We start from the raw sequence: 576,716 nt of genomic DNA, 5'->3' as shown, positions 1-576,716 counted from the left end.
TACAGCTCAAAGAAATGAGCTAATCTAGATGCTAAAAGGTAATGAGGATCATTTGGAACCGAACGTGACCTTGTTCATAGTGAAGTTTTTAAGGGATGCAAGTTTTTGTTGTTTTCCCCATGGATTGTAGTTCACAGGGAAGGCAGAGAACAACTTTTAAAGCAAAGTAAATAACCCAAATTCCCAATTGCCATAAAAAAATATTGGAGCTTGCTTTCTAAAAACTTATCTCAATTTTAAACTCACTGAAGTTTTGAAAATTCCTGTTGTTGACCTGAGCAGAAGAAACACCTGAAGCCTTGAGGCAGAGTAGCTTTTAGAAGAAAAAAATACATTAATATTTCATGTGGAAGGAATTTTTCAAGGCACATATCAGTTCTCCAAGCCAGTGAGATGGCTCACTTTCACCGCCAATTTATGTCTTTCGAGTTCCATTTGGTATAATTAACTCTAGTCTTATTTTTACTGTGTTTTATCTCATAAAAGTAGTTATCATTATATAGCAATAATAATAATTAAAGTAAAGCATACATAGTATTTTTCCCCTGAACATTATACAATAAGCATATTTTGACTGTGGTTACATGCTCTTCTTCATGGCCATTATAGCGGGCAGAATAATGGTTCCTCTCAAATGTTTGTGTCCTAATTCCTCGTACTTGTGACTGTTACCTTATGTGGCAGAAGCAAACTTGCGGATGTGATAGTTAAGGACTTTGAGATAGGGAGATTATTTGGGGTTCTCTAACCAGCTGGGTCCTTAAAAGTGGAGAACCATTCCCAGCTGTGATCAGACAATGTGACTATAGAAGACTGGTCAGAGAGATACGACATTGCTGGACTTGAAGAAGGAGAAGGGGGGTCATGAGCCAAGGAATATGGGTAGCCTCTAGAAGCTGGCAAAGTCAAAGAAACAGATTCTTCCCTAATAATGTTCAAACTCGGGGACATTTGCGTTGCTGGTGTTGCATTATTTGTGCTATGCTCTGGTGCTGTCCTCACATAATATTCCTAGAGAGCTAGACTGGACAACTGAACAAGGCATAACTCAAGATGGGAAAATAGAATAAATAAATTAAATAAATCATTTTAAAATAGATCAAGTCAGAGGGGCACCTGGGTGGTTCAGGTCATTATCCCAGGGTCCGGGATGGGGTCCCGCATCGGGTACCCTGTCAGTGGCGAGTCTGTTTCTCCCTTTCCCTCTGCCTGCCACTCCTTCTCCTTGTGTTCATGCACTCTCTCCCTCTCTCTGTGAAATAAATAAATGAAATATTTTTTAAAAAGTAAATCAAGATGGAAAAAGAGAATAAATGAAATAAAATAGTTTTATTTTACAGTTACTTTAGCTTATGTGTAATTTTTTTTTTAAAGATTTTATTTATTTATTTGTCAGAGAGAGAGAGAGAGAGGGAGTGAGGGACCACAGGCAGACAGAGTGGCAGGCAGAGTCAGGGAGAAGCAGGCTCCCCGCTGAGCAAGGAGCCCCATGTGGGACTCAATCCCAGGACGCTGGGATCATGACCTGAGCCGAAGGCAGCTGCCCAACCAACTGAGCCACCCAGGCGTCCCTAGCTTATGTATAATTTTGAGAGAAGTTTCTGGAGCCTAACTTGGAAATACCTTTTCTGTTTGTCCTGATGGATGGGAAAAAGTCATGATAAATATTGGGAAGGTGGGACACCTGGGAGGCTCCATCAGTTAAGCGTTTGCCTTTGGCTCAGATCACGATCCCCGGATTCTGGGATCGAGCCTTGCATCACGCTCCCTGCTCAGCAGAGAGCTTGCTTCTCCCTGTCCCTTTCCCTCTCTCTGGGCCACTCTGCCTACTTGTGCTCTCTAGCTCTCTGTCAAATAAATAAATAAAATCTTTAAAAAAAAATATTGAGAAGGTGACCCGAGGAAAGTGAGGGGCAGGACTTCACTGAAGCAGAGTAGTCACTTTCTTCAAGGTAGACAGTTACATACTAGTTGATCAGACACTTGACTATTAGCTCCCAATAAGTCTTAGTTATTAGAAATTAATTGTGACCCAAGGGAATGTTATGTAGCCACGAAAATTATCATGTATATTAATTTTTAAATAGATTCTAATGATATGTTGGTAGAAAAAGTAGGTAATAAAATAGTATAAGAATATCAGTCAACTGTTACTTAGAAAATTTTTGGAAAATATATAACAAAATATTTACAATGGCAATCTCTGGTTGGTAGGCTTTCAAGAGAGGTATTTTTTGTTTAGTTATCAATGTAACTTTTTCTTTCTTTTTTTTTTTTTTTACAATGACTATGAGCTACCAGTACTATATAATAATAAATGTTTCTAAATGTGTAACAACACTAATTTGAACTTTGCAGAGTCAAATTTTCATTAGCAGTTGCACAGACATGCTGGCGATATAACAATTCCCCTTGGACCCTCAGAGCTGGTTACCCCTATGGACCCTCAGAGCTGGTTACCCCCATGACAGACAAAAGTAGAAAACTAACCTGGGTTGACAAATACCAGCCACGTTTTTCACCAGGACATTCTGAGAACCATTCAAAAACTTGTCACTGAAGTTTGATTGCCCATCTGCTTCTTCTCAATAACCCTGCAGGGATGGGAAATGCAGCCACAATCCTAGCCCATGCTAAACAATTATACAAATATTAAAAAAAAAAAATCAGCAACTTGCTCTTAGAGTAATAGATACCATTCAAGGACCAATCCTGGTCTTTACCAACACAGGACAACACTTAAGAAAGGCTTAAAATTAGAGGCTAACTAACGCCGCAACTCAAGAAGCTCAGAATGCTTGAAGTAGGGTAATTGAAAAATTTATGAAGAATCCGTATTTTACCTCCTCTGTAATTATCTGTTGAAGAATATCCTTGCATTACAGTCCTGGTATAAAATGTTCCAAGTTAGGGGTGCCTGGGTGGCTCAGTGGGTTAAAGCCTCTGCCTTCGGCTCAGGTCATGATCCCAGGGTCCTGGGATCAAGCCCCACATCGGGCTCTCTGCTCCGCAGGGAGCCCGCTTCCTCCTCTCTGCCTGCCTCTCTGCCTAGTGTGATTTCTCTCTGTCAAAAAAAAAAAAAAAAAAAAAATGTTCCAAGTTAGTCCTCTGATTCCAGAGCTCACTGTTGTCTATGTAAGACATGTCCTAGGAGAAGAGAAAGTTGCCATAAGTGAAGATGAACTGAAAGCACTTGTAATTCTTTCCAGTGGAGCTATGTGAAGGGCTCTTCATGTCTTAGAGGGCACCAATGTGGCTTTGGGGAGGGGGATAGGGCAGAATGTATACATGTGTATGGAAAGCCACCTCAAGTGTGATTTTGCCAACATTCAGGACTGGATTTTGAATCAAGACCTTACTACACCTCCTAGAAATATTACAGAGTTGAAAAGCCTGAAGAGGTTTGCATTACATAATATCCTCATTTGACTTAGAATGGACTTTACATCATCAGTTCAAATACATGTGTTGACCAAAATGGCAGACATCAAATACAAACTTTTTGTGGGTACCAAAAAGAAACAGATTCGGCTAACTTCTCTAACTGCTGTGTTTAAATCACCAAAAAGATTCTCTTGTTGCAGAGGCTGAGACTTCTAGCTATAATTCAAAGAAATCAGCAGTGGCAGTTCGAGAACAAAATACATACTTAATATGATTGAACTATAATCATCCATAATTATTGGGAAACAGACTTTCAGGCTTCAGTTGGCAGAATTTTTAAAAGTACTGCATTTGTAGCAAAGATATAGATGACAACTGCTTACATTAAAAATTTTTACTAAGTGATTTCCACCTCAGAAAAAACTTCACCAGGCTCTGAAATATATGGGTGTCAATGGCCACTTAATCATTTTTTTTTAAATTTGTTAAGGAAATTTAGAAGCTCAAGTGGTGTCTTTTAGTGCTTGGTATATTATCAGTGAAATGACATCTCAACTGACAAGAACCCCAAAACATGTGACGTAGTGTCTCAGGCAAGAAATGAAAAAACATATATAAGGAAAGCTTTTGTTTTCCAATGACCATCAGCTAATTGAATAATGGTTGTACATTTCAGCACCTGCTAGGCAGAAGCGCTACCGCTGAGAGCTTAACAGCTTGCTTTGTAGACGCCAAGTCAGTGAAACACAGCCGCACTGATCTAGAGTGACAAAGGACAGTTGGGGTTCTTAGCTCTCTTCAGCTCCTGATCCCAGATTTCCTTGGGATCTGGAGATGGACAGCTGGTGCCAGATGTGTGCTGAAAGAATTCTCAGGAACCTCATGGAAATAGTTAAATTCACATAAATCTGATTTAAGTTACTGAATGGCCATAAATTTACTTTTTGCTTATGGATGTTCTGCAGCCATAGGGGACTAACTTTCAACTTGTTCCTAAATTTTCGCTTCCCTTCTGTGACTTACCATCAGCAGCAGCAGCAGTAACACTTTCAGTCTTACTCTTTGCTAGGTACTGTGCTAAAAATGCTATCATGTTTTAATTCTCATATGATGCTGAGATGCGTGTTCTCCTTGTCTTCATTATGAGTACAGAAAATGGTTTAGAGAGTTCCTGTTTCACACAAGGGCTAAGTGGCACAGCCCAGTGTGGAACCTAGGCAGTCTAACTCCCAGCCCACTATCTTAACCACTATTCTACCAACCACTCCCCTCGAGAAGGAAAAAGTGCTAATCACCATTGAACATTTCATAGGTTATAATTATGCCAGTTGTTCTGTTCATCCCTGCCAACTAAGTAACCATATCATCTCTAAGAGCTTCTCTGTGTCTAATAAAATGTCTCATTCTTGCTCTAGGCATAAACACTGGGGAGTAGGCGGTGGATGCAGAGAGAAGGGGGCCTTCTCACCACTGGAGAGCTGATTAATTTACAATTAGCAGAGGCTAAAAGGTCCCTTTCTGAAACTTTTGCTTGGGGGCCTAGAATTAAAACTTGGTCACTGAATCCTGTCTCTTTTTGGGGGAAGAAGATCCATCACTAGGTCTCAAGTTCCCTCTCCACAGCTCACTCGAGACAGTCCCCTGATGTGGACTTTCAGTGTGGAGACTCTGCAGGTGATCCGTAGATAGTATTTTGTGCTTATTCTCAAGACTCCATGTTTTACCTTTTACCACTGTATATCACAAAAAAATTTAGATATACATAGAAGATGAAAGTATTTTAAAAAATAGTACAATGGACTGCCATTGGCCCATCACCTAGGTTCAACACCCATATACCTGCTACCTAGTTGTTAATGTATTTTGGCATATTTTAACATATTTATTTATAAGGACCCTTAGCTATTTAATACTGTAATGTACATATTCTAAGAATAAGAACATCCTCTTACATAATCACGTACCCTTAACTTATCCAAGAAAATTAACATTATTGCTCTAATATCATATAATACCCAGTCCAAATTCAAATCCCCCCATTTGTTCCAAACTTGTTTCTTACAGCTGATTTTTTAAACTTTGTATTCAGACAATGTATATGCATTGCCTTTGCTTGTTGTATCACTTTGGTATTTTTTATTCTAGAAGAATCTTTCCCTCTTTCTCCTTTTTTGTGTGCCACACCAACATTTTAAAGAAACTAAGAAGTTTTTGTATGATGTTCCACATTCTGTATGTGTTTGCTTACTCTTGGAGTCATTACCTTTTCCCACCAGCCCTTATAATCCCTATAAACTGGGAAGCTTAAAGGTTTGACTAGATTTTGGCAGAAGTATTGCATAGGTGATGCCTTTATGCTTGGGGTACACGATGGCAGGTGTGTCATTCTTCCTAATCTATAACATAAGATCTTGCCTTTGTAAAGGTATTTCTTGGGGCACCTGGGTGGCTCCATTAGTTGAGTGTCCAACTCTTGATTTCAGCTCAGGTCATGATCTCAGGGTTGTAAGAACAAGGCCTGCGTTGGACTCTGTGCTGCGTGTGGAGTCTGCTTAGGAGTCTCTTCCTCTGCGCCTCCCCACAGATCATGCTCACATACACTCTCTCTCTCTAAAAGAGAAAAAAAGATACTTGTTTCTCTTCGAAATCAGCAAGAAATCTGTGGGATTGTACTTTGGCATCATGAAAATACACTGTTCTGCTGCATCTTTTCATTTATGGTTTTATATTCCATTGATGATCCATTATAATCCATTAATGATTTACCATTCTGTCTTCATTGACTGGCTTTTATTCTCGTATAAAGAGGTTGAAATAATCATTTTTCCCCATGTGGTTATGACACCAACTTAATAGGTTCATGTGCTTTTAATTTGGGAGTTTGATTTCAATTTTAGAGTTTTTCTCTTTAATTTATTGTATCTGTTTATATAAAAAAATTTACGAAGTTCAAAGTTTAAAGTACGTGAAAAAATATATACTCAAAGGAATTGAAAGCAAGAACTTGAACAGATATTTGTACACCCATGTTCATGGTAGCATTAATCACAGTAGCCAAAAGGTGGAAAGAACCAAGTGCCCATTGATGGATAAATAGAGAAATAAAATGGGGTATATTCCCACAATAGATTATCATTTACCCTTAAAGAGGAAGGAAATTCTGATATATGCTACATGAATGAACCTTGAGGACATGATGATAAGTGAAATAAGCCAGTCACAAACAGATAAATGCTGTATGAGTCCACTTATATGAGGTGTACTTAAAAAATTCATAGAAAGATAAAGTAGAATAATGGTTATGAGGGGTTGAGGAAGGGGAGAATGGGAAGTTATTCAACAGATACAGTTTTAGTTTTTCAAGATGAAAAGAATTTTGAATATTGAATGCGTAACGATGGGAAGGTAGTTAACACTACTGAACTGTACATTTAAAAATGGTTAAGGTGCTAAATTTTATGTTATGTGTATTTTGCCAAAATTAAGATGTTTTAAATTAAAAATAAAAAATTAAATTTAAAAATAAAAGATTGAAATTAAAAACAAAAATTTAATTTAAATTAATTTAAATTAAAAATACAGACTCAGGATGTCTTGCTACTGCCCCTCGGAACAATTTGTTGCTTAAACTATAGCCCCTGGAGGATTTTACTAGTTGCCAAGCACATTTAGATATGGCCTTAAGAAAAACATGTATTGGCAACAGGTCTTTGGGGAGAAGGACAATATACGACCGTGAAGCTGGGCAGCTGGGGACGCCTGGCTCGCTCAGGGCAGAACGCCGCCCCTTCACAGAAGCGGGGCAGCCGGGAACACCGGTCAGCTCAGGGTGGAACGAAATACCGCCTGCTTCCCTTTTCTGTTATCGCTCCTTTCTCTTCCCAGAGGCACCCGTTGTCTTTTAGATGAGTCCTTTGAATGTGCTTGGTTAACTATAAACTTTATCCTCCTCCTTGCTTGTTGTCCACAAGCCATGTGACTAGCGTTTGACCTTCATCGATTCTTCTGTTGGCTGTTGTTTCAATCTAATAAAAGTGAGACTGTGAGACTGTGGAGTTGTTCGTGGCCATAGTCTTTTCAACTGTTGCTCCCTGCTCCCAATCTCTTGAAGCTGACCTGTTTGTGCCTAATTCTTCTCCAGTCGTCACAGACTGAAAGCGGCAAGGTCTTTACTAGGGAATGCTACCAAACATTTAAAGAATTAAGGCCCATGAGGGAGGAGCAAGATGGCAGAGGAGTAAATTTCACCTGGTCAGGGATCAGCTAGATAACTATCAAACCATTCTGAACACCTACAAACTCAAAAGGAGATTGAAGAACGGAGTCGCATGGGAGCACACTGCAGGAAACTGCTGGGTTTGGAGACTCCAAACAGGGCCTGTGCCAGAGATAGAAATGCTTCATCACAGACCAGGTGAGCATGGAGTACGGTCTGAGGCCAAGGGGCGGGAGTGATTGACTGCTTTTCTCTGAGGGCCCACAGAAGAGTGGTGCTCCTAGTTCTCGGCTTCTTTGAGGTCAGAGATTGGGGGTCACCATTCTGATTCTCATCTTCCAAAGCTGTATGGAAAGCATTCAGGGAACAAAAGCTCCAGAGAGCAAAACCCAGCAGATTCCTTAGCCTGGCCCCTGGCAAGGGCAGTGCAATTCCGCCTCAGGCAAGGCATCTGAGAATCACTGTAACATGCCTCTCTCCCAGAAGATCAGCAAGAACATCCAGCCAAGACCAAGTTCACCTATCAACGAGAACTGCAGAGCTCCAGTGCTAGAGGAATGCAGCACATAGAATTCGTGACTTTTTTCCTGTGATTCTTTAGTCTTCAAAGTTAATTTTTTTAATTTTCTTTATTTTTTGTTCTATTTTTAAAATTTTTCTTCTTTCCTATTTGAACCAACATCTTATCTTATCAATTCCTTTTTTAAAATATTTTTAAGTTTCATTTTTACAGCCGTATTCTATCCTTTCATTATATTTAGACTTATTTACATTTAACCTTTTTTTTTTTTAAGATTTTATTTTATTTATTTGACAGAGAGAGATCACAAGTAGGCAGAGAGGCAAGCAGAGAGAGAGGAGGAAGCAGGCTCCCCACAGAGCAGAGAGCCCGATGTGGGGCTTGATCCCAGGACCCTGAGATCATGAACCGAGCCGAAGGCAGCGGCTCAATCCACTGAGCCACCCAGGCGCCCCACATTTAACCTTTTTATATTTAACCATATATATATATATATAAGCTTTTCTTTCTTTAAAATTTTTGGATATAGTTTCTTCTAACAGACCAAAATATAACTTTTTTTTTTTTAAATGGTTTTGTTTTTTTTTTTTTAAAGATTTTATTTATTTATTTGACAGAGAGAGATCACAAGTAGGCAGAGAGGCAGGCAGAGAGAGAGAGAGGGAAGCAGGCTCCCTGCCGAGCAGAGAGCCCGATGCGGGACTCGATCCCAGGACCCTGAGATCATGACCTGAGCCGAAGGCAGCGGCTTAAACCACTGAGCCACCCAGGCGCCCCCAAAATATAACTTAAATATGGTGTTGATTTGTTCTAGTCTCCCACCTTATCACATTTTCTCCTTTTTTAAAAATTTTTTTTCTTTCTTTTTTCAACCAACTTCTTATCAATTCCTTTTTAAAAATCTTTTAAAATTTTCATCTTCACATTCATATTTCATCCCTTCATCATATTTACCCTTATTTTTTTGTATATATGAATTTTCTTTCTTTAAAATTTTGGGAGCCAATTTCTTCTTACAGACTAAAATACACGCAAAATCTCGTGTGTGGCTCTATTCTATTCACCAGCCTGATCATATTTTTTTTTCTTTTTTCTTTTTTTTCTCTTTCTTTCCCCCTGGTTTTGGATCTCTTCTGATTTATTTAGTGTAAATTTTTCTGGGGTCATTGTTACACTTTTAGCATTTTGGTCTACATTCATGTATTCTTCTCATGACAAAATTTAAAAATTGGAAAAACTCACCTCAAAACAAGAACAAAACAAACAAACAAGAGGCAGTACTGACTGCCAGGTAGCTAATCAATATGACATTAGTAAGATGTTAGAACTAGATTTAGAATGATGATTTTAAAGATACTAGCTGGGCTTGAAAAAAACATAGAAGATACTAGAGAATCCCTTTCTGGAGAAATAAAAGAACTAAAATCTAACGAATTCAAAATAAAAAAAGGTTATTAATGAGGTTCAATCAAAGATGGAGGCTCTTACTGCTAGTATAAATGAGGCAGAAGAGAGAATTAGTGACATAGAAGAACAAATGATGAAGAATAAAGAAGCTGAGAAAAAGAGAGATAAATAACTACTGGATCACGAGGGGGAGAATCTGAGAGATAAGTGATACTATAAGATGAAACAATATTAGAATAATTGGTATCCAAGAAGAGGAAAGAGAGAGAGGGGCAGAATGTATATTGGAGCAAATTATAGTGGAGAAGTTCCCTAATTTGGGGAGGGAAACAGGCATCAAAATCCAGGAGGCACAGAGAAGACCCCTCAAAATCAATAAAAATAGGTCAACATCCCATCATCTAAGAGTAAAATTACAAGTCTCAGAGACAAAGAGAAAATCCTAAAAGCAGCTCAGGACAAGAGGTCTATAACCTACAATGATAGAAAAATTAGATTGCCAGAAGACTGATCCACAGAGACCTGGCAGACCGGAAGGGACTGGCATGATATATTCAGAGCACTAAATGAGAAAAATATGCAGCCAAGAATACTATATCCAGCCAGGCTGTCATTGAAAATAGGAGAGATAAAAGGCTTCCAGGACAAACAACAACGAAAAGAATTTGCAAACACCAAACCAACCCTACAGGAAATATTGAAAGTAGTCCTCTAAGCAAAGAGAGAGCCTAAAAGAAACATAGACCAAGAAGGAACAGAGACAATATACAGTAACATTCACCTTACATGCAATACAATGGCATTAAATTCATATCTTTCAGTACTTACCCTGAGTGTAAATGGGTTAATGCCCCAATCAAAAGACACAGGATATCAGAATGGTTAAAAAAAAAAAAAAATCAACATGCTGTCTGTAAGAGACTCATTTTAGACCCCCAAACACCTCCAGATTTAAAGTGAGTTGATGGAAAAACAGTTTACTATGCTAATGGGCATCAAAAGAAAGCTGGGGTGGCAATCCTTATATCAGACAAATTAGATTTTAAACAAAGACTATAATAAGAGATGAGGAAGGACACTATATCATACTTAAAGGGTCTGCCCAACAGGATATAACCAATTTTAAATATCTATACCTCTAACATGGGAGCAGCAAATTATATAAATCAATTAATAAGAAAATCAAAGAAATGCATCAACAATAATACAATAATAGTAGTGGACTTTAATACCCCGTTACTGAAGTGGACAGATCATCTAAGCAAATGATCAACAAGTAAATAAAGGTTTTAATGACACACTGGACAAGATGGACATCACAGATATATTCATTACATTCCATCCAAAAGCAACAGAACACTCATTCTTCTCTAGTGCACATGGAACATTCTTCAGAATAGATCACATCCTGGATCACAAATCAGGTCTCAACCAGTACCAAAAGACTGGGATCATTCCCTGCATATTTTCAGACCACAGTGTTTTGAAACTAGAACTCAATCACAAGAGGAAAGTTAGAAAGAACTCAAATACGTGGAGAGTGAAGACCATCCTTCTAAAGAATGAATAGGTCAACCAGGAAATTAAAGAAGAATTTTTAAAAGTTTCATGGAAAGAAATGAAAATGAAAACACAGTTATTCAAAATCTTTGGGACACAGCAAAGGTGATCCTAAGAGGAAAGAATATAGCAATACAAGCCTTTCTCAGGAAACAAGAAAGTTCTCAAATACATGACCTAACCCTACACCCAAATGAACTGGAGAATGAACAGCAAAGAAAGCCTAAACCCAGCAGGAGAAGAGAAATAATAAAGATCAGAGCAGAAATTAATGAAAGAGAAACCAAAAGAAGAGTAGATCAACGAAAGTAGGAGCTGATTCTCTGAATTACTAAGATTGATTAACGCCTGGCCAGACTTACCAAAAGGAAAAGACAAAGAACCCAAATTAATAAAATCATGAATGAAAGAGGAGAGATCAACACCAAAGAAACACCAAAGAAATAAAAATAATTACATTAACATATTATGAGCAACTATATGCCAGCAAATTTGACAATCCAGAAGGAATGGATGCATTCCTTGAGATGTATAAACTACTAAAACCTAATCAGGAAAAAATAGAAAACCTGAACAGACCCATAACCAGTAAGGAGATTGAAGCAGTCATCAAGAATCTCCCAACAAACAAGAGCCCAGGGCCAGATGGCCTCCTAGGGGAATTCTACCAAACATTTAAAGAAGAATTAATACCTATTCTTCCAAAACTGTTCCAAAAAATAGAAATGGAAGGAAAACTTCCAAATTCATTTTATGAGGCCAGGATTACCTTGATCCCAAAACCAGAAAAAGACTCCATCAAAAAGGAGGATTACAGTTCAATATCCCTGATGAAACTATATGCAAAAATTCTCACCAAAATTCTAGTCAGTAGGATCAAACAGTACATTAAAAGGATTATTCACCACAACCAAGTGGGATTTATTCCTGGGCTGCAAGTTGATTCAACATCCATAAATCAATCAATATGGTACAATACATTAATAAAAGAAAGAACAAGAACCATATGATACCTCAATATGCTGAAAAAGCATCTGACAAAGTACAGCATCCTTTGTAGATCAAAACATTTCATGGTGTAGGGATAGAGAGTACATACCTCAATATCATCAAAGCCATCTATGAAAAACCCACAGCAAATATCATTCTCAATGGGAAAAGAGCTTTTCCCTAAAGTCAGAAACATGGCTGGGCTGTCCACTATCACCATTGCTATTCAGTATTGTTCTAGAGTCTTAGCATCCTCAATCAGATAACAAAAATAAATAAATAAATAAATAAATGGCATCCAAACTGGCAAAGAAGAAGTCAAATTCTTACTCTTTGCAGATGCTATGATACTTTGTGTGGAAAACCAAAAGATGCCACTCCAAAACTGCTAGAACTCATGCAGGAATTCAGTAAAGTGTCAGGATATAAAATCAATACACAGAAATCAGTTGCATTTCTATACACCAGTAGCAAGACAGAAGAAAGAGAAATTGAAGAATCAATCCCATTTACCACTGCACCCAAAACCATAAGAAGCCTAGGAATAAGCCTAACCAAAGAGGCAAAGACTCTGTACTCAGAAAACTATAGAGTATTCATGAAAGAAATTGAGGAAGACACAAAGAAATGGAAAAACATTGCATGTTCAAGGATTGGAAGAACAAATATCGTGAAAATGTCTATGCTACCTAGAGCAATCTACACATTTAATGCAATCCCTATCAAAATACCATCAACTTTTGGGGCGCCTGGGTGGCTCAGTGGGTTAAAGCCTCTGCCTTCAGCTCAGGTCATGATCCCAGGCTCCTGGGTTCGAGCCCCGCATCAGGCTCTCTGCTCTGCAGGGAGCCTGCTTCCTCCTCTCTCTCTGTCTGCCTCTCTGCCTGCTTGTGATCTCTGTCTGTCAAATAAATAAATAAAATCTTTAAAAAAAAAATACCATCAACTTTTTTCAAAGAAATGGAACAAATAATCCTAAAATTTATATGGAACCAGAAAAGACCCTGAATAGCCAGAGGAAAGTTGAAAAGAAAACCAAAGTTGCCAGCATCACAATTCCAGATTTCAAGTTCTATTACAAAGCTGTCATCATCAAGACAGTATGGTACTGCCACAAAATCACACACACACATCAATGGAACAGACTAGGGAGAGCCCAGAAATGGATCCCCAACTCTATGGTCAACTAATCTTTGACCAAGCAGGAAAAAATATCCATTGGAAAAAAGATAGTCTCCTCAACAAATGGTGTTGGGAAAATTGGACAGGCACAGATAGAAGAATGAAACTGGACCATTTCATTACACCACACACAAAAATAGATTCAAAATGGATGAAGGACCTCAGTGTGAGAAAGAAATCCATCAAAATCCTTGAGGAGAACACAGGCAGCAATCTCTTCAACCTCAGCCACAGCAATTTCTTTCAGGAAACATCGCCAAAGACAAGGGAAGCAAGGGCAAAAACGAACTATTGCCACTTCATCAAGATCAAAAGCTTTTGCACAGCAAAGGTAACAGTCAGCACAACCAAAAGACAACTGACAGAATGGGAGAAGATATTTGCAAATGACATATCAGATAAAGGGCTAGTATCCAAAATCTATAAAAAGCTTAGCAAATTCAGCACCCAAAGAACAAATAATCCAATCAAGAAATGGGAAGAGGACATGAACAGACATTTCTGCAAAGAAGACATCCAGATGGCCAACAGACTCATGAAAAAGTGCTCCACATCACTCGGCATCAGGGAAATCTAAATCAAAACCACTGTGAGATACCACCTCACAGCAATCAGAATGGCTAAAACTCACAATTCAGGAAATGATAGATGTTGGTGACGATGTGGAGAAAGGGGAACCCCCCTACACTGTTGGTGGGAATGCAAGCTGGTGTAGCCACTCTGGAAAACAGCATGGGTTCCTCAAAAGGTTGAAAATAGAGCTACCCTATAACCCAGCAATCACACTACTGGGTATTTACCCCAAAGATACAAATGTAGTGATCCAAAGGGGCACATGCACCCCAATGTTATAGCAACAATGTCCACAATAGCCAAAGTATGGAAAGAGCCCAGATGTCCATCAACAGATGAGTGAATAAAGAAGATGTGGTATATATATATACACAATGGAATATTATGCAGCCATCAGAAAAAATTCAATCTTGCCATTTGCAATAACGTGGATGGAACTAGAGGGTATTATGCTAAGTGAAATAAGTCAATCAGAGAAAGACAATCATCATATGATCTCACTGATATAAGAAATTTGAGAAACAAGACAGGATCATAGGGGAAGGGAGGGAAAAATGAAACAATACAAAACTAGAGAGGGAGACAAACCATAAGAAAGTCTGAATCTCAGGAAACAAACCGAGAATTGCTAGAGTGGAAGGGGGTGGGAAGGATGGGATGGCTGGGTGATGGGCATTGGGGAGGATATGTGTTTTGATAAGTGCTGTGAATTATGTAGAACTGATGAATCACAGACATGTACCCCTGAAATGAATAATACATTATATGTTAATTTAAAAAAATTTTTTTAAAGAATTAAGAGCCAACCTTATGAAATTCTTCTCAAAAATTGAAGAGGAGGGAATACTGACAAACCCGTTTTATAAGGCCGTCCTTACTCTTCTATAAAAGCCAGATAAGGACATTACAAGAGAAGATTACTGGCCAATATCCCTGATAAATGAACATAGATGCAAATATCCTCAACAAATACTAGCAAACCAAATTCAACAATATGTTAAAAGGATCATAAATCATGACCAAATGGGAATTTTTTCTGGGCTACAAAGATTATTCAGCATTAAGGAAATCAATAAATGTGTGTCACTACATTAACAGAATGAAGGATAAAAATCATATGATCATTTCAATAGATGAAGAAAAAACATTTGACAAAATTCAACAGTTGTTCATAATATAGACTCTCAAGAAATTATGTATAGAAGGAATGTACCTTGATATATAAAGGCTACCTATGATAAATCCGCAGCTAACCACATACTCAATAGTGAAAAGCTGAAAACCTTCTCTAAGATCAAGAACAAGAAAAGGATGTCCACCCTTGCCAATTCTATTCAATATAGTAATGAAAGTTCCAGCCAGTGAACTCAGTCAAGAAACAGAAATAAATTCATCAACAGCAGAAAGGGAAAAGTAAAATTGTCTCTGTTCACAGATGACACAGTATTATATAGAAAACCTTAAAGATTCCATCAAAAAACTGTTAGAAATTATAAACAAAGAAACAAAAAGAAATGATAAAGACAATAAAGTTAGTTGCAGGGCACAAAAACACATTAAAAAATCAGTTGAGGGACGCCTGGGTGGCTCAGTTGGTTAAGCAGCTGCCTTCGGCTCAGGTCATGATCCCAGCGTCCTGGGATCGAGTCCCACATCGGGCTCCGTGCTCCGCGGGGAGCCTACTTCTCTCTCTGTCTCTGCCTGCCACTCTGTCTGCCTGTGCTCACTCTCGCTCTCTCTCTGATAAATAAATAAAATCTTAAAAAAAAAAATTCAGTTGAATTTCTATATTTTAACAATGCACTATTTGAAAAAGAAAGTAAGAAAACAATCTCATTTGCAATAACATCAAAAAGAGTAAAATGTTCAGGAATAAATTTAACCAAGGAGGTGAAAGATTTATATATCGAAAACTATAAAACACTGATGAAAGGAATCGAAGAAGAAACAAATAAATGGAAAGATAGTCCATGTTCATGGACTAGAAGAATTATTGTTGTTAAAGTGTTTGTGACACCCAAAGCTATCCATAGATTCAGTGCAATCTCTAAAAATTCCAATGGTATTTTTCAAAGAAATGGAAAAAAGAATCCTATTATTGTATGGAAATTATAATGGAACCCTGAATAAAAAATAACACTTAATAGCAAAAATGATCTTGACCAAGAACAAAACTGGAGGTATCACGCTTGCTGATTGCCAATTACATTATAAATCAATAGTAACCAAAGCAGTAAGGTATTGGCATAAAAATGGAGACTAAACTAACAGAACCAAATAGAGAGCCCAGAAATAAATCTACACATATACAGTCAATTAATTTTTGACAAGGGCACCAAGAATACAAAATGGGGAAAGGATATTCTTTTTAATAAATGGTGCTAGGAAAACTGGATAAATACATAGAGAAGAATGAAATGGAGCCCTATTTTCCATTATAAACAAAGTCAGCTCAAAATGGATTAAGCACTTAAATGTAAGAACTGAAACCATAAAACTCCTAGAAGTAGACGTAGAAAGAGGGAGAACACCTTGACATTGGCATTGACAATGTTTTTTTGGATAAGAAACCAAAAGCACAAGCAACAAAAGCAAAAATGAACAACATAAAATATAAACAAAAATAAACTAAAATGCTTCTGCACAACAAAGAAAATAAGAAAATGAAAAGGTAACCTGTGGAATGGGAGAAATATTTGCAAACCATTTATCTGAAAAGAGGTTAATACTCAAAATGTATAAAGTACTCCAACAATTCAGCAACAACAAAAACTTCATAAAAATAAATTTTAAAACGGACAAAGGACTTGAATAGATACTTCTCTAAAGTAAACATATGCATGACCAACGGGGATATGAAAAGGTGCTCAAGACCATTAATCGTCAAGGAAATGTTAATTAAAACCTCAAGATAACCTCTCACACCTGTAAGGCTGGCTATTGTTATAAAAATAAAAGAGAATAAGTGGTGGTAAGGATGTCAAAAAGGATGTCAAACTGATACACTGTTGGAGGGAATGTAAATTGATACAACCATTATGGACAATAGTATGGAGGGTCCTAAAAAAAAAAAATAGAACTATCATATGATCCAGCAATCACACTTCTGGGTATATGTGCAAAAGAATCAAATGAAGGGTCTTGAAGGGAAATCTTCACTCCCATATTCCTTACAACATTATTCACAATAGCCAAGATATGAAAACAACATAAATGTTCATCAGCAGATGAGTGGATAAAGAAAATGTAGTATATACATAAAATAGAATATTATTCTGCATTTAAAAAAAGAAAGAAATCCTGCCATTTACAACAACATGGATGGATCTGATGGTCTCTGAATAAAATAAACCAGATTTGGAGAGACAAATAGTGAATAATCTCATTCATATGTAGAATCTAAAATAGTCCAATTCTTAGAAGCACAGAATAGACTGACTGTCAGGGGTTAGGGAGAATAGAAAATGGGGAGATGGTGGTCAAAGGTACAATGTTTTATTTATGCAAGATAAGTAAGTAGGATCTCTACTAGATAGTCTAATATCCAGAGATATAACACTGTATTGCATATTCAAAAGTTGCTGAGAAGGTCAATCTTATGTTAAGTAGTCTTATCACATGCATGCATCATCATCATCATGAAGGGGGTGGGAAGAAACTGTGGGAGGTTTTGGACATATCTATGGCCTTGATGGTAGTGGCATAGATATACCTATCCCCAAACTCATCAAGTTGTATATATTAAATATGTACAGCTTTTCACATGCTAATTGTGCTTCAATAAAGGAGCAAAATTTGTGTGGGGACACCTGGGTGGTTTAGTTGGTTAAATTTTGGTTTAAGTCATGATCTCAGGGTCGTGAGATTAAGCCCCACCTTAAGTCCTCCTTGGGGCTCCACGAACAGTCTACTTAAGATTCTCTCCCTCTCCCTCTGCCCCTACCCTCAACTTGCACAGGCATGCGCTCGTGTGTGCTCTCTCTCTCTCTAAAAAAAAGCATATGAAAAGATATAATTAAAAGAAAAAATCTCTAGCAACTTTTATTTGCACTGTTACTGAAATGGAGAAGACTATGCCTGGTGCACATGGACAGATGGAAACACACACACTGTATTTAGTTTTGTAAAAAAAACAAACAAACTGATGTTAGATTTTGAAAATAATTATCATCAATTTCTAATTGATCCTGGTCTTTTTATCAAGGTACCTACACTTGGATCTGCTTTTTCCAACAACACTGATAATATAACCTTAAGAAAACAACAGTGTTTGCTATTCAAAACAAATGCATAGAACCCCAAAATGGATAAAGCAAAATGATATAACTAAAAGGAGAAACAAATAATTCTGCAATTATAGTTGGATATTTCAATGTCTCTCCATCCATGATTGATGAAGTAGACAGAAAACATACAGAACCAGCGAGCCAGCAAATGTTTAATGACAATGGCTGTTTCTCTGCTTACATTCCAGGTGCTCTGATTATCAATCCCGCTCCTTTCCAGACATTTGGCATGGAATATACTTTACGTGGTCTTTTAGCTTGAGAACTTGGGAAAATGAGAACATGAAAGTTGCATAATCAGCAATTCAGGGTATGGAGTATATGTTAAACAATCAAACGGTCAATTTCAATGAGACCTGTTCTAAGAACTGAACCGACTGAAGAACACTTCAAGCAACCCCATCACCACCATAAAATATTCAGCAGGGCCACCCTGAACTACCATGCCACAAGGACTTTCAAGGACCTCTTGAAGAATTAGAGTTGCTCCCTCCTTTAGTGGCCTGGAAATGAAGACTTTTGACTTTAACGCTGCAGGAATTTCTATAGTAGCAATAATGCCAGAAAGCAGACTGGAAGAGGGTGCCCTAATGGAAGGTCTAACAGTATGAGAATTAGGAAGTCCAGAAGCTCTTCTCTAAATCACTCTGGTTCAAGTTTCTGCATCTCAGACCTTTTCCAGTGATTCAAGAAATGTAGAGAGCTCATCATGCATCTTCTCTTGTTCTTACTGATTAGCAAAGATCAAGCACCAGACCTAGAAGAACTACTGTGGGAGTATGTATGCTGGTGCATGGGTCATCTGGGAAAGAATGCCTGACCAGGCAGTGGTTTGACAATAGGGTATACAGACACGTATCAGAACCCTGAGTTTCCAACAAAACTGTCTGCAATAGCTGAGCATTTACCTGGGGCCCTGAGATAGTCTACACTCAAGGCACGGTGATTCAATGCGTTATACCAGTCATGGAAGGTCTTGAGGAAAATAGATAGAAATTACATAGGTCTGGCTGTACCTTGGAAGGTCAGTCCAAAACAAAAGGATTTTGAAGATGGAAGAGAGAAATCTGTGAATATTGGCACTGAGCAAAAGACAAGTTTCTTTACTAAGTATTTCTTAGAGGAGTCTACCTTATAGTTTCTAGTATGTGGCTTAAACTCTAAAAACTAATTATAGACCATTTTTGTGACTTGTCTGCATGAGTTTTCAAGCTTTGTATGTGATAACTTTCTCAAATGCCTTTGGAAGTAGAAATCAGGAACCTGACACATTTCTTCAAGAGAATAAATGGTTGACCTTTACCACATTTCACCAAACAACGTATAAGGTAAATATAAAATCATAAAGCCCAGGAAAACATAAAGAGGCAAAACTGAGGCTGATGAAAATCATCAGCTCAGATTCTAAGCTCTTGGGCTCCTTGGTTTTCCCTTTCTTTAAATCTGTCTTTTCTGGAAAACGGTGAGACCCACACCAACTATCACGTAGCAATATCCTTTGGGTCGACTAGGAGGTTTAATTTTGCCATTAAACTTGGAAGAATACAAGGAGATTAAAGGCCTCTTCAAATGTTAGGCAGAGCCATTGTCCAGAACGGGACATACCTGCAATCAGAGGCTGCCTTTTCCCTTTGGAGGTACACCAGTCATGGTGTACGGAGAACAGTAATGAAGATTCTCAGCCTCCACCAAGGAGGCTGGGAATACCGACAGGAATTAGGAGTTTTCATGGTTATCGAACCTAAACTACTAAGTTTGTAAGACAAATTCGTAATACCTGCTACCACCCTCCCCACAAAAAAATTCCTTTATTTTTTTCTATTTTTCGGTTCAAGTGTTTCTGAGCCTACAAAATATGAACAAAGGAGAAAGTGAGGAGAGAAACCCATACAGCAATTTTGACCAAAAGCTGTGTTTATCCTCCATGCTTACTAGGTTTGGTGCTAAGAAAGAGTTTTCTGACAGTCAGTCCGTGTCATAAACTAGGCCGGAGCACTTCATTTTGGCCCTTGGGAGATAAACCAGCCACTTGAATGCTGATTTAGTGCTTAAAGGAGTAAAGACTTTAAAAGTCATGGGGCTATAGCTTGCAGAGTTTTGAAAATAAATCTTTCAGGCTGCAAGGCTGGGCATTACCGCTGAGTATATTTTTAAAGGGCTGAGGCTTCTATTGAAATCCCAAGTAAGAGAAAGTCTTCAAATTACAGTATACTTTCCTCCTGCAAGATTTCACCCCCCAAAGGAACTATTTGTCGGAACATTTTTAAGCCTATTAGTGAATGTGAATACATACGCTTCCCATCCCAGCGACGCAGTGGACACAAAGACCACAGTTTGGTATGGGGAAAGAAATTCGATGGACAAATGACATTAAAGGAAATATCTGTTAAATGATGATGAAGTTAACGATCACTCTCCTTTCACCTAAGAAAAATTTCTCTTCTGGTCTTGGCTGGTAGTGAGGAAACCTAGTTAAAATCTCATTAAAGAACCGTGCGGACATCACAAGGGCTTAAAAGAAAGACTTAACATATTAATTTGCAGAACAAAGCCTGCCCAAGCCTACAAACAATCTATTAGCACATTTGGCAAAGCAAGGCTTTAACACCCAGTTAGAACTACAACCTCGGGAAGCCCAGGCCTTCGGGCAGCCTTCCCCGTCCTCACCCCGCCCCCAACCCTTTTGCACCTGGACCCCGGTTTTTGTGTGTGTGTGTTATGAAGAGGGTTATTTTGCCATGGAGAGAGGAGGACTTTCATGACTTCAAACATGGACATTAGATCAAGTTTTTATCTTCTCCCATAATCCTGTCTTTGATGTCACCAGACTGAAACCTCTCAGAATAGAAAGGGAGAGAACTGAAAAGCAGCCTAGTTAATTTATATGTTTAAGTGCCGCTGCCCTAATTCGCAAGATAGCGTTTGCATTGTCTTCTGCTTTGCATCCTAAAGGCGGGCTTACACCAGGCAATTATGAATGGCCCTTCTGAACAAATAATTGAAATTCACAAGTTGTGGGGTAGGGTTAAACAATGTCTGGGTTGGAGGTGTGAGGTCATCCATGTTCCCTGGGGCATTATTAAAGTTACAGACATTCTCCTCACAGGGTGAGTATTTGTCTTACATTAACTTTAATGGAGACTAATCAGGTAAGCTACGTGTGCTAAGAACTAAATAATCTTGGGGAGACGCTCCTCACAAGGCAGTCGGGGATCTAGGGCTTCTTTGCCCTGTGAAAGCAGCAAATGCGCCCGGAAACATGGGGTTCCAACATGGTGGTCCTGTTTCAAAATGCGAGTGAATATAAAATGGATTCAATGGCTGGAAAAAAAAAGTCCTTTGACGGTAAGAAAAATGGTGACCTATGGATATATTCTAAGAGTTCTACAATTCCAACAGCTTAGCTTTTCTCTTCCACACAGCTGGGCTAGTGTCATCTACAAAGGAGGCTCGGGGTGAACATTAAAGACGAGCATATTTGCACATGTGCATTCATGTTCGCACACCCTTCCATGACTAAGTAGAAATTAATTACTCCAAGCCCAGTTCTGCCCTCTGCTGTGTATATCCAAATTGCCTAATACAGTGACATGTTCTCCAAGGAAAAGATCAACACTGGCTTGTGAAACACAATAGGATCTTGCATTATCGTGACTATTTGTTCTAAAGTCGAATTCAGTGGAAGGCAGCACAAACAGCAGTCCTAGAACGGGTCCTGTTCACTGACTTGTACAAGACTCTCTTAATAAGGAAAAGAGATTCTCATTTCTGAGGTTGTCTTACTACTCAGGGCTCCAGATTAATGGCCCCTACCACATCCTAGTGAAAAAGCCAATGAATCTCAACAGGACTGTTGTAATAAAAGCAAACTAACAAACAAAAATGCTAATGAGGAGTCCTGCCTTTTCTCCTTGTTTCTTAGTACCTATGGGCTACTGTGTATAGTGAAAATTGAAAAGAGCATGATGATAGTATTTACTGATGAAAACAGTGATCATTTGGTGAATGGATGGTGATGTTTTTCTGGAAGGTTCTAAATGCCACCAACTACACCTGTGTGGAAAGACTCTCAAACTTTTTCTACCAAGTGCAAGAAAATTTGTTGCGTTCTCCCAACAAGATTTCCTGAAGTCAAATTTTAAAGCAATGAAACAGACTATCTCCTCTGTCCAAAACCTTAATTAATATTGTGATCTTCTCATACGAAATTGTTTTCTTTTTTCCAGAAAATGTTTAAGTCATCAAGAAAATCTCAGAATAAAATGGGGGGATTGGACTTGCAGGAATTTATAGTCGTGCACACAGTTGTATGCCTACAGGTAAGCAAAAGTGAACAGATGCAGATATAAATGTTCACTGCAATGTTGTTTGTAATCATAAATTATAAATTTTGTGCACGACCCTTAACAGGGACTGGTTAAATAAATATGGTACCTTGTGAAATGGATGAGGCCATTAAAAAGAATGAATTAAGGGTGCCAGGGTGGCTCAGTCAGTAAGTGTCCAACTTCAGCTCAGGTCATGATCCCAAGGTCCTGGGATCGAGCCCCACATCGGGCTCCTTGCTCAGCGGGAAGCTTGCTTCTCCCTCTCCTGCTCTCCCTGCTTATATTCTCTCTCTCTCTCACTGTCTCTGTCTCTGTCAAATAAATAAATAAAATCTTAAAAACAAAACAAAACAAAAAAAGAATGAGTTTAATTCAGAGATAGTTTAAGGACTTCAAAGCCCTTAACATTGAACATACTATAGTGCTCTCCCAACACATAATTCCAATTTAAAATAAATTTAAACTACAAAACTCAAAACTCCTTATATACTAAATCAAAATAGCTTCTTTCTAGATTTTTTTTTTAGATTCTGAGTATCTTGCAACATACTTTGTATAAATTTATCAAAGTTGGTTTCTTCTTTCCTGCTTTCCTTTCCTTTTTTTCCCCTTAAGATTAATTTATTTATTTGAGAGAGAGAGAGAGAGAGAGAGTGTGTGTGTGTGTGTGTGTGTGTGTGTGTGTGTGGCGGGGGGAAAGGAGGGGCAGAGAAAGAGGGAGAGAGAGAGAATCCTCAAGCAGTCTCCCTGCTGAGAGCAGAATGTGATGCAGGACTCGATTTCAGGACCCTGAGATAATGACCTGAGCTGAAATCAAGAGTCGGGCATCCCACCGACTGAGCTATCTAGGTGCTCCTTTTCCTGTCCTTTCTTTATCTGTCCCTGCTTTGCCAGTGCCTGTCAAGCAATGCAGCATTCAATAGATCTATCTATATTTGTAGAAGTTATATATCAGGAGATTTATTGTTTAAAAAAAAGAGGTAGGATATCATCTGTAGTGTGGTAATATTCACAAAAATATTAGTTGTAAATGCCTGGACACATTTACAGAAGTACTATAAGCATTTGGCAATAGTGGTTAACACTGAGAAATGGGATGGGATTGTGGGGAACATGCGAGAAATGGATATTCTTCTCTTTCACTTAATACCCTTTCATCCTGTTTCAAAATGCACTTTATCATGAGAATGTATTTCTTTTATGATTTGAAGTAAAATTAAAAGGTTAAGAAACTGGGAGTTTAAAATTTTAAAAATTCCATTGGCATGGATATAGCCATCTAGATGAAGCCCTTAGACTTAGGGCTTTTTAACAACCACCTGAATATGAATCAGAATCACTGAGTGAATTCTTCCAAGTCCAGGGAACAGAACCGATTTACTCTGAGACAAAAGGCAGTTTCCATTTTCACTATCATCTGGGTTTGGTTCCTTGAGATAAAGACTTTTATGATCCTCAGTTTTTCTGATTCAATAGAAAAAAACTAAAAACTAGTATTGGAAAACTAAAAACCAGCACAGAAGATAATAGTGGCCAAGACCAAGACTAAGTCAAAGAGCCTAGGTCTAAATCTTGTCCTCAATACTTGCTTTCTTTTTAAAGTTTATGTTTATTTATTTGAGAGAGAGAGAATGCAAAAGAGAGCATGAGCTGGGGGAGAGGTAGAGGCAGACTTCTTGCTGAGCAGAGAGAGCCCAGTACAGGGCTCCATCCCAGAACTCGGGGATCACTCTGAGCCAAAGGCAGTTCACTTCACTGACTGAACCACCCAGGCATAAGTAAGTAAATAAGTACCCAAGTACTTACTAACTTTGTGGATTTCGGCAAGTTACTTAATGTCTCTGTTCTTACTAACTTTGTGAACTTGGGCAAGTTACTTAATCTCTCCATTCTTCAGTGCCCTCTATATAATGGAAATAATAGTTCTCATTTCAAGGCATTGTTGGGAGCATTAAATATGATGATTGGCACCAGTGCTGTGCATACAATAAGCACTTAATAATTACTAGCTATGATTCAAGATTTTTTATCTTAATACATACTAGGAGTTTATATTCTCACATAAAGAATCTGATTGAATCCTCTGAGCAGGAGACAAGAGGTTCAGAAACCCGAGTCACAGTCCATTGGGCTGGCAATGGATCATTCTAGCACATGTTTTCTTCTTTGGTTTTCCACAGATCTGAACGTACTTATTAATCAAGCTGACTTAAGATCCAAGACCCTCCCTGATTGAGATCCTATTTTCCTAGAGAAATCTCAGATGGATAAACTCAGCACAGGGAACCGCCTCAGGGGAGGAAGGATGGGTCAGCCATATTGCATGAGACCTTACAGTTAGCATTTTCCTTAGGTGTATTAACCAAGACTCAGACTCGGAAACGTAGTCCGTGTTCTGTCAGGTAGAATTCACTTTATTTGAATTCCAAATCCTGATGTATAAAACCAAACCATGGGAAATATAACTGCTATAAAACCAAACCATGGGAAATATAACTGCGATGTAGACAAGGTAACTCATGTTGCCTGACCAGAGTGGGCTCCATGTGGGTGATCTACACAGGAAACCAAATTAGAGCCCAGAAGCTTGTTTAGTGCTTGTAGACTCAGAGCTGGGGGAGTTAGATATTATGCATTTTTACAGATCTCCAAAGATCCATCCTTGACAAAATGACTGAGGAAGCTCCAAGGGCTGAGATTCCCTCTAGGATTAAAGCTAGATGGGCTCCTTTTCTTTAGGGGGTATAACTGTCACCCCTTTCCAGACTGACACATCCTTTTCTTTAATATGTTAGTACTGTGCCTTTTGTAAAGTCTGGGTAAGCATGAACTCTTTGGGGGAATTTTCCTCTCTGAGTACTCATCAATAAACCATGTTATAACTCAGTTCTCAGATGATAGATTTTGTTTTTCCTTTCTAGGATTAAAGACCGTAGAGCTGCACTTCTCAAAGCATCTGTAGTGAAAAACCAGCTCCCCCCACCCTTATCCACTTTGAACTGATATTTTTGTTAAATACAATAAAAATGTCACGATGATGTTACTCTGCTATAAACATTTCTAGACTGACACTGTCACTTTCCGTACTTCTCTTTTGGGACTCGTAAGAATTCGAAGACCACCGCCAATCCACAAACCAGACTTTGAAGAGCACTGCCCCCCAGACACACACTTGGTTAAATTTTAAACTGTTTTTTTTTTTTTTTTATCATGAAAAAACTGTATTTAGATTTAGCCAGCTGGACTCAGTTTAGATGATCCCAATTTTGTTGGCAACATCCAAAGCATCATAGTCAGGGGCCAGTCGAACATATGCCTTCTTCTCTCCATCAGGCCTGATTAAGGTGTTGACCTTGGCTACATCAATGTCATAGAGCTTCTTCACAGCCTGTTTGATCTGGTGCTTGTTGGCCTTGACATCCACAATGAACACAAGTGTGTTGTTGTCTTCTATTTTCTTCATGGCTGACTCAGTAGTCAGGGGGAACTTGATTATGGCATAGTGATCAAGCTTGTTTCTCCTGGGGGCGCTCTTTCGAGGGTATTTGGGCTGCCTTCGGAGACGCAGAGTCTTGGGTCGTCGGAACGTAGGTGATGTGCGGATCTTCTTTTTTTTGTGACTGTGGACGCCTTTCAGCACCGCTTTCTTGGCCTTCAAAGCCTTTGCTTTGGCTTCGGCTTTGGGAGGGGCAGGGGCTGGGAGAAAGAAGGAAAAGGAGGGCACAGGATTCAGAAACCAGTCACTTCCGTACTCAAAACCCCCTAGCGGGCGCTCCACGCCACACGTGCATCAGTGGTTCCTTTGAAGACATCATAAACTGTTTTTTAAATAAACACTCATTTCCTAAACATACATTTCTCCTTATTTCCTAAGCATACATTAGACTGTTCCCCCTTGTCCTCTCAATAGGAGATTCCTTCATCTTTTTAATCTTCACTTCTGGAAGTCCTGGTGGGTTTCTGAGGGCCAACTCAAGCCATAACTCAGCTGGACGGTCATTTCTCCTCCTCAGACCAAAGTTGCATTTTGTGTCTCCCAGACTCTACAACAGGGTCATAGTTAAGATTTCCCCTGAAACAGACTCTGAGTCAAGGATTCATGCACAAAATATTTATGTGAGAAAAGATTTCAGAGACACTCGTAGAAGGTTGGGCAGAAAATGCAGAAGAAAAGGAAGGGACCACAGCCAATGGAGTGTTTATTTTTTAGAATGAATATTCAAGCAAGTTTCACATGTGTGATTTTCTTACTAGATGTCAAGTAAGTAGGATATCAGTCTTCACTCCTTAGAAGGTATTATTAAATAGAGTAATTCCTCATATTTTCTTTAATTGAAAAGAGACTTTGGCTTTCTCAAAATAAAACCCATATGCATTGACCTGTCTGCATATCCCTGGACAGAGAAGCTCTCTGGAGCACTGCGTCCTTTCAGATGCAGATAGTAAAGCACTGTTCTAGAAGGAGCAGCGCTTCTCAGACATGCATATGGGCACATACCACCCTAGCATCTTGTCAAAATGCTGATTCTGATTCGTATATCCTGGGTAGGGTCCATGATTCTGCTTTTCTGTCCAACATCCGCTGAAGCAGCTGGTCCTCAGACCATACTTTGAGTAACAGAAACACAGGTAATAGAATCAACTGTGTGATGTTTAGGTTACTGGCCCATTGAAGATCTTTGTCGTACATTCCAGAAAGGCTTCAACTCCACGTCCACTGCTAAGCTGGAGGAAATTCATACAGCTCCTAAGAGGCAGCTGAATTTTCAGAGATTTCATATGCCAGTTGTTACCACAGTTGGTGGTTGCAAACTCATCATGGAGGGGATATTTACACCACAGAAACTGGCAAATGCTACAGAACAGGGTTTGTATTTTTGAGAGAGCCAGTATATCAGCACTTGCTTGCTTTCAACTCAGAAAACTACCCTGCCCTGTCAGGCATATAGCTAGACTGATCTGAAGGTCCTTTCGTCCTAAGTTGGGTGGGGGATGGGGAGGACTACAGCATGTAAGAACTCAAGAATCTTTAACCAGGAATCAGCATGGAACTACGAAGTCAAGGTGATGGCTGTTGTTATTATTATCATTTAGTTATTTTGTTCTTTGGAATTTTTACTATGAAAATATTTCAACAAAGCAGAACTGTCTATTACACTATTATCCATAAAAGTGGAAAGGGTGAACAATTACATAGCCATTAAAAATTATTGGGGCGCCTGGGTGGCTCAGTGGTTAAGCCTCTGCTTTCCGCTCAGGTCATGATCTCAGGGTCCTGGGATTGAGTCCCACATCAGGCTCTCTGCTCAGTGGGGAGCCTGCTCCCCCCGCCAACCCCTTCCTGCTGCTCTGTCTACTTGTGATCTCTGTCTGTCAAATAAATAAAATATTAAAAAAAATTTTACTAAGCCTCTAGAAAGATATCAAATATGTAGAAGTTAGGGTAAGCAGAAAAAGGGGAACACAAACATGAAATTTGTTATTTGTGGGTTAATTTAAACTATGTAGAAACATGCATGCATATGGCAAAAAGAAGGAAATATATACAAAAAATTAGTTATGTTATAGTGCTAGCATTAGAAAGTTTTGAAAAATTTTCTGAACATTGTCTTTGCAAATGAAACATAACAAAACATTCCAATAATTCTCACTATGTGTCTTTCCAATTTAAAAAATATATAACTGAAAGTAAAAACAACCAAGCAAAATCAGGAGAAGTATTAATAATATTTAATATTTATTGGTGTTATATATGAAGAACACGGTTCCGTTCTTTATAGGAATTAGCTCATTTAATCCCCACAACCACCTATGGTGTAGCAACTCTTTTTACTGTCATTTTGCTGGTAAGAAAACTGAGGAATGTGAAGGTTTTGTAATTTTCCCCAAGATAGACAGCTGATAAACCACATAGATGGGTTTCAAATCCAACTCTTCTTGACATTGATAAATTCCTGACCTTTGTAAAATAGTTTTTGCCAAATTCTTTAACGGCCAATAATCCTGTCTAAGGCAAGAAAGATTCAGCCATAACTCTTTCTTTGTTTGAAAGAAGTACACTTGGACCTGTAAATGAAAAATACAAATCTAAGGGCAATTAGTTTTAGTTTAGTTTTGTTTTTTTTTTAAAGTAATCTCCATATCCAATATGGGCTCCAACTCACAACTCTGAGATCAAGAGAGATCAAGAGTCCTGTGCTCCACCGACTGAGCCAGCCTGGTGGCCCTAAAGGCAATTTGTAAGAGACTCGACAGCCACTCTCCCGAAGTAATCAGATCTGTGCAGACTGAGATAAGAAGTGGCATCTCGTTTTTCCAGGCAAAGGTGAGCTACAATCCCATTCTAGCTTGTCCCCTAGCTCTCTCTACGTCATTTTCCTCTAGTAGCCAAAAGGTAATACATGGTTTAAATTTAGGATATTGGCAAACATCTGACCTCTCTCTTCTCGTGTTCATCATTGGGCAGTGTGGATGAACACCAAGCAGTTCATCCTATGGCGTTCTTTGTCTGGGAGAGCAATGTATGACAGTTAGTCATTCAACAAACATTTGTCAAGATCCCAATGTATAGGAATTCTTAGAAAATGTGTGGTGTAAATATAGTATATACAAACATAAGGTATAATCCTTCTTATATGCAGCTATATAAGGAATTTTTTTCCATGAAATAGCATTAATTTTACCAGCACAGGGTACCAACTGTCTTGTTAAATACAATGGACAAATGCCTAGCCTTTTTTCTTTAAAAATGTAGCAGAGGGGGCGCCTGGGTGGCTCAGTGGGTTAAGCCTCTGCCTTCAGTTCAGGTCATGATCCCAGGGTCCTGGGATCAAGCCCCACATCGGGCTCTCTGCTCAACGGGGAGCCTGCTTCCCCCTCTCTCTCTACCTGCCTCTCTGCCTACTTGTGATCTTTCTCTCTCTGTCAAAGAAATAAATAAAATATTTTTTAAAATATAGCAGAGTGAAAATTTCTCCAGATGGATAAATAAGTGAGCTTGTACTAACATATTATGAAATGAACTGGTAAAGATTGTGATTGTATTACTTTCATTTTAAGATCAAAGGGGTATTTTCCCTTAGAAAGAGTCAATATTTGATTTTTTTACAAATAACCACAAAATTGGAACAAAAAGTAATATTATTCTAATAAAATTGTCTTCAAGCATTACAAAATAGGTTTTGCAGTTATCTGGTTGCATTTCATTGTCAGTTGAATAAAAAATTCGGACTAGAAATCTTTCATTTCCAAAGACAGTTTAACTGAGTTCCAGTTTGTTTTTGCAAACAAGCATTTTTCATTTTAAAAATTGTTAAACAGAATTGAGCATCTTTGTAACTTTCCAGCTCCAAAATGCAAATAAATTGTCCTCTAGGTGCTCCTTGTGTATTGTTACAAAACCTACATCCTTTTCACCTCTTTTATAGTCCCTTTTATGGCCATTAATTTTTAATTCTGGAGACATAGTCACTGTGTTTCTGGTTCTCTGGTGGGAGATAAATGTGATTTAGATCCTGTTTTATGTATGCTTGGGGTTGATGGTTCTGATTGTATCTGTTCCCCCAAGAGAAAAATTGCTGGTTTCCACAACCCCTTCCTGGCTGGTCATAAAACAAATATTAAATAATGGCAATAAGCTATGAACGTCCTATAGTGCTCCAATTTCCAATTAAATGATTGCTGATGAAGTATGGCTGATGGAAAAACAGATCCTGTAGAGAATTCACGTGATGTACCCAACGTATAGATAATACATATTTCTTGGACCCTTGAGACCCATTAGGGCAGGTACAGAATGTCAACTGGTGTTTCTTGAGCCGTACTTTTGTAACTTACAGCTCGCTGGCATGATGGGAGGGAGCACAGACGCTACCTGAGCTATGTCTTCTCCAAACTGGATTTCAGATTCCCAAACACAACTATAGTTCAGACACTTAAAATAAACAAACACTATAAATCTGTTACATTTAATATTTTGTGTACCCCCCACCAACAGCCATTTAATATGAGGTTTGTGGAGGAGTAAATGCTTTTAAAACCTTCAGCTCTTCCATTTTTTTTAGCAAGGAATCTGCCGAAGAGACCTGAAAGAATTTAAAAATGTGAGTATTCATGATATTCTCAAGCTTGTCTCAGTATACACTGACTTATTAATAACTGATAATTTTGCTTACAGACATAAAATTTACTCATTGCTGTTATTATCAGTCTTCTGCAATGATACTGGCTAAAATGTATAGGATCTGTCCTAAAATATTGCAAAGTGGGTATTATGATCAAATTATACATGGGCATAGGTATAACCCTCTGCACCCCATCCCATAACCCCCTCACCCCTACCTCCATTCCTAACCCCCACCATAAACACATATTAAGTTAAATAGGGATACTTTCTTTCTCCTGTATCTGTGAGAGATCTTTTTAGGAAACTACTAGATATGTCCCTCGCTCTTCTCAAATCCTTACAATTTATTCCTCTCCCCAGAATTATGTTAAATCTTTTTCCTTTGTAGCAGCAAATGTTTATGAACATAATTTAAAGCTGAATAGTACCATTTAATTAGGGATCTCTTTACAGATTGTTAAAATGCTGAGCACTCATTTAGTTGATCCCAAATACATACTGAGTCTTTATCCATATAACATTAAACATATGATGAGCTTTCACAAGAGGTGGGGCCTTTCAGATAAATTCAAATAAATGATTTGCAAAGAATCATCAAAAATTGATTTGTTCAGAGCTGTGTCGTGTTAAATAAATGTGGGATTCGGTTATGAGAAGTGAGGAAAATGTGCTTTGACTGCTTATATATTATCTTTTAGTAAGAAAGGAAGGGAGAGAAGAAGAAAGGGAGGGAGGGAAAGAGGGGGGGAGGGAGAATGGTAGGAAGGAAGGAAGACAATTTTATGAGGAAGGAAAGGAGAGCTGGATTGGGTTAAGGGGGCATTAGTTATCTAAAAATTGGTCCTGGCAATTTTTGTACCATTTACTTGCTGTGTCACCTTAGGAAAGCCAGTTCACTTCCTGAATATCAGTTTGCTCCATCGAAAACAGTAGTGATAATACATACCTTCCAGAGAATGAAATGAGAGTTTCATGAAAGAGCTTTGACAACTGCATACCCACATAGGTCAGTTCAGTGTGTGAACTCAACTTCTGTTTCTCTTACATCCCCTGGATGAGAAGGGAAACGTCTTGTTTCCTCACTTGAGTTGAATTGTATTTGTGATCTGAGGGGATTAGATCATGTCCTAAAGGGTTGGTGGCTTTAGACTTTAATCAGATCTTCTTTAGTCCAATGTTTTTCAAACCTATTTATACAAATTGCTGGGGGGATCTTGTTAAAATGCAGGTCTGGGTGAGGCCTGGGCTTCTGCTTGTCTACCCAACTCACAGGTAAGACCGGTGCTTGCTAGCCCTGCTTGGTTCTTGATAAGGTTAGGGTTGCTTCAACATGTCCACACACTGAGCACACATTATTTATTGGATCAGAGCGCAGAGTTGTAAGTGCTGCTGCTGATGTCATTCGGGTTTTTTCCATGGTGATAAATACACCCTCTGGGAATGATTGCAGCCAACAAAGAGGACTGTAAATGGAATGACAGGGTGAGGCAAGCAGGCGGAAGAGTGGTCTATGGAAGAATCTGCTGCTTCTCCTCCTTCTCCTGGCTGTCACTCATGATGAATGGCTCAATGCAGAAAGGATGGACTCCAGTGCAGTGGTGACTTGCAATTAAACTCTTCGTGCATCCGTTGCCATGCCCCTCATTAGCATACTGTCCATAAGATGTACCATAATTATGGTCCATAATGCATACCATATCAAGGTGGAGACAAACCTTTATTTTGGTGGCTTGTTACAAACCTGAAAGTCTGCCTCTCTTATCGGGGAATTTAATTTGCTTTGTTGAAGCATAAGTTTTGGCTTTGTAACATCAAGAGGAAGCAACATAAGAAATCTGGATGCCAAATTAGGGTGAAAAGCACAAAGACCAGCCGATCTTCATTAAGTCATTCATACACCGTAGACTCTATCATTTTATCTATTCATTCATCCAACAAATGTTTATTGAGTCCCTGCAATGTGCTAGATGCTGTCCTGGGACCTAGAATAAAGCAGTGAACAGGACAAACTTCCTGCCCTGATAGAGTTTATGGTTTGTGTGAACGAATAAATACAGAAACTGCCAGGTAGAAGTAAATGGCACAGCAGAAAGAGACCAAACAAAGTAAGGAAGAAAGGGAAAGATGTGGGAGTTCTATTTTATATGGGGGGCTGGGAGCAGAGGTGGTAGGGGGCAGAGAGGACCTAAGGAAGGGAGAACAAGACACACGGATCTATAGCTAAAGAGATAACTAGACAGAGAGAAAGGAAGGAAGCAAGAACTCTAAGATTTCTGCCTCAAGCAATTGCAAGAATCAGGTTGCCATTTTAATAAGGACCTTATGTAAGCAAATGAACTGAGTATTAAAATATTCTGGGCACCATTCTTCTAAATTCAATTTAAAATTCAGTTTTAAACTGATAGGGGAAAGAGGAGAAAAAGAAAATGAGCATTGTTGTCTCCCTGAAAATCTGATAAGAAGCAATCCTCTTTAAAACACATGCCAATGTTGTTTTTTTTAAGAACTAGAGAATAATGTTTCATTTAAACCATTTTTTACATAAATGGTAATTATTCTTTTAAATACACAGGCTTCTTTTTTTAAAAGTTTATCTAATTTACATACATATATTCCTATGATCTATTACATACATTTAAAAAAAAACTGTACTATGTATTTATTTTAGAAGACCTGTTAAGGATCAATAATATATCCATAGGTCAAATCAATACATTAAAAAGTCAAAAAGAAACATCATATCTATAGATTCATAAAAAACTTCTAATAAAATTCAACACTAGGAAACTGCTGGCTTCCAGGAATATAGAGTAAACATACTTTTCCCTATTTCTCCCACTAAATACAACTAAAACCCCTGGGTATTATAGATTAAACAAATATTAGAAATCTCTGAAAGGTAAAGAGAAGAAGGCAGACTGGCTAGAGAGCATGGGGCCATGGAACAGCACAATGGTGAATTCCCCAGCTTTTCTTTTTACCTCATACATCCCAGCTTTAGAGTTGAAAGAGATGGTAAATCAGAAACACCAATGGGCACAGATGAGAAAAGTGCCAACAAGCCTGTTCTTTCTAGCCAAAAGACCATGAGAAGGGTAGTCTTGAAGGATGCAAACTCTCAGCTGATGACCACCTACCTCAAACAGGCAGCACAGAAGAGACTAACCCACTCCTACCCTCACCAGCAGAGACTGAGTGGGAAGCTTAGACCTCCATCTTTTTGTGAGGCATCTCTGCAACCTGCCATGATGGGATCAGAAAAGGCTACACAGGGAGCTGGGACTTCTCTCCCCACTGCTGGTAACTTGGTCTTCCCCCACAGCTCTGCTATGTCCGTGGAGACCAAGTATGGAGCCTGGACTTCCACCCAACATGGTAGTAAGGTAATGTTTCATCTCTCCCAGATGAGGTAAGGTCAAAGGATGCTAAGTAAAGAGTCAGGACTTTTCCCATTACCCAGCAGTAACGGGCCACCTCCCCAGGGGTGGCATTGAGGACCATGGGAAGGGCCAGAACTCTCATCCCCTCCCAGCAGTCGCAGGCAATCCCTCCAACTCAGGTATCAAGAGAGGCTGAGTGGAACTGGGCTTCTGCCTTTCACCTGACAGACAGGAGGCATCTCACTCTTCCACTCTGATGGAGTAGTGCCGGAGAAAGCCAGCTGGAACAGAAGGTGTAAATAAGATCCCGAGTCTTATAACACAATATGAAAATGTCCAGTTTTCACCAAAAAACTACTTACCATACCAAGAGGCAGGAAAATCTCAGATTATATGAAAAGGTAATCAATAGATGCCAATAGAGATAGAATTATCTGGCAAATTTTTTAAAGCAGCCATGATAAAAATGTTTCAATAAGCAATTATAAACATGCTTGAAACAAATGAAACATAGAAAACTTCAGCGAAGAAATAGAAAATGATGAAGAACCCAGGGCAGCTGGGTGGCTCAGTCAGTTGAGCATCTAACTCTTGATTTTGGTTCAGATCATGATCTCGGGGTTGTGGGATCAAGCCCTGTGTAGGGCTCCATGATCAGCAGGGAGTCTGCTTGAACCTTCCCTCCCTCTCCTACTGCCCCTCCCCCTGCTCTTTCTATCTCTCTCTCTCAAGTAAATAAATAGATCTTTTAAATTTTTAAAAATGTTATTAAAAAAAGAAAATAAGAAGAATCAAATAGGATTACTTTAGATTACAGCAATTGGAATAAAAATTCAGTGGATAACAGAAGGAAAAAAAACCCCAGTAGAGAAACAGACTGGAGGAGAAGGACAAAACCTCAAAGTCCCATGGTACTAAAACAAAAGATCTAGCATTGTGTCATCAGATTCTGGAAGAAGAAGGGAAAGAGGGAAGAGCTGAAAAAATACTCACAGAAATGATAGATGAAAACTTGGCAAATTTTGCAAGAGACATAAACCCACAGCTTCAAGAATTTAAGTGAATGCCAAAGAGATTTAACCCAAAGGAATCTACACCAAGACACATGCTAATTAAATTTCTGAAAACTAAAGATTAAAAATAAATTTTTTTGAAAGTAGCTAGAGAAAAGTAATACCATAACTAGAAGGGAAAAACAGAATTACAGCCTATTTCTCATCAGAAAGCATGGAGGCCCAAAGAAAGTGTTATGATATTTTTCAAGTGAAATCAGCCAGAAAAAGACAAATACTGCATGATATCGCTTATATGTGGAATGTAAAATATAAAGAAAGTAAAACTTACAGAAACAGAGTAGAAAAGTGTGGCTACCATGGGCAGGGGGATGGAGGAAAGAGGGACACGTTGGTAAAAAGGGTATAAACTTTCAGGTGTAAGAATAATTAAGTTTTGAGGGTCTGATGTATGACATGGTGACCAAAGTGCATAACATTATACTTCTGTAATTGAAATCTGCTAAGACAGTAAATTTAAATCCTCTAACGAAACAAAGAGTAAATATGTGAGGGGATGATTATGTTAGTTAACTTAATAGGGGAGCATCCTTTCTCAATGTATACATGTTTCATATGGTCAGTTACACACTTTAAATACCTTACAGTTTTGTCAGTTATACTTCAATAAGGCAAAAAGAAAAGAAAAATCCTTTAGTCTATTGTGATCAGAAAAAAGGAGAGGCAGGTTGAAAAGAACTTGAGAGAAGAATGCCATCAAGGAAATGTAGGAAAAAATACAGAATTAGCAAACCACCGTTGTGCAACCACCTACATAATAATTGAGCCAAGCAAGGATCATGAATGAATGTTAGAAAGCAATTTGATGAGGGGTACCTGGGTAGCTTAGTGGGTTAACTGGTTAACCATCTGACTTTGGCTCAGGTCATGATCTATGGGTTTTGAGTCAGCAGGGAGTCTGCTTCTCCCTCTTGCTTCCCCTCTGCCCCTCCCTTCACTCATGCACTCTCTCACTCTCTCTCTTTCTCAAATAAATAAATAAAATCTTAAAAAAAACCAATGTGATGAAAAGTTGTCAGGGAATATGATAGTCACACAGTCTCAAAGTGTGATGCTACAGAATCCTAATTAATTATAAAGGGAAGTATATATCTTTACAATGGAGAAATCCTGTGCACATCACCTTAATCAAGTCATCAAATTGGCATCATTCATGATGGGACAAGTTGTTATGATGTGTCTTCTCATATGATATAATGGAAAGTGCATATCACCCCAAACTGAAAAACTACAACCAATGTTTAACCCTAAGATAATCATGAGAAAATAAATTTTCAAATCCAGATGGTTGAAGGTTCTGCAAGACAACTGCTCTGAACTCCTCAAAATTATCAGTAATATGAAAGACAAAAAGGCAGGAGCTTACTGTACTAGATTAAAGCAAGACTAAAAAAACATGACAACTAAATGCTATGGGTAATCTTTGGATTCTAGATTTTTTAAAAAGCTGTATAAAGACATTATCAGAGTAATTGATGAAATCTGAATGTGAACACTATATTATATAATATTATTGTATTTGTCTTAAATATCTTTTTTAAATTTTATTTATTTATTATTTCAGCATAACAGTATTCATTGTTTTTGCACAACACCCAGTGCTCCATGCAATACGTGCCCTCCCTATTACCCACCACCTGGTTCCCCCAACCTCCCACCCTCGCCCCTTCAAAACCCTCAGGTTGTTCTTGAGAATGATAATGGTATGATTATGAAGGATTCATGCTGAAATATTTAGAGTTGAAGGGTTGTGATATTTGCAAGTTACTTTCAAATGATTTAGGCAAAAAGAGAGAGAGAGACAGTATAGTATGCATGTGTGTGTGAAAGAGAAAGAGACAGAGATGGAGAGAGCACAAATGGGACAAAATGAGTAAAGGGTATGGAGCTATTCTATTTATTGCTGTGTATCATACAAATCATAACCTTAGTCACTAAAAAAAAAAAAAATCAACACTCTATTATATTTCACCATCTTGTGGATCAAGAATTTGGGAAGGGCTTAGATGGATGATTGTTCTACTCTATGTGGCATTACCCAGAGTTCCTCTGTGGCTTTCAGCTGATGGATGGGCTGTTCCTGAGAACCCAAACCATGACTGGTGGGAATGGATGAAAGGCTGGATTTTGCTGGAACCCTCTGCCTCTCCATGTAGTCCCAAGTTCTCTTTGCATTGTCTCCCCACCTGGGTAGTTAGTTGAACTTAGGTGATGGCTCAAAGCTTCAAGAAACCATACCAGCAATAACCATTCCTCTTAAAAGCTAAGCCCAGACAGCTATAGGGTAATATTTTCCATTTTCTTCTGCTCAAAGCCTTCTCAATAGCTCAGATTCAAAGGAAGGGGAAAAAAATCTTTGGTCTCAATGAGAAGAGTGTCAAATAATTTATTCCCATGTATAGTCTTCCACAAGAGTTTCTGCAGTTTTGAATATTCTCAAAATCAAAACTCAGGGTAGGAAGGGAAACCTCAAATGAATATATATGGCATTTTTGTATGTGAGTCTATTCATACCCTAAGCTCCTAGAAATAGAATTACTTCTCATTTTGGTAGACATTTCCAAGTTGCTTTCCAAAAAGAGTATATCACTTTATTTGCCTACCAAACATGGATGAATGACCATATTCTCCATATTTGGTGGTAGTTTTAAAATATATTTACAATGTGACACTCCTGTTATCATAAGATAGTCTGGGGTGCCTGGGTGGCTCAGTGGATTAAGCTGCTGCCTTCGGCTCAGGTCATGATCTCAGGGTCCTGGGATCGAGCCCCGCATCGGGCTCTCTGCTCCGCGGGGAGCCTGCTTCCTCCTCTCTCTCTGCCTGCCTCTCTGCCTACTTGTGATCTCTCTCTCTCTGTCAAATAAATAAATAAATAAATAAATAAATTTAAAAAAGATAGTCTGATTCTTCTCAGCAGAAGTGACAATGTGTGATTTCCAAGTCTAGGTCGTAAAAGGAAGGGCAGCTTCTACCTGAATCTCTATATTGGGCCATGCATTCTGGGAGCCGTGGATGGATAGGTAGGAATTCTGGCTAGGAGGGTGAGTAACTTTTTAAGAGAGCTCACCCAGGGCACAGATACCTAGATTTTTTAAAACCCCTCAAACATAATAGCATAATATATAATAAATAAGTATGTGTAAATATACTATGCTTTTTTTCATCCCCATGACTTAATACTTCAACATAAGAATATGAAAAATAGATATTTATTTAAAATTATATATTCGGTATCATTTACATCTATACTAAATAAATGGTGTTATTTAAAAATAAAACAGCAATAAGCCTTGTTAGTGTAATGAGAAGTGATTAATAGTAGAACTAATTAAATAAGTAGTATGTGTGAGAAAATATAACAGTATGTTATGACATTTCTATCTTTTGATATAGCAATTTATCTGAATTCTTTTTAAAAAACTCTTTATTAGAGTTATTGTATGTTCTTAAGATATATAAATGCAAAACTTTTAAAAAGGAGAACTTAAATACAATAGAAATATTAAAATAGAATTCATTAAAAAATGAAATGTTTATTTATGTCCCATGGTACTGTAGGATATTTTTACTCTGTTTTCTTTTCCAGTAACACTTTTCCAACTGCCTACAGCCTGCAGGACATTTTTTTTCTTTTGCAATGGTAAAACTGAATACAGTAAAAAATAAGATATACTTTAAATAAGTCATGGGGATGAAAAGTACAGCATCAGGAACATGGCTAATGATATTGTAATACTTTGACCATGGTAAGCATTTTGTCATGTAGAATTGTTGAATTACTAGGTTGTATGCCTGAAACTAACATTATACGTCAAGTATACTTCAATTAAGAATTTAAAAAATTTTAATGGGCAATGAAGAATTTATGGATAAAATATCAATACTTATGGGAAAGAGGCTTCTAATAAAAAATTTTAAACGTGCTAACAGCTATCCTAATTTCACTTTTCAAATGGAGATCTACAAAATTAAACAAAAGCCTTCCTAAATTTGCATTTTAATAAGAGAAAATTTATTTTCAATGTTCTCATTTACAAAAAGCGGTCATTGCCTTGGCTTTTTTTAAAAATTTTTTCCACTTTTTAATTCTTTATTCACAAATCATCTCAATAGGGTATTAGTATCACTAAATCAAAGATTATTAGCTTTAAAAAGGGAGTAAGTTATAAAGCATGTAGCATGCTGTTATAAATTTGTGCTAACAATCTAGAATCCTACTTTAAAAGCAAATATTTGATGTAAATGTTTTATTAATAAAAGACTAAGGTATAGAGTTTTAACATTCTAGTAATACATCAATGCTATTTTTTTTCCAAAGTAAGCATCCACTTGGCTCTTTAATAAAAAGAAAAAGAAAAAAAAAGGTAAGATATACTTTGACTTGCAATTCTGCTCTTATCAAGCCCATATTATGCTAATGCCTGGTGTCAGTCCAGTGGGATGTCAGTCAAGCTAATATCCTCCCAGCAAAGGCAGTTGAGCATAGACTACTTAGGCTAATTGAATTTAAATTTAAAAAAAGGAAAAATATAACTTCAGCTTCAGACATAAGTTTTAGGCTCTACTGTATCTTGTGATATGTGTGCTATTATTAAATATTATAATACCAATCCAAAAACTATGTCACTTATACAAGATGATACAAGTTTTCTGCTGTAACATTGCATTTTGCATGTCTTGCATTTCAGTATCTTCACAAATCTTGCTTTACAGCTACTAATTTTATTTAACCAGGTATTAATAAATAGAAATGTATATTTAAAAAAGAATACTTAGGATTTCACTTACTAGCACCAGCAGGACTTAGATAGTGGTGACCTAATGATGCCCATCTCCTCTGCACCTACAGACTTGTTCTGGGGACTAGCTCTTTGTCAGGTGCTTTGCACGTCATACTGTAAGTTATTCCTATCTAAATTGTCCATGATTTTTATTTTTCACATTTTTTAAAGAAGATTTTATTTATTTATTTGACAGAGAGAGATCACAAGTAGGCAGAGAGGCAGGCAGAGAGAAAGGGGGAAGCAGGCTCCCCGCCAAGCAGAGAGCCAGATGCGGGGCTTGATCCCAGGACCCTGAGATCATGACCTGAGCCAAAGGCAGAGGTTTAACCCACTGAGCCACCCAGGTGCCCCATAAATTGTCCATGACTTTTACACACTCTGAAGCACATTAAATGTCATCACGAATTAAGCCCCTCTTTCTCAAGGCAAATGGTTTTAAATCACAGAGACCATTTGAACTTGTAAAATCAAAGGCAAATCCCAAAGAAGTCACAGATTTAGCAAAAAAAAATAGAAAAAGTCCTGTTTAAGTTGGCTGCCATTTTTCTCATGGCACTTTTTTTTCTTAGTTCTGAAGCAGTCTGATTCCAAGACAAGAATTGGCTTTTTTTCCCCGCACTATAAGAGTTTTGTTTTGTTTTGTTTTGTTTTGTTTGAAGATTTTAGTTATTTATTTGACAGAGACACAGCACGAGAAGGAACACAGCAGGGAGAGTGGGAGTGGGAGAAGCAGGCTTCCTGCTGAGTAGGGAGCCCCATGCAGGGCTGAATCCCAGGACCCTGGGATCATGACCTGAGCCGAAGGCAGATGCTTAATGACTGAGTCACCCAGGCGCCCTCACTGTAAGAGTTTTTGTTGAAACCTACACAAAATATCAAACAATCAGGTGATCAATCAGTTCATCTTTTATGAGGTGTCTTATGACCTCTTCAGAAATCATGAAGCCAGTTTTGGGGAGGGCCTGACCGGATGAAGTCTGCTCTATGCAGTATCACCTGGAGTCACTAAGCCATATGGGACATACTGTTTCCAAACTACATGGGACATACTGTTTGTATCACACTTTGAAAATCTGCTTTTAGAACAGACCAACATTTTTTAAAAATTTAAATTCAATTAGCCAACATCATTTGTTTCAGCTGTAGAGTTCAAAAATTCATCACTTGTGTATAATACCCACTGCTCATCACATCACATGCCCTCCTTAATGCCCACCTCCCCTCCAGCAATCCTCAGTTTGTTTCCTATAGTTAAGAGTCTCTCATGGATTATCACCCTCTCTGATTCTCCCTATTCGGTTTTCCCTCCCTTCCCCTATCATCCTCTACTCCATCTCTTTTATTCCACATATGAGTGAAGCCATGTGATAATTGTCTTTCTGTGGTTGACTTATTTCACTCAGCAGAATCCCTTCCAGTTCCATCCATGTCAATGTCAATGGTAGGTATGCATCCTTTCTTTTTTTTTTTTAATATATTTTTATTTATTCGACAGACAGAGGTTACAAGTAGGCAGAGAGGCAGGCAGGGAGAGAAGGAGGGGAAGCAGGCTCCCCGCTGAGCAAAGAGCCCGATGCGGGGCTCGATCCCAGGAACCTGGGATCATGACCTGAGCTGAAGGCAGAGGCTTTAACCCACTGAGCCACCCAGGTGCCCCGGTATGCATCCTTTCTGATGGCTGAGGAATATTCCCTTGTATATATACACATATATATATATATATATATACACCACATCTTCTTTAGCCATTCATCTATCAATGGACATCTGGGTTCTTTCCATAGTTTGGCTATTGTTGACATTTCTGCTATAAGCATCAGGGTGTATGCATCCCTTCGGATCATCACATTTGTATTTTTATTTATTTATTTATTTATTTATTTCCTTTTTTACAGAGAGAGAGAGAGAGAGAGAGAGATTACAAGTAGGCAGAGCAGCAGCCAGAGAGGGGAGGAAGCAGGCTCCCTGCCAAGCAGAGAGCCCGATACGGGGCTCGATCCCAGGACCCTGAGATCATGACCTGAGCTGAAGGCAGAGGCTTAACCCACTGAGCCACCCAGGCGCCCCCACATTTGTATTTTTAGACTAAACATCTAGTAATGTAATTGCTGGGTCACAGGGTACTTCTATTTTTAGTTTCTTGAGGAATCTCCACACTGTTTTCCAGAGTGGCTACACCAGCTTGCATCCCCACCAACGGTGTAGGAGGGTTCCCCTTTCTCCACATCCTCACCAACATTTGTTGTTCCCTGACTCGTTAATGTTAGCCATTCTGACTGGTGTGAGGGAGTATCTCATTATGGTTTTGATTTGTATTTTCCTGATGTTGAGTGACGTTGATCATTTTTTCATGTGTCTGTTGGCCATTTGTATGTCGTCATTGGAGAAATGTGTGTTCGTGTCTTAGGGCAGAACAACATTTTAACATCTTTCTATGACCAGCATCAAAGATAGCCATCTTGTAGGCACATGACTCATGGGGCAGGCTCCTTCTATTTCATTTGTAATATTTAGACAAGATATAAGCAATCTTTTACTTAATGTTTTCTGCAGTTTTATTAAAATCTTCATAGAAATTTTTTTAAAAACTCATGATTTGAAGCCCCATCTTTAAAATCAAAATACCTAGGAGGTAGAAGGAACACGTTTTGCTTTTGTGATTCAACATGTCCATCTAGAATTATGGTGACATTAGAAATTAGGTGAGGATTTTGAGTTTTGACATTTCCATTGGTCTGGTCAGTTGGCTCAACATTATTCATTGACGAGTGCGTATTTTACCAACCCTGGTGCCTTTGTACTGTGTCAATTCGGCCCAACTGGAACTGTGAATTATGCTTCCCGTTACCCTTTTTCTCGAACAAGGTGTTAGCTTTTTAAGTCTTTCTGGTGTGAAAGACACAAAAATCTGGAACTACACAATGTTAAATCAGATTTTTATAGTATTTCCCAGAAAGTCGTGAGGCACGTAGGCCTTGGCTGTGTTTCCTTGTTTTTGGTACTTAGCTACTCCAGGTTTACTAGCTCTTACTACTGTGGATTTGTAGAAGATATATCAGAATTTGAAAAAGGCAGGTCCGTTGTAGCAAAGTCTGCCATGTACTAGAGGCTCCATATTTAGTAGTTCTGTTCATTTATTTGGGTTTAGAAGAAAGATTTGGTGTTTAGAGAAGTTGAAAGTGATGGTGAATGAGAAATGCTGGTTTATCTCTGGCTTTCAACTGTTTCCTCTGTATTCTGTGATTATGAGCACACCTAAGTCAGCTCTGGCCTGTTGACAAATGACAACCAAAAACCTGAGATTAAAACATCAAATGAAAAAAAAAATCATGAAATTTATTTCCAAAGCAACTAGTTTATTGTCAGCAAGAAGAGATCGCTGTTGACGTGTTGGTTCAAGTGATGTAATTGTCACTCCCAGCAAAGGAATCACCTCTCATTAGATTTAGCCTCGTTTCTCGAATAAGACATCATCATAAATATGATATAGGATTCATTTCAAAAGATCAGACCTATTAAATCTGTACTGGAGACTGCTAGAAGATGTCATTTTTAAGTACATTAAACACTCTTAAACACATGACCCTCCTTCCCCCAGATACCTCTGAGAAAATGTAATTAAAACATAGTCTGTTTTGTGGTATTTTTTTTTTTTGAAGGGAAAACTCATCAGATCTTTACAACATTAGAATATTGCATAGCACGAGTGTTTGACTTTATTCCAGTGGATTCGACAATAAGTGCATAGTACTTATCTCTGCTTATAATGGAGAACCTGAAATGTGTGGAGACATGCTTCAAATGATGAAGAAAATGTAAATGCATCCAGTTTAAGGGGAAATAGACTACCTGCTAATTGCTTCAAGAATTGAGTGATTTGGAAGACCTCAGGAGAGGGTTCATTTCTCTGATTTGCATACACTTGGCTCATGTTACCTGGCTTACTGCAAATGCCTCGATGCTGGGTGTGTGTGGAGTGTTCCTCATCAACACCAGAGACTGAGAACGATCCAGGGACTCTGGGGACCAGAGAGCTTGCTCCCGCTCAAGGAGCTGCCCCTCAGTGATACCCAGCCCTTCGGAGAACAGACTTCATGTTTGATAAATGATCTGGCTTTCTTATAGGCCGTTGATCCTATTATTCTTATTTTTTATTTGCCAAAAACTAATTGGCTTCATTTTCACGGTGATTCCGGAGAGCTTACTAGTTAACGTGGCACATTATACTCTTGTAGAGAGCCCTCTTAGTTTAATAAAAGGGTAGAAAAGGGAAATATTACTTTTATTCCCTTCCAGAGTTTTTAACACCTGGTGGTGTAAAGAATCGAGGACACTTAGAGCCACAGCAATCAAATGCAAAGATGGCTTGTAGCCTGCCTTTTACGCAGGTGGAGAGCTCCAACTCCCTAGAGGGAGGTGAATGTTGGGGGGGGGGAGCGGTTTAGAAAGCAAAGGGTAGAGAGAAATAGTACAAAGAGGAGGAGGGAAATGGTGAGCATGCATCTATAGAGAACAGGGACAGAGGATAGCTGCAGAGAAGGGAATAAATAAAGATGGAGAAGAAATTAATAGGGAATAAATGCGGACAGAAATAGGACAAAATAGAAGAAAAGGAAGACAAGTTAACATAAGGGGAGCGGATTAAAGGACGAAAAGAAAGAACTAAAAAAGAGATGTGTAATACATACTTTAATATGGATTGTGCATTATAGTAAACCACTAAAAAAAAAAAATAAAACCTCCATTTTTGCCTCATTTTAAGTACAGAGACTACAATAAAAATCAGACCTTACAATCTCATGCATGATTTTCTGACTTCATAAACCTATGTCTTCCATACTGAGAAGATTAGCAAAGCTTGAGAATTAAAGTTTTCTTTCCATAGCAGAAGAAAAATATTTTTGAACAATACCTCAAAGTAGCAGTTTCTAGATATACATGAGGATAATCAAAATGTTAGGATTTTTCATTTGTCTTGAGTACACAACCATGATTTGAAGCAGCATAAAGGGTTGACAAGCACGTCGAGGATAAAATGCACTTTAAAAATTAAAAGATTCATAAGGTTAACTTTCAGAGAAATCTGTTCAATATGAATGTAAAAATGAATAAAATATAAGGTCATAGGCAAATCACCCTGTTTTCATGAACCTTGATCAGATAATAGAAGTTACATTTGTTACTGAAATGTGAATGGAGATGGAATTCAAGATAAGGTATTAATCATAATTAGAATAACTATGACAGGTCTGTGGTGACAAATACTTAACAAGTAGTAAGAATGCTTATTCATAACAAACCTCTTAATTCATTAAATTCTTCATTAAAAGGGCAACCTCTTAATAAGTTCAACATAAAGTTGGTATAACATGCTATTTGCATTTTCTCCCTTTTTATTTCCATTTTAGGGGTGTATTGTTAACAAATTGAGATAAATCATTTAAAACATATAATTACTTGGATATAGTCGCATAGTAATTCCCTAAGCAATTGCGCGGTTATAAGTTGTCAGTGTGCATATTAATTTATCATACCCACCCGCCTCATCCTCATTGATTTGCTGCTAGCTGTTAGAAAAACAGATTAAGAAGCACATGCTGTCCTTCTCTGAAAGTTTCATTGAGGCACGAGGAGGGCAAACACTGCTTTCCAATTAGAATCCTGCTGTTTGCCGGGACTTGACAATGACTAATTACAGTTCTAAATGACTTAATATGTTTGAATGCATGATTATTTATAAATACATTTTAAGATCTGCATAAAATAATCGTGCCTGTTTTAAATATGAAAGGCTACTTTTTGTGCAACGGGCAAAGACCTGTTGAACACTTGAGGTCAAAGGAAAAAAGATGTTTTGATGTTGACGTTAGAGCTCCCCTCGCAGGCACCACCTTGCAAGAAAGAGCCAGTTGTTCTGGTCAAGGAAGTTGTCCGAGGTAAATGCAGTTCTGCTGAGTATAAAACTTACCACCGTAGGATTGAAGGAGGGACTCAGAGTTCTTAAAACATATACTTAATTTCTTAGCATTGTTGCCAGAATGAAAAGGTTAAGAACATGTACAGTACAGCACGCTGACCACTACTGGGGACAGAGTAAGCATTCAATACATTTTCTTTTTTTTTTGTTAGTACTGGAGTACAGAAGACTAACTGTATGGCAGTTAGCTGTATGGCAGATTTGGCTGGAGAAGAATTTGTAGATATATAAGTGATTTTTGAAACATTTTAAGGAATCTTCTGGTCATCAGTTGCTCGTTGTTAAGCTTCTATGAGTCAGGTACCGTGCTAGGCATGCAAAATAAGATGGATGCCATGCACAATCATCGAAATGGTTTCCACTGCACGGTAGGTCAGATGGACCATGAAAACAGAGTAAAGTGGATTTCTGAGTGGTTTGTCAATAAACCACCTTTTGACTTTAAAATCTTTGCAATCTGGGGCACCTGGGTGGCTCAGTGCGTTAAAGCCTCTGCCTTCAGCTCAGGTCATGATCTCGGGGTCCTGGGATCGAGCCCCGCACCGGGCTATCTGCTCAGCGGGGAGCCTACTTCCTCCTCTCTCTGCCTGCCTTTCTGCCTACTTGTGATCTCTGTCTGTCAAATAAACAAATAAAATCTTTAAAATATTTGCAATCGGTATGAGTAGAGAAACTATTATGTTAAACACCACAGTCATACACCAAGGTTTAACAAATGTTAACTTTTCCTCTATTTTTCATACACCTCAGTGGAAGACGCCCCTACAGAGGCCCTCACTGATTTCCCACATCCTGGCATCCAGGCCTTCATGTAATCCCCTCCCCTTGAGTGCAGGTAGGACAGATGACCTGCTTCTAACAGAGTATGGCAATGCGGATGGGCTAGACCTCTAGTGATTATGTTATGTTACAGAAGACTCCATCCTAACAGACTCAAGGGAATGATTCTCCCTCCTGGCTTGATGAGGTAAGCTGCCATATTGAGGAACTTGAGTTAGCTTTTAGGATCTGAAAGTGACTTCTAGCCAACAGCTAGCAAAATCCTGGGGTCCTCAGTCATGCTCCCACACGGAAATAAATTCTGGTAACATCAGAATGAGCTTGCAGGCAAAATCTTGCCCAGTTGAACTCCAAATGAGAATACAGCCCAACTGACACCTTGAATGTTGTCTTGTGAGACCCTGAACAGAGCCTCTGTTCTACAGAAATCTATAGAAACTGTGACATAATGAGTATGTGTTGTCTTAAGCCACTAAGTCTGTGGTAATTTATTACATAACAACAGAAAACTAATAGAACTAATAATATTATAAATGCCTCAAAAAGTACTATGGCTCTTAACTTGACTACATACTGAAAAAATTTTCCACAAGAATTATTTGATATACCCACCTTGCCTAGTTAAAAGGGGAAAGATGTAAAAAGTCTCAGAGAAATTGATCAGTATCATGATAAAATGTCCAACCCCTTCCCAATCATTCAAGTGTTTAATGAGTCTTGCTGACTTAGATGTTTATGTTACCTCATATACAGAGTTAAGACCTATTTCATTATATTCTAAGTTATTAAAAATTATTTTCTCTAATTTTTTTTCAAACTCAATACCTCAAACTCAAATACCTCAATAGGTATTTTCTAATCTAGAAACTTCATATTCTGGAATTCTTATCAACAGTTTTGTCCTCTAGGATTAAGAATTCTGATGATTTTAGAATTTCCTTTGATGACTCATTTTTCTAATTTTTATTTTTTATTTTATTTATTTTAGAGTATGAGTAAGGGGAGATGCAAAGGTAGACAGAGAGAGAGAATCTCAAGCAAACTCCCCAGTGAGCAAGGAGCCCCGATGTGGGGCTCGATCTCACAACCCTGAGACCATGATCTGAGCTGAAATCAAGAGTCAGACACTTAACCAACTGAACCACCTAGGCACCCCATCATTATGACTCACTTTTAAAAATCATCTTTCCCATTCTTCTCTGGAGTTTCCTATACTTGGTATCTTCTCTTTGCTCTTCGAGATTCACTCTTCATCCTTTTCCATTCTCCTACTCTGGCCCCGAGAGTTTAATTATATAGACCATAGATAACAATGGGTAGACTTTTCCAGTGATAATCATTTCAATATCTTTAGCTCGTTCTTCTAATATCTCAGTCTTTAGGTATCATCTACTGACAGTCCATAAGTTTTGTATCTTTTACACACCAGGGCCCCTACACATATACTTTTATTCCTTTACCTAAACAAATGAAATATCACCCTGTTTTTATGAGATAAATATTCTGTGTTTACATAACTACATACATATTATTCACAGTGGAGTACATCAAATACTGTAATACCTTTCCTGTCTTGCATGCCTTTTCCCCCTAAACTTATGATTACATCATTTTGTGTCCATATTTTGTTCATTTCTTTGGTTCAATTACCAGTTCATTCCCAAACCTTCTAAAAGAAGAAAAAATCTTTTGATATGCCCAAATATATCAGATATATAGTTTATCTTTTTTTTTTCCTGAGGTATGTCCCTCCTGGAACTCAGTTTCTCCTGCTCCATTCTGGATGGCTGCACAATTGTCATCCTGAGAATCTTCTTCCACTGTCATCCTGAGATCCCTTTTACCCTTCTAGGTCTTATATCCTCCTTTTTTTTTTTTTTTTTTTTTTTTTTAAATCCCATACTCTTTCTTTCTTGGTTTGCTTTCTTCTTTTACTGGAATATATCATCTGAAAGCTTCCTGAGAAAGGATGCATGAGAATAAATTTGGGAAACTTCCAATATCTTTAAATCTCCCCCACCCCCTCACTTGGTGGATAGTTTTTCTGGGTACTAAAATCCAAACTGGAAGTCATTTTTCCTCAGGATTTTGAAGACATTCCTCCATTGTCTTCTAGTTTCCAATGTTTTGATGTTAAATTCAATGACACCCTAATAATTGATCCTTTCTGAGTTGTTTTTTTTGTTTGGTTACATTCAATAGCTTTCAGAATTTTCTTTTTCCAGTGTACTGGAATTTCACAATTATGTGCTTTGAGGTGGAAAAAGTGGGTCTTTTTTCATTTCCTGTGCTAAATCTTCAATAGATTTTTCAGTCTGGACTTACATTCTTCAGGTCTAGGAATTTAAAAATGTATTTCCTTTGTGATTTCATCCCATCTCTTTTCTCTGTTCTTTTAAGAAGTGCTTAAAAGTTATATAAATATTGGGCCACATAGACTGGTGCTTTTTTTTTTCTTTTCTCTCTTTTTTTAACCATCCAGAATATTTCCTTAGAATTTCCTTCAAACACTTCTTTGAATTTTTAATCTTTTCTATGCTTTTAATTTTTTAATATTCTTACTGACAGAATGTTTCCTTTTATAGCCTCCTGTTCTTGTTTCATGGGAGGAATATCTTCTATTTCTCTGAAGAAAATAATTACGGAGTTGTTTGAATACTCTTTCTGCCAGCGAATTTCTTTTATGCCATCTGATTTCTTTTTATTCTGTTCTCTGGCTTTTATTTTGGGGCTTTCCTCAAATGTCTGATAATCTCTTACTGTCCAAACTGAGTCTTTAAAATCATAATTATAATTTCTATATGAGTGTGTGGAGCTTGAGGTTTCACTGACCTATGATCAGGATTTGGATAGATGTGAGGACTCCCAAATATCAGTATATATAAGTTTTTTTCCCCTTGGTCGAGTTTGGTTCCTCAGACAAAAATTCTCCAGCATTCTGTTTGGGGGAATATATCTGTATGCCAGTATTCACAAATCTAGCATGGGAAAAGGATTAAGGAGATTGTTGTTCCATATATCAAATTTTCTTGATCCCTCTATTTTCAATTTAACACCTCATTCCAGCCCACAGTTGGCCTTGATGCTCCTAAGTCTGGAGCTTTTCTGATTCAAGCTCATTTCTGTGAAACATACTGCCATCTACCAGTATGGTGGAGGAATAGTTAGTTGTCTGGCTACTTGGGGTCAGAGTAAAAGATGTGATAAGGGAAAGAAAGGGTGTCTAAATCATCCCTACCCAGTAGAAAATGATTTTTACCCTAAATGTGAGCCTCAGATGTAATTTTAAGTGTTCTGATCACATTTTTTAAAGTTTTAAAATAAAGTAAATTAATTTTATCAGTATTATTTATTTAACCTAGTTTACAAATATATTATCATTTCAATATGTAATCAGTACAAAAACTTTAGTAAGATATTCGATCTTCTCTTTGTCTTGTATTTTACATTTTCAGGATTCCCGTCTCCATTTGGACTAGTCAGATTTCAAGTGCTCAAGACCACATAAGGCTAGGGAGTATGGTAACAAACATTCCTGTTCTAAGGGGTATGAGGTAAAACTATAAAATGCTTGGCAGAAAACAGGATAAAATCTGTGCAACATGGGGATACATAAAGATATCTTTATGAAAAGAACAAAAAACAAAAGAGAAAAAATATGTAAATAGACCTCATCAAAACTAAAAACCTCTGCTCTTCCAAAGACACAGTTAAAGGAAATGAAAAGACAAGCCACCCACTAGGAGAAAATATTCACAACACATATTTGACAAAGGGTTTGTTTCCAGAATATACAAAGAACTCTCACAACTCAATAAGAAGGCAAACAATCCAATTAGAGGTTCCTATTGTGTGACACCTTTAGGGTGCCCTGTTGAGCTTTCCCTGCTTTGGGGAGGTTTCCATCCCTGACTATGGATTCCAGCTTTTCTCTGGCTAAATCAATTTTAAAAAAACTTGTTATCTCTTCTATCTTTTCCCTCCTGTTCTCTTTGCTCTTATGAGTTTATGCATTCTTTACTATCATTTTCTTGAGGTACCAAGAAGGAGAAAGATAAGATAAATATACATGTTTAATTTACCATATTTAACTGGAAGTCTTATCTTAGATGTACCATTAACAAAATATTGTAATGCTCTTGTCTAGCTACCTGTTTCCCCAAGAAATTATGAACGCCTCAAGAGCAGTGATGTTATTTTGTTCTTCCATCTCCAGTACGCAGCACCGAGTGGTCATGTGACAAATGTTTGTCAATTGACTGAATGAATGTCCATTTTATACGCACATATTTATTGTCCTTTCTTTCACTAAAATATAAGTTCCATGAGAACAAAGATTCTGTAGGTTTTCCTTATTGTAGAATCCCTGTTGTCTAAAACAGTGCCTGTTCATAGTAGGTGCCAAACAATTACTGAAGGATAAATAGATGAATGAGTTTATACAATTTTTAAGCTTCAATGCATATTTAATTTTTTTTCTATTTTACCATTTTATTTATGTATTTGTTTGTTTTTAAAAGATTTATTTATTTATTTGACAGAGAGAGAGAGCACAAGTAGGCAGAGCGGAAGGGAGAGGGAGAGGCAGGCTCCCCACTGAGCAGGGAACCCTATGTGGGGCTGGATTCCAGGACCCTGGAACCATGACCTGAGCTGAAGGCAGCCACTCGATCGACTGAGCCACCCAGGAGCCCCTTACCACTTTACTTAATTAGCAGGAATATACACGATATACATAACATACTTCTAGAGGCTTAATTATATCTCTTCATACAGTTTGCTGCTGAATGTCTATGATGAGATTTATGTGCATTGCTAGTTTGACTATTCAGAAATTATTTTGTTACCCTCATGACAGTGGCAAGTGGTCAATCCAATCAATTCATTAACATGATTCAAATAATTAGACATCAACTGGTCAGGAATTCAGAATTCCATCATTATAGAAGTCAAAAAAAGAGAGAGAGAAAAAGAAAGGACGAAAGGATTCATGTAGATGTGGGCTTTGTTATTTTGTGGTACTATTTGCTAGGCATTGAAAGCCAGGTACTTACTTAAGCCATTCACATGCAGTTTCAACACCTACCACAGATAACATGTTATCTCAGCTCTAATAAATTTAATTCACCTAATTGTTATTAAGAAACCTACTCCCCATGGGGCGCCTGGGTGGCTCAGTGGGTTAAAGCCTCTGCCTTGGGCCCAGGTCATGATCCCAGGGTCCTGGGATCGAGCCCTGGGATCGAGCCCCGCATCGGACTCTCTGCTCGGCAGGGAGTCGGCTTCCCTTCCTCTCTCTGCCTGCCTCTCTGTCTACTTGTGATCTCTGTCTGTCAAATAAATAAATAAAATCTTTAAAAAAAAAAAAAAGAATCCTACTCCCTCTGGGGTGCCTGGGTGGCTCAGTTGGTTAAGCAACTGACTTCAGGTCAGGTCATGATCCCAGGGTCCTGGGAATGAACCCTTTGTTGGGCTCCTTGGTCAGTGGGGAGTCTGCTTCTCCTTCTTTTCCTTCTGCCTCTCCCACTCCAAACCCTGCTCATGTTCTCTCTCTCACTCTCAAATAAATAAATAAAATATTAAAAAAAAAAAGAATCCCACCCCCTCCAACAGTCTTCTGCAAGACCACACCACAATTTTCCTCTTTCAGTACTTCTTAGGAGGATGGGGAAAACACCTACCTACTCCAAGTTTACATTTCATCTCATTCACTTCAATCTCTTTTGCAAACCAAAACCTTTCCACTTCATTTATTCGCATGTACAAATGTCCCACCCCCAAGATTTTTGATGATTTAAACGTTGTTACTTAACGCTAACTTAAAAATTCCCACTTTCTCATAATATGACTGAAATCATGGATACAAATGTAAATAAATATTTACAGTAATATCTTTCAAACAACAAAGATCTTCAGAATTTCGCTATCTTAAATTAACATACAGACATTATAAGTATATGTTAAGCTCTAAATCCTTGATAAGGTAAACAGTCCTGGGAGGTCAGGACAATTGAGGTTTAAAGTTAAAGGGTTGTGTTTATTTTGTTTTTCCGAAGAAGCAGTGGAGATACCAACAATGTAGAATTAAAAAAAACAAAAAACAAAAAGGATCTGGTATCTTAGGAACACATTAAGATATTTCACAGATTCCTTAAACTATATGACTCGTGGTTTTGGAACCTGTTCTTCTCCTTTATGGAATGATTCCTTCAATCCCAAATTAAAGTTCACACTGAACTTGACTGTGAGATTGTATAAAATAAAATTTGATGAATAACATTCAAAGAATTTGCATTGAAAACTGTCTTTAGGAATGCTCATTTTAAAACAAAGGTGATACATAATTGCACAATACTATATATTCCACAATTTTGTCTTTGTTAGAAAATGGCCCAAACGTGGCCAGGCATAGATTGCACCTCTGAAGAGCTGCATTATCAAATCTAGTTAGGATATAAAATTTATTGGCAATTTCTAGTAAATAAGAAAACCTTCTATCTAAGCGAAAAGAACTGGAAATGCGGCGTGGCTCCTTAGGCTTTCCTTTGGCCTAGGGAGCCATTTTGCATTTCCTGTTCCTTTCTCTTTACAAGATTAGTTAAGTCTGTTTACCTCTTTCAAAGAGGAAGTTTGGGGTATTAAAACTTTGCTATGTACCTTCAAGGAGCTACAGCAGAAATGCAAGTTTGACTTTGGTTGAAGGGGAAGAGCCCAGAGTTTATAAATGTCACAGGTATTTCCAATAAATTGGAGGTCACCAGAAAGGATGTTAGGATAATAAATCTAGCCTCTAAGTATACACTCCCTTTACCCAGCGGGGGGCCTCCTGGGATCATTTGTCTGCTGTTCATTATCTTGTCTGCATTATTCAACAGCTCTGTTCTTGCTCAATGGGCTTAGGAGAGCTTTTAACAGCTGCAGCAACCTCCAGTTTTTACTTAAGTTCTCTTTCTCTCTGTAATAGGAAAAAAAATAAAATAAAAAAATAAAAAAAACCCACCTCGAAGAACTGGAAAAGAGAGAAAACCTGTCTTTGATGCCCAAGATCTACCTACATAATTGGACCATGTTCAACCATGTTTATTTCCTTAATTGTATCAGTGCTCTAATGTAATGTTGGGTTTGCTAAAAGAGAAAGCTTGCATTTAAATACTAAGAATATGAGGGTTTAAAAAAATCCCAAACCATCTAAATTATATAGCAAAATGGCAAAAAAAAATTTCAATTTTTTTTCTTTCTACTAGAGTGTATTATGCTAAGAGAAATAAGTGTCAGAGCAAGACAAAAACCATATTAGCTCATTCATACGTGGAATTTGAGAAACAAAATCATTTAATTTCTTAGAGATGCTAAGGTTAGCTCTATTTTACTAGAAAAAATACTCTTCTCTACATGACACACCAAGGAGGTCTTTTTAAGCCACCAAAAAAAAATCTACTACAGGATTAAAAGAGAGAATAAGCTTTGGAGGAAGGTGGGGAGCCAGTTTATAAACTCACCAGGTAAAAACCTCTGTATTGGATTTGTTTCAATTAGGACATATTTAGCTGCTCTCAAGTAAGCTGGTTTTCAGGAAGATTGACATGATTTACGATCATGATCTGCTTTAATAAGACTCTCTTGAATCTAACTAACAAAGATGTTGTAGTAACATACAGGATGCTAGCGTGTTTATCACCCAGATGATGGATAAAGTGAAAGAGTTTTTGCAATGACCAGAAGCAGGAATCCTACCTGACACTAAAAATACCTGGGGACAGGAACTGCCAGAAATGGCTGGAAGGAATGGGCAGAGCAAGCTTTAAACTGATGAAGAAGCTAATGGAGGCGCCGTAGGGACTTAACCAAATGGTGACTCTTACCCCTAAGTTATGTGCGATTTCAGAGGACACCTGAGTACTTTCTAATCAGGACGATGACGACCCACTATGATCAGTGTGTACTGGCCCTAACATCTACAGATAAAGAATGTAAAAAGCCTAAGGTGACTGGAAAGCTTCTCAACAAAACAGCATTTAAAAATAAATCTAGGGGCTCCTGGGTGGCTCAGTGGGTTAAAGCCTCTGACTTCGGCTCAGATCATGATTCCAGGGTGCTGGGATCGAGCCCCACATCAGGCTCTCTGCTCAGCGAGGAGCCTGCTTTCTCCTCTCTATCTGTCTGCCTCTCTGCCTGCTTGGGATCTCTGTCTGTCAAATAAATAAAATCTTTAAAAATAAATAAATAAATAAATGTAGTTCATGTCATTCATAAGGAATTATTTAGTTATCCACTGATAACGTAATTTGCAATTGAAACTACATGATCCTTCATTTTTCTGTAAAGGCCGTGATTTGGACTAAAATGTGTTCAGGATGGGATGGGCGGAAGGAATGCTTATGGACAAAATAAAGACATTTAAGTTTGCTCCTGTGGCCCCGAGATTTCTCTGATCTGCAGCAAGAGAATAAGGTCTGCAGAGGTGACCGTCCATGCCCAGAATGGAATGTCTTGATCCATGTATAATAACATGGGCCTGCAATTTCCTAGCATTAGATCATCATATTAAAAACCGAGGGAGCTTTTCAGCACCACCATTTGATCAGATTAAGATCCTTAGTGTTGTACAAAACGCAGCTCGTTAGCCACCCGAAGTCGGAAAGCATCTCTAAAGTGGCATAGAAATGCTAAGTAGCGTCAGACACCTGGACAATGCCCGACATCCCGGAGAAACCCGGAGAGCTCCCCAATTATCAAGATGTCTGTTACGGAGGAAAATCTCAATAGTAAGCTGACTCTGTGATTGAGAAGTATGTAAATGGACGTCTGAAACTTTTAGGCAAACCCTCCGTGGAGTTTTATCTGGGCCTCCCAGAGCACGTTCAACACTAGGAAAGCAAATATGACTTTTGTCATTCGCTTTCTAAGATATGAGACCAGCAGCACAACAGAACTGTAGAAGCTGTACAAAATTTTTTCCAAATTATTCAAAATTATTTTCTGAATTGTTAAACATCCCAAATCTGAAGTTGCTTTCTTCCACTATTAGAAATTGGTGTGCAAAACAGTATTGGCTTTTGAATATCAGATCTGGTTTTTCATTTGCTTTATATGTTATTCCTATTCTTCGACGGTCAGTCTTGTGATTCAGGGAATAATTCTCATCGTTACCGTCCTCGGTGTGCAGTTAGGGCCTAACGACGGGTTTAAACTGGGACATCATCAAGCCAGCTCCAGCCTTAAAAAGTGGGCACCCAGAAGGACTTTGGGGGAAATAACTTGAATGTTTTGTTTTGTTTTTTAATCTCACCAATGTGAGATTTAAGTCTCACATTTTGCAATGACCAGAAGCAGGAATCCTACCTGACACTAAAAATACCTGGGGACAGTATCAACAAGGGTTTCAGCTCTCAGGGAAAAGATAATTCACCAATATATTTTCCTGGCTGATTCTGATACTGTTTGCCAACCAGGAGAATTTATATGACAACAAGAAAAAAAAAAAAAAAGACAGACTCTCCCAAATGTGGTGTTTATACCCCAAATATCTCTTAAAAACCTTCCAATGTAAGAAAATCTCTGATGTAATTAGGGAGATAGGAGGGTGGTAGAAATTCACCATTTAAGTGTGAACAAACCGTATGATGTTAAGCTGACTTTTCACTTTTGCGGGTTTACAAACAGTTCTTTATCATTTGCACTCTTTAAGAAGGTGCCCTGGCTTCAGGGGAACTGGAAACATCTTTGTTCTGTCTATTCCTCAGGATCAGTGGTTTCTGCTTCTCTCTGACATCTGGTTCAGTCCAAGGAAAGGAAAGGGATTTTTTTTTGGAGAGTGTGTAGGGCGGGGAGGGGGATGTCCTTGAGACAGTTCGTGCTTGCCTTCACTTTGCCCAGATAGCTTTGTGTGTGTGTGGAGCAAATTGTTGATAACAGCAGACATCACCATGTGCCCAACAAAGTCATGAACAAAGGCATCTCTTCTGTATTCCAGCTGGGATCAGCAAACTACAGCCTGTGGGCCAAACCCAACATGCCACCTATCCTACAGTATATAAGCTAAGAAGGATTTTTTTTTCAGTTTTAGATAGTTTAAAAGAATAAAAAGAAAAATAATATTCATGACACAAAGTGATATAAAATTCTAATTTTAGCATCTATAAATAAAGTTTTATTGGGACACAGCCATGCTCACTCATTTACACTGTCCATGTCTGCTTTTGAAGTCAATGCTTCAGACACCATTTGGCCCTCAAAGCCTAAAATATTTACTCTCTAGCGCTTTATGGAAAGTGAGGCTAGACTCTGTACTAAAGGTAATGTGAATTTTATTCGATTAAACAACTATAGCTCCAAAACATTCCAGAAATTGATTTCCCTCATCATTGTTTAATCATTTGTGAATTTTCATTTCATTTAAAGAAGTCCCTTCCTCTCAAAGAAATATATTGCCATGTCAAAAGTTTTTAAACATCGAGATTGCTAGAAGAGCACAAAGCTTAGCACTTTTCTTTTCCTTATTTCTTGTCTTTGAAAAAAATTCCCTTCATCTCTCTGAATTTTATAAAATCGACCTCTATCATAGTCAGGAAATTCCATAACCCTTAGAAATGAATAAAAAATAGTATCTTCTTCTCAGGCAGTGCCAAGAGTCCTAGAATATATATACTTTCCCAAACAAGCTGACAAACTTGGCCACTGAAGCAGCTGTAAAAATGGAAATGCAATCACAGAAGGAGTTATCAGCCTTATGAATTGAGGCGTCTTGACACTACTTGACATTCATTCTCAATTACCAAGTTCAGGCTTCTTGCCTTCATTGAGCAGCACTACAGAGCACCTCACATAAATGAGTGGATTCTGGGTAGCCATGATGGCGTAAGGAGCATGCTTCGCTTCTCCAAAGGACTTGGGTCAGCCAACAAAGCTCTGAGCATTAAATTATTTCTGACAGCAGCCACAAGCTATTAGAAGGTAACCCACCTCTCTGTTTCCGATGTTTATCTTGGAAGAAACCACTCACATCTTTATCGCAATCGTAAAGTCTGTTGTGATGATAAAAAAAAAGAAGAAGAAGAAGACATTTAACCTGAACCTCTAATTAGAGCAGACCTCTGGATATATTGCCTTCTTTCACCCTTTCTTCACGTCTACGTTGTAAGGTAAGACTTACAGAGAGTACCAAATGGAGATGAGTTGAGATGGAATCAACAGGACGGAAGTCCAGGATGTATCAGATAATTTGTCTCCCCAGGAATATGGATGGAAATGACTAGGGAAAGTCATGTTTATCCAGACATGCATGTTTTTTTGTTGCAAAGTAGTCATAGTAAGCTCATGAGTTATAAAATAAAGTAATATCTATGACTTCTTTGGAATTTGAGATTTCATAAAATCATACAATGTTAGAACCCTAAGTAATTTGTACATTACATATTCACCTTTTGATTGAACGTCTAATATACATCAGACAATGTGCTAAACAATTACATGTATGACTTCCAGTTGTGTTCAGTGCTCTTAAGGGAAGGAACAAAGTACTTTGAGAGTCTAGTGGGAATGGTCTACATCAGGTTGGGGAATGAGTGTCAAGGAAGTTTTCTCTGAGGAAAGGGCATTTCAGCTAGCATGTGAAAGAAGAGATGATGCCAGGCAGGAAAAATGTTCCATGACTAATAACCAGTTCCCATTGGGGAACCCATAGTGGTTCTATTTGGTTCAATAAGGTTTAGAGACATATTCCATCAAGTTTGACCCCATCAACATGAATTATATTACATTTCCCAGGAAGTTATACTGATTGAAATTGAGATTTTAATTTTTAAGAAACAAGTGTGTTATGAGCTCAATTATTTAATTGGTAATTGTGCACTAGGTTGATTAAATCATGTGATCAGTAGAAAAACTAAGGTTCTGGAAAATTCCTGACATGAAGTAAACAAAATGTTCATCATCTGAATTTTCTCAGCTTTTTGTTATTATCCCATTCATAGCAGGAGATTATAAGGTATGGGATAGAAATTTGCTTCCTATCTGTGCCCACATTACCATGACCAAGATCCTTTGGGTCTAGAAACCATCTGCCCAAGAAAGGTGCTCCAGTAGACCCAAGGGTTCCAGGGCAATGTTGCAACATCATTTCCTATAAAACCACATATGACAAGAGACTCATTTCATTCTTATGCAGAGCTCTGACAAATAAATCGCTAAGGAAAAGGCCAGCAATTCAATGTGGGAAAAGTGAATAAAGGATTTAAACAGGCAGTTTACAAGAAATACAAACAACCTCAAACATGAAAAGATGTTCAGCCCCCACTCTCATTGAAAGGAAGCCAAATTAAATGATATGAAGATACCATTTTCAATGGCTCAACAAAGGTGAAAACACTTGATAGTGTTGAATTATGGCAAGGGTCTGGGGAACTTTCACCTTTCCATTGATGAGAGTACAAACTGGTGCTCTCTGTCTGTGAAGAAATTTACAATACATATCTGAATGAAAATTGGCATATCTCTTGGCCGAGTGGTCTCCATCCTCAAAGTTTCTTGTACAGCTATCTTTCCATTTTGTAAAACAAAGCATAATATTGAAGATACTGTGGTAGCATTTTTGGTAAAAGAAATAAAAAGTGGGGGGCACCTGGGTGGTTCAGTGGGTTAAAGCCTCTGCCTTCGGCTCAGGTCATGATCCCAGGGTCCTGGGATGGAGCCCCACATGGGGCTCTCTGCTCAGCAGGGAGCCTGCTTCCTCCTCTCTCTCTGCCTGCCTCTCTACCTACTTGTGATCTCTGTCTGTCAAATAAATAAATAAAATCTTAAAAAAACAAGAAAGAAAGAAAAATTGGAAGCAGCCAAATAGCTCAACAGTTGGGTCTTAGATAAATAAAATACACTATCCAGGTGATGAATTACTATGAAGCCATTAAAAGAATAAGGCAGATGTAGCCCTGTTTGTTGATATGAAAAGACCAGCAACATATTGTAAATGCAAAAGGCAGAATCTGTATTTTTCTAAAGGTAATTGTGTGTGTGTGTGTGTGTGTGTGTGTGTGTGTTATGGGTTGAGTTTTGGCTGTATTTGGAGATAGGACCTTTAAAAGGGTAATTAAGTTGAAATGAGGCCATTAGGGTGGGCCCAATCCAACCTTGCGATGTCTTATAAGAAGAGGAGATTAGGACCCCCGGAGAGACACAAGGGAGGTGCAGGCAAAGAGGAAAAACCATGTGAGGACACAGCCAGCTGGTGCTCATCTGTGAGCCAAGGAGAGAGGCCACAGGAGAGACCAAGTCTGCTGACATCTTGATCTTGGACTTCTAGCTTCCAGAACTATGAAAAAGGAAAGTTCTGTTGTGTAAGTCACCCAGGTTATGGTATTTTGTTACCGGCCCCAGTAGATGAATACAATGTGTACATGCACATATGCAAATGGCACATTTCTGGACGTATATCCAAGAAATATTTACCTTTGGAGTTCTGAGGTGGGAAGGGGCTAGCTTTTGTACTGCTATAACTTTTACCATGTGTACTATGATGCATTTGAGGATTTGAGGGCTGATCAAGGAAGAGCCAGGGCCATCAGATGGTATCATGGCACATAAAGCTTAATTGGGCAGCATTGAATGGGCTTGCATGAGAGAAGAACTCTCTTGGAACATTCTGGAAAGGAACTTCCAGAAATGTAGCTCCACTATCCAGAAGGGGAAGAAGGCCAGAGAATTCTCAGGGTACAGGGGAAATAGAGAGGGGACTGCCATGTCGAGGCAATGTCACCCAGCCACAAGATGGTGGTGGGGGTCTCTGGGTCAGAGACCTCCGAAGGGCAGCAGTGGTCTGGGGTCTTTTATTTTCTTTTTTTTTTTTTTAAGATTTTATTTATTCATTTGAGAGAGAGAAAGCAAGCAGGAGCAGGGTGAGGGACAGAAGCAGAGGGAGAAGCAGACTCCCTACTGAGCAGGGAGCCGGATAGCAGGACTTAATCCCAGCACCCTGAGATCATGACCTGAGCTGAAGGCGGATGTTTGACTAACTGAACCACCCAGGTACCCCAAGGTCTGGGGTCTTTTACAGCTCCAGACGTTGTGTTATGAGATGGCTGGCAGATGCTCGGTGCAGTTTTGTGGAGCATGCAAAGCAAAAGGATCTAAATGGCTAAAAAATTGCTTCCTTGGGCTATATCTAATGCAATTAGATATGTAAAAAACTAAGATTGACATCAATGGGCTTTGAGCTCATAGTTCTAGCCTGTTGCAAAGAAGTAAACAATATAGGGACACCTGGGTGACTCAGTCAGTTAAGTGTCAGACTTTGGCTCAGGTCATGATCCCAGAGTCATGGGATCGAGTCCCGCATAGGGTTCCCTGCTCAGTGGGGAGTCTGTTTCTCCTTCTCCCTCTTCCCTTCTTCCCTCTCTCTCTGTCTCTCAAATAAATAAATAGTATCTTTAAAAAAAAATGAAGTAAATAATATAGGAGCCAAAATACAGGAGCCATCTTTAACCCATTTATGGGTCATCATCCATCAAGTAATTAGCAGGACAAAAGAGAGCTATCCATGTAGATCCTACTCCCTCTGAAGAATAAGCTATCAGGCATTTTCCCCTCTACTGTCCTTCACTGGGAGACCTCAGACCAAAGATCTCTGCCATCCATTCATGAAACATGCTATCTCCCCCCTTATTCTGAATGCTTCTACGCCACGTTGTTTTACCTAAAGCTGACAAGCTAGTGTGTTCTGAACAGTAGGATGTTTATCTCTCCTGAAAATTCATTTCACGTTTTCTTAAAATGAATTGATACACATTCATTGGTAATACCTCAGAACCAGTATGTCTAGAGAAGAAAACGCTATCTGAGATGTTTAGGTTATTCCTATAAACAGAATGGCTGCTTTCCCAAGTAGCAGAATTATCCCAACTAAGGCTTGGTGAGGAATATGGGATAGTGGAATCTTGCATGGTATGATTTGACTAAATGACCTCTAAGGTGAATGTTTTAAAAAATTCATTCTATAATCTAGAACCAGATGTGATGCAGGTGGGTATCATAAGAGTCCAAAATGAGAAAGATCAACCAGGGCTGATAGAATAAAGAGAGGGAATTTTCATAGAATTGTTAGGACTTGAGCTAAGTGTTCCATGATGGACAGCATTTGTATAAAAAGCAGGAAAATTTGTAGGCAATGGAAATATAGAATCATAATGCCAAGTTTCCACTGCTCACAGGGTGAATCTGATAAGGGCATTGGCCACAAGAGATTCTGCTAAAGGCAACAAGGTCCAAGACCAAAGATGTGGCCAAGACTGGGTTCTAACTCATAGACAGGGGCCATAGCAGAAGAATAGGGGAGTGTGGGATCACTTGGAAGGAAATCAGAGTTGTGCCCAGAGGAGCAGACAAACATTTCTGGTCTGAGAGCTAAGTCAAAACCCTAAGTAAAACAAACCCCATAGTCAGAAGGCAAAATGATTAAAATAAGAGTTTGGGAAATGGAATGGAAATCAGTTTAAGATAAAACATTCAAATGGAGGCATGAAATCTGACAGTAACCCCATTTTTATATAGTGTTCTGGAATGCGCCCCCAGGGGTGAGGGGTTAGGGTTTCAATGGGCGAAAACACAGCAATTCACAATCAGGTGAAGTCTTGTAACAATTGTTTCATGGGAGAGAACCTGGTATCCAGAGAGGCTGGCTTGCCCAACATCATCTACCTTGTAGCTGATGAGCACACAGAGCAAAAATGAAAACGATGGAACCATTGATTATTTTAGTTTATTTTTGGTTTTGTTTTCTGTGTCTGTTTGTTTTGAGCATACAGGAAATTGGTTGAACTGCAATTAAGAGTGTGTCTAGGACATGAAAAAATGTTCATCATCACTAGCCATCAGGGAGATTCAAATTAAAACAACATTGAGATACCACCTGACACCAGTTAGAATGGCCAAAATTAGCAAGACAGGAAACAACGTGTGTTGGAGAGGATGTGGAGAAAGGGGAACCCTCTTACACTGTTGGTGGGAATGCAAGTTGGTGCAGCCACTTTGGAGAACAGTGTGGAGATTCCTGAAGAAATTAAGAATAGAGCTTTTTTGCACTGCTGGGTATTTACCCCAAAGATACAGATGTAGTGAAAAGAAGGGCCATCTGTACCCCAATGTTTATTGCAGCAATGGCTACGGTCGCCAAACTGTGGAAAGAACCAAGATGCCCTTCAACGGATGAATGGATAAGGAAGATGTGGTCCATATACACGATGGAGTATTATGCCTCCATCAGAAAGGATGAATACCCAACTTTTGTAGCAACATGGACGGGACTGGAAGAGATTATGCTGAGCGAAATAAGTCAAGCAGAGAGAGTCAAGTATCACATGGTCTCACTTATTTGTGGAGCATAACAAATAACACGGAGGACATGGGGAGATGGAGAGGAGAGGGAGTTGAGGGAACCTGGAAGGGGAGATGAACCATGAGAGACTATGGACTCTGAAAAACAACCTGGGGGTTTTGAAGGGGCGGGGGGGGGGGGGTGGGATGTTGAGGAACCAGGTGGTGGGTAATAGGGAGGGCACTACTGCATGGAGCACTGGGTGTGGAGCAAAAACAATGAACACTGTTATGCTGTAAATAAACAACAACAACAACAAAAAAGAGTGTGTCTAGGAAAGTAATGGGAAGTAAAGTGGTTCCTCATTTGAGAACCACAAAAGATGGCAGAGAACAGAGATAGGTTGTTATAAGCAAATATCAATTATTTCAAACTGAGAGGATGAAAACATTCATAAGAATGGAGAGGAAGATGCAAACAGAATGGTGTGTGTGTGTGTGTGTGTGTGTGTGTGTGTGTGTGTGTACATAAGTATTTCTGATGGAGGCAGTGCTGACATGCTCTCTACCAGGGATAAAGCCCCAAGAAGGAAGGTGGGGAGAGTAGGAAATCACCCAGCTTTGTCCATTCAGGCATTTCCATCATTTCCTTGAAAAGAGGAATCATTTATGATTATATGTATGATTATAATTTGGTTGTTATGGCGTATGCCATTGTGTATAAAATGAGTCAGTACTTTTTAAAGAACACAAGCAAATATGAACTGTACGTATTATTATTTTTTTTTTTAGATTTTAGTTATTTATTTGACAGACAGAGATCACAGGTAGGCAGAGAGGCAGGCAGAAGAGAGAGGAAGGGAAGCAGGCTTCGTGCTGAGCAGAGAGCCCAATGCGGGGCTTGATCCCAGGACCCTGAGATCATGATCTGAGCTGAAGGCAGAGGCTTTAACCCACTGAGCCACCCAGTGCCCCTGAACTGTGCATGTACATTTGTAGTAAGATGGTGATAATGAGAATCTTTGTGATTTCCTATTGCTTCAATGCCAGAAAGATGAAATAATTCTTAGGAGAAGAGCCCCTTGAGGATATAGAACATGTATTTGCCCTAACTAGTAAATAAATGAGGCCTGGAATTGATATAAATCTTTTTTTAAAGTTTAAAAAAATTTTTATTTAAGCAATCTCTGCACCCAAAATGGGGTTTGAACTCATGACCCCAAGATCAAGAGTCACACGCTCCTCTGACTGAGCCAGCCAGGCGCCCTGACATACATAATTTTTAAGCTGTGGGTTTTTAGGTACAATATTTGTTTTTGGTGATAAAATTCTTAGGGCAAGGTTTTATTTAAGCATTAAGAATAAATTAACACTGTGAGGGCCCTCAGTCTCTATAGGGTATTCAGAATTGTTTTTACTACAACCACTATTCTGTCCCCATACTAGTACTATAATTTTATCCTCCAGCCAGAGATGACTCTCAAAATGTACTTGTTAAATGTTGATACTGATGGGTGGTCTGTACAATATAGTAAGAACTGCACAAATTTCTCAGCATTTCCCCAAGTAAGCTTTCTATAATGAAGCTCAGAATTTTTATTACAGACAAAGCTTAATAAGAGAACAATCTTTATGATGACTTTGCCTGAGCTTCTGACCATTCTCTTAAATACCAGCAATGGCTGGTAATTTTTAAGCACGTGCAAAGTGGTTTGGGCCGCTGCCTTTGGCTCGGTCATTATCTCAGGGTCCTGGGATCGAGTCCCGCATGGGGCTCTCTGCTCCACGGGGAGCCTGCTTCCCTCTCATTCTCTCTCTGCCTGCCTCTCTGCCTACTTGTGATCTCTCTCTGTCAAATAAATAAATAAAATCTTTAAAAAAAAAAAGCATAAGAGTTTTAAAGGTTGTAGTAGTAAGTTTAAAGCTGCTTTATTGGTTTCCAAATTGGTTTCCAAAGTTTAAAGCTGCTTTATTGGTATCCAAAACCTCAGAGAATCGATAGTTACCTGCCAACAAAACATCATAGGTGAGGTCAATTGACCTAGGAGACCAATCGAAAACTCCACTCTGACACAGCGCAGCAAAGAAAATCAAAGGAAGAAAGGTGAAATAGTAAAATACCAGCACTATTTGTAAATGTCCAGCAAATTACAGCCAGCCCCAGAAAAATTTAACATAGGAACTGTCTTTGCTCTGAGCCTTGTGACCTTACATGAGACCTACTTCTCATTTCACCAAACACAAAGACGGCTGTTATAATGAAATGAAGACAATTTCCTATACATTTGGTAGTTTCAATCATCATTTATAACTCACGGGGGCAGATTTTTTATTCAGTCGGTGTGTAGCATCTGAAATCTGCAGCATTTAGTCAGAGTTCGGTTCCTGCACTCGCTAAGGGATGTAAGTGAGAAAAGCAAAAGTTCCAATTGTGTCTGCAATAAAGAAATAAAATATGTTAATGTCATTAGTGACTGTGAAGATACCTCGGGTACTGCTCTGCTCTAAAATTTACAGTGGGTTTCCTGAATTATCTCACTCTTTGAATATTTTTATAGATGGAGAATGTAAGGCTCGGAGGGATTATTTGGCAAAGCTGGAACTATAACCTATGCCTTCTTTTTGAGATCAAATGTGTTATTCATCAAACTATGTTGATGTCCGTAAAAGCAGGCTTCCCTCCAGCCCGATCCAAAAAGCACACTTTTACTTCTGTCCAGCACGGGGTTCAGCTCCTGTGCTCAAGTGTGGTAGTGTCTCCTCTGCTTTTTGATGTCTGTTCTGACTGATTGACTTTTTAATGTTTTAAATATTACCCTCCTTCCATCCAAACCTATTCAGGGAGGGCCGTCTGGGTGATTCAGTGAGTTAAGCATCTGGCTTCATCTCAGCTCAGGCTTGTGAGTTCAAGCCCCTCATTGGGCTCCAAGCAGGGTGTAGAGCCTATTCTAAAAACAAATAAACAAACAAATAAGTAAATAAATAAATAGGGTGCCTGGGTTGTCGCTGCCAGCGCGACAAATTGACCAGGAAACATGAGGGTAAGAGAATGGTGAAAATAAGTTAGAGACAAAGTGATGGGGACAGGAGGGACACTGAGGAGGATGTCCAACAGTGTCCAGTTTATTCAGGGCAGCGAGGCATTATATAGCCAACAGAAATAATTACAAAGAAGTGTCCATCATTAGCTAATTATGGGAAGAATTTGTTACATATGCATGAAACCCTCCAGACTTCCCCATTAACTACTTCTCAAGGTCTAAATGCAGATCTTCCCAGGCCAGTGGTCTTTGTCTTCAGATAATAATTACAAAGAAGTAACAACCTGAGAGTGTTCTTTGAGCTGTGCGGGAACAGCAGGGACCAGTTAAGAATGTAGGACCCCACCCAAATTGCTCTCATCTAACTAGTAAACGTGTGGGAAGTCACGTAGGCGAGCGCACAACACAGAGCACAGACCCTTTCTCAGTGCAACTCAACTTTTCCGTCCTAATAAGCCTTTTGTTAGGCTATTCGGACTTTAGATTTTTTTTTTTTTTATTTGACAGAGAGAGATCACAAGTAGGCAGAGAGGCAGGCAGAGAGAGTGAGAGGGAAGCAGGCTCCCCGCCGAGCAGAGAGCCCGATGTGGGACTCGATCCCAGGACCCCGAGACCATGACCCGAGCCGAAGGCAGCGGCCTAAACCACTGGCCACCCAGGCGCCCCTTTTTAGATTTTTTTTTTTTTTTTTTAATTTAGGCTATTCTGACTTTAAAGGAGACACAAGTCAGGGCCTGGTTTGGTCCTTGTCTCAAGCCGTATCATGGCCTCCCACACTGGGTGGCTCAGTTGATTAAGCATCTGCCTTCAGCTCAAGTCATGATTTCAGGGTCCTGGGATCAAGTCCCACCTCAGGGAGTCTGCTTCTCCCTCTGCCTCCTCCTTCCCTGCTTGTGCTCTCTCAAATAAATGAATAAAATCTTTACAAACTATATAAATATAAACACGTAAATTTTTAAAAAGAGTACAGGGAATAAATACATTCTGGAGATTAGTTTCATAATATAAACATTAGCCAAGTGACTGTTACTGATTTTTGTTTAATGAAAGATAGATGTAACTGTTGAATTATTGAATAAACATTGGACATTAGCCTCTGTTTAGACTTATGACACAGGAATTTTTAATTGCAAAGGCAATGAAATAGCGAGATGAACAAAACTTAAGCCCCCAAATAAAAAAGAGCTTATTTTCATTGGATTCTATATGTAATACTACAATCATATTTTAATATTGTACTTTATTTGCTTTACATGGTTATAAATATTTCCTTGTCTCTACATAATTTTTCTAATTATATTTCAATGGCTGTATACTATGTTCATGTCTATAGTTTTGATTTTAACTACGACATTATCACTTTCAGTTTAAATGTAATAGTAATAATGTTTTTGGCAAACCTCATCTATTTGAACTTACATGATATAAGCCACTAAAAATGTTTTCTCAGCTAGTTATTATTGTGATGATTTAGGCTCTTGAAATCATTATACTCCTAAGGTGTGAAATAACTTATTTTTTAAAGATTTTTTTATTCACTTGAGGACATAGAGAGAAAGAGAGAGAGCAGGAGTGGGGGTGTAGGGACGGAGGGAGAGGGAGAGGCAGACTCCCTGCTGAGCAGGGAGCCCCACGCTGGGTGCCATTCCCAGACCTCAAGATCATGACCTGAGCGGAAGGTCATGACCTAACTGACTGAGCCACCCAGTCGTCCCAGGTGTGAACTAACTTAATTCAACTTGGAAAATGTGAAAACATGCCTTAAAGGTACAAATTCCTTACAAAATAAATACCAAATCATTTTGATTTAACATGGAACTTAAATCAATATGCTATGTGCTTGTTTGGGGATTTTTTAAATTTAAACTTAGATTAGTGAACATATAGTATATTACTAGGTTCAGGGTAGAATTTAGTGATTCATCAGTTGCATACCCAGTGTCATCACATCAAATGCCCTCCTTAATGCCCATCACCCAGTTACCCCATTCCCCTACCCACATCCCCTTTAGCAACATTCAGTTTGTTCCCTATAGTTAAGAGTCTCATACAGTTTGTCTCTCTCTCTGTTTTTTTTCTTATTTTACTTTTCCTTCCATTCCTTATGTTTACCTGTTTTGTTTCTTAAATTCCACTATGAGTGAAGTCATATGGTATTTGTCTATCTCTGACTTATTTTGCTTAGGATTCTATCCTCTAGTTCCATCCACATCATTACAAATGAAAAGATTCCATTTTTTGATGACTGAATAATATTCCATTGCATATAGATATCACATCATCTTTATCCATTCATCCATCAATGGACATCTGGGATCATCCCACATTTTGGCAATTGTGGACATTGCTGCTGTAAACATTGGGGTTCAGGTGCCCCTTCAAATCACTATTTTTTAAAAATTTTTTAAAAATTTCTTTTCAGTGTACCAGAATTCATTGTTTATGCACCACACCCAGTGCTCCATGCAATATGTGCCCTCCATAATACCCACCACCAGGCTCCCCCAACTTCCCACCCCCCACCCCTTCAAAACCCTCAGATTGTTTTCAGAGTCCTTAGTCTCTCATCGTTCATCTCCCCTTCCAGGTTCCCTCAACTCCCTTCCCCTCTCCATCTCCCCATGTCCTCTTTTTATTCCTCATGCTCCACAGGTAAGTGAAACCATACGATACTTGACTCTCTCTGCTTGACTTATTTCGCTCAGCATAATCTCTTCCAGTCCTGTCCATGTTGCTACAGAAGTTGGGTATTCATCCTTTCTGATGGAGGCATAATACTCCATAGTGTATATGGACCACATCTTCCTTATCCATTCATCCGTTGAAGGGCATCTTGGTTCTTTCCCAAATCACTATTTTTGTATCCTTTAGGTAAATACCTAGTAGTGCAGTTGCTGGTTCATAGGGTAGTTCTACTTTTTGAGGAGACTCCATACTATTTTCCAGAGTGACTGCACTAGTTTGCATTCCCACCAATTTCCTCACATCCTTGTCAATATCTATTGTTCCCTGAGTTGTTCATTTTAGCCATTCTGACTGGTGTGAAGTGTATCTCATTGTGTTTTGATCTGATGCTGAATGATGTTGAGCATTTTTTCATGTCTGTTGGCAATTTGGATGTCTTCTTTGGAAAAATGTCTGTTCATGTCTTCTGCCCATTTCTTGCCTAGAAGTCTTGTGTTTTGTGTGTTGAGTTTGATAAGTTCTTTATAGATTTTGAATACTAGCCCTTTATTTGGTAAGACATTTGTAAATATCTTCTCCCATTCCGTAGGTTGCCTTTTAGTTTGTGGACTGTTTCCTTTGCTGTGTGAAAGCTTTTTAGCTTGATGAAGTCCCAACACTTCATTTTAAATTTTCTTTCTCTTGCTTTTGGAGACCTGTCTAACAAGAAGTTGCCTTGGCCAAGGTCGAGGAGGTTGTTGCCTGTGTTTTCCTCTAGGGCTCTGATGGATTCCTGTCTCACATTTAGGTCCTTCATCCATTTTAAGTTTATTTCTGTGTATGGTATAAGAAAGTTGTCCAATTTCAGTCTTCTGCATGTGTTCTATACATTATTTTTGTAGGAGATGAAGGTTAAATACCAACTTTGGCAAATTAGAGTGTACTGAATTTGGAATAAAAAGAATGGAACCCTATTTGTGACCATCATGTTATAATATGCTATATAATATATATATAATATATAATATATATTTTAATATGGCTATTATAATATATAATAGCCATATATCTGAAAATACCATTTAGAAATTCATGCAGTTCTAGTTGTTTAATACTTTGCCACTCCTGCTTAAAACCTTACAACACTGTGCTTTCATTTGAGGTCAAATCCCACTCAAGCACAGTTGACTGAAGCAAATTTTCATCTCACCAGAGCATAACATGCTCTGCCAGGCCTGTTCATGCCAACGCGGATCATTTAGGGTATAATTGGCTGTGACTGGTACTCAGACAAGCTCTGACATTTTCTATCAGCCATTAGTAGAATCTGGAAAGCCACAGAAGCAATTAGATGCTACAGAAGACAACTGGATTTGGGAAGGAAGAGAATATAAAGCAAGCCAGCTCTTTCCCACTTCGAACAGGGAGTGATGAAGCTACAATACTGGTGATCCTCCCCTCTTCCAAAAATGTGAGACGTCGGGGAAAGAGCAGACACTCACTTGACTAACATAGGATGAAATCGTTTAGAGTCTTCTGTTTAGCGAATGCAAATGAAATAAAGAGAATATTAATTAAAGGGACTGGGGGAGCCCAGCTGGCTCAGTCAGGAGAGCATGCAATGCTTGATCTCAGGGTCATGATTTGGAGCTCCATGTTGGGCATAGAGCCTACTTTAAAAAATGAATAAATAAATAAATAAATAAATAAACAAATAAAGGGACCTAGAAACCACTAAAAATTGGGGCACTTGGGTGGCTGGTTAAGCATCTGACTCTTGATCTCAGCTCAGGTCTTGATCTTAGGGTCGTGTGTTCAAGCCCCGCACTTAAAAAGGAAATCACCAGACATTAAAGGAAGATGGGAAATGACATTGACATGAAATGTCATGCAATTGGCAAATTGAGGAGAGAAAGAAAATCACAAGAGGAGTGGAAGAAAAAGGAATGAAAGGAATAAGGCAGGAGAGGGAAAGCAAGTCTTAAAAAGTCAACCAGGAGCATGTGGGCAAATACAAAACTAAATAAAAAACTGCCACGTGAATACATTATTTTTATGTACTTCCTTTCTCTAACAATTAATTAAATGCAAAACAATATGAAAATGATGCATCATTTTGCCTCACCTGTTCGCAAAAATTTAAAAGAATTTTAATATTCAGTTTGGGCAAATAGGTGGGAAACAGTCTCTTATACACTATTGATTTATTGTTTTATTTATTTATAAATAAATAAACTGTGTGAAGCTAATGGGGAAAACCTTATTAAAATAATTCAGACTCGTTGACTCAACAATTCCCTTTACTGGGGAGACATAGAAGTATGAAAAGATATATGTACAAAGATATTCCCTGCAGAATTGTGGATGACCGTGAAAAGTTGGGTGGGAAAAACTGAATGAATAGGTCATTAGTTAAATAAATTACTGTACATCCCTATAGGGAAATACTATATATAAATCTAAAAGCATTAAGAAAATCTTCTATTAGTAGCACACTCAATATACATTAGGCGAAGATGACTACAGTATTAACAGCTTTAGCATAGCAGCCACTATATTGCTAGTAATAACCAAAATAAAAAGTTAATATTTACTGAAGGCTGATTTTGCATGTTGTACTAAGTCTTTTATAAGCATTATCCCCTAATTCTCGTAAGAACTTTATGATGCGGGTAAGTATCTTTATCTACATTTGACAGGTAAGAAGACCTGAGACTCAAAGAATTATACAATTTGTCCAAGGATGCTAGTAAGGGTCAAATCTAGGTCCTAAACCCAGAGAAGCTCCAAGAACAGGCTCTTATTCTAAACTCCCAAAGTACAGTATGATCCGGTTGTTGTAATTGTTGTTTTTAAGGAAAAAATACTCTAGAAAATACATACAGAAAAAAATACAGAATATTCCCTAAACTGTTCATATCCTTTATCTGCTGCAGAGGAAATTTGGAAGTTGCATTACATTCCTTTTTATTTCTGCAATGTTTGTACCTTTATAATAAAATAGATTGCTTTATAATAAGAAAACCAGTAAGATTAATAAATTGCTTGCTTTCTGAAATTTAAATGCAAAACAGTACTCTAAAATTATTGGAAATGTCTTTAATCAATGTTCTCAGAACTTCCTAATCCAGGATTCCCAAATGCCAGTCCAGGAACTGAGCCCATCACAATCACGTAAGGGGTATCTTATTGCATATACTTATTCCTTGGCCCCAAATGCCCCATCTTATGCAGTTCAGTACCTCTGGGACGGGGCTCTGGAATTTGCATTTTTTAAAAGCTCCCCAGGTGATTCTGATACCCAGCCAGGTTTGGGAATCACTGTCTAAGAGAACGTGATTTATGTGGATCAAAAGAGAAAAAGAGAGAAACTGTACCATATGGTACAGTTAACTCTTTCTTTAATTTCATCTTAGAGATGGCTGCACAGAGAAAGGGTTTCTAAATCATTGGGACGCATAATTCAGCAGATACTTATTCCCGAAAATAGACCAACAGCTTTGTCTGTCTGAAATGTGACAATAATTCACATGTGTCATGGAACAGAGGAAGCAAAGACGTTTGGAAGGGTTTGCAACTGAGTGATTAAACAGTGTGGCGTCAGTGCGCAGCAGGCGCCTAGACTCACAGAGCATTATACAAAGCGCAGAGACACACCCACGGAAATTCAGGGTCTTGGCTTATTGTAGGAATGGCCATAGATCAACAGGAAAGGATGCATGGGTAACCAGCTATCTCCATGGGGGAAAATTAATTTGAACAATTAGCAGAATGCCCGGAGCTTACTGGGTATGCAGATTTCTTTTTAAAACGTAATAGCTTTTTTTCAATCCTCCAAATTCTTCTACTTTCCTAACTGCTTACTAACCGTTGACTTCATCAGCCCTTCCTCCACGTCCCCCAGCAGCTTCCGCTCAACGCTCCTGTTTCCCTGAGTTCTTTTCTTGGTCACCTGCCATCTTCTTCCTTCTCTGTGTCCTCCTGGGCCGGCTCATCCATTCTCATAACAAAAAGAAATTCCAAATCTATTCTGTTTATTCTTTCCAGGGGAGGCTTCTGTCCCAAATTCCAGAGCCACGTTTCTAATCCTTAAGGGATGTGCAAGGCACCTTACACTTCACTGGTTATCACCTGCCACCGAGTCTTCTATCATAATCTCAGTCCCAGTTGGCAAAATGACCACCCAACCAGTCTCCCGAGGTAGAAATTTGTGAGTCGTACTTAACTCTGCCTTCTTCTGTCAAGTGACCATCAAGTCCTATCATTTATCCTTCAAAATTATCTTTAGACATCTCTCTATCCCATGACCCCTGCCACAGTCCCCGTCCTCGGCATGCTGGGCGCTAAATTGCATGTCTTCTGGGTAGTATCCCCTCCTTCCCATTCTCCAGTGCATTCATCCTATCCCCATGAAGCGTGGTTTGCCTTAAAATAAAGTGGGGAAAAAAACACTTCTGCTACTCCCCTTCTAAAAGGTCTGGTAGCTTGCAGAGGTCTCGATAACGAAGTCCAGATGCCTTGCTTGGGAAACGGCAATAATAAGAGCAATTTATCGTGTATGGAGGGATGCCTGGGTGGCTCAGTCAGTTAAGCATCTGCCTTTTGGCTCAGGTCATGATCCCAGGGTCCTGGGATCAAGCCTTTTGTCCGGCTCCCTGCTTCTCACTCTCCTCCCTGCTCCTGCTCTCTCTATCTCTGCCTCTCTCTTCAATAAATAAGTAAAATCTTTTAAAAATATATCATATATTGAGTACCTGTTTTATATATGAGCTAAATGAGGCCCCTAGAGGTTAAGTATCTCCCCCAAGGTGACAGAACCCCTAACTGGCCAAGCTGGGGTTTCAGCCTGGGCTGACTCCAGCCCTGCAGCCCACACGCAATTCCAGTCTCTTCTTTGACCTACTCCCTCTGTTTTAGATCCGTCTCCTCAAATAAGCTGTGAAATCCCCAAGGACAGGAAAAAAGTTCTCATTCATCTATGCATCCCCACTGTCTAAACCTAGGTCTGGCACAGAATACACCCTTAGTATATGCTTGATTAAAATAATAATAATAATAATAATAATAATAATAATAATAATAATAATAAAAAGATAGGGCGCCTGGGTGGCTCAGTGGGTTAAAGCCTCTGCCTTCAGCTCAGGTCATGATCCCAGAGTCCTGGGATGGAGCCCCGCATCGGGCTCTCTGATTGGCAGGAAGCCTGCTTCCTTTCCCCTCTCTGCCTGCTTCTCTGCCTAACTGTGGTCTCTGTCTGTCAAATAAATAAATAAAATCTTTAAAAAAAAGTGAATGAAGGGACAGAGAAAGGAAGGAATTGAAGAAACTAGTAAGGATGTTTTAAGAACAAGATACTGTTTCAAATGTCTGAAAAAGAGTCACGTAGAAATAGCGTTATTTCCCCCATAGTAGGGATGCTCTAACTTGTACCCCATGAATGAGCTCAGGGAGCGCATTTTTCCGGGATAACGGTCCATAACATTCATAAATCTCACAAAGCCTTCTGTGACCCCAAATAAAAATGTTCAGAACTGTTTCTCCAGGAGAGTCAATGAGCAGATGTTACTAGGAAATCAGTTTCAGGTCTCTGCAAAGAGGAAGCTTATAACAAGGAGAGCTGTTTGAAAATAAAACCTTTACAGCAAAATGTCGAAAGCTCTGGATCAGTGTAAGCAATCAAAGGCCAGACAAACATGTCCAAAGATACAGAGAAGGGAATTCCTAGAATTCTGGGGGGCTGGAAGATACCTTAGGAAAATTTCTACACTCGACCTCTGTGATTCTGTGGTTTACTTTCATAAGATGTTGATTCCTTGTAGGACCATCACGGCATCTTTCTCAGTCTGGTCACTTTCCAGATGCTCACCGAGAACAATTATCTTTAGGTTTCTTTGCCTTCCTTAATAAACCTGAACAGCTCACATGTAAATTCCGTCAATATCTACAGGCACTAGGTCATTCCTACTTTTCAAGTCAGATCTCTTTCTTACTCATTACGAAGCCTGATCACTCATTTGTTATATATCTTGCTTCATAGGCTATTAACATTCTAGTTTATAGTATATAAAACTTTGAAGACTGAAGTGCAAAAATAATTGTTCTGCGGACCTAATCCCCTCTAATGCTTGAGTTATTTGATTGAGTGTGGTTGTCTTTTCTCCTCAAAGACATTTATTTATTCCATAATCATTGTTGACATAACCAAAACTGGAAAACATTTACCTTACTCTTCAACCGATGATACAACAAAAGGTTAATTTAATGACATGTAGGAGATTTTCTCAGTATCTTTTCCTTACATTTATTTCATTATTTATATCTCCAGGGTGATTGACAGGATGTGGTGAATTTTAAAAATGATGGATGTGGGCAAATGTGGCGGTTATTCATAAAATAATAATAGCAAATGTTTACCATTTTGTTTATGCCCTGAAGTCATTGTATACTACTTAGAAACATTAAAAAATATTAGTCTTTTATGAGGAGCAGCCCTTAGAGTCAAGATTAAAAGTAATCCCTTTTAGTGGTATATATTGAAGTTCCATATTGGAGCACCTGGGTGGCTCAGTCATAAAACATCTGCCTTCAGCTCAGGGCGTGATCCCAGGGTCCTGGGATGAAGCTCCATGTTGAACTCCCTGCTTGGCGGGAAGCCTCCTTCTCCCTCTCCCATTCCCTTTGCTTGTGTTCCCTCTCTTGCTGTGTGTCTCTCTCTCGCAAGTAAATAAATAAAATCTTAAAAAAATAATAAAGTTCCATATCGTTATCAAGATCTTTGCTCCACTATTTCAAGTAGTTGAACTTTTGTGAAAATGGATTACATTCTTGCTTCTCTGTGAGAGAATTAACAAGTGAGGCAAATGTAAATGACTTTCATTGTTTTTGTTGACATAAAGAAAAGGCATGGAAAGAACAGGAACTCTGAAGGTTAACTAGTGCCCAAGTCTGGACGATATTTGCTGCCATCTGCTGGTCAAAAGAGAAAGCTGCAAGGAGTGGATTACCGTGTAAAGGGAATTTGAGCCAGACTGCGCTGGGGCATTTATATAGGGTAGGAAGGGGTTAATTATACAGAATTGAGCTTGTGAAAATACTGTACATCCCAGCTTCAGAGCCAGCCCCTTCTCACTGGCAGAGAGGTGATAAGGGCCAGGTGGCTGACAGGCTGCCTGCCCACAGGGTGTGACTATTTGCTGTGGTCCCTGTATCTGGTCATCTGCACCTTCATTTCCAGCTCCTCCTCCCTCAACTTCAGTTGCAAAACAATGAAGCCCATTTCTTTCTTTTTTCCTTTTAATATTTTATTTGTTTATTTGACAGAGATCACAAGTAGGCAGAGAGGTAGGCAGAGAGAGGGGGAAGCAGGCTCCCTGCTGAGCAGAGAGCCCGATGCAGGGGCTCGATCCCAGGACCCTGAGATCATGACCTGAGTCGAAGGCAGAGGCTTAACCCACTGAGCCACCCAGGCGCCCCGAAGCCCATTTCTTATTGCATGATGCAACATTTTCCAAAATGTTGCCCCCAGGGAAAACTGGCTTTTCTTCTTTTTTAAAAAACATATTTTTCAAAAGATTTATTTATTTGCAAGAGAGAGAGCACAATGGGGAGTGGAGAATGGGGGGAGAGGCAGAGGGAGAGAGAGAATCCCAAGCAGACTGTCCGCTGAGCACAGAGACCAGTGCAGGGCTTGATCTCATGACCTTCAGATCAGGACCTGAGCCAAAACTAAGAGTCAGATGCCCAACATCCTGTGCCACCCAGGCGCCCCCCCAACTGGTTTTTCTTGATCAGAGATTGCAAACAAGGTTAAAGACAGGTTACAAATTTTAGATAGAATTGTATACAATTGTGGGTTTTGATTTTAAAATAAAGTTCCCATAAAAATCTGGATTGCCAGCTTCTTTTGGAATATTTGAACATCAGACCACAAGGACTCCATTCCCATGTGGCTGGGGCAGTCTCTGGCTGTGTGTGTTAGAGGAGGTCTAACATGAGGATGAGGAGAGCTCATCACAGTTCCTTGACTTCCTGTTATCCCCCCATAGGACCCCAGAGGTCAGAGGTCACTTATTCTTCCCATATATGTATGTATGTATGTGTGTGTGTATATATATATATTTAAATTATTTTTCCCCAAGTGGATAATTTTAACCTGTGTGGGGCTGAGCCTGCTGGTTGCCCACTCTGCATCAGTTAGAAACTGATACCCATATTATCAGGCATGGCATGGACACAACTAAAAATTACATTTCCCCTACTCTCTTGTAGGTAGTAGTTACCAATGAGCCATGTGTCAAAGTCTACGAGCTGGGCTTCTGGGAATATTTTTTAAATTTTTGAAAAGATTTTATTTATTTATTTGAGAGAGAGAGAGCACGAATGAGGGAGGGGCAGAGGAAGAGGGAGCCAGAATCCCAAGCAGGCTCCATGCTTAGCACAGAGCCCAAGATGGGGCTCATCGCACGACCCAGAGGGTCACAACCTGAAGTAAAACGAGGAGTTGAACATTTAACCAACTGAGCCACTCAGTTGGCACCCCTGGGAACCTATTTTAAAGATGTCTGACTTAACTACAAGGAAATTCCTTTTCTTCTCTTCCACCCTCCTTTCCTCTGCCTGCAGACAAGATGGCAGGAGCCTCCACAGCTAGCTGGGACCACGAGTGAACAAGCGGCTGGAGGTGAGGGGATGAACTTGGTGAGGAAGAGAGAACACATCGTATCTTTAACAAAACTGGGACAACGAGAGAGGAACTGAGAAGGCTGTGTGTCTCAGGCAATATAGGAGTCGGCGGCAACTCTGTGAGTTAGGTCTTCTAACACGTAGTAGCTGTGGTTTGTGGTTGGCTGGGTTTACTATATAATTGAGAGAAGGGGCGTGAAATTCAACTCAATAAACTTCTGCTCAGTGCATGCCTTTTGCTCCTTTTGGAGAGGTGCTGTCTTGGGTCAGTTGTCCTGGAAAACAGAATTCAAGGTGGAGAACCAGTCCCTGTAATGGGAGGGAAGGGAAAGGGTGAGGCCGAGATGCTGGGCTGCCAGGCGGTTCCAACAGCATGCTCAGCTAATTCCGGGGAAAGTTCTGGAGCTGACAGAGCCTTGCCCATGTTGCGCTGTGACATGGCAAGGGGGCTGAGTTTTTTACCCCCGCATCAGCCAGTCACTGATGTGAGCTGCCCTGCAGTGCTCAAAGGGGGCTCAGTTGTGAACCACCTGCGCTGATCAGAAGTTGAGGGAATGAATGAGCCTCTGTCCTGAGAGGAAGCAGGAAGGGCCCTTCCAGCATCTTCCTAGTCATTTACATATCAGGGCATAATTCATGAGTTTTAAGTATTACATAGTACTCATAATTATTTTCATTTCTCAGTGAGTCTGGACTAATGATATTTTTGGCTTTTCATTGTGTGCTCTTAGATCAAAGATAGGGCAGGGTCACACCATTACTGGGATTAGTGGCTGTGAAGAGTCAAGCTGAGTAATAATTCAATGTGTTCTCCCCCTTTTAGGTGAAGAGTATATTATCTATAAAGAGTGAATGAGCAAGACTTATTCTAAGTAGTGTATCTGGAGGGATATAGATACAGATCTGCTGGGGCAGATAGACACCAGTCATAAACAGCAGCTGGGAACAAAGAAGCAGACCTTTTCTTGGGGCAGGTGCCTCCCTGTTGCCTCCTTGAAGTTTCCATAAGACCTTCCTAATCCTTGACATGTCCCTTACCTCCCATCAGTGATGGCTGGCATGGAGCCTCTCTGGCTTTCTTTGCAAAGCTCTCAGCTGCTCTGCCGACCTGCTGCCCTCATGATTCTGGTATCAAGATACAAATCTCTATTGACTTTCATTAGTTTTGAGATCAGAGCTAACAGAAGTAGCTTGTTTTCTAAGCAAGGTGAGCTTGCCCACCATATAGGTGTTAATTACAGGTCCATGTTAGTTCATTGACTTAAAAGGAGGGCAACTGAACATATCTGTGGTTTCCACTGATCCCACACCAATGCTCTTTAATTGCTTGCATAGACTAATGGCTTCTGTAAATGCTGAAAATAAACCTTTAAAGTAGGTCATTTGAGAAAGTAGAAATTTAGAGAATGAAGAGGAAATTATGGTTGAGTTCATAGTGATTAAGTACTCAGTTTCTTCAAAAGTATTGAAAAGGGAAATTTCAAAATTATTCGTCTATTAAAATATGTATGTACACTCTGTGTACATATAATTCAATCCTTTACAAAGATTGGGCTCAAGCAAGACTGAAAAATAAACTCAGTTTAATAGAGTTCCTTTATACCAATTGGATGCAAACACTTTCTCAGATTTACATGATGGTGAATGAAATTCTTGAGCAAAAAAATGGCCAGAGTGATTGAGATTTCTTAGAATTATCATAACTCTGACCACATGTTTTATCTTTATTAGTCCTTTCTAGATGTACATACAGCAATGTATAAAAGTTCAATGTGCAAGGATTTCTGATTTTATAATATGTCAGTCACATGTGTCTGCTGCCTAAATGTAGTCAGGACAATATACTTCATTGAGTTGAGTGAAAATGCTCCTGGAGATAGGGACTTTGATCTGTATACTCAGCACCCAGAACATTTCTCCTGCATAGCGGTTGGTGGCAACATGTGTTTGTTGAATGAATAATGGATGGATGGTGAAATCAGCTATATAGGGACCAATTCACCTTGAAAAATCTCATAGGGCTTAGATCATAGGAGCATCTGTGAAAGTGTGAAGCCAGGATGGCTAATGAGATGATGGCAAAAGGGGCAGAGCATAACGGAGTGAAATGAGCACTAGAAAATCTCAGCATGTAGAGAAGGTGTTCTTTTTTCAGGGATAAAAAGCCTTTGCCCTTGAATACTTCTGAGAGATACACTCACCAAGCAAGACTGAAAGAAGTCATTCAATCTGGAAGTACCAGAGTTGGCTCCGTTAATCTGAGCCTGGAGAGAGAGCTTACTTTTCTTTTTCTCTTAAGGTCCTGACGGTTACATCCAAAATTTAACATTGAAAAGCAGGTTTCTCCCCTGTCTGGGTGGGGTCTCTCACTGGTAAAATCCCAGGGTATCCTTTCGTGTTTCCTTTGGTGGGGATCAATCCCTTCCTGCCATTCTGCCCACTTGTGATATGACTTCTAGCCACATTATCTGTGTTTGATCCCTGTAATGTTGAAGAATGCCCAGTTCTGGCCATCCATCTTGTGAGAAAATGCTATGGCAGAGATCCTTATTTGTTTGTCTTCTACAACCCAAGTCCACTCCATCCCCTTCTGTGGAACCCTTCTGATTCCCCCAAGCAGTCATAGGTACTCCTTCCAGGCTTCTGTTCTGCATGGAACAGGTATCCATCATGACCACTAACACACTGGGACATAACTGATTGTGTGCCTTCCTCCCTATAGATTCAGTGCTCCTTGAAGGAAAAGGGTGTCTCTATTATTATGTCAATAGAGATTGGTAAATATTGCTAAATATTCATTAGAAGTAGAACTTAGTCTGTTTACTGGTTCTCTGGAAGGTTTGTGGACCTCAATATTCCTGCTAGTAGTAGAGGGAAGATTGTTCGTGAACCCATCCTCGGGGAATATATGCTGACTACCATTTATAGAAGTCAATGAAACTTTTTCCACTGAAGAACTTTGCTCTTCTCTTGCAGATCATCTTGCCTCACTCTGCCACACTTCATTATGGTATTATATGGTTCAACCTAAATAGCATCAGGGAAGGCAGGATGTATAAACCCATCAAGGCACCGAACAGCTCCAGAGGTATCATCAGATCTTTTCATGAGCTTGGGCATCTTCTGACATAGAGAACCCTCCCCTTACAACTGAAGAATTTTGGCTCACCTAGGTGGCTCAGTCAGTTGGGTGACCCACTCTTGGTTTCAGCTTAGGTCATGGTCTCATGGGTCTTGAGATCAAGGCCCCATCAGTCTCCAGGTTCAGCAGGGAATCTGCTTGAAGGTTCTCTCCCTCTACCCCTACCCCAACTCGTGCTCTCTCTCTGTCTCAAATAAATAAATACATCTCTTTTTTTAAGATTTTATTCATTTATTTGACAGAGAGAGAGAGATCACAAGTTGGCAGAGAGGCAGGCAGAGAGAGAGGAGGAAGCAGGCTCCCTGCAGAGCAGAGAGCCCAATGCGGGGCTCGATCCCAGGACCCTGAGATCATGACCCGAGCCGAAGGCAGTGGTTTAATCCACTGAGCCACCCAGGCGCCCCATAAATAAATACATCTTAAAAAAAAAAAAGAGAGAGAGAGAGAGAGAGTAAACTGAAAAGTTTCCATATAATTCTGGTTTCCTCGCAATCTTGCACCAAAAATATCACTTGGGTTTCCTCCTTTATGTAAAATATCAGTAGATAACCAAGATTACAGGAGGGGAAAGATGAGGGTAAAATATTCTAAAACAAAGAAAAATGCAGATGATCACTTGGTGGGTTTAAAAGCTAGGCGACCTGGTGATGTCAGAGGACTGTTACCATTCCTAATCTGGTGAACACAGGTGGGAAAAATACTAATTAACATAGTGGCATATTAAAATAAGACATTGTAAAAAAAAATGAGAAATGTGTGTATAGATGCATGAGTGTGTATATTTTCATTTTCTATTTTGTAACTTTTGACAAATATAATTTGTTTTATAGTGAAGTTTACTATCAAAAACAAAAAGGAAGGAAGAAGAAAGGAACTCCTTGTTAAAAAAAAAAATAACTATTCATTTGTGTTTAATGGAACAGAGCAGCTGCTAGGACCCATTGGTAGAAAACTGTCAGCAATTCTACTGACCTCCCTGAAGTAAGCAAGTCGATAGTGGGAAAATGGAACATGGTAATATCAAGTTCCTGGCTCACTCTTGTACCTCAAAGACACATTCCTGTCATCAGAAACTACATCCTGAAGACAACAGCGGGCAAGACAAGGGGCAGGTGACAAGGGCTCAATAACAGGGTCTCTGGCAAACAAATTACTTCAGAGAGCTGGAGCCCCCAGGAGCCTGGCATGGGTAGGGAGGCACTGATGTGCTCTGATACGGGGATTTGGCAGAAGAGAGGGCTCTATTGTCATTATAACCTATGTCCTTTGGGCTGTATCCATACTTTGGGAAGGGGGAAAATGAAGACGTCTGAGTTACATGTGTAAATCTGTTAGGGAAATCAGAAACCTCCTGTTTGACTGCTTAATTTTATTTGGTGGTTTTTGAAATATTTCAAATATTTTGGAAATTAAATAATGACTACAGGACTTGATTAAAGAATCAACAATAAGATATGATGATCATCTTTGAACTTGTAGTGCTCTGTTCAAAAAGACAGAAGGTTTAGCAAGATGGAAGCATAGCACACTCTCCTGGCTCATGTGTGTATCAGAACAATGTGAATAAACTCCTGTTACTCGGTTTTTAATTTACAAGATTTTCTCTCATTCTCTCTCTCTCTCTTTTCTCTCTTATTTTTATAGTCTTTTTCCTGATTACAAAATAAATACATACCAATTGAAATAAATTTACTTACCTCCAAAAACAACAAAACAAAAAACTAAACAAGGACTCAAAAATTATCCCTGATTCTACCACCTGGGGACAACCATAGTGCAAACCCTTCCAGACTATTTTCTATGCAAGTGCTTAGAGAGGGAAATAAATGTGTCTGAAGCATCTAGCACACAGTAAGAGTTTTCAAAAAGAGCTATTACTATGACACTGTTTTTCTTCCAGTCGTTTTAACTCAACAATGTATTCTAGGGGTGCCTGAGTGGCTCAGTCAGTTAAGCCTCTAACTCTTGATTTCAGTTCAGGTCATAATCTCAGGGTTCTGGGGTTGAGCCCTGCATGGGGCTCTTCATTCAGTGGGGAGTCTGCTTGACGATTCTCTCCCTCTCCCTCTGCCCTCTTCCCCTGCTCATGCTCTCTCTCTCAAACAAATAAGTAACCCAAAAAACCCAGTGTATTCTAAATATATTTCCTTCCAAAATTTATATATTCAAATGGATTCAATTTATGTAACATCCCTATTAATGGATAATGAGCACTACTTTCTACTTTTCTCTGTGAATAAACTTTGCAACAAACAACCTTATTCTTACAGATGTGTATATATGCCCATTTTTTTCTAAAAATCTTTTAGACTTGTATATAAAACTCCTATTCCAGCTGTTTGATTTCTGGCTTATTGCTAAAATTTTCTGTGCATTAGTTCCTTCACCTGTAAAAACTGATAATTAATATGTGCTTACAGAGTTGTTGTAAGGATCAAATCTTATTATTTTGTAAAACACCTACTACAGTGCCTGGCTCAGAGGTAGATTTCAAGAAATGATCTATTTTATTTAGAATAATTTACTAAAAGTGGACTGTTTTGATCAAATGTTAAGCACACTTTAAACATTTTCAAAATATATTGTCAAATGGCTGTCCAGTAAGAGTATACCAATTTCTACAACTATCACTGATGTTGAGGCTGTCCATTCACCATTTCCTCCAGAATTTGGCTACTCTCAATATTTTTTTTTAATCTTTGTCAATTTCATAGGTGAGAAGTGTTTTCTTGTCTTTTATTTGTGTTTATTACCTGAAAACTTGAACATCTTCTCATTTTTCCTTTTTAAACATTTATATCTCTCCTTTCATGTATTGTCTATTTAAATAACTTATGTACTTTTCTGTTGGAGAGTTCTTTTAAATATATAAGAGTATCTAGAATTTTCACATTGCAATATTGAAAAACCTTTCCTCACTTTATCATGTCTTTAAATTTCCTTGGAACATTTGTCTTCAGTGCAATGCTTAAAGAATCTTCCAAGATACCGAGAGTATATCATTCACCTACATACATGTTTATATACAGACACAGATATACAATTGATTTTCTGTTATTGTATAGATCTTCTGAATCTTTATTCCTGAGAGAAGTGTGTTAAAAATTCTCACTCCATTTAAGAAAATGTCAACTTCTCCTATATCTCAATTAATGTATGTATTATGATTCTATTTGATTTGGTGCATAAAGTGATATATTTGTTCTACGTTCTTTGTAGATTGTACTTTTTATCAATATAAACATTTCTCTTTGTCTTATTATTTCTTCTTTACCTGAACCCTAGTTTATTTTACATTAATATTAGCATCTTGAATTTCTCTTGCTGAATTTTCTTATTTTAACTGCCTTTAATAGCAATCTTTCTGTGTTTTGTCTTTTAGAGGCATATCTTACTATATATATATGGCTAAAATATTGTAGTCATACCATAGAACTTTGGTATCTTTCTTCCTCATGTATTTTCACTTTAAATCTAATTCAAAATGATCCTTTGATCACTATATATATATAAAGAACCAAATATACCAAATATATAAAGAACCACATATACATATTTGGTTCTTTGATGCAATCTGCATCTAACAAGAAAGAAATTAACCCATTCATATTTGGTATAATGGCTGATATTTTTAGTCTTCCTATCCTACTTTGTATTTTGGTTTAATATGCTTTATTGTTTTATTCTTCAAAAAAGTACCAATTTTCTTTGATATATTGATCATTTGATTCCCCTCCCCTTGTATTTTCCTGTGGTGTAATTGACAGATATAACTTTTACTTCATCTACTTATTCCATTAATGTTAAGGTTGTTTTTTTTTTTTAAGATTTTATTTATTTATTTGACAGACAGAGATCACAAGTAGGCGGAGAGGCAGGCAGAGAGAGAATAGGAATCAGGCTCCCTGCTGAGCAGAGAGCCTGATGCAGGGCTTGATCCCAGGACCCTGAGACCTGAGCCAAAGGCAGAGGCTTTAACCCACTGAGCCACCCAGGTGCCCCTAATGTTAAGGTTTTTTAAAATGTATTTGACACTGTATTTCTTCACAACCTACAGCTAATATGCCTACAGAAATTTAAAAAATGTCTTTCATATTTATTGCAGTGTTTCTGGCATCAAAGCAGTAAACCAATTTATTTTCTCTTAGAAACAATGTTGTAAGTAATTTATTGTAATGAAAATAATATGAATGACTGATGTTTTCATAAAGTTTCCTAGGTGTTAGGCACTCTGCCAAGGCTTTATATATTAAGTCATTTAGTCCTCACTATAATCCTATGAGATAGGTACTATTATTATCCCCATTTTACAGGTGAGGAGACAGAGTCATAAAGAGTTGTAATTCAAATCATATAAGCCCAGATACATTATGAGACTAACAGGCATCTGGCTACTTTTTAGATTTCTTTTTTGACACTGATATTTTACTGTTGTTGTTTTTTTCCCCATGCTTGGTGATTTTTGATTGGATGCTAGACATTGTAATGTCATATTGGTCCAACTTGGATTTTGTTTTATTCTTTTAAGGTACATTGAACAGAGAACCTAGAAATAGACCCACACAAAAATGTGCAAATACTTTTGACAAAAGCACAAAAGCAGTACACTGGAAGAAAGATGGATTTTTCAGCAACTGGATATCCACCCTGAAAAACAGTTCAACAGTTTCTTAAAAACTAAACATGAGACAACTGTACAATCCAGCAATTGCACTTCTGGGCCTTTATTCCAGAGAAATTAAAAAAATTATTCACAAAAAACCTGTACATGAATGTTTATATCAACTTTATTCATAGTAGCCAAAAATGGGAAACAACCTAGATTTCATTTAATGTATCAATGGCTAACAATCTGTGGTATATCCATACCATAGAATACTACTTAATAATAAAGAACTAAGTATTGATACAACAACAACATAGATGAATCTCTAGAGAATTATGCTGAGTGAAGAAAGCCAACCCCAGAGGATTATGTACTGTATTGCCCCATTTACATGACATCCCTAAAAAGACAAAATTATACAAATAAAAGACAAACTAGTGGTTTAAGACAGTTGTGTAGGAGGGAAAGTGGGTGTGACCACTATTGATCCTTGACATGACATGAATGATCCTTATCATGGAAATGCTCTGGATCTCAACAGTATGAATGACAATATCTTGTTGTGATATTGTACTATAGTTTTACAAGACACTACCATTGGTGGGAGTTCTTTGAATTATTTCAGAATTCTGTGTATTTCTTATGACTGCATGTGAACTACAACTATGTCAAAATAAAAGGGTTTTAAAAATCATTTTAAAATGAAATAAAATTTACAGTAGTTATTCCGCCAATAGTTCTTAACTTAGAAAAGTGGTTTTCAGCTGGGGGTGATTTTGCTTTTAATGGGATATATAGCAATATCTTGAGACATTGGATAGAGGCCAGACATGCTGCTAAACATCCTACAATTTTACAGGAAATCCCCTACAATATCCAGTCCAAATGTTAATATAAATGTTAGATTTAGGTTAATAAAACCTTGGTTTGGAGCTAATAACTTTATTTTATTTCATTTTTTTTTAAGAGAGAGAGAGAGTGCATGTGTGAGTGAAGGGGAGGGGCAGAGAAAGAGAAAGAGAGAATCTTAAGCAGGTTCCACGCCCAGCGTGGAGCCTGACAAGGGGCTTTCAATCTCACTACCCTGGGTTCATGACCTGAGCCATTACAAAGCCTGAGCCACCCAGGCACCCCAAGAAGGCAATAATTTTATAACATAAGATAATACATCTTATTTAATTTGGAGTAAGGTATAAAAATTCTTAAAATTAGACATTAAATGCATATTTTATTACATTGTTAAAGAAAAGCTTAGGTGACAGTTTGGTAATACCGCTTTTAAAAAAATGTTTTCAGGCTAAAATACTGTAGTCATACCATAGAACTTTGGTATCTTGCTTACTCATTCATTTTCATTTTAAATCTAATTCAAGATGATCCTTTGATCACAATCCTTTGCCCAATTCTATGTGGAGGTGGGATGACTTTCTTAAATTTCGTTGTTAGGTGACTCAATGATCATAAAAGAAAGCCAGTCACAGCGCCACTTCCTTTGAGTTCATTATAGAGCATTTTATTGTGCACCTAAAATAGTTACATTTAAACTACTTGGTAAGAGGCGTGCCTGGTTACCTCAATGAGTAGAGCATGCAACTCCTGATCTTGAGGTTGTTAAGTCTGAGTCCTACATTAAGGGGAGAGTTTACTTAAGAAAATACTTGGTAAGATACATAACCTTGAACTCACTACTCCTTAATATTTGTCAAAAGTTTGAGAGTAAAACTAATTTTTTAAAAGATTTTATTTATTTATTTGACAGAGATCACAAGCAGGCAGAGAGGCCGGCAGAAAGAGAGGAAGGGAAGTAGGCTCCCCGCTGAGCAGAAAGCCTGATATGGGACTGGATCCCAGAATCCTGGGATCATGACCTGAGCCGAAGGCAGAGGCTTTAACCCACTGAGCCACCCAGGTGCCCCAAGAGTAAAACTAATTTTTGAGAATTGCTTGTTGGATATGTAGCCTACCCATTTCTTTCCAGGTTATTGAATCTATCCTGATATAAAGATAGACCATCAGAAAAGCTATTACTTAAGCTGTAATAGAATATAGGACCAAAACACCCTCACCTCATTCATTTATGCAACTTACCAAGCACAGTGCTGGGTACTATGGATGTAGCAATGAAGAAAACAGACATTCCTTGCACCCAGGGAGTTTACATTGTAGGGAGGGCGTATGAGTTAGTTATTCCTATATAACAAACTACCCCCAAATGCAATGTCTTAATAAACAGTCATTGTTGTTGGAATTTCCAAAACAAGGCTGAAAGGCAACTTCCCTAGGCTAGTTGGGGCAACTCTGGTGACACGACATTTTCCCACATATTATCCATTCTCTGTTGGCCCTGCCCAGGTGTGTTCTTATTGCCACAAAGGAGAGAGCTAGCTCACCTGAGCAAGTGTCCCTCCAACTCTGTTCATATCCCATCTGTTCATATATCTCACTGGCCTAATTAAGTACCACAGTCGAATGTGGAGTCAAATGGTAGAATGCTACAGAGTTAAATGACAAGCTACAGAGATGGGTAAAATAAGGAGTCAATGTTGAAATTATTACAGAGACAGAAAATAAACAAATACATGTTATAAGAGGTAGTGGGTGATAAGTGCCTTAAGAAAGGTGACACGATATGGAAATAATGTCACAGAATGGAGGTGGGGCAGAGGGATGTCACTAGTTTCAGTAGGGTTGTCAAGGAAAGCCTCTTTAATGAGAAGGCATTGGAAGAGAGACCTTAATGTGAGGAGAATCCTTTAGGGTATCTGAGGAATAGAGACTAAAAGAGACAAAACAAAGAAAATAGTGGAATAAGGGAACAAACACACAAAGTGAAATGAGAACTCAGTTGGAAGCCCTAAACTTGTATTCCCATCAGCACATATGCTTGCATGACAACTTTTTTTTAAAGGATTATTTATTTATTTGACAGACAGAGATCACAAATAGGCAGAGAGGCAGGCAGAGAGAGAGAGAGAGTAGAAAGCAGGCTCCTTGCAGAGTAGAGAGCCCAATGTGGGGCTTGATCCCAGGACCCTGGGATCATGACCTGAGCCGAAGGCAGAGGCTTAACCCACTGAGCCACCCAGGCGCCCCTTGCATGACCACTTTTATGCATTTGTTTTATGTCTTTCCAGGATTACAAAGGTACACAAACATCATTGGCCGCTCACATTGTTCACAGGACCTTTGGTCTGATGACGAAATCAGTATTTCAAGCTGAGGCAGTCACCATGTTTATCTTTTTAGAACAAATGTATTGATGAATTTTTATGCAAGTAGGGAAAACGTCAAATTGTTTGTATTGAGCATAACCACTAACAGATTAAGTTGGAATTCTATCCGTAAACCTTTAGAACCTCCTCAATGACCAGCTCAAATGCTTGACATAGTCAGTGAATAGAATGGCATTTTCTTTGTGTTTAGGAACTGATCCACTAACAATGTTGCAGAAAACACAAAGCCAAACTTGCATTCAGTAACATATAATTGCAGTCAATTAAGTCTTCTTTAAAAAGATGTAAATCTGAAGAAATTAAAAAATAAAAAGATATAAGTCTGCATGAAAAGTAAGAAACTCTTTAGTATGTGATAAATGAGAGAAAAACCAATTCAGTTGTTAAAATATGTGGTTAAAATATCATAAATGAATTACTGACTTTGATTTTTAATCTTAAATATAGTTGGAAATGTGTTTAGGATTTACTTTAGAAAATATATGAGTTGATTTATAATCATACTATTTAAGAGAAAATTTGTATTAAAAAACTGACTTAATTTGAAGACCAATTTAGAAGGATAGTTCATCAAACAGTCCACCAGATGGTGCTCTTTTAACTTCCTTCGAGGAAAAAAGAAAGTGAGTCAGTAGTCCATGCTTGGCTCCCTTAATTGAACACTAACAAAACCAAATTAGTGCCTCTGACTCAGAATTTCCTTGGATATAAAAAGCACAGTGTATAATCTAAGAACAGTATAAATGTGATAACTAATAGATGGATACTACTTTTATTAGTAAAAATAAAAATACTGTGATTACTCTCAAGGAAGAGATTCTGGGAATATGATGTGCTCTTTAGAAAATAAGGTCTTATAAAATGTGAACATTGGCAAACTTTAGGCTTCATCAGGTTTGACATAATAAGCAATTGTTGAATTAAAAAATGTTTTAAACATAAGCACTCTGGTATACAGGAGGCTCAAATGGGCCAACAGTCTTTTTTGTTGTTGTTATTAAAAATTTATTCTCCATCTGTGACACTACATGTGAACCGTATGTGTGTGTGTGTGTGTGTGTGTGTGCGCGTAGTGGATTGTATATATAATGTAAATTATATATATGTATATATATATACAGTGAATTTTATGTACTGTGAATTATATATAATGTGAATTATATATGTGTATATATAAAGTACATAAGCTATCTCCACATAACATGGACAAATATTATCATTAAAATTCTGGAGCATACTACAACTTCTCCATCACCTCTGTCCATGTGGTTATATATGTAGACTGGAGAGCAAAGGATTTGTTTTCTCCTAGCCCCACATATATGCATGTGGTGTTTGCTAATGGAACAGCTATCTTGTCAAGACTTATAGGCGTATATAAACTTAGAAAACAGTTTTATAAAGAGTTTGTTAAATACCTACTTAGAGATTTCCGGGCAAGTAGTTGTTAAATAAAGATTGCAGAGAAAAACTGTGATTAGAGCAGCCAGAAAATAGGCTATGGGGTTTATTTATAGATCAGTTTAGATTCTTACCAGGAATGTTGTTATATTGTGATAATAAAAGCATATGTTAGAATAAGAAGGGTTTAAATACTGCAAAGATACAAAAAAATAACGTGGACATATTTTGCATTAATTAATGAACCCTCACTGAAAATAAATCTCTATTTTAATGTTGAAGGAGCTATGTGCATTTAAGCACTTGATAGGTGTTAACATGAACTTAATTTTCTGAATTAAGCATACTATTGGTAAACATAAGGTTAAAATTGGCTAGCGACCCTTTTGTCATTAAAATCTTTTTTTTCCAAGATTTTATTTATTTATTTATTTATTTGACAGAGAGAGAGAGAGAGATCACAAGTAGGCAGAGAGGCAGGAAGAGAGAGGGGGAAGCAGGCTCCCTGCTGAGCAGAGAGCCCAATGAGGGGCTCAATCCCAGGACGTGGGGCTTGCTCCCAGGACGCTGAGATCATGACCAGAGCTGAAGGCAGAGGCTTAACCCACTGAGCCACCCAGGTGCCCCTAAAATCTTTTTTAAATGACTTTAGTTAGACATTGCTTGGTAGTTGAAACAAAAGATCTTGCAAGTGTTCATTAAATAACTAAATTTGGTTGTGTTTTCTCAGTGTTTATCTTTCTTAACATCTCTACAGTTTTGGTCATACTGACTACCCTTCCTCCTGTATGTCCTTCTTGGATGTCTGTTGTCCTGCTCTAGGTACACTGACTTCATTCCTAGGCTCTTCCCTAAATGAGAATGTTTCTTCACTGGTCAATCCCTGGTCGGCTTTTCTTCCTCTGCATTTCTTTATTTCTAAGTGGCATCCACACATGGCATATGGATAATTGCTTCTGTGCAGAGAGCTCTCAGGTTTCCGTTCTTATCCTGGGCTTTCACCAGGATCTCATTTCTTTTCTTCTTCTTCTTCTTTTTTTTTTTTAAATATTTTATTATTTATTTGACAGAGATTTCAAGTTAAGGGAGAGGCAGGCAGAGAGAGAGAGAGAGAGAGGAGGAAGCAGGCTCCCCGCAGAGCAGAGAGCCCAATGCGGGGCTGGATCCCAGGACTCTGGGATCATGACCTGAGCCAAAGGCAGAGGCTTTAACCCACTGAGCCACCCAGGCACTCCCAGGATCTCATTTCTTAATTCCTAACTATCGCTAGACAAATTATATTGTGTCTTGGTTATTTTCCTCTGGATTTCAGCTTTCATGGAACCAACGAAAAATGGAACTAACTTCTCATCATCTCCTATAAAACCAACACCTTGCTTTCATGTTCCAGTGACTATGAATGACACAATCTTGGGATTATTTTATTTTCCTCATCCACTATAGTTCATCAGTTTTCAGAATTCATAAATTATATCTTTGTGACCTCCATTTATTTCATTTTTTCCTTTCTTTTTTTTTCTTTTAAGATTTATTTATTTATTTGAGAGAGAAAGAGGGCATGTAGGTGTGCAAACAGTGGGAGGGGCAGAGGAAGAGGGAGAGAAATCCTCAAGGGGACTCCTCCCCCCCAAACAAAGGGGGACTCCTCGCTAAGCTGGGAGCCTGAGATGAGGCTCCATCCCAGGACCCTAAGGTTGTGACCTGAGCTGAAATCAGAAGTCAGCCGGTTAAATGAATGAGCCACTCAGGCGCTCCTGACTTACGTCTTTCTATTCGTTTAAATTGCCGTGACCTCGTTGAGATAATAACTGCCTTATGCCTAAATCTCAACAGTGGGTTTCTGGCTTTTTAACTCTAGACTTTCCCACTCCATCCTGGTCGTGACTCCTATCTGTGTATTTCAGATTACTTGCATTCACAGGCTGGGGAGAGTAGGCAAGGCAGAGGGACAGAACAGCACATTGGGGTGGCCGTGGCTCTAGGGAAGGGTTCACAGAAGCAGCCACATACCCAGAGTCACACACGCCCGATTGTGCTTAATGGTTTACAAAGGGAGGAAAGAGAGTAGGAGGAGGAGATTCAGAAGTCTAGATGGGCAGAGAGTTCATATCTGGAAGGTCTTTCAAATACTGTCTAAATAAATCAAGTCTGGCTCAGGGATGGGGAGACTGGACTGAATAAACAAGGAAGAGAATGATATCAGTGGCTTCAGATTCTAGGGTGCCACTTTACCCCACTGTCCCTGGGCCACGAGACTAAGAGGACAGACCCCCAGCGACTTCTCATGAGGAGCCTGTCTTCTGCAGCCGTCTTGAGCCCCCTCACAGGCCACTGCCCCTCCTGTTCTAAACGATCGGAACCTTACGTCGCTGGATTCGCTACTATTTATAGTTTGGCGGTTGTTGCCAGTCCTGACAATACTCTCTGGGGTCCGAGTCTGGCTTCCCGGCTCACCCACGATTTGCATTTACTCCCTTTAATGATACCTCCTCCCGCTCTTGGCCAAACAGGTCAACAGGGACTTGGCTGCAGGTCCGGACTCTGCTCCCCTCCCCGAGATATATGCAGAACTACGAACAAGGTACAAAATGGGTCAGTAGTAAAAAAGTGAAAAGAGAGCTTTGACGTATCCCCGAAGTTACTGCAGGAAGCGGACAGAACCCCAGGGGAGGAGGGAGCGAAAGGACAGACTCGGACGCGCGGGAGAGGAGCCCCCGCTGCTGAAGCTCGGCCTTGAAAGGAGGGATCCGCTTCGCTGCGTGTCTCTCGGAGGGAGAAGCCACCATCGAGGGGGACGGTGACGTTGGTTCTGATGTCCCTGAGATGACGAGATGATGGTGCTGCTGCAAATTAGGGAAAACGCAAGTCAGACTCAGGGGCTGCTGAGCAAGTGCTGCGGTCCGGGCGAAGGAGGGTTGGGGGGTGGGGGGCTCCTAAGAAAAGGGAGAAGACTGGGAGCCCTGTACGGAGCAAACGCAGAGGAGCTAGTTGCTGCTTCCTCCTCGGGTTTCTGTAGCGCCCCCTCTCGGCAGAGCCCGACCGGGAGCGAGCTGCGCAGGCTGAGTGGGGTTTGCAGGCGGGCCCCACCGCCAGAGCCCCCCCCCCCAAAAAGAGTGGTTTTGGAGGGAACAGGCAATAATGCAACATCTGGCAGGTATGTCTTTCCTGCCTTCCACGAACGTGTGCTCACCTTGTTCTAGGAACAGAGGATAGGACATTGGACAAAGCAAGAATAATTGTCCTCGGGCAGCTTACATTGTATTATACACATCACAGTGGGGAGACACAGATGGGCAAAAAATAATTCAGTAAAACCATAGCATGTCGGGTGGTAAATGCTCTGCGGAAAGCTATGAAGCAGGAAAGGTAAAGAGAGGCGTTTTGAGGGGTGGAGGGCAGCTATCCATGTTAAGGCGGCTGTCGGGGAGAGGGCTGAGAAAACGACATAGCGCAGCCACAGCAGTGAGTCTGCAAATACAAGAGGAAAGAGCATTCTAGATAAGCGCAGGGTGGGGTGGAGAGGCCAATTGTGTGCGGCCTTATCTGCCACTGCCCTGTGAGGGCGGTGGCCATTCCCAGGAGGACGCGAGCCATGCACTAGCAGCTTTGGAGTATAGAAGGGACAAAAAAAAATTTTTTTATTTATTAAAGATTTTATTTATTTATTTGACAGACAGAGATCACAAGTAGGCAGAGAAGCAGGCAGAGAGAGTGCAGGAAGCAGGCTCCCCGCTGAGCAGAGACACCCCCCCACCCCCCCCCACCCCCACCCCCCAACCCCCCCCCCCCCCCCCCGCCATGTGGGGCTCGATCCCAGGATTCTGGGATCACAACCCGAGCTGAAGGCAGAGGCTTCAGCCTCTGAGCGACCCAGGTGCCCCGGGACATAGTTTTTAGAGGATCCTTTTGGATACTCTTTTGAAATTAGATTGCCCTCCCTGGATTCACCTCGACCCTGCCTGTGGGAGCCTGGGTCTAGAGTCTTGCCTCCCACGTGCTTCCTCTTTGTCTATACCTGCCTCTCAGAGTCCCTTAGTGGAGAGTCCAGGCTGGGGTTCCTATGCCTCTTCTCCTGGGGCTGCAGTTTCATTCCACAATCACAGCCTCTAGGTTTGTGTCCCCTCTGAACAGTCTCTCCTTGAGTCACTCTTGGAATATTAATCTACTTCTCTGGCAGTGAGTTCAGTGTGGTAAGAGCTGGGTGTGGCATCATACCCAACATCTGTTTTTTTCTTTCAACAGATACAGTATTATAAGCCTCTATGTGTCAAGCACAGAATAATTGATATTTTAATATGTTCTGTCAAGGCATCACATTCAGATACGTTTCCTTTGGGAATCTTTTACCAAGGACTCTGCACAGGGATGGTAAAGCAGTTGTGTAGAATTTCTTACTTCTCAGGTTCATCTCATTCTCAGAGGCACACCTAATCAGACCACCTATTATCAGAGCCTTTAAGAAAATGATTTAGAAATAATCATACATTTATAGAAAGTTACCAAAAAAAAAAAAATACAGGGAGGTGGTAGGTAGTTTTCACCCAGTTTCCCCCAATGGTAACATCTTACATAACTGCAGTGTCAAAAGCAGGATATAAAGACATTGGTACCATCCAGAGAGCTTAATCAGATACCACCCATTTTTTTTAAAGATTTTATTTATTTATTTGACAGAGAGATGACAAGCAGGCAGAGAGGCAGGCAGAGAGAGAGGAGGAAGCAGGCTCCCTGCTGAGCAGAGAGCCGGATGAGGGGCTCAATCCTGGAACCCCGGGATCATGACCTGAGCCGAAGGCAGAGGGTTTAACCCACTGAGCCACCCAGGCGCCCCAGATACCACCCATTTTATATGCATTCATTCGTGTGTGTAGCTTATGCAATTTTATAAAATCTTTTAAAAAAGATTTTATTTATTTGAGAGAGAGAGAGAGAATGAGAGGAGACAGGTCAGTGGGAGAAACAGACTCTCTGGCGAACAGAGAACCCAATGTGGGACACGATCCCAGACTCCAGGATCATGACCTGAGCAGAAGGCAGTTGCTTAACCAACTGAGCCACCCAGGAGCCCCAGTTTTATGCAATTTTGTTTAACCACTACCACAATTAAGATGCAGTAGTGCTCCATAAAGACAGGTTCCTCCATGCTATAATCATTTGTAGCCACACCTGTTCCTCCTCCCCAGACTAACCTTTGGCAACTGCTAATCTGTTTTCTATTTCTATAACTTTATTATTTCAAGAATGTTTTTGTAAACGGAATCAGCACAATGCCCTGAGATGTATCCAGGTTGTGTATAGCATTGACAGTTCATTCCTTTTTATTGCTGAGTCATATGCCATGGTGTGGATGGACTACATACAATTTGTTTTTATTCCTCTGTTGAAAAGTTTTGGGGTCATTTCCAATTTTTGCCCATTATGAATGAAATTGCTCTGAACATTCTTGTACAGGTTTGTGTGAAAACACGGTTTTCACTTCTCTTGGATACATGTCTGGAAGTGCAATTGCTGGCCTGTATGGTAGGTGCATGTTTAGGGGGTTTTTTTTGGTGGTTTTTTTTTTCCTGCTTTAGAAATTGTCAAACTGTTTTCCAGAGTAGCTATATCATGGCACATTTCCACAATGAATGCACCTGTGAACTGGTTTCTTCACATCCTCAGCAGCATTTGGGGTGACCACTTTTTTTTTTTTTTACCATTCTGGGTGATATATAGTGATATTTCATTTGCGGTTTTAATTTTCATTACCCCAGTAGCTAATAATAATGAACATACTTTTCTGTGCTTATATGCCATCTGTATGTCTATTCATGTCTTTTGGCAGACTTTTGAGAGTTCACACAAATCCTTTTATCAGTTCACCACCAGGGTTGAGAACTTGCTCACGAACTTCAGTTGGGTCCAATTTTGGGAGAGCAATTTTCCAGAAGAATTATAAAAGAATATACAGTATAATAACACTTCTGATACATCTCTCTTCACCAGTTTAGAGGAACAATTAAGTTTACATCTCCTTTTTTAATGTTCTAAGTGTATGACATATAGTTGAATATAATGAAACTCAATTTCCATGGTTCAAAACCTCCAAAGCTGATTTGCTTTAGGCTAAAAACATTTCAATTAGTATGGTAAGAGAAGCCTTATTATACTTCATTTGTAGTTATTTTATAATTGTAAAGAGCTTTTTGTTTTTGGGGAAAAAAATCAATGCTCACTGTAAAAAATGACCAAAAGTCTCAATATCTAAAGATAATCACTGTTATACAGATGGTTAACAGACATATGAAAAGATGCTCAGCATCACTCATCATCAGGGAAATACAAATCAAAACCACGATGAGATACTACCTTGCACCTGTCAGAATGGCTAAAATTAACACCACAGGGAACAATAGATGTTGGCAAGGATGTGGAGAAAGGGGAGTCTTCTTACACTCTTCATGGGAATGCAAGCCGGTATAGCCACTCTGGAAAACAGTGTGGAGGTTCCTCAAAAAGTTAAAAATAGAGCTACCCTATGACCTAGCTATTGCACTATTAGGTATTTATCCGAAGGATACAAAAATACAGATTAGAAAGGGCACAACCATGCCAATGTTCATAGCAGCATTATTGACAATAGCCAAACTATGGAAAGAACCCAAATGTCCATTGACTACTGATGAATGGATAAAGATGTGGTACGTATACACACACACACACACACACACACACAGGAATATTACTCAGCCATTAGAAGAAAATCTTGCCATTTACAACAATGCGGTTGGAGCTAGGATATATCATGGTAAGCAAAATATGTCAGTCAGGGAAAGACAAATACCATATGATTTCACTCATATGTGGAATTTAACAAACAAAACAAATGAATATATGGGAAGGGGGAAAAAGCGACAGAGGTTATCAAACCATAACAGACTCTTAACAGTAGAGGACAAACTGAAGGTTGATTGGGGGGGTGAGTAGGGGATGGGCTAAATGGGCAATGGGTATAAATGAGGGCACTTGTCCTGATGAGCACCAGGTGTTATATGTAAGTGATAATCACTAAATTCTACATCTGAAACGAGTTTTACCATATATTTAAATACAAACTTGGGAAAAAAATAATCACTATTAACAGCTGGTAGTCATACTTTCACATTTCTTTCTTGGTGTGTGTATATATATATTTACATATATTCTCTGCACACTTAAGACATGGTTATAATTTATATTATTGGTATGATGCTGTTCTGTCTCTTGTTTCTCACAATCATATATTATTGGCTTCCTTCCATATTAGTATAGATCTGCATTATCATTTTTAAAGCCTGCATAGTAACCCATTGTGTGTGAGTGTACACTTAACCGGCTTTCCTACTGATATTTATCTTGTTCCAATTTTTTGTTGTTGTAAATAAGGCTTTAATGAATGTTCTTGCAAAGCTTTTTAAATTTTTGCGTTTTCTTAGAGTAAGTCACTAGAAGTGGGATTGTTGAGTCAAAAGTCATATTGACAGGGGTGCCTGGGTGGCTCAGTGAGTTAAGCCTCTGCCTTTGGTTCAGGTCATGATCTCAAGGTCCTGGAATCAAGTCCTGCGTTGAGCTCTCTGCTCAGCAGGGAACCTGCTTCCCCCTCTCTCTCTGCCTGCCTCTCTGCCTGCTTGTGATCTCTCTTTCTCTGTCAAATAAATAAAATAAAATAAAATAAGTTTAAAAAAGTCATATAGACATATGTGTACATATGACTATACCTATGTATCATAAATATGTATATATCAGTCTGTAGATGTTTACAAAGAGCCGTTTAGAAAAATTGCCTTGATACGCATTTTTACCAACACTGCCTAAGTAAAGTTCTTACATTTCTCAACCTTTTACTTATATCTCCTTTCCAGCAGATTTGTTTTCTTTTCTTTTCTTTTACGGTTTTGGAACACATAAAAGTCAAACTATTAACTAAGATGGGAGCACAGGGCTCTGTCGGGCTAGGTCAGTACAACTTTTCCTGTAGGATGACCTCTTCTAGAACTGTTCCTTCAGGAGCCGAATGTGTTTGGGAATGTGGTCTGCTTCAGTGGCTTTGCTATCTGGCCATCCAGTCTGCTCCCACAGTGCTGACCTCACATGGGGAATGAGGTCAAGACAAGCAGTATACAAATGATTATTTACTTGTGGACAGAGGAATTAATTAAGAGGAAAAAAATGTCCAAGATAACTACTAGCATGCCAAAACTTCAAAGATGGAAAGCTGTGGCTTGTAAAGTAAGCATAAGACAGCATATCCTACTTGCAAAGTTAGGGACTTATTAGACAGTTGGATTATATGGCTGTTAGGGTTCACTCAAAATTTAAAAAAAAATCTGATCAAACAATGAAGTACAACATTTTAATGACGATCTGGAGGGAAAAAAAAATACCTTACACGGATATATTCCCAAATTTGAAACTCAGAACACTTCTTTTTTGGTAGTTTTTGACTTATTTTTCCAACAGCTATTTGGTTTAATGGTTTAGGAAGTGAAATTATCTTTTACATGATGACATTACTATATTTTTGCTTACAAATTTCCTCAGATGGAGTAAGCAACAAGAGGACTGACTGTAAAATTTTACCTTTTAGAAATTAGGAAATGTGTATTCATGATATTGCAACTAACATAGGTAAGAATTGTTACAATATGCATCTTCTTATAAATTTCTAACACTTGCTCAGCAGAATTTCTTTCATTATTCCCTTTATCAACGAAATGCTTATTGTTCTAAATTTTCAGCAATTGCCCTCTTCCTTCATCCAATTTCAGAGGAGTTTCCGGGATTATAGAAAACTGTATCAAGTGTTTGCAAACTATTGAAGATGTATTTTTGGACTGAGTTCTGGAGTTCTTGCACTTAAATTGGTGGTGCTAGATTTAATAGTGGAATTTGTAGCTTCTCCCAGACTTCTTCTAAATAATACTACAGTAGCAAAGTACCTCATAATGGGCTTTTCTCTTTTCTGGGCATTTCAGCCTCTATCAGTTTCTATGTATAGGTTTCTATATTAGCTGGGAGTGGTAGAGCAGAGTCAGAAGAGCCAGGTTCTAGCTCTGTTTCTGCAGAACATAAGTTATGTCACCTTGGATCAGTCCCTAACATCTCTGCTTCATGATTGTCAAGAACAAGAGATTGAATTGGTGACATAAGAGAGACCCTTCAAATATGAACTTTATGAAAATAATTTATGGACTTATTTAAAACAAGACTATATATATATATATATATATATATATATATATATATATATATATATATATATACCAGGCATTCTTCCTTGCAAAGGCAAACCTTAAGCCTTAAAAAAATTGGGTCACTACACACAAAGAGTACTCAAATGATATAGGAATTAACAAAAGATCATCAGAGGCTCTCTTTATTGGTGATACTGTTAACCTTAAAAATAAAATTGCCAGTTATTTCACTAGCAAAAGATGGGTTGATTTGGGAACAGCAGGGAATTACAATGTAGGACAAGCAAGCTACCTCAAAACCGTAGGCAAATCTAACAAACAAAAGTGACATGCATTATTTTATGGAAGGGAAACTTGGAAGCAGTTTCATTCTTTTTTTTTTTTTTTAAGATTTTATCTATTTATTTGAGTGAGACAGAAAGAGTATGCTGTGTGGGAATGGGGAGGGGCAGAGGGACAAGCAGACTCCCTGCTGAGCAGGGACCCTGATACAGTGCTTGATCCCAGGACCCTGAGATTATGACCTGGGTGGAAAGCAGATACTTAACCAACTGAGCCACCCAGGTGCCTCAGGAAGTGTTGTTTTGGACAAAAGTCAGTTGGAGAGAAGCAAGAGTTCAGGGTGATGAAAGTTTCTCATCACCTGAGCTGCAGGGGTAGTGGATTTCTTATAGGAGATGCAATGTACTGCTTTTCCTGTTGGGGCCTGTAACTGATGATTCTTTCCCCTTGAGACGTTTGTTTTGGGTCCGTAATTGACAGTTCTTCCTGTGATTGATATTGAGTGCTAAGACTCCCTAGCTTCCCCTTCTAGCCTTGCCAGTCCCCTTGAGATTTCCCTTTAATGTTCAGGATGCACAGACAAAAAGTTCAAAGTAACATTCCTACATCTTAAATCCTTAAGAGGGTGCTGATTAATTACAGTTCTCCATACGTCACATCCAGCATCTCTGTAGGCTCAGGCATTTGGTCCTGTTTCTTATATAAGACCAAATGGGGGTGGGAAGGGGCTGAAAGGGTTTTAATTATTATTTTGTTTAAATCAGTCATTTCGTAAGGCTCAAGGGTTGAGTCTAAGCATCATAGTACTTCTTGAAGGGCGCTCAGCAGTTTCTGGACTGGTTGTCTCTGAATTTGAAGGGACCTTCTAAGGGATGAAAGGAGGCTCCTCGTGAATAACTTGACCAAAAAAAGAATGCCATCTCAGATGCAGAGACCGAGGGCGTGCCACTCCAACGCCGAGTTTACTCTTCACTGCCCTCTCCCCGCCTTCCTGGCACGATTTGCAGCTGGGTAAGTTAAGTCACCCGACGGGCATCCTGGCCTCGCTCTCCCAGCGGGGCAGTTACAGGCGTCCAGACACAGGCCGGCCGGACTCAGGAACCTGTAATAATGTGGGGGGGGGCTCCCTCGGACCCTCCCTTGAGACGCCTGCGGACTGACCGGGAAAAGACTGGAAACTACCCACGCCTGGCTTAGGTGCAGGTCCTACTGGTCCGCGTGCAGGGTCGCCTCCACAGAAGGGCGACGGGCGTTCCCGAGCAGGTGTAACCGCCGAGCCTGGCCCCGCCCCCGCCGCTGGTGAGGACATTGATGGGCGGGTGAGGGCGGGGTCAGGGAAAAAAAACTGGCGGCTCCTTACGCTTCTCCCGTTGCCTGGTGACGGGGGAGGCGGAGCCAACGAGTTAAAGGAGGCGGGTTCTGCACGGAAGGGGCAGGCTTCAGAGAGGCGGCCGCGCAGCCGCCCTTGCTTCTCTCCCGCAGGCGTGCGGCGATCGGCGCCTTGCTTCGCCCCCGCCCTGGCGCCCGTCGTGCGCACGCGCGGACCGAGTGGTCGCCTCCGCCCTTCGCAGGGCTCGCGGCTGGGTTCGTGTCCGGCACCCGGACAGATACTGTGGGAGACGTCCGGGAGCCGGTGAACCGAGCGGTCTTGAGGGAGGGCGCGGGAGGTCGGGCGCTGGAAGAAGGACCGCGGCTGCGGAAAATGGTGTTCGAGTCGGTGGTCGTAGACGTGTTGAACCGGTTCTTGGGGGACTATGTGGTGAACCTGGACACGTCCCAGCTCACTCTGGGCATCTGGGGAGGTAACGAGACCGCCACCGCCCCTCAACCTCGTTTTCCTACCGGCGCCTGGTTGCCGGAGCCCGCCTGCTTTCTCGGGGCCTCCGGCCCCTAGCTCGCCCGGCGCCACCACCTGCCGCCGCCCGCCTCGGGGTTAAATTACGTAAAGCCAGGCGGCAGTTCCAGGACTTGTGCCGGCCAGTTGTTTGTATTCTGGCAGGAGGGGGTTCGGGGGGGTGGGGCGCGGGATGAAAAGTCCCCCTTTTCGGAGCTGGGCGGCAGAGGGGACCCGCGGCCGACTCCGAGGGCGTGGGGGGCAGATCGCGCCCAGGCACCCTTCCCAGCCCGTCGCCCCGAGGTGTCCCGCTTCAGGTGTGCGGGGCGTGGGGGAGGCCCCGAGACGCCCCCGGGGTCATGTTGTACCCCCTTGGGTTATGACGAAGGCTCCGGAGAGCCCACGGAGTGGCGCACGTTGCCTCGCACGTGAAGGCAAGGCACCGGTGACCGAAGACGTCCTCTCGCTTCCCTCCTTCCCCAGCCCGGGCGTGTGGCTTCCCGTGGCGTCCGCTCTGCTCCCCTCCGCAGCCCCGCCGGCCGGATTCGGCTTGCTGGCCTGGCTTTGGCTGATAACAGAAAGCGAAACTCCTGTGCACAATCAACTCAAATGATTGGCTGTTTTCAGTTCACAACCTGACCCAGGAGTCAGGCTCCTTGCAAGGCTTTGGGATTTTGTGGGTCAGAGTGATTGCTTTTTAAGAAACGAGGTGCGCTGTGCAACGTCTCAGACCTACAAAAGACGGGGAGGAACGTGCGCTTAGGTTGCTTAGATGAAGGACCAAAGCTTTACTTTGTATCCGTGTACTTCGGCGCTCTACCTTATTTGGAGCGTTTTTTTTTAGTGCTTTCAGCAGTTTTTGTATTCTACCTGTCTTTATTTTAAGCTCCCTTTGTAAATTAGATTCCTTTTCCCTACGAAGTGAATCTCCTAGGCCAAAATTAGGGTTATTATTTATTTATTTATTTTTTTAACTTCACTGTTACTGTGTACACACTTTCAGCCCTCTTCTGAGATACTCGTTTATCTTGATTTTTCTCCTTTGTGAAAGAGTGTGAGTGGATAATTAGTTTGATAGAACCTCTTGTTACTGCTGTTGGTGTCTAGTACCATGACGGAGCATGAACTTCCTGCAAGAACTACGGACATGGGTGCCAGCTCTGCATCTTTGACGGGTATCAGGAACTCGAAGGTTGTTTTATTTGTTTTGCTTCTCATTTGCACAGTAAAAATAATCCTCTTTGTCTTCACACACCTCAGAAGGAAGCCTTGAAAACATTTTGTAGTGTGCTTTGATCTGTAGTGGAAGGTTGCTTCTGCATTCCAGGCGGGGGTCTGTGTAAGAGTGTGATTTATGCGTGAATTTATTTAAAATTCCTATACAGTAAAATTCACTCTTGTGATGTACGGTTCTTTCTTGACAAGTGTAATGTCAAGGAATATATCCACTATCACAGTCGTACCAAAAAGTTCCATCAGGATGCCAAAATTCCCTCTGCAGCCCTTTTTCAGCCTACCCTTTCCAGCCCCCACATTTCCTGGCAACCAGTCGTCTGTTTCCATCCTTACAGTTTTTTCTTTCCTTCCTTCCTTCCTTTCAAAATATTTATTTATTTGACAGAGAGAGGGAGTGTGCACAAGGAGGCAGAGTGGCAGGCAGAGGGAGAGGGAGAGGAAAGGGAGAAGCAGGCTCTGCCCTGAGCAGGGAGCCCAGTGCGGGGCTGGATCCCACTGTCTGGGATCATGACCTGAGCGGAAGGCAGAAGCTTAACCGACTGAGCCACGGAGGGGCCCCAGTTTTGTCTTTTCTAGAGTGCTATATATTTTTTTTTTTAAAGATTTTTATTTATTTATTTGACAGACAGAGATCACAAGTAGGCAGAGAGGCAGGCAGAGAGAAAGAGGAAGGGAAGCAGGCTCCCCGCTGAGCAGGGAGCCCGATGCTGGTCTCCATCCCAGGACCCTGAGATCATGACCTGAGCCGAAGGCAGCGGCTTAACCCACTGAGCCACCCAGGCGCCCCTAGAGTGCTATATTAATGGAATTATATGGTAGCTAGCCTTTGGGGGTGTGACTGCTTTTACTTAATTTCACTCTTTTCACTTCTTATGTAAAGTGAATTTGAAAGTCACCCATGTGTTGCATGCATCGGTATTTCATTCCTGTATTTTTTGAGTGTTATTATTATTATTTTTTTTTAAGATTTTTTGTTATTGGACACAGAGAGATCACAAGTAGGCAGAGCTGCATGCGGGGGGGGGGGGGAGCGGTGGGGGGGGAAGCAGGCTCCCACTGAGTAGGGAGCCTGATGCGGGGCTTGATTCCAGGACCCTGAGATCATGACCTGAGCCAAAGGCAGAGGTTCACCCACTAAGCCACCCAGGCACCCCGTGGTATTTTTTTTATATGGATGTGTTATAAATGTTCATCTGCTGGTTTCCCTTTCTGGCCATTATGAATAATAGAGCTGTTAATAAACATTCATGTACAGGTTTTTTGTGTGAAAATAAATTTTTATTTCTCTTGGGTTAATACCTAAAAATGGGATTGCAAGTTCTTACAGTAAATGAACATTGAACTTCTGTGAAACTATGGAGCTGCTTTTCTTTTTTTTTTTTTTTTTTTTTTTTAAAGATTTTATTTATTTATTTGACACAGAGAGAGATCACAAGTAGGCAGAGAGGCAGGCAGAGAGAGAGGAGGAAGCAGGCTCCCCGCGGAGCAGAGAGCCCGATGCGGGGCTCGATCCCAGGACCCCGAGATCACGACCCGAGCCGAAGGCAGCGGCCTAATCCACTGAGCCACCCAGGCGCCCTTTTCAAAGCAGTGGTACCATTTTGCAATCCCACCAGCATTGTGTGAGTGCATAGTTGCTCCGCACCTTCACTGGCATTTAGTATTGTCATTTTAAAAACTTTTTAAAGCCATTCTAATAGGTATATAGTGCTAAAGTATTATGGTTTTAATTTGCATGCCTTTATTGATTAAAGATGTTGAGCATCTTTTCATATTCTTTGCTGTTTATATAGTTCCTTCGGTGAAGTGTCTGTTCAAATCTTTGGCTTATTTTAAATTGGCTTTTTTTCCTTTTTCTATTGAGATTTAACTTACATACCATTAAGGTTACCCTTTTAAAAATGTTACTTATTAACATAGTTGACATACAATGTTATATTAGTTTTAAGTGTATAACAGTGATTCACCAATTCTGAAGGTTATGAAATGCTCACCATGATTAATGCTGTCACCATCTGTTGCCCTACAACATTATCACAGTATTGACTGCATTCCGTCTGTTGTATTTTTTCTCTTGAATTCACCCTTCTAAAATGTACAATTAAGTATTTTTTATTATGGTCACAAAATTATGCAATTATCACCACTCATTCTAGAACATTTTCAACACCCCCAAGTAAACTCCCATCCATATCCATTAGCAGTCACTCTCAAATTCTCTGCTGATCTCCCGAACCCCACCTCCAGCAATTACTAATCTACTTTATGTCTCTACGAATTTACCAGTTCTGGACAGTTCACTTAAATGCAGTAATGCAGTGTAGATGGCCTTTTGTTTCTGGCTTCTTTCGCATTATTTATTTATTTTTTTGAGCTTCGTGTTGTAGCATGTGTCATTTTTTTTTTTTTTTTAAACAATGATACTTTTTTTTTTTTTTAATTTATTTGACAGACAGAGATCACAAGCAGGCAGAGAGACAGGCAGAGAGAGAGAGAGAGGAGGAAGCAGGCTCCCTGCTGAGCGGAGAACCCGATGCGGAGCTCGATCCCAGGACCCTGAGATCATGACCTGAGCTGAAGGCATAGGCTTTAACCCACTGAGCCACCCAGGCGCCCCACATGTGTCATTTTTTTTAATGACTGAGTAATATTCCATTGTATGAATAGATCACATTTTGTTTATCCATTCACCAAGTTATGGTCATTTAAATTATTCCTACTTTTTTTGGCTTTCATGAGGAGTGCTGCTAAGAACATTCATATATACAAGTTTTCTTGTGGGCATATGTTTTAAATTTTCTTGGTATATGCCTAGATGTAGAACTGCTGAATCATATGGTAACTCTGACTTCTACAAAGCAACTGCCAAACTCTTTACCAAAGTATTTTCTTATTGTTAAGTTTTGAAAGTTCTTTAGATATTATGGGTATGAGTCCTTTGTCAGATAAGTGATTTGAAAATATTTTCTTTCATTCTCTTTCAAGTCTGTCTTTTGCAAAGCAAAAGTTTTAATTTTTTGATTTAAATTTAAAATTTTGATCAAGTCCACTGTAGCAGAAACTTTTCATGAGTCATGCTTTGGTGTATGTATGAAATCTGCCTTCCCTGAAGTCAAAGATTTTTTCCTGTGTTTTCTTGGAGAAGTTTTATAATTTTATATTTAGATTTCTGATCCATTTTTTGTAAGGTGTGGTATAGGTTGAAGGTTGATGTTCATTTGTTTGCATGTGGTTGCAAATGTCCGATTGTTGCAGCACCACTTGCTGAAAGGACTATCCTTTCTCCATCGAATTATTTTTGCACTTATGTAAAAAATTGGACTTTATATTGTATGGGTTTATTTTTGAATTGTAATCTGTTTCGATAATACATGTGTCCATTATTTGAACAATACCACACTTGTCTTGATAACTCTCGCTTTATAGTAAGTCTTGAAATCAGGTAGCACGATCCGTATGACTTTGGTATTTATGAAATTTTTAAAACAACATATTAGTGTTTTATGTATAGAAGTTGGTTATATTGATAAGTGAAGCTTTAATAGCTTTTAGTGCATAAGAAATCCTTTGAGAATTTAAAAAGCAGTAATTTTTTTAAAGATTTTATTTATTTGACAGATCACAAATAGGCAGAGAAGCAGGCAGACAGAGAGGAGGAAGCAGGCTCCCTGCTGAGCAGATAGCCTGATGATGCAGGGCTCTATCCCAGGACTTTGGGATCATGACCTGAGCCGAAGGCAGAGGAAAAAGCAATAATTTTGATAAACTTAAAAATACTTGAAAATTTCAATAATAGAAATTAGATGCTGCATAGGAAAATTGAAGACTTAATATTTTGTGGTCTAATATCAGAAGGACCTATTGGTTTTAAATGTATGCTTTTGCTAGGTATCTGTAATAATCCAGTTAATTTCACTGTTAGCATATTAATAATGTTAATTAGTATTCAGAAGTTACATGGATGTTTTCAAATCTAAGAATGAGTAGTGTTCTGAAAATTTGTTTCTGAGACGATTTTTTGGAACTTGGGATCCATTTTTCCTTGGAAATATTGTTATATATGAAAGAAGAGTTTCTAAAAATTGATGTAATTACAATAGAGCAGAACAGTGGTAGTATAGTGGGCACTATAGGAACTAGGCTGAGTGCAGGAAGCATTTATTTTGTGAGGGGGGAAAGAGGAATTGAACTTTATCTCACACTCTTGGTGAATTTTGACATTGGTATCCTTTTTATGCTCTGCTATTTTATAATTCTCCACCCCTTTTTATAAGTCATCTACTTAGGGAGGTAGTAGTGCTTCATAGATCGTGCTGAGATTCATCTTCCAACTTTTCTAGGCAATCTGGAATTTCAAGAGCTAGGCTGCATCAGAATCAGCCATAGGTGTTTGTTACAGATACAGATTTCTGAACCGTTGTCCAGAGAGTATAATGGATTTATGTGACGTGGTACACCAAAATCTTTTTTTTTTTTTAGTAACACAGGATTGTGATGAACAGCTAGGCGCATTTTTAGAACACTTTCAGGCAAAAGTATTAGAAATTCAGAGACAGAAGCAATGTGATAGAATTATCATTTGTAGTGCAAGGAATACCTGTACTTTATAGCTCCTTCTGTAGTCTTGTTTCGCCGCTTTCTCTCTTGTTTTTTTTTAAAATTATGATACTCATAAACTTGCAGGGTTTTTGTTTGTTTGTTTTGGTTTTGGTTTTTGGTGGTGGCCTTTACACCTGGCATTGTTTTGCAACATTAGAAACTTTGATTTCTTGTTTTTGTTTTCATTTTTAACTAGCATATTTTATTTTTGAAATGTTGCTCTCCCAGTTTTCTCTTTATAGTAGACTTTATTGATCCGTGGCCACCTATTGCCCCAGTATACTAGTGGCTCTGTATTCAGGGTACAATTCCTTTCCCTCTTTTCAGCTTTATTATTTTCCATAATTTTTACTTCCATATCACCTATTTGGTTCTTTGATTCTTCCATTCTCATGGGATTCCACCCAGTCAGTTTTGCGTCTCAGTTACAGCATTTTTTATTTTGACCTGACTAGTTTTTAGGTCTTCTGTTTGGGCAGCATGGGTTCTCTGCTGTCCTCTGTGCGATTTTCAAGACTGGCTAGTATTCTTATGACTGTTCTAAATTCTTGTTTTGTTCTAAATTCTCTCTGTTTTGAGCAAGTCCCTGGCTGTGGTTTCTTCTTGATCTCTCTTTTGGGGAGAATTCTTCCATCTTGCCACTTTGGTTAAGTTTGTCTTTTGCATGTTATGAAAGCTTGTTATATTTCCTGCTTCTGAGAGTAATGCTGTATTAAAAAGGGGTCATACACTGTCCAGGACTTGACACTTGAGGAGCTGTTTGCCGTGTGCCACTCTGCTGTTTTGTTCTGGCTGCCCTTTCCCACAGGTCAGTCCTCTGCAGACTTCTTCCTTGCTTGCAGTGGGAGTGTTAGGGTCTTTAACTAGGTGTGCTGTGATTTGTTTATTTAGATAAGCCTTGCAGCCACCACATTCACTCCCTCTAATTGTGCAGATTGTTTTCTTAATCTTCAGATCAATTTCCTAGTTGTTCAAAATGATGTGCTGTCTATGTAGCTGTGTTCGAGGGATGAGGCAAGCCCTGGGTGTCCCCCCCCCCCCCCCCCCCCGCCATCTTAACTCCTTTCACTCAGGGCACAATTCCTGCCAGACAAATGTTTGTTGAGGTGTAGTGGTAATTGCCAATTCTAATTTCTTTTCTTTCTTTCTTTTTTTTTTTTTTAAAGATTTTATTTATTTATTTGACAGACAGAGATCACAAGTAGGCAGAGAGGCAGGCAGAGAGAGGGAGAGGAGGAAGCAGGCTTCCTGCTGAGCAGAGAGCCCAATGTGGGGCTCGATCCCAGGACTCTGGGATCATGACCTGAGCTGAAGGCAGAGGCTTTAACCCACTGAGCCACCCAGGCACCCCAACCAATTCTAATTTCTTAAATATTATTTTAACCTTTATGCTTTGAGAAACTTATTAGAACATTAGAGCTGAAAGGGAATGTTTTATTATGAAAAGTGTTCAAACACACAGAATGGTTCAAGATTTTACAGTCCATATACCAATAATTTAGATTGTACTACTAATTCTGTATTAATAGCTTTATTGAAATAATTGATACAGTAAAATGCACATATTTAAAGTCTACAGTTTGACTAATCTTGACATATGTATCCCCTTGGGAAACAATCATCATGATCAAAGTAAGAGAAGTATCCATCACACTGAAAGTTTTTTTTGGCCCATATCGACAGGTATCCAATTTTCTGATTGTTGTTGTTGTTGTTCTACCATACGTACCTCTATTCCTGGTTTGCTGAAAGTTGTGGGGGTTTTTTGTTTTGTGCTTTTTTTTTGTTTTTTTCCCCCCTCCAAGAATTTGTGTTGGGTTTTATAAAATGGTTTTTCTTTGTCTCTTCATATGATCATAAGATTTCTCTTCTTCAGCCTGTTGATGTAATGGATTACATTAGTTGATTTTTTGAATGTTGAATGAGTCTTTCATACCTGGAATAAATCCCACTTGGTCTTGGTATATAACATTGTTGGATTCAGTTTGATACTTTGTTGAGGATTTTGCATCTGTTTGCTGAGTAGTGGTCTATAGCTCCCCCCCCCCCCCTTTGCAACATGTTTATCTTGTTTGAGTAAGGCTGACCTCTATAAATGAGTTAGGAAGTTTTCCCTATGCTTCTGTTTCCTAGAAGAGGCTGTAGGGGCTTAGTTTCATTTTTTCCTAAGATGTTTGGTAGAACTTTAGTGGAAACTGATCTGAGCATTATGCTTTCAGTTTTGAAAGATTTTTTTTTTTAAGTTTTATTTATTTATTTATTTGACAGACAGAGATCACAAGTAGGCAGAGAGGCAGGCAGAGAGAGAGGGGTGAAGCAGGCTCCTTCCTGGCTGAGCAGAGAACCCGATGTGGGGCTCGATCCCAGAACCCTGAGGTCATGACCTGAGCTGAAGGCAGAGGCTTTAACCCACTGAGCCACCCAGGTGCTCCTGAAAGATTATTTGTTGTTGAATCAATGTCTTTAATAGATACAGGCCTATTTATATTTTTTCTTGTGTGTTTTGCTGGAATATATCTTTAAAGGAGTTCTTGTAACTCTTGGGCATGTTTGTATTCCTTTATAATCCTTTTAACATCTATTGAATCAGTAATGAAGGCCCTTTCATTTGTGGTATTAGTAATTTGTGTCTTTTTCTTTTTTAGTGAATCTGGTTAGGGAGTTATCAATTTTATTGATCTTTTCAGAGAACCATTTTTTGTTTTCATTGGTTTTTGACTTGATTTTTCTCTATTGAATTTCATTGATTTCTTCTCTAATTCTTACTTCTTTTCTTCTGGTTCCTTAGCATTTAATTTGCTCTTTTTCTGGATTTCTAAGGTGGAAGCTTAGATTATCGATTTTAGATCTTTCATCTTTTGCTTTTTAAAAAAAATGTCTTATTTAGAGAGAAAACACGTGCACGCATGAGAGAGAATGTGCAAGTGTGAGCAGGGGAAGAGGGAGAGGGAGAGAGAAAATTCCAAGCAGACTCTGTGCTGGGCACGGAGCCAGACTTGGGGCTCCATCTCACAACTCTTAGATTAGGACCAGAGCCGAAACCAAGAGTGGGTCCCTCAAACGACCCAGCCACACATGTACCCTTTTTCTTTTCTAATGTATGCATTCAGTGGTAAATTCCTTTCTAAGCCTACTTTGCTGCATGTCCAGTTTTGAAAACTGTATTTTCATTTGATTCAAGATACTTTGCAGTTTCTTTTGAGATGACTTCTTGGGAGATGTGTGATTTTAAATTAATATTTTTAAATCTTCAGATACTTTTTGAGTTTCTAACTTTCTTTTTGTTACTGATTTCTAGTTTAATTCCATTGTAGTCTGAAAGCAGATTTTGTATGACTTTTATTCCCTTAAATTTGTTAATATATGTTTTATGGCCCAGAGTTTGGTTTACTGTGGTGAATGTTCTGTGTGAGCTTGAGAAGAATGTGTATTCTGCTATTGTAAGAAATGTTCTATAAATTTTAATTAGATCTCTTTAATTTGTCTATGCCTTTATATTTAGAGTGAGTTTCTTGCAGACATCGTGCTGTTGGGTTTTGTTGTTTTGTTTTATCCACTGTGTCAAGTTTTGTCTTTTCGTTGGTATATTCAGACCATTTATATTTGAAGTGATTATTGATATAGTTGGATTAGTGGATATCTATTGTATTTGAAGTTCTTTTCTATTTCTTGCATGTATGTCTTTGCTTTTTAAAATCTTCCCCCTTTTCTGCCTCTTCTGTTTTAAATGAGTATTTTCTATAATTTTATTTTTTCTTCCCTTCTAACATATCAATTATACTTCTTCCTGTTTTTGGGGAGGTGATCCTTGGAATTACCAGTATACATTTAAAACTAAGTCCAATCAAAACTACATTGCTTCACAGTAGTGGAAGTACATTATAAAGGGTATTCCATTTCCATTCTTTTGTTCCTTATAATGTTGCTGTCATATATTTCACTTTCCCATAAGCTGTATTTACCCAATGCACTATTGCTATTATTTTGAATAGTGTTCCATTAAATCATTAATAATGAGGAAAATAAAAGGCTTAATTTTACCTTTATTCCTTTTCTAATGCTCTTGTAGATCTGAGTTTCTGACCTATGTCGTTTTTCTGCTCTGTGAAAACTTCTAACATTTCTTGCAAGGGAGGTCTAGCAACAAATTCCACCAGTTTTGGTTTGTCTGAGAAAGTATTTCTTTTTTACATCACCACTTAAAAAATTATGGTACAATACAACATTAAGTTAATCATTTTAACAATATTTTCACTTTCAGGTGTACAGCGTATTGATTCAACAATTCTGTACATTACCTGATGCTCATCCTCAGTATAGTCACCTTCTGTCACCAAACAACATTTCTGCAACATTATTGACTATAGTCCCTGTGCTATACTTTTCATTTCTGTGACTTCTTTATTTTTCAACTGGACCTTTGTACTTAGTTGCCTTCACCTGTTTTGCCCACCCTCCTCCCCCCAGACCTACCTTTTCTCTGGCAGCCACCAATTTGTTCTCTGTACTTAAGAGTCTGCTTTTTGGGGCACCTGTGTGGCTCAGTTGGTTGAGCAACAGCCTTTGGCTTCAGTCTTGATCCTGGAGTCCTGGGATTGAGTCCCCTCTCAGGCTTCCTGCTCAGTAGGGGGTCTCCTTCTGCCTCTGACCTTCCCCCTCTCATGCTTGCTCTTTCTCATTCTTTCTCTCTCTCAAATAAATAAATAAAATCTTAAAGTCTGCTTTTTGTTTGTTGTGTTTTTTAGATTCCACAGAAAAGTGACATCATGGTATTTGTCTTCCTCCAGTCTATTTCACTTAGCATGATAACCTCTAGGTCCATCCATATTGTGAAAAGTGGCAAGGGCTCATTCTTTTATATGGCTGAGTAATGTTCTGTGTGTATATGTGGGTGGGAGTGTATATATTCATCTATCGGTGGACACTTGGGTTGCTTCCATATGTTAGCTATTGTAAGTGATACAATACAAAAAGCGTAGAGGGGCATATATCTTTTAGAATTGGTGTTTTGGGTTTTTTTGGGGAGGGGGAGCAAATACCCAGAAACGGAATTACTGGATCACATGCATGGTATTTCTGTTTTTAATTTTTTGATGAATCTCCATATTGTTTTCCATAGTTGATTGTACCAGTTTATGTTCCTACCGGTAGTGTAGGAGGATTCGTTTTTTTTCTCCACATCCTCACCCATACATGTTATTTCTTGTCATCTATCTTAAAGATTTTATTTATTTGCAAGAGGGTGTGCGGGAGTGAGAGAGAGTGAGAAAGCATGAGCAGGGGGGAGGGGGAGAGGGAGTGGGAGAGGAATATCAGACTCCCTGCTGAGCAGAGGACCTGACATGGGGCTCAATCCCAGGACCTCAGGGTTCATGACCTGAGCTGAAGGCAGACACTTAACCGATTGAGCCACCCAGACACCCCTCTTGTGTTTTTTGATTCTAGCCTCTCTGACAGGTAGTAGGTGGTATCTCATTGCGGTTGTGATTTGTATTTTCCTGATGATGAGTGATGTTGAGCATATTTTCCTGTTGGTAATTGGTATGTTGTCTTTGGAAAAATGTCTCTTCGGGTCTTCTGCCATTTTTAATCAAATTTATAGTAGGTTTTTTTGGTGTTGTGTTGTATACAGTCTTCATATATTTCGGGTAATAATTCTTTATCAGATACATCATTTGAAAATACCTTCTCCCATTCTGTAGATTGCCTTTTTATTTTGTGGGTGTTTTCCTTTGCTATGCAAAGCCTTTTATTTTGGTGTGGTGCCAATAGTTTTTGGTTTTGTTTCCCTTGCCTTAGGACACATACCTAGAGCAATGTTTCTGTGGTGATGTAAGAGAAAATACTGCCTGTGATTTCTTCCAGGAGTTTTATGGTTTCAGGTCTCACATTTAGGTCTTTAATCTATTTTGAGTTATTTTTGTGTATGGTGTGAGAAAGTGGTCCATCCAGTTTCATCCTTTTTTAGTAGTTGTCCACTTTTCCCAGCACCATTTGTTGAAAAGGCTGTCTTCTTTCCGTGTATATTCTTATTTCCTTTGTCACAGATTAATTGACCATATAAGCACAGGTTTATTCCTGGGCTCTCTCTTCTGTTCTGTTGATCTATATATGTATATTTTTGTGCCAGTACCTTGCTGTTTTGATTAGTAGAACTTCTTAGTTTAACTTAAAATCTGGAATTGTGATACCCTCAGCTTTTTCTTTCTCAAGGTTGCTTTGGCTATTGGGTGTTTTTTTTTGTGGTTCTATACACATTTTAGGATTATTTGTTTTGGTTATTTGAAAAATGCTGTTGGTATTTTGATAGGGATTGCCTTGAACATATAGATTGCTCTTTGTAATGACTTTTTAAACAATATTCTTCTAATCCATGAACATGGAATATTTTTCTATTTGTGTTGTCTTCAGTTTCTTTCATCGGTGTTTTATAGTTTTTAGAGTACAGGTCTTTTACCTGTTTGGTTAGGTTTATTCCTAAGTATTCTTTTTGGTGTAATTGTAAATGGAATTGTTTACTTTATTTCTCCTATTACTTTGTTATTAGTGTATAGAAATTCAATAGATTTCTGTGTATAATTTTGTGTCATGGAAGTTCACTTAATTCATTTGTCAGTTCCGATAGTTCTTTTGGTGGAGTTTTTAGGGTTTTCTGCATGCGGTATCATGTCTTCTGCAAGTAGTGTAGTTTTACTTATTCCTTGCTAATTTGAATGTCTTATTTCTTTTCCTTATCTGATTCCTGTAGTTAAGAGTTCCAGCATTATATTGAATAAAAGTGAGAATGGACATCCTTATCTTTTTCCTGATCTTTGACGAAAAGCTTAGTTTTTCACCAATGAGAATGATGTTAACTGCGGGTTTTTCACATATGGCCCTTAGTATGTTGATGTATATTTCCTCCATATCTACTTTGTTTTATCGATAATGGGTGTCGCATTTTGTGAAATGTTTCTTTCTGCATTTACTGAGATCATCATAGGGTTTTTATCCCTTCTTTTGTTAATGTGATATATCACGTTGATGGATTTGTGAGTATTAAACCACTGTTGTATCCCTGGAATAATTTAGTTGTGGTCAGTGATTTTTTCAAGGTATTGTTAGATTTGGTTTGCTAGTATTTTGTTCAGGATTTCTGCATTGGTGTTCATCAGTAATATTAGGTTGTGGTTTTCTTTCTTTGTAGTGTCTGGGTATTGCTGGCCTTGCAGAATGAATTCTGAAGTTTTCCTTTCTATTCTATTTCTTGGAATAGTTTGAGAATAGGTTATTAACTCTTTAAATGTTTTGTAGTATTCACCTGTGAAGCCATTTGGTCATATACTTTTTGCTTGTTGGGAATTTGTGATTGCTGATTCAGTTTCATTACTAGTCAGGTCTGTTCAGATTTTCTGTTTCTTATTTAGTTGGGAAGATTGTAGTTTTTAGGAATTTATTGATTTCTTCTCAGTTGCCCAATTTGTCGGCATGTAATTTTTCATTATATTCTCTTGTAATCCTTTGCATTTCTCTGGTGTCAGTTGTTACTTTCATGTTAGCCATTTTTTTTTTTTTTTAGAGTTAATATATGTATTTGACAGAGAGAGATCACAAGTAGACAGAGAGGCAGGCAGAGAGAGAGAGGAGGGGGGAAGCAGGTTCCCTGATGAACAGAGAGCCGGATGCAGTGCTCGATCCCAGGACCCTGAAATCATGACCTGAGCCGAAGGCAGAGGCTTTAACCCACTAAGCCACCCAGGTGCCCCCATGCTAGCCATTTTTAAGTGTGTAGTCCAGAGGCATTAAGTGCACCTTCTCTCCATCTATCTCCAGAACTTTTTATCCTGCAAAACTGAAACGTTGTACCTATTGAGGAATAACTATCCCCTTCCTTCATCTACTGGTGCCTTTTATTTTTTTCCATCTCTATGAATTTGACTATACTAGGTACTTCCTATAGGTGGTATCATAATATTTGTCCTTCTGTGTTTGGCTTATTTCATGTATTAGCGTAATATCTTCAGCATTCATCTGTTGCAGTGCATATCAGAATTTCATTCATTTTTAAAGCTGAACAATATTTGTTTTTTGTATATATCACATTTTGTTTCTCCATTCATCTGTAAATAGACAACATGGGTTGCTTCCACCTTTTGGCTGTTGTGAATCATGGCCCTACAAACATCAGTGTGCAAATAGATCTGTTTTGGTATATACCCACAAGTGGAATTGCTGGGTAATTCTTTTTAATTTTTTGAGGAAGTGTCATACTCCTTTCCAGATGTACCATTTTACATTTTCACTAACAGTGCAAAAGGGTTCTAATTTCTCCACATGAGCTCATTTTTTGTTTTATTCATAGTAGCCATCCTCTTGGGTGTGAGGTACTATGTCATTTTTATTGACTTGCGTTTCTTTGATTAGTGCTGTTGAATATCTTCTCATTGGTTAATGGCCATTTATAGGTCTTCTTTGGAAAAATGTCTTTTGAAGACCTTTGGCCACCCTTTAATTGGGTTGCATTTTTTTAAATAGAGTTGTAGAAGTTCTTTATACATTGATACTGACCTTTTATCAAATAAGTGATGGGCAAATGCTATTGCCTTTTCACTGTTGAGAATGCTCTATGATGCACATAAGTTTTTAGTTTTGATGAAATCTAGCTCATCTTTTGCTGTTTCCTGTGCTTTTTGGTATCAAAATCATCCAAAAGAAATCATTGCCAAATTGACTCATGTTTTCCTCTTAGATTTTTATAGTTTTCAATATGAAATTTGAGTCTTTGATCTACTTTCAGTTAATTTTTGGATATGGTGTATGGTAACCCAGCTTCATCTTTTGCAAGTGATTATCATTTTCCAGCAGTTTTTTGTGACGTTTCCAAATTGAGTGATCTTGGCAGCCTTATCAAATTCATTTGCCTGTATATATGAGAATTTATTTCTCATTTCTGTGTTCTGTTCCATTGGTCTATGTGTTTGTATACGGTACCACAGTTTTGATTACTATGTTTTTGTATTAAGTTTTGAAATCAGGAAGAGTGAGACTTCTGGTTTTCTTCTCCCCACTCCACTTTTTAAAAAAGATTGTTTTAACAGTGGAGGTGTCCCTTGTGATTCCACGTGAATTTAAAAACGGATACTGTTTTTTTTTTATAGTAGGTTTTTTCTTTTTCCCTGTGGGACAACATCTTTTAACTAATCCATTTTTCTTTTTTTTGGAGATTTTTATTTATTGATTATTCATTTGAGGGATAGAGAACAAGCAGGGGGAGGGGCAGAGAGAGAGGGAGAAGCAGGCTCTCTGCTAGGCAGGGAGCCCCCACCTGGGGCTCAGTCCCAGGACCCCAGGATCACAACCTGAACTGAAGGCAGGTGCCCAACCAACCGAGTCATCCAGGTGCCCAAAATATGGATTGCATTGAGTCTGTAATTTGCTTTGGGTAGTATTTTCGTCTTAACAGTATTAAGTCTTCCAACCTCTGAATATGGGATGGTTGTCTTCCTGATTCTGTGTGCCTTTAATGTCATTCAGCAGTGTTTTATAGTTTGAAGGTACAAGTCTTTACCCCTTTGGTTAAGTTTATTCCTAAGTGCTTTATTATTTTCCATGCTACTTTATTTATTTACTTATTTTATTTTTTTTAAAGATTTATTTATTTATTTGACACAGTTCACAATAGGCAGAGAGAGAGAGGGGGAAGCAGGCTCCCCGCTGAGCAGAGAGCCTGATGTGGGGCTTGATCCCAGTACCCTGAGATCATGACCTGAGCTGAAGGCAGAGGCTTAACCCACTGAGCCACCCAGGTGCCCTGAGATTATCCATTTCTTGATGATTCATTAGTAGTAGGGTATGTTTTTCAAGGACTTTATCCATTTGATCTAGGATATCCAATTTGTTGATGTACCATTGTTCATAGTACTCTTATAATCTTTTTTATATTTCTGTAAAATTCGTAATATCCCCTCCTATAATCCTGATTTTAGTTGTTTAATTCTTTTCTCTCTTTTTCTTAGTTTATTAGCTAAAGATTTTTGAGGAGCCAGTTTTTGATCTCAGCAGTTTTATCTATTGGGTTTCCTGTTCTCCATTTTAATTATTTCTGTTGTAAACTTTTTTCCTTCTGGTAGCTTTGGGTTTAGTTACTATATTTCTTTCAGGTACAAATTTAAGGTGTTAATTTGGGATGTTATTTTTTAATGTGAACACTTAGAGCTGCTAAGTTTTCCCAGGACTGTCTTTGCCACAGCCTATAAATTTTGGTATGTTGTGCTTTCATTTTAATTTTTAAGTTTTAACGTTTCTCTTGTGATTTCTTTTTTCTTGTGATACCTTCTAAAAGATACTTTATAGGATTTTAGTCTCTTAAAATTCAGATTTTTGTTGTTGTTGTTGTTGCCTAATATATATGGCCTGTCCTGAAGAATGTTCCATGAGCACTTGAGAAAATTGTGTATTTTGCTCTTGTTGAGTAGAGTGTTTCATGTATGTTTTTTAAAATTCAGCTTGTTTCCTTCTTAATCTTCTGTCTGATGATTTTATCCATTATTGAAGTTGTGTGCTGAAACCTCCTACCATTACTGTAGTGTTGTTTCTTTCTTATCTGTCATTGTTTGCTTCAGATTGTGCTCTTGTGTTCGGTGAATTGAATTTAGTGAACAGACACTTTTATCATTATATGATGTCCCTCTTCACCTCTTCTAATAGCTTTTGACTTGCAGTCTCTTTTGTCTGGTATATGTATAGCCACACTTGATCTCTTATTATTTGCATAGGAAATCTTGGGCAGTTTTTTCACTTAAATTTTAACCTATGTATGTTCTTAGAGCTATAGGCCCATCATGTTTTGTTTGGCTTTAAATACATTCTGCCTGTGCCTTTTGAGGGGGGAATTTAAACTGTTTACATTTATTTACTTTCAAATTTTTATTTAAATTTAGTTAGTTCACATATTGTAGTGCTAGTGTTAAGTGTAGAATTTAATATGCAACACCCAGTGCTCATCACAACAGGTGCCCTTCATTATCCCCATCACCTATTTAACCCATCCCGCCGCCCACCTCCCTTCCAGTAACTGTTAGATAGTTCTGTATAGTTAATAGTCTGTTTCTTGGTTTGCATATTTTTAAACATACTTATTTCTTACTCCTGTGTTCATCTGTTTTGTTTCTTAAATTCCACATAAGAGTGAAATAATGTGGTATTTGTCTTTTTCTGACTGACTTATTTCACTAAGTATAATACTCCCTAGCTCCATACATGCTTGCAAATGGCAAGATTTCATTTTGTTTTATGAGTGAATAATATTTCATTGTGTATGTGTGTACACACACACACACACACACACACCATACCTTCTTAAACTGTTTACATTTAAAGTAATTACTGATAGGGAAGGCTTACTATTTTCATTTTATTAATTATTTTCTGCATGTCTTATAATTGTTTCATGTTTTAACTTACTCTTTCCCTTTGTGTTCATTTTTTTTTAATTTTTATTTTATTTTTTTTTAAAGATTTTATTTATTTATTTGACAGAGAGAGATCACAAGTAGGCAGAGAGGCAAGCAGAGAGAGTGAGAGGGAAGCAGGCTCCCTGCCGAGCAGAGAGCCCAATGCGGGACTCGATCCCAGGACCCTGAGATCATGACCTGAGCCGAAGGCAGTGGCCTAAACCACTGAGCCACCCAGGCGCCCTCATTTTTTTTTTTAGTGATCAGTTTTGATTTCCGTATTTTCTTTTTGTATGTTCTGTAGGTTTTTTTTGTGTGTGTGTGTGGTTCCACAGGAATCACATATATCTTAATGTATAAGAATATATCTTAAACTGATACTGACTTTAATCCCATACAGTAACTTCACTTTTTTTTTTTACAGCTTGCCTCCCAGCTTTGTTATTGATGTAACAGATGACATTTTTGCACATTATGTACCTATAAACATAGAGTTATAATCTTTAAGTTTTGTTTTTTAAATGAACATTTAAATTAAATTTCAAAAAATAAAGAATAAAATAAGGAGTTACAAAGTAAAATTATAATAGTAGTTTTCATATTGTCCATGCACTTGCTGTTACTGGAGAACTTTGTTTTTATACAGTTTTGAGTTACTACCTAGCATCTTTTCTTGTTGTTTTTTTTTTGTTGTTGTTTTAAAGATTATTTGGGAGAGAGCATGTGTGTGCACATCAGTGCAGGGAGGGGCAAAAGGAGGGACTCTCCAAGCAGATTCCCCGCTGAACATGGAGTCCAGTGTTGGGCTGATCTCATGACCCCTGAAATCAGGACTTGAGTTGAAACTAAGAGTCAGACACTCAACTGATTGAGCCACCTAGGTGCCTGATGCCCAGTGTCCTTTCTTTTCAACTGGACCGACTCTAAGATTTCTTAATAAGACAGATCTACCGTTCATGAACTCCCTCAGGTTTTGTTTATCTGAGAGTATCTTAAGATTTTCCCAATTTTTGAAGTACATGTAATACTTTGTTGAATATAATGTTCTTGGTTGACTTTTTTTTCTTTAACCACTCTAAATATATCATTCTCTGTAAAGTTTCTGCTGAGAAATCCACTGATAATCTTCTTGAAGATCCTGTATTGCTTTTAATATTCACTGTTGCTAATGATCATGTTTCTTGGTTGAGATTCTTGGATTTCTGTATACATAGCTTTTCTCAAATTTGGGAAATTTTGTGGTGTTACTTCTTCAACTAAGCTTTCTGCCTCTGTCCTCTTTTTGGGACTCTCATAATGCATATTGATCCATTTAAACATGTCACTCATAAGTCTATTTGCTTCTGTTCACTTTTTTCTTTCTTTTCTTTTTTTTTTTTTTTTTTTTTGCCATCACTACGTTTTCAGGTGATGAGTTTTCACGTTTGCTAATTCATACTTTTGTCTGTTGGAGTCTATTTTGGATGTTCTCTGGTGAAATTTTCAATTCAGTTATTCCTTATACCTCTGTTGGGGAATGTGTGTGTTTTCTCTGCCTTTGTTCAAGATTTTTCTTTTTGTTGTTTTTGGCTTATTACACACAGCATTGTGTAAGGTTAAGGTGCACACATCTCTGACATGTCACATGATCATCATTTTTTTTTTTTTGGTGGTTCAAACGTTAGAGACCTAGTGTCTTTGCAACTTTGAAATACATTGTACAGTATGGTTGGTTATAATGCATTGTGGTGTGCATTAGATTTCCAGAACTTAATCATTTCCTAGTTGCAAGTTTGTATCTTTCAACGTAATTTCCCCAGTTCCCCCACTTCCTAGCCCCTGGTAACCAGGATTCGATTCTCTGTTTTTAAGAGTTCAGGCTGTTTAGGTTTTACATATAAATAATACCATATTATATTTCCCTTTCTGTGTCTAAGCATAATGCCCCCGAAGTCCATCAATGTTGTCACAAATGGCAGGATTTCATTCTTTCTCATGGCTGAATAATTTCTATTGCTCGCATTTATATCAGTATCATATCTTTATCCATTTATCTGTTGATGGACAGTTAGGTTGTTTCCTTATCTTGGCTCTTGGGAAAAATGCTGCAATAAACATTGGAGTGCAGATAATCTTTTTAACATCCTAGTTCCCCCACCCCCATACCCAGAGGAGATATTTTTGGATCATATTCAAGTTTTTTTTGTTGTTGTTTTGTTTTCTTTCATTCTTTCTTTCTTGTTTTTGTTTGTTTTTTGATTTCCTGTAGTTTGGGTATGATATGCTTAGTGGTAGATTTTTTGTTATTTCTGCCTTGTGTTCTCTTAGTCTTCTGAATCTGTGGTTTGGTGTTTTTAACATTAATTTTGGAAATTTATCAGTCATTACTATTTCAAAATTTATTTTGCTTCTCTTTTTTTCCTTTTGATATTCCTGTTATGCATATGTTACAGCTTTTACAGTTGTCCTATAGTTCTTGGACATTTTTCTTTTATTTTTCTCCTTGCATTTCAGGTTGGGAAATTTATATAGATGTATCTTCAAGCTCATGGATACTGGATCTTATAAATTTTCAGTTTTTCATTATAAGTATATTTGAATACATCTCTTTTTTTTCATACTTGTATTTTATGCAGCTTTACTGGAGTCCTGTAATATGTATAATTCTGATTAAAATGTTTACATTACAGTGGGCTATAACCACTGAGGTGAAAATATACAATAAATGATTTGGTCAAACATAACAATCTTAGGCTCTAAGTTGAAGAATGAGGGTGAGCTAATAAGATTACAAATTACTTTTTTTTCGATATGCACATCATTTATATTTTTTCTTCCATTTATAACATTTAAGGATGAAGTGTGCCTTTTTAAAATGAAAGATACTTTAATATTACTTTTTAAATCTTTTTTAGGAGCTGTGGCCTTGAAGAATCTTGAAATTAAAGAAAATGCTCTGGTAGGTTTTTTTTTTTTTTTTTTCTTCCATCTTAGGTTCTATTTATTTTAGAGAGAAAGTGTGAGGTAGGGAAGGGTAGAGGGAGAGGGAGAGAGAATCTCCACAGATTATTTCCTGCTGAGTGGGTAACCTGATGCATGGCCCAATCCCGTGACCTGAGATCGTGACCTGAGCCAAAATCAAGAGTCAGACCCTGACTGAGCCCCCAGGTACCCCTCTGGTAGGTTTTGAGTATAAAAAATGTGTAATGTCAGTGCATTTATAACTATGTGGACTTCTTGATTTACTTTGTTACCTTAAATTATTCAAGCTTTGAGAAAACCTTTTGAAAATAATTTTTGCAAAATGTGGATTTTATAAAGTGGACTTTTTCTTCTCCTTAAAAAGCACAAATTGACAGTGTAATTTTCCCCTTTAAAAATAGTCCTAATTTTTTTCTTTCTAGATGATTTTATTTTTTATTTTTTATTTTTTTTAATATTTTATTTATTTGACAGAAATCACAACCAGGCAGAGAGGCAGGCAGAGAGAGAGGAGGAAGCAGGCTCCCCGCAGAGCAGAGAGCCCGACGTGGGGCTCGATCCCAGGACCCTGAGATCATGACCCGAGCTGAAGGCAGAGGCTTTAACCCACTGAGCCACCCAGGCGCCCCTAGATGATTTCATTTTAAATGGTTAATTGATCTTTCCAATAGTCTTCAAGTTTGTTTTTTTTAATGCCATGGTAACCATTTTTTTACCCAAAAATTCAGTGATACTAATTAAGTTTATGATTTGTACAACTACAACTAATATCTTTTTCTGTAACTTTTCCCTTAGGAAAGAGGAAGCCCTATAAGCATTAAGAAATAAGTCCCTATTCCTGTTCTGTGTAGACCCTGTTAACCTCTAATCTACTTTCTGACTCTCTGAATTTGCCTATTCCATATAGCTCATATAAGTAGAATCATGCTGTGTTTGCCATACTCTATTCACCGTATTTCACTTAGCATAATTCCTTTAAGGTTTGTCCATGTTGTTTGTATCAGAACATTATTTCTTTCCATGGCTACATAATATTCCACTGTATCTATATGCAAAGTTTTCTTTATCCATTCATATATTGATGGACACTCCAGTGGTTTCTGCCTTTTGGGTCTTGTGAATAAAGTTGCTGTAATGTTGGCAATATACATGTCTGTTCCGTTACCTATTTTCAGTCCCCGTGGGTAAATGCTATTAGTGGAATTGCTGGATTTTATGGTAATTTTGTGTTTAGCTTTTTCAAGAACTGCCACTCTGTTTTCCACGGTAGCTGAACCATTTTATATTCCTATCACCAACACAGGTAGTTTCCAGTTTCTCCACATTTTTGCTAATGTTTATTTTTTTAATATTCTTTTAAAAAAATTTTAAGTATAATCTCCCCAGTATGGGGCTCAAATTCATGACCCCAAGATCAAAAATCACATGATCTACTGACTGACTCAGCCAGGCACTATTTTTTATTTTTTGGTAATACCTTAATAGATATCTTCATAGATAACTTAAGATATTTAGATCTTAATAGATATAAAGTGGTATTTATTTTCCCTTATCAGATTATGATTTGCAAAACTTACCCCCATTTGTGTTGCCTTATGCCTCTGTTGACTGTTGATGTTCTAATGTTTTTAATATCAGTGAAATTTCATGTTTTTTTTTATTTTGTTGCTCATGTCTTTGTTATATCCAAGAAATCATTGCCAGATCTGATGTCAAGATTTTACCAAATATTTTCTTTTAAGGGTTTTGTAGTTTTAATTCTTATGTTTAGGTCTTATATTGATTTTCAGTTAATTTTTATATGCAGTTATAAGGTAAGGGTCTAAATTGATTTTTTACGTGTGGATATCGAGTTTTCTCAGCACTGCTTAATGGAAAAGTTGTCCTTTTCCCTGATGGATGGGGAGAAATTTTTTTGAGGATATTTTTTGCAAAATGGAGTTTTAACCTGTCTGTGAGGACAAACTTTTAGTGAAATTCCCACGTTCCCTTCTCCTCCCCATACAGTGTAAAAGCAGTATGATTCTGGTATGGGTAACTTAGGTGGTCTGTATTACGGTAGAGCTTTTCCCCGATTTACTTAAAAATGATCAGTCTTCCTGAATTTTGTGGATTTGAGAATATTACAATTATGTATCTTTAAATTTAAATAGGTGTTAAGGTGTTAAGGTAAAAAAAAAAGGTGTGAGTTAACGTAAACACTTTAAATAATTTTGGGAAGGAAAAAAGTGTCCTCTATTTTGTTGGCCTGTATATGTACTAATATTTTATATATGATATTTTTGTAGAGTCAACTGGATGTACCTTTTAAAGTTAAAGTTGGTCATATAGGTAAGCTGTGCTTATTATTTGAATGTCGTGCTTACTGGGCATAGAGTAAGAATTATATGCATAGTATCTTTTTAATGTGATATTTTTAATGTTTTTGAGTACTAATTGAAAAATCATATATTCTCATCTGGGTGGAACTTAGTTGTGTAACTTAAAAAATACCATGTGGTCCATATATCCCTTGATTAAAAACTCTGAAATTATACATCTTGTTAAGTGTTAAAAATGATTTAATTGAGAGCCAGTTTGTTTAATAGCATAACTATCGTGGTTTCTTAGGTTTCTGACTAGTTAACTGCTGTACTCTGATCGATCGTGGGTCTGTGGTCTAAGGAGTCAGGTCTGCATCTTCCAGGCAGTGTGGCTGGGGACGAGTTAGAAATTTAATTTCTGAGGTAGTTTGCATGTCTCTGTCCTAGCACCTGTCATTCTTTAATATCATTATTTATTTTTTTCTTCTATTAAGACAGCACGTTTCGGGGCACCTGGATGGTTCAGTGGGTTAAACCTCTGCCTTCGGCTCAGGTCATGGTCCCAGGGTCCTGGAATCAAGCCCCACATCGGGATCTCTGCTCAGCGGGAAGCCTGCTTCCTCCTCTCTCTCTCTCTGCCTGCCTCTCCAACTAGTTGAGATCTCTGTCTGTCAAAAAAAAAAAAAAAAAAAAAAAAAAAAAAAGACAGCACGTTTCTTAAGGTGGTTTAATTTTTACTCTCACCACTTAGTACAATACCTGGCAAATAGTAGGAACACAATTTGTTGAGTGAAAGAAGTATACATTTCCAAATGAGTAGTACAGGATTACAACTAGTTTTATAGAAACATATTTTCCAAGATTTTATTTATTTGAGAGAGAGGAGAAAGAATGATTCATGGAGGGGCAGGAGAGAGAGAATCTTCAGGCCGACTCTGCTGAGTGCAGTTGGTGGAAGGGCTTGATCCTATGACCTTGAGATCATCACCTGAGCCATATCAAGAGTCAGATGCTCAACTGATGCACCCAGGTGCCCTTCCCCTTGCTATTGTTGGGTGTTGTTAATCTTACTGCTCTTTCAAAGTTCCCTCATGTAGCGTGCAAAATTACATATGTAGCAAGTATAAGTACATTCGTATTTTAAAAGTAGTTATATTTATGTGGAAGATTTTTGGAATTGCCTTTTTTAATATTTTTGTGTATTTTCCAAATTTTCTGAAAGTATAAAGTCAAGTTTTATGAAAGTACTTTATACTGAGAGGAAAAAAATTTTGGGGTCAGGATTTACTGGTGAAATGGAACATTATTAACTGGGTGTGTGTTTCTTTGATTACTTAATGCTATTTTGTCATTGTTCTCTTTCTTTAGTTTATTTACTTTTTTGGATTCTTAATGGATGTGTATGTGTGTAAGCAGTCTACCTGATACATTTATAAATTGTATCAGATTTGTCAATTATTTTTTCTAATGTGTTCATTCTGGTTATATTTTGGATTGTACACAAATTTGAAATGGTCATTATCTTCTCTGATTTTATAATTTAGAAAGTCATCTGTCTTTTAGAAATCAGTTGGTTTGGTTCTGTTTCTCTGGATTGATATCGTTAAGATTTTTTCAATTTGGATTTTTTTTAAACATGGAATTTTGGGGTTATATAATGAGATATGTCTATGTAGAATTTGTTTTTCCCTTCCCCAATTAATAACCAGTTAATGTAGCCGTTGTGTTGTTAATCGTACCCTTGCCAATTATGGCAGCGATTTCTAAGTTATTTGACTCATGCTTTCTAAAAAATTTTAAAGTATTTTGAAACTATTATGAAAGCTTTCTTTTTTTTAATCCCCTCCTCCTCACCTCTATTTTCACAAGACTAGAATCAGTATAATGAATACCTTACATCATATTTTTTAGTTCAAGAAATCTAATGCTTTAAAAAATACTTTGCTGATAGACTATAGTAAAACATTTTCATTAGTTTGAATGATTTTCTAATCTTGTCCATGATCTTTGATAATTACCATAGAAATCTGCACATACACTTGCAAGGATATTCATACACACATATGTATAGTCTATATATGAAAAATACGCTTCTCAGTTTTATAGTCTACACTTTGAAAGTGTCATATAAATACTTACAGTGATTTAGAGTATAAGTTGGGGAAATCAAAATTATAATACCAAGGGATGTTGGCTAATTGCAGAAGAATACTAATGTTTGTGGTGAAGATTGTCATAAAGAGAAACTTATTAATTTTTAGAATATCATTTGGTAGATTTTCCAACAGTACTGATAGACATGATTTCCAATCATTACAACAAAGGCTTATTGTTTGTGGTTGTAAAATAGCTTTCTGTAAAGTGACTCAGCTTGTCACTTTGTTAGTTCTTCGAATGCCTGATAGAAAATAGGCTGGCCAAAGGAATATTGAAAAAGAAAGCAAAAGTTGGTGGCATCACAATTCCAGACTTCAAGCTCTATTACAAAGTTGTCATCATCAAGACAGTATGGTACTGGCACAAAAACAGACACATAGATCAATGGAACAGAATAGAGAGCCCAGAAATAGACCCTTAACTCTATGGTCAACTAATCTTCGACAAAGCAGGAAAGAGTGTCCAATGGAAAAAAACCAGCCTCTTCAACAAATGGTGTTGGGAAAATTGGACAGTCATATACAGAAAAATGAAATTGGACCATTTCCTCACACCACAGATGAAAATAGACTCAAAATGTATGAAGGACCTCAATGTGAGAAAGGAGTCCATCCAAATCCTTGAGGAGAACACAGGCAGCAATCTCTTCGACCTCAGCCACAGCAACTTTTTCCTAGGAACATTGCCAAAGGCAAGGGAAGCAAGGGCAAAAATGAACTATTGGGACTTCATCAAGATCAAAAGCTTTTGCACAGCAAAGGAAACAGTTAACAAAACCAAAAGACAACTGACAGAATGGAAGAAGATATTTGCAAACCACACATCAGATAAAGGGCTAGTATCCAAAATCTATAAAGAGCTTAGCAAACTCAACACCCAAAGAACAAATAATCCAATCAAGAAATGGGCAGAGGACATGAACAGACATTTCTGCAAAGAAGACATCCAGATGGCCAACGGTCACATGAAAAAGTGCTCCACATCACTGGGCATCAGGGAAATCCAAATCAAAATCACAGTGAGATACCACCTCACACCAATCAGAATGGCTAAAATTAACAAGTCAGGAAATGACAGATGCTGGCGAGGATGTGGAGAAAGGGGGACCCTCCTACGTTGTTGGTGGGAATGCAAGCTGGTGTAGCCACTCTGGAAAACAGCATGGAGGTTCCTCAGAAGGTTGAAAGTAGAGCTACCCTACGACCCAGCAATTGCACTACTTGGTATTTACCCTAAAGATACAAATGTAGTGATCCGAAGGGGCACGTGCACCCGAATGTTTATATAGCAGTGTCCACAATAGCCAAACTATGGAAAGAACCTAGATGTCCATCCACAGATGAATGGATAAAGAAGATGTGGTGTATATATATATATATATATATATATATATATACACACACAATGGAATACTATGCAGCCATCAAAAGAAATGAAATCTTGTCATTTGCGACGATGTGGATGGAACTAGAGGGTATTATGCTTAGCGAAATAAGTCAATCGGAGAAAGACAACTATCATATGATCTCCCTGATATGAGGAAGTGGAGATGCAATGTGGGGGGTTTGAGGGGTAGGAGAAGAATAAATGAAACAAGATGGGATCGGGAGGGAGACAAACCATAAGAGACTCTAAATATCACAAAACAAACTGTGGGTGGCGGGGGGGGAAGGGGGTAGGGTGGGGGGAAGGGGTTATGGACACTGGGGAGGGTATGTGCTATGGTAAGTGCTGTGAAGTGTGTAAACCTGGCGATTCACAGACCTGTACCCCTGGGGCTAATAATACATTATATGTTTATAAAAAAATTAAAAAATTATAAAAAAAATAAACTGGCAATAAATGTGGTTGATTGAATAATAATATTTTTTGTCCTTATTCTAAAAATTCATGTAGGTAATCTTAATCTTACAATTCCATGGAAAAACCTGTATACTCAACCAGTTGAAGCTTTCCTGGGAGACATTTATTTACTCATAGTGCCTTCTTCTAGTAAGTCAACTTTTAAACATTTTAACTTAAAGTACTTTTATTTGTGAGTGGAAGAATCTTTATATTTGATAATTATACTCAAAATACTTCTGTTGAATTTTTTGACATACTTCTGTATTTAAATTAGCTTTTGGAAATTCACATTAAATTGATTTTTACTCCAAATTATTGCAAACTTTGAATTAGTGATTATTTTCAAGGATGTATCTTAGAATGGTTATGCTTAAAGTTAAGGTAACTAAATAATTGTTTTTTATGCTTCTTGTAGAAATAAAATATGATCCTTTAAAAGAAGAAAAACAACTTTTGGAAGCAAAACAACATGAACTTAAACGAATAGAAGAAGCAAAACAAAAAGTAGCTGATCAAGGTAAAGGAAACAGTAAATAAAAATGATAATAAGAAAAAGAGAAAAGACCTTAATATCACATATGAATATTATTTGTCTCTGGAGGCATTGAAATTATTTAACGAATATGAGGGACTCTTATCATATGCGGAATTTTAAAGTGGTTTGTATATTTTATCATGTTTACAGAAATTTTATAGAAACTTACCTTATGACAGTAAGTGTAAGCTTAGTTTTTAACTATAATAATTAATTTCATCAAGTCTATTTTGTTTTCTAGCTTTTAAAAAAATCCCATTATATGAATTCTTAATTTTTTGGTCATACCTAGTCCTTTAATATATTTATGTTTTCCCAGATCTGTTTGTTTACTCTCTGGGTTCATATCTTTTCCTGTTCAGCCTAGATCAGAATAGTCCATTACTTCAACCCTTCGCTTTTCTCAGTGGTAGGGCTGTCCTGCAGAAATCTCCTTCCTTTCCCCTTGCACAGTGGTCACTATCACTCGGTACATTTTTGTACTCTGTTCTCTCTAATGAAGCTTTCTCCTTAGTATGAAAATACACTGTAGTATGTCTTATCTTCAAACGCAAAGTGATCTTCCGTACCCAATTAGCTGCTTACCTTCTGTTCTCCCTCTTTCATTTAATAGCTAACCATCTTACAAATATATGTATACTTATATCACCAACCTTGCCATGCATTTATTTGTTCAATAAAAAAGTGAAATCCAGAATAAACATTTCACCTTTTGACAAAGAGGTGAAAACATTAAAGGAGATTTAACAATAATTTCCGGCGACACTTCTTATATTGTTGTTTCTTCTCTCAGTTCTTTCATATCTTATGTAGTTGTTCACCACTATGCCCAATCATCTTTTTCTTTAGTATTTTTTTGTTGTGGGTGCCTGGGTGACTCAGTTGGTTAAGCGTCTGCCTTCGGCTCAGGTCATGATACTGGAGTCCTGGGATCAAGCCCTGCTTCCGGCTCCCTGCTCAGTAGAGAGCCTGCTTCTCCCTTTGCTCCTCAGCCAACTCATGCTATCTGGCTCACTTGCTCTCTCTCAAAGAAATAAAATCTTAAAAAGTCTGTCTAGTAGATCTGTCTTCAGATCTTTCTTAGGAATAGTTTTGGTCACTTACTTTTTTTATCCTTTGAATGGGCCATACCTTCCTGTTACTTTGTATGCCTTGTGATTTCTCATTAAAATCTGGATATTTGGATATAATAATGTGATACCTGTGAAAATGAAATTCACCCCATTACTATGGTTTTCTTGTTTTTTAATGTTTTTGTTTATTATTTTTCATTTTTATAGGAGTTCCCTAGTCCAAGGATCAGTCTGAGGTGTAAATGTAAGGTATTCTCAGGTCTTTTCTAAGCCTGAGCCTATTCCTTTTCCCCACTGAGCCACCCAAGCACCCTGATAGTTGGGGTTTTTTCAGGGTCGGAGCTTTTCCTCTGTGAGGAAAATGAGAAAAAAGAACAAAAGAGTTTAAAATGTTGGTGAAATAATAGGTTGTGGACTCTGAGCAGGGTAAGGAATTGACAAGGAAACTACTAGATGGGGGAATGAAAATTTTGCATTGAACTGAATGAATAGATTCATAGAGCAAAGGATTTTATTAGGATGCGGTGGTAACGAAATCAAATAAAAATGCTGTGTCTTCAGACAGCTTATATTTTGTTTATTTACTAATTCTAAAGTCCTTTTATAGTTAAGTGTATTTACTCTTCTGTTCACTGAATCTTGGATTTGATGTAAATATATCTTCATCAGCTTATCCTTCTGGGCAATTGAATTAGGGAGTAGTAGGTCATTAGAAGAAAAGAGATAATGTGTGTGTACAGGTGGAACAGGACTAGAAATAGGAAACGAGGTAGTTTTCGTTGGCATTTTCAAATGGGGGAAAGGAGCATTGTAACTCGTGGTTATCAAAGGCGTATTTTTTTCAAAGATTATTTATCTTAGATCATGGGGAGGAGCAGCAGGAGAGGAGGGAGAATCGTTGGGCAGACTCTCCTCTGAGCACAGAGCCCAATGCAGGACTTGATCCCAGGACCCCAAGGTCATGACTGGAGCTGAAATCAAGAGTTGGACGCTCAACTGATTGAGCCATCCTGGTGCCCCTCCCTCAAAGGCATGTTAAAAAAAGAAATTAGGAACTTCAATCCTTTATTCTGTCTATCCCGTGGAAAGTTTTGAAACTGGAAGGAGTTAATACCTTTTTTTAGAAAATGGAACAAATGAACTTCATTCTCTTGAGAGGAGAAAGGGAAAGAATCTTATATCTTCATGTCGGATTCATCAGCAAGAGAAACGTATTCAACTGTTTTATACATTGAACCACATGCAACTTGTAATAATATCACTAATTTTAAGAGAGATGCCTACATCCTGCTCTTTCTGGCTTTTATAATTTAAGACCCATTATAATTCTTACCTAATAATCTCATTGTTTTCCAAGTCTTTACATACTCAGGTGTAGTTAACAGAGGTTGTAAAGTTTAATGGCAGTAGTTTGGTTGGCTTTAGTTTCATTAAAAAAATAGATTTTGAAAGTTGTGTATTTGGTTGCCTTTGAAAGTCTCTTGGTATGGAAGACTTTGGGAAAGCAGGCTCTTAGTGTTCTGTTTACAAATACAGATTTTTTTCTTTAATGTGGCAATGTTTATGTTATCTTGAAATGTGAATACTTATACAGTATATTTTTCAGTCAAGTTAAAGAATATTTGCTATTGTAGACAAACTTCGGGTGGAGAAACAGGACACTTTTACAGAAAAATTAATTACTCAGATCATAAAAAATCTTCAAGTGAAAATTTCCAACATCCATATTCGTTACGAGGATGATGTAAGTATTTTAATAGGTGAAACTTGTTTTTTTATGTTTATATTTTACTCTTTGTTGACACCTGCTCTGTAGTGGTCAACCTATTGGATGCTGAAAAGTGGAGGGACACAGACCTGAAAATGACCTGATCTTTTCTGTAATTACAGTTTTAATTTGTAGTGTTTATTGCCTTGACTGCACTTTCCTAAAATGTTCAAAAATCAGATAATGAAGGAAAAGGCCTTTTTATATTAGTCACCTTTGATGGTTGGGCATTATTAATTTAGTCGATATGTATTTTTAAAATACTTTATAGTTACCTCCTGGAAATTACACTGGTGTAGGAATCAGTAAAGCTAGATTTAGATTATCTCACATAGATCCTGTATTCTCTCTGAAGTGCACAGTTATTGACATCTCAGAGTACTGTTGTGCGGTCAGTTGATCAATAAGCTTTTTTTATAAACTGAAAAACATGCATATTTATTGCATAATAATACATTGATACTTGATACCTTAATTAGTATTTGGAAAAATATAGGAGTCAAAGTTGTAGAAAGTAGTAAAATGTAAAAAAAAAAGTAGTAAAATGTTTTTGAATGTTTGAGATATAGAATATTTCCCAGAAAATGAACTTTTTCAATAAAATGAATTTTAACTACTAAAAATCTGAGTAAAATTTGCTCTTTCCTCTTTAGATCACAAATCGAGACAACCCGCTGTCATTCGGTATTTCCCTTCAAAATCTCAGCATGCAGGTACTTGATTTGAAAAGAAATGTAGGGGAAGGGAGGGAAAAGTGAAACAAATTGAAAACAGATAGGGAGACAAACCATAAGAGACTCTTAATCTCAGGAAACAAATTGAGGGTTACTGGAGGGGAGGGAGGTTGATGGGATGAGGTGGCTGGGGGGTGAATATTGGGGATGAATATGTGCTGTGGGGAGTGCTGTGAATTGTGTAAGACTGATGAATCACATACCTGTACCCCTGAAACAAATAATACATCGTATGTTTAAAAAAAACAAAACAAAAATAAAAATAGATAAATTGAGAGGGGAAAATTTTATTTTTTTCAAAATAAAAACTTGGGGGGGGGAAATGAGCAAAATGTAAAATACAATAACATGATATAGCCCCAAAAATTTAACCCTATTATGTAGTATAGTTCATCTATTTTGTATGTGCTAGCATCAGAAGTAGTTGTCTGTATAGAATTACTACAGAAAGTGCATAGGTTGGATTGGAATTGAGGGTAGGTAGTTTAGCATTTCAAGAAATGGTTGACAATCAAATTTAGTTTAAAATATGAGGGCCTGTTACTTGCAAGTTAGAACATTCAAGACTTTTTTCTTAAAAATATGTTTCTTAAATAAGTAGAAACTAAAAGTAATAAATGTTCATTTCAGAAACTTTGATAAGTCATGAAAAGTATAAACCAATCACTCATTTCCTCACTGCCATTATTAATATTGTGGCAAACTTTCTTCCTGCAGTTTTTCAGATTGAGGAATTTTTAAAGTATAAGAGCAAGTAGAGGCTTGTGTCCAGAATGGACAGTTGTGGAATTTGACATTTGGTTTAAGTTTGAAATACTTTAAAGAATAAACTGTTAGGAGTAAAGTCTAATTCTGTTTTGTTTTCTACTCTTCACCCTTCTCCCAGAGAGAAACATAAGTGATATTTTATGTGATTTTTATATAAATTTTCATTCTTCTCATCAGTGTTTTTGACATTTACTTGTGTTGCTACACATAATTCAGTTTAATTGCTGTGTAGTATTTCATTACCTGCTTTTATTTGTTGTATCCACTGGGTTTTTGTATATGATTTCTTCTTAAAATGTGGATCCACTACAAGCAAAATAAATAACTTTTCATTTGGCTTTTCTTATCGAATGAAGTTGGATGGGGTAAACTGTCAAATGCTGCTGTAAGTTTAAAAAATAAGGATGGAGAAGGAGCCATTGGCTGTGGCAGTGTGGAGGTAGTGGGTAACTGACAGCAATGGTGTTGACCACCACCTTTGGGAGACCTTGGAATCTGGTGTCCTAGCCCAGACCTATTCAGTTAGAAACTCAAGCCGGGGTCAGGGGGGGGGGGGGGCGGCAAGCAGTCTAGGTTTTAGAAAGCCCTCCAGGTGATTCTGATGCACGCTTAAGCTTGAAAACTTGACTGCCGTCATCTCTTCAGTCCTCTACTCGTAAATGAAAACCATCTTTGTAGAATAAGCATCTAAACACTGTATTCCACTCAGTGGCTTCTCATTGCTATTGGAATAAAGTCAGTAGTTTTGTTTTAAAATAGTTTATAATTGCTTTGTAGAGTGACCCCAGGTGACATTTGGTTTCACCTCTTTGCTTTGCATTATGTTCTCTGACCATACTAGGCTTCTTCAGTTCCCTGAACATTTTGCATATTTGCATATTTTTCTACTATGAATCATTTTATTTACTGACCTTAAAATCAGCAGTTTCTATTCATATATCCTATATTGGACATCACTTTCTCTGTTACACCCCTGAGTTTGAGGCTCTTACCTTATTCTGAGAACCGTGTATTTAACCTCTACGGTGGCACTTGTCTGTTTGTGATTGCTTGTTCACTTTTTCATTCAGCAGTGAGCTCTTTGAAAGGAGAGGCTTTCTTGTGCTCAGTTAATATCCTTTCACTGAATGTTTCAAGAACATTTTTATGGGAAATTGGTCAAGGGCATGAATGGTGCAATTCCATCAGTCTGCCATTTCACATGTAAATAACACTTTCACTGTTTTTTAATTTTCTTTTTAGACAACTGATCAAAACTGGGTTCCATGTTTACATGATGAAACTGAGAAACTGTTTCGTAAGGTAAAATATTTTGTTGATCCATAGACTTAATAAAAAAAACTTTTAAAAAGGCGATTGGTAGTAAGGATTTATGTGAATTGTGTTTACTTGCTTAACTGCATCATATGACTCAATTATTTGAGACTTCTGAAAATAGCATATGTTAAAGAAGAAAATGAGGCATGTAATAAATTTTATTTATTTTCAGTTAATCCGATTGGATAACCTTTTTGCCTATTGGAATGTGAAGTCTCAGTTGTTTTACCTTAATGATTATGATGAATCATTGGTAAGTAAATCTTTTTGATATGTGTGTGTACACCTTTGTTGGTATCATACTTTGCATAAGGTTTTATTCATTATCATTTATTAACATACTGTAGTCTGGTCTCTTTTACTAAGCAAATCCGTTAGCATTTACAGAAATAGATGAATATATATGTGCCTGTACACATACATGTATAGATCTTTTTTTTTTTGTATAATAGATATGCAGCATTGGTATATATTAGTTTTATGTGTGCACCGTTACGGTTCAGTACCTGTACATAATGTGGAATGATCACAGTAGGTCTAACGTGCATTACCATAACATAGTTAATTATAGAACTTTTTTCTTCGGGTGAGTACTTTTAAGATTTACTCTCTCAGCCATGTCAAAATGTGCAGCACAACATTGTTAACTATAGTTGTCATTGCTGTACATTTACATATATATCCATGACGACTTATTGTATAACTAGAAGTTCTTAACCTTTTGACTCCCTTTACACATTTTGCGTATCTCTCACTCTACTTCAGACAGCCACCTGTTTGTTTTCTGTATCTGTGAGTATGAGGTTGGCCTTTTTTTTTTTTTTTAAAGTATTCTACATATAAGTGAAGTCAGAGGGTATCTGCCTGACTTATTTCACTTAGCATAAGGCCATCAAGGTTCATCCTTGTTGCAAATGGCAAGATTTCCTTCTCTTTAATGGCTGAATAATAATCCACTGTGTGTGTGTGTGCGTATATATATATATATATATGTATATATATACAGTACATTTTCTTTATCCATTCATCTATCAATGGATTTTTTTTAAAGATTTTATTTATTTATTTGACAGACAGAGATCACAAGTAGGCAGAGAGAGAGAGGGAGAAGCAGGCTCCCTGCTGAGCAGAGAGCCTGATGCGGGGCTCGATCACAGGACCCTGGGATCATAACCTGAGCCAAAGGCAGCGGCTTTAACCCACTGAGCCACCCAGGCTCCCCTTCTTTGTTATTATTTAATTGACCATATATGCATAGGTGTATTTCAGGGCTCTTTATTCTCTTGCTATGTGTATCTGTTTTTGTGCCAGTGCTGTACTGTTTTGATGACTATGGCTTTGTAATAAATACAACTTGAAATCAGGAATTTTGATAGCTCCAGGTTCTTTATCAAGATTACTTTGGTTATTTAGGGTCTTTTGTGGTTTCATACATATATTAGGGTCTTGTGTTCTATTTCTGTGAATAATGCCATTGGAAATTTGATAGAGATTGCATGAATTTGTAGATTTCTTTGGATAGTATGGACTTTTTAACAGGATTATTTCTTGCAATATAAAGCATGGAATTGTTTTCCCTTTTTTTTTTTTGCATCTTCAGTTTATCTCTTCATTATCTTACAGTTTTTGGTGTACAAAGCTTTACCTCCTTGGTTAAATTTTTTTTAATTAAAATACTTGTTTTATTGCTTTAATTATGTAAAGCTACAAAATGTAACACATTTCTTTATAGTAGTTTCAGTTAATTTTCTTTTTTAAAGTTTTTATTTAAATTCTAGTTGGTTAAGATAGAGTGTAATATTGGTTTCAGAAGTAGAATTTAGTGATTCATCACTCACATGTAACATGTGATGCTCATTACTAGTGCCCTTCTTAATTCCCATCACTTCTTTAGCCCATCTCCCACTCACCTCCCCTCTAGCAACCTGTTTGTTCTCTATGTTTAAGTCTTTTATGGTTTGACTCCCCTCCCCCCTTTTTTTTCACCCCTTCACATGTGTTTATCTGTTTTGTTTCTTAAATTCCACGTATGAGTGTAGTCATATGGTATTTGTCTTTCTCTGACTGACTTCCTTGGTTAAATTTATTCTTAGGTATTTTATTCTTTTTGTTATAATTTGTAAATTGGATTGTTTTCTTAATTTCCCTTTCTGCTACTGCATTATTAGTGTATAGAAATGCAGTAGAATTCTGTATATTAAATTAGTATCCTGCAGCTTGATTGAATTTATTTATTAGTCAACAGTTTTGGTGGAGTCTTTAGGGTTTTCTGTATAGAATGTTGTGTCATCTACAAACAGTGACAGTTTTACTTCTTCTTTTCCAATTTGGATGCCTTTTGTTCTTGCTTAATTGCTCTGTCTGGGACTTCTAATACTATGCTGAATAGAAGTGGCAGAGTGGACATCTTTGTGTTTTTCCTGATCTTAGAGGACGAGCTTTCAGTTTTTAACTGTTGAGCATGTTAGCTGTGGGTTTGTCATATCTGGCCTTTATTATGTTGAGGTATATTTCCCTTATACCTACTTTCTTGAGATTCTTTGTCATGAGTGGATGGTGAATTTTGTCAGATTTTATATATGTGCCTGTACAGATATGTAAAAACACACACTGTATATCTAAATAGTTCCTAGATTATTCTTTAATAGTGGGAGTTTAATGGGATAGTATCTAACCACTTCAATATTTTCCATAGCTAAGTCCTCCTGAGTTTGAGTGAGTTATTTTTTAAATTGCTTTATGTATGTAATACGATTTTTGTACAGTAAAGATACATTGGCGTGAATATAAATAAAAGCAGTTTGTCTTTTAATAGGACAGCTTGAGGAAGGGCATTGTCTATCGAAATATTGTTCCGGAAGGTTATGATTTTGGTAAGTATGTTTTATAAAATAAGTGCAATTAAAATAATCCATATAAATTTTGAATGAACATTGATAATGTCACTGTCATGTTTCATGTTAATTTTGTCATATAACTCAAGGTATTTATATATGCACAAAAACCAGTTACCTGTTCTATGCCATTCATTGTTGGAGAACTTTTTGCTATATTTTGAAACTATAGGAAAGAAAAATGTCCAACAAGAGAGGATATAATAAATGTGTTAAATCTCTAAGGATTATTCAGTAATAATTATGCTCTTTTAAAGACCATTTACGTGCAAATACAATTTAATAAGGCTAGTAGCTGCTATAGTCTGTAGTGTGATCTTACTGTTTTAAAAATGTATATTTAAAATTTTTCTTCTCCATACTTTTTTCTGGTTCCAGATTTTCCAAAATATACATGTAATACTTTTATAGTCAGAAATGAGTTAACTAAAACTTCAAATTGAAAGTACTATTTTTTTCTACCCTGTAGGCCAATAAATACTAGTTGATGGATGGAGAAATTTTTTACTGGATTTGGTTGTCTGATGTCACCTACCAGTGATTCTTTTCTGTATTCTTCTACCTTCATGATTATACTTTTTTAATTTCCTGACGTGGCTGTTTTTTTTTAAGACTTATTTGAGAGAGCTCACATGTGCATGAGGTGGGGGATGGGCACGGGAGAGATGGAGAGAGAGAGAGAGAATCTGGAGCTGACTCCTCATTGACCATGAAGCCCCAGGCTACTGAGCGTGGAGCTCAAGGAGCTCAAAGCTGGCTTGATCACCACTTGAGATCCCGACCTGAGCTAAAACCAGGATTTGGGTGCTCATCCAGCTGAGCCAGCCAGACATCCTTGAAGTGACTCTTCTTGTTTTCACTCTTGAAATCAGTTCAAAGTCATGTAAATAGGTATTTTATTTTCTAGATTTTTTTTTCCTGAAAGGAAACAGTAGTAACAGATGAAATTGTGTATCGTGTGTGTTGATGATTCTCCTATCACTTTAGGTTTGACTGATTTCTTCTTTGCCCTACTATCATTTTCTGCTCCGTTAGTGAGGGTCTTGTGAGAGAGAAACTACACAGTAATTTGAGCAGGGGAAGTTTAATACAAAGAATTACGATCACAGGACTAGAGTGACAAGGGATTGGCCAATAGAAAGCAGAGAACTCTAAGGAATACAGGAATAATAGAAGGAACTGCCCCTACCCTGGGACTAAGATAGAGTGCCCAAAGAACAGGATCTGTCTGCCTCAACATTGAGATCTAGACCTTGTTGAAAAGGACATGACTAGGGCTCATGGATTGCCTGAAAAAGTCTGTGTGGTGCCATGCCACTAACTTGTTGGAAATTTGCCCTCAGGAACTTCAGCATTTCTCTTAGGGAGTTGTCTCACAGGAGGCATTTCACTGCAAAATTGCTATAGGGTGCTGGGAGAATTTGCTGGCTGCTGCTGGTTGCCAGGCACCTCAGCAGGCTAGTGCTGAAGACCTCTGTCATGCTGCAGGAGCTACCTGCTGTAGGAGCCATTTGCTAGCATCCGGGCAGTGGAAAAGTCCTGGGACACTGTTGGAGTCTGTGGAGCCCATTAGAACCAGGAACTCCCCTGCAGTAGCTCTCCAGTGTCCAGCTTTATGCTAGCTGCTAAAGAAAAAAATAAAGGGCCCAAATCTAGTTTTTAGATTAAGCAGTGAAGGATGAATTTGGAATTCACAGCCACATTGATAGTTAGTATATACCTTCTGGAGAGGGAAGGACTAAAGCTTTTTTTTTTTCTTTCTTTCTTTCTTTCTTTCTTATAAAAGATTTTACTTATTTGTCAGAGAGAGAGAGTGCAATTAGGGAGAGCGGCAGGCAGAGGGAGAAGCAGACTCCCCACTGGGCAAGGAGTCCAATGTGGAACTCAATCCCAGGACCCTGGGATCATGACCTGAGACAAAGGCAGATTCTTAACCAACTGAGCCACCCAGGTGTCCCAGACTAAAGGCTTTGTTTGTTTGTTTGTTTGTTTGTTCTTTATTTAATGGGAGAGACAACAGTTTATTTATAGGCTGAGATCGGAATGACCTGTAGAATATGAAAAACAAATGAACAAGAGAGAGGGCAGATAATTTCTTTATGAGATATGGGTGAGAGGGGATAGGATCTCATGTACAAGCGGAGTGCTTTGCCACACAGAAGAACATGATTAGTTCATTTGTAAGACAGATTTTAGGTGTAAGAGAGAAGTCCTTCTTCTAGTAGAGATGGTAATAGTAGTGTACGGAATTTCTCTTATGAGTGGTTACCTTTAATACCTGAGGTGTGTGCGTTTCTGGAGGGAAGAGAGGCTATGAAATAGTCATATAGGTAAACAGAGTGAATTCACTAGAGTGGTGCTCTCAAAGTATGGTTCAGACTAGCAACATCAGTATTACTTGGGAAGTTGTTAGAAATAGAAGTTCTAGGGCCCATTCCAGACATACTGAATCAGAACTTCTGAGAATGAGCCTTGGCAATCTATTTTAATAAGCTTTCCTGGTCATCTTGATTAATGACAGACAGATTTGAGAGCCACTGTGCTAGAGTAGGGGCTGGGCAGTTCTTTTTTTTGTTTGTTTATTTTAAATTTTTTGTTAAAAGGCTACATAGTAAATAATTTTTAGTTTTAAGGCCATATATAGCCTTTGTCACATATTTTCCTGTGTTTCTTTTAAACAACCCTATAAAGATAAAGCTGTTAAAATCATCCCTAGTTTATTGGTTGTACAAAAACACACTATGGCATGCATTTACCTAAACTGGACTAAATGTTGTATGACTGCCTAGCAACAGTGAGGACCTTTGGGTTTCATGACATTACAGTGAGATCAGTCTGTGTGATTCTGTAAATTTTTGTTTTGTTTTTTTTTTTAACCAAATTCAGTTTCTCAGGTAATTTACAGTTGTAGAGTAAATGGAGAGGGTTTTTTTTATTCCAGAATTAGTGTTTTGCCTGGTAAGTACTGACAAAGTGAGAAGACAGAGGGGTGAAGACTGAATGCAGGGAGATGATTAAAATAACTGATTATAGAATTTTAATAGGGTAGAGAGGGACCCGAGGACGTGAAATGGAGGTGAAAGACAGAGAAAAGATGAAGACTGATGAATGGTCCGTCCCATGGGACCTGAAGGTTCAGTATTGGAGTACTGGAGAGCTAGGTGGTGGTGGTGGACAAGAGTTGGATGCTTGAGACTGAGCTTATGGAGAGGTTTAGCATATAGGAATGATAAGATCTAGTGGATGAAATAAGGGTGGAGAAGTTCAAGGTTCTGAGAGGCTATGGTTTTGGAAGGATTATTTGTATGTTGAAATCACTTGGAAATTAGAGTTGCCACGAGCTCAAATCAGATGTAGGAGAGGTTGTAACCCAGGGATGGATAGAGATTGCAGCCAGGCAGACTATAAGGGATTGTGTAGTCTTGTATGTAACATAAGAAAACTGGGGGAGAGGAGTCATTTTATTTTCGGATAGTGGTATTATTGCTGCATGCATACACTTTTTAAACTTTTTTTTTCCTTAAAAGATGTATTTAAAGAGAGGGTGTAGGGGGGAGACACAGAGGGAGAATCTCAAGCTGACTCCACGCAGATCCCAACGTAGGGCTCCATCTCACGATCCTGAGATCACTACCTAAGCCGAAACCAAGAGTTGGACCCTTAACTGATTGTGCCTCCTAAATGCCCCTAAACTTTATTTTACTATTTCCTTCCACTTAGGTACATATAAATTTTTCTCATTTTTTACTCTACAGTACTTTATAGATGTGACATGATGAATTTAACCAATCTCCATTTGCTGAGTATCTTCTTGGTCCACTCAGTTTCACAGCATATCTGAATGCTCAGTGTGTAAAAAAAATTAAGTGCTGTGCCTCGGGAATGATTAAAATAAGAAGGACATACTATGTTTTTATATAGATTAGCTTATAATTTAGTAGTTGATTTTAGTATAGATTCTGCTATTGTTTGTCTCCCTCCTGCAAGAATTCTTCTCTTTTTGAAACTAAATATGAAGGGTTGAGTTTAATCCATTTTAGATTATGGGTTGAGCCAAGAAGGTTATCCTGGGTTAACTCACTCATCTCACTTCTTCTTTTGCAAGTTAAAATGGGGCAGATGGATACATAGAAACTGATCAGAAATTCAGACATTATAATTCTATGATAGAAGTCAGTGATCAAATAAATCTTTTCTCTCTTAGCACTTTTAATGTAATTCCTTTAAACTGTATTTTTGTTAAGATTATTTTATTACACTGTTTTGCCTTTTAGAGGTTGTTCCTGCTTTTAAGGATTATGTTGGTATTTTGAGGGGGAGTTAACTTAGGGTTCATTTACTTAAAGAAAATGTAAATCATAGGTAGAATAAAGATAAAAGAATCTTGTTCATTAATTGAATGGCAGTTCATCTGACCAAATTATAGCAATGTGGAAATCTGGGAAAGTAAGAGTATAAAAAATGAAAATCAGTATTTTCCACTTCATCTCCTTTGTAGTTTGGGACTCTTGAAATATAACTCAGTTTAACTTTAAAATTTATATTATTTTTCAGTGTTTCGCCCCATATCTGCTAATGCCAAACTTCAGATGAATCGGCGATCAGATTTTGACTTCTCTGCCCCCAAGATAAACCTGGAAGTTGAGTTACATGACATAGCAATTGAATTTAATAAACCACAGGTGATTTTTTTTAATGAAATTGTAAATTGTGAGTTATAATGTGATAAAAGCAGAACTAAGATTTTAAATGTATTTGAAACACAATGTTACATGGTAACATTTCCTTTAGAAAGTCAATAATTTAACTTTTTTAACAATTGAACAAAGAAATCTGAAACATTTAAGAGCCTTAATTTTTTCATCCTTCAGTATTTCAGTGTTATGGAGCTTCTTGAATCAATTGATATGATGACGCAAAATCTGCCATACAGGAAATTCAAACCTGATGTACCTCTTCACTATCATGCCAGAGACTGGTAAAATGACTAACTTTTTTTTTTTTTTTTTTTTTTTAAATTTAGGTATAATTTGACATATTAGTTCCAGATTTATAACATGGTGATTTGATATTTGTATATGTCATAAACTGATCACCACAATAAGTTTGGTTAAGGTCTATCACCATATATAAGGACAGATTTTTTTCTTTAGAACTTTAAAGGTATCTTAGCAACTTGCAAATATGCAGTAGAGTATTAACTATTGTGACCATGCTGTATATTATATCCTTACTACTTATTTTATAACTAGAAGTTAGAACCTTTTAATCCCCTTCACCCATTTCACCCAGTGCCTGTGCCTCACCTCTGTCAACCACCAGTCTGTTTTCTGGATCTCTGAGCTCAGTTTTTTGGTTTTTGTTTTTTAAGATACCATATATAAGTGAGATCATACTGTGTTCTCTTTCTTTGTCTGATTAATTTCACTTGGCATAATGTCCTTCAAGTCTATCCATGTTGTCATAAATAATAAGATTTCATTCCTTTTTATGACGAATAATATTCTGTAGTTTATCTATATACCATGTTTTCTTTATCCATTCATTCGTTGATGGATACGTAGGTGGTTTTTGTATCTTTACTACATTTAAATAGTAAAAAATAAATAGTAAAAAATAAATGTATTTAAATAATGCTGCATTTACTATCAGGGAACATACATCTCTTTGTGCTAGTATTTTCACTTTCTTAAATACCCAGAAGTAGAATTGCTTGATCTAAAAAAGTTTAAGATTTATAAAATATAGTTTAAAAGTGAATTTATTGACTTTAAGAATAATTTTTTAAGATACTCTTTAAGGGCAGTTACAGATTGTCATTTGATTTATAATAAAATAAATAATAAATTTGTTAATAAATTAATAAATTGATATAATAAATAAAATTAATAAAATTAAATCAATAATTTAATAAAATTAATAAAATTGATTTTATAAAATTAACAAATTTATCAATAAATTTAATGAAATGGATTTAATTAATTAAATTGATAATTTAATAAATTATATTTATGATTATTAATAATAAAATTATTATTAATAAAATGGATTTAAGGGATAAAAAAACAAAAATGGAGATACTATAATACCATCAATTAACTGTATTTTTAGGATTATTAGAAACTATCCTAGTTTGTGTTTGGCAATGTCTTTTTTTTTTTTTTTTAAAGATTTTATTTATTTGTCAGAGAGAGAGAGAGAGAGAACACAGGCAGACAGAGTGGCAGGCAGAGGAAGAGGGAGAAGCAGGCTCCCTGCCCAGCAAGGAACCCGATGTGGGACTCGATCCCAGGACACTGGGATCATGACCTGAGCCGAAGGCAGCTGCTTAACCAACTGAGCCACCCAGGCATCCCAGCAATGTCTTTTTAAAAAAAAATGCAAACTTTTGCATTAGATATTTTAAACCTATGTGATTAAAGTTGAAAATCAGGTTATGATTTTACTCATTCTAAAGTACAGCCCCTTTTTAAAAATTCAGAAGTCTTGTTATTCCATTTATGAAGCTCTTGTTTTCTAGAAGATGCAGTTACTCTTTCAGTTGACCTCTAATTACTGATCAGGTGACTAAAGTGCTATTTGGCAAGTAGTACTTCAATAGTCTTTCTGTAGAGCTATATTTTTTATAACACAATTCAGTGATTTTGCTTGTTTTTACTCAGGAAAGAGGTAAGATTAATAATTAATATAGTCTTAGTACAAACAGGGCTGGGAAAAATCAAGTGCCTAGGTAGTCCACCATTTCCATAGTCTCTGTACTCTGTATGCTGTTTTGGAGTAGAAGCAGTTTTCTATTTCATACTGTTGGCTTGATGGTGTTAAGTGTGGGGTTTTGTTTTTCTCACTAGGTGGGCTTATGCTATACATGGTATTCTTGAAGTAAATGTCTGCCCCCGGTTACGGATGTGGTCATGGAAGCATATTAGAGAACACAGGCAAAAAATGAAGCAGTATAAAGAACTATATAAAAAAAAGATAACAACTAAGAAGCCAGCTGGTGAAATTCTCATCGCTTTGGAGGTCAGCATATTTAGAAATTATTGAATATTTTGTACTACACAATTCCTCGTAATTTGTTTTAATTTTGGCTGGACCGTTAGCTTCACTTAGACTTTTTCGTACTCCCGTTCTTCACTTCAGTTGGGTGATAGAAGCTCTGGTGATACTCTGCTGTGACCTGTGGGAATTTGAGATTATTCTCAATCTGGAGAGATTTGAGTTCATGCAAAAAGTAACTTGAAGCCTCACAATATGATTTTTTTAACCTCAAAACCTAAAAAGCATTTGCTATATTGATTCCAGTCTTTTATGTGTCAGTTTCAAAGCCTTGTACTACCTGTCATCACTCCATTTCCCCTGTTACCATCTGATGGCGGTGATTAGATAAATTTCTTGTCTTTTGTACATGCTGTGCTTATACTTGAAGCCAGGTCCCTCGGTCTTTCCTCGTCTCTGTTTATTCCAGTTTTACTCCTCAAGCTCTACGTAAGTCCCGTCTCTTATATGAACTTTCCCGAGTTTTCTACCCATGCAGGATCCCTTTTCTCTTCATTCTTGGGGGCATTTCTAGTCTTTACCAGCAACTCTACACTTCATTATCTGTCTTGAGAATTCCCTAAATACTGGTCTTATCTGTTAGCATTGTGTTATATTCTAGAAGGGATTGTTGGATGGATGGATGATGTTTAGTTTAGGGAGACTGAGGGGAGATAGTCTCTTGAAATTAATGTAACCATTCTGAATCTAGGCCAGTTTTCAATTAGGAGCTTCCTAAAGATTGACTTTTATTTTTATGTTTGAGTTAGGAGACTTTCTGCAAACATAGACTGTTAGGAATGCTTGGGTTGAGAGTCTTTTGGGATGGTTACAGATTTCCTTAATTTTTTTTTTTTTTGAGGGGGGATCTTTTTTTATATTAACCTGAATCCTCCAAGTCTACTGAATAGTAGAAACCTGAGTAAGTTGTTTTCTAGATAATAATAGGTCATGGTTGCTTCTATTAGGGGGAAAAAGATTTTAGCATGAAACTCGTAAAAAAAAAAAAGTAATCATGGAAGTAATGTAATATGATGAAAGATTTAGTTTATCTCCGTTAGTTTATTCAGGAGCCATAAAAGCTTTGGAAAGTACAGGATTTCAAAACAAGTTTTAAGTGTATCTAGATCTACTTGGAATATATTAAAGATGACACACCAACTGTGCATATAATACGAAGGATTTAGAATTACATTTTTCGTTGAAAGTGACACTAATGTCTTTATCCTCAGTTGTAGTTAGAACCCAAATAAAGGTCATTTTAAACAATGCCTATATGGTCTCTTTTAGTATGGGTCTGTAAATCTTAATATGACACCTATATGCATAACATGTATGATTTCTTTAGGAAAGTTACTCCATCATTACTAATTTCGAAGCTGACATATATAAGCACTGCTTCTCAGAATTTAAAAGCAGTATTATGTTGATGGTTGATCTGTTTTTTGCTTCCTTTTATGTCTTTCCTTACTGCAGCAGTTTGTTAGATTATAAATTAAAATTCTATCATTTTTATCTTTCTATTGACTGTATAAAATTATTCATTTAAACGCACTTTTTGTTTATATTTTAAGGAGTTGGAAAAGACCTTGGATGTATTTAATATAACTATATCAAGACAACAGGCAGAAGTTGAGGTAATCCCAGATTATCTTTCAATCGATAAAAATAAATCTAGATTCCATGTAGATTTAACAGATGCAGTGATATTGTTAGTGTTTGGCTATAATATACTGTTTCCTAAAAGGGGTTCAAATTTGCTTCTTTGTGCTATAAGAAAAATTAACTTGATGTTTTGTCCCATATATTTGAATTAGGTCCTCTGGGGGAAAAATTCTGGCTAAGTAATTTGGCCAAATGATAATTCTTGCTAAATAACTATCAAACACTGAGTTCATATGGAGGTGAAAATCCAGTCTTTGCTGGGGGGTGGTGGGGCTGTGTGATTATGGTGACTTGTAAGACAGTAGTGCTCTCTACCTGGAAATCCTAAATTACGTTTGACTTACGTTGCATTACTTTGTTTTGTTGTCTGTTTGTATATTGTTTACATTTTTTCACTGGAATAGTTTAATTTTGTAAATGTCATTTTTCTTTCTCTTTAGATTGCCAAATAAAAGATAATTTGTTATTTATTTGAAAATTTATTCATTTTAGGTAAAGAAAGCTGGATATAGGATTTTCAGGGAAGGAGCAAAAGATTCAGAGGAAAGCAAAGGATGGTTTAGCTGGCTGTGGACTTGGTCAGAACCAAAATGTAAAGAACAACCAGATGTTAAGCCTGGAAGTAGGTCCATTTCATTTTGTAGTAGTGCAGTTAATCATTAGGTTAATTTAGTGCAGCTAATCATCAGTTGCGAAAATAAAGTTTTGCAGAAAATTTTCTAACTAAAATAAACATTATGACCATATGTATGTAGTATATGTAATTTATTCTTATCTATAAAATTACTATTAAAACATTGTACTTGTATATGTGAAATTAAAATTTTTATCTTATTGTTTACAGAAGAGCTTTATCCTCAGGATTTAATAAATATGTAAATTCCCAAGGGTATAAACCATTGTACATTTTTGTTGAAATTGTTTCTTGGAAAGATTTTTGTTTTCTTACTAAATGTTTAAGATCATAGCTTTGGAGACATAGGGGCTTAAGTTTATATCCTAGATCAGTCACTTACTCACTGTGTAGCCCAGGCAAATTATTTAAATTCTCAAAACCTCTATTTTATCATCTGTAAAATGGGAAACTATAATATTAGTGTTACTTACTTTGTATGCTAAGTATGTTGCTTAGCAGAATACCACTAAGTGCTTAATACAGGTAGTCATTTTGTGAGCTTGCTTAATCCAAATACTTAGAAATTTCTATTGCTAAATTTGTGTATTTAGCAGTTTATATTTTTGGAGAATAATCTTTCTAAAATTGCCAGTGATATCCTAACATTCAGTGATTGCCACTTTTTTCTTTTAAAAAAAAAAAGTTTTTTTTAAAGTTTCTTAAAGTATAAAAAGAGAGTTAAATTTGCCAGTTTGTTAAAAGCAGCTAAATTATGGGTTAGTTTTATCTTACCAGTTAAGAATACAAAACACTTCTTTGTGATTATAGTTCTTGAAGGAATGTTGACATCTGAAGAAAAAGCTTTACTCTATGAAGCAATTGGCTATAGTGAAACAGCAGTTGATCCAACCTTGCCAAAAACAGTAAGATGTTTTCTTGCCTTATATCTTAGAGTTTAATGGTAGATATGCCTATTTTTAATGCTTTCAGAAATGTTACTGACTTACTCTGTGAGCTTTGCCTAGTTGGTACATATTATATTTACTTTAATTTCCAAGGTACGGATAAAAAATGCCCTGACTTTTTAGTGTTTATGTGGAGATTCTTTAATATATAAAGGGTTGTTTTTAAAGTATTTTTTGGTTATTGGAAAGAAAAGCTGTGAAGAAGAGTATTTGTTATCTATCTATACACACACATATATAAAATACATATATAAATTTCATTTTATTTTTCTCAATATATTCTAGTTTGAAGCCATGAAGTTCTTTGTTCACTTGAAAAGTATGTCTGTTGTTCTAAGAGAAAAGCGAGGGACACCTGAGCTGTTAGATATTGTAGTAGAAGAATTTAGCACTTGGATTGTGCAAAGACCAGGAGCACAAGCCATTAAGTAAGTATTTTTCTTCTACCAGTAAGTAAACATTTCACCATAGGGTGGGAAGTTAGATTACAGTCTTACAGTATTTTGTAAGGGTACTATGGTTTAATGTATCCTTATGTATTTTTAGGAACTTAAATTTTGGAATTATTAAAAATAATACTGGTTCAGTAGAAAACTATGCTAAGGAAATGTAGAGGGACACTGAAGAACAAAATGGAAATGTCAGCAATCACTCTATATAAACGAAACTGCATCAACAGTTTGGTTTTTATCTGGGAGTATCTTTATTTCTTTTGTTTTTAAAAATAGTTTTATTGAGATATAGTTAATATACCAAGCATTTCGTCCATTTAAAGTGTACAACTCAGTTGTTTATCACACTTGTGTCCTATATCAAATTCACAATGGTATATTTACAGAGTTGTGCAACAGTTACCATTATCTTAATTCTAGTACATTTTGACACCCTAAAAAAGAAATCCTATACCTTTAAGCTTTTTCTCAGTCCCCATTCTCCTTTCTCCCCAGTGTATGGCAACAACAAATTTACTTTCTGTTTCTAAAATTTGTCTGTTGGAGGCATTTCATATAAGCAGGATCATACAATGTATGGCCTTTTTTGTCCAGCTTCTTTCACTTAGCATGACATTTTCAGGTTCATTTATGGTATAGTATGGATTAGTATTTTATTTTTTTCTTTTGCACATTAAGATCCCACTGTAGGGATATACCACATTGTGTTTGCCCATTTATCAGTTGATGGATATTTGGTTTGTTTCTATTTTTTGGCTGTTCTGAATAATGTTGCTCTGGATATTTACAGATAATATTTCGTATGGACAATAAGGCTTAAATTTTCCTAGGTATGCACTTAGGAGCAGAATTATTTCCTGATATGGTAACTCTGTGTTTAACTTTTTGAGGAGGAATTGCTGGATTATTTTCCAAAGAGCTGCACCATTGTGTATTCACACCAGCAGTGTGTGAGATTTCTTATTAATCGATATCCTTGCCAACACTTACCTGTCCTTTTGAATTACATCCATCCTAAAGGGTGTGAACTGTTATTTCATTGCTGTTTTAATTTGCATTTCCCTGATAGCTAACAGTATTGAGCATCTTTTCTTGTGCTTATTGGTTTCTTCTATATATATTCTTTAGAGAAATATAGATTAACTTATTTTGCCCATTTTTAAATTGAGTTGTCTTCATTCAGTTTTAAGAGTTAAGAGTTCTATACATTATTGATGAGAGTCTTTTATTTCATAAGAAATTCATAATTGTTTTCTCTCATTCATTGTTTCTTTTCAGTTTTTTGGTGGTATTCTATGCCAGATATTTTTGGTTTTGATGAAGGTCCAGTTTATTTTTTGTAGTTGTTGCAGTGAAGACTCAAGAAGTCTTTGCCTAACTCAAGGACACAAGATAAATTCCTGTGTATTCTTGTGAGAATTTTACATTTTTATCTCTTAAATTAGGTGTATGACCCATTTTGAGTTAATATTTATATATGGTGTGAGTTTGGGTTTCAACTTCATTCTTTTGCACGAGATTATTTGTCCTAGCAACATGTGTTGCAAAACCTTATTTTGCATTGAATGATCTTGATACCTTCATCAAATAGTTTACCATAAATGTAAGGATTTATTTCTGGACTTTTTTCCATTCCCATTGATCTTTACAACCTTCTGCCAGTAGTACCCTGTGTTTATTACTCTAGCTTTGTAGTAAAATTTGAAGTCAGAAAGTTTATCCTCCAGTTTTGTTTTCTTTTTCAAGGTGGTTTTAGCTCTTCTGATATTCTTGAATTTCTTTGTATCCATTTTTGCCAAAAATTTCAGCTTAGATTTGATAAGGATTTTGTTGAATCTATAGATCAATTTTGGGTACTGATGTTTAAAAGGCATTGTCTTAAAACGCATGACTGGGGGTGCCTGGGCGACGCAGTGGGTTAAAGCCTCTGCCTTTGGCTCCAGTCATGATCTCAGGGTCCTGGGATCGAGCCCCACATCGGGCTCTCTGCTCAGCGGGGAGCCTGCTTCCTCCTATCTCTCTGCCTGCCTGTCTTCCTACTTGTGATCTCTGTCAAATAAATAAATAAAATCTTAAAAAAACAAAACAAAACAACAACAAAAAAAACACATGAATGTTGGATGCCTTTCCAGTTACTTAGATCTTCATTAATTTCAACAGTGTTTTATAGTTTTCAGAGTACCAGTTTTGTATCTTTTTTGTTAAGTATATTCTCATGTATTTTATTGTTTTTGGTATGGGAGGAAAGAGTTTCCCTAAACCCCTTTTGAGTGCCTGGCTGCATCTGAAAATTAAATCTGACAGACAGGTTCACAAGGGAGAAGTGTACAGATTTATTTAATGAAAGTTTAACAAAAGAATCTTTATAATGAAATGAAGATCCAAAGAACCAGTTAGACTAGACTATGTTAGGTTTGATGAAGAGTGTACAGTCATGGAGGAATATGATAGGTCAAGTAGTGTAAGTATGGTAGACTGGGGGAATTTAGCAAGCCCTTTTTATTAGAATTCTTCTCAGTTTATCTTTGTCTTTAGAGATAAGGATGCTTTTTTCCTCTAGCTATAGGGAAGGCACCTGTTATATGAAGGTTTTATAATCTGTTAGGGGGAAGAGTAGGGGAATATCAGAGTGACTTTCCTGCTTCTGCTGTTTTCTTATACTCCTTCAATTTAAAAATATTCACTATACCAAGGTGCCATATTTTGGGGCAATGGGTCCTGATCCCCATCAATGCTTACAAGTGGCATCATGTTCTTAATTTCATTTTTGGATTGTTGATTACAAGTGTGTAGAAATACAATTGATTTTTGTATAATGATCTGTTACTCTGTAATCTTGATTAAATTTAATTACTTCCAATAGTTTTTATTAAATTCCTTAGGATTTTCTGTGTACATGAGCATTGCATCTGCAAATAGAGATAGGTTTACATCTATATTTCCAATGTTGACACCTTTTCTTTCATTTCTTAATTGCCCTTGTTTGAACCTTCAGTACCATGTTGAATGGAAGTGGTCAGAATGGGTATCTTTTTCTAAGATATCTTTTTCTAAGGGTATCTTTTTCTTAAGGAGAAGTGCTCAGTCTCTTGAATATGATGTTAAATGTGGGTTTTTCATAGGTGCCTTTTATCAGTTTTAAGAAATCCTATTCTATTCCTAGTTCAGAGATTTCGGCTTTTGTTTGTTGTTGTTGTTATTGTTGTTTTTCTTGGCATGAAAGTTTGTTATAGTTCGTCAAATGCATTTTCTACGTCCCTTAAGATGATTGTGTATTTTTTGTTCTTTATTCTTTTGATTTCTGGTGTATTCATGTTAATTAGTTTTTCACATCATAAAACAATCGTGTATTCTTTTGATTGTATGTTTAATCTTTTTTACATACAGCTGGCTTTGGTTTATCGGTGAGGATTTTTATGTCTGTGTTCATAAGAGAATACTGGTCTATTATTTTTTTGTGATGGCTTTGTCTTTTTTTTGTATTAGGATAATACTATCCTTATAAAATGAGTTGGAAAGTATTCCCTCCTGTTTGGAATAGTTTGTAAAGAATTGGTATCGAGTCTTTATTAAATGCTTGGTTGCAGAATTTACTAGTAATGTCACTGGGGCCTGAGCTTTTCTTTGTGGGAAGCTTTTAAATTATTAATCTGTATGTGTCTTTAGGTCTGTTGACATTCCCCCGCCACACCCCCGTTTCACTAGTTTCTTTTCAGGAATTTGTCCATTTCATTTAAGTATTTAAGTGGTCTAATTTGTTCTGATACATTGTTTACAGTATTACCATGTAATCTTCTTCTTTCTATGAGGTTGGTAATAATATATTTTTTAAATATTTAATTTTTTTGTGTGTCTTCACTCTTATTTCTTAGACTAGTTAAATTTTGTTGATCTCGTTTTCAAAAAAAAGAGTTCTGGTTTTGTTTTTGGTATATTTTTTTCCATTCTGTTTTATTTATTCTCTAACCTTTATACTTTTAAAATTTTTCTTGCTTTAGGCTTAGGTTACTTTGCTTTTTTCAAGTATCTTTAACTGGTATGATAGTGATTTGGGAGTTTTCTTTAGGGAATGTATGCATTTGCTAATTCATTAATTTTGTTTTGATGACTTTTCTTTATTGTAGTAAAACTCACATCATAATATTAATTATTCTAAAGACTACAGTTCAGTGGGATTTAATATATTCATAATGTTGAATAATCACCACCGTATCTAGTCAAAATAGTACCACAAAGTGAAATGCCATACTTATTAAGAATCACTCCCCTCCATGTGGCCCTTGGAAGACACGAGTCTGCTTTGTTTTTGGATATGTCATAAAATTGAGTCATACATTACATGACCTCTTGTGTCTGGTTTATTTTACTTAGCATAATGTTTTCAAGGTTCATCTGTGTTGTTGTGTATATCAGAATTCCATTCCTTTTAAAGACTGTATAATATTCCATTATATGTATTTACTACATTTTGTTTATTCATTTGTTCTATGGAAATTTGAGTTCTTTCTACCTTTTTGCTATTATGATAATACCACAGTGAACATTCACGAGTGTGGATTTGAATATGCATTTTTTTCCTGTGCACCTAGGAATGGAATTTTTTGAGTCATAGCGTAATTCTTTTTTTAACTTTTTGAGGAAGGGCCAATGTGTTTTTCATAGAGCTGAACCATTTTACATTTCCATTAGCAGTGTACAAGGATTTCAGATTTTCCATATTCTTCCCAACACTTATTTTTTTGTAAGTGCCTTTAAATTATAGCTATTCTTGTGGGTGTGAAATGTGTTTTCTCATTGTGCTTTTTTGTATTTCTTTAATGTCTATTGATATTCAACATCTTTTCATATGGATGTTGACTATATACATCTTCATTGGGTCCATTTTTTAAATTGGGTTATTCTTTTTGTTGAGTTGTAAAAGTGCTTTATATATGCTAGACTCTAGATACATATTTACTTCCATTCTTTAGCTTGTCCTCACATTTTCTTGGTAATGTCCTTTCATGCACTGTTTTTAATTTTGATGAAGTATATTTTATCTGAGTTATTTTTTCTGTCATTGCTTATGCTTTTGGCATAATATCTTAAGAAGGTGCCTATATAATATAATTTTGGTACAGTATCTAAGAAGTTTTGCCTAACCCAAGATAATGGAAATCTAGTCCTATATTTCCTAAGAGTATTATAGTTTCAACTCATATTTAGGTTTATGATCCACAATGAGTTAAGTTTTGTAAATGGTATGGACAGTGAATACAATTTTATTCACTTGGTTGTGGATAGCCAGGTGTTTTAAGACCACTTGCTTAAGAAATTATTTTTCTTCATTAAATGATCTTGTTACCCTTCTTGAAAATCAGCTGGCCAGAAATGTATGGCTTTATTTCTGGACTCTAAATTCTATTTCCTTCCATTCTGTAGACTCATTCTGTCTATCCATATGTCAGTTCCACACTGCTTTGGTTACTCTAGTAATCAAATCAGCTTTGTATTAAATTTTGAAATTGGAAAGTGCAAGTCTTCCATCTTGTGCTTTTTCAAGAATATTTTGGATATTTGGATTCTTTGCAAATCCATATGAATTTGAGGATTTGGCTTTTCATACAAAAGCTGCTTTGAATTTGATAGGGATTACATTCTATGTATAGATTGTTTTCAGTAGTATTTCTATCATAACGGTAGTAGGTTTTTCAGTCAATGAGTATAGATATCCTTCCATTTATTTAGGTCTTTCTGTGTTTCTTCCAGCATTATTTTGTTCACTGTTCAAGTCCTTTTTTGGTTAAATATTTTTGGATGTTAATGTGATGGAATTGTGTCGATTTCCTCTTCAGTTTATTCATTGAAGATGTATGGCATAGTTGATTTTGACATGTTCATCTTGTGCCTTGCAACTTTGCTAAATTATTAACTCCTTTTTGTGTGTGTGTGTGTGTGGATCCTTTGGGATTTTCTGTATACCTTTGATTCCTGAACAACATGGGTTTGAACTGCATGGGTTCATTTCTCTATGGTTTTTGTTTTTGTTTTACAGTACTGCAAATATATTTTCTCTCCCTTATGATTAAAAAAAAAATTCTCTATTGTAAGAATACAGCATAAAACATACCACAAGGTGTGTGTCATTGACTGTTAATGCTACTGGTTAGCCTTCTTATCCATGGTAGGCTATTAGGAATTTGGGGAGATAAAAGTTACATGTGGATTTTTGACTTTGCAGACTCATTGCTCCAACCCCTGTGTTGTTAAAGTATTAATGGTATGTAGAGTGATATCATCCATGAGTAGATTTTCACTTTTTCCTTTCCAGTTAGGTACCTTTAATTTCTTTTTCCTGGCTAATTACTTTGGCCGGAACTTGTAGAACAGTGTTGAAAGTGAATATCCTTCTCTTGTTTATGATTTTGGAGGGAAAGCTTAGTATTTTACCAGTGAGTATGATTTTAGTCATAGGTTTTTTTGTTTGTTTGTTTTTTTTAAGAATGCCCTTCTGTAGGTTGAGGAAGTACATTTGTATTCCTAGTTTTTGAAAAATTTTTTAATGATTTTGAAATTTTCAAAGTGCTTTTGGGGGGGCATCATTTGAGATGATCATGTGACTTTGTCATTCTGTTAATTGTTTTATTGCTTCTCTTATTTGCAACCACCATCAAATAGATTTCTAGAATAAATCCTACCTGGACATGACATAGGATCTTTTTAATAGGCTGTTAAATTTGGTTTGCTAGTATTTTTTTTTTAAGGTTTTGTTTATTTGAGACATAGGGAGAGTGCATGTACATGAGCCAGGTGTGGGGGTGGGAGGCGTAGAGGGAGGAGAATCAGACTCCTCCCCACTGAGCAGGGACCCTGACACAGCTTGATCCCAGGACCCCAGGATCATGACCTGAGCCAAAGGCAGTTGCTGAACTGACTGAGCCACCCAGGTGCCCCAGTTTGCTAGTATTTTGTTGAAGTTTTTGCATCTGTCTTCATAAGGGATATGGGCCTTTAATTTTATTTTGTTTTGTTTTTCTCATAATGTTTTTCCCTATCTTTGGTATTGGGTAATTCTGGCCTCAGAGGATGAGTTAGGAGGTATTCCTTCTTCTGTTTTCTGGAAGAATTTCAGGAGGCTTGATACTAATTTTTCTTTAAATGTTTTGTAGAAACCACTGGTGAAACCATCTGGTTTTGGACTCTTCTTTTTTTGTTGGGAGGTTGATTACTGATAACAGTTACCTTACTAGTTATAGATCTGTTCTGATTTTCTGTTTTCTCTTGAGGCATTTTTTTGTAATCTTTTTATTCCTAGGAATTTGTCCATTTCACTTAGGTTATTTATTTTCTTGATGCCCTGTAATTTATGATACATTTTTATAATTATTTTTATTCTTTAAAGGTATGTAGAAATGCCTTCAGTTTCATTTCTGACTTTAGTTATTTGCATCTTTCCTCCTTTTTTTCCCTTAGTCTAGGTAAAGGTTTATTAAGTATGCTTATTTTTCAAAGAGGCAATTTTTTTGTCATTTTCTTTTCTCTACTTCATTTATCTCCATTCTAATATTTATTTTATTTTTTCTGTGAGCTTTGGGTTTAGTCTCTTGTTTCCAGTCATTGAAGTATAAAGTAAGGTTATTAATTGGATATCTTTGTTTTTTTACTGTAGTTACTTACAGATAGAAATTTCCTTATAAGCGTCACTGTGGATACGTCCCTTGAGTTTTGTCATGCTGCATTTAATTTACGTTCATTTCAATGTATTTTCTAATTTTCCTGTGGTTTTTTTTTTTTTTTTGACCTATTAGATTGTTTAAAAATATTTTATTCAAGTGCCACATATCGGAGAAACTCCCAAGTTTTGCTTCTGGAAATTTACCAGAAACTTTGGAATTTACCTCCAAGATTTCCAGCTTTAATGCCGTTGTGATTGAAGAGGATTTTTTAGTATACTTTCATTCCATTAAGCTCTAAAGACATGTTTTGTGGCCAAAAACATGTTGTTTCTTGGAGACAGTTATAGTGCCTACACTTGAAAAGAATGTGTATTCTGCTGTTGGGTGGAATGTTCTCTATATGTAATATTTAATTAGTTTGTGTTTTGTTCAGATTCTCTAGTACTTTATTGTGTCTTGGTCTAGATATTCTGCATTTATTGAAGATGTGTATTGAAGTGTCTAAATATACAATTGTCTATTTCTCTCTCCAATTTTGTCAATGTGGGATTCATATTTATAACTGTTATATCTTTGAATTTACCCTTTTTATCAATATTAGTGAATATTTTTTGAATTAAAGGCTATTTTGTATGATGATTTTGATGTAAACACTCTATTCTCATTTGGCTACAAGTTGCATAGATTCTTTTTCCATCCCTTCACTCTCAACTTTTATGGCTGGATATGAAGTGAGTCTCTTGTGTACAACATATTGTATCTCGTTTTTTCATCTGTTCTCCTGGTCTCTGTCTTTTAGCTGGTGAGTTTAATAGCATTGACTTCGAAAGTCATTACTGTTAAGGAAGGATTTATGCCATTTGTTTACTGTATGTCTTTATACCTTCTCCCTCCACCCCAGTTCCTCCAACTTTGCCTCCCTTTTGTTTGATTTCTTTTTGATTCTATCTGCCTTTCTTTTTCTGTATACATTTTAGTCACTGCCTTGGTGGATACCATGAAAATTAAAATTAACATTCTAAATTAAAGACAATCTAGTTTAAATTGATACCAAGTTCGCTTCAGTAATCTACAAAAACTCTGCTCCTACACAGGTATGTTCTTCTCCTTCATGTTATTGTGTTTACAAGTTACTTCTTTATCTATACATTGCATTCCTGTCAGAATAGGTTTGATTTTGTGCATTTTTCTTTCTTTCCTTTTTTTTTTTTTTTTTTGAAGATTTTATTTATTTGAGAGAGAGAGAGAGAGAGACAATGATGGAGATAGAACACAAGCAGGAAGGTGAGGGAGAAGCAGGCTCCCACAGAGCAGGGAGCCTGACATGGGCTTGATCCCAGGATCCTGGGATCATGACATGAGCCAACGGCAGACACTTAGCCACATGAGCTACTCAGGTGCACCTTGTGAATTTTTCTTTAAATCCTAGAGGAAGTAGAGGAGTTAGAAACCAAGAATAAAATAACTTTGACTTTTATATTCCCTTATGTAATGTCCTTACCAGAGTTCTTTATTTCTGTATATAGTTTATAGTTACTATCTATAGGGTGCTGCATCCTTTAATTTTAGCCTATAAGATCCCTTTTAAGATTTTTTCTAGGGGAGGTCTACTGTTGACAAACTCCCCCCAGCATTTTTTCATCTGTAAATGTCTTAATTTCTTCTCATTTTAGGTTAGTTTTTGTAGATGGAATTCTTGGTTCACATTTTAAAAATTTCTGTACTTTTAGTGTATCATCCCACACTGCCTTTTGGCCTCCTTGGTTTCTGATATATCAACTGTTACCCCATCAATTTTGCATAGAAGGCATTGCTTTTCTCTTGCTGCTTTCAAGATTTTATCTTTGTTTTTCTTTTTGACTGTTTGATTATAATGTGTTCTTTGTGGGTCTTTTTGAGTTGATCTTTTATATTAAAGATCAAATTTGGCTCTTACCAAATTTGACAGATTTGGGGCTATTATTTCTTCAGATAGTCTTTTTGTCCCTTTTTCTCTTCTGAGACTCCCAGAGTACATCTGTAGGTCTGCTGATGGTTTCCCACCTAGGCACTGTTTAGTTGATCTTTGCTCTTTTTCTCTCTTTCTCTCTCTTTTTCCTTCTTTCCCCCTTTTTCCTTCTTTCCTCCTTCCTTCCTTTCTTTTTCTCTCTCTTTCGTGTTTTTGTTTGTTTGTTTGTTTGTTTTTCTTTTTCTTTTCTTTTGAGAGAGAGAGCAGCAGGGAGAGGGAAAGAGAGATTCCTAAGCAGGCTCCATGCTCAGTATATGGCCCAATGTAGAGCTCGATCTCAGGACCCCAAGGTCATGACCCAAGTCAAAAGCAAGAGTCAGAGTCTTAACTGAGTGAGCCACCCAGGCACCCTTCTTCATTCCTTTTTTATTCACTTCCTCAGACTTAGTAATTTCACTTGCATGTATTCAATTTTGCTGATTCTTTTGGCTTCTCAAATCTACAGTTGACCTATTCTGATTTTTTTTTCCCTTATAACTGTTCTACTTCTGTCTACAAACTTTCTGTTTGGTCATATTTTATACCATCTATCTCGTTTATATCTCTGTTTCTCTATCTTTCACCTGGTTTTCTTCACTACTTCATCCATGATTTCCTTTAACTTTTAGAGTACATTTAAGACAGTTTGTTTATCATTAGTACATTCTTCCTGTGTACGGTTTGTAATTTATTTATTTCAAAATTGGCATTTTGAACTGTATAGTATGTTAACTATGGAAATTAGATTCTCCTCTCTCGCCTGGGTTTGTTGTTGTTTATTGTTGAGGGCTCTGGTCCTCCATTTGTTTACTGAGTTCAGTGGGTAGTGGGTAGATTATTTCCTCCAAAAAGCTATGTGAAGTTCATACCCTTAGTACTTGTGACTGTAAGCTTATTTTGAAATAGTGTGTTTCTAGCTATAATGAAGATGATGAGTAAAGAAGAATTTACAGTGGGTTAGAGTCTAGTCTACCATAGATTATAGAATGGGCCCTAATTCAATGACTCGTGTCCTCATAAGAAGAGGGAAATTTTAACACAGACTCAGCAGAAGCAGGAAGCCTGGAGAATATTTGAAGACAGACACACAAGAGAAGAATGCCAGTGAGGTGATAGTGATAAGCATGATATATGTTTAGGCCAACTTACACCAAGGATTCCTGACAACGACCCCATTCTTGTAGAAAATCATGGAACATATTATCCCTCTCAGCCTCTGGAAGGAACCAACAGATTTCAGACCTCTGGCCTCTGTATCTGTGAGAGAATAAGTTCTTGTTTTAAGACCCTCTGTTTGTAATAATTTATTAAGCAGCCCTAGCAAATGAGTACAGTGAATTTCCCAAACTGTTTTTGAGAAGACTCTATTCTTTGTCTTTTGTGATTACTGAAGTATCTGTTTCATTATTTCAGTGATCACACAGTGAACTGACATTTCCTTAAATTCCTGAAGCCAAAACAGAATACTCTCTAGTCCTTGTACTTGGCTTTGGGCTGTGACACTTCAGAGCTCTGCTAGGCTTCTTACATCTCTGCCTTGGCATTCACCTCTTGCTTGCAGGTAGCTTCCAGATCCATTAGAGGTGCATGTCCAGGCTCTGGTCAGGTCTTTTCTGAGTGTACATTGGGTTCTCAGCATGTTTGTTGCACTCTGTCTTCCATGATTTACATGTGGCCTTTCTGAGCCTTTTTCCTCCTCATTCCTGGTTATTGGGATCTGGCTGGTATTTTCCCTGTCCACTTTCCCTTCTCCAGACAGATATCATTAGTCCATTTCTTTGATTTTTTGGACAAATGTTACCTCTGCCTGCATGACCAGAGAACAAAATAGAGGTCACTCTCTGCACTGATTCCTTAGGGAACTGTAAGTGGGTGAAAACACCTGATCACATTATTTTAAGAACAAAACTCCTGTCTTACTTCATTTGGGCTGCAATAATAACAAATCACAGACTGATATTATAAATAACTGAAATTTAATTCTCACAGTTCTGAAAGCTGGTGGTTTAACATCAGGGTGGAAGCACTGCCAGGTTCTGCTAAAAGCCCTCTTTCAGATTTCATACTGCAAGTTTCTTGCAGTGTCCTCATGAGATGGAAGGGGCTAGGGCTCTCTGTAGGGTCTCTTTTATAAGACCTCTAATCCCATAGCCCTCATGACCTAAGGCCCCAGGTATCATCACAATGGACATTATCATTCCAACAAATGAATTTTGAGTGAGACACACACATTCAGATATTAACAGCTGTATTAGTCTCCTGGCTCATCAGGCCACACAAGGATGTGGCTCACTTACCATAGTCACTGCTGTGCTCAGAAATAGACGATGATAGAAAGTTAAATAAAAATGCCAAAGTGCTTTCTTTCTGAAATGTAGTGGTCTTCATTAAGCAATTCCTTGGTTGGTGTAAGTTTTTCACTGATTAAATTCCAGGCTTGCGGAGATGTTGACTCTTGCAGTTTTTGCTAGCTTAATGGTTGTCGCAGCGGAGAGAGTAATTCTTGGAGCACCTTGCTTGGCAATTTTCCATGATAATACTCCTCCATTACCTTTTTTTTTTTTTTAAAGACTTTATTTATTTCTTAGAGCAGTTTTAGGCTTATAAAAAATTGGGAGAAATGTACAGAACTTATCTCCATACCCCCTGCACATGCATAGCCTCCTCCATTTTCAATATCAGGTGCTAGTTAGTCAGGTAAAAAAAATTTTTTACCAACAACGAACCTGCATTCATTGACACATGATACTCACCCAGAGTTCATAGGTTATATTGCCATTCACACTTGGTGGTGTGTTTTCCTATGGGTTTGGACAAACATATAATGGCATGTCCATTATTACAGTATCATAGAGTATTTTCATTGCTTTAAAAATCCTCTGTTCTGCCAGTTCATCATCCTCACCCCCAACCTCTGATCTTTTTATTGTCTCCATACTTGTTGCTGTTTTCAAGAATACCATGCATGCAGTTAGAATCCTACGCTATGTATCTTTCTTAGAGTGACTTCTTTCTTTCTTAGAGTGACTTCTTTCACTTAGTAATATGCATTTAAACTTCCTTTATGTCTTTTTTCATGGTTCAGTAATGTGTTTGTTTTTTAGTGCTTAATGACATGCCGTTATTTGGCTGCAACACAGTTTATCCATTCACCTACTGAAGGCTGTCTTGGTTGTTTCTAAGTTTTTGCAAGTATGAACAAAGCTGCTGTAAACATTTGTATATTTGTATTGTATTTGGTTTTTGTATTGACATAAGTTTTCATCTTCTTTGAGTAATTACCAAGGAGTATGACCGCTAGATAATATGGTAAGAGTTTGTTAAGTCTTATAAGAAACTGCAAAACTCTTTTCCAAAGGGACTGTATCATTTTGCATTTCCATTAACAATGTAGGGGAGTTCCTATTGCTGTACATCCTTGCTTTTATTTGACATTGTCAGTATTTTAGATTTTGGCCACACCTGATAGATGTGTAGTGGAATCTTTATTGTTTTAATTTGCATTTTAAAAAAGATTTTTATTTTTTTGAGAGAGAGAGAGAATGTGAGAGAGAGCACAAGAGCGGGGAGGGAGAAGTAGACTCCCTGCTGAGCTCAGTCCTGGGACTGCAGGATCATGACCCAAGCTGAAGACAGATGCTTAACCCACTGAACCACCCAGATGCTCCTGATTTGCATTTCTTTGACAACCTATGATGTAGAACATTTTATCATCTGCTTATTTGCCATGTATGGGTTGTCTTTGATGAAGTGTCTATTAAGGTTTTGGCCCATTTTTTTTTAAACCGTTTTCTTCTCATTGAATTTTAAGAGTTCTTTGTATATTTTGGATAACAGTCTTTTATCAGATGTGCCTTTTGTAAATATTTTTCATGAACTGTGACTTGTCTTTTCATTTTTCATTCCCTTAACATCTACCATAATCTTTGTTGTTTATTATTTGTTGCTCTTGTTCTTTGTTCCCTTTTTTTTTTTTTTTTTTTTTTTTTTGGGGTCTTTCTTGCCTTTTGTGTTTTGAGTATCTTTTTTTTTTCTCCCTAAAGTAGGCTTCACACCCAGTATGGTGTTCAGCATGGGGCTTGAACTCACAATCCTGAGATTAAGAGCTGTCATCAAGAGTCACATGCTTAACTGAGCTACCCTGGCTCCCCAGTTTAATTGGTGTCTCATATGGTTTTGTTTTCTCTCCTTTCTTAACATATCAGTTACAGCTTTTTTTTTTTTTTTTAAGTCTCCTTTCAAATAACAGTGTAGCATTTCATGAGTAGTGGGAGTACTTAATAATAATAAAAAAAAAAATCCTTAATCTGTTTTCTAGTTTCTTGTATTGTTGCTGCTATTCATTTCACTTATATGTGAACATATGTAAGTATAAAATATACATAAGACATACATGTAAGCATATATAATCAAACATGTTGTTACTATTATTTTGAATATATTAATTTGATTAATAAAATAAGTTAAATAGAAGTTTTTATTTTACCTTTACTTTTTTCCTCTTCATCTCTGTTCCTTTGTGTAGATCTGAATTTCTACCTTACAGTATTTCTTTCTCTCTAAATAATTTTTTTTAATATTTCTCAAAAGACAGGTCTAGTTACAATAATTTCCCCTATTTTTTTGTTTGTCTTAGAAAGTCTTTGTTTTAACTTGTGAAGGGAAATTTCGTAGGGTACAGGATTCTAGGTTGGAGAATTTTTTTTTCTTTTTAAAATTTTCACTACACTCTTTTTGCTTCCCTGGCTTCTGAGAAGGTAGCTGTAATTCTTATCTGTGCTTCTGTATATGTAGGGTGGTTTTTTCCCTTTAGTTTCTTTCAAGACTTTTTCTTTATATTTATATTTTGTATATATATTTTATATTTCTTTATATTTTTTGTAGTTTAAAAATATGCCTTGGTAAAAAAGTAAAAAAAAAAAATATGCCTTGGTGTAGTTTTTTGATTATTTGTTTGCATTTATTCTGCTTAATGTGCTCAGACCTTTGTGGATCCATGGCTTAGTGCCTGACATTATTTTGGGGAAATTGGCAGTTCTTCTTGTTTAAAATCTTCTGCACTTTTCTCTTTCTTCTGGTATTCCTGTTATACATATGGTACATCTTTTGTAGTTGTCCACAGCACTTGGTTATTCTGTTCTGTTATTTTAGTCTTTGTTCTCTGCTTTATTTATTTTTATGACTTTGCTGATATATTCGCCAGCTCAGGGATTAATTCCTCAGCTGTGTCTATATCCTAATAAACCCATTAAATGCATTCTGGTTTCAGTGTTTCTGATCTTTAATGTTTATTTTTGTTTTTTTCTTAGGATTTCCATCTCTCTGCTTACGCTGTTCATGTGTTCTTGCATGTTGTTTACTTAGTCCATTATACACCTTAGCGTGTTAATTGTTTTAAATAGTTTTATCACATTAAGTTGGGTTGTTTGCCTTTTGGGATGCTATGCTATTTTTTTCTTTGTAGCCAGATGTGAAGTACTGGATGAAAAGAACTATTATAAATAAGCCTTTAATGATTTGGTGTAGGATGTGCAGGAAAAGGAAGCGTTCTCTGGTACTGTGATTTGCTCTCAGTTTTTTAATGATCCCTTGCTTCTGGTCTGTGAACTTAAGACGTTTCTCAGTACTCCCTCTCTCCCTGCCTTTGTGGGACAGAATGGCTGGAGTTGGGGAAATTGGGCATTTCCCTTCTTCCATATGGAATAATAGACCTGACTGAATTTGGGTATTTCCCTTCTGTAGATATTTTGACTTTGATAATACTTAATTAGGTTAAGCTCTAGTTAACTAGTTTCTCCAAAGAGCATGTTTTTTTTTTTTAAAGAAGAACATAGTGCTGTGTCATATTTTTTAAAGGGCTCCTTTTCCCCTTTTCTTGCCTGAAGCATGATGGGTTTTTTCTCCAGTATTTTTTGTGGGAACCTGGTCCAGTTCCTGGAGGTATTGTGGAGGGGGGCTCCTATGATTGGGTCCACTAGAGTTGTCCACTTTGAATCTCCAGCAGTTCAGGAGAATGAAACAGTTTAAATTTTCCAATCTTGGCACTGGTATACATGATAGTTTTCTTTTGTGAGCTTCTGCTCTGGGAATCTGATTCCCTTCATGATTTTTTTAAATTTAGAGATCAGCATGTGAATAGGGATGTTTGTGAATTAATCTGTGTCCATTCAGATCAAACAGTTGTATATTTTCTTTGATGTGAGTGGGATGAAATGAAAATTGAAATTGTTTTCATTAATTTTTACTGTATTTTATGTTTAAAAAATACTGTAAAATGTAAAATTGGATTGATAGCTAATTTTTGTCCTATCTTTTTCCATGTAGATTTGAAACCAAAATTGATTCATTTCATGTTACTGGCTTACCAGAAAATTCAACAAAACCCCGCCTCCTGTCTTCATTGGATGATGCTACATCACTCTTCCAAATTATATTTGAAATAAATCCTTTAGATGAAACTGTTGCTCAAAGGTGTATCATAGAAGCTGAACCTTTAGAAATGATATATGATGCAGTAAGCATTTTTTTAATCACTAAGTTTTAATGTATTTGTTTGCTTTGACTTTGTACCTAATGTTAATGGTACTTATTTTAACAGAGAACAGTAAATAGTATAGTGGACTTCTTCAGACCTCCAAAAGAGGTAAATCTAGCACAACTCACTTCAGCGACTTTGACAAAACTTGAAGAATTTCGTGATAAGACAGCAACAGGTAAATGCTAGTATTAAGCTCGGTATATTAAGAATTTTATCCTATACTAAACTTTTATTTATTTTATTTTTAAAAATATTTTATTTATTTATTTGATAGAGATCACAAGTAGGCAGAGAGGCAGGGCAGAGAGAAAAAAAAAGGGGGAAATTGGGCTCCCTGCTGAGCAGAGAGCCCGATGCCGGGCTTGATCCCAGGACTCTGGAATCATGACCTGAGTCCAAGGCAGAGGCTTTAACCCACTGAGCCACCAGGCGCCCCCTATACTAAACTTTTAGTCATATTAAACTGATTTTAGTAAGGTATACTTTAAATTTATGCTTCTAGACTAGATATAGTTTAGTTGAAACTAACCCGTACCATTATATTAAAAATTCAGGTGTAACAGTAATCTTTCTTATACTCAGAATGGACAAACCTGCTATCACATTTGAAATTAATTGCATATTGTGTTAGGATTTTTGGAATTCTGTTCATAAGAGAATGAACCCCTCATTTTTCTTTCATGTAATGAACTCCAGATTTTAATACAGTGCCCTCAGAAAATAAAAATTCCATCCTTTTTTATTCTTTTGAAGAGTTTTTATGAGATTGGGTGTTATTTTTTCTTCCAGTATTTTACCTAATTGAATAGTAGAACCATATGAACTTGGAGATTTCTTTGTGGAAGATTTTAAATTACAGATTCCATTTTAAGATATATTTTAAATATATGTGTATATATGTGTATTTAAATATATATGTGGGGGCGCCTGGGTGGCTCAGTGGGTTAAGGCCTCTGCCTTTCGCTCAGGTCATGATCCCAGGGTCCTGGGATCGAGCCCCGCATCGGGCTCTCTGCTTGGCAGGGAGCCTGCTTCCTCCTCTCTCTCTCTCTGCCTGCCTCGCTCCCTAGTTGTGATCTCTGTCAAATAAGTAAAATCTTTAAAAAAAAAAAAAATATATATATATATATGTGTGTATATATATATATGTATATATATTATATATTACATATATAAATACATGTATTTAAATATATGTGTATATATGTGTATTTAAATATATGTGTATTTAAAATATATAAGATTATATAAAGTTGATCTGTATGATTTTAATGCCTTGCAATTTCTTGATACTTGCTTTCTGGCTTGGTATATGGTAAGTTAAAAAAATGTTTCACATATGTTTGAAAAGCCTATATTTTTCGTACCTATACATATTTTTAGGTCATATTTATCAGGTACTTCAAGTCTTCTGTATCCTTATTGGAATTTTTTTCTGTCTTCTGTCACCATGTTCCAGTAGTTCTTCAGAGAAACAAATGAAAAATAATGTCACTGTGAATATGCATTGGTCTATTTCTTTAAGATTTGTCATTTTTTTCTTTATAAATTTGCTGTCAGTAGGTACATGCATAATACAAAATTTTTCTCCAATAAACCAAATCTTTCCTTTATATGAAGTTGACTGTATTTTTTATAATGTTTTAATTTTTTTCCAATTATATTTTTATTTCTTTTTTCTGATATTAGTATGGATGTTCTAGTTTTTTCTTGGTTTGAATTTGCCCATTTTTTTTTGTTCTTTTACCCTGTATCATTACTTTTAGATGTGTCATAACAACAACATGCAATGGGATATTTCTCAGTCTGTATTTATATACTTTTTTCTTTTTTTTGCCTTTTTTTTAGCATTACTTTGTTTCCCTCCACCTCCTCACTATACCATTTGAAACAAACATTCTCTTTTTTTACTCTAGTAATTAGGACATATTTTTCTCAAGATCGAAATTTAATAAATAATTTTTACCCTCTCTGTCATTACGAGGACTTGAACAGTTGAACTCCCATTTACCATCCTCAGCACGTACATGCTATTGTTATTTCTTTGTTTTACTTTTTAAAATTTTTATTCAAGTATAGTTGGCTTACAATCTTAGTGATAGGTATACAACATGATTAGCCAATTCTACACATTACAGTTTTTTTTGTTTTTGTTTTAGAGGAAGAGAGAGTGCATGCATGTGCTCGAGGTGGGTAGGGGAAGAGCAGAGGGAGAGGAAGAGAAGGAATCTTAAGCAGGCTCCAGTGAGTGGAGTGTTAATGTCCCCTATTAAGATGGTATTATTATCAATGTATTTCTTTAATTTTGTTATTAATTGGCTTCTGTAATTGGCTGCTCCCACATTAGGGGTATAAACATTTATAATTATTAGATCTTCTTGGATAGATCCTTTAATTATGATATAGTTTCCTTTTTCATCTCTTACTGCAGTCTTTGGCTTAAAATCTAATTTATTTGGTATAAGGATTGCCACCCCCCTTTATTTTGATGTCCATTAGCATGGTAAATTGCTTTCCATCCCCTCACTTTAAATCTAAGGTGTCTTTGAGTCTAAAATGAGTCTCTTCCAGACAGCATATTGATAGGTTTTGCTTTTTATCCAATCTGATATCCTGTGTCTTTGGATTGGGGCATTTAGCCCATTTACATTCAGGGTAACTATTGAAAGATATGAATTTAGTGCCACTGTATTACCTGTAAAGGAACTGTTTCTGTATATTGCCTTTGTTCTTTTCTGATCTATGTTACTTTGGGCTCTCTCTTCGCTGAAAGGATCCCTTTTAAAAAATATTTCTTGTAGGGTTGGTTTGGTTATCACAAGTTCTTTTTGTTTCTGTTTGTCCTAGAGGCTTTTCTATCACTTCTGTCTTGAATGACATGCTTGCTGGATAAAGTATTCTTGTCTGCATACTTTTCTCATTAAAACCCTGAATATATTAGTCCTTTCTGGCCTCCCAGGTCTCCGTGGATAGGTCTCCTTCCAGTGTAATGTTTCCAACCTTGTAGGTTATGGACCTCTTTTCTGGAGCTGCTTTTGCAATTTTCTCTTTGTCTCTGAGATTTGCAAGTTTCATTATTATATGTCAGGGTGTTGACCTAATTTTTTTGATTTTTTGAGGGAGAGTCTCTGTGCCTCCTGGACTGAGATGCCTGTTTCTTTCTCCAGATTAGGGAAGTTCTCTGCTATAATTTGCTGTAATATACCTATTGACCTTCTTGCTCTATCCTCTTCTGGGATGCCAGATTTTCTAATATTTTCTAATATGCCAGTTTCACTTTATGGTATCACTTATCTCTCACATTTTCCCCTGGTGATCCAGTAATTGTTTGCCTCTCTTTTTCTCAGCTGCTTTATCCTCCATCATTTAGTCTTCTATATCACTATACACTCTCTTCTGACTCATTTATTCTAGCATTTAGAACTTCCATTTTTTATTGCATCTCATTAATGGGCTTTTTTTATTTCAACTTAATTAGATTTTAGTTTTTCTATTTCTCCAGAAAGGGATTCTCAAGTGTCTTCTATGCTTTTTTCAGGCCCAGCTAGTATTTTTGTAATTGTTATTCTGAACTCTAGTTTGGACATACTCATGTCCATACTGATTAGAACCCTATCAGTAAGTACTGTCTTTAGTTCTCTTTTTTGAAGTGAGCTTTTCCCATCTTCCCATCTTGTCATTCTGTTCAGAGAAGAATAGATGAATGAGAGAACAAAATACTCAAGTGGCAACAATGATCCCAGAGAAATATATACTAACCAAATCAGAAGAGAGCTGAAACCAAAAAAGAACAAAAAAAAGAGACTATAATCAGACAGATGAACAGAATAGATCAATACACTGGATTTGGTGTGTATTTTCATCTGTTTGTTAGAAATCTGTTTAGAAAACTAGATCCCAAACTTGTAAAGAAAGAAAAACTTATACATGTACAAGATTAAAATTGAATACAATGAAAGATAGACTATAACCGTGAAAATGAAAAAAGTTGAGAAAAAACAAGAGGAAAAATAATCGAGGGAAAAAAAGAGATATAAATAGGTGAATGGAACAGAGCAATATGCTATATCTTGAGTGTATTTTGGTTAATTTGTTATAAGAGACTACATCTCAAAATTGTAAGGAAAGTAAAACATATCTATATAGATATATATGTATATATATATCAAAACAAAATTAAATATTTTGAAAGAGAATGTAACTGTAATGATGAAAAGCAAAAAAGGATTTTAAAAAATGAAAAAATAACAAAAAAGGGAAGAAAAACAAATATGATCAGACAGGTGAATAGAACAGGGCTATACACTAGATTTTGGGTGTATTTTGCTCGGTTAGAAGTTACTGCATCCCTAGATTGTACGAAAGAAAAACATGTATACACAAAAGTAAAATTAAATACAAAGAAGGGATAAAATGTAACTAAAAATGACAGATTTTTAAAAGAGATTTATTTATTTATTTGTCAGAGAGAGAGAGGAAGAATATTGCACAAGCAGGAGAAGTGGCAGGCAGATGGGGAATCAGGTTTCCCTGTCAAGCAAGGAGCACCATGTGGGACTCCATCCCAGGACCCTGGGTTCATGACTTGAGCTGAAGACCCTCAACTGTGTGAGCCACCCAGGCATTCCCTATAGAAAGTTTTTACAAAGGAGTTGATAAAATAAGAAATTGGTTATAAAGGAACAAGAAAGAAGTTAAAAAAAATTAAAATTGGAAGATTAAAGAATCATGGGGGAAAAAAACCATGAGTTCTGTGTGCTGTATTCTAGTGCTGGAGTTTTGCAGTTCTCATTGATTGGTAAACTTGGTTTTGGCTGGATGTTCTTGCTGATCTTCTGGGGGAATGGCCTGTTGGTTTGATTCTGCAGTATATTTGCCCCAGGTGGTACTGTACCGCCCTTGCCAGGGGGCCAGGTTAAGTAATCTGCTCCCATTTGCTCTATGTGACTTTTGTTTCCTGAAGGCTTTCCATGGAGCTTTAGAGGATGAGAATGAAAACAGCAGCCTGCCAGTCTCTGGCCTGGAGCCGAGAGCTCGGGGCCCCATTCCTCACTGACCCCTCAGAGAAGAGCAGTCAGTCACTCCTGTTTCCCTGGTCTCTGACTGCACTCCAGCCTGTGGCTGATCATTTCTGTCACAGGTACACCAACCCGTTTTGAATCTCCAAACCCTGCAGACTCCTGCAGCACTCTCCCGTACTGCTCCCCTTGGGGAGAAAGAAGGGTCTCCCTGGTTCTGCCACTTACTGGGCCCCTTCTGGAGAGGAGTCACCTGACTGTGCCCTGGTGGCAATTTATGGCAACCCTTAGCTGAGAGCCTAGCCAGCTTCCCTGTTCTGATGTCTAGGAACTCTGCGGCACTCAAGCACCCCCAGTCTTCCTGTGACCCCAAGGATCATGCCACCACACTGTCCCACCTAGGATTCCACCCCCAATTTGCTGCCTGATGGAGACTCCCTCCCCCCTTGGTGTATCTCCCCACATAGCGCTTTGGAGTCACTTCTCTGCACCTCTGCCTTTGCAGAAAGTGGTCGCTTTTCTATTTGTAGAGTTCCAACTGTGCATTTCTTAGATCTCCAGTTGAGTTTGCAGATGTTCATAATGATTTGATAGCTATCAAGGTGAATTCCTTGGACCAGATGAAACCAAGGTCTCCTACACCTCTGCTATCTTGGACTTCTCTCCAGATGTTAAATATTTTAAGAAGTGGAAGTCATTAGTATTTTAACTTCTAATACTAACAGGCTTAACTATTTTAAGTCTGTTCTTCTAACTCTTGTTTTCTTCTGTGCACAAATAATGTTATTATTAGAATAAAATGTTAATATTATGAAAAAGTGGGGTGCTAGTATAAGTTTTTAATTAAAAAAGTTGAATAATACGTTTTAATGCTTCTCCAGAAAGCTAAAATTACCAATTTGGGAAGAGATTCATCTGTACATAGTTCTATCTTTTTTGGTTCTTTATTTTCTCTCATTTTTTTCTTTTACTTTTCTTTCTATATTAGCCTCTATTTTTTTTTTTTAAGATTTTATTTATTTATTTGACAGAGATCACAAGTAGGCAGAGAGGCAGGCAGAGAGAGAGGGGGAAACAGCCTCCCTGCTTAGCAGGGAGCCTGATGTGGGGCTTGATCCTGGGATCCTGGGATCCTGACCTGAGCAGAAGGCAGAGGCTTTAACCCACTGAGCCACCCAGGCGCCCCATTAGCCTCTATTTATTATCCTCTTCCTCTAGAACCTGGTATCTTTCTTGTATTATTTTCTTCATTCTTAGGAGTGAAGGTTTTCAGATCTTTTCCACTTTGTCAAGTAGGGGGATCAGCTTCTAGAACATAACCAAGTAATTAGTTACCGTTGTCAAATATGATTGTTTTGACAGATGGGGTCATTTATGAAAACCCTTCATTTGAGAAATAAGGCTCTGTGCTAGGATCGTAGTAATTTATTTCTTTCAGTGATCTCATTTATTTACTCAGTCAAATATTTATCATGAGCCAAATCTATATTGGATGCTGTGCTAAGTTTTGGAGAACAAAGTAGTGATAAAAACAGATGTAGTTTTTGCCTTTTGATGGATGTGATGATCTTAAGATAGGACAGACATAAAACTAAGTGTCATCTACTTAAAAAATTTAAAATTCACTTAAGTATATTATTTTAAAGAACATAGGAAAAGTAGTTGTAAGAAGTACCCACTGCCATCACACTGACCTTGTATTCCCTGGCAGGATATCTTTGTCTTCGCCAAGGAGTGAGTTTCATGCCATGTTGAGGAAAGTGGCTGGAAACTTGCTCTCTGAAACTTACTTGAACTTACCCTCTGATGTGATGGGGAAGCTGTTCCTGGGACAGTCTCTCACTGAATGCATTCTGCTGTGACACCGAGTGAAGGGGGTTTTTAGGGAAAGGATGGCTGTTGGATAAAGTCACATCACTGTAGGATATTGGCTGAGTGAGCACGCTGACACTAGGAAGCAACACTTTGTCTTCCTGCAGTGTCTTACCAAGGGTTTCCTATCTCCTTTAGTACTAATTTGCAACAGAAAAGTATCGAAAATGCTCAGATACACTTTCACGGAGCACGCACATGGGTGAGTTTGGAGATTATGGAGGAAACAAATTCTAATTGGCCCAGATGCTGTGAAGGAAATGAGAATAATGGGTTATCGCCATATAGTTTTGATGATAGGGTCAGAGAATAGCTCTTTGAAAAAGTAACATTAAGACCAGATGTGTGTGTGTGTGTGTGTGTGTGTGTGTGTGTGTGTGTGTGTGTGTGTAGGACCCACCCAGCTGAAGAGTATAAGGAAGAACCTTCATAGCAGTGGTAAAATGTGAGGGTCCTAGCCTGGGACAGAATTGGGTGATTTTGGCAGCTCCAGAAGGCTAGGTCGTAATGTGGTAAGCGAGGGGTAGTGGAATGATGTTAAAAAGGCAGGCACAGTGTCAGTAAAACAAAACTTTGAAAGTCCTTTTAAACAATTCATATTTTGTTCTAAGTGCAGTGGGAAGTAGAGGAGAGACACAGTAGACTTATATCCAAAACTAAATATTCAACGTCCCCCTCTTCTGTTAAGAAACAAGCTAGACAGATCACTGTGACCTGGCATCCAGAAAACTCTCATTGAAAGTAAGGCCTAAGGTGAGATTTCCAGGGAGTATAGGACTTGGATTTGTGGAGTCAGGAACACATGGCACAGATTATTTTGGTTGAGGAAGTCTTACTGTGGAGATGGAAATTAGGGTAGAGAAGTGCTTAACAGTGTGAGACCAAGAATACTGAATGCCAGATTATCCTTTCTGGCAGCTTCTTGGGACTGTCGTACCTGACTTACTCAGCAAACAGACGAGCAAAGCCGTGTTGTCTGTGTTTGAATACAGATAATTTGGGGGAAAGAAAACAAACAACTATGCTGTAGTCAGTTCTGTACGTAAGTTCCAAGCTTACTGAATGTTTCAGGAAACATAATTTTTTAGATATGTCTGTCCCTGGTTTTATCCAAATTGAGTTTGTGGATCAGAAACATTTCTTTGAGGAATGATTACAATTTTGTACCCAGTTATATTTAATAAGGAGTGTATACACACATTGATTAACAGATTACATTATGTTGAAGATACATTGCTTAAGGTATTTTTAAAATTAATACTTCACATTTTCAATTTAAATTTTCTTCAGGTCTACTGTATATTATTGAGACACAGAAAGTTCTTGATCTCAAAATTAATTTGAAGGCTTCATATGTTATTATCCCACAAGATGGAATTTTTAGCCCTACATCAAATCTTCTTCTTTTGGATCTTGGTCATCTAAAGGTATATGCTAACATTTGCCCTATAATATAATATTTAAGATGTTTCCCTGTTTAAAATGTATTTTGTTTTTTAAATAGCTTGATTTGCTCTTATGATTATTAGCTTTATGGTAGATTGTAGGATTGATAAGTCTCTTTCCTTCTAGTAAATAATGTGAAGTTTTATTAGTTTTCCTGTATTTCTGATATCAAAATGGTCATTTTGAATTCTGCAGGTTAGGGGTGAAGCTAGGAATTATATTTATAGAATTTGAGAGTAATGTTTGAAGAGATTATTTCCTTTTCAATGTAAATTTACTATGTGACTAATGAAAATACATCACATGGGAGGGGATTCTGGAAATAATCAAATCTTTGTCCTTCTGAATTTTTTGTGTATATAACTGTATATATTGACATTTAATTAATTAATTTTTACATTTTAATATTTCTGTTAAATAATCCTAGCTTGAGAAACAGTCTAATTGCATTTACCTAAGTCATTTCCCTTTCCATCCAATTATGTACACTTTTTCTTCCTCAGTTTTAAGTAGAGAATAATTTTTTTCTGTGTTTCTAGATCTGCACTCTTCTATACCCACTGGCTCTATATGTAGTTGTTTACACTGATTAAATAACATAAAAAATTAGTTCTTAAGTCACATTAGCCACATACAAGAGTTTAATGGTATTAAGTGCCTGGGGCTGTTACTTCAGCACGGATAGAGAACAATGCCATCCTCATAGAAAGTTCTGTGGGACCACACTGCTCTAGATCATTAAATGTATATTAAATAGCTGTAAGATTTAAAGACCCAAGAAAGATGGGTAATATTGGAAAGCTTTTCTAGCTCCCTAACAAATATGTGCCTTTCCTTGATATTGACATTATCCTTTATTCTTTGTTTTTATTCTTAACTTGGTAATTACATAGAAGCTTGCTGGATTTATGTTTCTAATAAAATTTATACAGTTATTTACATTTGACTTTGGTTATAGAATTGTTTCAAGGGCAGTGTGGTGTGGTAGCAGGAGCATAAAGTCATGAATAAGGTATCAATCTAGTTTTGTGACCTTAGGCAATTTGTTTAACCTTTTATCTAAAATTCATTACCCTTTAGAGATAATCAGTTTTGACAGTCTGCTACACATGGGCTAAATAAAATAGAGGTGAAAATGTTAAGGCGTGCACGCGCGCGCGCACACACACACGAATGAGTAAGATCTTTATATACTGTGGTGGAATGAGTGATCTCCAGGATGTTTGAGTGAAAGAAGTGGTTATGTATAGTACACTAAGGAGGAGATGGCATGAATATAACTTGCATGAGGTTGTCTAAATGAGAGAGTTGGGACTATAGTTCAGCTACCCTAATACTTAATTCTGGATTCGTCTTCTTATAAAACTATCTGAATATCTGTCATCGTGACATAGAAACAATTTATAGGCTATTTTTATCTTTTGTTTTTTAATAAAAAGACTTCTTATCAGGTATAAAAAAGTTTCAAATGTATTATTCTCCAGGGCTGGCTTGGTTTTCCTCTTTTAATTACATAATTGAGAAATATAACTTAATTTGTAAAAATTCACTTTGTCCCTGGTCTTCTCATTATACATGTCATGGATAAAGACATTTCTGTTAGCCTTACATGTCAGCTTGTGACTGTCTTATCTTATATTAAATTTTTGTGTTACAGTCTTAAAGATTCAACATTTGTATTTTTATTTTGAAGTATTTTGCATCATCTAAACTGTTAAAATTAACTTTAAGGTGACAAGTAAAAGTCGTTCAGAATTGCCAGATATGAAACCAGGTGGGGCCAGACTTGAAGAGATCATGCATAGAGCTTATGATTCCTTTGATGTTCAGCTTACAAGCATACAGCTGCTTTACAGCACAGTTGGTAAGTATATAATGCATTATTTATTGATTTTTTTCTTTTTTTCTGAAATGATTAGGTTTTTAGACAGTTTCTTTGAAGACGTTCATCCCAAATATATTAAAACTTTTATGTGTAAACCTGGCGATTCACAGACCTGTACCCCTGGGGATAAAAATACATTATATATTTATAAAAAAATAAGAAATAAATAAAAAATTAAAAAAAAAAACTTTTATATTTTTGGGACGCCTGGATGGCTCAGTTGGTTAAGCGTCTGCTTTTGGCTCAGGTCATGATCTCAGGGTCCTGGGATTGAGTCCTGTGTTGGGCTCCTTGCTCGGTGGGAAGGAGGCTTCTCCCTTGCCCCCTCCTCCCCATTCTCTCTCTCGCTCTCTCTCAAATGAATAAGTAAAATCTTTTTTTTAAAAAATGAAACTTGTATACTTTTGAGTAGGAAGTAATAGTAGACTGTATCTAGGAGCAGTATCTCAGGTATTTTATTTTTACTACTTGAGAGACATTGTCAATGTCTGGAGACACTTTTGACTGTCACAGGTGAGAAGTAGGGGCATTATTAGTATCTAGTGAGTGGAAGTCAGGGATGCTACTAAATGCTACATTGTAGAAGAAAGCCACTCCACAACGCTTATTTGGCCCAAGTAAGTATCAATAGTGCTGAGATTGAGAAATCCTTTGGACAAGGTTGGAAGACATTGGCGCATATTTAAAATATTTGTTTTATATAGGACAATCACAAGAGGCTGCTCACAGCCAGAGGCATTCCAGCCTGGGGCCTCTGACACTCCAGGCCATAAACAGCCATACAAAGACAGAGGAGGATGTTAGGAGGATTGAGGAGGGTATCATAGGCATATCTTTACCCTGTTCATTTTTGACGGAGTCTTTGCTGTTGATCTAGTTTTTAGATGAAGTCAGCAGAGCCAGAAATTAACTTGTCTTGAGTCCCTAAAAGTAGATAGTGAGAGAGACACAAGACTAGTTGAGCCCTTTTGCTACTGTGTCATCTATTTCTGAATCCCTGGAGTGTTAACAAACATTTAGATAATTCAACAGTTGGATTGATGGATGTTTTAGAGATCTGTATGTATGTGCTCAAATTTTAATTATCTGAGCGAACTAATAAAAAGAGAAACAATGAGAACCTAAAGTAATGGTTATTAAAAGTATTAAATTGTATATTCCTGGAACATTTTTATTATTTTTATGTTCAGTTTGGGATAATAAACTTGATTTCCATTTTTAGCATATTCTGGTTGGTGTAGAAAAAGCCCAGAAGTGTAGTGGGTGGCAAATATAAAGTATTTATAGAAAACCCATATATTTTTTTTCCAAGGAGTAAATAACAGTATTGTGGTATGTTTAGTACATTTTGGTCATTAATTTTTAAAGTCCATGAAGTGTACTTAATGTTTAAGATATTGGGATGCTTTGTGAAGGAAATTTAAAGTATATCATTATTGCTGAAAATTACTGGAATTATTTAGAATTGTTTTTGTGTTAACTGTTCTTAAATAATTATATCTTTTAGAGTAATGTATTTTTGGCATTGGGGTTACTTTAGGTAATTGTCATAAACTCTTTTGATAAATACTGAAACCCTTCTAAATATTTTTTTATCTATAAATTGAGAATAGAAGGAAATATTTCACTAATCCTCATACCGTTAGAATTTATAAAATTGTAATAGTTCATTTTACTTTTTCTTACCAGAATAATTAGGTTCCAAGTGTAATGTATATGAAGATACATTGTACCACACAAATTTCATGTTAGCAGAGCTGGATATAAACTTCAACTTATATAGCCTTTTGACCATAAGCAAATTAAAAATTCCTCTGAGTCCCAGTTTTCTAAAATGAGATGATTAAACATCATTGTGAGAATTAAATGAAAATTTAAACATTGCCTGGAGCAGTGCCTATTAGAAATCTTGAATAAATGGTAGCTTTTGTTAATACAGAAGAACTGTACTTTTCTCTACCTTCCTTTTTCTTTATTGCCTTAGTGCCATTTTGGGGGGCGGTGCAGTTATGTATCTGCTGGGTGTAGTGACTAAATGGATGCACAGTAGGTTTGGTTAAACTATGTTGTTGGTTTTTTAATAAGCCTTTTCCTGTTGAAACAGTCTTTGAAGCAGTGAAAGGGAAACCAATTTACCTGCTCATTTTGTGTACCTGAGAAGGTAGCATTAAGATTGTGTAGATGTGGGAAGATTTTTCTATACCATGCAGTATATGACTACAAATTATTAGTAGTGATTTTAGGTTTAATGTGTTTTTCATATTACATGTGTGCTAATAAGTAAACATGTACTGTTTTCCACAATTAGGCGATAATTGGAGAGAAGCACGAAAACTCAATGTATCTACACAGCATGTTTTGGTACCTATGCACTTCAATGTGGAGCTCTCAAAGGCCATGGTTTTCATGGATATAAGGATGCCCAAGTATGTATTGTCTCTTTCATGTGATTGTAGATTTTCTAAGAGAATACCATATCTCATTGATTTTTTGGGGGGGGGTAAAATATATGTAACATAAACTTTATTTTTAAGTGTACAATTTGATGACATTAAGTACTCTCACATCCATCACCATCCATCTCCATAACTTTGTCATCTTCTCAGACTGAAACTGTACTCATTAAATAATAATGCCCTACTTTCCCAGCCCATGGCGGTCATGATTGATTGTTCTCTCTCTATAAATCTGGCTACTCTGGGTACCTTACATAAATGGAACCATGCAATTTTGTCCTTCTGTGTCTGAGTTATTGTACATAGCATAATGCCTTCAAGGTTTATCCATGTCATAACATATATCAGAATTTCATTTGTTTTTGAGGCTGAAAAATATTTCATTGCATATATATGGATCAGATGGACATTTGGATTATTCCAGTGAAATTTGGCTATTGTAATAGTGCTACTGTGAAGATCAATATACAAATAACTGTTTGAGTCCTTTAAATTTTTTTGTTTATATATCCAGAAATGGAATTGCTGGATCCTATGATAATTTTATTTTTAATTTTTTGAGAAACTGCCCTACTGTTTTCCATAGCAGCTGTACCATTATATTCCCACCAGCAGTGCACAAGGGTTCCAGTTTTTCCACCTCTTTACCATCTCTTATTTTCTTATTTTTAACAACAGTCCTCCCCAATACATATGAAGTAGTATCTAATTAGAGTTTTCAATTGTATTTTCCCAATGATTACTGATTAGGTAATTTTCAGGTACTTATTGGCAATTTACATATTTCTTCGGAGAAATGTCTTTTCAAGTCCTTTGCCCATCTTTAATTTTTTTTTTTTTAAGTTGCAGGAGACTTCGTTCTGTCTTTAAATATATTCTGCATGTTAACTCCTTATTGGATAAATGATTTGCAAATATTTCCTCTGATTTTGTGGATTGCCTTATTTATCACTCTTTTGATTGTGTTCTCTGATGCATAGAAGTTTTAAATATTAGGTTCAATTTATCTGTTTTCTGTGCTTTTGGTGTTACAGCCAAGAAGTTATTTTCAAATTCAATATCCTAAACCTCCTGTATCCTTTTTAAAAAGAGTTTTATACTTTAAGCTTTCATGTTCAGATCTGTGATAGATTTAGAGTTATTGTTTGCATATGGTATAAGGTATGGCCTCAGCTTTGTTCTTGTGTATGTGGATATCTGGTTTTCCCAGCACCATTTATTGAAAAGACTATCTTTTCTCCATTGAATAGTCTTGGTACTGTTATTGAAAATCATTTGACCATGCTTGTGATGGTTTATTTCTGGGTTTTCTGTTCTATTTCCTTGGTCTCTATTTCTGTCTTTATACCAGAGCCACACAGTTTTGATGACTAGAGCTTTGTAGTAAGTTTTGAAATCAGGCGTATGAGTTATCCAACTTTGTTTTCTAGATTGTTTTAGCTATTTGGCGTCCTCTGAGATTCCATAGGAATTAGAGGGTGGATTTTCTGTTTTTATAAAAGATACTTTGATTTTGATATGTATTGCATTGAATCTGTAAATGCTTTGAGTAGTGACATCTTAATATTAAGTCTTCCAATCCACAAACATGAGATATCTTTCCATTTCTTTGTGTCTTCTATGACTGCTTTCAGCAGCATTTTGATAGTTTGCAATGTATGTCTTCTACTTCTGTAATTAAGTTTATTTTTGATACTATTGTAAACAGAATTGTTTTCTTAATATCCTTTTGGACTGTTTATTGTTACTGTATAGGAATGGATTCTTTTGAGTTGGTTTTAATATTCTGTAACTTTGCTGAATTCATTTATTATTTCTTTGTGTGTGTCTGTGTGTGGAGTTGTTAGGGTTTTCTACATATAAGATTACTTTATCTTTGAACAAAGGCAATTTTACTACTTTCTTTACAATTTGGATGCCTTTAACTTTCTCTTGCCTAATTAGTTTCACTAGAATTTCTAGTGCTGTGTTGAATAGAAGTGATTTAAGCAGTCATCCTTTATCCTGAGCATAGAGGAAGAGATTTTGGTCTTTCATCATTGAGCATGTTAGCTATGGGTTTTTTATTTTATTTATTTATTAAATAATATTAAATATTATTTTTATTGGACAGAGAGAGAGAGACCACAAGTAGGCAGAGAGGCAGGCAGAGAGAGGGGGGGAAGCAGGCTCCCCGCTAAGCAGAGAGCCTGATGCGGAGCTCCATCCCAGGACCCTGAGATCATGACCTGGACTGAAGGGAGAGGCTTAACCCACTGAGCCACCCAGGTGCCCTGCTGTGGGTTTTTTAATATATGACCTTTATTATGTTGATGTAGTTAGCTTCTGTTGCTAATTTGTTGGATGTTTCTATCATGGAAGTGTGTTGAATTTTTTCCAATACTTTTCAGCAGAGGAAATGATTGTGTGTTTCTTTTCCTTCATTATATTAATGTTGTATATTACAATGATCTGTCTTCACATGTTGAACCATCCTTGCATTCTAGGAATAAATTACAGGTCATGGTGTATAATTCTTTTAAGATACTGTTGAGTTTTGTTTGCTAGAATTTTGTTGAGGATTTTTGGATCAGTGATCATAAGGAATATTGGTCTGTAGTTTTCTTGAAATGTCTTTGTCTGGCTTTGGTATCAGAGTAATCATGGCCTTAAAATGAGTTAGGAAGTGTTCCTTTCTCTCCCAGTGTTTTAAAGAATTTGAGAAGAATTTGTATTCTTTTAAAATGTTTGCTAGAATTCACTAGTGAAAGCCTTTAATCATGGGCATTTCATTATTGGGAGATTTTAGATTACTGATTCAATCTGCATACTAGTTATAGGTCTCTTCAGGTTTTCTATTTTTTCACAGTTTAGAGTTTTGGTAGGTTTAAGTTTCTAGAAAATTGTCCACTTCATCTTGATTATCCATTTGATGTAAAATTGTTCATAGCTATCTTATAATCATTCTTATTTCAGTAGAATTGGTAGTAATGCCCCTGCTTTCATTTCTGATATTAGTTGTCATTTCTCTTTTATTTCTCAGTCTACCTAAAAGTTCAACTCTGTTCATCTTTTTGAAGAATCACTTAGCAGTTTTGTTGAACTTCTCTGTTATTTTTCAGTTGTCTGTTTTGGTTCTCTTTGCTCTTTATTTCCTTACTTCTGCTGACTCTTGGTTTAGCTTGCTCTTTTTCTAGTTTCTTAAGGTGTAAAGTTAGTTTGTTGATTTGAGAACTTTTTTTTTAACGTGTTTACAGCCATACATTTCTCTCAGTATGGCTTTTGGTATATTCTATAAATCTTATTATTCTTTGTTTTCATTTTTACTTGTCTCAAGATATTTTCTCATTTTCCTGTACTTGCTTCTTTGACTTATTGTTTAATATGTGTATTGTTTAATTTCCACATGTGAATTTTACATTTTCCTTCTTTTGATTTCTGGTTTCATTCCATTGTGATCAGAAAAGATGCTTTCAATGATTTCAGACCTCTAAAAAATTTGACACTTGTTCGCGGCCTTCTTTATGGTTTGTCCTGGAGAATGTTCTGTGTGCATTTAAGAAAAATGTGTATTCTGGTCTATTTTTGGTCCATTTTTGTCAATAGCATTGTTCTCGTCCTCTTTTTGGGCTTCTGTTTGTTACATCAGATATTGAAATGTGTATTGAAGTCTCCTGACTGTAAGTCTGTTTCTTTCCTTAGTTCTGTCAGTGTTTGATTTGTATATTTTTGATCTGATGGTTGGTGCATATATGTTTTAATTAATATCTTAATAGCGAAATTACCTTTTTATCATTGCATAATGTCCTTTGTCTCTAGTAACAGATTTTGACTTATAATCTTTTCTGATTAATTTTATTAAAGCTATTCCTATTTTCTTATATTTATTATTTGCATGAGATGTTTTTTTCTGTTCTTTAACTTTCAAACGATTTGTGTCCTTAGCTCTAAACTGAGTCTCTGGCAGACAGCCTATAGTTGGATCTCATTTTTTTCATCCATTCTGTCATTTTGTATCTTGCATTTGAAAACTTAAACCATTTACATTTAAAGTAAATATTAATTGAAAGACTTCCTCAAGCTCAAGGCTTTGTGTGTGAAGTATAGGGAGAAGGATAGAGGTAAGCAGTAAATAGCCTGGCCTTTTCCCATATGCTGTGGATGTGGCTGCTATTACTTAGCGGCTCTTATCTGGTGAAAGAGACCTACACTATTCTTTGTTGCTTTTCAGAGTATAGTGACTATGTCCACTAGCAAACATAGTGTAATGTACTAAATCTTATTCTCCTAGACTGTCTTCTTTTAGGAAATTAGACTGCCTTAAGACTGAGCATCTTAAGGCAGAGGAATGTCAGGAATTTGGCCTGAGAAAGAGAGTAGGAGAGAAAGCCATTCTGCACATTCCGCTGTTTTTTCGTAATCCAGCACTAGGTGTAGTTTGATTTTTAGATACGCGGCTTGGGCTTTTTTTTAGTTCTTACCCAGATGTCCCACTGCTGTTTTACTGTTGTGTAATACTTCTTGTAAAGTTTATCAATATGTGGTAAAAAACAAGATGGATGTGATTTCCTATTGTAAACATGAGTATGAATTGATTCCTTTTAAGCTTATTTCTGTGTATGCTGGAATCTAGAAAGTTAGGGAGTACCAGAAAAAAGAAGTTGATATTTATTCTGAGGGACCTTGCTTTGGATTGCTCTACTTACTAGGATCCAATTAGGAAGAATTTATGTCCTGTAATGCAGGGAATATGTATAGTATAGAAACAACTGAAATAACTGATTAAAATACTTATATCTAGATAGATAGAGGAAGATCATGAGAGATCAATCCAGTGTAACAGTTGCAAATTTTTTCTGTAAAGGACCAGATAGTGAACATTTTAGGTTTAAATTTCATATTGTTAGTCATAACTATTCAACTCTACTGTTTTAGGATGAATGCAGCCATAAACAATACATAATGAACAGGTATGGGTGTGTTCCAATAATACTTAACTTATCAAAATAAGTAACAGATTGAATTAGCCAGTGACCATATTTTGCCAGTTTCTAGTCCAGTACATTATATAGTGAGACATCACCAATAAAAGGGAAAAGATACCGGGAAAGCCATTTGAGCTAGTATTCTAATGATACTAAAATTGCTATAGGTTAGGATCAGAGAAGTATAGCTAAAATAATAAAAGGCAGAAACTAAATGATTTAGAAAGATCAAATTTGAGAAGCATTTGATTTCAGTTTACTGAGCTGGAGTAGTATAAGGTGAATATGGTATTACAGAAAACTCTGGAACTGTAAAGGTATCAGACAGCATCCTTTGAAATTTGAGCTTAAAACTTTCAAGGCAAATAATAGGAAGTCCTCTGCTATTTGGTACATAGTATTTTGGTGCCCATATTTTCAGGTTGTATATTATACAGGTATGTATAAAAAAATTGAAAAGAAGTTTAGATACATTGAGACATTCATAATATGTACCCAAGTTAAACTAGGATAGATGGAACTAATTACATGTATTTAGTCTATTGGAGGTAAAAGAAAGCTTGTAATTTTCTTAAGAAATGCAGATATATTTTTAGACTCATAACCTTAGTCATGTGTGTGAGTTGAAAAAGTTAAGTTTTAGGAAAAATACAGGGATAAAAATAGTGAGTAAAAATGTACTCTTTGATATCAGCTTTTTTCTAAACTTTAATTTTTTTAAAGACTATGTAGAGGGACACTGGGTGGCTCAGTCGTTTAAGCATCTACTTTCTGCCCAGGACCCTGGGATCAAGCTCCCATGTTGAGCTCTCTGCTCAGTGGGGAGCCTGCTTCTTCCTCTCCCTCTGCCTGCCATTCCCCCTGCTTGTGTTCGCACACTCTCTCTCTCTAAAATAAATTAAAAAAAAATCTTACAAAAAAAAAAAAGACTATTTAGAACAGTTTTAGGGTCACAAGAAAGAAATTGAAGTATAGTTGACATGTAAAGTTGCATTAGTTTCAGGTGGACACAGTGATTTGACACCTCTCTAGTGCTGTGCTCACCGCAAGTGTAGCCACCTTCTGTCGCCATACAAGGCTACTACAGTACAGTATCATTTGACTGTATTCCCTGTGCTGTACCTTTTTATCCCCATGACTTATTCATTCCATAACCAGAAGCCTGTACCTCCCACTGCTCTTTACTAGTTTGCCCAACCCCCTCCCTCCTCCCACTGGTAACCATCTCTTCATTCTCTGTGTGTCTCTTTGTTTTTGTTTTTTAGATTCCATGTAGAAGTGAAATCATATGGTATTTATTTCATTTAGCATTATACCTTCTAGGGTTTCCGTGTCACAAATGGCAAAACAGCATTATTATTATTATTATTTTTTAATGGTGGAGTAATTTTCCATTGTATATATGTACCACAACGTCTTTATCCATTTATCTACTGATGGACACTTGGGTTGCTTCTGCTGGCTACTGTAAATAATAGTACAAACATAAGTGTGCATGTATTTTTTCAAATTGCTGTTCTCATTTTCTTTGGGTTGATAACCACTAGTAGAATTCCTGGGTCACAGAGTGTTTGTTTTTAATTTTTTGAGGAACCTCCATACTGTTTTCCATAAGGGCTGCCCAAATTTCCCTTCTTGCCAATGGTGCCTGAATCCTCTTTCTTTCTCTTCTCAGCAATTGTTATTTGTCTTTTTGATTCTAGTCGTTCTGACAGGTATCAGGTGATCTCTCATTGTGGTTTTGATTTGCATTTCCCTGATGATGAGTGATGTTGAGCATGTCTTCATGTGTCTGTTAATCGTCTGTATGTTTCCACTGAAAAAGTGTCTATTCAGGTCCTCTGTCCATTATTTAATGGGATTGTTTGTTTTTTTTTTTGGTGTCAAGTTGTAGAAATTCTTTATATATTTTGGATATTAACCCTTTTATCGGTTATATCATTTGCAGGTATCTTCTCCCATTCAGTGGGTTGCATTTTTGTTTTGTTGATGGTTTCCTTTGCTGTGCAAAAGCTTTTTATTTTGATGTAGTCTTGTTTCATGTGCCTGGGGGGAGATACTTAGAAAAGTGTTGCTACAGCTGATGTACAAGGGATTACTGTCTGTTTTCTTTTAGGATTTTTATGGTTTTAGGTCTCAAGGAGTTGAAACTTAGATCCACACAAAACCTGCGTGCATATATTTATAGCAGTTTTATCCATACTTTTATATAAAGCTTATACACATAAATTTTATATTTCAGTTTTATAGCCCAGGCTTGTAAGCAACCAAGATGTCAGTTAATAGGTGATAGATAAACTGTAGCATATCAAACAGTGAATATTATTCACTAAGAAGAAATAAGCTGTCAGGTCATGAAAAGATGTAGAGAGACATTAAATGCATATTACCAAGTGAAAGAAGCCAATCTGAAAAGGCTGCATATTCTGATTTCCACTAGATGACTTCCGGAAAAGGCAAAACTATGGACACAGTTAAAAGATCAGGGCTTGCCAGGACTTGAAGGTGGTAGGTAGGGGAGGGATGAATAATTGAAGCACAAGGGATTTTTAGGGCAATGAAAATACATGATATATTCTAAATGATATAATGGTTAATACATATCATTATGCACTTTGACCAACCCCAGAGAACGTAGAACACCCAACAGTGAGCAGTAATGTAAATTGTGGACTTTGGCGATTATGATGCATCAGTGTAGCTTCATCAGTTTCAACAAATGTACCATTCTGGTTGGGAATATTTTTTTTTAAGATTTTGTTTATTTATCTGACAGACAGAGATCACAAGCAGGCAGAAAGGCAGACAGAGAGAGAGGGGGAAGCAGGGTCCCCGCTGAACAGAGAACCCGATGCGAGGCTCGATCCCAGGACCCTGGGATCATGACCTGAGCCGAAAGCAGAGGCTTTAACCCACTGAGCCACCCAGGCACCCCTGGTTGGGAATATTTTTAATGAAGGAGGCAATGCATGGGTAGATGCAAGGGGTATATTAAAAAAAAAATCTCTATATCTCCTTTCAATTTTCTGTGATCCTTATTTGTAGATGACATGAAACTATACATAGAAAACCTTAAAGACTCCACCAAATTATTCATTTGAATAAATGAATAAATTATTCATTAGAATAAATGAATTCAATAAACTTGCAGATAAATAATATAAGGAATCAGCTACATTTTGATACACTAATAATGAAGTGTAGAAAGAGAAATTAAGAAAAAAAATCCCGTTAATAATTTTACCAAAAAGAATAAAATACTTAAGAATAAACATAACCAAGGTAGGGAAGGACCTGTACTCTGAAAACTATAATCATTGATGAAAGAAACTGAAGACACCAACAGGTGGAAAGCTATCCATGCTCATTGTTTGGAATAATTGATATCATTAAGTGTCTATACAACTCAAAGTATCTACCAATTCAATACAATCCCTATCAAAATATCCATGGCATTGTTCACTGAACTAGAACAGATAATCCTAAAATCTGTGTTGAACCACAAAAGACCTTGAATAGCCAAAGCAGACTTGAAAAAGAAGAATAAAGCTGGAGCTATCACTATCTCAGATTTCAAGATGTACTTGAAAGCTATACTAATCAAAACAGTATGGTACTGGCACAAAAATAGACACATTAATCAGTGGAACAGAATAGAGCCCTCAGAGATAAACCCATGCCTCTATGGTCAATTTAAACAAAGGAGGCAAGAATATACAATGAGGAGAAGACCGTCTCTTCAAAGAATGGTGTTGAGAAAACTGGACAGCTACATGCCAAAGAATGAAATTGTACCACTTTCCTACAGCATATGCAAAAATGAGGTAAAAATGAATTAAAGACCAAAGTATGAGACCTAAAGCCATTAAAATCCTAAAAGAAAACATAGACAGTAGTAATCTCTTGAACATCAGCCTTAGCAACATTTTTCTAGATTAGTCTTAAAGTTTTTGAAGAGAATATCTTTGCAAAGACCAGTAGACTGTACTTATGGAAGTCTATTCCTCGGCTTTCCCTTCTGACCATTGATCTGTTTATCTATTCTATTGTCAATATCAGTGTCTTGCTTACTGTGGCTTTATAGTAAGCCTTGAGGTCAGGGAGGGTCAATCCTCCATCCCTGTTCTTCAATATTATGTTGACCGTTCTGGATCTTTTACCTCTCCATTTAAACTTCAGAGTCATTTTGTCAATATTCATTAAGTATTTGGCTGGGATTTTGACTTTCATTACATTGAATCCATGGATCATTTTAGGAAGAACTAACATCTGAAGAATATTGAATTTTAATACAAATAAAAATGGAGTCGCTCATTTATATTCATTTCTTCTTTGATTTCATCCTTCAGAGTTTGAATTTCCTCTGTATAGATCTTGTAGATATTTTGTTAAATTTATACCCAAGTATTATATTTTTGGGTGTTAATATAAATGGTATTATTTTTAATTTTAAAATTCTACTTGCCCATTGTTTGTATATAAGAAAGCAATTGACTGTTGGATAAACGGCTTATTAGTTCTTGGAGCCTTCTTTTTTTTTTTTTTTTTTTCTTTTTAGATATTCTGTATAGATGATCATGTCATCTGTGAACAGACTCTGTATACCTTTTAGTTCCTTTTCTTGTCCTAACACATTGACAGGAACTTCCAATATAGTGTTGAAAAGGAATGATCAGAGAGACCTCTGTGCATCTGTGTAATCTTAGTGGGAAAACTGAGTTTCTTGCCATTAAATACGGTAGCTGCAGGTTTTTTGATGATACTCTTTATCAAGTTGAGGAAGCTCACCTTTATTGTAGTTCTTTCAGAGTTTTTTTTTTTTTTTATCATGATAGGTTTTTGGATTTTGCCATGCATCAATTTATATGATCATGTAATTTTTCTTAAGTCTTAAAATTTCTTAATCTGACTTTAAAACAGGATTTAGATATATTATCTCTTAGAGAAGTTATTTGAACTTCCTAAGCATTAGTTTCCTGTTAGGAACCATGTGTGCAACTGATTTCTGCTGTTTTTTTAACAGCAGAAATCGGTTGTCTACCTTATAGGTTGTGAGGACTTAAGATAATGCATATCAATGCTTTCCTCAATGCCTATCATGTAATAAACAGTAATTATTGTCAGCTGTCTTTGGCAAATAGAAAAGAGATAATAAATTTAATAATGTTAGAAAATAAATCTCTGGGGTGCCTGGGTGTCTCAGTCAATTAAGTGTCTGCATTCAGCTCAGGTCAGAATCCCAGGGTCCTGGGATCAAGTCCTGAGTCAGGCTCCCTGCTCAGTAGGGAGTCAGCTTCTCTCTCTGCCGCATCCCCTGCTTGTGCTTGTGCATGCTCTCTCTCTCTCTCTCTCTTTCTCTTTCAGAAATAAATAAATAAAATCTCAAAAAGAAAAAAAATCTCTGAAAAATAATGAGGTTAGTTCACCTAATGAGATGGGTCAGTAAGGCCAAATAGGAATTTGAGTGGAGATTGTGGAATGTCTTATGGAGTATGTGGATAATTTTTAGAGTTTAAAATTGCATTTTATTTTTGGGTATATTAAGGGGAACAATTGTGTTTTTAATTAGTATACATAAATCAGAATGGAGTTTGCTTTATAATAATTCCTTTTTTTGAAACAGATTCAAGATTTTTGGAAAGTTACCACTGATTTCTTTAAGAATCTCAGATAAAAAACTGCAAGGAATTCTGGAATTGATTGAAAGCATTCCGAAACCCACACCTGCAACTGAAACATATGCCCCTGCCAAACCATTTCAGGTAATGCTTTTACAAAATTGATAAAAATGCAAATTAAAGAAACTGGACAACTTTATCCACAAATTTTGGGTAAAATAATTTATTTTCAAGAGACCTTTAAATATTAGATTTTAGCGGCACCTGGGTAGTTCAATCAGTTAAGCATCCAACTTGATCTCAGCTCAGGTCTTGATCGCAGTGTAGTGAGTTCAAGCCCCGTAATGGGCTCCATGCTGGAAATGGAGCCTGCTTTGAAAAAAAAAAAGTTGGGGCACCTGGGTGTCTCAGTTGGTTAAGTGTCCACCACTTGATTTCAGCTCAGGTCATGATTTCAAATTGTGAGATTGAGCCCTCCATCGGGCTCTGCACTGGGCATGGAGCCTGTTTAAGATTCTCTCCCTCTCCCCGCTGCCTCCCCCACCCCATGTTACTCTCCACCTCTAAAAAAAAATTATTTTTCTGACATTATAAAAGAGAAAATGATGAAAGAATAAAAGGTGCAAATTTTAAAGAAAATTATATAAGTCTGCCTTTCTTCACTAGTCTGGCTTGTAGTCACTCTCCTCAGTGGTAACACTGTTAACTACTACTTCTCTGGTTTCCCAAAAATGTTTATGGCATACACTATGGCATGCTCATGTGTGTACATATACATATGTACTCTTATGTTCTTCAAATTTACGTAAATTCTATCATTATACTTACTGTTCTGAAACTATTTTTTCACCATTATCATATTTTATATATGTTAGAGATATCTTCATATTAGCATGTACAGATCTGCCTTTTACTTTAGAGCAGTATAGCATGGAATTGTTCAAGTGTAACATGATCCCCTTTTGATGGACACTGACATTGTTATGAGTGCTCACAGTTCTATCCTACTGCTTTCAGCTTCCTCGTACATATATTTGGGTATATTTTTATCCATTGGATAAATTTGTACATGTGGAATTGCTCAGTGAATTTTAGGTTTTCATGAACTTTGCCAAATTTTCTTTTTTAAATTGAGTATAATTTATAGTCCCACCAGCAGTAAATGAGTGTTTGTTTCTCTGTTCTTTAGTCTTAACAATTTAAAATTTATTCTATTAAATGAAAAAATGTTATATTGTGGCTTTGATTTGCATTTACAAGTAACATAGGACTTATGTCAATAAACATGAGTTTATTGGGTGTTTGACTTTCTGTTTTTTAAAACTGCTGTGTTTGTCTTTTGTTGTGTTGTGGTTTTCCAATTAAAGAAATTGTTGCTGTTTGTCCTTTACAAACATTTTTTTTCTTTGTTTTTCCTTGGATTCATTTATTTTTGGCATGCGCAAGTGTTTGCGTTTTACACGTTCAGACTTACTAAGGTAGGATGTCTGGGTGGCTCAGTCAGTTAAGCATTTACCTTTGGCTCAGGTCATGATCCCAGAGTCCTGGGATCAAGCCCAGAGTTTGTTAGGGTCCGTGCTCAGCAGGGAGCCTGCTTCTCCCTCTGCCTACCTCTTTCTCTCCCCTCTCTCCTCTCTCTCTGACAAATAAATTAAAATCTTGAAAAAAAAAAGTCGTTAAGGTTTTCCTTCATGATTTCTCTGTCTTATTCTATGGACCTTCTTACGAAGAAAATTTCAAAAAGAAGATATCCATTTGGGGCAGTTGGATGGGTCAGTCGGGTAAGTGTCTGCCTTCAGCTCAGGTTATGATCTCAGAGTCCTGGGGTTGAGTCCCACATTGGGCTCTTTGCTTAGTGGGGAGTCTGCTTCTCCTTCTTCCTCTGCCCCTTCCCACTCTCCACACCTTGTGCTCTTTCTCTCAGATAAATAAATAAAATATTATTTAAAAATCCAGTCATGTTTTTCTCTCTTTAAACATTTTGATTTCTTTCATGTTTAACTTTTTTATTTTGAAATAATTTCAAACTTACAGAAAAATTGTAAAAATAGTATAAAGAACTTCATCAAACCCTGTGAGAGGAAGTTGCTGACCTATTATACCATAACCCTGAAACAGTAGTGTTTTGTAGTATTTTTTCATAATCTGTTGCTGAGTTTTTTGTTGAGGTTCTTTTGAAGAGGAGAGGTTTTAAGTTTTGATGAAATCCACTTTGTCAGTATTTTCTTCTATGGATGAAGGTTTTTGTATCCCAACTCTGAAATCTTTGCCTAACACAAGATCAAGATTTTTCCTGTGTTTTATTCTAGAAATTTTATAGTTTTAGGTTTTATATTCAGATCTGTGATCCATTTTCTGTTAAATTTTTACGTGGTGCATGTGATAAGTTACTGTTTATACATTTGTATTTTTAGTTATTTCAGTTTCATTTGTTGAAAACACTTCCTTTTTCCTTTTGAGTTGAGCATTTTGGGGGGCTCTTTTCTACTCCAGTGATACTCCTTCGATTTTTAATCTATTCCCTCGCTGATACTATAGTGTCTTATTTACTACATGTCTTCATGGTAAATATTATGTATGCATGTATGTATATATGTTGGTATGTATCCCCTTCTTCAGTGTTAACAAGAATTTTCCTGGGACTGTCTCGTGAATTTGGTTCTTCCATCCGTTTTATGCTATGTTGATGGCACCTCTGAGTTCTTTCTTGCATAATGTATATTGTATTTTAAACTTTTATTTATGTTTTCTTCTTAAACACTTCTAAGTTTTAGAAAAAGTACTTGGGTAAATGTTAGCTTCACTTGTTATCACTGAAGGCTCAGAGGACTCTTCTCTCTCCCATCCCCTGAACTTAATCTGTATATCAAAAGGCTGTCAAACCTATGGTCTGCATTAGCTGTTCTTTTAAAAATCCAATGCCTATATAAAATAGGCTGAGAATAACTTAATATGTCTTATACTGAATTTCTGTTAGTGTCTGGCCACACATTTGGTAAAAGATTACTGCATAAGGTCATGTTAATTATTTATATTCAACACTAGCCCAACTCTAGATTTTGCATATTTTTATCTTTAATCCTTATCACAAGCCAGCAAGTATTTGCCCAGGGAACAGACTCTTAAGTTAAATACTTTGCTAAGATCATAAAGCTTGTAGCTTTTAGCTTGCAGAGCCAAATTTTGAACTCAGATTTCTTTCTCTCTCTCTTTCTTTAAACAAATCTATAGCTGTAGGCTGACATTTTTTCTGCTCTTTTCATGCTGCTTTCTATATAAATGACATCCTAATCTGCAGGGACTTTATTTTCCACCTTTTCCATTTTTCTAAGAAAGTTCAGTCCAAAGTACTAGATCATTACTAAGACTTTTAATTTAACTTGAAGGGGTTTCATAGGTTAGATAAAGAAAAGTTTTTTAAAATAAAGAATCACCTCTTCATGGATAGCTTGTTTGGCTTATCTCAGAAACAAAGTTTCAGTCACAGGTCTGAAAGATTTTAACACCTAAATATCTCTTGAAGCTAGATGTTCCTGTTCACTTCATATAATTTTATTTTTCTTCTTAATTTTTATTTCAACTTTATTAAGGTACAGTTGACAAATAAAACTATAAAATATTAATGTGTACATTGTGGTGGTTTAATACACGTATATGTCGCGAGAGGATTTAACCTGTCTAGCTAATTAACACATCCATTCTTCACTTACTTGTTTTTGGTGAGAGCATTCAGTTCTACTCTCTCAACAGATTCCTGTTACTCAGTACAGTGTTGTTGATTATGGTCACCATATTTTACATTAAATCCTCAGCCTTACTCACCTCGAAGCTGAAAGTTTGTACCCTTTTACTAACTGCTCCCTATGTCCTGCACTCTATAGCCCCTGGCAACCACTTCTGTACCCTTGCTAGGAGTTCGACCTTTTTGTTGTTAGATTCCACTTATAAATGATACTACGAGGTGTCTTTCTTAGTCCTGCTTATTTCACTTAGCATCATGCCCTCAAGTTCCTTTTATGTTGTTACAAATGACAGGATTTCCTTCTTTCTCATGGTTGAGTGATTTACATTATATATATAAATGTGTGTGTGTGTGTATATATAATACATATTATATATTATATAAATGTCATAAATATATATAATATATATATTTTATATGTACTATATAAATGCCATGCTTTTATTCATTCACCTGTTTGATGGACACTTCCCACATCTTGTCTATTGTGATTAATGCTACAGTAAACATGGGCGTGCAAATCTTTCTTTGATATCCTGTTTTCATTTCCTTTCGAAAAACCAGAAAAGTGAGATTGCTGGATTACATGGTAGTTCTAGTTTTAGTTTCCTGAGGAACCTGCCCACTATTTCTTTGGTGGCTGCACCAATTTATATTGCAGGATTTACTTTCTCTCCACATCCTCTCCAATACTTGTTATCTGTTGTCTTTTTTTTTTTTTTTCAGTTTTTTTTTTTTTTTAAGATTTTATTTATTCATGAGAGGGGGAGAGAGAGGCAGAGGTTGAAGTAGGCTCCCCACGGAGCAGAGAGCCTGATGTGGCACTCCATCCCAGAACCCTGGGATCATTACCTGAGCCAAAGGCAGACGCTTAACTGACTGAGCCACCCAGGTGCCCTTTTTTCAGGTTTTAAAACTTTTATTTGCAAATTAAAAATGGTGCATTGCAATAATTAAAATCATTTGAACAAAAAAATGGCCTGGTGATTAAACCCCATAAACCCTGTTTACAGCCTGTGAGATGTCTCGGGTCAGCTTGGTTTTTACTCTAGATTTCACTGTTTTCCCACCCAACATCTTCCTTCACCAACATGCAAGTTCTTTTCCTTTCCTGCCAGCCAGCTGGCAGATGGGAGTGGCAGACCAGCCTTCATTGTCAGTAGTTCTCAATTCTTTGATGTGAAAAGGATGCAGTCTTTTCAACTTGATCCACTCTCTTTGCATGTTACAAAGTTAAATTGCTCAAAGTTAAATTGCTAAAAGAAGTAAAATAAGGTAATGCTCACAAATCTATAGTGCATGTTGGCAGCATGTGTCTTACTAGGATTCTCTTGCTTGCTTCTCCTGTTCATTTGTTTCTCCTATTTTTCTACCTTCTTTGATACCGATGAATTGAATTTCTCAGTCTCAGCCATATCAGGTTTGTCAGAACATGGTTGCAGAGGAGGCAGAGTGTGGTACACAAGCAAGTGAAGTCTGGTCTGTGCAGTAGCTGTGCTGGGTTGTTGTCTTTTTGATGATGGCCATCCTAACAGATGTCTGCTGGTATCTCAGCATTTTGATTTGCATTTCCCTTATTAGTGTCGGGCAACTTTTCATATGCTATTGACCGTCTGTATGTCTTCTTTGGAAAATGTCCATTTCTTCTGCCCATTTTTTAAAATTGTTTGCTGAGTTGAATGAATTCTTCATATGGTTTAGATATTAATACCTTATCAGATATATTATTTGCATGTATTTTCTCCCATTCAGTTCATTGCCTTTCCATTTGTTGATGGTTTCCCTTGCTGTGCAGAAGCTTTTTAGTTTGAGGTCGACCCACTTGTTTATTTTTGCTTTTGTTGTCTTTGCTTTTGAAGTCCGATCCAACATACCACTGCCAAGATTATTGTTAAGGAGCTTATCTGCCTATGTTTCCTTTAGAAGCTTTATGGCTTCAGGTCTTCCATTCAAGTCTGCAATCACTTTTAAGTTGATTTTGTGGATGAGAAAGGAGTCCAGTTTTATTCTTTTGCATGTGGTTGTCCTTTCCTTGTATATTCTTGGCTCCTTTGCCAAAAATTATTTGATTGTTAACTCATCGGTTTATTCCTGGCCTCTCATTTTAGTTCCACTGATTTACGAATCTGTTTTTTTGTGTTGGTGCCATACTGTTTTGACTACCTTAGCTTTGTAATAGAGCTTGAACTTAGGAAGTATGACGCCCCCAGCTTTATTCTTAAGATTGCTTTGGCTATTCAGGATCATCTAGATGTTAGGATTATTTTCTCTACATGTGTATAATACATTACTCGACTACTGATAGAAATTGCATTGAATCTGAAGATTGCTTTGAGTAGTGTGTACTTTTTAACAATACTGCTTTTTGCAGTCCTTAAGTGTGAAATATCTTTTCATCTATTTGTGTCTTCAGTTTCTTTCATCAGTGTTTTATAGTTTTCAGGGTACAGATTTTTCTCCTCTTTGATTAAATTTATTCATAGGTATTCTTTTTGATAGAGTTAAAAATGGTAATTCTTGAAATCAGATAATGTGACATCTAAATTGTTTGCTTTTCCTAAATACTTAACACTAGTTCTTCCCCTTTCCTGATAACTTTTAGAATCAGCTTTTCAATTTTACAAAAAGATTTTGCTGGGATTTTGATGGTGATTTTATTGTATTACCAGTTTGGGGAGAATTGACCTTTTAACAATACTGAATCTTTCAGTCCATTAACATGATACATCTTTTCATTTATTTAGGTTTATTTATTTATTTATTTATTTTTTAAGATTTTATTTATTTGACAGAGAGACACAGTGAGCGAGCAGATACAAGCAGGGGGAGTGGGAGAGGGAGAAGTAGGCTTCCCATGGAGCAGGGAGCCCAATGGGGGGCTTTATCCCAGGTCGCAGGGATCATGACCCAAGCTGAAGTCAGATGCTTAATGACTGAGCCACCCAGGGGCCCCTATTTAATTTTTTTCATAAGTATTTTGTAGTTGAAATGTACATGTGCTTCACATGTTTTGGTGTTCTGTGTCCTCTGAAAATCCACATATTGAAACCTTAACTCTGGTAGCTCAGAATGTCGCTGTATTTGGACATAGGACCTTAAAAAGTGGTTAAGTTAATATGAGGCCATTAGAGTGGGTCCTAATGCAGTCAGTGTGGCATCTTCATGAGAAGTAGAAATTCGGACACAGAACAAGACACCAGAGATGCGCATGTACAGAGAAAATGCCATGGCGGGAGCAGGGGTGCAGCAAAGAGGTAGACATCTGCAAGCCTAGGAGAGTGGCCTCAGTCAAAGCAAATGATGCCAACACCTTGATCTTGAACTTCTTATCTTTCTGAACTGTAAGAAAATAAATTTCTGTTGTTTAATACCTCCAGTCTATGAATTTTGTTATGGCAGCCCTTGAAAACTAATACAGGTTTTGGTACCAGAAAGTGACGTGGGGTTGTAACAAATATGTTGTAGTAGGTTTAGCACTGGATAATAAGTAGAATGTGAAAGAGGGTTTTCAGGCAAGGTGATCCTTGTAATAAAGTGGGAAAGAACTTGGCTGAATTGTTTTCTAGTGTGGAACTTGTAAGTGATGAATTTGGATATTTATTTGAGATTTCTAAGTAAACTGTTCAAGACATGGTCTTATTTTTTCCTAATTGCTTATAGTAAAATGCGAGGAAAGATACATTTTTAAGAAGGATTTGTTATATCAGTAACAGAACTTAAAGATTTGGAAAGTGCTCAGCCTATCCATATTGCAAAAAATGGAGAATTGTGTTAGAAAACCAGAGGTATTTGCACAAACACTTGATAAAGGCGTGTGACACATGGCTTTAATCCACTATCTCACCGAAGCCAGGAATAGAGATGGGACTCTACCAGCTGAAGTACTAAGAGGGCAGAGTCAGGACAAAATGAAGAAAATCCCTTGAAGTTCTGGGATACTACAGGGTGGGACAGTAGGCCATCCAGCTGGGAATGTGCTTTATTCTTCAGTAAAAGGGAACAGAATAATCTTTTTTTTTTTTTCCCATTTTATTTATTTTTTTCAGCATAACAGTATTCATTGTTTTTGCACAACACCCAGTGCTCCATGCAGGGAACAGAATAATCTTGAAAGCTAGTCTGAGATCCACAGTGGTGCCATTACCAACATAGGCTCAATAGGTATGGGTTTTGGGGGCTAAAGTTCCCTCCTGGATTTCGAGAATGGTTCCACTTTCTTGGTTTCAGTGGATCATTCTGCTACTTAGTGGCAGGAGTGTAGTCTTTTTTTTTTTTTTTTTTTTAATTAAAAGATTTTTAAAAAAATTTATTTGAGAGACAGAGATCTCAAGTAGGCAGAGAAGCAGGTGGAGGGGGGAGCCTGATGTGGGTCTCGATCCCAGGATTCTGGGATCCTGACCTGAGCCGAAGGCAGAGGCTTTAACCCATTGACCCACCCAAGCACCCCTAGTCTATTAGGTATGATAATAGCTGTCAGTTTCTCCATCTTATTTCCTAGGTTGAGGGAGGTATTCTTTTATTCCTAGTTAGCTGATGGTTTTATTTGTATCAGGAATATTTGTAGCATTTTATAGAATGCTTTTGCTGCATCAGTTGTAATCATACAGTTTTCTTCTTTATTCTTTTAATATGATAAATTACATTGCTTGAATGTTGTACTAGCCTTGCATTCCTAATATAAGCCTCATTTGTTCATGATAATTATCCTTTTAGTACAGTGTTGGATTTATTTGCTAATTTTTTGTTAAGGATTTTTGTATTTATGTTCATACAGGATCGTGGTTTATACTTGTTAGGTATTTGCATGATATCAGAGAAAGTCCAGCCTTGTGAAATGAATTGGAAAAGGTTTCCCTCTCCTCTTACTTTACAAGATTTTTTGTAAAGAGTAGATACTGTTTCTCTCTTAAATACCAGTGAAGCCATCTGTGCGTAGAGTTTCTTTATTTTTTATTTTTATTTTTTTTAAAGATTTTATTTATTCATTTGACAGAGAGAGAGAGATCACAAGTAGGCAGAGAGGCAGGCAGAGAGAGAGAGGAGGAAGCAGGCTCCCTGCGGAGCAGAGAGCCCAATGCGGGGCTCGATCCCAGGACCCTGAGATCATGACCTGAGCCGAAGGCAGCGGCTTAATCCACTGAGCCACCCAGGCCCCCCTAGAGTTTCTTTATTGAAAGACTTTGAAATTGTTTCATTTTTACCGGACTGTATCTGTTTATTCTTGCATGAGCTTCATAAGATTTTCTGTTAAGGAATTTGTTTCATCCAAGGTGTTGAATATGTGGAAGTAAGGTTGTTCCTAACATGTTCTTATCCTTCAGATGACTTTAGCATCCATAACGATACCTCATTCATTTGTTACCTAGCTCTTTTCAGATCCAAAATTTCTCCTTGAGTTCTTAAAATTTCTCTCTTCATTAATGTTTTCTTTTTTAAGATTTTATTTATTTGTCAGAGCAAAAGCCGTGGGGGGGCGGCAAAGGGAGGGGGAGAAGCAGGCCCCCACTGAGCAGGGAGCTGGATACAGGACTTGATCCCAGGACCCTGGGATCATGACCTGAGCCAAAGGCAGGCACTTAACTGACGGAGCCACCTTCATTTCTATTTGTTATGACATCATTGTTGGAATTTTCTTTAGCTCTTTCTCCATGGTCCTTTTTAGCTTTCTGAGCATATTTGAGGCATTAAAAAAAAGTCCTTTTTTAGTAAGTCTAGTGCCTTACTTCCTCCTGAACTGCGCTTGCTAATTTTTCCCTGTTATGGGCCGTTCTTACGTGTTTCTTTGCATAGATTGTCCTGTTTTGTAATCAGACAAAGGAATTATGAGAAAACTATAGACATGTATGTTCATTAACATAGATACAAAAATCCTTTAAAAATACTACAGCCAAATAGTATAATATATTATAGCCAAATGCATTTACTTTATGAAAACAAAAATGGTTCACAAGTCAGTGTTATTAATCATATTCATGGAATAAAGGAGAAAAAGTCTATGATCATCTCAATAAATGAGGAAGAAGTATTGACAAAACCCAACAATTATTGATGGTAAAAACTTCTTAAAAAATTTGAGAGAGAGGGAGAGAGCTCGTGCACAAGTGAGCAAGAGAGAGCACAAGCGGGGTAGAGGGAGAGGAAGAGAGAAGCAGACTCCCTGCTGAGCAGGGAACCTGACTGTGGTCTTGTTCCCAGGACCATAGGATCAGGACCTGAGCTGAAGGCAGATGCTTAACCCTCTGGGCCACCCTGGCTCCCTGATGATAAAAACTCTTAAATGGGAAATAGAAGAGTTTCTTCAACCTCATAAAGGACATACAGGAAAAACCTGTAGCTAATATTTAATTTGAAAAAGACTGAATGCTTTCCCTGTAAGATCTAGAACAGTTCAAGAATACCTTTTCTCACCACCTCTATTCAAGTTGATAGTGAATGTTCTAGCTTCTGCAAAGAAATCAAGAAAAAGACAGGATTAGAAAGAAAAAGTAAAACTATCTTTATTTGCAGATGAAATGATCATTCATGCAGAAAGTACTAAGGAATGTAGAAAAATACTAATAATAGCAAATTTGCAAGATACATTATCAATGTAAATGTTTCTAAAAGTGAAAAATATTCCATTTGTAACAATATTAAAAAGGACTAAATACTTAAGAAAAAATTAATAATAGAAGTACAAGACCTGTAAACCTTAAATTGCAGAACATTTCTGAAAACAAAGAAAACCTAAACATTGGAATGATATGCATAATCAAGGAGTGGAGGCCTGACCCCATTGAGTTGGCAGTCTTCAAACTCTCTAGATTTCTCACCACCTCAATCAGAATATGGAAGATTTCTCTTCTGGAAATTAACAAGCTAATTATAAATGTAGGGGCCCCTGGGTGGCTCAGTGGGTTAAAGCCTCTGCCTTCGGCTCAGGTGGTGATCCCAGGGTCCTGGGATCGAGCCCCGCATCGGGTTGTCTGCTCAGCAGGGAGCCTGCTTCCTCCTCTCTCTCTCTGCCTGCCTCTCTGCCTACTTGAAATCTCTGTCTGTCAAATAAATAAATAAAATCTTAAAAAAAAATTATAAATGTATATACAGTAATGTAAAAGACACATATTAGCCAAAACAATTTATTATTTTTAATGTGAATTCCAGCATAATTAACATACACAGTGTTTACATTCATTTCAGGTGTACAATACAGTGATTCAGCACTTCCCTATATTACTTTGTGTTCTTCAAGATAAGTGTACTCTTAACCCCCTTCATCTATTTCAAAGCTACGCCCCCCCACTATAACCACCTGTTTGTCCTCTGTAAGTAAGAGTCAGTTTTTTGGTTTGTCTCTTTCTTTTCCTTTGTTTGTTTCTTAAATTCCACATGGGAGTGAAATTACGTGGTGAAATTACGTGGTATTTCTTTCTCTGGCTTATTTCATTTAGGACCGTACTCTCTAGATCCATCCATGTTGTTGCAAATGGCGAGATTTCATTCTTCTTTATAGTTGAATAATACTGTGTTTCCCGTACACACCACATCTTTATCCATTCATCTATTGATGGAAACTTAGGTTGCCTTCAATATTTTAGCCAAAACAATTTTAGATAAGAATAATATTCGAGGTTTTCTAATATTTGATTTCAAGGTTTATTTTATAGCTACTTTATTAAAGTGGTTTTGTTTGGTATGGGAATAGACATAGATCAGTGAAGTAGAATAAAGCTTGGATATAAATGTACACTATCATACATGGTTAAGGTATGTTTGATATCATAAAAAGATGCCAACCTAAATAAGTGGGGAAATGTGATAGTTCTTTCAAGAAATGATTTTGAAATAACTAGATTTCTGGAGTTGTTATATAATCTGGAGACATGTTCAAGGATGCTTATGGTAGTACTACGAGTAAGCTAAAAATCTGTAAACAATACAAATATTTATCAACAGTGTAGTGGGCAAATAAGTATTGCAAATATGCAGTATAGTAAGGTAGTGAGAATGAGTGAACAATCAATTATGTGTAAAATTTAAACATTTTGTAGAAGAATGTGTTAGAATATTTAGGATACTCCTTTTTTGTACAGTTTAGAAACAGGATAAAGAATGTTAAAGAATGTTAGAGAATCATTAATAGGACATAAAAACAAGTAAAGTGAAATTGTGATTAGTTGTAGGGAATATAATCGAGGAGAATCACATGAGATGCTTCTAGGTATGGGTATAGTGCTGCTTAGAATGTTTTTCTTAGTTTTTGGTCTGGGTAGAAGATTCAGGTATGTCTTTTCTTATTATTTTATCACATTGCATTTTATGTTTTTATGTGCTATATTTCTCCAAGCAGTAAAAAAGTCAATTTAATGAAGTGTTTTTCAAAAAATGCAAAGTAAAACTGGGAACTTCGCATCTCTGTAGGTTTGAAATATTGGGATTGGTTATTTCCTGTGAATGTCCTGATAGGTTTTCTTATTTAGTGAGACATTGAGTTAACATTGTATCTAAGATCTTTTCCTACTCGAAGCCTGTCAGCAAGAAAATTAATATAAGAGTTCTGTGATTTTTATTTAGCCTTGAAATTGTAAAACCACTTCTTGAAATCTATATTTTATAATTTACTTTCCTAATTCAGACTGGATTTTTTTTTTCTTAGTTCAAAGTGGGATTTTTTTTTTCTTTGTCAAAATTGTCTTAGGACTTTGAATAAAAATCTTTGTGCTAATCAACAGTGAATTACTTTTCTTCCAGATGCAAAGGTCCACCTCTGTGGGAACAACACAGATTTCACAGAAAATGCTTCCTTTCTTGGAACTTCCATGTGTTGATGATGGTAAAATGAAACTGGTTTAGGAAGTTTTCTGTAATAAAATGTATTATGAATATAATTTTCATTTTGAGACTATATAAAAAAATTGCAGGCAATAGCAGATATGTATATGTTTTCCAGAAATTTTCACTAAAATTCCTTTAAGATAATAGAAGTGGAATGTTCCTTAAAGTTGCTTTTGCAGCAAGAATTTTTTGGTGAATAAAAGTAAAACTCTTGATCTCACAAAATCTACTAGTAAGTTAATCTTTATCTTCCTTTGAGTTAGGAGCCCCTATGAAACGCTATGGATTATATAATTTATAATGTTGCTTAGTTATTTGAAGAATCTTGTCTTCGTTAAATTCTGGGCCCACCATTGAAGAGGTTGACTAAACCAACCTGAGAATAAATAGGTTGAGCATGGTTCCACACACAATATTCAAAGGACCCAAATTTGTAGCAAATTCCATGGCAGTTGTAACGTTGAGCTGCTACAGCAAAAAAACTGGGCATTCTTGATACTTGAATATGGAATATGTGCACAGGGAAAGGAAATAAACATTGCACTTTATAAGCACTGTATTGTTAAGTGGAAAATGCAATGTCTTAAATAAAACTGTATTTAAAATTGGCACCAAAAAAAAAAATTTTATTTTTATTTTTATATTTTCCTCTTATATTACTAAACAAACAAACAAAAATCAGGCCTTAATACCTACATTCACACGTGAAAAGTGGTAAATACTATGACACCAGATACCTGCTTTTCTTTGCCACATTGGAAAGAATTTTTTTTTTTTTTTAATTTATTTGACAGAGATCACAGGTAGGCAGAGAGGCAGTCAGAGAGAGAGGAAGGAAAGCAGGCTCCCTGCCGAGCAGAGAGCCCGATGCGGGGCTCGATCCCAGGACCCTGGGACCATGACCCGAGCGATAGGCAGAGGCTTTAACCCACTGAGCCACCCAGGCGCCCCGGAAAGAATTTTTTTAAGCCTATTTTTAAGGCCTTAAAAATTGCTTAATCTTAAGTAACTGAAGTTACCATGTCAATTTTCAGTTTTCTAGAGAACATTTTTCTTTCTGTGTGGGTAAGGGGTGGGAAGGAAATGTTTGTGAGATCATCTGCCCTAAATTCAGTTTTTGGTCATTAGAGATATATACTTCAGATAGTTTTAGTTTCCTTTAAATCTTCTTTTAATGATTTCACTAGTTTTGGAGTTGTTTTTAATAGCAAATTCCAGAAATTTATTGTATATATATGTGTATATACACACACAGACACACATACGCATACACGCACACACACATCCATGAATGAAATGGTGATTGATCTCCGTTTCTTCATCCAAACCTCAGGATCTGCTTTGTGCTTTTAATATTGCAGATTTTGTAACTCAGCCCTATTTTTGTTACCCAGGTAGAACAAGCAAATTAGTCTGTTCCTTTGAAAATTCATGTTGCATGTAATCATTGGCATTGGCAGTTGCTATAAACTTTTCTTTTGCAGGGCACCTGGGTGACTTAGTCAGTTGAGCATCCAACTTTGATTTCAGCTCAGATCATGACCTCAGGGTCATGAGATCAAGCCCTGCATTGGGGGAGCCCAGCATGGAGCCTACTTAAAATTCTCTCCCTCTGCCCACTGGTGCATGCACATTCTCTCTCTCTCTCTCAAAAATAAAAAATAAAATTTTTGTTTGCAGTTTTATACTAATGATGATGTTCATTAACCTAAAGGTGAACTTTGTATTTTCTATGTTTTTTGGCATCAAAAATGTTATTTTCAGACATAAGCTCTATTATTTTCTCATCTTTTTATTTAAATCTTGAACTATTTAGATTGCTAATGTATTAGTATTCATATTTATCTCAGAAAAATTATAAAAATGTTATTAAATCAGTCATTTTGATTGTTGACTTAAATAATGTTCTACAATATTTAGATTCAGAGGAAGAATTTTTTGATGCACCATGTAGTCCCTTGGATGAACCTCCTCAATCTCCCTCTGAACTTCAAAGCTATCAGCCGAAGAAGTTTCAAAAGCTGTATTGTTCAAAAAATATGATTCAGTGTAAACTAAGATTTGAAGTGCCAGAGGTATGTACCATAGTAAAATTAATATGGCTTCTTTTAAATTTTCATTGCTGCTATTCATTGTATTTATATAGTCTCATTACTAACATGTACTCCTGTTTCATCCAGTTTAAGCTGAATCCAGATGTTGCTATGTGATTTTTCCTCCCCTTTCTTTGAAGATTAATTTTCTTAATCACAGGTTAGGAGTTTAGATCATATGTTATGGTTATTTGATACACATTTATTAAAAATAGTTTGTACAACATAAATGTATATGTATGTGTGATATAAAATCTTTCCTAAATTTTAAGTACAGATCGTATAAATACCTTATATCTCCATTTATAACCACCATCTACATAAATAATTTTTTATTTTGGTAGTGGTAGTTTCTTTTTTCTTTTTTCTCTAGGTTTTGATTCAGTTTTATCACCTTGTTGGAGACTGTGAACTACCTGTGGTAGAGGTTGATGTTTTAGGATTGGGCACAGATGTGGAATTTAGAACATTTGATTTGAAAGCAAATGCCTTTTTGAAAGAGTTCTGCCTAAAATGCCCAGAATACTTTGGTAAGCATCTCAATTTTCTTAAAGTAATAAACTTTTATTGTTTGACTCCCTACTAGAGAGTTTAAATTCTCTAGGCTTTAAATCAGTACATTTATTAAGACATTCTCAAAGAAATACTATATTATGAATTGGTTGTCAGTTTTTATCTTATACTTGGAGATCTAAAAACGTAGATCAGAGACAAAATGAAGATTCCTTTTCATAAAGGAAAATAAAATAGACCTGGTTTAATTTTAAATCTAACTCAATGCTACAATGCTGGATTAGTTTCCTATTGATAATGTAATAATTTACCACAGACTGAGTGTCTTCCAACCACAGAAAATTGTTATCTGCTATTCTGTTAATCAGTAGTTTGACATAAGTCTTAACAGGTAAAAATCAAGGTGCCAATTAGAGTTCCTGTATGGAGACTCTAGGGGAAGATCCATTTCCTCGCTTATTAAGTTGTTTCCAAAACTCATTTCTTTGTCGTATATTACGACAAAGAAGCAGCTTCCTGCTACTAACAGGTAAGGACTGGCCTTAACCTCCACAGGCCTAAGTCCTTGCATTTGGTTCTCTGTATCTCAGAACCAGTACAGGGTGATAGATCCTTCTTATGTTGTCATCTCTGATCTCAGTCCAAGCTAATTTCCTCTTTACCTAATTGGCTTTGCAAAGACCCTTTTGCTATATAAGGTAACATATTCTCAGGTTTAGGCAGACATAACATGGATGTCCTTGGGTGTCAGAGCTTAACATTTTGTGTATTATAAACATTTTCTGTCCCATAATCATAATGGATATATTATACCTTGGATAGTATATCCACTTACTTTGTTAGGCATTTAGGAGAGGGTATTATGTATATTTCTTTATATTTTTGGATTTATTCTTGTAAGATAACTCTAAATGGTTGTTGGAATTATTTAGATAATTTATTTCTAATGTGAATGCCTTTATTTCTTTTTCTGGCCTAATTGCTCTGGCTAGGACTTCCAGTACTGTGTTGAATAAAAGTGACAAGAGTAGGCACCCTTGTCTTGTTCCTGATTTAAAATAAAAGCTTCCAACTTTTACACTGCATAGGATGTTGGCTATGGGCTTGTTATATGTGGTCTTTATTATGTTGAGGAATGTTCCCTCTCTACCCACTTTGTTGAAAGTTTTTATGTAAATGGATGTTGAATTTTGTCAAATGTTTTTCTTCATCCATTGAAATCATATTTTTATACTTCATTTTGTTAACATAGGCTATCACATTGATAGGTTCGTGGATGTTGAACCATCCTTGGAATAAATCCTGCTTACTTATGGTCCTTTCAATGTATTGTTGAATTTATTGTGCTTATATTTCGTTGAGGATTTTTGCATCTATGTTCATCTAAAATCAATTGGCCTGTATCTGCATTTGGTACTAGAGTAGAGCTTGACTTGTAAATGAGTTTGTAAGGGTTTCCTCCTATTTTTCAGAAACATTTCATTAAGATCAGTATTAATTCTTTATTTAATATTTGGTAGTATTTATCAGTGAAGCCGTCTGGTCCTGGATTTTTGTTTTTTGGGAGGCTTCTGATTACTAGTTCAATTTCTTTATAAATAATTGGTCTATGTGTGTTTTGTATTTCCTGGAAGGTTGTATGTTTCTAGGAATTTATCCATTTCTTTTTATTTTTCTTAATTATTTTTATTCGTGGAACTTTTTCTGTAAATTTGAAATTAATTCCAAATAAAAGGTTAAAAAATATACAATGCTTTACTTCCTGAGCTTAGTTATGTATGTACATACATGTGTTTTAATATTAAGTTAAATATTAAGTTTATATGTTTAATATTATAATCTAAACCACATTTATATATCTTTTTTTATTCAGACCTATATTTTTTTAACTTTGAAACCTGTCTTCATATTTTTTCTGTTACGTTATGTTAGTCACTATACAGTGCATCATTAGTTTTTGATGTAGTGCTCCATGATTCATTGCGTATAACACCGAGTGCTCCATGCAATACATGCTGTCCTTAATACCCATCACCAGGCTAACCCATCCCCCAACCTCCTCCCCTCTAAAACCCTCAGTTTGTTTCCTGGAGTCCATAGTCTTTCATGGTATGTCTCCCCCTCTGATTCCCCACCTTCATATCTATTTCTTTTCGGTTGTCCAGTGGTTAGCATTATGATTTTTCATTGTAGTCTCTACGACCTTTTGTATTTATTTGGTTATCAGTTGTAATGTCTCCTTTCTCATGCCTGATTTTATTTAAGCCTGCCTTTTTTTTTTTTCTTAGTGAATCTAGCTAAGGGTTTGTGCATTTTGCTTATCTTTGAAAGGACCCAGCTCTTAGTTATATTGATCTTTTCACTTGTTTTTTTTTTTGTTTTGTTTTTTTGTTTTTTTTTTTTTTAGTTTCGATTGCCTTTATTTCTGCTCTGATATTTTATTTCCTTCTAATTTGGGGTTTCATTTGTTCTTTTTCTAGTTCCTTGGGGTATAAAGTTAGATTGTTTGAATTTTTTGTTTTAAGAGGCAAGCATTGCTGTTCTTTGCCCTCTTAGAAATACTTTTGCTGCATTTCATAAATTTTGGTATATTGTATTTATGTTCTCATCGGTCCAAGGTATTTTTAATATTTTTTTCTTTTGACTTCTTTGTCGACTGGTAAAAATTGTCAATATCTGCAGTAATTCTTTGAAGATCTAAATAGTAAAACTGTCACTATTTGCAGGTGACATAATACTATATATAGGAAACCTTAAGGACTCCACCAAGATGCTGTTAGCTCTAATCAGTAAATTCAATGATGTTGTAGGATAGCAAAATACAAAATTCTTTGGGTTTCTATACACTATGAGAGGGAGAAGTTAAGAAAACAATCCAACAATTGTAATTCCATCAAAAAAATAAAATGCATAAGAATAAAATTAGGGAGATGAAAGACATATACTGAAAATTATAAGAGTGATGAAAAAAAAATCAAGACACATAGGTAGTCTGTGCTTATGGATTGGAATAATTAACATGGTAAAGTGTTCATATTATCCAAAGCAAATCTACAAATTCAATGCATTCCCTATCTAAATTTCAATGACATTTTGTACAGAAATAGAAAAAGTAACTCTAAATTGGTGCTAGGAAAACTGGGAAGCCATATGCAAAAGAATGAAACTGAACTATGACTACCATCTTACAGCTTAATGGAAGGCCTGAAACCATAAAACTCCTGGAATTAAATATAGGCAGTAAGTGCCTTTACCTTAGTCTTGTGTTGATTATTTGGGTCTGATTCCAGATGCAAAGACAAGAATAAACAAGTAGGACTACATTAGACCAAAAATCTTCTGCACAGCTAAGGAAGCCATGAACCAATTGAACCATTCCTACTGAATGGGAGAAGATACATGCAAATCACAAATCTGATCAATGGTTAATACCTAAAATATATAAAGAATTTCTGCAATTCAATAAGCAGAAAACCAATTCAATTAAAAAAAAAAAAAAAGGCAGAGGATCTGAATAGACATTTTCCCCAAAGAAAACATAAAGGTGGTTAACAGGTGTATGAAAAGGTGCTGATGTCACTATTTATTGGGGAACTGCTGCTCGAAACCACAATGAGATATGATCTCACATGTGTCAGAGTGGGTATCATCAAAAAGATAAGAACTAACAAGTGTGGGTGAGGCTATGGAGAAAAGGAAACCCTTGTGTACTATTAAGTGTAAATTAGTGCAAACATTATAGAAGACAATATGTAAGTTCCTCAAAAATTAAAAATAGAATATCGTATGATCTAGCAATTCCACTTCTAGGTATTTTCCCAAAGAAAATGAAGACACTAACTTGAAAAGATAAATGTACACCATGTTCATTGCAGCACTGTTTGTAATAGCCAAGATATGGGAACAGCCTAAGTGCAATCAATGAGTGAACACCTAAAAGATGTGAAATCTTTATTCACACACATACAAAAACACACAGTGGAATTCTTTTCAGCCATAAAAAAGAATGAAATCTTGCCATCTGTGACAACATTCATGGACCTTGAGAACATTATGCCAAGTGAAATAAGTCAGAGAAAGATACCATCCTGTCTGACTTATATGTGGAATATAAAAAAAAATAATCCAAGCTGATAAGTACATAGAAGATAGGTGGTTGCCAGAGGCAGGGAGTGGGGAGAGTTCAGTTGGCATGGGTGAAGGGGGTCCAAAAGATAGAAAAAATTTTCCAGTTATAAAATAAATCAGGAGGATATAAAGTATAACATAGTGGTTATAGTTAACATACCAAATTGCATATTTGAAAGCTGCTGATAGTAAATCTTGAAAGTCCTCATCACAAGGAAAAATAAAATTGTAGCTATGTATGAGGACAGATATTTAACTAGATTATTGTGATGCTCATTTCTTAATATATACAAATATTGAATCATTCTGTTTTATACCTGAAGCTAACACAATGTTATGTGTGACAATTTAAAAAAGAGAACTGATCTAGTCGGTTAATTTTAATTTTATAAAGCTTTTTTATAACAGAAGAACATTGTATATGGTTAGAAATGACATTAAAAAATTTTAGTGAACTATTTTTGGAGCAATTTTTGCTTTACAATGAGATTGCGCAGTTCAGGTATAGGGATTTCCCCCTGTAATTTCACGTGCATAACCTCTCCCATTATCAACATCTGCCACCAGAGGAGGACACTTGTTGCAGTTTGTGTACATTGACACAGTACACCCCATGTCCATGGTTTATGTTAGGGTTCATCTTAGTGCTGTGCATTCAAAAGTTTTTGGACACATGTATGACGACACATATGGAGCATTGTATTATCATGTGCAGTGGTTCCACTGCTCTAAAAATCCTCTGTATTCCACCTCTTCATCCTTTCCTGTCCTGCTGCTCCTCCTGGAAACCACTGAGCTCTTTTACTATATCTATAGTTTATCCTTTTCCTGGAATGTCACATAGCTGGGATCATACCATATACATACAGCCTTTCAGAATGACTTTTTTCTGTTAGTAATATGTATTTATTTCCATATCTTCTCATTACTCAACAGCTTACTTCTTAGTACTGAATAACGTTTCATTGTATGTTGTACCACAGTTTATTTTTCCATTCACTTACTAAAGGATGTCTTGGTTGTACACAGGTTTTGAGAGATCTGAATAAAGGTTCAATAAACGTCTGTATGAAGGTTTTTGTGTGAGCATAAGTTTTCAACTGCTGTGGGTAAATACCAAAGAACATCACTGTTGGGTTATATGGGAAGAATACATTTAGTTTTGTGAGAACAATCAGGCTGTCTTCCAAAGGGTCTGTACCTTTTAGCATTCTCATCAGCAATGACTGAGAGTTCCTGTTGCTTCATATTCTCCTCACTAATATTTGATGTTAGTCTCTTTGATTTTGAGCATCCCAATAAAGGTATGAAGTGGTATCTCATTGATTTTTTTAAATTTGCATTTCCTTGATGATCTGTGTAGAGCATCTTTTTCATATGCTGATTTGGCTTCCTTAGATCTTCTTTGGTGAGTTGTCTGTTAAGGTGTTAGGTCTGTTGTTTCAATGGTGTTTGTTTATTTCTTGAGTATAAGAGTTCGTTGTATATTTTGGATAACAGCCCCTTATCTGATGTGTCTTTTGCAAATATTTTTTAATCTGTGGCTGGTCTTTTCATTTTATTAGCATTGTTCTTCACAGAACAGGATTTTTAATTTTAATGAAATCCAAGTTATGAGATTTTTTTTTTTTCATGGATCCTATTGGTATACCTCTAAAAAGTTATTGTCAAAATGAGGGTATCTAGATATTCTCTTAGGTTATCTTCTTGAAGTCTTCTAGTTCTGCATTTTACATTTAGATTTGTGGTCCATTGTGAGTTGATTTTTGTGAAGGGTATAATCCCTGTGTAACTACTTTTTTTTTCCCCCTCCTGTGGGTATCCTTTTTTTCCATCATCATTGGTTGAAAAGACTGTGGAAGTGGTATTGTGTTTTCAATTCCAAATTCTCCTTTGCCAGTTTGGGTATATAGGAAAGCATTTGACTTGTTTATTAACCTTGTATCTTACAACCTTGATTTAATGGCTTATTGGTTCTATTGAGGGTTTTTTGTTGTTGATTCTTCCAAATTTTTTACATAGATGATCATGTCATCTGCAAACAAAGTTTTATGTCTTGTTTTGCAAAAATAAGAGAAATACCGGGGCGCCTGGGTGGCTCAGTGGATTAAGCCGCTGCCTTCGGCTCAGGTCATGATCTCAGGGTCCTGGGATCGAGCCCCGCATCGGGCTCTCTGCTCTGCAGGGAGCCTGCTTCCTCCTCTCTCTCTGCCTGCCTCTCTGCCTGCTTGTGATCTCTCTCTCTGTCAAATAAATAAATAATATCTTAAAAAAAAATAAGAGAAATACCTTTAATTCTTGTCTTAATGCTTTTGCAGACACAGTTACGATACTGAAAATCAGTAAAAAGGAAAGGACATCTTACCTTGTTCCTTAGTGTGAAAACCTTGAGTTTCTCACAGTTTTGTTTTGTTTTTTTTTTTTAAACTTTTTTTTTTAATATTTTATTTATTTATTTGAGTGAGAGAGAGCATGAGCGAGGAGAAGGTCAGAGGGAGAAGCAGACTCCCAGTGAGCTGGGAACCCGATGCGGGACTCGATCCTGGGACTCCAGGATCATGACCTGAGCTGAAGGCAGTCGTTCCACCAACTGAGCCACCCAGGCTCCCGAGTTTCTCACAGTTAAGTATGTAGTTAGCTGCAGGTTTTTAGAAGATATTCTTTTTTTTTTTTTTCTTTTTCTTAGAAGATATTCTTTATCAAGTTAGAAAGTTCTTTATTCCTAGTTTACTGAAAGTTTTTATCATGAATGGTTGTTGGATATTGTCATATGCTTTTTCTGCATCTGTTTAAATGATCATGTTGTTTTTTCCTCTGTAGCCTATAGATGTCATAGAGTACATCAGTTGATTTTCAAATGTTGAGCCAATCTTGCAGTTTGGGATAAATTTTACTTGGTCATGGAACATATTTCTTTTTACACTTGGTTGGAATCAGTTCTGTGTGTGTGTGTGTGTGTGTGTGTGTGTGTGTGTGTGTGTGTGTGTGTGTTGTAGTATTGTAGCTGCTGTATCTGTGTTAATGAGAGTTACTTGCCTGCAGTTTACCTTTTTTTTTTTTTTTGGAATGCCTTTGTGTTTGTTTTGGTATTAGGGTAATTCTGATTTAGTAGAATGAGTTAGCAAGTATTCCTTCTATTTGTGTCCTCTGAAAGGGATTGTATAGAATTGGTGTAATTTTCCTTAAAGGTTTATTAGGATTCACCACTGAACCCATCTGGGCATGTTGCTTTCTTTTCTGGAAAGTTATTAGTTATTGACTTGATTCCTGTAATAGATATGAACCTATTTAGATTGTCTATCCTTGTGAAAGTTTGTCAGATTGTATCTGTTTCAAATAATTGGTACATTTCATTAGGTTATCACTTTTGTGGACAGAATTGTTCATAGTATTCTTTTAACTATCCTTTTAATATTCATGATACCATTATTTCTCCTCTTTTATTTCTAATATTAGTAATCCATTTCCTCTTTTTTTCTTAATTAACCTGAGTAGAGGCTTATCAATTTTTTTTGATCTTTTCAAAGAAATTTTTTTGTTTCCTTAATTTTTCTGATGATTTGTTTTCAGTTTCCTTGATTTTGATCTACTTTTTATTATTTATTTTGCTTACTTTGGATTTATTTTGCTCTCTTTTTCTAGTTTTCTAAGGTGAAAGCTTTTAAGTTATTGATTTATATCTTATTTTCTAACACATACATTCAATTTTATATATCCTTCTAAGCAGTGCTTTTATTATATATAGCCCACAACTTTTGTTAAGGTCTGTGTTCATACTTACTGTTTTGTTTGTTTGTTTTTTTTTTTTTTAGAGTTTATTTATTTATTTGACAGATAGAGATCACAAGTAGGCAGAGAGAGAGGAAGGGGGAGGCAGGCTCCCTGCTGAGCAGAGAGCCCGATGCGGGGCTCCATCCCAGGACCCTGAGATCATGACCTGAGCTGAAGGCAGAGGCTTTAACCCACTGAGCTACCCAGGTGCCCTCATACTTACTTCTAATGTTTTTAAATTTCTTTTGAGATTTCTTCTTTTACCCATGTATTATTAAAAGTGTTTATTCTCCAAATATTTTGGAATTTTCCAGCTATATTTCTTTTTTTTTTTTTTGGCACTCTATACATTTTTTTTTAATTTCTTATTTTTTATAAACATATAATGTATTTTTATCCCCAGGGGTACAGGTCTGTGAATCGCCAGGTTTACACACTTCACAGCACTCACCATAGCACATACCCTCCCCAATGTCCATAACCCCCTCCCCCTCTCCCAACCCCACCTCCCCCCAGCAACCCCCAGTTTGTTTTGTGCGATTAAGAGTCACTTATGGTTTGTCTCCCTCCCAATCCCATCTTGTTCCATTTATTCTTCTCCTATCCCCCCAACCCCCCATGTTGCATCTCCATATCCTCATATCAGGGAGATCATATGATAGTTGTCTTTCTCCGATTGACTTATTTCACTAAGCATGATACCCTCTAGTTCCATCCACGTTGTCACAAATGGCAAGATTTCATTTCTTTTGATGGCTGCATAGTATTCCATTGTGTATATATATCACATCTTCTTTGTCCATTCATCTGTTGATGGACATCTAGGTTCTTTCCATAGTTTGGCTATTGTAGACATTGCTGCTATAAACATTTGGGTGCACATGCCCCTTCGGATCATTACATTTGTATCTTTAGGGTAAATACCCAGTAGTGCAATTGCTGGGTCATAGGGTAGTTCTATTTTCAACATTTTGAGGAACCTCCATGCTGTTTTCCAGAGTGGTTGTACCAGCTTGCATTCCCACCAACAGTGTAGGAGGGTTCCCCTTTCTCCGCATCCTCGCCAGCTATATTTCTTAATGATTTATAGTTCCATTGATTTTTTACTTTTTAAAATTCAGTAAGGTGTGTTTTATGGCCCAGAATGTGGCCTATCTTGCTGATTAGTCCATGGGAGCATAAGAAGATGTATTCTGCTGTTGTTGGATGGAGTAGTCTATAGATATCCATTATATCCAGTTGACTAATGGTGTTATTACCAAGTTCAACTGTGTCCTTACTGATATTTTTGTCTGCTGGATCTGTCCATTTCTGATGGGGGATATTGAAGTCTTTAACTATGACAGTGGGTTCATCTGTTTCTCCTTTCAGTACTCAGTGTTTTGTCTCACATACTTTGACGCTTGGTTGTTAAGATGCATACAACTTAAGGATTGTTGTGTATTCATGAAGAATTGACCCCTTTATCATTATATAATACCTTTCATCATCCCTTATAGTTTTTCTTGCTTTGGAGTCTGCTCTCTCTGAAAATTAACATAGCTATCTCTGCCTTCTTTTTATTAGTATTTACCTGCAGTATTTTTCTCCATCCATTTGCTTTCAGTGTATATGTGTCTTTATATTTAAAGTGTGTGTGTGTTATTTATTCATTTGTGAGAGAGACAGAGCACACATGCAGGGAGATAGGCAGGAGTAGAGGCAGAGGGAGAGGGGAAGCTGGCTCCCCACTGAGACAGCCTGGAGCCTGACATGTGGCTCGATCCCAGGACCTGGAGATCATGACCTGAGCCAAAGGCAGATGCCTAACCCTTTGAGCCATCCAGGCGCCCCTTAAAGTGTGTTTCTTATAGACACTATATAGTTGGGTCTTGTTTTTTTTTTGGTCCACTGTGGCGATCTGCATTTTTTAATAGATGCATTTAGACCATTGATGTCCAAAGTGATTATTAATATCAGTTGGCTTAAAAAAAATTTAAAGGTAATAGTGTTTTCCATTTATTTTTGAGACCACATAAATCTGGGTTAATTGACGGGCTCACTTCATAGGGTGTGTATGACTTTTGATCTCAGGGTTGTGAGTTCAAACCCCGTGATGGTGTAGAGCTCACTTTTTAAAAAATGTATTCGCTTACATGTGTATAAAAGCACTTCCGCTGTCACAGAATCTGATGTTCTTTTGATGGTTCGCTTCTTAAAGTTTATAAGTGAATCAGGCTTTAAATGGAAGCTATTTTGTAAAATACTTTAAGCTCATGTCGGATTTTTTTCCTCCAGTAGATTGAGGGACTCAATATGAGGGAATCGCAGAACTAAACTAAACATAAAAATTTGCATCCCAGCTACTATTTATGTGAATTAAGAAAGGCAGAGAATATGCTTATCTCAAGATTTAAGAGGGTCATCCTCTCTGGGAACTCACTCCTAGGCAAACCTGTCCATTAACTACTATCATGAAAATCGCCCTCCCTTTTTTGAGCCCTGGATTGAATGGGGTCTTGGTATTTAGAAAAGTAAATTAAGTATTGCAGCCTGGAAGCTTAATCATTGGACATGACTTACACATTTCAATTCCATATCTACACTTGTTTTGTGGCCCTTGAGAACTTGAGTGTGGTCGACTTTATTATGATTATCTTTTGCTGAGAAAACCATTATACACAATAGATACAGAGTTTTACTTTATTATGCTTTTTAACATCAAGAAACCATTTGCTCCTGTGATTAGAAAGAAAAGTGAACCAATTTGATAGGGCTCTCCAGCAATCCAGAGGTATTTTAGCCGTTTTCAATTATATTTATTTTTTGTTTGCTTCCCAAGAGGGCAGGATAAGAAAACCCTAGCTCACAGAATACTGATACACAGTTGCCACTGCACCTATTTCTGTAATATTTTTGCTTTTTTTTTTTTTTTAGTGGGAGTGGGAGGAAGTGAATAGCATAGTTTCTTGTAAATGATCAGTAAATAGTTCTGTAGATAAACAAGTGAGAAAATTCAGGACCTTTTTTACGGTTTGAAATGCAAGTAGCTTCTGAAGTAGAAAGCTGGCTGAATAGCTAATAAAGTTTTAAATCTGGAAGATTCTGTGGAATATGTTGTATTTTTTTCCTCAAAAGTCTTATGATTGATTTGTAGTCCTTTCCTCCACTATCTAGATACTGATTTGGAATGGCCATAAATAATTTGGTGGTGATAGTTTTAAAACCCTTATACAAAATGCTGAGTTTTCTTACTGTTTTCTTAAGTTTTGATCAGAAGCAGCAATACAACTAGTAAATTAAATGACAATGGAGTTTATTCTAATTTAAACCAATATACAGGAAAAACTTAGTTTCTCATCACATACCTGATCTGTCTTCTCAAAAATAATGGGCATCGATGATTTTCTTTCTCATATTTCTATGACTCAAGGCCACAGTTTTCTTCATGTCCTTTCATTGTTCATAATAATTATTCCCTTTTTTTCTTTAACTGATTGCTGCTTTTTTTTTTAACCTTACTTCCTATCAAAGTTTAGAAGACTAAGACTTTCACATTGTGGCATAGGAGATGGGTAGGGAATTGTGGGGAGTAATTACAGATTGAGAGTTTAAGATAAAGGAGGAGGGACCTCACTTGGGTAAGGTAGAATTCAAGGCCCAGAACTGATTCAGAAAATTCTTCTTTTCCAGTTACATTTTACTATTGTTGCTGATATTTATTTTCCATTATTTTTACATGAAAGTAATTTTAAAAAATCATTTTTAGGTGCAAACAAGAAACCAATTTATTTGATTACAACACTGGATAATACGATGGAAGATCTGCTGACTTTGGAATATGTGAAGGTAAGTGCTTCCTTTGTATGGTAAATGTACTTCTGTAATGTTGTAACTAAGTTTTATAAGTTAGATTCAGCTTAATCTTCATGGTAATGTGTTTTCTAAAACGTTAAGGCTTTCTTGTTTTGTAATCCTAATAAATTTTAATGTATAAAAATATAAATAAAAATAAGCCTGTGTTCTAAGTAGAAATGACATGAAGTTTGGAGTTTTTTCCCCCTCCATCAGATAACCCAAAAAACCCCAAACCAAAACAAAAAAAAAGCCAAACCTAAAAACCCAGACCTTTTTTTAAGTCTTATTTTGTTAGAGAGAGAGGGAGCATGCATTTGGAGCAGGGGATGGAGAAGAGAGACAAAAAGAGAAGGAGAGGAATCTCAGGCAGACTCCCCACTGAGCATGGAGCCCAATGCTGGGCTTGATCTCATGACCCTGAGATCATGACCTGAGTTGAAATCAAGAGTTGGAGTCTTAACTGACTGAGCCACCTAGGTGCCCCCAAACCCAAACCTTTTCATCTTGATGGAATTTATTATGGCATAATACAATTTCATTTGATTTGCCTGTTACCCGAAGTTTCCTCATTTTCCTGGTTTTAATGATTCTATTCATTTTCTATTGATTTATAATATTCATTTCATCTTCCGTTAAGTTTTTATATGTACTAGGGTTTACTTAAGATTTATAACATTTTCATTGACCTGTTTTTATGAAAGTGCCATATTAATTTAATAATTACTTTATCATAGGGTGCCTGGGTGGCGCAGTCACATAAGTGTCAGACTCCTTTTCAGCTCAAGTCATGTTCTCAGGGTCTTCAGATCAAGCCCCACATGGAGCTCCAATCTCAGTGAGGAGTCTGCTCAAGTTTCTCTCTCCCTCTCCCCCTCTCCACCCTCATGTGTGTTCTCTCTCTAAAATAAATCTTAGGGACGCCTGGGTGGCTCAGTGGGTTAAGCTGCTGCCTTCGGCTCAGGTCATAATCTAGGTCCTGGGATCGAGTCCCGCATCGGGCTCTCTGCTCAGCAGCGAGTCTGCTTCCCTCTCTCTCTCTCTGCCTGCTTCTCTGTCTACTTGTGATCTCTCTCTGTCAAATAAATAAATAAAATCTTAAAAAAAAAAATAAATCTTAAAAAAAAAACTTTATTATAATAGCAATGCTCAAAGAGTATTTTATCGCTTTTAAGACCATTTTTACTATTATTGATCTAGATATTTTAGGGGTTTTGTTTATACATTAAATAGCTTTTATATGACAAAATCATTCTAGATCTAAAGATAACGCACTGTCTTTGGACACTTGTTAAACAATTCTGTCACACAGAGGAAGATTGTGAAGGCCCTTAGGGAGTTGCAATTGTATATACTATATGTCTTTCTAAGATACTCGAACAGATTTGCTTTTTTTCTCTTTGGATAGGCTGAAAAAAATCTACCCAACTTGAAAAGTGCTTACAACAATGCCCTACAACTGATTAAGGTATGAGTGAATAATTATTTATTTTTTAATTAGAAACTGTATTTCTAAGTAAATATATTATGAAAACTGCTTTATAACTAGAACTGTGATCCTTGAGGATAAAAATGGAATATTATAAATTCTGTCCTTTATACCACAAACAATAGTTATACTGAGCAGCAAACCAGTATTTATTGACCAATTACTAAAATCAGCTTTGTTCTTTAGGTGAATTTTTCCTCTTTGGATATTCATTTACATACCGAAGCACTTCTGAAAACAATAAATTATTTTAATAATATACTTCCACAATTGGAAGAAAAACCAGCCCCAGTGTCTGTTGCAGAGACTGAAGACAAAGGAGAGGTCATTAAAAAAATGTGTATGTTTAAAATTCAGCTTCAAAGTTTTTTACCGTGTGGATCAATAATTAGTCTTTGCTTTATTATTCATGCATAATATTGGCTTCAGAATTCTATTGCCTAGATTAATATCTAGAAAGATTATTATATAACAGGTAAATTTTAGAAAATGATACTTAAAGAAAGTAATTACTAGTTAAGAAAATGTGGCTTTTAATTGTCGTTTTACTCTTTTTAGTCAAGATATTATACAGTACTAGTATTTGATTTGGATTAAATTCATGAATTTTAATATCATAATTTTAGATTAGAATAATGGAACTAAGAAAATTTGAATCCTTTCAGAGTGTGTTTTTGAATGAAATACTTTTTAAGTAATGAAAAGTTGCAGGTTTGACAATGAGAAGTATTACATCATAATCATTGTCTCTTGATTGATTTATGATTTTACAGCTATAATTTTTTAGTTTCAAATGATAGTATCATCTAGGAACATTTTTGTTGTGTCTGATTAGTTTGGCTTTGTTTTCATTAGGTTTGATTGTTTTTTGTTTTTTAAGAATTCCTAATTAAGTAGGGAATATCTTGCTTGCTTTCAGTGGAATAGCAAATGAGATTTTCCTCTAGTATTATCATTAATTTTTCTTCTACTTCAGTTCCTTTATAAGGGTAGTGAGGTAACTACTAAACTTTTTCCTTATGTTTTACAATTTTTTTTTGCAGCTTTAAAACTATCCAAGAACGAGGATATTATTACCTTGCAGATTTTAGCAGAATTATCTTGTTTACAGATCTTTATTCAAGATCAGAAACGTAACATTGCTGAAATTAAGATTGAAGGTAATGAAATTTGAGAAAAAATAAATTCAGAACTACTAAATGAAAGAAAAGCCATCTGATCTTCCTTGTATTCCCTTAGGGCTTGATTCTGAGATCATTATGAGGCCTGCTGCGACTGAAATAAATGCAAAGCTAAGGAATATAATTGTTTTGGATTCTGATAAGACAGCTGTGTACAAAAAGGTGTGAATTTGTTTCTATTACTTAGTAGTACCTCATTAAATATCCTTGTCCTTAAACATTGATCATAGGTATAAATTAGTTGTCAGAATTTAGTAATGTGGCTTATTAAGTGGATGGGTCTTGGAGTTCGGCAAAGTTGGGTTTGTATCTTAGCTCTGTTCCTTGGCAGATGAGTGACCTAAACTGAAATTGTTTCTTTATTTGTAAAATGAGGATTAAGAATCTCATAAATAAGTTTACATAACTCTCCTGAAACATAGTTGGGGGCTAAGGAGGGGCAGTTAGTAAATTGCCTTTTTCATTTTTTTCCTTTTTGTTCTTACCTTCAAATACTGTGAACCTTGTGATGCATTTCAGATTTCAACAGCAGAGGTTATGAAGTCAGACTGAACAGATAAGATTATTTTTTAAGTTTATTTTATGGGTGCTTACTGTGGTATAGTGGTTCACAATGTTAACAGAGTCCTTTGAACTTGAAGGCTAGTGCTCAAGGGGTAGGTATTAGTACTTGGTGTAAGACGGGTACTGTTCTTGGTCCAGATGCTGTTATAGAGTTGGACGGCTAATTTTTGAACAGTGGAGCCTCTATTTAAGAAAGTGAACAGAACATCAAATAGTAGGATTAGAAAAGGCTAAGGTGCCTCTTGAGTCACAAAGTCAGAGTCTGTAGTGTGAAAGGAAATAAATGAATAGGCTTAGCCAATAATACCGATGAGATACAGTGATGACCTCATTTTATGTTAAATAAAACTTCTTACTCATTATATTTTCTTATTATGGCTTACTAGCGTGAGATAGCAAGAGTGCCAAACCATCAAATGTACATGGTCCATAGTAATACGGAGCAAGAAATTTTCCGGAAGCCATGGTTTTAATATGCTTCTATTGCTTTTATTTAAGAAAAAAACAAAATACTAAAGCATTTAAGAAGTAGATTATCTGTTTTATTTTCCTTGTCTAGGAAGTAAAGCTCACATAAATAAATCCATCTACTAAAAGTCATACGAGTAGTTTAGTAATAGAACTGATAATGTAACCCAAGGCATTTACTTTTTTTCTTCTTAATTTTATTACTAATGCATCTATAAGGTAAAAAAAAAAAAATCAACTTACAAAAAGCTACAAAATGAAAAGTTTCTTACTTCAGTCTTCTTGCATCCCCATTTTCCTCCCTATTCCTTGACTTTGATTCCAGTGTACATGATTTTTTAGATTTTTGAAGAAGATTTTATTTATTTATTTTAGAGTGAGAGCATGCGGGGGAGGGGAGGGGAGGCCAGTGAGCAGAAGGGGAGGGAGAGAGGAAGGGAGAGAATCCCATGCAGACTTCATGGGCGTGGAGCCCAATGCAGGGCTTGATCTCATCACTCTGAGATCATGACCTGAGCTGAAACCGAGTCTGATTAATGCTTCACTGACTGAGCCACCCAGGTGCCCCTCCAATGTACATGATTTTTAAACAAACTGCCTTGGTTTGGTAACATGGTTTGGAACCATGTCAAGGAGTTAGAGGGACAACATTTTGCCCCACATCAAAGCTTCCTAATTACTGTGCCATGATACACTATTGTGCCCTGAATGGGTTTTGGGCATAATAATGTATTTAGCCCCTCAGCTTTTTGGGATATTGGGTAAAGGATACCTGGAGTTCTCAGATTATTTGAATTTGCCCTGACTTATCAGCCTCTATTTACCCTAGAACCATTGTACTGATAATTGTTATTTATGTGTGTCATAAACAATATAGAATAACATGGAATCCGAGAGGGATTCTAGCTGATCTAACAAGCTTATGAAGTAAGATATCATTATAAATTAGTTTCTTATATCTTTTTTATAGAAGAGTGTTTTAAAAGTGAATGTCTAAAAAATTACCTACTTACTAATGCTTGTTAATTCTGGGTGGTATGTATTTCTAGTTATTGGACTTTGGACAGATAGATGTAACAGTAGATGATCAGGTATGGATATGGTAATTTTATGGCCTTAATAAAAATTGAGAGTAATGGGTTTTTTCCCCATAGGCCAATCAGTTTCCTTTGAGAAAAGTACTATAAATATGTCTGAAAGTCTAGATTCTAGGAGCCAAAATGGTTGAAGAATGTTGGGGACCTCACCTTTCAATTTATAGATTTTTACTATAAATATACATTTTTCAGTTTTATTTACCTGTTTCCTGCACCTGGTGTCTCCTCTGCCATATCTTCTCTAAACTCTGTCTTAAGCAAATTTCTTTTCTTCGTTTTCGTTCGTTTACAGGGTGGGGGGCGGGGAGGTGGGGGCAGTCACAGGGTCACTTGTGGAAAATATTTTGATATTTTATTAACAATATTTGGAGTATTACAGTCAACAAAATATGCAAAGACCCTCTCCTGGGGTAAATGATAAAAAATAATAGAAAATGTTATTAGGAAGTGGTAAGTGCTTTGAAAGGCAATAAAGTAGGATAATATGATAGTGATTCTAATATTATCTTAGGATTATCAGGAAATCCCTTTCTGAACATTTGAATGACATGTGAATCAATTGTAGATGCGGAAAGAGCATTCCAGGTAGAGGAAATAGCAGCTCTAAGGGTTTTGTCAGAAGGGTACTTGGCATATTTGGAAGGCTGTAACGGGCCTCAGTAATCCTTATATAGAATTCTTTTCTGGTTTCTTTTTTCCTTTTTAAACCCAGGTTTACTGTACATTTAGTAAAATTTACCCTTTTTAGGGCATAGTTCCTGTGGTTTTTTTGAACACCTACAATTGTGTAATTTCCAATACCTTTAAGGATAATCGATTAGATAGATATCTCTCCTCCCAAAAGTTACTCCTGCCCCATCTAGGAGTCCGTTTTTTTGTTCCTATAGTTTGCCATTTCCAAAATATTAAATATATGGAATACTGTAGTATATAGCCTTTTGAGTCTGATTCTTTCTTAGCATTTACAATTCTAATTTTTGTCTTTTCTCATTTTTTTTGACCAGATTGACTAGACATTTATCAGTTTTATTGATCTTTTCAAAGAACCAGCTTTTGGTTCAGTTCAGTTTTCTTTATTTTAACCCACTGAGCCACCCAGGCGCCCCCTGTGTTCCTTGTTTTAAATTTCATTTATTTCTCATTTTTATTTGCTACCTCCAGCTTGCTTTGGAATTAATTTCTTCTTTTCCTAATTTCTTAAGGTAGAAGCTTAGATTATTAATTTGAGATCTTATTTTTGAATATAGGCATTTACTGCTAGAAATTTTCCTTTAAGCACTGCTGTAGTTGTATCCTACAAAGTTTGAGATGTTTATTTTTATTCAATTTAAAATATTTTCTAATTTCTCTTACAACTTTATTTTGGTTTATTTAGAAGTATGTTGTTTAACCTCCAAATATTTTGAGATGTTTTTCAGATATCTTTCTGTTACTGATTTCCAGTTTAAATCTGTTGTCAGAGAATAAACTTGTTTGGTTCTTTTAAACTTGTTGGTGTTTGTTTTATGGGCCATAAAACATGAATTCTCCAAGTACAATTGAAATTATTGTGTATATCTGGGTGTCACTGGGTTGAATGTTCCATAAATGTCAGTTAGAGCATGTAGGTTGGTTAATAGGATTCTTCAAGCTATTGATCTTCTGTTTATTAGTTCTGTTGATTATTAAGGAAGGATTGTTGAAGTTTTAACTGTGTATTTATCTGTTTCTTCTTTCACTTATCTTAATTTTTGCTTCATTTGTTGATAGATCTCATGTATAGAATTTTTATACATTCTGGGTTAGTTGGCCCTTTTGTGATTATAAAGTATCTCTTTGTCCTTGGTAGTTGCCCTTATTCTGAATTTGCTTTGGAAGTAATATGGCCACTCCAGATTTCTTCGATTAGTGTTTGTAGGGTATATCTTTTTCTATTCTTTTACTTTTAATTTGTCTTTGTATTTAAAGTGGGTTTCTCAGAGGCAGCAAGTATTTCAGTCTTGCTTCTTTATCCAGTCTGACAATCTCTGACTTTTAATTTGTGTCTGGGCCATTTAAAAAAAATCCAATCCTGGATATAGTTGGTTTGAAATTTGCTCTCTCTCTAATCGTTTTCTATTTTCTGGTTGATTTGTCTTTCCCTCATTTAACCTAGTTTTGGATTAATTGTTTGTCATTGATTTTATGATTTCCGTTGTGTTTACAATACATATTTTTAATCTTAGTCTACCTTGTACTAATGTTTTACCACTTCATGTATAGGTATAATACTACCAATTCCTAATTCTCATCTTCTGTGGCATTACTGTACTGTGTTATATTTTTATGTAAACTGAAAATCCGTAATACATATGTACTGATTTTGATTTAGTCAGTTTTCTGTAGAGCGATTAATTTTTTTAAAAAAGATCTTGTATATTTAAGTTCACTCTAGCCATCACTAAAACTAATTTCTTCATGTAGCTTCAAATTTCTGTCAGTTTTGTTTCACCTTGAAGAACTTTATCATTTCTTACGATGCCAGTCTGCCAGTAATGGATTCTCTCAGCTTTTTGGGAGAAGGGGGGATGAGAACTGGAGAGAAAAAAAAAAAAAAAGATTTCACTTTTATTTCCAGTTTGGAATTTTTGCTGGGTATAGGATTTTGTGTTGATAGGGCTTTTTTCCCTCCCATTACAAACTCTTAAAAGATGTGACTGCATTAGTCTTTCTTATACATGGTTTTGACAAGAATTTTGCAATATATCTTTTTTCCTTTGTACATATTTCTCATTTTTATCTGCTTTCAGGATTTGTATATGGTGGGTCTAGGTGTATGTGTGTACATTTTAATATTTGTTATTTTGGAGATTTTCTGAGCTTCTTGGATTTGTCTACATTATTTTTCATTATCTTTTCAAATGTTCTTTTGCCTCTTTCTCTTTCTTCCCCACTCCTTTTCCTTTTCTGTCCCTTCCTTAATTCTTACTCTTCTTAGATTCCAAAAATTCTTAGTAGTTTCTTGTTAGGTATTGTCCCCCAACCTTTGAATCATCTGTTCAACCTTTTCCCTATGTTTTCCCTCCTGTTTCAGTTTGGATAATTTCTGTTAAACTATTTTTAAGTTCCCTGATTTTTATCCTTGGCTCTGTTGAATCCACGTATTAACCTGTAGAAGACATTCTTCATCTCTGTTACCAAGTTGGTTTTTTTTAGTCGTTAATATTTTCTTGATTCTCCTTTCTTTTATCAGTTTCTTTGCTGATATTCATCTGTTCATGCATATTTTCTACCTTTTTTACTAGAAGCATTTACCATATTAATCATAGGAACCTAAAATTCACTGCCTGAAAGTTCCAACATCTTTGTTACAGGGCAAGCCTGATTCTGTTGATTTCTTTGTCATTTGCTGGGTTTTGTTTTTCCTTGCTTTTTGTGGTATTTCTTAGTTACTGATTGAATGTGAGAGATCATGTATGGGACATATACAGAAATGAATAGTATTTATGTCTGATAATGGGTACATTTTCTGCTAGGCTGTAGCATGGAGGTTGAAACAATTTAATGGAGAGCTGAGCTGGGTTTGAGTTTTCTTGTGTAATATGATTGCCTTCATTACACCACTACTTCAGATTCCTTCAGCTGTATTTTGTACTTAGGTTCAGGGACTCTGCTCTTGGAATGCTGCTCTGTGCTCTGCATTTGATCTTCCTTCTATTTCCATACCTTAGAAATTTCTCTTTCTGTACTCTTGACTGTTTCTTTGATGATAGTTTACTGCTGCTTTTTTCTCAGTACCTTCAGGCTTGATGGTGAGCGTTTTGTTGGGGGAGAGGAGTTTTGGGTAGGCTTGTCAGTTGTCGCAGTCCTGTTTCAGTCTTAGCCACACCTGTGCCTTTAGGTTTCTAAAATGGGTCATCCTTGGGGCGCCTGGTTGGCTCAATCAGTTAAGCATCTGACTCTTGATTTCAGCGTGGGTCATGATCTCAGGGTCCTAAAATTAAGCCCTGTGTTAGGCTCTACACTCAGCAGGGAGTTGCTTCTCTTTCCCTCTCCCTCTACCCTCCCCCTGCTTGCATGCAGTCTTTCTCTAAAATAAGTAAATCTTAAAAAAAAAAAAAAATAGGGCATTCTTGATGAATCTGCCCCTCTTTTCTGTGGAATCTGACTCATATCTTTGGTAGTTCTGTGTGGGAGAGAATATTCTTCCTTGCCCTAGGAGAAGGTGACCTAGAATACTGTGACCCCTAGACAGTTTCTCCCCAGGGGTGTAGAAGGAGTTTTCTTTTATCCTAGCCGCTGAGGTGCAGTATCTTCACCTGTTTCTTTCTCTTTCTTTCTTTCTTTAATTGTAACTTTTTTTTTAAGATTTTATTTATTTATTTGACAGATGACAAGTAGGCAGAGCAGCAGGCAGGCAGAGAGGGGAAAGCAGGCTCCCTGCTGAGCAGAGAGCATGATGTGGGGCTCAATCCCAGGACTCTGGGATCATGATCTGAGCTGAAGGCAGAGGCTTAACCCACTGAGCCACCCAGGCACCCCACCTGTTTCTGAGGGCAACATAGTATTGCCTTTCTCCTAGGTTTATTTAATTTTTTTTAGAGATTTTTTTTATTTTAGAGAGAGAGTGTATGAATGGGGGGATGGGAAGGGGAGGAGGAGAGAATCCTCAAGCAGATTCCCCAATGAGTGCAGAGCCTTAGGCAGGGCTGGATCTCAGATCCTGAAATCATGACCTAAGCTGAAACCCAAGAGTCAGATGCTAACCGACTGAGCCACCTAGGCGCCCCTCTCCTAGTTTCTTCAGGTTCTGTTTTGAGAGGAGCATAATTCTGCTAGTCTTGTGGCTCTTTTTGCAGTGAAGACTTCTCCCTCTAGCAGGGTCATAACCAAGGAAAGCTTTCTCTCTCCTTCTCCGCTGCCCCCAGTATTTCTCATAAGCTCCCAGCAAAGAGCTCCCAATGAAGTCCTTGCAACTGGGAGTGAATTCCTCTCAGGGTCTGTGGCTGCCTGTATCTCTAATTAGTCCATAGCCCACCTTTACCATTTTAGCTGAATTCTCCTTATCTAGCTTGTATGGTACCTAGCATCTTTTTATCCTTCCCCTTAACACAGGTAAACTGAAGTGCTTGTATTCTGTCTCTCCTGAAGGTACTTTTTAAATCCTTAGATTTTAGACTGCTTGTTTAGCTTGTAGCCTCCAATTTCTAATGTTTTTTAAGAAAAGTTATGATTTTATAGTTTATCTGGTTCTTTGTTGTCATGGTTGCTGTTAAGGTTTGGAATGGGCTTCTGCCCTAGCCTTCTACATCTCAGACAGAAGCAGGGCTCCTGTAGACTCTGTTCAACCTCATCTTGTACCTCAGCCTTCAGGGCACCTTAATTTCTTTGGTTCTTTAGGTTTTCTTTATTCCACGTTGGAATTCATTAGCTTGTTAATGGTTCTTCAGCTTTTTGCCTTCTAGCATTTCGGAAAGCTATAAACCAAATTGGTTGATGATATGTCCCTCTTCTAAAATATTTTTGGCATTTCACATGTGCTGTTGTCTCTGCCATTTTTCACTAGTATTGCAGAACATGAGATTTCAGACTGCTGTAGGTAAGTCTTGCTCAGCAGGTGAGATCACCCTTCACAATCTTGTAAGAGAAGTATAGTGACGGGAGGAGACTCTTGGAAGAATCTGAAAAACCTATTCACGTATCTCAAATCAAGAGAAGTAGGTTTCATTAAGTTGCAGAGGTCAGTGTTTTTTAAACTTTTTACAGTGACCAGATAATATATTCATATGGCAACTCTCATATACAGGTATACACACTAAATGAAAATGTATAGTCTGATCATTTTTTTTCAGTTTTCCCCACTAAAAAAAAATGTTGGGCCAGACCTACTAAACTGATTTCATGATCCACAAAGGAAAGCTGGCATCTCCAGTTTGAAAAACCGTGCAGTACAGGTTTTGACAAAGGGGCTTGGGGGCACCTGCATGGCTCAGTCAGTTGAGCATCCAATTCTTGATCTCAGCTCAGGTCTCAGCTTCAGAGCTGTGACTCCACGCCCTGCCTGGAGCTCCGCACTGGGCTTGGGGCCTATGATAAAACAAACAAAAAAAAGTGTTAGAATTACTGCTCTATTTGCACTTGGTTGGCTTTAATACCAGGAAGATTTTCCAAATATGTGTGTATATTTCTTTACTTTGTGTTTATTTTTGTACTGAAAGCACATTTCAAAAGTGGATTTTGATAGTTGAATTTTCTCTCATTAAGGCTGTTTACATCACTGGAAAAGAAGTTTTTAGCTTCAAAATGATTTCTTTTGTGGATGCAACTGCTGGTTCTGCATACACAGATATGAATGTGGTTGACATTCAAGTTAATTTAACTGTTGGTTGCATTGAAGTAGTTTTTGTCACAAAATTTCTTTATTCTATATTGGTAAGTATGTTAATAAAATTTTTTAATTTTTTCCTACTAGTTGGAAATTGCCTGATGTCAGACATGGGAAAAAAGCAAAAATTCCTTACCTTTTTTTTTTTTTCCTGATTTTTCATAGTTTTCTGGGTATCCTTTATTTGACTAAAATGCGTAGTGTGTTATTTGTATAAAATCATTTTCAAATAGGAATAGTCCAGTTAATTCAAACATGCATACTAATGTATTAAATATATGTATAGTATATACTATAGGATTTGTTATCTATATTAATTGAATTCTTTATTTTATTTATGATTGGTTTAAGTCATTTTACCTGACTTATAATTCTAATTAAAAATACTAAATATATAATTGAAGTTTGTTTTAGTCTCACGTAAACATTATGGAAATTATATTTTCAATTGCATATTATACCTTTGATCATCTGGGACTTTAAAGAGTTTAGAATTAGTCTTTGTATGATACCACCATGAGATGTTTGAGTTCTTTCTCTCCTTCTCATAGTCTTTTTCCCCTATGGGTTTCCCTTGCTGTCTGCTGATAATTTTTTCCTTTGAGTTTCATACCTGTCTCTCTGACTTAAGTATTCACTTTAAAAAAAAATGTTGTCTCTAAATTTTGGTGTATAAACTAGATAATCAGTTGATTCTAAATAAATAATGTTGGTATTTTTGTGATCTTTTAAATTGAGGTTACAGTGCAATTTTTCCTATAGCCATTATTTTTTTTATTTAATATACAAGTAGTAAAGATGAACAAGCATCCTTGGTCTAATTTTGATTTATTTTTATAAATAAATAAATATTTACTTTTACTTTTAAATATTTACCTTTTACTCAAAAATTACTGAAAATTGTTTTGAAACATGAAAATGAAGTATAATTTTAAAATTAAGTATAATTCTAGATATAGTTAATGTTACTGAAGTATTTTCTAGAGTTCAGGACTAAAAAAAACTTTAGAGTTCTTGACAAACATTATTTTTTCAGTTACTTTTTATCTTATAAACATAAAGAAGCTATCTGTCCATTGAGGTTCTGTATGGAAATACAGTATGCTTGCTTAGCCTCAGGGAAAGTGCTGTCATAAAGGGAAAGAGTTGTCAGTGAAACCTTGCAGTGTCTGCATGTTGCTCTTTTCCAAGGGCAAGATTTTTGTTTTTGACTGTGTTTCTGTATCCTGGTGTTTCTCAACTTTTATTGAGGAAAATGGAGATTTAATACAGACATTCAGACTTTGTATAAAGAATGCTTGGTTGTACCAAGAAAAAATTTTTCTCTTGGAGGTGAAATCATAAACATGAAGATACATTTAACAGTCATTCATTAATGGTAACCGTTAGGATATAATTCTGTTATCTTTTAGGCTTTTATAGATAATTTTCAAGCGGCTAAACAAGCCTTGGCTGAGGCTACTGCTCAGGCAGCAGGAATGGCTGCCACTGGTGTAAAAGAATTGGCACAGAGGAGTTCTAGAATGGCGCTGGATGTTAACATCAAAGCCCCAGTGGTGGTCATCCCACAGTCTCCAGTTTCTGAAAATGTTTTTGTTGCTGATTTTGGACTAATTACAATGACAAACATATTCCATATAATAACAGAGAGCCAGAGTAACCCCCCACCTGTTATTGATCTGATAACAATAAGGCTGAGTGAAATGCGGCTATACAGGTAAGCTTTTCTTAAGTACATTTGTAGAGAATACAATCTTTTTCAAACTTTTTAATTTGAAGGTTTTGGTATCCTGAGTCTTCTGTCCACAAGGACATTTTATTTTATATAACTATACTTAATTTTGAGATTTTTCTCTTACCCAGGCTTTTTGGCAAGATCTGTTACTCCTTGGGTAATTAGGAACACTGTACAATTTGTTATCTGAGGATGTATATTTGTGCTTTTTTGTAGTTCTTTGTAAATTATGAGGTCTTGAAAAAATGGGAGAATTTCTAATATAATACATTTATTTACTTTTTAAATACAGCATTAGCCAAACTAAGCTTCATGCTGTGGATCTGATGCTCTATAATTTAAAACAAAATAAAACACAGTAGAATAATCAAATGTAACCACTGGGCCTAGGATTATAAATTAGGAGAATAAGTGAATCTCCTAATACAAATTAGGAGAATAAGAGAATAAGTGAATAGTTCCAGAACTATTTAACTGTGTTTCCATGCTATTTCTAATCACCTATTCTTGATTTAGCACTCTGTTTTTTCTCTGACTTGGATCCATCTCTGTTTATACCACTCACTTACCCTCTTCTTCCTGTCATTTTTCTTTGTTCTTATTTTCCTTGCCTCATTCCCCTTACTTTGCTACCTCTACTTCTTTTTGACCTCTGGCTAGTCTGGCTCCCTCCGGCCCCTCTTTCTTTCTTTTTTTAGATTTAAAATTTTAATTTTAGTTTTAATTTTTTTCTTTTAATTTTTAAGTAAGCCCTATGCCCAACTCATGACCCTTAGATCAAGAGTCACGTGTTTTACCGAATGAGCCATCCAGGTGCCCCTGACCCTTCTTTCTATTAGTTGAATATTTTTAAGGCAGCTGTATTGAGATACAGCTATGTATAAATTGCATATCTTTAAAATATGTAGTAAATTGTGTGTAATAAATTGCATATCTTTAAAATATACATTTTGAAAAGTTTTGACATGCATACATGTGTGACAGTTTGTGTACAATTGTAGTATTTCTTAAGTATTTGGTAGAATTCACCATTGAAGTCATTTGGGCCTTGAATTTGCTGGTGGGAGATTCTCAACTGCAATTTCCATTTCTTGAATAAACTCAGGACTATTAAAATTATTTTTTTTTCTTAAGTGATCTTTAATTTTTCCCAACAAATTTGTTCATTTCATCTCAGTTGTAAAATTTTATGGCATAAAGTTGTCCATAATACTCCTTTATTCATTACTATCTATAGCGATATCATCCCCATTATTCTTGATATTTATAATGTATGTTATTTTACTGATCTTAATGAACTACCTTTTGATTTTCTCTCTTGTTTTTCTCTTTTCTTTTTCATTGATTTCTTCTTTGATATTTATTATTTCTTTCTGCTTACTTTGGGTTTAATTTTGCTCTTTTTGTAGGTATCTTCCAGTGGTAGCTAAGATTACCACTTTGAACATTTCTTATCTAATGTAGGCACTCAACGTTAAAATTTCAGATTCCTCTCTGTAGCTCTTTCTGGCATTTTACCATATGTACTCAACTGTCTTGTTCTTTTTTGACTCTCACCTCTGTCTTCTCAAGTTGTGGACTTTGCTGGTCTTTTGCTGGCTTACCCCTCCCATTGCCATGGCTTGTAAATTATTTCAAAGCAATGAAAGTTGGGGCAGTCACAGGGCTCACCTTATTTGTTTGTTTGTTTGTTTAACCACCTCTCAGGAATGACAGTTGCCTGATGGTCTGTGTCTTAAAAACTACTTTTTAATGTACTTTATGTGGATTTTCTTGATGAGAGGGAGTTGTTGTTTCAGGCAGGATGAGAAACTTGGTTCATATTATTTCATCTTGGATGGAAGAAGAGATTTTCATCAATTGAGTATTTACATACTTATTAAGCACCTAGAATATCCCAGGTACTGTGCTAGGAAGTATAATAATGAGCAGTCTTTACAAAGGATGAATAAATAGTATCTATCTCATTGTTGAGGTGGGTGTTATTTAATGAATTTACCAAGCTGATGTGCAAAACTAGAATCAACGTTTAGATTTTGGAAGGGTTGTAGAAAACTGAGTGAAAAGGAGACAATACTGGAGGTTGAAAGAATGATTTACTAACTACTGGAGTGATTCACATATGAATTTTATGTAATGCTGTCTAGGGTAGGGAAGTGAGGTGGTGGAGAACTAACCAGTTAAGAGCAATTTAAAAGTAGCATTTATAGTAAGAGATTGTTGAATGGACATTTGGGTTCAAGGAGAGAAGTTAAAATTGACTTTGGGTTGTGGGTTTGTAAAATTCAGTATTTGGCAATAATGCACTTCACTGAGATAAGATAGAGCAATGCAGAAAAAAAAGTTGAGTGGAGACACTGAGCTCTCTAATGAGCAAAGTAATTTGGAAGTTTTCTGACTTTGATATGGAGATACATAGAAAGAGATTGGAAGGCGCTTTGACATGTGTGTAGATATTAGGGTGTTTGGACTTCCAGATTTGAGAGTCCTTAGTAATATTTAGGTAGTTATTAAAGCTAATATCACACAGTTTATGGAGTGGAGCATATGGGACAGAGTGCTCACAAATGCCAATACATAAGGAATATATATTACTGAAAAGAGACTGAGAAAAAGGAGGTAGAGAGATGGGGGGCAATCCAGGAGGGTATGTTGAGACGATGTTGAGGACTCTGTTGATACTGTTAACCATGAATTAGTAGCACCTGCTATTTTCTTAATGTAGTACTTGATATTTGGGGTTAGATTCAGGAAAGACTGATTTTTTTTTTCCTTCATTTTATTTATTTTTTTCAGTGTAACAGTATTCATTCTTTTTGCACAACACCTAGTGCTCCATGCAAAACGTGCCCTCCCCATTACCCACCACCTGTTCCCCCAACCTCCCACCCCTGACCCTTCAAAACCCTCAGGTTGCCCCAACCTCCCACCCCTGACCCTTCAAAACCCTCAGGTTGTTTTTCAGAGTCCATAGTCTCTTATGGTTCGCCTCCCCTCCCCAATGTCCATAGCCCGCTCCCCCTCTCCCAGTCCCACCTCCCCCCAGCAACCCCCAGTTTGTTTTGTGAGATTAAGAGTCATTTATGGTTTGTCTCCCTCCCAATCCCATCTTGTTTCATTTACTCTTCTCCTATCCCCCTACCCCCCCATGTTGCTTCTCCATGTCCTCATATCAGGGAGATCATATGATAGTTGTCTTTCTCCGATTGACTTATTTCACTAAGCATGATACGCTCTAGTTTTAATAAATGTGACTCAAGGTAGTGGGACAGGATTGCTAAATATTGAAAGTTATGTAGATGGATAATGGAGGTGGAAGAAATCAAAGACAAGAGGGTACTGATAAAGTAAAAGAATGTAGAAAGGGGTTTATAAACTAGAGATGCATTAATCTCAGAGTCTTAAGAATAAACACTAACTAGCTATTGATTGATTAAAGCAAGAAGTAGAAGGTGGTAGACCTGGTTGATATTATGCTTAAAGGAATATGAATGAGTGGGGAGTATGATTGCAAATTAAGGAAAATTATTTCTGTACCTCTTAACCCTGAGATTATTAGGGTGTTGGGGAAAAATTGGCCTCTATTTAATTGAGCTCCATGGAAAGCCAGGTTTCAGTTAAGGTAATACATTTAGTGCTAACATTGGAAAATGTAGAGTGATTTGTTCAGCCAAGTCCAGAGAATTAAAAAATCATAGGAAAAAATTGAGGTGAGAGACTTCTATTTTAGTAATAGACTAAAGAGGAACAATTTAAACTTTAGATGGATCATTAACTTTTAAACTGTATAAAAATCTAAATTTACTAAAAAAGATTATAAATCTATATTCACATTTTGCCTTATTTCAAGAAATGGTAGGTGTAAATTAAGTGTGAGCCTATATTACAAATAGATTCTTTTGAAAAAAGCTCACTAATTATCTCTAGAGCATTAGAAAATGCTTACTATTTTTATGTCCAAAAATGAGTTAACTTTTTATTGAAGAAATACATAAAATGATATTAGGATGAACAGAAAAGATTGCTGACAATATGACTAACCGAAGGTAAGTATTATGAATAATTTGGTCTGTTTCTTCTAGTTCATTATTTCTGCACATATATTTAAGTTGAGTAAAATAAGAATTGCTTTTTTTGGGTCATAAATTCATTTTTCCCTTAACAGTATTCTGTAAGTATTTTTCCATGTTATTTTGAGTACAACATTTTTTTCCTAAATATTTTATTTTATTCTGCAGGTTTTTAAAAATCCATTTGCCTATTGTTAGAAAGTTAATTTGATTCTGGGTTCTTTTGCTGTTATAAATAACAGTATAATGATGATCGATACAATTTTTCATCAATAGTTACATGACATTCTACTCATATCTTTAGAATAATTCATTTCCCCCAGATGAATTTCTAGAAATAGAATTACTGAGTTATACAGTATAAGCAATTTTCCCTGAAATAATTTTAAAATGACTGGTTTTTGGCAATTCAGTTTGGTTATAGCTTCAGAGTTAAGCTCATAAAGACAAATTATTTCATATTTGTGACCACCTCTGTTGAAATCATTTTGTTGCAAAGCTATTAATTGCAATGTAAAATTTTAAAAAGATACTTAGAATATTTATATGAGGAAAATTATAAAACTTTAACCAATGGCCAAAAAGAAATCTTGAATAAATGTGGAGAGAATATTTCTTAGACCTAATATTATAGAGATGTCCATTTGCGTACATTAATTTATACATTTAATCCATTCTCAATAAAAATCAAATAGCAGTTCTTTTTAAAGTCTTTCAAAGATTATTGGGAAATTTTTTTAAAATATAAATAGGAGACAAAATGTCTCAAAGATTTTTCTTTAAAGAAGAAATTGAGATAGGGGATGGAGACATCATAACATTTGAGGTACTACTAAAATAGATTGGATCGTATTAAATACTTCTAAAATAAATTATGAAGTAAAATGATTAAAATAATGAAACAGAAGAGAAAGCCAGCAGTTGACCATGTGTATATTTGTATCCTCTTCATTTATATATGTATAGTCAATCCTATTGTTCAGATTTCATGTTTGTGAATTTTCCAACTCGCTGAAACCTATTTGTAACCCCAAAATCAATACTCATGATATTTTATAGTTATTTCTACATGTGCATAGCCATAAGAAATGTTGGTTTCCCAAAGCCTATGTTACCAACTGAGGTGTCAAACAAAGTGACATTCTGCCTTCTTATTTCAGGAAATAATTGTACAGCACATGACATATTGTAGTTATCTAAGTGAAGGACTGTCAATAAGCGTAGAATAAAATAAACATAGTTCCTTCTTTCGTGAATCTTTTTTTCTAATTGAAACTGCAGACAAGACAATAAACTATTAAAATACTATTAGATAGAATGTGGGAGAGCATAGGAAGGGTGTTGACCCCAGATATTGGGTGGTACTGATAAGGAGAATTTTTTTAAGGAAGTAAACTTTTGACATAGCAATTAATGTTTCTTGCAGTTTGTCCAGAAGAAGAAATTTACTTGAAGATATGTACAAAGATAATACAAGTATTTATTATAGTGAAGAATTAAAAACAATGTAACTTTTTAACAACCGAAGGTTGATAAAGTGACTTATGTTATTGTCCTATAACACACATCTATTAAAATTGCGTATGAGGAATTTCCGGAGAAAAATGGTAGAGTAGGAAGATCCTAGGCTCACCTCCTCTCATGGATAAAGCTAGATAACACCCCCAATCAGTAAAATAACCCAGAAAATGACCTGAAGACTCGAAGAACAGACTCCACAGCTAAATGTAGAGAAGAGGCCACCTCAAAGAGTGTAGGAGGGGTGGAGACATGGTGGGGAGCTAGACTCACTCTCAGGGCTGCCTATCCATAGGAAGGAGGGACACTCATGGTTGTGGAGAAGGGAGAGATATAGATCCCACCACAGGCACAGGGAACCCCACTGAGAAGATGAATCTTCATAGCATTTGGCTTCGAAAATCACAAGGGCGTAACTTAGCAATTTCTTAATAATCAGTGGGGCTTAATACCTGGAACTTTAAAAATCCACAGGGTTGGCTCTAGGAGAGCCAGAGCACAATGGGAGGCTGAGTACCCACCATCAAAGAGACAGCAAAACAAACAGCCCCCTTGAGATACAGCACAGAAGCAGCAATTTGTAAAATGTCAAGGGTATATAGGAAGGAGATTTATTTACTAGTCTCAGTGTATGTGCAGAAGGGATAGGGGGTGTTTGGGAGTCTTATGCAAGAACAAATAAGCTAACTGTTGCCATTACCCTCCCCTGCACCACAGCCAAGATACATGGTCACCTGTGGTAACCAGCATAGGACAGAATCTCTCCACCCAGCTTGCTGATCACGCGCCCTATTCCTGCATGCTCTGCAGACCCACTCCAGCCATCCTGGCTGGGTAGTTTTCCTAGCTGGTGGGAGGTCCCCTTCCATAGCAGACCAGTGCACACCTTGTTGGCACCACACACTCTGCCCCCGCATTCTCCGCTGGATCGTCCCCCTCCAATGTACCCTTGGCAGGAGTCCATCCAAAGAGGTGGCACAGGCCTGGCAGTGTGCAAGAAGCTCCATTAAGGGCCAGCACCGTTCCAAAGTGACTCCTGCAGCAGGGTGAAGGGAAATAACCACACACACACACACACACACACACACACACCCCGATTCACCTACAGCCTCAGCAGTAGCCTGGAGACAGACATCTAGTCTGATTTCAGGACCCATCCACTAACAGATGCTTCTCAGGGACAACACAGGGAGAGGTTCCTGTAGTTCATCTCTAGCACTGTTCTGCCAAATACCTGGTCTGACCCAAGTTAATAGGAATCTCTAGACTGGATGACTAGACAACACAGGGGCCAAACTCTGCTGACAATAGGCAAAGAGAGTCATCTCAGGCAACTGAGTTAGACACAGAGTTAGATAAAGTGAGGAGACAGAGGAATATGTCCGAAATGAAAGAACAGGACAAAAGTCACAAGAGAGCCAAACAAAATGGAGATAATATACCTGACAGAATTTAAAGTAATGGCCATAAAGATGCTCATTGGACTTGAGAAAAAAAGAGAGAACTTCAGTGGAGAACTTTAACAAAGAGAAAGAAGACAGAACCAATAAGAAATTAATAACTCAATAACTGAAGTTTAAAATACATGAGAGGGAATAAATAGACTAGAGGAAGCAGAAAGATGGATCCCTGGCCTGGGGGACAGAGCAGTGGAAAGCAATCAAAGAGAAAAGAATAATAAAAAAATGAAAGTAGATTAAGGGAACTCAACACCACCATGAAGGATAATAACATTCATACCATCAGGATCCCAGAAGGGGAGGAGAGAAAAGGTGGCAGAAAATTTAAAGAAATAATAGCTGAAACCTTCCCAAACCTGGGGAAAGAAACAGAAATCAGATCCAGGAAGCAGAGAGAGCCCCCAGCAAAATCAGCTCAAAAAGGTCCACACCAAGACACATAGTAATTAAAATGAGGAAAAAGTTGCGATAGAATCTTAAAAGCAGCAAGAGAACAGAAAACAGTTCCATACAAGGGAAACAAAAATAGACTATTGGGACTGCAGCAGAATAAAAAATCTTTTGCCCAACAAAGTAAATAACCAACAAATCAAAAGACAACCTAGTGAATGGGAGAAGATATTTTCAAATGATAAATCTGGTAAGGGGTTATTATCCAAAATATATAAAGAACCTAATTAAGTGCACACATGCGCGCACACACACACACACACATCCATTTTTAAAAATTGGCTGAAGAGGAACAGACATTTCTCCAAAGAAGACATCTAGATGACCCCAGACATGTGAAAAGATGCCCAGCATTACTCATTATCAGGGAAATGAAGATCATTGAGATATCATTGCATACATTGAGATATCATCACACACCTGTCAGAATGGCTAGAATCAAAAACACAAGAAGACAACAGTGCTGGTAAGGATGTGGAGATAAAGGAACCCTTGTGCACTATCAGTGAAAATGCAAACTGGTGCAGCCACTATGAAAAGCAGTATGGAGATTCCTCAAAAAATTAAAAATAGAATTGCCATATAACCCATTAATTCCACTAGTGGGTGTTTATCCAAATAATATGAAAAACATGCAAAAAAATATATGCACTCTTATGTTTACTGCAGCATTATTTCTACTAGCTGCCGCCTCCTGACAGCACACGGGAGAAGAATGAGGCACAAAGAAGTTAGCTGCTCTGCCCCCTGCTCCTATTCTCTTGCAACTAACTTCTTTGTGCCTCATTCTTCTCCGTGTGCAGTCAGGAGGCAACAAATAGCCAAATTATGGAAGCAGCTCAAGGGTCCATCGATAGATGAATAAGGAAGCGATATGTGTGTGTGTGTATGTGTGTATTAGAGTATTATAAAAATACTGATTAAAAAAATAAAAATACTGAAATCTTGCAACAAAAACGGATGGATCTGGAGAGTATAATGCTAAGTGAAATAAGTCATTTGGCAGAAGACAAATATATAGGATTTCACTCATGTAGTTTGAGAAACAAATGAACAAACTAAAAATAAGCATAAAAAACAGACTCTTAACTATAGAGAGCAAACTGATGGTTACCAGAGGGGAGCTGGGTGGATAGATGGGTAAAGAAAGTGAAAGGGATTAAGAACGCACCTATCTTGATGAACACTGAGTATTGTGTAGAATTGTTGAACCAGTATATTGTACGCCTGAAACTAATAATACTATGTTAATTATATTGGAATTTAAAAAATTAAAAATAATATTAAACATAAAAAATAAAACAGGATTTGAAATAGTCTTTATGAGCCTTTTAGATTTCCTAATTTATTCCCATTAAGTGGAGATTGCAAGCCTGCATGCATGAGTATAGTGTTACTCTATAGTTAATTCATAAAATGGTATGATACTAGGCATTCTGAGAGATCCCTGATGACTCCTGTATTTCTCTCCACTTGAGTAAGTGAATCTAAAATTCTGCTTCATACTCTAGTTGAACGATTTGGAATTTGTTGCCAGTTAAAATGTAAGTACATTATTAAGTAGTAACACTTTGATGTTGTCACTTGAATGTACAGTGAAAGGCTTCTGTGTTCACTTTGTCACTTGAAATGGGTTAAGTAACCTACTATTTTCTTCATTCCTGAGTCAGTCCTACTCTTACAAATATTTGGAAAGGCAAATAATGGTTAAACTTAATATGAAATTTCCTATATTCAACAGTTTTTCATCCACAGAAATAGAAATTTTATATGGTCTGTATGGTTTGCTATCGAATTAAGAGGATATGTGGTATTCTCCATACCTAAGTGAGTGAATTAAGTTGTTTTTCTAATGAGGTCTTCTATTATGTTATGTTTTCCAATTACGTAGAGATAGTCCTCATTTTAAGGGTTTACTATCCGACTTACATATTTTTGGCACTTTTTAACATACTGCAAAATCTTATTCTGAAGATTGATTTCTCTACAATATGGATAACTTGAGCTCAGAGAAAGTTACCTAAATTCACAGTGGGATGGAGTATCTCTCATTTTGACTTGGGAGGCTGGGTAGATTTTATTTTTCTTTACATGCAAAAATTATTGATTTTTACTATTTGTATATAGAATGATATATATATATTTTTACTATGGGTATATATGAAACAAAACAATTTTATTTTTACTTACAGGACTCAATTTATTGATGATGCATACCAGGAAGTACTAGATCTGCTATTACCATTAAATCTTGAGGTGATTGTTGAGCGAAATTTATCTTGGGAATGGTACCAGGAAGTTCCTTGTTTTAATATAAATGCTCAGCTAAAGCCCATGGAGGTAACTTATTGAATCCTTGTTGATTTCTGTTTTGTTGGTTAAAAATATTGTTTGGGAACATAAGATATTTTGGTGTAGATGTTCCATATTGGTTAGCTCTGTCAAAATTACTATATATAAATAGTAGCTATATTAACTCAGAATTCATTGAATGTTCTCCATTCTTGCGGCAAACATTTGAATGGCTACTCTGTGTTAGATCCTGTGTCATATATGGAGAGACTGTGGCAAGGAAGCTATTGCATTTTGTCCTGGATTCATGGAATCTAATCAGTCTAATGGAAGGTTTAGTAGTCATAGTGCTCTAGAGGTGTGATAGTTAGACTATCAAAAAGTATATAGGCATGTAATTAAAATAGTTATAAATTGTAGTAAATTCCATAGAGGAAGCAAATATCAGACATGCTAAGTAGTCAACTGGATATATTAATTTAGAACTTAGTGGAGAGGCCTCGGCTGGAAATAAATAATGTTAAAGTCATCAGCATCTAGATGGTATTTAAAGCCATGATAATATGTGAAATAACATACAGAAGGTCCTAGAAGAAAGGGAAGCGGGATGGTGCATGGGTGGCTCTGTTAGTTAAGCAGTTGCCTTCGGCTCAGGTCATGATCCCGGAGTCCCGGGAGCGAGTACTGCATTAGGCTCCCGGCTCCACAGGGAGTCTGCTTCTCCCTCTGAACTTCTCCCCACTCATGCTCTCTCTCACTGTCTGTCTCTCAAATAAATAAAATCTTTTTAAAAATAATGGAAGAGGCTGATGATGAAAATGGCAAATGGGTCCGTTCCTTACGCATAATTTTACCTAGTTATTACCAATGTAACTATCTAAAGTTTCCTGTCTTTCCTTTTGACTGCACAGAGGTCAAAACTGTACCACATGCTTTGCTAAAGTGTCTGCAGCACATACTCTGTCTGGAAGGTTACTTAAAAAGCCTATGCAACAAATCCTCTTCCCTCCTCCCACCCTCCGTTTCCTTTCTGTTTCTCTCCCCCAAGAAATATATTCAAAAAGAGAAAACCATCATTTTTAAAGGTTTCAGGTTTTAATTCAGAAATTAAATATTTAGAGTTTAAAACGTGATGATCTCAGCTGAAAATCCTTAAGCTCTTAATGTATAAGATCATATTAGACTCCCTAACTTGTAAATGCAAAGTGTCTTTTTTTTTTTTTAAGATTTTATTTATTTATGAGAGAGAGAGGGAGAGAGCACACAAGTGGAGGTCAGAGGCAGAGGGAGAGGGAGAAGCAGACCCTTGCTGAGCAGGGGGCCTGATGCAGGGCTTGATCCCAGGACCCCTGAGATCATGACCCGAGCTGAATGCAAACACTTAACTGACTGAGCCACTCAGGTGCCCCAGAAAGTATTGTCCTAAGATGAAAATTGAAGTCTCTATAGCTTTTAAAACAACTGGTAGAAACTTTTGAAACATAAGTAGCATGTTTCACCCAGCATACTGCACAAATCCTCTCCTTGGTAGGCCCAGGTCTCAGTGGCACAGCAGGGACACCATCTGGCTTCACTCTTCCCCAGGAAGGATGCATGCAACATGTCCAGGTGCTAGTGCAGACCATCTGTAAAGGGTTGGCGGCTTTCTAGGGCAGATGAAAGTGGGTCTTTCCCTGTCCTGATCCACCTGAATAGTCAGTGGATATGGACCTGGTCTACATATTTGTCCCCTCGTGGATCAGGGAGTGGCTGGAATCACTCACTCTAATGCATCTAGACTAAGTGCTGCATCTTGTGGTTTCTGACTTGTCAGACATTTGGGAGTAGCAAGATAGTGTGTCCTGACTTGTAGGCACCATGGACCAGCAGTCATGGGATCCTTATAGTTCTTACAATTCTTGGATGAGGTGTTAGCAAGAGTGAAGCGTGATCACTAATATCAGTATTTGCAGGGCATTCAGGATACATGTACCAATTAAAGACATGGTTTAGATATTGTTATAATATTTAACTTATTAGTTATTATTTATTATATTATTTCTTAATCTATTTATTATATTTATTATTATTTAGCTTATTAGTTTATATGAACATACTAGTTTTGTAATACCAGCTACATAATAAACACAAGATGTCATGAATGAAAACACTGGACAAGTATATCATCTTCGAACTATAGTCAAAGGAATCCTGGTACAAGTAAAACTCATTTTGTGGAATTATTTCCTTGAGATAATTAAACATATCAATTTAAAACTCATAGTTTTTTGTTTTGTTGTTTCACAAGATTGCTATTTTAGTTCTCTAGAGAAACAGTCAATAGGGTGTGTGCGTGTGTGTGTGTGTGTGTGTGTGTGTGTGTGTGTGTGTTTATGTATACACTTGGTCTGGATACAGTAGATTGACTTCTTGATGACTCCGTTTTAGCCTCTCCCTGACACTCAGGATGAGGTTTGGGACGGGTCAAAGATGTGGTCTCCCGAGGCAGGCTGCAACAGCTGTTAACTACTTGGGTGGATCATGAAGAGCCGATTTCATCCTGGTTGACCTGCCCCAAAAGGCAGCTGGTATTTGTGGATGGTCTGTGCATCCTGTGTGTATTCTATATACATATCATGTGTGTGACATCTTGAATAGTATTCGACCAAATATGTAGGTCCTGTGATGTAGCCGAGTCAACGTAGAATTAACCATCGTAGCTCTTATGTTGGTAATTTTAGGCTAAATTCACAAGACATGGGGAGCATGAGTTCTCTAAGTTATTTAAGTGGATTTAAGTATGATATTTAACCATTTAAGTCTCAGCTTCGTATACAGTCAGGATATATTCTTTATACTTAGGAGTTTTGTGAGGTTCAAGTGAAATAATAATTTATGTAAAACACATTGTGAACGATTTTTCATGATGCAGATCAACATTTTCGAGTAATTTGTATTTGTAAATTGAGGTGTTTAGTAAGTTAAAAAATGCAAAATAACTAGATAAATGAAAGTTCATTTTAAAGGTTTTAACTTATTAGGTTAATTGATATGTTCATGACAAAAAACTTATCATTCATAGTTTCATTGGTATTGACATCTAATTTCTGTACTTCACAAGGTACTAAAGATTACATGGTTGTTTGTTTAAGAAACTAAATATCCTATTAGAATTATCTAATGCATTAAAAAATTGGTTTGTAGAGGACTGGGATGAAACGCATGCTTTTCAATGTAAGAGAATTTCTAACTACATAAAGTAATAGTGTTAAACAAATCTTTTTTTTCACAGTTCATTCTTAGTCAAGAAGATATAACAACTATTTTTAAAACATTATATGGCAATATATGGTACAAAGAAGGTGGTGGTGCCTCACCTGCAGGAGCAAAAGATCAGAATAGTGTTAATAGTGGGGCTACTAATGCTTCACACCATTTAGAAGGTATGTTCTTAACTTACCATTAGCGTTCCCCTTCCCATCCCTAATCCCACATTTCTTCCTCCTTCCTTTCCATTCTCTAGTTTGGGTTTTTGAAAATAAGATTGATAGATCTTGTGTAATTAGGTAATCCTATGTGGGTATCTCCAAATTGTTATTAGGCATTCTGTCGATTTTTTTTCTGTTGAATCAAAATTTCTAGTTGTGTTTTGACAAAATTCCTTCATATTTATTCTTGTTATTCCAACTGCCCTATACATCCTTATTTTCAGTTTTTCTTCCCATCCACCTCTTCTCCCTAATTCCTAGCACAGCATATATCCCAGATAGAACATATTACATTAAATTAGGAGTATCGAAATATTAAGGATGTCAGGAAAGAATGATCATTACTAAATGATGAATTTCAGCAAGCATCTGGAAGATAGGTAGAGGAGGGCAGGGGGAACTGTAACTCAGAAAGCAGTTGTATCTAATATTTGATTTAATGTGGTGTGTGGAACCTGACTGGGTTCTAAGTTCAGTACCAGCACATAAGAGAGAATTGGGTCAGTTAATGTTGCTGGGAGCACTATGCTTCATAAGAATAGATTTCTCATTCTGGCATTTTAGGGGATCCTCAAACCTTCTTCTCTCCAAATGACACTTACTAGTCTACCAGACCCTCTTGCAAAGCCCTGAGATAACACACACCTTTTCCATTCAGGGAGAGTCCTAACACTACACTTATGACATTATAGGAAACTCTGTTCTTACTGGATAGAATAATCAGCCCAGTCCTTTACTGTTAAAATATTCACGGTTAGGTTAAGAAATAGCAAGAAGTTAATCATAAAAGAAACCAGGGTAACTGAATATTATTTTCTTAGTGAAACAGAAATAATTCAGGTAACAAGAATGTAAACAAACTCTAATTCGTAATCAGAGGATTTTGAGAATATAGAAACTGTAGCTTACCCTCACTATTTTCCACCCTCTCAAGATAAGAAAGAGTTCTTGGAACCCAAAAATATGATTGGTGAAATTTTGAAACAGAACAAATGCAGTAAGCATGAGGTTAAAATGTAAGTACTGAGTTGGAATATATAGTTGATGTAATCTCCCATGACACAGCAGAAAAATAAGCCACAGAGACAAAATGAGATAAAACTTAAGAAGTATAGACCTTTCAAAAGTTGCAAAATCCAGAATAATAAGTGTGTTAGGAGAAAGAACTGAGAAAATGGAAGAGAAGAATCTTTCAAAGAAATGATAGAAGAAAATCTTTAGAGCTAAATAAATATTGAAATAAATTCTTGGATATAAAAAATATAACAAGTTTCAAGCAGACGGGATAAACAAAGATTGCCCATGCAAACACATTTTCATGAAATGTCAGAACAACAAAGATCAGATTCTTAGTTTCAGAACAAAAGCAAGCTGTTTACTAGGGACTTGGAAAAAAAGTGATTGGAATCAGATTGCCATGAACAAAACTCGATGGGACAGGGTAGATGGATGATAAGAGACAATGGAGCACTATAGTTAGATTTCTTTTTTTTTTTTTCTATATTTTTTTTCCCATTTTATTTATTTTTTCAGCGTAACAGTATTCATTCTTTTTGCACAACACCCAGTGCTCCATGCAAAACGTGCCCTCCCCATTACCCACCACCTGTTCCCCCAGCCTCCCACCCCTGACCCTTCTAAACCCTCAGGTTGATTTCTAAGGAAATGATTTTGAAGTTAGGATTCTATATAGAATATATTATATATAGTCAAACCATAAAATGTGAAAACAAAATAATTCTCAAATTTCTAATGACTCAAAGTTTACTTCTTTCATACACATTCCTAAAGAAATTCGTTTGAAAATTTAATCTAGTGAAACAAACAAGGAATCCAGGAAAAAAGAAAACCTGGGATCCAGAAACAATGGGCCTACCCAGAAGTGCGTTGAACAGGAATCCCAAAATTTTCTATTTTATTGGGCTATTCATTACAGAGGAATTCAGAAAGCCATAAGAAAAATTTTGTAAGGTGGAAGAATGTCTTTAAAAAAATAGCATAAATTTCGTATATTATGTGGAATGAGGGATTAATTAACTACATTACATGAGTGACATGGAAAAGGTGACATGTTTTTGGTTCCTAAGAAGGGAGAAATCTTACTGTGTAAATAAGAACATAAAGGTTATTAACCATGTTAGTGTAGAGATGAAGACATAACTGACCAAAGCTGGAAGATATGAAGATAGGACAGATAGAGGAAGTGGTAAGGACTTAAATAGTGGGGAGTGTAACGATAGTGTCTAAAATAAAAGAAAAATAGACATTTAACTACATTACCGTTTTAATAATTTTCTTGAAGTTTGCACATACACCAAAGTGGAAGGAATAAAGTAATGAATCCACACACACCCATCAGCACAGTTTCAGCCACTGGTATCATGTGGTTGCCTTTACCACAGCTTCAAGTCTGCATATTCTTCCCCCCACCCCACTAGATGATTTTAAAGCAAATCTGAGATGTTATATCTTTAATTGATATTTAAGTAGTAAGAACTTTACTTTTTATTTTTTTGTTTTTAGAAGATTTTTATACATTTGAGAGAGTGTGAGGAAGAGCACAGGTGGGGTGAAAGAAGGGCATAGGGAGGAGCAGACTCCCCACTGAGCCGGGAACCCAGTGCAGGGCAGATGCTTAACTGACTGACCCACCCAGGCACCCCAGAACTTTACTTTTTAGTCATAGTAACATCACCCCTAAAATTTTAGCTATACCTCCTATTAACCATGAAAATATCCTAGTAGGCTTCATTTTCTCCTGATGATCTCAGAAATGTTTCTTTACAAGTTCATATTTTTTTTAACAATGATAAAGGGATCCATTCACAAAAAAGATCCAACAACTTTAAATGTAACTAATAACACAGCTTCAAAACATGCAGCAAAAATTGACAAAACTGAAGGAAGAAATATACATACACAGAATCAGTTGCGGATTTAGCATACCACTCTTAGTAGTTGGTAGAATGTAGAAAAAAAAAGAATACAGAGCATTTGAACACTGTTAACAAACTCACCTAACTGACGTTAGTATACTACACTCAGTAATTGCAGAATGCACGTTTTTCATTTTTTGTTAACGGGCTCTTGGAATAGTCAGAAAGATAAACCATTCTGGGGGCAATGATGTTTTCCGGTCATATGGAATTCACTTAGAAGTCAGTAGCAACAGGATGTCAAAAAAGCTTGAAATACTTGGACATTAAACAATTTTTAAATAACCTTAGATCAAAAAAGACAAGGAAATGGGGTACCTGGGTGGCTCAGTGGGTTAAGCCTCTGCCTTCTGCTCAGGTCATTTTCTCAGGGTCCTGGGATTGAGCCCCACATCCGATTCTCTGCTCAGCAGGGAGCCTGCTTCCCCCTCTCTCTCTCTGCCTGCCTTTCTGCCTGCTTCTCTGCCTACTTGTGATCTCTCTCTGTCAAATAAATAAAATCTTAAAAAAAAAAGACAAGGAAAATTAGAAAATTATTTAAACTGGGAGGTAATGAACATAAAATCTAATAAAAATTTGTGGAATGCTGGGGGGAGATGGGGTTGGGAGAGGGGGAGGGGGTTATGGACATTGGGGAGGGTATGTGCTATCGGGAGTGCTGTGAAGTGTGTAAACCTGATGATTCACAGACCTGTACCCCTGGGGATAAAAATACATTATATGTTTATAAAAAAAAAAAAAAAAGGATGAATACCCAACTTTTGTAGCAACATGGACGGGACTGGAAAGTGATTATGCTGAGTGAAATAAGTCAAGCAGAGAGAGTCAAGTATCATATGGTTTCACTTATTTGTGGAGCATAACAAATGACATGGAAGACATTGGGAGATGGAGAGGAGAAGGAAGTTGAGGGAAATTGGAAGGGGAGGTGAACCATGAGAGACTGGACTCTGAAAAACAACCTGAGGGTTTTGAAGGGGCCGGGGTGGGAGGTTGGGGGAACCAGGTGGTGGGTAATAGGGAGGGCACGTACTGCATGGAGCACTGGGTGTGGTGCAAAAACAATGAATACTGTTACGCTGAAAAAATAAATAAATTAAAAAAAATTTGTGGAATGCGATTAAAGCAGTGCTGAAAGAACTTTGTAGCTATAAGAGATTTGATGAGGATAGAACAGAGTTTAAAAAGATTAAAGATTGCCTGGAGAAAGTAGAAGAAAAAGAGCAAATTAAATACAAAGTAAATAAAAGGAAGCTGTATTACAGATAGGAATAGAAATCCATTTAAGAGAAGTGGACATACAGTGGAGAAAATTAGCAAAGTCAGAGATTGTTTTCATTGGAAAAAATTAATAAAGTTTATGAATCCTTAAAAGGACAAAGTGAGAGAGAACAAATTATCAGTACCAGAATTAAATAGATATTGCAGATTGCTATCAAGACAATAAGAGACTATTATGGATTATTTTGTGAGAGTGAATTCTACAACTTGTTTGAAATGGACAAGTTTCCTGGAAAACACAAAGTTGCCAAAGTTGACATAAGAAGAAATAAGTCTGAGTGGCCTGTATCTGTTACAGGAATTAAATTTCAACGATAAATTCTATTAAATATTGACATTCAAAATAATGTGCTACACAAACTTCTGGAAAATAAAAGGAGGGAACACTTCCTTGGCCATTTTCTAAAGCCAGCATTACCATGGTTAAAAAAAGAAAAAGTCTTTTCAAAAAAAAGAATATCACACACTGATATCCTTCATGAACACAGACATGGAAATTCTTAACAACATATTAACATACTGAATCCAGCAATAAGGATATAAGATACTCATCTTGACCAGGTGAGAATTATCCCAAAATGGCAAAAGTTAGTTTAACAGCCAAAAATCAATTAATAAAATTTATCAAATTTACAAAGAGAAAAAAAAATCATATCTCAGTAGATGCAGAAAAACATTTGACAAAATTCTGCACCTATTTATGATGAGAGCTAGAAATATCTAAAAGGTATACTTAATACTGAAGTACTTTAGTTTTAATTAATAACGTAAAACTAAAATAATTACCAGATAAGTTGGATACTTGGGAAAGGATGATATATTAAAAGGAAACTACACAGATGAAAATGTGCTTTTAGCACATATTTATCAGGAAAAGTTCATTTTACCAGATGAGTCAGATTTTAAGACTGACAACTTCAAGTGTTGATGAGAGTATGAGACAACTGAGATTCATAATGCTGTTGGGAACGTAAAATAGTGTAACTGTTAGAGTTCAGCGGTTAACATGTATCTACCCTGTGACACACAATTCCAGGTCCAAGTTTTTCCCCTACCCCACTCCAAAATAGGTGTATATATACACTAAATGACTTACTCAGCAATATTTGTAGCAGATTTATTCATAATCAGTTAAGTCTGGGAACAACCCATATGTTCGTCAGTCCTAGAAGGGGCAAATTGTGTATTTTCATAGACTGCATAAGAAAGCATGAACTACTAATACATGTGACAGCATGGATGACTGTCAGAAGCAAGTTAATGGAAAGAAGCCAAACATAAAAGAGGTTTTACTCTTAATGCTACTCTATACAGAATTTAAGGACAAACAAAACTAACCTTTGTGATTAAAATTAAAATGGTAAGGAGGTTGGGGAAGAGCTGGAGAAGGGTATGAGAGAACTTTCTGGAGTGATGTCAATATTTAGTAATCTTAATGGGAGTGTTGGTAATGTGGATGTACAAAATCTTACTAAATTGTTCAGTTGCTATCAACTTATTTTACTGATATAAATTTTACCTAAATTAAAAATAAGTTTCGTGGTGGCACTGATCTGTGGAATTGGGTACCGTGAGAATTAGCAATTGCTGTATTTTAATAAAATGCTCATTTAATATATTCTGTGTACACGTAATGCCTTGACTCAAAATGTAGAATGCAGAAAAGAAGGAATTTTGGATCCTTCTTTTCAGTGGGACAGTTGTTTAAAATATCTAAGATACCTTGTTTGGTTTTAATTTTTTGAAATAAAATTTAAATATTAAACTGTGCACCAGGTAGTCTAATAAGTATTTTCTACATACTCTTTCAGTTAATCCCCAAAACAAACCCAGTGGTTAGTTCTGTTATTCTCACCTTACAAAAATGGAAATGGAGGCACCAAGTATTAATTAATATTCCTAAGCTATCACGGAAAGAATCCCAAGCTGGGCGTTACTGAGTTCAACTTCTGAATTTTCTAATCTTTATTCTTTTCTTGAGTAACATTATTCTACATATTTAATTGAAAATTCTGCTAAACCTATTAAAACCTATTTTCATGATTTTTACCTTTCTTGACTTTTTTTACCCAATAACTGAATTTTTCCAAGGAACAACTGTAGTGACTGCTGCTGTGGTAGAAATCCATTCACAGGCCTCTCAAGTTAAGACAACACTGAATATGAGCTTCAGAACCGACTATCTCACCATGGTCCTGTACAGTCCGGGTCCTGACCAGGTGAGTTAGGAAGAAAAAGTATTTTCTCACTTGATGAAAATTATATAGGTGAATGCTTATTATTAAAGTAACAGTTGTTAATAATTTGTATGTATTTTGGAGTCTCTTTTCCTCTGAAAAATGTTACTGATCATTTCACTTTAATAACAAGTTTAACCATTGCCCTTTTAAGATGAGTTATCTTTCCTAAACTCAAGTGATGTAAAAAATAAATTTTTTTTAAAAGATTTTATTTATTTATTTGACAGAGCTCATAAGTAGGCAGAGAGGCAGGCAGAGAGAGAGAGGTGGAAGCAGGCTCCCTGCTGAGCAGAGAGCCCGATGCAGAACTCGATTCCAGGATCCGGAGATCATGACCTGAGCCAAAGGCAGAGGTTTTAACCCACTGAGCCACCCAGGCGCTCCTAAAAAATAAAATTTTAAGTGAAATTTTTTTTGGCCTTTCATTAGCAAGCCCTATAGAGATAGAGAAGGTGGTAGTTCATACTTAAAATAAGTATTAGACTTTGTTTTTGTGTAAAAGTTGTATTGATTTCCTCTTCCACAGACTTCCTTTATAGATGTTCGTGATCCTTCTCTGAAACTTGCTGAATTTAAGTTGGAGAATATCATAAGCACTGCAAAAATGTATACAGATGACTCAACGTTTTCTTCCTTTTCATTAAAAAACTGTATTTTAGATGATAAAAGGCCTCATGTCAAGAAGGCAACTCCTAGGTAATAGTATTCTTACTTTTTACTTGAGAGATGGTTGATAATATTTTATAAAACATATTCCCGAAGTTGCATGCTTGTTTTCTGGGTGCATCACAAGATCTTCAGAACTCAGTTTAATGGAGTTATGGTTCTCAGTCTTATGTGCTGTTCTTACTGGATGGTCAGTGGATTGGTTAAGTAGAAATAAACAGTGCAATTAAATTGTATTTTTAAATTAATCTCTATTTAAATTATTATTGATCTCTGCAAGTTGTAAACATGAAAACATGAAAAATTGAGGGAAAACATGAAAAATTAAGAAGACAAATATGCTGAGTTCTAAGTTCTAATTTCTTACAGATGTACTTCCTAGTTTATGAAACAGTTGTGCTCCAGAAGTTTCTAAGTCTGTTATTTGGAATACTTTGTGACCTTCCTGGGAGAAATAACTTCAGAATGCTGGTTTGCTGTTAGTAAATGGTTAAGAGGTGTTTCGCCTTTTGTTGGTGTGTTTGGTTATTTGTAAGATGAATTGTTGTTATTGCGTTTTTCAGAATGATAGGACTGACAGTTGGGTTTGACAAAAAGGACATGATGGATGTGAAGTACAGAAAAGTCAGAGATGGTTGGACAACTGATTTAGTCCTTCAAGAAATGTATATTTGTGCAAGTGTGGAATTTCTGCTGACAGTTGCAAATGTCTTTCTTGAGGCCTACACCACAGGCACCGCTGTAGAAACCAGTGTTCAAACATGGACCGCTAAGGAAGAAGGTTAGTTATTAGCTAAAATATTTCATATCTATAACTGAAGTGCTACAGTAGCACTCACCATTGATTACCTTTCTACATGATGAGGTTAAGTGAATTACTAAATTAAAATTTTTATTTTTCATAGGTGAAAGGAAAACTTAAATGTGCTTTCCGGGAGAATGTGCAGTTTGCGTATTTTTCAGGATATAAATATATATTGGATTCACGAATTATGAACAAAATATAAACAAATAGACTTCCCTACAGGCAGCAATTTCAAAGAATTTTTTTGACAAAAACAAGTAGGGAGAATAACAAATCAACCATTACTTTTCATAATTACAGATAATATTATAACTTAAAGTTCTTTTATTTCTGTTATCTTTATAGCTCTCCACTATCTTTTACATACTCATTCCTTATGGTAGAGCAGAAGTAGTATCAAGTTGAGAGTTGGCAGCTGGGTTAGTTAATTAGTTAGGGTTTTTCTCCCCACATTTTTAAATGTTCTGGAGACTATAGCATCATGAACTCTTACACTAAGAGAATTGCAGTAGATTCCTTTGGGATCAAAGATTCTTTTATTTTTTTTTACTTGGAATGAAAAAACATTTTCTCAGAAATAATTATTCGTAAATAATATGTATAACAAAGATCTATAAATATTTTAAAATGTGAATGTATTTTTGTTTCTATTTAGTACCTGTACAGGAATCAGACAAATGGGAAGTTAATATTATTATTAAAAATCCCGAAATTGTGTTTGTGGCTGATATGACAAGAAGTGATGCTCCTGCCTTAGTCCTTACAACACAATGTGAAATTTGTTGGAAAGGTGACCTTGAGAACAATACAATGACTGCTGCCATTAAAGATCTTCAAGTGAGAGCATGCCCATTCCTTCCAGTCAAGAGAAAAGGCAAAATCACTACGGTGAGTTTACTCTTTCATTATCTGCTTAATCATAAACTATTTTGGATTCAGTGTATACCACTTTAGAAAACTACCTACATACTTTCCAGCCTTTCTCTGTAAAATACCTTTCTTTCTTCTCGGAGAGCCTAGTCTAGATTATTATTACTGTAGCTTTGAAACTCTTCTCTTTCTCCAGGTGCTCCTCAGTATGGTATGTATTAAGATGTGTTTTTCTTACCGTGGCTTTCTGACCACTTCAATTGAATTCTCTTAGGCCTTTGAGACTTTCTATTAGTCGTTCACTTTGTTGTTTCAGTTTTATTATTTTAAATCTTTTTCTCCCATATGGAGATTTTGCTCAGATATGTTTCTTCTTTTCTTTTTTAAAGATTTTATTCATTTGTTTGACAGAGAGACACTGATAGAGGGAACACAAGCAGGGGCAGAGGGAGAGGAGAATCAGGCTCCCTGCTGAGCAGGAAACCCGACATAGGGCTGGGTCCCAGGACCCTGGGATCGTGACCTGAGCTGAAGGCAGATATTTAATGACTGAGCCACCCAGTTATCCCTGTTTTTTTCTTTTCTACATATAACTTATTTGAACATTCAGCCATTTGCCTTGAAAAAAATCACATTTTTGTTTTACTCTCTGGTAGCCTCTTGGTTTTGCACCTCTTCCTAATTAGTTTATTTCTTCAAAGACATCTTTTCAACTACCTATTACTTCTACTGCTCATAAAGAACACTTATAAAATGTGTATATAGACTTCTGCAAGGTGTACTAGAAGCATAAATGTGGTATTAGTGTAAATACCATCAACAGAAATATAAGCTATACTTTGTTATAAGTAAGTACGCATATATTAGGATACAACAGAGTTTATTGTCTAATTTGCAAGACTGATGGCTCACTACTAGGAAAGAAGGAAATAGAAATGGAGGGGATATAAGGGCACCTGGGTGGCTCAGTGGATTAAGCCTCTGCCTTCAGCTCAGGTCATGATCTCAGGTCCTGGGATCGAGCCCTGCATTGGGCTCTCTGCTCAGCGGGGAGCCTGCTTCCCCCTCTCTCTGCCTGCCTCTCTGCCTACTTGTGATCTCTCTCTTTCTGTCAAAAAAAAAAAAAAAAAAAAAAAAGAAATGGAGGGGATACAGATTCTCTTTTCTCTCAAAAGAAAAAAAAAAGGAAAGAAATGGAGGGGATACAGATTCTCTTTTAGGTTATAATACAGAAATGTTACAAATATTTCTTCTATCTATATGTTTGGCTTTGTTAAAAGACAAAATCCGACAAAGTAAATTTGAAAATCTGTTTGGCTTTATTAAGCAATTCATGCATTTGGCTGCATCCCATCTAGCAAAAAGAAGCTCCTAGGAGTTATATAAAATGAAGATTCTTATTAGGAAGGATGATGGGGAAAGGAAGTTATGAGCAAAAGAAAGGATTGTCTTGGACAAGGGAGAAAAGAGGGAGTCTTCTTGGTGGATTAATTTATCTTCCTTTTGGGGATGGAGAAGGGTCCATGTGACAGATTACCTCATTGGTGTAGGCCAAAATATTCCTGGCTGACTAAGGCTGCATTTCCAGGGGAGGGTGAAACTGCAGTTAGGCTAGGTATTAAGTTTAGTGACTTAGTCTAGCATACGTGACTCCATTTTGATCCTCTGGTTTTCTTTTTAACAACTTGAACTTAGCTGTATGACACACACAAAGGGTTGGGAAATGCGGTCTTTTTTTCTGAGCTACCTTGTGCTCAGGTAAAAACTTTTATTTCTATAGAAGAGAAGAGGACGGTCTTGAGCATGCTATGAAATCACACACGAGTTGTGCCTTTCCACAGTGTTAGCGTTATTTAATCATAAAGCAAAGTTAAATCACAATTAGAAAGCAAGTTCAGGATTCCAAACTCAGTGACAGTTCACCATGTGATTAAACTTGGCTTCTTACACAGCACACCAAGCAGGGCGTAAGACGAATCACACAACAAACACGATAACAGAAGTTAATGAACCAAACGTGAAGTCAGTCTATGGGGGCGAAGCTGAGACAAGGCCAAGGCCACTGTCTGGTGTGGGTCAGCTCTCAGCACTTACTGCTTCTGATGTTCGAGCAGGGAAGGATCTCAGTTCTGTTCGGAGATCAGTCGGGCAGAGCCTTCGCAGCAATTGCCTTTTTAAAGTGGTCAGACGTAGAGGGGTCAGGTCTGAAGAGTCTGACAGTTTACTCCCAAATCCTCCCCTTTTCAAAGGGATTTAGTTAGTTTTGGGTCTCTGCAGACCTCCTCTGGTCCTTCTTCTCAGTTCTGGGGTGTCCGCTGACGTCAGTCCTGGTGATATCTCCTAGCTGCAGTACCTTAACTGCTTGAGCCCTTGCTTCACACAGGCGCCTACTTGACGTGAGAGATTCCATTTTGCTCCCGACAAGGAAATACCAGGTAGCAATCAGAGGTCCTGCCCTACCGGTCCACTCAGAGGTCTCTTCCTTTGTCCACACAAACAATTTATATTTGTCTTTTCTCACCCATGGAACATATTCATCTTTTCCTTAAGGGCTGCAGTCTCAAAGTCCAGAATCTTTAGGTGACAGTCTGCCATGACTTCTCCTTTTTGATAATCTATTAACTAATAGATACATAAGCCACATCTTTTCAGCAAACACTCCATCACCACACACACCACCACTATATAATGGTGGCCTAAGGGCAGGATAACTTCAGTTTAAAAACGTATTCAGAAAAGTTAGAATGGGGCGCACTTGGTAGTCACTTATCCGTAACGATTGTCACATCCTTCTGAGCAGAAATGTGAAAACCTGCAGCTCTTGCAACGGAGTCAGGTTCCTGGGCGAGCCCGTGTTGGAGTCTTCCGTTTTCACTCCCATGGAAAAACATGGTCATTTGCTCAGGTGGCGCCAGCTTTCTCCTCTAAAAGTTTTTGATTTTTTTTTTTTAAGCAATTATTCTCTGTAGACACATCTGAAGTGGCTATTGTCTTTTTTGAGGAGCTGCCCTGTTTTCACAGTTTGCTTCCTACTGAGCTGGTTACTTGGAGATTGTTCTAGCAGGTGAATTAACAAAAGACTTTTGCGTGACTGACAATAGTTTCTTAGGCAGTTTTTCATTGCTTGAACATTTAGTTTAGTTCTAGGTCGTTCCAAGTATAAGCAACCGTAATGAAAGAATGCATCCATTCATTTATTCTAGAAAACTCCCATTTTATTCACTAATCTCTGTATTCTACCTTCATCCAGACTTAGTAAATAGGACCGGGTAAGGGGGACAGGCATCATCTGTCCTCTCATTTTTGTTGTTGTTGTTTTTGTCATGGGCTAGTTCCTGTGTTTGATTTTAACAAAAACTGCCAGAGAAAGACTGGGAGCCACAGTCTTATCTCTTGCTGAGGCCCTTCCTTAGAGCCGGACTCTCCTCAGTATTTTCTTTTCTCTTACAGGGCTTTGCAAACAGCAGGATGAAGGAATTAATAAACAGCAGCATTCTAAATATTCCAAACCTGTCTGGCAGTAGACTTTTTCCTAAAACACATTGTCTGCCGTCCTAGGCATCACCAGTAGCAGTTTCACCGAATATTTTGCTCTGACATTGTTAAAGTCATTAGCTTTGTATTTTTGTAACCAGAAGGTAGGGGTGCAAAGCACCTGGCTCTGGGGTCCCAAACAGATAGCGTTTGGCCACTGGCCGCTTGCACATCCAAAGGCAGACACATGAGTGGTGGGAAATAGGAATTTATTTCAGTGAGGTCAACACTGAGAAGACAAGGGGCCAGTATCTCAAAGATTGTCTCCAAGGTGCCAAAAATGTTTCCAGGTTTATATTAAGAAAAAGTGCCACAGAGATTGGTGGGTCCATGCAGGTGGGTGGTAAAGGTCAGGTCGATCATTTTCTTGGGGTCCATCATATGGGGTCTTGCTGGCTCAGGACAGTCCTCTCTCCTGGAGGGATGGTTTCAGCCCATCAGGGAATACTTTGCCACCAGGGTCTTTTGCCTGAGTTAAGAAATAAGGCGGAAAGAAAAACTTGATGATTTAGAAAGTACAGATAGAGGTCAAAATGGAGATGGTTGATGTCCTCTCATTTTAAAATAGCCCATGACCATTCAGTTGCTAAATCAGTTAGATATTTTGACTTTGTTACAGTGGTGCCAACTTCTAGGTATGAAATTCTGTATTAGGATATTAGGTAGGCTTCTGTAACAAGAGGTACCACCCCCCATCCCCCGATAAGTAGCTAAAGCATGGTTAAACTACATTTAAAAGATTCTTTACATCTTGCTGCTGGAGATTCCTAGGATGTAACTTAATCTGCTTGTTCAAAGAAATTGATTTTTTCTTCTTGGTCCCATTCTGCTGACCATTTTGAAATTGCTGACCATTACACTCTACCTAGCAGTAGCCTTCTACTTAGTATACAGCTAAAGAATTTGACAAATAACATGAAGGTAAATCACTTCCAAGTTTTGAGAGAACAATACTGCTCCTATCTCTGCTGCCCCCCTCCACCCTGCGCCCCCCCTTGGGGACTTTGCAAGGTTGCCTTGGTAGCTTGCTTCTTTCTACTTTGAAGCAGACTTTTTTTAACATCACTTTCAACTTGTGGATGGATTATTACTGTGGGTACTACAAGTTGCTTCCTTCACAGATGGAAATAGAAATCTAGAGAAGGAGATCTTTAGCTGGGTAACCGTGTGTTAAGGGAAACTTCTATGATTATAGGGAATTTTGAGAAGTGTATTTATGGCCAACCAGCAGTTTTGGCCACATACATTTTGATAAGTTGTGGTTAGTGGAACTTTAATTGATACTGTATTCATTTTATATTAAAATGAAGTTTCTTAATTTAATATTAATTGGGGTCCATGAATGGTAAGTAGAACTTCATAAAACTTTAAAAAATGTTTTAATGTTTTTAAACTTTTTAAGTTTTACTTTAAAAAATGTCTAAAGTGTTATATGCATGTGTTTTTTAAAAAGATAATTTAATTTTCAGAGGCTAGATGGCACCAAATTTTTCTACCCAGTTTAGCATATGGGATAGTTTGTTTCATCTTTGCTTCCTGTAGGGTATAAATTTATATTTGTCTGACCTTATTTCATTCATTAATGTTTTATAATAATTTTTGAATAGATTCCTAAATCCTAATAAAAGCTAAATCATGATCCATATATTGAATTTACTTTATATCACAATAAATAGCTGTCAGCTTTTTTTCCCCATAAGTCTTTATTCAAATTCCAGTTAACATACAGTGTAATATTGTTTAGGTTATAGTATAGTGATTCAGCACTTCCACACAATACCCGGTTCTTGTCACAAGTACAGTCCTTAATCCCCACTGCCTGCCGCAGTGTCCTCTCTGGTAACCTTTGGTTTGTTCTCTATAGTTATGCATCTGTGTCTTGGTTTGCCTCTCTCTCTCTCTCTCTCTCTTTTTTTTTTTTTTTAAGATTTTATTTATTTATTTGACACAGAGAGAGATCACAAGTAGGCAGAGAGGCAGGCAGAGAGAGAGAGGAGGAAGCAGGCTTCCCGCCGAGCAGAGAGTCCAACGCGGGGCTCAATCCCAGGACCCTGAGATCATGACCTGAGCCGAAGGCAGCGGCTCAACCCACCGAGCCACCAGGCGCCCCTCATTCTCTCTCTTTTTTCCTTCTCTTATGTTCATCTGTTTTGTTTCTTAAATTCTTAAATGAGTGAAATCGTATGGTATTTGTCTTTCTCTGACTGACTTATTTCACTTAGCGTAATACTTTGTAGCTCCATCCATGTCATTGCAAATGCAAGGATTTCATTCTTTCTGATGGCTGGTCTGTCAGCTTTTTGTCTTTTAAAAGATTTTATTTATTTGAGAGAGAGAGCACGAGCTGGGTGTGGTTGAAGGAGAGGGGCTGAAGGAAAGTGGACTCTTTCCGCTGAGCAGAGAGACCAATGCCGGCTTGATCTCTGGAGTCCAGGATCATGACCTGAGTGGAAGGAAGGCAGACGCTTAACCATCTGAGCCACCCAGGTGCCCCTGGGCTGTCAGCTCTTTTAATGAATTTATCTTATTCCATAATTATCCTAAACTTGTTGTCTTTACTAATATTTTTAATGATGTTAGATTTTCTAAAAATCACCTGCAGAAGTAACATTGTCTGTTCCTTGAATGACAGTAATGATTCATCGTCCTACTATTCCTGTTAATTAAGTTAGGTGAGAATAGTATGATTTTAATATTTGCTTGTGAATTTATATATAAAACCTTTAGTATGTTGAGAAATTTCTCTATCTAATTTTGAAAGAATCTTATGAAAAAGCAATTTTTTTCAATTTTTTGAGTTTTTTGAGAATTTTATTGAGTGTTTACTACTATCTATTGAAAGAAGTGTAATATTCTTATTGTTCTTATAATAAGTTACATTAATAGTTTTTCCTGTGGTATATGAGCCTTACATTTATGGGTAAAATACCCTAAATTGGAGACTATTTTATTTTTTTTTAAGATTTATTTATTTATTTATTTATCTGACAGACAGAGATCACAAGACAGAGATCACAAGAGATCACAAGCAGAGAGAGAGGAGGAAGCAGGCTCCCTGCTGAGCAGAGAGCCTGATGCAGGGCTTGATCCCAGGACCCTGAGATCATGACCCGAGCCGAAGGCAGAGGCTTAATCCACTGAGCCACCCAGGCACCCCTGGAGACTATTTTAATTTCTTCCGTATTTTGTTAAAAATACCTTATAGGATTCTATAATAGAAGACTAACTCTCCTGTAAGAATAGCTGAGGGGGGTAATTTATAGTGAGCTCTTGTAGGTTTCTATAGGTGTTGTCTATATCCCAAGATTGCTTCTTTGAAGGGGAAGCAGTAGCAGTAGGAAAAGAATGCATTGGTAGTGAGAATCACATAAGACTGGGAGCAGTTAGGTGGGAGAGTAGGAAGGAGAAGAAAATAGTAAAATAGCACTGAAATCACAATGGCTATAGTTGAAGACAAATAATACTAAGAAAACAGTTCCATTTTAAGAAATGATTTTACATCATTAAGTTCTCTCAGGACTGTGTTACAACTTGACTATAATGTAGTTTTGGCATAAACACATTTACTGTTAATAACCAGCTACATTTTTAATCTTTAATAACTAGACTTGAAAATTAAGCAATTGGGTAAGGATCAACATATACCTTTGTATTTATTTTGGGGAGGGTTATTATGAAAAGTTTCCAGGGTACAGAAAAACTTCCATATGTATAATATTATTATTTTTTTAATTTTTAAAATTTTTTATTTATTTGACAGAGAGAGATCACAAGTAGGCAGAGAGGCAGGCAGAGAGAGAGAGGAGGAAGCAGGCTCCCCACAGAGCAGAGAGCCTGATGCGGGGCTCGATCCCAGGACCCTGGGATCATGACCTGAGCCGAAGGCAGAGGCTTTAACCCACTGAGCCACCCAGGCGCCCCTATAATATTATTTTTTGATTTTGTTTTGTCTTCTGTAAGATAAAGAGATAACACAAATTTTATTTTTAAAATCTTGGGTCATGTATTATAAAGTAGTTATAATTTTGTCCTTGAAGTTTAGAGAAATAATACACTTCCTATTTAAGTTATGTACCAGTTGATCTTGTTAATGTTATTAGAATAATGGTAGATTTTAATGTGATTTCTTTGGGGAGTGGGTTTGAATGTCATCCCCCCCCCCCGATTTATTCCTCTTTGTCAGTATAAGTAGAACTCTAAGATGGCCCCCAAGATTTCTATTCTCTGTTGCATATGCCCAGTATAGTCTTCTCTTAAATGTGTATAAGGTTAATAAATATAATTAGTCACTAATTAGTTAACTTGGAGTTAATCAAAGAGAGTCTGGGTGGGTCTAACCTAATTTTTAGGTTAGGTTAAAATGATGCTTTCCTGCTGACCTTAAAGGAGCAAACTGGGAGAAGGGCACATGGCAAGAACTTGTGAATGGCTAGTAGGAATAGAAAGCAGTCTCTGGCCAACAGCTAGCAAACAAATGGAGATCTCAGTCTTGGGGCAACGAAGAAATGAATCGTACCAATGGCCCGAAGGAACTCAGGAGAAGATCTTTCCCTTGTTAGACCTTCAGATGAGGACAACCAGGAGGCTGGCACCTGATTTCAGCAAGATTCCTGACCCATGAAGACAGGGAAGATAAATTTGTGTTAAGTTACTGGGTTCATACTGATTTGTTATGCAGCAATAGGAAACAGACACAGGTGTTTGTACCAGTAGGAAGGGCTGTTGTAGCAGTTATTTCAAACGTGGAAGCAGCTTTGGAATAGGCAGTATGCAGAATCCGAAGTAGTTTTACCGAGATTGAAAGACAAAGCCTCAGTTGTGTTGAACAGACTCTTGGTAAGGATATGGTTGTTGATGATGCTGCCAAGAGGGCCTACAAGGAAGGTGAAGGATGTGTTACTGGAAATTAAAGGGATGGCCTCAAATGTAGTGACAAAGAACTTTGCAAATTGTGTCTTGTAGTTGTCTGGAAAGCAGAACTCATAAATGACAAACATGGATATATAGCTAAGGAGATTTCTAAGCTGCCTGATTTGAAGATGTTGCCTGATTTCTTACTGTTCATAGTAAAATGCTAGAGCAGAGAGATGAATGGAGGAAGAACAGTTAAACAAAACAGCAATAACAAAAAAATCCCAGAGAACCAAGACTTTATGATTTTGATATTTCTTAGCCTTCCAAATGGCAGAATATGCTAAAAGTCAGAAATAGCTGCTAAATGTGTAGCATAGAAAAAAGCCTGTGTGATTGTATAAACTTTTGCTAAATCTGAGGTCAAAAAATCATAGTGTTCAGACACACAACGGGCCCTTTCAAGAAACTAGTATGTGATTCACAGATCTCAATCACAGTGGAGGCATCTAGAAATCATAAAGGTGTCATTCTTTAGCTATCTCAGCAGGAGACCATGATTATCTCAAAAAGATCAGTGGATATTGCTTTTGTCTAATGGAGTAAAACTTTGTAAAATTTACAAAAGGCCCTCAAGGTTCTTGAGAAAATGATTTTAGCAGGAACACTGCCAGCATGGACTGGGAGGGATAGAAAGTACAAAATGAAGAGCGACTCTTTGCACCCCCAAAATTCTACTGGCAAGGAAGCAGGATGATAAAACTACTCGGTTATAAATTTATGCTACCTTTTCTAGGAAAGGAAGGATGAGTCAGAGAGTAGAGGTGACAGCCATAGACAATTGTTCCTAGTCTTTCAAACCATATCAAGAAACTCATGTATCTGGCTGGATTTCAGGTTACTTGGGGCCAGTGACTTCTTTTTACCTTCCATTTTCCCCACTTAAACTGGAATATCTGTAATTGTTATCCTGTGTCTGCTCCACTATTCTGTGTTGGGAGGATGGGAGCAGATAACTCTTCATCCTTTCACAGATGGGCAAAAAAGAGACTGCGTCCCAGCAGCCGTACTTAATAGATTATATCCAGGTACTTCATCCGCACCTGTGCCTGATTTAGATTTTAGACCTTGAGCTGGTAACAGAGGAGACTTTGGACTTTTGCATCAGTGAGAAATAAAGATGAGATCCGCATATGATGAGATAACAGATTCAGATGATGAGATTTTAGAGTTGGGGCTATAATGGGAGGAGGCTATTAGAAGCCTGAGGAGGTGAGTGAATATATTTTGCACTTGAGAGCAACATGAGTGTTTAGAGGCTAGAGGGCAGAATTCTACCATAGAGAAAACTTCAATTGGTTTGTGATTATATTAAGAATTGCTTAGAGGGTGGTTGGGTTATGGACATTGGGAAGGGTATGTGCTATGATGAGTGCTGTGAAATGGTTGAGCCTGGTGATTCACAGACCTGTACCTCTGGGGCAAATAATACTTTATATGTTAATAAAAATAATTTTTAAAAAATGAATTACTTAGTAAATCTAATGTATTTGTAATTTTTTCCTCATCTTTGGTAGCTTTTCCTATATAAGTTATTTTGTTTCAACTTTATAATGGAGAAAATTTTATTATATGAAGTAAAATAAAATATATAATACAAGTTTTATGGGTTTTTGTGTATTTAAGCGTATTAAGATCTTTGACTTAACTATGCTTTATTAATATTATTTTGATTGTTAATACTTTCTATTAGAAATGATAAGAATAAAAGATAATTGTGTTAGAGTCACTTGTGTTTTTAAAAAGGAACTTTAACTTGTTTTTGTAACAGCTATTTCTAGGAATGTCTGTAAATAAAACTGTTTTAGAACAGTGTTAATTTGGTGATACTAAATATTCTCCCCTAGGTTTTGCAGCCCTGTGACTTGTTCTATCAAGCTACTCAAATAAGTACAGATCCACAAGTGATTGATATATCAGTAAAGTCCCTCACGCTAAAGGTAAGTTAAATGTAATCAGTTATTCATATATTTAGGGCACCTTTTAAAAGTGTAGGAAAACCTAGAAATAAGAAATTATTATATTGTCTTCTAATTGTTAAATAAGCAAAAAATGCAGTAGTTATGTTTTTAAAAGTATTTTTATGTGACACATTATTTACAGTGTATTATTTAAGACACATTTGAGTATTGTATATTTTTGTTGTGGAACTTCTTCTGTAGTTAACATCTAATATTCCTATGGTATACATAGTTGAACTTAACACTTGATCAGTTTAATATCTGTAAGATTCAGGTAAATATTTTAGAAATTGAAATTAGGGTCACCTGGGTGGTTTAGTTGATTCAACGTCTGGCCCTTCAGCTCAGGTTGTGATCTTGGGGTTATGGGGTCATGGGGATAAGGGCCTCATCAGGCTCCGCACTCAGCAGGGATTCCACTCCAGATTCTCTCTCTCCTCCCTCTGCCCTTTCCTCAGTTTGTGCGCATGTGCACAATCACTGTTTCTCTCTCAAAATAAATAGATCTTTTTAAAAAATTGAAATTAATCATAGAATTTTTGAAGGCAATGAACTATCTACTATGTCATGGTAATGGTATCAGTTTAATATTAATTCTTCACGATCCTTCAACAAGTATATTTAATGTTTTTGAAGTACCTAATTTTTTAAAGTGATATGGGTAGATTTTTTTACTAGTTTAAATTTTTCCCCTTAGGTTTCTCCAGTTATCATAAATACTGTGATTACCATAACATCAGCACTTTATGCATCCAAGGATACCATCCCACCAGAAACAACTACTTCTGCAGCACATTTATGGGAAAAGAAGGATACGAAGAATTTAAAAATGTGGTTTCTTGAAGAACCAAATGAAACTGAAAACAAAGCTCCCACAACTGAATTGGTACTCAAAGGAGAGATGATAAGAGTGAACGTTGATTCTATTTTTATAGTTCTTGAAGCTGGAATTGGTCATAGAACAGTGCCTATGCTGTTGGCAAAGTCACGTTTTTCAGGGGAAGGGAAAAACTGGAGTTCCTTGATAAATCTCTACTGTCAGCTTGAACTAGAAGTAAGTATATGCAGCATTTTTCCAGATTTTGTAACAAATAATGCTACACACGGAGTATTTTTGGTATCTCACGTAAATATTTTAATTAAATTTATTGTAAACATGAATGTTGGCTCACAATACTTTTGGAAGAAAGTATACAAATTTATGCCCTTGATATAGTTTTTATGTATACATTATTGTATTGTAATATAAACTTAACTTGGATATTTCAATTCATTTTATCAACTTAAAGTGATATATTAATAGTGCTGATTAGATTCAAAATTCTTATTTTTAAGAACTGAGTATCTTTTTTCCTTTAAAATGATAGTAGACTTTTAGAAGAGATTCAGAAATAGAGTAGTAGAAAGAATTAGGATATGCCTCATACTTCTTTGCAGTGCATTATCTTTAGTGAGTATCTACAAAGATCTTTTACATTTTTGTGAGAGTACTTTAATTATAAGGGAGATACTTGTTTTGAACCAACATACATTTTGCTTCGGAATTTATCTACATAGAATTATCCCCAAAGATAATTTTCATTTAAGTTATGAGTTTATGTCTAGTGGAAACTAAATGGATATTCTGCTAATTCATATTAATATGAAAATTTATGAGCTAGTTAATTATTTGTGTGTTGATACAGACATATACACTAATAGAGGTAGAATTGACTGACTAGATTTCAAATTTTGAAATTCTGGCTAGATTCTGTATATTCTGTGGAAGATATGATCTAGGATGTCTGAGAGATTCTGAGAGATCAAATAAATAAGCACTTAATGAGTTGTAATTCATCATCAAGAGATTTCAAAAAAATCAGTAGAGGTAGTCAGATCTGTTTAAAAATGTCAATAATACATGATAAATGGACACAGTTTTTGATACTTAGCCCATCGGGAAGTCAAGGAAAGATGCTTTAAAAAGAGTTTTATCTGGGTTAAATTGCGAAGACTAGACTGTGAGGTTAGCCCAGTGAGGAAAGTGCTGAGGGAGTGTGTATAAGAAGCTAAGGAAAGGAACGGAGAAAAGTTATCATATAAAGAAATAGCAGAGCCAACAGGAGTAGTGGTGGGAAGCAGCATGGAAGGTCATTTTAGGAAGTATAAGAATATCTTATTTCAAAATGTAATTCTCTCTCCAGGTGCATTATTACAATGAAATGTTTGGTGTATGGGAGCCTTTGCTTGAACCCTTAGAAATTGATCAGACTGAGGATTTTAGACCATGGAATCTTGGAATCAAGGTACATTTGATGTCTAAAAATTGTTTTTCAAAAACTGAGAAAGTGCATACCACACGAAACGGTTTAATTTTAGTAACAACAAAGTTCAAGTTTTCTCATTAGGAGCCTTGCCACATACTTCACTCTTTGGCCTGTGAATGTAATTTTCAGACACAAGACCCGTGCCTCCTGTGCTAAAACAAGTAATTGGACCCGTGCCTCCTGTGCTAAAACAAGTAATTGTGTAACATTTATTGCATTCTAGACCCTGTTCTAGATAGTGTACTTTTGCTTGAACCCTTACAGCACCCCCTTTGAAGTTGGAGTTTTTAACTCCATTTTAAGGTGTGAAGGAACTGAGACTAGAGAGCTTTAGAGCTGTCCTTCAACGACTGTCGTCGAAGTGGGAGAGGCGGCATGCCGCTCTGGAACCACCGCGTTAAATACCTCCAGCAATCTTCGTGTAGGCTCCAGTCTACCCTGAGTTTCCTTTGTCTCTAGAAGGCTGTATATATAGAAGAAAGTATACTATTACTTGTTTCTCAGATACATTGTAAATTCATGTAATCCTAAGAATCAGAACCTTTAGATGGATGAAATTGTGCTTCAAAGCAGGAGACTGAAGAATTGCTAACATGTCTTCCTCTAAATAATGATTCGGTCACCTGCTGACAAATTTTCAGTGGTTGAAAGCCAGTTAATAGAACAACAATGTATTTGTATTAGATTACTATGTATATATTTCAGATAAAAGATTGGATAAAGGAACTTCTTTGGTGTTTTTTAGGTCAGAATATACCTGGGCAGTGGATCTGTGAATCCTAAAAAGTGGTAGATGGTATTGGTTCTTTAGGAGTCATAGGTTCTAGTGGCACTGTTCTGCAGCTGTTTGTGGACTTTTTAAATCCTTGGATTTCTAGTCTTTATCCCATAGCCAATAAACCTAACTAACAAACCAAATGATTTTTCTTGTTCTGAATGTCCATGAGCTATGAAGTATGTGCTTTTAATTTTCATTCAGATGCCATGTGCATTTAGTCATTTTAGGGTTTATTTTTCCTTTTGAATTGTGCTTGCCATTTTAGTATCACTGAGGATGAGAAGTATTTTTCCTCTAATATTGCCCGTGTCCTGTGTGACCTTAGTTGGTGGATGTCCAAGCAATTCCAGTAAGGCAGTGGGCTGATAAAACTTACTGTTGTCTATAATGTTGCTATTGGGATTTGTCTAGTTTGTTTTTTCTTTGCAAAATGAGTAATGTTCCTAGGAAGAAATTTTCCTTATACTTCTGTAATTTATGTGTCATTTTAGATGAAAAAGAAAGCAAAAAAGGCCATTGTTGAGTCAGATACTGAAGAAGAAAATTACAAAGTGCCAGAATATAAAACTGTCATAACTTTCCATTCAAAAGACCAGCTAAACATTACATTATCCAAATGTGGCCTTGTAATGTTAAATAATTTAGCCAAGGTAAGAAAAGAAATTTGAAACCTTTAGTGTTGGTATGCTAGTCTGAGCTAACCCTTTTTTTTCATTTAACAAAAAGTTTATTATTAGTCATTTGTCATACATCTGTTAGTGTTCTGCTTGTCATTTAGTTTTCATTTTATTTACAATAACTCTTCCTTATTAGGCATTTACCGAAGCTGCCACTGGAGCTTCAACCGTCTTCATACGGGATCTAGCGCCATTTATGATTTTAAATTCTCTTGGACTTACTGTCTCTGTTTCACCAAGTGATTCATTTAGTGTACTTAACGTTCCACTGGCAAAATCATATGTATTGAAAAATGAGGAGAGTTTAAGCATGGACTATGTGGGAACTAAAGACAATGATCATTTCAATGCAATGACCAGCCTAAGCAGTAAACTCTTCTTCATTCTTCTAAGTAAGTGTTCGATTATTTTCTTGGGATTTAATTTCTTGGAAGTTCCATTTTTACATTGCATTTTACTCCTATTTAATATCTTACAGGTTTTTGAATCTCATTCCAAATAGGTCTGGAATTTTGCTTTTACTTTTGCACGGCTTTGGTTGCTTGTTGTCACTGTATTGTATGTCAAATTGTGACTTTATGCACTGTGTTATCTAGGGCATGGTAATGCACCGTTCCATATTTTTGGGGGGAAAAAGATTTGATCCTGTCCTTACTCAGCTTTTTGTTGTTCTAACCCATTTTGTATAATTCAGTAATATTCCACTAGTTTTACAGTTGAAGGAATTCAAAATAAAGTTTGAAGTCATGAAAATGGCACACTGTAACGGTATTTGCGTTTGTAAATGGTTTTTATTTCCTACCTGTTGAGGTGGAAGGTTGTTGTTTTGTCCTTTGTGATTCTCAGAAGTGTTTCATTTTCATGAGAAACGAAAGTAAAAAATTCTTCATTGTCATTTATTCGTTGTGAAGTTACCTAGTCCCAAAGCCTCACCCACACCTCTTTCTGATACTCTGACATTTAAATAATTAGGGGAGAAGGGAGGGAATTTGAAAGATGATAGACCTAGGGGAGGGGTACCAAGACTGATGATACGTAGTGCTTTCTCCTGGTCAGGAAATGTTGCCATTGTTAAAATGGCTAGATTTCAGGTGTTGTCCAGGCATTGTCAGTGAACTGCTCTTGTCAATTTTACCTCTCTTGTTTTTGAACTAACATTTTTACGGAGTTGGGGGGGTGTCTATGTAAATAAGTAATTCACCCCCCCCAATAAAATGCAGTATGTATATTAAATAAATGTTTCTAAATTTTGTTTAATCAGGTCTTAGAGATTATAAAGTATCACAGGTTGTTGGAATAATGAAAAACTGAAATTTTACAGCTACTTTGGTATTTGCCAGTAACTACCTACAGGTATTAGGCTCTTTATTATGACAGCAAACCAAAGACCAGTGTTCTTATATTTTATAATAATTTCTCTTGTTAGTTTGAAAACATTTATATTATTCACTTAGGTTAAACTACTGAATGGAAGCTTTTTTTTTCCAATTAAAAAAATTTTAGGGGGGGTGCTTGCCAGGGTGGGTCAGTTGTTAAGTGGCTGCCTTGGGCTCAGGTCATGATCCTAGGGTACTGGGATCTAGCCCGGCATCGGGCTCTCTGCTTAACAGGAAGCTTGCTTCCTCCTCTCCCACTCCCCCTGCTTGTGTTCCTTCTCTTGCTGTCTCTCTCTGTCAAATAAATAAATAAAATCTTAATTTTTTTTTTTTTTTTGGTAAGTGCTTTGAAGGTTTTATTTATTTACTTATTTATTTATTTGCTTTGAAGGTTTTTAGATGAATGCTGTGGGAATGTATTGTGGCTTCTTAATATAACTCTTTGTATAGATTATACAAAGAAATAGCCCCCTTTATTTATTTATTTATTTATTTGACAGAGAGATCACAAGTAGGCAGAGAGGCAGGCAGAGAGGCAGGCAGAGAGAGAAGAGGAAGCAGGCTCCCTGCGGAGCAGAGAGCCCGATGCGGGGCTCCATCCCAGGACCCTGAGATCACGACCTGAGCCGAAGGCAGCGGCTTAATCCACTGAGCCACCCAGGCACCCCAGAAATAGCCCTTTTTATGGTCTTGTATCTAAAAACTTTAGTGACTGTTATTTACGAGATTAAGAAATTATCTGCTATATCTGGGATTTAACATCTATTTAAGATTAATATATGATGATTAATAATAAAAACTTTACAACTATATGCCTTATAGCACCTGCTAACCACTCTACTGCTGATAAAATTCCTTTAACAAGAGTGGGACGACGACTGTACACTGTAAGACACAGAGTGTCTGGAGTTGAAAGATCTATTATTTGTCAAGTCGATGGAGTGGAAGGAAGTAAGAAGATAACAATTCGCTCCCCAGTGCAGGTACACAATGATCCTTCTTTTTCCTGGGGTCATATTTCACATATTTGTGTGTTAATTAAAAAATAAAGCTAATTACTACCAAAAGAATATAAACTATAATAGAAATACAATTAATATAAAAAAGAAGAATCATTGCCAGTAATTGTACTATTCTAGTATGAACAGTGGTAGAATTTTTTTCAATACTTCTTGTAACTTTTTATAGGACTCTTTCTATAAACTCTTTTTGTATTACTACTCTAAAACACCTTATCCATATTTTGTTTTTAGCTCTTTGTGGTACAGTGTATATCCTTCAATTTTAATTAGAAAATATGAGGAAAAATATTTACGTCGTTATTGAAGTCAAACTGATGTACAATAAACTGCATATATTTAAAGTTGATGAATTTGGGCACAAAGACCTGTGAAACCTTCATCACAGTGTACATGCCCAGAAAGTTTTCTCTCTTCCTACTCCATTCTTAGACAGCCACTGAAATGTTCTTATTGCATATTAGTTACACAGTATAGAATTTTAGGTAAATGGAATGAACTAAGAAAGGAGTATGGCTTCTTTCATTCAGCATAACTTTGCATGTATCAACTTTTGTGTATTAATATTATATGTTGCTACATGTTGTTGATTAATAATCTATTAAGTGGATATTCCAAATACCATTTTGAATGAATCTTTTTATATGGTATGAAGTAAGGGTTGAGGTTTATGTTTTGCCTATGGCTATTCAGTTTTTCCAGCCAAGATTATCCTTTTCCCATTAAATTGCTTTGACATTTTTGTCCAAAAAAAAAAAAAAAAGAATGATCATATCTTTGTGGATTTATTTCAGAACTTTCTTTTCTGTTTCATTGATCTCTTTATCTTCATGCCAGTACCACATTGTCTTCATTACTGTTTTATCCTGAGTCTTGAAATCAGGTAATACAAGTTGTCCTTCTGGGTTCATTTTCAGAGTAGTTTTGGCTATTCCAAGTCCATTCTACTTTAGATTTAGGTTGTCAATGTTTCTTACAAAGCTATGATTAAATTGGCATTTTTACATTTTTCTGATTTTTCGTTGCTGGTAAAAGTACAACTGATTTTTATATTAACCCGTACTGTGCAACTTTAGTAGATGCCCTTATTTGTTCTGGCAGCTTTTTCGTAGATACAGTTTTGATATCTGCAGACAAAGATTTTTTACTCTTTCCTTTCAAACCTGGATGTTACTATTTTATTTTACCTTTGCTTGCCTGTCGCATGGGCTAGAACCTCCAATACAATGTGAATAGATGTTCTGAAAGCAGATGTTGTTGCCTTGCTCTCAATCCTAGCAGTAACATATTCATGCTTCCATTATTAAGTATGTTTCTTCCCCTTGTAGTTTTTTGGGAGATAACCTTTTCTTGGGTTGAAAATACTCCCTTCTTTTTCTAGTTTACTGAGTTTTTATCAGAAATGGGTGTTGGATTTTGTCACATGGTTTTCTATTTATTGAAAAGATTTTTAAAAAAAAATATTAAGGTGAGTTACCTTGATTCTTAGTTGCTATATTCAATGACAATTGATTTTTATTTTTAAATTTTTAGTTAAAGTTTTTACACCCCAGTTACCCAGGTGTACAAGAGTGACTCAGCAGTTCTGTACATTACTCAGTGCTCATCATGATATGTGTACTCTCAATATCCTTCATGTATTTCATCTGTCCTACCACCCGCCTCCCATTTGTTAACCACCAGTTTGTTCTCTATACTTGTCCCTTGTTTTGGTCTTTTTTTTCTTTGTTTTGTTTCTTAAATTCACGTGAGAGTGAATCATAAGGTATTTGTCTTTCTGTGACTTATTTCACCTAGCACTGTATTCGGTACATCTATCCATATCCTTGCATATGGCAAGATTTCGTTTTTGTTTTTTTTTTATGGACCATATTACATTGTTTATATAGACCACATCTTCTTTGTCCATTCACCTATTGGTGGACATTTGGGTTGCTTCCATAATTTGGCTATTACAAATAATGCTACAATAAATACTAGTGTTTTCATAATCTTTGGGGAGATACACAGTAGTACATTTACTGGATCATATAGTAATTCTGTTTTTAATTTTTTGAGGAACCTCCACATTGTTTTCTGCAGTGGCTCCACAAGTTTGCATTCCTACTAAACAGTGCATGAAGGTTTCTTTTTCTCCACATCTTCACCAGCACTTGTTTTTTGTGTGTGTGTTTGTGATTTTTGCCATTCTGACAGGTGTCAGGCAAAATCTCAGTGGTTTTGATTTGCATTTCCCTGATGATTAGTGAGAATCTTTTCATGTGTCTGTTGTTCATCTGTATGTGCTCTTCATACTCTGTTCATCTCATCAGCCTACTTTTTCATTGGAATATTTTTTTTTCTGGTGTTAATATGTGTAAGTTCTTCGTGTATTTTAATACTAATCCCTTACTGGATACATCATTTGCAAATATCTTCTCCCATTCAGTAGGTTTTTTAGTTCTGTTGCCTATTTCCTTTGCTGTAGAGAAGTTTTTTTTTTTTTAAATTTTGCCGTAGTCTCACTAGTTTAGTTTTGTGTTTGTTTCCCTTGCTTTAGGAGACATATCTTGAAAATTGTTCTACTGCCAGTGTGAGAGAAATTACTGCCTGTGCTCTTTTCTAAGATTTTCATTGTTTTAGGTCTCACATTTAGGTCCTTAATCTATTTTGCGTTTATTTTTGTGTGTTATGTAAGAAAGTGGTCTAGTTCCATTCTTTTGCAAGTAGCTATCCAGTTTTCCAAACATCATTTGTTGAAGAGACTGTCTTTTTCCCATTGCATATTCTTTCCTCCTTTGTCATAGGTTAATTGACCATATAACTGTGGGTTTATTTCTGGGCTTTCCGTTCTGTTCCATTGATCTATGTGTCTGTTTTTGTGCCAGTACCGTACTGTTATTGGTAACTGTGGCTTTGGTATATCCTGAAATCTGGGATTGTGTTAGCTCCAGTTTTGTTCTTTGTCAAGATTGCTGTGGCTATTCAGGATCTTTTTTGTTTCCATATTAATTTTAGGATTATTTGCTCTAGTTCTATGAAAAATACTGTTGGTATTCTGATACAGATTGCATTAGCTCTGTAGATTGCTTTAGGTAGTATCAGCATTTTAACAATATTTGTTCTCTCAGTTCACGAGCATGGGTCTTCCCATTTGTGTTATCATCAATTTCTTTTGTCAGTGTTTTATAGTTTTCAGAATACAGGCCTTTCATCTCCTTGGTTAAGTTTATGCCTATACATTTTACTATTTTTAGTGCAATTATAAGTGGATTTGTTTTCTTAATTTCTCTTTCTGGAAATTCATTATTATTGTATACAAATGGAATAGATGTCTGTATATTCATTTTGTATCTTGTGATCTTACTAAATTCATTTATCAATTCTAGTAGTGTTTCGATGGAGTATTTAGGGTTTTATTTTTATATATATATATATATATAGTATCGTGTCACCCACAAATAGTGGAAGTTTTATATATATAAATATCTATAAATAATATATTATATATATTATATATTATAATTATATATTATATTATATTATATTATATTATATTATATTATATTATATACTTTGGATGCCTGGTATTTATTTTTCTTGTCTGATTGCTGTGGCTAGGGCTTCCAGTACTATGCTGAATAAAAGTAGTGAGTATGGACATCTTTGTCCTGTTCCTGTTGTTGGGGAAAAGCTTTCAGTTTTTCAATAGTGAGATAGTGTTAGATGTGAGTTTCTCATTTATGGCCTTTTTATGTTGATGTATGTTCTCTCTAAACCTATTTTGCTGAGGGTTTTTATTAGGAAGGGGTGTCATATTTCATCAGATGCTTTTTCTGCATATATTGAAATGATCATATGGTTTTTATCCTTTCTCTTGGTGATGTGCTTTCTCTCTTTGATTTGTGAATATTAAACCACCTTTGCATCACAGGAATGAATCCCATTTGATCCTGGTAAATCATTTTGTGTGATTCATTGTTTGATTCAGTTTGCTAATATTTTGTTGAGGACTTTGCATCTATGTTCCTCAGAGATACTGGCCTGTAGTTCTGTTTTTTGTAGTGTCTTTATCTGGTTTTGGTATCAGGGTAATACTGGCCTAATACAATGAATTTGGAAGCTTACCTTCCTCTTTTATTTTTTGCTAGTTTGAGAACTGGTATTGACTCTTCTTTAAGTGATTGGTATAGAAGTTACCTGTGAAGCTATCTGATCCTGGACTTAATATTTGATAGGATGTTTTTAATTACTGGTTCAATTCCATTAGTGGTAATTAATCTATTCAAGTTTTCTATTTCTTACTGCTTCAGTTTTGGTAGGTTATATGTTTCTAGGAATGTATACATTTCTTCTAGGTTGTCCAGTTTATTGGCATATAATGTGTCATAATATTCTCTTACAATCTTTTCTATTTCTGAAGTATTGATCATTGTTTCTCCTCTTTCATTTCAGATTTTGTTCATCTGAGAGTCCTCTCTCTCCTTTGATAAGTCTGGCTAATGGTTCATCAATTTTGTTGATATTTTCAAAGAACCAGCTTTTGATTTCATTGATCTTTTTTTTTAAATTTCCGTTCTATTTATTTACTCTCTTAATCTTTATTATTTCCTTCCTTCACTGATTTTGGTTTTTGTTTATTCATTTTATAGGATTTTTAGATTTACAGTTATGGGAGTTTTTTTGTTCCTTTTTTTGTTTGTTTTAAGGCATTTTTTTAAAAAAAACTTTATTTATGTGAGAGAGAAAGAGAGAGAGTGACCACAGGACCAAGGGGAGGGGCAGAGGGAGAGGGAAAAGCAGACTCCCCACTGAGCAAGGAGTCTGATGTGGGACTTGATCCCAGGACGCTGGCATCATGACTGGAGCTGAAGGCAGACAGTTAACTGACTGAGCCTCCCAGGTGCCCAGGTTATGTTTTTTTTATTTGAGATTTTTCTTCTGCTTGAGGTAGGCCTGTATGCTATAAGCTTGCCTCTAGAACAGCATTTGTTGCATTCGAAAGATGTTGGACCTTTGTGTTTTCATTTTCACTTGTCTCCATATAGATTTTTATTTCTTCTTTGATTTCTTGGTATTCATTGTTTATAGTAGCATGTTATTTAATCTCTACGTATTGGTGTTCTTTCCAGATTTTTTTCTTGTGGTTGATTAATTTCATGTTACTGTGGTTGGAAAAGATGTATGATATGACTTTAATATTTGAATTTATTGAGACTTGTTTTGTGGCAGTATGTGATCTATTCTGGAGAATGTTTCATGTGCACTTGAAAAGAATGTGTATTCTGCTGTTTTGTGATGGGATGTTCTGAATATATCTGTTAGATCTATCCGTTCCAATGTGGCATTCAAAGCTACTGTTTTCTTTGATTTTTCTCTTTGGATAGTCTATCCATTGATGTAAGTGGGGTGTTAAGGTCCCCAAGTATTATTGTATTACTGTCAGTTACTTACTTTATATTTGTTAATAACTGCTTTATGTACTTGGGTGCTTCCATGTTGGGTGCATAACTATTTACAATTGTTGAATCTTCTTGTTGGCTTTTCCCCTTTATGATTAGGTAGCATCCTTCTTGGTCCCTTGTTACAGTCTTTGTTTTAAAGTCTATTTGTTTGACATACTTAACTGTTGCTGCCCTGGCTTTCTTTTCACTTCCATTTGCATGATAAATGTTTTTCCATCCTTTCATTTTTCATTCTGCATATGTCTTTAGGTCTGAAATGCTTCTATTATAGGCAGCATGTGGATGGTTCTTGCTTTTTTATCCATTCTGTTGCCCTAGAGTGTCTTTTGATTGGAGCATCTAGTCCACTTACTTGCAAAGTAATTAATAGGTACGTATTTATCATCATTTTGTTACTTGTTTTATGGTTGTCTTTATAATTCTCTATTCCTTTCTTTTCTTGCTCTTTTCTCTCATAATTTGCTGGCTTTCTTATACTTGGGATACTTTCTCTTTATTTTTTGCATACCTATTACAAGTGTTTGATCTGTGGCTACTGTTAGGTTTATATATAACATCTTATTCCTATAACAGTCTATATTGGGTTGATAGTCTCTTAAGTTTGAACCCAATTTTTTAACCTTTTTTTTTTAAAAAGATTTCATTTATTTATTTGACAGACAGAGATCACAGATAGGCAGAGAGGCAGGCAGAGAGAGAGGGGGAAGCAGGCTCCCTGCTGAGCAGAGAGCCCGATCCGGGGCTCGGTCCCAGGACCCTGGGGTTTCATGACCTGAGCCGAAGGCAGAGGCTTAACCCACTGAGCCACCCAGGTGCCTCGTATTCTCATTTTATAGTATTCTTTTTTCTCTCTCCTATTCAGCTTGATTGCTTTCCATTGCCCTGTCCTCCAGATCACTGATCTGTTCTTCCTCTAGTCTACTATTTATTCCCGTTAATATATTTTTAATTTCAGTTACTGAGTTATTCTTTCTCTAGTTCTTTTAATGCTTTCTGTCACCTTTTTTAGGGTTTGCCTGAGACCCTCCTCTCTTTCCTCAAGTCCAGTGAGTATCTTTATGGCCATCACTTTAAATTCTCTATCAGACATATTATCTCCATTTTATTTAGCTCTCTTGTGATTATCATGTTTTTTTCATTTGAGCTATTCCTCTGTCTGTTCGTTTTCTGTAATCATCTGTGTCTCTTTCTATGTGTTAGGAAGGTCAGCTGTGCTCCTGATCTTGAAAGTAGTGGCATTATGAAGAAGAGATGCTATAGTGCCCTGCAGTGCAATGTCCCCTATTACCCAGAATATGGCACTTCAGGGCTGTGTCCTGTGTGTGTTGTATATGCCCTGCTGTGTGGCTGAGCTGCATTTGCCTTCAGTTCAGTTGTCTACGGTGACTCTCTGCCTTTTGTGGGTAGGGTTTAGTCCTTGTGTTGTTAGTGGGTCAGTCTAGGGCCACCTTGAAGTTGAGTTGGTTCATACCAGGTTTTTGCCAGAGCTATAGTCACACCATATTGTAGGGCACTCTCCCTGTTTTGTCCCCCAGAAAGCTTTTGTTGGCGGGCAGGGCCCACATTCCGATCAGTTGTCTGCCCCTGGCCCACTTGTGAGGCTGTAGTCGAACTGGTGTCTGTGCTTCTTTCCCCTCTCCTGGTCATACCAGTCCCTTAGAAGTGATGCTGGCTCCTGTAGGGTCTCCTTGCACACTGCCAGGATAGTGACACCACTTTGAGTGGACTCCTGTTGCAGGAGAACATGGAAGTGGGTGCACGGTGCTAAGTAAGCTTTGCTCAGATCTGCTGTGGGAGGAGCCCTGAGCTGCTCTGGAGAACTCTTAAGGGTGGGCTCGTGTCCATTTTTATTAGCCTTTGATAGTTTACTCATGTGCATATTCCAGTCAGCACCAATGTGAAATTTTGACAACGGGGGACGCTCTTGAATCTGCAACTCTTGCCTCTCCATGTGCCTCGCTCCTCAGTGTGCTGTGAGTTTAAGAAACATGGCCTTCCCCCAAATTCTCCTATCTGACTCCAGCTGACTGGGCTCTGTTTAACTTCTCTTTTTCTCCTACACCGTAGTCTAGAAACTTGAGGCAGCAAACTGGGGCAATCTGAGGACTTATCTTTGTGGTTTCTTTTTTAATTTTTTCCTTTCTTTTCTGTGGTGCCTGCTGCCCAGTTTCTGAAAACCATTGTTTAATGTGGGTTCTTTTCCCCCTGTGTTTTAGTTGTCTATGTTAGGAAGGTTTATCTGGTCTCTGTTATTCCCTCATGGCTGAAAGCAGAAATTCTTCTCTTTCATTTTTGATCTGCAGTTAACGATTTTAAAGATGACTCTTGGGCTACTTTGTCTATTGTTGATTTATTTTTTATTTTTTAAATAGTTACACATTAATTTTAAATTTCTTATAGATACTATTTATAGAAACTTAAATGTATTTCTGTTGCTTCAAATAGTTAGAGCAAACAGTTTATCTAGACATAGAGTGTAGTTAGGATTACCCATTTATCAGTTTTTAGTTCTCAGCATGTTTTCCATTTTGGTATGATTTTTTTAAAAAAATAAGATTTTACTAAGATATTATAATATGAAATTGTTTTTATTAACCAGTTTGTTTTTATCCCTCTCAAAGGTAAATATAACTGTTTGGAAGTTTATCTAATAATATATATTAATCAAAGTGATGTTACCCTTTACATCATTTTTATATGCTGCTCATGTGATGGATGAGATATTCTCCAAAGTGCGTGGAGAATATCTCATCTTATGAGCAGCATACAACAGTGAAGTAAAAAGGCACTCATTTCCCAGCCTCTGGCCTTTTTTTTTCAAATTTTGTCATACAGACATCTCAAATTTTGATACAGTATTTTTTCCCATGAATTCTTCTATTTTTTTCTAAGAAGTTAATATCAAGATCAAGAACATACTACTTTACTTCCTTCGAGGATTTTTTAAGTTTTTGTTTTTGACACACCTTTTCTATAAAAGTGGTGACCTTCCTTGTATTTTTTAGGATAAATAATAGCGTGGTTTTTTTTTTCTTTTCCTATTTATATAAATAAGCAAAATAAATATTGCCTGCTAGTTTCTTTGTTGGGATATTTTGATGAGATTTAAAAAAAAAACTTTAGATTCTTAGATTAATGGTACTAAATGTGATTTGTTTTTCTTTCTCAGATTAAAAATCATTTTTCAATCCCACTTTGTGTTTATGAAGGGAACACTTTATTGGGAACGGCTTCACCTGGAAGTGAATTCAACCTACCATTAACATCTTACCGGTGATTTTTTATTTCTTTATCTTTTTATTTGCTCTAAATTGTCTTATGGAATTTTTAGTTTATGATTTTGTAGGGGTATTTGTTTCTAAGTGATCAAAGTTAAGTCAAATCTGTTTTGTTAATAACTTGTCTAACTTAAGTTTCAGGGTGCCTAGAAGGTGTTTGTTTTTTTTTTTAAGAAATATTTAATGTATTTAATTTATACTGTATAAATTACTTTTGTTTTACTAGTAAATACAATTATTACATGCTTATTGTATAGCTGCCATAACTAAAATCATTTATATATGATTTTTAAAAAATGTTCAGTTGAGCATGATTGGTAGCTTCTGGATTAATATACAGCTATTATGAAGTGATTTTTACTTTTCAAATGTTTTGCAATGGAATTTTTAAAAATCCCTTTTGAAAACATTTTTTATTTTATTTTATTATTTTTTTTTTTTTAAAGATTTTACTTATTTATTTTGACAGAGAGAGATCACAAGTAGGCAGAGAGGCAGTCAGAGAGAGAGAGAGAGGGAAGCAGGCTCCCTGTCGAGCAGAGAGCCCGATGCGGGACTCGATCCCAGGACCTGAGCCGAAGGCAGCAGCCTAAACCACTGAGCCACCCAGGCGCCCCAAAACATTTTTTATTTTTATCTACATATTAATTGTTCAGTGATAGAATTATACTGTAAATTGCGACACATATACATCAATCTTCTAAAAATTAAACTGGATATAAAATCTTATATGTAAAATTCTTATAATATTCTAATGATGGGCTAGTCCTAAAATTATAGGACTAATATCATAACAAACAAGTACTCTGGATATTTAATCAGGATTGAAAATAATCTCTTTCAGGGATAGTGAACTCTATTGGAAAATACTATCTTCCTGAACATAAGCATTATAGTTTGTCTAAGTACCATTTCCAGAACACACACTAGCTCTGGCCCAGACCTGTGCTGCAGAAGGACAGAGGCAGGACCACACGCTGTCCTGAAATCCCTCTGCCTTTCTTCTGATTCTTGTCCAGCGTTCCAGATTAGCTCTCTGATGCTTACAGAGCAGCCTAGCAGTTACAGGCACATATTTTCAGTTAGTAGACCTGCTAGTTCTAATGAGTACTTGATTACTTATACCTTCTAACCCTCAGTTGAAATCTCCTGTGGGAAAGAATATTATTGTTGCGAGAACAACAGTGTAGTTGTTTACAACATCTGACCTTATTCTAGGAAGGATTTTTGGTGGGTTACAAGACTAGATTAAAGGTGACATATAGTTAGGGACATTGGGGAGGGTATGTGATATGGTGAGTGCTGTGAAGTGTGTAAGCCTGACGATGCACAGATTAATAAAAAAATAAAAAGATAGCGTGTAGGATATGTTTCAAAGCTTCTGTGAAGAAGTGTATACTTATTTCATCCCTGAATGAGAAAACTTAGTGGCATTTCACTTTATTTTTAATAAATTATTGCTATATATTTTGTGACTCTGTCCATAGAAGAGAAAACTTAGGAGTATCTTTACACTTTATTGTTCAAGGCTAAATATTAATTTGTCAAATGGAAATTAATTTCAATTAGAATTATTAGTGATGAACCAGTTTGTATCTCACATTAGATGTGTTTCTAATCCAATTCTTAGATATAGGTATGCTTACATAGTGGCTACCTTTCCCTGGAGAATTTAAATAGATTAGTCTTTGAATTTAATTCATTTAACAGATATTTGTCAAGTGTTCTGCTGTGTATAAGGCTCTACTGTGGGATGCCAAGATGAACTGGGCATGGCTGTGACTTTGAGAAATTGATGCATTATGTAAATACAGAAGGAAGAAAACTGTGGGGTTGTAGGGAGAGGGTGTTACAGAAAATCACAAAAAACAAAGCAGGTGTTGATGGTTGACTCCTGGGTGAGATACATGAATTAAAGGTCAAACAATAATATGCAGATTAGCAGGGAAAGTCAATCTTAAGTGGAAGGAATTGCATGAATGAAGGTAAGGAGGTCTGAAAGCACAGGGTTTCTATGTGTCTGTAAAGAATAGTTGCAGGATGGGGCGCCTGGGTGGCTCAGTGGGTTGGGCCTCTGCCTTCTGCTTGGGTCATGGTCTGGGGGTCCTGGGATGGCGCCGCATCGGGCTCTCTCCTCAGCGGGGAGCCTGCTTCCCCCTCTCTCTCTGCCTGCCTCTCTGCCTACTTGTGATTTCTCTCTATGGAATGAGTGAATAAAATATTAAAAAAAAAAAAAAGAATAGTTGCAGGATGATCAGAGTGCAGTATGTATCTCGTAACAGAACATTTGATACATGGTTTAAGTTCACATTGAGGTATTGCTCCCTCAGTTTCTTGCCCTTTTGATATCAATTTTACCTTTATCTTACGTATCACCTTTTTTTTTTCTTTCTTAGAATGTTTGGTGTCCTTCTGTTTCATGACCTTTCGTTCTAAAAGCTCTTCTCATTGAGAACCTCTTGTGTTTTTTTCCTATCCATTTCTTAAATTTTCCCTTAAACTGGCATATTTCTCTAATTCAGGTGTTCCCTTCAGAATAAAGCTTTTTGGCAAAATTGTCGCCTCTGCAAAAAGCTCTGAAGCTGTCTGGAAAAACTTCACCACATTCTCTTGCCTAAAGTCCGCTGTGTACATATGTTTTTTTGTATCTGTCACAATGCGCTAGTTCTCTTTTAACATTACATCCCCCACCTGATTGGGATCTCTATAATACAGAGTCAAGAAGAACTTACTCATTTGTTCATTTCCAGTTTTACCTTCTCGTTGGTAAATAATGGGTCCAATAAAAGGTTTTGATAATCTGAATGAGTTTATTGACATTGGTTTAATTGGGAGAAAATTAAAGTTTTTTGTGGTTCTGTTTTATTTCATTTTCATTAACCTATAATGTATTATTTGTTTCAGGCGTACAGGTCTGTGATTCATCAGGCTTACACAATTTACAGCACTCAGCATAGCACATGCCCTCCCCAATGTCCATCACCCAGCTACCCCAGCCCTTCCACTCCCCTCCCCTACAACCATCCCTCAGTTTGTTTCCTGAGGAAAATTAAGTTTTTAAGTATTAGAAGAATGGAAAATAGAATGAAAATTACAGAGAAAATATAAAAACAAAATAAGTTAAATCACATAACTGATTTGACAGATGATTAAATTTATGTATATGTCAAGAGAGATGGAAAATTTTTTCATAGTCCAGAGTGCTAGTAGTTGGAAGTTCCTGAAAAGGGACACACAGAGAAATGGGTATGGACTGTTTAGAGTTCAATCTAGTGAATTTAAATCACTGTCAGGCATCATTATAGTAGTGTGTAATGGATATTTAAGATTTTAGGACTAGAGCTTAGGACAAAATCTGGGCTGGAGGTAGTATGGACAGTTGTTGATTTGTAAGGGATAGTGTCACAATCATAGATGAATGGTTTTATAAGTATAAATATATTTAAGTGTTTCTATTTGGACAAGTTAGGTTTGAAAAATGATTAAACCTAAAATATAATTGAAATGTAAGCAGAGTGTGATATTTAAATAAAAGAATTAATCATACATGATTTTATCACTATCTTCTAGCAACCACCTCTGCAACTCTGCCCAGCAATTAAATATCTATGAAAAGCTTTTGTTTGATTAACATTGAAAAGCTGGTGATGGTTTTTTTTAATGGAAATGTGTTTTTAGTTTATGAATTCAGTCATGACATGTATTTCCTATAAGGACCACATATTCAGGAAAGCCAGTATTTTTAAGTTAAATGTACAAATTAAAAGGTATTTGTATGTTTGCTTTGTATAAATGATCTATAAAATTACGTATTTTCTGTAGGAGACCAGTTATTATCTTATAAACTTTAAAGATAGTAAATTTGGGGGCGCCTGGGTGGCTCAGTGGGTTAAAGCCTCTACCTTCGGCTCAGGTCATGATCTCAGGGTCCTGGGATCGAGCCCCACATCAGGCTCTCTGCTCTGGGAGGAGCCTGTTTTCTCCTCTCTGTCTGCCTGCCTCTCTGCCTACTTGTGATCTCTGTCTGTCAAATAAATAAATAAAATCTTTAAAAAAAAAAAAAAGATAGTAAATTTGTAAGAAAAATATTCTCCTCCTAAGAGCCAAATAACTTGATTAGTTTACAGAAAGTTAAGGGATGACAGTGTCTATTTACCGTCCTTTCTTTGCTATTTCCAAAAAGAATATGAAACTATAAAAAATTTATTACAGGTTCAGGGAGTGATGTAATTTCATTGTTCCAAAGTAGTAATCACCTAATTTATGTTTTCTTTTAAAGGATTTTAAAGCATATTGTTTCATCCTTTATACAGATCACCTCTTTCTCTGAAGCCAGAAGATGAGGACTATCAAGGGTGTGAAAGAATTGACTTTGAAGAAATTATAAAAAATGATGGCACTTTTCTAAAGAAGAAATGTAGATCTAAAAACGCTTCTAAGAAACCGTTTATCATTCATGTTGTCCCAGAAAAAGATGATTTGGCTTCTCTGTCAGTGTATTCAGAAGATGGCTGGGACTTACCATACATAATGCATTTGTGGCCACCTATCCTGCTCCGAAATCTTCTTCCTTATAAAATTGCTTATTATATAGAGGTAGTCCAGAATTTTTTAATGCCTTCCTGTCTTTGATTTTGTAGCTTTAGTTACTTAAAATTATGAACAATAAAACAGTGTTTTAATGTTCTCATAAAAATGATAGTACTGGTGAATAGGTGGTCTAGATGTTTTTCACATGGAAAAAAAAGTTACCATCAAGTGCTGTGAAGTGTGTAAACCTGGCGATTCACAGACCTGTACCCCTGGGGATAAACATACATTATATGTTTATTAAAAAAAAAAAAATTTGGAAGGGGAGGCGAACCATAAGAGACTATGGACTCTGAAAAACAACCTGAGGGTTTTGAAGGGTCAGGGGTGGGAGGTTGGGGGAACAGGTGGTGGGTAAGGGGGAGGGCACGTTTTGCATGGAGCACTGGGTGTTGTGCAAAAACAATGAATACTGTTACGCTGAAAAAATAAATAAAATGGAAAAAAAAAGAAATTAAAATAATAAAAAAAAGTTACCATCATTATAAAAAAAGGGGTTTTTAAAAATATTTTTTCCACTGATATACCTTAGAAATCGGTTTACAAAATTGAATAGAAATTACATACACAAAGGTGATATGCCATTTTTAAATCATTTATGAAAATGATATATATTTCTGTGGGAAAATTTAGAAAATAGAGCTAATAAAAATTGCCTATAATTATATCATCTGGAAGTTGAATGTTCAGGTGAAGATAGCATGTCAGGTTTAGAATACAGGTGTACCTCATTTCCTCACACTTCTCAGAGAAACTCTGTGTTTTACAAATTTAAGATTTGTGGTAACCCTGTGTCAAGCAAGTCTGCCAGGACCGTTTTTCCAACAGTATTTCCTCACTTCACGTTTTTGTATCATATTTTGGCAATTCTCACAATATTTCAAACATTTCATTCTTAATGGTTATGATTTGTGATCAGTGATTATGACTTGGTAAAAGCTCAGATGATGGTTAACATTCTTAGTGGTAAAGTATTGAGGTGTATCCATTGATTTCTAGACATAATGCTATTGCATAGTTACTGGACTACAGTGTAGTGTAAACATGACTTATGTGCATTGGAAAACCAGGAAATTTATTTGACTTGCTTTATTGCAATATTTGGTTTATTGTGGTCTGGAACCGAACCTTCAGTATCTCTGCAGTAGGCTTGTGTATATCTTTAAAATCTTTTCTGTGCTCGTACATCTAATTTGTTATATATTTAAAAGATGGACACTAACTTCTGCAACAAGTATGCGAATTAGTCTTAATATTCAAATAATAGACTTAGAAAAAAGAACACCCTACATTATATTATTCCCATGCTAGTTTTTGTCTGATAAATTGAGAAGGAGTTAACATATCTATGGTTTAAGGTTATCAATTTTCCATATGGTTGGCAGATACCATAGTGGTTAATCATTTGTACTTTGCTATCAGATAGATTTGAGATTGAATTTTAGTTCTCTCATTTTATTAGCTTTATGCCTTTAAGCAAGTTGTATTATCTTTTAAAAGTCATTTGTCCTAATCTGTATAGGAATAGTAATAAAAGCTGCATGGTTGGGATATGGGGGAAATAAAATTAGATAATACATGTGAAGGGCTTTGCATAGCGGCTCCCAGGCACATGGTTGCCAATTATTTCCTCTTTCTCATCACCACCAACCACTACTATTTTTATTTTGTGAAACATTAATTAGCAGGTCAGGCATCAATAATTTACATAATTTTTGCTTTAAGTATTTAAAATCTTAAGAGATTCCTGTGTTCTAACAACAAGAAGGAATCAAGTAGAGATGATGGAAAAACTGGTGATGTACGCTCTGTGTCCCATTCATATCGAACTTTTAATTTGATCCTTTTATAGGTCACATTTTGTTTGCTAGTTTCCAAAGGATATGATAAATTTTTAGGATTATAGCTTAGTTGTGGTAGGGAGAGAAGATTATAAGGGACAAGAGCAATTAGGAGACTCTTAAAGATAGAGGTCACAGTGACATGAACTAATAAGGGTACAGTTGTGAGACATACAGAAGATACAGTATAGACAGTGATTGGAAATGGGTGATGAGGCATTGTTAAAAGCAAGAATGGAAATTAGTAGGGATTGCTTATTTGGGGTTACTGTCATTTTTTTCATTTTGTAGTTTTCAAAACTAAAATCACTAATGGATAACATATTAAAAATGTTTTACTAATAACAATGTTTTATAATGTTGATTAGTTCCAGCATATTTTTAGTTTGTATTATTTAATTTTATCCTCACAGTAGTCCTTTGAAGTAGATCATTTATACCATTTTATAAATATGATAATTCAAATCTCAATTTATAGAAGTTTATACACTTGGCAGAGTTAGAACTCAAATACAAGTCTTCTGACTTGTTCTGACAGAGGTGTTTCAAAAGCATGTGTATGACCTTTGGAATCATTAAATAGAATTTTTGGGCCTATTATTCTGACATGTTTAAAATTTTCCCGTATTTTTTTATTACAGGGGATTGAACATAAAGTTTATACTCTAAATGAAGGACATTCAGCCCATATTTGTACTGCACAGTTGGAAAAAGCCAAACTACATTTAAAATTACTTGACTATCTTAATCATGATTGGAAAAGTGAATATTATATAAAACCTAACCAGCAAGATATTAGTTTCATCAATTTTACCTGTGTTACGGAAATAGAAAAGACTGATTTAGATATTGCTATCCACGTGACTTATAATACTGGCCAGACAGTTGTGGCATTTCATAGTCCTTACTGGATGGTCAATAAAACCAGTCGGATGTTACAGTATAAGGCTGATGGAATTCACCGAAAGCATCCACCTAATTATAAGAAGCCAGTTCTGTTTTCTTTTCAACCGAAGCACTTTTTTAATAATAATAAGGTATGTAAGTTTTTTTTTTTAACTTTCATTCTCCTTTAGCTTCTTTTCATTCCTTTTAATTTTTAGAGTTTTGAAGAATATTATAAAACAGGTAGAAATAACATTTAAATATTTGAGCTTAAAAAGATTAGAATTTAGGGACACCTGGGTGGCTCAGTTGGTTTGGCGTCTGCTTTCGGCTCAGGTCATGATCCCAGGGTCCTGGGATTGGGTTCCACGTCAGGCTCTTGCTGAGTGGGGAGCCTGCTTCTCCCTCTGCCTGCTGTTGCCCCTGCTTGAGCTCTGTCTCTCCCTCTCTGAGACAAATAAGTATATAAAATATTTAAAAAAAAAAAGATTAGAATTTAGTATGGGAATATGTTTAGGGCATTAATAATATAATATTTATACAAAAAAGCAAAAAACTTACCAGTTGAGGTAGGAATTTTTAATGGTATCTACATTGTAATGTGTTTGGAATATTTTTTCCTAGGTTCAGCTTATGGTAACTGATAGTGAATTGTCAGATCAGTTTTCAATCGATACTGTTGGTAGTCATGGAGCTGTTAAATGTAAAGGCCTGAAAATGGACTATCAAGTGAGTTCATTCTCTGCTTATGGAGAAACTTCTATTTTAAACTGTGTGTACTGACTACTTAATTTTTATAAGGATGTTGTAATAATGGAACAGTTTTTGAAATGCTAATTTTTTTCCCTTTAGGTTGGTGTCACTATAGACCTTAGCAGTTTTAACATTACCAGAATTGTGACATTTACTCCTTTTTATATGATTGAAAACAAAAGCAAATATCATATATCAGTGGCTGAACAGGGAAATGACAAATGGCTCTCTCTTGATTTGGAGCAGGTGGGTAGATGTATTTCAAAAATATACCTCTTTAGATTTTCATTTTTCCTTGAAGTTAGACACCTGAAACACTATGTAAATTTTTAATTGCACCCCCTCTCCTTATTTTATTTGTACCAGGCTCTAGACTCAGTTGTTAAAAACCAAACCTTGTCACTTAGGAGTGCATTGCTTGATAAGGGAAGTACATGTTTAACAACTAGTAACCAAGCAGTGTAAATACAGCAGTAGGAGACTGGATAAGGTATAAAGTCAGTAAAGAGTAGAAAATTATTTACTCTTTCTGCAAAGTTATTAGGAATGCCTTTGTGGAATAAGTTAAGCTAGCTATTTTAAAAAGATGGTAGTAACTTAGGAATGATATTTTGATTCTACACTATCTTTAGCTATTTGACTCCTGGATGAGAATTTTCTAAAGGATTGCCTGAGGTTGATGGAATATTTCATTTTTGAGGAAATTTTATTCTAAGAATATAAGATAAGTGTTTGCTCTTTTTGTTTAGTGTTCCTTCTTGCTTTTAAACCATCCTGCTGGGATTATTATTCTTGACATTCTTTAGATTTTTCCTTCAGAGCTCATTTTGGAGGCAAATGCCATCAGTTTGTGTTTATCCATAAAAGTTTTTGTCATCGTATGGTAATTTCTCTTGCTTTCTCTTCTATTTTTTCTCAACATGTGTATTTTTTTTTTTTAAAAGATTTTATTTATTCATTTGACAGAGAGATCACAAGTAGGTAGAGAGGCAGGCAGAGAGAGAGGAGGAAGCAGGCTCCCTGCGGAGCAGAGAGCCCGATGTGGGGCTCGATCCCAGGACCCTGAGATCATGACCTGAGCCGAAGGCAGCAGCTTAATCCACTGAGCCACCCAGGTGCCCCTCAACATGTGTATATTTTACTCCATTATTTTCTGGTTTCCACTTCAGTTGAAAATTCTCCTGTGGTTCCGTCATTCCTTTAGAGGTCATTTTTCCTCCTAATTGCCTTCATGATTTTTGTCTTTGATGTTCCGTACTACTGTTTGTCCACATGTGGATTCTTTCTACATATCCTGCTTGAGATGCTATACTCTGAGATTTGTGGATCAATCTATTTCATAATTGCTATATAATTTGCAATTATTGGCTCTTTAAATACTGTCTTCCCTTCATCTTTCCATTTGCTTCTTCTTGGTCTTAATCAGACATATTCTAGATCTCCGTATTCTATCTTCTATGTCTCAACTTTTTTTTTTTTTTTTTTTTACTATTTTCCATCTATACAACTCTCTTTGCTGCATTCTGGATAAATTCTACATGTATATCTTTAAATTTTCACTTTTACTCTGTCTAAATTGCTATTTAAGCCCTTAGTTGAGTTATTTGAATAATTGTATTTCTTAATTTCAGAAGTTCACCTTTTTTTGAAGTCTGCCTGCTCATTCATTAGTGAATATTTGTGTATATTCCTTAGGTGCCTTGTGTTACATCTGCTAAGAGAACCACAAGTCCCTGTGCTTGTGTAGTTCATGTTTCATTGCGGGGGAGTGGTTGTGGAAACAATATAATCATTTAGCAAAATGTATAGTATTTTTAAAGTTGAAAAGTCTAATCAGGGAAATACAAATAAGACAGGTAGGAGTGTTGAGAATTCTAGCAAGCACAAGGTGGGCTATAATTTTATATAAGGTGGTCAAGGATAGAATTCACTGAGGTCCTATTTGAGCAGACTTATAGGAAATGGGAAGTAGCAGTTGCCAGGAGCTCAGCTGAACTGCCTTGTGTTGGAGTATGATTAGGACAACAACTCAAAATGAAAGTAACAGTCAAGCCTTTAGTCCTTTACTGCCATAGTATAAGCAAGAGGCTAAACCGGAGAAAGTGCCAACTCTCCCTGCCCCATTCCACTTTCCCTATGGAAGAGCATTGATCAGGGGTCAGGTGGATGAGCACAGACTTGGGGGTTTTATCACTGTCAAGGGAGCCTTGAATAAGAGGCTCTTCCAGTTTATGGACCTAAGGGATGAACAATGACAAGGGGGAAGAGCTAGGAGTAGAAAAGTACTGAAGACAGAGGAGAGAAAAAGCATCTTAAAGGTTCTCCCTATCTTGTTTTAAAGAGGTCTTGCAGGAAGGTTCCTCTAAGAGGTCTCTGCCATGGGCCATGATAGAGAGGTGTCTGAATGAAAGTATCTCAGGTAGGAATTCAGATATATGTAAAATACATGGCTGGAAGCGAGGACTGGGTCCTTGAGACTGCTGTACACTGAGTGAGGGGGCGGCTTAGCCCTGTGAGGCCTGCCGGAGAAGGCCTTTGTAATTGCCTATGATGTAACATGATAGGTTCTTAGCCGGGAGCTGCAATCCTCAGCCATGTGGCTCTCTGGGGAAAGAGAATTAGAGCCAGAAGAATCATCCAGGGTAGATGGCCTGAAGTGGATGAACCTTTGGCATGTTTGTGGGATAGCAAAAGAGGCCAGTATTACTGGAGAGGGGAATAGAAGAGAACAAGGCATGACAAGAGATGCGGTGTGATCATGCAGAACTTGGGAGCCATTGCAAAGATTGTAGATGTAGAACTCTCTGTGTCCAGTTGCTAAGATTGCCAACTCCAGCTTTGTTTTGCTTAGGTATTTTCTTGGCGCGTCTTCTCCCTTACCTAGAGCAGCTCTGTGTCTTGATTCTGTGTGTGTTGCAGATAACATTCTTGGGCCTTAGCTTTTCAAAAACCTGACTCATAGCCTCTGTCTTTGAACAGTTAATGTTTACATTAGGTGCAATCACAACTGCATAACAACTTATTTTTTATTTTACTTTCTCTGTTTCTTTTTGTTTTCACTTTTGTATTAAGATAAATTTTCTTGTGCTAGTTTAAAATTATTACATTTTAGTTTTGGCTTATAGTGGTCAACCTTGAGATGTGTCCTCGTGATTATTGCCTGTGTTGATAGGTTAAACTTGCTTAGATCTCTGTTTTCCCACTACTAAAGACATGTACATTAGCACTTTCTCTAGTGGCAAGATTTTGAGCACGTAATTCTTTAAAATGATACAGTGTAAATTACGGAACCTAGCATACATTTTTAAACCAAGGCTGCCAGGGAGTGGCAGGCTTGGGAATATCATGAAAGCATATCATTTTTAGTCCTCTCAGGGCCTCATGGGAAGTCTGGTGCTTCAGTTAGTATTGCTGCTCCGTTGACCTTCCCACGTAAGTTCCTGCTCAGTCGCAAGAAGCCCTGAGTGGGGACATTCTAAGCCTCTTAGAGCCTTAACTGTGTTCTCATGTCTAGTTCCATTAGTTACCTCTTAAGGTTGAACAAGGCAGGCTTTAACAAGCTAAGGCGTTTGACTTTAACGTCAGGTTCCTCCTCCATTGCTGCAGGCCATGTCATGGTGATGGGTATCACATGAACAGTTTCACTGAAGTACATGAAGTCATCGGTCTGGTTGGGACCTATCACAGTAAGACAGGGTATGCAGAATAGTTCACGGGCCACACTGCTTCTCCTTTCCTCTTCTCTTAGCTCTTCTCTTTGTTTCCACTCCTGTTGTCTGGACTTCTCTCTCTCAGTGGGTCGACCGTCTCTCCTTTTACTAGTTTGGATTCCAGATCACTGATGTCCGTGTTGTTCATTAAGGTTTTGAGCCTATTTCCTACTCGGAACTTCAGATACTTCTCTTACTTTTTTACCTTTATTGGACTTCAAGGACTCTGGATTTGTGCATGACCTGATTCAACATTTGTGTGTACTTTGGGTCTTGTTTAATTACCAAATGATACCCACAACCCGATTATGATTATTAGGAATTGTATGTACCCTTGTTTTAAACTGACCACTTGCTTCTCAGCTCAGCTTTTACATGCTGGTTTTTCAGCCCTCCTCTGGATCTCTGGACCACACTGACATCTCTTCACCAGCACTCCACTTACCATGGCTCCTCAACTTCCCACCCAGCACTGCCTATGCTCTTGGTGCCCACAGGTGGTGACCCAGCTTTAAGTTGGCAGCTCACAGCTGTTTAGCCAAGCAACCCACTAACTAGAGCAGTGTTAAAAGACGTTTGTTTTAAGTCTATCCTGGTGGGTTTATTAAAATGATAAAATTTTGATGATGAAAAAAATTTTTTTTTATAAATAAGTGTTTGTAATTTGTGTTTTAGTGTATCCCCTTTTGGCCAGAGGATGCTTCTAATGCACTTCTTATTCAAGTTGAAAGAAATCAAGGCCCTCCCAAAAAGATACATTTTAACAAGCAAGCAAATTGTATTTTATTGCGTTTGGATAATGAGGTAGGTGATTTTTATGTGTGTGTGTATGTGTGTGTATGTTTAGAGAAGCTATTATATACTTGTAATTTTGTCTGTACCTTTGATTGTTTTCCCTTTTACCAAAAAGGAACAAACATTTCTTTTAGTAAAGGGAAAAATTACTAAAAAGGAAGAGAGACATAAAACAATTGTTAGACAGAATGTTAGAGTGCCTAGAATAGTGGAATATCTGGAATTTGACCCATCTGTATACAGTAATTGAGACTCATGGTTTCCCAGATAATGCAGTAGAAAATCCTGACTTGCTTTCTTAATCATTAAAAAATGTATCAAGTTATGAAGTTTTATTAAATGTTATTAATTAATATTCTTTGGAAAATTATCATGTAAGAGAATAATTTTTCTTTTTTCTCTTTTTTTCATAGCTTGGAGGTATTATAGCAGAAGTTAATTTGGCTGAACATTCTACAGTTATTACATTTTCAGACTATCATGATGGAGCAGCTCCCTTCCTATTAATAAATCATACTAAGAGTGACATTGTTCAGTACAATCAAAGGTAAGAAGATTATCACAAATACGGTATCCCCCTGATTTTAGTAGAGTCTAGGTGATGGGACATTGACTCTATGATGATTTCTTTTTTTAAGATTGTTATTTATTTATTTATTTGAGGGAGAGAGAATGCACATGAGCAGGAGGAGGAGAGGGGCAGAGGGAGGAGCAGACTCCCTGTGGGGCTCCATCCCAAGACCCTGGGATCATGACCTGAGCCAAAGGCAGATGTTTAACCTACTGACCCCACCAGGTGCCCCTTTATGATGATTTCTTAAGAATATAACACTGGTGGGGTGCCTGGGTGGTTCAGTCCGTTAAGTACCTGTCTTTGACTCAGGTCATGATCTCAGGATCCTGGGTATCAGGCAGATGGGTATCAGCCCCATGTCTGGATCTGTACTCAGCAGGGAGCATCCCTGGGTGGCAGTTGGTGAAGCACCTACTCAAGTCAAGATCCCAGGCTCCTTACTCAGCAGAGAGCCTGCTTCACCCTCTACCTGCCGCTCCCGCTGTGTGTGCTCTCTTTCTCAAATAAACAAATAAATCTAAAAAAAAAAAAAAAAAAGTTTCAAAGCATGAAACTCTTCATTTTCTAAGTGGGACAAATATTCCCTTGAAATATTCTTATTTCTTTAGAAAACCTCTTTTTTATTGTATAAGGAAAAAAATTTCAATCTCGTCTTAATCAGAACCATCACAAATCTCAATGCGTGGACTCAGAATTAAGTGTTATTTTAGATTCTTTATATATTCATATGTTTGCACTTAATGCATATTTTTACTATTTATGATAGTTCCCTCAGTGAAATAGAAGATTCCCTCCCTCCTGGAAAAGCAGTATTTTATACTTGGGCTGATCCAGTGGGCTCTAGAAAGCTGAAGTGGAGATGTGGGAAAAGCCATGGTGAAGTAACACAAAAGGATGTACGTATTGGGTTGAGTATTACTGTGTTCTGAGCATCCTTTTTTTTTTTTTTTTCCCCAAAGTATTCTCTTCCGGCTTTGCTAGTTATAAGGCCTGTTTTATGTCTGTACTTTTAAACAACTGCCAAAGTTTTTTTTGTTTGGTTGGTTTTTTTTTTTCTTTTTTAAGTTTCAGGGATAGAATTGAGTGATTCATCACTTCCATGTAATACCCAGTGTTCATCACTACCACTGCCCTGCTTAATCCTCATCACCCATCTCACCATCCCCCGCTAGCAAAGCTGTTTGTTCTCCATAGTTAAAAGTCTGTTTTATGTTTGTCTCTTTTCTTTCCCCCTTATCTTCATTTGTTTTGTTTTTTAAATTCCACATGAGTGAAATCACATGGTATTTGTTGTTCTCTGACTTATTTTGCTAAACTAATATTCTCTAAGCAGCAGAAAGAGAGATCAAGGAATCGATCCCACTTACAGTTGCATCAAAAATCATAAGATACTAGGACTAAATCTAACCAAAGAGGTTAAAGAGCTGTACATTTTATCAAAGAAAGTGAAGATGACACAAAGAAATAGAAAAACATTCCATGCTCATGGATTAGAACCAAATATTGTTAAAACACACACACACACACACACACACACACACAATAACTGCCAACAATTTTAAAAGCAGTATTCAAACTTTAACCAAAAACATTTAAAACCAGAAGAGGCCCTGCCATGGCTACATCCTTATCTGCAGCTGTTACGTTATAAAAGGTACACTAGACTTAGGGGGGTGCTTTCAGCATTTGTCTCATAAACAGATATAGTCCCGTACTGACAGTCATTTTAGGTCAATGTGGCTTCTGTGAGGATCATTGAGGGACCCAATAAGGAATTTATTTTTGAGTGGTTTATTACAATGATAAAGTTATATATAAACATTTTCCAGTAACATTTTGAATGACTTTTTGAGAAATTTTTATTAAAGTGTTATTAGTTGGGATGCCTGGTGGCTCAGTCAGTTAAGTGTCTGCCTTCCACTCTGGGCGTAATTTCGGGGTCCTGGGATTAAGTCCCTCATAGGGCTCTCTGCTCAAGCTGGGAGCTTGCTACTCCCTCTGCCTGCTCCCCCTGCTTATGCATGCTCTCTCTCTCTTTCAAATAAAAAAATAAAATGTTTTTAAAAATCTCTGAAAATATTACTGTCACATAAACAATACCAGTAGTAATGATTCTGGGCTATGGTGTGATTTGTTTAAAGTAATGATTCAAGATGGAAAAAAAAATTAATTCTTGAGATAGATACTATGTTAGTCTACTTGGGCTGCCATGACCAAGTACCTTAGACTGGGGGCTTAAGCAACACAAATTTATTTCTCAGAGTTTGAGAGCTGGAAGCCCAAATCAAAGTGCCAGCACGGTCAGGTTCTGGTGAACCTGGTGAGGACTCTTCTTGATTTGCAGTTGAGTACCCTCTCCCTCTCCCTATGTCCTTAGTAGGATACTTCTCCTGTTGGATCAGAGCCCTAACTCCTCCCAAGGCCTTGGGTCCAAAAGAGTCACATTGGCGACTGGGACTTCAACATATGACTTTGGGAGAGTGAGAGAATACAATTGAGTTAATAGCAGATACTGAGATCTGGTTTTCAGATTCATTATAACATGAATGTGTATGGTACAACGTGCCCCCCCTCCCCCGCCATCTCAGACCCCCAGTGGATGCTTGAAACCACTGATAGAGTACTAAGCCCTATATAAACCGTGTTTTTTCCTATGCATACATACCTATGATAAAGTTTAATTTACAAATTAGGCACAGTGAGAGATAAAAACAAAACTTAATAATAAAATGAAGCAATTATTTACTGTAATAAAATCCTGTGTGGTCTCAAAATATTTTATACTCACCCTTCTAGTTATGATGTGAGATGATAAAATGCATACATGGTGAGATGAAGTGAGGTGAAAGATGTAGGTATTGGGATGTAGTATTAGACTGCTGTTGACCTTCTGACCATATGTCAGAAGGAGGATCATCTGCCTCTGGAACGTGGTTGACCACAGGTAGCTGACACTGGAATGCAGAACCTAGGAGAAGGGGAACTACTGTATATTAAAATTTCTTGTTGATCAGAATATTCACTAGAACATTGACCAAAAATTCATGGCTGACTGTTAATAGCAATTTGCTGTTATCTTCTCAATGAAATTCAATACCCTGATATTACTACAATGCTTATAAATAAGGGCTTCCTGCCGAATTAACCATGTGGTAAATACCTGTGCTTTATAGAGCATGCAACTGAAGTGTCAGATATTTTTTATCCTATTTAGTTCAGCTCTGTAAGGAAATTAAATTTCTGACCGAACAACTTTTAACATATAACACATTGATTAGTCTTAGAATAAAGCAGAGAAAATAATACTTTGTGTTATTGATTAGCCTACAAAGGAAGACTAATTAGATTTTATTAAGATGTTGAAAAAACAGTAACAAGTGGCCTGCCTTCCTGATTAATTACTTCATCATAATAATGGCAGAAGCAAACATCAATTGATTTTTATTATGCAAATTTCTGACATACAAATATTCATTCAGTTTGTCTAACCCTTTGAAAGAGTTACCATTATAATTCTCATTTTTCAGATGTGGAATCTAGATTTCCTCTTGGTTAAGACTCTAATTTTTGGGGTGCTTGGATGGCTCAGTCGTTAAGCATCTGACTTCTGCTCCAGTCATGATCCCAGGGTCCTAGGATCAAGCCCACTTTGAGTTCCCTGCTCAGCGGGAAGCTTGCTTCTCCCTCTCCCACTCCCTGTGCTTGTGTTCCCTCTCTCATTGTCTTCTGTCTGTTAAACAAATGAATAAGATTTAAAAAAAAAAAAAAAGACTAATTTTTAATTTTTTGATGGTTTTGTTTTAGGACATGATGACACCTATAAATTCAGGGAAAAAGACAATTTATTTAGTTTCGTTCTTTGAAGGCTTACAACGCATTATTTTATTCACTGAAGATCCAAGGGTATTCAAAGCAACATATGAAAGTGAGAAAGCAGAATTAGCAGAGCAAGAAATTGTGTTGGCCTTACAAGATGTTGGAATTTCTCTCGTCAACAATTACACAAAGCAGGAAGTAGCCTATATTGGCATTACAAGGTTAGATACATTAAATGATTAGTTCTTAATCATTAAGAACGGTGATAATAAAATTAAAATAATACAGTTTAAATTTTGTGTTTTGACTATTATACTAAGGTAATGCTGATTTAAAAATGCTTGGAGATTATTTTTTGCCTTTTGAGATAAAGATATCTCAATATCAAATTTATAAATCATGTCTTATGTTTATTCACCTTATCAAAAGTATACTTAACATGTCATAAGGAAATATTTAATTTTCTCTTACTACCTATCGGAGTGTAGGATACAGTATGGATGCTCTATAAATAGTTGTTGGGGGAATAAAGCCAATCATTCTTTAATTTGATCTTGACACTTAATTTTAAGATACAGTAAGATAATATGGAATATGTAATTTCCCATGTAAGTCATCACCAGTAAAACTTTTCTCTGTGCCTTTAATATTCCTGTTCATAAATACTTAAGGTAAAATTAATTTGCATACATTAGTGCCTGATTTTGAGGGCATTTCTAGATTCCAGTCTGTATAATATAGGATAATATTATCCAGGATAATGGTTTTAACCCTTGAGTTTAAGCTGTCAAATATATATGTTAAAGGTATATGATACAGGTTTAAATTTGTTTATCTGTATAAATTCATCTAGAAACGCCTTTAACTTTTCATTGAATGAAATCCATGCCTATTAAAAAGGAATATTAAAACTATTTTCTTACAAGTTTTTATTCTCAAGAAATGTGTTTATTTGCTAACTGCTATGCTAAATGATGTGAGTGCAACGAGGAATAATATACTGTTCCTGCCTGTTTATTAAGTGAATATAAATTTTAGAGGGAATTAATAAATAGAATACTTAAATAACTTATGTATATAAACAGAGCAGTTTTAGAATGTGGTTGGATGTTTTTATTCTGTATTTAAGTCTCTTGGCAATTTTTCAGTAAATGAGATTTGTTCCATCCCCTTTTAGACTATATTTCACACTTTGTCTCATTTTAACCCTCCCATTTTCTCTCCCACCTCACTGCTTTGTATCCCATTTCAGTCAGAAAATGGGAGCAAGTCTTAAGGGAATTTCCAAAGACCCACTCCCCCAAATCACAACTTTCTACCCATGAGCATTTTTTACCTACACACTGTGCTAACATCTTCTCCACAGTTATCATAGATACATGTGCTCCTATTTAAAAATATTTTTCAACTTTGCATTCGATTCCATTTCCTTTTGCCTTCTTGAGACATTGATTCCACAGTTCTCTTCTTTATCTCTCCTACATCAATAATTTTTTGCTCTCTTTTGGGTTATGCCCATCAGTATTCTTTATCTCAACTTAAAAAATTCTCTTGAGCCTACTACTGCCCACTTTTTTTAGCTTCCCTTTATAACTTAACTCCTCAAAAGTGTTACCAATTATGGATGAATTTAATATACTCACTATATCCAATTATTATTTTACCCATTCTCTCTTTAACCACTCCCAACAGGATTTTGCTGTCAACACACCATGACGTTGGTCTTGTCAGGATCACCAGAGACCAGTCCTCATGTTGCTTAAGTTTGTAACACACAGATCCCTTCTTGATAGTTTTTCTTTGCCTTGACTTTCAGGGTACTTCACCATCTTTGTTTATCTTTCTATCCCAGAATTCTCCACTTCATGTGTTGGTTCCTTGTCTTCTCAGCTGCTTAATATTGGATGCCCTGGGGCCCTCATACATGAGTCCACTTCTCTGTTTCAAATACCACATATTTTTTCTATTTACTATTTATGGTCTGTCACTCAGCTAAAATAAAGCTGTAGGATGGCAGAGATGTTTACTGATAATATCCCTACCACCTAAAATAGTGTCTGAGTAAAAGTCTGAATATTGATTGAATCAGTCATATTTTTAAATCTGTAGTGTGCTTGCGTATTACTGGGGATATTGTAAATTTTACTGAAGGTTTTGCAATTCATGTAGTAAACCAGGTAAAATGAAAATGTTTATAAATTAGCACCATGATTTTTGCTTTCATGTAAAAGTTCTGATGTGGTTTGGGAGACAAAGCCCAAGAAGAAGGCAAGATGGAAGCCAATGAGTGTAAAGCACACTGAAAAGTTAGAGAAAGAATTTAAGGAGTATACTGAATCTTCACCTGCAGAAGATAAGGTTATCGAATTGGACACTAACATTCCGGTAATATTTTTAAGTACTGATTTGAAGTTTTAATTTTTACCTGTTAAAATTAGATGAATTACTAGTGACCTTTAAGGAAACCCTGGTTTCCTTGCAAAGCAATGAATTCTATCATATATAATAAGGGGTAGTTGTCTGTATTAACAACTCAGACTTGCTCTTAAAATGCTAATGATCTACTCCTTAGTTAATAAGAAGCCAATATGTTGTTTTACTTACTTTACTTTTTAAATTATTTTTCCTTTTATCACTTTAATATTTTTAGTAAATTTATATAAAAAGTAATACAACTAAGCTATAAGGATTATATTGAACTTTTTTTTTTATTTGTATTAGAGAGATCCAATCTAGTCAACTATTTAGCTTACCGTTTTAATTATCTTTAAGGTTTTTGGTACAAAGTTCTAATTTTAATCAATTATGAAATGCAGAGAAACTCAGTGTTTTGTGGGGGATATTTTTCAGGTTCGCTTCACACCTAGTGGTACTAACATGAAAATTCTGCAGCCACATGTAATAGCTATAAGAAGAAATTATCTTCCAGCATTAAAAGTAGAATATAGCACATCCGCACATCAGTCATCATTTAGAATTCAAGTTTACAGAATACAGGTGAGTCTGCAAAGACAGTCAAATTGTGTTCATAAGGAACATAGCAATAAACCAAATGTGTTCATTCCCATAGTCTCTCTTAACCTAGTATTTCAGCTTCGTTGTTGAACTAGACTGCTTGATTCTTTCTACTTATTAAATCTTGTTATTCTGGTAGGGTTCTGTAATTAACATAGTAATATACTGACATGTTTTTATTTTCTTAGATCCAAAACCAGATACATGGTGCTATATTTCCATTTGTGTTTTATCCAATTAAACCTCCCAAGTCGGTCACCATGGATTCAGGTGTGTTTGTATTTTTAGATTGCCATAAAAATGTATCAGCTGTATGGTTTACTTTACCATAAAAACACGAAATGAAACCGTTCTCAAGTTTAGTTTCTGTGGGATCATTAGAAAATTAAACCTTTTGGAAAGGAACAAGTACTCAACTAAGTTAACTTAGTTAACTAAGTCAACTAAGTAAATTAAAGTAAGTCAGCTAAGCAACACATTGACTGAATTCTGAGGAGAAGATTAATTACAAATATATATTTAAATTTTTAGAAATATTAGTGACTTGTAAATCCCTGATTTAAAAGCCACTAGGACCTTTGAATAAATTGTGAAGAAAATCAAATTCAGAGTGGTTTCTAACCATGGGAAATGTCCCATTTCTCTCACTGAATGTAATGATGAGTCTGTTCTTCTATCCTCTGCTTCCCCTTCATATTCCTTCTTTCTTTGCTATACCTCTTCCCCTTTCTCTTTCCTCCCCCCTCCCTTTGCTTTCCACCCCCACCTCCACGCTGCTGGCTTTGAACTATCTAAGGAGGTATTGATAATCTGCTTTGGAAGCTTTTGACCATTGTACATGCCCAAGCCCCTTTACCTGGAAGTCCAGGGCAAGACCCTGAAATCTGTGTTTTCACAGCGTTTCCCTGGTGATTCTAATGCATACTTCTACTTTAAAATCACTAATTTAAGGGATTAGTTATCTTTAAAGTAAATACAGATAATTAAAAAAAAACCTGGCATCTGAAATTAAGACCTTACAAACAGTAATTTTAATTGATACTTATGATTCAGTAAATAAGTTAGTTTTACATTGTGATGTGTATTAAATTGCAAGAAAATGCTTATCTTTTGCTTAAAGCATCATGGGATTAATCATATTTATTAACTTTTGTAGCTCCAAAGCCCTTTACAGATGTCAGTATTGTCATGAGATCAGCAGGGCATTCCCAGATATCACGTATTAAGTAAGTGTCTTAATATATTATCTGTGTGTTTATTTAATGTTTTGATTTAAATATGTGAATTAATTATACTCTTTAAAAAATCAATTTCAGGTGAGTCAAAGGTTTAAGTGCAATATATTAAATTATGAAGATAATTAGGAAAATCAATTTTATAATCTTAAAGAGTCAGAAGGCTCTGAATGAAATGTACTTACATTTTATTCATTGTCTCAAGTTTTCTGTAATTACTGCATATTGTTTTAGAAACAAGAAAATACTGCTTTAAAATGGTCACCACCCACTCTAAGAAATAAAATATTGGGGGCGCCTGGGTGGCTCAGTGGGTTAAAGCCTCTGCCTTAGGCTCAGGTTGTGATCTCAGGGTCCTGAGATCGAGTCCCGTATCGGGCTCTCTGCTCCGCGGGGAGCCTGCTTCCTCCTCTCTCTCTGCCTGCCTCTCTGCCTAGTTGTGATTTCTTTCTGTCAAATAAATAAAATATTGACAGAAACATCCATTGATATATTACCCTCCTATTTCTTGTTTTCTCCACCTTATCGACCACAATAAACACTAATTTCATCCCTTACATCTTAAAATATAGTTTATTGTACATATGTATGTAAACATTACGCTTCTTAGTTTTCCCTTTTTTCCTAATTAAAAAAAATTTGTTTTTTGGTTAAACTGAAAATATACTATTAGGGCTGGATTTTTTCATTCAACTTTTTGCTAAAATTTATTATTTTTGCTGTATGTAGCTAGAGTTTATTATCACTATTGTGTAGTATTCTGCTGTATGACTGTATACCATAGTTTACTTACCAGTTTTCTCTTCATAGGCATTTTCACATTTTGACTTTGTTGCTATTATGAACAGTGTTGCCATGACAATTTTATTTGTGCATCTATAAAATCCTGAATTTCAGCATTCTAATAATTATCTAATGCTTTTTTCTCATCTCATTTTTTAAAAAAAGATTTTATTTTATTTATTTGACAGAGAGAGAGATCACAAGTAGGCAGAGAGGCAGGCAGAAAGAGAGGAGGAAGCAGGCTCCCTGCGGAGCAGAGAGCCCAATGCGGGGCTCAATCCCAGGACCCTGAGATCACGACCTGAGCCGAAGGCAGCGGCTTAATCCACTGAGCCACCCAGGCGCCCCTCTCATCTCATTTTTTAAATGCACTTTAATCGATGGTTTTTAAATGTTTTCTACTTTGTATTATAGGTATTTCAAGGTGTTGATCCAAGAAATGGACCTCAGGTTAGATCTTGGATTTGTCTATGCTTTAGCAGAACTTATGACAGAAGCCGAAGTGACCGAAAAAACTGAGGTGAGATTTAGAATGATAGTATTAACGGGAAGGATTGGGGAAGGAGGAGGACTAAAAAAATTAGAAATTTTTAAATGTATTAAAATGGTTTTGGTCTGGGGCACCTGGGTGGCTCAGTGGGTTGAGCCTCTGCCTTCAGCTCGGGTCACGGTCTCAGGGTCCTGGGATCGAGCCCCACATCGGGCTCTCTGCTCAGCGGAAAGCCTGCTTCCCCCTCTCTCTCTGCCTGCCTCTCTGCCTACTTGTGATCTCTCTCTCTCTCTCTCTCTCTCTCTGTTGAATAAATAAATAAAATCTTTAAAAGAATGGTTTTGGTCCATCTTAAAAATTTTTAAATTTTTCTTACGCGGCTATGATGGGTAAATTGGTAGAAATCCCATTTTCAGATTATAGATGAAGAAAGCAAGACAAGTTAAAATAGCCTTTTGAAGGTGAGTTAGAAAATAGGAACGGTTTTTAGGCCAGTAGTAGGGAGAAATACTCATATTCACATCACTGTTTTTTCCTATTTCATTTTCCTGTGTTACTTTGTTTTTTTTGTTTTTGTTTTAAGATTTTATTTATTTATTTAACAAACAGAGATCACAAGTAGGCAGAGAGGTAGGCAGAGAGAGAGGGGGAAGCAGGCTCCCTGCGGAGCAGAGAGCCAGATGCAGGGCTAGATCCCAGGACGCTGGGATCATGACCTGAGCCGAAGGCAGAGGCTTAATCCACTGAGCCATCCAGGCGCGCCTGGGTTACTCTGTTTTGATTAATAACTTAAAAATTTGGGTGTGACAAGAATATTCAGTAAGAAAAGGGATAAAAATAAAAGGTTAAGTGTCTTATTTGTGACTGAAAGAAGACCATAAAGTCATAGTGATAGGGTAGATCAGATACAATCTTTTTCTGTCTTCATAAAAAGAATTCTGAAGGTAATGCAGATTACATGGATAAGGACAAGGGCAAATAATACTTTTTTTTCTTTAAAATGTATTGAAATTCAGTTCACAGATTATACATTTTAATCATTCATGGTGGACAGAACCGTGTTTTTTAATGTATTTACAGAATTGTACAAGGATCATTACTATCTCATTCCAGAACATTTTCACCAACTGAAGAAGGAAACCATGCCAGTCCCATCAATAACTGATGTACTTTGTCTATAGGATTTCTTGTTCTAGATATTTCATATAAATGGAATCATAGTTTTTTTTAATGCGTCATCATCAATACCTGTTACTATCTATCCTTTGGATTCTAGCCATCATAGTGAGTGTGAAGTAGTATATCATTGTGATTTTGTGATTTACATGTACCTGATGATGAATGATGTTGAGCATCTTTTTATGTGTTGATGGACCATTTACATATTTTCTATACAGAAGTGTCTATTCAGATCCTTTGTTAAATAGGTTGTCTCCTTTTTATTGAATTGTAAAAGTAATTTATATATTCTAAATACAAGTCCCATATCAGGTATATGATTTGCAAATATTTTCTCTCATTCTTGTTTTTTCCCTCGCATTCTGTGTGTTGTGCTTTACTTTCCTGATTCTTTTGAAGCACGAAAGTTTAATGTTAATGAAATCCAAATTCTTTTTTGTTGTTGTTCATGTTTTTGGTGTCGCTTTGAAGAGTCTTTTGTCAAATCTAAGGTTGTGAAGGTTATGAATTTAGCCCTATGTTTTAAGAGTTTTTTATAATCAGGTCTTTCATCCATTTTGAGTTAATTTTTATATATAGTGGGAGGTAAGGGTCCAACACGAGTCTTTTGCATTTGGCTATTGAGTTGTCCCAGTATCATTTATTGTATTTACTGAAAGAGTATTCCTTCCTCATTAATGGTCTTGGTACCTTTGTCAAAAATTAGTTGACCATTAACATACAGTTTTTTTTTTTTTAATATACTAATAATATTTATTTATTTTTTTCAGCGTCACAGTATTCATTCTTTTTGCACAACACCCAGTGCTCCATGCAAAACGTGCCCTCCCCATCACCCACCACCTGTTCCCCCAACCTCCCACCCCTGACCCTTCAAAACCCTCAGGTTGTTTTTCAGAGTTCATAGTCTCTTATGGTTCGCCTCCCCTCCCCAATGTCCATAGCCCGCTCCCCCTCTCCCAATCCCACCTCCCCCCAGCAACCCCCAGTTTGTTTTGTGAGACTAAGAGTCATTTATGGTTTGTCTCCCTCCCAATCCCATCTTGTTTCATTTATTCTTCTCCTATCCCCCTACCCCCCCATGTTGCTTCTCCATGTCCTCATATCAGGGAGATCATATGATAGTTGTCTTTCTCCGATTGACTTATTTCACTAAGCATGATACGCTCTAGTTCCATCCACGTCGTCGCAAATGGCAAGATTTCATTTCTTTTGATGGCTGCATAGTATTCCATTGTGTATATATACCACATCTTCTTGATCCATTCATCTGTTGATGGACATCTAGGTTCTTTCCATAGTCTGGCTATTGTAGACATTGCTGCTATAAACATTCGGGTACACGTGCCCCTTCGGATCACTATGTTTGTATCTTTAGGGTAAATACCCAGTAGTGCAATTGCTGGGTCATAGGGTAGTTCTATTTTCAACATTTTGAGGAACCTCCATGCTGTTTTCCAGAGTGGTTGCACCAGCTTGCATTCCCACCAACAGTGGAGGAGGGTTCCCCTTTCTCCACATCCTCTCCAGCATCTGTCATTTCCTGACTTGTTAATTTTAGCCATTCTGACTGGTGTGAGGTGATATCTCATTGTGGTTTTGATTTGTATTTCCCTGATGCCGAGTGACGTGGAGCACTTTTTCATGTGTCTGTTGGCCATCTGGATGTCTTCTTTGCAGAAATGTCTGTTCATGTCCTCTGCCCATTTCTTGATTGGATTGTTTGTTCTTTGGGTGTTGAGTTTGCTAAGTTCCTTATAGATTTTGGATACTAGCCCTTTATCTGATATGTCGTTTGCAAATATCTTCTCCCATTCTGTCAGTTGTCTTTTGGTTTTGTTAGCTGTTTCCTTTGCTGTGCAAAAGCTTTTGATCTTGATGAAATCCCAATAGTTCATTTTCGCCCTTGCTTCCCTTGCCTTTGCCGTTGTTCCTAGGAAGATGTTGCTGCGGCTGAGGTCGAAGAGGTTGCTGCCTGCGTTCTCCTCAAGGATTTTGATGGATTCCTTTCTCACATTGAGGTCCTTCATCCATTTGGAGTCTATTTTTGTGTGTGGTGTAAGGAAGTGGTCCAATTTCATTTTTCTGCATGTGGCTGTCCAATTTTCCCAGCACCATTTATTGAAGAGGCTGTCTTTTTTCCATTGGACATTCTTTCCTGCTTTGTCGAAGATTAGTTGACCATAGAGTTGAGGGTCGATTTCTGGGCTCTCTATTCTGTTCCACTGGTCTATGTGTCTGTTTTTGTGCCAGTACCATGCTGTCTTGATGATGACAGCTTTGTAATAGAGCTTGAAGTCCGGAATTGTGATGCCACCAACTTTGACTTTGTTCTTCAATATTCCTTTGGCTATTCGAGGTCTTTTCTGGTTCCATATAAATTTTAGGATTATTTGTTCCATTTCTTTGAAAAAAATGGATGGTATTTTGATAGGGATTGCATTAAATGTGTAGATTGCTTTAGGTAGCATAGACATTTTCACAATATTTATTCTTCCAATCCAGGAGCATGGAACATTTTTCCATTTTTTTGTGTCTTCCTCAGTTTCTTTCATGAGTACTTTATAATTTTCTGTGTATAGATTCTTAGTCTCTTTGGTTAGGTTTATTCCTAGGTATCTTATAGTTTTGGGTACAATTGTGAATGGGATTGACTCCTTAATTTCTCTTTCTTCAGTCTTGTTGTTGGTGTACAGAAATGCAACTGATTTCTGTGCATTGATTTTATATCCTGACACTTTACTGAATTCCTGTACAAGTTCTAGCAGTTTTGGAGTGGAGTCTTTTGGGTTTTCCACATATAGTATCATATCATCTGCGAAGAGTGATAGTTTGACTTCTTCTTTACCAATTTGGATGCCTTTAATTTCTTTTTGTTGTCTGATTGCTGAGGCTAGGACTTCTCATACTATGTTGAATAGCAGTGGTGATAATGGACATCCCTGCCGTGTTCCTGACCTTAATGGAAAAGCTTTCAGTTTTTCTCCATTGAGAATGATATTTGCGGTGGGTTTTTCATAGATGGCTTTGATAATATTGAGGTATGTGCCCTCTATCCCTACACTTTGAAGAGTTTTGATCAGGAAGGGATGCTGTACTTTGTCAAATGCTTTTTCAGCATCTATTGAGAGTATCATATGGTTCTTGTTCTTTCTTTTATTAATGTGTTCTATCACATTGATTGATTTGCGGATGTTGAACCAACCCTGCAGCCCTGGAATAAATCCCACTTGATCGTGGTGAATAATCCTTTTAATGTACTGTTGAATCCTATTGGTTAGTATTTTGGCGAGAATTTTTGCGTCTGTGTTCATCAAGGATATTGGTCTGTAGTTCTCTTTTTTGGTGGGATCCTTGTCTGGTTTTGGGATCAAGGTGATGCTGGCCTCATAAAATGAGTTTGGAAGTTTTCCTTCCATTTCTATTTTTTGGAACAGTTTCAGGAGAATAGGAATGAGTTCTTCTTTAAATGTTTGGTAGAATTCCCCTGGGAAGCCGTCTGGCCCTGGGCTTTTGTTTGTTTGGAGATTTTTGATGACTGTTTCAATCTCCTTACTGGTTATGGGCCTGTTCAGGTTTTCTATTTCTTCCTGGTTCAGTTGTGGTAGTTTATATGTCTCTAGGAATGCATCCATTTCTTCCAGATTGGCCAATTTGTTGGCGTAGAGTTGCTCATAGTATGTTCTTATAATTGTCTGTATTTCTTTGGTGTTAGTTGTGATCTCTCCTCTTTCATTCATGATTTTATTGATTTGGGTCCTTTCTCTTTTCTTTTTGATGAGTCTGGCCAGGGGTATATCAATCCTATTGATTCTTTCAAAGAACCAGCTCCTAGTTTCATTGATTTTTTCTATTGTTTTTTTGGTTTCTATTTCATTGATTTCTGCTCTGATCTTTATGATTTCTCTTCTCCTGCTGGGTTTAGGGTTTCTTTCTTGTTCTTTCTCCAGCTCCTTTATGCGTAGGGTTAGGTTGTGTACTTGAGACCTTTCTTGTTTCTTGAGAAAGGCTTGTACCGCTATATATTTTCCTCTCAGGACTGCCTTTGCTGTGTCCCACAGATTTTGAACTGTTGTGTTTTCATTATCATTTGTTTCCATGAATTTTTTCAATTCTTCTTTAATTTCCTGGTTGACCCATTCTTTCTTTAGAAGGATGCTGTTTAGTCTCCATGTATTTGGGTTCTTTCCAGCTTTCGTCTTGTGATTGAGTTCTAGCTTCAGAGCATTGTGGTCTGAAAATATGCAGGGAATAATCCTAATCTTTTGATACCGGTTGAGACCTGATTTGTGACCCAGGATGTGATCTATTCTGGAGCAGGTTCCATGTGCACTAGAGAAGAATGTGTATTCTGTTGCTTTGGGATGAAATGTTCTGAATATATCTGTGATGTCCATCTGGTCCAGTGTGTCATTTAAGGCCTTTATTTCCTTGTTGATCTTTTGCTTGGATGATCTGTCCATTTCAGTGAGGGGAGTGTTAAAGTCCCCTACTATTATTGTATTATTATTGATGTGTTTCTTTGATTTTGTTATTAATTGGTTGATATAGTTGGCTGCTCCCACGTTAGGGGCATAGATATTTAAAATTGTTAGATCTTCTTGTTGGACAGACCCTTTGAGTAGGATATAGTGTCCTTCCTCATCTCTTATTATAGTCTTTGGCTTAAAATCTAATTGATCTGATATAAGGATTGCCACCCCAGCTTTCTTCTGATGCCCATTAGCATGGTAAATTGTTTTCCACCCCCTCACTTTAAATCTGGAGGTGTCTTCGCGTCTAAAATGAGTTTCTTGTAGGCAACATACTGATGGGTTTTGTTTTTTTATCCATTCTGATACCCTGTGTCTTTTGATTGGGGCATTTAGCCCATTAACATTCAGGGTAACTATTGAGAGATATGAATTTAGTGCCATTATTAGCCTGTAAGGTGACTGTTACTGTATATTGTCTCTGTACCTTTCTGATCTACTACTTTTAGGCTCTCTCTTTGCTTAGAGGACCCCTTTCAATATTTCCTGGAGAGCTGGTTTGGTGTTTGCAAATTCTTTCAGTTTTTGTTTGTCCTGGAAGCTTTTGATCTCTCCTTCTATTTTCAATGATAGCCTAGCTGGATAGAGTATTCTTGGCTGCATGTTTTTCTCGTTGAGTGCTCTGAATATATCATGCCAGCTCTTTCTGGCCTGCCAGGTCTCTGTGGATAAGTCTGCCGCCAATCTAATATTTTTACCATTGTATGTTACTGATTTCTTTTCTCGGGCTGCTTTCAGGATTTTCTCTTTGTCACTAAGACTTGTAAATTTTACTATTAGGTGACGGGGTGTGGACCTATTCTTGTTGACTTTGAGGGGGGTTCTCTGCATCTCCTGGATTTTAATGCTTGTTCCCTTTGCCATATTAGGGAAATTCTCTCCAATGATTCTCTCCAGTAGACCCTCTGCTCCCCTCTCTGTTTCTTCTTCTTCTGGAATCCCAATTATTCTAATGTTGTTTCGTCTTATGGTGTCACTTATCTCTCAAATTCTCCCCTCATGGTCCAGTAGCTGTTTGTCCCTCTTTTGCTCGGCTTCCTTATTCTCTGTCATTTGGTCTTCTATATCACTAATTCTTTCTTCTGCCTCATTGATCCTAGCAGTGAGAGCCTCCATTTTTGATTGCACCTCATTAATAGCTTTTTTGATTTCAACTTGGTTAGACTTTAGTTCTTTAATTTCTCCAGAAAGGGCTTTAATATCTCCAGAGAGGGTTTCTCTAATATCTTCCATGCCTTTTTCGAGCCCGGCTAGAATGTTCAGAATCGTCATTCTGAACTCTTGATCTGACATAGTACCAATGTCTGTGTTGATTAGGTCCCTAGCCTTCGGTACTGTCTCTTGTTCTTTTGTTTGTGGTGATTTTTTCCGCCTTGTCATTTTGTCCAGATAAGAGGATATGAAGGAGCAAATAAACTACTAATAGGGTGGCAAAGACCCCGGAAAAATGCGCTGTAACCAAATCAGAAGAGACCCCAAATTGTGGGGGGGGGAAGGGGATAAAAAACTGGTTCTGAAAAAAAAGAAAAAAAAAAAAAAAGAAAGAAAAAAATTTAAAAAATAAAACAAATAAAAAAATATAAAAAAGAAAGAAAAAATATATATATTTAGATGAACTAGTCAAAAAACGTTAAAAAAGAAAAGGGTAAAAGTTTTTTAAAAAAATTTAGCAGAAGAAGAAAAAAGAAAAAAGAAAAAAAAATTGAAAAAAGAAAAAAAAATAAAAAATTGAAAAAAGAAAAAAAAAATTGAAGTAGCCGCAAGACTAAAGAATCATGGGGAGAAAGCCATGAGTTCCGTGCTTTGCTTTCTCCTCCTCTGGAATTGCTCTGCTGTCTTAGGAATTGAATCTGCTTTCTCCTTGATAGATGAACTTCGTCCTGGCTGGATATTTTGTTGATCTTCTGGGGGAGGGGCCTGTTGTAGTGACTCTCAAGTGTCTTTGCCCGAGGCGGGATTGCACCGCCCTTACCGGCGGCCGGACTAAGTAATCGGCTCGGGTTCGCTTTTGGGAGCTTCTGTTCCCTGAACGCTTTCCGTAGAGTTCCGGAGGACGGGAATGAAAATGGCGGCCTCCCAGTCTCTGGCCCGGAGGAGCCGAGAGCCTGGGGCCCCACTCCTCAGTGCGCCCCCAGAGGACAGCACCCAATCACTCCCGTATCCCCAGCCTCCAGCCGCGCTCTGAGCTCACCCAGCCCGCGACCAGTTCAAGGTAACCCCGAGCTGAGAGTTCAGTCCTCGGCTCTGTCTTTGCAGCCGGTTTCTCCGTTCTAATACCTGCGAGCTCTCCGACACTCTGACACCCCCGATCCTTCTGTGACCTTGCGGGGCCTGGGGCCACGCTGGCCCCGCGTGGGCTTCACCCCGGTTTAGCCCCTGGAGCAATGTCCCTCAGTGGAACAGACTTTTAAAAGTCCTGATTTTGTGCTCCGTTCCTCCGCCGCTTGCCGGGAGCCGGCCCCTCCCCCCGCGGTCTATCTTCCCGTCGTTTTAGATTCACTTCTCCGCCAGTCCTACCTTTCAGAAAGTGGTTGATTTTCTGTTTCTAGAGTTGCTGTTCTTCTTCTCTTCGCTCTCCCGTTGGATTTGTAGGTGTTTGCTATGTTTAGATAAGCTATCGAGCTGATCTCCTGTTACCTGATGTAGTCTCAGGCTGCTACTTCTCCGCCATCTTGACTCCTCCTCTCCTAACATACAGTTTTATTCCATTAGTCTGTAAGTCCATCTTTTTACCAATACTGTACTGTCCTGATTATTGTTGTATCATAGTAAGTTTTGAAATTGAGAAGTATGAATCCTCCTCCTTTGTTCTTTTTCAAAATGTTTTTGCAATTCCCTATGAATTTTAGAATCAGCTTGAGAGCTTCTTTGAAGAAGTCATCTGGGGTCTTGACAGAGATTACTTTGAATCTGCATACCGATTTTGGAGTTCTGACAACTTAAGATCCTTAAGTCTTTTGATCCTTAAACATTGGATGTTGTCCTTTTATGAAGATCTTTATTTTCTTTCAACATTTGTATAATTTTCAGAGTATAGGTTTGGCTCTTTTGTTAAATTTATTATTGAGTATTCTTTTTTATAGTCTGCACAGAATTGTTTTTTAATCTCATTTTTTGTTTGTTCATTGCAAGTATATAGAAATATAATTGATTTTTTATACTGATCTTATATTTTGCAACCTTATGAACTCATTTATTACCTCTAATAGTTGTTTAATACATTCTGTAGAATTTTCTGCATATAAGATCGTGCCATCTGAGAATAGTTTTGCTTCTTCCTTTCTGATGTAATCTGCATGGCTTTTGTTTCTTCTTGCCTAATTGCCCTGCTAGAACCTCTAGTACAATAGTACAACATTGAATACAAGTGCAAGAGCAGACATTCTTGCCTTGTTTCTGATCCAAAAGAGAAAGCTTTTACCATTAATTATGATATCAACAGTAGATTTTTTTGGTAGATAACCTATATTAGGTAGAGTTCTCTGATAGTTCCAGTTTGCTGAGTGTTATCATGAAAGTGTGTCGAATTTTGTCAAATGCTTTTTCTGCATCTCTTGGGATGGTGATGTGGTTTTTGTTCTGTTGATTTTATTACACTGGATGTTAAAGCAACCCACTTAGTCTTGTGTATAATATTTCCGTATTTTGCTGGATTTGGGTCAGTAGTATTTTTTTGAGGCTCTTTGTGTTCACATTTATGTGAGATTGGTCTGTTATTATAGGGCAAACACTATTTCTTATACATACATAGTCAGTTGCTCTTTAGTTAAGAGAAAGAAATGATTATGTATTTATTACTATATACATCATTGTCTTTTCCAGTTCAATTTTTTTTTCCTTTTTTTCATTTGGATTCTGATTACCATTTGGGGTCACTTGTTTTCAGCCTGAGGAACTTTCATAAGTATTTCTTATAAGGCACACCTGGTAGCAATAAATTCTCTTAGTTTTTTGTTTTTGTTTTTGTCTAGAAAAGTCTTCATGTTCTTTCATTTTGAAAGGTAATTATGCTGGATATAGGATTCTTGGTTGGCAGTTTTTTTTCTTTTGAGTACTTTGAATATGTTACCCACTGTCTTCTTGCCTGCTTTCTGCTAAGAAGTCAACTGTTAGTCTTTTTTTTTTTTTTTTTAAGATTTATTTGAGAGCACAGGTGAGGGAGGGGTGGGGAGAGAGAGAAACTCAAGCAGACTCTGCACTGAATGCAGAGCCTGACCTGGGGCTCTATCTCAAAACCCAGAGACTACAACCTGAGCCAAAACCAAGAGTGGTATGCTTAACCGACTGTGTCCCCCAGGCACCCCAACTATTAGTCTTAACAGGATCATCTTGTATGTAGTAAGTTGTTTTTCTCTTCTTATTTCTAAGATTTTCTCCTTTCTTTGACTTTCATCAATTTTACTGTTATGTATCTTTTGTAAACTTCTTTTCCATTTTTGCACTAGGAGTTCATTTAGCTTCCTTGATATGTTGCTTATTGTTTTTCATTGAATATAGAAAGCGTTCAGCTATTATATCTTCACATATTTTTTCTACTTTTACTCTCTTTTCCCCTGATATACCCATATTGTATATGTTAGCATGCTTAATGATGTACCACATTTCTCTGAGAGTGTTGATTTTTTTTCACTCTTTTTCCTCTGTTCTTCAGACTGCATAATCTTTAACACTTTATCTTCAAGGTCATGATAAAACAATACATTTAATTTAGCATATAAGGAAGTGTTTCTATTTCTCCTATCAGCTCAAATACACTGTTAGGTCCTTCTAGTGAATCTTCCATTTCTGTTACAGTTTTCAATTCCAGAATTTTTAATAGGTTTTTTAATATATAATTTTTCTCCCTCTGTATTTGATGTATTATTCTAGTTGATAAGACATGGTCATTATAATTTCTTTCACTTTCTAAATATGGTTTTCTTTAATGCAGGGCTCAATCCCAGAACCCTGGGATCATGACCTGAGCCGAGGCAGACACTTAACCATCTGAGCCACCCAGGCGCCCCAGGTTTTCTTTAGTTCTTTGAACATATGTATAGTGGCTACTTGGAATTATTTTTCTTTTAATCCAGTCTTGTCACTTCTCACATACAGTTTCTTTTGCCTAGTTTTTTCCCAGTGTATGGGTCAGACATTCCTGTCTTTGCACATATCATAATTTTTGGTTGGGAACTTAGACATTTTAGATGATACACTATAAAAACTGGCTACCGATCCCTCTGTCCCCAAAGCTTATTGTTAATAGCTTATTTGTTCATTCTGTGACTGGTTAGATTTTTTTATTGAAGTCTACCCTTCCTGCACTCCTTACTTTTCCTGCAATGTTAAGCTTTTGGTGTTGCTCCTCAGAGAGGTGAAGATCTTGGGATACCCACCCTTACCCTGGAATAATTGGTTTTGGGGCTGGGCCCTCTTCTCTTTTCACAGCACATCTAGCTCTTTGAAGCCCACTAATTGCTGGTTGATTGCCTTATTTTTTTTCCACAGTACCTTAGGCCATACATTGTTCTACAGACTAATCTAATCAGACTTGGGCTCTTTTTTTTTTTTTTTTTCTTCAGGAACTCATCTGGAGATCAGTGTTTGATATTTGTTTTGACCCCAGGAGGACCCCTTAAACTGTCTCTTTCCCCATTTCACTCATGAAAACTAAGAGGCCTGCAGTTTAGCCTGCATCTTCATTCAATCAGTGATTTTCCTTCCAGTTATCTTTCCCTATGACATTTACTGTTTCCTAATGCTCAGGTGTGAATGCTCAGGAGTTCTTCAAAAACTCTCTTGCAGTCGAAGGCTTTGGGAAAAGATTAGGGGTTTCTTTGGAAAAAGATTAGGAGTTATTTTAAAGTTTCGTTGTTCCCAAGGTAAAAATATCCGACCAGAGCTTCAGAGCTAGGAGTGGAACAGGAGTGATCAGAACCCAGTATTCTCAGTGGTATTACACCCAATTAGAGACTTTGTTCCATGAGTAGAGGCTGGGCAGCAGAACGGAAGCTCCTCGATCCTCATAATGTAGCATTAGCAGCTGGTAACTGGGGGTGGGATGAGAAATGCTGACATCTTATGCCTCCCAGGAAGAAAGTATTCCAGCTGTCCACTGGGCAGACAGGGAGCTTGATGTTCTTGAGTATAGCAGTCTAGAGTGGAGTCATGGCTTGTTGAACTAGGAGGGGGATCTGAGAGAATGGTACTTGTTCAAATACTACAGATGCACTTTTCTTACAAATTTTTGTAGATTTTCTTGAAAAGATGTTGTATTTGCTTTAGGTTCATTCATAGAGGCCTTAGATATTTAGGTTTTTTTTATATTTATTTTTTAAATATTTATTTATTTTAGAGAAAGCATGCATGGGGGTATGGGGAGGTAGAGAATCTAAAGCTAACTCCCCACTGAGTGTGGACCCTGATGCAGGGCTTGATCCCGTGACCCCCAGATCATAAACTGAGCCAAAACCAAGAGTCAGATGCTTAACCTACTGAGGCACCCAGGCACCCCAAATGTTTGTTTGTTTCACTAGTTTCACTGGGGAACTGGTCTAAAGAGCCCTTCACACTGTCATCTGAGAAGTCAATTTCCAGACACTATACTTTTAATAAGACTGTCATTTTGATACTGTTGATGATAGGTCAAAATGTGAATGTTGGGACCATTTCTCAACACACAGAAGTACTTAAATTTGTGTTTAAAAGAGAATTAATGTTGATTATCAAGAATGAAAGCCATATTCATCACTTAATGCAACATCATTTTCAATGCCTTCCCTTTTTTTTTTTTAAATATTTATTTGACAGAGAGAAATCACAACTAGGCAGAGAGGCAGGCAGAGAGAGAGGAGGAAGCAGGCTCTCTGCTGAGCAGAGAGCCCGATGTGGGGCTCGATCCCAGGACCCTGGGATCATGACCTGAGCCGAAGGCAGAGGCTTTAACCCACTGAGCCACCCAGACACCCCAGTGCCTTCCCCTTTTTGATTATAGAATGGGCCTCTGTAGGTGTCAGTGTTACTAAAAAGCTACAAAATAACTATGATTATATTTAAAGAAAGAAATATTCCTAAGAAAGTGTTGATGCACTGGATTATAGTAGCTTTTGGGGATAACTCTATAGTCCCAAGAAGAAAAGCTTAGTGTTTTGTAATGGACTAGATGGAAACAAAATATGCTTATCAATTTGTGAGTTAGGGACAGAGCTTTACTAACAGGTGTTTGGTTCCCTTCTCATACAATAACTTTCTAATCATAAACAGTGTTGAATATGGATGTTGTGGAGGTGTGTTCTGCGGTATCTGAGCTATTGACTTAAATGCCTCCAACAGATGGATCCTTTAAGTTTTTAATGCTTTTTTTCCCCTATAGGTTGAACTTTTTCATAAAGATATAGAAGCTTTCCAAGAAGAATATAAAACAGCTTCATTAGCAGATTCATCACAAGTCAGTCTCTATGAATACTTCCATATATCTCCTATCAAGGTAAGGGAAATAGAAGTCATTTTTATTATCCTTGATAATCTAGGTAATAACTTGACTTGCTTTGTTTGGGATATAACATATATCCCAATTATATATATATATAAATTATTTTCTCTAATAATATATAAATTCTGTAAATAAAGTAGCAGAAATAGTCCTCTGAAATTTTTATTTATACTTATAACAATTTTTCACTATATGGAAATAATATTGGAGCCACCTACAACATGTGTTTATATGTTCATATCTTTTTTTAAATTTTTTTAGTGTTCCAAGATTCCTTGTTTATGCACCATACCCAGTGTTCCATGCAATATATGCCCTCCTTAATACCCATCACCAGGCCCTCCCAATCCCCACCCCCCACTTCAAAACCCTCAGTTTGTTTCTCAGAGTCCACAGTCTCTCATGGTTCATCTCCCCCTCCGATTTCCCCCAATTCACTTCTCCTCTCCATCTCCCAGTGTCCTACTTGTTATTCCTTATGTTCCACAAATGAGTGAAACCATATGATAATTGACTCTCTCTGCTTGACTTATTTCACTCAGCATAATCTCCTCAAGTCCTATCCATGTTGATACAAAAGTTGGATAGTCATCCTTTCTGATGGAGGCATAATACTCCATTGTATATATGGACCGTATCTTCTTTATCTATTTGTCTGTTGAAGGGCATCTTGGTTCTTTCCACAGATTGGTGACTGGCCATTGCTGCCATGAACACTGGGGTCTTGACCTAACATTTTTGTTACCTTGGTTTTCTGTTAACCTGTTTAATTTTGTGTATGATGTGTGTGTGTGTGTGTGTATTGGTATAACTGACATATAACATGGATCAGTTTCAGGTATATAAGGTAATGATATAAGGTAATGGGAATAAATTCGTTCCCATCCATCATGATACAGTGTTAAGTTTTTTTTTCTTGTGATGAGGACTTTTAAGATTTATTTATTCTCTTAGCAACTTTTAAATAATGCACTACAATATTACTAACAATAGTCTCTGAGTTGTAAATTAATTTGTGGAGTAACCTTGATTTAAGAACTGAACACTGAATGGAACTAAATATAAGTTCTTAATACAGAGTTTCTGAATTACTTACATAACACTTGAAGAAAATTATAGAAAATTATTGTATATATATATACACACTATATATATTGTTATAAATAATTATATATAAATGCATACAATATTGTAGAACATATTTTGTATGTAAATAATTCTATATATAAATGCATATCTTACTTACATAACACTTGGAAATATTGTGTAGAAAATTATATATATACACAGTATATATAGTATATAAATAATTATATAAATGCATACAATACAAAAGTGTGACAGTTTGTTTTAACTGATTTCAACCTGGTAACTTAATTCTAATACTTGAAACACTAAGTTATTTTCAACAACTTCAACTTCTGGATTATTATTATTATTATTTAAAAATATATAAAAATTATTATTTTCATAGCTTTACCAAAAGATTTGGATTGAACCTAAGTACTATATTAGCTTACATTACTGAATTTAAAATTTAAAAAGAGCTGTATTCAATTTTAAGCTCCTTTAACTTTTCACTTAATAATTTTGGCATAATCTAAAATTGTGAAACTGAAATTTATCAAACTTTGAAATCTTATGGTGTAGTAAATTTAAAATAAGATTAAATCTTAAAAGTATGTGCTATCCTGAGTGCTGTGAAGTGTGTAAACCTGGCGATTCACAGACCTGTACCCCTGGGGATAAAAATACATTATATGTTTATTAAAAAAAAAAAAATTGGAGGGGGAGGCGAACCATAAGAGACTACGGACTCTGAAAAACAATCTGAGGGTTTTGAAGGGTCAGGGGTGGGAGGTTGGGGGAACAGGTGGTGGGTAATAGGGAGGGCACGTTTTGCATGGAGCACTGGGTGTTGTGCAAAAACAATGAATACTGTTACGCTGAAAAAATAAATAAATTAAAATTTAAAAAAAAGTTAAAATTGTCATTTTGCAGATAGTGCTTAAATATTTGTCTCTTTATCTCTTTAGTTGCATTTAAGTGTTTCACTGAGGTCCGGCAGAGAAGAAGCTAAAGATTCAGAACAACAGGAAGGACTCGTGGCCGTTCGCTCTTTAAATCTTCTGCTGAAGAGTATTGGTGCCACCCTTACAGATGTACAAGATGTAGTTTTTAAGTATGTTTAATATTCAAATCTATAAATTGACGAAAAGTCCATTTTACATTTACCTAAAAACTTTACAAGTGAAAAGTGTATCAAGGGCATTGGAAATCATAGACAAATATGGGTTTTCCTGTTAAATGGAATATGATTTAAGTAAAATTTAACCTGCTAAACCTTAACTAGAAGGAACCGAATAATTATTAAATAATTTCCTTAAGAAAGAGGGACAGAGGCCATACAAATTTGTGCAACATGTAAGGCCTTTCCGGGCTGCAGAAGGATTCCTGAGAAGCTGTGAGTGCCCGAAGGTATGGCACTAATACCATGTGGCTTCAGGGCTCTTAGGATCAAGATTCTTCAGAGCATATGGGACTAGAGCAAAATGAAAGCCGTGATAGGGGAAATGAAGGGATTCGTTTAAATGTTACAGCCAAGAATATACATTTAAATGTGAGTCGTCATGGAAGCTATTAGAGTACCTGACCAAATAAACTCAAAAAAGTCTGAGTGGAGACTTCAGATGAGAATGACCTTTTCAGGTAGCACCCAGCAATGTTATTAAGAACCTTGGTAAGACTTAGTGAATCCAGTAGGATGTAACTCTAAATCTAGATAAAGTTAGATACCAGTCAAATTAAAGAACATAGGTTTGAAGACGTTGGGAATAGGAAGAGATTTCTCATCCGTCTTCTGCCTTACCAGCTAACAGAGAGCGTCCCAAGCAGTGGATCCGCATGTGCTGTGAATAGGTTATCAGTTAACCGACCTTGGTTCCTCAGCTGTCCGCCGATCAGACAGAATCTGCAGCAACTGAAGCCTGGCCATTCTTGAGCAGAATGGCCAAAATCTTTAAAAAAATAAAAAATAAAAAATAAAAATAAAACCTCTCCATTCACCTCACCATGCCAGACATTGCTGTGTGGGCCATGACAGGGCAGAGTTGGAAAATACAGTTCATGTCCGTGAGTGGGATCCAGAGGGCCTCTGAATCCCCTGAAGGATGTGAAAATACGTTTATATTGGTGGCGCTTCTGAGGATAAGATCCATAGCTTTCATGAGATTCTTAGAGAGTTCTTTGACCAGAATCCACTGTAAAAGAGCAGGCTTTCTGATTGGCATGGGAAATGTATGGAAAGGAGAGAAAATGAAACCATTTCTTAATATTAAAAACATTCTCTTCCCCTGTCTCCCTCTTCCCCTCTTATGCACACCCTCACACATATTTGTATGTGTTTTTCATTTTCAGGCTTGCATTTTTTGAACTGAACTATCAGTTCCATACAGCATCTGAACTCCAGTCGGAAGTAGTAAGACACTATTCGAAACAGGTTTGTCTCAGATTATTTTATAAAGGGACAGATTGAGACAGTGAAACAGGGTCTGTACATGTATAATGTAGATTTGACAAGAAAGTGAATAGCCATTTTCAAAATCTTAAAACTTTTTTTTTTTCTCAGAATTGGGAAAGAAATTGAGCCATGCCAACATTTCATTTTTTTGCCTTTCTCTTTTTGAGTCACTGACAGAAATATTTTTTGGATAACTGTGGACTTAAATATCTTTAAATAAAATATTAACTAATTCACCAAACTTACTCTAAAAAGATAGTTTCAAGGGAAGCTATTAGCAACTAACTGAATACAGGCTGTTTCTAATGTAGTTGTGTTGTTGAGTCAGTTAGATATGTTATTTTAATGGATTTTTTTTCCACCTTTAAAAAGACTCCTGTATCTTAGGATATAACTTAGATAGCATCTGAGACAGCTGTTCTGTAGTGGACAGACACTAAGCCTGATTCAAGATGTCTGGGTTTGGATTCCAGTTTTGCTATTTACCTACTACATGACCCTGGGCATCATTTGACTTTTATGTTTCTCCCGCCTATAAAATGATGGTGGTAATAGCAACTGTCACACATAGTTGTAAAAGTGAAAGAAAGCATTCTGAGTATTCTAAAGCTTTGTGTAAATATGTCATACTGTCTGTAATACTCTAACACCAAATCACTTTTTAAAAACAAAAAACTAGTGATAAATAGGGTGATATGATGTAGGTGTTGAAATTGGTGATAAGGGTGTTAGCCTTAAAGAAAAGAAACTGGATATGTGTACTGAACATCAAATTTTTTTTCCAGTTGACTGAATTGATTTATATTTGTATTTCATTTTTAGGCCATTAAGCAAATGTATGTACTCATTCTTGGACTTGAAGTTTTGGGAAATCCCTTTGGCTTGATTAGAGAATTTTCTGAAGGTGTGGAAGCATTTTTTTATGAACCGTATCAGGTAATAAAATAGTTATTCTTGCATTGTATCACTAATACTTATGAAAAGATAATGCATCCCAAACTGTTAACTTGAAGTGTAGGTGTAAATAGATTTTGGTAGACATAACAGAAGAACGTGATTTTGCAGCAAAGAATTGTAAGAGGTTTTGAGAAATTTGGAGGGAAGTTTTACCCTTTCCCTCAAAATCTAAACTTAAGATTTTACTAAGATATACTAAATTTTCAGTATTCTGTTGGAATATTAAAGGTAGATAAACGTTTTCCGTAGTACAAGTAAGATCACCATGGACAGGCAGCCTTGCTTTGCATAGCTGTGTGGGACAGTGAAAACAGCTGCAGGCAGACACTGTGCAAAACCATCTTAATCAGTGATAAAATAGTGATTGTTTTGTCCATTAATATTTTCTTTTAAAACATTCAAAACTCTCCTACTTTGACTTCTAAATGTAGAGGGTAATGAAAAAGTAAAACTGTTACTTATATTGTACAGTATATTTGAAACATCAATATCAAGTATTAAAGTGCAGTTACTTCTTTTACAAAAATTACCAAGAGTAGTTTGTGCTTATATTTTCCTCCTGGAACTTACTTAGAGTTTGGAGCAAACATGTTTTGTACACACTGGTGAACAGTCCTGTTCCTGAGTTTGGATCCACTTGTTCCTTGTACTTTCAATGTTGGGAAATATCTCTTAGAATTTTTTTAATGTGAAGTTTTTTGCTGGTGTCACTTCCTCTAGGATATTTTTATTCTTGTCACTACTGCTTTCTTCATTTATATTAATAAGTTCACTTTAAAAGAAAATGTAACCTTTGTTGTTATTATTTGACCCTTTAGGGAGCCATCCAGGGTCCCGAAGAGTTTGTGGAGGGGATGGCACTAGGACTGAAGGCGTTGGTTGGTGGAGCCGTTGGTAAGAAAGAGGATGCCCACCAGCTGTGATTGGTGCAAGAAAGTAATGATACCTCTGCTTTTACTAAAAATAGTGATCATTTCTGCTAGGTGGTTTAGCCGGTGCTGCCTCCAGAATCACCAATGCTATGGCTAAAGGGGTGGCAGCTATGACCATGGATGAAGACTACCAGCAGAAGAGGAGAGAAGCCATGAATAGGCAGCCAGCCGGTCTTAGAGAAGGCATCACTCGTGGAGGAAAAGGCTTAGTTTCTGTAAGATATTTCCCAGGGTTGTGAACCGGTCAGGGATTATCTTCTTCTTCTTCTTCTTCTTCTAATTCTCCTTCTTCTTTTTTTTTTTTTTAAAGATTTTATTTCCTTATTTGATAGAGTGAGAAAGAGCCCGAGCAGCAGGGAGGGGCAGAGGGAAAGGGACAAGCAGACTCCACTCTGAGCAGGGAGCCTGACTCCAGGCTCAATCCCAGGACCTGGGCTGAAGACAGACACTTAACCGACTGAGCCACCCAAGCGCTCCTCAGGGAATATCTTTTAAAGCTACATTTGGTGAATAAGAAAATAGGTACTTAACTTGCACTCCTTCAAGCATTATTTAGATATTGGAGGAGCAGTGAGTTGTGACCTATATAAAATATGTCAGTAACTTCTAAAAGCATTGTTTAACTAGGATACTTAGGTAATGCATTTCTAGATGTATTTCTGTCCTGGTGCTTTCTAGATTCTTACAGTATCTAGAAAGCAGAACCCTCTATTTTTTTTTTTTTTTTTTTGTAAGCCAGAGTTGGTTCTTTAAAGAATCGTTGAAAGTATTATAAATTTTCCTTTTCCTCCCTAGGGTTTTGTAAGTGGCATAACAGGAATTGTTACAAAACCTATCAAAGGCAAGTACATTCCTTTGGGCCATATAGATTACCAGGTCTTTCACAAATTGATTCTGTTTTCATTCTTGATCCATGTGCCTAAAGCTTTGTTTCTTTCTTTCTAGGAGCTCAAAAAGAAGGAGCAGCTGGTTTCTTTAAAGGTGTGGGGAAGGGTTTAGTTGGAGCAGTGGCAAGGCCAACTGGAGGTATCATAGACATGGCCAGCAGTACATTTCAGGGAATAAAAAGGTAAGTTTTCTCTGGTGGAAGATATGAGTAAAATGCTTAAACTGTGAGAAATAAAATAAATCGGCTATTTGGCTCAAGGCCCTTCGTTTTGAACCTTATAATATAGCAAGTTATGTATTATCTTCCTAATTCCCATTTAAGTTTCTTTTGCATAATTTCAACATTACAGAGTTCTTCTTTTTTGGTCCTTCATTCCCAGCAGCCTTGCAGGAAGGGCTTGGCAAGTTAAGCAAGCTTTTACTTACTTATTATAAGTACATTAGAATAATGTAGTGCCATATATATGATATACAGGTATTATATATGTGTAACGCTATCTACATATATATATATATATATATACACACACACATACATACACACACACACCCATGAGTTATAAAAATTACTGAATTACCCATGAGTTATATAAAATTCACGGAATTTTATCAAATTGAAGTGAAGCCATTTGGATTTGACCTTTACTTCTGGTAAGTTTTTGATTACTAATTCAGTCTCTTTGTTTAATAGAAGTCTTAATCAGATTGCTTGTTTCTTCATTCAATTAAAGTCCTCTTTCCTTTTTTCTTTGTCATTTTTGTTGACTCTGAGAACGAATTTTTGGTTTCATTGATCCCCTCCATTGTTCTTCTGCTTATCTCTGCTCTAATTTACTTTTCTGCCCTAATTTTTCTTATGTCCTTCCTTCTGCTAGCTTTGGGTAGTTTGATTTTCTTCCTCCGGTTTTGCAAGATATAAATTTAGATTATTGATTTGGGAGCTTTCTTTTTTTTTTTTTTTTTTTTTAAAGATTTTATTTATTTATTTGACAGAGAGATCACAAGTAGGCAGAGAGGCAGGCAGAGAGAGAGGAGGAAGCAGGCTTCCTGCGGAGCAGAGAGCCCGATGCGGGGCTCGATCCCAGGACCCTGAGATCATGACCTGAGCCGAAGGCAGCAGCTCAATCCACTGAGCCACCCAGGCGCCCCGGGATCTTTCTTCTTTTTAAGTGTTAGGCATTTACAGCAATAAATCACTCTGTGAGCACTGTCTTTGCTTTCTCCCATAAATTTTGGTACACTGTTTGTTTTCATTTGTCTCAAAGTAGTTACTCTCCTTGGTTATTTTTCTGGGACCTTTGGCTATTTAGTTCCCACAAATTTGTGAATTGCCCAACCTTCCTTCTCTTAAAAATTTCAAGTTTTATTCTGTGTGGCCAGAAAACAAACCTTATAGGTTTCAGGATTTTTATATTAAGACATGCTTTAAGGCCTAATACATGGTTTGTCCTGGAAAGTGTTCTGTGTCCACTTGAGAAAAATACATTGTTTCCTGTTACTGAATTAAATGTTCTCTGTATAAAGGTCTATTAGGTCTAGTTAGATTATAGTGTTATTCAAGTCTTCTGTTTGCTTGCTGATCTTCTATTTAGCAGTCATTATTAAAAGTAGGATATAGAAATAACTGTTATTACTGATTTTTTTTCTCTTTTCGATTCTGCCAGTTTTTGCTTCATGTATTTGGGAGCTCTGTTGCTAAGTACTTATGTGTTCATGACTTTTATATCTTCTTGATGTATTAACTTTTCTTGTAAAATGTCCTTCTTTGTATTTAATGAGAATATTTTGTTTAAAATTTAATTTTCTTCTGAACTTGGTATGACTTTTCCAGCCCTCTTTTGGTTACTGTTTACATGTTATATCCTTTTGCATCCTTTCGTTTTCAACTCACTTTCATCTTTGACTCTAAAGTCAGTCTTTTTTGGATAGCATATACTTGGATCATACTTTTTTTTTCTCTTCTGCCAATTTCTACTTTTTAATTGGAGAATTTACCCATATGTATGTGTTATACATATGGATATGTTATGTGGTAAGCTCTTAATTAATGTTGATTGAATCTGTGAATATTTTTTGAATGAATGAACAAATAGACTATTCTCATGTAGGTCCATAAAGTCAGAAATGTTGAATTATTATAGTACCAAATCTAGCAATGCATATATATTTTTCAAATAGTAACTGTCAAGCCCAAGTGGGACTATGAGGAAAGTTAGGGTATTTGAACATTAGAAAACCATACATGTAATGTGATTTATAACAATAATAGATTGAAGAAGATTAACTATATGATGACAGCAATGACCAGAAAGGAATTTCGTATTTCAACTTCATTGCCTATTCAAGATTTTTTAAAAACAATAACAATAATAAAGAACTATAAACAAACTAAGAGTAGAAATGAACATCCTTGTTTTGACAAAAGATACCTTAAAAATTTTTTTTGTTAATATTGGTTCTTCATGGAGAACTCTTAGAAGCTTTCCCTTTAGGGTGCCTGGGTGGCTCAGTCGTTAAGCATCTGCCTTTGGCTCAGGTCATAATACCAGGGTCCTGGGATCGAGCCCTATAGCAGGCTCCCTTCTGGCGGGAGGCCTGCTTCTTCCTCTCCCCCTGCTTGTGTTCCCTCTCTCGCTGTCTCTCTCTGTCAAATAAATACATAAATGATAAATAAATAAAAAAGAAGTAGAAGAATCTTTCCCTTTAAAGTTAGACATGAGGCAAGGTCAGCTACAAGCACCTATTATATTTAGTATTGTATTGGTGTACTTTGCATTGAACTGGAAGAGCTAGACAGTATAATAGAAGAAGAAAAAGAAATGAAGTCTTAAATCAGAGAAAAAAGAAAAAAAGCAACATTCATTTGCTGATTCCAATTATTGTCTACAAAGAAAATCCAAGACAATCTGTAAACAAACTTCTTTACAAGTTGACATTTTTCTAGAAAACTTACATTAGTGTCATAAAGACAAATTTTAAAATAGAGAAGTGACGTAATAGTCTTATCCAAAAGAAGATTCTTTTTAGTAGTTGCATTTTAAAGTGTAATAAAGAGTTCTTAAATAATTTTTGTAGTCAAGTTCTATTTTTTTCCTGCAGAGCTACAGAGACTTCTGATGAAGTGGAGAGCCTGCGGCCCCCACGATTCTTTAATGAGGATGGAGTCATCAGACCTTACAGGTTGAGGGATGGGACTGGAAACCAGATGTTACAGGTGGGTGAAGAAGTATTTTACACATTACGAGTAATTTAGTCTGGTCCGCTTTATTAAAAGTATTTATATACTATTTTAAATATATGTTAGATTATTTGGGCTTTTATGTGTTTTGCTTAATTCTATTTGTAAGTTTCTAATACTTAGGTTTTAATGTACATCTATCTACTATAAGATTTTTTTTTTCTTTTTTACAGGCATCAAAAAGTTTGATATGAAAACAATTAATGCATGACTTTACAAGTGAAAGCCAACAGTAGATTTTAGTCTTAAAATTTTCAAACTACGTACAGCTGTTTCAGTATTTTGAATACAAAGAAAAGCTTTTGTATTGGTAAATTTTTGTATAGGATTTTAGTGAATCTGATCTTTTTATAGGGTGTTCTTAGTTCTGTACTGGATTTGCTAAATTTGTTGAAAACCATCGTGCCTTATGTACCCTCATAGTTGGTGGTACTTACCTAACCAATCAAACCATTTCTGTTTAGAGTACTTCCCTCTGCATATCAGGCCACTAGTAGCTTTTACACAGTTCTCATGTCCACATGGACATGGATAAGGAAAAAACCAGTATCACTGCTGTTGGTGAAATTCTTGGGTTCTTAGACTTTTCTTTTGAAGATATTCAACTAGCCTTGACCCTCTTCTTGCCTTATACCTGTGTGGTCTGTTTAAAACCTGTGGGATCTGATAAGCAGTTCACATGAAAGCCAACATCTTTTATTAAGGAAAATCAGATTTGAAACAAAAAGCCATTTGGAGATAGAATATTTTATCTAAAGTAATAGCTATTTTTCTTACTTTGAAAACTGGACTTTTTAAAAATTTGGATTATGGTATAGGTAACATACCATAATAGATTATACCAATTTAAATTTATTTCATCTTTGGTTTAGATATGGACTACTAAATTAAATCATTTTTTTGCAAACAGACAAGGAGTCATTATGTTATATAGACCTGAAAATATTTGTAGCAATAATAAACAGTGGGGATATGATCCTTCCCTTATAGCCTTGATATTTTAAATATTGTCATGTTTAAAGTGATCATGGTAAATACTTAAAATTCCAATATTTTACCCACTACATGCAGTATATATAATTTTGCGTAAAATGTACTTCCATCTAATATAGTAAAACATGACCGTTGAGATAGTATGTATTATTTAGTAAAGGAGTAGTGTGTTTAAAATGTTTTTAAAGCATCCAAATAATTGCACATTAGGACAGAAGTGGCGATCTAGTGAGAGGTTGTGCTCTAAAAGGCATTTTGTGCAATCTCTGTAGTGATAGTATATCATTCTTTGGAAGATAGAAATGGTACAGAAGTCACCCTTGGTTAATACAATTGAAAAATATACCTCTACTCAATTCCAGCCTTCCCTTTTTAAGGAAGGAACCTATTGCTTGTATTAGTAGCTTATGTTAACCTATTACTGACATTTTACTGGGCTGAATAGTTATTAGATCACCTGTTGAAAAACTAAAAATATTTCCTGAGAAACTTTTAATTAATTCAGTAAGAAGTAAGGATGAGTAGTGAGGGCAATAATCCTCATTATTAGGAAATAGATGATGATAAATAAGGAAGCCATGAGATACAAAAATTTCTCTCAGTTGATAATTTGATCTTAGTGACAAGTAAATTTATTTTATACTTACATTAATGGTTTGCTGAAGCTTTAAACTTTGGGATTAAAAGCCATGACCTTTGGCTGTGTGTTTTTAAAGGTACATATGATTTTTAGTAGGCCAGTTTTAGTGTTAACTGCTGAAAGAGCTATTTAAATGACTAAAACCTCACAATCCTTGTAGCCATTCTTACTTGTTTTTCATCAAGAGCATTAAACACAGTATTAGCTGGAATACCTATAGGAATTCACCAGAGGCCTTAGGATGTTGTGGTTAGCATTGTTCTCTTATAGGTGTGAGAGGCAGGTTGTTGGTTTGGTGGTAATGGTGCTTTTTAAATCAAAACTGTCATTAGCAAATATTTTATAATAGGTGAGTGCCAGTACTCTAGAAAAAAAGCAGATGACTAGAAACAGGTCTCATGTAGAGAGATTAAATCTAAGTGATTTAACATTGGTGCTTTAGTAAATGTATAATAAATGTTTCTCCTTTTATTTTCTAATTCTCTACAAAAAAAAAGGTACTCTGTGTTCAGTAAATTATATGGGTCTATATATAATTAAATATAAAATACACTCTTTGGTTGTATGCCTTTGTATCTAGAAAGGAGTACCGTATTACAGTGCCTCCAGCTGGGTGATTCAAGTTCATTACTAGAGAAATAGAATAATAATTCTCATATATTCATGGAATACCTTACTGATACCATCCAACTATTTTATCCATTGAGTGTACCAGCCAGTGAGGTTTAGTCTTAGGTCTATTAAGTTATGGAATGTTATATCTGTAATTACTGCCCTACTCAGATCTGAACTCTGCCTTAAGATTATTCTGACTCCTTGAACATTTCATAATTTTACATGTTTTGCAAGCATTTTGCCATGCTTAACTAACCTTTGTGCTTCTTTTTTCCTCTACCATGCTTACAGAAAATTCAGGTCTACAGGGAATGGATTATGACTCACAGTAGCAGTAGTGATGATGATGATTAGTCAGATCTGAAATGTTAAATTCATCTTCTTTGTCGTTTTATTTGGAATGTTTTGTTAACATGTTTTGTATGACTGCTACCACAATGCCCATATGTCCAGTGTTAGGGTATTAAAATACTTTTTCCTTTTTAAATGTTTTTCTACATGTTTACAGAAAGCAAAGGAATTACATTATTTAAGCACAGAAAAAATGTATTCTACATCCAAAGTAGGGCATACTATATATTTTGGCATTTGCTTCTATATGTTTTGTAGCTTTGCAATGCTGAATTCATCTTTAAGATTTAAAGTTAAATATTTTTTTAATGTTCACTAGTTTTATTTTCAAGTATCTGCTTATTGGCAAAATACCATTTTTAATATTCTCTGTAAATTTTCTGGGCCGTAATAGAATGCCATCGTATAAAACAGAATAGTAATACCTAGTCAGTATTTTATATTTAGCATTTTAAGAGTGTTTTTGTCAAATTTCATTTAATAATAAATTTATGTAACTTAAAGCAATATGAATTTGTTGTTCTCTTCCAAAACCACATAGGTTGTACTGCTATTATAAGGAACATTTATGATTTGTTATGGACATTAGTGACATAATTTATAGTCTTACAAAGAAAAAAGTTCTATTCTTTGGTTCACTTTTTATTTCATTACGTATGTATATATACAATGAACAAAGTTGGTTTTATAGTCATTATATTTACTTACTAACCTAAATATCTGTATGCTGTATCCCTTTTACAAAATATTAAAAGTTAATTCAGGACATCAGAAGAATTTTTATAGTAAGCAGAATTATGTATGTTTTGTTGGTTGTACTGGAAAATATTATCAATGTCTCTGAAAGATCCATGAGCAGAACTGTTTGTTTTGTGCACTGAAGGGTTTTCTTTAATTTTCAATTTAAATAAAACTATTCTGTCCTGTTTCACGAGTACGTTAGATATACAAAAGAAAAGAAAAAGAAAATCTCTAAAGAGTAAATGACTATTAGTATAATATGATGGGGTTTACTGAAATTTTTATTTAGATTCCAATATAGTTAACATACAGTGTAAAACTGGTTTCAAGTATATGATACAGTGACTCCACACTTCCATACATCACCTGGTGCTCATCACATGTGCACGCCTTAACTCCCCATCACCTGTTTCACCCCCTCTCCACTCACTGCCCCTCTGGTCATCACCAGTTTGTTCTCAGTGCTTCAGAGTCTGTTTCTTTGTTTGCGTGTCTCTCTCTCACAGTAATAAGATGTTTAATCCTTATGGCTGCTGTGCTTTGGGATCAACAAAGAAACATTTACCTTATTTATGTTAATCAGTTTGTGTATATTGCGCTTATATTAATTAGATTATAGTAAATAACTGCCTTAATTGTTCAACTTTTGGCATAATTGATTCAGCCCATGATTTCCGAGTCTAATTCTTAAGTTTACCAACATTTTACTTCTGTAAATCAGTATTCTCTTTTTCTTAGAAAATGACTATTTTAATTTTTAATACTAAGCTTACAAAAAAGGATGCTAAAAAGTATTAAGACATTTCTTCCAAAATACCTACCTGCCTAACATTCATTTAAATTAAGTAGGAATTAAGGTTGTGTGTACTAGGACTAAGAAATATGTGAGTGTCAAAGAATGTAATTATTGTCTTCCTCAAAGTAGTATTCTTATCTTTTTGGAATAAGTGAATGCATGAGAACAGTTACCATTAAAATAGTCATGACTGGTGTTGGAGACTGGTATCTGGTCCCCCCTGGTTTCTCTCACCCTTGGCCAAATCATACAAAACCTTCTCCTTCTACAAGAAGCTAGAGAGAACACAGCCCATTGTTATGTATTGTTGTATGCCTTAGGAAGGAGAGGTCTGGAAATGTCTTCATTGGCTTTTTACATTTCAGCCAGGCATGGGGCGTTTCTAAAAGGGAAAAATGCTAAACTTCTCGATTCCAAGGCATTTACTGAGTTTCCTGTGGTTGGTCTGTGACACTTAAGACTATGGTATAGTTCTCATAAAGATTCTTAAGAATTTATCTGCAAAAGGTCTGGATATTTCAGCATTGACTTGCCATTTTAATGCAAAGAAAATTGTAAGTAAGATTACATTTGTTTAAAATCCCTTGAAAAGTGAAATGATTTAAAACAATATTCTGGTAGCTAGTAAATTGTTATGTGGCTCATGTGGTCCCAAGGATTCATCAGTCTTGAGTTTTTAACCCTTAGAAGTGAAATATGTTCTTTGACAGTATAATTGCCCTTGTTCTTTCTGTTTCTGTTTTCCTGCCACAGTGAAAAAATCTTTTCAAGCTTCTTTGACTATTTTTCCAGTTTAAAAAAAATCGTGTTTTTTATTAGAGAAAAATTCAAGACTTAAGATTACACTACTTATACTAACGTGGTCTTGTTGGAGATAAAGGACATGGACAAAAATACCTTCTAACTCCATCAAATAAGCAGAAAATGAGTTCAACTGTGGCACTTTCATGAGATGAATAGTTCTTTTGTTTACTAGAGGCTCTATAATTAATTAGAATTTCAAAATGGGAGTATGATCTAATGAGAAAGTCTAGTGACAAAGCTGCATTTGAAAGGTTGATTATGAGATACCACACCTATCCATATCCTTTATTTATATTCTGCATTTCTACACAGTCACTGCTTATGTATAGAAAAAGGGAAGGAACATCTTTCTCTCTTCTCTAAGGGAGTAATTACTCATTCTTTATTTGCCTTTGTATTTACTTGACTTGAATAACATACTGAAAACTGTCAGGAAGAAAAATCCATAAAAAGCCTGGAATTGTGAACACCCGTCACCATGAATAAACTTCTAAGAGCAGCCTGTGAATGAAATAAGAGGAATTCGATATAGCAAATGTAAATCCAGAGTAATACAGCTGTCAATATTCCTCATGAAACAAGAAGTCAGAATAAATTTCAGTTTGTTTCTGTGCTTAAAATAATCTGGACTTTATTTATTTCTTATTTTTTTATAAACATATAATGTATTTTTATCCCCAGGGGTACAGGTCTGTGAATCGCCAGGTTTACACACTTCACAGCACTCACCATAGCACATACCCTCCCCAATGCCCATAACCCCCCTCCCCCTCTCCCAACCCCACCTGCCCCCAGCAACCCCCAGTTTGTTTTGTGAGATTAAGAGTGTGTAGTATCTGTTCTTATCAGTTTAATCTGGACTTTATAAACTTTGCTTTTTTGAAATTGTTCAAAATACATACCAGTGTTAATCAGTTGAAAATCAGTTGATTTTCAAGTCATGTTATTAAAATTTGCAGATGGAACCATTGTAGATCTATGACTAAGACATCAATATTCAACATGAAATATATGCTATCGTATTTACACCCAAGGTCATATAAAGAATGATAGCTGCAATAGTAGTTTGTCTGATTTAAGTCCCGTGGTGAAATTTAGCTTCATACTTTCCTGTAGTAATAAGAGGAAGACCAAAAACAACCATCCTAAGTGTTACTGTGTACTCATACTGTACCTTCAAGACTTTGGGTTTTGTTTTAGAGATTTCCTTGCAAATGTAGAATTTATTATTTATAATAGTAAAAAATATTAGAGGTTTTATGGGGTCTAAATAAGATACACGGTTATTCATTTAGATCAAGTAATGATTATGATGGACGTATAAAAATGGCAGTTTCTTTATTCTATCCCTGCACCTTAGGGATAAATGGAGATTGATTAAAAATGTTAAGATTGTTAATTTAATCTTTAATTTCAGTGTATGAATGTTTGAATTGATGAAATGCAGTGAGTACACTTAATACAATACAAAACATTACTGAAAGTCCTGAATTAGAGAAGAATAAAACACATGATTTCAAATAGGTATGTGTTAGGGAGGTAATTAGAATAATTTATGATTTTCATACATAAGGGTTTATGGTTGGTTAGTTTTAATGTGGCAGACCATTTTCATGTACATCATTATCTCAATCAGTGTGATGAATTTATCCAGCAACAGTATACCTCTAAAAAATGAGCCTAAAATTAAATGTCTAATAATTTTGTAAAATTGGTTTTTAATATAGCCCTCTTTCTTAATATAAATATCCTAACCAGTGGAAATTATGATAAAGATATGTACTAAATTGCAGTATGCCATTGTTCTGAATCTTAGACATGCATAAATATCTGAGCATTCAAAATAATATAATTATTAGCTTTTTTTGAAAAAAAAAATAATCAGGATTGTCAGAAACTTAGCTATATATATATATATATATATATATATATATATGTATAATTCTTAATTGGGTATGCTGTGTTTTTCCTACCCTAAGTTATCATTTATCAATAACCTTTTAATCATACGTCTATAAAAGATTTTCTGAATGTGGAGCTTGGGATTTCTTTTTTCTTTTTTTTAAATTTTATTTATTTATTTGACAGACAGAGATCACAAGTAGGCAGAGAGGCAGGCAGAGAGAGAGGGGGAAGCAGGCTCCCTGCTGAGCAGAGAGCCTGATGCGGGGCTCCATCCCAGGACCCTAGGGTCATGCCCGGAGCCAAAGGCAGAGGCTTTAACCCACTGAGCCACCCAGGTGCCCCAGAGCTTGGGATTTCTAAGAATTAAAAAATTTAGAGACCCGTACTTCCATGGAAGGAGCTAAATCCTTTTGTGAATCAGTTAGCTAACATTGATTCTCAGTCTATAACTGTTGTATGGGAGATATAAAATTTTTCAAAAATTATATTTTTTACAATGTTAAAGTAATATATGCTCTGTAAAGTAGGACAGTATAGGAATAAAAATTATCCTGTCTCCCCACCATTTATGTTATAGTTCCTTTAAAAATTTTTTAACATGATTATAATCCAAATGTATAAATTTCTATTATATATTTTTGTTATTGTAAGTTCTTATAAATAGAATTATTAACTTCTAAAGTTTAAAAAAGTGATCTATTCATAGAATAATTCCAGTGTGGGGAAACTGATCTTTATTTCTGGAATATATAAAAGCCAGTAGAATCTTTTCTTGATTTTTATAATTTTTATAGCTTTCCTTTCTTGTTTTTTGTTGAACATGTTTCTATCTTTTTAAAGTTTTCACCCCTTAAATCTTTGCCTCTTTGAGTGTGTGTGTGTGTGTGTGTGTGTGTGTGTGTGAAATCTTTGTGTCATTTACTGTGCATGAATGTTGTCAGCTGGGTTATCCCATGAGGGTAGTATACTCTTAAGCATTTCAGATATTTTAAATTTTTATCTGTGTTGTCTTTGAATCTCTTACAGCTCTTCCCATGATGTTATTATAGCTATGTGAGTTGTAGCAGGGAGGCTGTTTTTGTTTGTTGTATATTTCTTTTCTTTCAGAAATTACAGATGTTTATAATTAGCTTCAAACACTGCCTAGATGGCAGTTGGAAGATAACTGCCTTCGGCTGACGTGGTCTTTCCTTTTACCTCGGGAGGAGAATTACAACTGATCTGGAAGAAAGGGCTTACCATAGGCAGTCAGATCACCAGAGTAGTTCCGAACACCCTTCCTGGCTTCATCTGAACTTTTGAGTAAGTGGACAAGAACTAGGAGACAGAGGCTTACTGGATTTCACTCTTCATTTTTAAACTCTTCCCTCCAGAAGCAGACTTCTGAATGGGATGAGAAATCTGAAGAGAGCCAAATGCTGTTGTCCAGGAAAGTGTGAGCTCTTAGTGTCCCAAATAAAGCAGATCCTATGGGCAAGGAGATTATCCACCCAACCTGGATACAGTCTCATACCTCATTTATCGATTTAGCAGAGATCTTTTGGAGAGTTTTGGGGTACATCATTTTCAAAGGCCCATATTTTCCAACATTTAGTAGTAAGTCCCACTACCTTGATTTTGCCCCAGAAGAGCATCTCACTCCACTTAGAACCTCCAGTATGACATAACAATCCTTTTGAATAAGGCTTTGAAATTAACATCTTTTTCTGGAGGTAATGGTTCCACTTAGTGGAGCTTCCAGTTTTCTCTTTGTCTCAAGTATAAAGTGATTTTTAAAAATTCTTTTTTCTAATCCAGTAACTTGAATGAGACCAATTTCATTTTTAAATCTTTTTCAAAAGTGTGTCATCATTGCATCCCTTAAATTTGTAAATATGTTAGAGAAGGATAAATACTATCAAAACAGAAAATTTAGTACATCCTCAAATGTTACACTCAGGTAGGTTCACCTGGAGTCTTACTCTCTTCTTACCAGAGTATTAGTTTAGAAGATCTTTCACCATTACTTTAGCTAACGATGCTAAGTCATAACTTGAGATTTCTTTACTTAGGTATTAGAGCTCTACCTTGTGTGACTTCCCCTGGTTACTTTGGACAGCACAGAATTTCCAGCTGAAGTTGAACTTAGTAAAGCTCCTTGGAGACTTTCTTAAGTGTGTGCTCTTAACAGTGGTGTTGTTTAAAAAACAATGTATTAAGTTATGAAGTCTGGTTTTTTATTGGCAAGATATCCTATGAAAGAAAGGATGTTCTCTCGCCAAATAAAACTATTCCTTTTCATACAGAATTGAATTGGATTCCACTTTCATTCACCTAAAAACAAACTTTAATGTCCTCTATGAAAGGAAGCGCTGCGTATACTTTTTCTATCAGTTAAGAGTCTTCAGTTATAAAATCAAATGAAATTGATGTCCCAGTTACTTTTGAAGAAGACTCTAATGAATTGGATATCAGATTTTCAGTGAAAAATTACCACTGTAAAGAACCCTGTAGGAAGCAATGTGGAGAAACATACGTTAGGCATTTTGTGGCACTTCAAGTCTGAGGTAGTTTGTTTAGTTGGAGATACAATGGAGCACCAGTGTTGGAACATACAAGTATGGGAGTCTACATAGTTCTTGTAAAGTAGAATAAATTGCCAGACTACTTCAGATTCAAAATTGCCAAAAGAGTAAATGTATAATTATATATGTATAAGTGAATTTTTGTTAGATGATCTAGTAGTATAGTTAATGTGAATACAAAGGAAACATTTAATGCCCTATATTTATTCTCTATACAAGTATTTGTTCAAGTCTTATTATGTATTGGACACCCTTCTAGATCTTAAAGTTACAGGCCTGAAGAGAGCAGTCAAGATACCTGCTCATCTCTCATGAGATTATAGCTGTGGTGACATTTTCTAATCTGCTGACTGGAGGATAAATCAAGAGCTCTGTTAGAGGCCAACCCTGTCATGTCAGAGCTTCACAGTCTCCTTCCTGTTGGTTGATTAGCTGCTATACACAAGGCTCAGAGGAACTGTAAGAATCAAAGGAGACATAAGATATGCCCAGCCATCCAGAAAGATAAAGATTCCTAGGTATTACATGACGTTGAAGCATTGACACAGTACAGCTTGTGGGATATCTGAATCCGTATACCAGTGAGCTGTTAAAATGGCATCTCACCATGTCTGCTGGACGGTATGTAGTTCTTCTGTAGTGATCCATTCTGACGATGAAAAGTCTCTGAGCTGCAGCAGTACCCTATGGCCCAGGGCCTGGATTCTGGAACCAAGTAAACCTGAGTTCAGTTCCAGCTTTTCCCTTTGCCAGCTTTATAATCTATTGTGCCTGTCTGACCTTAGTTTCCAGACTGTAAAATGGAGATAACTGCATGACTTAGCAAAATAACAGTAATCTTGGTGGTTTAAAATAATTAAATTAATTAACTAATTACCTCAGGTGAGGTAATATATGATTATTAGCACAATGTGTAGTAAGGACTTGCTATATTTCATTATTCTATGAATACCAGCTGCTGCTAGTTCTTGGTCACTACTACATAAATTTTATGTTCCTCATTTGTCTCTTTTTTTTTTAAAAGATTTTATTTATTTATTTGACAGACAGAGATCACAGATAGGCAGAGAGGCAGCCAGAGAGAGAGAGGAGGGGAAGCAGGCTCCCCGCTGAGCAGAGAGCCCGATGGGGGGCTCGATCCCAGGACCCCGGGACCATGACCCGGGCCGAAGGCAGAGGCTTTAACCCACTGAGCCACCCAGGTGCCCCTGTCTCCTTTTTTTTTTTTTTTTAATATTTTATTTATTTGACAGAAATCACAACTAGGCAGAGAGAGAGGAAGAAGCAGGCTCCCTGCGGAGCAGAGAGCCCGATGTGGGGCTCGATCCCAGGACCCCTGGGATCATGACCTGAGCCGAAGGCAGAGGCTTTAACCCACTGAGCCACCCAGGAGTCCCCTCATTTGTCTCCTTTTTATCAGGATAAAAGCACCTATGAATCTTACCCCTTTTTTAACCTTTTCAGCATTAATAGAATACTTGCAAAATACTACAACCATTTCCACACATTAATTGGTGAGCAATAGAAACAATAAAACCTCAGTAATTTGGACTGCTCTGAAATTCATAATATATTAGAAGAAATATTCTATATATTTCTAATATATATAATATATATATTAGATATTAGATTATATTAGATATAATATAATAATATATATAATATATTAGAAGAAATGGTAAAGTGTTTAAAAGAAATTGTTTTCCAGTATGGATAGCATCATGGATTAGTAAATATTGCTTGGTAGAGGTTCTGCTGGAAATATGTTAAAGAGACTTAAAACTGTCACTTACATTATTTCCGACCCACCTCTGGCCTTGCTTCTAGAATGTATTAGGTAGGTTAATTAATGGTCTTCTACTATCAGTGTGCATAATTATGTCATGAGCATAATTCTGTCTTTTGTCCAGACTTAATTGAAACAGTTGATGATAGTTCACATCTCTTAAGGGTAATATTTTTTTTTTAAATTAATTTATTTATTTTTATTTGCTTATTTACAGCATAACAGTGTTCATTGTTCTGGCATCACACCCAGTGCTCCATGCAGTACGTGCCCTCCCTATTACCCACCACCTGGTTCCTCAACCTCCCACCACACCCTACCCCCTCCCGCCGCCCCTTCATAACCCTCTGGTTGTTTTTCAGAGTCCACAGTCTCTCATGGTTCATCTCCCCTTCCAGTTTCCCTCAACTCCCTCTCCTCTCCATCTCCCCATGTCCTCCATGTTATTTGTTATGCTCCACAAATAAGTGAGACCATATGATACTTGACTCTCTCTGCTTGACTTATTTCACTCAGCATAATTTCTTCCAGTCCTGTCCATGTTGCTACAAAAGTTGGGTATTCGTCCTTTCTGATGGAGGCATAATACTCCATTGTGTATATGGACCACATCTTCCTTATCCATTCATCCGTTGAAGGGCATCTTGGTTCTTTCCACAGTTTGGCGACCGTAGCCATTGCTGCAATAAACATTGGGGTACAAATGGCCCTTCTTTTCACTACATCTGTATCTTTGGGGTAAATACCCAGCAGTGCAATTGCAGGGTCATAGGGAAGCTCTATTTTTAATTTCTTGAGGAATCTCCACACTGTTCTCCAAAGTGGCTGCACTAACTTGCATTCCCACCAACAGTGTAAGAGGGTTCCCCTTTCTCCACATCCTCTCCAGCACACGTTGTTTCCTGTCTTGCTAATTTTGGCCATTCTAACTGGTGTTAGGTGGTATCTCAATGTTGTTTTAATTTGAATCTCCCTGATGGCTAGTGATGATGAACATTTTTTCATGTGTCTGATAGCCATTTGTATGTCTTCGTTGGAGAAGTGTCTATTCATATCTTCTGCCCATTTTTTGATATGATTATCTGTTTTGTGTGTGTTGAGTTTGAGAAGTTCTTTGTAGATCCTGGATATCAACCTTTTGTCTGTACTGTCATTTGCAAACATCTTCTCCCATTCCGTGGGTTGCCTCTTTGTTTTGTTGACTGTTTCCTTTGCTGTGCAGAAGCTTTTGATCTTGATGAAGTCCCAGAAGTTCATTTTTGCTTTTGTTTCCTTGGCCTTTGGAGACTTATCTTGAAAGAAGTTGCTGTGGCTGATATCGAAGAGGTTACTGCCTATGTTCTCCTCTAGGATTCTGATAGATTCCTGTCTCACGTTGAGGTCTTTTATCCATTTCGAGTTTATCTTTGTGAACGGTGTAAGAGAATGGTCGAGTTTCATTCTTCTACATATCGCTGTCCAGTTTTCCCAGCACCATTTATTGAAGAGACTGTCTTTTTTCCATTGAATATTTTTTCCTGTTTTGTCGAAGATTATTTGACCATAGAGTTGAGGGTCCATATCTGGGCTCTCCACTCTGTTCCACTGGTCTATGTGTCTGTTTTTATGCCAGTACCACGCTGTCTTGGTGATCACAGCTTTGTAGTAAAGCTTGAAATCGGGTAACGTGATGCCGCCAGTTTTGTTTTTGTTTTTCAACATTTCCTTAGCAATTCGGGGTCTCTTCTGACTCCATACAAATTTTAGGATTATTTGCTCCAGCTCTTTGAAAAATATCGGTGGAATTTTGATCGGAATGGCATTAAAAGTATAGATTGCTCTAGGCAGTATAGACATTTTAACAATGTTTATTCTTCCAATCCAAGAGCATGGAACAGTCTTCCATCTTTTTGTGTCTTCTTCAATTTCTTTCATGAGTGTTCTGTAGTTCCTCGAGTACAGGTCCTTTACTTCTTTGGTTAGGTTTATGCCCAGGTATCTTATGGTTCTTGGTGCTATAGTAAATGGAATCGATTCTCTAATTTCCCTTTCTGTATTTTCATTGTTAGTGTATAAGAAAGCCACTGATTTCTGTACATTGACTTTGTATCCTGCCACGTTACTGAATTGCTGTATGAGTTCTAGTAGTTTGGGGGTGGAGTCTTTGGGGTTTTCCATATAAAGAATCATGTCATCTGCGAAGAGAGAGAGTTTGACTTCTTCCTTGCCAATTTGGATACCTTTTATTTCTCTTTGTTGTCTGATTGCCGTTGCTAGAACTTCTAATACTATGTTGAACAAGAGTGGTGAGAGTGGGCATCCTTGTCGTGTTCCTGATCTCAACGGGAAGGCTGCAAGCTTTTTCCCATTGAGGATGATATTTGCTGTGGGTTTAAGAGTAATATTTTATTTGATTTTATGTCACAGGGTTATACTCTCTTTTCCTGCCCTGCCTAAGCTGTGAGAATAGCATATCCTTTGGTTAACAATCAAAATAGCTCATTTGCTTGGAAGGAGACAAAGGTATGGGGGTTTCAGTAAGGACTAATTCCTCATCAGGTTTCATGACAATGAGATTTGATTTTTTTTTTTTAACAGCAATTTGCCTCTCAGAATAGACCAAATATCACTTCATCACTGTTAAATGTGTTTATTCTATTATATATATATATATTAAATCATTGAGCTTTGAGGTAATGAATTTCTACTACATCTTATCATGAAGCTTGCTTGAATGCCTTGTTTTTCCTGGGCCATAGCCCTCAAATCTCTCATGTTTAAAGTGAATTAGAAAAGGTTTTATCCCTAACCTTTAAGCAGGTAACTCTAGGAAAGTTATATATTTATTGACTACATCTTGCTCTAAAGATTGTTTGGTTTAAAATTGTCTGTTTTTTAAATAATTGAGAAATGCTGGCATTTACCATTTTAGGATTACCTGCCTAAATTTTATGGTTTTTAAAAGTAAGCTTAATTTTTTAATATGTTTATAAACCTTTCCTCTTTCCCCATTATCTCCTGACTATTCAAATTAGCCGATCTATGAAGCCAGCTATTTGTTGTCCAATAGATTGACTTGCCTGAGCATTCTTACTCTTTATTTTTCATCTAGATGTGTTTCATTTTTCTCTTATGCTTCATGTTCCTAGCTTGAAAGAAAAAAAAAAAACTCTTATCTCCATGAAATTCTAGTCTTCCAAGAGTCAGATACTAATCAGATTTTTTTTTCCCTGAACTGTGTGTTCTTATCCTTAACCAGTTTCCTTAAATATGTTTCCCATGAATATTAGCACTTTATATTGTTTGGGATTTAAAGCCTTCCATGTTCATGATTTATTCCTAATATCTGTGTTACCATATTTTGCTTTGCTTTTTCAGAATTATTTTTGTTGTAGAAATTTGCTGCTTCAGAGCATTTAGATGATTTGCAAGTGTTAGCAATGTTCTCTGTGTTACTGTAGTTTCCAGCTTGTTCTTTTTCTAAAGCGTTGGGACTGATCTCATAGGAAATGTGGCTGTTAGTAGATGGTCTTACAGGTTCTTACCTCTTGTGTTTCTGAGTTTGTGGTTACCTCGGTTTGGATTTATTTGTATCTAATAAACTAAGATCTATATATTCATCTTTTCTAATGCAAAAGGAACTCTTTTACCAATAACCATGCATTTTGATTGTTGTCTACAAGTTCTGCCAATTATCTGTAACAATTTGTGCTTCTCTAAGAAAGTCCTCAGTGATAATTCCTGTATACTTTAATGAATAAGGAAAAAATTGTTTTTTATTTAACTACTGCCTCATGTTAAATGAGGCTAACATGTCTAACATACTAGCTGATGTACTTGATACTTCAGCCTGATTATTTGATATTTTAGCCAAATTTTGGTCTTTGTGCAAAGGCCCTACATAGTGATTTCTAGCCCTGGTTTTGCTAGTGCTTCATTTATTTTGAAGGGTATCACAAATTATTTCAAGAGACACATTGATACCGAATATCTGTTTTGGAGGGAGGAAGATAGGATATTAACACTGAACTATATGGACCCTGTTAACCTAAACAAAAATCAGCCTTCCTGCGGTGTTGAGCAGCCTGTCTCAGCAGCATCCAGCATCCAGGGATACTGAAGACATGTTTGAGGTCCTGTGGGAAACATGTGACTGACACCATAGGAGGAAACATCATGGTATAGTGAAAAGCATTGGAACTAGAAGTTGAAGAAACCACTTTTCTGATCATATGTATCAGTATGAACCTGAGCAAGACACTCAGCTGTTACCTAATTAGGGTTGCTGTGAGGATCGGGTGGGTAAGACACTTAACCTGGTCCTCCATTGCTTCACGTGCTAGCGGTGCATGCTTACATGGACAGTAACTTTCCTTCAGGTCTAAAATTCTGGAGTTTTTTCCTTAGATAATTTATAATGATGTTTTGAAAAATATAAATTTTCATATATAGGACACTTATAAAGACAAATAATTAGGAAATTGCAGTCAAAGGCATGACATTTGTAGACTTTATAGCATGATGGCAGATGATGGTTGATAAATTGTCAGATTGTCTCTCATTTGCTCCCATTTTTCCTTGGGACTTAGTTCCAGAGTTTTAGCTTCTGCTTACAGCGCTATTCTTATTCCCTCTGTACCTGTTTGTAATAGAGACTGGCAAAATTTTGCTGTATAGGGAGTTATCTTTGACTTTTATTCAAATCTATCCATTCTGATAACAATACAGTTCATTGTATGTTTCAAAGTAGATTACTATGACCATAATGTCTAGTCATCTTTCAAGTGCTGCATTAAAGGTTTTTGGTGAACTCCAAAAAACATACTTGAATGACTTTTTTTCCTAAGATTTTTAGCTCTTGTTTCTATGAGTACTACTGTGACTATTGACATTGGTTTAATTGCTTATATGCAGAGGTTAGGTTTTATTTAAGTTGTATCCGAAAAGTGGAAGGTGATGAGAAGCAGGGTCATCTGTAATGCCCACATTTAAAACAAATTTAAATAGAAGCTAGGTATTTGGAGGTAAACCATAGCTTTTAAGCTGTTTGAACATTGTGGTCTATTAATGGGGCATGTGGACCCTTGACTCCTGGTGGTAGTGATGTTCTTGAGATCAGCATTTGTACTCTTGATTTTTTTTTTTTTGATTAGTTATGTAGAACAAAAGAAAATAAGCTTTAAGTTAATTTCTTTATAAATACAAAAAATAACTGAAACAAAAAGTTGTAAATTTAAAAATAAAACTTCACTTCTGGCCCCACTATTATCATTTTCAAGCCCAGGGATAAGCGCTATTAGATTAGTGTGTTACACCAACCCCCCCAGATATTTCCCATGGATATATAAGTATACACGAATGTGTTTCTAGTCCTCCACCATTCATTCCCAGTAGTTTAATTTCTTTTCACTGAATATATCTGCACATCTTTGATGTCAGTATGTACATCGCCCTTTTCATGACCACATAATGTCCCATTGTATGGCTAAGCTATACTTTATTTAACCAGTCTCTCTTAATGAACATTTAAATATTTTTATTTTAACATAGTATTACTGTGAAGACTTCTGTGTGTATATCTTAGCATACTTTTGCATAAAATAAAATCTTAGCAGTCGAATTCTTGCCTTAATGAGTACTTTTAGTTGATTTGCATTTTCTTGATTTTGAATTAAGTTGAACATTTTCTCATGTTTTTATAGGTCAGATTTTGTGTTTTGCTGAACTACCTGTTTGTAAGCTTGTGACACATTTTCCTATTGGTTTACTCAGTTTTCTTCTGTTGACTTATTCATATTTCTCTGTGTTATGAAATTAGCTCCGTATCTCTGTATTGACAGATATTTTCCCAATTCTTTGATTTTTATGTTGTTACTCACTTTATATCTGATTATTTGCTTACCGTTCTACTACTATATAGTGTTTAATTTCCATATATGTAACAATTTTTTTACATTATGGTATGGGCTTTGCATTTTATATTTAAGGCTTCTCATTTAATATTAAAATGTTACTTTTTCTAGTAATTCTATAGTTTCATTTTGTATGCTTAAATCAATGATCCATGTAGAATTAATGTGATTTAGAGAGAAGCAGGGACCCAGGTATAGCGAACAAGTTGCCTGAAACGCCATTTATTAAAACATGCTTTTCCCCACTAATTTAAAATGCAGTCTTGATTTTATATGTTCCTATTTTTGGATATATAGGATTTTACAAAGTCCTAGTATGCATTTGGGTCAATTTCTGGAATCTGTACTGTTGCTGTTGACATCTCTCTCTATATAACTTTTAGTAGCACAAATCTGTTCCATTGCTGTAGCTTGTAAATTGTGTTCCTGTCTGCTGGGATAGTTCTCTTTTCATTCATCTTATACATTTTTTTGGATGTTATCCCCTTTTTTTCTAGATAAATTTTAGTATAATTTTGTCAAAATATTTCCATCTCTTGCCCCCAGAACAAACTAACACAACCATCTTGGGACCATATGGGGGGGTGTAAAAATTGGGGCTGGGGAAAGGGAGTGACATTGTTAATGAATTTTTCTATCTAGCAGTAGAGTAGAGATTTCTATTTTTAAATTTTCCATTTTCCCCCTCAATAATGTTATAGCTTTTATCACATAAATTCTGCATGTTATGTGTTAAATTTATTCATAAATGTTTATCTTTTTTATTACTCTTTAATTTTTTCCTTCCATTTCTCAATTTGATATTGTGTTTATAAGTTAAAATTACTGGGTTTATGTACTTAGGTTTTCTGAACAATACCATCATCTGCAAAAAATTCTACTTTTCCTCTGCAATTTTGATTCTTCCTTCTCTTCATAATTTATATTTTCTTAAAACATGGCCCACTTCACCTAGTTTTTCAAATTTATTTGCATAATTTATTATCTAATAACTCTTATTAATTTCTTTTGAATCTGTGCTTATATCCCTTTTTTGTTTGTAACTCAAGAAATTTGTGTTTACTTGCCTTACCTCTTACAGCAAATAGTAAAAATACTCTTGAGTATTATTATCTTTGAAGTTAGAAAATTCTTCCATGCAGTGAATCTGTATGCCTCATCCTGTTGTTGTAGTCACTGCTTTTTTTTTTTTTTTTTTAACTTTGTCTCCAATAAAATGAAGATTACTCTGGTAGCTTTTCTACTAAGATTATTATGAAGTTACTTGTTAGCTTTCTTCTAAGCTAAATAATTTTGTTTTTGCATATAGCCTCATGAAACACAGTTTTCTAAAATCTTTATATCTCTTTTGGAATTTTTTGAGGAGCTTTAACATTTTGGCTAAATTCTTAACTTACTTCCTGTTGAGGGATCTTCGTCACAATTACATTGTTTGCCTTTAAAAGATAGTAGTGAAACATACTATATATTTTTAGCCAAAGTAACTCCATCCTCAGAGCAAATGGTATTTAGTGGAGAACTAAAAATGGTAATTATATTTTGTTTATATTATGTATAGTATTGGGGAAAAAGAATTGTTGACAATGTCATGGATAGATGGTGTCTTTCAGCAGTCTTGAAAATAAAGGCTGTTGCATAAGGTAATTGGGTCCTCGGGTTCCAAGTTTGTCCAAAAACACTCTGCTCCTTTTTTTTTTTTTTTTTTTTTTTTTTTTTTTTTTTTTTCAGATTTTGTTTATTTATTTGACAGACAGAGATCACAAGTAGACAGAGAGGCAGGCAGAGAGAGAGGAAGAAGCAAGCTCCCTGCCGAGCAGAGAGTTCAATGCAGGGCTTGATGGAGGGCTCAATGGAGGGCTCAATCCCAGGACCTTGGGATCATGACCTGAGCCAAAGGCAGAGGCTTTAACCCACTGAGCAACCCAGGTGCCCCACTCTGCTCCTAATTTTTGAATTAGTTATGAGATTGGCAAAGAAAAGCATGTTTGTAAGGCAGATAGGAAATTCCAGGGAAGATGCAAGATGGGGCTAATACTAAATTATGTGATACATACATGTAAATATGTGTTAGCATGTGTTTTTATACATTTTATCCTAGAAAAAATGAATATGCTAATGTAATAGTAACTTTAATAGGTTCAATTTAAACTTTGTAGGTAATAACAATATCTTCTAAAAACCCAGCATTAACGATTGAAATAGCTGCAATTGAGTCATCTTGAGTAAAGCAGTGCAAAAGGTGCTTTTAAAAAGGAAGCAGCAATAATTTTGTGAATACTCAATTTTATGATATATTTACTGTATAAATATGTTAATAATTTGTCCCCCACTGAGAAATGGCTTCTAGAGGACCACAGTGCATTACTTGCATTAGAATAGAAGTAATGAAATTCTCTCTCTCTCACCTTTTTTTAGGTCATGGAAAATGGAAGATTTGCAAAATATAAGTATTTTACCCATGTCATGATCAATAAAACAGATATGCTAATGATAACTAAAAGGTAACTTTCTTTCTGGAATGTAATTTGTTGAGAGGTTAACTGAGAAGCCACTCATGAAGAGAAGCAGTTGACATTTGTCATTTGTTGCAGATAGTCACACTGATTCCTGCTAATTCTGGTCTTCTTGCTCTACAAGCCTTGTAGCCAAAACCTTCCATAAATTCATATTTAGCTTTTTATAGATAAATGCACAGCCATGCACAATTTAATATTTTTCAACTAATTTGAATAATACAGAAATTCCTGTAAAACTATCCTCACACTACCATTTCTTCCCTTCTGAAAAAGTACATAATTTCAAATTACCCCAGAAGTCCTCTGGTGATACCTTTTCATTAGCACGCATAGAAACTCACGTAAGTATGTACACCATTGGAGACAGATCAGTTCTTACGTGGATGCTCCCAACGATAGCCAAATCCTTGAGTAGACTATAGACAGTAGAGCTACGTGCAAAAATACACAGCCTCAGAGGGGCTAGTGTTTGCAAGTCATTGTTAAACTGAGGAAAAGAATGAGCTTGTACAGGATTGAAATGGGGATTTCTGGATGGATAGCAAAGAGCAAAATTGTGCCTGAGAGACAGAGGTTATGGCTGAATAGAAAGGAGTAAGCAATAAGCCTGTGTGGTTTTGTTCACTATCAAAAAGGAGAAGTTATATTAACATCTTGTTAGCGCAAGCTCACTGTTGAACTTAGCAGTCATTTTTTTAAAGATTTTATTTATTTATTTGACAGAGATCACAAGTAGGCAGAGAGGCAGGCAGAGAGAGAAGTGGAAGCAAGCTCCCTGCTGAGCAGAGAGCCCGATGTGGGGCTCAATCCCAGGACCCTGGGATCATGACCTGAGCCGAAGGCAGAGGCTTTAACCCACTGAGCCACCCAGGCGCCCCTTAGCAGTCATTTCTAATGTTTTTCATCCTAATCATTTCTGAGTCTAAAATTTACAACACTATCTAATTTTCTTATTTAAAAAGTAACACAGAGTAAAAAATTCACACGGCATTAGAGGATGAATAGGTAAAGTGAGTCTTCATTCCATCCCAGGTACCAGTCCCTCTTTTCCCTGTCCCAGAGGCAGCCACTTGTTTCCTTCTTGAAATAGTCTCTGCATATACAAGCATCACACATGTATATCTTAACGTAAATGGAAATCTGTCAATGTACCATTCTGTACTTTGCTTTAATTTTTTGCTTTGGATCAATGTTGATAGCAGCATAAGAACATCTTCCTTAATTTTAAAGGACTACTTAGCATTCACTTAGAAGTATGTACAGTATTTTACATCTAAGTTGTTAATAAGCTTTTATAATTAGGGGCAGAGCTTCAGCCGTGTTTGTTTATAGCGATTTTCATTCATGTTTCTATTAACCCTCTCTCCAATTGACATGAAGTGTGATTCATCACAGTTGAACAAGAGTCAGTTACAAAATTTAATAGTTTACAATTTAGCTTGCAGCATTTGAAAACTGACCTCAACACAGTAGACCTCTTCAAAGGAAGTTCTGTAAACCTTGATAAAGTGAGGGAAGTGAGTGAGTTGTAGTTGACTAAAACCTAGTATTCATACTTAGCATTTCTTTTCTTTCCAAGTTTCAGATTTGAGGATTAAAGGGTCTTTGAATGGGGGAGGGGGTGCAGAGTGCTAGGTGCCTGCTACAGGATTAGCCTATCTTAGATTTTTCACATGGTTGAAGATAAGTGGGAGGACCCATAGGTTTGTTCAAACAGTCCCTGTAATCCAGGATTGGTGAAAGAGGGGGGTCTGAGACAGAAGGGTGAAGTGAGAGATATAAGTCCTAAATAGTTTGTTCCTGCCAGGAGCCAGCTCTGTAACGCAATCCCTTAACTTAAAGTATGTATTTCTTAAGAAAAAAAAAAAAAAATCTGGTTGTACCTAGAATTGATGTTTCAACCAGAAAGAAGAGCTGGGAAAGTAAAGGCCTTTGAAGGAAGGATTAAATAGAATTATTATAGACAGAATGCATTTTTTTCCTCTCAAGGCGGGAAAACAATTTTAAAAGGCTTTTTTGAGGTAGGTTGATAAGCTTATTGCATGGAGCCTTGGAAACATTCTAAAGCATTAATTACCTTATAGTTCTCCAAGATATTAGCTAATAATAGGTTCTGCAAATTTTTTTCCATTGTGTATAAAGTGGCTTATATATTTGACTCTAGAAGTACATTCATTTTTTAAATTTCATTTTATTTTTTCAGTGTTCTAAGATTCATCGTTTATGTACCACACCCAGTGCTCCGTGCAATACAAGCCCTCCTTAATACCCACCACCAGGCCCTCCCAACCCCCCACCCCCCTCCCCTCCAAAACACTCTGTTTCTCAGAGTCCACAGTCTCTCTTGCTTCATTTGTTTTTTTCTAACATAAATAGTTGTGCTATAAATTTCCCACAAAGCATTGTTTTAGCTGCGTCACACAGATTTTGCTATGTTGTGTTGTATTTTCATTCTCATTCACTTCAAGATACTATCTGATTTCTTCTGAGATTATTTGATGCATGGATTATATAGTAGTATGCTAATTTCCAAGCATTTAGAAATATTCTTTCTGTTACTGGTTTCTCATTTAATTTCATTATGATATACTTTATATGATTTCAGTTCTTTTATATTGCTCAAGGTTTTTTATGACTCAGAATATAGTATCTCTTGGTTAATGTTTTATGGGTACTTGCAATGAATGTATATCTTGCTACATAAGTGCCTTTATTCTACAGTGGATTCTTTGTTTTTCCCCCAGTGGTGTATTGTTTGTAACAAAAGGAACATTTGGACAGCTTACCTGTGAGTGGCAGTATAGTTTTGATGAGTTTACCAAAGAGCCATTCATTGTTCATGGGAGAAGATTACGCATTGAAGCAAAGGTATGTTGAATAGATTTTTTTTTTTGAAAACTTGGATTTGAAAATAACGCACTGAAACGGCCCTCTTTACTTCCCATCTCTTTTATAGACATTGTGTTGTCTTACTGTGGTTTTTCTTTACACCTCCTGTCTTATTCAGGCTTAAAGAAAAGCAAGCTAGGCCAAGAAAAAAATACTGGACTCTGTGTGCTTTTGCATTGACAATAATGTTCCTGGGCCTTCACTTTCCAGAACCCCAACTTCTGACTGCTGTCCAAGACACGAAAAGGAGAAAATCATTTGTATACCTCAAAATCCCTAGTGGTTCCATACAAAATGTTTTTCCCTGAAAATCTTAAAAACGGACTCTTGAGAAGTTGCCTCTCTCTAACAGACAGTTATTGGTACTTCTTTTTCTTTTTATAGGTATTAACTTCCCAATTCCATTCTAATCTTGAGGGCAAAGACCATTTCTCACTCTGCATTGATTACTAACATGGCACCTGGTACTTGAATGTAGATAAGATGAATTGCTAGTCATTTGGCAAATCAGCAGAGACTCAGTATCCATTGTAAGTCTTAAAGATTCCACGAAGTGTTTTAAGCGATACAAAGAAGTACAAGATACCCCAAGGTATTTGACCAGATACCTTTGCGTAGGGGCACTTTGGCACTGGCTGTATTAGTAGGAAATACTGTAAATGATACAGCCCAAGTAAGTTTTGTTCTTTGTTGTTTTTGTTTTATTTTGATTTTGAGGGATTTAATTGGCTTCTGTAACTGAAAGTCTTAAGTCTGTATCTGCTCATTTAGATATTGCTCCAGTGATGCCATTAGCAGTTACTCTGTCTCCCTTCCCCTCCTCCTTCATTCTCTCCTTTGCCACTCTCTCTTCTCGGTTCTACTTTCCTCAGCGTTGGCTTCATTGTCAAGCCGGCCAGCAGATGTTCCAGGTTTAGATCCTACTAGCTTAGCAGCATGAAAGCTTCTCACTGGGTCTCATTGGGCCACCTTTGGTCACATGCCTATCCTGAGCCACTTTGGTCAGAGAGCTGGTATGAGCCAGCTGGCCAGGTGAGGGTCATGGGATCACCATGGTGTTTCCGAGAAGGAAGGGTCAGCACTATCTGAAGTATTTGGAGTGAGAGAAGGTGAGAAATATTACCCAAAGGAGATTCAAAAGTTGTTGCTTGAAGAAGGGTCATTAGACACAGGCAGGCAGAAACAGACATTTTCTGGGCTAGCACTTAGTGCATACTGCCCCAGGGCCTTGTGTTGAACCATTGAAGATCATGTCTCTAGTCTTACCACTCACTCCAAAGACACAGGCAGCTCCTGAGTAGACTGACTCTTTGTTCTTGAGGATCTTAGACCAAATTATACATTGGGAATTTCTCTGATTCAGTCACTCAGAAAATGAAAGGCCCTATGGTCTTGTGCAAAATAATGAATAGTGACTATGACTATGACTATGACTTTCTGCCTGGACGCTTGCCTGGCTTTTTTCATATCTTTTTCTCTCTCCAAAGATAAATTTCTGCTTACCGTCTTGGTTTCTTTCCTTTCTACCTTTTCTTGAAATCTTTAATCAGCAAATATTTCTTTTTTTTTTTTAAGTAAAAGAATCTGTTGTCTTCTAGAGGCTGTGTTTACATGATGTTTGAATTACTTAAGAGACGTTATTTGACCAAGAGACCCTCACATTGCTTCCCCTGTAGCTCTGCCCATAGTTAATAGAGGTAAAAACATCACCCTACTCTTTAATCCTGTTACTTCTGTAACAGTTACTTCTGTAACTTCCTGTAACTTCTGTTTACCCTCTAATGCTTACTGTCCACCATTAGCTCTCCCCCACAAACACTGAATAGAACACCAGAGAAGCATAAAAATTGGAGGACAATGAAAAAAAAAATAGAGTGAAATAAGCTTAAGTTACATTCTTACTGCATGACGGATTTAAAATGTCAGAAGTTACATACATACACAATCCCCTATACAACACACCTGTGTATATTACCTTTTAACTGAACTCATCTTTTTTTTTTTTTTATAAAGATTTTATTTATTTATTTGACAGAGAGAGAGATCACAAGTAGGCAGAGAGGCAGGCAGAGAGAGAGGAGGAAGCAGGCTCCCTGCAGAGCAGAGAGCCTGATGCGGGGCTCGATCCCAGGACCCTGAGATCATGACCTGAGCCGAAGGCAGCGGCTTAATCCACTGAGCCACCCAGGCGCCCCTTAACTGAACTCATCTTGATTTCATGGCCAGATACCAAGAACTATCTGGAGGGGAGAACACTGCTCTGACTTACCTCCTCATCCTTTGGATAAACCCTGTATGGCTTTGGCAATTGAAATCAAAGCTTTTTAACGTAAGCGTAATTATAATGGATATGGTAGAATTTAGTCTTTTTTTTTTTTTTTTTTCCATTTGTGTTTGAGTCTTCTTGGTTCTTCATTCTTGGCTTTTTTAAAGGTATATAATTTGGGTAAGGTGGACACTTTACACACAGATTTACAAAACTGTGGCATTTTTTAAATCCTATTTCTACAACTGGATTTTCATTTTGACGAAGTTACTCTCTTTATAGGAACGGGTGAAATCTGTGTTTCATGCCAAGGAGTTTGGAAAAATAATTAACTTCAAGACCCCAGAGGATGCTAGGGTAAATATAATGAATCTCTTTTACTTAAACAGATAGCAGCTTCTCATTTCAAAGGCATGTAATAAGTTGGACTGTTTTCTAAGGCAGATAAGTTTTGTTTTTAATTTTGTTTTTGTATTTTTACAGTTTTAGTATATGTAACTACATGTTTCCTCAAGATTATTTTTCATTACCACCTTTCTCAGTTTCTCTGTAATACATTTTTCATTTAATCTCTGTCACCTTGTTATTTTATCCCAGAAGGTTTGTTTTTAATCTTCCTGCTTTTCCAGAAACATCCAGAGAAGGCTACTGGGCTCAGTTCTCATTCTCTGTTTTTCTTAGAGACAGTCCTGCTGAGTTCTTCTGCATTAATAGAAGCACATAGACCTCTGCAGAAGCCTCTCATAATGGGATAACCCTAATACTGCCTCCAGGGCTTTCATCCGTTACACAGCCCCAGTGGTAATAGACATTATTGGTAGGAAGATTTGCATTATATTTGCATTTTATTTTTGCAATTTCAGAGCCTTTTAAGATAGAAAATATTTGTATTATGAGAGCACCTAAACTGCTCAAGAAGGTTGCTCTCCTGCTAGCCACTCTAGAATTCTGTGTAATTACTCCTCTCCAGCAGTAGAATCCTATATATGGAATCAGGAAGGTTTGTGACACAGAACTGACATTGTTGGAAGAAAGGTTGCACAGATAGTTTCCAAACTATGCCATAGTTATTCAGCCGGCTGCCAAATGACTCTTCTCTCTCAGGATGATTTATTTTACTGTTCTTATTCTGAAGATGCACATTCAAGTCCAAAGGCCTTAGAAAAATATTATTCTTATTAGTAAATCAAACCTGGTACCATTGTCTCTGAACTTCTGGACAATTTAACTGAGGCGAGTAATGTCTTAGGCAGGATGAATGTAATTATTGGCCATGAGTATAAACCTAACCAAAATAGAAAGCCAGCTTCTAAATTTATACTCATTACATTTTGAGTTTCATTGCAAATTCTTGAATTAAGCAAATGTTGATTTATTTCCCCCACAACAGTGGATCCTCACAAAACTAGAAGAGGCAAGAGAACCTTCCCCGAGATTCTGATGGAGAACACTGCCTGAAGAGACACAGCAATAAATTATTAGAGTTTCAACCTGTACCTTCCACAACCAGTTTGGGAAGTATAGTACAGAAGTAATTTCAAGTACTAAAGAAATTTAAAAAAAAACAAAACAACACACACACAAAATCGGTTACAATCAGGTAAAACAATCATGTGATTAAAATATTTCAACTCAGTGGGGATCCAGTTGGTTTTCTAACTTGAATCATGCATCTAGCTGAAATTCTTCTACTTTATAAAAGAAGCATTTCTTTTATGAATCTTAAATATTTGCTCCAAGTGGAGAAATTGCCCATACTGTCCCCCCCACCCCCCACCGCCATGGAGCTAAGGTTAATGTTTCTGGTTTGTATTTTAAACTTCTATCATGCTTATTTCAGACTCCCTGAATCAGTGACGGAAAATGATCAAATCAAACATAGCCTCAGTGGTATCAAGAGAACCTTAGTGGTGGTTTCTTTAGAAATGTGAAGTTCTTTTTACAGATAAATATTTTGGTATTATTTTCCTTATTTTTTTTATAAAGGATGGGTTTGAATTATACTTCCATAGCATGACTATGAAAACAACCTTTTTAAATATAAAACAGATTGAATAATACCCCTTCAAGCTTCATCTTAAGAAAGGCTGGAAGAAATGAGTGTCAGACCCAAAAAGGAAAAACCCCTCTCAGAACTTTGAAGCCTTAGAAATACTTCCTCAAGCCAACTTCATGGGATCTACTTGGTTTACCCAAGTCACGTTTTTAACAGATTGCTGACTTTAATGGAAAATTCCTGAAGCCTTAATAATACCAACTCTCCATTCTCTGATAGTATGAAATAGAATTCCCACCATCTGACATACAAGTTATGCTTCAGAACAGACAGCCCTTCTTGTAAGTAAATGTCTCTACCCTGAAGTGTCAATTACCTGTTTTGTTGACAGAAGATTGGGAATTACTGCTGTGCTTTCCCTACAGTTATTTAAATGAGAATCACTTTTGAAAGCTTGTCAGGACAAAAATCATGGGCTATGCATTCGTTAAAAAAAGGTCACGGGTTTTTTTTCTTGGTTTTTGTCCAAGATCCTTGTACCTTAATATTAATGGACTTTTTCAAGTGAAAGGGGATGAATATATGATTGTGAAACTATGAAGACAATGATCCAGTGTCTTATTTAGTTATCGAATAATGCAGAGTATTTGATGCATGTCGTATGTGCCATGAAATTATTATAAACTGTTTCTGGGATTGGAGACTCTGTATAGTCAGTGATTGTGAAATTCTTCTCAGGGTCCTCAAACCCTTGCTTTGTTGTAAAAGCTAAAATAAACAGCATGTCAAACTGTAACTGTATTTCTTCCTCTCCGAATCCTACTGATTTTCCTTGGAGGTTGTAGAAACACATTGTTTATTATCAATTATTTCCCTCAGGATGCTTTTTTCTTTGCTGAACATAAATTGAATCAAAAGATGGCAAATTTCATATCCCCTGGTAGTCTGTACTCCCATGATGACTTTGGTTCAGAGCAACATAGACATTTTCTCTGTTGCTCAGCTCCTCTGATTTTATATACATTAAAATTAAAACTAAAAGTAGTGGCCAGAAAACTTCCATCAGATTGTCGCCATTTGAAATGTTGCTTTACTGGAGTTCCATTCGGTGCCATTAACCAAATACCTCTTTACCTACTACAGTTTCATGATTTCATTCTCAGAAAAGATACAGACACATAACTTCTTTGGTGTTCCATGGTAAAGGACAAAAGCCGAAAAGAGTAAGCAAAGATTTTTTAAGTATCCTCTGGAGAGCGGCAGGGAATGGGTCTTGTAACTAGTACATATGCAAAGCCAGCCTGCCTGTTTTTCCAGTGTTTACTTACCAGTGAGGACCTAGAAATATCTTTTATTTTTGAGAAGTGGTCTACCCATCACTACCTCCTGTCACTTTGTTTCTAGAGTAGGAAGACCCACGATTACAAGAACAGTCATTTATCAATTGTCTTAGAAGGTTGTCTTCATCTAAGTAAGTCACATGGGTAGATCGCTAGATGAAGAACTGGTCTTTTTAGCATAACATTTTATAATTATGTGTTTGATTCTGTATTCTTGAACATTACAGAGTCCATAATCTGACTCTATTTGAAAATAATATTCCCTGAATTTTATTTAACATTTAATGGATCTCTGAGAGCTTTAAGCTGCTCCTGGTCGGTTGGTAGGTGCTATGGAGTGAGATCCTGAGTATTGTGTCCCTTCTCCATGTAGTTAGCTCGAGCCCAGCCCCTTATTTCTAGCCCAGCATTAGTCTGTCTGTGATGATTGTGTAAAGCCCAACACAGAGTATCTGTTCCCTGCCAACTCTCCTCCGAAAAATTATGATCATTAGAAATAGTAACTTTGATTTCTGGTCGAATGAGAAGCTTCTGATTTCTTCACATTTACAAAATGACTGAACCCAAGAACATGTGTCCTTCTCCGTTGGCTTCCCTCTTACTGTGTATGTACTGGCTGCTTTTTCCCTAGAGTTAACAAGACCTTGGGATTTCCCCTAGGTTCAGTTTAACACAGCCAAGTTATCTTCTGGTCCCTAAATAATCATTAGCTGCTCTAGGCAGTCCTTCCCTGATCCACTCTCCTCCACAGTCCTAACCCATGACTAAACTGTCCTGTAGCCTGCAAATAAGTTAGGAATTCCTTCTTAAATTATTTCCATCATAATTCTCTTGTGTTTTTATGATGATAATAACAGTAAATTTTCCCAGTGGATATATGCATCTAGCTTATCTCTTAGAGATCTCATAGTACTTTATTCCTGTCTGATAAAAAGATAAAGACTCAGTGCTGAGTTTTCTGCACCTTAGTTGTTAGTCATCACTTGCCAGTGTTAATTGAATCCTCAGGCCAAGCCACGGCCCATGTATTGAGCCTGGGACCAAAGATGCTAGGCTAATTTGCCTATAGCAGTTGGAACTGAGTGCCCGGTCACTGTAGATCGAAGTAGCCGTTTGGAACTGGATGTTTTCCTGTTCCTGCCAACACAATTAAGAGAAATTTGTCTGTTTTCCAAGGCCACTGCGTTTTACCTTTTCTCAAGATCAGTCCAAATCCTCAAGGACAGTGGTTTTCAAGCTATAGGTCTTAACCCATTAGTGGGCCATAAAACCAATTTCACATCTGAAGGCCAGCATAGCTTAAAAGTGGAATAGAAATGAAAATAAGAGAACATTGCATGTAACAAGGTTAAATTGTTTCCTGAGATATTTCCTAAATAGTTTATACGCTATGTGTACTCTGTCACAATATAAAATGTTATTTTCTATTGTGAATTGCAGTTTTTAAAAAAAAGGGCAAAACAAAAAACCTTGAGAACAACTGCTGTGGGAGGCGTGGGCCACACGCTGATTGTTGGAACAATCTGGACGGTGTGGAACCTGGCCTTAGAGAAGGAGCAGCAGATCCGCAACTCAGGGCATCTTCAGATTGTGAGCACCATCTTTTTCTTTGAAGGGAGAAGATAGGATGGCTCTTGTTTTGCTTTTTATGAGATATTTTCCTTTCCTGATATATATCAGATGCCTTCAGGTACCAGAAAAAGCAAAGTTAGATCTACAGACAGCACCCCAAAAAGTCCACAGGCTTTTAACTAGAGATACTTAACCAGAGATATTTCAACCTGTCTCCCACTAATCATCTTACTAGGATCGGGCACAGCAGTTCTCTCCTTTTATGAGCTTGCTCATCCACCTTCCATGTGATTCACTGCAAGGTGGTAAAGGCCCTTAAAAATGGGGGAGCTTAGCTACAGGTGACGCTTTTGTAGGGTCAAAGTACGTGTTCTCTGGAAGATGCTATACACAATCCTGTGCCGTGCAGTCGAGTGAAATAAGTGGGTTTCCTCCTTTCTGTAGATTCCGGGTAGAAATAACATGCATTCCTTATTCAAGGTTCAGTCTCACTTTTTTCTGTGCTATTGCCCAGTATCCCCTGTAGCTCCTTAACATGCCTTCAAAGAAGGCCCTTCATCCAGGGCTTTGCTGATGCTGACCAGTCAAGCTGCTTTTAATCAGTTAAAATATGTATGGTTCATTGACTCTGTAGTTTTGGTCACTGGCCAATACAACTATGAATGAAGACCTTTGCTCATGCTTTTCTTTCTGGCACAATTGGCATAAAGGAATACTTGTTTCAAGGTGATTCTGCAAGCTGGCCAGTACACAGGCTGAGAAGATGCTGGAGCCTCCTCTGTTACACACCTCCTTCGTGTTGTTTTTTTTTTTTTTTTTAATTTTTATTTATTTATTTGTCAGAGAGAGAGCAAGCACAGGCAGACAGAGCGGCAGGCAGAAACAGAGAGAGAAGCAGGTTCCCCGCTGAGCACAGAGCCCGATGTGGGACTCGATCCCAGGACACTGGGATCATGACCTGAGCCGAAGGCAGCCGCTTAACCAACTGAGCCACCCAGGTGTCCCTCCTTCGTGTTTTTTTAATTGGAACGTTTTCTACTTTATTTCCTGTTTTAAAAAAAAAAAAAGTTGTACCGTGTCATTAAAAAAAAAAAGTTTTACTTTAGAAGTATGGATTTTTTTTTAAAGCATAATAGCATTTAAAAAAAAAAAAAGTTGATCATTTTGGTTACCCAAAGAGCTACATAACAAATGTAATTTCAAATTTTATAGTTTGATATGTGTGTACTTAAATTTTTTATGACTTTATACAATATATATGAACATGTACTCTAGTTTAATACCCACTATGATATGATCTGTCGATCTGAAAACCTTGTCACTGAACACTCATCACGTGTTGTCCTGATACCTCAAAAATGGGCTCCTTCCAGTGAGGTCCTGTAACCAGAAATCCTGTGAGAGTTCCACAATAAAAAGTCTAACAGTCAGTACTATACCTAGAACTGCTGGGAAGCCCCTGTCTCTTACTATGTTATCATATGCTTGGTGTTCCATTGGCTACCTGAAAGTTCTATTTAGGGGGTGAAAAACACTAAAAAATGTAGATTACATTGAAATGTTCTGAGTATCAATATTTTTATACACAAACTATTACAAATCATACCTGGGGCTTCTTTCAAGGTTGGGTAGATTGTTATAGACTTTTAGAAAAATGATCATCTCTGTGTGTGAATATCTGTATGACAAAGGAAAGTGGATTTTTCAGGGAATATGTACTTCCTTCCTAATACTTCCTCACTAATGTTTCTGTTGACCAAATATTCTGTGCTTCTTTGGGATGCTTATGATTCTTTGGTAAAAATATGGTTATTGATGATGTTAATTTTTAAAATATCTATTTCTGCATCACTGCAACATTTCCTTCACTTCTATGTTCCTTATATGCCTAACGTGGGCTCCAGACCAGTTGCCTGTTACGGTCTCTGCCTTTTTTTTTTTTTAATGATAATTTATAAACATAAATGTTTATAGTGAAGTTCCTCCTCTTGAAATTGAGCTTGGTCTTTTTTTCTTTTTCCTGAAAATTGATTAGCCATACTCACTAATGACTTTTTTCCTTAAAAAAAAAATCATTAATTTTTGCCCTTGGAAGAATGAGGTTTCTTGGTCAGATGACACCTCAGGGGTATTGTATACTTTTTCCAATAAAATAGGTCAAGTAAAAATTTCTCATCTTCAGTCTGCCTCTGTTTTTAGTTGTTGGGTAGAACCAGAAACATTACCAGTAAGTCCTCCCTCACTTCTCTAAACTCTCTCTCTTGGGGGCCTACATAAATGTGGATAACAAACAGATTGGCTAAACTCCTGATTTTTCTAGAAGACAGCCTTCCAGCCCAGCATGGTCCTTGCAAACTAAAAACCTGTTGGTTATTACTTTGTAAATTGTTAAAGCACCAAGACTGTCCCTCTCAACCTCAGCAAACTTCTAATGGCTCGTTTCCTCGGTAAGTAATGGGCACAATTTGAAGGAAGGGGTAGGAGAGAATGTTTTTACTTGCATGATTAATTAATATTTGGCAGAGGTAATTTGCCTCTGATACGGAGAGTTCAGCCTTTGCATGACTTAAGAAAATACTTTGTTATTACTATTCTCTGTTCGGGTTTATTAGATAGCCTTCCTGCTACTGGATTGATTAAAAGCCCATAATTTTCTTAACATGCTTTGTCAGCTGAGGGTAAATTAAAAATAACAATTCAGTGCTAGCAAGAACTTAAAAAACGAAATCCTATATCAATTCCCTTGATTACTGACGGTCTTGAGCGTTTAGCGTTAAGTTCAGTCATGATCAGAAGCAGTTCCTAATCTTCAGTGCGCCGTGTCTTTTCCCTCCTCCCTATGGCTCTCCGTTTTGTTTGTTCCTAGATATCCCTGAGAGCTGCTTTCCCATCCCTGTGCTCTCTGCGGCAAAGGTAGATACCTCGACTCCTCTTTTCCTAGACCCTCACTGTTCCAGCTAATTTTTAGCATTTTGTCAGGTTCCACAAAAGCTGTTGCTTTGCATTCATTTCTTGAGGGAAGGTTGGTTTTTACAGCTTAGTGTTGCTGTGGTAGAACCGCGAGCTGGAGGAATAATTCCTGTTTTCCCAGCAGTGATGCCCTTCTGCTCTTTACCAGCTTCACGTTTGCAAGTAGAACTGGTCTGTGCGCTCACTGGCTAACGAAAAGGCTCAGTACGGTTGCAGGAGCGCTGACACATTGTTCCATAACAGGCGTAACTATCGGAGTATGTTTCCCAGATTGATTGGAGATCAGACCCATCACTCCTTAAATCCCTAAGTCACTGTGCTGTGTATGTTTTTGTACGTGTGCTCCAACCTTCAAATAAAAAGCAGACAAAGCCACACCGGGCCTCTAGTTTGGAGTATTCTGCGCTTCCCAGGTGACTCTGTTTCTGCTTTATCGGGCCAGCTACTAAGGGAACCCCAACACAACATGATGATGAATGCAGAAGACCTCAAAAAGGATGATGAAGGAAAGTAGACAATGCCCCCAAACATGCCTCTTTGGCATAAGAATTGTTTTTAAGGAACAACAGACACAGGAAAAACAGAGGTTACCTTTTGTAAGGGAAATTCATAAGCAAATCTCCATTTGTAATGGTGTCTCCCTCTTTGTATTAAAAGGAGGAGGACCCTCAGTCACAAGAAATGCTTATGAGAGGAGAAGGAGCCCAACTTACATCTGCATGTCGACCTTACCGTACATTTCCTTGTAGCTCCCCATAATTGGCCTTCCCCACCCCCAACACCTTTCTCGTGTGGGGATAAAAGTAAGGTGATAGCCTGGCCCATTTTAGAGGGTTACCCAGTTTTCCTGGGTTTCTCCCATGTTTACAGAAGGTGTACATGTTATTGAACTGTTTTCCTGTTAATCTATCTTTTATCACAGGGATGGGATCCCACCCAACAATCTAGAAAAGAGGGGAAATTATTTTTCCTCCCCTACAGTTTGGTGACTTATCATGGACTTGCTGGAACAGCGTACTCCCCCTGGAGCCTGCAGACAAGATCCTGGAAAACTGGTGGAAGCTGGCAAAGGGTAAGAAGCCTTCCCAACATAGCTCTCCGAGCTGTCTCTCTGTGCCTCACTGAGAGAGGAAGGGACAATTTCACCTTCTTCATTCTTTACAAATTTACGTTAGCAGGAGAAAATATTTGTATGAACAGTTCTTTGTGTATAGAGACTCTGGTAAAGATTCTTCTTATGAGTACCCTTGTGTTCTGTTGATCCCTTTCTTTCCAGAGATGGTCGTTTTTTCTCTTGTCTCTTGTGTGTCATTTGTCAGAAAAAGGAGAACGATAGGCCAGACATTTTCCTTTCATTTTTGTGTCTTGAGAGCTTGGCTTTTTGACCAGTGAGAATACTTTCCCTGGTCTTCACTAGAGGGGAGATGCAAGTATGGGTTTGTACGTGACAGCCAGCCATATAGGCTGGGGATCCAGGACGTGAAGTGAGAAGCAGTGTTCTCTCTATCCCACTGTGCCAGCTCTCAGGGAAGTTTATCTTAAGGGTTCCCAGTCCATAAGGGAACTGTCTTCTCAACCTTCATTGTCTCGGTTCCAGAAAAGTCCCATTCTAGCAGCATGTGTCAGGGATCACAGATTAGCATGTCTAGGACTGGAGGTGTCTCACGTTCTCATGGGAAACAAGAGACATCCTTTCACAACATCATTCTTACGGTCTGTGACAAGGGAAGGTCTTTGCTTTCTTATGTTAACCCTAACAGTGAACTTCCCGGATCTGTAAGGACTGCATCTTTTCCAGCAAAGCGTAGGCTACCTCTTCTCTGCCCAAAGGGGGCACCTCTTGCATCCATGGTTAAGCCATAAAAAAGGCTTATGAGTTTGAATCCCTTTGGAGGTTGATACAAGATTCTACTCATCAATAGCCAGATGATGGATCATTTGAATTGGAAAGACTTAAATATTTGAAAAAAAAAAAATTTTAGATCTCAATCTAAGTTGTTTTCTCACTGGTATCTAGAGAATGATCAAATTGAAAAGAGGACATGAAGGAATATAGCATCAGCCTCAAGGACTTTCTTAACAAGATGAAATTGCAAAGCGCTTTTTATCTCCACTTTCAGAAGATTTCTACAAGATTTAGAGAAGAGGTAGATCAGTGGCCGTTTACAACTCCACTCACAGGGGCCTTGATTGGCTGCTCAGGGGTCTTCTTCTCGCCTATGTTAACGCTGCAGTGATCAGACAACCCAGCCAGGCCCTTGGGGCAGACTCCCCTCACAGAGGAAATGGATGACCAGAATTTCTCCCAGGCCTTCCTGCAAATGCTCAGGAAATGGATTGGCTAAGGCTGATGTGCAGTGACTGATAAAAGCAATAGTAGATCTTTTCACCCTAAAGTGAGTTGGTCCCAGGTTGGAGTCTACGCTCAGGAGAGGATTCAGAGGTTCTTGCTGAATGTTTCACATACTCTTTACACAGGCGTCCTGCGTTAAACCCTGAAGTTCCTGGACATAGGACTCTTGATTTCCATCTTAGCTGGAACGGAAATCTTCCCCAATAAGGATATAAAAAAACAAATCGAAGATAATGTAGTTGGATGAATGTGTCAGCCCCATAATACATTCAGGCTCCCCTACTTCTTTGAGGAATTAGAAATACCATCTTTTGTCTTAAAAATCTTTATAAAACTAGAAATGCAGTTCTAGAAGCACTACACAGTCCATCTATTGTTACCAATCCCCAAACCTCCCCTCTTCATCTCAGAATGCTTGCAGTTACTGTATAAGATTGGAATATTGGAAATGGAATTGTCCTGCACCTAAGAAAAGGAAAAATTTTAACAGTAATTACTTTGGACTTCTGGTAGTAGGCAAATATGCCCCAAGGCCCCTGGAGACAACTTGGATCCTTTCCCTTTTCCTTTGATGTATATTTTCCACCCCATCTTCACTAGGACCTGAGAGCTGTCTCTTCGAAATGAAGACTTTGGGGAGATGATTCTCATTAGAAGGAGAAAAGGAGCTTTTTGGAAATTGGGCACAATTTTTTAAAAAAGTGGCTTCCATACAAATCTCAGTAAAAATCTCATACAAAATCTCAGTAAAAAAGCCTTTGCTTTGAGTTAGCCATAAGTAAACTTAACTCATTCCATCTGCCAGAAACACAATTTGGATCCAGCTGTTCTTTTTTTTTTTTTCTTTTTTAAGATTTTATTTATTTGACATCACAAGTAGGTAGAGAGGCGGGTGGTCGGGGTTGGGGGGGGGGGGGGCGATGCAGGGCTTGATCCCAGGACCCTGAGATCATGACCTGAGCCGAAGGCAGAGGCTTAACCCACTGAGCCACCCAGGTGCCCCACCAGCTGTTCTTTTATAAATTACTGATTTGTGTGTTATTTTACCAGATTCATAGTTAAAATGTTACAGTGACAGGTATAAGGTCACTGTTTGTATCTATGTTTATGTATGTCTGTATGTGTTGTAGATAGACTGTTTTTTGGGGGGGGGGGGCGCCTGCGTGGCTCAGTGGATTAAGCCTCTGCCTTTGGCTCAGGTCATGATCTCAGGGTCCTGGAATTGAGCCACGCATCGGGCTTTCTGCTCAGCGGGGAGCCTGCTTCCCCCTGCCGCCCCACACCTCCCTCCCCAAACCCCCCCCCCCCCCGCCTGCCTCTCTGCCTACTTGTGATCTCTATCAAATTAAAAAAAAAAAAGAAAAAAAGAATATATTTTTTACCTTCCAGATGGTATTGCCAAAATTAATTTGTAAACTAGCTCTACTCTTAGTTGGCTCAGAAGTTAACTGCTTATGTGAGTTAAGCATTTCTAGACTCAGAAATATAGAAATTAACCCAAATGTTTTCCAAATTCATGTGATCTGGGAAAATATTCAATAAGTAAAAGCCACTGTAATTTGGTTTAATTGAAGTAGGTATGTCTACAGGGTTGTCAGTTTTGGATGTAATGCAGACATACAACTTTTATTCTACCTGGTTTATTAGTCAAATGAGTTCCTGTTATCTCTGTTACAAAACTTGTCAGCAAGAAAACTAAAAGAATGATGGCATTAACGTCTTTAGAAGTCATCTCAGTATGATTAAGAACAAGTGAATTAAGTAGATTTAAGTGGGATTAAAGTTTGTAAATGAAATTTTCAACAGTGATGTTTTATGACATAGAAGATATGCTTTCAAATCTTTAAAATAGCTTTCAAAATCTTTTTGGTAATTGTAACCTATGAAATTTTCCCAAGTTAAATGATGGAAATTCATTGAAATATCTAAACTTCCAAATATGATAAAATACTGGAACATTACTGAATGTAGGTTTTTTATGTTTTTGGCTTAATACAGAAAAACTAAATATATTTGGGTGTATTAGTAAACATCTTGTACCACACTGAAAAATTATACTATGAAGCAGCATATGCTTCTAGAAATTGTGGAATGTATTCATAAATTTGCCAAACTACAGTTGGTAACTGCTTCTTAGTTCTAGAAATTAAGGTTTCAGAGGGTTGGGAATACTCGTTTAGCATACGTAATTAAAACCTCTCTGTATGCCAAGGAAAGTAAGATGTGGTTTGGGTTCAGAAAAGGTATGAGATACAAAGATGCATTCTTGTTACAGGAAAGAATAGTGTCCTGGAGTAGAACGAGTTGTTTCAGAAGAGGAAAGAGGAGAGTAAGGGAAAATGAGTTGGATATAGAAAATTGGAAAGAGAAAACCATGTGTAATTAAGCTAGCTAAAATGGTATGAATTCATACATGTGTAAAGATAAACTTTAGTGTCAATAGTATACTTGAATAAAACTAAAACTTGGTTTTCTTACATCTCCTGAAGGTGTAACTGAACCAACTTGAGTTTGTTTCTTGGCCAGTCAAGATAAACAGTACACCCGGTTGGGTTGTTGGACAAAGTAAAATTTACAGCAAAAAAGGAGTTCACAGGGCATAACTTCCAAAGCTATGACTCCCTGAGTAAGTGTGCATGGGTTCCTTTTCTTTAGGGTTAGGGTGAATATTTTAAAAAGGGGATCTCTTGGGGCACCTGGGTGGCTCAGTCAGTCAAGTGTCTGACTCTTGATTTTAGCTCCGGTCATGATCTCAGGGTTGTGGGATCGAGCCCTGTGTCAGGCTCTGCTTTGGACCTGCAGCCTGCTTAAGAGTCTTTCTCTCCCTCTCCCCATCCCCCAGCTCATGGGCACATGCTCACTTGCTCTCTTTCTCAAATAAATCTTCAAAAAAAAAGAAAGAAAGAAATCTTCTAAAAGGGATGGATCTCTTGTCATCAGATGTGGAGGCAGGCATGAAATCCTGCAAGCACCTTAAGGAAGATGTCTACGCTACTTTGTATGTTGTGTGAATGAGGTTGTGCTCCCCATTAGGTGGAGATTTTAGTATTACAATGAGGTGTAAGTAGTTGTCAGATACTACGTAGTCCAAGGGCCCAGGTGTGAGCCAGGGGTTAAGCTCAAACTGGTTTGGGTGGTGTGGGCCTGCTGGAGGTCTTATCAGGACCTTCCCTATGCTATTGGCCTCTGCCTGAGTCAACAATCTGGAAGAGCTTAAGGAGAAACGTAGGAAAAAGGTCAGTGAGTATGAGCAAGGGGCTGTAACGGTGAAAGAAGACAAAGCTCTTTCTCACTTGGTTCTGTTCCCGATAAAAAAACATGAAAGGTTTTTCTCTACCTTTCAAGCTGAATGGAAAGCAAAAGATTTTGTGTTTTACTGAAATAACTTCCTGTGTTTCATGTTATCTTTGTCATCAATTTTTTGATTACTTAAGAAAACCCAGGTTTCTCAAGAGTAAGAGCCCAGTTTTGCTCACAACTATGTAACCTTCTATATTTGCCTTTGAAATCTTTTGTGACTTTTGTTAAAATAGGTAATCAAGTATTGTTTCTAAATTCTGGTCAAGTATTCAAAACTATTGAGCTTTTTGAAGAGCTGAAACTCAAATTCTTTTTTTTTTTTTTTTTTAAAGATTTTATTTATTTATTTGACAGAGAGAGAGAGATCACAAGTAGGCAGAGAGGCAGGCAGAGAGAGAGGAGGAAGCAGGCTCCCTGCCGAGCAGATAGCCCAATGCGGGGCTCGATCCCAGGACCCTGAGATCATGACCTGAGCCGAAGGCAGCGGCTTAATCCACTGAGCCACCCAGGCGCCCCTGAAACTCAAATTCTAAATAAAGTCTTTTTTAAAAGATTTTATGTACTTATTTGAGAGAGAGATAGCATGAGAGGGGGGAGGATCAGAGGGAGAAGCAGACGCCCCGCTGAGCAGGGAGCCTGATGCAGACTCATCCCGGGACTCCAGGATCACAACCCAAGCCGAAGGCAGTTGTTTAACCAACTGAGCCACAGGCACCCTAAATGAAGTCTTTTTGACCTTGAAATAACTAGGGATGTTCCAGAGGGACCCTAGAACATCTCAAGATTTGTCTCTCTCCTTGTAAAAAAGAGCTATTAAACAAACAAACGAAAAAGCTATTAAACTAATTAGACTTCTATTACATTACATGGGAAGCACTCCCAAGTAAGAGATACTAACCTTTGCTTCGGTTGTATTTGTATGGATAGAGGTCATTAACGTAAATGTTCCAGAAATTGTAATTCCCAGAAATCTGTTATGTCGTGGTTAATGTTACCACTTGTAATTCTACTTATTATCAGTTGCATTATAGTGAACTCTCACTAGATCTTGAACCATGGCCATTTTTAAAGTGTTTTGCTATTTATAGGAGTTATTGTTCTGCTTTTGCAAAACTGCCTCATCTTCAAGGAGATTTATGGAAAGAATACAGGTTTCTGATAACTTTCAAATCATACCATTGAACTTCTAAAACTCTATGGAAAAAGTGGAATTACAAAATTGCTAATAAGAGACCAAGATAAGCAAGGATTACATGTGATTGAATGAACCGATGAGGATGATTTTAATTTTTATGACTTTGAAATACTAGTTATTTCCAGACTTAAGGGAAAGCTTTTTATTTTTTCTTAAGCTACCTATGACTAACAGCAATTTGGTAAAGTATGTACTAATGAACAAAATGAAACAATTATTTTTTCTCCCTACCTGGTCCCTCTATAATTTGGAAACTCATAGTGACCCTTCTTATTTCCATGGCAATACGGTTACTTGTAAAGTTCAATAAGCATCTGTTCTTATAAGAGGACGCAGTTAGAAACTCTGGTTATACTACCAAGACTTTGAGTGGATTGTCATATTTGAGAATGTCCATAGAATCAGATGTGACTGTGCAGTTTTAAGAAGGTTAGTTTAACTTTATGGAGTTGGTACAGCCCCTTTACAGGGTTCCAGGCAGCCTTACCTGGTAAGAAAGGTTACTTTCTGGCAGGTGCAGGAACCTTAGAATATTTGGGGGAATCTTAAGAAGAGAGGAACTAACCTAAATCTATAGGTACTATAGGCAACATGAGGGTAAGTCTAATCTGAGATTCCTTATGATAAGTTCCAATAAGTTCCAAAATTTCAAAGAGCATATATGGTCAACCACTATTCTTGTTATGTAAATAATCAGGCCAAGTGTAATTTTGTTACTATCTTTGGCAGAAGTGGGGATGATTACAGAGAAAGATGATGCTTCAGTGGAAACTCTACTACACCCTTGTGAGTATCAGACTCTAGTTGTGTTGTCTGACGTTTCATTATTTACCTGTAAATTGACTTCATCCTGAATTCTTCTAGTTTCCTTGCATAATCTTGCTAGAGACCTCCTCAAAGTAACATTCCCAATTTTACTCTTTTGACTTGGAGTCACTGAAAACAAACTGTGTGAAATTCCTGGAAATTTGATACGTCGTGCTGTAATGTTATCACTTATAATTCTAGTTGCCTTAAAATGTAGGTCACAGAAGTCACCACATGTCCTTGTCAGCTGCATTGTCGTGAACTCTCATCAGATCTTTAATATCGGCCATTTTCTAAGTCTTTTTTCACTTATAGAAGTTATTTCAAAACGTTTTGCTGAAGTGTGGAGTCAAGCCCTGCAAACTGAATGTGAATGTTATATTTCTTTTCTTGACTCTTGGCTATGAGATTTTGTGTAAGTTGAATTTGATATTTTATAGAAATTTTATAGAAATTTATAGAAATAGAAATTTTAAAAGCCACTGTGATTTACTGTGTTGTTGCTCTAAGTTAAAGGGTGTTTAATAATAGTCCTTAACACAACCTATAACAGAAGGGTCTGTTAATTTATAGATCATGCCTCGAGACCTCTAGGATTCAGTTGGGTGGCGTTTTTTTTTGTGTGTGTGTGTTGTTGTTGTTTAAAAGTTAATGGGTTTGGAGCTTTTTATTAAATCTTGTAATTTAGAGATTTTAAATTGAGTGGTTTTCTCTCTTCATGCTGAAGTATGCATTTAACATGCCATCAAAGATTTTTTAACAGTTGTTTTTAGTGTGTTAATTATTTCTTAAGCCAAATTAATGACCATGTCAGTGTGTCTTGGTTTTGCCATAATTTGATCACCATGCAGTCTAAGCTGACATAAATGGGCTCTAGACAGCACAGGTGTTGTACTGGTGAAAAATGTGTGTGCGTGCGCACTCCAGAGGGACGCTGTAAGTCTGTCTCCCTGCAACTCCTGCATACCTGGACCCATTCTTCTATGCAGCACGTTCTTGGCAGTTAAGATCTGGAATTCATTACCCAACGGGTAAGCCCTCAGTTGTTTTTAAAGCTTTAAAAAAACTTATTAGGGTCTTATCAATAATAGTCTACAAGAAAGTTGACCCTTGAACACCGCAGGAGGTGGGGGGGCTGATCCCCTGGCACAGTTGAAAATGTATGTATAACTTTTGATTCCCCCAAAACTCTACTAATACCCTACTGTTGACCAGAGTTTCACCAATTACAACACATTTTGGGTGTAATGGATGTTATATTCCATATTCTTTCACTAAAGCTAGAGAAAAAAATGTTATGAAGAAAATCCTAAGGTAAATACCCTCACTGTACCATATCTATCAGGAAAAAAGCTCACGTGTACATGGACCCAGGCAGTTCAAACCTGTGTTGTTCAAGGACCAGCTATACATGAAGAAACAATTCCTGTAAGCCCAGTGTACACATCACATATCTACCCCCAGGAGGGCGAGTCTGGAGGGGAATTCCTCTCCCAAATACCTTGTGGCTTTTAGGAGAGGAGAGAATGTCTAACTTGTAAGCTTACTGGGTTAAGGCATTGGTCCCTTGTGCCCCTGAATAATCTTTTCTATTGAGTTTCCGGAGAAACATCATTAAGTAATCCTGAGACAAATTTGGAGCTCATTTTTCCTATTGATAACTTGAAGCCTTTTCCTTTTTTTAAAAACAAATGTCCCTCCTGGAAAAGCTGGGTGGTAGCCAAGATTCTTCTTTGTACAATGAGACCAGTAAATGGGCTAATCCTCCACTAATTAGCTAATGTAACTCTGCTCCTCAGAGAAAAGCCTGCTCTCGAGAAATACAAAATATAATTTGTTCATGGTTACTGCCTAATCCTGGGCAGAATGCTTTACTGGTTTACTACCATGACCTAGAAGGAAGAGACATTTTTCTGTAATGTCAGGTGTCTCCTGCAAGGTGGGGAAAAGACAAGGGGAGGACAATGGTATCGCGCCGCCCCATCTCCCAGAGAAGGGACAGCGACTGCTGTCCCCGAGCTCTGGGCAGATGTGGTTGCGGCAGTCCCCCACAGCTGGCAGTACGGCAGCTCTGCAGAGGACGCGGAATGCCTGGCCGGGGAGCGTCCGAACAGCTCTAAGCATCTCACACCACTGCTTAGCTCAGTTAGGACCTCATTTGGAAGCCCTGTGGAGAGAGACTGGGAAGCCTGTTCCCACATGCTTATGAGAAAGAGCACTGCTCAACGTTGGCTGTGCATGAGCACCTCTGAGGGGCTTGGCAAAGATACCCCCGACTCAAACCCAAGAAATCCAAATCTCTACTGTGACTTCCAAAAGTGGTCTTTTCTGGAAACTTCCCAGGGGATTCCAATATGCATGCAGCCAAGACCGAGAACCAGTGCTTTTGGGAGGCTCTACCCTTGACAGCACCTGAGATCCCATCCCAGGCTCAGCCCACCCCCACCCCAACTGGATCAGAGTCTGCAGTTGGACCCATGTGCCAGGTTCCTCTTAAAGATGCCCAGGGAATTCCAAGCCAGTGATTCTCAAACTTTCAAATTAGCTGGAATCTGGTTAAAATACAAGTTCTGATAACTCAGTGTGGGTCGATTGGGCATGCATTTCTACCAAGCACGAAGGTGATGCTGGTCCTCCTAATTCCACAGATTACACTTGGAATAGCAAGATAGTATAACCTCAAGAACAGAACCTAACTCCAGAGCAGGCTGGCTTCTTGCAAACACACAGCTACCACTACCCCGCCCCGCCCCCAGCATACCTCGTTGTCACACTCGGCCAGGACCTGGTCATATTCACTCAGCGCAACCAGAAAAATAATGGAGGTGACGCTCTCAAAGCAGTGAATCCATTTCCGCCTCTCGGATCGCTGGCCGCCAACGTCTACCATCCTGTCGGACACAAACACAGAGCAGCCAAAGGCTGGAACGCATGGCTCTTGGGAGAGGGACAGGAATCGTCATATTGTGGAAGTCAGCACTGCTTAGCATCTTCAGTCATGTTTTAGAGTGGAAAGGGGGCTTAAGACGCCAATGTTGAAGCACCGCTGCTTTCGGCAGAGAGGGACCCTAGGTGCTTCCTGGCGAAGAAGGCACGGAACGTAAGGGAGGTTACTGGAAACGGTGCCGCGGTCACTCGGGGAGCCTGCTCAGGGACGTCGCTCTGCAGGCAGCTGCATCCATCCAGGCACAAAGCACAAGTGTCACCTAAGTGTCCCTCTAAGCACGGCTGAGCACCAGACACACAAGGGGCAGAAAGGCAGGCCCTCTTCCAGGCCCCCCAGCTCCGCCAGCTGCCTCCAGGCCCTCCCCGCTGCCTGTTTCCCAACACTCCTCTGACTCACCCGCCAGTCCACATGCCATGGAAGCCACCCCTTCGGGGCTGTAAGACCTGGAGGTCTCCCCCCTCCTCTGTGGCAACCCGAAAGCTCTACCCGGGGCTTTGGGAGAAGACTCAAGGGAGTCAGAGCCCAAAGATGGCCTGTAAGCTCGGACGCTGCAGGAGGCAGGCAGTTTACAGAAGTGAGTCAAGTGGGTCGCTCCAGAGTAGAACAGCAGGCAGCCTCGAGAACGCTCGGGGCCCCGGCTACAGGCTTGCCTGCTAGGCAGCTGCAGGCAAGCGGCGCCGGAAAGAAGTGCAGGCACGCCCCCACCAGCGCCTCAACCTTTCAGGAGCAACCAGGGACCCAATGTTAGCGAAATGGGCCAGTTCTTAAATACTGGCTCAAAAGTGGCTTAGAAAACACCAAGTGAAGCAAAGAGAATAGAGCTGGGGACCAGACTCAGGCTTCAGAAGTAGCTGGCGGCACTGACTGTAAAACGCTCACAGTCGTAAATTCATGGCGACCCAGATGCAGGTTTTCACGGGGGAACAAGGGAACAAACGGGTATGAAAGTGCTCTGAAGTCTTCTGAGACTGTTCTGTTCCAAGGGAACAGGACGGTGAGTTCCTCTCTGATCCAGGACGTGCGACCTCTTGCCGTGTTACACACTGTGATGGAGAGGGTCAGGTGCCTCTAGGAGACAGACCCCTTTGAGGAATCACACACTTTACCAGGGACTTCCAAGGCCACACAGATTCCAATGGACCACGTCAGGGAGACAGTCTTACCGAAAGATGATGTTTTCCAAGTCAAATGGATACTCGATGATGCCGGTTGTGGGCACTCGGACGCGAAGCACGTCTTGCTGTGTCGGCACGAACGACGGCAAGGCGATGCGGTCAATGTCCGTCAGGTAACTGCGGTATCAGACAACAAGGCACAAGACTCATTTTAGATGAGAGAAACGTCCACCCCACGACTCCCAGCACGCCCACAGGGTTCATGGGTTCTATCCATGCCCACCTGGAGAGGTGGTGCTGGACGGTTTCCCCACCCCCAGCTATGTTTGGGAGAGAATATGGATCAGACGCTTCCATGAGTCCTCTGGGAAATCTGGGAGTAATGCCATCTCTTCCTCCAGGCTCCTCTCCCTGGCCAGTGAGGGATCCAGCGCGTCAGAAGGAAAGGCTGTTGGGATCTGGTCTCTGACCTCTCGGCTGCCTTCCTCCTTCAAAGCCCTCCCCCCTCCCACGTTCACCCCCACCCACGAACATTATAGAACAGAGATGCTGTTCTTAAAGTCTTTGCTCAATGATTTTGAGTTTCTACGAAAATACAAAGGTATAATACAGGCCAACTCAAAGTTCTTTCAAAATAACAAGATGAAGTTTACTGTTTATTGGGACATTAAACATCTAAAATCAGCCAACACCTGTCTCGGATTATTTTTGGCTGCAGAGTAAAATTCCTAAGCTGAAAACAAATTACTTTTTCTGTTTTCTTGTGTTTTAACTTCAAGGCCATTATACAAGGCATTTTTGAGTAAAAGAACTGTAACCCAGGCCCTGGCCTGCGATAGAGGGGGTGCTTCGGGGGCGTCCTGCCCAGCACGGCTTCGCCGCTCCTCCCCCTGCACAGCGGAGGCTGCTGATCGAGGACCTCAGAGCACGATGCTGAACAAGGGGCATGAACGGGAACTGAGGGGGAGCTCAGGGTGGCAGGCAGGCCGTATTTATTGCGCAGCCTTCCGTACAGGAAGCAAACCACCCTCCATTGGGCAGTCTGTCGCTGGAGGACAGAGACCACAGGTTGGCCCACAGCAGCACGCACTGAATTCTTCTGAACTGAATGCCTGTCTCAATAAGCAGACAGCTCTGGCCCAGCTGCCACCACCGTGAACCTGGACTGAGTCAGTGCGGCAGTTCCCCAGCTGGGGCAGCTGCTGGCATAGGAGCGCAACTGTCTCTGGGGCAGCACGGTCCCCCTAACCGTTTCCTGCATGCCTCTCAGTGCACAGGCCCCAGTTCTCAGTGCTCCACTGAGCTCTCCAGCAGCTCCAGAGCCTCCAGGGAGCTCTTCCCAGTGGCTCTACGTCAGGAGCCCCGGCCACTCCCCAGAACGTTCGCAGAAGCAAAGGACACTGGGCGGCCTCAGGGAAGGGCCAGAGATGCCCTCACAGACGTGGAGTTGTCGCCCCCTCCACAGCTGTCCACCTTCCTCCCTGGACACTGCCTACCTGCCTTCCGGCTCTTTCCGGAGCTGATCCCAGACCTTCTCGGGGCTGCTTTTATTTCCTTTTCCTCCTTGTCTACTCTACCGCACCTAAATGTCCCCATACTCAGATTGGTTGTGCCAGCCTGGGATCGTGGCCTGAACCACTCAGCCTGGCACTTGCACCAAAAGGAGGCCACCGACACCGGACGTGAGGCTGCAGCTTTCCTCTCCTGCCGGCTGCCTTGTCCAGACCATCAGGGTGAACTGCCCACCCACACCAGCTCGGAGGGCAACGGCAACCCCCAAAGGGAAGGGGAAGGGATTCTGAGGCCTTCAGAGGCTGGGAGAGGACATGGGGCAAAAGGGAAAGAGCTGAGCTCCAGAAGCAGGAAGAACCGCCTCTTCAAGCAGGAACGTGACCAATCTCTTTGTCCAGGGACCTAGTGGACAGAGGCACTGCCTCCGGAAATTCTGAAACGAAATTCTGTGATCACCTCACAATAATTTGTATGCAGGACCATCTATTTCCTCCTACTTTAGGGATTAATGATTTAAAACCAGAGCTTTATGAATCAAAACTATAGTGCGGAGGTCATCCCAGGGAGTCATTAAGCAAAAGGCTTGAGGACTGAACGTCCTCCCTGTGCTGGGCCTGCAAAACCTGTCTTGCCCACCAGAGGGCAGCACCAGATCAGACCTGGAGTAGGTCTATTGCCCTGCTGGTCTAAATAAACTGGATTTTATTTGAGGGCAACGGTTCCAGCTGTCTACTGCTCAGGAAACCAGAAGGCAGAGGGATATGGTGAGGAGGAAAGGAGAAGCCAGAGGCAGTGGTAGCCCTTACTCAAGTCACAAGATTTCAGCACCCCAGATGAGATGAGCTCCCTCCAAAGAACCTCAGAGTTGATTGAGCTTCTCGTTGAATGAGAGAGGCTTAGAACACAGTGAAGAAAGGTGGATATGGACAAGGACAGAGATCTGGGGGTCCACAGTTTTTAGGAAGCGATAAGACACACACCAAAGTCAGAGGGGGATAGTGACAAGCAGGAAGGGGGTAGTGTTGCCGCGTGCCCACATTTTATAGGCCCCTCCCTTCTCCCCAGTGAGAGGCTTCTTTGAAATGGGACAACGTGTGCCTGGGCTCTGCACTCACTATTTGGCCGAGTCTGACAGCTGGTACTCCCTTCTCCTGTCGTAACACTCCTGGATTCCTGGGTCCTCCCAGAGCTGCTTGATGGCCTCCACCTGGTCCCTGGACAGGGCGCAGACCTTGTCCACTTCCACTTCTTTGATTAGCTGGGCATTTTCCTGCACGAAGGAAAGAGAACCTGTCATTGGGCGAAGGAAAGGAAGCCAAGGACAAGACTTCCCCAAGGGAAGTGGATTAGGGACAGTCTCCATTCACACGCAAGCCATGCAGTGCCAGCTCCTGCCCGTGTAGACGATGTGGCTGCTTCACTCAGAGCCACAGAGAGACCTGGACCTGTGGCTTTCGGTCCCATCAGCCTCCAGGGGCCAGTGCCACTGGCATCCGGCACCCATTGGTGAACAGAGAAACCCAGGAGCCATGGATCACTGTCATCTGAACATCTGCATGGCAGGCAGAGCAATTTGAACTGTTCTCATTGTCCTGGCATCCCAGGGGTGGGGTGGCAGGTGAGGCAGCAGTAAGAGAGGGCCTGGGCTGCAGAGAACAGACAAACATCACCAGCTAGCTGTGTCGGTCGGCTCACGTTTTCACTTCCTCCACCTTTTTTTTTTTTTTTTTAAATATAACTTAGTAGACTTTATTTCTTAGATCAGTTTTAGGTTCACAGCCAAACTAAGAAAGTTCAGAGAGTTCCCATACAGTCTGCTTATTTGTCACAGACATCGCTGATAAAACTCCTTCCCATTTGGAGAGCTACTCCCACTGCAACCCCTGCCCAAGTCAATTATTGCTTGACTATTATATTTATCATTACTGTCCTTCAATAGCTATTGCTCTAATACTCTTGCTCCATTATTACAGTACTTAAGATGACTGCGGTCATTATTACTGTCAGTCACACTTATTGCCCACTTCCTGTGTGCCAAGAGGTGCACACACATTATCTCATTTAATCAACGTAAGGCTAGCACGGGGCCAGAAATCTTGTCAGACCTTAGCAAATGAAAATGATATGGTTGGCCTTCATCCTCAACGTGTCCATGTCTTGGCCACAGAGATCCAACACCCCATCCCCTGGCTGCAAGTTGCACAGACAAGGAAATCCGGCCTCTCCTCTGCTCCCCCATCCCGGCCGCATCTCCGGGCAATGACATCGTGCAGAGCTGGCTGTTCACTGGCAGCTGTGCCCTGCTCGCTGAAAAGGTGCTTGTATTTTGTGTTATTCATCCTCATTAACAATCCAACGGGAAGCTGGAGAAAGGGGAGATCTTAGAGATTTACTTGACTTGGGGCAAAATCTAGGGCCCTGATGAAATCAGCATGACTTTGCGCCCCTCTCCATCAAGAGTGGCTATCAACTCTTCCCCCGCTGGACTGTGGGATCCTCGGCAGGGGGAGGGTCCCAGTCGCAGGATCTCAGACAGGTCTTGGCAGCATGGGTTAGTGGGAAGCGCCCTGGACCAGGAATAAGGAGCCTGAGTTCTAGTGCATTTGGGACTTGTAAGGACCTCAGCAGTTCCCTATGTCCACATCCTCATTTGTAAAAGGAGCCAATGAATTTCAAGGCATCTGGTTTATCAGTTATAAAGTATTACCCAAATGTAAGCAAAACCAGCCCTATCGTTGTGACAGATGCCTGACACCGTTGGCAGAAAGAGGACACACTGAAGTCCAGCCACGACTTTGAATCCTGCCCACGAGCACATCTGGTACCACCTGCCCAATCCAAACCAGAGAGAGAGCACAGCCCAGAGAAGCTGGCAGTGTGTGCCCAGAGCCTCAGGGCTGGCTTCCTCACGTTTCCCTGCCTGCCTCCGCCACCCTCTTCCTCCCGATAGGATCAGATGGTCTCTCCCCACCCTGGGCTTGGCCCTTCCCCCGGCATTGAAAGGATCGGTTTTCTTCCCAGTCTTTGTAACAAGCCAGTGTCTTAACACTCCCGATATCCCAGAACCCAGCGCAGTGCCTGGTGGCAGGGGCAGCCCGCAAACACGCGGCCCATACACACGCCCATCACTGGAACACAGAACACCCCGAGACAGTGGCAGCTGAAGAACGTGAGGGCAGGTGCCGGCAGCCTGTGCGGGTCCCCGCAAGAGCACAGAGGAGCAGGAAGGGCTCTCCCAGGAGGAAAAGCCCTGGTGATTGCTGGCCAGCCCGTCTTCCTCACTCTGTCCCTGGCAGGCAGAATCCTTGCTTCTGGGGTGCCTGCCTCTCATGCTGCTCTCCTATGACTTTTTTATTTTTTATTTATTTTTAAAAAAGATTTTATTTATTTGAGAGAGAATGAGAATGAGAGAGAGAGAGAGCATGAGAAGGGGGAGGAGCAGACTCCCTGCTGAGCAGGGAGCCCGATGTGGGATTCCATCCTGGGACTCCAGGATCATGACCTGAGCCGAAGGCAGTCGCTTAACCAACTGAGCCACCCAGGCGCCCCCTAACTATGACTTTTTAAAAACTTATTTTTAGGGCGCCTGGGTGGCTCAGTGGTTTAAGCCGCTGCCTTCGGCTCAGGTCATGATCTCGGGGTCCTGGGATCGAGTCCCACGTCGGGCTCTCTGCACTGAAGGGCGCCTGCTTCCCTCTCACTCTCTCTGCCTGCCTCTCTGCCTACTTGTGATCTCTCTCTGTCAAAATTAATAAATAAAATCTTAAAAAAAAACAAACAAAAAAAACTTATTTTTAAAGTAATCTCTATACCCAGAGTGGGGCTCGAACACATGACCCCGAGACCAAGAGTTGGCAGCGCCCCCTACATACAACGATTACATTCAGCTCACCCGTCGAGGGGCAGCCCGGTGAGAGTCCCACCTTTCTGAGCAAGTACAATGAGCAGAGACACCCCACCACACCACCCTGCATACTGAGCACGAGCGAGACATCCTCTTTCCTTGCGTTAGGTAAGCCGAACACTGGGGGCAGTTTGTTCCCGCAGCATAACCGGTGCCATCCTGACCGCTGCATGGCACAGTGGGTGAGGCCAGTATTTGCCTCTTCCAGGAGAGAGCAAAGTGGAGCCAGGGAGGTATCCTGAGGAAAGCGGGCTTCACCATGGGGATGCGGGGGATGGATGCTGGGGAAAGACAGCCCTGAGCTTCCAGGTAACCAGCGGGGCTCAGCCAGGAGAGCAGTACCCAGTGACGGTTCAGCCAAGTGAGGGACAATGGAGGGACTCTGGCTTGAAGAGGAGGGGACCGCGGTCTCCTTAGAGACTAAGGTTTCTAAGGAAACTGATGTCCCCCTAGAAACCCAACAACTGGGAACTGGGTTTGGACGCGACTGAATTCAAGGACAGCAGAAGTACTCCACGTTCGCGCTCTCCTCCCTGCTAGGTCTCTCACCTGCCGAGGGGCTCTTTTCCAGCTTATTTTGAAATAATTTAAGACCTGCAAAAATGTGGGGGAAATGGCACAGGAGTTCCTCTCTGCCTTTCAAGATTGCCCTGGGGCGCCTGGGTGGCTCAGTGGTTTAAGCTGCTGCTTTCAGCTCAGGTCATGATCTCAGAGTCCTGGGATCGAGTCCCACATCGGGCTCTCTGCTCAGCAGGGAGCCTGCTTCCCTCTCACTCTCTCTGTCTGCCTCTCTGCCTACTTAATGATCTCTTTGTGTCAAATAAATAAATAAAATCTTTAAAAAAAAAAAAAAGATTGCCCCATGTTGATAATTTATGACCACGCATAACATCCATCCCCTCTCCCTCCAAATGTGTGCGAGACACACAAGCGCACACACACACACCTTCTGCCTGAAATACGCAGACACAATACCTCTTCGTCACTAAAGACTTCAGTGTGATTTCCTCAAAACAGGACACAGGACTATAATGACCAAAATCAAGAAATTAATATTGACACAATATTGTAATCTCACTCTGAGACCTTATCCCGAGTTTGTCAGTTGTCCCCTCAATGCCCTTTATCTGCCCCATCGAGGGTCACAAAACACATCTACTTGCCTCTGCTTATTTGGAAAGGTTCTGCGGTCAGAAGTCGCTCACTCACCCCGATCACGGTATGATGAAGACAAAGATAGAAGGACAGCGGGCAGGGAGCAGGCCTCTGCCGAGGCCTGGAGACGGTTCCAGGAAAAGAATACTATGAAAGGCGGGTTGGAACGAGGAAGAAGGGACCTGTTTTTAAATAAATTTTAGCGGCATGTGACTTCTGTACACTCTGAACAACATCTGTGTGTTATAGAAAGTGGGGTTTTGGGCCTATTTTCCTGTGACTTGGCTACATACTTCCCCCCACAGCAGGAGCAGGGGGAGTGTGATGGGTATGTTCGCACCCCTGGAGAGTTCACGCCATCTAAGAGCGGGGTGTGTGTGTACGGGTGTGTGCGTGTATGGGTGTGTGTGTAGCAGCTCTGCGTTAAGAGGGGCTCCTCACACTGAGGGTCTAAAATGGTGATGGCAGGAAGACCCTGAATTCCCCTCCTGCGGAACACACCAAATCTACACCAATTACAGAGCAATTACTCCGGATGAAAACGGGAGGGCTGGAGCACCGGGTGGGGCCGGGGGTGTCCTCTGTCGGTTAAGCCTCCACCTACTGATCTCAGCTTGGGTATTGATCTCAGGGTCATGAGTTCAAGGCCCACATTGGGCTCCGTGTTGAGCCCCGTGTTGAGCCCCGTGTTGAGCCCCATGCTGGGTGTGGAGCCAACTTAGAAAAAAACAAAACAAAAAAAACAAAAACCTAAGGGCTGACTGAATGGCTTCTGCACAACAAAACTAGGGAGACCACACAGAGAACAGCAAGAGAGCCAGAACCACGGTAATGAGGGACCCCACCCCCGACGCTGCCAACAGCAGTGGGGACAGACGGTCCTGAGGGATCAGGAGCAGATTTATCTGCCCTGGGACACAGAAAAAAGCTGCAATTTAAAAGAGCAACTAGTTATAGAAATCCAGCCTCCACAGAAAGGCCGGAGAGCTACTGGAACGCTCTCCAGGGGAGGGGCCAGTGACCACCGTTGATAATTTGCCTTCCACTTTGATACCGAGACAGGAGCAAGCCCCAGGCCTCTAGCCCATTCCAGCCCAAGCTGTCCCACCAAGGCAGCTCGAGCACAGCGCACCCTGGAGCTCCCCGGGGTTGGCACCATGATGGCTGCAGCCGCAACGTCAAGGGGACACAGGCTCAAGCCCACTGGAACACTCCAGACCTGCCCCACTTTGGCCCCAGTTGGCTTTCTAGAGCAGCCCCAGCCCACCGCCCTCTGGGAGCTCCTGGCTCATGTACACTTGTCGCCGGCTGCCCCGCCCCCCCCGCCTGATATAGCCCCTGTGCTAAGTGCCCAGGGACGCTCTGGCTCATGCCTGCCTTCATTCCAGCTGTGCCCCCCACCCCCGGGCACTCTGTAGAGTGCCTAAGTAGAGCAGCCTAAGACTCCTGGCCAGTACCCTGCCTTTGTTCCAGCTACCCTTCAGGGTGCTGCCTACACATACAGCCCCAGGACACCCCAGCAAAGGCCATCCTCAGCTTCAGTCATCCCACCAGGGTGCCCACCCCTCTGAGCACCCCAGGATAACCTTGCTTCCACCCACTTAAGCTTTAGCTGTCCTATCAGGACACCCCTGCATGAAGCACCCAGGGATCCCCAACATACACCCTATCTTGCTCCAGCTGCCCACCAGGGCACCATCTGCACACAGCCTTGGGACAGCTTGTACCCACTTCAGCTACAGCTGTCCTGCCAGTGTGCCCTTTGTGTGGAGAGCCGGGATTGTCCTGGTTTCTGCCCACTTCAGCTCTGGCCATCCCACCAGGCAACCCCAGCACGGAGTGCCCCAGACCCCCAGCCCACACAGACACAGCTCCAGCCAGCCAGCCCAAGTCACAAAACACACACAGTCTACAAAATTTATGATCATACACAAGACCATTCCTTCAAGTTAAGAAGTAGCTCTTTCCCTAATTCATAGAAACACAGAAAATCAATCAAAATGGGAAAGCAGAGGACTATGCTCCAAATGAAAGAACACCACACAGAAAAAGAACTAAGTAAAACAGAGATAAGTAATATGCCTGATGAAGAATTTAATGATTGTAAAGATGTTTGCTGGACCAGAGAAAAGAGTGCAAGATTTCAGTAAGAACTTCAATAAAGAGATAGAAAATATAAAAAAGAACAAAGTTGAAGAACATAATAACTGAAAAAACAAAACAAAAAACCAACCCTGGGGGCGCCTGGATGGCTCAGCGGGTTAAAGCCTCTGCCTTCAGCTCAGGTCATGATCCCAGGGTCCTGGGATCGAGCCCTGCATCGGGCTCTCTGCTTAGCTGGGAGCCTGCTTCCTTCTCTCTCTCTCTGCCTACTTGTAATCTCTATCTGTCAAATAAATAAATCTTAAAAAAAAAAAAAACAACCAACACTGGAGGGAATCAACAACAGATTAACAGATGCAGAAAAACAGATCAGCAATCAGGAGAGCAGGGTCATGGAAAGCACCTAAGGTAAACAGCACAAAGAAAAAATTTTAAAAATGAAGATAGGTTAAGGGATTGCTCAGAAAACACTGAGTGAATAAAGATTTGTATTATATGGGTCTGAGGAGGAGAAAAGAGAGAGGGAGGGGCAGAAAACATATTTGAAGAAATAACAGATAACTTCCTTAAGCTGGGGAAGGAAGCAGACATCAAGTTCAGGAAGCACAGAGAGTTCCCAACCAGATGCACCCAAGGAAATCCACAACACATAATAATTTAAATATCAAAGGTTAAAGATAAGAATTTTTTAGCAGATTTTTTTTAAGATTTTATTTATTTATTTGACAGAGATCAGAAGTAGGCAGAGAGGCAGGCAGGGAGAGAGAGGGGGAAGCAGGCTCCCCACTGAGTAGAGAGCCTGATGCAGGGCTGGATCCCAGGACCCTGAGATCATGACCTGAGCCAAAGGCAGAGGCTTAAACCCACTGAGCCATCCAGGCACCTCTATTCGCAGATTTTTTTCAGCAGAAACTTTGCACGCCAGAGGAAGTGGCATAATATATTCAAAGAGCTGAAAGGGCAAAACCTACAATCGAGAATACTCTATCTGCAAGATTATCATTTAGAATTAAAGGAGAGAGAAACAGTTTCCCAGACAAAAGTTAGTTAAAGGAGTTCATCACCATTAAGCCAGAATTACAACAAATGTTAAAGGGGCTTAAGTGGTAGAGAAAAGGCCATAGCTAGAAGAAAATTATGACTAAAAAGATGTAAAAAATGACAACATATACATAAAACATGGAGGAGGAAATAAAAAGGGCCTTTTACAATGCATTTGAACTTAAATGACCATCAACTTAATATAGACCGCTATACACTTAGGATGTTATATATGAACCCAAAATGTATGATACACAAAAAATAAGAGAAAGAAATCCAAGCATAACACTGTAGAAAGTCACCAATCACAAGGTTCTCAAGAGAGCAAGAACAGAAAAAGGAACAGAGGCCCACAATCAACCAGAAAATTAACACAATAGCACAGCAGGGTGAAATGGATTAAAAAAAAAAAAAAAGAGACCCATCTATATTCTGTCTACAAGAGACTCCAGACCTAAAGACACATAATAGACTGAAAATGAAAGGCTGGGAAAAGATATTCCCTGCAAAAAGAAGTAGAGGATAAAATCTAGGGTAGCAATACCTGTATCAGACAAAACAGATTTTAGTTTTTTAAAGATTTATGTATTTATTTTAGAGAGGAACCATGCTCAAGTGAGGGAAGGAGAGCAGAGAGAGAAAGAATGTCAAGCAGACTCTGCTCTGAGAGTGGAGCCCGATGTAGGGCTTGAGCCCACGACCTTAAGATCATGACCTGAGCTGGAATCAAGAGTTGGCCACCCAACCAACTGAGCCACCCAGGCAAGTCTGGACAAAACAGATTTTTTTTTTTACTTTTATTTATTTGACAGAGAGAGACACAGCTGGAGAAAGAACACAGCAGAGGGAACGGGAGAAGGAGAAGCAGGCCCCCCACAGAGTAGGGAGCCCGATGTGGGGCTCGATCCCAGGACCCTGGGATCACAACCCGAGCTGAAGGCAGATGCTTAACAACTGAGCCACCCAGGTGTCTCCGGACAAAACAGATTTTAAAACAAACACTAACAAGAGACAAGGGCATTACATAATGATAAGTGGGTCAATCCAACAAGAGGAAGAAACAATTGTAAATATATATGCACCCAACATTAGAGTGCCTAAATACATAAAGCAAATACAGACATAAAGGAACAGTATGACAGTAATACAATAATAACAGGGGACTTCAATGCCTCACTTACATCAAAGGATAGACCATCCAGGCAAGAAATCAATAAGGAAACAGTTTCTTTCAATGATACATTAGACCAGATGGACTTAACACAAAATATTTCATCCAAAAACCACAAAATACACATTCTTTGCAAGTGAACAAGAAACATTCTCCGGGAGAGATCACATGTTAGAGCACAGAACAAGTCTCATTAAATTTATGAGTAAACGCCTGTCATGCATATTTTCCAACCACAACAGTATGAAATTAGAAATCAATCACAAGAAAAAAAACTGGAAAAAAAAAAAAAACCACAAAACGTGGAAGCTAAACAACATGCTACTCAATAGCTAGTGGGCCAATGAAGAAATCAAAGAGGAAGTCAAAAAAATACATGGAGACATTGGAAAATGAAAACCCAACAGTCCAAAATCTCTGAGACACAGCAAAACCAGTTCAGAAGAGGTAATATAGAGCAATACAGACCTACCTTAAAAAAATAAGAACAGCTCAAACAATCTAAACTTACACCTAAAGGAACTAGGTAAAGAATAAATAAAACCCAAGTTTAGTAGAAGGAAGAAAATAACAAAGATCAAAGCAGAAATAAATGACAGACTAAAAAAATAACAATAGAAAAGATCAATGAAGCCAAGACTTGGTCCTTTGAAAAGATAAAGAAAATTGATAAATGTTTAGCCAGCTGCAAGAGGACAAAAATAAAATCAGAAATAAAAGAGAGGGGCGCCTGGGTGGCTCAGTGGGTTAAGCTGCTGCCTTCGTCTCAGGTCATGATCTCAGGGTCCTGGGATCAAGTCCCACATCGGGCTCTCTGCTCAGCAGCGAGCCTGCTTCCCTCTCTCTCTCTGCCTGCCTCTCTGTCTACTTGTGATCTCTGTCAAATAAAAAAAAAAAAGAAAGAAATAAAAGTAACAACCAACACCATAAAATTAAGAAGGATTAGAAGAGAATACTATGACAAATTACATGCCAACAAATTGGACAGGAGAAGTGGATAAATTCCTCAAAACATACAATCTTCCAAAACTGAATCAGGAAGAAATTAAAAATCTGAACAGATCAATTATGAGTAATGAAATTGAATCAGTAATCAAAAAACTCCCCAAAGACAAAAGTTCAGCACCAGTGGGATTCACAGGTAAACTCTACCAAACACGTAAAGAAAAGTTACTATCTCTTCTCCTCTACCTATCCAAAAAATAGAAGAGGAAGGAAAGTTTCCATATTCATCCTGCAAAACCAGAGAAAGATACTACATAAAAAGGAAACCTACAGGTCAATATCCCTGGTGAATGTAGTTTCAAAAATCCCCAGCAAAAGAGGAAATCACGTTCAACAATACATTAAGAGGGTCATTCGTCAAAATCAAGTTTTGGGGATTCATTCTGGGGATGCAAGGATGGTTACATATTCAAAAATCAATCAACTGACCTACCCCATTAACAAGATGAAGGATAAAAATCATAAGATCACCTCATTAGAGGCAGAAAAGGCATCTGACAAAAGTCAACATTTGTTTATGATAAAAATTCTCAACCAAGTATATTTAGGGGGAACATACCTCAATATAATAAAGGCCACATATGAAAAACCCACAGCTAATACCATACTCAATGGTGAAAAACTGAGAGCAGTTTCTCTTAGAAACAAGACAAGGATGTCCACTTTTGCCACTTTTATTGAACATACTACTGGAAGTCTTAAACATAGCAATCAGAGAAGAAAAAGGCATCCAAATTGGTGAGGAAGAAGTAAAACTATCACTATTTGCAGAGAATGTGATCCTGTATATAGAAAGCCCTAAAGACTCCCATCAAAAACTATTAGAATAAATTCAGTAAAGTAGCAAGATGCAAACTTAATACACAGAAATCGGTTGTGTTTCTATATGCTAATAACAAAGTAGAAAGAGGCATTGAGAAAACAATTCCATTCACAATTATGCCAAAAAGAATAAAATACCTAGGAATAAACTTAACCAAGGTGGTGAAAGACCTGTACTCTGAAAACTCCAAAACACTGATGAAAGAAATTGAAGATGACACAAATAAAAAGATATTCCCTGATGACAGAATGAAAGAATATTGTTAAAATGTCCATACTACACAAAGCAATCTATACATTTAATGCAATTCCTATGAAAATACCAACAGCATTTTTTTTTCGCACAAAACGAGAATTATCCTAAGGTTTGTAATGAGTTAGAAAGACCCAGAATAGCCAAAGCAATCTTGAGAAAGAAGAGCAAAGCTGGCATCACAATGCCAGATTTTGAGATATACTACAAAGCTGAGGCAATCAAAATAGTATGTATGGTATTGGCCCCCAAATAGACACACAGATCAATGAACAAGAATAGAGAGCCCCAAAACAAACCCATGCTAATCATGTCAATTAATCTATGACAAAAAAGGCACAAATATGCAATGGGAAAAGACCACTGGTCTTCACCAATATATGGTGCTGAGAAAACAGGACAGGTCCATCCAGAAGAATGAAACTGGACCCCTTTCTTATACCACACACAAAAATAAACTCAAAATAGACTAAAGACCTAAATGTGAGACCTGAAACCATAAAAATCATAGAAGAAATCATAAGCATTTATTTCCTTGACAGTGGCCTTAGCAACATTTTTCTAGCCAGGTCTCCTCAGGAAAGGGAAACAGAGGTAAAATTAAACTCTTGGGACTACACCAAAATGAAAAGCTTCTGCATAAAGGAAGAACCCATCCATAAAACAAAAGGATGAATGGGAGAAGATATTTGCAAATGATATATCCAATAGGAGGTTAGGATCCAAAATATATAAAGAACTTACATAATTCAGCACCAAAAGGAAGTAATCTGACTAAAAAAATGGGCAGATCTGAATAGATATTTTTTCAAAGAAGACATACAAATGGCCAACAGACACAAGAAAAGATGCTTAACATCACCAGGAAAATGCACATCAAACGACAATGAAGTATTATTTTATACCCGCCAGCACGGCTAGAATCAAAAAGGCAAGAAATAACAAGTAGTGTTGAGGATGTGGAGAAAAGAGAACCTTGTGCACTGTTGGTGGGAATGTGAGTGGTGCAGTCACTGTAAGAACAGTATGGAGGTTCCTCAAAAAATTAAAAATAGAACTACCATATGATCTAGTAATTCCACTAGTGAGTAATTACCCAAAGAAAATAAAAACACTAATTCAAAAAGATAAATGCACTCCTATATTAATTGTATTATTTACAATAGCCAAGAAATGGAACCAACCTACGTGCCCGTCAAGAGATGAATGGATAAAGATGTGATATACATATACATAAAAAGGATGAGATCGTGCCATTTGCAACAGTATGGATAGATCTAGAGGGTATCATACTAAGTGAAATAAGTCAGAGAAATACAAGTACCCTAGGATGTCACTTATATGTGGAATCTAAAACACAAAAACAAAAAGCAGAAGCAGACTGTAAATACAGAGAACTGATGGGTTATCAGAGTGGAGGGGCTGGGGCATGAACACATGGGTCAAGGGAAATGAGAGATACAGGTGTGAAGTTACGGAATGAATAAGTCATGGGACTGAAAGGCGCAGCTCAAGGAATGCAGTCAATGGTACTGTAATAGCGCTGTATGGTGACAGATGGTCGCCACACTTACGGTGAGCATAGTATAACCTACAGACTTGTCCACTCACTATGCTGCGCACTGAAGCCAACATTACACTGTGTGTCAGCAGCACTGCAGGAATAAAATAAAATATTGACTTCATTTCACGGAAAGAGGGGAAGAAAAATCAGAAGAGAATCAGGTTTGGGGAACTCTTAATGATTTGTGGAGGACACATGCTGAGTCTAAGGGGGCCGACCTGTAGGTGGAGATATCCAGGAAGCAGGTGAATAAAGTGGGTCTGTAGTTTGCAGGTGTCCTCGGTTAGAGCAGCATACTGAATTGAAATTGCCTAACACCATTACTTTCATCACACACACAAGAGAAAAATCTCAACACAGTAAATATTATAGGAGTTACTTAGCTGATGAAGACACATGACCACTTTCTTAAACACTGAGCTCCTCTTGGGCATTTCCTTTTTTTCTTTCTCAAACAACCACCATTTTCACTGCTCTGACAGAGGAATACAGAAAACAGATGTCCAGCATGTGTGTCTCGCTCAGAAATTCCCAGGGTGACCCATGAAAGGAGCTGCTCGGGAAGCGGCGCCTTGTTACTTTCACGCACGGGTCCACAGCTGCCTGGGTAACAGTCCCGGTGGAGACCAGCAAGCCCCTCTGGCTGGAATTCAGAGCGCAGCTGGCAGCCCTGTTCTCTGCCAGATCCTTACCGGGAGAGCTCCTTCTACATTAGCCTCCCAGGACTGTAGGGGCCCCAGGCTTTCTCTGGAAGACTGACTTTCTTACTAAATATGGCAGATTCTTCTGGAAGCCGGGGTTCTTTTGTCAGATATTCAAGCACTTTTGTTAGAATTTATATTAATACATTCTGTACAAAATCTAATAGTATTTCAAGTGTCTATTCTCCTATGTAATACCTATAAACTTTACGAACTTTGTGAAAACAAGATTAAAATAAAATACATGATAAAAAAAAAAGTTCCCTGTAACATAGTATTGCTGACTTTTGGGCAGTCACCCCTCCACCCCCCACCCAACTTGTTTTGGCAACGGCATCAAAATCCAGAATTGCACCTATAGATCTTATTAAACAAAAATTATTAAGTAAAATCCCATTACTATCAGCTTTTAAGGCATCTCAAATATTACGTTATAAAGAAAATGCCAGTCAAGTGGCGCCTGGGTGGCTCAGTGGGTTAAAGCCTCTGCCTTCAGCTCAGGTCATGATCTCAGGGTTCTGGGATGGAGCCCCACATCGGGCTCTCTGCTCAGCGGGGAGCCTGCCTCCCCCTCTCTGTCTGCCTCTCTGCCTACTTATGACTTCTGTCTGTCAAATAAATAAATAAATAAATAAATAAATAAAATCTTTAAAAAGAGAAAAAAAAAAAAAGAAAATGCCAGTCAAGTATGCTAGAGACAGAATTTTTTCTATAGAAAAATCAATGAGAAAATTCTGCTTCTGGCAAAGGGCAACTAGGAAATTTGGATTGATTCTTCCACTAAGGACAGCTAAAAATGATGAACAAAATATTTTCAAACATACATCTGAAAATATCACAAAACTAATGACATAGTAAATAATTACTGGGCAGAATGTAGGGAAGAATGGCACCTAACAATTTGAACCAGCGTTTGAGAAGGCCTTCTCCCCAGGACTTCTGCTAATTCTGGAAGGGGCAGTTCCAAGGTTGAGCAACTCCTTTTTCAAGATCACAGGACCAGAGATTGAAGTTCAAAGGTTAGCAAGAGCCAAAGGCCCTTAGAGGACCTCTGATTCTGGGTTTGGATGCCAAAAGGGTAGCCCATAGTGGGGTTCAACTCAGCATGCAATCATCATGATCTCAGAGCTAAATATCCCTAGACACCTGGCAGAAGAAAAAGAAATTCCTTTCTGGAGTTTAGGAGATAGTATCTTCCTTACCCTCAAATTATTTTTTTACATGTGTCTAGCACATCAACAAAAGAACCAAGCATAAGAAGATAACTCCCCCAAAGGGTGACAAATAAAAAAAAAAATGGAGTAAGATACACCATGCAAATATTAACCCAAGGAAAGCTGGAGTCTCTTAAAATAAAAGTAGGCTTTAAGGTTTGTCAATAATACCTCAATAAAGCCGGGAAAAAAATGTAGATTTCAAGATTAAAAGCATAACTAGAGATAGGAATATTTTTTAATTTAAAATCAATTTAATTAACATATACCATATTATTAGTTTCAGATTCATCAATTGCATATAACAGCCTGTGCTCATTACATCAAGGGGTCCTCCTTAATGCCCATCACCCCACCCACCTCCTCTCCAACCACCCATTTGTTAAGAGATAGGAGTATTTTATTTTTTTATTTTAAAGAGTTTATCTATTCATTTGAGAGAGATAAAGCATGAGCAGGGAGGAGAGGCAGAAGCAGCATCAGACTCCCCACCGAGCATGGCAAGAGATGTGGGGCATGAGCCAGGACCTGGAGATCACGATCTCAGCAGAAGGCAGGCATCTAACCATTTGAGCTACCCAGGCGCCCCACAATAGGAATATTTTAGATGAGAAAAAGGTTTAGAAAGATATAACAGTTGCTCAAAATATATAGAGCAAAATTTCTTAGACCTAAATGGAAAAATAGACAAATCTTTATCTTACAGGAAAATTTTTATTAAGCTTTTCTTTGATTTTGATCAGTTAACATATGCAGTTACATTAGTTTCAGGTGTACAATATAGTGATTCAACAATTCTATAAATTACTCAGTGATCATCACGCCAAGTGCCCTCCTTAATCCTCATCACCTGTTTCAGTCATTCCCTGCCCCCCCCCCCCCAACCTCCTCTCTGGCAACCAAGAGAACCATTTATTCTCTTTATTTAAGAGTCTGTTTCTTGGTTTGTCTTTCTCTTTTTTCCCTTGGCTTCTTTGTTTCTTAAATTCCACATGAGGGAAAACATGTGGTATTTGTTTTTTTCTGTCTTATTTCACTTAGCATAATACATTCTAGCTCCATCCATGTTGTTGCAAGCGGTAAGATTTCATTCTTTTTTATAGCTGAGTAATATTCCACAGTATATATGTACCATGTCTTCTTTATCCGTTCATCAATCAGACGCTTGGGTTGAATCCGCAATTTGGCTACTGTAAATAATGCTGCAATAAACATTACTGTTTGCATATTCTTTGGGTAAATACCCAGTAGGGCATTTACTGGGCCATACGGTAATTCTACTGCTGATTTTCCATGGAACCGCTGCACTGTTTCCCACAGTGGCTGCCCCAGATTGCACTCCCACCAACAGTTCATGAGGGCTCCTTTTCCTCCACATCCTTGCCAACACTTGTTGTTCCTTATCTTACAGGAAATTTTAATACAACTCTCTCAGTAAGTGATAACATTTTAAAAAAAATCAGTAAAGATACAGTCAATTCAAACATCATGATCAACACATTTGACTTTAGGGACTCATGGAGAGCCCTATATTCAAAATAACTGTAGAACATATGCCTCTTGGAAGCACACCTGGAATGGTCTCAAATTGACCATTTACTTATTAAGATCTCACGTAAAAATTTGGTTGTCCAGCTTCTTCTGATCCAATTCCAGCTTCTTCAGCAACTCTTGGCTCCAGCAAGGACCTACTTTCCCCTGGCCACCATTGCCACCAGGGCACCCCACTCAATAATCCAGCCCGGGTCTGAAGCTACCTAGAGTTCTCCTTGTAGAAAAGCAACCCTCCACCACGCTCAGAATGGAAATTAAGCTTTCCTAACTAAATTTAAAATTCAAAAGAAGGGGCACCTGGGTGGCTCAGTGGGTTAAGGCTCTGCCTTTGGCTCAGGTCATGATCCCAGGGTCCTGGGATCAAGCCCTGCATTGGGCTCTCAGCTCAGTGGGGAGCCTGCTTCCTCCTCTTTCTCTCTCTGCCTGCCTCTCTGCCTACTTGTGATCTCTGTCAAATAAATAAATAAATTTAAAAAAAAATTCAAAAGAAGTCTTTATTTCACTCCAGTATTTGTCTTCCTCTTTTTCTTCATCTTGTTTTCCAACAAAAATAAATAACAGATTTCACCGGCCACAAAGCGTTAGCACAAAAGGCCAAGTTACTTTATCTTTTCCTGTCAGTCAAAACTCAAGTGGGTTTCACTGAAAAAGCTCTTTCCAAAGGCTCCTGCAGTAAATGACTTTGGTACAAACATCTGTAGGTACAAGGAGTGTTAACGATGCAATTGAGAGATGCAGTCCGTGGCCTTGTATGAGTTCACCTTGGCCCAGCTGTAACATACTTTCCCAGAACTCTCTTCTTTGTATGATTCTCGGTTAGGGTTGGCCACAAGAGGACTCTGCAAGAGCTTTGGGAATCAGAGGAGAAACACAGCCTGTCTTGCTCTCAAGGCCAGAGCTCTGTTTCAGCTCAAGCTGGGGCTGATTGTCTGCTCCGCCCCCCTGTGTGGGCGGCAGCTGGGCACTTGGCAGCCCCGCTCCAGCTTGGACCTTCTCCATCAGCTTCTCCAAATCCTGGGCAGCTTCTCCAGAGCCTGGGGTAGACACTTGTGTGGGTCCAGGGCCAAGGATGCCAGCTACTTCTCCAAGTCACCTGCGTTGTCAACACAGAGATGGGGAGAGACACGTGCAACTTCCAGCAAATCCCCCTGGGGTCCATTTTGCCTTCAAGGGTTTGGTTTATCTTTGCTCTGCCCCCTTCACATCCATCTTTCCTCCCCCCACTGCCAGCCCTGCTAACCAACCACCTGATAGGCAGAGGGAAGAGCCTTCTAGCACATTCTTCAAAGCTCCACCAGTTACATACAGTGCATCCTTAGAGTAAATCAACATGATTCTGTATCATTCCGAGTGACTCTGATTTCCTGAACAAACCCAAACTGATGCAGAGAATCTTCCATTCTGGTCCATTCAATTCTTTTTAGGGGCAAAATCCCCTATAACCTCAGGGCCAGATGGTGGTAGCAGCTTAAGCCTCCATTGGGGTGACCTAAACATCCCAAACTCAGTTGGGCACTGGCAGCCAGTCTTGGTCACCTTTCAGGGCACAGGATCCCACACTGCCCTTGAAGAGATGAGTATTACAGCTGGGCCCATTGTATGAAAACCACACCAGATCCCCAAACAAATGCTAACAAAAGGAAAAATCCAACCAAGGTTGAGGGAGGGGATGAGCTAACATTTCCCACCAGAGGTGGCCTGATGTGTGTCAAGAGAAGGGGGCTGCATGCCCTCCTTTGTGCAGGAATGCAGATTCCTGAATGCTTGCCAAAGACAGCCCTGGGAGAGGGCAGGGACCCCATCAGCTCTTTGCTGTGGTGACTTTTATATGGCACTCCTTCCCCCAAGATGCTTTCAAAGCATCAGAACCCCCTCAGGTCCTAGGATAGCAGAACATATTCAGGGAGAATTTACAAGATTTACCAGCAGCATCTGGTGGGCTCCCCTCTGAACCCTTACCCCATGGAAGCTGTTGTCAGAAAATCACTCCTTTGGGGGTGCACGTTACCTGCATGTGTTCAGAAGCCTTTGCAAGGCGTCACTGTTACTGTCTCATTCCTCCCCCTCCTCCCCCCATTGAGAGAAGTTCATTTAGGTTTTTCTTAGCACATCAAAATTGTGTTACAAGAGACAGTTCAAATTCCCAAGGGGAAGATCTGGCCTTTCTGCACCTGTGCCTGTCTACAGAAGCTAATGGGAGGCCTAGCAGGGTCCATGCCAGTCTCCACCCAGGCCTGCCACCGCAGATAAAGCCAGAATGATGGTGGCCAGGGCCTGGATGTGGGGAAGGCTGGGACCTGCAGGGAAAGGCAGAGAGGCAGAAGGACAAAGATCAGAGAGGCAGGGCTGGGGTGGTAGTGGGCCTGGTCGGAGACCAAAAGATACCTCAATCCCCACCGCCCGCCTGCCACCCCCCTCACAGGGAAGGTAATAAGAGCTCTGCTCCCCCTATTGGTTTCCTCAGCATCACTATCAGCTGTAAAAAATTCCGTAAAAAATCCCCCTCCAACGAATAAATGAAACAAGATGGGATTGGGAGGGAGACAAACCATAAGTGACTCTTAATCTCACAAAACAAACTGAGGGTTGCTGGGGGAAAGGGGGATTGGGAGAGGGGGGTGGGGTTATGGACATTGTGGAGGGTATGTGCTATGGTGAATGCTGTGAAGTGTGTAACCTAGCGATTCACAGACCTGTACCCCTGGGGATAAAAATACATTATATGTTTATTAAAAAATTTTTTTAAAAATACAAAAATAAAAAAAATGTTTAAAAAAAAAATCCCCCTCCAGACAGTAAGGCTTCCTGACTAAAGGCTTCCTGAGAGAAAAGGCACTGGCAAGGTCTGCGTTGGAGAACATGTTGGTTCTAAGGTTGGAGAACATGTCGGTTCTAAGTGTTTATTTGTAAAGTGAGTCTGGAGAGCTCGGTGTTTTGCCATCAAGACAGAGACTGCTAGGGGTCCATCAAACCCTGCTGTATCTTCCTGCTGGACTTCCCGGCCCCCCTGCAGGGCAGGTGGGACCACGTAACAGTTCTGAGCCACAGGATTCAAGCTGAAATGCAGCACGCCATTAGCAAGCCTGGCCTCAAAACACCGCACACACAACTCTCCCCCACCTTGCCTTTCCCGGATTCTCAGCCAGAAGGAGAAGAGACTCGGATCTCTGAAGGACCAGCTAGAGTGCACCTCACCGCCACTAACTTAGGTTGAGGTGATCGTGACCCAGAAATCAACACCGATTCTAGTGCAGTTTTATGACAGAGGCTCTCAAAGTTTTACTCCCTTCATCTACGATGAAAGAGAAGCGGAGTTAGGAGGGGGAGGTCCTAGGCTACCTCCAAGAAACGAATTTTAACCAACACGGAGCTGAACCTTAGTCCTGAAGGCATCTGGCCAACCCTGGGTGCAGGATTAGTGCGGTTCGTGTACGATTCTTTCCAAAGTCTCACTTCTCCATCCGCCATCCTACCTCCCACGGACTCTAATGCCCCCAGGTTCTCAGACCCAGATGGGGGCGGTGCTACTTCCCATACACAGTTTCAAAAGAGTGTGAGCACCAATACCTCCGCCCGCCCTGCTCTCCAATCAAAACCAGCCCCCTCCCCCCAAGCTGTGAGCCCTGGAGAGAAGGGGAGCTCCTATTTTTTGTTTTTTTCGTCTGTACCTGAGCCAAATAGAGCGTTTAGGCTAACGACATCTTAAATCAGGGTCTTAACAGCACACACGGGATTATCTTACACTCCTTCCCCTACCACCTTGTGCGCACGGTGTGGGTGGGGAGGGCTCTGCTCCGGGACCCAGCTCTCTCCAGTGAGGGCCTGCGCGGATTCCCCGGGTCCCCTGGAGTCCCGCCCTGGCCCTGGATTCTCCACACGCGGTCAGTAGGGAGGGTGGAGAGCACGTGGTGACAGGCAGGATGTTTTACGGGCCAGGCGTGAGCGCGGGCCACTTGACCACCGTTCAAGGGCGGGAACAGGCCGCGAGGCGCCCCCTGACCGCAAAGGAGGCTGGGAAGTGGGGTCCTCCGGTGCGCAGGCGCAGAGCGGAGCAGCCTTTGGGAAATGCCTTCCCCGATCTCTGCCGCTCGGAGCCTCCAGTTCGCATCCCCACAGTGATTTCTGAGGTCCGTGGGGGTACCTCCCTGCACTTTTGTACAAATCAGGGTAAACTGCAGCCCGGAAGCCAAATCCAGCTCTGCCTGTTTTTGTAAGTGAAGTTCAGCTGGAAGGGAGCCACGCCCTGGCACGGCGCTGATTTCCCAACCGGGACGGCGGCCTGGAGTTGTTACGACAGAGCCTGGAGGCTCCACGAAGCCCCGAATGCTTACTCTCTGGCCCTTCGCAGAAACTGCCGCGCCCAGCTGTAGGTGGGTAATTTCTAATTAAGTGCGTCCACGTAGAACTCTGCTGTGACCTTCACTCCCCTTTTTTTTTTTTTTTTTTTAAGATTTTCTTTATTTGCCAGATGGAGAGAGAACAGGAGCAGGGGGAGCGGCAGGCAGAGGCAGGGGGAGAAGCAGACTCCCTGCTGAGCAAGGAGCCCCATGCAGGGCCCCATGTGTGGACCTTGACCTGAGCCGAAGGCAGATGCTTACCGGACTGAGCCACCCCGGCGCCCCTTAAGTCCCTCATTCATGGACCCAGTGGCCATGAACAGCACACCTGTTCTTTGCCAGGTATTAGGCTAGGTACGCGTGCGTCTAAGACTATGACAGGACATTTCCCGTCTTTGCAGGAACGATGGTAACAGGTGTATGGGACATGGAAAAGGAATCCTCTAAAAAACATACCCAGTGAGTATAAAAAGCAAGAGAATCCCACCTAGGCAAATCTCCCCTTGTCCTCAGAGTTTTCCTGTGGATTGTGGACCTGCCCCGAGACTTGGAAGTACCAGAAAACTCAACTAAAACATCACCCAGTGGAAAAAGCCAGAATTGTTTCTGATTCTGACTCCTTTTCACAAAATTTGGAGGATGTTTCCCTTTTTTGTTTTCCTTCATGACTTCCTTAAGTGGCTCATTTTATTCCACACTAGTTTCTGGAGGTATAACATTCTGTAGTTTGTTTTTTTAAGGCCTCTGCTGTGTCAACCAGCCTGGGGCCCACAACCAGATGTTTCCAGAAACCCTGAAATCTAAGACCAGCAGGCTGGCCCCAGACTAAGTGGCCAGTCCCCATATTAGCCCCGGGGTCCTGCTGATATTCAAGAGAAGCCAGTGGAGGGGGAGACTGAAGGAGCTGCTTTAAGGCAACTGGCTGGGGGGGGGGGGTGTCCTTCCCATTACCCCCACTCCTGTAAAGCAGGTTTTCAAACAAATGCAAATGGAAGGAAATGCCAGCTTCACAAGTTCAGCCCACCACGCAGGTACATTCAAGGCTAAAGGACAAACATTCTGAAAGTTCCTCGGGTGATGCTGAGTCAGAGCCTTATCTGGACATCTCTCTCTTTAAAAGCCATTTTAGGCCTGGGCATAATTCTAGAAATTCTTTGTGTGTGCCTCATAGTGATCAGACACCCCCCTCCTCCCTGCCCAGACACGAACATTAGAAACAGCAGAGAACATGGAAATTCATTAGGATTATGTCATCCCATGGGGACCGCCTGGAAGCTGGGGCCTGGCAGAAGGGCATCCAGTATTCTGAGGCCCTTGGTGCCCTGGGGGCATCTGTCCCAAGGACAGCAGGATTCTGGGACTTTGGAATCCAGGTTCCTGGCTGCTAGACCACAGAAATTGCCCTTTTCTGACTCCATCCTGGTTCTTCGTGCTCCCCTGGTCTTGGGTCCTGGTTTATAAAATGGGATACAGCAAGGCAACCTAAGAGCATCTTTTTGTGTCTACACATTTCTGTCCACGGGCTTTGAGTCAGCCGGGCAAAATATCCAGTAACTCCTCACAAGTGGTGGGGACTCTAACCTGGGCCCCCTCCGCCTTTCCCTGCCTTCCTGCAGGCCTGGCGCTTCCCTGTCCTTGAAATAAAGAAGACAGACAGTCGGTCCTCATGATTCATGGATTCTGGATTTGCAAATTCACCTACTTGTGAAAATTTATTTGTAAACCCCCCCCCCCCATCAAAACTCACAATACTTTCACAGCTATTTATGGGCATGCACAGAGCTGAGAGGACTTGGAATCGCCTGATGCCCACACTCCCGGCTGAGACAGGCACCAGCTCCTCGGCTCAGCTCTCCTACTATAAACAAATGTCCCTTTTGCGGTCTATTTAGTGCCGTGTTTTTGGCATTTCTTTTGCTGTTTAAAAGGCCCCCAGGACAGTGTTGCAACGCCGTCCTAGGTTCCTAAGCAGAGGAAGGCTTGGACGTGCCTCATTCAGCCACGAGGGGCCTCAGGATAGAATTTCAGCTCATTCACCAATAAGGAGCTTTAGATCAATTCATTCTACCCTGGAGCCTCAGTTTCCCCACCGGTAAAATGAGGTGGCAGGAGAAGATCTTCTCAACACCGGTGTTCTATGGCGCTGGAGAAGGTTTTCTTTGATTCTATGTCTTTGTCAACATTTCGTCTTGTGGACACCCTTCTTTCAAAGCACAAAGGAAAAACTCAGCCTTTCTAGAAAAAGCAATCACTAGAATTTCCAACACAGAATGAGTTGACATCTAGAGAGCACGTAAGGGATTGCCTCCATTAAAGTACCCGGAACCCACAGCACAGAACCACAATGTACCGACGAGAGGCCATTCCTGCCCCAGAGTCATGGCTGCTCTGGGTTTGCCTTAAAAATCCTCAGTACGGTGCTCGCTTCGGCAGCACATATACTAAAAATCCTCAGTACGACTAACGTGTCAGTCCCGCTCTTGCCTGTTCTCACCTGTCCTCAAAACCACCAGGAAGGCAGCATCATCACAAGCACTGACCTCCTAAGGTAACATCTCCCAAAACCATCTCCCTTCTTATCACACATTCCTCAGCAACACGGAGGGCTCTGGAAAGGGCCAAAGGCCACCAAGTCACCAGCCACCCTTCCAGGTAATAATGCGAGGCTCTTTGCAGGAACTGGGTAAGAGAAGCTATTGCTTCTCCCCTCAAGCATCTCAAAGTCGTACAGACATTTAACCAAGTTTTATGTTCCCTCTCAAAAACTCCTAACCTCAAGGCAAGTGAGCATGTGTAGGCGGTGGGTACTGTATGTTGGTGTAAAAAACTGGACACGGTCTCTTAAAGTTTCTTGAGTCCAACAGAGTCTATTGCATGCTTGCGATGTGCTAGCTGTCACGCTGCGTGTGGGGGGCGGGGGAGGAGGCGGACAGCAATCCACCGAGGCTGACCTAAGAGACTCGCGATCCAGCAGGAGACAAAGACCTTGCATATCTGATTGCAGCACCGCCTGATCCAGCATCTCTTAGAAATTGCTTGGCCTTGTCAGATGTGGGACTGACATCTAGTCAATCAATTTACAGTCTCAGATAAAGTCTCCATATTCCCGCACTCACCCCCTCATGGGACACGTAAAACATGTACATTTCCTCGTAAGCAGCAACAAAGAATACCCAGACTCTGGACACCGGTGGAGAACTTGGCGGCCATCTGTCTGCTATCTGACTCCTATCAAATGTTGAAAGACATGATATTTATGATATTTATGGATGTTTTTCCTAAGTACGCATGGCTCGGCTATGCTTTCGTCAGCATTTCCCAGAGTCATATATTAGAGTGCTACTCTATAAAATGTTGTAAGGACACGGGGTGGTGGGGTGGGGGGAGTTCCTTGTCTAAATAAGTTTAGGACAAGGTCTGAAACAATCACTCAAGGTTTCTTTTCTTTCTTCTTCTTTTTTTTTTTAAGATTCTATTTATTTATTTGACAGACAGAAATCACAAGTAGGCAGAAAGGCAGGCAGAGAGAGAAGGGGAAGCAGGCTCCCAGCTGAGCAGAGAGCCTGATGCGGGGCTTGATCCCAGGACCCTGGGATCATGACCTGAGCCGAAGGCAGAGGCTTTAACCCACTGAGCCACCCAGGTGCCCCGCTCAAGCTTTTCTTAAACCGCAGGTCCTCTCTGAAGCTGTGTGCATACGTGCACGTGGGTGTGTGTGCATATGCACCTTTGGGGGCATGGATCTTAGTCTCTTGGCTTGATTGATGTACCCCAAGTGCACAGAACAGTGGCTGGCACATCAGTTATTCAGATGAATAAATGTCACGTGAAAATCTTCACCTTCAATCAACACTGATAAAATACATTGAATGTCAATAGAATTTAGGAGCTCATGGAAACACGTAACTATGAGCACATTCCATCATTTGGCATGAGGACGCACATATGTATGATAGGGGAGAAAAGCCTCAAACTACCAGAGAACTCCGTCAGTAAATGCGGCATTTAGTGACAACTTAACCAAGCAGAGAGAGGACACCAGCAGTCTCAAGCCTGTAGCAGCTACAACAAACAGAACACCACCGAGTAGGAACACCCAGCAGAGCACAGAACTTTTAAGAGGCCTTTTCGTTGTGAGTTTCCCGAGAGGAGATGTGGGATGTGCTCCTTGCCCAACTTCTGTAGCTTTAATGGCAGCTGGGACCCCACTTTCTCACAGGGTCTGACTGGCTTGACTTCAGCCAGATCAGCAGCTCTTCCAAAACTCAGCATCCTCACCCCCTACACAGAGCATCGAATCTGTTCAAAATCTTGGGTTTCATAAGCAAGGGTCACATCGCATGGCCTTCTCCCATCTTGGTGGTTCCAACATCTCTGTTCTTCAGCTCTCTCTCCCACGCTTTGGAGTTCAGGGGCTCCAAATCCTCACCTTTCCTTGTAAGACTAATTTCTTCTTTCCTCAAAGACTCAGAGGAAGGCGAGAAGCACTCTGGTTCTACCCCCAACTTACAAGTCCATCCTATGTCTGTGAACACCCCCCAGCCCTTTGCTTTTCGGGTGGTCAGCCATCATAACCCCTCCTACTGTTTACAGTCATCGTTGGGGGACTTATGTTAACCCAATTCGGGTATCCTGCTCTCCCATGGCTAACTGCCAGGACACCCAAACTTGACCGAGACTGTGAACCCCAAGCAGAATGATAACGGTGGGGACCAGGGAATGGGACAGGTGAAATTCTCTCATTTTGATGGCAATGGAGCCATCAAGGTTCTTGGTAGTGTGACCTCAGGAATTCCCAAGTTCTTGTCCATTTTGAGGCTGTTACTTCAGACTTTTTCTTGACTCCATGGTCTCTACAACAGCCTTTCTGTAAACTCTCTTGTGTGTCTTAGCCCACTATTTCTGTTGCTTACAACCGAAGAGCCTACCTTGTCCCAGTGGAGAACAAAGACCTCTTCTCTGATGTGAACAGTCAGGGTCTATAAGAAAAGGTTTCTTTTTCTCATCTATTAACATCTTCCTCTATTCATGTTATGTTAAATTTAGTTTGGGAAATGCTCTATTTGCTCCAGGCTTTATTTCTGAATCTACCCAAAAGCTGTGGACTTCAGCCAGATTATCTGGATGAGTTTTCTATCACTGTGTAACAAATCACCCTGAACTTAATGGCTTAAAACAACCTAGTTTACATATCTCACTGTTTCTGTAGGACAAGCATGGTGTAAGTGAGTTCTCTGCTCAGGATCCCACAAGACTGAAATCAAAGTTTGTGCTAGACTTGTGTTGTCATCTGGAGCTCAAGATCTTATTCGAAGCTCATTTAGATTTTTGGCAAAATTTCAATTTCTTGTGACTGTAGGCCTGAGGACCTTATTTTCTCATTGGCTGTCACGTGAAAGCCACTCTTGGCTCCGAGAGGCTGCCCTCAGGTTCTAGCCCCATCGCCCTTTCCTGACATGGTAGCTACTCCTCGGAGACTAGCAAGAGAACCTCCATACGTCTAGATTTTCTTCCAGTGGGCTGATAAGTTCTGGCCACCCAAGATGATCAAAGTTGACTGATTAGGGACTTCAGTTATGCCTACAAAATCCCTTCACCTCTGCCTTACCACATAATCTAATTATAGGAGTGACGTTCATCATGCTCAAGTAGGGGGGACTGTGAAGGTTATGTAGGGGGCATAGCATGAAGTCTAGGGGGCCATCTTGGAATTCTGCCTACCACATAGACTTAATCATAGCTCTGGGCAGCGTAACTGCCTTTTACTTGTCTTTTGGATTGTAATAAAGGAGTGCTTACGATAGTTCATATAGGGCTATTGTTGGGGTTACTCTTTCTTACATCATTTAGCATTTGCTATATGATGTTCCATATAATACATATATTTTTGTAATTAAGAACAAAGGAAAATTATGCTTCCTTGAGCAAATGGCAATTTTGACCTTAAGATCCAAAGGAATCATTTAACTAAAACAGATTCTCTTTTTGCTTTAACTAGTGGGAAGCTCAAAAGCAAATATGTAGGTCGGTCTAAGTAACTCAGAAGTTTATGGGTACTTGTGTCTCACAATACCTATGTCGTCTTCAACCCCCCTCCAGCTTCACTCTTTTATCTCAATTCAAAATTTTTCTGGCACTGAGTTGGGTTGTGTGTGTGTGGTTTTTTTTTCTTAAGGTACATATTCTTATAAGTGGTTTCCAAGAAATAGGGCATAAATACAAATGAACATAAGCAAAATGATAATAATAGCTAGTATAAACCAAGCCACTATTATCTAACTGTCTTATATAAGCATGGTTTCGTCTGATCATTACAATGACACCATGAAGTGAGATGTTCTGAATATCCCAATGGTACCAATGAGGAAGAGGAGGCTTAGCGAGAAGAGGTAGGCAGCTGTTCAAGCCCAGGAGTGCCTGAAGCCAGTTAACTGCCCTGCTGCACCTATTTTAAAACCTTTACATTTCGTGTGTTGGAGAGGATGTGGAGAAAGGGGAACCCTCTTAGACTGTTGGTGGGAATGCAAGTTAGTGCAGCCACTTTGGAGAACAGTGTGGAGATTCCTGAAGAAATTAAGAATAGAGCTTCCCTATGACCCTGCAATTGCACTGCTGGGTATTTACCCCAAAGATACAGATGTAGTGAAAAGAAGGGCCATCTGTACCCCAATGTTTATTGCAGCAATGGCTACGGTCGCCAAACTGTGGAAAGAACCAAGATGATGCCCTTCAACGGATGAATGGATAAGGAAGATGTGGTCCATATACACAATGGAGTATTATGCCTCCATCAGAAAGGATGAATACCCAACTTTTGTAGCAACATGGACGGGACTGGAAGAGATTATGCTGAGCGAAATAAGTCAAGCAGAGAGAGTCAAGTATCATATGGTCTCACTTATTTGTGGAGCATAACAAAGAACATGGAGGACATGGGGAGATGGAGAGGAGAGGGAATTGAGGGAAACTGGAAGGGGAGATGAACCATGAGAGACTATGGAGTCTGAGAGGGTTTTGAAGGGGCGGGGGGTGGGAGGTTGAGGAACCGGGTGGTGGGTAATAGGGAGGGCACGTACTGCATGGAGCACTGGGTGTGATGCCAAAACAATGAACACTGTTATGCTGTAAATAAACAAATAAACGAATAAAAAAAAAAAACCTTTACATTTCAAAGGGAGGAAAGAGTGGGGATAGCGGTTTGCCTTCTTTGCCTTCGAAACCCTCAGGCTAGACATAGATCACAGGTGTGAGGATAAGAATTGCTTTCTGCACACCAACCTTCTCCGACTGCCAACCGCCCTTCTCCAACCTAAAACGAAGTTCTCTGGGACACGGAATTGAACAGCCAGGCCCTTCTCAAAGCCGAGGAGGGAAGGGGCCTCAGAGACAAAATAATGACTTAGAAATAAGTAAACCTTTTCCACAGTGAATTGCAAGCAGGTGTGAGAGCACAGCACACCAAGCCCCAAGCACAACACTCCTGTCTCCAAATAGAACACTCTTCTGTATACAACACGATACTGAGGAATAAATGTGTCCTTAAGACAGAGTATGGAAACCAGAGTTAGAAAGGCACGTTCTGGAGGCACATCCCTCTACCAGCCCATGTATCTTTAACCTCTATTTTCAGGGATATAATTTATACAGTAATTCCTCCTTAAAGTCCACTAATGGCTGTGTTGGTGGTTTATATCCACATCACTGTGAGGTTTATAAGAAAATAAGCAACATTTATTAGTTTATATACTTACCAAGGCCCATAAATATCCACGATTGGAGAGGCTGGCCTTTTGCCACCACGACTTGTGGCGCCACCTAGTGACAGCCTTTCTGATTGCATGCACGGACTGTAGCAAGACTCTTCCCTAGGACTCGCTCTCTATCCCCGCACCTATAAAGTTTCAGCCAGAATCACATGGTCTGCATTTTATCTGGAAGTCTATCTCAGAATTAATAATATCCAGGCAAAGGCTGAAACATTCTCACTCTCGGAGACACAGACTAAGAAAGACTCAGAGCTAGAGTTCAGCGGAAGGCTCGTATTAGCCACTTGGAGGTTCAAGTACCCTATAAATTCAAATTTTACTGGTATATCTTCTGAAGTGCATAAAAACTGGCAAGAGCGGTTATGTCGCTTCCAGTAGCCGTAGGCAAATGAGTGGTAAAGGGCACCAGTCCAACTGCCCACATCTGCAAGCTGTCCACATTCCTTTCCCAGCGCCTTTGGAGCTGGCTCCGCCAGGCTGACAAGCCGAGCCCTGCCAGTGTGTGGGAAGGCACCATCGCGGAGGGCAGCGGGCCACCCTCGCACACGATGTCCTGAAGGAGGTCGCCCCACTCTTTGCACTGAAATTAATGTGCGCCAGGCGTTTGCCCTTCCCATTGGTCTGCCCTTCCTCTCCCAGGCACAACCATCTGGGCGACAGACACCCTCCCTCTGCCTTGTCACCCTTTCAGCTCTCCAAATCCTGGTCTGGGGATGCTTCACATCCCGTCCGTCCTCCAGAACTCCCTCCACACTGACGCTTGTCTTTCTGAAAATGAAAAACTGCCACAACTCCCTGAGAATCGTCCAACAACATTCCTTGTTCTGGGTTTTGTTTTTGTTTTTGTTTTTTGGCTATTTCACTTTTTCCGTTCTTTCCAATAGGCTGAACAGCTCTGGAGCACACCACAACAAATATGTGGGTCACAGCTTGCTTTAATGATGTGCTTTCGAAACGGTGGTTTTAATCCTGGATGCGTTTTTGGTTGTTTTTCCGTAAGAATCCGCAGGCGTTTCTGCTGGGAGTGGCATCAGGAGAGTAGGGTGCCCCGGATTTCCCAAGGGCTCCCTTACCCTTGGCTCTGAGGGAGGCCCTTCCACACCTGCACCCTGCCATCTGCAGGGTGTGCCCTGGGCTCCCTCGGGCGGGGACAGTAGAGAGGAAGCGACTACCTCTATCAAGGGGGCGCCCAGACTGGCCCACATGTCCTGCGTCAGCCATGACCTACTTCTCTAATAGGTGAAACCAGGTCCAAGGGGATGACTTTGCAAGGGAGAAAAGGGGTCCCCTGGCAACTCCATGGGGTCTTTGGGGTCTGGGGGAGACATGAGTGCTTTGTCTTGGTAGCCCTTGTGACACTCCAGAGCAGGAGCTAGGGATGGGCCCGGAGCATTTCTGATGAGTTCTGGGCTGATGGAAAGGGACACCAGCGCAAGCGGGTACAGTTAGCCCAAGTTCTGGATTTAATCAGTCCAGATAGCAAAGCTCCATAGAATACAATTACCAAATAGAGACAGAAGACACCCAGTTAAGTTTGATGTCTAGATGCACGACAAATATTCTGATGGCATAAGCGTGCCCCATGCATTTGAAAAGAAAAAAGGACCTTTTCAATCTATTGTTGTATTTTGCTATAGTCATAACAATGAAGAAATGGGTACTTCTGTCTCAGGGCCTATCTACCGGGGATGTTTCCCCTGCATTCAAAGCAAACTCAGCATTAGCCAGGCTTCCCGCTCAAGGGGTGGAAGCAGACATCAGCGCCCTTATGTCTCTGAATGTTGGCTCTGTTCTACTTTCCTGAAGTCCACTTCCCTGCAGAACCAAATCTTTCTCACACTCTGCAGAAGGATCAGCTCTTTTCTCCCCCTCCTCCAAGCCTCCAGGCCCATCTCCTCATGGGACTTCTTCTGTCACCAACTTCAAATACACACACACACACACACACACACACACACGAGGGCTCTCCTCCATCCCTCACACATGAGAAGAAACACGCACAATGTGAGTGTATTTAATGCCATAGAACTATGCACTTAAAAATGGTTATAAAGATAAATTGCATGTTACATACACTTTACCACAATTTTAGGAGAGAAAATGTAAGCACAGAGCTGTATCCTACAGGATAGCTGACAGAGCATCCCAGCAGGCCATGTCCATACACAAAATTCAATCAAAATGGCGTCTGCTCTCACTTCCTACTACCTGCCTCCACGTGCTCTTGACTTGACCTTGTTGTGTTGACTTGACCTTGACTTCCATGTTGTGTCCCCATGTGGCTCTGTCACTCTCACAGGGCCCCACTCACTTGTCTCCTGCCGAGGAAAGCCCACCACTCTAGAACCCTCAGCTCCAAGGTCCCACAGCAAGCTCCTTCCTGAGCTCTCCTGTGTTGATCCCACCAGGGAGGCTGGGCCCGGGATTCCTCTGCTGTTTATGAAGTACTAGCAATGCCTGATCTGTCAACAATTTTCTTTTTTCTCCCAAATGTCAAGTCAGCTTCTCAGTGGCCAAACACAATAACGTGTCCTTATTCAACCCCAAACTCCCCTGACTGGCAGGTACAAAGCTTTCTCACAACCCACAGAGCCCACAGAGTACCTTTTTATCTCCCGGGTGTTTCACTCTGCCAAGGTTTCAGGTACTGCTCCTCCCCCTACCTCACAGTGGCCAGGGCTGAGGGGACCTGTCCATTGAGCCCTTGGTGACCCCCCAATCTCATCTATATGCCAGAAAGTTCCCATGTACCGCTCCTCAACAAGGTTGTGTCCTTCTCTGCTTTGCTTTCTTTTCTGCAGTGTCCCACCACACAAATCTTCTGTCAGAAAGCTCCTTCAGGCTCTAGTGAGTGGAGGAATGTCCTCACCAAATTTACGTCCATCTCAGAATGTCACCTTATTTGGAAATAGCATCTTTGGAGGAATAGTTAAGGTAAAGGCTGAGATAAGATTGTACTAAGGTTAGTGTGGGCCCTCGATCCACTGAGAGGCCCTTAAAAGAAACAGACAAGGACACACAGACCCAGCGCAGAAGGCAATATGAACGTGGGACAGAAATGGGAGGGATGCATCTGGAAGCCAAGAAATGCCAAGGACTGCCGGCGCCGTCCAAAGCTAGGAGACAGGCATCTCCCTCAGTGCCTCTGGAAGGAACCAATGCTGCTGACGCCACAATTTCTAACTGCTGGCTCTTTCCCTAGGTGTATGTTCAGCCAGGTTGACCAGGAGTCTGTGCCTGTCAGGAGGGCAGTTGTTTTCCTCTGCAAGCTCATCTGTACTCAAGTGTGGTCCCTGGATACCAGTCATGGAGGAGCAGTCCTGCAATGAAAGGCCAGTGGCTCTTTTTTTTTTTTTTTAATAGGTGGTACTTGAATTCATGACCCTATGATCAAGACCTCAGCTGAGATCAAAAGTCAGACACTTAACGAACTGAGCCATCTGGGTGCCCTAAGGCCAGCAGCTCTTGCTGTCCACTCCCTTTTGAAATAGCTGGATACAACCTCTCTAGAGGTCCCGGGTCTTTCCAGCATTCTCCTAACTTTGGTTAGGAAAGACAGCCTCTATCAGCTTTTTTAGGGTTCAGGGAGAATGGGCAGCTTCAAACATCCCCCCAGGATCCACAGATCCCCAAACACCAGCTTCCTCTAGCAGATGCACTGTCCTTGGACCTCTGTACTGGGCTCTCACAGCCTCTCCAGTAGATGGTTCCTCCCATGGGAGAGGAGCCCACTTGAGTTCCCTCCTGACCTAAGTCAAGAGTGACTTCAGCTGCATCCCCTCCCCATGGCCCTCTGCTGACAACAACTCAAGGGTACTGCACAGCTCGGGGTTGGAAACAACAAGTAAGAGTAGGATTTGGAAGACCAAGCTCTGGACCCTCTGCTCCTGTAAAACATACCATTCTAGAATACTCACTTGTATACTAGATCCTAATACTAGAATACTCACTTGTATACTAGACCAGTGCACAGACTCTAATATCTTCCCACTCAACACACCTAAGACCCAGAGCTGCTCACAAACAGTTTGGAACCAGTTGATGTCATTTAAAAAGGTCGCGTTATACATGGACCGGTCAGTTCTAAGACAGATGCTGACCTTTGCTTTAGAAAATCTCCCTGTGCGGCACAGGGCAGGACCATGGCCAAGGGGATTAAATCTGAGAAAATGGACCTTTATCCTTAACCTTTCGTTTTTAACTCTAGCCAAACATTTCTGTCATTTAGAAAGTATGATTAGCTTTTAGATAAGTTTTTTTTTTTCTTCAGCCGAAACATGTGTCACTTCTCAAGGAATATTTCAAAAGCAATTAGAAATGTCTCAAAAAATGATGATTTTGGTTTTCATTTCAGGAGTGAGTGGTGGTAGAACGAGGCCAGATCCAATACTCCAATGAGCCCTGAGAAAGGGTTAGAAACCTTCAAATCAGGGAACATCAGTAAAGCCCAACAGAACCAGAGTGAACGGCTAAAATCCAGAATCTATGTCTGGGTCTTCTGGCTTCACGTGGGCAAAGTCATATATGGAGTCCTCTCTTTTATATGACTGCTTTTTTAACAACAAAAAGAAGAAAAAATACATAATTATATTGTTTCTTATCATTACCTACATTACTGCCTTTCCTGGAACCCTAATTTTTCATATGGATTTGAATTACTATCTGGTGTCCCTAGCTTTCTGCCTGAAGACTTTCAGTATTTAAGGAAGGCCTGCTAGCTGTGAAGTCTCTGTTTTTTTTTTTTCTCTTTAAATGGAGGAATGTCTTGATTTCTCTTTCATTTTTTTTAAACCAATTTTATTCAGTGATAACACACATACCATAGAGAACACCCGCTAAAAATGTACCATTCATTGGTTTTTAGGATAGTCAAGAGGTCTTCCAACCATCACTACAAGCAATTCTAGAATATTTTTCTTGCCCCAAAAAGAAACCCTAGGGGTGCCTGGGTGGCTCAGTTGGTTAAGTGTCTACCTTTGGCTCAAGTCATGATCCCAGGGTCCTGGGATCGAGTCTGCGTCAGGCTCCCTGCTCAGTGGGGAACCTGCTTCTCTCTCTCCTCCCTGCTCGTGCTCTATCTCTGTCACTACCTCTGTCTCTAAGTAAATAAATAAAATCTTAAAAAAAAAGAAAAGAAAAAGAAACCCTGTATTCATTGGCAATCTGTTGCAGGTTAAATTGTGCCTCCCCTATGCCCCAATAAAAAAGAGATAATGAAGTTGAGTATTAGTCCCAGTACCCGTGAAGGTGCCTTATTTGAAAATAAGATATCTACAGATGTGATCAAGTTAAGATAAGGCCATCAGGTGGACCCCAACACATATGACAAGTATCCTTAGAGGAAGAGTGAAATCTGGGCACGGCAACATAGAGAAGAGAATGCTATGGGAAGCCAGGTACACACAGGGAAGATGGAGGCAGAAACGGGAGGGATGGAGGGGCGCCTGGGTGGCTCAGTCTGCTAAGCGGCTGACTCTTGATTTCAGCTCAGGTCATGATCTCAGGGTGGTGAGATCAAGCCCCACACAGGTTCTGTGCCAGCAGGGAGTTTGCTTGAGACTCTCTCTCCCTCTCTGCTCCTGCCCCTCCCTCCACTTGCATACATAAGCAGGTACTCTCTGTCTCAAGTAAGTAAATGTTTAATAAAAATAAATAAATTGGAGTAGTGTAGCCACTGTGTCGAAAGATCACCTGGGGCCATCAAAAACTGGAAGAGGGAAAGAAGGATCCTCTCCTGGAGGCTTTGGAGGGAGCATGACCCCGCTAACACCTTGATTTTGGGCATCTAGCTTCCAAAAATATAAGAGGCAGCTTTTGTGTGAAGACAATCAGCTTGTGATACTTTGACAGGGAAGCCCTAAGAAAGTAACACATAGCCACTCCCCCTTGCCTCTACACTTGCCTGGCTCTAGGCTACCCACAGTACACTCTACACGACTTTTCTGGAAACTGTATACAAATATGAACCATACAATATGGGATCCTTTGTGACTCACTTCTTTTCTGTAGCATCATGTTTTAAGGTTCATCCTTGTTGTTCATGTATCAGTACTATTGCCTAAAAATGTTTCTTTGTATAAATATGTTACATTTGCCCATTTGGACATTTGAATTTTTTTTTTCTCATGTTTTTTGGCTACTGTTACTAATGCTGCTATAAACATTCATGTGCAAGTTTTGGCAGAGGCATCTGTTCTCCTTTCTCCCGGGTATAAACCTGGGAGTAGAATTGCTGGGTAACCGTGTTTAACTTTTTGAGGAATTATACTTTTTCCAAAGCAGCCCCATTTTTTTTTTTTTATTCCCACCAGCAATGTCTGAGAGCTGCCTTCATTCCTCAAAGACTGGTTTGTTGGATATAGAATTTGGGGTTGACAATTTTTTTTTCCTTTCAGCACTCTACATGTGCACAACCTTCTGGACCTCTGGAGGGGGGGTGGACATGGTCTCAGGAACATTATTGTTGTACTTGTTGCTACTGGTATTAAGCTATCAGCACTCCCTTACTCGCTCACCAGCAAGGTTCCCATGGTTTTCAACTGTGACCTCAGGTGTAAACTCCTCCACACTGTATTTCAAGTCAAGTCACTCCTCTCAGACAGAAATGCCTTTTTTACCTCCTATCTGTCTCTCAGGACAGAATCCCTGTGCCAGAACTGGGGGTGGGACAATGGCCTGCTTCTCCCGGAGTGAAATGTCTGCTCTCTGTTAGGAAGTCTTAGGAAGGGGAAGTCAGTGTCTCCCTTGGTCAATAATCCTTGGTCTTCTTTTCTAGGCCCTTTTGACATGGAAGCTCTACAAACAGGCTTGGGAGGGGGCAGGAAGAGACCGATTTTGGGCCCCTAGAGGCTCTGTCCCATGAGTAAACATTAAGCAGGGAATGAAAGCCCAGACCTCTCAACCATACTTGCCTGAGATAGTGTTTCCACAGGGAGGGAGGGGATAAGATCCACTGGCAGCCTGCCCCCCACCCCCAAGTGGAACAGTGGGCCTGCACTAGGAGCTGTGGTCCCCATACTCTCAGCTACCCCCTCCTGGAATAGAGCTTCCATCACATGCAGCTGGAGGAAGGGGGCATGGGAACAGCTCATGGCTCCAATGCTATCCACTCTTGATGTTCTTACTGAAATACAGATTTTTCTTGAATAAATATTTCTCCCTTTCCTGTAGGCTCTTAGGACAATTTCCAGAGACTGTAAATGATTATAATTTTTCACGAGTTATACGGTTTCACTGGAGAGAGGGTCCACAAGTTCCTCACACCACTGTTCTGAAGGTCTGAAATCCTCTCCTATATTCAGATGTATAGAGATAAATCAGGTTCTTTCCAGAACCACTTAAAACACCCTCCCAGGGGTTCCTGGGTGGCTCCGTCAGCTTAGCATCTGCCTCTTGATCTCAGCTCAGGTCTTGATCTCAGGGTCATGAGTTCAAGCCTTGCATCGGGCTTCGTGCTAGGTGTGGAGCCTACTTTCAAAAAAAAAAAAAAAAAAAAGAAAAGAAAAAGAAAAAAAAGAACCAAAAAACACCATCCAAAATCTGGTGTGGCTATTCTACCCTTGTACCATGTTTTCTATGTGGGGAGACAGGTCTTCAGAAATCCTTCAGACAGGAATTCAGAAATACTTCAGTGGCTTCTCTTTTTTCCAGGAATATGGAAAGATTACCTTTTCCTACTCTCTCTGAAACTGGGTGTGACCCTGAAATCTCCTTTGGCCAAAGAAATATAAGAAGTCTGTTACTTCCAAAAAGAATCATTGGCTTGAAATGAATTGCTTCATTGTGGCTGTATCCTTCTCTGTCTTCTCTTTTCTGTTGCAACAACTCCTGGAGCCTTGTGATGACAGGACAGCATAGGAACCAGGGACGCCTCTGTTACCCTGGATCCTAAGGGACAATCATGTGGACCAGAGCCTTTACTCCTCCGCTTGCACATGGGGCATGGACAAGAAGTAAATCTTCAATGTTCTAAGCTAGTGAGACTTGGGGATTGTTTGTTTCTCCAGCATACCATAACCTAACCCAATTGATAAGAATGTTATTTGTTTTAAAACTCCTGCCACATGTAGTAATTTTTTATGAAGTTCAGAGATCTTGGTTAAGGTCAATTTCATCTCTTGGTTATATATATATATAAGATCCATCTCCCTAGCAAGTCCACAATTTCCGTGGCCTGCCAATCTTTTGGTCTCAGCCCCTTTCAGGGCACTCTACCTCTCCCTCCCTCTCTTGTTTTACTTAGTTGTTTGAGGCTTCTAGCCCCACAAATACCACCTGTTCTCTCCCTTCCTTTGCATGGTACCACCTATCCATCCTTCTGGACTCAGCATGTGCCCTTTTCTAGGGACAGGGAAGGTCAGGAGGTGAAGGTGAAATGAAAAGACGGAATGAACAAGATGTTGCATTCATATATAAGTTGTGAAAGTGGGAGGGCCCTGAAACACTCTTAAGATGAACTGTGTTGAAAAAAAAGTTCCAGAAAAAAATTGCTTACAAGTATTTGTCAAAATTACATTTCAATCACTGCAAGGAAAGACTGACAACCACGAAAGTCTAGTTAAAGATTATTAGGTGAGTCAGTCAGTTGGGTGGACAACCCTAACTTCCCAGAAGTTCTTAATCACTTAACAGTATCAGAGAATTGCCCAAGCATTTAATCAGGAATGCAAATTACTTCCCAGAAGGAGTTTGAGAATTACATCATGCAGAAAGTTCTGCTGCAGACCTGGTTTTGGACAATTTTTCTTTCTCAGGAGGCTATGAAGAGACAGTCTTGGCTTGACTGGTTATGGTTCTTTCATCAGTTTCCTCTTTAGAATAAAAAGCATTCCTGGATTTTGTTTTCATTCATTCAGACACTTATTGACTACCTGCCAGATGGCTAGATGCTGATGTTATAAAGATAAAAAGAAAGCCTCCTCTCTTCAGAGAGTTCACTGCCTTTGGAGGAAAACAGACGTGTCCATACATAATTGAGCCAACAAACAAAACTGTGCCTTGGAATGCTCAGGGGGGGTTAAGCAAGCCATGCAGAGGAGTGGGTTTACTTGCACTCACAGTGATGGCAAGGAAAAAGAAGAGGTGTAAAGAAAAAACATCTCCATTTGGGAGGACAGCAAGGAGTCTCTAAGGCATCCAGGCACACTGAAAACTAGAAAATTCTCAAGGGTACAGAATGGACATGGTAGGTTTGAGATGTCCAAAAAGCCTGAGTTTTGTGGGGGGGGGGGGGGCGCAGAAATGGGCAGACAGAGGCTGTTAGGGGTAAGGAGCCTGGAATGAGCCCCGAGAACACACAGTGGCATCATATAACTCTGGAGAGTATCTTTAATGAGAATAAACTGCAAAGAAAAGAATAAGTGGTTGGGAGATCAACATAAGTGACTATAAAGCACATATGAGAAATAATCAGGGTCTTATCCCATCGAATAGCAAAGTCAACCACATCGGCTACTGAATACTCTGTCATGGATTCAGGGTCCCTTTCTTTGCAAAGAGCTTAAAGGAGACTAAGTTACACACATGTAAAACTGTAACTAAAGTTGTTAAGGCAGTAAGTAGCAACTGTCAAAAAAGTTATAGCTTAAGTACTATTGGGTCTTAGAAAGCACGTGAGATTACTACCAACTGGAGAGATTAAGAAAGGTTTAGAAGAGAAGAAAGCACTGGAGATGAGTTCTGAAAGCACAATAAGATAAGTGCTGAGATGGGGAAGGCATTCAAACTAAAGAGACCAAGTAAGCAAAAATCTGGGAATAAGAAAGCAAAGGGACAAAAATGGAAGAGGCTGAGGTTTGGCTTCAGCAAGAAATTAGATGGAAAAGAAATGCTGGGGCCAGTTCAGGGAAAATTTGCATGCTATGGATTTCGAACAGAGCACGTACTGCATGGAGCACTGGGTGTGGTGCAAAAACAGTGAACACTGTTATGCTGAAAATAAACAAATAAAAAAAATAAAAATAAAAATAAAAGAATTTTACAAGAAACTGGGAGCCATTGTGGTTGTGTGAGCGGGGAAGAGATACACTCTTAATAGTGCTTGAAGGCTAGTCAACAAATTATTACTGATTGAAGAAACAGATGAATAGAGGCTGCTCTAACAATCTGGGCTACTCTGTTGGCAGGGGAGCCCTGAGAATATGGGAGAATGTAGTATGAGTACATGACCCATTAAAGACGAGACAAAGGAGGCAAGGGATCAGAAGATGTCGACATCAAATAAATATGGGAGACAGACAAGAAGTGAATGGCATCACCAGGAGAAACTGATAATCAGCAGAGCAGTCTCAGCTAGGGCAGTGGGGTTCAATTTGCTGTAGATAATTTTTGAGATGTTAAGGATGCCTTTTAGGGGAGATGTTTGGAAGGGAAGATGGAAGCATAGGAGAAAAGCCAGATTGGGAAGTCAAGCACTCAAGTCCTTGGCTACCGTCCTGCATGAGCTCAGATGTGCCATTCATGAATTCAGTGCACTGCACTACACCAGGTGTTTGTAAAGGTAATAAAAAGGTCTCCATTCTCAAGAATACTAGGAGGACAAAGTACACCCCCAGAAAATTACTATGAGCAAGTATGAACAAATACATAAAAAGCAATGTATGTGCCAACTGCATTAGTAAGATGTAATCTATCAGATTTGGAGGGTTGTTTCCCCAAGCAAACCCCCCATTAATAAAATTATTATTATAGCCAATGTCACTGGAGTCTAATTTGTCTTCTGGCTTTTGACAAAGTGCCGGACCTGGTAGTGGTTGTCCAAGTGAACGTAACTCCATGTGGCTTAACCTTAGCACTGTTGCCCAGCATCCCCTCCCCCCAAACTATTTACAGATTAAAATACCCTTGCCAATCTGTGCACTAGAACTTCCACTGGTAACTTAGAAAATTGATGACAACACATTTTTCTGTTGTAAGAGGTTTTGAAATGCCATCATGGGAAGGTATGTTAAGTGGAACCATGTTATTCTTGGTTTCACAAAGATCCTTTCTGTTCACTGAACCTTCCATGTCATGGTCTCAGTCATAGTGAGGGAAGACTACATTTCTGAGCCCTAACCTTCCAACAAAAGACACTGTACTGGAGATTCTGGTTAGGGAACTAATCAATGAAAAAGAAGAAAGAAAAGAAAGAGGAAATGAAGAAAAGAAAAGAAAGAAAGAAAAGAAAGAAAAAAAAGAAAGTGCATCCAGATTGAAAGGGAAAATGTAGATGACATGATCTTGCCTGTAGTAAACCCTAAGGAATATACTAAAAAATCATGAGAATAAATAAGTTCAGCAAGGATGTAGGATACAAGATCAATATTAAAAAATCAATTGTATTTTTGGGGCGCCTGGGTGGCTCAGTGGGTTAAGCTGCTGCCTTCGGCTCAGGTCATGATCTCAGGGTCCTGGGATCGAGTCCCGCATCAGGCTCCCTGCTCAGCGGGGGGCCTGCTTCCCTCTCTCTCTCTCTCTGCCTGCCTCTCTGTCTACTTGTGATCTCTGTCAAATAAATAAAATCTTTAAAAAAATCAATTGTATTTTTATACACTAGCATCAACATTTCAAAAATAAAAATCCCATTTGCAACAGCATCAAAAAAATACTTAAGAATAAATTAAATAAAAGTGCAAAATGTGTATGCCAAGAACTACAAAAGGTTGTTGGAAGCAATTAAAGATCTAAATGAATGGAAAAACATCTCATATTTATGGATTTGGAGACTTAATATTTTTAAGATGACAATATTCTCCAAACTGATCTACATACTCAATACAATCCCTACCAAATTCCCCTCTGGCTTTTGGTGTTTTTGTTTTATTTTGTTTCTAGAAATTGACAAGCTAATTCTAAAATTCATAGGCGAGTTTTAAGTGACCTAGAATCACCAAACTGATCTTTAAAAAGAATAAAGGTAGAGAACCCACAGTTCCCAATTTCAAAAATTACTAAAAGGTTACAGTAATCAAGACAGTGTGGTATTGGCATGAGGCTAGACATAGAGATTAATAGTGTAGATAGTCCAGAAAGAAGTCCTTATATTTATAGTCAACTGTTTGTGTGTGTGTGTGTGTGTGTGTGTGTGTGTGTTTTAACAAAGGTGCCAAGACAGTTCAGTGGGAAAAGAATAATCTATTCAACAAATTGTGTTGGGATAAATAGATATTCACAAGAGAAAGAAGCTGGATCCTTATCTCTCCCAATACATAAAAATTAACTCAAGATAGACATTGACATAAATGTAAGAGATGAAACTATAAAACATTTAGTAGAAAACATAGGAGTACATCTCTGTGACCTTCAATCAATGGATTCTGAGATATGACAGCAAAAGCAAAACAACAGAAGAAAACAGGTAAACTGAACTACATAAAAATTAAAACTTTGTGCTCTGAAGGATGCTATAAAGAAAGTGAAAAAAAAACAAGCCACATAATGGGATGAAACAGTTTTAAATCATATATTTGAGAAGGGACTTCTTTTCAGTATAAAGAACTCTTAACAATTCAGTAATAAAAAGATGAGCGACTCAAAAAGGAACAAAGGATTTGAATAGACATTTCTGCAAAGAAGATATAGAAGTAACTGATAAGCCCTTGAGAAGATGCTCAACATTGTTAGCCACCAGGGAAATACAAATCAAAACCAAAGATATAACTATTTATACCACTGGGGTATTTTTAAAAAACAAACAGAAAATAACACATGTTGGTGAGAATGTCAAGATATAGAAATCCTCATACATTGCTGGTGGGACTGGAAAATCATGCACCACTTTGAAAAACACCTTGGCCATCCCTCACCCGTTAAATACAGGGTTACTCTGACCCAGCAATTCCACTTCTAGGTATATACAAGAGAGTTGTATGTCTGTGAAAAACCTGTTCATGAATGTTCACTGCCACACTATTCATAATAGCCAAAAAGTGGAAACGAGCCAACTATGCATCAACAAATAAGTGGATAAATGAATGTGGTATGTTCATGCAACAGGATATTATGTGACGATTAAAAGTAATGAAGTACTGACCCATGCTACACCATGGATAAATCTTGAAAACATCATGCTAAGTGAAAAGATCCAGTCACAAAAGGCCATATACTGTATGATTCCATTTTATGTGAAATGTCTGAACAGGCCAATCTAGAGAGAAAGAAAGTGTCAATGGTTTCCCAGACCTGGGAAGTGGTGAGGGGGAACAGAGTTTCTTCCATGAAGGACAACAATTTTCCAAAAAAACATTTAACTGTATGCTTACTTTGGAGGGGTGAATCGCACAGTTTGTGAATTATACCTTCATAGAGATGGGACATTCTTAAACGGTACCTTAGAAAGAGGAGCAAAAGAGGAGACAGAAACTAGAGAGATCTGGAATTCTGGACCATGGGATACAGAGGAAGCAGTAATTCATACTGCTTAATGAGAATGACGTCTTTGTTCTGTATGTTCTTCTTTCTCTGATATTCAGCTCGAAATTCAAGTCATGGGTCAGAAGGACTATCCTACTCCAGTCATTCCCAAGTGCGCTTCCTACCAGCAGCATCTGCATTTCCCAAGTTTGTCAAAAAGAACCCAAGCTCTTGCCCAACCTCTCAATCTCCAATTGCTCTGAGGGTAGGATCCAGCAATATGTTATTACATGTGCCCCAGGTGATTCTGAAGCTTGAGAACGGCTGCTCTTCTCCAGAAAGGTAGGAGCGACCTCCAGCTGGCAGTTGTTTGTGTGGACACAAGCCCAGATGCAAAGGAAAGACAACATAACCCGTTGCTTATCATTCCCAAGTGATGGGAAGTCACATAGGAATAATGGAAAAACAACGTAAGAACAGGGTCTGACCTGGAAGACAAAATATTGGTGTAATCACTCTTTTCCAGCATGACCATGCAAAGGAACTTGTTCACCAGATAATCACCTATACCTATAGTCAGGTTTGGTTTTAAAGAGAACCATAAATTTATTGTTAGTGCCAGAATTTGATAGGGCTTAGGCAGATGATAGTTTTTACAATATTAAGGCCAAATGACAGTATCAGGATTTAGTATTTATTTGCATCACCTAAAATGTTTCTTGAAGCTATGGTGTTGAAGGCTAGGGGAATGACTCTGGTCCTTCAGCAAAAGAGAGAAAAGAATCTGGCCTTGGAATTGTGAGTGGTCTGGCTCCAAGGGGGAGGGGAGAGAATCGAGCCTATACACTTAATTTCCTGTTAGCTCCCCTCTCACTAGTTGTCATTATTTCCATAGTATCCTCCCAGGATAAGGCTGAGACAAGCAGATCATCTACGGTGCATAATTAAGGGGGACAGAACATGCTCTCAGGTGTCTGGTACAACCACTGTAGGCTTCAGATTGTGTGTACTTCCCCTGTTCACTAGAAACATCTGGAAGTGGGCCCTGGGAGCAGCTCAGTGCAGTGGGCAGGAGATGCAGGGATTCTGGCTCAAGCTCCAGATAGGCATGTCATGTTAGCCCCCTTAAAGTCCCAAGTGGGGCATTCTAGCTTGAATCTTTGAGAACTAAATTGGCTTAGCAGAAATACACATGTCTAAGAAGTGGGAAAAACAGACAATCCACCTTACAAGCAATTTGAGAAATGGGAATTCATACAGTAGTTTAGCTCTGAAGGGTTTAAGCAGAGGGGGGAGTGGTCACCATGTTTCAGAAATGAAAGAATATGTAGCATCCCACTTCCCAGTGAAATTATTCATATTGATATTATTTAAAAACACTGAAATGACAAAATTTTACCCAGAAAAATATCCGTTTTGGTACTTTAAAATAGCAGAGGTATCAGGATTCTGAAGAATGGCATTGCCATCTTTCTAAATGAGGAGGCAGCTCTTGGAGAACAGGAAACAACATCTTACTCTCTCTGGGTAACCAGAGAGCACAGCCTAATGGCTGATTCGTTTTTTGGAATGAACAAAACCAGAATCACAACTCACACACAGAATAATAAAGTTCCCACACAGAAGTATGGCAGATTTCACACTTGGAGAGGAAACAGCCACACAGACGAAGAATATTTGTGTCAAAGAGACAGTGTGGAAACAATGTGAGCTAGATATCCCCTTAAATGGGTGTATTAGTTTGCTTGCACTGATGTAACAAAATATCACCAGGAGGGTGCCATCAACAGCAAAACTTTATTCTCTCACCGTTCTGGAGGTTCAAGCCCAAAATCAAGATGTTGGCAAGTTTGCTTTTCTCTGAAGCCTCTCTTCTTGGCTTGCAGACAGCTGCCTTGTCACTGTGTCCTCACATGGCCTAGCCTCTGTGCACATATGACTATTGTTCCTTCCCCCCCTTATACGGCCGTCTGACTGGATCAGGTCCTTCAGTCTTAATGACCTCATTTGGCCCTAAGAACCCTCTTAAAGATCCCATCTGCAAACAGAGTCACACTAAGGGTTAGGGCTTCAACATATTCATTTAGGGAGAATTCATTATGAATATATTATATTATGAATTCAGTCCGGAATACATGTTTAACTCTATACATATGCCCTCTCCCAAAATCTTACTAAAATGATAAAACAGCATATTTTTAAAAACCCTGACAGTTCCAAGGGACAAAATGCACTGGAGATGTTGTGGAGAGGCAGCAAGAAAAACTGTGGAAATGGGAAGCAGATGGCACATGAGTGAGTGCTAAGCACTTAACAGTAGAGGAAGCCAACCCTTCTTATCTACAGTGGAGAGAGACAGCCAAAAGAAGCTAGTTGATTCATAACTCAGGACACCTCAGAGGCTCCTGAGAGGCCCACAATTTAAAAAGTAGATGTCCCTAAAGGCAGTGGGTTAGCAGATGGAATGACTGCATCATCACTGATCATCATCACAGCCAAAAGTCTAGAGTTTGCTCCCTTAACGAGGGGACTCAGGGGCACCAAGTATAGTTTGAGAAGCAGGTGCATTTTGAAAACAGATATTTACATAAAAAACTATGTAGTAAATGGTGAGCTCCCCAGGTTGACTCTCTGGCTTGGAATATGGCAGCCAGACATGAGATCAGTACATCTCCGTCTGGGAAAACAGTCCTTCCCAGGAGAAAAGACCTATAATTCCAGGCATTTGGAACTCCATCACAAAGCAGTCTACCATCTAATCACCCATCCATAACACAGAACCTTCTACGATCTTTTGCCGTGCCTCACTCTTAAAAAGGAACAGTCAAGAATTAGCAGTGAAAGGCATCTCCAACATAAAACAGCAAGATGCAAAGAGAAGGAAGCACCATGGGAGAAAAGAGAGACAACACATAGAAGAGCAATTTTAATAATATCTTTAGGAATAAAAGAAAAATCTTGGAAGCAAATACAGAGTGCTATAGAAAAAGAACACTTGGAGAATAGAAAATTTTAAAAGTTCAATAGATAGATGGGAAAAACATTTCCAAATATAGAATACAAGATAAATATGTAGAAATTAGAAGTAAAATAAGAAAAATTAGAGAATCAGGGGTGCCTGGGTGGTACAGTTGAGTGACAAATTCTTGGTTCAGGCTCAGGTTGTGATCTCAGGGTCGTGAGATTGAGCCCCGTGTTGGACTACATGGTTAGCGTGGAGTCTGCTTAAAATCCTCCCTCTGTCTCTCTGTCCCTCCTTGCTGCATGTGCTCTCAATCTCAAATAAATAAATCTTAAGAAAGAAAGAGAATCATCCACACAGTCTAATCTCTGGCTGACAGGAGTTTAGAAAGCAAGAACAGAGAAAATGGAGACATATTTTCTCAAAGGAGACTTATATGAAAATTCCCACAACAGATAGTGGTTTTTTTTAGAGAGAGAATGGGAGAGAGCAAGGGAGCAAGTGAGAGAGAGAGAACGTGTGCATGTAAGTGGGGATGGGGGGAGGGGCAGAGGGAGAGAGAGAATCTTAAGCAGGTTCAGTTCATAGAGCAGTATAAAAACATTTTAACACATTGAAGAGCAGGAAAAACAACAACAACAATCATCTTTTATGCTCCTCTTCTTAGGATGCCATTGAAGGATGTGCTCCAGATGGACAACGGGTAAACCAGAGGGAACACAATAATATGTGGAACACAAGGGTTACAAGACAGTAAGAAGTAAAGGGAAGTCTCGTGATCAGAGTTGTGCAACTTACCAAGAGAATAATCCATTTTGAGCAGGAATATAAAGGGCTTCAAGTAAAATGAATCCCAGTGAGGAAATGGTATAGATAATATAATTTATTTTATCACATTAAAAAGGACTTGTACATTTGTCAGAAAGTTCACGAATGTACTAATTATCAGCACATAAAATAATCTTGAAAAAAATTTTAATCTGTTCAAAAAGAAAATGGTTAAAAAAAAGTGTTTCAACTGTGAATAATACATAATTGTAAAAGTGACAAATGATTTTACCCCAAACTGTTTTATAATAAGATGTGTGTGTGTGTGTGTGTGTGTGTGTTTGTGTGTGTGTGAGAGAGAGAGAGGGAGTCAGTTGGGAATAGACACAAATTGTTTCTATAATAGGAAGTGAATAAAAATTTATGAGTAAACCTTCAAAATACAGAGATTAATAACAAAAGACTTTGAAAGTTTTCATTTGTGGGTAGTTTGAATCAGATAAGAGGAAGGGGACTGCTCTTTTCAGTTTAAGTCTTTCAGTATAAAATTTTAAAAATATTATATACCTGTGTTATTCATATTTAAAAAAATAAGTACAAATACACAGACAGTTGAGGGAGATTGAACTGTTGAGATACGCTGGTTAACTAAAAACTGTGGCAAGTAAGCAACTGCAGTATTAGTCACTTATGAATTACTGATTTGAAAACAATTCTGAGCACCTAATACTAAAGCCCTCCTGAGCATGACCTAATCTTTGTTTAGAGTTTCAGAAGGTACTTCCCGACCTCAGCATCTCAGAGTCATCATTGTGAACACCTGTGTGCTAAACATACCAAGCCGGACCTTGCAGCTTATTAATACAAAGCCAGAAAACCTAGCTGACATCTCATTTGACACGAGGACCACTACGTAAAAGGGAAATTTTGGAATATTTGGATATTGGATAAAATATTCCAATAATTTGGAAGAATCCAAGAAAAAAGAGAAAGACTGAAAGCCTTGTATGATAAAATGTATTCTCCCGAACTTTCTACCAATCCCACTTTCTCCAGAGGAAAATTCCAGCAACAACAACAAAAAAATATTTGGGAAACACTGTAGAGTTTATTTCCAGACACGCGCAATGCCTGTTAGTATATCAGGGATGCCAAGATGTCCTCAAAAAAGAAACCAGTTTTACTTTTTCTAACACAGTATTTCTCAAAAACATCTGACCATTTTAGATTTAACATTTATTTAAATCCCATTTGAGGACCACACTTTGGGAAATTTTGATTTAAAAGAGTTGGAAATTTCTATCTACAAGAAAATACTGAACTGGAAGTATTCAACTTTCAAAGTGAAAACCAAAAAGAGAAGAAAGGGCTTTTACATTAGTAGAGTTGTTCTTGTAAATACTGGAAACTTTTGTATTGCTGGAAGAGAGAACACAAGGAAACGGGGCTCAGACTCAATATAGACTTAGGTTAGACCAAAGGAAGAACTATGTAAGATCTCAGGTTGTTACAAAGTAGGATGCTCTAGGGGAGTGGGGGGAAAAAAGCCCTCCTCCCCCCTCCAAAAAGCCCTGAAATGTGGAAATAGATGCTTATTAGCCAAGAACAATTTCTTCTCATCCACAGTACTATAAAGATGTAGGAAGGTAATTTCTGGGTTAATTAGCCCTCTATGCTACAGTGACTAGCAGATAACATGTTGAAGACAGCGCAAGCCCCTTATGAATGTAGCCTGGATCCCTGAGTCACTGCTTGGACAAAAGTTTCCTGACTGGGTCCATGGTTATTATATGAACAAGAAATACACTTCTCCTGTGTGGAGGCACTGAGATTTGGGGGCTGTTTGTTACAATCGCTAATATTACTCTCCCTGACCATGCAGCAAATGTGACTAACAGATTTTAACAAAGTGATACAAAGGCATTTATTATGTTCTCTACAGTTTGCTACATATTTAGAATATTTTGTAATAAGTAAGAAACCAGTATGCTCCATGCCTTAGGCTCTCTGAGAAATGCACTAAGCTATGGTTTGAAAAAAGCAAGCAAATGCGAAGAGTAAAGTATATAAGGGACTTCAACTGTGTTTTAATGTTCTATTTCTTTAAAAATAAGTTGCTCTCAGCAAAGGAAACAGTTGACAAAACAAAAGACAACAGACAGAATGCAAGAAGATTATTTGCAAAAGATGTATCAGATAAAGGGCTAGTATCTGAAATCAAACTCAACACCCAAAGAACAAATAATCCAATCAAGGAATAGGCAGAAAACATGAACAGACATCTCTCCAAAGAAGACATCTAAATGGCCAACAGACACATGAAAAGTGCTCCACATCACTCAGCATCAGGGAAATACAAATCAAAACCACAGTGAGATACCACCTCACACCAGTCAGAATGGCTAAAATTAACAAGTCAGGGAATGACAGATGCTGGCGAGGATACGGAGAAAGGGGAACCCTCCTACACTGTTGGTGGGAATGTAAGCTGGTGGAACCACTCTGGAAAACAGCATGGAGGTTCCTCAAAAAGTTGAAAATGGAGCTACCCTATCACCAGCAATTGCACTACTGGGTGTTTACCGCAAACATACAAATGTAGTGATCCAAAGAGGTAGTTGCACCCCAATGTTTAGAGCAACAATGTCCACAATAGCCAAACTATGGAAAAAGCCCAGATGTCTATCAACAGATGAATGGATAAAGATGTCATATATGCAGACAATGGAATATTATGCAGCTATCAAAAAATGAAATCTTGCCATTTGCAACTGACATGGATGGAACTGGAGGGTGTTACGCTAAGTGAATTATGTCAATCAGAGAAAGACAATTATCATACAATCTCACCGATATGTGGAATTTAAGAAACAAGGCAGAGGATCATCGGGGAAGAGAGGGAAAAATGAAAAAAGAAGAAACCAGAGAGGGAGAACAAGCATAAGTGACTCTTAGGCTTAGGAAACAAACTGAGGGTTGCTCAAGGATGGGGGAGGAATGGGGTAACTAAGTGAGGGAAATTGGGGAGGGTACATGCTATAATGAGCCCTGGGTATTCTCTAAGACTGATGAATCGCAAACCTGAACCCTTGAAACAAATAATACATTATATGTTAATTTAAAAAAATAAGTTGCTCTGAAATTACTTAGCCAAACATAAAGGAAAGACTCCTTGCTCTATTAAACAATTAAAAATCCTATTCATCAGCAGTCGGCTTTCTTCCCAGAAAGGATAATGTCCCATGAAAAGGATGGAGGACATGCATGATACCAAGGAGACCCTGGCCTCGTTCTCTAAGAACTGGATCCCAGCATGAGCAGGAACGATATCCAGGACCCCTTCTACACGGGGAAGTGCTCTGGGGGAGGTAGCGTATCTATGTTCTTCTTGGCACCCTTTATTGTATCCTCTGAAGATGAGTAAACAGGGAAGGAATTTACTATTTTTCCTTCCTTTGGCAAATAATGACATTTCGAGTCATGATAGTACCATATTTGAAACAGTTGAATTTTAGGAACCTTTTATGTAATTGTGCCCACCTGATCAAAGAACGCAGGCTGGGTTATCTTCCCCTGGACTGATCCATCGAAATCCATGGGTCCATGAGTCAAGCTGTCAGTGGATACAACAGAGTGATTCTCTAGCCGCCTGTTCACTAAGTCCTTTTAAGAAGAGCTTTACCTAGGGGCACCTGGGTGGCACAGTCATTAAGCATCTGCCTTTGGCCTTTGGCTCAGGTCATGATCCCAGAGTCCTAGGATGGAGCCCTGCATCAGGCTCCCCGCTCTGCAGGAAGCCTGCTTCTCTCTCTCCTGCTCCCCCTGCTTGTGTTCCCTCTTTCCGTGTGTCTCCCTCTGTCAAATAAATACATAAATAAATCTTAAAAAAGAAGAAGAGCTTTCCTAGAATGCCCTGCTTATTCAGAGCTCAGATGCATAAAACTTCAAGGACACTCTACCCCCCTGATATGTTCCTAAGCACCTTCTGTGATCCAGCAAAAGATATGGAAGGAAGGGGTTCTCCCATCTCAGAGTTTCAACGTCCTTGTCATCAGTTGTTTTGACCTGGCTGCCGGTCCTGGGACAGCAGTCCTAGTACCTGTTCCTTCCATGATTCTGCACTTTTTTTTTAAGATTTTATTTATTTATTTGACAGACAGAGATCACAAGTAGGCAGAGAGGCAGGCAGAGAGAGAGGAGGAAGCAGGCTCCCCGCTGAGCAGAGAGCCCGATGTGGGGCTCGATCCGAGGGTCCTGGGATCATGACCTGAGCCGAAGGCAGAGGCTTAACCCACTGAGCCACCCAGGTGCCCCCCCCCCCATGATTATGCACTTTTTATTGACCACACTCAGCTGCAGTGACCTACTCAAGGAATAAAACTGGAAACTCTCAGAGCTAAAACTACTGAACAACTGGCTTCCATTTCTGGCGTCAAGGCTCGTTCTTCCATTTAGCAAACTGACGGAAAATCCCTGAGCAATGCCCGGGCCTGTGGGTGACCCAGGGCAGAGTTAGGCAAGACTATGTAGTAGGAGAGGAGGGACTTGGTTCTGCCAAGGAAGAGGTACCAGCTTGTACAGCAGAAATTTACAGGCCTATTCTTTTAGCCACAAAAGGGACTCAGAAGTTTTCAGGGAGGAAGTGACATTTGAACTAGACCTGAGAGTTAATAATGAACCTGTAAAAGAAAGGTCAAAGTTGCTGAAAATCAGGAAAGTTCTCACTGTGGGTTGGGGTGAATCCACATTTTAACCCCCATTCATGCTGTGCTTTATGTTTTAATGTGGTATTCTCAGCAAACGAAGATACAAAGAATAAGAAAACAAATGTTTTTATACCTGCTATCCTGTTTCATCAGATTTTAACATTTTATGGTATTGGCTTTTGGTCTTAATATCTCATAGAAGCTATCCACGGAGCCCTCCATTTCATATTTTTCTCTTTCTCGCCAGAAGTAACTCACTCATTTTTCTTATTTGGAATTTGTATCTCCATGGCAGACACAGCTAGTAGAACACTTACTCTTTCCCCTGAACCTTGCAAAAGTTCTCCACCTGGGACTCTGAGCGAAGCTGGCATGCATGATAAGGCCTAATGGCATTGCCTCTAACTCCAGACCTTTCCAGATGGCTTAGGATCTAAGTGGAGTAAAAATTTAGCTGGGTCCGATCCACCCTTGGTCTTCTCATTTGTCCAGAAGCTAATCTGGGCCTGAAGTGGACACTCTAGAAATCACACATCAAGAGACACAAAGCCCTCTAGAGCAATGGTCAGAAATCCTGGTGTCAAACCATAGCTCCTGCAGCTCTTAGCAATGTGACCATGGGCAGAGCCCATTTATTTACCTACAAAATGAAGACACCACACCCCTGAGCTGCCAGCCCACCAGGACTGTCTTGTATACCTTTGGCATGCCTCCTTGGATCCTTCCAGGTGCCTCTATTGGAGCATTCCACAACAGTGCAATAATTACTGACTCACCTGTCTTCTCCAAGCTGTGACCTTCTCGAGAATGGGAACCATGTGACTGACATGTAATACGTGCTCAATAAATGGAGGATAATTTAAACTGCTCACACATCGACATATTTATGACCTGACCTATCTATAAACATACTTATGATCTATAAAGGGTACAAACAGCTACCGCGTATAATTCTCATTTGGCAACACAAATGAGCATACGTGACACTGGTATTCAGCACCACCCCATGTGAACATGAATACATGGACCACCATCCCTGGAACTTCTCTTGGGACCGTGACCAATTCCCCAGCCTCTGAAGCTGGGCTGTCTGAGGTCATATACGGGCATTGCCACTAACTCGTCACAGCAAATACTTAAGCTCTCAGCTTCTCAGTTTCTCATCTGCAAATTAACCCAAATGAACACAAGTTGGACCAGGACAAGGATTGGAGTCTATTTTATTCACTAACCTAACACTTATATTGAATGGGGCAAGGCCCATAGTGGAAAGTCCATACACAGTATATACAGTTAGGGAAGGACTGGCTTCTAGGACCCACCTCCTAGGGTCACATAGAGGTCACGTGATTTGATGTGTATGGAAGTGCTCAGCAGAATGCCTGGCGTGTAATGAGCACAGAACACACACCTCTTTAAGATAAAGGTTTGAGGGGCGTCTGGGTGGCTCAATGGGTTAAGCCTCTGCCTTTGGCTCGGGTCACGATCCCAGCATCCTGAGATCGAGCCCCACATCGGGCTCTCTGTGCAGTGGGGAGCCTGCTTCCTCCTCTCTCTCTGCCTGCCTCTCTGCCTACTTGTGATCTCTATGAAATAAATAAATAAAATCTTAAAAAAAAAGATAAAGGTTTTAAGAGTTCATGGCTCCAAGAGAATGATATAATCAAGTCTTAATCTTGGTCTTCTAGCCCTCAGATTGTCTTACGCTGGAGGACGCTGTAACGACCGAGCTCAGAGGTGCTGATGGGCTTCTCTCGTCCCCCCAGCTTTGTGTGCTACAGATCCTAGGATCCCATGAGGAAAGTCTAAAGGCAGTGAGTGGGTGTCTGTTCTCTCCCTCCTGCACCTCCGCTTTCCTCCCCAGTCTATCAAGTTTCTTGCACACACGAGGGTCCAATAAACTAGGTAATACCTACAAAACTTCAAAAGCTGGCAGGGAAATACTAACAGCTGTGAGGAATTACTTGAGTGGAATTTTTTGGCACTTTGGCCTGATGTGAGGGAGCAAAAGTCAAGCATGTTCTAGATTGGGGAAGATAACAGGCAAAAGGCTACAATGTGAAGAATTCCACCAACCTGCTGGAAACAAGATGGTATTAAGAAAAGGGTAAGTACTTTATCCAGGTGGTGGCTGCTCCCAGCCTTTTAGTCTTACCACCTCCAAACATTCCCTTCAGGCTCCTGCTCTTTTGTGTTTTTCCTGATTTTAAAAGCTCATTCCATTTTTTATAATTATAAAAGTTCATTTTTAAAATTCTGGAAAAGACCAAAAGAATGATTCAGAAATATGAACATTTTCCCATCAGAGATGTCCACTGTTAACATTTTCAGAAGCTTCCTCTGGTTTTTCATAATTTATACATTACTTCTTTTTTTTAAAGATTTTATTTACTTATTTGACAGACAGAGATCACAAGTAGGCAGAGAGGCAGGCAGAGAGAGAGAGGAGGAAGCAGGCTCCCTGCCAAGCAGAGAGCCCAATGCGGGGCTTGATCCCAGGACCCTGAGATCATGACCTGAGCCGAAGGCAGCGGCTTAACCCACTGAGCCACCCAGGCGCCCCTATACATTACTTCTTAAAAAAATAAACTCAGGACCATATTGCTTAGAACAAAGTATAGTGTTGGTTTTGTTCTATTTTCAAGATTTATGTATTTATTTTAGGGGGAAGAGAGAGAGCTAGTAAGCAGAGGGAAGGGGAGAGCAAAAGAATTCCCAAGAAGACTCCGCTCTGAGTGTGGAGCCCGATGCAGGGCTCGATCTCACAACCCTGAAACCATGACCTGAGTGGAAGCCAAGAGTCAGACACCCAACCGAGCCACGCAGCTGCCTTAGTACAGTGTTTTTTCCATCTAGACCATGCATACCTTACCATGTTATTGACCTTAAATTTTTTAAATGCCTTTAGTCTATTAGAAAGCAAGACATACATACAAAAAAGGACTATGAAATGTATATGTACATTGCAAAAACAAGAATAAAAGAAAATGAATACCCTGGGGTATGGTTCTTGCTGATTACGTAGTATTTAACACGTGGAGGTGATGTAACTTAATCTCTCTCCTATTAAATATTTAGGATCCAGGATCTTTGTGCAATATCTGGTGATCTCTAGGACAAATTTTGGGGAGTGAACCTATGCGGTAAAGTGTATATAACCATTTTTATTTATTTATTTATTTTTAAGTTGTAATTGCCATGATTTTTTTTTAAAGATTTTATTTATTTATTTGACAGAGAGAAATCACAAGAGAGGCAGGCAAAGAGAGAGGAAGGGAAGGAGGCTCTCCGCTGAGCAGAGAGCCCGATCCCAGGACCCTGAGATCATGACCTGAGATGAAGGCAGTGGCTTAACCCACTGAGCCACCCAGGCACCCTATATAACCATTTTTAAATTTAAGCTTTTATTTTGATAGAATTATAGATTCACAGGCAGTTATTGTTAATAATAATAGTAATACAGGGAGAGCCTACGGATCCTTTACCCATTTTCCTCCAGTCACCAGGATATTGATACGAATAGAGTCAGGCTATAGAACATGTCCACCATCACAAAGGTGATGTTGCCCTTTTATCGCCACAAACACATTTCGTCCCTATTCCACCCAGAACTCCTGGCAACCGTTCATCTATTCTCCATTGCTACAAGTTTGGCATGTCAAGAACATTACATAAATGAACTCTATAGCATATAACCTGTTGGAACTGGCTTTGTTCACTCAGCCTCCCACCGTCATTCCTATTTCTTGTTGAGCAGCATCGCATGGTATGGATGCCCCACAGTGAGTCACTCACCTGGGAGAAAATTATCTGGGTTTTTTCCAGTTTGGGGCAATCAGAAACACAGCGGCTGTGAATACTTGTGTACGGGCTTTAATGTGAACTTGGCTTTCATTTCGCTGGGATAAATGTTTTCCAAGAGTGTAAGTGTTGGGTTGTAGGGTCAGTGATTTAAGACCTCAGGTCCCGCTTTACATGCCCAGGAGCAATTTAGGAGTGACCCAGTTTCTCCACTTTTCCCCCACTGGTGGTGTTACTGCTTTTCATTTTAACCATTCCAAAAGGCAGAGAGAGACTGCTCACTGTGTTTTAATTTGCATCTCCCTAATGGTTCATGATAGTGAGCATTAGTTCACGGGCTCGTCTGCCGTCTATCTAACTTCTTCACGGAGACGTTTTTTGGTGTCTTTTGCCCATTTTCTAATTGGATTCCATTTGTTGTTGTGGTGGTGGTGGTGGTGTTGATGGCTCTAAGCACTTTTTATACATTCTAATTCTAGTCTTTTGTTGGATATATAGTTTGAAAAAAAATTCCTCCCGGTTTGTAGCTTGTATTTTTCTTAATTTATTACTTTTTCAGCGTAACAGTATTCATTGTTTTTGCACAACACCTAGTGCTCCATGCAATACGTGCCCTCCCCAATGTCCATAGCCCCCTCCCCCTCTCCCAACCCCACCTCCCCCCAGCAACCCCCAGTTTGTTTTGTGAGATTAAGAGTCATTTATGGTTTGTCTCCCTCCCAATCCCATCTTGTTTCATTTATTCTTCTCCTATCCCCCAACTCCCCATGTTGCATCTCCACATCCTCCTATCAGGGAGATCATATGATAGTTGTCTTTCTCCAATTGACTTATTTCACTAAGCATGATACGCTCTAGTTCCATCCACGTCGTCGCAAATGGCAAGATTTCATTTCTTTTGATGGCTGCATAGTATTCCATTGTGTATATATACCACATCTTCTTTATCCATTCATCTGTTGATGGACATCTAGGTTCTTTCCATAGTTTGGCTATTGTAGACATTGCTGCTATAAACATTCGGGTACACGTGCCCCTTTGGATCACTATATTTGTATCTTTAGGGTAAATACCCAGTAGTGCAATTGCTGGGTCATAGGGTAGTTCTATTTTCAACTTTTTGAGGAACCTCCATGCTGTTTTCCAGAGTGGTTGCACCAGCTTGCATTCCCACCAACAGTGGTGGAGGGTTCCCCTTTCTCCGTATCCTCGCCAGCATCTGTCATTTCCTGACTTGTTAATTTTAGCCATTCTGACTGGTGAGAGGTGATATCTCATTGTGGTTTTGATTTGTATTTCCCTGATGCCGAGTGACGTGGAGTACTTTTTCATGTGTCTGTTGGCCATCTGGATGTCTTCTTTGCAGAAATGTCTGTTCATGTCCTCTGCCCATTTCTTGATTGAATTGTTTGTTCTTTGGGTGTTGAGTTTGCTAAGTTCCTTATAGATTTTGAATACTAGCCCTTTATCTGATATGTCATTTGCAAATATCTTCTCCCATTCTGTCAGTTGTCTTTTGGTTTTGTTAACTGTTCCCTTTGCTGTGCAAAAGCTTTTGATCTTGATGAAATCCCAATAGTTCATTTTTGCCCTTGCTTCCCTTGCCTTTGCCGATGTTCCTAGGAAGATGTTGCTGTGGCTGAGGTCGAAGAGGTTGCTGCCTGCGTTCTCCTCAAGGATTTGGATGGATTCCTTTCTCACATTGAGGTCCTTCATCCATTTGGAGTCTATTTTCGTGTGTGGTGTAAGGAAGTGGTCCAATTTCATTTTTTTGCATGTGGCTGTCCATTTTTCCCAGCACCATTTATTGAAGAGGCTGTCTTTTTTCCATTGGACATTCTTTCCTACTTTGTCGAAGATTAGTTGACCATAGAGTTGAGGGTCTATTTCTGGGCTCTCTATTCTGTTCCATGGATCTATATGTCCATGCTGTCTTGATGATGACAGCTTTGTAATAGAGCTTGAAGTCCGGAATTGTGATGCCACCCACTTTGGCTTTCTTTTTCAATATTCCTTTGGCTATTTGAGGTCTTTTCTGGTTCCATATAAATTTTAGGATTATTTGTTCCATTTCTTTGAAAAAAATGGATGGTATTTTGATAGGGATTGCATTAAATGTGTAGATTGCTTTAGGTAGCATAGATATTTTCACAATATTTATTCTTCCAATCCAGGAGCATGGAATATTTTTCCATTTCTTTGTGTCTTCCTCAATTTCTTTCATGAGTACTTTGTAGTTTTCTGCATATAGATTCTTAGCCACTTTGGTTAGGTTTATTCCTAGGTATCTTATAGTTTTGGGTGCAATTGTAAATGGGATTGACTCCTTAATTTCTCTTTCTTCTGTCTTGTTGTTGGTGTACAGAAATGCAACCGATTTCTGTGCATTGATTTTATATCCTGACACTTTACTGAATTCCTGTACAAGTTCTAGCAGTTTTGGAGTGGAGTCTTTTGGGTTTTGTAGCTTGTATTTTTAAAAGCGATGTGAAAAGTCCATTTTCCATTTGAGGTTTAGACTGCAGGATTTCTCTGGTTCTTTCAGCTCGAGGAGTCCTCTCCTGTCTCCTCCACTCCGTCGTGGAGCCTATCACGGAGCATTTCGTTTGAGTTAGTGTACTTTGTTGTTCTGAAATTTGCCCCTAGTTCTTCTTTAAATTGTTGATTTTCACGGTGGTTGCTGTGACTGTTTCTCGCATGTCTGGGGTTACCCATTGCGGTGTTCTGGTCACAGCAGCTTTACAACCTTGTCCTATCGTACTAACATCTCAGCCATTATCTTTTTCCTCCTTGAGATCTTCTAGTTACTTGGCATAATGACTGATACTCAATTCACCTGGAAATTCTGGATATTATGTGATGGAATTCTGAATTGTTTCTATTGGCTTGCCCTGCTCTGGCAACAGAGGTGGCCAGGGTTCCCTACTCCTGCTGGCTGAGGCTGGGAGGCCTCCAGGGACACTTCTGCACAAGGGGAGGTGTGAGAGCTTCATTTCTCCTCCCCGTGTGATGTCCATCCACACCGCCAACAGCAGGGCTGGTCTTTTTACTCTTGGCATTAACCAGGTCTTTTATTTTCTGATGCTTTGACATCTGGGTGCCTTGCTGACCCAGGGAGGGCCTCCCCCAGGGCTAGCCATTTCCTAAAAATAGTGAAGGACTCCCTTGCAGGGATGGCTCTCATATACACAACAACAAATCCAGAGCCCACTCCCCCAGCCACCTCCTTTGCTGGGCTTTTACACTCTGGGTCACTTCTTCTGCCCTCAGTACTCCAGGACAAGGTATCAGACAACTCAGGACAGCTCCCAAAGACCAAAGAATGGCTGAAATTATTCAAACTGGCCAATCTTAAGTCTACCTACCTAGACTCTCCTGTTCTTCACATGGCAACCACAATAAAGGCTCTCAGCTATGTTTTCTCCTGCTCTTTCTGCCTGCTGACCTCCTCTGGGGCTTCTCCACGTGGCCCCATATGGTGGGTGTGCAGTGCCTCCTATTTCCAGGAAACTGTCAGCATAAACTTCCCCCTTCCTGACAGTCATTTCCACACCTGCATGCGGTTAACATGCCTGATTAATGAAAACAAATCTTGGGTACCCTTAAAACACTGCTGAGCAGTAGTAAGAGTCCCAACTCTCCCCTTGGCTTTTTCCAACACTGACCCCAGCGAAGAGGGAGCATCCCTTGTGACCTTCCTTGGGGATTTAAGTCCCTTCTCTGAACTGCCCCAGCAGAAGCGCTGGGGTAGGTCTTAGAGCCTGGTGACCATGGACATCTCGGTTCTCCTCTGGGCCTTTTTGGGTATGGGTGGGATGAGTCACAGATTTTTTGTTTTTTAATGGTGTTTGGCTAGAGTGGAGTGGCTATTACTTAGAAGTTTTCTGTCTTGCTAGTATGCCTTTTCCTGCTCCTCTGGCTAGAGAGAACAGGGGGGGTTTGTTCTTGTTTTTGCCTGATCTGGTTGTATTGCAAGTTACCAGCATTTTCAGCCCCAAGTCTGGAACACATGAGGGGACACAGAAACCCAAGAACTCCCCACTCTGTTCTTCCTTGGGTTCTGAGGTCCCTGCTGGCCTTCCTTTTTCTCTCCACCTTTCAAAGCTTTGTTTTGTTTGTTTTATATATAACGTACAGGGCTTTTAGTTGTACTTAGCAGGAGGAAGAAGAAAAAAATAGTTACTCCATTTTTCTGGAAGCGGAAGTCTTCACTTCCTTTTAATGCACAAACAAGATGGGACCTGTTCTAAAGGCCAGTCCTCACAGGCTGACCAACTGTGCCCAGAGTGGTGTGAGGAAAACAGTTCCCATGGGGTGATCCTTGAAGAATTTCAGGAAGAGATGAAAACGTAAAAGGTAAAGGGCCTAGAAGGGAGGCGCCTGACAAACCCTTTCATATGTAACCAACCAGTTTTGTACAAGTGTCAATGACTTCAAAAGCTTCAACCGCACATCCCTCGGAAATACGGAGACTGAAGTAAAAGATGACTTCGGGAAATATGCAAAATTAATGTCCCTTGCCATGTCCCCATTCTTCTGGACACAAGCTGTGTGCTTACACTGATTTCTAAAAATGTTCTGTGGAAATGTAATGAACACCCAGCTTGACTAAGCATACAAAGATACTAACCCACATTGGCCAGAACACCAGAATCCCAACGCAGACCACAATGGGACGGGTGAAAAAACAAGCACACAGAATCCCCTCCAGTAAGACCCTAGCACCTCCCTACTTCCTCCGGCCCCGAATCATCCATTCCAACAGGCTTCATCACCCACTTCTGTTAGGTTTCCATCTGAGAAGTGAGAATTTAAACAACTCCCATCACAGTCGACTTAAGTTATGAGTAATGGAAACAAATCTTTTTCACCACCTTCCATCAGAAATTCTTTTCAAGGACCCTTATAAACACTGTCCTTTGTTTCAAAAGCCTTAATATTTGATTGCTTGCTCGAGACTATACAAACCAGATCGCTTCCCAAGGCTTGCTGCTTCCCATAAGCCTTCAGCCTACAGGGCACCCCTGTTAAGACCACACAGAGCTCTCTTCCAAAGGCCAAAAGCCAGCAATGTTGAAAGAAGAAAAAGGCCCTCAGAAGACTCATTAGCATGACCAAGTTTTCAGTATATTCCTCATAAAAAAAAATAGCCGGTAAAAGTATGATCCCCCCACCCCCCCTTCTTTTTTCCAATGAGAAACAAACCCACATTCAAACCAACTGACTGTGTTCTCTATTGGAGAAGCCCATGGCTCTACTGGGCTATGGCGTTCTGGCTGTCTGGCTTACTTAAAATTCTTTCCAAGCAAAAAGCACTTGATCATTTGTACTCACCCTTGCCTGAAAGGACGCAGCATTAGATGTATGGATCCAAACAAAGAATTCTCAAGAGATCTCTCCTGACAAACGGATCATGGATAAATAACCCATATCTACCCTTGCAGAGAGTGAGGCTGGCCAAGCTAGAGTTAGCAAACAGACTGAATTTCAGAGCCTAAGTAGACCCAGGCTGATGATGAAAAAATATTTACAAAAAAGATCTTTTGAAAGTGTAGCCTGAATAAGAAACTTTCAATGTTGCATTTGGTATCTTTCAATCTCTTTAAATAAACTTGGCAAAGCCTCTTAGAATAACAGTACAAATAACCAAATTTAATTACCCCAAAGCCAAGCCAAGACATGGTCATCTTTCTTCTCTCCCAGTTTCAATCTGCACAGAGCTCCAGAAGGGATCACAGTGCTGTACTCCAAATTACTAGTCTGCACGGCTGACACTCTTCTCCTCTTCCATCTCCCCAAAGATCGAAATTGTTAAAGGCAAGACTGAGTTCGTAACTCAACCTTGTACTTTGAGGATGCAACAGAGTGCCTGATAAAACTCTTGGATTGAATAAATGAATGTTTGAATAAGTGAATGACCAATGAGGAATAAATTAGCACATTTTCTGTCACATACTGTTTGCTAGTCAGAAATTTTCACATGTGGCAAAGATTTTCCAAGAGGGAGAAAGGACTACAGTTATAGCAAGGCACCACCATTTTGGCCCTATTTTTATATAAAACTTTTACATCTACGGCTCAATATGAATGCATGGCAGGCTGACAAAACAAACTTTTTTTTTTTCCATCTTGGATGAAAATAGGTTAGACCAGCCCTGACAGAAATATAATGAGATGTTTAGAAAATATGTGATGTTAAGGTCCCTTATGAAATTTAAAATTTTCTAGTAGCCATTAAAAATAGAGAAACAAGAAAAATTCTAATAAAATATTTTTAAACTTGATATATCCAAAGCATCACTTCAACATGTAAGCAGTGTAAAAAATTGTTGTGATAACTGTCTTTACTTTGACCAGGTTTTTGAAACCCAGTCAGTGATCCTGACTCCAGCTCACCACAGCTGAAGGACTCACTTGCCACAGAGGGCTAGTCGGTACCACAATGAAGACCAAATTTTACGCTCACATCTGCAGGACCTACTGGTAGTTTGGGCTTCTGGTGTCATTACTATTTCCTTCACCCATCCCCTGAAGACTCTCCTTCATCATGACGTCCCTTCCTTCCTTTTTTCAAATGAGAAAAAAATGCACATTCAACCCAACTGACCGTGTTCTCTACTGGAGACGGCTATCCCTCTATCCTGACAGAGATTGGTTATACTTGGGTCATTTCTTTTAAGTTCACCTGAAAAAAAAATTGTTTTTGGAAGGGGGTAGGGCACAAAGTCTAAAGGAAGGGAAAAACAAAGCAGGTTTTATCCCCACCTCACAGCTGAAGAGTTGGAGCCCAGATCTTGAAGCCCCTCAAGTCATCCAGCCAGTAAGTCTCAGGTCGTAACTAAGAACTAGGCCTTGGGACATTTGCTCCTAAGTATCTTCACTTCTACCTCACCAGCTCTTTGAAAAATCAGGGAGACTTCATAGCAGGGGGGGAAAAACAGCTTGTTCGAGAGTTAGTGAAGAAAAAGAACCTCTTGTTTCAAGATGCTTGTCCAACTCCTACACAAAAGGCCAAATGGCGCGCTGGGGTGAGAAAGAGGTTAGGTCTCCAAAGGAAGTTATTTCCCCAACTTGAAAGAGATATTTGGTTCTCTTCCAAGGGCAGGGGAACCTTTAAAAATAAATCAATTCCTCATTTTAGGAACAACCATGTAGAGCATGTACGCTGGATCAAATGCCACGTCTGAGAAAATGTCACCATCAAAGCCGAGTCCAGCCACTGAACCCCCCAAACAGGATAAAATCTTATCCGCAATTCATAAAAAACAGCTGTCTTTCCCTCTTTTTTCACTGTATATTTTTCTGCTTAAGTAAACAAAGTGTTTGTTCCAACAGTCAAAAAAGCATTTTTTTCTAAATGCTTCTTTTGGCTCTTCTCTTCCCAATTCCTACCTTTTACACACCTTCACCCTTATTTAGTGTACTTGGTCATGTGTGTGTTAAAAGTTGAAAAAACCCTCTCTCTTTCCCTGTCTCCCTCCAACCTACCCCTTCTCACTTTCCTACTTACCCCGCCTCTCTTCCTCTTTTTTACTCTCCACGGTCATCACGACCAGCACCAACCCTATCTCTATTCCAACCCTTCTCACCCATTAAGAAAAAAAGGAAAACAGATTTAGAAAATGTGCACAACCCTGCTAAGAATCAGTAGATGTGAATTTTATTCCTTTAGTTTTTAACATGATTCGTGGTATTGGTATAGTCAATCAAAAATTACGTTTTTTACTAAAGGATGGAGCAAATGAGTAAACGTGTTGGTATTTTGGGGAACAGGAGTTGTCACTACTGGCAGAGAGTGATGAATATGGATTGCAGTCAAGTGGGCAGAAATGTGGTGTTGCATGTAAATTGGAGATTAATGATTAACATGTCTGTATATATCTGTAAGTGTGTGTATGAATGCATGTGTGCATAATATGTGTGTGTGTGTGTACCTGTGCATATATATGTCCCAACTCTGTCCACTGAAGGGGTGAGAAGCACATGAGAACCAAACAGCAATGAGCTCACCCAGCTTCCAGATCTTGGTTTATGACTGCATTTCCCTATAAATGGAAGCAGTCTCCTTAGAGAAAGGGCTGAGTCCAAGACTGGGACAGACACAGCCAAAGTAGACCTAAAACTTCTTGTGCCAAGGGGCAACAGAACAAAACAAATAATAATAATAATAATAATAATAAACACTCCAAGAATAATGAGGGATGCAGGAGCAGCATGAAGGGGCCACCAATGGCCTGTGTCTGACATCAAAAAAGAATAATTATGACACTTTATTGAAATAAAAACCTCTTAAGAAGGGGATTTTTTTTTTGGTGGTAAAATATACATGCAATTTACTACCTTAACCATTTTTCAATATACAGCTTAGTGGTATTAAGTCCATTAACATTATTGGACAAGGATCACCACCTCCCATCTTTGGAACTTCATTTTGCAAACTGGAACTCTATACCTATTGAACAGTAACTCCCTGTTGCCACTCCCCCAGCCCCTGCCAGTGAACATTCTATTTTCTGTCTCCATGAATTTGACTACTCGAGGGACTTCACATAAGGGGAATCACACAATCTTTGACCTTTTGTCTCTGGCTTCTTTGACTCAACATAAGGTCTTCAAGGTTTATCCACATAGTAGAATGTATCATTCCTGTCTAAGGCTGCGAGGTATTTTATCAAACATACATACCATATTTTGTTTATACATTCATCTGTTGACAAATAGGAGGGTTATTTCCACCTTTTGGCTATTATGAATAATGCTATGAACACAGATGTACAAGTATCTGTTTGAGTCCTTGCCTCTAATTCTTTTGGACACATACCCAGAAGCAGATTGTGCTTCTGGGTATGTGTCAGAGGATCAGAGGATTATTCTGTGTTTAACTTTTTGAGGTCTAGCATAATTTTTTAAAACAGGGAAAAAGAAGACTTTGTCTATGGAAAATTCCCAGCTGCCTTGGAAGCTCACTCTAAGACTCATGTTTTGTGCCAGGCTAGATTGTCATGAAACAGAACCCTACTGAGATTCTTTTCAGTCCTTCTAACTTGCCTTGGGCACATTATCTAATCTCTTTAGGCTTTTGTTCTCTGCACCTTGAAAGTATCTGGGTTGACCAAGAAGCCACTTGTGGGTCCCTTCGAGCTCTGAAATTCTATGACTCTATAATCATACTTCTTAACTAGAACTTAGGATGAATCTCCCTTTGAATACATTTTTATGGAAGTGACATTTTAGGGCTTTTCTTAATGGAACTTTAGATGGAATGAGCACCTCCTGTTAATGTTAACCAAAAATCTTTAATCACATTTAAACAGATCAGCCTGAACATGGTGGAAACATCCCATTGCCCTTATGCCAAAGCAAATTACCCTCAGATAGGTCCTATTGTACAGTTTGGTTGGGTTCCCAGTCAGGGCTCTCTGGGCATCTCACCAAGGAGCAAACCTCCATCCATGACCTAAGATGCCCCTGGGACATCCAGGGAGACAGAGATGGAATGTTCCCTTTGGTCCCTTCTATATCAGGATCCTAGGATATAATTAGGAGGCAGCTCCCAGAACAGATGTGCAGGGAGTTAGGTTGGAAAGTGTCCACAGAGAGAAGGGGAGAGGAGTAAAGAAGCATGTTGTCTGGAGATCCTAGGATTATCTGATAAGTGATGAAGCTCCTAGAGGAAGGGGAGATGCTCTCAAAACTAGCTGTAGTAAGAGGGGCCAAAGGGTAGAGCTGCCCAGTAACACTGCATCTCAGGCCCCTGAGTCACAGGGCACAAGACACTTTCTCATCTCAAAAAAAGTTATTTTTTTAAGGCAGAATGAAGGAGGAAATTTTTAAAGCAGAGAATGAAGGTTAAAAGAACCTTGTCCCGGGGCGCCTGGGTGGCTTAGTGGGTTAAAGCCTCTGCCTTCGGCTCAGGCATGATCTCAGGGTCCTGGGATCAAGCCCCACATCAGGCTCTCTGCTTGCTGAGGAGCCTGCTTCCTTCTCTCTCTCTGCCTGCCTCTCTGCCTACTTGTGATCTCTGTCTGTCAAATAAATAAAAAAAAAAATCTTAAAAAAAAAAAAGAACCTTGTCCCCAGGTTGATCACAATCTGATGAAATCCCAGAATGTCATTTCATTATTTTCCAGTTCTAAGACTAGTCCTCCCTTCTTCTAGAGTTCAAAAGTTCAAGGTAATCTAGTGTAGTTCCCTCATTTTACAAACAAGGAAGCAAGTTCAGAAAGGGCCAGGAACATACCCAGGTTATCAGGTTAACTAGCCATGAAGGCACAGCAACCTCAATTCTTGCTTTGCTCTCCAAAACAGACCTTACACGTTTGAATTCCAAGAACATCAAAGTGGTCTTAAGATGGGCACAAAACAGAAGACTTGCCATTCATATGGGTCTCATCCACTGGCTCATTGAAAGGCTATGGGAATCAGGGACCATTTCTTAATCACAAAGAGATCTTGAAGTACAAAATGCGTGTGCCTTGCCACCTGAATTAAACCAAACTCATGAGAAATTCTGAGAGTCTGAACGGATTGAGGATAGGGCTTGTTAACGTTTATAATTGCACTTGAGATATAATCCAGGCAGAACCCCAAAGCTAAAACAAGTCCCATTCACACCACTAACAGAATATACTTTTCAGGTTTTCATTTCTCTTTCTGGACTCTCCAACACTGGTTCAAAGTCATTGTCATGTTCTGATTCTTTCCATTTGCAAAATAAATTTGAAGTCATCTCTGGCTTGTTTACAGCTCTAAGTTAATAAGAAAATTTAAAAATACATTCAAGTGTTCTCCATGCAGCTGTTTCAAATCTACTGAAGAGACTGCTCTTCAATCTTCAAAGTTCATCCAATGGATGCTTTAATCCTGATATTTCCTTTTTTTTAATTGCACGACCCCTCTGTGTAAATATGGATAGGGGTAATATTGCCAGTGTGAGCTAGCTGAATCATAGCCAGGAAGAAAAAAAAATTAATGAAGGTGGCCAGGAATAGAGATTCTGAGACAGAGAACCCTCCATTCATATCATTTACCACTTGCATAATCAAACTTCTAAATCACCTCTCGCTGGATGTGGTCTTTTCTCACCTGCAGAAAGGCAGGAAGCACCATGGTCAACAGCTCTACCTGTGAAGTCAGGCCACCTTGATTCCATTTCAAGGTCTGACATGTAACACCTGTACAATCTTGGGGAGACTACTGAACCTACATAAACCTCAGTTTCCATATCCCTGAAGTGGGCAACTGATAGTTAGCCACACTGAAGAACTGGTTAGGATACCATGAGATATTCTCAGTAAAGCCTGGCACAGATTCATACTCATTTCACCCACCAGGAGCCCCCACCCTCAGGAGCTCACTAAGTAGGAGAGGAAGTGGCCTGCGGTAAGTGATAGCACAGGGTGACGCACCATGGGGAGGCATGTGGGTTCAGTCCTACTCTTGACCTCTGCCCTTCCCTCTCTTCTGTGCTGAGGTCAGGGGGACCTTGGGAAGGAAGCCTGTGGTCTTCCAGAGCTAGTGATGACCTTATGGGGAATCTGTTACATTCTGTATCAGTATTAAAAGCTCACATGGCTCTGTAATGAGCTACATTCTCTACTCTCAGCTTTGGCAATAACACATGATTATTTTGGTGATCATGTGCTTAATTGCCATATTTTTCAATTACTTCAGAACTGGGTTGGTGGAGAGGATATGATTTACTGAGTCTCTCTTCTATCTCATAAACAAGCCATTCTTCCCCACAGCCCCATTTTTTGGCCCTATGTGATTCCAAACATCTGCCTGGTGATTCACCTTAAAAAGAGTCCTTGCCACTATCTAACTTGGACAGGCAGAGTACATCTGCAGTTCACCGAATGCATTTCAGGAGCTGCACTGGTCAATCCCAAGTTTCTAACTGGGTTACTGCGTCCAAAGACTGTGCAAGGCTTCTTCGTTATCCTGCCACTCAGAAGCAACAGTTCCAAAAGCCAAATATCTCTTTGCAAGAAGAAAAATATGGCCATGCTATCTGTTCTTGTTTTTTCCCATTATCACAATCCCCAAGGCAAAGAAGCAAAAATGAATCATAGGAAAGAAGTGTTCAGTCATCCTTCGGGAAATTGTGGATTTCACTCCTTGGACAAAGCTCTAACACCACATTGAATTTATGGTACTATCTTCAAAGAAGGTTTTAATGTCACTTCGTTATTGAGCCCAAAGGGATGCAGATAGCAGGAGAACAGGATACTCAGTCTCAAAGAACTCCTACTCTGAAGTAGAAGAGATGTATAATTAAAGAATCATAATGTAATATAGTAAATGTAAGGTATTATGGGGACACTGGAAAGAGCGCCTAACCCAAGGGGGCATGGAAGAGGGAAGTTGTCAAAGTTTGCTACAGTACTGGATGGCTTATTCAAGTTGAATAAATTAAGTCATCTATTTATGACTGCAGAGGAAGTGGTGGCAGGATGTTCCAACAGATGGAGAAAATAAGCAAAAAGAGGCATGGGATACATAGGAGATCATAGTCCATTAGGAAGGACAGATGAGGCCGTAAAATGTGCCCCTAAGAACTCCAGCGTGGGCTTCCAAAAAAATCAGATCCCTTTGCTATAGAAATCAGCAGAAAGGGTTTTGGCAAACTGGCCAGCATCCTTGCCACGCACAAGATGCATATAAAAGACACGATCCTGGGTCCTCGTGGAGCTTCCATTCTGGAGGAAGACAAAAACAGCCCTGGGTAGGCAAGGAGAGAAGTGAAGGGCAGAGAGAAGAGTTTATGTCAGGTCCAGGACATGAAGGAGTGTTGTCAACACCAGGCCAAGAGAGAGGAGGTCCCAGTGGTTGGGGTGGAATGAGCAAGCACCAGAGCAGCAGAGATGTTGCTGCTGCCAAGAACCATCATGCTAGTAAAGAAAAAATAACAATAATAATAAAAAATTCTGGTCTGGTGGATGGAACTAGAGGGTATTATGCTTAATGAAATAAGTCAATCAGAGAAAGACAATTATCATATGATCTCCCTGATATGAGGAAGTTGAGATGCAACATGGGGGGTACGAAAAGAACAAATGAAACAAGATGGGATCGGGAGGGAGACAAACCATAAGAGACTCTTAATCTCACAAAACAAACTGAGGGTTGCTCGGGGGAGGGGGGTAGGGAAGAGGGTGGTTAGGTTATGGACATTGGGGAGGGTATGTGCCATGGTGAGTGCTGTATTATTGGGTTGATTTTTAAAAAAATTTAAAATTTATTAACATATATTATTAGCCCCAGGGGTACAGGTCTGTGAATCGCCAGGGTTACACTTCAGAGCACTCACCATAGCACATACCCTCCCCAATGTCCATAACCCAACCACCCTCTTCCCTACCCTCTTCCCCCCAGTAACCCTCAGTTTGTTTTGTGAGATTAAGAGTCTCTTGTGGTTTGCCTCCCTCCCAATCCCATCTTGTTTCATTTATTCCTTTCTTACCTCCCAAACCCCCCACATAGCCTCTCAACTTCCTCATATCAGGGAGATCATATTGAAAGTTCCCCCAATAATGGGTCTGTGATCAAAGGAGTGAGACTGATACAAAGCGAAGGTCAAGCAAAACTTTATTTCGTACCAAGCATCGAGAATCAAACCGACTCTTCGGGACTGCCTCTTACAGAGAGGGTGACCACCCCCAACCTCACAGACTAACTTTCTGGTATTTTTTTTTTTATCATACCTGAAAAAAACTCCTGGATTATATGAAATAAGACAACCTATGTTGATATGTAAATATTGTACTTCAGTGAGGATGCAAATACAAACAGAAATGGAAGACAAATAACAACGGATGCCACAAAAATACAAAAGATTATATGAGAATATTATGAAATGTTTATTATATGGCAACAAATTGGACAGTCTAAAAGAAATGGATAAATTTCTAAAAACAGCTAATCTTCCAAACGGAATCAAGAAAAAAACAGAAAATTTAAACAGAGCTACTACTAGCAATAAAATTAAATCAGATATTTAAAAACTCCCAAAATACAGAAGTCCAGGACCAGGACTACAGGTAAATTCTATCAAACATTTAAAGAAAAGTTAATACCTGTTCTCCAACTATTCCAAAAAACAGAAGAGGAAAGAAAGCTTCTAAATTCATTCTATGAAGCTAACATTACCCTGGTACTAATACCAGATAAAGACACTACAACAAAAGAAAATTACAGATCAATGTCTCTGATGAAACACAGATATAAAAATCCTCAACAAAATGCTAGCAAAACAAATCCAAAGATACATTTTTAAAAAACCATCTCTATGGGGTGCCTATGTGACTCAGTCATTGAGCATCTGGCTCCTGACTTGGGCTCAGGTCATGACCTTGTGTCTTGAGATTGGACCCTGTGTCAGGCTCTGCTCTCAGTGGGGAGCCTGCTTGAGATTCTTTCCCTCTGTCCCTCCCTGGATTCTTATATATTCTTTCTCTAAAATAATTTTTAAAAACAATAATAATTAAAAAATCACCACCATGATCAAGTAAGATTTACTCTAGGGATGCAAAGATGATTCAAAATTCACAAATCTATCAACATGATACATCACATTAACAGGAAAAATGATAAAAACCATATGATCATCTCAGTAGACACAGAATAAGCATTTGACAAAGTACAACAACCATTCCTGATAAAAACTATCAAGAAAATAGGGTCTAAAGGACCATACCTCAACATATTAAAGGCCATATATGAAAAACCTACAGCCAGAATCATACTCAATGGTAAAAAACTGAGAGCTTTACCCTTAAAATTAGGAACGTGACAAAAATGTCTACTCTTACCACTCTGATTCAACACAGTACTAGAAGTCCTAGCTACAGCTATCAGACAAGAAATAAAATGCATCCAAACTGGTAAGAAAGAAGTCTTTGCAGATGGCATGATTCTATATACAGAAAACACTACAGACTCCACCAAAAAGCTACTAGCACTGATAAATGAATTCAGTATAGTATTATATATACTATGTATATAGTATATATATATTCAAGACACAAAATGAATATACAGAAATCGGTTGCATTTCTAAATGCATTCTAAACACTAATAACGAAGTAGCAGAAAGAGAAGTTACAAAAACAATCCCATTTACAACTGCACTGAAAAGAAAAAAAAAATACCTAATAGTAAACTTAACCAAGAAGGTAAAAGACCTGTACTCTGAACACTATAAAACACTGATGAAAGAAATTGAAAATCACAAGCAAACAGAAAGGCGCCCCATCATCACAGATTGGAAGAACCAATACTGTTGAAATGTCCAAACTAACCAAAGCAATCTACAGATACAAAGCCGGAAGTGTCACAGTCCTAGATTTCAAGATATACTATAAAGGCATAGTAATCAAAGAAAACACACACATCAAGTGAACAGAATAGAGACCCCAAAAATAAACTCATGCTTATATGGTCAGTTTATCTATGACAAAGGATCCAAAAATGCAAAATGGGGAAAAGACCATCTTTTCAATACATGGTGCTTAGAAAACCGAACCCCTAATGTGAAAAAAAAAACAAAAACCCACACACAACAAAACAGAAATTGGACCACTTTCTAATACCATACATAAAAATAAACTCAAAATGGATTTAAAGACCTAAATGTGAGATCTGAAACCATAAAAATCCTAGAAAATATATACGCAGTAATCTTTTTGACATCAACCATCACAACATTTTTCTTTTTTTTTTTTTAAAGATTTTATTTATTTATTTGATAGATAGAGATCACAAGTAGGGAGAGAGAGAGAGAGGAGGAAGCAGGCTCCCTGCCAAGCAGAAAGCCCGATGCGGGGCTCGATCCCAGGACCCTGGGATCATGACCTGAGCAAAAGGCAGAGGCTTTAACCCACTGAGCCACCCAGGCACCCCACAACATTTTTCTAGTATGTCTCCTCCAGCAAGGCAAACAAATGCAAAATTGAACTACGGGAATGAATGAATGAATGAATGAGTGAATAAATATAAAAAAATAAACTACCAGAATTGTATCAAAATGAAAAGCTTTGACACAGCAAAGGAAACATCCTCAAAAAGGCAACCTACCAAATGGGAGAAGAGATCCCCAAACGATGTGTCTGAAGTTATACAGCTCAACACCAAAGAACCCCCAAATAATTCTATTAAAAATGGGCAGAGGGCCTGCATAGACATTTTAAAAGACACAGGAAAAGATGCCTGACATCACTAATCATCAGGGAAATGCAAATCAAAACGATGAGATATTATTCGCATCTGCCAGAATGACAGGTCAAATAAAAAATAAAGTGTTGCTGAGGCTGTGGAGAGAAAAGAACCCTCATGCATTGTTGGGAGGAATGCAAACTGGTATAACCACTAAGGGAAACAGTATGGAGGTTCCTCAAAAAATTAAAAATAGAATTACCATATGATCCATTATTTCCACTACTGGATATTTGCCCAAAGAAAACAAAACACTAATTGGAAAAGATGCACGGATCCCTAGGTTTACTGCAGCATCATTTACAATAGCCAAGATATGGAAGCAACTCCAGTGTCCATTGATAAGTAAGTGTACAAATAAGATGTGGTACCTATACGTGTACACACACACACACACACACACACACCCCACGGAATGTTAAAAAGCATGAGATCTTGCCATTTGCAACAACATGGATGGACCTACAGAGTATAATCCTAAATGAAATAAGTCTTTCAGCAAAAGACAAATACCTTATGACTTTTCTCTTATGTGGAATTTAAGGAACAAAGAAAGAGACAGGAAAACAGACTCAAACACAGAGAACGGTGACTGTCAGAGGGAGGTGGTGGGGGTGTGTGTGAAATACAGAAAAGGGATTAAGAGTACACTCACCTTGAGGAGCACTGAGTAATGTACAGAATCACTGAGACATTATACTATAAATCTGAAACTAATGTAACACCGTAATGTTAGCTATAATTCAATAAAAATAATTGTACTTTGATGTAGAGTCTTATTAACTGGGAAGTTAATAAAGTAATAACTTCTTTTTAATTTTGATGAAAGAAGTAACATGTTTAAGACATTGTAGAATGATATTTTGCTTTGAAGAGTGGTTACCCATAGACTTACATTTTCTTTTATCACCAGGAGCCCAAATTATCCTCAGCTGAGAAAAGAAATAAAAATACTGAGAGCTTTGGTGATCTGCCCAAGGCTATTAACGATGTAAATGATAGGTGAGTCAGGAATTCAATTTTATGTCGGCTATTATCTTATTCCAGTACACCAGGAGCTAATTTGACCTTGGAAAGAAAAACTTTCCTGTTGGGGGTAATTATTTACATTGTTAGGGCTCTACACATCAACTGATTAAAATCACGATGATCATGAAGACAATAAACCCCCAGCCTTCACGCAACTCAACAGGAAGACAATCCATGTCAACACAAAGCAGAGATACAACAGGAAGGGGGCAGGAGTTCAGGGCCCTGGGGAGATGGGATGGTCACTGCTCAACCACAAAGGTCTCCCACACGTGCCATCGTTCAACTGCCTCCCTTGCTCTCAGTATAAAAGGAACGGAGTGAACTCAGAGGCATCCAAAGTACAATTGGCATCATCTTCCACCTTTTTGCAACCAACTACACTTCAATTATTTAAGTGACTAAAAAAAAAACTCAGAAGTTGGTTTTTCTAGATTTTCAAAAAAAGTCATCTTTCTACCTTTAGTAAATTATATACTCAACATACAAAAGTGATTTCCTAACCGGATCCTGTAAATTACAAATCGAAAGTGCCAAAGTGTTTTAAGATTTGATTGAGGCAAAATACAAAGTAACAGGAATGACGAGAAGCTACTTTAGAATACTGGAGATCATTTTTAATTAAACCCAACAGTTTTGGGTGTTAGAAATCAAGATACGTGTATGGCATTCAAATGTCTCAAAGCTCCCTGAAAATATCTTAGCTTCCAAAGGAAGTGTCAATGGGAATGGAAGAAAAAAAAAAAAAGCGCCCACTGTCCCAGCTTCTAACAAACATGAATTTTACTCTAAAGGTAGGTTTATTTGTAAACACATCTATGCTCCTGCCCGTACACACACAACCTATTAATAATTTATTTCTGATGGAGTCATTACTGTATCCCATTTGAGTTCTCACCACCCCCAATAAAAGGCTTTTACTACAGACGGGATGCTTTCTAGAATATTTTGCATAGGATAATAGTGCAGAGTTTATCAAGTTAGTAAGAGCACCTATGTCTAAATTCAAAATACTGGAAGAATAGGGCTCCAATAGAAACCCAGGGGGTAATTTATGTTTTGTTACATGTTTGTGGCACTCCCTCCTCAGTGAGGTAATTGGTTGCTCAGAGAAGACAGGTCTGAGAGGAGTGCAGGTTCTTCACACCTGTCACCTCTCCACCATCCGAAAATGGGGACACAGCTCTGCCAAGAGCAGCAACTGTGAGGGACTTGAGATCTAACAAGATTTAGCATCACTGAGGATCATTCTAGCTTATATTAAAGAGTCTGAGTCATGACAATGTTCGAACATCACATGTTCACCTTTAGATTTTAGGATAACGACAAAGTTGGATGCAATTCAAAAGACTCAAGGCAAATATTTCACTTATGTTGGGTGGATGGATAGAGGTTCAAAGAGATGGATGGTCACACTGGTTTCTGGATTGTGGATTGTTTTTAACTTCATGAGATTTCCCCTTCTGGCCAGTTTTTTAAAAACATTTCTTTGGGGGCACCTGGGTGGCTCAGTGGGTTAAAGCCTCTGCCTTCGGTTCAGGTCATGATCCCGGGGTCCTGGGATCGAGCCCCACATCGGGCTCTCTGCTCAGTGTGGAGCCTGCTTCCTCCTCTCTCTCTGCCTGCCTCTCTGCCTACTTGTGATCTCTGTCAAATAAATAAATATTTATTTATTTATTTTAAAATAAAATATTTAAAAACAAAACAAAACAAAAAAAACATTTCTTTGGATGTGCGAAGTTCATACTCAGCCTTGAGGTAGGGGAAGAAATGAGTATTTCAATGGTCAAACCAATCTCAATACTCTTCATTGGCCCCAAACCTTCTTCAACTTCCAAGCCAGGCTGAATGGATAGTGGGGTTAGTTTTACCTGTGATGGTGATAAAGGAGAAACCTAGTTCTTTCTCCATCTTATTCTTTCCTGTTTTCCAAATTCTTATATTTCAAGCACAGATTACAGCAATTTTCACACTAGAGTCAACACTGATTAATCAGAGAACTATTGGCATAAATGGAAAAACTCCAGCCCAAGATTTTGGTGGAGAATTTCTTCTTGTTGTTGTTGTGACACTAGCGAGAACTCCAAGTTCTTAGTAAGGAGAAAAATGTACCATGCGATTTTTAATATCCAATGGGACACAGAAAGAAAGAGAATGAATTTAACATTTGCCAGAGAACCAGCAACCCTGGGTTCCAGCCAAAGTCTGAACATTGGCCTCCCTGTTCCCAGAAGCTCATGCAGAAGCTGACTTTTCAAACTGGATGAGGAAGTGGGACTGAAAAATGTATTTAAACAGATGTTTTAAAAATTAGAAAATAAGAGGGTCTTAAAATACTTCAAGCTCTGAGAAACTCTTCTATAAAAGAAGTGGCAGAAGTTGACCATTTTCACTTAACTGTGCCTGATTTTCTCACAGGGGTCTTAATAGACCCATCAGGAATTCAGGCCCTTGTTTTCTGAAAAGGAGGTTAAGGTGGAATTGCTCCACACACACAGATACGAAACATTATCAAGCCTCCTTTTGGTGTTTAAAAAAAAAAAAGTAATATCTTTGATCCTGCCCGGAAAATACTAGACTTCACTGCTTTAATGTGAAGTTGGCTATTGGATGTTTAAATTGTATACCTGGTGAATTACCATCTCAAGAGATAAAGGTATCTATTAATGATGAGTAGAATATATATATATATATATATATATATATATATATATATATATATATATATATATTTAACGACTTCATTTCCTGGTGTAGGATCTCCACGTAGGACATGTAAGGTATGTTGACTACAAACAGCCTCTATACCTTGAGCAGATGATCAACCTGACCTGCATCCCTGATTCTTTACTCACCCACAAAGAAATGATCATTTCTGTGTAAACAACAGTAGGAGCACCATTGCCACGACCTCCAGGGATGGAGATGGGATGGAGATGGGGCTCTTCCTTCTCTCCTGACTCCCACCCAATCCCTGGAAGCTCCCGGTCTGAGGCTGGCTGTGCGAGGCCCCTGTAAAACTCAGAGGAAACAGAGAGTCTGCCCTGAATCATATAGGTCGCCTTGGAGATGCTACCCTCAAAAAAGTCATCAAGGCAGCCGATTCAGCTGAACAAAGCAAACATCCCCAGTGCCCGCCCTTCAGCTTACCCTTGGGTGGAGATGAATCAGGTCATTCCATGCAAAAGATTCCCAGAAGTCCCCTTCCCCATTATGGAAAGGTTGATAGGAAAGCAGAACCCAGACTGAACACTTGCAAATAATGTTAAGGTATTTCTATCAGTGCTTCTCAACCGTGGCCACTTAATGAGAAGCACTGTGGAGGCTTCTAAAAGTTCAGGCCAGATTCCAAGAATACTTAGCGTGGACTTTCTGCAGGTGGTACCTGGGGGGAGGTGGGGGTGGGCAGCAGTAAAGCTTCCCAGGTGACTCCAACGTGCAGCCAAGACTGAGAACGAAGGTCGGCAGCATCCTGGGTCCTGATACACCCAGCAGTCAGGAGAGGGAGATGTGGGCACCAAAACTCAAGACACAGCGGGGAACTGGTGACAGAGGCATCCTGTTCCCAAATGCAGGGCCTGCACAACTTCAAACAGAACGAGCAAAGGTCCCGTGCATCAAATAAACACCCCCTCCACACCCCCAACTCTGCAATTCAGGATCTTGAGAGCTGTTTCTGGCAGGAAGGCCCAAGCCCATCCTCTCAAAGGTGCCTTGGAACTCAGCAAAAGCAACCAGTGGAAGACTCGGAGGATTTTTGCAGGGAATTTCAGATTTCACACGTTCAGAAACGCTGAATCAGATATGAGGTACTTGGCTCAGAAAGGCAGGCAAAATCATCTCATTGCTTAATGATTAACTCTCCTTTTTAAAGATGTTTTTGTGAGGAACCCCTGCAATGAGCTGTGCGTAATAACCCAGTGGGGCGAAGAGGTCTCCTGAGCAGGAGCGCAGAGTCAGCAGTCCAAGAGCCTGGAGACCTTTCTCATTTTTCCAGGGATCACTGACCATAGAACAAAAAGGTTTTGAGAAGTCAGGCAGAGCTGTCCTTTGCCCTTGGGAAAGGCACAATCTCCATCATCCACACAGATTCTGCGAAACCTTTAGAAGAATAAAAAGTATTTCCTTTACTGCAGGACAGGCCTAGAATGAGAATTTCCCAAGTTGGACAGGCTACAAACAGCAAAAAATATGAAGCTCTTCAGGCTTCAGTGAAATCATCACTAGTAAACATGAGTTATAAGCTGACTCCGTTTAGGAACCCTGCCACTGAGCGATTGCTTTTGTAATATTTATTCAAGAAGTCATAAATTCTACTATGTGCTCATACGACACTCTTGAGAGACATTCATGAAAATTAAGTCTTATCAACACAGTGAGCAAACACATATGAATCATTCCTTACAAAAAACAAAACAAAACAGGAAAGGTATAAGAAAATAATCTTCCAGGCTATATATCTTAATTAGAAAAACAAACAAACAAACAAAACATATTGGTTAAAAACCAAATGCTGAACTAAATTTCTGATACATTTCCCTTCATAAGAAGCCTATCAAGGGGTGCCTGGGTGGCTCAGTGGGTTAAAGCCTCTGCCTTTGGCTCAGGTTATGATCCCAGAGTCCTGGGATCGAGCCCCGCATTGGGCTCTCTGCTCAGCAAGGAGCCTTCTTCCTCCTTTCTCTCTCTCTGCCTGCCTCTCTGCCTACTTGTGATCTGTCAAATAAATAAATAAAATCTTCCAAAAAAAAAAAAAAGAAGAAGAAGCCTATCAAGTCATAGGCAGAGATTTTTAACAACCAGCTGAGCAATAAAATCACTACCTTATAAAATAAGACCCTCTAGGGGCACCGGGTGGCCCAGTTCATAGAGCCTCCAACTCTTGATCTCAGGGTCCTAAGGTCAAGCCCCACACTACGCACGGAGCCTACTTAATAAATAAATACCCCTTAATCACTTAATTCTCTTCTACATACTTCCAAAAAAGTGTTCCCACCTCTGAAAAACACAAGATAATGGAATTAAATAGTAATAAGCAAGGAAAAGATTGACTGTAAAACTATTTAAGATTCTATTTCTCTCCCTCCTAACTAATCATTTGTTTCAAGTCATGCAATACTCGGTAAAGAACGTGTGTATGAAGGGGCGGCAGGGGGGTGGGGGGGGGTGGGAGGTTGAGGAACCAGGTGGTGGGTAATAGGGAGGGCACGTACTGCATGGAGCACTGGGTGTGATGCCAAAACAATGAACACTGTTATGCTGTAAATAAACAAATAAAAATAAAAAAAAAAAGAACGTGTGTATCAAGCTTCCTACACTCATTACTTAATACATGAACACTAATCATTTTATTATCTTATCATCTAAGCAGGGTACTTTGTTACGGTTTCACCTTTGGAATCGGGACTAGGCCCCAGAAAAAATTATTTGGCAAACGATAGGGAAGGAATGGATGACAAAGACCTCAGCAAGTAATAGAAGAAACAGTAAGTCCATTTTTGGGTTTTGAACTTGGCCCAATAATAACCTTGTATTTCTGGGTGTCATTTCATGTGTCCTGCACTTCCTTTTGACCATGTTGGCTTAGGAAGGAGACAGAACATGTGTTGTCTGCATTCAACCTTTGGGGAAACGGAAGACCAGGGAGGTGGCATGGCTTCCCTGAGGACTCGGGTGGGCAGCCACAGCCTGTGGATAAAATCCACTCGTCGCCTGTTTTTGTACGGCTCACGAGTTAGGAATAGCATTTACATTTTGCAAATAGTTTCCAACTGAGCCCACTCGTTTGTTGACACCTCTCCTACGGGTGATTTTGCACTACGACAGAAGAAAAGAGAGTCTATGGCCCTGAAAGTCAGAAACTTTTATTCTCTGGTCCTTTACAGAAAAAGATTGCTGACTCTTGCCCAAGGCCCACAGGCGAACCACGATCAGAGCCCAGAGTTTTGGGAACCCAACCAGCGTTCTTTCTACTCAATCTTGTGCCTCTCCATAAGCCTATGGTTCATCCCAGGCATTTTTGTGAGGGCTAAGAGGAAGTTTATGAAGCATAAATGTTGGTACTTGGAATAGAAGCAAAGAAGGCATTGAGAAGGGAGTCAGATACAGCAAATGAGGAGGAGACTGGGGAGGAATTTGACCCCAGCATAGACCATATCCAGGATCTCAACTGATTTAAATGATGAGATTTGGAAAAATTTGAGTTGAGATTTCAATTAGATTTGAGACTTAGAGTTCATGCTGGAATGGGACAAATATATTTTGCATGTGGAATTATCATGCATGGCGGGGGGCAGAGGGCAGACTGCCCTGGGTTGAATAATGTCTCCCTAAAATTCATGCCATCCCCATACCTCAGAAAGTAACTTTATTTGGAAATAGTGTCTTCATAGGTATAATCAAGTTCTGATGAGGTCATCTTTGGGATGAGGGTGGGCTCTAACCCAATGACGGGTGTCCTTATAAAAAGAGGGAAATTTGGACACAAAGAGGAGAATGCCATAAGAACAGAGTCACGCAGGGACTGGGGTGACATGTTTACAAGCCAATGGGCTCCAAGGATATCTAGCATCACCAGAAGCTGGGAGAGAAGCACAAAACAGAGGCTCCCTCAGAGCCTCCAAGTGGAATCTGTCAACCTTGACTTCAGGCTTCTAGCCTCCAGAACTATGAAAGAATGTAAATCTTTATATTACCGTATTTATTGAAATAATCTGCAAGTAAACGGACCTACACAATTCAAACCCATGGTGTTCATGGGTCAACTGTGTAAGTGATTAAAAAAGAATTATACAATGTTTAAAAGATTTATTTATCTGAGAGACAGAGAGAGAGACAGAGAGAGCACAGAAGCAGCGGGAGGGGAAGAGGGAGAGGAAAAAGGAGAGAGAGAATCTCAAGCAGATTCCCTGCTGAATGCTGAGCCCAACACAGGGATCCTTCTCAAGATCCTGAGATTATGACCCGAGCAGAAACCAGGAGTGGGCTACTCAGTCAAATGAGTTCCCCCACGTGCCCCAGAATTGCACACTTTCAACCAGATACAAGACATGTATCAAAACCAACATATCACAGACCCACTACAGTCACTTCTAGAATCTCCCAATGGTTCAGTATGCACCTCTCACATTGCTTGGCACCAGATATACTAAAGGTTAATTTTCCAACCCAACCCCATATACACACATTTTTCAGCATAACATTTTTGAAGGTTGAAGCAAGATACATTCCTTCATTTCTTCAAAAGTGTAAGGAAATGATGGTAAAGACATGAGGTTGCAGACACAAGAGAAAGGTAAGTCAAAAATTAGGTGCATGCAATGTCCCTATGTAATTCAGTCACTGAATAAAAAAACTTAGACCGACTACTTTAAAACTCTTTGTAGACCATGTATAAAATATAGACGAAAACAGTTGCTACAAGTTCATAAGAAAGTTGTCCTTGGGGTCCACACTAAAGCCCCTGCAATGCTGACATTTTAGCAGCTAAATTCTTTTTAGTAGACCCACAAGAGACTCATCTGAGACAGAATTTTCCTATTTATCATGAGGTCTTGTTGTATCATGGTACCAATTATTTTAAATGAACACCAGTCAGAATGGCTAAAATTAACAAGTCAGGAAATAACAGATGCTGGTGAGTATGTGGAGAATGGGGAACCCTCCTACACTGTTGGTGGGAATGCAAACTGGTACAACCACTTGGAAAACAGCATGGAGGTTCCTCAAAATGTTGAAAATAGAGCTACCTTATGACCCAGCAATCGCACTATTGGGTGTTTACCCTAAAGATACAAATGTAGTGATCCGAAGGGGCACATGCACCCGAATGTTTATAGCAGCAATATCCACAATAGCCAAACTATAGAAAGAACCTAGATGTCCATCAACAAATGAATGGATAAAGAAGATGTGGGGTGTATGTGTGTGTGTGTGTATGTATATATAATGGAATACTATGCAGCCATCGAAAGAAATGAAATCTTGCCATTTGCAATGACGTGGATGGAACTAGAGGGTATTGTGCTGAGCGAAATAAGCCAATCAGAGAAAGACAATTATCATATAATCTCCCTGATATGAAGAATTTGAGATGCAACATGGGGGGTTTGGGGGGTAGAGAAGGAAAAAGTGAAAAAAGATGGGATCGGGAGGGAGACAAACCATAAGAGACTCTTAATCTCACAAAACAAACTGAGGGTTTCTGGGGGGAGGGGGATAGGGAGAGGGTGGCTGGGTTATGGACATTGGGGAGGGTATGTGCTATGGTGAGTGCTGTGAAGTGTGTAAACCTGGCGATTCCACAGACCAGTACCCCTGGGGCTAATAATAGATTGTATGTTAATAAAAAATTAAAAATTAAAAAAAAAACTATTCCTGGTCTAGATTTTAAATGAACTCAATATCTTCCAATGGATTTGCCTTCCAATATACCATATAAAATTGCATTTGCCTCCTCCTCCCACATTCTCGTTTCATTATTTTCTTATGTTTTGAAACAAAATTGTATTTTTTAAAAGATTTTATTTATTTACTTGAGAGAGAGCAAGCGAGAGAGAGCACAAGGCGGCAGTGGTGGGGCAGAGGGAAAGGAAAAAGCAGACTCCCCGCTGAGCAGAGAGCCCAATGCAGGGCTCGATCCCAGGACCCCAAGATCATGACCTGAACCCCAAGATCATGACTCTATACCTATTGAGCCACCCAGGTGCCCCTGAAACATAACTATTTTAAATTACCAGTAGCGACAGCAAAGTAAATAGCAGCTTGATACTAGTACTTTATGAGAGTCTGGTGCCAGTTGAGACATAAGCATTACGCTTCTAAACCATTGTTTAGCTCCAAAAATAAAGAAAACCCCACCGACAGCTCTGAGCGGTGTGCAGGGCATTTATGACACTATTTCCTAAGACTGGGCATTCTGGAAAACCCCAAGATCTCCACTGTGCCAAAGGAGAAATTCACGGGGTATGAGTAAATGTATATGTCTTCCTTCTCTCGGTACCTGAAGAAAAGTAATCTAAATGCACACGTTTCTGGAAGCAACGTGCACTAGGGACCACCACAATACCCTCATGATGGAACTCCAGCAGAAGACAGACCGCGGAGCTGAAGTTCACCACACTGAGCTCCAGGGGTTCTCTGGCTTCTGACCACAGCACTCCAACCATCCTTCCGTCCACAGCCACATGCTATCTAGAGAAGGAAAGCATGCACCTGCAAGCAGGGCCAACGCCCCCAAGGCACTTTACCTTGTTCTGCTCACACACATACTGTATCCTCAGAGTGTCCATGGCTCTGATCATGGCTTGCATGGCGGTGAATATGTTTTGGTAAACCAGCTTCGTGAACCCCTTTCTATCTTCATCGCTGTAACCGGACCCATGGATTATTCTCATTTGCTTGATAAAGGTGCTTTTGCCACTTTCACCAGTTCCTGGTAAGACAACACAAGGGGGAAAACACAGTCAGTGGTCTTTGAAAGGAGCACGCTGAGAAAGAAAGACCCTCCTGGCCATGTTGGTCTATATTATGAAGAATAGGTTGATTGGGTGAACATGAACTTGGAAAGGGCCTGCCAGTAGTATAGTGGTAGTATCCTAGACACCAGGCAGAGGGGTCCCTATCTTCTACCCTGTGCTTTAGAAGGTCTGATGTATCTCTCACTCTCCCTCTCTTACTCTAACACACACACACACACACACACACACACACACACACAATTTACTACAGGTACATGAGTGTCTCTGTGCCTTGGAGTAATTCTAACCATCAGCTCTTGAAACTAACACTGTCTTGGCCCCAGGGAACTGCTTCCCCACATCCCTTGTCCCGAGCTCCTTCTGACAATAGGCAAATATGTCCAAACATTTGAGGGTTTCATCACTGTCAATACAGCAGTGGCGGTGATGGAGGTTGCCTCAGAGCTCGGGGAGCATTTGAGCAAGAGGACAGAAGTCTGATTCACCTGCTCATTCCTGCCTTTCGGATAGTGATCCTTGCACAGTCAATCACCATCCCCAGTTTTGCCAACTGTCTGTATTCTTGTTCCTCCTCTCATTTCACTTTGTAGCTCAGGAGCTCCTCCAAAGTCACAACCCCTGCACATGGCACCTGAGGAACAGTTTACGCATCAAACCATTCCTACTACTCTAAATTGGTAGGGATGTCCAGACAGGATGTGTGAAATATGATGCCAGGACTTCATGTTAATATCACACTGAGCTATTGCATAAAAAGACAACGAGAGTTGTAGTTCAATGAAAGAGATTGATATGATGCAACTGAAATATTTTCTAACATTTTCTGTGATAACTTGTACCCAAAATGAATATAATGTTACATGTCAATTATATCTCAATAAAAAAAGATAATTTATTGTACGAGATCCCATTACCATGTTTGCTTTCTCGCTCCTCCTGCAAACTCACAACCACAAGTTATGTTCTATTTGGGGTCCATTTTTGAATCTGAATATTGCTTTAAGGATTTTGTAACAATTCAGGTTGGTATGCCCTGATCGGGGCAAATTCCAGATTGAAATTAATGAGAAACTATCTCACAACTAAAATGATTCAAGATAAATTCTAACTTTGAACAGGAGAGTTGTACAGTAGTCAAAATATATTTTAACAAAGCTATTGCAAAAAAGTTGTCTCAGTATTTCTGTAAAAAGAACACAACTTACATGAATATCTTAATTAAAATATACTTGTTGGCTTTTCTATAAGGGCAGCAAAAATAGAATATGGTTCTATTCTATTAGAATAGAGAATGATTAATTGGAATAGAATATGTGGAATAGAAAATGATTAATTAAAAAATCTTTACTATTCACCCATCTCTCATTGACCCAACAGAATACCCAGACAGTGCAATGATAGATAAATTCAATCATCTTTGATACTTTGCTGACTCTGAGTCACATAAAAACCACAGTTGTACACATCTTTTTTGACATTTTAGTTATGAAGACATGTTCATCATGGTAAGAGGATAGAACATATTGACAGCAGTTCGTTAGCTTGATTATAATCTGGACTTACAGGATGTGGGTCTCTGTGTGGACTCTTACATGGGCCTATCACAAGAGCCCTGAGAAGCACTTAAGGGACTTGCTCAATTTCTCCACATGGATAGTTGAGATACACTTGTTAGTGTTTGATAAGAATTTTCTTCACAAGAAAAATGTTCCTTTAGATTAACCTTTTCAGAACACAAACCTGCTTTTCTATCTCCCCAACCTCACTCAGAAACCTCAACAGCTACCTTCTCAGCCTGCTCAGGAAGAAAGACAAACCTCCTCACTATGGCCACCACAGCTGTGTGGTCTGCCCCCTCGGTCTTCACCGGCCTCCTCTCACACAGGCTTCCTTCCACCCTCTGCTTTCTGGCACACTGACTTCTTGCAGATCTTCCCTTCTCACCGCTTTGGCTCATGCTCTGCATGTTCCTGGAATGGTCTTCCTTTGTCCCACTCGCCTTGGCTCTTGGCCTGGCCTCCCTAACGAAGTCAGGTTCCCCGACTGGAGGTTCTCATGGTACCAGTTGTAGCACATGTTCTGGCTGCACGTTTGCCCATTAAAATTATTCTCTATTTGACACGCATCTTCCCTGCCAGCCCCTGAGCTCCATAACGGGAGAGGGCGGCCATGTTTGTTTTTACTCACACTGTCTCCCCTTGTGCCAGGATAATGTCTGACAATGGGCACATACTTAATAACTTTTAAATTACTTTAAATTGTGGTAAAATTGACATATGATTTACCATCTTCATCATTTTTAAGTGTTCATATCCTAAGTGTTAGTACATTATAGAGATTATACCTTGTATAATCTCCAGAATTCTTCCTCTTGCACACGCATTAAACAACTCCCCCTGACTCCCTGCTCCAACTCCTGGGGACCACCATTCTACTTTCTGTCTCTATGCATGTGACTACTCTAGATACCTAATAAAAGCAGGATCACATCAATATCTGTCTTTTCATGTCTGGCTTATTTCACTTAGCATAATGTCCTCAAGGTTTGTTCAAGATGTTGCATGTGACTGGATTTCCTTCCTCTTAAAGACCTGAATAATATAGCAGTATTTTTTGAGTACATGATAGTAATTAAGAATATACCCAATCTCAATTACCTGGATACTACAGGTAAGGGCCACAGGGTAGGTTATCCTCTCTCAACCACCCAATGAGCTCTGTGAGTGGCATGACTTCAACCATAGCAGGAACCACCACAAAAGTGGCCAAAGAGGAGGCTTATCCTGATTCTCTGTGACCCCTTCTGGTTTACTCCTCCTTCCCAATATTGGCAACTATTTTGGTAGTCACTGTGTGGCAGCTATTTTATACAAACGAAGTCCTATCTTCTTGCAAACACCCTGCAATGTTTGTACTCTCACCTTTGTTTTACAGATTAAAAAAAAATACTGGGGCTTACCAGATTTCTATTGACAGATGAATGGATAAAGAAGATGTAATACACAAACACAACACACACACACACACGAACACACAGAGGAATATTACTCAGCCATCAAAAAGAATGAAATCTTGCCATTTGCAATGATGTGGCTGGACTAGACGGTATTATGCTAAGCAAAATAAGAGAAAGACAAATACCATATGATTTCACTTATATGTGGAATTTAAGAAACAAAACAGATGAACACAGGGGAAGGGAAGGAAAAATAAAATAAGATGAAAATTGAGAGGGAAGCAAACCGTAAGAGATGTCTAACTCTAGGAAACAAACTGAAGGCTGCTGGAAGGGAGGTAGGTGGGGGGAGGGCTAACTGGGTGATGGACATTAAGAAGGACACTTGATGTAATGACACTGGGTTTTATATGCAACTGATCAATCACCAAATTCTACCTCTGAAGCTAAAAAAGGAAGGAAGGAAGGAAGGAAGGAGGAGAGAAGAAAGGAGAGAAGAGAGAAAAGGAGAGAAAGAAAGGAAGAAAAAAGAAAGAAAAAGAAAAGGAAACTTGGGGCTCCGATTAGTTAAGTGGTCTCTGCAAAACCATACCATTAGCAAGAGGAAGACAGGGCTTTATTCGATCAGACTAATGACAGACTCTTGTCAGGGAAAAAAGTCAGGGTCATGACCAATAGGACTCAGCTCTATTGGTCTAAGGAAGACAACTGTGAGGTTCACAGCCACACACTGAACCCAAGCTGCCATCTTGCAAACACATGCTTCCAGGCTCAAGGAAGAACCTTCAGACAAGTGAATGTTCTCACAAGCAGCCTCATTGCTACCTCACTTCACCTCTGGAGGCAGAAAAGGTGGGTGCTGTCTTCCTATGTCAGAGATGGGGGAACTGGCTGTGAGTCAGCAAACAAGGCGAGGTTGGGGCCAACAGACAGCTTGGGGCTAAAAGACAGGCTGCTGATGCCTCAGCCTTCAGGTTCACCAAAAGCATCACCTCCCCTGAAGGAACTGTTTTCCCTTCCTTCCCCTCAACAGTCAGGCCACGCCCCTTGGAGCTCTCTAACCCATAGGACACCCCGGTCCCATCCCATAATCTCTTGGGTTTTTTTTTTAATTTTTTTTTTTATTTATTTGACAGAGAGAAATCACAACCAGGCAGAGAGGCAGGCAGAGAGAGAGGAGGAAGCAGACTCCCTGCCGAGCAGAGAGCCCGATGCGGGGCTCGATCCCAGGACCCTGGGATCACGACCTGAGCGGAAGGCAGAAGCTTTAACCACTGAGCCACCCAGGCGCCCCCCCCCCCCCATAATCTCTTGTTTGCAGATCTCTCACTGCTGAGTCCAGCAAGGGTAAAGCTTGAGAGTCACACATTTGGGTACCACGAATATTGCCTGCTACATACTTAGCTGGCCATCAACAGATGGCAAAATGCAGATATGAACGGAACAAATGTGAGAAATCAGTTCTTTTAGAGGTCTTGTATCATGGTCAATCACATAAAAATAAAATATGAATTGTCTAGAGGAAGGCAGTGACATCAGGTGCCCCTGAAGCTACCATTTCATGATGGCTCTTGGCTGCCCAAATCACATACAATAACGTGAGGACCTATGGGGGCTGTATACTGGCTGAACGTGGTCCCAAGTCCCAGATTATATCACATCTCCTTTCTTACAGGATCCTGGGGTCCCTGAATCTCCTTTTGTCTATAACGCTGACATGCATTCTTCTGTTCCATGCCAGCAGGGTTGACCCATTGTCCAGTGCTCCCTTATCCCAAGCAAATACTAATCCTTCTGCATTTTTAGACACCATGAAGCTGACGTCAAAGGAGAGATTATGTAACTATCTCGAGACAAGCTGTGATTTTGGCCCTAAGACCAGAAAGATGACTCAAGACTCAGCCCAAAGTTCTACCAAGGTAGAGAACCTTTTTAGTTATAAAAGACATTCACCTACAAGAGCTTAAAGCCAACCCCATCGCCAGCCTCAAACATAGAAACAGTTTTTAAAAGTCATTGATTTTTCCTTTTGGACAAGGAACATTTCAAAAAGAAAATGCTAAAAATGATTTTAAATGTTCATTTTAAAAAGATATAAACTTATGTGATAAATACCAGTATTTTTAAATACCAGTATTTTTAAATATTCTTCAGGGATGCCTGGGTGGCTCAGCGGGTTAAAGCCTCTGCCTTCGGCTCGGGTCGTGGTCTCAGGGTCCTGGGATCGAGCCCCGCATCGGGCTCTCTGCTTGGCAGGGAGCCTGCTTCTTCCTCTCTCTCTGCCTGCCTCTGCCTGCTTGTGGTCTCTGTCTGTCAAATAAATAAATAAAATCTTAAAAAAAATATTCTTCAGTTCTATATTGCGGTTATTTGGAAAATAAGAAACCAAACATGGAGCAAGAAAGGCCCAATTAAAGGCAAAAAGAGAGGCTGAAAGACATGCTCCACTGGTGACCAAGGTCCAGAGAACAGTCTTGGGGTGGCAGGTCCACAGCCTCTCACGTAAACCACAACCCAACCCAGTTAGAACCTTCTTTGTCCAAAAGGGAAACTGAAAATTAGAGAGATTACATCGTCTATTTAATCTTTGCCCAAGGTCGCTCAGCTTGGAAGGGTTGGGTCTTGGGTCTAAATTAGGGTCTGCGTTGGTATGTGTCTTTCCCATGATAACACCATGTGCTAGTTTTACACTGAGCGTTTCTCCAAATAAATGGTCAAGCCCCACCTCTTATCGTTTTAAGCACAGTCTGGGTCTGGTACTGACATTGCAACACTTGGGGCTTTTTATCTCGAACCCTTCAGAGCTCTGCTCTAATGAGATGTTTCCAGCAGCAGATGGGGGCCATGGAGGGGAGAGAGGTGGGGGTCTCTGTGAAGCTGGGACTGGAACCAACCAGAGGAACCAAGAACCAAGGAATCAAGAAAGTCAAGCCAAGGATCTAAGCTGACTTTCCTCATTTGTTCTCAGCAGAAACTCAACACTCATACACGAAGTGCAACTGTTTGTTCTGTTCAAGTAAAAGATCTAAAGTATATGATTTTTAGAATGAATATTATTGGTGACCGGAGAATTAGGTGACTTAGCTTTTACCTCCCATCTAATCATGTTTTAGAAGGTGTGGTTTGGGTCCGAAGCTTTTGTTTCTTGTGTCTTTGTCACCAGGCTACAGCAGATCGTGAGGACAACGGGACCCCTCACTCTGGGTGCAGCTTTCTATTTTACAGGGAGGGGGAAAGCCTTCGGCTGGAAGGTGAACTTTGGTGGCAGGCTACCAAGGGATTCAATGGGAAGTGACAAGGGAGAGTGGAAGAGGGGCAGAGGTGAGGGGAGCAGAGGAGCCCACAGACTGAAAGGACTTTCACTCCTGGACCCAACGCTGTTAAAACATCAGATAGGTAAAGCAATAAAACTAATTCCATTTCTAGATTCTGTTCCAAATATTAATAAAGGAAATGGCTCTTTTCCCCATTTAGTTTTTACTTCAATGTTTTCATATTTGGAGGAAAAAAAAAACAACAACCAACCATGGCTATAAGTACTTTTAAACTTTCATTATGTTTGAGGTCGCCATCATCCTACTACAAGTGTCCTCTGTAATGAAATCAGCGGATAACGTCTCAGTAAGGCCCTGTGGCCAGTAACAGAATCGCCCCAGAGGTTCCAGGACCCATTCTCTTGTTCTCTGGCTCAAACTGCGCCTCAAATAAGGCTCACATACTCCCCTGAGTCTCTCACTATTAAGCTCTGCCTGGGCTCTCTGCCTTTCCCCAGCCCCTTAAATAGGAATTATTTCCTTTCCCAGAATAGCCACTCTGAGTGGTTAAACTGAACACACATAGCTTGCTACTGTAGCATGCTTGGCATACACCATATGCGTTCATTCTATTTCATATAATTTATGTTCTATTTCAAGTTAAAACTCACCCCTACAGGCCTTTTGTTTTCTGTGGGTGAGGCAAATGTACCTTCGACCTTGCGGGTCTGCAGGCTATCCTACAAGACCCCTGCCACTGGCATTTATTTCATCACAATCTCCCAAAAGTCCATCATCTGCAAACCCATCTTGCGATTTTTTTTTTACCATACTCATACACCACCTATATGATTTTTTATTATTTAGGAGAAATTTATACTCAAATAAGTTTGTTATGAAAGGAAACATGAATATTGTAAGTGAAAAACCAGTGCCATTTGCCATGATTAATCCAATTAAATGTATTATAACAAAGTAAGCCTACAGCAATATTCTAGCTAAAAACATCCTGCCTAGGAGTGATCCAGGTATCACATTTGGTAAATAATACACACAAATTATTATCTTCTTTATACGAAAATTGCCTTTTTTACTTAAAGGAATCTCCCCCCCTTTTTCCTCTAGAGACTTCTAGAATCCTACCCATGAACATCATCCAAATGCAAAAACAAAAACAATCCCCCCCCAAAAAAAACCCGAGGGTTAAAACTCATGTTACTGAAAAGGGGCCAACAAAATGCCTCAGCACTAAAATTCTAAACTCTGAGATTTGAGTAAGCAATGTGAGACTCAACTTTCAGCTTAATTTTAAATACAGAAAAGCTCATGGGGAAAAGAAAAAAAAAAGTTGCTTTTTAGGAGCCAAGAGGGAACAGAGGCCAAAGCAAAATAAATCCTTTGCAAGTGAAGACCAAGGACATCTGAACAGTAAGCCAATTGTTCTGGAGTTCACCTACAATCTTTTGTAAAGACAGCCTCCCCAGGAGCCAAAGCAAGAGGCTGATAAAGCCTTCTTAGATGGGCAGAGCCGTCTCCAATATTCTGGAATGTTTTCTGAAACCATCTGTAAGAAGCCATTGTTTTTTAGCTCAGCTTTACAGAAGATAAAAACAGAACAAAATAGAAATCAAAACATTTGAATGGAGACACAATTCTGGAGGTTGGTATAAATGGTCTGAGACCTACAGGCAGACGAGGGTGTGGACCTACAGAGGTGATGGGCAGGCGGGCTCTGTAGGGCCTTACTGCCCTTATTTCTCTGCTATCTCTGGAGCCTTAAACACAGCACGCAGTAGGAACGTAAGGAACCCATATTTGTAAAGGGCTATCTGTTGACTAAGACAAACACGATGATCATGATTTTCAAAAAGCAATAGGAAGTAGGTTTGTCTGCCTAAGAGAAGGTTCAGGACCTGGACGGGTCTGTTGAGTAGACAAAACCCACCCTCTCTCCGCCCCCAGAAAGGAGCAGGTGCCCTGCAGCTTGCCCTTCCTGGCGAGGATATGAGGGACCCGGGGCCAGCCAGGTAGGGAGGCTCAGGTTCTATAGAATGGTTTTCTGGTAGTGGGATAGATGAGTTTAAAAATTCTTTACATAGGGAGGAGTCAAGATGGCGGAGAAGTAGCAGCCTGAGACTACATCAGGTAGCAGGAGATCAGCTCGATAGCTTATCTAAACATTGAAAACACCTACAAATCCAACGGGAGAGCAAAGAGAAGAACAGCAACTCTAGAAACAGAAAATCAACCACTTTCTGAAAGAACCTGTTTTTATCCCCTTTCTCCCCCCCCACAATTTGGGGTCTCTTCTCATTTGGTTACAGCGCATTTTTCTGGGGTCTTTGCCACCCTTTTAGTATTTTATTTGCTCCTTCATATCCTCTTATCTGGACAAAATGACAAGGCGGAAAAATCACCACAAACAAAAGAACAAGAGACAGTACCAAAGGCTAGGGACCTAATCAACACAGACATTGGTAATATGTCAGATCAAGAGTTCAGAATGACGATTCTGAACATTCTAGCCGGGCTTGAAAAAGGCATGGAAGATATTAGAGAAACCCTCTCTGGAGGTATTAAAGCCCTTTCTGGAGAAATTAAAGAACTAAAATCTAACCAAGTTGAAATCAAAAAAGCTATTAATGAGGTGCAATCAAAAATGGAGGCTCTCACTGCTAGGATAAATGAGGCAGAAGAAAGAATTAGTGATATAGAAGACCAAATGACAGAGAATAAAGAAGCCAAACAAAAGAGGGACAAACAGCTACTGGACCATGAGGGGAGAATTCGAGAGATAAGTGACACCATAAGACGAAACAACATTAGAATAATTGGGATTCCAGAAGAAGAAAAAACAGAGAGGGGAGCAGAAGGTCTATTGGAGAGAATCATTGGAGAGAATTTCCCTAATATGGCAAAGGGAACAAGCATCAAAATCCAGGAGATGCAGAGAACCCCCCTCAAAGTCAACAAGAATAGGTCCACACCCCGTCACCTAATAGTAAAATTGACAAGTCTTAGTGACAAAGAGAAAATCCTGAAAGCAGCCCGAGAAAAGAAGTCTGTAACATACAATGGTAAAAATATTAGATTGGCAGCAGACTTATCCACAGAGACCTGGCAGGCCAGGAAGAGCTGGCATGATATATTCAGAGCACTCAACGAGAAAAACATGCAGCCAAGAATACTCTATCCAGCTAGGCTATCATTGAAAATAGAAGGAGAGATAAAAAGCTTCCAGGACAAACAAAAACTGAAAGAATTTGCAAACACCAAACCAGCTCTACAGGAAATATTGAAAGCGGTCCTCTAAGCAAAGAGAGAGCCTAAAAGTAGTAGATCAGAAAGGTACAGAGACAATATACAGTAACAGTCACCTTACAGACTAGTAATGGCACTAAATTCACATCTCTCAATAGTTACCCTGAATGTTAATGGGCTAAATGCCCCAATCAAAAGACACAGGGTATCAGAATGGATAAAAAAACAAAACCCATCAGTATGTTGCCTACAAGAAACTCATTTTAGACGCGAAGACACCTCCAGATTTAAAGTGAGGGGGTGGAAAACAATTTACCATGCTAATGGGCATCAGAAGAAAGCTGGGGTGGCAATCCTTATATCAGATCAATTAGATTTTAAGCCAAAGACTATAATAAGAGATGAGGAAGGACACTATATCCTACTCAAAGGGTCTGTCCAACAAGAAGATCTAACAATTTTAAATATCTATGCCCCTAACGTGGGAGCAGCCAACTATATAAACCAATTAATAACAAAATCAAAGAAACACATCAATAATAATACAATAATAGTAGGGGACTTTAACACTCCCCTCACTGAAATGGACAGATCATCCAAGCAAAAGATCAACAAGGAAATAAAGGCCATAAATGACACACTGGACCAGATGGACATCACAGATATATTCAGAACATTTCATCCCAAAGCAACAGAATACACATTCTTCTCTAGTGCACATGGAACCTTCCCCAGAATAGATCACATCCTGGGTCACAAAGCAGGTCTCAACCGATATCAAAAGATTAGGATCATTCCCTGCATATTTTCAGACCACAATGCTCTGAAGCTAGAACTCAATCACAAGAGGAAAGCTGGAAAGAACCCAAATACATGGAGACTAAACAGCATCCTTCTAAAGAATGAATGGGTTAACCAGGAAATTAAAGAAGAATTGAAAAAATTCATGGAAACAAATGATAATGAAAACACAACAGTTCAAAATCTGTGGGACACAGCAAAGGCAGTCCTGAGAGGAAAATATATAGTGGTACAAGCCTTTCTCAAGAAACAAGAAAGGTCTCAAGTACACAACCTAACCCTACACGTAAAGGAGCTGGAGAAAGAACAAGAAAGAAACCCTAAACCCAGCAGGAGAAGAGAAATCATAAAGATCAGAGCAGAAATCAATGAAATAGAAACCAAAAAAACAATAGAAAAAATCAATGAAACTAGGAGCTGGTTCTTTGAAAGAATCAATAAGATTGATAAACCCCTGGCCAGACTCATCAAAAAGAAAAGAGAAAGGACCCAAATCAATAAAATCATGAATGAAAGAGGAGAGATCACAACTAACACCAAAGAAATACAGACAATTATAAGAACATACTATGAGCAACTCTACGCCAACAAATTGGACAATCTGGAAGAAATGGATGCATTCCTAGAGACATATAAACTACCACAACTGAACCAGGAAGAAATAGAAAACCTGAACAGGCCCATAACCAGTAAGGAGATTGAAACAGTCATCAAAAATCTCCAAACAAACAAAAGCCCAGGGCCAGACGGCTTCCCAGGGGAATTCTACCAAACATTTAAAGAAGAACTCATTCCTATTCTCCTGAAACTGTTCCAAAAAATAGAAATGAAAGGAAAACTTCCAAACTCATTTTATGAGGCCAGCATCACCTTGATCCCAAAACCAGACAAGGATCCCACCAAAAAGAGAACTACAGACCAATATCCTTGATGAACACAGACGCAAAAATTCTCGCCAAAATACTAGCCAATAGGATTCAACAGTACATTAAAAGGATTATTCACCACGATCAAGTGGGATTTATTCCAGGGCTGCAGGGTTGGTTCAACATCCGCAAATCAATCAATGTGATACAACACATTAATAAAAGAAAGAACAAGAACCATATGATCCTCTCAATAGATGCTGAAAAAGCATTTGACAAAGTACAGCATCCCTTCCTGACCAAACCTCTTCAAAGTGTAGGGATAGAGGGCACATACCTCAATATTATCAAAGCCATCTATGAAAAACCCACCGCAAATATCATTCTCAATGGAGAAAAACTGAAAGCTTTTACGCTAAGGTCAGGAACACGGCAGGGATGTCCATTATCACCACTGCTATTCAACATAGTACTAGAAGTCCTAGCCTCAGCAATCAGACAACAAAAAGAAATTAAAGGCATCCAAATTGGTAAAGAAGAAGTAAAACTATCACTCTTCGCAGATGATATGATACTATATGTGGAAAACCCAAAAGACTCCACTCCAAAACTGCTAGAACTTGTACAGGAATTCAGTAAAGTGTCAGAATATAAAATCAATGCACAGAAATCAGTTGGATTTCTGTACACCAACAACAAGACAGAAGAAAGAGAAATTAAGGAGTCAATCCCATTTACGATTGTACCCAAAACTATAAGATACCTAGGAATAAACCTAACCAAAGAGGCTAAGAATCCATACACAGAAAACTATAAAGTACTCATGAAAGAAATTGAGGAAGACACAAAGAAATGGAAAAATGTTCCATGCTCCTGGATTGGAAGAATAAATATTGTGAAAATGTCTATGCTACCTAAAGCAATCTACACATTTAATGCAATCCCTATCAAAATACCATCCATTTTTTTCAAAGAAATGGAACAAATAATCCTAAAATTTATATGGAACCAGAAAAGACCTCGAATAGCCAAAGGAATATTGAAAAAGAAAGCCAAAGTGGGTGGCATCACAATTCCGGACTTCAAGCTCTATTACAAAGCTGTATCATCAAGACAGCATGGTACTGGCACAAAAACAGACATATAGATCCATGGAACAGAATAGAGAGCCCAGAAATAGACCCTCAACTCTATGGTCAACTAATCTTCGACAAAGCAGGAAAGAATGTCCAATGAAAAAAAGACAGCCTCTTCAATAAATGGTGCTGGGAAAATTGAACAGCCACATGCAGAAAAATGAAATTGGACCACTTCCTTACACCACACATGAAAATAGACTCCAAATGGATGAAGGACCTCAATGTGAGAAAGGAATCCATCCAAATCCTTGAGGAGAACGCAGGCAGCAACCTCTTCGACCTCAGCCGTAGCAACATCTTCCTAGGAACAACAGCAAAGGCAAGGGAAGCAAGGGCAAAAATGAACTATTGGGATTTCATCAAGATCAAAAGCTTTTGCACAGCAAAGGGAACAGTTAACAAAACCAAAAGACAACTGACAGAATGGGAGAAGATATTTGCAAACGACATATCAGACAAAGGGCTAGTATCCAAAATCTATAAGGAACTTAGCAAACTCAACACCCAAAGAACAAACAATCCAATAAAGAAATGGGCAGAGGACATGAACAGACATTTCTGCAAAGAAGACATCCAGATGGCCAACAGACACATGAAAAAGTGCTCCACGTCACTCGGCATCAGGGAAATACAAATCAAAACCACAATGAGATATCACCTCACACCAGTCAGAATGGCTAAAATTAACAAGTCAGGAAACAACAGATGCTGGCGAGGATGTGGAGAAAGGGGAACCCTCCTCCACTGTTGGTGGGAATGCAAGCTGGTGCAACCACTCTGGAAAACAGCATGGAGGTTCCTCAAAATGTTGAAAATAGAACTACCCTATGACCCAGCAATTGCACTACTGGGTATTTACCCTAAAGATACAAACATAGTGATCTGAAGGGGCACGTGTACCCGAATGTTTATAGCAGCAATGTCTACAATAGCCAGACTATGGAAAGAACCTAGATGTCCATCAACAGATGAATGGATCAAGAAGAGGTGGTATATATACACAATGGAATACTATGCAGCCATCAAAAGAAATGAAATCTTGCCATTTGCGACGACGTGGATGGAACTAGAGCGTATCATGCTTAGTGAAATAAGTCAATCGGAGAAAGACAACTATCATATGATCTCCCTGATATGAGGACATGGAGAAGCAACATGGGGGGTTAGGGGGATAGGAGAAGAATAAATGAAACAAGATGGGATTGGGAGGGAGACAAACCATAAATGACTCTTAATCTCACAAAACAAACTGGGGGTTGCTGGGGGGAGGTGGGATTGGGAGAGGGGGAGGGGGCTATGGACATTGGGGATGGTATGTGCTATCGTGAGTGCTGTGAAGTGTGTAAACCTGGCGATTCAGACCTGTACCCCTGGGGATAAAAATACATTATATGTTTATTTAAAAAAAAAAATTGGAGGGGGAGGCGAACCATAAGAGACTACGGACTCTGAAAAACAATCTGAGGGTTTTGAAGGGTCAGGGGTGGGAGGTTGGGGGAACAGGTGGTGGGTAATGGGGAGGGCACGTTTTGCATGGAGCACTGGGTGTTGTGCAAAAACAATGAATACTGTTACGCTGAAAAAATAAATAAAATGGAAAAAAAAATTCTTTACATAAAATTGTTAGGCAGGATCAGCAAGGAAGGCTGCCCAGGGAGAGTGTCTCAACTTGGGGCTTTCTGGCTCCTATAACTCACAGCTGACCTTGGGAAGGAGCCACTCCACATAGTAGGAGTTTCTGCACCTGTGAGTGTTACAGCCCTGGTGCTTGTTGTTCTCAAGATACCAATGGATGACGGCATCTGGCTAACATTGGGGAACATTCCAAAAGATTTCTTGCTGTGACATTGGAATGAATGTTTGTGTTCCACCAAAATTCATCTGTTGAAAACCTAATGCCCATGGTGATGGCCTTAAAGGGGCCTTTGGGAGGTGATTAGGTCATGAGGATAGAGCCCTCATGAATGGGATTCATGCCTTAATCAGAGAGACCCCAGAGAGTTCCCTCACTCCTTCCACCATGTGAGGACATAAGGAGAAGTCTGGAACCTTGAACTGAGTGCTCACTAGAATCAGACCATAGGGACACCCTGATCTCTGAATTCTTGCAGGAACCTAGGAATATCCATTTTAACCACAACTCCAGGGATTTTTAACACACCCAGGCCACAAACACTTCGGAAAGCACTTTTCCAAGGCTCTTTCGAAGGTACCATCCACTAACACAATCTACCTGGGAGAGGAATGCTCAAGATTTTATATCTTATTTGATTTAGTTGGTGGGGTTTTATACCAAGCTGCAAATTAATTTCTGCATAAATAAAATATTCCCCACGGGAGCTCTGTTTTTCAATTTCTAGAGGGAAAACACTTTTAGCGTGCCATAAAGATTCACTTATTCAAGTTAACCCTGTCTCCTTCTGCCCAGCCCCCATGTCACCATCACAACCATGTCACCTTCTCCAGCTTCTGTGCTTGCAAACAGAGGAGGTGCCAGTTTTCACCATAAAAGGAGAAGCAGCAATGTTCTATGAACAGAGAACTGGAAACAACTAAAGACAGGGTTCATGGCCACTCTCTCAACAGAAGAGGGGAATACAAGGTTTTTGAAACAAAAAGGGGAAGCTGCAAGAAATTAAGTGAGGAGGTTCAGTAAACAGTTTGAGATTTAAAAAAATGACAATGAAACAATGGGGGAATTCAAAGATGCCTTGTATTTTATAGTCTTTCTCTTTCACATGAACCTGCAAAATCATCTTTATTGACTCACCAAGACGAGCAGGATTCCTAACAATTCCAATGGCAATTCCTGCCATTTTCCATCACCTTTGATCCCCATTTTGTTGAAGAAGGTATTTAAGTTCAAACATGACTTCTGAGTTCTTATATCAAGGCAAAGCCAAAAGTCATGCTAACAATGGTAAGCACAAAGAATTTCTGAATAATTGTTCTGATTTTCAAAAACCATGTACTTCTCACAGTTGTCATAAGTATATTTCAAAGTTCAAGGAAATGGGACAAGGCAAAATTTACTCTAAATTGAGTATTTACCTACACAACCAAATTTCTCTAATTTGTTCTAAATGGGTATTCTGGGCGCCTGGATGGCTTAGTCATTAAGCGTCTGCCTTTGACATACAAATGGCTAACAGACACATGAAAAAATGTTCATCATCATTAGCCATCAGGGAAATTCAAATCAAAACCACATTGAGGGGCGCCTGGGTGGCTCAGTGGTTTAAGCCACTGCCTTCGGCTCAGGTCATGATCTCAGGGGCCTGGGATCGAGTCCCGCATCGGGCTCTCTGCTCCCTGCTCCACAGGGAGCCTGCTTCCCTCTCACTCTCTCTCTGCCTGCCTCTCTGCCTACCTCTCTGCCTAGTTGTGATCTCTCTCTGTCAAATACATAAATAAAATCTTTAAAAAAAAAAAACCACATTGAGATACCACCTTACACCAGTTAGAATGTCCAAGATTAACAAGACAGTAAACAACGTGTGCCGGAGAGGATGTGGAGAAAGGGGAACCCTCTTATGCTGTTAGTGGGAATGCAAGTTGGTGCAGCCACTTTGGAAAACAGTGTTTTTTCCTTAAGAAAAGTTTAATTTCCTTAAGAAATTATAGAAATTAAGTTTAATTTCCTTAAAAAATTAAGAATAGAGCTTCCCTATGACCCTGCAAATGCATTACTGAGTATTTACCCCAAAGATACAGATGTAGTGAAAAGAAGGGCCATATGTACCCCAATGTTCATAGCAGCAATGACCACAGTCACCAAACTGTGGAAAGAGACAAGATGTCCTTCAACAGATGAAAGGATAAAGAAGATATGGCCCATATATACAATGGAATATCATGCCTCCATCAGAAAGGATGAATACCCAACTTTTGTATCAACATGGACAGGACTGGAAGAGATTATGCTGAGTGAAACAAGTCAAGCAGAGAGAGTCAATTGTCATATGGTTTCACTTACTTGTGGAGCATAGGGAATAACATGGAGGACAAGAGGAGATGAGGAGAAGTGAGTTGGGGGGAAACTGGAGGGGGAGATGAACCATGAGAGACTGTGGACTCTAAGAAACAAACAGGGTTTTGGAGGGGCAGGGAGTGGTGAGTTGGGTGAGCCTAGTGGTGGGTACATATTGCATGGAGCACTGGGTGTGGTGCATAAACAATGAATTTTGGAACACTGGAAAAAAAAAAAAAGCATCTGCCTTTGGCTCAGGTCATGATCCCAGGGTCCTGGGATCAAGCCCCGCATGGGGCTCTCTGCTCATCGGGAAGCCTGCTTCTCTCTCTCCCACTTCCCCAGCCTGAATACACTCTTGCTGTCTGTCAAATAAATAAATAAAATCTTTTTTTAAAAAGTGGTATTCTTTAAAAATGTGATAAAATTTGTTTGCCTTGGTATTAACTGCTTTATTTCAGGAAACAGTTGTCACTGATTACACGTCATTGATCTCTTGTAGGTAGTCCCATGATTCAGAGGTCTTCGTTACTTACAAATATTATTACTGACCTTCCATAAAGACTTACACAATTTCATTCATTCTGTGGCAACAGGTGATCTGTAACACATTACACAGAATCCAGAAAAGTAACAGTTTACAGAAGTAACAGTATACAGGAGCTTAAGAATCAAATGCTTATTAGTGACAAAATTCTCTTCTGGCAGAGGCCCTAAACACCAATTATTTTTCTCTAAAAATGGAAAACTATTCAAATAAACTCTATGGTTGACAGGTAAAATATTAGCAATTTCATTAGAAGTACAACTCATCTCACTTGGAAAGGAGGGTCACGAGATCGCTTTCTGCTCTATGATTCTGACTCATCATTGGTTTCCTTTCCAAAAAGACAAATTGTAAGCAATTTCATAAATAATTTTAGAATCTTCTACTGTTCACCACTCCTCCTGAAAAGTAACATTTTCCCCCTATTCTTACAGAAACATTCACCAAGAAGTCATAACACCAGGGCACAGATAAGACTTTGGCTTCTCAACTTCTGAAAGAACAAGTAGTATTTTTTTTTCCTTTTTCAAGTTTTTATTTCTTTTTTTTTTTTTTTTTTGGTTTTTTTTTTTTAAAGATTTTATTTATTTATTTGACAGAGAGAGAGATCACAAGTAGGCAGAGAGGCAGACAGAGAGAGAGAGAGAGGGAAGCAGGTTCCCTGCTGAGCAGAGAGCCTGATGCGGGACTCGATCCCAGCACCCTGGGATCATGACCTGAGCCGAAGGCAGCGGCTTAACCCACTGAGCCACCCAGGCGCCCTCAAGTTTTTATTTCAATTCCAATTAATTAACATACAGTGTAGTGTTAGTTTCATATGTAGAATTTAGTGATTAGACACTTTTTTTTTTTTTTTAAGTAGACTCCATGCCCAGGGTGGAACCCAACGCAGGGTTTGGACTCACCGCACTGAGATCAAGACTTGAGCTGAGATCAAGAGTCAGAGGTGTAATTGACTGCCATCCATGTGCCCCTGATTCAACACTTCTATACAATACCCAGTGCCCGGGGCGCCTGGGTGGCTCAGTAGGTTAAACGTCTGCCTTGGGCTCAGGTCATGATCCCAGGGTCCTGAAATTGAGCCTCGCATCAGGTTTCCTGCTGGGCAGGAAGCCTGCTTCTCCCTCTCCCACTCCTCCTGCTTGTGTTACCTTTCTCACTTTGTCTCTCTCTGTTAAATAAATAAATAAAATCTTAAAACAACAACAACAACAATACCCAGTGCCCATCACAAGTGTACTCCTGAATCTCCATCACCCAGTGAACCTACCCTCCCCCTAGGAAGTATCAATCTGTTCTCCATGATCAACAATCTGTTTTCTGGTTTGCTTTTCTTCCCCTACTCCATGTTCATATGTTTGGTTTCTTAAATTCCACTTGTGAGTGAAATCATATAGTATTTGTCTATGAGGAATGACTGAATACTCAAATGGCTAACACTACCTTGAGACTCAAGTGAAAACTTGTTCTTGTACAAGTCACCATCATCTAAAATCAAACTTCTGTGCATACTGAGACAGAGGAAGAGTACAGAAAAGACAAAAATTACTTAGAAGAAAATAAAGCAGCTCTTAAAAGAGAATGGATTTAAAATCCTTGAGCCCTACTAAGAGCGGTCAAGGAGACAAGGTAACCATTTTGAAACACTAAAGCATCTTGCTAAAACACCAGCAACACCCTGATCCACTCCTCTTTCCAACCCCTCCCAGCCTAAAGATACATTTAAATGAAAATAAACTGTTACTTAAACGAAAGTGCAGTTACATGTAGGATCATGTTAAGAATGAAAACTATAGCAGCATTATTTGCAAAAGGCAAGATACGGAAGCAGCCCAGTGTCCATTGATTGGTGAATGGATAAAGACGTGGTGTATGCATGCACACATTTTGTATATATACATATACACATAATGGAATATTACTTAGCTATAAAAATGAATGAAATCTTGCCATTTGCAACAACATGGAGCTAGAGAGTATAATGCTAAGTGAAATAAGTCAGAGAAAGACAAACATCCTATGATTTCACTCGTGTGGAAGTTAAGAAACAAAACAAATAAGCAAAGGGGAAAAATGCAAGAGAAACAGTCAAAGCAAGAAACAGATTCGAAATTATAGTGAACAAACTGATGGTTACCAGAGGGGTGGGGGTGGGGGGAGGGGTTACATAGGTGATGGGGATTCAGGAGTGCACCTGCTGCAATGAGCACAGGCTGTTATCTGGAAGTGTTGAATTACTGTATTGTACACCTGAATCTAATATAATGCTCTATGTTACCTGAAATTACAAAAAAAAACTTGAGTAAATAAAAAATTAATTAAAAAACACAAGAATTCCAAAACTGTAGGGCTTTAAAAGTACAGTGCACTACTACTATGTTGGATGACAAAAGTTTAAAAATTGTTCTTTTAGTCCTTCTCACCATTCTGGCAAGATATGGTATTAGTTTTACTCAATCTTAAGTAGACAAGCAAAAAAGTATACAGTAGTGTTCAGCCCACCATGGTGATCAAAATACGTGAATTTACCTATGAAAGGTCTAAGAACAAAAGGGTTAAGTCACAGCAGTATGTTGGCAAGGTCATCAACCACTGAAAACTCAGGCCACGTCATTTTGCCTGCCTTCCTCTCTCTCCTGCAGCGGTCTGCTCACATGTCCAACTCCTCCTCACGCTGCTCCAGCATCACTTTTTCCATGAATCCTCAGAATTCCCAGGTAGAAATGCTCATTCTCTTCTTCCTGTTATAACTATCTGTTTACCTTCCACTACTGCTGCATTTATCATAATATGTGTATGTTTACATGTATTCAGTAGTCCGTAATTTCCCATAGATCAGGGACTCTCTTACCTTTGGACCCCAGGACCTCAGAAAACATCTGCCATAGAGTAGATACTCAATAATGATCTGAATATTTGAAGACTTTCCTAGTATCCTGTTCCTTAACCTTCCTCATCTGATCACCACACAGTCTTGGAATCTTTCCTACCATCCAATTCAGAAGGGCCTTTCCCAACATACATGAAATACCCTCTCCTGCTGTAATTCTCCTCTCAACCCCCAAATCAACAAACAAGTTTTTGCCCACTCAACTCTCAAGTTCTCATCAAACTATCTTTATTATCTCTTCATTCTCTGAAAACAATTTTTTTCCTCTCTGGTGCACAACTGTGACCCAAGGAAGATCACAGTCCAATTCAGGATGTGCTTAGAGTCATTTCAATCATTATTTTTTAGCACATTGTCAGTACATAGGCTAAACACTAGTTCTAGGGCTATGTCTCCATGCAAGCGGGGAAGGTCAACTCCTTGGTTTCCTTTCCTCTAGGTCAAGATCTCTTTGAGTCTCAGTTTCCCCAAAACTATTAGCTCCCAAATGGTTAAGAGCAAACATTAAGGTAATAATTTTTCAATGTGTGTCTTACTAATACCCAAAAAAGTTACCTAAATATGTATATATTTAATTTCCAAGGGACAATCTAATGATTCATAACTAATAACAATCCCCAGCCCCACTCATCAAGCTCTGTATCGCGAAATAGGTTTTTAAAACTATCTAGACTTCTCTTTCCAGGGTGGATTAAAATGACCAGAATGACCATATCTTCTAGTTACCCAGGACCCATCCCTAGTTCATACTTGTCATCCTGAGGTAATTATTAATAGCATCCCTTTTCATTCTCAAATGTGTCCTGGCTTGGACAATGAAGTATATGATCATCCTTAGCATAACTGTCAGACTGAGACACTTGATAGCACCCTCTGATGTTACAACTGTTTCACTACTCAGCCCAAGGTAAGAAAATCCGTCACCAACCAGCTTTTCCTTTTCATAAACCTCCACTCTAACAGCAACAACAACAAAACCCAGCTTTCCAGTAAAACAAACTTGTTTCTCACATCGGAAGGATATACTTTTTGACTTTGCTATAAAATCAAGTCAACAATGTTAACCAACTAGATGTGTTGTTACACAGTGGGAAAATGGATGCAAAAGAGGTCATTTCCACTAAACAAAATCCATATGTGAGATAGTGATTATCGTTATGAATTACATACATTTCTTCTATTAGTTATATCTATTTCCAGTGACATACTTATAGAGGAAAAGAAAAAAAAAAAAAGCTTTCTACCAACAGCCAATTTGATGTCTCTTCCAAGGCTGTACTTCAACATATGAATGAAACTGCTACTCTCTTTTCCTGTTCTATCAACACTAAGTTGCCTTTGCTGTGATAATAACAAGGCTTAGTGCTCTAAGGTGAGGGGAAGCAATAAAGAATCATTTGAGGATTATTTTCATTTTACCCCAGTGATACAGACAAGCTCTTGAGGTCTTGACTTCGGAATGATGAAGGAGGCCCTATGGCAAAATAACTACAACCAGATGCTCATTTGGGTTTTTTTTTTTTTTTCCTGGAAATAAAGGGCCTATTTCCTGAAATCCTAGATTTTTATTTATGTATTTGTTTTTAAGAAGCCCAATGCAAGGCTTGAACTCATAACCCTGAGATCAGGACCCACGCCAAGATCAAGGGTTGGATACTCAACCAACTGAGCCACCCATGTATCCTGGGAATTCTAGATTTTTAATGTACTAGTCAACTGTGTGACTTCAGACCAATTACTTAAACTGTCTGAACCTCGTTTTGTTCATCGGTTAATGAGGGAGAATAATACCATTTCTGTCATCATTGGTTCTAAGAATTAAAGTCACTTTAATTCTAGAAAACAATATTCAAATACTAATTATTATGATATGTGGTGCTAACTCTGGAAGGAGAAAGAGGATATAGTGGTTTAGAGGACTGAATGCATCTGCAGGACAAATTTAGAAACAAAAATCATACCCTTTCAGACCAGGATGTTGGTGGTATTTTTCTTTTTTCTTTTTCTTTTTTTGAAGATTTTATTTATTTATTTGACACAGAGAGAGATCACAAGTAGGCAGAGAGACAGGCAGAGAGAGAAAGAGGGGGAAGCAAGCTCCCTGCTGAGCAGAGAGCCCGATGTGGGGCACGATCCCAGGACACTGGGATCATGCCCTGAGCTGAAGGCAGAGGCTTAACCCACTGAGCCACCCAGGCGCCCTTGTTGGTGGTATCTCTAATAATGGAGAAGTTAGGGACGTAGTGCCTGTATTCATTTCCTAGGCTGCTATAACCAAGTACCACAGACTGGCTGACTTAGAACTATACAGATTTATTCTTTCACAAAGGTTTCAGAGGGAAAGTCTCTTCCTTGCTTCTCTCCTGGCTTCTGGTGATTGTTGACAACCCTTGATGCTTCCTGGTCTGTGGCAGCTTAACTCCAATCTATGCCATTATCTTCACTTGGCCATCAGTCCTCTGGGTGTCTGTGTCCAAATTTCACTCATCTTATAAGGACACCAGTCATAATGGATTCAGGGACCACCCTAATCTGCCAAGACAGTATTTCCAAATAAACTCACATTCACAGATTCCCGATTCATCATGAATTGGGGGCACTCAGGGTCAACTCAGCTACCTGGTTGAGAAAGGTCAGCACAGACTCAATACCCCAAGAAACTTGATGTAATCATTATTTGTAGAGTTTTACAGACATTTAAAGGATATTAGGGGATTCCTCCACATTTTCTAAACATAGCCAACCTTTTATATTTCCAGGATGAAAGGGAAAAGGGCTTTTCATTGTTTCCACTTGTCTTAATTACTATTTGAACTGTTGCTAGGATATTCAAGAATTTTCTCCTTATAGTTTTGCCCTGACACTTGTATTTTATGTATTTTATGTGAAACAACCTTCTTCACTAAATTTACTTTATTAGGAGTAAATGTGGGTGAGCAATTAAGATTCTGCATCAATGTGGCAACATCACTTTAATTTCATCAGCAACAACCCCAGACATTAGATTCAGTGGTCCGATCCCCTTATTTGGCCAAACCACTATTCATCTTTTTAACTTTCTATTTCTTTTGATAAGGCATACATTCACTAGCTCAACACAAACCCTCCCACATTCTATCCCGAGTCCCCACTGTCTTATACCAGGTCCCATCACACATTTATGGTACCTGCTGGAGCCCTGGAAGCCAGATTTGCCAGCCCTGAACTCCATGATCTCTCATAACCCATGGTCCAGAAACCAGCCCTCCCCACCCCAGCTACACCCTTCACTTTACTCCATTTCACCCCAAATCCCCTCACTTGGCAATTATGGGGCTAACCATTTTTTTCTTGTTATTCAGTTGTTTTGTAATTATTCTCAGTCCAGCTTTTTCTCCCCCACAACTAGATTAAAAATAGCTTTGTATTTTGTATCCTCCCACAGCACCTAGCCTAACAATCTGCACAGAACAGACATTCCAATGCATGCTGGCTAAAAACCAAAGGGCCAGCAAGACAACATCCTGCCATTATCCTCATCTTCCAAGGCTCGACAGAGTGCCCCGCTTAGAGTTGGACAGAGAAGCTTCCAAATGTAGAAGGCCTTGCCCTGAACCTCATCCATCCCTTGATGCCCAATGGAACACTGAGCCATAGGACCAAGGGGTCATGCCCACTTATAGTCCATGTTTTCTCCCCAGCTTCACAGCCATTCTCCAGGCACTTAAGACCCTGGAATTCCACTGGCCTTGGGCCCACTTCCACTGCCTATGTGGGCTCTTCCTCAATCCAGCCTCTTGACCATGAGCATGCCACTAGAAAGTACATCCCTGGTCTTGAAGGGTAGCCAAGGGACAGATGTTTTGAGGGGGTGTGGACAAAGGCCGGATGTGTTGGCATGACAGCATGCAAACCTTCTGCACTGCAGTGGGGGTGGGAGTGGCGAGGGGATGCCAGCTCGACATCCAGCTTCCATTTGTACCCTTGCCTGCGTCCAGCAAGTGTTAAGTGGTCCAAAGGGCACTCAGGGTTAAAGAAGTAAATATTAATGGCAAAACTCTCTTATCTCTCACTTTTACACAGGATGTACTCTCCAGCCTTCAGTATTATTTTGATATAGATCTATCTACCCATTAGAGAAATAATGGACTTCTAGTTATTTGCTGAAAGAATGATTGATTTAAAAGAATGCTTGTTTTCAACCAGGGCTTCTATGAACTGAAGAAAATTCAAAAACATGTAAGGATGGTAGATACTATTGGCTAAATAAGATTCTTTGGAGTTAGCCAATATTTCTGGACCAGCCCCATTACACAAGAAAACTGGGAATGGTGTCACATGGTCACATTCAAATCAATATCCATTCTGAAATAACCATAACTGCAGAGCATATCTAGGTTCCAAACACATGATTATAAAATACATTCCAGTTAGGCACTGCAGTGTGAAATCAATTTGACAGTACTAATGAAAAGTGCATCTAAGATATCTTTGAAGTAGCCATTAAATCACACTTTATATATTCCCGTATGATCCAGCCATAATCTATACTTTGAAATCCAAACAGAATCTAACGGGAGATGGAAATGAGATGGACTTTGCAGAATTTCACCGAAGTCAGGTTGTCCACAGGAGAAACGAGATTAGTTATAGGCTACAGTGTGCATATTACAACAGTCATTTCCATATTTTCTCTCATACACTGGAAAATTAGTTACAACGAGCCTCAAGCTCAGACTTGAGATTTTCCCTTACCGGTTATGACATTGTGAGCTAATTCCTGCTTTAAATCCTCTATGGGAATGAAAACTCAGCTCTGATTTTCCTGATGAAAATAGTATTTTGAAGCCACCTGGTCAGTCTTTGGCTGTCCCTGCCTCCATTCCAACATATATGGATGGCTCTTTCTCCATTATAGACTTACGGGAAAAAACATCAACCTCTTTGGCAGATTAGCTGAGTATTTTCATTCAACTCTGTGCATAACTGACATGAGCACAAACAGCAATCCAAACTAAGAAGGCTTGGCTAATGCTCTCTCACACAATTTGATGCACATTCTCCAGCTGTTTTTTCCTTCCTCTCCCTCCTCCTTTCTCAGATTCTGGATCTTCTTGGGTTCTTGGAACATATAACTTTTCATTTACCCACTCATTTTTTTATCACAAAAACATTGTCCTACAGATAAGCAGGATTTTTAACATTCTTTATTGTGTTTGTGACATCTGGTCGACCACCAGCTGACAGACTCATTCTCTGTCTACCTCATCCTGCCCCTTTCCCCTACGAAGTACATCTCTAACGGATACAACACTAAGAGTCTACACATACACTCACCCACCCATCCTTTCACATGACTTCAAGTCACGAGGCCATAAGATGCTGAAACTGCCTACGGACTGAAGCTGAGCCCCCTTTACATGGAAACCCGTCCTGCTGCTAAAGTCTGGTCAGTTTCAGCCCACAGGAGGAAATACAGAGAGAAAAATACATGAAAAGGACTGTTTCCCTACTAGATCTTTTGGAACCAATCTTTTAAAAGGGGGGTTAGTAGTGTGTCCTTTGCTCTTCTTAAAGGAAAGTCATTTTCATTCTTCTTGGCTTACCTGGTAGAAAATATGTGTAGTGGTTTTAGAATGATATTTGCAGTACAGCCTTAATATAAAAAATTTCAACGTTGACAGCCAATTATTTCTAAGAAGTTTTAAGACAAAATAGAATCTATAATATTCAGATTCTGGGGGTTATTTATTGTCATTGTTGTTTTGGGGGGACTTGGTTTGTTTTGATGGGGAATTAAGGTGAACAGTGAGGAAAAGGTAGAGGCCTTGGGAGACTGAGAGATAAGCAAATCTAAGAAAAAGTTTTAGACATGAAAATAATGGCAGGAAAGATGCTCTGAGAAGTTTGAGGATTTTAAAGCCTTGGTCTGGGGCACAAAGAAAGCATTTGTTGATGAACTTCACTATCTGGAGTTGGAAACTGACAAGGTCTTCTTGATCCCATACTCTTACGGATGTTACACGTTACACCAGCTGATAAATATGATGATCTTTTTCCTTATGGTATACTATTTGCAATAATTACTTTCTGTCCCTTTACGAATTCCAACATCACCTCACCAAGCATATGTTCTAATAAAGAGATCAAATGCTACAAAAGATCCAGTTCCTCCAGCAAGGTAATCTCTTCCAGAATCATCTACCAGTGTAGGCCTGGTTAGCTTTGATAACTCAGAGAAACAGGAGCTAATTTGAAATCACCACCATTTTACCTAAGGTTTGCATTTTAATATGCCTCAGACATTTTGTGTTATAACCAAATTGAATTGGTCCTGTTAAGCACCAGAATTAAAATGCCTAGAACAATCTGATTCTCACCTACTTTCTATCTAGCATCAAGCAATGAAAATCTTGCCCGACGAGAGAATGCTGTAGTATCAGCTAATGGGTAAAACGAAGGGTAACTCAATCCAAGGTTTTCTAAAGGTTGCCATCTACTGGGTCAATATGAGAATCCAGAAAGGACCACTGCCATTTACCTAGTGGTGACATGACCTGCTGGAAAAGTATGTCCCAAAAGCCTTATCAAAACCCCCAACTAGCTTTATGGACACCAACAATCCTCATAAATCATTCAGAGGAAATTCATAACTATTATTAATGAAAGAGTGAAACCTCAATTTATTAGTCTTGTTCTTTGTCTCTCCTCCTCCAACCCAACTCTTGGATAGGTCAAGGCTCCTTGCACTGTACCTCTGCCTAAGACTATGCGTGAGACAGGGAGAAAATGAGGAAAGGTTTGTTTACCTACAAACTGTGTGCCAGCCATGACATGCACCATTCTTATAAATGGCATATCAATAAATAGTGTTGTGACTAGATCTTAACCATCTGGGAAAAAAAGTCACATCTGTATAAATAAATATTTATTTATCAAATAAATCCCGGATGAATTAAAGATGTATGTACAAAACAATCTCAATGAGCAACATACTTCAAGAAAGTAAAGGTGAATATTTGTCCAATGTTGCATTGGGGAAATTCAGATTATTTCAATATAAACATGCAAAACACGCCATTAAAAAGAAGTTGAAAAACACAAAGGCCTAGCTAGGAAAATCTGCTCCAACATAACAGAATTCACATTTTTCATGTACAGAGCTATTGCAAATCAATTTTTAAGAGATGGTATCCACAGGAAAAGTACAGAAAGGCAATTTGCAAAAAGAAAATGCAAGTAGGCATATGAAAAAATATTTGCTTCACTATAATAAAAGAGTACAAATTAAAACCACGAGATACTGTATTTTGTCTATTACAAGGGCTATTCGTCCATTAGCGGGAATGTCAGAAAGCACACAATTTCAATTCTTTTCTGCACCACCTGTGCACAGCTATGTGATGGATAGGACAGCTTGTATCATCATTCAAAATGTGATATTATGTCATCCAGGGATTCAAATTATAAATATGTAACCTAAAGAAATTGCTGGATAGGTAGCAAAGATATAGGTAATAGGACAGTGATTACAATGTTGTACATAATATCAAAAAATCAATTTAAAAAAGTAAATAGTAGGAGATAAAATCAATCAGTCATGGGGATATTACCCAATGCAACTATCATACAGCCAAAAATCAGTGCAGATGCGTACTTACTGACACAGAATGATGTTCCTAGCATGGTAAGTGAGAAAGTAACACATAAAGCAGAGTATAGTAAAGGTTAGGAGAGCTCCCTGGGCTCTAGGTCGGCCACTCACCTCTGCCTAACCTTGAACCTCATGGCCTCAGGAAAATGGGAATGATAATAATAGGTGCACTTAGAGCAGTGCTTATACCATAATTAATACCACCAAGTGTGTTATCCTCAGGAAAAAGCAATCTGGATTATTTTTACACTTACATGCATGCACACATATACACACACTTTTTAAAAAAATATTTTATTTATTTGACAGAGAGAAATCACAACTAGGCAGAGAGGCAGGCAGAGAGAGAGGGGGAAGCAGGCTCCCCGCAAAGCAGAGAGCCCGATGCGGGGCTCAACCCCAGGACCCTGAGATCATGACCTGAGCCGAAGGCAGAGGCTTTAACCCACTGAGCCATCCAGGCACCCCAACACACACACTTTTAAAGTGGAATTATAGTCCCCAGTATCAATGGGGGCCATCACTGGGTAGTAGGAATACAGTGTTTTTTTTTAATCACTCATGCATAAAAAAGACAAAATCCCATTAACATTTGGTTATGAGAGTATCCCCTATATTAGTTGTCCAAGTGTAAACCTAAGAGTTTTTGCTAAAAATTTTTTTTAAGTGTAACAGTTTACTGTCCTGAAGGGCAGGGATACAGGGGCGCCTGGGTGGCTCAGTAGGTTAAGCCCCTGCCTTCGGCTCAGGTCACAATCCCAGGGTCCTGGGATCAAGCCCTGCACTGGGCTCTCTGCTCAGCGGGGAGCCTGCTTCCTCCTCTCTCTCTGCCTGCCTCTCTGCCTACTTGTGATCTGTCTGTCTGTCAAATAAATAAATAAAATCTTTTAAAAATAGTGAAGAGCAGAGATAGTTTTTTTTCCCTCCCTATTCTTAGTGCGAGGGCTTCATATCCTTAGGCTATTCTAATACTAAACTTATCCGTTTTATATGAATTTTAAAATGATATTAACTATTAATAAAAATTTCAGATCCCCAAGATAATTGTGTCAAAACATTCTCTGATAAGACTCTGAGCTGCAAGGCCTACACTTTTAAAATGAAGACTCGAGCTGCATTGTATTTCTTCCTAAACCTGCAGGAAAATGTGAGCATCCCACTCTAAATTGTTCACAGACGTGGAGCTCTTTACCCTGTGCTGGAAGCCAAATTGGGATCTCATTTCTACTTTGACAATTAAAGATAAAATCTTGTACTTGAATTACATGTTTTTGTGGGTGATTTTTCTTTTTTAAAATGCAAATGCAGAAGTGACGCTTTTTATCCATCTGACTAGCGAAAATTAAAGCCAGATCATAACGAAATGTTGGTGAATGTACAGGGGAGTTGAAATTTGCATGCATAGCTGTTGGGAACAGTAAATTAGTACAGATGCTTTCGAGAGACTCTGGAAATAATTATCAAAAATAAAACTATTCCCTAATCTAGATTGTTTTTAAAATTTTTTACTTTATTTGAGAGAGTGAGGGAGTGACCAAGAGAGAGAGCATGAGCAGGGGGAGGGGCAAGGAGACAAGCAGATGCCCTGCCAAGCAGGGCTCAATCCCAGGACTCTGGGACCATGACCTGAGTTGAAGGCAGATGCTTAACTGACTGAGCCACCCAGGCGCCCCTAGACTACTCTTTGGATACTATGGAATTATTTCATTTTCTTAGATGTGATCATTTTATTGTGGTTACATAAGAGAATGACCTTGTTATTAGAAGATCAATGATGGAATATTTAGTAACATGTAATCCAAACTTTAAAAGATACAGTTAAAAAAGACCCTTAACACAACCATATATGCATACAAGTGTGTGTCTATATGTGTGTCTACATGTTTATCTATCTTTATATAAAAATGGTATAGACTGAATCTTTGTGTCTCCCCCAAAATGCCTAAGTTGAAACCTAATCCCCAGGATGATGGTATTAGGAGATGGGTCCTTTGGGAAATGCTTAGATCATGAATGGGATTAGTTCCCTTGTAAAAGAGATTGCAGGAAGATCTGTTTCCCCTTGGGCTATGTGAGGACACAGCAAAAAGACAGCTGTCTATGAACTATCAAGTGGGCTTCCACCAGACACAGAACCTGCTAGCACATTGTCCTCCCAAGGGCCACTGGGTGGCTCAATCGGTTGAGTGTCTGCCTTCAGCTCAGGTCATGATCCCAGAGTCCTTGTCCCTCTCCCTCTGCTGCTCCCTCTTCACCCCTGCTTGTGCCCTCTTACTCTTGCGCTCTCAAATAAACAAAAAAATTTTTTAAAAAATCTTAAAAGAAGATATTGCACTTTCCAGCCTCCAGAACTGAAAGGAATACATTTCTATTATTCTCAAGACATCTAGCCCGTGGTATTCTGTTATAGTAGATTGAAAACACACAGACACACACGCAGACACACAGAGGGAGAGGAGGAGTGGGGAGGAGGGAGAGAAAGGGAGATGGGGAAAGCGGGAGGAGAAGGAGAGAAAGCTTCTATGATAAAATTAAATAAATAATTTACGTAAAATGAAAGCAGTTGAGTATTGTATGCTCTTTTGAGTTTTTCACAGATGTGACATTTTCAGAACCAAAGAGTTGGAGAAAAAAACGTGGCATATCTTCATGTGTACAGGGCAGCATGCACTACTCCACTGTTTGTCATTATGAAGAACTGAACATTGCCCAAATGTCCAAACAAATGCATATTTGTTGGATGAAATGCTTCACAGGAATAGCAAGGAGTGCACTGAATCTAGCGTACAGCTATAGATAGATCTGATCAGGGCTGAATCAAAGTTAAATAAAAGCAAGTTGCCAAAAGAGACTTACATACTATGTATTTAAAGGTTTTATAATATACACAAAATGTATCGTCTCGTGGTTGCAAAGATATAAAACTATGAAGAATGGATCCAGAGAAGTCATGGTAGATCCATGAAAGTGGATGCTAATGGGGTATTTATGGGCGATCATGAGGAAAGAGGGGCCGTGACAGGGCTTACAGGTAATATTGATGAAAGCAATCCAATTCTGAGTGTCACACCTGGGGAAGTATTTTTAATCCGTCTTTGTTTTAGTTTTTACTTAATGGACAAAATATTTTAGAAAGGAATAAAATGGACTCATCATACAACTCAATCATTTCAGGCCACCATCAGGGCATCACAAAGGCATCTCCATTTGTATGTTAACAGATCCCAGAAAACCAAGCCTTTCTCCTCCTGACAACCCAGGCCAGTCACAACTGTGTGCTCTGAGCTCTCCTGCTTCTCTCTCCTAACAAATGCCAGTTTGGCAGATCAGAAGCTTCCTTGGAAAGTAACTAATATGCCACATACATGCCATGCATCTTTCTTCTTTTTCTTTATGGTAATCAAGCAGGCTCTTCAGGACAAGGACCCTCTTGAAACCTTTTCTTTGACGTGGGTTATGGTTAATGTAAAAATAAACCAGTGGGTAGAGATGTCCCTTTACTGCAGTCCTGCCATGTGCCTGCTGGCAAGGGATCATACAATAGATACATGTACCAAATAATTGAATGGATAAGTGAATAAGAAAGAAAGGAGACAGGAGAGAGAAATAGAGAGAAAATAGAAAGATAAAGAAGCAACTGATTCAGTGGGACCATGGTGAATTAGCAAAGCCAGCCACATTTCCCAAATTTATTAAGTCCAAAAGCAATTCTGTCTCCCTGAGAAAATAACCAGAACATGGTGCCTATCAACAGAATCACTGAGAAGTCAGAGAAGACCATCTTGTTATTCCCAGTTTCTTTATGTTCTAGGGCAAGTACGGACATTTTGCTCAGTGCCTCTCTCCATAATTGCTCAAACAATATTTCATTAAGTACAAAATCCTGGTTAACAGGGAATGGGAATGGCCACATTAGGGAATCTTTTTTTTTTTTTTTTTTTTTTTTTTTGGCAGGAGATGAAACTGTCTTTTCAATGACTGATGAAAATGTGATGGAAAAACAAGAGCAGGCCTGGATAAAAGGCCCAAAGTAGTAAGCAAAGTCTAAAACCATTCCTCCTCCAGTGGTACAAGGGTACAGTAGTTAATAGACGAATTTCATGGAAGAAAATGGCACCCTAAAAGGGTAAGTCACCTTTAATTTCCATCACTAACCTAGATAATCCCTGATCAAGAACAAGGAGGAAAGAAAACAACAACTGCTACAACAACAACACTTTCCAAGAAAGGGTATCATCTGTAAACTGTTTTTACATTTGCAACTCATAATCCAAGTTTTGAGGGAGGAATCAGAAGGAACCTTAGGGATTATTTTCCCCAATGCCCACATTTTGCCCATGAACTTGGAAAGCCAAAAGTCTCCTTACATTTTAGATGTGCAACCCAGAACTCTATCTCTTCATTTCCCATTTTCTGCCTGGTACCACTTCTTTTTTTCCTTCACATTCTCCATCCTTTGAAACCTGCCTCAGTTTCCCAGTGTTCTGAGGCTTCTCTTAGGAAAATAAATTTTAAAAAAATTATTAAGAGAATAAGGTTATTTGCATACAGATTTGATATTCTATAATATGTTGTTAATATTCTTAGATGGGATAATGGCATTTTGTGTAGAAGAATATTCTTAAGAAGTACTAGAGGTCCCATGCCATAAAGGTCTGCAGTTTTCAAGTGCTTCAGCAAAACAGAATGGCAACATGGGTACAATTACTGAGCCCAGATGGAATAGAAGGAGTTCACTATACAATGGCTTCAATTCTTCTTCTTTTTTTTTTTTTAATTTATTTATTTGACAGACAGAGATCACAAGTAGGCAGAGAGGCAGGCAGAGAGAATGGAGGAAGCAGGCTCCCTGCTGAGCAGAGAGCCCGATGTGGGGCTCGATCCCAGGACCCTGGGATCATGACCTGAGCCGAAGGCAGAGGCTTTAACCCACTGAGCCACCCAGGCGCCCCCAATTCTTCATTTTTAAAATGTCTCATAATAAAAATGAGGAAATGAAGGTATGTTTTTGTTTTTAAAAATCATTGTTTTAAAGCATTTCAAATTTTGAAACATAGATTCCCTACAACTATGGGATTCCTCCAACTACCCTTTAAGCTATAAGATACCTCACTGCAAGAGGAAGAATAACCAAGGGTCACTGGTGATATAGAGAGGGAGGGATTCTTTCTAACTATGGAGGAGACATGAAGGCTCAAAGTGCAGGCACTCAACAGTGTTGGATGACCATTACGTCTAGTAGGAAGACATGGCGTGGGCAGAGGAAAATGAGATTGGAAAGCTCAGGGAGCTGTTTCATTCAGACTATGGAGATGGGTCTAGACAACAACAGAGTCTGGAGAGGAGAGAGCGAGGCCTCAATAACAGAGACCATTTTTCTTGTTCTTTTCAACACAACTTTTAGCCCAAGTAGTACCCTTCTCATTTAGGTATGACACGACAGGCAGAATCTTGGAGTCTGAAACACTCAATATCAAGGTGCATGTACCATATTAGAATGTTACATGGACTTTTTTTCCATATCTAAGACAGGGATTTTTGTATTTCAAACTCAGCCATAATTTTTTGAGCACTTAGTGATTGTTATTCTGGCAAGAGTTCACTGTGATTCTTTTTCTTCTGAACATAATACTGTTTAAACTATGTCTTAGTGCTAAAATCTGTCTCCTTTCTCACTTTTGCCACTGTTTTTCCAAATGAAATAGCAAAGTATTGGTGGGGAATGGTTGCTACAGAACTAGTAGACATAGCAATACCTCCAGCTTCCTCACTTCTTGAAATAATATAACATACAAATCCTCTTATTTTCCTTTTCTTTCTATAATAAGCCTTGAGTGTCAACAAAGTAATCTTTAAAACAAATCTAACCCTAGGCACAACATTAGTATACACTATGTGGCAGTAACTGAGAATATGGGATTTTTTTCAAGCATTGTAAAACAGGTTCAGCATTAGGAAATACAATGATCTATTATTATTGGATTAACCCCTCAACCAATTTAAACACTGTTTGATAAAATTCAGTATCTGTGCCTGATATTAGTAAACTGGGAATAAAAAGCAACTTTATTAACTTTATAAAATATATTAGGTATTATCCCTGATGGAAATACATATTAAAGCATTCCCACCACAGTCAGGAAAGAAATGTATGTGCCATTGCTGCTGCCAGTCTATGCTGTACTGGAAGTCCTAGCCAAAGAAATAAGACAAGAAAAAGAAATACACAGAAAATTCTAGAGAGAACTTCCAGCAAAATGGTGGACTGTATCGATGTACATGGGTGCTTTTCTATTACAAACAGAAATTCTGGATAGGATATAAGGAGCAAAATTTAAGTCTGAAGTCAAGCTTGGATGACAGAGAAATCATTCAGGACTAGAAAAAAAAATAGATTGTGCAGTCACCTCTGTCCTCAGATGCTTCATGTAACATAACTAATCAAGACTTTCAGAATATGGGATTTGGGGGTTTCCCAGATAGTATGTCTAAACCTAATGATAGCAAAATCATATCTAGAAAACGTGTCTAGGGAGCAGTATAAACTATGAGCTGTTGTCCATTCAGAGTACATACAGGAGACCCTTAACCCAGAAGTCTTGTACACAACTCCTCCCATAAGACTAGGGTCAGCGGGGTATATTGGAGGCTAGAGCCTGCCTTCTATACAAGGTCAGAAGCAGCCTATTAAAAAAGAAAAACAAACAAAAAAACAACAGAAAACAGATTTTCCATAAAGACACTCATTGCTTTTGTTTATAGTTGTATTTTAAAGAAGCAACTTCAAATCACCTAACTCAGTGTTCCATCTCCCCTAGGAAGTATGACATTGAAAATAGGAACACCTCCTCTGAACACCTAAGTAGATAGGGCAGAGTATCTCCTCCATCTAATGTTACCTGACTCTGTTCTTACTCCTCCCTTTGAACCTGATTAAAGTTTGTTGCTCTAACCACATCTACATGAATCAGAGGACATATCTTCTCTGGATTCTTAGCTATGATTTCACAAATTTCTCTGAGTCTAAACTCTTATTATGTATGAATAATAAATGCGCTTGTTTCTTTATTCCCATCAATTAACGGTTTAAAGTCCAATTACTCAGAATGGAATCTATCTGCTCTCGAGAAGCTTACTGTTTACAGAAGAGATGACAAGTCACCAGAAACATAACATGAAATTCAATGCAAAGACTACCAAGAGAGCAAGACAAAGGACTGGTCAGGGCTGGAACAAAGGACAGAGTACACTTTCTTGGCCAGAGGGCAGAATAAAAAGGGGCAGGGGGTCTGAATCCTGACAGATGGGCAGCACTCTGATGAGTGAAAATGGAAGAAGAGTGTGTTCCAAAGAATGGTATGAGCTTATTATAAAAATGCATTTAAGAAAGTGTATGTCATCTGCAAAGAGAAAAAGTTTGACTTCTTCTTTGCCAATTTGAATTCTTTTTGTTGTCTGATTGCTGTTGCTAGGACTTCCAGTACTATTTTAAACAATAGTGGTGAGAGTGGGCATCCTTGTTGTGTTCCTAATCTTAAGGGAAAGGCTTTCAGCTTTTCCCCATTGAGAATGATATTTGCTGTGGACTTTTCATAGATGGTTTTTATGAAATTGAGGAATGTTCCTTTTATCCCTACACTCTGAAGAGTTTTAATCAGGAAAGGATGCTGTATTTGGTCAAACGCTTTTTCTCCATCAGTTGAGAGGACCATGTGGTTCTTGCCTCTTCTATTATTTATGTATTCTATCACATTGATTTGTGAATGCTGAGCCACCCTTGCATCCCAGGGATAAATCCCCCCTGGTCCGGATGGATAATCCTTTTGCTTTCTTTCTTTAGGCTCTCTGCTGAGATAATCATGATAATCATGATAATCATGAGATAATCATGGATAATCCTTTTGACGTACTGCTGGATCCTATTAACTAGGATCTTGAGAATTTAGGCATCCAAATTCATCAGGGATATTGGTCTGTAATTCTCCTTTTTGATGGGGTCTTTGCCTGGTTTTGGGTTCAAGATAATGCTGGCCTCATAGGATGAGTTTGGAAGTTTTCCTTCTGTTTCTATTTTTTTAAATAGCTTCAGAAGAATAGGTATTATTTCTTCTTTGAACGTTTGGTAGAATTTCCCCAGGGACTCCATCAGGCTCCGGACTCTTGCTTTTAGGAGGTTTTTGATCATTGCTTCAATCTCGTCACTGGTTACTGGTCTATTCAGGTTGTCAGTTTCTTCCTGTTTCAGTCTTGGTAGTTTATAGGTTTCCATGAAGGCATCCATTTCTTCCACATTGCTTAATTTTTTTAAAAGATTTTATTTATTTATTTGACAGAGAGAGATCATAAGTAGGCGGAGAGGCAGGCAGAGAGAGGGAGGAAGCAGGCTCCCTGCTGATCAGAGAGCCCGATGTAGGGCTCGATCCCAGGACCCTGGGATCACGACCTGAGCTGAAGGCAGAGGCTTTAACCCACTGAGTCACCCAGGTGCCCCTCCACATTGCTTAATTTATTGGCATATAGTTTTTGGTAATAATTTCTTTTTTTTTCTTTATTTTTTCAGCATAACAGTATTCATTGTTTTTGCACAACACCCAGTACTCCATGCAATACGTGCCCTCCCTATTACCCACCACCTGTTCCCCCAACCTCTCACCCCCGACCCTTCAAAACCCTCAGGTTGTTGGTAATAATTTCTAATAATTAGTCCTATTTTCTTGGTGTTAGTTGTTATCTCTCCCCTTTCATTCGTAATTTTATTAATTTGGGTCCTTTCTCTTTTCTTTTGGATAAGTCTGGCCAGTGGTTTATCAATCTTATTAATTCTTTCAAAGAACCAGCTTCTAGTTTTGTTCATTGCACTACTGGGTATTTACCCCAAAGATAAGGCTGTAGTGGAAAGAAGGGCCAATGAACCCCAATGTTCATAGCAGTAATGTCCACAATAGCCAGACTGTGGAAGAAGCTGAGATGCCCTTCAACAGACGAATGGATAAAGAAGATGTGGTCCATATATACAAGGGAATATTACTCAGCCATCAGAAAAGGTGAATACTCAGCTTTTACATCAACATGGATGGAATTGGAGGGCATTATGCTGAGTGAAATAAGTCAATCAGAGAAAGACAATTATCATATGGTTTCACTTATTTGTGGAACATATGGAATAGCATGGAGAACATTAGGAGAAAGAAGGGAAAAATGAAGGGTGGGATCAGAAGGGGAGATGAATCATGAAAGACTATGGACACTGGGAATCAAACTGAAGGTTCTAGAGGGGTGGGGTGTGGGGATGGGCGAACCCAGTGATGGGTATTATGGAGCGCATGTATTGTGTGGAGCACTGGGTGTTATATGCAAACGATGAATCATGGAGCACTACATCAAAAACTGATGATGTACTGTATGGTGACTAATATAATAAAAAAATTTGTTTAAAAAATTTATGTCATGGAGTGATGGTGACCATGTGTGTGCAGGCCTATGTGCATGCTTGTGTTGACTGAAGAAATTCTTTTAGCAACCTTTGAGCCTGCTAAAGTGTATAAAGATTGATTTAACAAAAACGATTTCCTTGGCCATTTTTCTCTATCAGATTTTACACACACACAAAAAAAAAGACAATAAAGAAATAACCTCATATATGCAAATTTTCTCTCAAATTACTGAATACTATAGTGTAGTATAAATGGCCCTTCTATCTCTTTTCTTTGGGGATCAGTCATGGATTGATAAGTTCACATTTTCAATCTCAGATTTTAACTGCTGAACTAAACTGCAAATAGAAAATGCTTCAATCAGGTGGTTATAAGTATAGCTTTGTTATGTGACATACACCACTGGGGTTTAGACCAGACAATGATTCTCCAAACATATTAGATCAGTGATCCTACCTCATGGTTAGAAATTTTTAAATTATATGATGCTAGGGCTCACCCTTAGAAATTCCCAAGGTGATTCTATTATGTCATTATGGTATAGAATTCCTGGGCTAGAGCTACAAACATTTTGTACCTTAGTTTTTTTTCTAACTTCCAGAAAATAAGTAACAATAAACTACATTACATTTAAGGAATATACATATGAACCAAATGGAGATAAACTCTTTAGACAGAAACAGGTGCTTAATAGTCTCACCAACTTAATGCAGGGCCCTAGCATGTTACCCTGGTTCTGACAGCTACTCCAGAAGTGGGTCCTTCTCTACCTGGAGTAGTGCAAGCATCTCCAGAATGAGGTCTGCAGAGAGACACATGCCTCCTTTCAACAAGGAGTTACTATGTTTCCATGTTCCTTATGTAAGGGGCTGGAGGAGTGGGGGGACTGGAAGAATAAAGAAAAAAATCATCCAAACAAAAATTTCGTTAACTTTCTGGAAAAAAACAAACCCATTCCTTCTGACTTCCTGAGCTTAACTATTCTTGCTGCCACACAACTAACTGAAAATGTTAGCCACATGAAGCCCTCTTCAGAGAGCTCCCTTAGCCAGGATGGTAATTCTCAAGTGTCTGGTCTTCCTTTCCAGAGCTTTCACTCCAAACACAAACTTAAAGTGGAATTTTTAAGAGGTGTTTTAATGCAGAGATTTAAATAAACTACATGTGTCACCTTGTACCTGTTTAAATAAGGCACGGTCCCCTCTAGGCCTCTAAGGGCACCTCAATGGAGGAGGGCAATCAGGAGGAGCTATTAAGCTCATCACACCTGGTCTCATCCATCCCACTCTGTTGAGTCAAAATATCTTCCCAGATCAAATGAATTTGTTAAATTCCTCTGTGAAGACCCAATAGTGGATAAGGAGTCTTAAAGAAGGGAGAACAGTAACAGTGTATCAGAAAAAAATACTATAAAATGCCAAGCAAGTGGTGTCATAATTCCATGGTTTAAACATTGTTTATCCATCAACATGAATAGATACACAAAATGTGGTGTGTACATACAATGGAATATTAATCAGTCTTGAAAAGAAAGGAAATTTGGGTATATGCTGCAACATGGATGACCCTTGGAAATAGTATCAGTGAAATAAGTCTGGGCAAATATGATTCCTCTTACACAAGGTACCTAGCTAGCATAGGCAAATTCATAGAAACAGAAAGCAGAATAAAGGTTCCTGGGGCCTGGAAGGCAAGGGAATAAAGAGTTGTTATTTCATGGGTACACAGTTTCTCTTAGGGATGATGAAAAGTTCAGGAAATGGAGGGTAGTGATGGAGGTACAATATTCTGAGTGTACTTCATGACTGGATTTTATGCTTAAAAACGAGCAAGACAGTCAATTTTGTTATGCATATTTCACCACAGTAAAAAAGTATGTTTAATAACAACTATCTTCTATGTCTTAGGCCCATGCTTAGGACAAAACTAAGGAAGCTAGAACCTGATTATATTTCCCTTAAGCTGGCTAATTTACTACTGTACTAAAAAAACTATCAAATGTAGATCTTATTTTCCTATCGCCTAGTTTCTACCAATCAAATGGGGCCTTATAGAGAGCCCTTCTTTCTTAGGAGACCTCCCTTCTTTTGCACTGCTTCACCTTTCGTTTAGGATGAAGTTCCATACAATGTATTACTGACTTTCTTTGGAGGATCTCAAAGCGTGATGACCTATAAAGTTTCCAATTCACAGTCAAGTTTTTACCCACATGAATTACCCGTATATATATGTAAAACTTGTTCCCTTTTTTATGAGTCTGTAGAAGTTTCTGGAATATCTGTCTATGGAATTTCATTAGAAAACTGAGGAGCTGTTTAAAAAAAAAGCAGAATCATAGGTTAATATGATATGTTCAGAAAACTCAGATATCACTTGGTTGAAATTCAGCAGTAGGATCTTGAATTCCAGTAACATAAATGATGTTATGCTAGAGTCCTGGACACATACTGTCTCTTCTATCATGGATACCGTATAAGCTCACAAAACATAACAATACCTCACTTATATGAAGTTGGGAAGTACTGTGCTATCAAGTGCCACAGTGAGTAGAGCAGATAAGTGCTATGGAAAGTGCTATGGAGAAAGGGTGGAGTCTCCATATGCCTATCAAAGATGGAGCACCCATAGGAAAATTGGCCAGCTATGTAGAGAAGAATGAAACTCGACCATTCTCTTCCACCATACACAAAGATAAACTCAAAATGGATGAAAGACCTCAACATGAGACAGGAATCCATCAAAATCCTAGAGGAGAACATAGGGAGTAACCTCTTCAACATCGGCCACAGCAACTTCTTTCAAGACATGTCTCAAAGGCAAAGGAAACAAAAGTGAAAATGAACTTTTGGGACTTCATCAAGATAAAAAGCTTCCACACAGCAAAGGAAACAGTCAACAAAGGGAAGAGGCAACCCACGGAATGGGAGAAGACATTCACAAATGACACTACAGATAAAGGGCTGAAATCCAAGATCTATAAACACCCAAAAACCAGATAATCATGTCAAAAAACGGGCAGAAGACATGAACAGACTCTTCACCAAAGAAAACATACAAATGGCTAACAGACACATGAAAAAATGTTCATCATCTCTAGTCATCAGGGAGATTCAAATCAAAATCACCTTGATATACCACCTTACACCAGTCAGAAGGGCCAAAATTAACAACACAGGAAACAAGTGTTGGAGAGGATGTGGAGAAAGGGGAACCCTCTTACACTGTTGATGGGAATGTAAGTTGTTGCAGCCACTCTAGAAAACAATGTGACGATTCCTCAAAAAGTTAAAAATAGAGCTACCCTATGGCCCAGTAATTGCACTACTGGGTATTTACCCCAAAGATATAGATGTCGTGAAAAGAAGGGCCATATGTACCCCAATGTTCATAGCAGCAATGTCCACAATCACTAAACTGTGGAAAGAGCCAAGATGCCCTTCCACAGAGGAATGGATAAAGAAGATATGGTCCATATATACAATGGAATATGATGTAGCCATCAGAAAAGATGAATACCCAACTTTTATATCAACATGGATGGAACTGGAAGACATTATGCTGAGTGAAATAAGTCAAGCAGAGAAAATCAATTATCATATGGTTTCACTTACTTGTGGAACATAAAGAATAACATGCAGGACATTAGGAGAAGGAAAGGAAAAGTGAATTGGGGGAAATCGGAGGGGGAGACGAACCATGAGAGACTGTGGATTCTGAGAAACAAACTGAAGATTTTAGAGGGAAGGGGGGTAAGGGGACGGGTGAGCCTGGTGGTGGGTATTAAGGAGGGCACGTATTGCATGGAGCACTGGGTGTGGTACATAAACAATGAATCTTGGAACACTGAAAAAATAATTTTTAAAAGAGGTGGAGCACCTAGAGTGAATAAGGAATGAGGACTAAGGGCAAGGAGGGTGTTTGAAAAACACAAGAGCAGAGAATATCACACACAAGGTAGAGGGAGGGCACTGAAGAGCATCACCAAGCTCAATCAGAGGATTTATTCTAAGAAGTAGAAAAATCACATGAAGGGTGGGGGGTGGGGGAGCTGAAAGCAAATAGGATGAAGAGGGAGTGGTTTTCAACTACTGAAAAGAATACTTGTGTGTGGCAAAGGTCCCATGTGCTGGAAAGTACCTATTACCTATTAAATTCTCCTGGAAAAAATCTATGACAAAAAAAAAAAAGCAATACTTATTTCATGCCTGATTCAACTTGTATTTTCAACTATTCTGGATATTAACACCTAAAATTTTTTCCATGTAAGATCAAGTAACTTTATGCTCATAATTTCTTTTTTTTTTAAGATTTTATTTGAGAGAGAGAGAAAAAGAGGGAAAGAGAGCTAATGAGCTGGGGGAGAGGCCCATGGAAAGGAAGAGGCAGACTCCCTGCTGAGCAGGCAGTTCAATGCAATGCAGGGCTTGGTCCCAGGACCCTGGGGATCATGACTTGAGCCAAAGGGCAGACATTGAACCAACTGAGCCACCTAGGTGCCCATAGTTTTTGTTTTTCATGAATTGAATTTGCTTTCTCCTTGATAGATGAACTTCGTCCTGGCTGGATATTTTGTTGATCTTCTGGGGGAGGGGCCTGTTGTAGTGACTCTCAAGTGTCTTTGCCCGAGGCGGATTGCACCGCCCTTACCGGCGGCCAGACTAAGTAATCGGCTCGGGTTCGCTTTTGGGAGCTTCTGTTCCCTGAACGCTTTCCGTAGAGTTCCGGAGGACGGGAATGAAAATGGCGGCCTCCCAGTCTCCGGCCCGGAGGAGCCGAGAGCCTGGGGCCCCACTCCTCAGTGCGCCCCCAGAGGACAGCACCCAATCACTCCCGTATCCCCAGCCTCTAGCCGCGCTCCGAGCTCACCCAGCCCGCGACCAGTTCAAGGTAACCCCGAGCTGAGAGTTCAGTCCTCGGCTCTGTCTCTGCAGCCGGCTTCTCCGTTCTAATACCTGCGAGCTCTCCGACACTCCGACACCCCCGATCCTTCTGTGACCCTGCGGGGCCTGGGGCCACGCTGGCCCCGCGTGGGCTTCACCCCGGTTTAGCCCCTGGAGCAATGTCCCTCAGTGGAACAGACTTTTAAAAGTCCTGATTTTGTGCTCCGTTCCTCCGCCGCTTGCCGGGAGCCGGCCCCTCCCCCCGCGGTCTATCTTTTCGTCGTTTTAGATTCACTTCTCCGCCAGTCCTACCTTTCAGAAAGTGGTTGATTTTCTGTTTCTAGAGTTGCTGTTCTTCTTCTCTTCGCTCTCCCGTTGGATTTGTAGGTGTTTGCAATGTTTAGATAAGCTATCGAGCTGATCTCCTGCTACCTGATGTAGTCTCAGGCTGCTACTTCTCCGCCATCTTGACTCCTCCCCAGTTTTTGTTTTTCAAAATGAAATTCTAGTTAAGCTGCTCCTACTCTCAGTATTTACTATGTAATGTTGGGCCCCATTGTAAATGGGCTCAGTTAAAGTGGCCTTTTCCCTCATTTAATCATCTTCTCATCAGGAGAGCCTCCTGTAGGTCTTAACTAGCCCAGCCCAGAGTTAGATCCCAGTATCAGATTTCTGGACCTCTGGGGACAAACACTGGACCTGTTATTAAACATCCAACAACTTCAGCGTCTGTATGAAACCAGTGCAGTATTCTGATTATTCACACCAGTCAGTAATTCAGTGGCAAAGGATTATACTATCAAACCTCTCACCATATACCATTGCCCAGTGACTATAAACACCCCTAAAACCAACTGAAGAGGAGATTCATGGGACTAGGGAACACCATAATCTTGATAATGGAACTTAATATAGATTCCTTTTTCTCTTCAGAGCTTACCCTATATATTATCATTAGGAAGAAGGTACTGAATCCATTTTCTTAGGACGTGAGTCTGTTTCCATGGAAACAGGAGTGTGTGCCTTTAAACTCCAGGACAAATGAATGGAGCATTCAGTACATCAGACAATTTCTGGGTATTTTCAAAGCCGAGGAAAAAACAGATAATGACAATAAGTCTTGCCAAACACTGATTTGCTTCATTTCTAAGTGCAGAGGAAGCCAATAATTGAGAAATGTTAAGAGAACTGCATTCCAAATCAATACTGGCCCTGGATTGAGGGTAAAATATGCCTGATTCTAAGAGGGCTTATCTCGTCAAATGAAATTATGTTGGCTTCACCCAGAGGGCATTGACATCGTGTAACTGTCATGCATTTAGGGAGAATACAGCAGTAAGAAAAACTTTTTAAATGAGATTTTTTCCCTATCAATCTAATTGAAGTGGTACTTTCTAAATACTAAGGATGGTTTGTTTATCTTGTGTTTTCAAATGGGTACAGTGATTCATAAATGTAAGTGAACAATTTTTTTTTTTTAGTCCTCTCTTTTTTTTGATGAGTCTGGCTGAAGGTTGATCAATTTTGTTCATCTTTTCAAAGAATCAGCTCCTGGTTTCATTGACTTGCTCTATTGGTGTGTTTTATTTTTTTAAGACTTTCATTTGATTATGTTACAATCTATTATTTCTTTCCTTCTACTGGCTTTGGGTTTTGGTTGTTCTTCTTTTTCTAGCTCCTTTAGATGTAAGCTTAGGTTGAGGTTTTTCTTGTTTCTTGAGGGAGGCCTATACTGCTAAAATCTTCCCTCTTAGAACAGCTTTTGCTGCATCCCAAAGATGCTGGATGGCTGTGTTTTCATTTTCATTTGTCTCCATCGAGTTTTTTATTTACTCTTTGATTTCTTGGTTGACCCATTCATTATTTAGTAGCATGGTATGTATCCTCCATTTATTTCTGTTCTTTCCAGAACTTTTCTTGTGATTTCTAGGTTCATATCATTATGGTCAGAAAAGCTGCATGATAAGATTTTTTTTTAATTCATTGAGACTTGTTAGTGGCCTAACATGTGATCTATCCTGGAGAATGTTCCATGAGCACTTGAAAAGAACGTGTATATTCTGTTGTTTGGGGATGGAATGTTCTGCATATATCTGTTAGATCCATCTGGTCTAATGTGTCATTCAAAGCTACTGTTTCCTTCTTGATTCTCTGTCTGGATGATTGATCTATTGATGTAAATGGGGTGTTAAAGTCCCCTGCTATTACTGTGCTATTGTCCTTCCTTTATATCCATTAAAAGCTGCATTATGTATTTAGGTGCTCCCCTGTTGGGGGCATAGATACAATTATTATATCCTCTCATTGGGTTTTTCCTTTATCATTACGTGTTGTCCTTCTTTGTTTCTTGCTGCAGTCTTTGTTTTAAAGTCTATTTTGACTGAATTAAGTATTGCTATCCCAGCTTTCTTTCTGTTTCCATTTGCAAGGCAGATAGCTTTCTATCCCTTCACATTCAGTCCGCTCTGTCTGTAGGTCCAAAGTGAGTCTCCTATGGGCAGCATACAATGAGTCTTGCTTTTTTTAATCCATTCTGTCACCTTATATTTTTTGATTGGAACATTTACTCTATTGTAAAATAGAGTATTCAAAGTACTATTCAAAGTAATTATTGATAAATATGTACATATTGCCATTTTATTACTTCTTTTACAACTGTTTTTGTAGTTCTCTGTTTCTTTTTTCTTCTCTTGCTCTCTTCATTTCTGGTTTGATAACTGTCTTTAATATTATGTTTGGATTCTTTTCTCCTTTTTTTTTTCCATAGGTTTTGGACTTATTGTTATCTTAGGTTTATATATAACATTTGCTTATAGCAGTCCATGTTAAGTTGGTCACTTAAGTTGAACCCGTTCTAAAAGTACTAAATTTTTACTCCTTCCTCCACATTTTACATATATGTTGTCATACTTTGCATATCATTTTGTGAATCCTTTTGACGTTCTGTAAATGTAATTGATTTTACTGCTTTTGTGCTGTAACATCCATACTGATCTTGTAAGTGATTACTACTTTTTTTTATATGTTCTCATTTACTTGTCAAATTTTTTCCTTTCCTGGTTTTCCTACTTTTAATTATGGCCTTTTATTTCCACTCAGAGAATTCCCTCTGACTTTTTTGTAAGGCTAGCTTTGCAGTGATAAGCTACTTTACCTTTTGTCTGGGAAACTAGCTCTTCTTCTATTTTGAATAGCAATCTTGATGGATAGAGGATTCTTTTATTTTTTTTTAAAGATTTTATTTATTTATTTGACAGACAGAGATAACAAGTAGGCAGAGAGGCAGGCAGAGAGAATAAAGGAAGCAGGCTCCCCGCCGAGCAGAAAGCCCAATGCGGGGCTCGATCCCAGGACCCTGGGATCATGACCTGAGCCGAAGGCAGAGGCTTAACCCACTGAGCCACCCAGGTGCCCCTGGATTCTTGGTGGCAAGTTTTCTTCTTTTCAGTGCTTTAAAATACCATGCCACTTTCTTTGGCCTGCAAAGTTTCTGCTGAAAAATCAGCTGATAACCTTATAGGGTTTCTCTTGTATGTAACAGTTTTCTTTTGTTGCCTTTAAAATTCCTTATTATTACTTTTTGCCATTTTAATTATTATGTATCTGGGTGTGGACTTCCTTGGATTACTTTTATTGGGGGCTCTCTGCACTTGCCGGATCTAGATGTCTGCTTCCTTCACCAGATTAAGGAAGTTTTCAGTAATTTTTCAAACAAGTTTTCTGCCCGCTTCTCTCTCCAACTCTGCAATCCCTACAATATGCATTTTATTACACTTGATGATATTTGAGTTCCCTTAACCTAATTTTTTATTACTGTTGTTTGTTTTTCAACTTGGTTGCTTTTTATTACCCTGTCTCCCTGATTGCCAATCCATTCTTTCCCCTCCTTTAGTCTACCTTGATTCCCAACTAGTATATTTTTAGCTTTAGTTATTGAGTTCTTCATCTCTGGTTGTTTTGTTTTTTTTCTCTTTGTTGAAGATCCTCCACTCTTCTCAACTCCAGTTAGTACTTTTATGCCAATTACTTTGAATTCTGTATCAGGCATATTGCTTATCTCCATCTCAATTAGCTCTTTTTCATGATTCTGTCTTGTTCTTTCATTTAGGCCATATTCCTCTGTCTCCTCAGTTTGTCTAACTCTGTGTTTGTTTCTATGTATTAGGAAAGTCAGCTATGTTGCCTGAACAGTAGTGGCATAATGAAGAAGTCCTGCGGTGCCCTATGGTGTAATGCCCCCTGTTCACCAGAACAAGGCACTTCAGGGGTATCTCCTAAACGTGTTGTGTGGTCCCTACTATTGTGACTGAGCAGCATTTGCCTTTACTCTGGTTGGCTGCCATGCCCACTTTACCCGTTATAGGCACCCTAGCCAGGGTTTGGTACTGTTTGCCTGTATTCTTAAGGGGCCAGTCCAGGGTTTTTGTGATCTTGTAACTGGGTAGTGTCAGCAGTCAGACCAGATGCCTGCCCTCAGCCAGTCTACCAGGGCTGCTCTCACACCAAACTGCAGGACATCATCCCTGTGTTGTGCCCTAAGAGGCTTTCATTGGTACTTTCCAAACTAAGAAGAATAGTTAATGTCATATTTTCAAATGGGACAATGAGCTCATCAGTGTCAGTGAACATTTTGGGGGCAGGGGTAGAAATAGTAAACAGTTTAGGTCTATAACCTTTTTTCGGGAGGGAACTACCTAAATGACAATTTTCTATGGAGTGCAACTTGGGATCTTACTGTCCAATACTCTCATTGTTATAGTTTATCTACAGTTATTATAACAAAAGACAAGCGGTTCTTTTACAGACTCTTGGTCAAACTTACCTAAAATTGGATGGCTGTGAATTAAAAGTCTTGTCAGGCATTGCAATTTTCACAGAATGGTATCAAAACCATCCCTCTGCTCATTTGAACTATTTTATCTTTAAAATATGGATCTAGGGCACCTGGGTGGCTCAATGGGTTAAAGCCTCTGCCTTCGGCTCAGGTCATGATCCCAGGGTCCGGGGATCGGGTCCTGCATTGGGCTCTCTGCTCAGCGGGGAGCCTGCTTCCTTTATTCTCTCTGCCTGCCTCTCTGCCTACTTGTGATCTCTGTCAAATAAATAAATAAAATCTTAAAAATAAAATAAAATAAAATATGGATCTACACTTATTCAACAACAGAAAACCCTGACCTGAAAAATGTGCCTTAAAGAATCTTTCACTGGGGGCACCTGGGTGGCTCAGTGGGTTAAGCCTCTGCCTTCAGCTCAGGTCATGACCTCAGGGTCCTGCGATCGAGACTTGCATCAGGCTCTCTGCTCAGCAGGGAGCCTGCTTCCCTTCCTCTCTCTCTGCCTGCCTCCTTGCCTACTTGTGATCTCTGTCTGTCAAATAAATAAATAAAATCTTAAAAAAAAAAGACTGTTCACAGATAATGTTTTAAGGACACAAAATTTACGCCTTTTTCCAAATTCGTGGTCCTCAATCCTGTCTACATCATCTGAAGAGCTTTAGAAGCCTGATCTTTTTTTTTTTTTTTTTAAGATTTATTTATTTGACAGAGAGAAATCACAAGAGAGGCAGGAAGAGAGAGAGGAAGGGAAGCAGGCTCTCCGCCGAGCAGAGAGCTCGATGTGGGACTTGATCCCAGGACCCCGAGATCATGACCCAAGCTGAAGGCAGCGGCTTAACCCACTGAGCCACCCAGGCGCCCTAGAAGCCTGATCTTTGGCGATTTTTATTTAATTGGTTCAAAGTGGATGCAGGCAAGGTATTTTTATAAAGCTCCCCTGGTGATTCTAAAGTATAGCCCAGGCTGGAAACACTGGCATGCACAGGCTGTGGGGATGATGAGACCTGGTGAGCCCATTTTTTTCAAAGCACGTATTACACAAGTTATACATGAATACATTCCTCATTTTAAAAGATAAAATATTACAGTTAAATCCTGCCTTGGCCACTTCCACTCTTCCTCCTCCCCTTGCCCCATCCCCTCTCAGCGATGGGCACTCTTCCACAACATTTCCTACTTGTTTGCATACAAATATATTTTCACTATATGTATATGTTTCATTTTTCAAAATAATTTTTAACATGTGTCATAACACATATTGTTCTGTTGCTGTTTTTACTTAATGCTATGCCTCTGAGCTCTTTTCCATGCAGTACTTCTCTGCCTCATTATTTTAAACTGCTGCATAATGATAAACATATCAGTTATTTCTAAAATCCATGCCAACCATTAGGGTGGCAACTAGCTCCGTATGCCTACTGAGTGCTTCAGTGAGGCTTGTATGAACACAGATGTACTGTCACAGTATAAAACACACACCAGATTTTGAATACTTCCTACTTGGAAGAATGTATATAAGATATCTTAATTTTTATGTTGATAACATGTGAAAATATATTGGATACTTTGGCTCAAATAAAATATTACATTAAGATCAATTTCAATTATTTCTTTTTACTTTTATTAACACAAAAATTAGAAAATAAGAAATTATGTTTGTCACTCACATTGTGCTTCCATTGAATGTTCCAAATGATGGGTGTTTAGGATGTTGGTAGTTCTTGTAACATTACAAAGTGTCCTAGTGGACATTCTTATTCATCAGTGGTCTCAGTGCAGGGTCAGTGGGGAGGTGGGCATGGTAGGGGAGACCTTGTCCCAAGAGCATTTGGCAATGTCTGGATGTATTTTTGGTTGTCACAACTGGAAGTGCTACTGACCTCTAGTCAGTAGAGGCCAGGGATGCTGCTCAACATTTCACAATATACAGAGTAGCTCATATAGCAAGAATTGCCCAGTCCCATGTATCCAAGGTGCTCAGTATGAGAAACCCCATTACATAGGAATCCTTGCCCACCCATGACAGTGCTTCTCAATGCAATCTCAAGTCATGGGATGGCCTGGGCTTTTGAAATGTTTATAGACACACAAAACTGTTCTCCAGAATGAAAATGCCAGCTTCCTCTCACAGCAGGACATTAAGATATTCTAATCAGTCATTAAAGAACAAATAAATCCAGCCTCGAAAAGTTCAAAAGGCTTCAAAATGTCCACTGAATATTCTGAGTTCTTCATATGAACAGGACTGACAATACAAGTCTAAAGGCTGAACTTTCAATATTTAAAGAACTGTCTTTTTTGATTTCAGAACATAATTCATTTGGGGTCTGTGCATTGCTAATAACTAACTAACTAACTAACCTAACTAATTAGTATCTCTCTTTGCTTTTCAACTGTGGCCAAAATTAGAATCTTGGGAGAGCAAGCTGCATGTCTTAAATACTGTGCCAATTTTTAAAGAATTGCTTATATTTATCTTACATCCAGGCCCTAAAGCACTGTTTTCCCAGCAAATGCTGCCCTTGGGATGACCTTCATGTGTAGTAACTGATAACACAAGTCATGTGCCAGGGCCAGGTGGCTGTTCTCAAACACACAGTATTTATTAGCTAGAGATGATCCTGACGCATCCGCAAGTAGAATTACAGATTTAAATCTGTTATGCAAATCCAGAGGCAAAATTTATAGGAAAAGCATTGCTCCTGTATTTGCATTTTACCTCATCTTTTTTTTTTTTTTTAGGAAGCAAGATTATTTACGTTCTTCAGTTTTCAATTTCCATATTTACAAAAATGCAAATTATAGCTAACATGGTTCATGCTCCAAGTTTTTTCCATGACAAGTCAAATATAAGGTACTAGCAGCCGTAACCTTTTTAGCATTGTGACTCTTATAATCTTCCTTTGCTATGAACTCCTAATAAAGAACTAATTTTAACTTTCTTCCTGGAGTGAAGGTGAATCATGAATTCACTCTCAGGAAAGCATGCAAAAGGGGTTAAACAATTACAAGTAGTTCTGACGAGTCACCATTACCCCCCACCCCAACAATGTTTTTAAAAATATGTTTTGTGGGGTAGTTTATAGAGTGAAAGCTTTCAAAATATGGCCACCAAGAGCTGTGATTACCTTCACCATGTCTTGGTCTGAACTGCTATTTATTGACTTTTACATCTAGGGCTTTAAAGATTCTAGATAGGGATGCCTGGATGGCTCAGTGGGTTAAGCCACTGCCTTCAGCTCAGGTCATGATCCCGGGTCTTGGGATCAAGTCCCACATCGGGCTCCTTGCTCAGCACGGAGCCTGCTTCTCTCTCCGCCTCTGCCTGCTTGTACTCACTTTCTCTCTCTCTCTCTCTCTCTCTGACAAATAAATAAATAATAAAATCTTAAAAAAAAGATTCTAGATAATCAAAGAAAGAAGAGGGAGACGAGGAAGGGAGGAGAAATAAAGAAGAAAGATTGTACTGTGAACCCCTCGAGGAAAGGGAATGGCTTCTCCTGCTCATCAGCACATCTACAGCTCTTAGCACACATCCTACCACATCTGGTATAACTTAAATACCTGATTAAAGAATGTGAGATGGAAAAAAAGTAGTTGATTCAGAAGCAAGAATGAGGACCTGGCAAGGCTGTGCACACTGGATGGCCCGATGGGAGGTGCCAAACCCCTCTTAACTGTCATCCTGAGGAGATGCTCGCTGTATCTTACTATGGTTCACAAGGCTGGGTAGGGGTGCTCAAGTCTCTCCATCTGTTGGGGGTCCCTCCCACGTTCTGTGCCCACTGGTCTCTCTCAGTAGACTGAGATGCAAACCCACTATGGCAGGCCTGGTGGATGTAGCAAAGACACAATTTGGGCAAATTTACCTTTCAGAAAAGCTCTCAGATATGAGAGTATCATACCACTTCTGAAATCAGCAGGGGTCTCTGCTACTTGAAATTTTCAGTTCAAACTCCAAATTAGACAAGTTTGCCAAATCCCAAGCAGAAGGGCTTCGATTTAGCCTTGATGAGAAACACAAAACCCATAGGTTCACTCTTAGTCTATTAAAGGGCTCTAACGGGGGGGTGGGGGGTGGGGGCGGCGGCATCTGGGTGGCTCAGTTGTTAAGCGTCTGCCGTCGGCTCAGGTCATGATCTCAGAGTCCTGAGATCGGGGCACACATCAGGCTCCCTGCTCAGCAGGAAGCCTGCTTCTCTCTCTCCCACTTCCCCTGCTTGTGTTCCCTCTCTCACTGTGTCTCTCTCTGTCAAATGAATAAAAAAAAAAGTGTAAAGGGCTCTCCTTAGAGATGAATATTAATCACAAATGAATATTAAGCTGAATATCTTGCCTCCTGTATCTCTGTGCCTCTTTTTATAAAATGGAATAGAAAAACCTGCTTCTTCCTTGCAGAAGGTGGTTTAAACTTGCTCTTGCCATTAAATCTTCCGAAACATATTTCAGACATGGCCTTTTCTTGATTGTGGCAGTGAGGCTGTACGTAACAGGACAGAACAAGAGGACTGTGCTCCTGTTAGCACAATGGCATAGAGGTTAGTGGCACTTGGGCCTTTAAGATGGCACAAGTCACAAAGGGAAGTACACATTGCCAGATGTAGAAAGGCGGAAGGTGCTGGTGCCTCAGTCATTCCACTCTGGGGCTGGAGGGGCCAGAATTGCCCTAGCTACCAGGTTTCCTGAGCACCTACTGTATTTCCAGTCCTGTGAAATGACTACAAACAGGATAACAAAATCTGTGCTCTCCAGGAGCTCAGTGAATGATGAGGCAAGGACAGCTCAACAGGAGACCACTTCAGTGTGTAGAGGGAGGCAGAACATCAATCCAGTGAGAAAGTAAGGGTCAAGGCTACCTTCAGGCTTTGGTTTCTCCCCTGGGTCCGGTGGATTTGAAGGTCTCCATGTCTGGCACCCTAAACCAAAAGGATTGTCTTCCAGGAAGATATCTATATTTACCTTCACATATATCGCATGGAGAAGAATGTCCATAAGCTTTAGGACTGAGAGCTTTATTTTGATAAACTTTTGTTTTGTTGTTGTTTGCTTATTTGGGGGAACTTGTTCATCTCTATATAAAGTAGACAAATATATATGCCCTTAACTGGAAACCAATTTCCTCCCGAATTTTTAATAGCCTTACTGAGATCTAATTTACACACAGTGAAGTTCACCCATTTGATAGGTATAATTTAATGTTTTTTTAATATATTTACTACAGTGTGAGTTATGCAATCACCATAATCTCATTTTAGAACATTGTCACAACCCCCCCCCCCCCCAATAAAACCTTGTACCTATTAGCAGGGATGCCCTATATCCAACATCCCAGCCTAGGTAACCACCAGTAGACATTGTCTATAGAGATTTGCCCATTCTTAACATTTCATCCATGCTGTAGCATGCATCAGAATTCCATTCCTTTTTACTGCCAAATAATGTTCTGAGCACCTGGGTGGCTCAGTCAGTTAAGTCTCTGACTCTTGATTTTGGTGCAGGTCATGATCTCATGGGTTGGAGGATCAAGACCCTCATCTGGCTCCATGCTCAGGGGAACTCGGCCTGAGACTCTCTCCCTCCACCCCTCTCCACAGTCACACTCTAATAAATAAGTAAATCTTAAAATATATATACTTTCTTGTATGGAGATACCACATTCTGTTCATCCATTCATCAGTTTATAGAAATTTGGGTTGTTTTCTTGGGCTATTAGGAACAGTCATACAAGTTTTGTGTGGACATAGATTTCAATTCTCTTGGATACCAAGGAGTGGAATTGCTGGATCATATGGTAGCTCCATTTTTAACCTTTTGTGGAACTCTCAAGTGTTTTCTAAAGTGGATGGTTCCTTCCACCTTCCCACAGCAATATCAACGTATGAGCCCTCAAACATTGGTGTTACTAAATTAAGTGTGTAATTTGTAACCCATGTGCATCTTTAATGTAGTGGATCTACTCTTCAAAGTCTTTGACAGCTGATTATTAAATTAATGGTGTACCTTAAACTAGTGGCATCCTAGAATGACAGAACTATAGTAGTAACTAATTTGCTGAGGCCCAACTAAGTACGAGACACAACTTATTTAATGTTCACTGACTCCTTGAGAGTTATTATCTTTATTTATAGATGAGGAAACAGAGGTTTAAAAAGTAGGCTCTAACTATGGTGCCGCCGCCACCATTTCAAGGTGGAGTATTAGCGTTTGAATTTGGGTGGGTTTTCGGCCAAAGTCAAATTTTCTTCTCTATTTTCACGGTATTTTTTTAAGATGAATAAGGGGGAATATGCACCTTTCTATGAGTTCACAGTCTTAAAAAGTACACTGGAGGAGGCAGAGATTAATTTTGACAGAGGTAATTTGAGACAAGTATCTTGGGATAAATGGGATTGAAACTGGGCCTTCTTTGGCAGATGTGGGTAGAACATCTTAAATCAACACTCTAAGACTGTGCCCTTCCCTGCAGTAGCCACAGCCACACGTGGCTCCTGACCACTTGAAATGTGGCTACTTCAAACTGGGAAGTGCTATTAATATACACTGGAATTCAATGACTTAGTACCAAAAAAAAGTGTGATATCTGATGACTGAGCACCTGGGTGGCTCAGTTGGTTAAGCATCTACTTTCAGCTCAAGTCATGATCTCAGGGTCCTGGGATCGAGCGCTGCATCCTCCCTGCTCAGTGGGGAGTCTGCTTCTCCCTCTCCACCTGCCTCTCCCCCTGGCTTGTGCTCTCTCTCTCTCAAATAAAGTCATTTTTTTAAAAGTATGATAGCTCAATAATGTTTATATTGAGTACATATTACAATATTTTTTATGTACGGACTTAAGTAAAATGTATTATTAAAATTAAAGATCAAGAACCACCCCCAAAATTCTTAAAAATGCTGGATCACATATAATACCCTGCTCACTGCCTTGCATATGAAAGGATGAGAAATTGACTCATATGTATAAAACAGACACTAGAAAAACTCTTCCCAATGAAGGCAAGAAGAGAATCTTGGAAATGAGAAGTCAGTAAAAAGATAAAGGAGCCAACGCAGGGTCTTCTGAAGGAATAACACCAGAAAATTGGGAGATGGGGCTGTCTAGTGAGTTGAGTAAAGATGGTGTCAAGGTGGCCAGTGGCGTCACATGCTGAACAGAAGCAGAAAAAGGAAGATGACATAGCGCTTTTGACTTGGTCATTAGGTTATCCAGGCTTCACAGGGCACAGTATCAGCACAGTAGCTGGAATAGAAGAAAGCAAGAGGGAGCCAACAGTGACTTCTCTGAACATTTCAGAAATGAATCAGAGAGATAAGCTATTGATCATCTCAACAGAGAAGGTCAACAGATTTTTTTTTTTAACAACACCAGCCATTCAGAAAAGGTGAGAAGTGATTCAAGATCAAGGCAGGAAGAAGAAAGCAGAAGATTGGGGGATGATGACAATCTCAGATGGCACCTTCAAAAGGAAAGGGCACTGATGTCTACCAGAGGTGCAGAATGATACTCATTTAGGCGATGGAGCTATTTTGGAGTGTGGACACTGGTGGCTGAGGACATGTAAGAAGGTCTGGTGCTACGGTTACTAGAATGAGAGAAAGGAGTCCCTGTGAAGAGAGCTGAGGGTCAGGGAAGGCTGGGCTGAAATGAACCCCTGATAAGAATGGGGACAAGTAAAACCTAGATGGACAGGCTAGGAGACTAGTTGGACACTGAAAAATGGAGATCAGACCCCCCAAAATGCAGCACAGGGCCAAGGCTAGCCTTTCATGCTTACCTATTATGAGCAGTGAGTGGTCAAATGAAAAAAATACTAATTTTACCACCTATATTTACTCTCAACAGTGTAGTCATTTGCCTGAGTGGTAAGCATATGTCAATTTATAAGTGGAAAAACACAGACATATTACAAGTAAAGACAGCAATTGTTGTCCTTCAACCCTTTTGCATTTCAATTCTACGGGTCTTTTTGGTGTTCTTCTAACATGCCAGGTTCTGGTGGTTGAGACTATGGAGAGATAACATGTAAGAGAAAGGGAATCCAGAATACACTGTTTTTTATTTAGCCTGAAACTAAACTTTTATCCTGGGATTTCAGATTCTATGAGCTGAGACTTGTGTTTATAGACAAGCCAAAGAAAATAGTTATTGGTTTTTCCCTTCTGGGTGGGCCTGGACAAAGGACACAGATGGATGAAAGTCGGGAGTCCGACTTGAATACAAGCAAGTTACATTATTGGAAAATCTGTGAAAATGTTGGTCTTCTAGCAATACAGAGGAATAATCAAGAGAGAATGGTGGAGAGGCGAGAGGGCTGAGGGGAAGCCCTGGGCAGTGTGAGCTGGAAAGCCCATGAAAATGATCTAAGTTAAAGCAGAAACTCAGGTCACTTGAAAAACTACAGTTGGTCTTCCTTGGCAGTGGGTGATCTTTTGGCCAGAAGGTGATAAGGAATTGGAAAAGGGACAATCACAGTGATAAGAATGTTTCACAAGAAAAACAGTATCAGGGGAAGACTCAACTCAGAGGGAAAAAAAATTATAAAATGTCTCTGTGAAACTATTTAGACTGGTAAATAATATCCAAAATAAATACAGGCTAATTTTACATCTTCCTCCTATCTTAGATCAGTTTCACTTTTTGACATTTTTCTCTTTCCACCTCTTTCATAAAATGAAAAGAAACATATAGTTAGATCTATATCTTTGTTCTACAGAGTACATAACTGGGCTCTAAGTCCATGGACACTTCAAAAGATACCTTAGAAGAGGCAGCATTGTTTCAATATATAATCAGTTGATATGTAACTTGTGATCCACAGCTTTTAAAAATACTTATATCAAAATCACAATCTGTAATTAGAAACTAAAATTAACTAGCTACAAATAAAAAATTCATCTGAATGAGCCAAGGTAATTGAGTCTATCAAAGAAATTAGATATTTTAAAGCAACAATTAGCCCTTTAAAAGGTATCCCGTGACTTGAAAATATTGCAAAACTTGGTATGTTGTCTTCTGGGGATTCTACATGATTTAAAAGCAGGTCAGGCCAAATCCAATTGGAAAAGTGAAAAGGAGATGCTTCTTAATGCTTTGGGGTCATAGTATAGTGAGATATGGCAACAATTTGCTAAATGTTCCATTGGTGGCTTTTTAGAAGTAATACTGCAGGTAGACAAGTACAGGTCTATAGAACTAAGTGATCAGGAATTGCCATGAACACACTGTTAATGCTCAATAAATACTTAGTGATGTTATCTCATCTAAAATTAGATTATAGGTTACTTTAATAGTCTGCATGAAAACTACTTTTCTCAAACTCTGAAAATTTCCAGAGAATACCTAAGTTGACTAAGTGTAAAGGATGCTGAGTTTGCAGAGGAGCGCATTTATAGTGAAGATCTAGGTTTTAGCTCCCATTGGGATATAATCGACCTATGCCCAAGGAAGTGAGTATTAATAAGCTGGTTCCATTTACTGGGACATCAGCAGGCTCTGTAATGGAGTGACCAAGAAATGGGGAAAGGCAAAGAATGAGCAACACAGCGAGGAAGATTTTTCATCAAAACCTCCAAGTGGATAGGATACTTGACAACAGGTTAAGAACTAGCACAATTCAAAGATCATGAGTGCCCAAAAGCACCTGGACGACTTGTGCCAATTTTCCAAGTAAACTGAAGGGCTTTCTTCCCAGGTTGCCACAAATCTGGAAAGGTGGTTAAATCTACAGAGCAGTACAGCTAATAATAACTACTTGGGGAAAACGTACACAATCTGCAATCCATATATTGCATATACTGTATATCTTCTTAATTTGAATAGATGGGAACACAGGGATTCTCATTAGCTCAAACTCTGAGGAATATTCATCAACCGTTGAGAATCTCATTACATATAATTAACAGCAGCCTTCACATTGCCCAAGCTCTGACACTTAATCTCTGTAGTTTTTCAGCCTACTCTCAATCTCATGCAGGCAGGCAACCCTGAGCCATGCTGAAGTCATATGTGTACCATGTGATCCATCCAATGTTGGCCCAGCAAAAAAAGAGAAAAAGAGGTTGGTATAGGAGTTCTTGGGACTCCATGCTCAAGATCACATGGCTCCAGTGTAAATATACAGAATACTGAAAACACAGGGGAGCATGCTATGTGAGACCATGTACACTGGGATGTCTGCCACACACTCTCAACTTACTAAATGAGAGTGAATAAGCCAGAGAGTTATCTTATTGGTGAGGGGAGGTAAATGAAGCTGCTAAGATAAATTTTAACTTCTTAGAATATAATTTGAAATCTCTAGTGATAGCTGGAAATAAAAGATGATATCTGTGGGCAAGTTATGATTTCATACTTCGTGTTCTTTTTTTTTTAAAGATTTTATTTATTTATTTGACACACAGAGAGCGAGATCACAAGTAGGCAGAGAGGCAGGCAGAGAGAGAGAGAGGAGGAAGCAGGCTTCCTGCTGAGCAGAGAGCCCGATGCGGGGCTCGATCCCAGGACCCTGAGATCATGACCCGAGCTGAAGGCAGCGGCTCAACCCACTGAGCCACCCAGGCACCCCCATACTTCGTGTTCTTATCTAACATCTAGCATTGGGGCTTTGGTGTAGGCAAGGAGCAAAAGGTAGCTCCCAGAGTCCCCTTTGACTACACATTTAGCTAGAGCCAGAGTTTTTTAGTTTCAAGTCCAATGTCCTAAAAACAGATATTGCTTCCTTCTAGAATGTGGGACTTCAAACTTACCTAAACACCCCACATGACAAAAATTTTAATTTTTGGTCTTTCTTTCCAGTAGTGTTTAATCAACACTTATATACTAGAATCACCTGGAGATATATTTAAAACTACAAGGTCTGTGCCCCAACTTAGGCCAACTTAGCTACAATGTCTAGGGATGAGAGTAGGCAAGGATTTTGTTTTTAAGCTACCTGGATAATTCTAAGATTCAATTAAGTTTGAGAACCTCTATTTGAGAAAGAAACTTCAATGATTGCTTAGAAATTACTACTTCAGTGGTTGTAAGGCTGAGAAGCATTAAGAATTAAGGCCAGGGACCCACTGCAGATATTCTGATTTAATTGCTCAGGGTGGTGAAGGCCGGAATTTGGGATAAAGTTCTTCAGGTGATTTTAACGTGAAACCAAGTATAAGAATTGCCATTTTATGGCAACACAGCTATCTCTAACCTTGGACTAGTGACTACAATTGGGGAAGGGGGATGTAGCGCTGAGTGGTGCTATCCACGGTGCTGAAATGTCAACGAATGTCTTTAGAGATGAGGAGCATTTACTAAGATGATAAAACAAAATCTTTCACTGTTGTGTATTTTTAATTGGAGAGATATAAAATTTATGCTAAGAAAAGGACTGTTCTGTGGATTTTCAGTTCTGTAATTTGGCTTGTCAAGGGAGACAGATTGAGGGATATAGTGAGCAGCGGGTGGGGAAAACAGAACTATATTGAAAGACGATTCTTTGCTATCTGTCCAGAGGTTACATAGGGCAAAGATTAAAATAGGTACGACTGATGCTCTGGAAAGTTCATATATTTCTTTAGTTGATAATAGTATTTGTCCTGAATATTGTTTTTATGGTGCAAATTATCAGAATTTTAAAAAAATGAGATACTTTACTCCCCATCTACAATTGGAATACATCAGTGTTTATAGTTTTTTTTTTTTTTTTTGGCTTATGAAGACGGAAGTTACATTTTTAAAGAAATAACCCATTTTCACAGATTAACATCTTCATCTCATGCTATTTAATCATACCACCACTGAAGATTTCCAGTGCATGCATTTGGATAGTTTAAAATGAGGTAACATGGGGTTAAAAACCCAGTTATTAGATATGCCCTAGCAGTTAATGATGTAAAGAATGTGGAAGGAAAGGTGGGGAGCATTAACACAATTCAGTTGTCCATTCAGTAATTTCTATACTCCATGATTTAAAAATTTACACTCATTCCCTCAAACTTCTAAGGGGATGCAATGTATTCCTTGACTCCATCCAATAACAACTAAGTAATAAAAAGGTTGAATTAATGTTTTAAATGTTCCTGAATTTATGACAATTCTCAGAAACAGAGAAAATGCCCTCCAGAGTAAATGACATGAAAAAATATGAGCCTGAGCTGCTAACCTAAACATGTCAAACATCTGAACCCTACTTTATCAGCAAACAGGTCACAAACTTTTGCCTCTTCCTTGCTAAAACTCTAGCGTTTCCCACAAGGCAGTAGTATATGCATGCACAGAAACCTAATAATGCACAAGTATCCTTTGTAACAATTATGTTCCTGATCTTCTACAAGCAATTGGGAAATAAGAGCTTTATGCTAGACACCAAGGCACTTGCTAATATGTAGATTCATGGTATGTTTGAATAGTTAATGGGGGTAGAATATAAAAGTCATCAAGAACTCAATTCACTTCTTGCCAGACTATATAAGCTTTGACACCAGCATTTACTGCTTCCTTCAGTCAAAGGGAATAACTGACCCATACTTTCTTCAACACTCTGCACTTCCAATGAATCCAATAAACCCATTTTCCTATCAGGGGAATCAGCTTTACCAATTTGGTTAGTTTAAGAATAAAACAGAGTGCAGTTCTCAGACATTGACCACAGCTTACCATTCATCTATCCAGACATTAAATGAGTAGGTCTGGTAGCCACAAGCCTTTAAGTTGACTCTAGTCAAGGTGCTTTAAGAAAAAAAATACCCAACTCCAACCATCTTCCAATGATGGGGCACCCTCCCACCAAGACTGCCATCTGCAGGTAAGATCCCTCTCAGGAGGGATCTACTTTACCATCAACACAATAAGAATCATTTTAGCACAGCCTCCTTAAACTTCTGATTTTCCCTATCCACTAAACTCTCTGGGACCTGCCTATTTATTGACCACTTCCAAAGAGGGATCTACAGAACCTAGAAGCAGAAAGAAAAAGATTTTGAAGAGTATTTTGGAATTGCTGGTAGTTCTATCAGGGCTCCTGGGGGCTGTTTTGATTGTGAATTCATTATTTTCTCGGGTTCTCATAAGTCCCAGCACCCCAGGGACTGGCTCTGCTCCTTACACAGCTCTGAGTAAACTCATTTTTTCCCCTAAATGATCTCACAACACTTGTTCTCTGAGGAGTTATGTCTTTTAAGGAAGTAAAGGAAGAAATCATAAATACTCCCCTCTCACCATTAAGAGTTCTTAACACTGCAGTGTGAGGACACTTATCATCAGAGCCTACAAACAGGAGGCCAAGGGTGATGGAGTGAAATGATGAATGATCACAGCAACAAGATTATAAGTCTTGTCTCGCTTTTATCTGAGACCTTTGGGACTGTCCTGCATCAGTGGCTCTGTGGTTTCACTTTCTCACATAATTCTAGAAAACTGTGTTATTATGTTTAGGGCCTAAGACACTTGAAAAACTTGTTTAGAACTTGTTCTACACTGAGTATCCAATGTTGGAGTAGTAATCATGATGAAACATAGCAATCTATAAATGAAAAGAACAGGTTTGTTCGCATGCTGCTACCATCTCAAGACACAGATTAGCAGGGCTGCTTTAAGACTCATGGAATTTGGGGCACCTAGGTGGTTCAGTCGGTTAAGCATCTGACTTTGGCTCAGGTCAGGATCTTGGGGTTCTGGGATGGAGCCCCATGTTGTGTCAGGCTCCCTGCTCAATGAGGAGTCTACATGTCCCCCCACCCCAACCCCGGGCTCATGCTCTCTCTCAAATAAATAAAATCTCAAAAAAAATTTTCACGAAATTTAAGAAATTGAATGGAGGTGATAAAAAATATCTTCATGCAAGTATATCCAGATTCTCAGCTTAAACAGTGATCACTGTTCCTCCAACACTGATCTTACTTAAACCTCACCCTCATACAATGTTTCCCATATTGTAATTTAGTTGAAACCCTCAAACACCTTATTTCTGAACAAATTTTCATTGTTAGGAAGAAAGGGACTTCAAACACAGTAACATCAAGAGGATTCATTACCTGGAAAAGGAAGGAATCAGTTGGGAGAGAGAGGTAGAAATGAGACCAGCTGCTTGTCCAAACTGGTACTGATTCTGGTTTCATGATGGCTCAGGTACAGAATCAAGTTTCTCCAGTTTGGTAAAGTGATGCCAGCCTTGCAAATTCAAAGGAAAGACTGATGCTTGTAGACCCTGGTCCTGAGCTTTTCAAAGACCTATTAATCCTCTTTTGGCCATTTGATGTTGCTTTCCATGGCAGGAAATGCTGAGTAGACCCCAAGTTCTCTTCTGCTGACAAATTTCTTAAAGTCAATGGCAAGTACTAGCTTGTTCAGTGTGAAGGGCTTGGACAGAAGTTATTGCTAAGAGGGGCCTGCTTGCATGTCCAGCTATCTCCCTTCCTTGCTCCCAGTCCCAATTATCTCTCTCCTTCTCCACATACCTCTTTGGGACATAGTGAAACCCAGTCATTTTTTTACTCACCATCTATTGAGCACACGTTATGAATCAGGCCTTTTTGAAATTAGGGATCTGGATGGAATTTTGTCTTCTTCGGGCAGATTGGAAATATTATGGGCCCACTCAGAGCTTCCTTCAATCCTCACTAAACATGTAACATACAAGTAAATTGACCATCCATCCTGGTTTATCCCAGAGTCCTTGTGTGTGCCTGGTGTGCTGACACCAGAGCCACTTCTACTCTCAGACTGTCCCCGTTTGAATGACAACCTTTATTGTCACCTCTATAGGTGACCTGTCATTCTTACAAGGCTTGTGCGCTGTGTTGGAATATGAAGGTGTATAGGAGGAGAAAGACCCATGTTTACAGAGACCACATGGAAACTTAGTTGTTCTCTAGTCTGTGACAGGCTAAGGAAAGAAGCCATGAAGCCCACTGCCACGGCAAGAAACATGATTGGAATCATGTACACATGGGCAAGTCATGTAACCTTGGTGCTTGTTTCTTCACATGTTAAAAAATAATGGTGGTATCTAGTTATGACCTAGTGGTCTTAGTTGTGAGGCTAACATAAATCCATATGTCCGTGCAAACTATCTGCTATCAAGGGTTTTCTACCATGGATGGTGGCCGGGGATCTAGACCCTAGTCCTATCTACACAGCTGTATTGGCCAGACAAGAGGGAGGTCCACTTTAAGAGGAAATTTGGAGCAAGTAACTTTGGCTTGGGTCAAACCAACCAAATCAGATTCTCTTTTAGGAAATAAATGCTTGATTAAAAAGACAGGTCACTGCAGCTGAATCTCAAGTGACAGGAAGTTCCTCTTCCCCCAGTTTGGGTTACTCATGGACTCCTTAGGGCCCAGGGCTCCAGAATGCCTAGAAGAAACAGCTGATATCCCATGTTCCTATGGACGCTTGTTATAATCTCCTATGACCCAACTTTACCTGCTGGTGGACCTCCCCTACTACCTTCAACAAATCCAGGGAAACAAGCCAAGCTCAGTTAACAGAGGAAGAAGTACAGGGGAAGTACCCCAGCTTTGACACTAGCTGGAAAGTTCCACCTGTGAAATATTAAATTTTATCATCTTACTGTGTGGCCACAACTTCAGATCAGATCAGCTCTCTTGAGCTCCTAAGTACCTTGAGTTCCTCAAACCGCCCACTGTTCCTTAAATTATTTTTCCTTGTGACTTCATTTTCTGCTCTGCAAAGCTCAGATCAGGTTTTGTACCATTTCAACATCCTTTCCCTGGCCCTTGACCATCATCTCCCTGTATTTGTCTGCCCAAGGCACCCAAAGTATCCAACCCTGCACTGATCCTACTCCATACTTACAACATCGCTAAGAAATTACAGAATATTCAGAATGTGTGCTGATAGTCAATGACAGCTCACAATTTCAGTAGGTCCTCGGAGCCATGCTTTCCCTCAGTTTTGATCAGTTCTCCTACCTTCATCACTGCCCACCTACAATTTTACCAACCTTTCCCTACCCTCTTCTGATTTGCACCCCAGGGTTTAAGAGACACTGTCCACCAGACAAAATCCGGTCTCTGTAATCTGCAGCTCCTGAGATCCTACCCACACCTTGGCCTTGCAGCTGGCCAACACTCAATGCCAATTTGCACATCAATCTTCTGTCTAACTTGGACAGTCTGCTGGACAAAGCTCATCCAACCTTTCAAAGCCCCCATCCCCTTTGCCCCATCCTCCCAGCTGCCACCAAATGTAATCATTCACTCAACTCTTAACATTTGACACCTACACATTATGATTGTTGTGCAACTTATTTATGACTGCCAAAGTATCTATCTATGTATCTGTATTTGCCATATGACCTTGGGCCCCATAGGGTCAGAGGCCCGGTCATGCTCACCTTTGAATTCTGAGGGCCCTGAGTAGTCTCCAGGAGGTGTGCAAAACCTTGACTGTATTGACAGAAATCCCTTTCTGGTTGGGTACTCACCCTTCCACCTGGCCATGCCACACCAGGCTCCCCACTCATTTCTGCACTGTCATTTTCATTTGTTTTGGTCACACTGCATGCAGAACAATGTGCAATGATTTCCCTTGCTAGTGCAAGGTCTAGTTGTCTCAGCATAGGCAAAAGCTTCACCCCATCTCTAACTGGCTTAATTCCCAAACAAATTCAGGGATGGCAAAGCCTTCGGTTTGTGAATCTGCCTAGGAAATGGAGGCAAGGTCTTCAAGACCGAACTCAGGGGGGCGCCTGCGTGGCTCAGTGGGTTAAAGCCTCTGCCTTCGGCTCAGGTCATGATTCCAGTGTCCTGGGATCAAGCCCCACATCGGGCTCTCTGCTCAGCGAGGAGCCTGTTTCCTCCTTCCTCTCTGCCTACTTGTGATCTCTCTCTCTCTCTGTGTCAAATAAGTAAATAAAATCTTAAAAAAAAAAAAAAAGACCAAGCTCAGGTTTGAGAGGATGGAAAAGAAAGAAAACAATCAAGGGAGGCAGGAAATCATTAAATTTATGCCTGAGGTCATTAGCACTTCAGCTATGAAGAGTGATAAACCGCAGGCAGTTGGGAAATGTGGAGAGGCTCTGGCAGCCAGAATACCCCACCAGTAGAATCCAGACTCCTCGGACTTCAGATTCCAAAACAAAGGCTTTCTCTGTATGTTCCTGCAACTCCAGTAAACATTTATGCATGATTTTAATTGTTTTTGTTTTATCTTCTCGTTGGTGGAAGGGTTGGGGAGTTTTAAAAAATAGCTTCTCAGATTAGTTCTATCTGGCTCCAACTGACTCAATTCTGAGCATGCTTAACTCCCTAACTACTGTGTCCAGGGTCATGATGAGATCCCATCAACTCTTCTCCATGCCTCAGCCCTCCACCGTCCCATCCCCACCCCGCCAAATCCTTGGCTGGCCCCTGAAGTGTTTCTAAATCTTTTTTGTGCATATACATCGCCTGTGACTCTTATTAAAGGCAAATTCTGACTCAGTAGGTCTGAGGTGTGGTTTAAGAGTTGGCATATCTAGAACATTCCCAAGCAATGGCTATGCTGCTTTAGGGACCACTGCTTGGGTAGTATTGCTCTTCCCTTCTACGAGTGGACCCCAAGGGGGTCAGAGGCCAAACAAACAAGATGTTCCATTGATGCCCAGGAGGACAGTATTAGGATTCATTCATGTTAACTTTATCTTAAACTTTTAAGTCTTGAAGACTGGTATCTTCACCTGTCTAATGAGCTCCCATCGGGTTGTGTGAAAGGAATCCTGAGAAAAGGACAGAAATTAAATTCTGCAGCCTCAGAGGGGCTGACAGAGGCACACCTAGTTGTTCATTCCCATTCAGCTTCTTGCCATATGCTGAACGGTCTAGCTCGCAGGGCTTAAGGAATCCATTATCTAGTTGCAATAAAACTAACCCTCACAAAATGTAGATGAGGCCTACATAAGGCCAAGAAACTGCCAATTGAAGATGACATGAAGCATCTGTGTCTGCCAACTGAAAAGGTGGTCCCGAGATCCAAATTTACAATGAAGATGATTTGGAATAGGGATGTACGGTCATCTCTAACTATGACCTCGAGAGTATCCTGCATCCTACGTTGAAGCGTATGCATGTAATTTTTAAGTAACAATTCCTACTTTGAGGGGTACATATGCCAATATGAGGTGCACAGTCAAGGCTTAGAGGCCACTGCTCTATACTGCCAGCTGTCCTCCATTCCACATGGAACAAATACCTCCGTGTCCTTTGTTCTTGGTGTCCTCCCTCCACCCACCTCGTCTCTGGTGCTGTTTTCTCCCTTATCTTCCACTCTACCTGTGTTTCAGCTGATGTGGCGGTAGGAAAAGCCAACAATCCCAAATTTATGTGACAGCAATCATCAGGGAAAGATCATAAAATCTTGAGGGAACAGTATAAAAAAATGATGGCATAAATGTGTCCAGCAAAGACTGATGCTAGTTCTCGGACTGCATGGAGAAGAGGCAGTCATCGAGACTGTGGCAGCTTGGGAAACACTTACTTTCCATTCTGTGCCCATGTGGACATGCAGACTCAGCTGCTTGATCTTCTATTTCGAGGAAAACTTACATCTGGAATTTTACTGGATGCACTACTGTTAAACATGGTATACATACACACACACACACACACACACACACACACACACACACACACACACACCCTTTGACCTTGCTAAGACTTCGAGCCACACTTGGACCATGAGCCATCAGTGTAGTCCATCCACTGTATGTGCAGTACAACTTCACCGCAGCCACATATTCATAATTAAGACAGAGCAGGAAAGGAAGAGCAAGGTTTCAAAGTTATGAGATCGGAGTTAATCTAAAGAGAAGCCCTGTGATGGGGAGGGAAGAGACAAATCAGTGGAAGGGAAAAGGAAGACGAAGAGGCCAAGCTAATGCTAACAAAAGAGCAAGGGCAGGGATTCCTATTTGCTTCCTCCCTTTTTCCTCCTGGGATCAATAATTAATCTCACTTTCCCAGGGCTGGCGGCCCACTGTGTGTGGTCTCGGGAAATCAGCTGGTGCTCACTGAAGTCCATGTCACTATTTGGTTTTCTTTTTTTTTTTTTTTTTTGAGTAGGAAGACCACATTTCTGAGCATTCTTTGCAGTGGGTGTGGTCACATGAATGAGTTTTAGCCCAGGGAAGGTGAGAAGTGATATACAACAATGACCAGCCTTGGTCTATAAACACACATACACACATGCAAGCGGATTCTTTTTTCCTCTTTTCCTTAACTGTACAAGGAGGCAAACATCTGGACAAAGGTGAAGCCCTAGGATCCAAGAAGCTGAACTCAGCTCTCACTATCACAGGCCCACCTGGGCTGTCAGATGAACAATACTTGTCTATTTCTTGACTCACTACTGAGATTTTGGTCTTAATGCTGTCTGCTTTGAATACATTGATCATTGTCTACTTCCTCTTGCCCAGAATCATGCTGATTTCTCTACTACACTAGTGGCACGATGCCAGTCTCCTGGCCTCTCATCTCTGAAAATGCTTAGCCTATATGATTCCCAAAGTAGAAAGCCCGAAATGGAATGTGAAATAGGATGCGATCAGTGCAGAAAAGAACAGGATTATCACCTCCCTTTTTCTCAGATGGCATGCCTCTATTGATAGAGTTGTGATGTCTAGCCACTAAACCTTCTATGTTTTTTTAACTGATGCTTGTCTTGTGCCCATCTTCCCCACTTTATAATTCCAGATTTATCTCTTGGACTGCCAAAGCTTTTGAAGTCTTCATATTAGGATTATTTTGCTATTCTGTAGTATTACCTTCTTTGTATACCAATATACATTCCCTTTGCCTTTCCAGCTTCCATTTGCCCTTCTGCTGATAATAACACTTGTATTTCAATTAATGCATTCTCAGTAGCACTATCAATCAAGGAAATCTACTTTCTCCTGACCTAGCAGTGGAACATTATTCAAACTATACAGCCACTCTCCTCTTTTAAATCAGGGACACAAGAATTAAAGGCAATTAGAACAGACACACCTTAAAAAGAATGTCTCAAATGGATCACCCATTAATTCCTGCTACTAGAATCCCAGAACATCTTTTCCACAACTTAGTTGTTCATTTTTTCCTTCAACCCAGTGAGTCCTTCTGAATTAGTTTCTTTTTTTATTGCTGCTGTAACAAAGTACCAGAAAGTTAGTGGCTTAAGACAACACAAATTGAGACCCTAGCATTCAAAATATCTAAACAAAAAAATAACTCTTACAACTCAAGAAAAAAACCTCCAAAACTCAATTAAAAATAGACAAAGGACTTAAGCATACATTTCTACAAGACATGCATATAAAAATTGACATTTATCATCATTAGGGGAATGCAAATTAAAACCACACTGAGAACCCCACTAGGATAGGTATAATTTCTTTAAGTAGGCTCCATGCCCAACGCGGGGCTTGAACTCATGACCCTGAGATCAAGAGTTGCATGCTCTACTGACTGAGCTAGAGAGGCACCCCATTCTATTTTTTTAGAAAAAGGAAAAAATTTAGTATTGACAAGGATGTGGAAAAATTGAAACCCTTGTGTATTACAGGCAGGTGTATAAAATGGTTCATATACTAAGAAACTAAGGAAAACATTTGGCAATTGATCAAGGAGTTATAACAAGGGGCAACCTGAGGGTTTTGAAGGGTCAGGGGTGGGAGGTTGGGGGAACAGGTGGTGGGTAATGGGGAGGGCACGTTTTGCATGGAGCACTGGGTGTTGTGCAAAAAGAATGAATACTGTTACGCTGAAAAAATAAATAAAATGAAAAAAAAAAAAAAACAAAAACAAAAACAAAAAACAAGAAAAAAAAAAAAAAAAAAAAAGATCCAGCAATTTCCCTCCTGAGTGTACACTCAAGAGAATTAAAATCAAACATTCAAATAAGTACGTGCACATGCATAACAGCCCTAGTCACAACAGTCAGAGGGTCCAAAAGCCCACATGCCCACCACGGGATGAATGGATAAGCAAGTTGTAATGTGGTCGTAAAAAGGAGTCAAGTAGGAATATATTCTACAACACAGAAGAACCTCAAAAACGTGGGAGCTGGGGCGCCTGGGTGGCTCAGTGGTTAAAGCCTCTGCTTTCGGCTTAGGTCATGATCCCAGAATCCTGGGATCGAGCCCCACATCGGGCTCTCTGCTCAGCGGGGAGCCTGCTTCCTCCCCCTCTCTCTGCCTGCTTCTCTGCCTACTTGTGATCTCTGTCTGTCAAATAAGTAAATAAAATCTTAAAAAAAAAAAACAAAACAAAACGTGGGAGCTGAAAGAAGCCAGACACAAAACGTTACATAGTAAATGACTGCATTTGTATACAATGTGCAGAAAAGGTATATTCATTGAGACAGAACACAAATTGGTGGTTACTAGGGGACAGGGGATTAAGGGATGGAGAGCAAATGCTGCCTAACCACAAAGCTTCCTTTTGGGGGTGAGGAAAATGTTTTGGAAGTACAGGGAGGGGTGGCTGCAGGACTCTGTGAATGTACGAAATGTCACTGATCACTTTAAAATGGTTAATCTTAGGTTATGTCAATTTCCCCTCAAACACTCATGCATGTGCACTCACAGGCACAGTTTTTATCTCAGAATTCTAACGGTCCAAAGTCCTACAAATAAAGGGGTTGACAGGTCTGCATTTCTTCTGGACGCTCTAGAGATTAAACCATAAAAAGCTTGATTTTTCCACTTTCGAAGAGGCAACTTGCATTCTCTGACTTGTGGTCTGCTCTGGCCATAGCATCCTTCTGACCTCTGTGCCTGACCTTCTAGCCTCCCTCTTATAAAGACCCTGTTATTGGGGCACCTGGGCGGCTCAGTCAGTTAAGTGTCTGCCTTTAGCTCTGATTATGATCTCAAATTCCTGAGAACAAGCCCCTCCTCGGGCTCTCTGCTCTGTGTGGAGTCTGCTTCACTGTTCCTCTCCCTCTCCCCCCTCCCCAGCTTGTGTTCTCGGTCTCAAATAAATAAAATTAAAAAAAAAAAAAGACCCTGCTATTACACCGGACTCACTTGGATAATGCAGGATACTCTCCCCATTTCAAGATCCGTAACCCATCTGCAAAGTCCCTTTTGACATGTCAGGTAATATTCATAGGTTTCAGGGAATAGCACATGGACAATTTGGGGAGGCCCTTAATCCATCTACCACACCACTGTCCTATCAATGATTTTTTTTTATTTATTTATTTTTTTGCTTAACTTAGTATGTTGCTTGTGACCACAGAACCACAACTGTAAAATGTTTTGGGTTCTTTTTTTTTCAGCGTTTGTTGTTGAATGAATGGGGAAAACCAAAGCAGCCAGCAGGGTCTGGTGATGTCTTGACCATCAAGCAAAATCTATAGGGATCTTGTGTTTGGCACAGTGCTTTCCCCAGCAACAAGGAAGCCAGCTGAGCAGATGCTTAATAAGCGGCTAAGGGCCAAATGAATACGAGGAGAATAAAATATGGCAAGTTTAACAAACACATTTAATCAGAGGCCACAGAAGCAAGGATCAGACTGCACAGCAAACAGTCCAGAAACAGGACAATGTGTTCAATATAAAATCCAAGTTACAGCACAGTTCAGCACATACAGCATGTAAGCTGCCCCCTCACCGTGCTTTACAGGGTGACACCCCTAGCCCAAGAAGTCCTTCCACTGTCCTCAGACAGAAATAATGGCTTTCCCTGCTCAATATGTCTATACGGAGCACTTACTGTGTGGCTCTGAACTCTCACTGTCATGGCCAATTCTTCAAAGGAGGGAACACATTTCAGTCCTCTGAGCTGCTGCCCCATAGTGCCTGGGGACACAGTGCGGGGCAGGGGGAGGGGGAAGGGGGGGATGTTTCACATGCTAACCACAGTCAAGAAAGCAAAGTCCCAGCAGAGCTGAACAGGAAAGCTGTTCTGTTTTAGATAGCACTCAAAGCCATCTTCCCTTTTCTTTTATTTTCTACAGATTGCAATACATCTTTTAAAAATCGAGTCTGGAAACCCAGAACCTTCAAATGCCCAAGGAATCTTCCATTAACTTTTACGACCCAATTACCAAACCCAGGCACTGGTATTCACAGACTCAGATCCCTGGCGTGGCCCCGGGAGCAGATCATCCGTGGTGGGGAGAGGTGCCCTCTCAAAGGTGCCCTTTGCAATAGGTCAGGCCACTTTATATCTCTGAGACTTTTAACAGCCCATCTATTTAACTGTCTCTGTCTTAAACAAACTGTTAGTATTGCCCATTCATTTGACTTTGACCTAGAAATTTTATTCATGCAAAACGGAGTGAGCTAGTTTTTTATTAGGAAGCCAGGGTTCCTGGAAGAGCAAAGAACACTCTTTGTTCCAGGTATCTTCTTGGGGTTCAGGCATCAGTTAATTTCATTCTCAAAAGCCATAGCATGAGTCAGCTCTGCCTTTACAGATAAGTGTTTGTCGAGAGGGGAGGGGGTATTTGTTCATCCAGGGTGGGGAAAGCACGGAGGGTGGCTGAATATTGCCTTTTTCCTCTCTCCGTGGTTATAGCCCTGAGTTGGTAAACACTAGGTAACCTCTGGGTTTACCTAAACCAACACTGATAGTTGGAATTAATTAAGTACGCCCCTCAGAGTTACTGCCTCCCATACCAAGAACTCCCTAAAATGACGCTCTACAAAGTATATCCTTTACAATCAGGAACACATTAACAGTAAAATCATGCCCCTTCTCCCCGGATAGGATAAGGAGACGAACACTAAAAATACAGACACCAGTACAGAGTCCATTTCAAAGTCAGCCAAACTCCCCATTGTTTTCCTCGCCCTCGGTAGTCCATTTCTAAGTGATTTCTTCCTGTAAAATAAAGTCTCCGGGCTCGGGCTTGGCCCTGCAGGAGACTGCTGTGTCCACATTGTTGAAGGAGGGCAGGGAAGATACTCAACAAAAGCAGCGTGACCTGAAGACATAGGCGGTAAGCACATTTCCCAGAACTGCCCGTCCTGTGTGTGTGTCTGCTGTCGAGAAGTCACGGCATGGTGGCCAGATGTCCCGCCTTTTCCATGGTGGCCCTAACTTCACATGACCTGTCTTGCTGTCCTACAACTCTGCTGACAGTTGTCTCAACAAGGGAGCCTGGTTCTCCCTCAGAATGAGAGGCAGACTTAACCAGGCACGAAATCATTCAGAAGATACTGTTACTTATCGATACAAACATCCCCCCACAATCGGCTCATTTTCAAACAAATTCTATGATGTTAGTGGATCTTAGACCTTATCTTACTGACTCTTCTGTTTAGGAAACCACACACTGAGCATACACAGAAGAGTGACAGGATGCCCCCACGAAACATTTTTAAACACCTAAAATCACTACCGACACAGATCAGGTGCACGACAATGCGCCAGAGCAGACTTTGGGGAGATGGAGTCCACATCCTCCCTTCCACATAGGGACACTTGGGTCACAACCTTGAAAGAATCAGTCAACTTAATCATCTACCTAGTGACAGGCAATGAACAACGTTAGTATGCTCTAAGAGATGAGCCTGACCCTCCAGGAAAGCAGGCGTCCCCTTTCCAGGACGGGCTCCCCCGACCCCCACTGCGAAGTGTGCCGCTCACACCCCTCCCACTGCTGGGGCCCCTCCCACTGCTGGGGCTCCACCTCCGACCTCAGATCTCTCGTAGTATCAGCCCTCCTGGTGGAAATGAATGCTTCAAGCTTGCTTTGGGATCTTTGAAGATCGGGTGACGTTTATAGGAAGATAGTTACTAAATTAGAAGAACTAATATAGGGGCATCTGGGTGGTTCAGTCAGTAAAGCGCCTGCCTTCGGCTCAGATCATGATCTCAGGGTCCTGGGATGGAGCCCCATGTCACGTCAGGCTCCCTGATTAGCAGGGAGTCTGCTTCTCCCTCTCCCCACCGTCCTCCCCACCCGCTGCATATGTGCCTGTATGCGCATACACATTCTCTCTCCCTCTCTCAAAAAAAAAAAAAAAACCATTTACAAAGAAGAAATAATGTATTTCTCTTTTTTAAAATCTGGGTATATCAGAGAGGCTAACTAAGCTTTATTTTCTTTTAAAAGATTTTATTTATTTATTTGTCAGAGAGAAAGAGAGAGAGAGTACACAAGCAGGCAGAGAGGCAGGAAGAGAGAGAGGAGGAAGCAGGCTCCCTGCTGAGCAGAGAGCCCGATGTGGGGCTCCATCCCAGGACCCTGAGATCATGACCTGAGCCAAAGGCAGCAGCTTAACCCACTGAGCCACCCAGGCGCCCCTTAGCTAAGCTTTATAATCAAACATCCCTGGATTCAAACCCTGGGCACTCCCTCCCTAGCTGTAAGATTTTAGAGGACCCCCAGAAGTTTCCATTTCTCAAGTGTTAAACAAACAAACAAACAAACAAAACCTAATTAGCACCTATTTCTACCTTATTTTTATTATTATTAGTTAGGGTAAGATGCTGTAATTTGTGTAAAACACGTGGCACAGAGGTATGGAATCAAGTAGGACAGTAACTCACTCTGATTGAATGCATCTGTTGAAGTGGATCAAATTAGTCTTCCATCAGGTCAATACACACCCACACTCAAACACCTTCCTTGGTTCCCTATTTTGAGAGAGGGTTCAAGCTTACTATTTGGCATTTGAGGTCCTCTGACCTGCCTTCCACACAGTTTTCCCAGAAAGCTCTTCATGTACCCAATGCTCCTGGTTTTGGTGAAGCACCCGAGTTTTGGGTGCACGCCCACAACTCCACTCTCTGTGTCGGGGGTGCCCGATTCCATCCTCTGAACGGTTAATGCAGAGGTCGTAACCTAATAACCAGTGTTTGTGCTCACCTGCGTGCCTGTTGACTCTCGTGGGATCTTAGCCTTCTCGTACTAGTTGTCGACAATGGGAACATTTCTCCTCTAAGACTGGATTGCCACATGCTCAAGAAACAGTATCTGGGGGCTTTGGGCCTTTATTTCCAGGTGGAAACCACTGGTGTGGCCTGAGCGGTGGCCACCTCTGTAAGAGAGACCAGCCTTTCCCAGGTCGTCCCAGTCACCACGGCCGCTCCCCGCGAGCTCCCCTGCTCGGCCCTCTGAAGACATTCGAGCAGACCATCCCTTATCTACCTCTTAGCCATCGCAAGCCCTTCATAACTTCTTTCTTGATTCTTCTGTATTCAAAACCATTTTTCTCATTTTCAGATTCCATAGCTGTGTTTGCTAAGGCATGTGTCACAGCAGTAGCTAAGACTACAGGAGACGGGAGCTAATACTTCCTAGTTTTGTTTTATTCCCCTTCCTGAAGGACAAGCCCCTTGAAATGGAACCCAGGATTGGACTCCACCTGGCTCAGCAGCAAAGATGAGTCATCATCTTAACTGAGCAAAAACCAAATCAATTTAATCATAGGAAAGTCCCATCTCACAAGGCATGCAGACTTCCTTTTTTCCCCTGGGCTGGGGTATGTCCCATCAGTTCGTCCTAGGAAAAATTAATAAGAAGCTGGGTGGAGGAGGGAGATGGCAGGGACGGGGAGAAAGTTCTGCTGGGGAAGGAGGAGAAGGCAGGAGTCACACTTACAGGCCTGATGTGTAATTTCAAATTTCGTCCTGGATCCATTTGCAGGAAACAATTCTGTATACTAGTCTTTTTTTTTTTTTCCTTAAATGATTTGTCTTCCCTTCTGATTTCCCCCAGTTCACTTTTCCTCTCCTTGTCCTAATTTCCTCCATGTTATTCCATATACTCCACAAGTAAGTGAAACCGTATGATAATTGACTCTCTCTGCTTGATTTATTTCATTCAGCATAATCTCCAGTCCCGTCCATGTTGATACAAAAGGGGCAAACTAGATCTTAACAGATGTATTGCTTCCCCGTACCTGGTTAGCACTTTATTTTGTTCTGTGTCTTGTCACAGATACCGTCCCTTTAGAATCCCACACAAACCCAGAGCTATCGATTCAACGTTACTCCCTCCAGTTAGAGAGAGAAGCCAAAGCTACACCGTGCATGAGCAAAACACCGTCCCTCACAGCTCCTGTCTTCTAAAAGGCGGAAACACTGCCCAGATATGCATGGGGCCAGGCAGAGCACCGAGCACCCCAACATCAGGGGCCTGAGCTGACGGCCATGTCGGGCTTTGCTCTGATCAAGGCTGTCCCAGCACATCCTGCAAAGAATCACAACCACTCTCTTTTTTATGGATTCTCATTTTTCAACCACATCTTGGCAAAGCAGAGACAGGCTAAAAGAAAAACACACCCGGGTCAAGTATGTACACAATTTTTAAAGCGTGCTTTGAAGTTTTTGTTTGTTTCTTTGTTTTTTCACTCCTCCCTCCTAGTGAACAAATGAGGTTTGAAAATGCTGAAACCACTTCGTATCGTACCGTTGTTCACTTTAGAAAGTCCTTCGTAGAACCATTTTCCATTTGCCTAATACAGCAGCCTCTAGAAAACCTATTTGCAGCAGAGCCTCATGGGTTGGAGTCTTCCGAGAAGATGATGGGGGGGGGCAGAACGCATCACGGCACAGACGAAGTTAAACCAGTTATAGGGACAAGGAAATAATTCAGCAGGAGCATGGGACAACAGGACTCAAGAAGGCTCAGGGTACAGAAACTGAATTTAGAGACTGGGGGAGGCCTAGTACTCGAATCGGGGTTTATATTTTTTTCAAATATTCAGTTCTTCTAGTCCCAGACAGAGATTACATTTTCTCTGGTTCAAGAGTCAGGGTCAGACGTTCACAAGTAGTCCACACTCCCCGGCCTCCTCGACTTCAGCTCAGAGAAGTGGAAGGAAAAGAGAAGTTTCCGTGGGTCATTCTGGAGCTCTGGTCTCTAGCTGGCCCTAGATAGGCTAACAGCTAAAATCACGATTTGAGCCCCCAAGATTCAGGTGTCTGTGGGAAGGCTGCTAAATCCCAAAGAAACTTCGAGAACCAGAATGCCAGAGAGCCTCTGGCAGTCCTGGTGAAATATGCTGCTTCCCTATTCTCTCCATTTTGGAAAGGGCCCCATGCACATGTTGAAAACTTACAACTTTGGGGCCTATAAAAGGCGAAAGAAATTTAAAGGACTCATCAACGGTCATGAGAAACCCTCTCCCGAGTTGTAACTCAACTTGCAACGAGCAGCCCTTCTTAGAAAGAAAGACACTGGGGGCACCTGGGTGGCTCAGTCGGTTAAGCGACCGGCTCTCGATTTCAGCTCAGGGCATGATCTCAGGGTTGTGAGATCGAGTCCCACGTTAGGCTCCGCACTGGGTATGGAGTCCGCTTGGGATTCTCTTTCTCTCCTTTTCTGTCGGCTCCGTCCCTTCCCTGCTCGTGCTATCTCTTTCTCTTAAAGACAGATAAATAGACACTGGACTTGACCCTGCCAAATCTGATCAAATTTCAATGTCTTCCCCATGTATGTGGGAGAGAGGATGATGCACTTAGCAAGTCTCTGCCCACCGCAAACAACTTTATTTTTGTTTAAAGCAAGGAGAAACTATTAGGAAAAACACCGAAGGGCCCTGGAAACCAAGGGACAGACCAGCATTGTGTGTGTCATTGTGGGGAGGCAAACTCCCCTTTACTGTTGCCTCTCGGCCCAAAAGGCCATTCCTCAGAACTTCCTCCTCTCTCCAGCGTCCAGCTCAAATGTCACCTTTGGCAAGACATCTCCGCTGCCAAGTTCCCAGATGCCAAACACACCTCTTCCCCCCACCCCTGGGGGGGCACAAGTACTCCCCAGGGTGCAGCTGCTGCCAGGCCTCGGCAACCCCCTCCTTTCCCAGGGCAGTTTGCCACTGTTTCCCCAGCTTTCATATTTGCATTCTCTGCCTGCTTGGCACGAGCCCCAAGTACACAGCTGATGCTTGATGAATATTTGTTCAATTAATGTCTGGATTTATTCCCTGGCTTCACTCAGCAAGGATCTGAGGAGCTAAATGAATGAATTACGGATGGGAACGTGCCTGCTCTACCCCAAATGGGCTATCACAGCTTCGTGAGCACAGAGCAAGGACTCTTAGTGACAAATGCCTTCGCTGTTTCTTCCTATTGATATTAATGGTAACCGCCACGCATTGAGGTCTTTCCACGGACAGCGTGCGGAGGGCAGTACACACTTGCCCCCTGGCGCCCCATCTGGCAGAAGGTGCACCCAGGGGCTCTAACTTCTCTGGGCCTGCGAGCACACAGTGAGGAAGGGGCAGGCCTACAAGCTCCAGCTTTTCTCCAGCCCATCATACACCTGCCTTCCGAATCATTGTTCCCAAAGCAAAATGCCGCTGCTGTGATCAGAGAACGCCGTGCTTCTCATTTCTGTTTCCCTTCCTGCTGCTCTCCACTAACCCATGCTACCACTTGACAGGCATGGGAGAGCGATAAAGTCAATCTGGACAGCGCCACTGCAGGAAATCAATTTCACGGTGGCAAAATTCACACCACAACCATTCTGACAAGAGGAAGATAGGAAAGGAGCACTCAAAGCTTTTAGGGATGTTTTCAAAAGACAAGTACCTCTTCACGGACCAGGCTGATTTTTTTTTTTTTTTTTAACAAAGACAAGATAGGAGTCCGCTGGAAGACTGCCCAAGCCCAGGGCTAGGTTTATCTCCCAGGACAGGGAGAGTGGAAATGGCATGTTGGGGCTCCCGCACACCTTCAGGGAGGGAAGAGTTCCCCCAATCCAGGGACACATTGCTAAGTACACTGCCTGAAAATGTGCATCTCTACAGAAAAATAAACCCACTTGATGTTTTTCTACACTAGCACATGCTTCTCCCCTGACGTCAGCTGCATCTAAGCTCAGTGTCCAGGAGTGGTGACCCTAAACAAATGTTATTTACTGAACCAAATACAAACATAAAGGTCAGGATGGATTAAAAAAAGAAAATGATATTTCTTGCTAGAGAGTTGGGGTAGGGGGAGAATGAATCTTAATCAGGCTCCAAGCCCAGCGCGGAGACCAACGTGTGACTCAGTCTCACGACCCTGAAATCATGACTCGAGCCAAGACCAAGAGTCAGAAACTTAACCAACTGAACCACACAGTCACTCTTAAAACATATCATTTTCTTAATGACTGAAATTAAATCACGTTCATAAAACTGATGGTAAAAACCTCCCAAGGACGACGGTGTTTTACAATCATTTCTTTGTTTCTGTCAAAGGGACCGGTTGGGCATACCACAGTATTGCACAATTGATATTTGTTGACGGTTTTTATCTAGGATTAGAAATGGTAACCTGACCGAGAAGTCATAAAGGTTCCCTTTTAACCAAGCTTCTTGCTCCCCTCCCCCACCCGCGGCATCCCGTAATCAGTGCTTCGGATACTGCAGTGGGGTATCACAGATTAAACGCTCCTCGGCCTATAACTCAGGTGGTCATGTCAGGGGAAAGAAACAGGAGTACGAGATGAAGCAGACTCCCCAAACATTCACACTGCAGAAGAGAAAAGTTTGGCTATTTTATTATCTTATTTCCTGCCTTGAAATTCAAGCCTGGTTGAATTTGTTCAAAGGCGATTTTATAGCCCCCTCCCCCTCTCCCAATCCCACCTCCTCCCAGCAACATTGGGGAGGGTATGTGCTATCGTGAGTGCTGTGAAGTGTGTAAACCTGGCGATTCACAGACCTGTACCCCTGGGGATAAAAATACATTATATGTTTATTAAAAAAAAAAATTTGGAAGGGGAGGCGAACCATAAGAGACTATGGACTCTGAAAAACAACCTGAGGGTTTTGAAGGGTCAGGGGTGGGAGGTTGGGGGAATAGGTGGTGGGTAATAGGGAGGGCACGTTTTGCATGGAGCACTGGGTGTTGTGCAAAAACAATGAATACTGTTACGCTGAAAAAATAAATAAAATGGGGGGAAAAAAAAAGCAAAGGTGATTTTATAGCTATCGGCTGTACTCCAAACAAACAGTAATTCTTCAGGACTTACACCTTGACAGATCAGAACTGCCCTGACAAACCAAACTTCTTGCCCACATTTAGGTCTCTTCTCAAGCTGTGGTGTTGTAGCACATGGAACCCTATTGGCCTCACAGCCTGAACCCCTCAAGAGGAGGCTCATTTAGCAGAAATGGCAATACACAAGTGGACTTGAATGATCACAGCGTAACTTTAAAGGGGAGGCTGAGTTTTGCTCACAAAACCAACAGCGTCGTGCCCCACCTTGCTGATGAACTTGACCAACAGTCTCTGCCTCAACCCATGATTTGTTTTCTGACCCACCTTCTTCAACCAGTTTTCAAATACTCATCTTGTGTGGTGCTTATCCTCAGTGCTGTTAGAAGCTCTTCCACAGATATAGAAAAGGGAGATTTGGAGATTTGATAGAAATCTCCCTTTAAACTTTCTCCCACACATTTTTCTAAATTTTATTTTTTGAAAGATTTTATTTATTTATTTCACAGAGATCACAAGTAGGCAGAGAGGCAGGCAGAGAGAGAGGAAGAAGCAGGCTCCCTGCTGAGCAGAGAGCCCGATGCGGGGCTCGATCCCAGGACCCTGAGATCATGACCTGAGCTGAAGGCAGAGGCTTAACCCACTGAGCCACCCAGGAGCCCCTAAATTTTTTTTTTTTAAAGACAGGGAACCACTTTCCTTTTGTGTGCACTAAAACCTAGCTGGTATGTTACTTAGCGCATTTAGTTGCTCGTGTTCATGTGGTGGCATTTCGTGGAGTTGAGCACAGACCTCTATTACTTTGAGGGGCTCTTCCACCTCAAAAGTTTGGAACGGATAAAAATACACTCCTGAGCGAGTCATCTTTGTATCCTCACATCCGAGGACATTAGATACGTGTTTCGACACTGAATGAGCAAATTGAAATCCTGCTCATCACTCAAGACACAGCTCAAAATCCACGCCCATCAAGTCTTCTCTCATCACCAAAGGTCGCAGTGACTCTGACCTCTTGTGTAACTTATCACTATGCATTTATGTCCCCAGCCAGGGTCTACATTACCCCGCACACAGCGTTTCCTGCTCGATGACATTAGTAAGTAAACTTGGACTATAAACCGGCCTCAAATCCAGGAAGCCAAAGGACTTCCTGGTGTATATTTGGAGGTTCCACTGGTCCTGAGACTCAAGCAAAAAGCAAGGTACGGGGATAAAACCATGTTTTATAGAGTGTTTACTAATTCCTGATGCAACACCAGCGAGGCTCCAGGCCAAGAACCATGAGAGCTCAATCCTTGGGGCTGTTTATGCTTTGATCAGCTGCTTTAAGAACTAAGTCTGACTGACCAGTTCATTCAACACCAGGATTCATTACTTGTTGAGAACCTATATTCACCTCTAAAAAGTAAGCCAGGAGCCAAGGATATAAAAGTAACACTCTCTAACTCAAGGCCATCTTCTCCCATAGGAGAGACAGCTGTGCAAAGATGGACAACGCAACGGAAGAAACATGAAAATAGATTCACACTCCAAGCTCTACAAGCGGTCAGAGAAGGAGATAAGTTAGTTGGGAACATCAGGAATTTTCAGAGTAACTGACATCAGAGTGAAGCATTGCAAAATGAGTAATTTTTTTTTTAAACCAGATGTAAAGTCAGGAAACAGTATTGTGAGCAATAAAACAGCCCTGGCAATGTAACAGCATGTCTGGGAAAAACAGTGCTACTGACATTTGGGTTTGATGTTATGCATTGTCTGATAAGGTCATGCAGCAAAATGAAGGCCCTAGAAGCAAAAGGCACACGACAGGGAAGGTGTTGAGTAGGGGGAAGGAGGAAAGCTAAACCCTGGAGCACTACTGAGCATCCCTGTAAAGGACGGTGGGCAGTGCACACGTCTCTGCAAGGGCGGTAAGGGAGGGCTGAATCTGGCCCCATGCATTGGCTCTGAGAGGCAACCTTTTCCTATTTCCCCCACAGACACATTATATAGGCTAAATGCAGCTCTGTTGGTCAACTTTGGTCACCATGCAGAAATCAGGTGAGTGGGGGCAAATGACGCCACTTCTGTAATTCAGATATGCCTAGCCCTGAGAGCACTGCATTTGCTAACCCCTGGGAAGCCTGCTGAGGTGTATTTCCAGTGAAGGTCAAGGACAGATGTACTAACCACGTGTCCAGTTAGATCGGGAGCTGACAGCTGCCACTACGCCTCTCAATCTGTGGCATTCCTCCTGGTGAGACATGCTTTTCCTCTGCCTTTGTATCAAGTAACATCCAAGTGTAAGATTACAGGCATCTCTTTCCCAGGACATGGTGGCTAGCGACAGGGTTGAAGAAAATTAAATCTAAAAAAACCAGTGGAACAAAAAAATTTTAACTGTATGGTATATCTTTGCATCATGAGCGACTGGCATTTTGTAAGTGAAATAACACGTCTCTCCTTGTTTTTAATTAAGATCCAGCAAGAACTAGATATGAATGTCCTTGTTTGGACATTCACAGCTCTCCAGTTAAAGCGGATACTGGAGGTCCAGAGTAGATGATGTCCAACCGTTGTAACTACCTAATGAGTAAATTAGAAGAAAACAGAAGCATACCCCTTTCCATCCTTGCAATTCAAACCAGGTAAATTAATGACTGTCAAATCCCTATCCTGGCCATGGAGCTCAAGCATTTGTCTGAGATTTCGTCTGTAAAGCTGGTTTCATCATTTTTCATTTTAAACATGATTTTCTTAGGACAGTTTGAGAGCAGTTTATCTCTCCACTACTCCCTGGGGTACACAGCTATGTGTGAGGGTTCCTCAATTGGGAAACTGTGGCCTCCAATTTCTCCTTCTAGTATCCTGATTGTGCAAACACTCCACTGCTTTTACGTGACACCCAGAGGTGCTAAAATATTCTCAAGATGTGGTGTGGTCCGGAGGAGTCAGAGACGGGAGGAGTAGGAGTGAGGAAGAGATCTGGGGATCTTCGGCAAAAGGTAAACAAGTCAAAGAAGAATCTTTTCTTACTCAAGATTAACCCAGAACCTCTACTTATTCTGATAGGATAAACATCATTTGAATAAATCTGTCTTGGCCCCACACACTGTTTTAGGAACTAAGGTTTCCAATATTTTCAAAGAGGGAAAACAACACACACATGTAACAATGGGGTTTTATTCTACATAGAATTCATCACTCTGAAGAGTAGCTAGCTCTGCACAGAGAGGAAATGGGATGAAAATCAAGTGAGTTTGCACAGAGCAATAAAAGAAGAACTTCCTGGAGCACTGGGTGGCTCAGTCGGTTAAGCGTCTGCCTTCAGCTCAGGTCGTGGTCCCGCGGTCCTGGGATCGAGTCCCGCATCAGGCTCCTTGCTCAGAGGAGAGGCTGCTTCTCCCTCTCCCTCTGCCTGCTTGCATTATCTGTCAAATAAATAAAATCTTAAAAAAAAGAAAGAAAGAAAGAAGTAGAACTTCCTGGGTAGTCATTAAAACCTACCAGATCATGAAAATAGCCTATGTGACCTCTATGGGCAAAGGAATGCAAAAGCCACTTTATGGACAGGGCACAGCCCAGGTGCTGAGCAGGGGATGGCAGATGTATGCACACCTGGTACCTCCTCTTGGTTGGAAGCATTATGCTCACTAGAGGATATTAACGGACTCTTAACCTCTCCACTGCTGGGAACAAGGCTTCACTTTAATACTTTCCAGGGCCACTGATGGGTCTGCTTTTTCCCCAAACTTCGTCTCTCAGGGGGTGTACATTGATGGCCAAGCAATGAAACCACCTATGGAAGGATCTGGCTCTGTATTCTAGAATTATTTGATTCTAAGCATCTTTCAACAGGCTCCATGTGCTCTGGCTTACCATAGTCACCACTGCTCCTCATTGTCCTCACACACCCACCTTCCCTGCCCAGCCTTGTTTGTCTTTGAGTTTGGCCTCTTGTCCCATTAATGATATTGACTGAACAATAAATGACGCTCTATTTGATTACCATCTGCCATAAAGCTTGCCTCGTGCTCACAGCCTTTATACCTAACAGTGTCCATCTTTTGAAAGGCACTGAAATCCCCATCCATGCCAATTCCCTGCATCACACCCCACTCCCGACTAAATAGTTTTCCAAGGTGGATACAACCAATAGTAACAACTCATTCACAATTTTCTGACTTCACAGCAAATGCAACTAAATGCCACTGAGTTTTCATGAATGGTGTAAAAGAACATCTTACAGTCAACAAACCAACCAATTCTGAGCTTTGTGTGTTGTTCTGTCCGCAAGGATGTAACCAAAAGCCCTTACGGACAACCCCCGGGAGAGACCTGGTTTGGAATACCAGTGTTCCATCCATTTTCCTTCCCACCAGCCTGCAACATTCTCCTTTCCTCTCCAGCATGTCCTACATGGACCACAGCCTTTACGCACTCCATCTACAAGAAAACATTGTGCCCCTTGTGATTCTCCTTCCCTTTTTCCTCTGCTAACTTACGTATCTGTGGTTACTTCCTTCATACTCTAGTTATATACAGAACTTATCCAACTTAAGCAATTTTGTCAGGCTGGTCATTGTACAGGGCTTCAGGCCAAGGAGGGCCCTCCGCTTCGTTTCATCTACTCTGCTGTTGCCATCTTGAAATCTCTAATTCTTGCACAGAGGATCCTACATTTTTATTTTATACTGGACCATAAATTATGTAGCCAGTGTGGAGTATTATTGAACCTGTCATCCAACTCATCAATGCCCTACATGTAGTGGATTAGATTTCCTCACTGCTAGTCCTTGATGGCCTTCTTTAAAGTAGGCAAACATCTGGTCACACCAGGCTCCAGATAAATCCGTGGTTGTCAAAGTCTGGCCCACAGGGTTCTTCATACAGTCAGCAGGCTCATACTGAAGTAACATAGGCACAGTAAGATTCTTCTCCCATGAACAATTACATTTCTATTGAAACTAGACATCGCCTCCTACTGTTACAAAAGCAATGTCCTTCCTCCTAGCTATTAGCACTGTGATGGTCCGTGTGCGGAAAACAAAGAGCTGGTGTCGCATCTAACATTTCGATCTAGTGACTGTAAATATCTAGGAGCCACTGATGCAGACCTGAAATAACATCTACTTGGTTATCAGAAATGACCGCGGATCCCTACAGTCCTGGAGGAGGCAGGAGGAACTGGAGTACCAGCCCGGGTCTGCGCTTCTATAATTGGATTCGAGAAGCCAAAGAGTGGCCAGCTGTGTGCTAGGTACACAAAGTCACGGACAACAGGTCACCATCGCTCACTGAAATTCATCTGGAACATCATCTTTAAAGTGAGAATACATATTCCAGAGCATCATGTAAAATTCCCATTAATTTTTGCCAACCGAAGACTTCAGAGACACTTCCTGCTGAGTTACAGTTGCCTGAGCTTCTGCCCAGGAGCCCAGGGTTCCTTCCGCTGCTATTAAGTTTACTTAGATGGAAATGAGATGCTCGGTTCTGCTACGCCCAAAACTATAGCCATGACAAAGTGTCACAGGAAGACAGTCCTGCAATTTGTGTTTAGAAGCACGTATCTGATAGGGGCGCCTGGGTGGCTCAGTGGGTTAAAGCCTCGCCTTCAGCTCAGGTCATGATCTCAGGGTCCTGGGATCGAGCCCCGCATTGGGCTCTCTGCTCAGTGGGGAGCCTGCTTCCTCCTCTCTCTCTGCCTGCCTCTCTGCCTACTTGTGATCTCTCTCTCTGTCAAATAAATAAATAAAATATTTTTTTAAAAAATCTATTTAGAAGCACGTATCTGATAGACAAAGATGTTCCTAAAAACAATGAAGGTGACAGAACTTCAGAAGTTCAAGTTGAGCCACTCCCATTTTGGTAAAGCCCTTGGAAGAGGTCCCAAATCAGCAGAGGAGGGGGGTGATTCTTTACACATATCATCACTGAAGTGAATCAAGCCACATAGGCAACGGGACAAGCCGATCACTCTCTCAAGTCCACGTTACCATGGATCGTCTGAACACATGGCAAGATCAACTCCTCCTGGCTTCTCTCATCACCAACCATCTGCCAGTCCTGCTGGCCTACCTCTCAGCTCTTACCAAGGAGTCAAGGACATGAAGCCAAAACACATAATCCAGAGCCCCGAAGTACAGAACAAGTCATGGCTCCACCATTAGTTAAATAATGTCTGAGTTTCTGCAAAAGTAAGAAGCAAACAATAGCCAACTACCTACTGGGTCATTTTAAGGATCAAATTAAATAGAGGAAATCACTACATGAACTACAAAGTGCTAAAAATTATCACTCTTTCTATCCTCCTCAATTTCAGTGTTACCCAACAGCCCAGCCTTATAAAAACTGTTACTTAGCCCTCCCAAAAATACCTAAATACCTCACCATTAGTTTTCTAACTACTATATTTAAATATGAAAATCCAACTGGACTATGGTGACTAAGGGAACCATCACTCTTAATTGCCCATAAATTTGTCAAAACTTCTACAGTGAGGAGTCCTTCTGCATCTCCGGCTATGCTGACTAGAGAGATAACCAAACCTTGGATGGACACATGGCCATGAGGGACTCCTTACTTCTACCTTAAGAGCTTAGAATAAGATGCTGACACACAGATGACTTCACATCCACTTCAGATTTTTAAGGCTCCTTCCCCTTCCATCAAAAAAGTTTTCCTTCTACAAATTCTGAAGGGTAGGCTTAAAAAATAAACAGCCCTAGTCAACAAGAATGATGGGCCTAAATTCTAAGCTGTAAATGCACAGCAATGGAGTCTTCCGTGCATGCAGGTATGGGCAAACAACAGTGCATGGGAGAGTATGTTCCAGGGCTCTGGTGAGGCAAAGAATGAGCAGAAGGTGAAAAGATCATGGAAGAAGGGGCTTGAAACCCCAGAGCAACTTCCTCTGGGCTAACTCAAAGAGGAAGTGTGATCAAGCATGTAGCTTAAAACTCACTTGTGTTTCAGGTGTTGGATCTTTGCACTTTGAGGCATAGTAAGTCCCTATCATTTCCTCATTGGACTAGCGGAGACCTTCATGGACTAGAGTCACTATCAGGATTTTCTTTCTTCCCTCCACCCTACCAAGCAAAGACTAAGCAAGAACGTTCACTGGGCATGACTGTTCAAGACTGCTGTGGGACCTATATGGTGTGTGGCACATAGAAATGCTCAATAAATGTTTGTGGAGTTTTCCAGAGGCCAACATCCCTGTTTTCTGGTGACATATCGCATACATCTTTGAGTCCTGGAGAAGTCCTGAAGAAGAATCATTGCATCAACATTACCATGAGATCTGCCCCTTGTTTCTGTCATTTATCATGGATGAGGATGAAATATGGATGACAAAGACCCATTCAATGAGAAAAGAGGCCAATATCATGGGTCAGAAACCACAGTGTGCTGGAAGCCAAAGAATCTTGGTTCTAGTTCTGATTCCTCATTAATTAGTAAGTTTCTTTGGGTGCCAGTTACCTTAGTTTGACATAATAAAGCTGAACTATAGGATTTCTAAATTCCTCCCATGTTCTCAGATCCTACTACAAGAGGTATTTCTCCATTCCAGAAGCACAATGAGATAAAAGACGATCCACTAGCAAAAAGCAATTCTTGACAAGTGTAAAAAGGAGAGGAGTCTCTCCCTTTCCCTTTATTGGAGGGGTTAGCAGAAAGTCCTGATGAACTACATTCTTAGGGAGACAGCCATGAAATCAAACAGAAACATTGTAAGTACTTTATTTTCCTCCCAAAAGGAGGGAAACTATTCTCCTCTTTCAAGATCTTGACCCAGGTAAAGGCATCTAATTGACCTTTAAAAAAATTACCATCTATTTCTTTTTTCTAAAAATGAAAAAAAGAACTATCTCCCATCCTAAAGAAAATTCTAAAAAGACAATTTTCCAGTTACTATGATTTAAAAAAACAAAAACAAAACAAAGCTCCTTTTTACTAAATTCTTTTAGTGCAAGCATGTACAAATCTCTTTCAAGTCAAGCAACATTTCTCCCTCCAAGCCCATTAAGCTGGTTGTTATTTTTAGGACAACTAGTTAATGAATATTGTTCTGTGCTAATACAAAACCAGAATCTCCATTTCTGGGTTGAGATTCCTTCATTAACACGTATAGCTTCCTTCTTAGGAGGTGAGTGGCCATTATCATTAAAACGAGTCTAATGAATATCAAAACTAAGATCTGTTTTCAGATGCTGTGTCTCCTGCATATTGGTATACGCACTGTGCCTTAGCAAAGGCTGAGAGAATTGTTGCATGAATGCGGCCACGAAATGGGCTATAAAGGGCTTCATTAGTTGTAGTTTAGGAGGAGTTGTTTTCTGGGTAAATGCTGTGAAACTAAAAATGCCGTATGGCTCAAAAACTTCAAACCTAGCCTTTTGTTTTCCTAAGAATATGAGTCCATGCAAAATTCTTATGTTAAATCCCTCAATATGACAATATTAGGAGGTGGGGCCTTTAAGAGGTAATTTGGTTTATTTGAGGTCATGGGGATAGACAGCACCCATGATGGGTTAGCGATGGGTTAGTGCTCTTCTAACAAGATGGACAGACAGCAGAGTTTCCTCCCACACCACGAGACATCAAGAAGATGGCTAAGTGAGATGGCCAGTGAGATGGGCCTCACTGGAACTCAACCATGCTGGCACCATGATCTTGGACTTCCCACTCCAAAACCATGAAAACTAAATGTCTGCTGTTTGAAGCTACTCAGTCTCTGGTATTTTTTCTATAAATTTTTTAATAGATTTTATTTATTTATCTGCCAGAGAGAGAAAGAGAGAGGGAAAGCATACAAGCAGGAGAAACGGAGGGCAGAGAGAGAAGCAGGTTCTCCACTGAGCCAGGAGCCTGATGTGGGACTCGATCCCAGGACCGGATCATGACCTGAGCGGAAGGCAGACACTTAACCGATGGAACAACACAGGCATCCCCAGTCTGTGGTATTTGTTATAGCAGCTCAAGCTAAGACACTCCCTTTCCTTATCTGGAGAATAACGGATTTGCATGGAATGACCCGAGAGTCTTAGGAGCTTCAGCAATCTATCGTAATGAAAGAAACACCAATTACCACAAAAGTAGAGTAAAAGAATTTCAAACTATTCACTCACTCATACACACCAGAGATGTCAAGTGACATACTGAAAAGGCACAAATTAGAAATCAGAGGAAGCGCAATTCTGAAAAGTGAAGCCACCATAAGTCAACAAACAGGGAAAGTGGCTTCAGGAAACCACTCTTTGAGGTGGATGATGCAAGTAAGCATGTATGGGAGTTGGGATGGCTTCGTCAAAGTTCCAGAGGAAGTGAGGCTGCGTCCAACCCCTTCAGACGGGTCTTAGACAGTTAAACATCATCTGTGCCTCATCAAGAACGGTTATAGAACCAGAAGGTATTTCCTTAAGGAGACCAACTCCAAAGACCTTCACGAATTTTTCGGACTGCTGGATATCTCTTCAGTGACTGCACGCTGCTCTGTTTTATTTCCTAGGGTTGTCGTAACAAAATGCCACAGACTGGGCAGCTTAACCAAAAGAAATGTCTCCTGTTTCTGGAGGCTGTGAAGTCCCAGATCAAGGTGCCAACCATCTCCTTTCCTGTTAAGAGCTTTCTTTCTCCCAAAGGTTCTTCTTCAAAAACATCACCCTGAGGAGTAAGTCTCCCTCAAATGAAGTGAGGAGGGACACCATCGTTCAGGCCATAACAGGCCACAAACTGAAGCTAAATAAGCCCTTTATTCATTAATGCCAACATCTATATGACTTTGATTAACTGCAGGCAACGAAAACAACTTCTGTTACATATTTTTGTTATAGAAAAAACACATGTTTGTTAGACTAGGGCAGAGAAAAACAAGCATCATCTATTAAAAGTGTTTGAGATTGAAGACTGGACTCTTGCTCGTGAACGGGCAGAGAGGATTTCATAGATGAGTGCCACCAATCCCCCCCCCCCACTTGTGTTAAAAGGGATTCTCGTTTCAATCAAGGTTGTCCCCCCACTTGCCTTCAAGAATGGTTTTGCCTTTGTCCACCTGGGGTTTTCACAATGCAGTATCAGGATAAACAAGGAGAAGTGGGTAAGACACACTCAGACTAAGCATATAGCTTATGGCTTTGATCCAGGAACATTTCTTGTAGCCAGTCTTATTCAAGTACTTTTAAGGCATCTAGAAAATAGTAACTAAGCTTGCGGCTATCAAGAACAAGAAAGATCTGAGATTTGACTCTACTTGAAAGCTAACAAGCTAGCTGCCAGTTTTCATGGATGATGGCAGAAGAGAGGAGACTCCAGGGTCCAAGACAATGAACTTTGTTGTTTGGAGCGTAGAAAGAAGCATGAGCACTGGCAAATTTTTATCAGTTCTCCTGCCGCCAAGGTCCCAAGGAGCCCATGTGAACAGGTCCGGATGGATGCCTAAAAGCTCTGTGGCTGCATTAGAAAAGAGGAACTCTGAGCTTAGGAAACTTGAATCCTATATAGCGGGCAGAAAGAATGCCTGCTTTTTACCTGGAGAAAGAAATTTTTTCTTTCAAGGCTATTTATTATACCAACATCCTTGAAACTAAAGTCCTGGAAAAGGGCAGTTAGTAGCTCGCTTACAAGACATGCAGAATCATGAGAAGTCCATGGGAAACTGCCTCCCAACACTGGCCAGGGAGGTGGAAAGCAGCAACTGCACACAATGAATATCCCTTGGCTTTAACTGTCCTCCTTTTGTACTGTACTCTTTCTAGCCTTTTCTTACACATCATCTCCAGAAAAAAAGAGAAAAGCAAAGCCAACACAATGAAAGTGAGAATTCATTTTTCTGCTGGTGGTGAATTTGAGTAATTTATCTTTTTATACCCAATACAGTTTGATGTTTAAGTTAAAAATGAAGAAAGATTATTCTGGGTGACCCAAAAAGCATTCAGTGTTTGGATTTCTTTTTTTTTTTTAAGATTTTATTTATTTATTTGACAGAGAGAGATCACAAGTAGACAGAGAGGCAGGCAGAGAGAGAGAGAGAGGGAAGCAGGCTCCCTGCTGAACAGAGAGCCCGATGTGGGACTTGATCCCAGGACCCTGAGATCATGACCTGAGCTGAAGGCAGCGGCTTAACCCACTGAGCCACCCAGGCGCTCCCAGTGTTTGGATTTCTACACCAAGCTGCCATTATGTTCACAAATCTACTCAGAATGCTCTCATGATCTAGAAGTTTCTAAATTTCAAGTGCTCCCAAACGCAAAGTAATAAGACATGATTTAAAAAAAAAAAAACAATAACAAAAAACAAAAAACAACAACACAAAAAACTAAAGAGGAAACAACAGATAATATTGTCATTGAAAATTATATAAACAGAAGAATTCCTGAATGGCTATTTAAACTCAGGAACTATGCTAAAGACCTAAATATTACCTTACTTGATTTTACAAATAAGGAAATAATACAGTCCTAAAAGAAATTAAGTTACTCTGGGCTACCTGGGTGGCTCAGTTGGTTAAAGCATCTGCCTTCAGCTCAGGTCATCATCTCTAGGTCCTGGAATTGAGCCTCATGTCAAGCTCCCAGCTCAGTGGGGAGCCTGCTTCTCCCTCTCCTTCTGCCTCTCCCCCACTTGTGCCCTCTCTCTCTTTCTCTCAAATGAATAAATAAAATATTTTTTAAAAAGAAATTAAGTTACTCATCAAGAGTTCTATGGATAATAAGTAACAAATGGAATATAGAAAACCTGAGCTCCTAACACAATCCACCATTTTGTGTCTGACAGAGGAAAAAATAAGATCACACCCACCCACAGAAACAAAAACAAAATCCTCACCAAGATCATGACTAGCAGGTAGCCACGTGACACAGCTATGGAAAATGTTTTCCCCCAGGATCCTATTCCAGATCATTTCTACCAACCTGAAAAGATAGGCAACTCCTAACACAATCTGTATCTAGCAAAGCAAAAACCTTCCCTGAAAAATCTCATGCTATTTGAGTCTAAAACAGGCAAGATATGTAATAAATAAAAACACAAAACCCTCCAAATAACCAAAACCTTAAACGCAAGCAAACACAAAGACACACAGGCAAAAGAAAGGAAGACAAAGACTCGCTTATTCATGGCCTTGTAGAACATGAACTGGCTTCAGGAAAATTCCATTATAATTTGGTATGTGCTGCTCTTTTGCTACTAAATTGTTCCCAATGCTCCCCACATGCCCCCTGCCACTGGCTTCTCCTTGAACAAAACAGCATCATTAAGAATTTTAATCTAGTTGGAAAACATATTGGAGATGAGAGCAACATACTCATTAAAGATTAGCAGCTGTTCCTCCCACAGCATAAGGGAAGAAACAGCAGCTAACAGTGTAGTGAGTGAGAGGAGCAGAGCTGTTATTGTACTTTGTTTAGAAATACTATTAGTCAGAGTAGGCTAGGCTCTATTGCAGTAACAAATGAAACCCAAGATCTTGGTGACTTAGCACAGTGAAAACTTAATTTTCACTCCTGTATCAAGTCCGATGTACATGTTCATAGCTGAGCAGCTTTCCTCTAAGTGATGACTCAAACCACAGGGCACTGTTCATCTTGTAGTCCCGCTCTCTATAGCTAATGACCTCAAAGAGCTACAGAGAAAGATAAAAAAGGATTGTGAATGCGAGATTTTTTGTGGGCTACGTTCTTTATTGCCAAATAGGTCATAGTTCCCAAAGCAGAAACAGAAGATTGTCAATTTCCTTAAGAGATGATTTCCTTTTAATGGCTAAAAAAACCTGATGTCCCAATTAATAAATGGAAATGGTATGCATCACTTCCACCCACATTCCAATGACCAACACTAGACACTTGTTCCCTCCACCTGTGGTTGTCACACAAGGTCAGCCAAACTGCCCTGCACCCTCCATTCTTGGGGCGCCTGGGTCCACATCTCCTATCTTAGTGTTTTCAGTATATTTCCTCAAACCCTGATGCTCCATGCAGCTCAATTTTGACAGTGTGTCACATTCAAATAACCAAAATGAGGCAACATCTATTCTCCAATTCTATCTCAATGTCTACAAAATATAGGATGGTAAATTCTTAATCTTCAGAATGTATCCTCAACATGTTCTCTCCTTATCCCTGTTCCTCTTTGTATCTTCCTTACAGAGAGAAAACGTTCCTTGAAGGTTTCCTAGTCTCAACACTCCATCCAGAAAAGCCCTCCTGATGGTGGCTTTTCTCTTTCTTCTCCCCCTACTTCAGTTCTGTACTGTCAATCAACTTGGCCTTCCTGACTTCCTTATAGCCTTCTCTCTCAAACATCTGCTACCTACATTCCTTCCATTTAGAGCCTACCAGCTGAGCTAGTCAAAAAGAATATTGTCTTTTTGACTAGGAGGATGGGGGTGGTAGTCTGCAAATATTCCCATAATCATAATTACTATAAATGCTGAAAGCACGTAAGGCAGTAGAAGCCAGTCTGCCTCCTCAAGGGTTATGAACTTGGAAAGACAAGAGGGTCTCAAAGTCCCACTTAACCAGAATCAACTTTTATTTGTCAATCTTTTCTCTGTAGGTGCAGTTCTTGGCACAGAGAAAGTTCTCAATTGCCTATGGAATAAAGTTCTCAAGCTGCTGAAACAAATGTGACAGGACCACTATCTTAGAACCTTTACACAATAAGAAATGTGACCGGCCACTGGATTCCATCAGTCCCCAAATTAACCATCAACTTTTTAAACTCTCCCAGTGCATCTAATGATCCCAAGTCGGGATGTCAAGAGAAAATGCTTCTTAACCAGTAAAGAGAAATCAGTCTTAAGGGGCATTTTTTTTTAATAGTCTAGACGATCAGAAACACCTTCTTTCCTTTTCTACTTAAGTACCACAGATTTGTCAAGATTTTGATCAGTTCTTCCCACCTCCGGGAACACTTAGGCAAACCCAACGCCTTGGGAAATAGCTCGTCCCTCACCAGGCACTCAGCAGGTAGTTCACCCTGCTGTAGATTACTATTCCATGTGTGTGCTCCTTTTCCAAGAAGATGGGACCCTCTGTTAGAGCAGGAGGAGCAAGCAGGAGCTGAATCCAGTCTCCCCACCCCATTTCACACCGCTGTTTGTCCCTTCATTAACCCTACTTACCATCATAGATGGCCTATGCTTACCACCTCTCAACTCAATGTTGGTGGTTGAAAATGAAGTACATAGCATCAAACTGATTATTGCCTATTTTATTTAGGTTATATATACACCTAAGTGTATTTATTTAAATGAGTGAAGAATTTTACCATACTCAGGGCTTCACTCTGAACACAAGCCTTCAAAGTAGTACAGAATCATCAGTTCTTTTGGTGTTATTTTCATTTTTTTATCAGAGAAAGCCCAAAGTACAAGAGATAACAGAGCCAAAGGGAGCAAGCCAGATCTTTTGTTTCATTATAGTAACTCAAATATTTCCTATCTCAGTCTTGGAGCCACATTTTACGGTATAAATGTGTAATGAAAGAATGAAGTTTCTGTCTGGAAATACATAGTTCTGAGATGAAGATTAATCTCAGGAAACAAACTGAGGGTTGCTGGAGGGGATGGGGCGGCTGGGTGATGGACACTAGGGAGGGTATGTGCTATGATGAACGCTGTGGATTGTGTAAGACTGATGATTCACAGACCGGTACCCCTGAAAAAATAGTACATTCTATGTTAATTTTTTAAAAAGTGAAAATTCATAGTTCTTAGTCATGGAGTAATATGGAGAGTGTTCAATCTGTAGTATTTATGCCAGGATGCACATAATTTAAGTACGTAAGACCTTGTCAACCTCACCAGTGGATACTATAAAACGTGTAGTATTCACAGAACAAGACAGTAAATGGAAACGTAATTCACAGGAGAGATCAAGGATATCACCATATCCTTGATATATATATCCATATATCTATATCTATCTATATATATAGATATACATATATCTATATCTATATCTTGGCTTTAACTGTCCTCCTTTTGTACTGTATATATAGATATAGATATACGTATATCTATATCTATATATCTATATATCTATATCTATATATCTATATATCTATATATATTTTTATATATATATATATATATCTATATATATTTTTGCAAGTGACTATCCAAGAAGGTGTCTCTTCCACATTCACATGGTTTGGTCATGGCCTACCAAGGGTAGAACCATGGGTGATATTCCCAAGATTAGCAATGCATATGGCATGAGCAATGACCAATCAGAACAGAGGCTATTCTACTGTCGTGGCTGTAAAGGAGTCAAGGAAGTGAACTGCAGTGTGAGGCATTACTTAGTAGGGAAATATCTAGAGTATTCCAGAAGTGAGGCCCTGATGGCTAGCTTGATGGACTCAGGGGGAGAGGGCACTCTGGCTAATGGCTATTTACCCGTTAGCATAAGACTACATCAGTGTTTAACACCTAGAACATGCGTGCTCATACTCACCAGCTGGTTACCAGCACTGGTTACAGTTCTTTGTCAAGCACAAAACGAAGATCCTATAGCACTAGAGGGAAAACATTTCTCTAAGTCAGAATTCCTGGCCCTGTCATTTATATCACCATCAGAATCATAAAGGCCTTATCTTTATCCCGAAGGAAACAAAGTCAGTGTCCAGATGAAACCATAGCCCTACATATAGGTTTTTTTGGTTTTGTTTTTAGAGAGAAAGAGAGAGAGTAAGCACAAGTGAGAGCCCATGAGAAGGCAGGAGGGGCAGAGGGAGAAGGAGAATCTTAAGTGGGCATAATATTCAGCACAGAGCCCGACTTGGGGCTCATTCTCATGAGATCATGACCTGAGCCCACATCAAGAATCAATCAGATGCTTAATCCCTAACTACTTCCTTCTCTGTGTCACAGCTAAAGTCCTCTGAATACCTAAAATGACAATAAATCTTGTCCCCAATTTCAAGCCTATTATCTACATTTATATAAACCTATCAGTCTGAAAGTCTGGAAACAGAATTGTTGGTTCCCTGCCCCCCATACCTCTTTGTTGCTGTTAAACTCATTTATCCCTCACTCTCACTCGTCTGCATAGATTGCACCGCTACTGACCCAGTCACTCAAGCCAAAAATCCAGGGGTCATTTTGATTCTGTTCTTGCATACTCCTGGGCCATTTACCAATACATCCAATCAAGTCTACCTTCAGCGCCTATATGAGAATCTAACCAACTCCATCAAGCTCCATAATTCCTATGTTAGTCCAAGTCACCACGACAGGTCACCTAGACCACCCCACAGTATCTATGATTGGTCTTCCTGCTTCCACTCGGACTAAACTCAGTCTATTCTCTGTCCAGCAGGCACAGTTTTTCTTCATAAAAACAACCAAATCACCTCCCTCTGCCAACCTTTGTTCTCCCTCAGCCTTCCACTGCACTTACAATGAAATCCAAATTCCTACTTTCCCAGCCCTGCTTCCTGTCTCTTCCTTTCCCTCAACTCAACGCAATGCCTTTAGCTCTTACTCAAAACCACAGAGCGCACTTTCACCTCGGGCGGTCTTCTAGGTTAAATTGCTGTGTCATCCCTGGCACACGGTTTCCCAGGTCTTCAGGTAGTTTCTCCCTTCTCTCAACCCCATCTCCCTTCAATAGTCACCTCCCCAGAGAAGCCTTCCTATTAAAACTAGACCCACCAACCCCCAGGGCTTTAGTCTCTACTCTCCAACCTCTTGCTCTCCTTTATTTTTCTTCATGGGACTCAGTGAACCTAAAATCATCCACACATCTATTTATTGTTACATTTCAGTATAAGCACCATGAAGGCAGAGGCTATGAATTATTCTCTTCTGAATCCCACATGTCTACAATAGCACCTGGCCCACAGTAAGCTCTTGGAGATTTGTAGAAGGAATCTTTTTTTTTTAACCTGTTAGAGCCTGTTCACTTGCTGAAATTTCTTGATATGCACACATTATTTTGACATTACATTGCCCTTCTGATGCTTTAATTCTTAGAATGCATTCTCTATGCTACTTAAGCAGAGGAGAAATATATAATCTCATGGTAAATCATTAAAGGGGTACAGGTACTTCTCATCATAGATTTCTAGAATTTCAGAGCTGACATTTTAGAGATCATCTATCACCACTCATTTTAGAGATCATCTATCACCATAGACTCATAACAACAAGAGTTCAGAGCTGTGCAATCCAATCCAGTAGCCACTAACTAAATGGGACACTGAACACTTAGAATGTGGGTCATCTGAATTAAGATGTGCTTGAATGTAAAAATATACATCAGATTTCATAGATATAATATGAAAAAATAGATCTCTTTTCTAAATAGTATTGATTACATGTTTAGTAATTATATGGACATTAAGTTAAATAGACTACATTATTAAAATCAATTTTGCCAGGTTCTTTTGTTTTTTTTTTTTTTAATTGTGACTACTTCAAAGTTTTATTTTTTTTATTTTTTTTTCCATTTTATTTATTTTTTCAGCGTAACAGTATTCATTCTTTTTGCACAACACCCAGTGCTCCATGCAAAACGTGCCCTCCCCATTACCCACCACCTGTTCCCCCAACCTCCCACCCCTGACCCTTCAAAACCGTCAGGTTGCGCCAACCTCCCACCCCTGACCCTTCAAAACCCTCAGGTTGTTTTTCAGAGTCCATAGTCTCTTATGGTTCGCCTCCCCTCCTCAATGTCCATAGCCTGCTCCCCTTTACTTCAAAGTTTTAAATTGCTTGTGTGGCTCACACTTCCAGCTAACATTCTATTTCCACTGGATAGCACTGGTTCAGTGAGATTAAAGGACTAATCCAAAGACACACTGCACTGTAATGGAAGGCACAGGAACACACACACACACACACACACACACACAGCAGGCCACTGCCTCCATTCAGACTTATTTCCAGTGCCCAATGCAGCCACGGATGCTCTATGGTGAATTCTTTCCCAAGGGCAGTAGGAAATAGTGGTAAGAGTAAGAAATTCCTAGAATCAAACTGCCTGGGTCAATCAAACCCCAGCCCCACACTTAGGGACTCTCGACAACTCATTTAATCTTTCTTTACCAGTTTCCTTATCAGGATGATGGAAAAAAGTTTATCGCATATCTCACTAACTTGCAAGGATGAAATCAACAAATAGATACGTAATACTGACTATATGCCAGATATAATTCTAAGGGGTTTGTAAGTTACTGCTATCATTACTAAAATGTTCTCCTACTCTAAAACAAATTGAAGGCTGGAAGGCTTCTCGCTTAGGACAAATAGTGTTAGTTTAGGAGTCATTTTTTATGTCAAAAGATATTGCTAACATCAGAAGCTCTGGTCAGATTACCAAAACAATACATTTCTGTTCCTGACAAACCTGTTCTAATACCCTGAGATTATCGCACACATAAAATCTCATGTTACATGAAAATTCAAACACAGAGAACAAAGGAATATGAAGAACTTTCTGCCACTTATCACCAAGGCAAACAGCAACCAGATACTTTCGTCAGTTGTGCTGGAGTTGCATGCAACAAACAGAACACACACACACACACACACACACACACACACAGTGTCTACCCTAAGTGATCAAGGTAACTAACACTTCCTCTATGATTGAAGAGTTACCATAGCAACTCAGACCTAGAAGAATTTATAGACTGCTCAATCCAGCCTTCTTCGCATTTTATGGATGAGGAGCCTCCATGATTTTGTGACTTGCCCAAGGTCACACTACAAATGAAAAGCCAAACTGGGATTCATAGCAAAGATTTTTGGCAACTCATCTACAAGGCTTTGACAACATCCAGCTTCTTCAGGTACTTAAAAGTTTGAAAGTATTAAGGGTGAAAGCAACTCATTAAACAGGCCATGCAGCAAGTCTCATAAGGAATAAAATTTTTGAATTCTGGAAAAAACACAAATTAGAAATACTTCTAATTATAGCCTGAGGAGATGTAAGACACTGAGTCTTCATCATCACCATAAGCACAAAACCCTTTGTGTCAGCCAACATGATTCTCCTGAAAGGAAGAGGACTTCAAACAGAAATTCAAATGCTCAAGAAGAACACTATTTTTTTAAATTTTTTTAAAGATTTATTTATTTATTTGACACAGCCAGAGAGGGAACACCAGCAGAGGGAGGGGGAGAGGGAGAAGCAGGCTTCCCACTGGGCAGGGAGCCTGATGTGGGGCTCAAGCACAGGACCCTGGGATCATGACCTGAGCCAAAGGCAGACACCTAACTGACTGAGCCACCCAGCTGCCCCAAGAAGAACACTTTGAGCAAATGAATATATTTTTCTGGGGTAACAACTTTTCTGGCCATTTTCTGGTTTGTACTAAGATACAACTCCCTTGTAGACAGAAGTGGTTTAATTCTAACAGCAAATTCAAATAGCTTTGTAAGTGTTAACTGATTTAAAATTATCTGGTATTGGTGATGGCCTGTGTGCATGTCTATCTCCACACACCTACACGCACAGGATGAATTTGTTCCATTGGGGCCATTCCTCATTGAGAGAGGTTACCTCAACTGTCTTTTCCTAAAGAGCTTATGTCAAGTAAACCTAAGCTTCCTCCTCATTTTCTCCACCTTTCCATCTCCTAATGCTGACACAAATGAGTAAGCCAGGGAGAAAAACTTCCTCATTACCTTAAATGAATGGTAATTTGAAAATGGTCAGGGAAAGTTCAAGCAGTTTTCTCATGCATGAGCTACCGCTACATAGTCCACAATTCCATAGCAACAAAGACAAAGAGAAGATATTAAAAGGAGGGATTCAATCAACCTTTAGACATTTTAGAAGCAACAGCATTTAAACCCAAATACTTGTTGTGAAGGTTGGTATGGAGTTTTTGGTAATTCACACTTTGTGATTAGGGCTTTGTATTTAATTCACTTCATTTCATCTTGTTTTTTCTTTATCTGTGTATTTATTTTTCAAGAAAGAGACAGCACGTGCATGAGCAGGTGAGGGCTGGGGGGAGGGGACGGGAGGGGGAGAGGGAGAATCCGGAGGCTCCATGCCCACTGCAGAGTCTGACTCAGGGCTCAATCTCATGATCCCAAAATCACGACCTGAGCGGAAAACAAGAGTCAGGCCCTTAATCAGTGGAGTCACCCAGGTGCCCCCATCTTGTTTTTAAAAAATCACTCTTAAATGGCTTCATGTTTCCATAGAAAGGGAAAAAATTGTGTAAACAGTATTGGATTCAGGTGTTCAAATTCAGCAAATCTGAAAGCAGAATACAGACAAGGCACGGAGAAATGACCTCATCTGTTTCATCACCTAAGTCTGTGATCTGAATTCTTCCTCTTTAAAGTTCAGGGACAGTGAAAGAAATGATAGTCTCAAGACAGAAGAGCTTAAAAAGTATAGAATCTCTTTAACATAAATTAGGTAGAGAAGAAACTAGTCGCCATTGCAGGTGGGAGGACGCACAGAATCCAGTGAGTTAAAATTAGGTAAGATTTTTTTTTTTAATAATAAAAAATGGAATAAAGGAGTAAGTGATGCTTTGGGTTGCAAATAAATAAATTAGTCTTTAGCTGGGTGTCCATGTGCCCAGATAAAACTTCTAGTATTACAGACGGAGGAAGAACAGATGTTCAGGAGACTGTGAGCAGTGTCTGCTACAAATATGCCACTTTTCAAGTTATTCACAAAAATTCAACACAGTAAATTTTAAAGATCTAGTTGGTTTTATTAACTGATCCATGAACAGCATCACATTTAGTAAATAAAAGGGAGCTCCAAATAAAAGGGCTATGTCAAAGAAAAGTTTGGTTTTTTTAAAAGATTTTATTTATTTATTTGACAGACAGAGATCACAAGTAGTCAGAGAGGCAGGCAGAGAGGAGGAAGCAGGCTCCCTGCTGAGCAGAGAGCCCGCTGTGGGGCTCGATCCCAGGACCCCAAGACCATGACCTGAGCTGAAGGCAGAGGCTTTAACCCACTGAGCCACCCAAGAGCCCCCAAAGAAAAGGTTTTTAATGGTAGAAAGGAAGTGGGGGGAAAGGAAATTATTAGCAAAGAATCTGTTGTTTTAGGCAAGGTTGCCCTCTTATGAGGAACGGAAGGGGTCTATCAGTGAATTTCTTAATGCTGACCAGGAAATTCCCGTGTTAACCAACATGGACTGGATAAAGGTTACATTTCTAGAGGGATTGAAACTGCAATTAAGTTAGGTATTAAGTCTTGATTTACTGACTCAGGGTCTTAACCTAAGTGACGTCATTTTGGGCCTGTGGTTTTCTTTTTAACAAAGTAAAAATAGTTTTAATATCACAAGTGTTTACTTCTGTGCATAAATCTGAAAGCTTAGAAAACAAATAAGACACATGCAATAAATCACTGGTTCCAGAACATCAGCCCACAGTTCAATGTCAATCCATAATGAAGTTCAGTTGTCTTAAAGTAGAAGTTTAAGAAGGACAAATAGTCTGATATGTATTCAATTAAAATGCTATATTCTATTAAGAATAAGCCTTTGACACTTCTTGAGGTTAAAATATCACTTCTTGGGGCACCTGGGTGGCTCAGCGGGTTAAAGCCTCTGCCTTCCACTCAGGTCATGACCTCAGGGTCCTGGGATCGAGCCCCGCATCCGGCTCTCTGCTCAGCAGGGAGCCTGCTTCCTCTTGTCTCTCTGCCTACTTGTGATCTCGCTCTGTCAAATAAATAAATAAAATCTTTTAAAAATAAAATAAAATATTACTTCCTTTACGTGATCTTGTTGGTACTACATGGCAATATATCTGTTTATTCATCAAATGTTTCTGGAACACCCAGACACTATACAAAATGCTAAGGAGTCCTGGCTTCCAATAGTCCCTACACTCAGCAAATAGAGAAACTAGAAGGGAAGACAGTAAATACCCAGGGAGAAATAGAGTTTCAACTAGGAGGAGCTCTGTTTTTAAAAAAAAGACACATAGGGGAGGTCAGGAAGATGGCAGGGTAGGAGGACCCCGAGCATACCTTGTCCCACAGACACACCGAGGTAACAGCAGCGCAGGCACAGCTAACTCTGAAAACAGCCTGAAGCCTGGCAGACCAGACCCTCCCCAGTTATGGGAGAGAGGAGGCCACCCTGAAAAGGGTAAGAGAGGCAGAGAACCTGTGGGGAACGGAACCCTGCTCAGACAGATTACAAATGGGAGAGACTCTGCAAGAAGCGAGAAATGAGAGATCAGGCCCACCCCAGGCACTCCATGCACAGGGGACCCTGGGAACACGAGTCCTCATAACATGTGGCTCTGAGAAATCAGTGGGGCATCACTTTGTAAGTTTTTTAAAAAATCAGTGGGGCTTCACTTCAGGTACTTTAAAAATCAGCGGGTTAAGCTCCAGGAGAGCCAGAAGGCATAGAAACTGGGTTCCTACCCTTCCAGAGCCAGCATAACAAATTACCCCGCTGGGACGCAGCACGGAAGCAGAAGGAGATTGATTCGTTAAGCTCAGAATGTGCCCTCAAGAGGCAGATATCTTCAGAAGAACCCTTTCTCTTCCCCTCCCCCAGTCCACCTAGCTAGGAACCCGCAGGGACCAGGGCCAACACTCCCCACCTCTCTTGCTAGGGCCATGTGCTGGGCCCCTGCATTTCCCCATGGACCCACCCGTTCCACCCATCCCACTTGGCAGGCTTTCCTCCAAAGCAGCTCCTGCCCCCACACGTCCAGCAAGCAGCCCCATTCTGGGACTAGCACCACTCCAAACTGCCCCCCACCCCGTCCTCAAGAGAAGGGCAGATAAATACACACCAGCACACCCACAGTTCCAGCAGCCCAGCCTTTCAGCTGACAGCTCAGGAAGTGCCCCCCTGTCAGATGCTACTCCAGCCCAGGTGAGTACCTGGTTTGACGGCCACGCTACCACCAAGGAAAGCCTCTGGTCGGGTGGGGAGGTACATACACAAAGTGTCCTACCATTCAGTGTGCACACAACTCTGACAGATTGAGGGCAGACAGGTATCCCAATTGCTGATACCCTCCCCACCCCTCACCTACAAGCCTCAAGTCACCTCAGACAGGCTCCTCAACAGCACAGGGACCCAAACTGCCCCATGCACACAGAGTAGGCAAAGAAAGTCACTGTAGCTGACTGAAGACAAACACTGCTTGGCGACAACAGTAGGACACATACAACTCACACAGCAGACACCCCTGGTGCCCCTGGTTCTGGTGACCAGGGGACTGAGCCACAGGGCACCACAGGACCTCTTTCTCATAAGGCCACTACTTTCAAGATCAGGAGATGTTGCTGGCCTTCCTAACACACAGAAACACAGAGACCCAAAATGAGGAGCCAGAGGAATAGGTCCTGAATGAAAGAAGAGGACAGAAGAAACCTAGTTAAAGAGCTAAATTAAACAGAAATAAACAATATGACTGACCAAAAAACAAAACAAAACAAAACAAAAAAACAAAAAACACCAAAATCAAAATCATGCTTATAAAGATACTTACTGGACTTAAGTGTGAAGGATCTCAGTGAGGTCATCAATGGAAAGTTTAAAAATATAAGAAAGAACCAGTCAGAGATGAACAAACTAGAGAAAATTAAGAGCACATTATAGGATACAGAAGAATGAACTGTCAATCTGGAAGACAGGGTAATGGAAAGCAACCAAGCAGAACAGCCAAAAAAAAAAAAAAAAAAATGAGAATAGGTTAACTTGGCAACATTAGGAAGCATAATAACATATGCATTACAGGGATCCCAGAGAGAGAGAGAGAGAGAGAACTTATTTGAAGAAATAATAGCCGAAAACTTATTTGAAGAAATAACAGCTGAAAACATCCATAGTTTTAGAGAACAAAACAGACATCCAGATCCAGGAAACACGGGAAGCCCCTAAGAAAATTAACACAAGCAGATGCACACCAATACATATAATAACTAAAAAGGCAAAAAGTAACAATAAAGAGAATTTGAAAAGCAGCCAAAGAAAATAGTTACATACATGGGAAACCCCTTAAGGCTCTCAGCTGATTGATCAGCAGAAACTTTGAATATTCCCTGTCACTCCCTTCTGGCCTGCAAAGTGCTGAAAGGGAAAGAAGAAAAAAAAAAAAAAAAAGCAACTAGGGATAATCTATGTGGCAAGGCTATCATTCAGAATAGAAGGAGACATAAAGAGTCTCCTAGTCAAACAAAAGTTAAAGTAGTTCATTACCACTAAACCAGACTTACAAGAAATTTTAGAGGGAACCCTTTAAGTGGAAAGGCAAGGCCATAACTGAAAGCAGGAAAATTATGAAAACAAAAAATTTTACAGGTAAATGCAAATATATAATAAAGGTAGTAGTTTAATTGCTTATAAAACCAGTATGGAGTTTAAAACACAGAAGCATTAAAAAATCAATTATATCTACAAAAATCAGTTGAGAGACTCACAAAATAAAAGGATGAAAAACAGGATAAATGTTTAAAATTGGGGGGCACCTGGGTGGCTCAGTGGGTTAAAGCCTCTGTCTTCGGCTCAGGTCATGATCCCAGGGTCCTGGGATCGAGCTCTGCGTCGGGCTCTCTGCTCTGCGTCGGGCTCTCTGCTCTGCAGGGAGCCTGCTTCCTCCTCTCTCTCTGCCTGTCTCTCTGCCTAGTTTTGATTTCTGTCAAATAAATAAAATATTTAAAAAAAATGTTTAAAATTGGGGGAGGAATAAAGATTTCAGTGCTTTTAGAATGTCTTCAAATTCAAGTGACCATCAACTTAATACAGACTGCTGTATGTGAAGATGTTGTATATGTACCTACCGGTAACTACAAGTCAAAGATCTGTAATAGACACAAAAGAATAAAGAGAAAGGAATCCAAACTTAACACTTATGTCACCATCAAAAAACAAAGGAAGAGAGCAAGAAAAGAAAAAAGGAATAGAACTGCAAAAATAACCACAAAACAAGTAACGAAAAAGCAATAAGTACAGGTTTATCAATAATGAATTTGAATGTAAATAGACTAAATGCTCTAATCAAAACATACAAGGTGATTGAATGGATAAAAAAAAAAAAGCACGACTTAGGTAAAGGCTACCCATAGGAAACTCACTTCAGACCTAGAGACATGCAGATTCAAAGTGAAGAGATGGAAAAACATTTACCATGCAAATGAAAACAAGAAAGCTCATAGCAATACTTGAATCAGACAAAAAGACTTTAAAACAAAGACTGTAGTGAGAATCGAGAAGGAAACTACAGAATGATAAAAGGAAAAACTCAACAAAAGGATATAACAATTTTAAATATCCACACACCCAACATGGAAGCACTTAAATATATAAAGCAACTATTAACAGACATAAAGGAAGCAATCAACGGTAATTCAGTAGTAGTAGGGGATTTTTTAATACCCAGCTTACGTCTATGATCATCCAGACAGAAAAATCAACAAGGAAACAGTAGTCTTGAATGACACATTAGACCAGATGGACATACCAGATCTACACACAACACTCCCTCCAAAAATAACAGAATACACATTCTTTTAAAGTGCACATGGCACATTCTCTAGGATAAATCAGGTTACGCCCCAAAACAAGTCTCAACAATTTCAAGAAGACTGAAATCCTATCATGCACCTTTTCTAACCACAAAGGTATGAAACTAGAAGTCCATTACAAGGAAATCTGGAAAGAACACAAATACTTGGAGGCTACCTACCATGCTACTAGGCAATGAAAGAGTCAACTAAGAAATCAAAGAGGAAATTAAAAAAAAAAAAAAAGACCCCAAGATGAATGAACATGAAAACACAACAATTCAAAATCTTTGGGATGCAGCAAAAGCACTTCTCAGAGGGAAGTTGATAGCAGTATAGGTCTACCTCAAGAAACAAGAAAAATCTCAAGTAAAAAATACAGAATGGGCTATGGAAGAATATTTTCGGGGAGTTAACTTGGATCACAGTCAGTGAAGGCTTCCAGGAGGAAGGGATATTTAAGAAGCATTCTGAAAAGAAGTAGCAGTTAGCTAGAAGACTATTAAGAGCTCGTGTTGGAGGTGGAGAAATGAGTGTGTGCAGAGCCCTAAGGAGGATGGCCCACTGAAGTTCCTAAAAGAAAACCCTACAGGCGGGAGTGAGTGATCACAGGGCATAATGGCACAGAATGTGGCAGGGCACAGATACAGTCTCTCACGTACCATGCACAGATTTTAGATTTGCACCCAAGGGCAATCAGAACACGGAAAGATTTTGAGCAGGAAAACAATAATCCAGTTTCCATTTCTACAAGGTCACTCTGGCTGCAGTGTGGAAAATAGACTCAGGGCGAGGGAGAGGTTGGGGATTTCAAACGAGATAGTGCGAAGAGAATCCCAAGAAATAGGCACAGTAGAGATCTGGCCTCTTGGAGTAGATTTTGTTGAGGTATTGGCTCTGGAAGATAGGAGCAGGACTATGATTAAGAACCAGGGCTCTGGAATCTGACGGCCTGGATTCAAACCCTGGCTCTGCCTTCACTGGTGAACCTTGCTTTAGGGCCTGAGTTTCCCCATCTGCAAAATGGAAAGGATCGTATTAATTATGATGCAAAGTATGGTGAGGAATAAACCAGATCACTCGTTTCAAGTGCCTAGAAGGAGGATTGTATGTATAAATGTTCGCTTTATCATTGGAATTCCCATTTCTAGTATTAGATGTAGCTGAAAAATCAAGGAAGACTCTTAGGATTCTGTCTCAAGCACCTGAGTGGTCAGTGGTACCATTTACTGAGATACTAATAGGTAGAATTAGATGAATCCAGGAAGGAAGAAGGGAAGACAATCCAGTTATGCTCAAGGACTTCCATTTTTGATATGTGAAAAAATGAGTTAACAGTGTTGAATGGCACTTTTTAAATGGCTTTTTAGATAAATATGGTACAATATTTTTAGCATTCTTACTTGGCCAGTTTTTTAAGTAGACAGTTCTATTTTGTTAACTCTCTTGATTTTTTTAAAACAAACTCAAAATCCTACAATCTTTAAGCCAGTGATTTAAATGATAATACCAATTACAAAGATTTATATCAACAAAAGCAATATGTTTATATGTGGAGCACATCAATCCTTGCCACTTCTAACATCCCCACTTAGAGCAGTATCAGAGGATTATTTCTGTTACCTGCATGCAACGAGGTCCATTTCCTGTGAATTTGCTCAGGCTAAGATATGGCTCCTAAGACACCAAACTAGGTCTTACACTTCAGAGGATTTAAGTCATTGGAATGACAGATTCTCTTTTCAGAGCCTCGAAATTTCTTGTTCATAAAATTAAGTGTGAAAGGCTCCTCTAAAATCAAGAGGCCTATATAAAATCCTTCATTTTTATATAGGTAGACCTACCACATATTTAGAAAAGTTACACAAAAACTATGAAGAGTTTGATTTTTTTCAAACTATTTCAGACCAAAGCAATAAAGAATAACAAATTTCTCAAGTATCGCTCCAGTTATGTATCGAAATCTTATGTACAGTTACTAGGAAAAAATCCTTCTGGAACTATAAGGAATTTATTTTACCAATATCATTTTATTATGTTCAGTTAGCCAATATATTATAGTACATCATCCGTCTTTGATGTAGTGTTCAACAATCCATTAGTTGGTATAACACCCAGTGCTCATCACAACATGTGCCCGCTTTAATAATTTTATTCCAGGATACAGGCTAAATTTTCATATTTTGACACCACTATTCTAGGCATAAACATTCAACCTGAGTAGGTAGCTAAGACAGTGGACATGTAAAAAAACCAAACCAAACAAAACAAAACATAAATAGTTCTGGAATTTTCTACTTCACTTTTCTTCAAAATCCAACCAATGCCAGGCTTCCTTTCCTGAATATTCCTCAAGTACCTCAAGCAATAGAGACCTCCAGCTACTATAAGTAAAATTCTTCATAGTACCCATTTTCTAGTTCATGGAAAGAGACATACATATTTATTCAACCAATATTCAAGCTAAGGTCCCTGCTCAGCACGGGGGCAAGGATAGAGGCAGGCAGTTGGTGAGTGATGAATAAAACATTCATGGATTTCAAGGTCTCATTAAGACTCTTCCCAGACTGAATCACTTGCCTGGATGACTCCACCATCTCTCAGTCACTGGAGCTCTCAGAACATTTGGTGCCTCTCATTTTTTTCATTAGCCTTCTTTACATCTAATAGCCCCCCAATCCAGGAAACAACATTTTTCGAGTTTTACTTGAAATAGAACCAGGGGGGATGATGGCAATACATAGAGGTTTCCCTTTTACTTTTAGCACTTAAACTGGTTTCCTGAATTCAGTTCTATTTCAGCAATTGGAGGACTTTGCTTTCTTTTAAATTTGTACTATCCGATTAAGGAAAAAACTCAATAGCCTTTAAATCCTTGATTCCAAGACTTATTGGCACACAAATGAACATTTTTATTTATTTTTTTAAAGATTTTATTTGACAGACAGAGATCACAAGTAGGTAGAGAGACAGGCGGCGGGGGGGGGGGGGGGAGAGCAGGCTCCCCACTGAGCAGAGAGCCTGATGCGGGGCTTTATCCCAGGACCCTGAGATCATGACCTGAGCCAAAGGCAGAGGCTTAACCCACTGAGTCACCCACGCGCCCCACAAATGAACATTTTTAAGGCCGAGATGCCTTTGCACCTATGTGTGCATTTATTATGGGGTTTCCTTTCCTCAAAAGCTGTTTTCAAATCAATGGCATGTCTTATAACCAATGTTGCCTTAGAAACTAAGAAATTCAACAAGAGGACTCAGATTGACTTAATGAAAAAAAAAAAAAAAGTTGGCAAGAAGATTGGACTCCTAGCCTTGGCTTACTGCCATTTAGTTACTAGTCACCGAGCCCTGTGACATCTGCTGAGTCCCTCCATGCCTCTGGACCTTTTCTTCTCCATTCATAAAATACAAGTTTACACTTCTGTTTCTCACACTCTGCGGTAAGAGAGGAGCTTAAGTTTTTCCAGTCAGTTGCAGACACGGATTTATGAAATACAACACTATGTAGATTACACAAGGATTCTGCCCATGACTGATCACCTTCATTTATTTGATATTCCTTAGGATTACAATTAGCTTGCATTTCCCCACTACATAGTCGCTGAGCACCAGAAACAAAAATTCAGGGAATGAGTCATGCAGAATGAAGGTGTTTGTCATTCATGGCAGATTCAAGAGAGCAGCAGTGTGGTGAATCCATCTGTGGGTCGCTGAAAATGGGCCAACAATCCAGAAGACACTCCCGGCAAAATAATAAAAGATACAGGTTCTCTTTTCCTAATATTCATTTTTTAAACATACAAAACATGAGAACTCATCAGTTACTTTGAAAAACGTGTTTAAGCAACTACAATATTACCCTGAGGGTTGGCAATACAAGCCAATGTTCCATGCGATTTTTCAAAGAGAAGACAGAAACACAGCAGCTCTTACTAGAACGTACTTCCTCTACACCACTTAGTCCATGATAGGAAGTCAGGAGTTAACGGCTCTTAGCCCTAAGGCCACTGTGGTTTATAAAAGCATGGCTTTTTGAGTAGTACATCAAAGTGTAAGGGTGCAAACAAATGCGAACTCTTGTTTTTAGAAGGACTCTTTTAAAACATTTATTTATTTATTTATTTATTTATTTATTTATTTATTTATTTGAGAGAGAGAGAGAGAGCATGAGGGAGGAGAAGGTCAGAGGGAGAAGCAGACTCCCCATGGAGCTGGGAGCTGCATGCGGGACTCGATCCTAGGTCTCCGGGACCATGACCTGAGCCAAAGGCAGTTGCCCAACCAACTGAGCCACTCAGGTGCCCTAGAAGGACTCTTAAGTGAGGTAAACATATGTATGTGCTTGCTCTTTGCCCACCTACCTGGCACGTGGGGACAAATGCTAAATAACCATACAAATTACCTAGCTCAGACTAGGTAGGTGCTCAGATTGAGCACCCTTCATCAAGTTGATGAGAGCTATTTATTCCACTTCAAGAAAGAAATCATCCCCTAGGCCAGTCAGTCTCAGGGGCTTCCTGGATATTTGCTGAAAAATCAGTGTATCCGCCTTAGAGCCTGGAGGTATAGACAGTCAGAGGCTGGCCAGCCCTGAGTGCCAGACCAATGCTCTAAGAGAGGTTCTCACACCTGAGTGTCCGTCAGGACCATCTGGAGGGCTTGGTAACAGACTGCTGGCCCCACTCCTGAACTTGATCCAGAGGGCCATGATGGAGACTGAGAGTTTGCATTTCTAACAAGGTTTCAGGAGGTGTTGATGCTCCTGGGAGCAGACTTTGAGAACCACTGATAGAAGATATTTGATGACAGAATTGGCAAGGTATCAGAGGTCACCTGAAATAAACCTTTCTCTGTCCTAGTGAGTACCTAGGGTTGAGAGAAGAATGTCATGGTTATATATCCAATACTCAGAGCTTTCTCCACCAAAAAAAAAAAAAAAAGAAAGAAAGAAAGCAACTCAGGTGACTCAAGACTTAACAGGCTGCTTATTTCCTGGTTTTAAGTTATGGCCATATATCAGGACCCTGCTCGAAGAGGCACAAGCAGAGCCTTCGTGCTGTTGACCCTCCTACCCATGTGTCCTTCCGAGAATATGTTAGTCTATCAGTGACCTCAAAATGGTAGGCAAGCGGCCTTAGACCACACAGGGTGTTGGCAGCCCAATGGGACCTACTCGCCTAGATTCTAAACCCAGAGAACAAGTCCCTACCACTACACCATGCTGCCTGTCCCCCAGCTCCCCAGCAGCTGAGCACAAAAAGATGGCCTGAGATTTTGCAAAGCGACACATAATATAGGAGATGGTCACAGATGACTTACAGCAGTGCTGTGGACCTAAGTGTCCAGGGCAGCCTCAAGTGCTGTGGGGGTGGAGTCCCTGGCTGTGTGCTTGGCAGTGTGGACGGATACCCATGTCAAAACTCCCTGGGATCATGCCCTTTCGGCTGAGCCTGCTCTCCAATTTCCAACGGTTCTGTGAACTTCCTGCTTCCCCTCCAATAAACTAGTCCTCTGCTTAAATGGTTTGCAACCAAGAACCCTGGCTGACATGAAAACCCATTAATTTACCCAGCAGCAGAGAACCAATGGATCCTAATCAAAATTAGGGCTCCCAAAAAGACCCCCACAGTGCCCTCCACCTTTATAGCTCTTGCATTTCTGTTGGTACATTTTGGTGTTGGCAGCAAGGGCTGCTTGACCCCCAGGGAGCCCCACCCCAGGCCATCTGTGCTCAGATGACAGAGAAAGTCTTGATTTACACCCCCTGGCCAGAACAATGGATCCATGGATCCTGGGATCATGACCTGAGCCAAAGGCACACACAACGACTGAGCCACCCAGGAACCCCACAAGAAAACTTATTAAATTCAGGTATCACTGGAAAAGAAAAAGGGTTTTATAAACCACAAGTTATCTTTGGTGAGAAAAAAAAAAAAAACAAAAAAAAAAAACCTTTGAGGGTTAAGGGTTTTTTTCCCCCCATTGTTTTTGTCTAACTCTACTGTCTGGTTTTCTCATCTGCTCACAGCATTACAACCTCAAGATGTTCATCTTCGAACTCCATGCCTTAAAGAATGTGGTTCCTTTAGGTACATCGAGACTGGTGAGGGATTTGAGTTGGGTACCTCCTCTCTTTGTTTCAATTGCCCTAAACATCTTAAAAGGTGCCATTTGCCACTAAAAGTCACCAAGGCCCTGTAGAGAAATGGCTGATTCCCCAGCTGGGAAGGGCAGTCTGCTGGAGCTCGAGGCTCATCCTTATGCCTGAGAGTAAGAAAGGGTTAAAAAACAAAAAACAAAAAAAACAAAAATGATGGGCCACGTTGTTATGATGCAAGCAGCAGCCTGAAGGGGATCTCATTACACAAACTGAGTACGATGCAAGTGCCCCAACGATTAAGTATAGGGATGAAGAAAAAACCAGTGAGGAATTCATTAACATGTACTGATAATAAATAGGCCAGAAAAGACATAAGCCACAAATTAAACAACAACAAAAAAAAATTCACATAGTCCCCCATTCTGAAGCACATTATGGAACCAAAAAATGAAGTTTTACATTAACATCTATTTTGTATTAACCACAATATTCACATAAAGGGCTAAGACGAAACATAAAAACAAAGAAATCTTGCCTTCAAGTACCGCTTCTAGCATCCCAGAGCCTCAGAACACCACTTACTGTCCTCAAAAGCTTCTCTTGGTAGATGGGAGAAGTTGGTGTGTGTCCTACATGAGCCCACATATGGACGGCCATAAACACCCTAACCTCCCCATTTCTTAAGGATCTACTCGAATGATTCCTCCTCCAGTGGACTCCCCTTCATGCACTGCCTGTACGAAGTTTTATTCTGTATTAAGCACTTATGACCATCCTCCTCCTAACAGTTACTTGTGAACACATACCTCCAATTTAGTACTTCACTTACAAATGATCCCAGGCACCGAGTAGTGCTTGGCACTTGGGAAAATGTTGGATTGAACCCAGTGAAGAGTAAAGAAACATGGGCATACTTAACCATTTCACTCCTTTTCCTCTTCACAGAGCTAGAAAATTCTGTCACTTTCTATGGAGAAAACCACCCTCCCTATGCAATTTCCTCTAATAGACTTCCAGGCTAGGAGCATGATGATTAGTATCCAAGGGAGATTCTGTTACAACCAATGCAATAATATTTTAAGGAACTCAGATTTTCACCTATTCTGGTGTAAATAGGGAGACTGAAATCAGCTTATGGCTCAGAAAATAAGGGAAACTGAAAGTAAAACATTAATGTTGGTGCATTACCAGGACATTTTAGACAAACTGCTATGCAACCCGTAACTGATCAACTAAAATAGAAAGTAACACCTCATTGGTGGTTCAAAATGCTCAAAAATGGAGTGAAGATAGCTGACACTTATCACTACCAGACAAACCCAAGAGAAACTACTCTGTGGTTTAAAAAAAAACAAACAAAAAAAACAAAAACAAAAAAAAGTACAGCTAGGGTTTCAGGGTTTGAACCCAGTCTAGCCTCAGAGCTTACATTTTTAACCCCTATGCCGGTGTAAGTTAAATACCAATTCCCCATTGTACATTCCTTCCAGACAGTTCCTACGTGAGGTCTGCATCCAAAATTAAGCCATCAGTTTCTGGAAACACTCAACTCTATTAACAACACTTCACTAAACCTCATTTAATATTAAAAATAAAAGATTCCATTTCTTCCCCCTGCCACCACCGTTTAATTGCTTTTATCCAGACACTTTCTTCCTGCACTGAATAGTACTCATCAGGGCTCTTTGCAGAACTACTCTCGCCCTACTCTTATCTGAGGAACTGATAAGGTATTTCTTTCTACCAAATTCAATCATCTTCTTTATCCATCCCCCTGAAAGCATCAAGTTGACATCTTGCAATTGCCAGCCCAAACCAGATAGCAGCTTTTATCTTCCCCTGCGGACACTGACCTATGCTTTTATTAAGTGTAAGCAGGATACTGCTCTACTGAATGCACTTTGGAAACTCACATCATTTTGTTGCAAAAGCATACTTCCTTGTCAAAGAGATGGTGGCTTTCCAGGTCATTCCACCTTCTGGACAGGATCCTCAACTCCCATTCACAAAGTGCCATTTTCACCAGAGCCATCTGAGCGGTGGATTATCTAATTCTGCCATTATAGACTCAGGTGGATTCTGCACCCACACTGCATCAGTGAGGACAAAACAGCATATGCCACGTCCTGATCCTTTATCTTTGAAGTCACTGCCTCCTCCTTCATCTTGGGGAGAAATGGAAGTGTGCCCTGCTCCCTGAAAAGAGGGAAGGAAACCCAAGTTTTTAAGCCCTTCTTTGGGGTTCCTGACAGCTCTAAATGACTGGGTAACTGTTTCTATTGGTTTTTAAGGAACACTGAGCCAGTATGCTACTCAATGAAAACAGGGATCTTAGGAGAGGAGACAGTGCCTGGAGGGTGCAGGAAGAGGGTTGGGGTAAAGGCCTGGGGAAGGCCAAGAAGACATTCTAGTCACCAGTATTAAACATGATCCAGGGCAAACATTTCTCCCCTACTTAGAGTGTAAATGCAAGCATTTTACTCCCCCCATCCCCCCCTCAAAAAAACAGGCCAGTTCACCAGTTTCGGATGGCTCAGTGCACAGCCAGTGTTTGTAAGCTCCTGGGGTGTTCCTGACACTGTACTTCACACACTGGCACAAATCAACAGCTTCACAATGAAAGAAGCCACAGGCTTCCCTTGAAAAGAACAATTATGCCACCAAAGCCAAGCCTGCCCCTATCATTCGTGGGCTCTGGGACAAGACTACAAATGAAGGCCCCAACACTTTAAGGTCATCAAGCTAGCCAACTGTCACAGAATCCCCCTTGACAAACGCAGGTTTCTAACCACCTGGAGGGCCAGGTACAATTTAGAGTTCGCAGGCCCCTGGGAGTTCTGGACCAGACACAGGTTGTTTCAACATCCCTGCTAGATGGACACAGTCTCTTCCCTCCCCCACCCAGGCTCCAGCTCTCCCCAAGGAAGGGCTCAGGGGCACACCTGTAGACCTTCAGCCTGTTATTTCCAAGCTCTTCCAACACCCCAGCACAGCTGCCCTTCGGCCATTCCTCAGGGAGGAGGTCTGCCTCCTCCCCACTGGCAGAGGCCATGGAAGCAGGCTTGGGGCCTTTGGGAAGGGAATTCCATGGAAATCTGGGGGTCGGGGCTGGGGTGCAATGTGTATTCTGGGTGGGCAGCCCACTCCACCTGCAGACACCTACCCCAGTGGGGAGGTGAAGGCCAGACACCCTCACATACACCTTCTAAACCCCGGGAAGCAGGGATGGGGGATGGGGGGGGTGGATAATAAAAAGGGTTCCTTGGCTCAGGCCTGAAGCCAATATGGAGTAAAAGCTTTCTCCATTTTATCCTAACTAGATCAACTTTTCTTTTTTTTTTTTAAAGATTTTATTTATTTATTTGACGGAGAGAGAGATCACAAGTAGGCAAAGAGGCAGGCAGAGAGAGAGGAGGAAGCAGGCTCCCTGTGGAGCAGAGAGCCCGATGCCGGGCTCGATCCCAGGACCCTGAGATCATGACCTGAGCCGAAGGCAGCGGCTTAATCCACTGAGCCACCCAGGCGCCCCCTAATAAAGCTGGTTTTTTTTTTTTTAAGATTTTATTTATTTGACAGATAGAGATCACAAGTAGGCAGAGAGGCAGACAGAGAGAGAGGAAAGGAAGCAGGCTCCCTGCTGAGCAGAGAGCCCTATGTGGGGCTCGATCCCAGCACCCTGGGATCATGACCTGAGCCGAAGGCAGAGGCTTTAACCCACTGAGCCACCCAGGCGCCCCTAGATCAACTTTTCTTAACTTGAAGCATTCTGGAAGGGTGAGTCCTTATATCCAACATTAATAAACTGTTGTGAGAGGATTCCTGTCTGGAACTGATCAAAGAGTTGAAACACTTCTAGCTATCTGCAAAGATCTAACAGCTAATATCCTGGTGTGAACGTAAATGTAAATATTCCTCAAACAGCAAATGGATTCAACAGGGTTCCAGAAAGTCAGAAAAGGTGGGATCCTTGCCCTAGGCCATAAGTGGGGAAACCTTAACATTTTCTATCTCTTTTGGAAACTTAAGAGCCGGATGAGTAAGTAGTCAAGGCGGTGGGGGCAGCCAAGTCCAAAGGCTAGGAAGGAGTATACGCGGAGTGTGGAGTGAGCAGGGGAGGTCTGGGCCTGCTGGTCAAAGGGGGTCACCAAAGACAGACGGTTGGGGTCACAGTGGGGTGAGCGGCTAGGGCTTGGACCTCAGCCCCACTAATGACCTAGTATCTGCTTTGTTTTTTCCCAAAGCAAGTTAACCAGTTTTCCGGACCTCCATTTTCAATTCTCCAAAATGGAGAGGTTACTACGTTTGCTCCTTACAGCCCAGCGATGCGGTGCTGACTAAGCACAGTCCACACTTGGTGAGCGCTCACTCAACCACACCTCTTAAACTGAGAGCACAGCGATTAGGGCTAGAGCTGCACCCAAAGATTTTCACCAGGCAGCTCCCCGCCACCTACCCCAACATCCAAGACGGGGCTCTGCAGAAGCTGAGGACAGAAGGATGGGGTTAAGGTTTTAGGGAGCGGAGCAAACAAAGCAGACACTGATCAAATGCTACGTCTCAGCCTGGTTTTGGGTAGGGAAAGGGTGCCTTAGAAAGTCGACCAACTGCAGGGTGCAAAGGACAGATGCGTAAGGCCCCCAAGCTGCCGGCCTCGGAGCCCACACCCCTCCCCACCCCGGCGAAAGGAAGAAGCCGAGCTACACCCCGCGGGCTCCAGGCCTGGAGGGGATCTGCGCGAGGGAAGGGGCCGGGACGGCGGAAAACGCCTGGCGGGCTGGGTTCGGGGGGGGGGGGGGGGGCACCGTCACTCACCCAGCAGCAGCAGCTTGAACTCGCGGCGCGCGTCCTTCTTGTCCCGGCGAAGCTGCCGCTCGATCTCCGCGCTGATGCGCTGCGACTCCTTCTCCTCCGCCGACAGGCAGCAGCAGCCGGCCATGGTGCGCGCTGCACCCGACGGCGCGACGCGGTCCCGAGGCGCCCGGGTTCTCCGCGGGCCGCTCGCCCGGCCGATCTGCGACAGGCACCCGCGTTCGGGAAAAAAACAAACAAAAACAAAAAAACAGACAAGGCCGCCTTGACTTTTAGAGAAGCCTGGCCTCCTGAGGCTCAGTCCAGTCCTCTAGGATGGACGCGGAGGCGGGGGCGAATTCGGCGCGCTAGGACAGCGGAGCGCTCTGCAAACCCCGCTCACCAGCCCCACAGCCCGTCCTGCGGAGGAGGAGGGCCCGCCAAGAGGATGGGAGCGCTGCCGGCGCCCGGAAGATGCACACGCCCCTTAGCACAGGAGCCGGACACCCAGTCGCGGGGCGCAGACCACGTGTAAATAGTTGGGGTGTCCGGGGCGGGAGGTGGTGGCGTGGAGAGCGGTATCTCCCGGTCCCAGAGGTGTCCCAAACGGGAGACGGGCTCGGCGTGGGTTGGAGGCAGAGGGCCTAGCTAGTCCTTCCCTGGAAAGTTCCGAAAGTGACTGCGGATTAAGACTGAGCGTAAGGGTTCCAGCTGGCGCTAGTGGCTTTAAGTGGCAGAAGGAGGCGGAGCGTCTCAGATCTGCAGCCCTGGCGTCTGCCCGGGTTGGCCTTCGGGGCGCGCCAGCCTGAGGGTGTCTGGGTGCGAAAGGGACCAGCCAGGAGTTGGAGCGCGGAGACCCTGGGGGCAGCCCCCACACGTGCCTCCCTGGCCGCGAAGTCCTTGCACCCGGAGTGCCGCGTGCCGAGGTGGCGCGCTCTGGCCTGGGGGCCCCGCTTGCTGCCCAGATACGGGTTCTGACAGGTGAGTGAGTTTTGTCAACTTCAGCCTCAACTCCTCCCAGCTGCGAGGAGAGTGGGACGGAGCCCAGCGTCCGCCCCCGAACGCGTCGCACCCGGGGCGAGGTGGACCCCTCCACCCCCGCCGAAGTGGAGGCTTGCACACCGGCGACACGACCACACACCCCTAGTTTCCTAGACGGGCTCCTTCCGCTTCCCGGCCGCCTGGGCCCAGCCCAGCCCGGGTTCGGCCTGAGCCCTTGGCCCGCTGGGCAGTCTGCCTGCAAGGTGCGGCTGAACTTGACTGCTGGCAGCTGCCACGGGGTTTCAATTAAATAGGAGAACGCCAGATCTGAGGGTAAATATCCTCCCGGCCCCTTCCTCGGGCACCTGGTGAGAAGGGCTGGGCTTGGGGAAAATGGAAAATGGCTGGCTACTTTGCATTTCATGGGGGGAATGAGTCCTGCTCTGTAAAGAGGGCTGACACGCTCCTGGCCCAGCCCTGAAACCCGACAGACAGTCGCCGCCTTTGCAAAGGTGCGCCCGCACCTCCACGGTGACCCCGCTCCTGGAACGTCGGGAGCCTGTCTGAGCCGCGTCATAGAAGCTTAAAAATTAAAAAGCAGCTCTTCGTACTGAAATGCTACAATAGCATGCATATGACAACTTCTGATTTTTGTCTCCCGTGGAAATAGGTTTTGAATCAGAGCACGGAGAGGTCTACGGGAAACGGAGAATGAGGAAGGCGGAGGGAGGGGATCCCGTCGTCCACAACAATGAATGTTTTTTCCTTCTTCTCAAGTTACTGGATGCCCGTAAACACTTTATGGCGTTAGGCAATTAGCTAATGCCTCCTCTGTTAAGAGAAGGCGTTAAGTGCCTTTTATATGAGTGACTTATAGCCCATCAGTTCAAACTGAGGAGCGTATTGAGTGGAGAGGGTGGTATTTGTCATTATAGAAGAAACTTGGCGTTGCAATGCTATCTGGCTTCAAGCTTTTATGATTTATTTTACGGTTTTGAGAATGAGAACGAAGCGGGCATTAAAAATGAATGTGCTTGCATTCTTCAAGGCGCTCTTCCTCCCTGCAGGCATAAACTGATACTAACAGTGACCCCTACAGGAAACCTGGACATTTCTCATCTGATCCTTGGCCATTGAATCACACTGGTCTCCCTTCGCTCTTACAGATAAATTTACAATTTGAGAATAAGACCTCTTAAGCCAAGAGCATCATCATTATTGATATTTTTAAATGATTACAATCATTTGTGTTTTAAATGATTAAAATGATGACGTGATTTAAGTGATGTAAAAGGGCTAATTTGAAGTCCAAGTTAGCTGGAATGACTGACCTGTTGGGCCCAATGTTGCTAAGTTTCCAAAAAAGATAATGAGACCTGTCGCTTCTGGCAAATCTGAAAAATGTTCCTGAGCTGGTCAGCTTGGCAGTATGCGTCAGAAGTCTTAAATGTGCCCACCCTCTTTGACCAGTTAGTAATTCTTTCCTTGAGAAATAATCAGAGGGAAGTCATAATTTATGCACAAAAGTTTACTTCCAATAACAATAACCCAAAACAACCTAAATGCCCAACAACAGGGCACGATATATACATACATAAGAGATAATATATACATACAATGAGATACTTTAACAATCATTAAATATTTGAATATGTAACATATATGAATACCAAGTAAAGGTTTGGAGGGAAACCTCATAATGAGTGACAAAGTCAAGATACAAATATATAAACAGTATGATACAAATTTGATTATGTAACAAATTTGTTATGGAAATAGGCATACACACTTTTAAGAGACCACAGCGGCATCACCAACAAGGTAATTTGCTCCAAGTCATGGCTTTTTGGCTGATTAATAATTCTCTGGTGTAAAATTGTTTGGGGGTAGCTCATGTAAAGTTATCAAGCCCCCCTCCTTTCTTCAACTGCAAAATGAGAGGATTGTACCAGAATAAGCTCAAAGGGTCTCCCAACTCTGACATTCAATTATTTCTTTGCTGATTTTCACACTTAGAAGATAGTATGAAAAATAATAATAAACTAAAATTTGTTATTGAGAAATAGTAACTAGTAAGAACTATAAAATGAGAATATCACAAGACAATTATTTTTATGTCTATTTTTATTAGTGTCTCTATTTTTGATCTTTAGGATCTGGGGGCCGGATGAGAATAAGTTACTGAATCATTTGCGACATCTTTCCAGGAAGGGGTAATTTGGGAAAGAGGCTTTAATAAAAGAGGATATTTGTTTTCCTGCATTATTCCCAAGGTACTGCAATTCCATTTCATCCCCGTTGAAGATGAGAGCACAGCGTGGACATGAGTTCCAGCTATCTGGCAAGTGCTGGGCACATAGATGAACTGTGTGTCTGGGAGTCCTCTGAATGTCCACTGATACCATGCCAGACCCTGGACCTGGGCCATTTCAGGTACAATTCCAGACTTCAGTTAGGCTATAAGTCTAGTAGAAGGGAGTTAAGACTGAGACCCTGAAATCAGAACCCAAACCTCCTTGCTCCCTCCCAGAGAGTGGACAGTGAAAGCATGGAGTCATTGGGGTGGCTGTCCGCGGCCCATGGATGTGCAGAGTGGGCTCCTCAGCTAACCTCCCACTTCAGCTAAGCCTCATTCACCTCCCATCACTCCAGACAAATGTAACTACGTGTTCTCCCCACCTCCATGCCCTGACGGCTGCAGTTCCCTCTTCTGGGAAGGCCAGCTCTCCTTCCAGGAAAAGTTTGGGACTTCCTCTCCTAAACACATTGCTTTGGAGAAACCATCTCCGCCTGTTGTCAGGTGGACCCTTCTTTCTCTCCTGCCTGAGAAACCTTCTATGTTCTTCTCTCCCAACTTCTCCCTTTATTACACCTGTTCGATTTTTCTCCCAATGCGTTACTCTGCAGGTAGAGAGCGTTTCTTATTCATCCTCTTATTTCTAGATGAGTAAGATTAGTCAATTGAATAAAGTTGAAATTAAAAAGAATTTGCCTGATATAAGAAAAAGAAACTAGAGAGAAAAGGAGGCTCTCGTAGTCAAAGACCGTGAAAAACTAATCAGCAAGTCTGTAAGAATCCATGTATCATTTAGGAAACACTTGTGTATTAGTAAAGTGACTCCAGCTTGCCTGCTTAGAGGAAATGACTGCCTGGTGTCTAATTCAGAACTTCAAGGAACTGTGCTAATAGAAGGCTGGAAAGGTGCCGTTCTCTTTGACAAATGCAGCAGCTTAGAATTTTAACAACCTGGAGTAAAAATATGACCTTGAGGTTCACAAAGCTAAAATAGCACTAATTCTAATGGACGTATGCTGCTTGATGCTCTTTGGCAGTGTTTTTCAAACTGCAGTTGTGACCCATCCCTGGTTTATGACCCACTTATTTTTTTAAGAAAATAGAACAGAAATAGAAAATATCAAAATATGTCGCTGTGTGTTATTGCATGATATTTTTATTTCAGTTGTATACATGAGTATTAACTTTTTAAAAAGATTTGATTTATTTATTTATGAGAGAGAGAGAGAGAGAGAGGAGGAGGGAGGAAGGGGCAGAGGGAGGGGGACAGAATCTCGAGAAGATTCCACACTGAATGCAGAGCCCAACGTGGGGCTCTCAATCTCAAGACCCTGAGATCATGACCTGAGCCAGATGGCTTAACCGAGTTACCCAGGTGCCCCTACATGAGTATTAACTCTTACGCAGACCAGTTATCAATGGGATTTGTCTATAACCCAGATGGGTAGGTCTAAATGATTCCCAATTTTCTGATTCATTTTTCAGAGTTCCTAATTTTTCATTCAATTTTCTGAGCCCACTGTGTTCTCTGTAATGTTTTAAGTGTTTCTCCCCACTCTCTACTTTTCCCCTACCCCCAACCCAACCACCTCTTCTTTCAGGTGAGTGTGATAGGTAAGAGTCAATGGAGTCATGATGATTATTTGGATGAATGGGTGATAATTACAGTGGGTGGATGGGTGTATTCAATATCTATGTTTCTAAGGCAGTCAACGTGTCCACACGTTACTCCAAAATATTCTCTGCCTGAAAACTAGAGACTGTTTATTATATGACTTCTTTTTTTAAAGATTTTTAATTTATTCATTTGAGAGAGAAAGTGAGCATGAACTGGGGGGAGACGCAGAGGACGAGGGAGAAGCAGACTCCCTGCTAAACAGGGAGCCCAACATGGGGCTAGAGCTCAGGACCCTGGGATCATGACCTGAGCCAAAGGCAGACGCTTAAATATCTGAGCCACTCAAGTGCCCCATTTATTATACAGCTTCTGTGGAAAGGCTAGAATCAGTAAAAAGGAAACCTGCCTTCAAACACTGAGAGTAGGCAGCAATCGCTACTGTTTGTTTTTGAACCTGACTTTTGGTATGGCAGTTAGGTATCTCAAAAATTTAAGGAGTAAAAAAAAATTCTTTAAAATGAGAAGTTCAGAGATTTATATTTTGCTTGTTTTCCTCTTTGCATAAATGCCTCTCTCCCCTTATATCACTCTCCTCCTGAATAAACCAATGTTAACAACCTAGTATGCTTTCTTCTCTATTTTTTATACTCTTGAAGTATTTTTTATACTCTTGAAGTTTTCCTTTTTATACTCCTTTTATACTCTTGAAGTATTTTTTTATACTCTTGAAGTACATCCTTACATAAGGATAAACACACTCATAAACATATATAAACTTTCACAGGAGTTTGGCATCATCAGTTTAAACATGAGCCTATGGACTCGATATTTTGCTTTTCTCATCCATCAGTACCTTGCTGGGAATCTGAGTAAACTGCTTACCCCCGATGCCGGTCATACATTCATATATTGTATTCCATCGTGTGAAAGGACCATATTTTTTTTTTTTTTGAGATTTATTTATTTGACAGAGAGAGATCACGAGTAAGCAGAGAGGCAGGCAGAGAGAGAGGAGGAAGCAGGATCCCCGCTGAGCAGAGAGCCCAATGTGGGGCTTGATCCCAGGACCCTGGGATCATGGCCTGAGCTGAAGGCAGAGGCTTAACCCACTGAGCCACCCAGGTGCCCTGAAAGGACCATATTTTATTCAGCTTTTCCCCTCTGAAGGGCACTGGTTTTTATGTCCGATCTTTGTCTACTAAAAAAGAATTCTGTAATAGCATCTTTGTATATAAATCCTTGTGCCCCGGGGCTTTTATTTCCCTGGGATAGATTCCCAAGGAAAAGACTGCCGAATTGAAGGGTATATGCATTTTTCATTTTTAATAGATGTAACCGGATTCCTTTCCAGAAAGACTAAAACAATTCACATGTCCGCCAAAAATAAGAATATTCGTGTCTCTACCAGCACTAAATATTATCACTCATTAATTTTTGGCAGCTTGAAGGAATTCAAATAATGATGAAGTGTTGCTTTCTTTGTGTTTCCCTGGCTACCCATAAATCTGTACATTTCTTCATAGTTTGTTACCATTTGTATTTGGTACTCCGTGAGTTTTCTGTTTATATCTTTTGCTCATTTTTTTAAATTGGGTCATTTGTCTTTTTCTTGACAATCTGAAAGATGATATATTTTCAATATTGCCTATCGACTTTTTGTCATCTGAATTACAAGTTTTCAAATGTATTATTTGCCCTTTATCATTTTAAATGGAATCTATTGCCATAGAAAAGATTTTATTTTTACATATGCAAATATTTCTTTTCTTGCATAGCTTCTGGAATTCTGGTCTTTGTAAAAAGTTCTCCTTATTTCTTTTCAAAAAAATTTTTAAAGATTTTAAAAAATTTATTTTTAAAGATTTTAAAAAATTTATTTGAAAGAGAGGTGAGAGTACTTGCAGGGAGGGGAGAGGCATAGGGAGAAGCCGACTCCCTGCTGAGCAGGGAGCCTGACAGGGGGCTCGATCTGGGGACCCGCAGATCATGACCTGAGTAGAAGGCAGTTGCTTAACAGACTGAACCATCCAGGTGCCCCTCCCTATTTCTAGATTGTACATGCACTATCTTAGAATTTTTTAAAAGCACTTTTCATTATTTTATTTTTAACGTCTTTGTATGACAGTCTCATGGTGACTGAAATTCATTTCTCTGAGTCTCTACTCCTCCAGTAAGCTATTTATTCCTATACTGAGGCCATCTTGATATGATGACAGGTGCTCTGAGGAGTATCTTGGTATCTGAGAGGACATAACACCCCAGCATTATCCAACTCCTCTGAGTTGTAGTCAGACATTTGTTTTTCTGTAAGAAGTTTAATGTCATTTGCCACTGGCTTCTCCCCTGAACTTCCTAGCTTAACCTTAACCTTCCTCTGCCTTCCTGATGCATTGGCGTGGGTATCTAATAGACATCCCCAAAATAATAAGTCCGAAACTAAATCCAGAATTTGTTTTCCAAAACTTATCTCCCTACTGTCTCAGCACTACCAAATATCCAACTGACTGCCTCTTTGCCCCACCTCCCATACCTTAATCTTAGCCACTAGAGACTCCTCCTTTAAACCACATTTCGAATTTATTTTGGAACTGTTGTATGCAACCATCAGTTTTCACACTGGGCAGCTCCTGGGATGTCACACGCACTAAATCTTGGTGAATGGGGCTCCCTGTTAGGTCACATGTGTCCCCCAGGTATGTTCATTTCTATTTTTGCTGCTACCACTTCTGTCCAAGCCAACAGGACTTCTCATGAACTAAAACAAGAACTTTGCCATTGGTCTTCTTGCTTCCATTCTTGACTCTCTGAGATCCACTTATCAAAGGATAAGACAGCCAGGATGAGCTTTTAGAATCCCAAAATGTGTCCCTTCATTCCCTAGATTAAAATCCTCCAATAGATTCTCACCAGAGTTTAAACTAAAATCTTGTTCTAGACCATGAGGACCTACACAATGGGGTCATTGCCGACCTCTCTAAATTTATATCCTAATATTCTCCCTCTTTTCAAATATACTCCAGTCATACCTGTACCTCAGGGCCTTTGCACTATCTGCTCTTTGCTGGATCATTCACTTGATATCATCATACTCTTGTCTCTTCCATGGTAGTGGCATTTGTCCCTACCTGATTTTTCCTGTTTCCTTTCTTCTTTATTTGTTTATCATCTTCTCCCAGGAAAATGAAAGTAAGCTCCCCAATAAGAGGGATAGTGACTGTGTTCTCCATCACTGTATCCCAGGGCCTAGATTAGGGGAAGATTTATAATCTTAAAACTGTCCCCCCCCCAAAAAAAAAAAACTGTACCACTGAACTCCTTTCAGATCCCATTCACAAGATTAAAGTTAAGGCTTGGAAAAGTCAGCAATATGGGACTTGGGATTTCTTTTGTTTTTTAATAGAGAGGAAGGTGGTGGGGGCAGAGGGAGAGGAGAGAATCTTAAGCAGGCTCCACACCCAATGCAGAGCCTGACACAGGCTGGATCTCACAACTCTGCGATCATGACTTAAGCCAAAATCAAGAGTCAGATGTTTAACCGACTGAACCACCCAGACACCCTGGGATTTGTGATTTTTGATTTACCTGTTTTATACTACATTATCTAATAGCAAGTCAAACAAAATACCCCTGAGGACGCTTGGTTGGTGGACAAAGGATTCTGCTTGTGTTTTCAAGGTTAATTGCAAGTCACAGAGACCCAATGTAAGTGGACAAGTTAAAACAGAATTTATTGGCTTTTAGGGTTGAGAAGTTCGGGGGTGATCTTGATTTTAAGCTCTGCGAAATCTCAGTGCTAAAGTGAAGTCCTATGGAAGCCATGTCGTGCTTCATAGGTATTTGTTGAATGAATGAATGAATGAATGAATGACACTACCTCACTGGATTGTTGTGAATATTAGAAGAGATAATACATACAAAGCCTTTGGCTCCTCGCCTGAAACTAGTAAGAACTCATCAGGAGTATGTAGTATTATTTTTTTTATTAATATCATCATTATCAAAGACTTCGTTTTCAACACAATAGATGCATTCATGATTATTCTCGTACTATGGGGAAAAGGAAGAGTGTGCACTTTGCACAGTCATTGGGAATGACTCGGACTGTCTAGGTGCACCAGCAGACGCAATCAGGTTACAAGGCTTCCCAGCAGAGGCAGAGAAGTGGATTAACCCTGCAGGGCTTCTCTGGTCCAGATGGGAATTCGGTGTTGAGTGCTTTTGAAAATACGTGTTGATTTTAAATATCTGAATCAAATACGCAGTTTTTTAAAGGCCATCATGAATGGAAAAAGCATCAGAAGGGGCTCCAAGTTCTTCTCTCCTAAATGTTATATGCATGTATTATTTTTCTTCCTGATTTTAAACTCTATAAACTTGGCCAATATCAGTTAGAAATACAGACTTGCAGAAAAGAAATATATAGTTGCCTTCTCTCTTCTTAAGTACCTGAGTCACTCCTTGATAAATGGAAAATAAATGGAAGTCCATCCACTCCCTTTTTAATGTCACTGTGGTGGGTTAAAAATGGCCAGGAATTTGGGGAAGCACTTTCCTTCAAGAAGTGAGACATTGGGGCGCCTGGGTGGCTCGGTGGGTTAAGCCTCTGCCTTTAGCTCAGGTCATGATCTCAGGGTCCTGGGATTGAGCCCCACATCAGGCTCTCTGCTCAGAGTGGAGCCTGCTTTCCCTCTCTCTCTCTGTCTGCCTCTCTGCCTACTTGCAATCTCTCTCTCTGTGTCAAATAAATAAAATCTTAAGAAAAAAAAAAGAAGTGAGACATAAATTCCCTCCTCTTAAAGCCAGACAAGCTATGTATGTGGTTGTTTGGACTGGTGCATTGTTGTAGAAATGACACTGTATCATTTTCCAAGCCCAGGCCATTAAGAGACTAGCAAATTCCATTTCCCATCTTGAATCACATTCCCTAAGCTGCCTCATAAAAATCTGAAGAGATCACCTGGAAAGACCCTGAGACTACATGGCTGAGCTCCTCCCTCCCGCCAAGGTGCTAGGGATAGGAGTCGAGGTGCCAAGGCTCTCCAGCCCAGCCCAGCTGGATACCCCTACTTGACCCCTGTCCGTACCACGTAGAGCAGAGAGCCAATAGCCAAGCCCGCCCTAATTGCTGGCCCACAGAGCTTGATAAAAAATAAAACGGTGGTTGTTTCAAGTGGTTAAGTTTTGAGGTAGTTTACTTAGCAGCCATAGGTAATCTGAACCCTCTAGCAATATTTGTATAGAGAGCAACAGTTAGTAACCTGATAAATCCAAGCTGATACGTGGCCAAGAGAGCTTCACACAACTAGCCACAGGAAGCTCCTCGAAGCAGGTTGGACCTCACAGATAGAGTGGTTTGGTGGCCAGGAAAAGCTGAATGACAACAGTTTCCACTTTGGGGAGAGTTTGTCTCTTTCTTCTGAGTACATAGCATATGCGGGAGCTACTGTGTTAGTGAGGGTGTGGGGGACCCAGCACGCACAAGCAATCCAAAGACATTTGACGCTCAGACTCCTACACCAGCCTTCTGAGCCTCTGCTGTGTATGAAGCCCTGGAATAATGATAACTGGGAGAAGCAAGACTTACCCTCCTGGAGCTCATCGTCTACCGGGAAAATATTCAGAATTATTTGCTAATGATATAGGAGGGCAGAGCTGCAGTGGGAAAGAAAGCCCACCTCATCCTAAAACTGTGCTCCTGAACCCTGTCCAGTCCCATTTCCATGATCAAGTGAAGTCTTCGCAAAATGAGCACATTGGAGTGCCTGGTATATAACCAGGTTTGTGATTTGGTATTTGTTTGTCCACACTACGTTATAGAATATCAAGGAAAACAAAATGCCCCTGAGGACCCTTCATTTGTGGAGACCGGACCCACCTGTGCCTGCCAGGACATGGTGATCACAAGCAGCAGAGGGCTGCTATGAGCTGACAAGGTAAACAGGGAACTGACCCACGCTTCAGATGCAGAAGTTCAGGGATCGTCTTGATTTTAGCCTTTGCTGAATCCAGATGCTCAAATGGGCCAAGAAAGCTGTCTCCTTCCATGTTTCTGGCTAGATTTTCCCCTACATTCTACTCCTAGCACGGTGGCGAGATGACTGCTAGAAACTCCATGCTTACCCATATTTCCTGGCAACCCCAGTAGAAAGAGAATGCCCTCTTCCTGATATTCCAGCAAAAATTCCAAGGTTGAGTGTGATTAACTGAGCTTGAGTCCATTGCTCCTCCCTGAATGGATTCAGTATGCCTCAGGCGAAGATCGTGTATACAACCTTTCAAGGGTAAAGTTAGTCACTCATTTTATTTAGCCCAGTATATTCAAAATATTATCATTTGTTCAATATTAAAATTACTAATGAATTTTCTATTCATATTAAACTAGAGTTTGCAAAATGCATTTTATGCTTACAGCTATCTCCATTTGGATCAGCCACATTTCAAGCATTGTTCAAGTATTGGGCCAGGCAATACTAAAGACTTATTTTTTATTTTTTAAAAATTTTATTTATTTATTGTGAAAGAAAGTGAGAGCACGAGCAGGGTGGAGGGGCGAGGAGAGGGAGAAGCAGACCCCCTTCTGAGCAGGGAGCCCGACACAGGACTCAATCCCAGGACCCCGGGATCATGACCTGAGCTGAAGGCAGATGCTTAACCAATTGAGCCACCCAGGAGCCCCAATTCTAAAGATTTATTGTGGTGTAAGAGGAATGGAATAGAATGGAATGGAATGGAATGGAATGGAATGGAATGGAATGGAACAGAACAGAAAAGAAAAGAAGAATAGGGGAAAAGGCAACTTGGAGCAAGTAAGGGAAGAAAAATCTGTCTTCCTGTGGTTCCGGAGCTCAATGGAAAAATATCTGGAACTTTGTGTGTCTTCTTAGGAGAGGTACAGCACGAGCCAATGGAGCAGGAGTGGCCTTGAGGCAGGGCTGAGGGGACCTAGCAGGGGACACCAGCATAGAACACAGGACTTCCAAGCAGAGAAAGGAATCTGGGCATCTCAGTAATGCTGAGATGAGACACCTTGTCCTGGGACTGTTGAGAGGAAGACACCAGGACAGAAGCTGGCTTGGACAAATGACAAGCTCAGACCAGACCACACTGTGACCACCACCCTGTTCCTCCCTTTGGCAGTTAGGGGAAATGAAAGACAGCTGATCGTGAATTGACTGAGAGCTGATTGCTTGAGCTTTCATTGCACTGACTAGTTTGTGGAGGGAGTTTCAAGAAAGAAATGAAGCTTGGGGCGCCTGGGTGGCTCAATGGGTTATGCCGCTGCCTTCGGCTCAGGTCATGATCTCGGGGTCCTGGGATCGAGTCCCGCATCGGGCTGTCTGCTCAGCAGGGAGCCTGCTTCCCTCTCTCTCTCTCTCTCTCTCTGCCTGCCTCTCTATCTACTTGTGATCTAAAAGCAAAGTAATATACCTTGGATATCTGAGATTATTGGCGTGGAAATATCATTCCTGAAGCAGTCTCCAAAACCCTGCGTGCTTGGCAATAGAGCCACAGCCCTTTGTCCCTTAAAGCAGGGGCTTTGGTGACCATTCTTTACTCGCCAGTGGATTTAGCCCTCACACACCCCAAGGGGATATTTGGCCATATGGGAAGACAGTGTTGGGTGCCACACCAGGGAGGAGATGGCTATTGTGGGCGGAGGTCAGGAATGCCACTAAATGTCCTACAATGGCCAGGTCAGCCCCCACAACAAAGGTTCACGCAGCCCCGACTGCCAGTAGTGACTACACTCGTGGTGAGCATTGAGTAACGTAAGGAATTGTCAAATCGATATGTTGTACCCTCAAAACTAATACAATATTGCATGTCAATGATGCCTCCATAATAATAGTAATATTAATAGTAACAAAATGCCAGTAGTGCCAAGGTTGAGGAACCCTGGATTCAGCCGGTTTGAGAAGCACAAGGAGAGAGGAAAAGGAAGTTCTTTTCTTCTGTGTTGGGGTGAACCCGTCATAAAAGAGAAGGCAGTCCTGGGGCTGCGTATAATGTAGTTTCTGTAACACGGAGGAAACGGAATCTTCTGTCAGGGTAGCAAGTCTGAGGACGAGCCACAGGGTGAGCCAGGCCCAGAGGCTGAGGCCCCAAAATGTCTTCCATTTTCCTTCTCCCCTCCCCCTCCTCCCTCTTCTCTCCCTCAACAGTCCCCTCAGAGGAAGGTTCCCCATGGCTGAGGTGGGGCTGAGGCAGGACGAAGTGAGGCAGCAGGCGGCTGCAGAACCCTGTCGTCCGTCCTTGTGTCCTCCCGGTGCAGGGGGAGGCAGAGGCCTGCTCTCCCGGGCCCCAATGTCTGGTTTCATTTCCGCGCAGCAGTGGGCGCCCGGGAGGCGGCTGTGGGGAATGAGCCAGACGGGATAGTTTTCTCACTCTGTGCCTTTGCTCACACTTGACTCCCCTCTGGAACAGAGCCTCTCCAGTGTTGTTGAAGAATCACCTGGAGAGCCGGTTAAAGCACAGACTCCTGGGCTAGCTGCCAGTGTCGGAATCAGCAGGGCTAAGGGCCGAGGTGTCCAACATGTCCCAGTGCGCCTGGGATTTTCCACATTAGCACTGGAAGCCCTGCCTCCCTGGCAAACCCGGATGACTGGCCACCCTGAGGTGGGGCCCAAGATTTTGCCTTTCTACCAGTCAGTCTCCCAAGTGACGCTGATGCCGCCCTCAGGGGACCCCACTCTGGGCTGCCATGCGGGTCCAGCGCACCAGGCCTAGAGCAAATGAAACCAGCTTCAGAAAGGGTTACCTATAATGCCTACTCCCTCCCCACCCCAGACCCCCTGACCCTGAGGCAATGCCGTTGTAAGGTGACAGAATGTACCTGGGGTATATTTCCTGCTGACATACTTCGCATTTCCCACAGGGAAGGAATCATAGTCTCGTAGCCTACCTATTGCCATGGGAATAAATCCAGGGGGATTCCAAACATATGGAAGATAATAAGTCAAGTTGTTCAGCAGACAAAGCTAAACATTTATTGAGTGCTTACCAGCCGCCAGGGACGGTGCTAACCATTTTATAGGGTTTAAGTCATGTCATTCAGTGTGCGGCTGCTATTCCCCCCATTTTACAGTTGAGGAAAGAAAGGCTTGGAAAATTGATAGGACATGTTCACAGAACCAGAAAGCCATAGAGCTGGAATTCTATCTCCACTGTGATATCAGAGCCCATCCTCTTTTCCATGATGCTCTGCTACCTACAGTGAACCAATAAATACATGTCTTTGTATAAACAGGTGTAGGGATGTTTAGTATTTACTTTTTTAAAAAAGATTTTATTTATTTATTTGACAGAGAGAGAGTGATCACAAGTAGGCAGAGAGGCAGGCAGAGAGAGAGGGGGAAGCAGGCTCCCCACTGAGCAGAGAACACAATGAGGGGCTTGATCCCTGAGATCATGACCTGAGCTGAAGGCAGAGGCTTAACCCACTGCCCATCCAGGTGCTCCAGGATGTTTAGTATCTATGTAGAATATATTTCACTTTTTCATGGGAGTCCACGTGCCTGAGCTGTTTGTGTGTTTGACACAGATTCACATCGTCTTTCTGGGAATAATGCAGGACTGTTTAATTTTAACTTTGAATCTGCACTGAACACTGATTCACCATCGTTTGTGGTGATTTTTCAGTCTGAGAAAGAGTGGGAGATATTCTGAGTGAAAGACATGTTTGCTCAGCACCCATCCACCATTCTGTGAAAATCCAGGGCCATCCATGTGGATTACAAGGGACTGATTCTGCTCTGGATCCATGGATGTGCACAGGACCCAGAACTGGTGCATCAGAGCACTCCATCTCCTTACCCATGGGGACTAGGGGAGAGGTGGGCACATGAGCCAAGCCTGGACACTGAGAACACTCCATCCTTTGACTCCAGAGACTGGTTCCTGGGATACTAAACAAAACCATTCCTGAAATTTCTCTAAGCCATCTGAAAGTCTGTGTTCCCCTTCCTCTGAGATAACAAGTTGGAAAATGTGAAATAACCTTGTGGCTTCTGGTAACCATCTTTGGAAAGATATGGAACATCTTTATATGGGTATAACACCACTATAGATAGAAAAAGAGCCATAAGATGAAGAAAAAGAGAATTCCGTCATGATTAGAAACCCTCAATCCAGATTCCCAGTTACTTGAGCCATTAAATTTCCTTGTTTGGAAATTTGGAAGGTAGCGTCGATTGGGTTTCCATCACTTGCAACCAAAAGAATTATGGCTAATACACCTGGCCCATGAGAAATGAACAGACAGGTCTTAGTGGGTGGGAAAAAACCAAATACCTTGGTTTCCAATAATGATTATTTTAAAGTGCCCTAACATTTTAATACCTACCTACCTTGTTACCTTCTGTAAAAAAGATTAACGGTAAATGGCCATCAGACTTCCTACCTTATCGTAAGAATAAGCTGAACATAGACCAGAGAGTAATTGATATAAATGAGCAAATTGGTCTTTTTAGATTTGGCCTGGGGAAGGGAATTTGGTTTGACTATTTGCCTTTCTTTTCTGATTGTGTCTTTAGTTACTAATTAAGGATCTGTGGTCAGATAGGTTTTTAAAAAATGCATTCCTTAGTTAATTTTTTACAGACTGCGAATTTATAAAATTTTCTGAATACATAGAAGCATATTTATCTGTTAAACTTTCTCTGAACCAGTTCTTAGAACAAACTTTCTCTCATATGTTGTCAGTTGATTTTTTTTTTTTTTTTTGTCAGTTGATTTTTAAAAGCCAACTTCTCAGCACAGGACATGTATCAGGACCACGGAGTTGAATCTGAAGAAATAAAAGGAATCAGGGTATTGCTCATAAGGCCGGTCATTCCAGCACTAACACAGTCGAATTCAGAGAGTAAAAGAATCTGGGTAAATGGTTATATAATCAAACTAAAAGACTTCTCTTCAATCTGAGTGTGTTTGTTTCTGTTTGGATGATTATTTAAGAGTGACATGGTTTCCCTCTGGCTACTGTCATTATTTTCTTTGGATCTTTATTCATTGTGTGCGCCATGTACTGCCTAGGACCCTGAAGTTGCTGAACGTCTTATAAGGAACCAGCTCCAAATGACCTGCTCGCCAGTGCAAACACGTCTGACAGGTTTAGTGACCCCGCTGTGCATACAAGTAGCTGAACCAGCCAAGCCCAGGCTCTTCCTTGATATACAACCAAGCCCAGGGTTATTTCTGGTTATTTCATCCTGAATTTTGCTTCCAGGCTCTTTTCTAAACTCCCCTAGCCAAGGCTATCAGTCAATTTATGCCCTCTTTCAGAAATGTTTATTGGGGTCTATGCCTGGGGTTCTAGAAATGAGTAAGTCTCTGTTTCTTTCTTGATGGAGTTTCTGGTCCTTTCAGGAAGACGGGTGTATCAGTGCATTTATAACATACCCTGAATGTGTACCATGGGCTCTGAGATCATGGAGGAGGGGAGTTCTTTGAGATAGATATTTTCTCTCTTATGTGTATTTTCTTGATGAGTATGCTAGTGTGCAACCCCTTCCTTGGAAATGGTCCTTTCTCAAAATGCTTCTAAATAAAAGAAAATATCAGTTCCTAGCTCTATATGCTGAATAACTATAATGCAACTACCAGTTTCCTTACTTTTGATTTGGAAATTTTTCAAATGTCCGGAAAATTCAGAAGAACAATATAATGAATGTCTAGTAACTCTTTACCTAGATTCTCTGTTAACATTTTCCCCATATTTGTTTTACCTTCTCTCTTAGTCTCTCCGTAGTTTGCTGAACTATTTGAAAGCTGCAGATATCAGCACTTCTGTCATAAAAAAAATCAACAAAATTTGCCCAAGAATAAGGACATCCTCTTACAACAACCCAATATGATAATCACATCTACAAAATTTAACAATTTCGTAACATAATGTACAATCCACATTCGGATCTACCCAGTTGTCTCAAAACTATCTTTTATAGCTGTTCATTTTTTTAAAATCCAGTATATAATTGAGGTTTTTACCTTCTTTGTCTCTAATCTGGAATAGTCCTTGCCTTTTGCTGTTTTTCATGCTATTCTGTGTTGGACAGGTTCAGTCCACTTGTAGAATATCCCAGAGATTCAATTTATTTGATGGTTTCTTTATTATTCATTTCCAGTTTAAAAATATTGGCAAGAGGGGGCCCCTGACTGACTTAATCGGTAGACCATGTGGCTCTTGATCTTGGGGTCATGAGTTCAAGCCCCACGTTGGGTGTAAAGATTAAATAAAAATATTGGCAAAAGAACCATGGGTCATTCGAATAGTTTTGTTTGTTTGTTTAAGATTTATTTGAGGGTTCCTGGGTGGCTCAGTGGGTGAAAGCCTCTGCCTTCAGCTCAGGTCATGATCCC

The 576,716-nt window shown here is 39.0% G+C and overlaps 4 protein-coding genes and 1 long non-coding RNA gene across 8 annotated transcripts; 3 read left to right on the top strand and 2 right to left on the bottom strand.

Moving 5' to 3' along the window:
• Nucleotides 1–25,696: 25,696 nt before the first annotated feature.
• On the bottom strand, nt 25,697–26,236 carry LOC123952610 (60S ribosomal protein L23a-like; the record flags this gene model as incomplete). The annotated part of the gene is made up of 1 exon (XM_046021863.1): nt 25,697–26,236. A coding segment is annotated over one exon (540 nt), but the record flags the coding sequence as incomplete, so codon positions are not given.
• A 74,435-nt stretch (nt 26,237–100,671) lies between these two features.
• Nucleotides 100,672–345,466, top strand: VPS13A (vacuolar protein sorting 13 homolog A). 3 transcript variants are annotated; one of them, XM_046022052.1, is made up of 72 exons: nt 100,673–100,935; nt 121,129–121,172; nt 123,484–123,526; nt 127,552–127,647; nt 127,916–128,017; nt 130,743–130,852; nt 131,530–131,589; nt 133,621–133,680; nt 133,868–133,948; nt 136,511–136,568; nt 141,144–141,271; nt 141,461–141,567; nt 143,438–143,609; nt 145,199–145,261; nt 145,782–145,911; nt 146,734–146,828; nt 147,156–147,298; nt 163,289–163,478; nt 163,563–163,677; nt 171,683–171,819; nt 173,570–173,702; nt 176,032–176,149; nt 186,767–186,905; nt 199,234–199,315; nt 201,238–201,392; nt 201,784–201,940; nt 213,571–213,650; nt 215,065–215,124; nt 215,332–215,485; nt 216,189–216,305; nt 216,385–216,488; nt 224,678–224,845; nt 226,211–226,515; nt 236,224–236,371; nt 239,595–239,745; nt 246,099–246,226; nt 246,774–246,943; nt 247,477–247,694; nt 248,374–248,606; nt 258,881–258,973; nt 259,692–260,048; nt 261,178–261,279; nt 262,570–262,728; nt 262,892–263,147; nt 264,954–265,114; nt 273,764–273,867; nt 278,186–278,468; nt 280,945–281,340; nt 281,813–281,917; nt 282,041–282,187; nt 286,327–286,455; nt 286,860–286,993; nt 287,787–287,916; nt 290,825–291,057; nt 293,068–293,221; nt 293,687–293,833; nt 294,040–294,121; nt 295,008–295,077; nt 296,284–296,389; nt 309,422–309,535; nt 311,578–311,723; nt 312,959–313,040; nt 313,884–313,997; nt 314,837–314,912; nt 315,002–315,165; nt 315,746–315,791; nt 315,896–316,019; nt 318,938–319,052; nt 338,578–338,663; nt 341,423–341,546; nt 344,116–344,190; nt 345,224–345,466. In XM_046022052.1, exons 1-72 carry the CDS (start codon nt 100,836–100,838, stop codon nt 345,272–345,274), a joined length of 9,519 nt encoding a protein of 3,172 aa, XP_045878008.1. In that variant the 5' UTR covers nt 100,673–100,835; the 3' UTR covers nt 345,275–345,466. The 3 variants fall into 3 exon arrangements, with proteins under 3 accessions (XP_045878009.1, XP_045878010.1, XP_045878008.1); XM_046022053.1 differs by lacking the exons at nt 338,578–338,663; nt 341,423–341,546; nt 344,116–344,190; nt 345,224–345,466 and adding an exon at nt 321,616–324,655 and having other exon boundaries at nt 100,672–100,935; XM_046022054.1 differs by lacking the exons at nt 338,578–338,663; nt 341,423–341,546; nt 344,116–344,190; nt 345,224–345,466 and adding an exon at nt 319,250–321,195 and having other exon boundaries at nt 100,672–100,935.
• A 14,811-nt stretch (nt 345,467–360,277) lies between these two features.
• Nucleotides 360,278–366,037, top strand: LOC123952887. 2 transcript variants are annotated; one of them, XR_006820762.1, is made up of 2 exons: nt 360,278–360,397; nt 362,015–362,145. XR_006820762.1 is itself a non-coding variant. In XM_046022505.1 (2 exons), exon 2 carries the CDS (start codon nt 364,537–364,539, stop codon nt 365,344–365,346), a length of 810 nt encoding a protein of 269 aa, XP_045878461.1. In that variant the 5' UTR covers nt 360,278–360,397; nt 364,208–364,536; the 3' UTR covers nt 365,347–366,037. The 2 variants fall into 2 exon arrangements, 1 of the variants encoding a protein (XP_045878461.1); XM_046022505.1 differs by lacking the exon at nt 362,015–362,145 and adding an exon at nt 364,208–366,037.
• Nucleotides 360,396–560,139, bottom strand: LOC123952888 (guanine nucleotide-binding protein subunit alpha-14). The gene is made up of 5 exons (XM_046022506.1): nt 559,489–560,139; nt 445,592–445,776; nt 366,056–366,210; nt 363,477–363,605; nt 360,396–362,257 (listed from the first exon to the last, which is right to left on the bottom strand). The coding sequence occupies exons 1-5, from the start codon at nt 559,610–559,612 to the stop codon at nt 362,059–362,061; spliced, it is 792 nt and encodes a 263-aa protein (XP_045878462.1). The 5' UTR covers nt 559,613–560,139; the 3' UTR covers nt 360,396–362,058.
• Nucleotides 560,140–560,309: 170 nt separating this feature from the next.
• LOC123952889 lies at nt 560,310–575,518 on the top strand. The gene is made up of 4 exons (XR_006820763.1): nt 560,310–560,445; nt 562,719–562,878; nt 570,177–570,292; nt 575,087–575,518. It is a non-coding gene; the product is annotated as an uncharacterized LOC123952889 (long non-coding RNA).
• The last annotated feature ends 1,198 nt before the right edge of the window (nt 575,519–576,716 follow it).

Source organism: Meles meles, chromosome 11 (assembly GCF_922984935.1).
Source record: "Meles meles chromosome 11, mMelMel3.1 paternal haplotype, whole genome shotgun sequence".
Lineage (NCBI taxonomy): Eukaryota > Metazoa > Chordata > Mammalia > Carnivora > Mustelidae > Meles > Meles meles.
This window is presented reverse-complemented; position numbering and strand designations above follow the sequence as displayed.

What these genes read in the sequence shown, in the direction of transcription:
- VPS13A (XM_046022052.1), top strand. Translation starts at nt 100,836, where the DNA reads ATGGTGTTCGAGTCGGTGGTCGTAGACGTGTTGAACCGGTTCTTGGGG. An exon ending in ATGCCCTACAACTGATTAAG is followed by an intron (nt 215,125 to 215,331) that starts GTATGAGTGAAT and finishes TTTGTTCTTTAG; the next exon opens with GTGAATTTTTCCTCTTTGGA. An exon ending in TGCTTCACACCATTTAGAAG is followed by an intron (nt 239,746 to 246,098) that starts GTATGTTCTTAA and finishes AATTTTTCCAAG; the next exon opens with GAACAACTGTAGTGACTGCT.
- LOC123952887 (XM_046022505.1), top strand. Translation starts at nt 364,537, where the DNA reads ATGCCTGTCTCAATAAGCAGACAGCTCTGGCCCAGCTGCCACCACCGT.
- LOC123952888 (XM_046022506.1), bottom strand. Translation starts at nt 559,612, where the DNA reads ATGGCCGGCTGCTGCTGCCTGTCGGCGGAGGAGAAGGAGTCGCAGCGC. An exon ending in ATGTGTGTGAGCAGAACAAG is followed by an intron (nt 366,211 to 445,591) that starts GTAAAGTGCCTT and finishes TCCTTCGTGCAG; the next exon opens with GAAAATGCCCAGCTAATCAA. An exon ending in CTGTCAGACTCGGCCAAATA is followed by an intron (nt 363,606 to 366,055) that starts GTGAGTGCAGAG and finishes CTGATACCGCAG; the next exon opens with TTACCTGACGGACATTGACC.